This window comes from Ranitomeya variabilis, chromosome 2, assembly GCF_051348905.1.
Source record: "Ranitomeya variabilis isolate aRanVar5 chromosome 2, aRanVar5.hap1, whole genome shotgun sequence".
Taxonomy (NCBI): Eukaryota; Metazoa; Chordata; class Amphibia; order Anura; family Dendrobatidae; genus Ranitomeya; species Ranitomeya variabilis.
This window is the reverse complement of record NC_135233.1, coordinates 470,954,215-471,494,753: the sequence shown is the minus strand read 5'-3', so window position 1 is coordinate 471,494,753 and position 540,539 is coordinate 470,954,215. Positions and strand designations below refer to the sequence as shown.

At 44.9% G+C, this 540,539-nt stretch overlaps 5 protein-coding genes across 9 annotated transcripts; 3 read left to right on the top strand and 2 right to left on the bottom strand.

Moving 5' to 3' along the window:
* The first annotated feature begins 26,486 nt into the window (after positions 1-26,486).
* GPHA2 (glycoprotein hormone subunit alpha 2) lies at positions 26,487-29,383 on the top strand. The gene is made up of 3 exons (XM_077292660.1): positions 26,487-26,753; positions 27,237-27,421; positions 28,909-29,383. Exons 1-3 carry the CDS (start codon positions 26,657-26,659, stop codon positions 29,008-29,010), a joined length of 384 nt encoding a protein of 127 aa, XP_077148775.1. The 5' UTR covers positions 26,487-26,656; the 3' UTR covers positions 29,011-29,383.
* Positions 29,384-41,504: 12,121 nt separating this feature from the next.
* Positions 41,505-140,464, bottom strand: PPP2R5B (protein phosphatase 2 regulatory subunit B'beta). The gene is made up of 14 exons (XM_077287733.1): positions 139,413-140,464; positions 138,278-138,619; positions 110,331-110,527; positions 90,929-91,030; positions 80,540-80,632; positions 77,037-77,167; positions 76,542-76,601; positions 75,686-75,794; positions 74,221-74,274; positions 73,757-73,807; positions 52,938-53,057; positions 48,490-48,617; positions 46,629-46,730; positions 41,505-44,812 (listed from the first exon to the last, which is right to left on the bottom strand). Exons 2-14 carry the CDS (start codon positions 138,468-138,470, stop codon positions 44,677-44,679), a joined length of 1,476 nt encoding a protein of 491 aa, XP_077143848.1. The 5' UTR covers positions 138,471-138,619; positions 139,413-140,464; the 3' UTR covers positions 41,505-44,676.
* Positions 140,465-165,457: 24,993 nt separating this feature from the next.
* LOC143806804 (organic anion transporter 3-like) lies at positions 165,458-263,537 on the top strand. 2 transcript variants are annotated; one of them, XM_077287732.1, is made up of 11 exons: positions 165,458-165,481; positions 179,823-180,394; positions 182,891-182,994; positions 207,181-207,335; positions 211,168-211,336; positions 216,124-216,244; positions 218,596-218,705; positions 223,929-224,143; positions 229,877-229,985; positions 261,340-261,543; positions 262,384-263,537. In XM_077287732.1, exons 2-11 carry the CDS (start codon positions 180,104-180,106, stop codon positions 262,436-262,438), a joined length of 1,533 nt encoding a protein of 510 aa, XP_077143847.1. In that variant the 5' UTR covers positions 165,458-165,481; positions 179,823-180,103; the 3' UTR covers positions 262,439-263,537. The 2 variants fall into 2 exon arrangements, with proteins under 2 accessions (XP_077143847.1, XP_077143845.1); XM_077287730.1 differs by lacking the exon at positions 165,458-165,481 and having other exon boundaries at positions 179,515-180,394.
* Positions 263,538-273,264: 9,727 nt separating this feature from the next.
* On the top strand, positions 273,265-426,405 carry ATG2A (autophagy related 2A). The gene is made up of 42 exons (XM_077287720.1): positions 273,265-273,851; positions 283,058-283,220; positions 284,969-285,121; positions 286,191-286,293; positions 286,554-286,722; positions 289,599-289,769; positions 299,508-299,604; positions 300,831-300,992; positions 301,103-301,245; positions 303,552-303,636; positions 320,572-320,821; positions 341,432-341,591; positions 342,771-342,854; positions 343,071-343,235; positions 345,696-345,939; positions 346,190-346,292; positions 355,182-355,344; positions 355,438-355,580; positions 355,672-355,814; positions 356,729-356,874; positions 357,064-357,214; positions 357,388-357,581; positions 365,256-365,336; positions 370,081-370,187; positions 381,613-381,705; positions 382,203-382,273; positions 383,615-383,691; positions 390,471-390,641; positions 406,545-406,668; positions 407,304-407,521; positions 413,744-413,973; positions 415,369-415,504; positions 415,725-415,934; positions 416,906-417,007; positions 417,104-417,188; positions 417,269-417,398; positions 417,667-417,739; positions 417,995-418,077; positions 423,053-423,174; positions 423,780-423,934; positions 425,355-425,507; positions 425,593-426,405. The coding sequence occupies exons 1-42, from the start codon at positions 273,681-273,683 to the stop codon at positions 425,827-425,829; spliced, it is 6,021 nt and encodes a 2,006-aa protein (XP_077143835.1). The 5' UTR covers positions 273,265-273,680; the 3' UTR covers positions 425,830-426,405.
* Positions 426,406-426,453: 48 nt separating this feature from the next.
* On the bottom strand, positions 426,454-522,571 carry LOC143806800 (inositol-trisphosphate 3-kinase B-like). Of its 4 annotated transcripts, none has more exons than XM_077287725.1 (8): positions 522,419-522,571; positions 511,764-512,253; positions 450,464-450,548; positions 446,783-446,996; positions 445,450-445,654; positions 441,869-441,970; positions 441,240-441,311; positions 426,454-427,420 (listed from the first exon to the last, which is right to left on the bottom strand). In XM_077287725.1, exons 2-8 carry the CDS (start codon positions 512,094-512,096, stop codon positions 427,142-427,144), a joined length of 1,290 nt encoding a protein of 429 aa, XP_077143840.1. In that variant the 5' UTR covers positions 512,097-512,253; positions 522,419-522,571; the 3' UTR covers positions 426,454-427,141. The 4 variants fall into 4 exon arrangements, with proteins under 4 accessions (XP_077143840.1, XP_077143842.1, XP_077143843.1 ...); XM_077287727.1 differs by lacking the exon at positions 522,419-522,571 and adding an exon at positions 522,063-522,224; XM_077287728.1 differs by lacking the exon at positions 522,419-522,571 and adding an exon at positions 520,004-520,107.
* Positions 522,572-540,539: the final 17,968 nt, after the last annotated feature.

The window sequence follows — 540,539 nt, the reverse complement described above, 5'->3', positions numbered from 1 at the left end:
GTATGTAAAATCATCCTTAAAACCCATCCGGCGTGATAATATAGGTGAATTTAATGAAAATGTAGAGTCCCTGTGGGTGGAGATAAGGGGAGGGGGAAAAAATAATAAATTACTGATAGGGGTTTGTTATAAATCTCCAAAAATAATGGAAGCAATGGAGAATATCCTCGTAAAGCAAATAGATGAAGCTGCGACTCAAGGAGAAGTCATTATTATGGGGGACTTCAACTACCCTGAAATAGATTGGGGAACAGAAACCTGCAGTTCCAGCAAAGGTAATCGGTTTTTGACAACTATGTGAGGCAATTACCTTTCACAACTGGTTCAGGACCCAACAAGGAGGGGGGCACTGCTAGACCTAATATTAACCAACAGGCCAGACCGCATATCAAATATAAGGGTTGGGGGTCACTTGGGGAATAGCGATCACAAAATAATAAGTTTTCATGTATCCTTTAATAAGATGGGTAGTAGGGGGGTTACAAGGACACTAAACTTCAGGAGGGCAAATTTCCAACGGATGAGAGATGATCTTGGTGCAATTAACTGGGACGATATCCTGAGACACAAAAATACACAAAGAAAATGGGAGACGTTTATTAGCATCCTGGATAGGACCTGTGCACAGTATATACTGTATGGGAATAAACATACTAGAAATAGGAGGAAACCAATATGGCTAAATAGAGCTGTAATGGGCGCTATAAGGGACAAAAAGAAAGCATTTAGAGAATTAAAGGAAGTAGGTAGTGAGGAGGCTTTAAATAAATACAAAAAAATAAATAAATTCTGTAAAAAGCAAATCAAGGCAGCAAAGATTGAGACAGAGAGACTCATTGCCAGAGAGAGTAAAAATAATCCCAAAATATTCTTTAACTACATAAATAGTAAGAAACTAAAAAATGATAGTGTTGGCCCCCTTAAAAATAGTCTGGGGGAAATGGTGGATGAGGATGAGGAAAAAGCCAATATGCTAAATGACTTTTTTCATCAGTATTTACAAAAGAAAATCCCATGGCAGACAATATGATCAGTGATAACAAAAATTCCCAATTAAATGTCACCTGCTTAACCCAGCAGGAAGTACGGCGGTGTCTAAAAATCACTAAAATTGACAAATCTCCGGGCCCGGATGGGATACACCTCCGAGTACTGCAGGAATTAAGTACAGTCATTGATAGACCATTATTTTTAATCTTTAAAGACTCCAAAATAACAGGGTCTGTACCACAGGACTGGCGTATAGCAAATGTGGTGCCAATATTCAAAAAGGGGACAAAAACTGAACTCGGTAATTATAGGCCAGTAAGCTTAACCTCTACTGTGGGTAAAATCATGGAGGGCATTCTAAGGCATGCTATACTGGAGTATCTGAGGAGGAATAACCTCATGACCCAGTATCAGCACGGGTTTACTAGGGACCGTTCATGTCAGACTAATTTGATCAGCTTCTATGAAGAGGTAAGTTCCGGACTGGACCAAGGGAACCCAGTAGATGTAGTGTATATGGACTTTTCAAAAGCTTTTGATACGGTGCCACACAAAAGGTTATTATATAAAATGAGAATAATGGGGATAGGGGAAAATATGTGTAAGTGGATTGAGAGCTGGCTCAGGGATAGGAAACAAAGGGTGGTTATTAATGGAGCACACTCGGACTGGGTCGCGGTTAGCAGTGGGGTACCACAGGGGTCAGTATTGGGCCCTCTTCTTTTTAACATATTTATTAATGACCTTGTAGGGGGCATTCAGAGTAGAATTTCAATATTTGCAGATGACACTAAACTCTGCAGGGTAATCAATACAGGGGAGGACAATTTTATATTACAGGCTGATTTATGTAAACTAGAAGCTTGGGATGATAAATGGCAAATGAGCTTTAATGGGGATAAGTGTAAGGTCATGCACTTGGGTAGAAGTAATAAGATGTATAACTATGTGCTTAATTCTAAAACTCTGGGCAAAACCGTCAATGAAAAAGACCTGGGTGTATGGGTGGATGACAAACTCATATTCAGTGGCCAGTGTCAGGCAGCTGCTACAAAGGCAAATAAAATAATGGGATGCATTAAAAGAGGCATAGATGCTCATGAGGAGAACATAATTTTACCTCTATACAAGTCACTAGTGCGACCACACTTAGAATACTGTGCACAGTTCTGGTCTCCGGTGTATAAGAAAGACATAGCTGAACTGGAGCGGGTGCAGAGAAGAGCAACCAAGGTTATTAGAGGACTGGGGGGTCTGCAATACCAAGATAGGTTATTACACTTGGGGCTATTTAGTTTGGAAAAACGAAGACTAAGGGGTGATCTTATTTTAATGTATAAATATATGAGGGGACAGTACAAAGACCTTTCTGATGATCTTTTTAATCATAGACCTGAGACAGGGACAAGGGGGCATCCTCTACGTCTGGAGGAAAGAAGGTTTAAGCATAATAACAGACGCGGATTCTTTACTGTAAGAGCAGCGAGACTATGGAACTCTCTGCCGTATGATGTTGTAATGAGTGATTCATTACTTAAATTTAAGAGGGGACTGGATGCCTTTCTGGAAAAGTATAATGTTACAGGGTATATACACTAGATTCCTTGATAGGGCGTTGATCCAGGGAACTAGTCTGATTGCCGTATGTGGAGTCGGGAAGGAATTTTTTTTCCCCAAGGTGGAGCTTACTCTTTGCCACATGTTTTTTTTTTGCCTTCCTCTGGATCAACATGTTAGGGCATGTTAGGTTAGGCTATGGGTTGAACTAGATGGACTTAAAGTCTTCCTTCAACCTTAATAACTATGTAACTATGTAACTACATGTACAAACGCAGCCTGCTGCAATTTTACAAGTACACCGAATATGCCTGAGAAAATAAAAGCTGATCTGAGCTGCCCCGATGTTCTCTCGCATAGCAATCAGCCATATTCTACGATAGTGTGACTCCGGCCTTTCTCACCAAGTCAAGGCACTATACAATTTAGGTGTTTGTTTTCAACTTAGACATTTACCACAGATCAGAAATAGGAAAATGGCCCCCTACTAAAAATAGGAGGAAGGAGGACCTCTGAAACATGTAGGATAACTTTTTGCCGATGGGTGAGCCCTTAGAAGTGACATCACGCATGCTCGAAGCGGATGTTTTTTATCCAATGCTTCAGTAAGCGCTGCCTGCCGGAGTGCTGTGGACATTGACTTTGGAAAGAGAATTTACCCTACATAACTGCAACTCAGAAATCCAGGGAATCTTTATAGTATTGTAAAGTGCAGCAGAGCGGTAGTCATGACCGAGCTGCTGTCCAGTTATGCTCTGGCACATGACAGACACGGGTTGCCCCATTCCCAGTGTGCTATAGTGTGTGGGATGCATCACACTCACTTGTAAGCAACAGGCCTCCGCTGCCTCCAGATTTCCTTCCTCCTTAGTGTAACTCATCTTCAGCCCTGCCAACTGTTCATCCTGGAGAATCCCCAAGCCCGCTGACTCCATGAACCTTAGGGATTTGTTGTTCACTCAGGCAGTGCATGCGGGACCCGCCACCTGCACCCCTCATAATTCCATGTCCACTGACCACATGATGTCAGAAGGCCAGGCCTGCTCCTTGGCCCAATCCCTAGGTTTTAGATGATGCAGGAATGTCCATTAGGGAACTCAATACAGCCTCCTACTGCCTCGAACGATTGGCCCATGCTGCCCTTAGCACCTGAACTTGACCTTCACTATTCATTTTTCTAACTCCTCCTAACTTTTGCACTACCAGGAAGTGCCCCTTTTTTTTATTAACACTAGATCCCACCCACTGGGGGAGTTCTATCATTAATAACTTACTATACTTTCCTATCCTATAGACTGAGCCTATTATTTTTATTCTATGTCCTATGCTGCTGCTAAATCATTTGCTATGTCAACAGTACTTATGCTATCCTAAGCTTATCCTGTACTATACACCACTCACATCATACATTAACACTTTACATGACTCATATGCTGTACATTACCGTAATATTGTACATTACATAAGACGCATTTCACTTATTACATATAAAACCGCATGACACACATGTAAAGCACCATAGAATAAATGGCGCTATGATAATAAATAATAATAATAATTACCCTATTGTCACAGTGCTGTTGCTGCCTTGAGGGGCAGGAACAGGGTAAGACAGTCCACATTCCTACAGTATCATCCAGTTTATCTACAATTCTGGGCACAGCTGTTTTATACAAATATTGTACACCAGATGAATATTTTTCTATTGATGTGATCACATCATTATACATAACATCTGTGCACATTAGTACATTAACTTTTCCTTTTTATTGTTATTACCTTGCTCATGAAGGCAGACAGTGCCTTGTTATTTCCATGTTGTGCACAACAGTAGTGGACAGTGGAAGTGACATCTCACTCAACCCCACCCACAGACCTATCCATTAAAGTCAATGGCTGCTCACTGTCCCAGTCCTGCAAGTTCGTTGCTTTAGGGTAACCCTCGACTCTGAATTCTTCTTCAAACCACATATCCAAGCCTTTTCCACTTCCTGCCGACTCCAACTCAAAAATATTTCCCAGATCCGCACATTCTTCAACCAAGATTCTGCAAAAACACTAATGCATGCCCTCATCATCTCCTGCCTGAACTATTGCAACATCCTGCTTTGTGGACTCCTCGCTTACACTCTCGCACCCCTCCAATCTATTCTAAACTCTGCTGCTCGACTAATCCACATGTCCCCCAGCTGTTCGCCGGCCTCTCTTCTCTGTCAATCCCTTCCCTGGCTCCCCATTACCCAGAGACTCCAGTTCAAAACATACAAGATTTCTCCCGCGCATCACCCCAACTCTGGAACTCTCTACCACAACATATCAAACTCTCGCCTACCATTGAAACCTTCAAAAAGAACCTGAAGACCCACCTCTTCCGACAAGCTTACAACTTGCAGTAACCACCGATCCACCAAACCGCTGCACAACCAGCTCTATCCTCACCTACTGTATCCTCACCCATCCCTTGTAGACTGTGAGCTCCACGGGCAGGGTCCTCTCTCCTCCTGTACCAGTTATGACTTGTATTGTTCAAGATTATTGTACCTGTTTTTATTATGTATACCCCTCCTCACATGTAAAGCGCCATTGAATAAATGGCGCTATAATAATAAATAACAACAATGTTCTTCATTATTCTTGCATTCTCTTCTGTTTAGGGTGCAGCGCCCCAGAGTCCTGGTCGTTGCAGTAACGTCGCTCTGCCGCTAAGGGGAGTGATGTTGCGTCCGATTGCACTAAGGGAGTTCACCTGATCAGGTATCACACACTACACTTCACACTCCGGCCACCAGGGGGGGTGGTTCTATGTAGTAGGCCACTCCTCACACACTCTGGTAAAACTAGGGGTTGGACAGCAAGACAGAGAGAAGTAACTGGGAAGAGCTAGAGAGAGGACCTGTCAGGGATGGGATCCTGGCAGACTCCTAAGAGAACAACGCAACAAGTGAGCAACGGGAATACAGCAAAGAGGCAATAGGACCAGAAGGAGTCGTGCTGAAAGATCGAGGCAACATCCCTCTGAGGCGCAAACAGTCGGTGGCCGGAACGCCGAGCAAGTAAGAGACTCTAAGCATTACTGCAAACCATGGCAGGACAGCCAATTATAGGTTGGCTGTCTCACATAAACACCTAAGCAGACAATGGAGGCAGCTGTGGGAGAGGGGCGACTCTAGAGTCCCGGATGAACTCCAGGCCTACCCCGTCATACGGGTGCGTCCTAGCCATATCATCTGGGGGACGGAGAGAACGAACATCGGAGACAGACAGAATCAGTTGTGAGGACTATCCCGGGAGCTCAGCAGGGAAGGACTACAACACATAGGCGCTAGAAGGTAGACGCTGATTCTCACCTGTCAAGGGGAACTCCTAATGTGCCTTTGGACCGGCCGGTCTCAGACAGCCCGGTTAACAGTGCTCTGGATTGGCTAACTCGAAGCCTTCAGTAAAGAGGTAAAGAGACTGCAACCTGTTGTCCTCGTTATTTACTGTGACCGGCACCGCACCGCACTACCACCACCATCCACACCTATTATTGGGCGCCCCTCAGCAGGGTCACGGACCGGGTCTAGCCACCATGACAACCCCAGAGCAGAGACTCAGAGGCCCGGTACCGGGTACCCCTTCGGCCCTGTGACAGTGGGGGCGCTACAAGGGCAACATTACCATTAGTCAATTCACTGCATTTGTTGCTTCAACTGCAGGTACCTTACATTTTAGTTGCCATCAGGTTTACACATAGATTTGGTAATTTCAGTATACTGTGTGCACAATTATTAGGTAAATGACTATTTTGACCAGATCATCATTTTATGCAGATTTTCCACCTCCAAGCTGTATAAACGTAAAAGCTTATTGGATGAAGCAGATCAGGTGATGTGTAGTTGTGTAATGAGGGGAGTGCAGTTGAGGATACAACACCCTTTATTAATATGTGCAGGGTTATTATACAGCTTATTTTCCTCAGGTAACATGGGTAAAAAAAAGATTTCACTGACTCGGAAAAGTAAAAAATTGTTAGAAGTCTTAGGGTATGTGTCCACATTCAGGATTGCATCAGGATTTGGTCAGGATTTTCCATCAGTATTTGTAAGCCAAAACCAGGAGTGGAACAATTAGAGGAAAAGTATAAAAGAAACATATGCACAACTTCTGTATTTATCACCCACTCCTGGTTTTGGCTTACAAATACTGATGGAAAATCCTGACCAAATCCTGATGCAATCCTGAACGTGGACACATACCCTTATAGAGGGATGTTGAGGCACTATGAATAGGGGTACCAGATATCGCAACCCCACCAATCTGATATTGATTTCCTATCCTAAGGATTGCCCATCAATATAAAGTAACGGACAACCTCTTTAACTTTTGATTTGAGTTTCCACTTTAAAAAAATTATCATGGCGCCTACAAATAACATTTTTCAGTGGAGTGGGATTAAAGGTTTTTTTCTTTGTTTATGGTATCATGGCTAATGAAATTGTAATAATAAGAGCTGAGCAGGACCAGGCCCAACTACGGACACTCAGCAATGGAAAGCTAATCAAAGTGGCACATGCTCTACTTTACCATTCTAGAAGCAGAATGGTTTAGTATGTCTTTCAGGGTTTGTTCAGATAAGTGTATGGAGATGGACATGTTACCCCCATTTCCCCCTTCAAGAACAAGTATATTGTGTAATAGGAATTGTGTTATGCATTAATGGTGTTCATGGTGTGATAGTAGGGAAAGCAGAGGCGTAGCTAGGGTTTCAACTTAGGGGGGGCGAAACATCTGAGTGGGCCCCTAACCAGCTAACCCTGATTACAGCTACGGTTGCGCACTCTAGTTGTGAATATAGGGGAACCTCAGAATATGACCCTACTGTTATTGAAAATAAATCTATATACAAAAACGAACATTGACTTTACCGCCATATTGTGACCATATGCAACTTTGATGGTCACAATACTCTGAGTGCCCCTATAACAATAATGCTTAAGTGCCCACTTAACATTTAATAATGTCCCCTAAGTTCCCCCATGTACTGCTCCATTATACACAGTATGATGAGCTTAAAGCTTCCCTATACACAGTCTAAGGCCCCCACAGCTCCCCTATACACAGTATGGTGATTCTATAACTCCCCTATACACCGTATGATGTTCCCACTGCTCCCCTATTTACACAAAATGATGTTCCCACTGCTCCCCTATAGATAATATGAGCCCAATGCTCCCCTATACACAGTATAATGCTGACAGAACTCCACTATAGAAAGTATAATGCCCCCCAGAGCTCCCCTATATACAGTGTAATGGGCCAACAGCTCCCATATGCACAATATGCCTTCACAGTTTCCTATACACAGTATGATGGGCCGACAGCTCCCGTCAAACAGTATGATGTCCCTCACAGTTCCCCTATACACAGTATGATGGGCCTTGTTGTGAACTCTGTTTTCGGGCTCCCTCTTGTGGTCACAGGTGGTATTGTGTGAGTTTTGTTTTTGGGCTCCCCCTGGTGGCTTTGTTTGTTATCCTGCGGATCTGTGGCTGAATCAGCTGCCTCGTTATGCACTAGGGAGTTTCCTATTTAGCTCTGCTTCACCTCCACTTGTTGCCGGCTGTCGATGTATTCAGTGCTATTCTGATCTCCCCTGATTATCTTCGTTTTCGGTCTCTTCTGGAGAAGCTAAGTTTCTGTTTGATTATTTTTTGCTCATCAGTCTGCAATATGATTTCAGTGTATGATGAGTTTAGTCCAGCTTGCTAATATGTGAGTTCTTTCTGCTGGTAAGCTCTGGGGTATGGAGTTGCTTCCCCCGCGCCGTTAGTTGGTGCGGGGGCTCGAGCAATCTCTGCGTGGATATTTTGCTTAGGGTTTTCTATTGACCGCACAGCTCCCTTCCTATTTTCTGCTATCTAGTGTTAGCGGGCCTCATTTGCTAAATCTATTTCATCTCTGCGTTTGTGCTTTCCCCTTAACTCACCGTTAATATTTGTGGGGGGCTTTTCTATATCTTTGGGGTCATTTCTCTGAGGCAAGTAAGGACTTTACTTTCCCTCTAGGAATAGGTAGTTTCTCAGGCTGTGAAGAGACGTCTAGGATTTTCAGGTAACGTTCCACGGCTGCCTATAGTTGTTTGCGGATAGGATCAGGTTGCAGTCAATCCAGATACCACTTCCCCAGAGCTGGTCGTCGGTTTAGTTACTTAGCTAGTCTTACTTGCGATCCTTGCCACTAGGATCATAACAGTACAGCCGGCCCATAAAGTGTTAATTGCATGGCAGAAGCAGGAGAAGAGAAGCCTTGAGGATTTTTTTTTTTTTGCTGCCGTGTGTCTAGCTGCTGTGTGTCTAGCTTCTCTCCTCCTCTTAATCATGGTGTGGCTCTGAGTTCAGCTGCTGACATGGATATCCAGAGTTTGGCCTCCAGTGTAGATCATCTTGCTGCAAGGGTACAAAGTATTCAGGATTTTGTTGTTCACAGTCCTATGTCAGAGCCTAGAATACCTATTCCGGAGTTGTTTTCTGGAGATAGATCTAGGTTCCTGAATTTTAAGAACAATTGTAAATTGTTTCTTTCTTTGAAACCTCGTTCCTCTGGTGATTCCGTTCAGCAAGTTAAGATTATTATTTCTTTCTTGCGCGGCGACCCTCAAGATTGGGCCTTCGCATTGGCGCCAGGGGATCCTGCATTGCTCAGTGTGGATGCGTTTTTTCTGGCCCTTGGATTGCTCTATGAGGAACCTAATCTTGAGAACCAGGCTGAAAAAGCTTTGTTGGCCCTCTCTCAGGGGCAAGATGAAGCAGATGTGTATTGCCAGAAATTTCGGAAATGGTCGGTGCTTACTCAATGGAATGAGTGTGCCCTGGCTGCAAATTTCAGAAAGGGTCTTTCTGAAGCCATTAAGAATGTCATGGTGGGGTTCCCTACGCCTGCAGGTCTGAATGAGTCAATGACTCTGGCCATTCAGATTGATCGGCGTTTGCGGGAGCGCAAACCTGCGCACCATTTGGCGGTGTCTTCTGAACAGACACTTGAGTCTATGCAATGTGATAGAATTCTGACCAGAAGTGAACGGCAAAATTATAGACGGCAAAATGGGTTGTGCTTTTATTGTGGTGACTCAGCTCATGTTATCTCAGCATGCTCTAAGCGCACAAAAAAGATTGATAAATCTGTCACCATCGGTACTTTACAGTCTAAGTTCATTTTGTCTGTTACCCTGATTTGTTCCCTGTCATCTTACCCGGTTATGGCTTTTGTAGATTCAGGTGCTGCCCTGAGCCTGATGGATTTGTCATTTGCCCGGCGCTGTGGTTTTGTTTTGGAGCCTTTAAAATTCCCTATTCCACTAAGGGGTATTGATGCTACACCATTGGCTATGAATAAACCTCAGTACTGGACGCAAGTGACCATGTGCATGACTCCTGTTCATCAGGAGGTGATTCGCTTTCTTGTTCTGCAGAATTTGCATGATGTTGTCGTGTTGGGTCTGCCATGGTTGCAGACTCATAATCCAGTCCTGGATTGGAAAGCAATGTCTGTGTCAAGTTGGGGTTGCCAGGGAATTCATGGTGACGCTCCTGTGGTGTCAATTGCTTCATCCACTCCTTCTGAAGTCCCTGTGTTTTTGTCAGACTACCAGGATGTATTTGATGAGCCCAAACTCAGTTCTCTACCTCCTCATAGGGATTGTGATTGTGCTATAAATTTGATTCCTGGTAGTAAGTTTCCTAAGGGACGACTTTTCAATTTGCCAGTGCCGGAGCATGCTGCTATGCGGAGTTATATAAAGTAGTCTTTGGAGAAAGGACTTATTCGCCCCTCCTCCTCCCCTCTGGGTGCGGGATTCTTTTTTTGTGGCTAAGAAGGATGGTTCCCTGAGACCTTGTATTGATTATCGCCTTCTAAATAAAATCACGGCCAAATTTCAGTATCCTTTGCCATTGTTATCTGATCTGTTTGCTCGCATTAGGGGGTCTAGTTGGTTCACCAAGATAGATCTTCGTGGTGCGTATAACCTTGTGCGTATTAAGCAGGGTGATGAATGGAAAACTGCATTTAATACGCCCGAAGGCCATTTCGAGTACTTGGTGATACCTTTTGGACTTTCTAACGCTCCTTCTGTCTTTCAGTCCTTCATGCACGACATCTTCCGCGAGTATCTGGATAAATTTATGATTGTGTATCTGGATGATATTCTGTTTTTTTCTGATGATTGGGAGTCCCATGTTAAGCAGGTCAGGATGGTGTTTCAGGTCCTGCGTGCCAATGCTTTATTTGTGAAGGGCTCAAAATGTCTTTTTGGAGTCCAGAAGGTTTCTTTTTTGGGTTTCATTTTTTCCCCTTCTACTATTGAGATGGACCCAGTCAAGGTTCAGGCTATTCATGACTAGACTCAGCCTACATCTGTTAAGAGTCTTCAGAAGTTCTTGGGTTTTGCTAATTTTTACCGTCGCTTCATCGCTAATTTTTCTGGTGTTGTTAAGCCTTTGACGGATTTGACCAAGAAGGGTTCTGATGTTACTAATTGGTCTCCTGCGGCTGTGGAGGCCTTTCGGGAGCTGAAGCGCCGGTTTTCCTCGGCTCCGGTCTTATGTTAGCCAGATGTCTCTCTTCCTTTCCAGGTCGAGGTTGATGCTTCTGAGATTGGAGCGGGGGCTGTTTTGTCGCAGAGAAGCTCTGATGGCTCTGTGATGAAGCCATGTGCTTTCTTTTCAAGAAAGTTTTCGCCTGCCGAACGGAATTATGATGTCGGTAATCGGGAGTTGTTGGCTATGAAGTGGGCATTTGAGGAGTGGCGACATTGGCTCGAGGGAGCTAAGCATCGTGTGGTGGTCTTGACTGATCACAAAAATCTGATTTATCTCGAGTCGGCCAAGCGGCTGAATCCTAGACAGGCTCGTTGGTCGTTGTTTTTCTCTCGTTTTGATTTTGTGGTCTCGTACCTGCCTGGTTCGAAGAATGTGAAGGCTGATGCTCTTTCTAGGAGTTTTGTGCCTGACTCTCCTGGAGATTCTGAGCCGGCTGGTATCCTCAGAGAAGGGGTGATTTTGTCTGCCATCTCCCCAGATTTGCGACGAGTGCTGCAGGAGTTTCAGGCGGATAGACCTGACCGTTGTCCACCGGAGAGACTGTTTGTCCCAGATAGATGGACCAACAGAGTTATTTCCGAGGTTCATTCTTCGGTGTTGGCAGGCCATCCTGGAATATTTGGTACCAGAGATTTGGTGGCCAGGTCCTTTTGGTGGCCTTCCTTGTCGCGGGATGTGCGTTCCTTTGTGCAGTCTTGTGGAATTTGTGCTCGGGCTAAGCCTTGCTGTTCTCGTGCCAGTGGTTTGCTGTTACCTTTGCCTGTCCCGAAGAGGCCTTGGACGCACATTTCCATGGATTTTATTTCAGATCTCCCTGTCTCTCAGAGAATGTCTGTCATCTGGGTGGTGTGTGATCGTTTTTCTAAGATGGTCCATTTGGTGCCCTTGCCTAAGTTGCCTTCCTCCTCCGAGTTGGTTCCGCTGTTTTTTCAAAATGTGGTTCGTTTGCACGGGATCCCTGAGAATATTGTTTCCGACAGAGGATCCCAGTTTGTGTCTAGATTTTGGCGGACCTTTTGTGCTAAGATGGGCATTGATTTGTCTTTTTCGTCAGCCTTCCATCCTCAGACGAATGGCCAGACCGAGCGAACTAATCAGACCTTGGAAACCTATTTAAGATGTTTTGTTTCTGCTGATCAGGACGACTGGGTGGCTTTTTTGCCATTGGCCGAATTTGCCCTTAATAATCGGGCTAGTTCTGCTACTTTGGTTTCGCCTTTTTTTTGTAATTCGGGGTTTCATCCTCGTTTTTCCTCGGGTCAGGTGGAGCCTTCTGACTGTCCTGGAGTGGATCTTGTGGTGGATAGGTTGCATTAGATTTGGGATCATGTGGTAGACAATTTGAAGCTGTCACAAGAGAAGGCTCAGCGCTTTGCCAACCGCCGTCGCTGTGTGGGTCCCCGACTTCGCGTTGGGGACTTGGTGTGGTTGTCTTCTCGCTTTGTTCCTATGAAGGTCTCCTCTCCCAAGTTCAAGCCTCGGTTTATCGGTCCTTATAAGATTTTGGAAGTCCTTAACCCTGTGTCATTTCGTTTGGACCTCCCTGCATCGTTTGCTATTCATAATGTGTTCCATCGGTCATTGTTGCGGAGGTATGTGGTGCCTGTGGTTCCTTCGGTTGAGCCTCCTGCCCCTGTGCTGGTTGAGGGAGAATTGGAATACGTGGTGGAGAAGATCTTGGATTCTCGTATTTCTAGACGGAGGCTTCAGTATTTGGTTAAGTGGAAGGGCTATGGTCAGGAGGATAATTCCTGGGTTGTCGCCTCTGATGTTCATGCGGCTGATTTGGTTCGTGCCTTCCATGTGGCTCACCCTGATCGCCCTGGGGGTTTTTGATGAGGGTTCGGTGACCCCTCCTCAAGGGGGGGGGGTACTGTTGTGAACTCTGTTTTCGGGCTCCCTCTTGTGGTCACAGGTGGTATTGTGTGAGTTTTGTTTTTGGGCTCCCCCTGGTGGCTTTGTTTGTTATCCTGCGGATCTGTGGCTGAATCAGCTGCCTCGTTATGCACTAGGGAGTTTCCTATTTAGCTCTGCTTCACCTCCACTTGTTGCCGGCTGTCGATGTATTCAGTGCTATTCTGATCTTCCCTGATTATCTTCGTTTTCAGTCTCTTCTGGAGAAGCTAAGTTTCTGTTTGATTATTTTTTGCTCATCAGTCTGCAATATGATTTCAGTGTATGATGAGTTTAGTCCAGCTTGCTAATATGTGAGTTCTTTCTGCTGGTAAGCTCTGGGGTATGGAGTTGCTTCCCCCGCACCGTTAGTTGGTGCGGGGGCTCGAGCAATCTCTGCGTGGATATTTTGCTTAGGGTTTTCTATTGACCGCACAGCTCCCTTCCTATTTTCTGCTATCTAGTGTTAGCGGGCCTCATTTGCTAAATCTATTTCATCTCTGCGTTTGTGCTTTCCCCTTAACTCACCGTTAATATTTGTGGGGGGCTTTTCTATATCTTTGGGGTCATTTCTCTGAGGCAAGTAAGGACTTTACTTTCCCTCTAGGAATAGGTAGTTTCTCAGGCCGTGAAGAGACGTCTAGGATTTTCAGGTAACGTTCCACGGCTGCCTATAGTTGTTTGCGGATAGGATCAGGTTGCGGTCAATCCAGATACCACTTCCCCAGAGCTGGTCGTCGGTTTAGTTACTTAGCTAGTCTTACTTGCGATCCTTGCCACTAGGATCATAACAGGGCCCACAGCTTCCTTATACACAGTATGATGGGCCCACAGCTTCCTTATACACAGTATGATGGGCCCACAGCTTCCTTATACACAGTATGATGGGCCCGCAGCTTCCTTATACACAGTATGATGGGCCCGCAGCTTCCTTATACACAGTATCATGGGCTCGCAGCTCCCTTATACACAGTATGATGGGCCCGCAGCTCCCTTATACACAGTATGATGGGCCCGCAGCTCCCTTATACACAGTATGATGGGCCCGCAGCTCCCTTATCACAGTATGATGAGCCCGCAGCTTCCTTATACACAGTATGATGGACCCACAGCTCCCATATACACAGTATGTGTGCACAGCTTCCTTATACACTGTATGATGGACTCGCAGCTCCCTTACACACAGTATGATGAGCCCGCAGCTCCCTTATCACAGTATGATGAGCCCGCAGCTTCCTTATACACAGTATGATAGGCCCGCAGCTCTCTTATACACAGTATGATGTGTGCACAGCTCCCTTATCACAGTATGATGGGCCCACAGCTCCCTTATCACAGTATGATGGGCCCGCAGCTCCCTTATCACAGTATGATGGGCCCGCAGCTCCCTTATCACAGTATGATGGGCCCGCAGCTTCCTTATACACAGTATGATGGACCCGCAGCTCCCATATACACAGTATGATTGGCCCGCAGCTCCCTTATACACAGTGTGATGGGCCCGCAGCTCCCTTATACACAGTGTGATGGGCCCGCAGCTCCCTTATACACAGTGTGATGGGCCCGCAGCTCCCTTATACACTGTCTGATGGGCCTGCAGCTCCCGTACAAACAGTATGATGGACTCACAACTTCCTTATACATAGTATGATTGGCCCGCAGCTCCCGTATACACAGTATGATGGGCCCGCAGCTCCCATATACACAGTATGATGGATCCGCAGCTCCAGTATACACAGTATGATGGACCCGCAGCTCCCTTATACATAGTATGATTGGCCTGCAGCTCCCGTATACACAGTATGATGGGCCCGCAGCTCCCGTATACACAGTATGATGGGCCTGCAGCTCCCGTATACACGGTATGATGGTCCCACAGCTCCCGTATACACAGTATAATGGGCCCACAGCTCCCTTATACACAGTATGATGGGCCCACAGCTTCCTTATACACAGTATGATGGGCCCGCAGCTCCCATATACACAGTATGATGGCCCCGCAGCTCCTGTATACACAGTATGATGGGCCCGCAGATCCCTTTTACACAGTATGATGGGCCCGCAGCTCCCTTATACACAGTATGATGGGCCCGCAGCTTCCTTATACACAGTATGATGGGCCCGCAGCTCTCTTATACACAGTATGATGTGTGCACAGCTCCCTTATCACAGTATGATGGGCCCACAGCTCCCTTATCACAGTATGATGGGCCCGCAGCTCCCTTATCACAGTATGATGGACCCGCAGCTCCCATATACACAGTATGATTGGCCCGCAGCTCCCTTATACACAGTGTGATGGGCCTGCAGCTCCCTTATACACAGTATGATGGGCCCGCAGCTCCTGTATACACAGTATGATGGGCCCGCAGATCCCTTATACACAGTATGATGGGCCCGCAGCTCCCTTATACACAGTATGATGGGCCCGCAGATCCCTTATACACAGTATGATGGACCCGCAACTCCCTTATACATAGTATGATTGGCCTGCAGCTCCCGTATACACAGTATGATGGGCCCGCAGCTCCCGTATACACAGTATGATAGGCCCGCAGCTCCCGTATACACAGTATGATGTACCCCCAGCTCCCTTATACACAGTATGATGGGCCCGCAGATCCCTTATACACAGTATGATGGGCCCGCAGCTCCCTTATACACAGTATGATGGGTCCGCAGATCCCTTATACACAGTATGATGGGCCCGCAGCTCCCTTATACACAGTATGATGGACCCCCAGCTCCCGTATACACAGTATGATGGACTCACAGCTTCCTTATACACAGTATGATGGACTCACAGCTCCCTGTAATGATTTAGATGCCCCGGTCATTTACTCATCCTCCGGCATATTCACTATTTTGTGGCACTGCTGCAGTGCCGCTGCTCAAACTTGTGAGCGCAGCTTCTGACTGGCCAGAAGTGAGAAGCCATGTCACAAGCGCTCAATGTAAGACTATGAGGCTATGTGCACTTGTTGCGGATTTCTGCGGATTTACTGCGGATTTCCTGTGTTTTTTGTGCAGATTTCACCTGCGTTTTACTACCTGCAGAATCCTATACAGGAGCAGGTGTAAAACGCTGCGGAATCCGCAAATAGAATTGACATGCTGCAGAAAATAAAACTCAGCGTTTCTGTGCGGTATTTCCCGCACCATGGGCACTGCGGATTTGGTTTTCCATAGGTTTAAATGGCACTGTAAACCAGATGGAAAACTGCTGCAGATCCGCAGCGGCTAATCCGCACTGTGTGCACATACAGTAGCCTGAGAGTGAGAAAGAGGCCAGAACGAGGCTCCCGCAGACTCACACTGATTAGTAACCTCTGCGCTGCTCCATAAAACACTGGAGCCTCGGACAGGACACAAACTGCAGGAGACGGAGCCGAGCGGAGACTAAAACAGATGAAAACGCCAGAAGATGAGTATCAGACAGGGGCAGGGCACGGGGATTTTCAGCACCGCTCCAGCAGTGAAATAAAAATAATGCTGGAGTGGTGCTGTAAATGTGATGCAGCTCTTGGTTACTGTATGCGGGCTCCTTATACTAATAATCATAAAAGACCCAGGTGGTATGTTATCAAAAGCCCCCTACCCCCCATCTCCAGCCTCCCCAGACAGCAAATATTACATGTGATGGATCACATATAATATCATAACTAAACATTATAATATTCAGCCCCCAGTGACATGTCCCCCCTCCCCCACTTCAGCCCCAATACCCCCATCATCACACATCCACCCCTCAGTGCCCCGTCCCACCTCACCCACCACAACACCCCCATGGTCTCACATTTACCCCCCAGTGCCCTGTCTCCCCTCCCCCACTTCAGTATCCAATACCCCCATCAGCTCACATCCACTCCCTCAGTACCCTGTCCCCCCTCACCCACTTTCAGCCCCAATGCCCCCATCAACTCACATCCACTCCCTCAGTGCCCTGTCCCACCTCACCCACCTTCTCCCCTCACAACACCCAAATGGTCTTACATTCACCCCCCAGTACCCTGTCTCCCCTCCCCCACAACACCCCCAAATGGTCTTACATTCACCCCCCAGTACCCTGTCTCCCCTCCCCCACAATACCCCCATGGTCTCACATTCACCCCCCAGTACCCTGTCTCCCCTCCCCCACAACACCCCCAAATGGTCTTACATTCACCCCTCAGTACCCTGTCCCCCCTCACCCACTTTCAGCACCCACAATACCCCAACGGTCTCACAGTGACATACCTGAATTTAATAAACCTAATAAGTTCCATCCCCACTTACTGATAAAGTTTGCAGGCAGGACCAGGAAGTGTAAGTGTAATGCAAGGTGTGGGCACTAGGACCCAGCGTGCCTGAGCCAATCCCAGCATGCACAGAGTGAAGAAAACTGCAGCAGGGGAAAAGCTTCTTGATCAGGACAGATGGGCGAAACCATTCACTGCAGGAGGGAGACTGCAGCCGGCCACTGTGCTAATAGCCAGCCTGCAGCTTGTCAGACGGGAGCAGACATTATACTGCTCTGCTCCTATGCTGTGTTCTGCCTCGGCACAGAAGTGGCCCTGCCCTGGCTCCCGGTGGGCCCCTTCATGTGACAGGGCCCGGGGCGATGGCCCCCTCTGCCCCCCCAGTAGCTACGCTACTGAGGGAAAGTAAGAGTTAATGGCTGGGACTAGCCAAAAGTTGGAGGGGCCAGACCGAAGGGATAGAGGTAGTTTCCTGACAGAATGTTAGAAAGGGCCTATAGTGCATAGTAAGATGACCTAAGGTCCAGTGTGAGCAGTGCTGCATGATGTGGGTGTCCCTAACAAGAGAGGAGACAAAGACAAAAGATAGCGAGATCCTGGCGGAGAGAACGGGAGAGGAGTGACCGAAATAACAGAGTGATCGATTGGAGACAGGTCCTGGTGCAGGATACCTAGCAGTATGGCCCAGAGTTTATAACTCCTAAAGGTAACTGCCTAAATGGGACAGAGTACGTAAGACAAAGAGAACGCCAGATAAGTACTAGCCATACTGGCAATATAGTTCTGTAGAGAGGAAAGAAGATGCGGAATCGTGGGTTAAGAATAGCAGAGAGAGAGACGAAAGAGAGAGAGGAAGTGTGAGAGAGAGAGATTTTCTAGCTACAAAGTTTGGTTCACTATTAATTTCAATGGGGTTTGGGTTCTGGTTGAAGTTCGGGTACGGTTCTGGTACCCAAACTGAACTTTGGACTAAAGTTTGGTCAGATACCTGAACCCAAACTTCCACGGGTCCACTCATCCAAACAAGTGAGTAAAGAAGAAGGAATTGAAACTGTGTGAAAAATGCTCTGTATTGTAAAGGAAACGTGCATTAAGTTCTGTGCCCTCTATCTCCTGTATATAATCCCCCCAAGTTATCATTGAGTAAAAGATTTATATTTGACTGGTGGTCTCGCTCATTGAACTATCAAACATCTGGTCCTGGCCAACCAACATCATCGGTTAAATGTGGCCTGCAAGGGCGTAATGCCCCTTCAGCACAAGTCCACGGAACCAGCCAGGACCCCCACATTCATGAAACGTGCCTTGGCGTAAGAAACGTGTACCTTGCCCACAGCTACCCACGCGCCACGTTACACAAGCATAGTTGGTCCATATGCAGTTTGTGTGTGCCACGGACGGCCACAGCCCCGTTATAACAAGTGTGCCAGTGCATGTGGCTGATTTTCCGATTTTTGGTAGATAAAATTCAGCGTGCACTACCTTGGTCTGGTTTAAAGACCATAATAATGCATGTAATGTAAAGTCAGCTCTGGCATCCGTCCACATTGCAGATGAGCATACAGATCTGCCCATGGAGTCTGTCATGTCCGTAATTTGTGGATACAACTGACTCGATTTTCAATACGGCTGTCTGAACACGACTTAAGAGCAATGCCATAAAAGCAACAGAGAACTCTGCTGTTTCTTTGAAAGTCATTTCTGAATTTGTGAAGTATTAAAAGTGTCATGTGAAACTGAGCATAAGATTCGGATTTCCAGCACAGAGATTAAATTGTCAGATTGCTACTTACCATGTAATTCCTAAGGTGTAACAAGGAAACAGTGCTCTTTATCCAGTTTACACTTCTCTTCAGAAAGTTTCACTTACTTCCAGATCACTTGTCAGATGCCCGATGGAACCTTTACTACACAACGTATTTTTTTAATTATAATCTAAAGGTTATGTACTACACTATTGTAATATTACTATTCTGAGAATTGTTGAAAAGACTTCTCAGCTATGACAATAAAAAATATGGCTGATCCCTGGCTGACATTTATAAAAGCCACTTGACCTTCAGACCGGATCACAGAGCTTTGTCCATACGACATTTCTAGGCTATTAAAATAAAGAATCTATGCGAGTTCAATTCACTGCTCTGAACCGAACCAAAATTGTATGCAATTGTTCATTTTTTGGCTGCCCAGATCTATGTATAATGAATAAACCCAGTAATTAAAAGCTTGACCACCCTAGCAAAAGAGAAAACAGTTTGGAGGGTCAGAAATCTTAGTAGTAAGCTAGGACAGCAAAGTCTAGCAAAATATAGAAATGCTCAACAATATCATGAGATTAGAGAAAATATCAAGCCCCAAATAACTTTATTTTAATAATAGTAATAATAATAATAATAATAATAAACCCCACACTTAAAATGGTTTGGCCACAAATTGCTCTATTAACTCCCACATCCGGCTTATAGGTTGGTACTGCTGTTATTTTCAATCTACTGTCCCTTTCTCTCTACCTCTTTGGTATGCATATGTCTTGGTGTTAGTGGTGGCAATTTGGAGCAATGGATTTTGTATAGGAATTGGTCAAATTAGCTGTGGCTCCCTATATTATATTGGGCTTTTACTTATTTATTTGTAATATCTTTTTCATTGCACTTGCATGTCCCTGTGAGCCATCATCCAGATTTAAAATCTTGCCATTTTACTAGCTACTGCCCAGCCACCTCCCCATCAGCATTTAGAGGATTTTTACTATTATACTGTAGGGACAATTTGTGTTATTTTTGGCTTTGCATTTGTATTTCAACTCTACCGGACGTGGCACTTAGATGTCACTATCCCTGTCATTTCTGCATGTATTTTAATGCTTATATTTTTTCTTGAATTATTCATGATTAAAATGATCATATTTATCTTATTCTGCTCTGAGATTCATTTTTTTGTTTTGGGAAGTGCTCTATTAAGTATCAATAATATTAATTTATCTCCTTCATATAGAAATTGCAACATTAAAAAGTTAAAATAATGGAATTTTGAAAATCACTATATCATGAGCACCATGAACAGAATTCCCCGTAATTGCATGCTTATAAATAGAGATTTAATGATTGAGGAATTTTCTGCCACGCTGAATGCACTTGGCAAAATCATCAAGATTGACTGCTGGCAGCTTCCTGTGTAATTGTCGACCATTGACGTCCCAGATGCGCAGGATGGGAAGACCCTGCAGGCCATTTAGACCACACAGGATGCTCACAGTAGCACAAGAGACATGTGACCTGGCTTGTCGTGTTGAAAAATGGCTCCTGCGACACTTTCATTTTGCCTCGATGGCCTTTTCATGGCATTGCCCGTGTGTTCTCCAGACCAATCTCTAACAATCATTTAATCCAAATAAGAAAAGTTGGATTCCTCTGTCAAGAGGCTAAGTCACCATTCCAACCTCCATTGGCATTTTGTTCTGAACCATGATAGCCTTAGAGCGGAATGGCATGAGGTCAATGAACAACTGCAGCTGGAAGTCTGCAACGTATCCCACTGATGGTTTGTGAAGAACCTGTTTGGTACTCTTAGTATGTGACATCTAATTTTACTGTACAGAATGGATCACTATAGAGCTATGGCTGGCGCCCAGCAAGGTGTCCCCTTCCCACTCCATGCAAGGATGCCAGCTTACTCTCTACACTGGCCCCTCAGCGTTGTCCCCAGGGTGCCCCTGCTTTGCCCTTGTGTGCGCATATGCGAAACTGGGACCAGGGATCTTGATGATTTTCACGAACAAGTGCATTTACACAGCAGAACATTCCTCAGACAACCATTATTACTAGTGATGAGCGAGTATACTCGTTGCTCGGGTGACCTCCGAGTATTTATGACTGCTTGGAGATTTAGTTTTCATCGTGGCAGCTGAATAATTTACATCTGTTACCCAGCTTGATTACATGTGGGGATTCCCTAGCAACCAGGCAACCCCCACATGTACTCAGCATGGCTAATAGCTGTAAATCATTCAGCTGCGGCGATGAAAACTAAATCTCTGAGCAGTCATAAATACTCGCAGGTCACCCCAGCGTGCTCGGGAAAGCCCGAGCAACGAGTACACTCGCTCATCACTAATTATTACCTCTTTGATAGCAGCCAAGGTGCGTAAGTGAGGGTATTTCCGTGTGTGGACCCAATACGCTATACTGAATAAATCTATATGTTTTGAAAATTGTTTTAATTTTCTCATCATTTGCATATCATTAACACATCTATCGATACCGTGATTGTCATAATTCCATGATTTTTCCTTCTGAGTGTTGCAGTTTTATTGTTGAGCAGTGTAAGATATACAATTCAAAAATTTTACATTATGAAGATTTTTTACCCGCAACATGACTAGATAGGTCTTCCATGTGGGCAAGATACCTGTATGACCTGTCTGGTTATGGTAACTGACAAACAAATATAGATAGATAATTATCCATCATGCAATACCACCAGGGAGGCAACTGATTTCTTCCAAATTTATTCTGCATCATGAAAATGACCTTAAACATGCAGACAATGTCATGAAGAACTATCTTCAGTATAAAGGAGAACAAGGAGTCTTGCAAGCGATAATGTAACCCCCACAGAGCACTTATCTCAACATCATCATGTGCCTTTGTGGGATGACAGGAAGAAACAGAAGTATTTGAACAAGCTGACATCTACAGAACATCTGTGTTTAGTCCTCCTAGATGTTTGGATCAACTGATTTCCTTAAAAATGTGTGCAATTACAAATCTACCTAGAAGAATTGATCCTGTTTTGTAGGCAAAGGGCGGTCACACCAAATATTGATTGATATAGATTTTTTTTTTGTTTTTCAACTTTTGCATTTTGTTCATTGATTAAAATAAACTATTAACACTTCTATCTATCTAAAATCATTTACTTTGTAGCTTTTTTCCACACCTGCCTAAAACTGGTGCACAATGCTGAGTGTTGCATAATGACCACGGAACACAACCCAATATATTATCAAATGCCTGGTTAGGGTTCATTGACATGTCAGTATTTCACCCACGTGTTTTTCACTGACCACACACTGGACCTTACATTCTACAGTATGGGGCTATTCCCATTTGTGGGTTTTTACAGTTACACATTACATCACAATTACATATTCTATGAGGTTATCCACTTATCAGTTTTCTTCTTGTTAACCGATGTCCCATTTTGGTCCGATTCCAATGAACGGGTCAGAGAAAAAAATGGATGTCATTCGAATGGCATCCGTGTTCTCTCTGATTTTCACTGGCAGGTTGCTAAATATTGGTTGGACTGCACACTGATGGTAAAAAGAGGATGCACGGACCAAAAAATTGCCTAACATAAACCTGTTGGCATTCCTACCTTAACAGAAAAATGTAGGTAAGATTTTCACGTCAGACACTGACCCAGGCCTGGACTAGTACAGCATATTTCTGGAGACCACATCTTTTATCAAATGGAGGAATTTTTCTGCAGTGATCATTGTTTTCCATCAGGAAGTGGAAATTGTGACATTTCTGCAGTGCAGCGGGCTTAACAGATTAGTAGCCTCATGTTTTCTTTGGTGAAACACTATTGTCAAACATGCTTTTTATCATCATAAAGTAGAATCAGCTCAGTTGTGTGTTCATCAATGTATATGTCATAATATGGTTATCACTGGACTTTTGTGGGATTAATAAATACGAGCAGGTCATAGGGCAACACAAGTCATCAAACGTTTCAGTTTAAGAAAAAGTATTATAAGGCATAATATACTGTTGTCTCAATGTATAATGGAAAATATATTGGACTTATTACAGCCCCCATACACGTTAGATGAGAAATCAGACGATTTGGTGGGATCAACAAAATATCTGATATGTTTGGGGCTCTTCCCAACCATCCCCAGACAGATGATTTCGAAGCAGAGAAGGATCGGGCTGTTAGAATTTCAATGCACAGTCCTTTTGTTCTTACAAGTCTTGCCGATGCTTTCTTACTTCTACCCGGGCTTGGACTCGCCCACAGGAGAACAGGAAAATCCTCCAGTGGGCCAACTTCCTCTTCTATGAGCAGTACTTGGCACAGTATGCTTGAATCCACTATGTACAGACACAAGCATCTTATTCATTTAACAATTTAACCAGTTCATGGTTATATACAGTAAGTTTGGGATTGAGGATAACGTCACATTTGGATGTAGCTAAAAAAGTGGGGCCCTCTGCACCTCAGTCCGACACTGCTTCTACCCGTTGAAGACATATGAACCCTTGTCCGAATCCTCATACATATGGGAGAGATGGCTGTCTGGCTAAGAGCTCATTCACATGTCCCATTTTTCCACGTGGCCGATTATTTTAATCAGACTCTGATCAGAGATTGATCGGAGTGTTGTCGGAGTCTCATCCATTTTTCTGATACTTGGAGAAATGTAAAAAAAAATCTCCACTTTTAAATTTCTAACAATCTGAGAAAATCAGACTGCACTTGGATGTCCGATTGTTTCACGGACCCATTGACTAAATATCACGGACATGTGAATGGCCGACTAGACTATCGCAGGTATGAGTGCTATCTGTGAAAAACACGAATTGCACCCGTACGTGAAAATCGGATGTCTGAATGAGCCCTAACGAACGTTTGGCCCAGTGTGATCTGATGTGTAGGACCAGCTTTACAGTAAAGTATTTAACAGACTTGTCTGGGGTTAGTATAATTATATTACTTATTATTGACCATCTATGGCCATTTTATTACAAATTAGAAAACGTCTAAATTAATTTGCACTGAAAATGATCTCTGACGTATGTACAGTACAGACCAAAAGTTTGGACACACCTTCTCATTTAAAGATTTTTCTGTATTTTCATGACTATGAAAATTGTACATTCACACTGAAGGCATCAAAACTATGAATTATCACATATGGAATTATATACTTAACAAAAAAGTGTGAAACAACTGAAATTATGTCTTATATTCTAGGTTCTTCAAAGTAGCCACCTTTTGCTTTGATGACTGCTTTGCACACTCTTGGCATTCTCTTGATGAGCTTCAATACAGAAAAATCTTTAAATGAGAAGGTGTGTCCAAACTTTTGGTCTGTACTGTATATGCTGAAATATGAGCAATATCTTCCACTGATGACAGATGTAATGGGAATAAACCTGTAACATATTTCACTAGAAAGAAGCACCGGTGTGCTGTGCTGTTAGTCATAAGACCGTTTACATGGCTGTATATAGGGAGTCTTGTGTTTATTGCCCATGAATAATACTGACGTGTCCCACATATCACTTATCTCTGTATAGTAGCGTGCTTCTACATTGTGCACTAAACAACGTGCCAGATTTTCCAGAACAAAGGAGATGAATGAAATACCTTTTAGTGATCATTCGGAAAAGCCCCCAGGGAAGGACTTGTAGGACACAAGGAGGATGGAGGTGTGAATCAGGTGTGGATGGGTGTGTCTAAGACAATACATAGAGGTGTATATATATCCCTGGGATTGAGAAATTCTCCTTAACATTTTATAACCATCTACCATACAGGTAAGGAGTTCCAAAATCCTATATTCTTAGAATTTTCTTCATTCTTCTGGGCAGATGTGGCAGCACTAGTTTGGGTCTGTTGTTCAGCTCTTATGGTTATCGCTAGTTTCAAATAACTGAATATTTCTGTGTCGGCAAATATATGTTGTTGTTTTTTAGTACAAAGAAAATGTCTAAAATATCCCAATATAGTTTATGTATCAATTCCTGATTGTTTTCAGAATCTTTTCTTGCTGACTTTCATGTGGACTTTGTTTACTCCAGGTAAGGCTTCATTCCTACGATTAGCTTTTGGTGAGTTTTTTTATGGTGCAGATTTTCTGTACTCGTTAAAATGCAAGTAACCAATTTTTTTATCTTTTTTTTTTAAATACTCCGTGTAAAAAAACTCGTCGTGGGAATGTAGCCTTAAAGATTTATACAGTCATGTTAAGGACACAGAACTTGTTGCAAGACACAACTCCGATAGCTGTACTCTAACTGTAAAATCAGTCTTGTGTCAGCGTGAAGAATTATCAAAAATCATGAGGAATTGATAAAGATAAAGTGCAAAAATTTGTGTACATTTTTCATTATTTAAAAGGTTAATTCACACTTTTTATTATTACAAATCCAAAATTAGCTTTTTTTTTTTTTTTTTTTTATAAAAAAATGTTGCCAGCACATTACGTTTTTTAAATTCACATTTCTGTTTTTCATATGCAGATTTTTTTTTAAGTACATTTACACCTGACGAGCGGCGGCACTAAATGAACACCAGCTACTTCTTCGCTGATCGCCCGTCTGTAATAGCGTGTTTACACAGGTCACGTTCACGCATTCAGTATTTGCAAGCCAAAACCAGCAGTGGGTGATAAATACAGAAGTGGTGACGGGTTTCTATTATACTCTCCTGATTTTGGCTTACAAATACTGATGGAAAATACTGACCAAATACTGAACGTGGCCTTAGACTGCGCTTCAGATGCACACTGAATGATCTGTAGTAGGTCATTCAGTGCACATAGGCTGCCATTGTTCTGGACAGCACAGGTCCTATTTACAAATGACGTTATAAAAAAATCAAAAAAAAAATAGCTACGATAATTTTTTTGGAAAAAAATGGAACACTCTAGATTAAAAGAGACAACTGAGTAATAATGGTACAAAAATTGATATAATGCAGAAAGAAATGCAGTACAAACAATTAAAAAAATATTTGTACTTGAGCTCTAGTTTCATAAAGTAGCAAAAATAGTAATGAGAAAAATGTAATCGCTGAAACTGGAGTGCCCCTTTAAATCTAAGGGCTCATACAAGCTTAGCTCAGGTCCATAATTCAAGTTGGTTCAGCGTAGATGTTTGGCCTATGTACACTTATTGCCAATTTTTATTGAGTTTTCTGCTAAATGTCACTTGACACTGATATTAGAGTTGAGCAAAAAGATTTGGACTGTCCAGGTTCAACATCCAGTCTGGTGCTCCATGACGGCCAGACCAAGGCAGTCTTCACCTCTGCACCTAGACCCACAACTTGGCATCCTGGGGCCCCTCTTAGAGCACATGACATCATCACATCCCAGTGTTATGTAGGTCTTGATGATGCAGGAGGCCTAGTGTCATTATGACTATGACTTTGTGCGTCCTAGTAAGAGCAAGAAGCAAACAGAATGCTGTCCGAGGATGCCAATCACACAAGTGAGGACTGTCCTGGTTCAGCTGCCTCGGCGGACTGGGCTGGATGGCAAACCGGGGCAGCACAAATCATTTTGCTCAACTTTAATCTATATGTGCTATATATTTATCCTTAGGCCTTTATTACACGTTGACATTCAATCCTGTATTCATTGACTCTGCAGATATTTTCACCATGTATCTCACTTCAGCCTCAGTCTTTCTCTTGTTGACTGTCTTGAGCTTCGAGATACAGAGCATTGACACCACCACTCCAGGATGTCACCTCCATCGTAAGTGATCACTTATAAGTCCTCTGTACTATTTCCCTAAATTTAATGTAATATATTGTAATAATATTTGTGGTTTTTTTTAATCTCTTATTTACATTGTCCTCCATACAGTATAATGGGCCTCACATAGTCCTCCGTGCAGTACAATGGGCTCAACATAGTCCATCTTATAGTATTTTCAACCCCACATTGCCTTCTATACAGAATAATGGCCCCACATAGGAGTGGTGGTTCTGGTGTCGTGAGCCAAATATAATCACCCTGCGGGTCAGATTTGGCCCACGGGCCAGAGTTTGACATGTATGGCATAAGAGTATTGGGCACTCTGTGTGCCCCTGGAGAGCACTGCATTAGTTATTCTACCATAGAAGTAATGTTTCTATGGATGAATTACAGTATGTCCCTCCATATTGCAGTATCTTATTGGTGTATATTAATGGACAGTCTATACACTTTATAACTATTTTTTCATCTTTACCAAAGCATTTAATGTTACTATAAGGAGTGACCGCAAAGGGACTTGTCGAGGGACCCAAGTCATCAAGGCATGTGTGGGATACTGTGAATCTAGTGCCTTCCCATCCAAGTATTCGGTGCTGGTGGCCAGTGGGTACAAGCACAATATAACATCTGTATCACAATGCTGCACCATAAGCAAACTACAGAAGGTAAGAGCGGATAACTAAGAAAGTGAAAGGGTGCTGAAAATGATGGCAGCAGCTTTATTGTGCTGAGATGTCAGCTGTCATTTCTATAAATCTGCTTTACTTTGAAATAAATGTGGGTCCTTGGAAGCCTACAATTTTATGCAGCAGGCACATAAGCAGATTTGGGATAATGAGCGTGCATTTTAATGAATTATTGTTTACTTGGTCTATATGGCACATGCAATTTAAAAAAAACCAAAACACCTATTACGTAGGTCTGTATGCCAAATTTCAGATGTAGTTGTTGCCAAGAAGCAGTGATTTCTCTATACTTGTGTATGATAATATTAAAGCAGGGCACTTAAGAGTTGAGCAAAAAAGATTTGTGCTGGTCCGGGCCTCCGTGGCAGCTGAACCAGAGCACCAGAACAATATGATAAGATTGGAACTACCATGGCTACACATCCAGCCCAGTCCTCCATGGCAGATGGAACAGTCTTCACTTCTGCCACCAGCATCCTGAGCCCGGCATGCCAAGTGCCTCTAGTGTTTACTAGGTCATGGAATGTCATGACAAAATTGGAACTGCCATGGCCACGTATCCAGCCTAGTCCTCCATGGCAGATTGAGCAGTCTTCACTTCTGCCACCAGCATCCTGAGCCCGGCATGCCAAGTGCCTCTAGTGTTTACTAGGTCATGGAATGTAATTACAAAATTGGAACTGCCATGGCTACACATCCAGCCCAGTCCTCCATGGCAGGTGGAACAGTCGTCACTTCTGCCACAGCATCCTGAGCCCGGCATGCCAAGTGCCTCTAGTGTTTACTAGGTCATGGAATGTCATGACAAGATTGGAACTGCCATGGCCACGTATCCAGCCTAGTCCTCCATGGCAGGTGGAACAGTCGTCACTTCTGCCACAGCATCCTGAGCCTGGCATCCCATGTGCCTCTAGTGTTTACTAGGTCATGGAATGTCATGACAAGAATGCAACTGCCATGGCCACACATCCAGCCCAGTCCTCCATGGCAGGTGGAAGTCATCACTTCTGTGGCCAGCATCCTCATCCCGGAATCCTGAATGCCTCTGGCCTTTACTAGGCTAGATTATAGTCACCATGGCTCCGTGTCCAGACCAGTCCTTGGCAGGTGGAGCAGTCTTTACTCCTGTTAGCGGCATCCTGGGTACCTGTGGTGTTTGCAAAGACCCGCGATATGATAACATGCAACATGGTCACCTTTACTTATAATCATAATCTAAAGTGGCGAACTCTGTGCTTTAGACCAGGCACTACTGATAGCCTGCAGCGGTAGCCAGTAACTAAGCAATAAACCATATACAGTAAAATTAGGAATCCTCAAATCTTGAGAGCAAGTGAATTGCAAAGTTGCTTGTTTTTACTAGTACTTCAAAATTTAAACTATTTATGATGATAAATTAGTTTGTAGCCAAGTCTCCCCGCTACTTAAATAAAAATAAAAAAATAAATTACCATTCTCTTTTACAGGTGAAGGTTCGCCTATTTTGTGGAGCATCTCGATGGGAAGAAATAGAGATTGGTTCAGCAGAGTCATGCCAGTGTGCCACGTGTCGCTTATCCCGTTATTAAGTCCTTACATGCATATTCTGCAAGTAGTGGCGAGCTTCAATTCACCAGTAATCCATAGAGCTTTAAGCAGTGCTTGCATTCATTTTACAGTAGGAAGTACACATTGTACACAAGATATCACACAACTACTAATGGTCACCTTTTTTCATACTGCAGCACTGCTGGCTGGCAATCCTTCATGCACTATTGAAACTTTTAGGCCTGGGCTAAACTGCGATTTTTTTGTATCTCTACTGATTGATTTTAATTATTTAGCTAAAGCAGCAGAACCAGAGCAATATATGGAGTTGAATGCGAAAAAGTCGCAGTGTAGCCCATGCCATATATAAAATGTTACGAAAACCACCAGAATATAGTCTGCTATATAATTATTCTTGTCTTTGTTCGAACTTTTTATTTATTTTATATTTGTAACTTTATTTATAAATATATATATATATATATATATATATATATATATATATTTATATACAGTATATATATATATATATATATATATATATATATATATATATATATATATATAAATTGTGCTACAGTCAGATCTGAATGGAAATTCTGTTGTTTGATGTGTTATTATTTTATTTAAGTATTTATAAAAATTGTGGTTGAGTTATTTTACAATAAAATGATACATTTATTTATCGGGCTCAGCATTTTATATCTTTTTCCATTAAATCCTAATTAAAGGGTTATTCCCTATTCAAATGACAGGGGATAACTTGCTGATTGTTGACGGTTTGAACGCTGGTGCCCCCAGTAATCGGAGATGTATAACCCCAGTAATCCCATGAACAAGGCTTTATATCTCCGAGAAGTGCTTCTGCAGAGCTTTGTTGTGAATGGAGAGGAGATGCAGCTGCTCGGCCAGGGTTAGATTGTTTATGGTATGGGACTGACTGAGAAAGCCAAGTACAGGAGATGCCCATGCTCAGCCTTGGCTTCATTCATTGTCTATGACAGGGGAGGGGAATCTTTTTTTCTGCCAAGGGCCATTTGGATATGTATACCATCCTTCGGGGGGCCGTACAAACTCTGCCCACATAGTGCATCCTGACTCTGGCACTGGTTTCAGGACGTAATCTGTCATTGCATGCCCTTCAGTGTTCAGTAGTGAACACTGCGTGTGTGTGCTAACAGAGCAAGAAGAAATTAATGAGCTGGTTGTAATCAAAATACACATTCATGCCCAAGAATTCGGTCCCTGAGAATCTGCTTGGGGGCCTGATAAAAGGTCATCGAGAGCCGTAAATGGCCCTGGGGCCTGAGGTTCCCCACCCCTGGTCTATAGGATTGCAGGAGAAAGCAAAGTACACCACTCGGCTTTCTCAGGCAGACCCATAGACAATGAATGAGGCCATGGCCGAACACCGACATCTCCTCTCCGTTCAGGATGAGGCTCTGCAGAAGCCATTCTCGGGAATCCAGAGCCTTGGTCACGGGATTACTGGGGGGTCCTATGAATGAAGGATGACTAATATTTTGGAAATAACCATTTAGGCTTACATATAAAAGTTGCACCTAAGAATCAAGTATGATGATACTCAGAGTCTCGGCAATTTTATTTTATGGTGCCTCTTTGACCAAGACTTCCAGGACAAAAACACCTAATATGACAAAAAAGTGGGGTGAGCTGGACCGCTGAGTGAAGGCAAAAGGGCCAACAAGTGCTAATCATCTCTGGGAACTCCTTCAAGATTGTTGGAAGACCATTTCCGGTGACTACCTCTTGAAGCTCATCAAGAAAATGCCAAGAGTGTGCAAAGCAGTCATCAAAGCAGTCATCAAAGCAAAAGGTGTCTACTTTGAGGAACCTAGAATATAAGACACTAGATGGTGGCCCGATTCTAACGCATTGGGTATTCTAGAATATGTATGCATGTATATAGCAGCCACATAGTATATAGCACAGGCCACTAGTATATAGGAGCCACGTAGTATATAGCAGTTGCGCAGTATATAACACAGCCGTGTAGTATATAACACAGCCCACATAATGCATAGCACAGGCCACGCAGTATATAGCATAGCCCACGCAGTATTTAACACAGCCCACTTAATAAAGAACACAGCCCACGTAATATATAGCACAGCCCACGCAGTATATAACACAGCCCACACAGTATATAACAGCACACGCAGTATATAACACAGCCCACGTAATATATAACACAGCCCACATAGTATATAGCAGCCACACAGTATATAACACAGCCCACGTAATATATAGCACAGCCCATGCAGTATATAACACAGCCCATGCAGTATATAAGACTGCCCACATAGTATATAGCAGCCACGCAGTATACAACACAGCCCACATAGTATATAGCAGTGTGGGCACCATATCCCTGTTAAAAAAAATAATTAAAATAAAAATAGTTATATACTTACCCTCCGACGTCCAGCAAAGCTGTCCCAATTAGCGCGCTGCTGCCACCAGCTTCCATTCCCAGAGATGCATTGCGAAATTACCTAGATGACTAAGGCTGCTTTCACACTAGTGTCGGTACGGGGCCGTCGCGCTGCGTCGGCCCAACGTACCGACGCATACTGTGCCAAAAATGCCCGAAGTGGGCAGCGGAAGCAGTCTTAAGACGCTGTAAGGTCCGGGGAGTTACATGTAACTTTTTTTGTGGCGGCGGTGCGCCAAAACACGACGCAACCGTCGCACGATGGTTGCGACGTGTGGCACTGCGTCGCAATGCGTCGGTAATGTTAGTCTATGGGGAAAAAACGCATCCTGCAGACAACTTTGCAGGATGCGCTTTTTCTCCTAAACGACGCATTGCGACGTGCTGCCAAAAACGCTAGTGTGAAAGTAGCCTTAGCGGTCTCACGAGACCACTAAGTCTTCTGGGTAATTTCGCAATGCATCTCTGGGAACGGAAGCCGCGCGCATCGGCGGACAACGGAAGGTGAGAATAGCGTTTTTTTTGTTTTTTTACTATTTTTAACATTAGATTTTTTTACTATTGATGCTGCATAGGCAGCATCAATAGTAAAAAGTTGGTCACACAGGGTTAATAGCAGCGTTAATGGAGTGCATCACACTGCGGCATAACGCGGTCCGTTAACGCTGCCATTAACCCTGTGTGATCGCTGACTGGAGGGGAGTATGGAGCGGGCGCCGGGCACTGACTGGACGGAAGTAGGTAGGGACTAATTCTCGGCCAGGCTGTGCCCGTCGCTGATTGGTCGTGGCCTTGCGGCCGCGACCAATCAGTGACGCGGGATTTTCGTGACAGACAGACAAACAGACGGAAGTGCCCCTTAGACGATTATGTGTATAGATATTTTCAGTTGTTTCACACTTTTTTGTTAAGTATATAATTCCACATGTGTTAATTCATAGTTTTGATGCCTTCAGTGTGAATTTACAATTTTCATAGTCATGAAAATACAGAAAAATCTTTAAATGAGAAGGTGTGTCCAAACTTTTGGTCTGTACTGTACATTCAAAAATGATGCTATTTTATTTCTCATGGATTCATATGAAAACAGGGGCAGACACTGTAGGCCGATAATCCTTCAATATGGGCCATGAATGGTTTTATGAATGCATACAGTAAAGATCTGAACTTCTGTTGATAGATTTTCTCTCTAGTCAAATATTACCATGTGTTACAAATCATTAAGGGATTTGTGGCAGCTCTGGCTCTGCTGAAATTTAAATGTTGTTTTTTCATTTTGGCCTAGCGAGAGTTAATGTCTGTCTCTTGCTGGAAGTTCTTTTAGGCTGGTCAGCTGATGTTGGTTGGTAACCACTCCCACCTTTCTCTAAAGGGAACCTGTCACCCCCCCCCCCCCTCCAGGGCTTTTTTAAGTAAAAGAGCCACCTTCAGTAGCACTAAGGCTGCATTCTGTGAAGGTGGCTCTTATGTTTAGTATCCCTAGGAATGCTGCAATAATCACTGTTATAAACTGCCCGCCATACCTCTATTGTGTCCCGGAAGTATGTCTTCTTCCCCGATGTCAACCGCCTCCGAGAAGTCAATCATCTCCTTCTTGCGTCTGTGTGCCGCCTCCTGTGTTTCTGTTACATGCCCGGTGCCAGCGCTCTGCCAACATTTCTCACCTGATGTAAGTTCACGGGCTGTGCGCACGGCGCATGCCCAAGAAATGTTGGCAGAGCGCAGGCGCCGGGCATGTAACAGAAACACAGGAGACGGTGCACAGACGCAAGAGGGAGATGATTGATGTCTCAGAGGAGGTTGACACCGGGGGAGAAGACATACCTCCGGGACACAATAGAGGTATGGCAGGCAATTTATAAAAGTGATTATTTCAGCGTTCCTAGAGATACCAAACATAAGAGCCACCTTCACAGAATGCAGCCTTAGTGCTACTGAAGGTGGCTCTTATACTTAAAAACGCCCTGGGGGATGACAGGTTCCCTTTAAATAATCACGACCCATCAACTGATTGTCAGTGATAGAGTTCTTCTATGCAGACCAGCTAGGGGTGTGGAGCTCTCCTGTGTCAGTGGTGTTGCTGCTGTGGGAGTTCAGATTCCTGGTGTCGTTTGCTCTGCTTCTGTGGAGCTTAGCTGCAGTGTTGTGAAATTGGATTCTGGGCTCCCCCGGTGGCCACTGGTGGAATTGAACTTGTGTGCATCATCCCCTCTGTTCACCTGCTCCCATCAGGATGTGGGAGTCGCTATATAACCTTGCTCCTCTGTCAGTTTCATGCCGGTCAACAATGTAATCAGAAGCCTTTCTGTGCATGTTCCTGCTACCAGACAACTCTCAGCTAAGTTGGACTTTTGTCCTTGTTTGTTTTTGCTTTTTGTTCCAGTTCACAGCTGCTGTTTCGTTACTGTGTCTGGAAAGCTTTTGTGATCGGAAATTGCCACTCTGGTGTTATGAGTTAATGCTAGAGTCTTAAAGTAATTTCTGGATGGTGTTTTGATAGGGTTTTCAGCTGACCATGAAAGTGCCCTTTCTGTCTTTCTGCTATCTAGTAAGCGGACCTCGATTTTGCTAAACCTATTTTCATACTACGTTTGTCATTTCGTCTTAAATCACCGCCAATATATGTGGGGGCCTCTGTCTGCCTTTTGGGGAAATTTCTCTAGAGGTGAGCCAGGACTGTGTTTTCCTCTGCCAGGATTAGTTAGTTCTCCGGCTGGCGCTGGGCATCTAGGGATAAAAAAAACGTAGGCATGCTACCCGGCTACTTCTAGTTGTGCGGCAGGTTTTAGTTCATGGTCAGTATAGTTTCCATCTTCCAAGAGCTAGTTCTCATATATGCTGGGCTATGTTCTCTCGCCATTGAGAATCATGACAGTTTGACCGGCCCAAAAAGGGTTAAATTACTGCTGAGAAAGGAGAGAAAAAAGAAGTCTGCTACAATTTTTTTTTTTTTTTTTTCCCTCTAGTTCTGAGTGTGCTCATAATTGAATCACTTGCTAGTCTGCCTATACTGCAGCCTCCCTCTCTTTCTCTCCTTCTAATCCTTGAATGGCTCTGTGTTCACCTGTTTGAAATGGATCTTCAGAGTGTAGCTACAGGTTTGAATAATCTTGCCACGAAAGTACAAAATTTGCAAGATTTTGTTGTTTATGCACCTATGTCTGAGCCTAGAATTCCTTTGCCCGAATTCTTCTCAGGGAATAGATCTCACTTTCAAAATTTTAAAAATAATTGCAAATTGTTTTTGTCCCTGAGGTCTCGCTCTGCCGGAGACCCTGCACAGCAGGTCAGGATTGTAATTTCCTTGCTCCGGGGCGACCCTCAAGACTGGGCTTTTGCATTGGCACCAGGGGATCCTGCGTTGCTCAATGTGGATGCGTTTTTTCTGGCCTTGGGGTTGCTTTATGAGGAACCTCATTTAGAGCTCCAGGCGGAAAAGGCCTTGATGTCCCTATCTCAGGGGCAAGATGAAGCTGAAATATACTGCCAAAAATTCCGCAAATGGTCTGTGCTTACTCAGTGGAATGAGTGCGCCCTGGCGGCGATTTTCAGAGAAGGTCTCTCTGATGCCATTAAGGATGTTATGGTGGGGTTCCCTGTGCCTGCGGGTCTGAATGAGTCCATGATGATGGCTATTCAGATCGATAGGCGTCTGCGGGAGCGCAAACCTGTGCACCATTTGGCGGTGTCTACTGAGAAAACGCCAGAAAATATGCAATGTGATAGAATTCTGTCCAGAAGCGAGCGGCAGAATTTTAGACGAAAAAATGGGTTGTGCTTCTATTGTGGTGATTCAACTCATGTTATATCAGCATGCTCTAAGCGTACTAAGAAGCCTGACAAGTCTGTTTCAATTAGCACTTTACAGTCTAAGTTTATTCTATCTGTGACCCTGATTTGTTCTTTATCATCTATTACCGCGGACGCCTATGTCGACTCTGGCGCCGCTTTGAGTCTTATGGATTGGTCCTTTGCCAAACGCTGTGGGTATGATTTGGAGCCATTGGAGGCTCCGATACCTCTGAAAGGGATTGACTCCACCCCATTGGCTAGTAATAAACCACAATACTGGACACAAGTGACTATGCGTGTTAATCCGGATCACCAGGAGATTATTCGCTTTCTGGTGCTGTATAATCTACATGATGTTTTGGTGCTAGGATTGCCATGGCTGCAATCTCATAACCCAGTCCTCGACTGGAAAGCTATGTCTGTGTTAAGCTGGGGATGTAAAGGGACTCATGGGGACGTACCTTTGGTTTCCATTTCATCATCTATTCCCTCTGAGATTCCTGAATTCTTGTCTGACTTTCGTGACGTTTTTGAAGAACCCAAGCTTGGTTCACTACCTCCGCACCGGGAGTGCGATTGTGCCATAGACTTGATTCCGGGTAGTAAATACCCTAAGGGTCGTTTATTTAATCTGTCTGTGCCTGAACACGCTGCTATGCGAGAATATATAAAGGAGTCCTTGGAAAAGGGACATATTCGTCCTTCGTCATCTCCCTTAGGAGCCGGTTTTTTCTTTGTGTCTAAGAAAGACGGCTCTTTGAGGCCGTGTATTGATTATCGACTTTTGAATAAAATCACGGTTAAATATCAATATCCGTTACCACTGCTTACTGATTTGTTTGCTCGTATAAAGGGGGCCAAGTGGTTCTCTAAGATTGATCTCCGTGGGGCGTATAATTTGGTGCGAATCAAGCAAGGGGATGAGTGGAAAACCGCATTTAATACGCCCGAGGGCCATTTTGAGTATTTGGTGATGCCTTTTGGTCTTTCAAATGCCCCTTCAGTCTTCCAGTCCTTTATGCATGACATTTTCCGCGATTATTTGGATAAATTTATGATTGTGTATCTGGATGATATTCTGATTTTTTCGGATGACTGGGACTCTCATGTCCAGCAGGTCAGGAGGGTTTTTCAGGTTTTGCGGTCTAATTCCTTGTGTGTGAAGGGTTCTAAATGCGTTTTTGAGGTTCAAAAGATTTCCTTCTTGGGATACATTTTTTCCCCCTCTTCCATCGAGATGGATCCTGTCAAGGTTCAGGCTATTTGTGATTGGACGCAACCCTCTTCTCTTAAGAGTCTGCAGAAATTTTTGGGCTTTGCTAACTTTTATCGCCGATTTATTGCTGGTTTTTCTGATGTTGTTAAACCATTGACTGATTTGACTAAGAAGGGTGCTGATGTTGCTGATTGGTCCCCTGATGCTGTGGAGGCCTTTCGGGAGCTTAAGCGCCGCTTTTCTTCCGCCCCTGTGTTGCGTCAGCCTGATGTTGCTCTTCCTTTTCAGGTTGAGGTCGACGCTTCTGAGATCGGAGCTGGGGCGGTGTTGTCGCAGAGAAGTTCCGACTGCTCCGTGATGAGACCTTGTGCTTTTTTTTCCCGTAAATTTTCGCCCGCCGAGCGGAATTATGATATTGGGAATCGGGAGCTTTTGGCCATGAAGTGGGCTTTTGAGGAGTGGCGTCACTGGCTTGAGGGGGCCAGACATCAGGTGGTGGTATTGACTGACCACAAAAATTTAATTTACCTTGAGTCTGCCAGGCGCCTGAATCCTAGACAGGCGCGCTGGTCGTTGTTTTTCTCTCGGTTTAATTTTGTGGTGTCATACCTACCGGGTTCTAAGAATGTTAAGGCGGATGCCCTTTCTAGGAGTTTTGAGCCTGACTCCCCTGGTAATTCTGAGCCCACAGGTATCCTTAAGGATGGAGTGATATTGTCTGCCGTTTCTCCAGACCTGCGGCGGGCCTTGCAGGAGTTTCAGGCGGATAGACCTGATCGTTGCCCACCTGGTAGACTGTTTGTTCCTGATGATTGGACCAGTAGAGTCATCTCTGAGGTTCATTCTTCTGCGTTGGCAGGTCATCCTGGAATTTTTGGTACCAGGGATTTGGTGGCAAGGTCCTTCTGGTGGCCTTCCCTGTCACGAGATGTGCGAGGCTTTGTGCAGTCTTGTGACGTTTGTGCTCGGGCCAAGCCTTGTTGTTCTCGGGCTAGTGGATTGTTGTTACCCTTGCCTATCCCGAAGAGACCTTGGACGCACATCTCGATGGATTTTATTTCGGATCTGCCTGTTTCTCAGAAGATGTCTGTCATCTGGGTGGTGTGTGACCGTTTCTCTAAGATGGTCCATCTGGTTCCCTTGCCTAAGTTGCCTTCTTCTTCCGAGTTGGTTCCTCTGTTTTTTCAAAATGTTGTTCGTTTGCATGGTATTCCGGAGAATATCGTTTCTGACAGAGGGACCCAATTCGTGTCTAGATTTTGGCGGGCATTCTGTGCTAGGATGGGCATAGATTTGTCTTTTTCGTCTGCTTTCCATCCTCAGACTAATGGCCAGACCGAGCGGACTAATCAGACCTTGGAGACATATTTGAGGTGTTTTGTGTCTGCGGATCAGGATGATTGGGTTGCTTTTTTGCCTTTGGCGGAGTTCGCCCTCAATAATCGGGCCAGCTCTGCCACCTTGGTGTCCCCGTTTTTCTGTAATTCGGGGTTTCATCCTCGATTTTCCTCCGGTCAAGTGGAATCTTCGGATTGTCCTGGAGTGGATGCTGTGGTGGAGAGGTTGCATCAGATTTGGGGGCAGGTGGTGGACAATTTGAAGTTGTCCCAGGAGAAGACTCAGCTTTTTGCCAACCGCCGTCGTCGTGTTGGTCCTCGGCTCTGTGTTGGGGACTTGGTGTGGTTGTCTTCTCGTTTTGTCCCTATGAGGGTCTCTTCTCCTAAGTTTAAGCCTCGGTTCATCGGCCCGTACAAGATATTGGAGATTCTTAACCCTGTGTCCTTCCGTTTGGACCTCCCTGCATCCTTTTCTATTCATAATGTTTTTCATCGGTCATTATTGCGCAGGTATGAGGTACCGGTTGTGCCTTCCGTTGAGCCTCCTGCTCCGGTGTTGGTTGAGGGTGAGTTGGAGTACGTTGTGGAAAAGATCTTGGACTCTCGTGTTTCCAGACGGAAACTCCAGTATCTGGTCAAATGGAAGGGATACGGTCAGGAGGATAATTCTTGGGTCACTGCCTCTGATGTTCATGCCTCCGATCTTGTCCGTGCCTTTCATAGGGCTCATTCTGATCGCCCTGGTGGTTCTGGTGAGGGTTCGGTGCCCCCTCCTTGAGGGGGGGGTACTGTTGTGAAATTGGATTCTGGGCTCCCCCGGTGGCCACTGGTGGAATTGAACTTGTGTGCATCATCCCCTCTGTTCACCTGCTCCCATCAGGATGTGGGAGTCGCTATATAACCTTGCTCCTCTGTCAGTTTCATGCCGGTCAACAATGTAATCAGAAGCCTTTCTGTGCATGTTCCTGCTACCAGACAACTCTCAGCTAAGTTGGACTTTTGTCCTTGTTTGTTTTTGCTTTTTGTTCCAGTTCACAGCTGCTGTTTCGTTACTGTGTCTGGAAAGCTTTTGTGATCGGAAATTGCCACTCTGGTGTTATGAGTTAATGCTAGAGTCTTAAAGTAATTTCTGGATGGTGTTTTGATAGGGTTTTCAGCTGACCATGAAAGTGCCCTTTCTGTCTTTCTGCTATCTAGTAAGCGGACCTCGATTTTGCTAAACCTATTTTCATACTACGTTTGTCATTTCGTCTTAAATCACCGCCAATATATGTGGGGGCCTCTGTCTGCCTTTTGGGGACATTTCTCTAGAGGTGAGCCAGGACTGTGTTTTCCTCTGCCAGGATTAGTTAGTTCTCCGGCTGGCGCTGGGCATCTAGGGATAAAAAAAACGTAGGCATGCTACCCAGCTACTTCTAGTTGTGCGGCAGGTTTTAGTTCATGGTCAGTATAGTTTCCATCTTCCAAGAGCTAGTTCTCATATATGCTGGGCTATGTTCTCTCGCCATTGAGAATCATGACACTGCAGAGCCTGAGCGGAGTATTTCATCCTTTTTTGCCTGTCACGGGTTTGTATCTTCCTGTGTGTATTACCATCTGCAGTGGTGAGGCTAGCGTCCTTGCCGGCCAGTGCACTAGCCAGGGTTTATTGAGGTGACAATCAGGGATTAGGCACATGATGGTGGCAGGGAGAAGGACCCACATAGGACGTTAGAGGAACTTAGGGACAGGTACAGGTTGGTGTCAGGAGGTATCCCATCCCCTTGCTCCCTACCTTTTGGGCCTTCCACTCCATTTTGCATTACATTGAATTTATATGCTGTGTCGTCCGCCAGACTTACTCGTATCCGAGCATGACACCATGCTGCTAACTAGTGTCCGACTGGGGTGCCAAGAGCCCCAAGTAACCAACTCCAGGGCCTCACTTTTCAATTACATGCAAATATGACATTATCCTCAATCACAAATGTATATAACAATGAACTGGGTAGATTGTTACATGAAGAAGATGCTGACTTTGTCTGTATATAGTGATTCAAGTGTATAGGGCTAAGTACTGCTCATAGGAGAGGGTGGTGGCCCACTCCGGCACAGGGGCCCACCAAAGGATTCTTTTGTTCTCCTGTGTGCTAGTCCAAGACTGCTGCTGACATTGTTTTGCTTAAACCAATAGGTGTCATTGCTTTACAGAATGAAATTCTTCCACGAGGTTTCCACTTTAGGAGCACGGAAAACTTGGCTGCCTAAAATTTTCTTGATCTTACCCAAGAATCTAGTATTCACACTGTACATTAGTTCTCAAGTTCACAATTTCCATCAACTAAGACATTACAGTGTATAACTTTATTAAAGAAAAAAAAAACATTATTTTGAGTATGTAATCCTGCTGCAAGTTACTGCAATGACGATTACTGATTTTTATAAATACCAACTGCTGCAGCAGTAATGGCATCAGTTTAATGAATTTACAGGAGGAAGATTTGTTGCAGAGCTTTTTAACAACTGAAAATCAGTTACGTACATCTGGGTTTGCTTAGGTGACATGAGTTATTAGTTCAGCTGAAAACTGCACTTTAATATTGCTGACAGCAAGAAAAAAGAAAATCTTCTTGGCCACAGTCAAACCATATAATCGTCCAGGTCAATCTGTGTTAATGATCCGATTTTTTTTTTCAAAACTGCAGAGCTATGTGTCATTACAAACACTTCTTGCAGCTTTCATTTCAGGTCAATGTCAGCTCTGTTGTACTTTCCCTCCTGTCACACTGACTGCTGTGAGATGAAAGCTGCAACAAGAAGTGTTTGTAATGACACATAGCTCTGCAATACTCACTACAAAAGGTGCAGAGATGGGTGTCTTTATACATCTCAGCCTGAGAAAGACAGGTCTGACCCTCTCTTGAGGTATGATATTTTTTTCCCAGGCATGATGCTTCCTTCTTATGAGTGGTGAACATCATGCAGGGGAAAAATTCAACACTCCCAGAGACAAGTGAAAGCTAGCATAGATACATTACAAGCTAGTATCTCTGCAACAGAGATGAGAAATTAAGGGTGCAGTCAGTCGGCTATATAACACGGACTACGATCGGACTGGCCGGCTGCTCTTGTGACCTGAGTATGAGAGCTGCATAGAAATACATGCTCTTACACCCAGGTCAGGAAAGCTGCCGGCAAGTCTGAGAATTGCGATACGATCATCATCCGTGTTATACAGCCATCTACGCCCTAATAAAAAATAAATGTTTTTTTCAACTCTGCAAAAAACAGAGCTCTGACCGGGTACTGCAGGACAGCTTCTATTCATTTTATTAAGAGCTGTTCTGCAGTACTCTGCAGTGGCTGCTGCACATTTAATAGAACAGCACTCTCTCTATGCAAAGTGCTTACATCTAGAGCAAATAGTTGGAGGTGTTGGGGGTAGGGAGCCCAATGATCAGATAATAATGACCTGTCCTACGGGATACGTCATCACCATGGTGCAACCAGAAAACCCCTGTAACATGGATATCACCCATATTTAACTTTGGGAAACACCCACTGTAAAATAAAGATTTGTTTTGTTCGTCACCAGTAGTTGCATTCTTTGGCACCAGTACGTATATATATATATATATATATATATATATATATATATATATATATATATATATAGTTAGTATCTCAAGAGTAGTGATAAAATAGATAACAAAACTTTACAAGGTCATAACTTGTGAACAAAGCATCACTCAGACATGATTAATACCCTTATTTTACTCAGCAAGAAGAGTCATGCAAAACATATTGTTTTCCAAAAAAAAATACATCTTTCAGTATTATTTTTTTTTCTTTCTTAAAAAGAATCCCTAATATACCCCCCTGACCACACTGACTAGGTACTAAGCATCCTGTTAAATCAGTCATGGATAGTGGAATCGTACGAATATTAAACTCAGTTTCTCTAAGACATTCTTTCTTCTTTTATTTTTTTCATAAAGCTAATGACTATGTGTGCGAATGAGTATACGTTATCGCCAGGGTAGACATAAAAACAGGACATATTTCTGAGACCCAGCATTTAATTTAGCAGTGAACAGGATAAATATCATAGACACCCCCCGCTCCTCCCCTTTCCCTCCGTGAACTAAAAGAGATCAAACGCTGACCATAATAAATACCAAATAAATAATACAATAAATAATTGTTTAAAAAAATAAAATAGAAAATAAAAAAACATTGCACATAATATATTTATATATACTCTTTGCAAATAGGCTATTTTTTTAGACCGTTAATAAGAGGAACAAGGCCTCCTCCCTGTGCTCGTACGACTGGGTACAATGGCACCTTATGGCATAAGGTGGCCAATTAATATTTCTTTACCGCAGCCTTGCTAGATTAGGACTCAAAAAAGGACACCTACGTTCTGGATCACCGTTTGGGAGGGGATATACTAGAGGCGCCAGCCACACTGGACTCACGCTCACAGTAGAGGTCAGTCTTTTTTTTTTCACCCAAAATCTCAAACAAACAAAAACAGATAAGTCCATTATAAATGGTGGTTAAGACGACTCTGCTTGTCATATTCATATTCTCTGCTGAAATATGCAACTAGTTGAAGGTTACATACATAGATTAATGCAGGAGCAGACACAGACAGAAGAGGCCCCTGTGCAAGAACAATATTTGGGCTCTTTGCAGTCTAGTAGCTCCTCATAATGCACAACCTGCTTTGGAGGTGGCATCTGCCCCTTACCTTTTTGTCCCTGTGCAGCTTGCACCAGTGGCATGTCCGCCCCTGGATTAATAGGAAGAATAAGGTTATAACGAGACATATTTGATACAATCATATCTTCCTCTGGCCAACTTGTAAACTAGGAGGATACTGACTATATGCCCATCACCTAAACTAGAGTAGGAAAGTATGACTTCGCTTTCATCTGTAGGGACACGAGACACCATTTTTTTGGCCAAGAAATTAACTGCTAAATTACGGTCATAAAAGCTTAACTCTGGACATTTTAGACACCAAGTGGACAACTTATTGCAGTGATATCTAAGAATGTAGCTACTGGGCTTGCCTTGAAATCAGATCTTTACTGAAACTGATTGAGGCCAAAGCTTGACGAGAAAATCCCCTCATCTTTGTGTTCATTATCTTCTGGCCTTTTTCAGCAAGTGTAAAGTCCTCGCGGTCAGTTCTGCCAGTCCAGCTGACCACAGCACAGTTCAGTTGTCTGCCGTGAAGGCCAAGTTCCTTGCTCTCACAGATGACAATGGGAAGCAGACATGTTGGAAGTTGGATTTGAGATGGGTATCTTCTATAAAGCCCTTTGCTGCTGAGGATGAAGCGGCTTCTTTAACCCATCACGATTGTGTTTGCTGTCCGAGCTCTGATAGAAAGCTTGTTCGTCTTATTGTTACTCAGCTACAACGAGAAGAGCGACTGACTGACGACACATTATTTGTGTAGGGAAAGCTAGATTAACATGAATCATTTGTTCTTGTTAAAAAATAGGTTTCCCTCTGTATTGTTCCATGAACAATGCGGTGGTATCATTATAATGCACCATCTCACGATCACTTTATTTAGCAGCTTGAAATCTTTCAGAAAGTCGTAGGATTTAAAGAAAGGTTTTGATCTGATGCCAATTGTTATGCAAAATTTTTTTATCACAACTTATTTAACTTCATCTCACTGTCTTTCATGCATTTCCAAAATCCATTATTTCTCATTTCACTCCTTTCTACTCAAAAGCTTCGATAGCTGGCCACGTACATTCCTAGGATGCAATCCATCTACCGGACGGTGGTGGGGACAGGATAGGCTACCTTAAATACTTTGCCCAAAATCCATTATTTCTCATTTCACTCCTTTCTACTCAAAAACTTCGATAGCTGGCCACATACATTCCTAGTATGCAATCCATTTAACGGACGGTGGTGGGGACAAGATAAGCTACCTTAAATACTTTGCGTCCATGAACCCAGCATGGTGTTAAGTCCAGAGACAGATGTTAGTTTGACATTTTTTTTTCCTCGGATACCTTCTTATAACCGTAGCGGTGTGTACTTGTAGGGGGGCAGAGGTGCTTATGGTCATCGTAGGGGGGCACCAGTGCTCATGGTCATCGTAGGGGGGCACAAGTGCTCATAGTCATCGTAGGGGGGCAGAGGTGCTCATGGTCATCATAGCGGTTCAGAAGTGGCTTCCCAGAAGCCTTGTCTCTTATTGACGGACTAAAGATGATAGCTGGAGAGACTTTCCCAGAAGTCTCTGTTCTCACAAACACAAAGTGACGGACAGGAGACGCAGGCCTTTCCAGAAGCCTCTGTTTTTACAAACAGAAAGTGACGATGGTTGTATATTAAGAAGGCTTTCCCAGAAGCCTCAACTATCATGTTCAGAATATGACTGTAGTTGATCTGTGACAGGCTTGCCCGGAAGCCTTTACTTTGACAAAGATTGACAGGTCCAGGGAACTTCCCAGAAGCCCCTACCTCCTCTGGAAAGAGAATGGCAAATCATTTCAGTATTTTTCTCCAAGGAGCCTTTCATGGGGTGAGATCCTTCTCCAATGAGACATCGCAAAGTCATTTGCTAAGACGGAACAAGAGATAACAATGGCTTTTCCCAAAAGTTTTTGCTGTTGTTAAAAGGGATTGATGATTTGTACTCAAGCCTTCAAAATCTTTGACCCCGCCACTGGGAATAGGAAATCCACCCACTACATCATGAAAAGGAGACCTGTGATTTTCTGAACCATGTGCCATCGATGGCTCTATGATAACAGCGTGAGCTGCTGCTAGTCCCCATCTTAGGGAACAGGTGAGGAATTTCTCAAACAAAAAGAGGGTAAAAATATGGGGAGGAGGGGTGTTTATTGGCTGTAGTGGTGTTAGTGGAAAGTGATGTTGTTGGGGTCTTCTAACTTTTACTCGCTCGGCTGTGCTGTAAATTAAGCTGGTTCATCTGCGCTTCTTCTAGGCCATTCAATTTTTTAAGACGAAGTTCATCCAGTTTTCTCCAAAGCTCCTGGCGTTCTTTATCTCGCTTCAATTCCCTGTGGGATAAAGTGTACATGTTAGTAGTGACTTGTATATCTTTATTATAAATGTCCACACTGTTTGATAAAACTTATACATTGGAAAAAAGTCAAAGGGCCCGATTCGTCAAAGCTTTCACACCACAATTCTGGTGCAAAAGTCTTGGAAAGATTGAGAATTTTCAATCCAGTTTTATTCAGCTCCAACAAAGTGATTGGCACTGGGACTGGATGGGGGCATGATAACCGCTGCTTGTCAAATTCATGGGGGAAATATAGAAAAACTCAATTTTAGTAAGTATGCAAAAAGGAAATTCTGCTTGACTTTGCAATGTATGATACGGAATATCATTAAACACACTACTGACAGAAGCAATCATCAGAAAATGTCCCATTGTTAAATCAGGTTTTTGTGTTAAAGAGTAAGTAAGCTTTACTTTAAAAAAAAAACAACAATTGTCTAGCACAGGAAGTTATAAAAGTTCGAAAGTCACTTTATTAGGGGATTTGTTGTGCAAGTGGCTTTCAAATCCCTGATTTTCCCCAGTCTATTTTCCTGCCCTCGGCTGCATTGATATTAGAATAGAATTAGATATCTGTGCATTTAGAGTACAGATGATGGCAGTGATGGGTCAGCTCCTGTGTCCTCCTCTGACTTCTCTGCTTATCAGAAGAATCTCCTGCAGCAGTTAATCCGCAGAGTTAGGGCTCATTTCCACATGCGAGGCACACGTCCGTATCTCGCATGTGGAAACCAAGCTCTGGCGCTGGCACTCCAGAGCAGAGCGTGCGGCCGCATAGGAACACATGGAGCTGCACAGCTCCGCTCCAAAGTGCCGGCGCCACAGCTTGGTTTCCACATGCGAGACACGGACGTGTTTCTCGCAAGTGGAAATGAGCCCTTAGTGAGACATAGGTGCTGATCCTGTCACTGCCATCATCTGTACTCCAAATGAGCAGTTTGCTCTGATATCAATGCAGCTGAAGGCAGGCAAATAGACTGGGGAAAAGCCGGGGTTTGGAAGCCACTTGCATGCAATTTTTTTTTTTTACTGGTAAGAAGTCAAATCCCCTAATAATGGTATTTTCAAAGTTTCATAGCTTTCCATGTTAAACAAAATTGTAAAAAATAAATAAAATGTACTTACTCCTTAAGCATATTTTTTTTCATATCACAAATAAAAATCTTGCATTTTTCACAATGACCGCTAAGGCTTTTTTTTTTTTTTTTTACTGTGACCTACTGTAATCCTGCCTGTTTATAAGGTCATTGCAGGAAAAGTTTTCAGCAGTTTCAAGAAGAAAGAGTCTAAAAAGCCCTAGTGGCCAGTGTGAAAATTGCTACATTATTAATTTAGTTTTTTTATTATTATTATTGTAACGTGAAAAAAAACACATTGACACATTAAAAAAAAATACATGTAACACAAAAACCTGATTTAAACACATTAAAAAAAAGACATGTAACGCAAAAACCGGATTTAAACAATAGCTCATTGTCTGATGATTTCTTCCCTTTAATAGAGACAGATCCGTAAAAGGTATAGACACATATCTGCAGCTAGAAAGGGACTCCTGGGATTACAGTACTTCCTACCGGCTGCTAGATCACATGGAAGTGACTGCACAAACTAATATATTGGCTTACTGATTTATTGCAGTCCACTAAAAGAAATCAGCAGAGCAGCGAGGACCACAACGTTGCGATCAATTAAGACTGCTCAGCTTTTAGTGGTTTAGTTGCTGCAGAACAAAAGGTTGACATAATCTTTTTTTGTAAAAGAGTCCTTCTGCCTTTGTATAGGACCACGAGATTTCTAGAAAAGGGACGTACTGTTGTCTGTCCAGCTTATATGATGCTGTGAGTTCATCAAAGAGTTTCCCGTTCATCTCCATAAAAGTCTTTAGGACATTGTAAATCAAAGAGACAATTGTCCTGGTAAAAGAAAACACAGAAAAAGAGTAAGAGCACAGATAGTGATAAGTGAAAGTGCTGGAATAAGGTGTTATCTGAGCATGCTCCAGTGCTAACAGAGTGTCTTCGGCGTGCTCAAAATATATATTCGTGTCCCAACAGCTGCCTGTCTCGTGGCTGTTTGACATCCGCAACACATGCAGGGATTGTCTAACAAACAGGCAATCTCTCCATGTCTTGCGGCTGTCGAACATCCGTGAGAAATGCAGCGGCGGGAACTCGAACATATTCTTCGAGTACGCTGAAGATTCTTGGTTAGCACCCGAGCATGCTCAGATAACACCTTATCCCAGCACAATCGCTCATCACTAATCACAGATAGAAAGGCAAAATGTCAAAAAAATACTTAAAGTGTAGCTAGCTTCAGGTGACTTATCAGGGAAAGTTGTCATGTGTATGTCTATGTGCCAAAAAAACAACCTTTTTGCCCATTAAATGACTTCTATCCTGAATTTTTGTTCAGTTTCCTTACCTGTGTCTCTTGGCCTTTCTTTAGCTCCATCATCTTCCTTCGCCTTCCCTTTCCATAGACTTCTAAAGGCAGCAACTCTAATCTAATCCCTTAGTGAGCAGATAGCCTGTTTTCACTGATTACAGCCATAGCCCAAATAATCAGAAAATGGAACCACTAAATTTAATTTGCATTTTATATTTCGTTTTCCTAAATATTGAAAAATATTTCAGCACTAAATTCATAGAAGAGAAGTTTGATAGGTGAGGAAAGAGGCAATTTTCTTAAACTCATTCCCATTTTAGGCAATTTTTAATTTTGAGGAATAAAAAGAGATGGAAATTTCTGGTTGACGACGCTGCTGCTGGAAAAGAAGGCATTCCCCGGTAATATTTAATAGCAGCTTTATAATGTGTTTTAAGTTGGTATTTAACTCTTTTAAAAATAATAGACTACATACTAAATAATTTTCCACTTTCTTTTTTACCTTCACTTTTTTCCAAGAGCCATAACTTTTTATTTTTCCATAAACAGAGCCATGTGAGGACTTAGTTTTTTTTCGGGGATGGGTTTTATTTTTACGTACCATAAAAGGCACTAAAAAATAAAAAATTGTGTCATCATTTTCTGAGACTATTGATGAGCGGAACTATTCTAGCTTCTCAAAAGCAGCATTGGGGGACACCGAAAGGGAAGAGATTCGGGGGTACCACTGATCTGGACTGGACTCCCATATCAATTCCCTCATCTCTATCTAAGACCCAAAACATTTTATATTTTCTGTTAATAGGGTTGAAATAGGTCTTGTTTTTTTGAGCGGCGAGTTGTTTTTATTGGTATTATTTTATGGTACATACAAAATTGATAACTTTTTATTCTGTTTCATCGGAGATGCAAAATGGCTGGAAAAAACTTTGTCTTTACTATTAATTTAGAACAAAATTAATCAATAGTCGCTCGTTAAAGGGAAACTGTCAACAGTGACAGATAGGAGACCTACAGGCCTGATATTAGCGGTAGCCGCTATTTCACTTTAGCTCTAACCTAAATCATCCAAAAACAGACCTATATCGTTTATAGACATTTTATGCTTGTATTTTTTAAACAGTGAAAAAGAAAACAGTGTATGTATTTTTATGTTATTGTTTATGCAGAAACACAAATCAGATGATGAAAATTTCACAGTGGCGGGTCCTAAAACAACCATGTAGAGTATGAATGTAATGGAGGTCTGTAAGGAAGACTGTCTACTCTTGGTCCATCACTTACTGGTTCCAGTGTTCTTTGGAGACCTGGTAGAGTGTGCCAAATATGAGGGGCAGGATGGTGTGACAGTTCTCCTCTATCAGACTGAGGATGTACTCATTGTTCCAGAAATAAAGGGCACGCTCAGCAACCTAAGAGATAATATTAAGACAAAATAATAATGAAAAATCAGAGGTGAATAAAACATCAACAATCATGATCTATGTCCATATGGGACACTGTGTCTTACAAGGATTTCCACCATGCTTATTGTGATTGCTGTGTCAATATATGTCTTTACATAAGCTACAACGGCTTCTCCAAAGGTTTTTTTTTTACAAGATTTTGGAGGCGTCTATGGGAATTTTTCCCATTCATCCAGAAGAGCATTTGTGAGGTCAGATACCGATGTTGGGAAGAAGCCGAGCTTGCAGTCTCTAATGTAGTTCATCCCAAACAGGGGCGTAACAACCGCGGTCCCAGAGGTTGGGGGCCTGCTGACGCCAACACAAACTTCAACTGGATGTGTGACCCCCAGGAAAGGAAACATATTTACCAGGATAGACAATCTAATATATAAAGCTGAATGTGTGTGTGTATGTGTGTATGTCTGGGATCGGCATCTGCACCGTCGCAGCTACAGCCACAAAATTTTGCACAGTCACACGTCTGGACCCCGAGAGCATCATAGGCTATGTTGTGAGGCACAATTTTAACCCCGCGCGTTCCAACGTTCCAATTCACCAAACAATTTTGCCCCTATCTACATAATGGGGAAAAAGTGAAAGGAAAAGTGTTGGAGGCAAATTGACAGCTGCCAGATGTGAAGAAGGGGGACTTAAAGAGTGAGAGTGATGGCGCCAAAGAGTATATACCATACAGTTGCTAAGGTGGGCCCCCGACATGGAATACTCACCACACACGGGGATATGAACACACACACAAAATGCGCCACACACTACCACGTGCTTGAACACATATACCACCCTCAGCACACATTTCACCACACATACACCAACCTCGCCACATAAAAGTCGAAACACAAAAGTCGCCGCTCAAAACTCGCCAAGCGCAAAACTTGCCACATGCAAAACTAGGCTCACGCAAAACTCGCCACACGTGCAAAACTCACCTCATGGAAAACTCGCCACACGCAAAACTTGCACACGCGGAAAAATTGCCACATGCACAAAAGTTGCAACACATGCAAAAGTTGCCTCACACAAAACTTGCACATACTCAAAACGCACCACACATAAAACTCGCCATGCGCAAAACTTGCTGCACACAACTTGCTACACTAACCTGTCACATGCAACTCGACACACAAAAAGTTGCTACACGCATGTCGCCACACAAAACTCATCTCACAAAAGTCGCTACATGCATGTCGCCACATGCAACTCAACACACACAACTTGACACATGAAACTCACCCTAAAACACACACAAGTCTGGTATTATCCTTCAAAAATAAAAAGATGACACACAGGTATATACTATATGCAGGAGGAGATGACACACAGGTATATACTATATACAGGAGGAGATGACTTACAGGTATATGCTATATACCAGAGGAGATGACACACGTATATACTATATACAGGAGGAGATGACATACAGGTATATACTATATAAAAGAGGAGATGACACATAGGTATATAGAGGAGGAGATGACATACAGCAGGTATATATTATATACAGGGGAGATGACATACAGGTATATACTATATACAGGAGATGACATACAGGTATATATGTTATGGACCTGGTGGTTAGGAGCACCCGGAATGACCTGATGAGTAAACTCAAAATCGGGACTAGCTCTGGGGAAGTGGGAACTCTGCTGACCGCAAACCCTACTCCTATCACACACACTAGAAATAGCCGTGGAGCGTACCTAACTCTCCCTAGATGCCTCTTTACAGCCTAAGAGCTAACTACACCTAAAGATAGAAATAGAAGCCTTACCTTGCCTCAGAGAAATTCCCCAAAGGTAAAGGCAGACCCCCACATATATTGACTGTGAGTTAAGAGGAAAGTCACAAACATAGGAATGAAACAGGTTTTAGCAAAGGAGGCCAGATTTCACTAAATAGTCAGAGGATAAAAAAGGGAACTATGCGGTCAGCACAAAAGACTACAAAAAACCACGCAGAGTAAGCAAAAAGACTCCCCACACCGACTCACGGTGTGGAGGTGCCACTCTGCACCCCCAGAGCTTCCAGCTAGCAAGGGAATATCATGATAGCAAGCTGGACTAGAAATTAGCAGTACTAAGAAATATATTCAGGAAGCAGTAACAACAAATGAACTAGCAAAGACTTAGCTTCTGCTGGAGTAGACAGGTCCTCAGAGAAGTCCAAGAGAGATCTGAACCAATTCTGAGACATTGACAGCTGGCATGAAGTAACGATCTGAGTGGAGTTAAATAGGGAAGCCAGCATAGCAATAAACGAGAGCAGCTGATAAAGCCAACCTCAGTGACGAGCAGTTCCGCTCGAAGCCACCAGAGGGAGTCCAAGAGCAGAACTAACCAATTACATTCATACACCACAGGTACATTCATGACCACAGGAGGGAGTCCGAGAACGGAATTCACAACATATATACTATATACAGGAGATGACATACAGGTATATACTATATATAGGAGGAGATGACATACAGGTATATAGTATATACAGAAGAGATGACATACAGGTATATACTATATACAGGAGATGACACACAGGTATATACAATATACAGGAGGAGATGGCATACAGCAGGTATATACTATATACAGGAGATGACACACAGGTATATACTATATACAGGAGATGACATACAGGTGTATACTATATATAAGGGAGATGACAAACATGTATATATTGAGGGGAAAATGAGAGGTGTGAGGTGAAAATGAGGGGTGTGAGGTGAAAATGAAAAGGTGTGAGTGTAAAATGAGAGGAGTGAGGGAAAATAGTGGAGTGATCGGAAAATGACAGATGTGAGGTCGAAATGACAAGTGTTAGGGGGGAATGAGAGGAGTGAGGGGGGAATGAGAGGAGTGAGGGGGAAAATAAGAGGTGTAAGGGAGAAAATGAGAGATGTGAGGGGGAAAATGAGAGGCGTGTCTAAATCAGAGAAGTGAGGTGCTATAACTAACCACAGATATTTACTATGCCCAGGCAACGCCGGGCTCTTCAGCTAGTATATATATATATACCAGGATGAAGGACATATACACCAGGATAGGGAACATATACACCAGGATGATGGCCATATATACCAGGGTGGAGGACATATATACCAGGATGATGGCCATATATACCAGGGTGGAGGACATACAGTATATACCAGGATGATGATCATATATACCAGGATAAGGGACATATATAAAAGGATGATGACCATATATACCAGGATAGGGGACATATATACCAGCATGATGACCATATATACCAGCATGATGACCATATATACCAGGATGATGGCCATATATACCAGGATAGGGGACATATATACCAGGATGATGACCATATATACCAGGATAGGGGACATATATACCAGGATGATGACCATATATACCAGGATAGGGGACATACTGTATATACCAGGATGATGGCCATATATACCAGGATAGGGGACATATATACCAGGATGATGGACATATATACCAGGATGGAGGACATATATACCAGGATGGAGGACAAATATATATCAAAATGGGTCAGGATGAGGGACATATATAAGCTGATATACACCAGGATGGGGCCAGAATGAGGGCCACATATACCAGGATGAGGGGGACCTAGTCCAAATCTTGCCCGGGGCCCATCGGACTCTAGTTATGTAACTGATCCCAAAAGTGTTGGACTGGGTTGAGATCAGGGAATTAAGATTTCCCTTCACTGGAACTAATACCCGTGAAAAGCAACCCTATAGTATCATCTCTCCTCCACCAAACTTTACAGCTGGCACTATCCAGTCAGGTGGGTAATGTGCTCCTGGCATTCACCAAACACCAAGACTTGTCCATCCGTTGCCAGATAGAGAAGCGTGATTCTTCACTCCAATAACATTTTTCCACTGCTCCAGAATCCAGTAGCTGCAGCTTTGAGCCACTCTATCCTACCCCAGGTATTGTGCTTGGTGATGTAAGGCTTGTATGTAGCTGCTCTCACATGGAAATCCATGCCATCAAACTCTAGTCGCACAGTTTTTGTGCTGCTGAGGTTTGAAAGTCTGTAGTCATTGAGTCGCCTCAGCACTTGGTGATCCCACTCTGTAACATTACAGGGTTGCGGCAGTTCCTTCCACTCTTCAATAATACCACTTACAGTGGATCAGAGAATATTTTGCGGAAAAGATGGTTCATGAACTAACTTGTTACAATGGCGTCGTCCTATGACAGGACCACGGTCAAATTCAGTGTATCTCATAGTTATGAATTTATCACTTTACAAGAGGACTTGGCTTTATACCTGGAAATGTGGGCTGGAGACACAATGGGCAATTTGTTTAAAAAGTGGTTCCTGGATCTTAACAAACTGGGATGGTTCAATGACATCCAAAATCTCTTCCAACTCTCCAAGGAACATCACCTGTGAAAAGACACCATGGATTATAATGCTAGAAATATGAAATGTCTTCCATTCTGTTTAAAGGGAATCTGTCAGTAGGTGTTTGTTATGTAATCTGAGAGGCTGAGACCCTGATTCCAGCGATGTGGTACTTACTTTTCTGTGTGTTGCTGTTTTAATACAATCAGTGTTTTATCAGCAGGAGATTATCACTACAAGCCAAGGTGCATTTTAGTCAACTTGCTCTGTGTAAGCCTACCCTGACATAAATTAGCAGCTTTCTGTCAATATACAGTGTAGACAGAAAGCAACCAATCAGTGGTGTGGATTATACTGGGCTCAGCATTCAGAGCTCCGCTAGATCGGCAGCAGAGAAAACAGTGATTTTATCAAAACTGCTGCACCTAGTAAACTAAGTGATACATCGCTGGAATCAGGGTCTCAGGCCCTACATTATGCTGCTGACAGATTACATAGCAAAAATCTGCTGACAGGTTCCCTTTAAGGAGACACAGCAATGTGGTCACAGAGCACAGAGTGAATGAGAACTTTGTACAATTGGCTTAATAACTGTAACAAAATAAGTTAGGGGAAGGTATAAACAATATGCTCATTGGAACTTACCAATTCTCTAGTGTGACATTACATAGAATATTTTGGGCAGCTTTCCCTTCAGTAAAAACCCTCATTACTATAATATTTTAGAAATAACAAGGAACTAATGCGATGGTTACATGTAAGGCTACTTTCACACTAGCGTTAACTGCAATCCGTCGCAATGCGTCGTTTTGCAGAAAAAACGCATCCTGCAAAAGTGCTTGCAGGATGCGTTTTTTCTCCATTGACTAACATTAGCGACGCATTGCGACGGATTGCCACACGTCGCAACCGTCGTGAGACGGTTGCGCCGTGTTGTGGCGGTCCACCGGGAGCAAAAAACGTTACATGTAACATTTTTTGCTCCCGACGGTCCGCTTTTTCCGACCGCGCATGCGCGGCCGGAACTCCGCCCCCACCTCCCCGCACTTCCCCGCACCTCACAATGGGGCAGCGGATGCGCTGGAAAAATGCATCTGCTGCCCCCGTTGTGCGGCGGAGACAACGCTAGCGTCGGTGACATCGGCCCGACGTACTGCGACGGGCCGAGCCCGACGCTAGTGTGAAAGTAGCCTAAACTGTGTACAAAGGCAATGTATGATTACACATAAACCTATGAATGTGTCTAAAATATATTGTATGGTTACACGATGCTACCAAAGGGAATGCTCACTATGCAACCGATGGGTATTGTCATCACTATTTGCCCTCTGTATTACACTTTGTATGGTAGACATAGACTTACACACAGGGCCGGCATCAGCACCCAGCACACCCAGTCAAGTGCCGGGGCCCTGAGCAGGCGGGGGGTCCATTCGCTGTCGGGGATACCGGTACGCTATAGGTGACCGATGCCTGTGCCAGTGTCAGTGCACCTGCTTGATCAGGGTCCTGGCACTTGCCTCCGCTGCGGCATCTTCGGCGTCTTCTGACTGTGAGATTCAGGTCAGAGGGCGCGATGTCGTCACGTCTATGCTCCCTCTGCCACAGCAGTCACAGTGCAGAAAGCTGGAAGACACCAACGGTGTGGAGTCCGGAGCAGAGCAGCGGCCAGCGAGGAGAGGTAAGGATTTCACTTTTTTATGTTTGGAGCATTATATATGGTGCCCATTATATATGGAGCATTATATGAGACCCATTATATATGGAGCATTATACGGGACCCATTATATATTGAGCATTATATGGGGTCCATTATACATGGAGCATCATATGAGGCCCATTATATATGGAGCATTATGTGGGGATTATTCTGTATGGAGCATTATATGGGGCCCATTCTGTATGAAACAATACATCAGGCCCATCCTATACTGTATTAAGCATTATATGGGGCCCATTATATATGGAACAATATATGGGGCCCATCTTATAGTGAAGCACTATATGGAGCCCGTCATATACTGTATGGAACATTATATGGGGCTCATTATTCTTTATGGAGCAATATATGGGGCACATTATTCTGTATGGAGCACTATGTGGTGCCTATAATCCTGTATGGAGCAAAATATGGGGCACATTATTCTGTATGGAGAGCTATGTGGTGCCTATAATCCTGTATGGAGCAAAATATGGGGCACATTATTCTGTATGGAGAGCTATGTGGTGCCTATAATCCTGTATGGAGCAAAATATGGGGCACATTATTCTGTATGGAGAGCTATGTGGTGCCTATAATCCTGTGTGGAGCAAAATATGGGGCACATTATTCTGTATGGAGAGCTATGTGGTGCCTATAATCCTGTATGGAGCAAAATATGGGGCACATTATTCTGTATGGAGAGCTATGTGGTGCCTATAATCCTGTATGGAGCAAAATATGGGGCACATTATTCTGTATGGAGAGCTATGTGGTGCCTATAATCCTGTATGGAGTAATATATGGGGCACATTATTCTGTATGGAGCACTATAAGGTGCCCATAATACTGTCTTAAGGACTATACTGTCCGGTCTCTGACCTATTGTACAATTTACAATAGATATCACTCATGTAATGTAATAAGTGACATCTGGCATTGTACTATACCTATATTTCTCTGCCGTATCTGTGCATCATGAATTGTGGTAAGTGTTAAAGGGGCCCACTGAGACTCTTTCTCCTGGGGCCCACGAAAACCTGGCCCTTCTTACACATGTCACAGTCCATGATGGTTGTGGTGTTCAATATTCTAGCAGTATTAATGTATCACTAGGATCCTCAATCCAAATAGTACGTACATCAAGAAGGTATTTATAGGGTTTCTGCATTATCTTTGAGCAAAGAGTGCCGAGCTTGTGTCCAGGCATCACCATGATAATATCATTCCCTGATCTATGCTTAAGCCGCTCAGCCGTGACATTGTGCGGATCAATATCACCCCGTGACTTTCCATATTCTTACTGCCACTAATCTAGAGAATTATCAATATTTGATGGCAAGTATGTGACGATTTGCATTTGGCATTTAAAGCTCATACACCACTAGGGTATTGGTATATTGAAGAAAAGTTAGAGGATAAAATGTAACTTTTATTAAAGCATTTTTTTTAAAAGGTTGTCAATTAAAAGTATAAAGCAGCACGATAGGGTAGTGGATTAATTCAAACCAAATGTCACGACCCAACAGGGGTCGGTCCAGTGGACGGCACAACACACACGCACACACACAACGGGATGGTAAAGGGGAGAGGAAGGCCCTAACTATAGGGAACGAGGGATGGGACACCTCCTCAGCTCCAACCTGAGCCTGTCCCGGCACTCCCTTTATGCCCTAAGCGGATCCTTCCCCCCACCGCCTTCATGTACCTCATCCCTAACTGTCACCTCGCAATGCCCTGGCTAGTGCACTGGCCGGCAAGGGTGCTAGCCTCACCACTGCAGATGGTACAAACACAGGGGATAGTGACAAGCACGAGACAGAGAAGGTAAATACACAAAACTTAGCTCCAAACTCCGCTGCCAAGCTCCACACTGCAGAGGATTTGGAAACAGGACCCTGAACTCCAGAGAAGAAGCAGATTCTGCACAGACACCAGAGAGCTGCAACTGCAAGGCTGGTCTACACAGAATAACTCTATCACCAACAGTCAGCTGATGCATCAGGTGACTATTTAAAGGATGGTGAGAGTGGTCACCACCCACATCAGCTGACCAGCAACACCGCAGCTGCCAGCAAGGAAAACTGACATTAACCCCTGCTGGCCTGAAATTAAAAAAAGCTACATTTAAATAGTGGAAACAGAGCTGCAACGAATCCAAACCTGAATCGTGACAGTACCCCCTTTCAACGAGGGGCCTCTGGATCCTCAACACCGGACCTCACCGGAAATGATGTACGGTGAGGATGCCTCAACCCACTTAATGTTTTTCATGGACACCCACACATGCTCATTCACACACAGGTCTGGACATGAACGTTTATTTCCATGTGTGCGTTTGCAAAAGACGATAATCTTCCTGAGGAACACACAACAGAAGCATCCCCCCATGTCACCAAACTCCTACCCTGACTATATTTAGAGGGAACCACTACCCCCGAACCCTCCTCCTGAGAGGACCCCAACACTAAGGGTTTACTTGAGGTGAGGGTTGAATCTTGCCCCTATTCCCTGGTATTCCCTTAGCTGCCCCTGCCGGAGAAGAAGGGGTAGATGCAAGAAGGATGGCAGAGACCGTAGCAGTCAGCTGATCAGTCAGGTGACTATTTAAAGGATGGTGGGTGTGGTCACCACCCACATCAGCTGACCAGCAACACCGCAGCTGCCAGCAAGGAAAACTGACCTTAACTCTTGCTGGCCTGAAAGGAAAAAAGCTGCATCTAAATAATTGTGGAACCTGAGCTGCCATGCATCCAAACCTGAACTGTGACACCAAACAAAATGCAGCTTTAGCAGGTAGGACCAAGGGCTACTAGTAATCCCAAGAGGGGCAGGAACCAAGACACGAATACACACTCGGATATTAACCCCCCAAAAAAAACAATCAGGGTCAGATGGCCCCAACCCAAAATTCATATGTATTAAATTAATAGGTAAGCATATCACATAAGCAAAACTGTACAAAACAAATCATTTGCTAAGTTTCAATGAGATACAATTTTCTCGCTCAACAATTTGAATACAAATATTGCATGTTTATGAATTTTGCTAAAATTATGACACTTTAGAAATGGTAAAAATGGTTGCAACATAAATGTATTTATACTATGCCTTTTCTAACCTCAAAGTGACATCCAACATACATGTATAGCAGACATGCACTATCAATATATGGAGCTGAGCTACTTTGTTACACATAGCTGCTGGCTATGTAGTGATCCCATCACATCATTTAAAGTTCTTAATTGCCACTGCCAAGCATGACACTTGCATTTGGAAAGGCCTCCAAGATGGCCAATGTCAGTTTGGAGCCCATCGGTGCCTGGCACGGCGCTATCACAGGGTGCTTATGGGTTGCTAAGGCGTGGTATTATTAAAAAGGATTCATAGGAAACTAGTATTTTACAACACACTGAAGTATTGCAGTGTATTATATAGGCGCTCAAGAGATTGCAGGTTTAAGTTCCCTAAAGAGTTTCATAAAAAGTGCAAAGAGCATTAAGAATATAAAAAAAATATATAAGTAAAAGTTTAAATCACTCCCCAAACATAAATCGCTAAATGTAAACTATAAAAAGCATTAACATATTTGGTATTACCGCTTGAGTAATTGATCAAACTAATGAAATATAAAAATATTTCACCTTTATGATGAATGCCGATAAAAAAAAACAGAATTGGTATATTTTTTGGCCAATAATAATAATAATAATAATAATAAAAAAATAAATAAATCAATAAATGTGATTCAAACGTCCTATGTATCCCAAAATGGTATAATTAAACACAAGCCCTCACATAGGTCCAACAACTGTAGAATACAGCTTTTCTTTGCACATTTTTGATTTTTTTGTAACTATTAAAATATATATTAAAAAATGCGTATATGTTTGTTATTGCCTTAAATGTACTGACATGGAGAGTCAAGTCGCCAGGCCATTTTTAGCATATACTGAACACCATTAAAAATAAAAATAAAAAAATAAAAATCAGAATTGTATTTTTTTTCTACATTTCATCACGCTTGTGGAATTAACAATTACTCTTCGTCAAGCAAAAAAAAACAACTAAAAAAATAAAAAAATAAAATAAATATTTTAAAAAAATTATGGAACTTTGAAGAAAGAGAAGATATAATAAGAGCGCAAAAAATAAATTGATAAATGGAGTAGTTGAATTGCTTATCAAGTTATCATCCACAGAACCTGACATTTCTACTGTCTGATCTTATTGTCGATGGTGAGAAGATAATGTGTATTGTGATAATTGTTTTTGGCCTCCATAGAAAAGCTTTGGATAAATGCAGCATAAATATTACCGCCACGGAGTTCCTTACACCTTTGATTCACCTTGATATATATCCACCGATAGCTTTGATTAGCCAGATTATATTGGTTAATAAGGTGGAAAATTGTATTCACGGCTGCTTTATCAATGTCTAAAATGAACCAGAAAAGCTATAGCAAGCAAAATTGTTTCCATGGATACAAGAGTTGCTAGGGAATGTTGGATATTCACAAGATATTTGCTCCATGGGTCTAATAGCGGGGTGATCATGCTTCCTCATAAAACCAGACGACTGATTTATTACATAACATATTCACACCGGCATCATTACTGTACACTGCTGCATCTGAGCATCCTGACATAATTGACTATTTTTATTTCACATGCTTTTTTTTCAAATGTTTCAGAAAAATGATAATTTATGAACGGAACAATATAGAAAATATATGACCTCCCCCAATTTTAAAATTGGGCCATTTGTACACACAAAGAGCAGGGCTCTTATTACGGACAGAAATGTGGGGCATTCTCCTTCCGCAGCAAGTTGTCTTACAGCCAGACACAAGAATAGTCAAAAGAAGGGGGGAAATGGCTGACCTGTAAAAATATTATATATCTTATACTTTATTTAGTTTTAACAGCCTTCGGTTCGATCTCGAGCCATGGCGACTTGATGGATGAACTGTAGTAAGATCGATCTTGTGCAAGCCTAGATAGGTCCACCAGGGTCTTCTCTGCTGCTATCTTGATAGTATCGAGCCATCAGGCTGCAGGTCTTCCTCCTCACCTTGAACCTTCCATTCTTCCAACCATAATGTCCTTCATATACTTTCCCAAATTATCGGTAGCCATTTCCCCCTTCTCCTCGCTGTCTTTGTGTCTGGCTGTAGGACAACTTTCTGCAGAAGGAGCCTTGCCCCACATTTCTGTCTGCAGTGGGAGGCAAAAAAGGGAAGTCCTGACCCTTATCTACGGTCCAACTCTCAGTCTCCATTAAAAAAGATTAGAAGGAAACTAACCCATCTCTTGTTTGCAAGAATTCAGCAAGATGTTTAGGGTAAGAAAGCGGGAAGGAAAATAAACTTTAATAGAGAAACTGGGGAAAGTGATAATTAAAGGGATAAGAGTAGAATAACAAAGGTATAGATAAAATTTGGTAAAATTAATAAAAATATTATATAAAAAAATAATAATTCTACAAGATGCAGAGAATCCTACAGATTAACAAACACTTTGGGAAAGTTTAACCCCTTAACGACCTTTGACGCATACGCTGCGTCATGAAAGTCGGTGCCAAAGCGACCTATGACGCAGCGTATGCGTCATGGAATGATCGCGTCCCTGCAGATCGGGTGAAAGGGTTAACTCCGATTTTACCCGATCTGCAGAGACAGGGGGAGTGGTGCTTCAGCCCAGGGGGGGTGGCTTCACCCCCCTGTGGCTACGATCGCTCTGATTGGCTGTTGAAAGTGAAACTGCCAATCAGAGCGATTTGTAATATTTCACCTAAAAAACTGGTGAAATATTACAATCCAGCCATGGCCGATGCTGCAATATCATCGGCCATGGCTGGAAATACTCAAGTGCCCCCCCCCCACACCCACCGATCGCCCCCCCAGTCCTCCGTTATGGGGTCCGGTCCCCTCCGTCCGCCTGCCGGCTCCCCCGTCCTCCTGTCCGCTCCCTCCTTGCTCAGATCCCCCCCCCCCTGTGCTCCGATCATCCCCCCTGTGCTCCGATCCACCCCCCCACCACCCCTTCATACTTACCGATCCTCCCGGTGTCTGGCCGTCTCCTCGCTGGGCGCCGCCATCTTGGAAAATGGCGGGCGCATGCTCAGTGCGCCCGCCGAATCTGCCAGTCAGCAGATTCCTTACAAGTACATTTTGATCGCTGTGGTAGGTTCCACCACAGCGATCAAAATAAAAAAAATAATAAATACCCCCCCCCCCCTTTATCACCCCCATAGGGACAATAATAAAATAAAGAAAATTTTTTTTTTCTTTTTCCACTAGGGTTAGGGTTAGAACTAGGGTTAGAACTAGGGGTAGGGTTAGGGGTAGGGTTAGGGGTAGGGTTATGGCATGTGCACACAGAGCGGATCGGCCGCGGATCCGCAGCGGATATGCAGCGGATCGGCCGCGGATCCGCAGCGGATCGGCCGCGGATCCGCAGCGGATCGGCCGTGGATCCGCAGCGGATTGGCCACGGATCCGCAGCGGATTGGCCGCTGCGAATTCGAAGCAGTTTTCCATCAGGTTTACAGTACCATGTACACCTAAGGAAAACCAAATCCGCTGTGCCCATGGTGCGGAAAATTCCGTGCAGAAACGCTGCGTTGTATTTTCCGCAGAATGTCAATTCTTTGTGCGGATTCCGCAGCGTTTTACACCTGTTCCTCAATAGGAATCCGCAGGTGAAATCCGCACAAAAAAACACTGGAAATCTGCTGTAAATCCGCAGGTAAAACGCAGTGCCTTTTACCTGCAGATTTTTCAAAAATCGTGCGGAAAAATCTCACACGAATCCGCAACGTGGGCACATAGCCTTAGGGTTAGGGTTGGAATTAGAGTTAGGGTTGGAATTAGGGCTAGGGTTTGAAATAGGGTTAAGATTAGGCTTGTGGTTAGGGTTACGGATAGGGTTAGGGGTGTGTTGGGGTTACAGTTGTGGTTAGGGTTGGGATTAGGGTTACGGTTGGGATTAGGGTTAGGATTAGGGTTGGAATTAGGGTTACGGGTGTGTTGCGGTTAGGGTTGTGGTTAGGGGTGTGTTGGGGTTAGGGTTGTGATTAGGGTTATGGCTACAGTTGGGATTAGGATTAGGGGTGTGTTGGGGTTAGTGTTGAAGTTAGAATTGAGGGGTTTCCACTGTTTAGGCACATCAGGGGTCTCCAAACGCAACATGGCGCCACCATTGATTCCAGCCAATCTTGCGTTCAAAAAGTCAAATGGTGCTCCCGCCCTTCCAAGCCCCGACGTGCGCCCAAACAGTGGTTTACCCCCACATTTGGGGTACCAGCGTACTCAGGACAAACTGGGCAACAACTGTTGGGGTCCAATTTCTCCTGTTACCCTTGCAAAAATAAAAAATTACTTGCTAAAACATAATTTTTGAGGAAAGAACAATTATTTTTTATTTTCACGGCTCTGCGTTATAAACTTCTGTGAAGCACTTGGGGGTTGAAAGTGCTCACCACACATCTAGATTAGTTCCTTGGGGGTCTAGTTTCCAAAATGGGGTCACTTGTGGGGTGTTTCTACTGTTTAGGCACATCAGGGGCTCTGCAAATGCAATGTGATGCCCGCAGACCATTCCATCAAAGTCTGCATTTCAAATGTCACTACTTCCCTTCCGAGCCCTGACGTGTGCCCAAACAGTGGTTTACCCCCACATATGGGGTATCAGCGTACTCACAACAAACTGGGCAACAAATATTGGGGTCCAAATTCTCCTGTTACCCTTGTGAAAATAAAAAATTGCTTGCTAAAACATCTTTTTTGAGGAAAGAAAAATGATTTTTTATTTTCACGGCTCTGCGTTGTAAACTTCTGTGAAGCACTTGGGGATTGAAAGTGCTCACCACACATCTAGATTAGTTCCTTGGGGGGTCTAGTTTCCAAAATGGGGTCACTTGTGGGGGGGTTTCTACTGTTTAGGCATATCAGGGGCTCTGCAAACGTAACATGATGCCCGCAGACCATTCCATCAAAGTCTGCATTCCAAAACGTCACTACTTCCCTTCCGAGCCCTGACGTGTGCCCAAACAGTGGTTTACCCCCACATATGGGGTATCAGCGTACTCAGGAGAAACTGGACAACAACTTTTGGGGTCCAATTTCTCCTGTTACTCTTGCAAAAATAAAAAATTCTGGGCTAAAAAAATATTTTTGAGGAAAGGAAACACGTTTATTATTTTCACGGCTCTGCGTTATAAACTTCTGTGAAGCACTTGGGGGTTCAAAGTGCTCACCACACATCTAGATAAGTTCCCTTGGGGGTCTAGTTTCCAAAATGGAGTCACTTGTGGGGAGTTCCTACTGTTTAGGCACATCAGGGGCTCTGCAAACGCAACCTGACGCCCGCAGAGCATTCCATCAAAGTCTGCATTTCAAAACGTCACTACTTCCCTTCCGAACCCCGACGTGTGCCAAAACAATGGTTTACCCCCACATATGGGGTATCAGCGTACTCAGGAGAAACTGGACAACAACTTTTGGGGTCCAATTTCTCCTGTTACCCTTGGGAAAATAAAAAATTGTGGGCTAAAAAATCATTTTTGAGAAAAGAAAAATTATTTTTTATTTTCATGGCTCTGCGTTATAAACTTCTGTGAAGCACTTGGGGGTTCCAAGTGCTCACCACACATCTAGATTAGTTCCTTTGGAGGTCTAGTTTCCAAAATGGGGTCACTTGTGCTGGAGCTCCAATGTTTAGGCACACAGGGGCTCTCCAAACGCGACATGGTGTCCGCTAATGATTGGAGCTAATTTTCCATTCAAAAAGCCAAATGGCGTGCCTTCCCTTCCGAGCCCTGCCGTGCGCCCAAACAGTGGTTTACCCCCACATATGGGGTATCATCGTACTCAGGACAAACTGGACAACAACATTTGGGGTCCAATTTCTCCTATTATCCTTGGGAAAATAAAAAATTCTGGGCTAAAAATAATTTTTGAGGAAAGAAAAATTATTTTTTTATTTTCACGGCTCTGCGTTATAAACTTCTGTGAAGCACCTGGGGGTTGTAAGTGCTCACTATGCATCTAGATAAGTTCCTTGGGGGGTCTAGTTTCCAAAATGGGGTCACTTGTAGGGGAGCTCCAATGTTTAGGCACACAGGGGCTCTCCAAACGCGACATGGTGTCCGCTAACGATTGGAGCTAATTTTCCATTCAAAAAGTCAAATGGCACGCCTCCCCTTCCGAGCCTTGCCGTGCACCCAAACAGTGGTTTACCCCCACATATGAGGTATCGGCATACTCAGGAGAAATTGCCCAACAAATTTTAGGATCCATTTTATCCTGTTGCCCATGTGAAAATGAAAGAATTGAGGCTAAAAGAAATTTTGTGTGAAAAAAAAGTACTTTTTCATTTTTGCGGATCAATTTGTGAAGCACCTGGGGGTTTAAAGTGCTCACTATGCCTCTAGATGAGTTCCTTGGGGGGTCTAGTTTCCAAAATGGGGTCACTTGTGGAGGAGCTCCAATGTTTAGGCACACAGGGGCTTTCCAAACGCGACATGGTGTCCGCTAACGATGGAGATAATTTTTCATTCAAAAAGTCAAATGGCGCTCCTTCCCTTCCGAGCCTTACCATGTGCCCAAACAGTGGTTTACCCCCACATGTGAGGTATTGGTGTACTCAGGAGAAATTGCCCAACAAAATTTAGGATCCATTTTATCCTGTTGCCCATGTGAAAATGAAAAAATTGAGGCTAAAATAATTTTTTTGTGAAAAAAAAGTACTTTTTCATTTTTACGGATCAATTTGTGAAGCACCTGGGGGTTTAAAGTGCTCACTATGCTTCTAGATAAGTTCCTTGGGGGGTCTAGTTTCCAAAATGGGGTCACTTGTGGGGGAGCTCCAATGTTTAGGCACACGGGGGCTCTCCAAACGTGACATGGTGTCCGCTAAAGATTGGAGCCAATTTTTCATTCAAAAAGTCAAATGGCGCTCCTTCCCTTCCGAGCCCTGCCGTGCGCCCAAACAGTGGTTTACCCCCACATATGAGGTATCAGCGTACTCAGGACAAATTGGACAACAACGTCCGTGGTCCAGTTTCTCCTTTTACTGCTGGGAAAATAAAAAAATTGTTGCTAAAAGATCATTTTTGTGACTAAAAAGTTAAATGTTCATTTTTTACTTCCATGTTGCTTCTGCTGCTGTGAAACACCTGAAGGGTTAATAAACTTCTTGAATGTGGTTTTGAGCACCTTGAGGGGTGCAGTTTTTAGAATGGTGTCACTTTTGGGTATTTTCAGCCATATAGAACCCTCAAAATGACTTCAAATGTGAGGTGGTCCCTAAAAAAAATGGTTTTGTAAATTTTGTTGTAAAAATGAGAAATCACTGGTCAAATTTTATCCCTTATAACTTTCTAGCAAAAAAAAAAATTGCTTCCAAAATTGTGCTGATGTAAAGTAGACATGTGGGAAACGTTATTTATTAACTATTTTGTGTCACATAACTCTCTGGTTTAACAGAATAAAAATTCAAAATGTGAAAATTGCGAAATTTTCAAATTTTTTGCCAAATTTCCATTTTTTTCACAAATAAACTCAGAAATTATCGACCTAAATTTACCACTAACATGAAGCCCAATATGTCACGAAAAAACAATCTCAGAATCGCTAGGATCCGTTGAAGCGTTCCGGAGTTATTACCTCATAAAGGGACACTGGTCAGAATTGCAAAAAACGGCAAGGTCATTAAGGCCAAAATAGGCTGGGTCATGAAGGGGTTAACTGATACTTCCCAACATTTCTCACATCGTCTATATGGGAGAAAAGTGATTGAAGGGAACTTTTCCAATATGGTCACACCATTATTTAGGCAAAACTACTTCATGCCTCTACCACTTACCATATCAAAGCCTCCAAAAAACTGCTTTCTGGGAGGATTTGAGGGTCTTCAGCGGTGTCAAGATCTGCCTACTCCTCCTGGAGTCCAGAAGGTCTGCCCCTTTTACGGTTGCCTACTGGACATTCTGTATAGTTAAGCTCCTGTTGATTACTAGCATTAATTTTGTGCTTTTTTAATAAATGTGAAAATTTCCAATATACTTGATCCGTGTTTTTGTCTATAAGGTGCTGAAAAAGAGATTCATCAGCTCAACTATCCTGCTGCAACTCTGAATTGTTCAACTTTGCACATATAACCAAGTGGGTCAATCCTTTCTATCATGCAATATCCATCCTGCGTTTGATGTTCAGTGAATTGCCCAGTTGTAATGGCGCAGCTCCAACCTTTTAACTCCTTACCGACATTGGGCGTAATAGTATGCCGATGTCGGCATCCTTCCCTTTCACGGGGGCTCCGGCGGTGAGCCCACATCTTTCCTGGGACATGACAGCTGTTTTGAACAGTTGACGTGTGCCTGCAATAGCCGTGTGTGGAATCACGATCCACCCGCGGCTATTAACCAGTTAAATGCCGTTGTCAAACTGTGACAGTGGTATTTAAATCATGCTTCCAGCTATCGGGCTGGAAATACGCATACTGGTGAACCCATGTACTGGCATGACAACCTGAGGTCTCCTGGAGACCTCCATGGTTCTCAGTGCCTGCTTGCTGTGAGCGCCACCCAGTGGTCGGCACTCATAGCAAGTCAGTAAATCTGCTATATAGAGGCGATGTCAGATCTTTCGGAACTCCTAAAGTGAACTGGCAGAACCACGACAACGAACTTCCCAAGGGTGAGCTGGCCTGGTGGACCACCCCCAATAGGGAGTGTTAGGGGCAGGCCCGAGGGAGACTATTGCCGCAGAAGCTGATACCCGGGGACAGGAAGTAGGAGCAGAAAAGATGCAGAACTGGCTATAACGGAAACACAGGACAGACTGGCAATGACAGAGACTAAGAATAGGCTGTATATGGCGGACGCCCAGGACAGACCGGATATGGCAGACACCCAAGATGAACTGGATATGGCGGAAACACAGGTCAGGCAGGGTATGGCGGAAACTCAGGACAGGCAGGGTATGGTGGACACACAGGTCAGAGCAAGGAATGAAGGGACCTGGGTCAAATGAGGACAAATGACGATCAGGCAAGGAGGCAGAGGAAGAGTTACCTTAAATAGAAGAGATGCAGAAGGACTTCTGGGTCAGGGTCCTCCAGGGTCAAAGAGAGGAGAAGCGGTGCACCAGTATATCAAAAGGGAAAGTGCACATGCGCAGAGGGAGCTGGAGTGCGAGGTGCGCACACGCAGCCGGCGGAATCCCAGAAGCTGCGGTGAGTCATTAAGAGGAGAAGGAAGAACGTGCACCTGCAGAAGGAGCGCACCGAAGCAGGTAAGTATGGCGGCGAGTGGAGAAGGGAGCGAGGGGTAGAGCGGCAGGCAGGGCAGCAGGAGCGGTGTCGCAGAGCGGAGCCGTGACAGTACCCCCCCTTACTCCCCCTCTTTCTAAGACCTGAAAGAAATCTAGCTAATATCTGAGGAGCCTGTATGTTCTCATGGGGCTCCCAAGACCTCTCCTCGGGACCAAAACCCTTCCAATCAACCAAAAAGAGGGTTCTACCTCTAGACCTTTTCATGGCAAGAATATCTTTAACCTCAAAAACATCCGGGTCGGTAACAGGCAAAGGAGTTAGAGCAGGGGAAGCATGGAACTGATTGAAAATGACAGGTTTAAGAAGGGAAACGTGAAAAGTGTTGGGTATGCGAAGTGAAGCGGGCAACTTCAACTTGTAGGAAACATCGTTGATACGAGCCAAAACCTCGAAGGGACCTATGTACCGTGAACCCAACTTATATGAGGGAATCTTAAGACGAATGAACCTGGAAGACAACCAAACCTTATCACCTGGCCGATATAACGGAGGATCCAGGCATCTCTTATCGGCATGTTTCTTAATCCTGACCTGTGCCTGTTCAAGAGTGACTTTGGTCTCCGGCCAGATCCTGGAGAACTCCTCGGACAGAAGATCGGCCGCTGGCACAGCCGAGACAGGAAGCATCGGCAGAGGAACTCCAGGATGTTGCCCATAAACGATGAAGAAGGGAGATTTGGAAGAAGAGTCATTGATATGGTTATTGTACGTGAACTCGGCCCACGGAAGCAAATCAGCCCAGTTATTATGATGACTGTTGGAAAAATGACGGAGAAAGGTCATTAGAATTTGGTTAGTGCACTCAGCTTGTCCGTTCGTCTGTGGATGGTAAGCAGTAGAGAAATCCAAAGTAACATTCATCAGCTTGCATAGAGCGCGCCAGAATCGAGAGGTGAACTGGACTCCTCTATTAGAGACTATGTGTAGAGAAAAACAGTGAATCCGGAAGATGTGAGCTATGAAGATTCTTGCCAACTCTGGAGCAGAAGGTAAACCATGCAAAGGGACAAAATGAGCCATCTTGGAAAATCGATCCACGACTACAAAAATGACCGAATGTCCAGAAGAGCAAGGAAGATCAGTAATAAAATCCATGGTGATGTGTTGCCAGGGAGCTGAAGGAACTGGAAGCGGATGCAAGAGACCGGAAGGCAAATGTCTAGGAACCTTGTTCCTTGCACAAGAAGGACATGAGGTGACAAAACTTTGGACGTCTTGTAGGAGAGACGGCCACCAATAATAGCGTGTGACGAGAGCGAGTGTCTTCTTGTACCCTACATGGCCTGCTAATTTGGAGGCATGACCCCAACGTAGAACTCGAGACCTCTTGTTTGCCTGGACAAAGGTCTTACCTGGAGGTAAGGAAGACATGATGATTGGACCTACTAGAATGATCTTACTGGGATCCATGATATGTGAAGGTTCTTCTTCAACATCGGATGCAAGAAAAGATCTGGACAAGGCATCAGCTTTAAAGTTTTTGTTGCCAGGACGAAAATGTAATTCAAAGTCAAAGCGGGCAAAGAATAACGACCATCTGGCCTGACGGGGATTTAGTCTTTGTGCAGAACGGATGTATTCCAGATTTTTGTGGTCAGTAAAGATCTTGAAAGCGTGAACAGCTCCCTCCAGCAAATACCACCACTCCTCCTCCAGCGCCAACTTGATGGCCAATAGTTCTTTGTCACCAACGGCGTAATTTCTCTCCGAGATGGAGAAGATTTTGGAAAAGAAACCACAAGTAGCCAGTTGTCCGGAAGATGATCTCTGGGAAAGTACCGCGCCAGCGCCAATGGCAGAAGCATCTACCTCAAGGATGAAAGGCTTGTTGACCTCAGGACAACGAAGCACAGGAGCGGAAGCAAAGGCTTGCTTAAGAGACCAAAATGCTTCTTCAGCTTCCGAAGTCCAGATGTGAAGATTGGACCCTTTGCGAGTCAAGGCAGAAATTGAGGAGACCAGAGTAGAGAAATGTGGAATAAACTGCCGGTAGTAATTTGCGAACCCGAGAAAGCATTGAATTGCCTTTACCCCTTGAGGACGTGGCCAGTTAAGAACGGCAGACACTTTATCCGGATCCATCCGTAAGCCTGAGTCAGAGATGACATAGCTGAGGAACGGTAACAAAGATTGTTCAAAGACACACTTCTCGAGTTTGGCATAAAGATGATTCTAAGACGAGATAGGACTTGGCGGACATCTCTCCTGTGGGAAGCAAGATCTGAGGAAAACACAAGAATGTCGTCCAAATATACCACCACGCAGGAGTAGAGTAGATCCCGGAAGACATCATTCACGAACTCCTGGAACACTGCTGGAGCATTACACAGGCCGAAAGGCATTACTAGATACTCATAGTGGCCGTCTCGGGTGTTAAAGGCGGTTTTCCACTCGTCTCCAGAATGAATACGGATTAGGTTGTAAGCTCCGCGAATATCCAATTTCGTGAAAATTCGTGCTCCCCTAAGGTGATCGAACAACTCTGGAATAAGAGGTAGAGGATACTTGTTTTTGATCGTAAGATTGTTGAGGCCTCGGTAGTCAATACATGGACGGAGGGATCCATCCTTCTTAACGAAGAAAAAACCAGCACCTTCAGGAGAGGAGGACTTGCGAATAAAGCCTTTAGCCAAATTTTCCTGGACATATTCAGTCATGGCCTGGGTCTCGGTTGGAGACAACGGATAGATACGACCCCGGGGTGGAGTGGAGCTTGGTACAAGATCGATTGGGCAGTCATATGGTCCATGTGGAGGTAGAATCTCTGCTTCTTTTTTGTCGAAGACATCCAAGAAAGATAAATATGAGGAAGGTAAGTTAACAGGCACAGAAATTGGACGAGGAGGTTTTCTTGGCTGAACAGGAAGCAGGCAGTTACTCTGACAGAAGAGTCCCCAGCGCAGGATTTCACCAGACCGCCAGTCTAGCAAGGCTCGTGAGTCCTCAACCAAGGAAGACAAAGCAAAATAGTATGGGACAAGGAGGGCAGCACATAGAAGACGGTCTTCTCCAGGTGCAGGATTCCAATTTGGAGTTCCAACTCTTCAGTAACCAAGATAACGGACTCCCGCAGAGGTTGACCATCGACCGACGCAATCTGTCGAGGAGTCTCCAGGGATCTGACTGGAAGCCACGACCTTCTAACTGCCTTGAGTTGGATGAAATTCCCAGCCGCCCCGGAATCTATGTAAGCAAAATCAGAAAAACGCTTATTTCCCAGATGCAAAAGAACTGAAAGAGTGAGGGGTTGAGAGCGTTCAGGGATACCTAGGGTGACCTCTCTTATGTGTCCTAGGTTGAGGCGTTTCCCGGCCTCAAAGGACAGGAACACAAAAGACGAGCCGCACTGCCACAATAGAAACAGAGACCTTGAACCAGTCTCTCCTTCCGGCGCTGTTCCGCCGGTTTGAGACGATCCACCTGCATGGGCTCTGGGACAGAAACAGCAGAAGTCATCAAAGGACGTGGACGGGAAGGACTCAGAGTAGCCGAAGGAAGATGAGGAACTCTCCTCTCCCTAGCGCATTCTCAGGTATGCTCTTGGAAACGTAAGTCTATGCGGGTTGCCAGGGATATAAGATCTTCCAAGGAAGTCGGAGTATCCCGACCCGCCAATTCATCCTTAATTCGAGACGAGAGCCCTCACCAAAAGGCTCCCACCAATGCCTCATTGCTCCATCCTAATTCAGATGAAAGTGTGCGAAACCGAATGGCATATTGACCCACAGAAAGAGACCCCTGGTGGATGTTAAAAAGAAACTCGGTGGTAGAGGCCAAACGACCCGGTTCGTCGAATACTTTACGAAAAGTATCTAAAAAGATGGATAGTTGAGAGACAAGAGGGTCATCTCGCTCCCAGAGAGGGTTTACCCAAGCTAAAGCCTCCCCCTCTAAGTGGGAAATTACAAAGGCCACCTTTGCTCGGTCAGTAGGATACTGCATAGGGAGCAACTCAAAATGGAGTTGGCACTGGTTCAGAAACCCCCTACATAATTTAGGATCCCCACTGTAATGAGGTGGTTTAGCCAGGCGAGGCGGTGGGTGAGGGGCGGAGGACTGAGAGGAAACAGGAGCAGGAGACTGGAGGACAGAAAGACGATCATCCACGGATGACATGAAATTAAGGATGTGGGCTTGAGTGTCACGCTGCTGAGCAAGCTCCTGTTGGAGACCTGCCAGTTGCGGAGCACTCCCTGGGTCGGAGGCCTGCAGAGACAAGAGACGAGACTCCATGGATTTCAAGAAGGACATGATCCTAGACTGGTTCTCCAGGAGGAACAGTAGTTCCTTTTGGGTAGGAGTCGGGGTACCAGCGGGGTCCATGGCCTAATTGTACTGTCAGATCTTTCGGAACTCCTAAAGTGAACCCTCAGAACCACGACAACGAACCTCCCAAGGGTGAGCTGGTCTGGTGGACCACCCCCAATACAGTGAGTGATAGGGGCAGGCCTGAGGGAGACTATTGCCGCAGAAGCTGATACCCGGGGACAGGAAGTAGGAGCGGAAAAGACGCAGAACTGGCTATAATGGAAACACAGGACAGACTGGCAATAACAGAGACTAAGAATAGGCTGTATATGGTGGACCCCCAGGACAGACCGGATATGGCAGACGCCCAAGAAGAACTGGATATGGCGGAAACACAGGTCAGGCAGGGTATGGCGGAAACACAGGACAGGCAGGGTATGGTGGACACATAGGACAGAGCAAGGTACGGCGGAAACACAGGACAGGCAGGGTATGACGGATGCACAGGACAGAGGAAGGTACGGTGGAAACTCAGGACAGGCTTGGTATGACGGACGCACAGGACAGAGCAAGGTACGGCGGAAACACAGGACAGACTTGGCATGAGGGACGCACAGGACAGAGCAAGGAATGAAGGGACCTGGGTCAAATGAGGACAAATGACAATCAGGCAAGGAGGCAGAGGAAGAGTTACCTTAAAAAGAAGAGACGCAGAAGGACTTCTGGGTCAGGGTCAAAGAGAGGAGAAGCGGCGCGCCAGTATATCAAAAGGGAAAGTGAGCGTGCGCAGAGGGAGCTGGAGTACGAGGTGCGCACGCGCAGCCGGCAGAATCCCAGAAGCTGCGGTGAGTCATGAAGAGGAGAAGGAAGAACGTGCACCCGAAGCAGGTAAGTATGCCGGCGAGTGGAGAAGGGAGCGAGGGGCAGAGCGGCAGGCAGGGCAGCAGGAGCGGCGGCGCAGAGCTGAGCCGTGACAAGCGATGTGAACATCGCTCCTATGTAGCAGAGTCGATCAGGCTATGGCAGCTTCTAGTCTCCCATGGAGGCTATTAAAGCATGGCAAAAGTAAAAAAAAATGTTTTAAAAAATGTAAAAACAATTAAAAAATTATAAAAGTTCAAATCACCTCCCTTTTGCCCCATTCAAAATAAAACAATAAAAATAAACCTAGACATATTTGGTATCTCTGCAATCAGAAATAACCTGATCTCTAAACGGCGTAGCAAGAAAAAAAGTCAAAATGCTAAAATTAAGTTTTTTTTGGTCGCCACGACATTGTATTAAAATGCAATAACTGGCGATCAAAAGAACGTATCTGAACCAAAATGGTATCATTAAAAACATCAGCTCGGTGCGCAAAAAATAAGCCCTCACCCAACCCGAGAGTATGAAAAATTGAAACGCTGCGGGTATCGGAAAATTGCGGGTTTTTTTTAAAACAAAGTTTGGATTTTTATTCACCACATAGATAAAAAAGAACTTAGACATGTTTGGTGTCTATGAACTTGTAATGACCTGGAGAATCATAGTGGAAGGTCAGTTTTAGCATTTATTGAACCTAGTAAAAAGACAAACAAAAAACAAGTGTGGGATAGCACTTTTTTTGCAATTTCACCGCACTTGGAATTTTTTCCCATTTTCTAGTACACGACATGATAAAACCAATGGTGTTGTTCAAAAGTACAACTTGTCCCGCAGAAAACAAGCCCTCACACGGCCATATTGACAGAAAAATAAAAAGTTATGGCTCTGGGAAGAAGGGGAGCAAAAAACGAAAGCGCAAATCCGAAACCGGGGGTTAAGGGGTTTAAAAATTTAAGGCGGATTTGGATGTCATATATCTAAGGAAAATAATGCGAAAAACAATTATACCATATTGATATAAGTAGTGTATCCAGAAATTTATTAAGCTTTTATTGATCATCATTGAAGATAAATGTTTTTTTGCAATCCACTGCCTTAGTAAAGCAGCAAATTCTAGATTGTTGTCCAATTTCCTTCCATTTTATGTTGTTTATCTGTTCCTATAACCCCCACCCCTTACTGATGAGACAATTTGCAAATCAAATTTCTACAAAGATCATTACATGGCCTTTAAGTCTCTTTACGTGGGCTTGGTGCTCTTCACAAGAAGTGGCAATTTATAGGTGCGCACTCTGACTATTTTTGTTGGCACTGTGGCAGATACCTGCTGAAATTTCATAATCTTTCACGCATAAATAAGTCTCGGGCAATGTTTTTTATAAAGTGATTGCTTTGGGTTGAATGGTCTATATGAAAAAGTGTAATTGCTGATGAACACCTGGGTCGATTAAGGGTATAAATAACATTCTAACATATATTGCTTTTAAGGTTTGATGTGAACCTTTCCTTCTTTTGATTTGTAATATCAAGGTTTTGAGATCTTCCTTTTTCTATATATTGAGCCTCTATACCTTCTTGGACATTGACTCACCTCTTTCTGGGTACAGGTCTTTGGCCAATACTTTAACAAACCTCGAATTACCTGTAGAGAAACATAGGAACATCATTAATTGTTTTAGTTAGCTCAGTTTATCATCTTCAGTTAGTGTCAAGGAAAAAGTTCAATCGGAGGAAAACAGTTAAAAGTGAACCACACATTGAAGATTTCAGATGAGCATTTTTCTGAATGGCTAGTCATTAATGTTTGGTCTACCAAGGTCGTTGTCTTGGATGTCTATACCATAAGTGAAATCACTGATAGATTTCTTCCGTCATATATGGCATAGACCAGGCTTCCATTGTTGACTTGTGGTCCGATATTTTGGGTATTATGAACAACTTTTCAACCTCATCACCCACTTCAACAGGACAAATCCAACATGAGAGATCTCCTTTTCCACAGATATCCCTCGGCTATGCCGTACATATCTATGGGACATGAACAGTGGTACTTACATGCTCTGTTAATGAGGAGTCTTTTTCCAGAAATTGAACTGCACAATAAGCAAGCTGGGGATAAAATATATTTTAACAGTGATTATTGCAAGTCACATATTACAGACATCCAACTTTTATAAACTGTTAGTTTATACTATATTAGTAAAACCTTTTTTTATGAAATATAATGCACCAGTAGACAACGATTCACATTCACAGACCCTATATAAAAGGCCGATGATGTCAGGGCTTGTATATGTGGCACCACAGGAGTTCGGGTACCACAGTAGTGCTGCCTTCCTCTCGGGGAGGGCAGTGCCATGCCTGGAAACAAGAGGGATCTCTTTGGCAGGTTTATCACACACACAACACCTTCTGAATCCAGGCCAGGAGGGGGAGCTCAAAACCCTGTTTTAGGGCACCTTCCCTGGATAAAGATCCTGGTTTGGAGGAGGAGCTAGTTTAGTCTGGATCAGACAGTCTGGAAAGCAGACAGGAAAGGAGCAGAGGAGAGATTTTAGGGCTCAAGGAGGCTACAAGGGGGCCTCTGAGGAGAGGGGGCCTCTGAGGACCCCTGGGGACCCCGCTTCACCTGTGGGAAGCGTCACCATCATTGCTGCAACAACATCCCCCAGAGGACCCCTTTAAAGCAGCGTCGGTCCCCCTATTGACCGAACACCACAGGTGGCATCACGACAGACTTATTCACCATTCCCCTTTAAAGACTATTCCCTTTTACAGTGAGTCCCAGGGCCACGGACTGGGTCGCAGGAACCGTGACATCCCCTTTAATAGCTTACAGGACTCGGTACCGAGTACCCTGCCCTGGTGGGGGACTCATATACACAACATGTGAGAATATTGCTACAATGGAGTGTGCCATGTTTTTGTATTACAGATTCTCACGCGAATTTCCATATAAAATTAGAATCTCAGTTTGCGCTTACAGATCCAATAAACATATACATGAGATCTCTCTTGACCCAACCTAAAGGAAGCAGACATCAGAAAACGCTTTAAAATAACAAACAGAGCAGGAACTCATCCTTTCTGCCGCTGCTCGGGTCTCGGTCTTTTGGCTCAGGCGATGATATCACTGGTCAATGCTGTAAACAACCAACGAGCTCGGCGGCTTGTGTCGTCAACCTCGGTACAGCTGCTAAGCTCAGTGATTGGCTACAGCGGTAATGCGTACTGTTGACTGACATCACCATTGCAGCCAAAATCTTAAGACCTGAGCAGCAGCAGGGAGGCAGCACTAGATCTAGGGAGAGTGAGTAACGACTCGATTTATTTTAGGTATTTTAAATGGTTTGGGTTCCATTTACTAAAAGTGGAATACCCTTTTAACAACCTATTCACTAATATTGCGGTGGTTTGTCTCTTTACAGGTGTGGTACTAAAAAGAATATCTGGGGCTGATGCCAGGACAGGAAAAGAGAAACTAGATACAGAATGCAGTAATGTCATTCGTGCCTCTTACCTGTGCGTGAAATATAGACAGGGATTTTGCAGAGTGCAGAGGTATCAATACTCGGACAAGAAACTGCTTGTGTTCAGATTTTAGAGGTAAAGCAAATCCATTGATGATACTGTACAAAAAGAAGAATAAAGGTCAGTTTATATTTCAGAAACTTCAGGTCAGAATCATTTATTCACTGAAGAGGTGTTAAATGCTTGATCAGGGGGTGTCCGATCGCTGGGACCACCATCGATTGTCAGAAGAAGGGACCTCAATTCCTGTCCCTCCTGGCCAGAAGACCATAGCTAAGAAGAGTTTGTATGGCGTGGCAGTGAAGCATGAGTTATTCCACAGTCTATGGTATTAGTGGAAACAGTCATCAGACTTTGCTTAAATCTGCTATACACAATGAAGCAGGTACAATTAAGGACCACAATATAGTCAGTTGGGTACATCAGGTGCCATTGGGAGCCGTCATGACTTGGATCGGTCAGAGTACTAAATTCTATTTTTCAATTTCTATGAACAAAAAATGGAATTTGTAACACAGATATGAGTATTGCCTGCCTTTACCACCTCTGGGATCTCTTATTTAGTGAGAATTGGGGTCTGGTACCGCACCTATGGCCATCTCCACTTTGAACTGCACTGTCATTGGCCTCTCCTTCTTCTAGTGGTAAGTGTCCTAGTGGAAGGACAGGAAGCTATTGGGCATTAATGGAAAATTCTGTGGATATGCTATACTTGCTTATGATGGGAATAATCCTTCATTAGCAAGGAACAAAAGAGTGTAGTAATGTCCAAGGCCAGTCCGTACATATGTAATGTGTCCTACTAAGAGAACTGTAAAACTACGGTACTTTTGTGCAAAACTCACCTGCCCAAGATTTCAAGTAGTTCAGCTACACCATTAAACCGCTCTGTCTCATAGATAAATCTGCAACACACAAACAAACAATTAGGACCCCCATACACATTCGCTTAAGGTTGGTTAAACCTGCCAGATTTGGTTAGACAGCCAACCAGCTAATGTGTATGGAGGTCTCCCAACTTTGGCCCTAAAGATGAGATCAGTGGAAAGATCTAATGCCCAACAATGTTATCTTCTTGGTGTTTGGACCCCGTGTCAATAAAGTGATTTAAGCTTTATTTTTACAAAGAGAAAAAAATAATAATCTTGTAGAAAAAAATAACTTTTATCAGTTAGAAAAAAAGCAGAATTCAGTGATATGCCATCAAGTTGATTTCTTCTGGTGGATCTGATAAACCTCAGCCTGATACTGTTGATACTGTTATTACTGTCATTATTATGCTAGATCCATGTATAATCATCCTAAGAGACATTGTGCGGATCCTGTGTTACAGTCAGTACCTGAGAAAGATATTGTTGCACTGTTTTCTGATATAGGCTCGGAGTCCCAGGAATTTCCCATAAACACGATGTAGAATCGTCTTCAAATATTCCCGCTCCCGGGGGTCCTCACTGTCAAAAAGCTCCAGTAGCTATAAAAGTACAAAGGTAATCAGAAAGGAAGTAAAAAGGGCCAATGAATTAAAGGGGTTGTCCACTACTTGGACAACCACTTTTCAATCATTATTTTTCCCCTTCAGAGTACACTTATACTCCACATCATCAGATTAATGGCAAGTGTTGGCACTGGCTCTCCCGGGGATAGTGTGACATAACAATGTCATGCGATCCATGTGGACAATCAGCACTGGCTTCACTACAGGCGCAATTGACTTCCAGAGGAAGTGGGAGCTGCGGCTGCTCTCTCACTTCCTCCGGATGTCTTGATTTGTCCAAAGGAGGGAAGAGTGAAGCCAGCACTGATTGGCCACAGTGATTGCGTGACATAATGTCATGCAATCCCCAGGAGAGACACTGGAACAGCTCCTGCACCAGAGGCTAGTATAAGTGTTAATATTTTATTGGGGGAAAACATAGGGATTCAGAAGCGGTTGTTCAATTAGTGGGAAACCCCCTTGAAGACGGATGTTGCGAACGCCAATCCTTATGAAGGGTTCACTGGGGTACAGTGCACCGAATTCATTAAGAGGCATATGCCACTCATTTCTCTTTGGCATCCCCTCCATGTGCCTTGCTAGAAATGCTATGCCGGTCAGGAACTGGATTAGAATTTCTGGCATAAAAAGTAAGAAATTCTGTCATTTTTAATTAATTTGACAGGCGGTGTGTGGCCATGACTCCTCACAATCTCCGTCCATTTTGGAGGAGCTGCTTCAAACTGGTGTGAAAATGACAAAACTTGCAAAATTGTTGGTATAAAAAAAAATTGCAACTTATCAAAGTTTTTACACCAGTTTTCTGGCATAAAAGCTTTGATGAATTGACTAAGTTCAGATGGACACATTACACTGGTCAACAGCATTTTTGGTGCCAAAGGTATTTCATCGAATTTAGGGTATTTTTGGGGTGCTGATTCTGAATATGTCATCAGTTTTGCCAGATTGGCTCAAGTTTTTGAGATTTTTGGTATCTTATTTATAGCACTTGTTGGTAAATGCGACGCATCATCTCATTAATTTCTTTGGATTAGTACTTGAACTGAGCAGTTCTCAATATAGTTTTGTGTTAATTAGTGTTCTAAAAGTTTGTTCATAGCTTGATTTTTGCACTAACTTTATGTTGTTGTCTGTTTTCCAGTGAAAAGCATGAACTCATCAAGAAGAAGTTGTCTTAACGATCCAGACTCATTCTGTTACATTTGTGGTGAATACACACTGCCAAAACATAGAAGAAACATAACAGACTTCGTAAAAAAAGTGTATTTTGCCTATTTTGGGGTTATGCTTGGGGACCAAGACAAGTTTTGGGCACCACACATAGTGTGCAAAGCATGTATCGAATTATTACGAAAATGGAGCAAAGGACAAAGAAAAAGCTTCAAATTTGGTGTTCCAATGGTGTGGAGAGAGCCCAAAAATCATCATGATGACTGTTATTTATGGTAAACACAGGTACAGGCACATCTTCACAATGAGGGACAGGCCTTCTTGCAGATTCCATGTTACTCCCATTTTCGTTTCTTATGCTTATTGAATCCTTGCACTTGCACTGCACAGAAATAACAGTCATCATGATGATTTTTTGGCTCTCTCCACACCATTGGAACACCAAATTTGAAGCTTTTTCTTTGTCCTTTGCTCCATTTTCGTAATAATTCGATACATGCTTTGCACACTATGTGTGGTGCCCAAAACTTGTCTTGGTCCCCAAGCATAACCCCAAAATAGGCAAAATACACTTTTTTTACGAAGTCTGTTATGTTTCTTCTATGTTTTGGCAGTGTGTATTCACCACAAATGTAACAGAATGAGTCTGGATCGTTAAGACAACTTCTTCTTGATGAGTTCATGCTTTTCACTGGAAAACAGACAACAACATAAAGTTAGTGCAAAAATCAAGCTATGAACAAACTTTTAGAACACTAATTAACACAAAACTATATTGAGAACTGCTCAGTTCAAGTACTAATCCAAAGAAATTAATGAGATGATGCGTCGCATTTACCAACCAGTGCTATAAATAAGATACCAAAAATCTCAAAAACTTGAGCCAATCTGGCAAAACTGATAGCATATTCAGAATCAGCACCCCAAAAATACCCCAAATTCATTAAAATATTTTGGACACCAGAAAAAAATTTTTTTTTTGTTGACCTGTGTTATTCATGTGGGTCTGTGACCAGATTTCACAGTACAAACTGTATATATTATTACCTATGCAAATTGCCTCTTCTGAGAAAAAGAGGACTTAACTCTATAGCGCCACCTGTTGGAAGTAGCGATCCTACAAGTCACAATCAACTCTCTAACGAGTCGTGCAATATGACTTAGGATAAAAGCCAAATCAGTATCTCAATTCGCAGACACGGTGTTTCGGGCTGTTGGCCCTCGTCAGTGCGAAGCAAGAGAACTGATTTGGCTAGGTGAGAGGCTCTGGACTGGGGTCTAAGGGGTAACATTTCTCCTTATGGAGAGTGATATACCAGCTGGCTTGTCAAGGTAAGGAGGCTTATTCGCCGTGCAATGCTCCTCTGGGAATTTAAATATGCAAAGTGCCTCTTCTGAGAAAAAGAGGACTTAACTCTTATATTATTACTGTAAGTAGATCTCTTAGAACTGGAGACTTACTTGGAAAACCCATATCAGAACGGCTGTATAATCATTTTTCAAAATTCAAACTCACTCTCCGCCCACCGAGCCTGATTGACTGCCCCTCAGTGTACCTCCTCCCTGCAGCTGTAAATTAGGCAAGGTAGGCTGAGCCTGAAAACATTTGGATTCATGGGCAATTTCATCTCTTCGTCAGGACTCCTAAAATACTCAATTTAATATCAGGATTATACAACTATTGTGACATGCAATTTCAAAGAGAGTAAACCAGTCTCATCAGGTCTAAAAGATCTATCTAATTATGCATGAAATTTATATTTTAAACATTTTTGACAGATCGGCTTTAAGAATTCATAGGGTTCTATGGTGCTATAAGTTCAGTTCGATGTGGATGTAATAAAAAAAACAACATCATAGAAAACAATTACTCTGTTAGTCATTTTATCACCACAGCACTGGAGCAGTAGCAATTTTATTTAATTCTTTACAAATTGCAGCTATTAAGTGAGACAAATGGGAGAGAGTGGTGGAAGAAAGACAGTAATGCGCACCGGAGAGTGTAAGTAGGTTACATTACATCTGTCTGCACACACATGGTTACCTAGTAACATCAACATTAAATATGTTTGTGCCGATTATGATGATTACAGTCAGGGTGGCGTATGTTGTGAGCTCGGAGAACAACATGGTAGTAGAAGAGCATGGCTTCCGGTATTTCTAGGAAAGTGCACTCACCATAAGGACAAACTTCTGGTCCACATATCTCTTAGCCAGTGAAGGCTGAAAGTCCTGACTTTCCAAGAATCGGAGGAAGAATTCATATACCAACTAGAGGTAGACATAAAGAGACAAAGGCAATTACCAGCCATGGTTAGGGGAATAGTGATGGGATATTCTTAGGCTAGGGTCACACGAGAGTATATTCTCTCATCCAAAAGATGGTCGATTATCTCGGTAGGATTCAGGTGGTAAAGATGGATATCCTGCCGAGATTTCTTTATATCTTTCAGGCAATTCCCATTTGGCCACATAAATCGTTTTTTATTAAAATACAGTCCTTGATTTCCCGTTTTATCTGGAAGGGGAAAACACCGAGGGTGAGTTACAAGGTTTTATCTAGGCCACGCCAGTTTGGTGGGGTTGGTCTACCCAACCTCCGAAACTATTGCAGGGCGGCCATATTAGTTCGCCTCTTGGCCTGGAAATATAAAATTAAATTTAAAAAATGGGTAGAGTTGGAACAAGAATGGTCCGATTTGCCTCTTCAGTATCTTCAGTGGATCCCAAAGCAATATGCTCTTCAACGGGGGAGATTTTCCTTCTTAACCTCAGAGGCTATGAGGGCATGGCACTGCAATGGGGTGAAGGGGTCCGCTCCTTCTGGGGCCAGCCTTCTTACACCTATTTTTTGCAACCCGGCATTTCCTCCGGGCATTCACAGGAAAGCCTTCATGGGATGGAAATACGAGGATGACATACGGGTTGGTGATATCTTACAGCGTGGCGAGATTCCCACCCTCTGTTCCCTCCAAACCCAATCTCTCTCCACTAAACTTCTATGGTGGGAGTACTTGCAGGTCTGGTCTTTCCTGGCCTCTTTGAATTTGCCTAGGGGTTCGAACTGTAGACTCTCTCCCTTGGAACTGTTGTTTGCTGGTGGTGACGCCCCGAGCAGGGGAATCTCTTCCCTCTACTCAATTTTTTCAACACCTGACTCTGACGCAAGGCTCTATTTCCAGTCTGCTTGGGAGAAGGATTTAGGGCGGACTCTGTCGGATGAGGATTGGGAGCGTTGCTTCCTGATGAACCATAAACTCCCGAGTTCCAGTGAGGCCTCGGAGAAGGGGTATAAACTGCAATATAGGTGGTACCTCACACCTGACAGGTTACACAAATTTTCTCCCTCAATTTCAAACTGCTGCTGGAGGTGTGGAAATGGCATTGGCTCCCTTTTGCATATCTGGTGGGACTGCCCCTTGATTAGAACATTCTGGGACCAAGTGTTCCGAAATTATGGTTTGATCACAGGCAAGCACATCACCGGTACTCCGGAGATGGCATTGCTCTCCATGATTCCCGGTTCGGTGAGATCCCAAAAAAAGGACATCCTTAAATTTTGCCTAGCAGCTGCTAGAACGGTCATCCCCCGCCGATGGCGAGACCCGGTTCCCCCCGATGTTGTGGAGTGGTTTTCAGAATTTGAAACCATCTTTAGGATGGAGGAAATTGAAGCAGACCTTTCACAGACAAGGGTCTCCTTCTTAGGTACCTGGACTGAATGGATTCTATTTAAAGATTCTGCTCGTTTCCCTGACCTGTTTACCTGAATACACCTGTCTATTCTACAGTCGATTACTAAGCTACTCTTCCTTTCTTTTCATGTTCTCATTTTAAATATCTTTTCTTGAGCCCCACCTAATTGGGCTCCCCCCTCTATTTTTTCTTCTTTCTATCTCCCCCCTGGGTGAGCTGTTCACCTTCCACCAGCTCGGTGTGATAGGTCTGTACCATGATTTACCAGTTACTTATATAATGATACTATTTGCGTGCATGTCTCGCTTTAGGGGACATGGGCGAACTGATTTTAGGTATGCTTTACTTTATTTACGGTAATGAAAGTCCTCGCCTGTTGCGGGGGCAAGGAGTCATTGCTTATATGTTAAAGATACTGTAGTCATTCTTGAGGGTTTACTCCCTCTAATTTTTTTTTTTTCTCTCTTTTTTGTAAGATTTATGCAAGGTTTGTGAATGAGTGTTTTTTTGTGTTACTCTTCTCGAATTGTATATTATAAGAAAAAGTACTTTGATCATTGACGTAGTTTTCAACTACTGTTTTTCTTGTAAAATTCTCTTCTCTTTAATAAAAATATATTTAACCACAAAAGATGGTCGATTATGCTAATCACACTCTGATCAGGATGTCACACTAGGGCGATCCAATTCTCTTGGATGAAAAGAAGATGGAGAAAAAATAAATTATCCATCTTCTCCATTGTCAGTCCTTGAAAATCGGACAACACTAAGATGTCATCCGAGTGCAGTATGATGTTTTCCATAGACTTGCATGCGATCCAAATATCGGATCAAACTCGGACATGCCGTGAGTTTGTCCTCGGACTTGATCCATCCAAGGCAAAAAATCTGACATGCCATAGCATAACATTGGTCCGAGGGCAATCCAATGTTTTGTCAGATCACATTTGAGACTGAAACTATGGCCATGTTCATGCTTGATAAACTATCAATATTCGATCATTGGAGGTCCCACTCTCAGCACCGACGCAGATCAGCTGTGTGAAGGGCTTTAGGGTATTGCAGCCCCTTCAGCTTATGTTCCTGCAAGCCGTCAACATACTAGGGGTTGTTATTATTTAACACAGTCTTGAAAAATATTTTTGCAGAATACGTCAAATGTAATAATAGATACACACTACTACTAGAATAAAGAGTAGAAAAGACGATATAGCAAATTATTAAAATGTTACAAATTTATTGAAATATGATTAAAAACATGTAAAAAATACAAAACAAGCCATAAGAACCACACAAAAGAAGAACACACAAACAGAGACCTATGGACAATGCCAAATGAATATTTGTAAGTCAGGTATGTTGTAGAGGATTAGTGACATAAATAATACTGCTTTAATGCACAGACAGATGTAATAAGCCTGACATAATAATTATATGTGCAAAAAAATGCTACAAAAAGTGCCAACTAGCAAATGCTAATAAAGTGTCCAGTGCATACTATAAATACATGAAACTGAATGCACCCGCCTGAATGACCAATGCTAATGCAAGCTATCAGATATGGTGAATAGCAAAAAAGTAAATGATCTACACTCACCGGCCACTTTATTAGGTACACCTGTCCAACTTCTTGTTAACACTTAATTTCTAATCAGCCAATCACATGGCGGCAACTCAGTGCATTTAGGCATGTAGACATGGTCAAGACAATCTCCTGCAGTTCAAACCGAGCATCAGTATGGGGAAGAAAGGTGATTTGAGTGCCTTTGAACGTGGCATGGTTGTTGGTGCCAGAAGGGCTGGTCTGAGTATTTCAGAAACTGCTGATCTACTGGGATTTTCACGCACAACCATCTCTAGGGTTTACAGAGAATGGTCCGAAAAAGAAAAAAAATCCAGTGAGCGGCAGTTCTGTGGGCGGAAATGCCTTGTTGATGCCAGAGGTCAGAGGAGAATGGGCAGACTGGTTCGAGCTGATAGAAAGGCAACAGTGACTCAAATCGCCACCCGTTACAACCAAGGTAGGCCTAAGAGCATCTCTGAACGCACAGTGCGTCGAACTTTGAGGCAGATGGGCTACAGCAGCAGAAGACCACACCGGGTACCACTCCTTTCAGCTAAGAACAGGAAACTGAGGCTACAATTTGTACAAGCTCATCGAAATTGGACAGTAGAAGATTGGAAAAACGTTGCTTGGTCTGATGAGTCTCGATTTCTGCTGCGACATTCGGATGGTAGGGTCAGAATTTGGCGTAAACAACATGAAAGCATGGATCCATCCTGCCTTGTATGGAGCATCTTTGGGATGTGCAGCCGACAAATCTGCGGCAACTGTGTGATGCCATCATGTCAATATGGACCAAAATCTCTGAGGAATGCTTCCAGCACCTTGTTGAATCTATGCCACGAAGAATTGAGGCAGTTCTGAAGGCAAAAGGGGGTCCAACCCGTTACTAGCATGGTGTACCTAATAAAGTGGCCGGTGAGTGTATGTGTGCATAAAAATACTGAACCAAAATAAATATATGTGCACAACAAAACAAAATGATGAATGAACAGCACTGATCATTTCATGAAAGATAATATAATAAACGCTCTCCACATGATGAATGGTAAACCGTGATCAAATGAATCACACAATACATATAACCAGCTGACAATTGTAAAGTGCTGAGTGCTTAGTGCAGACGCATAATGCACAAAGTGTGCCAATACAAAAAAGGGAATGATTCCCTACATCACAACTGCAAAGCCGCAGATCTGGTTGCTACGTGGAGAATGAGCGCAAAAAAACAGGAGAAATATGACCATACCTGACTGTGAATAGATATGAGCGGTCCCAAATTGTGCGTGTGCTCTCACCCCGACAGCGCCGTTTCGCTAATGCTTCCTCTATGGGGCATTTTTTTGCACATATAATTATTATGTCAGGCTTATTACATCTGTCTGTGCATTAAAGCAGTATTATTTATGCCACTAATCCTCTAAAACATACCTGACTTACAAATATTCATTTGGCATTGTCCATAGGTCTCTGTTTGTGTGTTCTTCTTTTGTGTGGTTCTTATGGCTTGTTTTGTATTTTTTACATGTTTTTAATCATATTTCAATAAATTTGTAACATTTTAATAATTTGCTATATCGTCTTTTCTACTCTTTATTCTAGTAGTAGTATGTATCTATTAATACTAGGGGTTGTGTTGGGTATTTCAACATCGTTCCATTGAAGTGATTGAGACAACAATGAAGTACTGCTGCTGAGTTTATCCATGCAGAGCAACCCATCCATGTGCTTGATATTGGCACCCTTTCACATCAACGTTCTAGCCCCGGAAAACCTCTACATATATAGAGTTTTCCCCCTCAAACAGGTATGAATGACTTTTTATACAGTTTTCGGGGTTTCTAGATGAGTCACATATTGAACAAGGACATTTTACCAGTTTTAGTAGGTTAAACTGGCTAAATAATGGAATAATGGCTTCATAGCTGAATGAATTGGAAAATAAATAAAATAATTAAAAAAAAGAATAGCCCCAGAGATGGTTAGACTTTCCTTTCTCTGTGTGCGACATATAATGACACAGCCCTGCTCTCCTCACGGACTTCATTTCCGGCATCTACTGTGATTACAAGAAGGGAAAGGAAGCAGTGCTGTGTGTTATCAGAAACAACTCTGCAGCTCTCATTCCACAGCATTGTCAACTCTGCTTTACTTCCCCTTCCCGTACACTGACAGTACCATGAGATGAGAGCTGCAGAGGTGTTTGTAATGACACACAGCTCTGACTTACTTGTAGTCTTATTGAATGCTTCCATATATTTAATTAAAGGGAAACTGTCACCTGAAAATATGCTATGAACCTGCAGATGTGGGGTTAATCTGCAGGTTAACAGCATTGTGAACCTGCCCGGTGCTGACACTTAGACCCACGCTGCCGGTAGGAAATTAACTTTATTCCCCTGACAGCGTTCAGTTTTCAATCAGGGGGGCGGTGCCGGCGTGGGTTCAGTCACCGCTGTATGTATAGAGATCGGCAGATGCAACTGCACCCACAGCATTAACTGACAACTCAATCAGCATTAGGGTCGGCTATCAGTCAGTGCTGGGCCACAGTTACAGCTGCCACTCTCTATACACAGAGTGGTGACATAACCCACGCCAGACCCACCACGTGAATGAATCCGAAATTCTGCCAGGAGTAACTTACATATTAGAGAATTTTCTCTGCCTAAAAAGCTCAATATTCATTTTTTCAAGCATTATTTACAAATATATACAGATAAGTAAATACTATAAACAAGTATATTTTATTTGCACACATATATACTGTATATACATATATAATCACACAGTAGAGAGTGGCTGTGTGATCCAGTGCAGTGAGCGGGCACCAGACGGGAAAGATGGATGACAGCACGCCTGCACTGACACTCTGCACATGCGCGTGCCTATCCAGCTTCTGCAGTGTCAGTGAGAACATGCAGAGCCGGAGAATCAGTTTAGGCAGTTCTTGCTCTGGGCAAGTGAGACCTGTCAACCAGACTAAGGGGAGATGCCCGGCATATTTATACAGGGGGTATAAATGAATGATGCACTGAGCCATTGGTCTTGCCAACGTTGAATTGAGGTCTACTCTTTTGCAAATGCTATAAATTCATATTTCTGTACAATTACAGAAATGGAGCTCTATACTGCAGGTATGAGTTTTATATTGAACTATAAAAACAGTTTAAATCAAGTTTTTATGGTGAAAGTCTCCCTTAAATCAATTTTCTTAGGATGCAAAAGAGCCTCCTGCCCATTTCTGTGTCCTTGGGAAACTAAGTAAAAAAAATCAACTATAATATGGGGCAGCAAAGGGCAATTTTTCACAGGGCACCATTAAACTTAAGGCTTTCTCATGTTGCAAAGAGCAGGTACTTTATGTTCTCTGCTTTTCACTTCCCAGAAAATGATGATCAAAAATCAGCCATTATATTTTATTACTGGCCCCTCTAGTCAGAAAGCTATCTTCAGAGAGCTGAGGTCAATGATTCATACCGAGGATGTTCTACAGTTATAGGTTGTGCAAAGGTTCAGTGCTGCGATGGTTATTCTTCAACGTATTCATAAATGATGTAGAGTACAGTCTTCACGGCACTGCCGCCATAGGAAATATTTACAGACTGACCTAGGCACGATTGGGCGTTTACCTGCAAAGTAAGGATCCACGAAAATACATGCAAAGTGATTCACCTGGGGCAGGGCACACACAAAAATCATGGGGCCCCATAGCAGAAGTTCTAATTGCCCCCCCCCACCCCAAAAAAAATAAAATACGGTAATTGTCGGGGTCACAGAAGAGCATATCTCACAACTTTCCAGCCTTTACATAGTCATTTTCCTTCTGCTGAAGTCCTAGATTCCTGTCTCATTACCCCCATAAAGTATGATGCCAACAACACTGACCCCCAAACACAGTATGATACACCTATGGTGAATTCCTCCACATGCACATGACCCTACTGTACCCCACCTCAACTCCCAAGGCAAAATGTGGTGGCCCTAAAACAGTATGATCCCTCAACTGTGACTGTCACACGGCCTTCCATGCAGTATAATGGTCCTACATACGATATAATCCCTCCACACAGTATGATGAACCCCAAACAAACCTTCATACTGTATAATTGCTTGCATACAGTATAATGTCCCCCACCTAGCCCTCAAAATATAATGGCCTCACATAGCGTTCATATAGTATAATTCGACCCCATTATTCTCCATATAGTATAATGCACTCCCCATGTTCCTGCACATAATATAATGCACTCCCCATGGTCCTCCATAGAATATAATGCACTCCCCATGGTCCTTCATAGAATATAATGCACTCCCCATGGTCCTCCATAGAATACAATGCACTTCCCCTGGGTCCTTCACACAATATAATGCACCCTCATGGTCCTCCATAGAATATAATTAACTCCCCATGGCCCTCTATAGATTATAATGCACTCCCCATGGCCCTCTATAGATTATAATGCACTCCCCATGGCCCTCTATAGATTATAATGCACTCCCCATGGCCCTCTATAGATTATAATGCACTCCCCATGGCCCTCTATAGATTATAATGCACTCCCCATGGCCCTCTATAGATTATAATGCACTCCCCATGGCCCTCTATAGATTATAATGCACAACCCATGGCCCTCTATAGATTATAATGCACTTCCCATGGCCCTCTATAGATTATAATGCACTCCCCATGGCCCTCTATAGATTATAATGCATTCCCCACGGCCCTCTATAGATTATAATGTACTCCCCACGGCCCTCTATAGATTATAATGCACTCCCCACGGCCCTCTATAGATTATAATGCACTCCCCACGGCCCTCTATAGATTATAATGTACTCCCCACGGCCCTCTATAGATTATAATGCACTCCCCACGGCCCTCTATAGATTATAATGCACTCCCCACGGCCCTCTATAGATTATAATGCACTTCCCATGGCCCTCTATAGATTATAATGCACTCCCCACGGCCCTCTATAGATTATAATGCACTCCCCACGGCCCTCTATAGATTATAATGCACTCCCCACGGCCCTCTATAGATTATAATGCACACCCCATGGCCCTCTATAGATTATAATGCACTCCCCATGGCCCTCTATAGATAATAATGCACTCCCCATGGCCCATGGCCCTCTATAGATTATAATGCACTCCCCATGGCCCTCTATAGATTATAATGCACTTCCCATGGCCCTCTATAGATTATAATGCACTCCCCATGGCCCTCTATAGATTATAATGCACTTCCCATGGCCCTCTATAGATTATAATGCACTCCCCATGGCCCTCTATAGATTATAATGCACTTCCCATGGCCCTCTATAGATTATAATGCACTCCCCATGGCCCTCTATAGATTATAATGTACTCCCCATGGTCCTTCATATAATATAATGCACTCTCCATGGTCCTTTATAGAATACAATGCACCCTCCATGGTTCTCCATAGATTATAATGCACCCCCCATGATCCTCCACAAAATATAATGAACCTCCATACAATAACAATAGTACTGTACAATAATAATCTTTATTTTTATATAGCGCTAACATATTCCACAGCGCTTTACAGTTTGCACACATCATCATCACTGTCCTCATTGGGGCTCACAATCTAAATTCCCTATCAGTATGTCTTTGGAGTGTGGGAGGAAACCGGAGAACCTGGAGGAAACCCACGCAAACACGGGGAGAACATACAAACTCCTCGCAGATGTTGTCCTTGGTGGCATTTGAACCCAGGACTCCAGCGCTGCAAGGCTGCAGTGTTAACCACTGAGCCACCATATACAGTGCTAACCACTGAGTCACTGTGCTGATCCTATACAATATAATGCACTCTCCATAGTGCTCCATAAAATATCATGAACCTCCCATGGTCCTTAATACTTTATAATTCACCGCCCCCCCCCATGGTCCTCCATAGAATATAATGCACCCTCCACTGATTTAAAAATAAATAAATGCAATACTCACCTCTCTTCCTTTCACCCGATGCTCCAGTCTCCTGAGCCTGTGGTGTGAAGCATCGCACATCTCAGAGCAGCGGGCACCATGATGTCATTACAGAGTGATCATAATCCAAGTCTATGCTTCTTTGTTTATTGCCCATCACAAACAATCAAGCCAACGTAGCTATTGAAATGAGCATGTCAGCCAGCCCCCTTCACACACAGCACTGGCCATATGACGACCCTGTTGATCACAGTGCTGCAAATGGAGCTGCCAAACATGGGGCAGAAGTAGATGCTGAAGATGAGGTTAACTGTGATAATATAAGGTGTATCAGTAATATAATAATATCTTAGTATTCTAAGCTCATTTAAGTACAGTATATGAATAATTGGACAATTTTTCTAAAGTTTCTGGGCCCAATGCAAAATCTGCATGAGGGCCCTATAATCCTAAAATTCAGAATATTGTCACCAAACTACTATTCACTGTGAGGTCACCCCAAAAGATGATTAAAACCCATCTGTGACTGGTTCATTTTTCCACCACCGTATTTTCAAATTCTGTAAATATAATATGCAAAAAAAACGCAATACGATGACATATTGCTTCATCTTACTTTTTAGGATGTAAAGAAACCTACTATAATATCATGGAGAACAAAAAAAAAAATTACAATTTCTTTATCATCTAGTTGCTACTATACTGAATAGACTTAAAGCGATTGTCCAGGACTGAATAATGGATATGTCAGCGATAATTTTGTCCTGAAAAACCCCTTTAAACTGGATTTGTCATCAGATTTCACAAGACAAACTGCATAGATTATTAAATGGATTCTTAAACCTGATGACGTTGTTGTACTTACTATGAAATTAATGTAAGAATGGTTTGCTTAAGACCTCAAATTAAAATCAGCATTTTAGATGTCATTCTAGACTTACAAAATGTTTTAATGTTAGGCAGCAAAACTTTCCTAAAGAATAAGAAATACATTCTAACGTGGATTTTCAAAGGAAGTACACCAGCTTCATTAGATCTAAGAGCCATTTAAAAATGTATACAGTTAGTGCCTTGAAATCTGATTTGCTTGACTGTTGTGCATTTCTTTCTGTGAAGGCAAAAATAATCTAGGAATGTGCATAGTAAAGGAGCATGTTTCTAAGCAGAGGTAAGATGTAAAAAGAGAGTGATTGTTAAATCACGCATCAATCTTAAAAAAAAGACTGACGAAAATGTTAGAATATGTTTTTAGGAAAAGAAAGAAATGAAAAATGTCAATAATTTAGCAGAGTAATAGTACATCTGAAAAATCACATAGCAATTGTGCCTCACACATGTCCATTTACCTGCAGGTGTGGCCAGGAAGGCTCAAAATTTGGCTCATCCTCCTCAGGGTCAAACTCCGGGTTGTCAGTTGGCGGCAGTGTTCGGAATATATTCACCGAGATCTGGAGAAAAAGCATAATGTTAGGAGTATTACTCCTGGAAATTGTCTTTTTATTAAACTTATTAGACTCTCAGGTCTCCTAGGACTGTATCCAACTCATTTCAAGCTGTAACATAGTCTCATAATCCAGATTTACCCTAAAGTTGCTGCTGCATTCCCTACCTCTGCTTTTATACAGGCTTTAATAGAACTTCATGATTGGCTCTGCTATACCATGTGATATGATAGCTACAAGATATTACGTGAAAACCTGCCCATTCCCACCTGAGGTCTTGTAAGTTTTCCCTAGCTGATGTAATCTCCTGCAGTGTGTAACATAGCAGCAGGCATTTTTTTGTGGAGATTCATGCAAATCGAATGGTAAAGTAATCAAATTCACTATGTCCAGTGAATTTCCAGAAATCCAACACAGATTAAATCTGTTAGGTCTGATGAGGCTATTGTACTTACTATTAAGTTAGAATGACTCTGTATTCCTTTATTAAAGTCCTGCTGCTCACTATTAAGATTAGAATTTTATGAGTCCAACTCTAGCTGGATCCATGAAAGGTTCATTTTAATTTAAGGATTATGTAGCCATTCTGACATTGATTTTCAAAGTAAGTACACTAGCCCCGTGCAGTTTACATTTTAAAATCTGGAGACAGATCTACTTTAAAAATCTACAGTATAATGATATGGGGGTATAAAATGATTTGAAATTCTATAATTTAGTTTTCATTTGTTACATTACAAAAAATATTAGTGAAACCCCTCACAACAAAGGGTTAAATTGATTGTTATGACATTTTCTAAGACATTATATTAGGAAATAGTGACTAAGGGTACGCTCACATCTGCGTTTAAAATCGGCGTTTTCAATGTTCACAATATTCCATTAGGCAGTGTTCATCTGCAAGTTTTTCTTCACCTGGAATTGGGGTGAGGAAAAAATTGCAGCATGCTGTGTATGGCTATGTAAAACGGCCAACACTTACCAATGCAAGTCAATGGGTGCGGGAAAAAAAAAAATTGCACGTGTGCCCTCGATTTTGACACACCCATCTCATAGGAAATCTGACATTTCATCAGTTGATTACAGTAAATTCATAGCTTAAACCGTCAGTCAGAATAGAATAGAAAGAATAGACAGAAAGATGTCTAAGTGAGATATAATAATCAATTAATAATAATAATCAATTTATTTATTTCAGCGCTTTACAATTTTTACACACATTATCATCGCTGTCCCCGTTGGAGCTCACAATCTACATTCCCTATCAGTATGTCTTTGGAATGTGGGAGGAAACCAGAGAACCCAGAGGAAACCCACGCAAACACGGGGAGAACATACAAACTCCTTGCAGATGTTTTCCTTGGTGGGATTTGAACCCAGGACTCCAGCGCTGATAGGCTGCAGTGCTAACCACTGAGCCACCGTGCTGTGCAGTGCATGTGTAACTTACTGTACATGTATTAAGCTAACATTTAAATAAAAAAAAAGAAAATGGTGTTGGGTCCCCTCATATTTATTAACCAGCTGCGGGAAAGCAGACAGCTGAGAGCTGGTTTTAATAGTCTGGGGAGGGGGGGAGGGTTCAATAAACATGGAGCTTCCCAGGCTATTAATATCAGCTCACAGCTGCCTACTTAGCCATCACATAGTAACTGAATAATACCACATACAAGGAACAAATACCATCACACCATGACCAGATCACATATTACCACCACATAGTGACCAAATAATACCACATACAAGGAACAAATACCACCAATTTTTTCTCATCTAGCATCCATATGACATGCGCATGCAATCCGTATGCAATTCGTTTTTAAGTTCGGCTTTTACATACAGTAATTCTGTCATTTCAAACTAGTTTTCTAACTAATAAAACAATCTTGTATACAGATATAACTAGATGATATATAGATGATAGATAGAAAAATGACAGTGAAATATATAATCAGTGCTTTGCATGTGTAGTTTTCTGTACTTGTTTTTAGCTAATAAATAAATAAAAGAAAAAAATGATGTGGGGTTCCCCTTATTTTTAATGCCCATCTGAAAGAAAGCAGACAGCTGAGAGCTCGTCTTAATAGTACTGGAAAAAGGCAATTACCATGGAGCTCCCCAGGGTATTAATATCAGCTCACAGCGCCTTTACTATGTGATGCTAATATGTGGTCTGGTCATGGGGTGGCCGTATTTGTTCATTGGAGGTGGTATTATTTGAGCACTATGTGGTGGTAATATGTCACGGTGTGAGGGTATTTGTCCCTTGTATGTGTTATTATTGATTTTAAAAATTGCATCATGTATGTGACGTGACACATTCCCTTAAAAGTAAAATAAAAAAAAATATACCTAAAAGGAGTGCTGTATATTATGACAAATGTTTAAAAACTTAGAGTAGAGCCCTGTTAAAGAGTCTCCTTGTCATGGTGGGGTTTTAAAAACTCTTTTGACCAAAACAAAAGCTGCTGGCTGTGTATGTGATATGGTGTTCGATGGGAACTGTTAATGTGTGATTGGGGAGGACGCGGTGTAGAAGTGGAGTTTTTCCAAGAATGGGCAGTGGAACTGTGGAAGGTTCGACGGGTGGAGGTGGACTGGGGTGGAGCCTGAGCGGAATCTCAAGGGGGCCACAAAATTTTGCCAGTATCGGACCTGAAATTCCTGGTGGCAGCAACCATTGTTAAGAATAACCACCATAAGTAATGTTACCATGTTGCAGCCATCAAGCCATTTTGAACTACCAAGTATTATAAGCCCTCACTGTGACGATACGTCCCTGTTGCATCTGCTATATAAGCATGCATAACAAAAGTAGTTATTGTAGTTCAAGAAATGATTTTCCATAAAAATATGGAAAATAATGTAATATTCTTTGTAGAACTTTCTTCAGACAGACATCAATGTCACAGTGACAGTGTGGAGAACATTTTAATAAAATGCTTGTTGTTTTTTTAGCTCTGTTGAAGTGATACGGTCACTGTTATGAGGGCACTGTGGCTGAATATTGTAGCTAACATTTAAGGGATCCCATTGCTGGAACTTGTAGTGGCACTGCAAAATAAATGTCTGGCAAGGCATTGGAAACGCTGAAGGGTTATGACGGGTCCTATTGGGATATCCAATTGGGGCACTGAGATTTTAGGTTGCTCTTTTGAAGTGTAATTGTGCGGGCACTTATAAAGAATCATGCGAAAAGATGGACTTTTTTGGAGGGTCATCATCCTTAAAGGGTTATTCTCAAAATCTCCTGGTTGATCATGCTCAGTGCAGTCTATATTCGCTGGCTTCTTGCCAATACAGCTCTACACTGTCTCCAATTCGGAGGTAGAGTTTATTTAACATCTAAGCTGGATTCTAGCAGAACTCCACTTTTCTGCAATCCCCCACAATGTAGTTTTTAATTACTATGCAGGGAAGGGATGAGCTGTGTTTGTTTCATGCTGCTGACAAATCATTTTTGTGAACCTGCAAATTTTGCAGTGTTGATGAATATGGCAGAAGATAATCCTCTGCCATATGCATCAACAGAGAAAAATAATGGCCTGCACTCTGTCCTAATTTGAGGGGCTGGTGTAATGGGCCGGATGAGCCTTAGTCGATATGCTAGAAATTAACCGCACACTGAGGTTTTCAAGTGGTGCAAGAAAATGACGTTTATTAGCGAGAACAAAAAAAACAGTGAAAAGTGGCAGAGCGACTATATAACTGAGTGACGTTTCGACCTATCCCAGATCTTATTTAATAGGTTGTCAATGTTGTCTTTGTTGTGGATGTACACTATATAGGGATGCCTCCCTGGTCGTGGTGATGTGTACAATGGGCTGTATAGTCCTCAAAGAGAAAGCGATATGCTTTAAGATTGTGGATAGCGGAGGCGCTCCCGCGCTTTGCCTCGTGACTGCAGCAGAATCTTAAAGCATATCGCTTTCTCTTTGAGGACTACACAGCCCATTGTACACATCACCACGACCAGGGAGGCATCCATATACAGTGTACATCCACCACCAAGACAACATTGATGATGTGTTTAATAAGGAATAAGACCACACTTTCAGCTTTGTAAAGATGGGCAGATAGACATTAAAAAAAAAGAAACAAAGGTACAAGAGAGAAATTGTATGTTGGCCCATGTCTGTATATTAACAATAACTATGTATTTACTGTGCTTTGTGAAAAACATTATGATATTGCAATTTTATTTGTGATGGTATAAGCCAAAAGTATGTGTCATACCAAATAAAATCTGATGTATTGGGCATTAAAGGGTTTGTCCAGGCTTGGGGCTCAAGTTTGCAGTCACTCTGTGTGACTGCAGACTTGTGAACCCTAACAGCATGCACAGTGTGTACTGTCAGGATTCTCCAGAGTCTAGGGAGCGAGCAGTTATGTGACTGTAACTATGCGATTTGCATACTTCTGGATGCATTCTGACTAGACGTGTCTGACCTTGCTCAATTCACTTTATTGGAGTGAGGTCTCACACATCTAGTCGGCGCATAACAGCATGTGTGAAAATGGAATACTTGCAGTCACGTGCTCGTCTGTGGATGGCACCGGAAAACCCTGACAACACGCTCATAAAGTGACTGCAGACTTGAACCTGAACTCTGGACAACCCCTTTAAGATACTATGCATAGTCAGTTGTGTTCATTTTGAATCTGCTAAAAACGTACGTCAGGTCTCAGTATTTGTTTGAACCATTCACGATTAAACAGGAAGACAGAAAAATGATCCTAACCTGCGGCATCAGCGAGGCATGTGATGCACGTCGTGCCTACTTTCTCTGTATTGTCACTGGTACATCATAAATCAATAGACTAAATATAGAAAAGCTCAGATGAAAAACATGCAGCGTTACATTATTGCTCTTAGTGTATAACTATTACTGTCGTATTAAAAAGTAACACCTCCGAGATGCTTCTTTTGGTAAAGATTTGTCATTGGGGAGTAGGAGGGACGCAGTGATACCTCCGTTTTGGCCGCCTCTCATTGCCTTTATTTAACAAGAAGCAAAGCATTGACTGAAATCTGCCAAGCGGAATTTGCATCGGAGATAGATTTACAACAACCCACACAGCAGACTCTCACCAGGGTCTGTGTAAGAGGGTGCGTGACTTCTGGATAAGGATACGAATAGTCGTGTATTTCTGCAAAAGGCTGACTAATCTAGCATCCTCGGTGGCAGAGATTCGGCAGCGGGCAATTCCCATTCCATCATAGAATCTAACTGTTTTCTATATCCCACAAATCTCTATACAAGATCACCCTGACATGTTTTCTGCCTTCATAAGCCAATGCCCACTATAACCTATCACCGTGCAATTTGTCACAGCAGAATGGACAGAAGACCACCATTGCATCTTCCACTTCTCTGTCATGGTGACATGGGTAATGTGAATATATAGCAATGCTTCCTCCACAATGAGTGATAATGGTGTATGACACTATGCAGTGATTCTTCATTGTTGCCAAAAAAGGAAAACCTTTCCTCTGCGAACATCCACTATTACCTGCTGTGCTTTCTGCGTCCAAACCAGCCAAAATAAAATCAGTATATTATTTTTAAAAAAAATTCCTTTAATTCCTGTGCATGCTGTAAGTTAATTAACTTGCTGGAGTCAAGAAGGTGGAGCCATATAAAGTTGACTTAAAATCCTGCACTTGCTTCGTTGTCCTTTTTTTTCTGGCGCATGTGCAGTGCATTGCGTTGCACATGCCCTGGCGTTGTATTGATGTCATCATTAGCCAATGTATGTTACTTTATTGGAAAAAAAACACTAATTCCAGTTAAACACATACTATATCATCAAGAGAATCGGGTCAATTATGCAAATTACACTCTGATCAAACTCTGATCCGATTATCATCGTAGCACATGTGAGGAGGAGATGGAGAATAAATGTCTCCAACTTCTCCATTGTGTCAGTGCGCGGAAATCAGACTGCACTCAGATGTCATCCGAGTGCAGTCTGGTGATTTGCATGCACTCATGACTTGCATGGCCGAGTGCAATAAATAATCAGATGAAACTCGCTGCGAGGAAAAAAACAAACCAAAAAAAAAATCAGACGTGCGCAGACCGATAGGATAACGTTGGATGGAAAATACAGTGGTGTGAGTAAGCCTTATGATGCAGTGATTAATGATTTTTATTTTTTTATTTTTTTTACAGAATACTGATATTTGGCATTTAAAGGGGTAGTGGTTTGTAGAATTTATCTTTAAGGCCGGTTTCACAGTAATGGAGATTGTCCCTGGCATTTTCCCACGCTGAAGAGTTCATGTGAGTTTAAGTCACCAGGGGGCGCAGCTTCGGTGACGTCACCGCTAGTCACCGAATCTCCGCTCCTAGTATTTCATTCATTCCCCAGTTGTTTACAGCCGGGAGCAGTCGCATTAGCAGCGCTCCCGGTATAAACTGTAAATCCCCCTAGATATGGATTACTGCGTGGGACATGACTGTACGGCGGACAGGTATGGGATATTGTTGCTTTTTTATTTTATGATTTATTGCAGGAGATCAATGGCTTCGCTTGGAATGGCAGAAGACTAAAGATGGATAAACTGTGTATATTGTTTTATTTCATTAAAATACTTTTTTCTTGCTGTGTGTTTGTTTAATCAACCCTTTAATAACTGTAGGATTAGTAATGGATAGGAGTCTTATTGACACCTCTCCATTAGTAAGCCGGCTTAATGTTATCTTACAACAGTAAGGTGACATCAACGCCTCATTACTCCACTTGCCACTGCTACAGGGCAGTGGGAAGAACCGGGCAAAGCTCCAGAATTGGCGCATCTAATAGATGCGTCTTTTCTGGGCAGCTGCGGGCTGCTGTTTTTAGGTTACCTTACCAGCCTGAGAATAGCAGCCCTCACTTCTGAGTTTTGCTGGGTTGGTTGTAAAATATAGTGGGACCCCACGTCGGTTTTGCTTTCATTCATTCTCTCCAGTACCAAAAATATCAGGACGTGTGAAACCGGCCTAAGGCCTGTCCCACACGTCCAGATAATTCCGGTACCGGAAAAATCGGTACCGGAGTTATCTGTGTCCGTGTGTCCGTGAGCTCACGTGGCACATCAGTGTGGCACACGTGTGGCAGCCGTGTGCCGACAGGGTACCACACGGACCGTGCAGGAGACAGCGCTAAAGTAAGCGCTGTCTCCTGCTTTGGGTGCTGAAGCCGCCATTCATTTCTTCTCTCCAGCAGCGTTCGCTGGAGAGAAGAAATGAAAAATCATTGTTTTTTGGGTTTTTTTGCGGTTGTAATAAAGATCTTTGTCATCACCCCCCTCCCACTCCCTGTGCGCCCCACCGCTGGAAGAAAATACTCACCCGGCTCCCTCAAAGCGTCCTCTCCGCGCCGCAGCTTCTCCTGTATGAGCGGTCACGTGGTGCCGCCAATTACAGTCATGAATATGCGGCTCCACCTCCCATAGGGTCACCACGTGACCGCTCATACAGGAGAAGCTGCGGCTCGGAGAGGACGCTTTGAGGGAGCCGGGTGAGTATTTTCTTTCCAGCGGTGGGGCGCACAGGGGGTGGGAGGGGGGTGGTGACAAAGATCTTTATTACAACCGCAAAAAAAACCAAAAAACAATGATTTTTCATTTCTTCTCTCCAGCGAACGCTGCTGGAGAGAAGAAATGAATGGCGGCTTCAGCACCACGCTGGGGGGACAGCGCTTACTGTAGCGCTGTCTCCTGCACGGCACACGGACTGCACACGGACAGCATCCGTGTGCGGTACATGTTTTACACGGACCCATTGACTTTAATGGGTCCGTGTGATCCGTGCGCTCCCACGAACACTGACATGTCTCTGTGTTTTGCACGCGGACACACGGTCCGCGAAAACATGCTGACATGTGCAGAGACACATTGATTTTAATGTGTCTACGTGTGTCAGTGTCTCCGGTACGTGAGAAAACTGACACCGAACCGGCCTAATAGTGTATTCAGGAACATTACAATATATGCCTCCTTCCTTCTATTTTGTCTTCTATGGTCTCTGTGCCATAGCAGACATTTTATGTATTGCATAATGTCTATTTGCCATGATTATGCAAGACAGAATTAGCTTTTACATTGTTGTAGTAAAGATGATTAATTAAAGTCCCTTCAACACAATGTAAAAAAAATAAAATTACTGTATAATGTTTTAAAAATAAATAAAGATACCAACTGAAATACTGAACATGAACAATAGAAATCCCCTTGTGCCCCACACAAAAAAAAAGCTAAAAAATTATATACTGTATATTTATATATCCAAAATCAAAAGAAAAAAGGAGAAGAGCGGCACTGCATGTGTCTTAATGACTTCTCATAGGCTCTAGTCAAGATGCATTTGTGCAGACTTCGGATGGACAAACCATACAGTGGTGACTTGGTGGTGCACCTCAATGAAAATGTGTCCATAAATATGTAGCAATGAAAAAGAAGAAAATGAGGGCACTCACCAATCTTTCACGTTCTTAGTCCTTTATTGCAACACGATCCAGTTAAAACACATGGCCGGGGAAGAGAGAGAGCCGAAGCCCGTGTGAGCAGGCGAGAGACGACAGCTGTTTCGCGCTGTGCTTTGCGCTTCTACAGGTCACACGCTGTAGAAGCGCAAAGCACAGCGCGAAACAGCTGTCGTCTCTCGCCTGCTCACACGGGCTTCGGCTCTCTCTCTTCCCCGGCCATGTGTTTTAACTGGATCGTGTTGCAATAAAGGACTAAGAACGTGAAAGATTGGTGAGTGCCCTCATTTTCTTCTTTTTCATTGCTACGTATATATATATATATATATATATATATATATATATATATATATATATATATATATATATATATATATATACTAGATGGTGGCCCGATTCTAACGCATCGGGTATTCTAGAATATGTATGCGTAGTGTATAGCACAGCCCACGCAGTACATTGCGCAGCCCACGCAGTACATTGCGCAGCCCACGCAGTACATTGCGCAGCCCACGTAGTACATTGCGCAGCCCACGCAGTACATTGCGCAGCCCACGCAGTACATTGCGCAGCCTACGTAGTATATTGCGCAGCCCACTTAGTACATTGCGCAGCCCACGTAGTACATTGCGCAGCCCACGTAGTACACTGCGCAGCCCACGTTGTACGTTGCGCAGCCCACGTTGTACATTGCGCAGCCCACGTAGTATATTGCGCAGTCCACGTAGTATATTGCGCAGCCCACGTAGTATATTGCGCAGCCCACGTAGTATATTGGGCAGCCCACTTTGTACATTGCGCAGCCCACGTTGTATATTACCCAGCCCACGTTGTATATTGCGCAGCCCACGTAGTATATTGGGCAGCCCACGTTGTATATTACCCAGCCCACGTTGTATATTACCCAGCCCACGTTGTATATTGCGCAGCCCACGTAGTATATTGCGCAGTCCACGTAGTATATTGCGCAGCCCGCGTTGCATATTGTGCAGCCCACGTTGTATATTGCGCAGCCCACGTTGTATATTGCGCAGCCCACGTAGTATAATGCGCAGCCCACGTAGTATATTGCGCAGTCCATGTAGTATATTGCGCAGCCCACGTTGTATATTGCCCAGCACATGTAGTATATTGCGTAGCCCACGTTGTATTTTGCGCAGCCCTTGTATATAGCAATGTGGGCATGATATCCCTGTTAAAAAAAAAAAGAATTCAAATAAAAAATAGTTATATACTCACCTTCCGTTGGCGCCTGGATCCAGGAAGCGGTTACCGACGCTTGGGATCCACCGAAGCTCCGCCGAGCCGCTCGCGCCAGGCGCCATCTTCCGTTCCCAGGATGCATTGCGAAAATACCCAGATGACTTAGCGGTCTCGTGAGACCGCTAAGTCTTCTGGGTAATTTTGCAATGCATCGCCGGAAACGGAAGATGGCGGCCGGAGCGAGTGGCTCGGCGGACTACAGAGTGTGAGTATAGCAGGTTTTTTATTTTTTTTTATTATTTTTAACATTACATTTTTTTACTATTGATGCCGCATAGGCAGCATTAATAGTAAAAAATTGGGGACACACAGGGTTAATAGTAGCGGTTACGGAGTGCGTTACCCGCGGCATAACGCGGTCCGTTACCGCCGGCATTAACCCTGTGTGAGCGGTGACCAGAGGGGAGTATGCGGGCGCCGGGCACTGAGTGCGGGGAGTAAGGAGCGGCCATTTTCTTCCGGACTTTGCGCGTCGCTGATTGGTCGTGGCAATGGTCGTGGGCGTTTTGCCACGACCAATCAGAAACTTGGATTCCATGACAGACAGAGGCCGCGACCAATGAATATCCGTGACAGACAGACAGAAAGACAGACAGACAGAAAGACGGAAGTACCCCTTAGACAATTATATAGTATATATATATATATATATATATATATATATATCCCCAAAACTAAGCAATAATAATACGGTATAATAATTCACATAATCGATGTAACGATTTTATGTGAATTTTTTTTTCTTTTTTTTTTTTTACTGCAAATCTGTGTGTGGAGACATGGGACAAACTGCACTGAGCTATGAATCATAATGATTGGCACTGCTGAGGCTAGGAAAAGCTACTCCGGTGTGACATCTATCACAATGCCAGGACGCATATGCATAAAGATCTTCAGTATATGCTGGCATATCAATCCAGGATCTCATCGTCTGTAGTCAGGATGAGCGGCTCCTGCATACTGATCCGTCACTGTGGTACAGGTCTGGCTTGGGTGTACGCCCTTAAAAGAGATTTTCAGGATGAGAAAAAGAAAAGTCTGATTTGTTTCTGAAAACAGCGCCACATCTTTCCATGGCTGTGTTTGTCATTGCAGCTGAACTTACACCTGTTGTCCAGTTAAAGCAAGTTATCACCTATTCGCAGGACTTGTTGATTGATGGGGATCTGACTGCGGATTGGCAGAACGTGGCACTTTTATCCCTTTAAGAATGGAACGACAGTGTGCATCTGCAACCTGCGCTCCATTCATTCCCTACGGAGGTGGAGAGCGCTGTGCTCAGCTTCTACCAGCAGCCTCATACAGAATAAATGGAGTAGCGGTCGAGCGTCCAACCTGCTGCGCCATCTTCTAATGGGCATTAAAGTACAATCGGTACAGGTCCCAGCAGTAGGACATCCACCAATCAGCAAGTTGTCACTTATTCTGTGGATAGATGAAAACTTGTTTTCACTGGGCAACCTCTTTAATTCCCATTGAATGTATAATGGTGTTGATTAAAAGGAATCTGTCAGCAGGCTTTTGTTATCTAAACTGAGAGCAGCATGATGTAGGGTCAGAGACCCTGATTCCAGCAATGTGTCACTTATTAAGCTGTGTGCTGTAGTTTCCTTGCCTCCAACACGAATAGTGAGGGAGAGGATCCCAGCTTCCTTTATTTTTGCTCCTCCTCTTCCTCAAGTGATGCTGAACTGCAGCGCAGATGCCCATACCTCACAACTTTTGAAGAAGAGAAAGAGGGACAAAGTTTGTGGCACGCTCAGCGTGCTGTGGTAAATTTTAGGCCACGCCTCTGACCACACCCATTTCACAACTAGTCACAGCCATATCCACGCCCCAACCACATCCATTTAGCACTGCTGATCACACTGTTTCATAAACAATAATTATAAACAAAAAAAATATGGCCACACAGTGCTCCATACTGTGTAATGGCCACACATTATGCTCTATACTGTATAATGGCCAAACATTATGCTCTATACTGTATAATGGCCACACATGATGCTCAATACTGCACAATGGCCGCACATGATGCTCCATACTGTATAATGGCCACACATGATGCTCAATACTGTATAATGGCCACACATGATGCTCCATACTGTATAATGGCCAAACATTATGCTCTATACTGTATAATGGCCACACATGATGCTCAATACTGTATAATGGCCACACATGATGCTCTATACTGTATAATGGCCAAACATTATGCTCTATACTGTATAATGGCCACACATGATGCTCAATACTGTATAATGGCCACACATGATGCTCCATACTGCACAATGGCCGCACATGATGCTCCATACTGTATAATGGCCACACATGATGCTCCATACCGTATAATGGCCACACATAGTGCTCCATACTGTATAATGGCCACACATGATGCTCCATACTGTATAATAAGATGTATAACTGTGTGCTTAAGTCTAAAACTCTGGGCAAAACCGTCAATGAAAAAGACCTGGGTGTATGGGTGGATGACAAACTCATATTCAGTGGCCAGTGTCAGGCAGCTGCTACAAAGGCAAATAAAATAATGGGATGCATTAAAAGAGGCATAGATGCTCATGAGGAGAACATAATTTTACCTCTATACAAGTCACTAGTTCGACCACACTTAGAATACTGTGTACAGTTCTGGTCTCCGGTGTATAAGACAGACGTAGCTGAACTGGAGCGGGTGCAGAGAAGAGCGACCAAGGTTATTAGAGGACTGGGGGGTCTGCAATACCAAGACAGGTTATTACACTTGGGGCTATTTAGTTTGGAAAAACGAAGACTAAGGGGTGATATTATTTTAATGTATAAATATATGAGGGGACAGTACAAAGACCTTTCTGATGATCTTTTTAATCATAGACCTGAGACAGGGACAAGGGGGCATCCTCTATGTCTGGAGGAAAGAAGGTTTAAGCATAATAACAGACGCAGATTCTTTACTGTAAGAGCAGCGAGACTATGGAACTCTCTGCCGTATGATGTTGTAATGAGTGATTCATTACTAAAATTTAAGGGGGGACTGGATGCCTTTCTTGAAAAGTATAATGTTACAGGGTATACACTAGATTCCTTGATAAGGCGTTGATCCAGGGAACTAGTCTGATTGCCGTATGTGGAGTCGGGAAGGATTTTTTTTCCCCAATGTGGAGCTTACTCTTTGCCACATGGTTTTTTTTTGCCTTCCTCTGGATCAACATGTTAGGCATGTTAGGTTAGGCTATGGGTTGAACTAGATGGACTTAAAGTCTTCCTTCAACCTTAATTAATAATAACTATGTAACTATAATGGCCACACATAGTGCTCCATACTGTATAATGGCCACACATGCTCAATACTGCATAATTGTAAATATAATTTGGCCTGCACTCTAAATTTAGATCGGGGTGCTGGTGAGACAGACCGTAAGGTCTAGTATCAGTATTATTGAAATCCACCGCACTCCCTGTGTGGAATATCTTAGAAACAAAAGGATTTTTTTTAAATTTGCTAATTTATTCAAGTGAAAAACAGAAAATCAAATGTGACAGATCAAATAGTAGGCAGTATAAGCGACTGAGTGATTTGACGTTTCGACCCTCCCGGGTCTTACTCTAAAGTCGCACTTAATCCAGGATTTATGAGTGGCTCTTATGGTAGTGAGGATGTTATCCCTGTAGTGTCAAGGGGCAGGTACAGTCTTTTTGATACCAAGTATGGCCTGATAGTTGATTTCTCTCTGAGTATGACCTTGCTGAGGAATAGCAGCGGTGCATCAGCGACGCTGATGCACCGCTGCTATTCCTCAGCAAGGTCATACTCAGAGAGAAATCAACTATCAGGCCATACTTGGTATCAAAAAGACTGTACCTGCCCCTTGACACTACAGGGATAACATCCTCACTACCATAAGAGCCACTCATAAATCCTGGATTAAGTGCGACTTTAGAGTAAGACCCGGGAGGGTCGAAACGTCAAATCACTCAGTCGCTTATACTGCCTACTATTCAATACTGCATAATGGCCACACATGATGCTCCATACCGTATAATGGCCACACATGATGCTCCATACTGTATAATGGCCACACATGATGCTCCATACTGTATAATGGCCACACATGATGATCCATACTGTATAATGGCCACACATGATGCTCCATATTGTATAATGGCCACACATAGTACTCCATACTGTATAATGGCCACACATGATGCACAATACTGTATAATGGCCACACAGTGCTCCATACTGTATAATGGCCACACATGATGCTCCATACTGCACAATGGCCACACATGATGCTCCATACCATATAATGGCCACACATGATGCTCCATACCGTATAATGGCCACACATAGTGCTCCATACTGTATAATGGCCACACATGATGCTCCATACTGTATAATGGCCACACAGTGTTCCATACTGTATAATGGCCACACATGATGCTCCATACTGTATAATGGCCACACAGTGCTCCATACTGTATAATGTCCCCATATGATGCTGCGTACAGTATACTGGCCCCACATGATGCTGCGTACAGTACACTGTGTTCCAAATTATTATGCACATAGAGTTTAGGAGTGATAAGGTTAGAATTTTTTTTGTTTGTCATTTAAACTCATTGATGGTGATGTGTGTCAGGGCTCTTTATATCACTGAAAGCAATTGCAGATACCTGTGCAAGGTTTGGCAGGTGTGTCCAAATAAAGGCAAGACTACTTAAGAAGGCTGTTCCACATAATTAAGCAGCCTACATTTTTTGCCAAAATGGGAAAGAAAAAGGATGTGTTCGCTGCTGAGAAGCAACAAATTGTGGAGTATTTAGGTCAAGGCATGACTACAATCAACATTGCCAAGACACTTCATCGTGATCATCGCACAATCAAGAAGTATGTAGCCGATTCCCAGCACACACGTGTGCGTGCTGATAAGGAAAAATTGAGGACTCTTTCCAACAGGCAATTACATAAGGTTAAAAGAGCAGCTTCAAAAATGCCTTGTCATAGCAGCAGACAAGTTTTTGAAGCTGCTGGTGCCTCCAACGTCCTCAGAACAACAAGATGCAGGGTCCTTCAGAGGTTTGCAGCTGTGCGTAAGCCATCCTGTCGACCACCTCTATCCACTGCACACAAGCAGAAATGGCTCCAGCGGGCCAAACAATACATGAAGACTGACTTCCAAACTGTTTTGTTCACCGATGAGTGCCGTGCAACGCTCGATGGTCCAGATGGATGGAGTGGAGGATGGACACCCCATGAAAACACGGCTAAGGCGCCAACAAGGAGGAGGTGGAGTAATGTTTTAGGCTGGAATCATGGGGAGAGAGATTGTCGGCCCCTTTATGATCCCTGAAGGGGTAAAGATGAACTCCATAATCTATGTGGAGTTTCTAAAACAACACTTCCTGCCATGGTTCAAGAGGAAGAACCGTGCTTTCCGCAGCAAGATCATTTTCATGCATAATAATGCACCATCTCATGCTGCAAAAACACATCTGCATCTCTGGCTGCTATGGGCATAAAAGAGGACAAACTTATGGTGTGGCCACCATCTTCCCCTGACCTCAACCCCATTGAGAACCTCTGGAGCATCATCAAAAGGAGTGTCTATGATGACGGGAGGCAGTTCACATCTAAGCAACAGCTCTGGGAGGGGATTCTGTCCACATGCAAAACAATTGAAGCAGAAACCATCCAAAAACTGACAAATTCAATGGACGAGAGAGTTCAGAAGCTTCTTTCGAACAAGGGGTCCTATGTGCAAATGTAACATCACCTAGAATAAAGTTTTCACTTGAAAACTGTTTGATTTCATTTTGTAATAAGCTGATAATGCTTATAACTTCACAATTGACCATTTTTTGGTTCAAAATAAAAAAAAAAGGTTGAAATCTCTGCTGTGCATAATAATTTGGAACATGCATTTTGAGTGTTTATTTTTTTTAAAAAAGATACTGTTTTCATAGGCAGTTTGTTCCAAAACATTGCAATTATACTAGAATAGTAGATAACTGGAAAATAACAATGACTGCAATTCAGATAGGCAATTTAGAGAAAATATGAGGAAATATTATTTGCATAATAATTTGGAACACAGTGTATAATGGACCAACATGATGCTGGGTACAGTATAATGGCCACACATGGTTACCCCACCCCCCATCATTGCCTTCTCCATCACTACACACACACACACACCTTTCAACGCGCTCCCTCGCAGCAGCCGGCAGCTTCCACTCCGGTGGCGCTGAATTATGTCATCCAGCCGCGTCGCACCACTGACTGTTCACGTCGCTGCAACTCCGGTACGCCACTGATAGAGACCTCTCCGTGTCTCCTGTGCCAGTCAGTGTCAGAGCAAGGAGCAATATCTGCTCCGATCTGACACAGCTAGCGTCCGCTCCGTACACCACGTACACACGTGGCTCAGCTTTGTACACTTCGTACACACACACACGGCTCCGCTCCATACACCTTGTACACACGCGGCTGCGCTCCGTACACCTCGCACACACGCGGCTGCGCTCCGTACACCTCGAACACACGCACACTACTCTGCTCCGTACACCTTGCACACACTACTCTGCTCCGTACACCTTGCACACACCGCTCTGCTCCGTACACCTTGCACACACCGCTCTGCTTCGTACACCTCGTACACATGCGGCTCTGCTTCGTACACACACACCTCCGCTCCATACACCTTGCACACATGGCTCCGCTCCGTACACTTCATACACATGCGGCTGCGCTCCGTACACCTCGCACACATGCGGCTGCACTCTGTACACCTCGTACACGTGTCTGCGCTCCGTACACCTCGTACACATGCGGCTGCACTCCGTACACCTCGTAAACACGCGGCTCCACTCCGTACACCTCGTACACACACGGCTCTGCTACATCCACACTGTAAACACCTCCTGACGCCACACATAAACTTACCCTCATCCAGCACCATGACAATTAGCAGAGTCCTGCATGCATACACGCAGACCACGATCATGTGACCCCTGACTCCTCCCCTCCTGTGACCTCATCACAGGTCCTGTGTGCACAGAGCAGCCATATATGTGGTGTGCTGCTCTGTGGGTGGGGACCTCCCAACCGTCCCGGATCCAGCGGGGCAGTCCCAATGAGGCTGAGGCTGACATTGCAGTGTGGACAAACTAATGTCCCACCCGTGGCTGCGGGGGAGACTGTCAAAATCGGGACTGCCCCGCTGGATCTGGGATGGTTGGGAGGTCTTGATGCCCCAGGACAGAAACTGAATTTGCGCCCACCATTACTGACCCCGTAAGAACCTCGCCCCCCAAAGATTATGAGCCACTAATTCCTGATTTTGTGGCGCAATCAGGAATTAAATTTGACACCACTGATCTCGCAGAAATTGACTTTTAAAAGTCTTTTTTCTCTGAGGATTTAGTAAACCTCATGGTGTGCCAAACAGATTTGTATACCCAGCAATGTTTGGCACAAAATCGCTTTTGATCATTTTCAAACTGGGGAGGAGTTGATCTATTTGATCAAGACCTCCAGCCGTACAGTGCCATGACAGAGGCCAAGGTGTATAAAAAGCTGGCTGTGCACATAATACAGATGACAATGCACAACACTTTTTGCTATCACGATGTGCAGGTGAGACCGGTATGTCAGTTCCAGATGGTAGTGATCAAGGCCCTAATCTTTGGAGATCAGGAAGGAGAAGGTCCCAGTACTTATGAAACTGAAGGTGCTCATATCGTACCAGGCTAATATTTCCTGCGGAAGGTCCCTCAAGTCACAAAAAAACGAAGGTCGCAAAAGAGGTGCCGAGTGTGTTACAGAAGGAGGATACACAAGGACACTATTTATCAACGCAACACCTGTCCTGACAAATCTGGCCTGTGTATAAAAGAATGCTTCAGACTGAACCACACATCCATGGACTACTAAATTAATTTCTAACTTACACAAATATTTAGAATTGAGTGTCCTCAGTGGTTGATACCTTTTAATGGCTAACTGAAAAGATGATAACAAATTGCAAGCTTTCGAGACTACACAGGTCTCTTCATCAGGCAAAGACTAAAAGAAATTCTGAAGAATCACATATTTATGCACAACATAGCACAGAAAAAAAAAAGGAAAAACCATGGATAAGACAGGTGACATGAAGCAGAATTACCATGAGTGATAAACAGTTATGTCCATAAATATTGGGCCAGTTCTTAGATAAGGATTGTTTTATTGTCCTCTGGTCTGGTTCTGTTGTGATGACCCCTCATAGTCTGAGGGGCAAGTTCCTTAGTTGATGTAAAAAGACATAAATCCGTGTGACACATTCATTCCTGCACTGAGTGTGTCAAAGGTCGTCATCAGTTTATATTCCCATACTCTTCTGTCTCTCTTAGATTTGAAGCTACCTTCTAACACAAGTAATTTCATGTTCATAATGTTATGATTTGGGAGACAACAATGTATTGCCACAGGTAGATCCATTCTTTTTTTCTCTTATTGTGTGGTGGTGAGAATTCATTCTTGTTCTAAGCTTTTGCCCTTTCTCCCCCACATACAGACCCCCAGTTGGACATTTACTCACTGCAGAATTTCTTCAGAATTTCTTTTAGTCTTTGCATGATGAAGAGACCTGTGTAGTCTCGAAAGCTTGCAATTTGTTACCATCTTTTCAGTTAGCCATTAAAAGGTATCAACCACTGAGGACTCTCAATTCTAAATATTTTTCTATCTACTGGCTAACACGGTACCAAGATATATATCTTTCCTGTAACTTACACAACTCATGTATGCCAACCTGACGTACACTAAGCAACTCACGTAAACCAACCTGACAAACACTACATAACTCATGCATACCAACCTGATGCCCTCTACACAACTTATATATGCCACTACATTATAACATTCACATACCAGGAAACAGTACATCAGTTCCAAAATGGGGGCACTTGTGGGGCATTTCCACTGTTTAGTCACATCAGGGGCTCCGCAAACGCTACATGATGCCCGCAGACCATTCCATCAAAGTCTGCATTCCAAAACATTACTCCTTCCCTTCCGAGCCCAAGCGTGCTCCCAAACAGTAGTTTTCTCCCACATGTGGGATATCAGTGTACTCAGGAGAAATTGCACAACAGATTTTGAGGTCCATTTTCTCCTGTTACCCCTGTGAAAATTATTTTTGGGGGCTAAAATATTTTTTTTTTCAGTAGATCGAGATGACTCTGCGAGTGCCAGCCCAATATGGGGGTCCCCTTTGGCTCATCAACTCGGCCCCTTTTGCACCAATATGCTTAGGCCGGTTTCATATGTATAGACGTGTCACTGCGCAAAAAATTGCAGACGTTCTTGAGGTCAGATACCTTTTTTCATCCCATGAGTACTAGGAAATATTCTAGGGTAACTCTGTTGCGGAGTAGATTAGTTAATCTGTTAATCTTGTTCTTCCCTCACTATTTTGTAGATGAAGCTGCCGATACACTTCATAGGACTGTCAGCAGAGTTATTTACAGAGTCGTAATTATTAAGTACAATAATAATCAATTTCCCAATATTCCCTTGTGAATTACTCACCATTTTAATGATCTCCGGATAAACGGGTTCTATGAGCACTCCTCTGTTTGTAGCAATGCATTCCACCAGCTCGTTCAAGGCTGCCCTCTTAATTTCCTTGCCCTTCAGGTCGGCCACACAGTCCATAAAATGGAAGATGACTGAGCATTGTTGGAGCTTCTTACAGAACAAGTCATGGAGCTCAGACACGGGAGCATCTGCAAAGAAAGGAGAAAGCCAGGGTCAATGGGGCTTAAGACGCTTTAAAGAGGTTCTGCAGTCAAAAAAAAAAAACAACACAGAGAAAAACTGCTGCCAGGCAAACTCATAGTTACGTGGCAGCAGGTGGTTGGAATATTGAAGGTCGAATATGCTACGTTCCCACCTGATGTCTTGCGCCCATCTTCTCCTGACATCAGGTGGAAAGTAGTGATGAGCGAACGTGCTGGGATAAGGTGTTATCTGAGCATGCTCGGGTGCTAACCGAAAATGTCTTCAGCGTGCTCGAAATATGTTCAAGTCCCATCAAGTCTGCATGTCTCACAATTGGTCGACAGCCGCAACACATGCGGGGATTACCTAACAAACAGGAAATCCATGCATGTGTTACAGCTGTCGAACATCCGCGAGACATGCAGCTGCGGGGACTCGAAACGTATTTTTTGAGCACACGGAAGACACTTGAAAAGCACAGGAGCATGCTCAGATAACACCTTATCCCAGCACGTTCACTTATCACTACTTTCCACCTGATGTCAGGAGAAGATGGGCGCAAGACACCAGGTGGGAACGTAGCATATTCGACCTTCAATATTCCAACGATTTAAGAATTGCAGCATTTTAAAAACTCATTTCTCACTTCCGAAGGGAAAAATGGGCATAAAAAGTGAAAAAAATAAAAACAGCTCTAGGGAAAAGTGTTATTTCTAAAGATGTGACACTTTAGTAAAGGCAAACGTACAGAAAAGCAACACAGTAAGGCCGGGATCACACTAAACGTATGAAAAATTGGTCTGAGTCTCCCTGCCGAGAGTCGGACAAGTGTTCTCCGTATACATCTCTGTGTAATGCGTTTGCAATGTGATGATGCGATTTTCTCGCACCTATGCATCCGTATGACATCCGTATGGCTTTACATTTCTCACTGCTTTTCACCATTGAATTTTATGGCTCAATGGGCTGAAATGAGGAAAATGTGTGCGTATTTGTCGCAAGCTAGACAAATGGTCCGCATGGTGTTTGATTTTTTCTCGCACCCATAGACTTGCATTGGTGAGACTCGGACGATATACGCCTACAATCGCAGCATGCTGCTATATTACACGCACATCGAATACGGCAGAAAAAAAAATGGTGATGTGATCTGCCCCATAGATTAACACTGGTCTGAGTGCTGTGTGATGTTTTCTCGCATAGCACTCATCCGTATTCTACGGCAGTGTGACCGCGGCCTAACAAGCAAAACTGACTTTAAAAATTCCCCTCCATGTATACAGTTTTCTATGATTATTCAATATGCCAGAATATATGATAATCAAGTACCGGGTTGCATACATCTTTACTTTCCATGTAACATCATGATGGTTATGCAGAACATGTAAGAAAAGACAATTTTAGAGTGGATCTGCCACCAAATTTTACAACACAATCTGTAAACCCTATTAAACAAATCTTAGACCTGATGAGGCCAGTGAACTTACATTTGAAATCCATTTGAGAATGGCTGTGAAATCCCTTTTAAAAGTTTCCTTGACTTATAATAAGATGATCACTTTTTGTGTCCAGCTTTAGATGGATTCTGAAGACTTCTGCATTATACAGCCATTCTGACATAAATATTCACAGTAAGTACACCAGCCTCATTCGGTCTAAAATTTCTACGTAATTATATATTCAGTTTGTGTTCTGAAATCTGGTGACAGATGCGTATTTAAACGAATATTCTTACAAAATAATGGAGAAAGGTTAGCCACGTGCCACACAGTTTGGTGCAGTATTTTGAGCCAAGTAAAAAATGGAAAGACATACTTGTGTCAACCAACTTAGATTTGTCATCAGAAACACAACAAGATGTGCATCGTCACAGTTAATGCCCTCACAAGCTTCAAACTAATCTCTCTCTTAGGCCGGTTTCACATTTGCGGTTGTGTCCGCAGCGTTTCTTCCGCAATTTTCCGCATGCGCTGTGTATTCCTATCTTTAACATTAGGGACGCATGTGTCTGCGATCGGTTGTGTTTTGCCGCATTTGACAACGCATGCGTTGTTTCGTCGTCTGCAGTTTGGCGCGGTAAACGCTACATGTAGTAATTTTAGAGGCGTCAATTTGCCACCTAGAAACGTATGCGGTTGTTAGCACAAGGAATGCAGCAAAAAAACGCATTAGTCTATGGGAACGCATGCGTACACATGTCTTTGTGTACACATGCGTTTGATGCGCTTGCGTACTTCGGACTGCGCATGTCCAGGAACTGATTTAGACATGCCCATTAAAGACACACCCTCCTGGACATATCAAACGCATGCGCATAAAAAGCGCAAACACATGTAAAAACGCATGCAAACGCTGCATTTTTTTACCATCATGTGTAAGCTGATGCGGATAAAAAAAACGCTGCGTTATCAGACGTTTGCATGCGTTTTTGCATGCGTTTGCGGTTGCGGACGATACACTGCGGACTTAACCGCAAATGTGAAACTAGCCTTAAATGTCTCACTAATTAAGTCAGGAAGCCTGTACCACGCCGAGTCCCCTATGGCTATTTACTACAGAGATGCAAGGACTCAGTGTGCTGCCATATAGCGCACCACAAGTGCGAGCAGAGGAAAGTAAGAACATTTTTTTTTTAATTTATTGGAAAATAGAGACAGAACGGACATTATACCAGAAAGGGGCCCGAGATGGGGAACATTATAACAGGAAGAGGCCCAGGATAGGGGACATTATACCAGGATGGAAGTCATTATACAAGGAAGAGGCCCAGTATACCTATTTGGGGGATATTGTTATAGGATGGGGGGCATTATTGTTATGACCCCAATGGCGAGGGTCTCAGAGGAACAAGTAAGTCTGCGAAGTACAAAAATCCAGCTCATAGGGCAGTGGTAACTGGGTTGACCATATATCTACTCCTAACGCCAACACTAGAAGTAGCCGGGGAACACGCCTACGTTGGTCGCTAGATGTCTCGCGCCAGCCGGAGGACCAACTACCCCTAGAAGAGGAAAACAAAGACCTCCCCTGCCTCCAGATAATAGACCCCAAAAGTTGGATACAAGCCCCCCACAAACAATAACGGCGAGGTAAGAGGAAATGACAAACACAGAGATGAACTAGGTGCAGCAAAGAGAGGCCCACTTACTAATAGCAGAATGTAGCAAGATAACTTATATGGTCAACGAAAACCCTATCAAAATTCCACACTGGAAATTCAAGAACCCCCGAACCGTCTAACGGCCCGGGGGGAGAACTCCAGCCTCCCTAGAGCTTCCAGCAAGGTTAGGATACAGATTATGTACAAGCTGGACAAAAATGCAAACAAAAACAAATAGCAAAAAGCAAGAAAGCAGACTTAGCTTAATCTAGCAGGAACCAGGATCAGTAGACAAGAGCACAACAGATTAGCTCTGATTACAACGTTGCCAGGCATTGAACTGAAGGTCCAGGGAGCTTATATAGCAACACCCCTGAACTAACGGCCCAGGTGAGCATACAAGGGATGACTGACATACCCAGAGTCAAATCACTAGTAACCACTAGAGGGAGCCAAAAAGCAAATTCACAACAGTACCCCCCCCCCTTAGTGAGGGGTCACCGAACCCTCACCAAGACCACCAGGGCGATCAGGATGAGCGGCGTGAAAGGCACGAACCAAATCAGCCGCATGCACATCAGAGGCGACCACCCAGGAATTATCCTCCTGACCATAGCCCTTCCACTTGACCAAGTACTGAAGCCTCCGCCTGGAGAGACGAGAATCTAAGATCTTCTCCACCACGTACTCCAACTCGCCCTCAACCAACACCGGAGCAGGAGGCTCCGCAGAAGGGACCACAGGCACAACGTACCGCCGCAACAAGGACCTATGAAATACGTTGTGAATGGCAAACGACACCGGAAGATCCAGGCGAAAGGATACAGGATTAAGGATTTCCAATATCTTGTAAGGACCAATGAAGCGAGGCTTAAATTTGGGAGAGGAGACCTTCATAGGAACAAATCGAGAAGACAGCCATACCAAATCCCCAACGCGAAGTCGGGGACCCACACCGCGGCGGCGGTTGGCAAAACGCTGAGCCTTCTCCTGTGACAACTTCAAGTTGTCCACCACATGATTCCAGATCTGCTGCAACCTATCCACCACGGAATCTACCCCAGGACAGTCAGAAGGCTCCACATGTCCCGAGGAAAAACGAGGATGGAAACCAGAGTTGCAGAAAAATGGCGAAACCAAGGTGGCGGAACTAGCCCGATTATTAAGGGCAAATTCAGCCAACGGCAAGAAGGTCACCCAATCATCCTGATCAGAAGAGACAAAACACCTCAAATAAGCCTCCAGAGTCTGATTAGTTCGCTCCGTTTGTCCGTTAGTCTGGGGATGAAAAGCGGACGAAAACGACAAATCAATGCCCATCCTACCACAAAAGGATCGCCAGAACCTGGAAACAAACTGGGATCCTCTGTCCGACACAATATTCTCAGGAATGCCGTGCAAACGAACCACGTTCCGGAAGAACACAGGAACCAGATCAGAAGAGGAGGGCAGCTTAGGCAAAGGAACCAAATGGACCATCTTGGAGAAACGATCACATATCACCCAGATGACAGATATGCCTTGAGACACCGGAAGATCAGAAATGAAATCCATAGAGATGTGTGTCCAAGGTCTCTTCGGGACAGGCAAGGGCAAGAGCAACCCGCTGGCACGAGAACAGCAAGGCTTAGCTCGAGCACAAGTTCCACAGGACTGCACAAATGACCGCACATCCCTTGACAAGGAAGGCCACCAAAAGGACCTGGCCACCAGATCTCTGGTGCCAAAAATTCCCGGGTGCCCTGCCAACACTGAGGAATGAACCTCGGAAATGACTCTGCTGGTCCATTTAGCAGGCACAAACAATCTGTCAGATGGACAAGAGTCAGGCCTACCAGCCTGAAATCTCTGCAACACACGCCGCAGATCAGGAGAAATAGCTGACAAGATAACTCCTTCCTTAAGAATACCCACAGGTTCAGCGACTCCAGGAGCATCAGGCACAAAGCTCCTAGACAGAGCATCGGCCTTCACATTCTTAGAACCTGGTAAATACGAGACCACAAAGTCAAAACGGGAGAAAAACAATGACCAGCGGGCCTGTCTAGGATTCAGGCGTTTAGCAGACTCGAGATACATCAGATTTTTGTGATCAGTCAAGACCACCACACGATGCTTAGCACCCTCGAGCCAATGACGCCACTCCTCAAATGCCCACTTCATGGCCAGCAACTCCCGATTGCCCACATCATAATTTCGCTCTGCCGGCGAAAACTTCCTGGAGAAAAAGGCACAAGGTCTCATAGTAGAGCAACCAGGGCCTCTCTGCGACAAAACGGCCCCTGCCCCAATCTCCGAAGCATCCACCTCCACCTGAAAGGGAAGTGAGGTGTCAGGTTGGCACAAAACAGGCGCCGAAGTAAACCGGCGTTTCAACTCCTGGAAAGCCTCCACGGCAGCAGGAGCCCAGTTAGCTACATCAGAGCCTTTCTTGGTCATATCCGTCAATGGTTTAACAACGCTAGAAAAATTTGCGATAAAACGACGGTAGAAGTTAGCAAAACCCAAGAACTTCTGAAGACTCTTAACTGACGAGGGTTGAGTCCAATCATGAATAGCTCGGACCTTGACTGGGTCCATCTCCACAGCAGAAGGGGAAAAAATAAACCCCAAAAAGGGAACCCTCTGTACACCAAAGAGACACTTTGAGCCTTTAACAAACAAAGAATTTTCACGCAAAATCTTAAAAACCATCCTGACCTGCTCCACATGCGAGTCCCAATCATCAGAAAAAAACTGAATATCATCCAGATAAACAATCAAAAATTTATCCAGATACTTCCGGAAAATGTCATGCATGAAGGACTGAAAAACTGAAGGTGCATTAGAGAGCCCAAATGGCATCACCAAGTACTCAAAATGACCTTCGGGCGTATTGAATGCGGTTTTCCATTCATCGCCTTGCTTAATGCGCACAAGGTTGTACGCACCACGAAGGTCTATCTTGGTGAACCACTTGGCACCTTTAATCCGGGCAAACAAGTCTGACAACAGCGGCAAAGGATACTGAAATTTGACAGTGATCTTGTTTAAAAGCCGATAGTCAATACAAGTCCTCAAAGATCCGTCCTTTTTGGCCACAAAAAAGAATCCCGCACCAAGAGGGGAAGAAGAAGGACGGATATGCCCCTTCTCAAGAGACTCCTTGATATATGAACGCATCGCGGTATGTTCAGGTACCGACAAATTAAACAGTCTCCCCTTAGGAAACTTACTGCCAGGAATCAATTCTATAGCACAGTCATATTCCCTATGAGGAGGCAGTGCACTGGACTTAGACTCGCTGAAGACATCCTGATAATCCGACAAATACGCCGGAACTTCCGAAGGCGTAGAAGAAGCAATAGACAAGGGCAGGGAATCTCCATGAATTCCATGGCAGCCCCAACTTGACACCGACATTGCCTTCCAGTCCAAGACTGGATTATGGGTCTGTAACCATGGTAAACCCAAAACAACCAAATCATGCATCTTATGCAGAACAAGAAAACGTATCACCTCCCGATGTTCGGGAGTCATGCACATGGTAACCTGTGTCCAAAACTGCGGTTTATTTTTTGCCAAAGGCGTAGCATCAATACCCCTAAGAGGGATAGGATTTTCTAATGGCTCCAGAACAAAACCGCAGCGCTTGGCAAATGACAGATCCATCAGACTCAGGGCAGCACCTGAGTCTACAAACGCCATGACAGGATACGATGACAGTGAGCAAATCAAAGTTACAGATAGAATAAATTTAGGTTGCAAATTACCAATGGCGACAGGACTAACAACCCTAGTAAGACGTTTAGAGCATGCTGAGATAACATGTGTAGAATCACCACAGTAGTAACACAAGCCATTCTGGCGTCTATGAATTTTCCGCTGATTTCTAGTCAGGATTCTATCACATTGCATTAAATCAGGTGCCTGTTCAGACAACACCATGAGGGAATTTGCGGTTTTGCGCTCCCGCAACCGCCGGTCGATTTGAATTGCCAGGGCCATGGAATCATTCAGACCTGTGGGAATGGGAAAACCCACCATCACATTCTTAATGGCTTCAGAAAGACCATTTCTGAAGTTTGCAGCCAATGCACACTCGTTCCACTGGGTCAGCACGGACCATTTCCGAAATTTTTGGCAATACACTTCAACCTCGTCCTGGCCCTGAGACATAGCCAGCAAGGCTTTTTCTGCCTGAATCCCAAGATTGGGTTCCTCATAAAGCAAACCGAGCGCCAGAAAAAACGCATCAATATCAGCCAATGCCGGATCTCCTGGCGCCAGCGAGAAGGCCCAATCCTGAGGGTCGCCCCGTAAAAAAGAAATAACAATTTTCACTTGCTGAGCGGAGTCTCCAGATGAACAGGGTCTCAGGGACAAAAACAATTTACAATTATTCCTGAAATTTCTAAATTTAAATCGGTCTCCGGAAAACAGTTCAGGAATCGGTATCTTAGGTTCTGACATAGGATTTCTGGTAACATAATCTTGTATGCCCTGCACACGAGCAGTAAGCTGGTCCACACCTGTAATCAAGGTCTGGACATTCATGTCTGCAGCAAACACAAGCCACTCAGAGGTAAAGGGGAAAAGAAAAAAAAAAATGAGAAAAAGAAAAAAAAACTCAGAATTTTCTTTCTTATAATCCCGCTTCTGCAATGCATTTAACATTTAATACTGGCCTGGCAAACTGTTATGACCCCAATGGCGAGGGTCTCAGAGGAACAAGTAAGTCTGCGAAGTACAAAAATCCAGCTCATAGGGCAGTGGTAACTGGGTTGACCATATATCTACTCCTAACGCCAACACTAGAAGTAGCCGGGGAACACGCCTACGTTGGTCGCTAGATGTCTCGCGCCAGCCGGAGGACCAACTACCCCTAGAAGAGGAAAACAAAGACCTCCCCTGCCTCCAGATAATAGACCCCAAAAGTTGGATACAAGCCCCCCACAAACAATAACGGTGAGGTAAGAGGAAATGACAAACACAGAGATGAACTAGGTTCAGCAAAGAGAGGCCCACTCACCAATAGCAGAATGTAGTAAGATAACTTATATGGTCAACGAAAACCCTATCAAAATTCCACACTGGAAATTCAAGAACCCCCGAACCGTCTAACGGCCCGGGGGGAGAACTCCAGCCTCCCTAGAGCTTCCAGCAAGGTTAGGATACAGATTATGTACAAGCTGGACAAAAATGCAAACAAAAACAAATAGCAAAAAGCAAGAAAGCAGACTTAGCTTAATCTAGCAGGAACCAGGATCAGTAGACAAGAGCACAACAGATTAGCTCTGATTACAACGTTGCCAGGCATTGAACTGAAGGTCCAGGGAGCTTATATAGCAACACCCCTGAACTAACAGCCCAGGTGAGCATACAAGGGATGACTGACATACCCAGAGTCAAATCACTAGTAACCACTAGAGGGAGCCAAAAAGCAAATTCACAACACATTATATCTATCAGGAAGAGGCACAGGAGACATTATATTAGTAAGGGGCCCGGGATGGGGACATTACACCAGGAAGGTGCCCGAGATGGGGAACATTATGCCAGGATGCAATTATAATTTAAAAAAGAGGCCCAGACTGAGGTGTGTATACCAGTTTGGGGTACATTGTTATAGGATAGGGGACATTATATCAGGAAGGATCCCAGCACAGGAGACATTATACCTGGAAGCGGCACAGGCTAGGGACATTGTACACAGAAGGGGTGCAGTATCAGTGACATTATACCATGATATAAGACATTATACAAGGAAGAGGCCCAAGATAAAGCACAGTATAGCAGTTTGGGGGACATTATATCTATCAGGAAGAGGCACAGGAGACATTATACTAGTAAGGGGCCCGGGATGGGGACATTATACCAGGATGGAATTATAATTTAAAAAAGAGGCCCAGGATGAGGTGTGCATACCAGTTTGGGGGACATTGTTATAGGATAGGGGACATTATATCAGTAAGGGTCCCAGCACGGGAGACATTATACCTGGAAGCGGCCCGGGATGGGGACATTATAGATGGAAGGGGCGCAGTATCAGTGACATTATACCAGGATATAAAACATTATACAAGGAAGAGGCCTAAGATGAAGCACAGTATAGCAGTTTGGGGGACATTGTTATAGGATGGACATGGACCCCTATGGGAGGTGGAGCCGCATATTCATCAACTGTAATGGGCGGCACCACGTGACCGCTCATACAGGAGAAGCTGCAGGGCGGAGAGCAAGCGTCGAGGGAGGCGGGTGAGTATTTTAATGCCGGCGGCCGGGCGCACAGGGGGTGGGAGGGGGGAGGATGTCCTGGTCCATGTGGTACCCAGGTGGCACACGGATGGCCTACGTGAGCTCACGGACACACGGACACGGATAACTCCGGTACCGATTTTTTCCGGTACCGGAATTATCTGGACGTGTGGGACAGGCCTTAAATGCAAGATGAAAAAACCATTGGACCCGGTTGGATTACTTGCGACTTCCTTGCTGTGGTTGTGGTACCGTAGTGGGTTTCAGTGCCACCCCAATCACTTGTTTTGCAGCAGTATATAGGGATCTTTGGTCGTGGGACCTGTGTGGTGGCCAAAGTTTCTGAATAGCCCTAACCTTTGAAATTCAGCATGAACTGAATGACAAGTTTGAATTTTAAAGATGCCAACAATAGAATTTGGATGCTTGGTATTTGTTGGCATTTTAGTTTGTAAGGGCTATGGGAGGGCACACGTGGCTTACATGTCTGTAGCCATCTTACCAAGGCAGATAACTAGCATCGATCATCACTATGGCAAGTCAATATGCTGAATTATTACAATTTACTCCTCTGTCTTATAATGATAGCGTCAGCTATTATTTTGCTAACTATCTTCCATGGATGTTCTCATATTGAGACAAAAGGCATTTTCCCTATAGGAGCACTCAGCTTCAATTATAGACTCTGAGTAACTTTGATGACATTACTTCATGATAAATTATGATGTCGCTTCTCGATGGCAGTCCACATTCACCCGGATAATAATTCTGGACCCAGGCTTTTGAAATCCATTGTCACATTTTGGGGAAGGGTCTAAGTCTGGCCTGATGGGTGATCCCTACCTTTTTCAGGAGCTTCTCACTTTTAAATCCATTTTGTGATGACATAAATAATTCAGCACTTCAGTAATGGAAGATAAACGAATATGCAAAATTCCACCATTCTGTTCTTTTTTTCTACTTTTTCCCTACAGCAGTTAACCCATTACACCCTTAAATATGAAGTCATATGACAAGCTGGAAACGCATGTATTTATAACTAGCAGACAAAATCAGAGATCTATTACACCATACATAATGATGGCATTAACCAGGCTCAAAGTCATCATTCTCAATAAATATCCATTCAGAAAGCATTTAAGGATAGTGACCAAGCCAAATGAATTCCAGCAGAAATGAATGCATGTCCACTTATTACTCTGCGATGGCCTAGGAGGTTAGAGACCTAATTTCCATTTGTGCAGAAAGAGCAAATTACTGTTGGCAAAAAAAATCTTGGTTACAAAATTGTCTAAAAAATGAGTGAAATCCTGGTTCTGTAGAATCATTTCAATACTGTCCATCATCATAGAACACTTGGCAAACTAAAGTGATTAGTGGGAGAAGATGAAGTTGTGAGATGGTTTTGCATTTGCACAACTTTACAAGTCTAAGGCCGGTGTCACACTCAGCGTATGAAATTACGGTCCTTTTTTTACGGCCGTAATATGCAGAAATGTTTCCAAAATAGTGATCCGTAGGCAGGGTGTGGCAGCGTATTTTGCGCATGTCATCCTCCGTATGTAATCCGTATGGCATCTGTACTGCGGTATTTTCTCGCAGGCTTGCAAAACCAACATCTAATGGATTTATGTGCTCAGATGTTCGTTAAAACATATATACAGTATATATATATATATATATATATATATATATATATATATATATAAAAGAGGCATCGTGATTACTCGCTAATCCCACCCCCTGCACAGTAGCTCCGCCCCCCACCACATCACCACACACAATCCGCACCACATCACCACACATAATCCCGCCCCCCCACCACATCACCACACATAGTCCCACGCCCCAAACACATCACCACACATAATCCTGCCCCCCAACACATCACCACACATAATCCCGCACCCCAAACACATCACCACACATAATCCTGCCCCCCAACACATCACCGCACATAATCCCACGCCCCAAACACATCACCACACATAATCCCGCCCCCCACCACATCACCACACATAATCCCGCACCCCAAACACATCACCACACATAATCCCGCGCCCCAAACACATCACCACACATAATCCCGCCCCCCACCACATCACCACACATAGTCCCGCCCCCCAACACATCACCACACATAATCCCGCACCCCAAACACATCACCACACATAATCCCGCGCCCCAAACACATCACCACACATAATCCCGCCCCCCCACGCCATCACCACAGATAATTCTGCCCCCCATTCCATTACTACACATAATCCCGCCCCACCACATTACCACACATAATCCCGCCCCCCACCACATTACCACACATAATCCCGCCCCCCCACCACATCACCACATAATCCCGCCCCCCCACCACATCACCACGCATAATCCCGCCCCCATCCACATCATCACACATAATCCCGCCCCCCCACCACATCACCACACATAATCCTGCCCCCCAACACATCACCACACATAATCCCGCGCCCCAAACACATCACCACACATAATCCCGCCCCCCCACCCCATCACCACAGATAATTCTGCCCCCCATTCCATTACTACACATAATCCCGCCCCACCACATTACCACACATAATCCCGCCCCCCACCACATTACCACACATAATCCCGCCCCCCACCACATCACCACATAATCCCGCCCCCCCCACCACATCACCACATAATCCCGCCCACCCACCAACACATAATCTCGCCCCCCCACCACATCACCACACATAATACCACCCCCCAGCCCATTACCACACATAATCCCGCCCCCCACCACATTACCACACATAATCCCGCACCCCCACCACATCACCACACATAATACCACCCCCCAGCCCATTACCACACATAATCCCGCCCACCACATCACCACACATAATCCCGCCCCCCCCACCACATCACCACACATAATCCCCCACCCCATCACCACACATAATCCCGCCCCCCCACTACATCATCAGACATAATCCCGCCCCCCCACCACATCATCAGACATAATCCCGCCCCCAACACATCACCACACTATTGTTATTAACTTCATTTTAAGTTAATTTACCACCTGCGTAAGCGCTATTGAATGTGGTCATTATTTACTTTAGTTTAATCACCAGCAGTGTTAATTAGATAGCAATGAGCATGCCAAGCGTTAGCTGGCTGGGAACATCTAGTATATATATATATATATATATGTCATTGAGACACACACATATATATATATATATACTGTATTTATATTTAATTCAGCGCGAGAATTAGTAGTGTGGAATATGCAAAAAAAAAGGGATATGAGATGGTTTACTGTATGTAAACCATGTCTCATATCCTGTCGGGTTTGTGAAGGAGAAAGAAAAAGCCAGCAATTGGATTACCGGCTTTTCTATAGAACACCGCTGCGTATTTCTCGCAAGTCACACTGCTGGTCTGTGTGTAATCCATATTTTTCTCGCCCCCATAGACTTTCAATGGCGATTTTTTTTTGCGCAAGACGGTGACAAACGCAGCATGCTGCGATTTTCTACGGCCGTACAAGACCGTATAATACGGATCAGTAAAATACGGCTGATAGGAGCTGGGACATAGAGAATCATTGGGCCGTGTGCAATCCGTATTTTCTGCACCTCTCATACCTCCGTAAAACTCGCTAGTGTGACGCCGGCCTAATAGCCATCATGGTCTTCCAAATCGTTGTCAAGAGAGCCCCAATTTCCCAACAGGTGCAGGTCTTGCATGTGACCAACCCGACAGCACATGCTGCGGAGATGAGGGCACATTGGATTTCAACAATCCTGCGATAAGATATGAAGCTGTAAAAAGTGCCTGGAAACAGAAGTTTTTCTCTTTCTTTTATTGAAAAAAAGATGTGTCCACAGTTGAGCTGAATTTTCGCGTGTGCGGGAAAATCAGGGAACATATCTGTCAGAGGTCCTCAAAAATTTTAAGTGTAGAATTGACGTAATTCTCCTATTTTGGAAATTATAGGGCAAAGTATGACTGACACTTTGCATGAATACTGGTTCCATCCATCATGCCCTATCCACAACATAGTCACAACAGACCAATCACCACCGCTGTATATTCTGCAATGATAGTGTAATAGCTGTGGCAGTTTCTGCCTCGGCTGCTTGGTGGCGCCATGCCTTTGTTGCAGGCGATGCTTGACAGCATCAGTCCTATTTTATTTCTGGGACTTATGGCTATGTCCGGTCCAGAAGCTATGGAGTTAATCCTGTTGGTTTGGGTTTCTTCTTGCTGTCAGCACTGGGTGGGGCCATTCATTATATATACCCCTGAGGCCGGTTTCACACGTCAGTGGCTCTGGTACGTTTGGTGACAGTTTTCTCACGTACCGGAGACACTGACTCACGTAGACACTTTAAAATCAATGTGTCTCTGCAGATGTCAGCGTGTTTTCACGGATCGTGTGTCCGTTTGAAAAACACGGAGACATGTCAGTGTTCGTGGGAGCGCACGGATCACACGGACCCATTAAAGTCAATGGGTCCGTGTAAAACACGTACCGCACACGGATGCTGTCCGTGTGCAGCCTGTGGGCCATGCAGGAGACAGCGCTACAGTAAGCGCTGTCCCCCCAGCTTGTGGTGCTGAAGCCGCCATTCATTTCTTCTCTCCAGCAGCGTTCGCTGGAGAGAAGGAATGAAAAATCATTGTTTTTTTATTTTTTTTGCTGTTGAAATAAAGTTCCTGGTAGTTCTCGCCTCCCACCCCCTCCCACCCCCTGTGCGCCCGCCCGCTGGAAATAAAATACTCACCCAGCTCCCTCGATGCTTCCTTTCAGCGCCTCAGCTTGTCCTGTATGAGCGGTCACATAGGGGTGGAGCCGCATATTCATCACTGTAATGAGCGGTACCATGTGACCTCTCACACATGACAAGCTGCGGCTCTGAGAGGAAGCATCGAGGGAGCCGGGTGAGTATTTTATTTCCATCGGGCGGGCACACAGGGGGTGGGAGGGGGGAGGTTGCCGGGAACTTGATTTTAACCACAAAAAAAATAAAAAAAACAATGATTTTTCATTCCTTCTCTCCAGCGAACGCTGCTGGGAAGAAGGAATGAATTCCGGCTTCAGCACCAGATGCAGGGGACAGCGCTTATCTCTAGCGCTGTCTCCTGCACGGTCCGTGTGGTACCCAGTCGGCACACGGGCGGCACATGGCTGCCGCACGTGTGCCACACTGATGTGCCACGTGAGCACACGGACACACGGACACGGATAACTTCAGTACCGATTTTTCCGGTACCGGAATTATCTGGACGTGTGAGACTGGCCTGAGAGCCAGTTCCCACTGCCCATCAGTGTTTGTGCATCTGTTCTTTTTCCTGATTTATCATGTTCTCTGACCTTGGCTAGTTTATACATGTTTCTCCTGCCTGACAATTATGCACTTTCTGTACCTCCTGGATCTGACCCGGCTACCTGACTATTCTTGCCAGCTTGTGCCACCAAATAGCAGCTGACTCCATGCCCCTAGCCCAGATCCCTCTATAGGGGTTAAAGGGTGAAGGCCAGGGCAAACCCAGGGTTCTGGAAAATGCAGTAGCTAGCCCAAAGTGTGTTCATGGTAACCATTTTGGAGCTGGCAAGGGAACATGACAGTGCCCGTGTGACAAAACAGGAGGAATCTGGATTTACACTTACAGAAGAAAAATAATAGCCTATATTTATGGAAGCTAAGAAGTCCCCCATCAACTTGTGTTTCCAAATTGCTACTTATATACTGGTGCCAAATACCATCCAAGAAACATGTCCTCATGCCTGACATTGACACTAGGTGTTGGAGGTGCAGAGGGGACAATGGCACCTTTCTACATAACTTCTCGTCATGCCCATTCCACTTCTTTTGGAAGGAAACTCAACTGGTAATTCATGAAATCACAGAATCCTGGTCCGATTTGAGCCCTGCACTATTCTTGGTTCATCAATATGACATAAGCAATCCCTCCTTTGCTTTCTAATGATGGTGGCTTGGACATGCATTGTTTTGTTGTGTAAAAATACTAAATTTCCCCCCTCGGTTTCTCTTTCGATTAATAAGGTCAAACATATGGAAGAGTGTGATATTTACAAAATTTTTTACAAAATTGGTTGGAATTCCAACTACTGAGTACTGTGATTTAATTCACATTGACATTTTGACTGCCCCTCTCGTTGCCTAAGCTAAAGTTATGGACTCCAGGAAAGTTCAGAGATTCACCTATACATCCCTCCTAAACATCCCATCTCCTTCCTTTTGTCACAATTACTAGTTTTTTTCACCTCAGTCATTGGTTTATTGACATATCAACCATAAGATGCCATTTACGTTACACACCTGTCCTGGTGTAGGCTTTGCTTCCCTGTCCCCGATCTGCTTCCCTCTGTTGTGCTCCACGTCGGGCTTTGATCATCTGCCTGGGCCTATATAAGACTCACCAGGAGACGAAGGTTTCTTGGTTCTAAAACTTTTAGTACAAATAAGCAAATATTGACCTAGCATTTAAAGGCACTTCCAAAACTAAATATCATCCTATAAACTTAACGAAGCGAATGCCAAAATATTTGAAAAAAAAATTATATAAATCTTTTATTAAACAAATTGATACACTTAAACTGTCATGAAAAAATCTTTGGGGTAACCCAACCCTTTCTGGTTGTAGTTTGTAAGTAGAGGTTTATTTGTTGGACTTATTATGCAGTATCGGTTCCTTAATACAATATTATAGAGCGTTATACACCTCTTAAAGAGCCATTTGTGCTAATATTGGTATACACAAGTGTATAAGGTTTACCTTGTCCTGTGATTGCAGTTCCTTTTTGTATTTGTGTTTCCCAAGCAATTTTAATTTAAGTGTATCAATTTGTTTAATAAAGATTTCTATAATTTTTTTTAAACATTTGGCATTCGCTTCCTTATGTTTATAGGTTGCTATTCTAAGGGTATGTTTCCACGTTCAGGAAACGCTGCGTGTTTGATGCGTCCAGATGTTACAGTATAGTGGAGGGGATTTCATGAAATCTCATCTCCACTATGCCTGTGGCAGACCCGCGGAAACGGACATGCGGCGCGTCTTTTAAGAATGCAGCATGTCCTTACATTGCTGCAAGGTCAACGCAGGTGACCTCCCAGTGACCTCAGGTGCAGATTTGGTCAGGATTTTACCTGCATAAAATCCTGACCAAATCCTGATGCAATCCTGAACGTGGACACATACCCTGAGACTTGTAATTAGTCTGTGCACAGTTATCTGTCTGCTTGTGACTCCCAGTACCTCTGCTATCTGTGTCCTGCGAGCCTCCATCGTCTGCTGCACCGACGCCCATGTGTCCACCTGGACCTTGGGTTTGGAGGATCCACCTCATCAGGTGAGCCTAACCGTTTAGCTCTGTAATAGCCATTTTTTTTTACCATGGGGAAACCTTAGATTTTGTAAACTCTATCACTGATCGTATTGGAAATAGCAGGCGCAATCCTACAGTATTACTGATTACGGCACTTACTTTGTTGATACTAATAATGTATACACAAATCAGACCAGCGACAGACTTATGACTGGTCTCTTGGACTTAAAATTGTATTCTCAAGTTTGGAAGTTCTCCCCTATCCATTGGACAGTTGCTAACTTTGGGATCACTGGGGTCCGGGCAATTGGGACTCCCAGCAATCTTAAGAACTGGGGCTCTGTAGAACCCTAAATTAATGGAGCGGTGGTTCATATAATGGGACCGCTAGAGGTGGCTGAACATTGCACTTGGCTGGTGTTTGGCACTCCCATAAGAATGATTGGCAGTGCACATGATGGACCACCTCTTTGACATGTGGCTTCTCAGAGCCCCAGTTCTTGGGATTGGTGGGGGTCCCAGACAGTGGTCAGATACCCAGAAATCAGGAAGTTATCACCTATCTATTGGAGAATATCCCTTTAAATATTGATGTCATATCCTTAAAATACAGTATGTGTTCCCAGTCACGGTCTGCAGAAGCACACTATTGCCCTGTATCTGGTGCTGCAGCTCAATTCCACTCAATGGATTTTTTTCAATTTAGGGCCAGGCCTCCATTGATCAAACATTGATACTCTATTGTAAGGATAAGTCATCCATAATGAATCCCCAGAAAACTCCTTTAGGACTCCTAATTATGTGTTAACTATTACTTTAACAATTAGCTTCATAAGCATGACAAAGACCTGCTATATTAGACACAATCTGTAATAGCGTGTATTATGTGCACATTAGATCAGTATTATATAATACATTATAGAATGTTCATAAAACAGGACCACACATTACCAAAAGGTGAAATAAGTGCTAAATGATTATCTTTCTGCCTTTCTTTACTAAATGTTTGATTCTTTCTATGATACAAAGACGGAGTGTGAAATTCATATATGCAAACACTGGGACATATACACCTCAATTCCAGTATCGCTTCATATGTACAAATATGAGATTCTTTGCACACATTTGAAGAAATGATGAGTGAATGTAGCACCCCAGGTGACCGGTTGTTACAGTGATATTGCCTTCCTTTCAGGGAGGGTTATTTCATGCTTGGAGGCAAGGGGGATCCCCTTCACCAGGTAAGGCACCCACACACAACACATTCCAAATCCAGGCCAGAAGGGGGAGCTCAGGACCTGGATTCAGGGGAGCTTCCCCAGCTTGATGTGTTCCGGTCTGGAGGAGGAGTTAGGCAGTTGGTGAGAGACAGTGGACAAAGGAGGAAGTCTGAAACTGAGGGCAGACAGAGGAGCCGTGCAGCCAGGATTTGAGCTGCCTCTCCGGGAAGGAAGGAAAACCTGAGGGGTTGAATGTGGTGGAGCTATTGAGGGAAGGTGCAGAGGAGGGATAAAGAGCTCAGAGGGGAACTGTGACCGGGCACCCTCAGAGCCAGAACGCAGAAACCGTGCACCGGGAGCCCAAGGTCGTGTCGCTCTCCAGGATGCACGACAGAACCGGAGGGCTAAGAACTGTATGTGATTTGCCCACACCACACCTGAAGACGCAGCAGCACCTGAAGGGCCCGGGTCATGATAGAGACCCTGTAAAACGGCTCAAGCGGCCCGCCATACAGGTACCTGTCTCAGGACAGGGGAAAAGAGGGGTACCTTGACAGCAAGCTTCATGCAGCAAGGACCTCACACACCAGCGTTAGCAGAAAAGGCTCACGGATCTCAACTGGAAAAGGGATTCATCTATTGCCTCCAGGCCGGCCGGACCACTGCGACACCTGTACCCGGTACCCTGGACTGAGGCTGACTGCTACCATCAGTAAACCAGGTAAAGACTGCAAACCTGTGTCCTGGTTCTTTACTATACCATCCACCGCACCATCTGTGCCATACACCTTGGGAGACCTAGCTTCACCTGTGGGAAGCATCACCATCTTGCTGCAACAACATCACCCCAGAGGACCCCTTTAAGCAGCGTCGGTCCCCTCTGACCGAGAACCACAGGTGGCGTCACGAATAGACTTTATTACCAAATTCCCTTTAAAGACCTTTCCCCTTTAAGTGAACGCCCAGGGCCAAGGACTGGGTCGCAGCCACCGTGACATCCCCTTTAAGTGCGACCGGACCCAGTACCAAGTACCCCACTGCTCTGATAAAGTGTTATCCCATGCTCGGGTGCTAACCGAGTGTTTTCGGCAAGATAGAAAAATATGTTCCGAGTCCCAGCGGCTGCATGTCTTGCGGATGTTCAACAGCTGCAACACATGTAGGGATTTCCTGTTTGTTAGGCAATCCCTTCATGTGTAGCGACTGTCGAACAACCATGACACATGCAGCGACGGGGACTCGGAATATATTTTTCAAGCACGACAAAGATACTTGGTTAGAACCCGAGAATGCTCAGATAACACCTTATCCAAGAATATTCGCTCATCAGTATTATGAACCCATCATCTACCAATGATAACTTTGTTTGTTTTTCTTTCACTAGTTTTTATAAATTACCCTAATTTTTAAACGTGAGGGGGGATAAATTCTAGCGCCGAAAGATAAAGATATTAGTGGTTAAATTACATTTTATTGGCGAAGCTTAATTCATAAAAGAAGGAGACGCCCATATAACCTTATGCGTTTCGAACAACAGCAAGTCCTTATTCATAGGTGTCTGAATAAAGATTCTTTATAGTCCAAAACAAGTAAGCTTATACAGGTCCTTCTCAAAAAATTAGCATATAGTGTTAAATTTCATTATTTACCATAATGTAATGATTACAATTAAACTTTCATATATTATAGATTCATTATCCACCAACTGAAATTTGTCAGGTCTTTTATTGTTTTAATACTGATGATTTTGGCATACAACTCCTGATAACCCAAAAAACCTGTCTCAATAAATTAGCATATTTCACCCGTCCAATCAAATAAAAGTGTTTTTTAATAACAAACCAAAAAACAATCAAATAATAATGTTCAGTTATGCACTCAATACTTGGTCGGGAATCCTTTGGCAGAAATGACTGCTTCAATGCGGCGTGGCATGGAGGCAATCAGCCTGTGACACTGCTGAGATGTTATGGAGGCCCAGGATGCTTCAATAGCGGCCTTAAGCTCATCCAGAGTGTTGGGTCTTGCGTCTCTCAACTTTCTCTTCACAATATCCCACAGATTCTCTATGGGGTTCAGGTCAGGAGAGTTGGCAGGCCAATTGAGCACAGTAATACCATGGTCAGTAAACCATTTACCAGTGGTTTTGGCACTGTGAGCAGGTGCCAGGTCGTGCTGAAAAATGAAATCTTCATCTCCATAAAGCATTTCAGCCGATGGAAGCATGAAGTGCTCCAAAATCTCCTGATAGCTAGCTGCATTGACCCTGCCCTTGATGAAACACAGTGGACCAACACCAGCAGCTGACATGGCACCCCACACCATCACTGACTGTGGGTACTTGACACTGGACTTCAGGCATTTTGGCATTTCCTTCTCCCCAGTCTTCCTCCAGACTCTGGCACCTTGATTTCCGAATGACATGCAAAATTTGCTTTCATCAGAAAAAAGTACTTGGGACCACTTAGCAACAGTCCAGTGCCGCTGTTTATGGTTCAAAAGTGGCTTTACCTGGGGAATGCGGCACCTGTAGCCCATTTCCTGCACACGCCTGTGCACGGTGGCTCTGGATGTTTCCACACCAGACTCAGTCCACTGCTTCCTCAGGTTCCCCAAGGTCTGGAATCGGTCCTTCTCCACAATCTTCCTCAGGGTCCGGTCACCTCTTCTCGTTGTACAGTGTTTTCTGCCACATTGTTTCCTTCCAACAGACTTACCATTGAGGTGCCTTGATACAGCACTCTGGGAACAGCCTATTTGTTGAGAAATTTCTTTTTGGGTCTTACCCTCTTGCTTGAGGGTGTCAATGATGGCCTTCTTGACATCTGTCAGGTCGCTAGTCTTACCCATGATGGGGGTTTTGAGTAATGAACCAGGCAGGGAGTTTTTAAAAGCCTCAGGTATCTTTTGCATGTGTTTAGAGTTAATTAGTTGATTCAGAAGATTAGGGTAATAGGTTGTTTAGAGGACCTTTTCTTGATATGCTAATTTATTGAGACAGGTTTTTTGGGTTATCAGGAGTTGTATGCCAAAATCATCAGTATTAAAACAATAAAAGACCTGACAAATTTCAGTTGGTGGATAATGAATCTATAATATATGAAAGTTTAATTGTAATCATTACATTATGGTAAATAATGAAATTTAACACTATATGCTAATTTTTTGAGAAGGACCTGTATGTGTTTCTACTTTTTATTCTTATTTTTTTTACTATACTTTTTTAATGAAGTCAGCTTCTCCAATAAAATGGAATTTTGTAACCACTAATATTTTTTTTTTCCTTTGGAGCTGGAATTTATCCCCTTCTCCCATTTTTTTCACTTTATTGTCTACTTGAGGTTTCCGGGCCGGAGGACTCTGTGCACCAATCTGTAGGATACCATGGTACAGTATTTCTTTCATTTGAGTGGTAAGCTGGTTTAACCATTTTTTCTCCCATTTTTTTATCCCTAAACACAGTGTGCTAGATGAACCTTCCAGCTACACAGGAACCATAGTTTTTAGGCCATGTGCACACATTCAACATTTGGTCAGTATTTTACCTCAGTATTTGTAAGTCAAAACCACGAGAGGAACAGTCAAAGGAAAAGCATAAGGCCAGTCTCACACGTCCAGATAATTCCGATACCAGAAAAAAATCGGTACCGGAGTTATCCGTGTCCGTGTGTCCGTGAGCTCACGTGGCACATCAGCGTGGCACACTTGCGGCAGCCGTGTGCCGCCCGTGTGCCGACTGAGTACCACACGGACCGTGCAGGAGACAGCGCTACAGTAAGCGCTGTCCCCAGCGTGTGGTGCTGAAGCCGCCATTCACTCCTTCTCCCCAGCAGCGTTCACTGGAGAGAAGGAATGAAAAATCATGTTTTTTTTATTTTTTTGTTTTTAAAATAAAGTTCCCGGTCACCTCCCGCCTCCCACCCTCTGTGCTGCGGCGCTGAGAGGAAGCATCGCGGGAGCTGGGTGAGTATTTTAATGCCAGCGGGCGGGTGCACAGGGGGTGGGAGGCGGGAGGTGACCGGGAACTTTATTTTAAAAACAAAAAAAAAAAAAAACAACATGATTTTTCATTCCTTCTCTCCAGCGAACGCTGTTGGGGAGGAATGAATGGCGGCTTCAGCACCACACGCTGGGGACAGCGCTTAACTCTAGCGCTGTCTCCTGCACTGTCCATGTGGTCCTCAGTCGGCACACGGGCGGCACACGGACGACATCCATGTGCGGTACGTGTTTACACGGACCCATTGACTTTAACGGGTCCATGTGATCCGTGCGCTACCACCAACAGTGACATGTCTCCGTGTTTTTCAAACAGACACACGGTCCGTGAAAACACGCTGACATGTGCAGAGACACATTTATTTTAATGTGTCTACGTGAGTCAGTGTCTCCGGTACGTGAGAAAACTGTCATGACACGTACCGGAGCCACTGACGTGTGAAACAGGCCTAATAGAAACACATCACCGCTTCTGTATTTTTCACCTACTCCTGGTTTTGGCTTATGAATACTGAATGTGTGAACGTGACCTTCACCATTTATAGAAGCTATGCAGCTGTTCCGGTTACGTTCAGTTTTTTACCTCAGTATTTGTAAACCAAAACCAGAAATGGGTGAAAAATACAGAAGTGGTGACGTGTTTCTATTATACTTTTCCTCTCATTGTTCCACTCCTGGTTTTGGCCTACAAATACTGAGGTAAAAAAAAAAATCACCAAATACTCAACACGTGAACGTGGCCTTGAGAGGCATTTCAGAACTTTTCCATGTATAGACTGATGCCCTTACAAGTGGACAATACACGATGAAGAGATATTAGCCAAGCCTAAATGACATGGGAATCCTCTGAGATTGCAGGACACTTGCACCACAGGGGCCCAGAGGTGGTGGGGGCCCGACAACAGCAACGACTATTTCAAGCCTGCATGGGCCAATAAAAGTCTGTTCTATTTTGCACTATTTTTTAAGTACTGCCTCCATTTTGGCTATGTTAAGGAGGCTGGGTGCATGCTATGAGGGCCTGGTACCCACTGTGGAGCACGCCGCTGCTTCTTTTTTCCTGTCAAATCTACTCCATAACTATCCATTGTCTTTATATGTTGGTCTGTCTATTTTATCTGGTCGGTTTATCCATCTGTCTATGTCAAGCAGTCACGGATAAAAAAAAAAGAAAATCTAATATAGCATAGACTGTATGACGCGGTTAGTGTTTTATTTCATTTCCTGAGTGGCTGGATAATGATTTGCTGACAGCAGAAAGAAATGAGAGTAAGATGAGCGTAGAACATTACACAGGGGAATAGGTGAATGGAAAGAAGGGGGGACGGGAAATTTGGAGTCAGAGAGAGAACTGAGAGGAGGGGGTTGGTTTCAAGGCAGGAAAAATGTAGAAGAGACATGTTTATTAGAGGGAGATGAAAGGAAAGATGAGAGACGGTGTGCAGCAATGGAGAGAGACTGGAAGATGCAAGGCAGAATTAGGAGACATACGGCAGAGACAGATACACATGGGAGACAGCCCACAGAGACTGTAACCAAGGACACCCACAGAGCGCCTCTGTCACCATATGCCTCAATCACAAACCTCAGCTCCATCCCCGAGCCAAGAACATGGGGAAAAATAACATAATACACTAAATAATGACAAGTAAGCACAACTAATAAATCATTGATTAAATAACTGGTTAGATTTGACATCTATGTAAAGCTTCTACGATATCCTGAATATCATCATGTAGGGTTTACCGAATGTTGTAATGGGAGTGACATGACCCCCTTCATGATCATGTAACATGTCATATGGGAGTATGAGGTATATGGAGCTGAAACCGGTCTATATACAATGGGAGCCGGCTGTGTTACACAGCCAGCACCTGCATCTAACAGAACAGCAGTGATGGGAGCAAGCTCCAATAGCGGCTGTTTAATAATTGAAATGCCACTGTCAATCACTTATAGAAGTAGTTAACTAGCAAAACCTCAATGCGTGACTATTTTGGCAGCTATAATGTATACACTCCTCACCATTGAAATGGGGCATATTAAATATATATATATGCACGAGCACCAAGTCGGGGGAGAAGGTGGAGTGCCAAGTTCGCAGTCTTTTCCCTTTGTGCATAAACCGTTACTGTCATCAGTGCCTGATTTGATTGACTTCTGAATTTATTGTGGTGTCACAAGTACCGCACAAGTATCCCATCTATAGTATGCCTTTGAAACCACAACACTAAGAAGGGTTATGGAAATCGTGGGATGGATAGACATGTTACTGATATGTAAAATTATTTATTCAGTATGAGCACCACATGCAGAAATCCCCGCACTTACTGTACATCCTTGGCTCCAATCACTAATATCATTAATGGTCATCTGAGGAATGCTCTGCCATACTGAATGCACTTAGGCAAATCATCAAGATCCACTGCTGGCAGCTCCCTTTTTAATTACCAATCAAAAATGTCCCAGATGTGAACAATTGGAGACAAGTCATTAGACACTGAATGCCATGGTAGCACGTTGACAAGTCATTAGACACTGAATGCCATGGTAGCACGTTTTCTCACGCCACCACTCTTAAAGTCTTTCATTATGCAGAGGCAGGGTGGTGATGATGGTTCATTCTCCTCAGCAATCAGTACCACCATTTTTTTCTTTTAAAACGCAACAATAGCCAGAGATTAGTCTTGAGACCACATTGGCAACACCATTCTTCACAAGAGAAAATGAAGTGTTAAGTGGCATAATGTACGGCAGCCGGACCCTTGAGTCTTCATTCCAGGTCACAAACAGACCGGTGTTGCATTGATTTAATGGTGGAACCATGTATACAAAGTGTCCCAGGAGCCAGTTTTCAGCATGACCATACCAGGCTGCATATTGCTGTTGCTACCGTGAGCAGCTTGCTTGGCCGAAACGTACTACCATGGCTGCAGCGTCTCCAGACTTGTCTCCCATCGAGCACATCTGGGACGTCATTGGTCGGTGATCACACACACAAGCTGCCTGCAGTGGATCTTGATGATTTGACCAAGTTCCTTTAGAACATTCCTCAGACAACCATTAATAACCTCATTGATAGTAGCCAAGGATGTAAATGCGGGGAATTCTGCACATTGTGCTCATACACCATACCGAATAAAGCGAAATGTTTTGAAAATTTCATTTCCATTTTTTTATCGTTTGCATATCAATAACATGTCCACCCATCCTGTGATTTTCATAATTCTCCAACTTTTTCGCAAGAATGCTTACTGGCTTTTGTAAATCTTACAGTATAATGCAACATTAAAGTGTTTGTTCAGCCCCTTTAATTTCTTTATGAATAGTATAAAGTAACTGTAGTGCTCACCTTACCTATCTCCCTCCGCTAATGTGCTGCCCGCTTCCCTGATCCACCGCCAGTTTTTCTACCATGGTCTCCAGCAAAGACATTTAAACATGGACATGAAAACGACAACATGGAAGCAGCGGGGGATTGGTATCATTAGAATTATTCCTTCTATTATTTTTATACCCTTTATGTTTTGAAAAAAAAAAATGGCTACAAACTAGACAATCCCTAAAACTCCCCAAATCCTCTGGATTTTCAATGAAATGGTAAGCAAGGTGTATTAAAACATTGGTGGGTCAGTCATGACCATTTAGACCACCGTGACTGAAATAAAAATTGATAAATAAAAAAATTTAAGTAGTTAATTTACTTTTGCATTAAAAAAAATTGATTATATAATCAATTATTAATACAAAATTAAAAATTGCGGCACCTTCCCTTTAAAAAGTGCTGGAAATATATAGTAATCACAAGATCAGTCAAGAGCTGCAATCCTTCCTGCTGACAGTTTGCAGTGAACAGGAGAGACTTACTTTTTTTTCTTAATTGAAGAGTAAAGAAGAGCTTTAAAATAATAATATGGCAAAGATGCTAATTTTTATAGATAGAATAACTCTATAACTATTTATATCACAACATCCCTCTTCTTTGCCAGCAGGCAAGTAGCACATGGAAGCCCACATCCAAATATGACAAGTGTGTATGTCTAAAATATTAATAATATATATATATATATATATATATATATATATATACACACACCTATATACACATCATTTTTTTCTACATTTTTCCCCCTCTCATCAGGATGCAGCTTGGGTCTCTGTACTGTAAATGACGAAGGAGGACATGCTGTGCTTTGTAGTTTGTGCATCCTCATTGTGCATGCACTCCGCTAGAGACGATGCTCTGCCATGCAGCACACATTAATATTTAACATCAGGACAGGGTGGTGTATGGAATATGTAACAATGAATGCTCTGCATTATATAAGAACACTACGGCCTTCCATTGCAGTGCACATACTGCATAGTGGATCGCTTTTCCCAGAAGACCGTGTGGGAAAAGGAAAGAGAAATGGGGAGGATAAAAGGCAGGATGGGCCCAACCTCTAGACTGGCATAAAAGATGATAATGTCATCTGAGCCGTTAGGGCTATTGATCTGAGGATCAGCATCATGGAGAGTAAAAGGAGGGGCAGAGAGGATGGATGAGCTAGAAGGGGGAGAGAAGCAAAATTGATAAGGAGGGTGGCAGCATAAAATGGTCAAGAGGACAAGGCCTGAAACATATAGATGGAATTAAAGGGTGCAAACAAATCAATTCTGGGGTGATATTTGTTTCAATTGGGTCAAAATTGTGCAAAACTGAGTAGGACAGGAAAATACCAGGGGTGGACAGGGGCGGACATGTCAATGGTGCAACCTGCGCAGCCGCACACAGGTCCAAAAGGTAAGGGGGCCACTACTGCCTTCAAAGCAGATGCAATTTTGCAATATGATGAGCTATTGGACTGCAAAGGGCCTATATATTGTTCTCACAAAAGGGCTCAGTTCTAACTGTGTCCACCAATGGGGATGAACATACCATTGGTGCAACCTGTACAGAGGCACAGGGGTTCAAGAGGTAAGGGGGCCACTTCGTCCAAAGTAGGAGGAATTATACATTATGATGAGCTATTGGGCTGCAAAGGTTCCCCCATATATTCTTGCACAGTGGCCCTCTCCTGTATGTTTCCACCCCAGGAAAATACAGCACTTAATTCAAACTTATGGACAGATGTGGAAAAGTAGACCATGTGAGCAACTGGCGAGTACCGGTCAGCAGTAGTCATACTTTGCACACTAGCGGCAGACTGGGTTATGTCATGCTGATGACTTGTTCCATTAGACAGATGAAGTGGAGCTCAGCTATTTTGCACAAACTAACATGATACCATGTAAGTCTATGGCTTTAGGCCAGGTTTAGATGATTGTATCGAAAAAAAAAAAATGGAGAATTTGGACATGATTAGCTCCATGTGCTCGAATAGGTGTAAGAGTTACCTTTTATTGCATACACTATTCTGATCCATAAACCAGGTGTGGACATATCATTGGTGCAACTTGTGCAGCCTGCCCAATAGGTAAGGGGGCCCATTTTCACCTCCAAAGTATGTGGAGTTGTGCATTACAATGAGCTATGGGACTGCAAAGGGCCCATCTATTGTTCTTGCAGACGGACCCTCTTCTGTCTGTGTCCACAAAGTGCAATAAACCCTCATATACACTGGCATATTGGCTACAGTTGGCTCATCCGCTCTCCACCTGTGGTTTGCTGTGTACCACGCTCATCTGAACGAGCACTTATCCTAACGCAAGGAGATATCATAACGCACAAATGATGCAACCCAGGATTCAGCTTTGCTACATCTTTATCCTACAGGATCTCAAAAGGGCTGGACCTCCAAGGAGAGCATCCATTTTTACGTAGCCCAACACAGGCTAAAAGGCATTAAGACCATTTTAAAGACTTGCTTACCTTTCAGAGGAGGTAAGGGTGTTAGCTCTTGTTGCTTGCTCTGGTAGCGGAACTGAGAAGAGCTGTGTGATCTTCGTTGACGGGAGCGAGGAAGAGTACGACGGGAAAATCCATCTACCTTGTCAGCTGCTAGGACAGGGGAAAGGCCCGGGGAGGATGGACTGGTGGGGGTAATGGGAAGTTTGGTCTCCATTAGTATGTTCAAGGAAGCAGCAGGAGGAAGATGTTGGTGGCTGTTACCGCTGCAGAAGATGATGGCCGCACACTGGGGAATTATTAGTAATCTAGGCCCAGGTGGGTCCTAGAGGAAGCAGGATCACCCATGGGCAGCTGATGAAGAAGCTGGGAAAAAGAAATAAAAGATATGATTAAAGTACATATGTGGAAAAAACAAGAAAATGAGAAGATGTAATTAAGTCACATAGTAATATTAGTATATAGTACAGAGAATGGATGTCTAGAAATCATGGTGAACGATGGCTAATAAATCAGTAGTAATATATGTTGAAATAACAACGGATGGAATACATAAAATTGGGCAATATGATCTAAACATGCAAGATAAAGGCTGGGTCATTGCCAATGTATCACCAATAGTTTGGAAGATACTGCTGTAAAATTACCCATCACTTGCTAAGGCAGCAACAAAAATGAAGTTCTATAATGTTTGCGTATCTTACATTTATATTTATATGTATTTACAAAGTACCCATCCCATTGACAAACTTCCCTTGGACCAGTTCCAGACATCAGTGGTCTACACACCCTGGAATGGTCACCATCAACCCCTAAAGTCTGAAATCCCTACCATATACTGCAGTTAGTGCCAACATTATGAAGACACCATGTTGCATATATTCCTGCTTGGACTCTTACAAAAACTATCTGCAAACCATAATATATGAAAAAATACTAAAAACATCTCCCAAGAACCTAGACTTCAGTTCAAGACGAAGAAGACTTCTACTAATTTGAGATGATCAATGGTGTGATACCAAGCATTTTAAAACAGTTATTAAAAAAAATAACATTTTTACACTAGATTTCTACACCTATGGACAAATGTGATTAATCTTCAAAAAAACCCTATGTGTTGATATCCCCCGTTTCCCAATGTCAGGAGCACAAAACTTACAGCTGCAGCTTTGCCTAAAGGCTCTTGCTTTGATAATTCACTTTCTCGTCTCGATCTTTGTATGTAATCTGCATCCAAAGTCTTAACAAATCAATGGAGGCTAGGCCGCAAGCGGGATGAAAATCAAATTTACAGTTGAATGATATCCAGATTGCTAAGCCCAAATGGCCCACAGTAGAAAAACCAAGTAGTTTACGCCTCTTCCCGAGAAATGTAGAAGTAGGTCCTTCAAGGGGCCACAGATGATTCCTGCACCATGCAGTCTCTGCCCAATTCCTTCCCAATGTATGGGTTGATTTTATTCTGCGGTCTATAGGGTTAATAATATATCCTCAGGCTATACACCGCTTTCAATATTCCAGAGATTGAAATCCTCTCTGGGACGCGGAGAGAGCAATGTATGTATGAGCCGTGCAGGATCCGGAAGAATAATATATTCAGGAAATTAATATTGGCAGCCGGTACGGTGTGCAGAACCGATGCATTCCTAATTTTTTTTTTGGAGAAAAAAATAATAATTCTGTATTAACCCTTTAATCTTCTATGAACCAGGAGCATCAATAGGAATAAAAGGAAGAACGTTAGGCAGGAATCACCTTTTCCCTTCAAGCTTCCCTGTGGGATCAGGTGGAAGAGCGTCAAATAATTCTAGCATTGCATTCAAAAAATGATCCGCAGACCCGTAATTAGAATCAATTCTGCAGGATTGGTAATTATGGAAGGAGCCGCCACAGCTGAGACCGTCCGCAGTGAATAGGTTCCTAGTTTTAGGTTTTCCTCCTTTATGGGATTTTGCATAGGCCCCTTTGACCCTCCTTTCTGTCAACCTGTCCTTGATCCATAGAAGCTGTCTTCACGTGAATTGTAAGATCTGCAGTTTCCTTGTCTCCGGCTATTAGGCAGATGCAAAGATTGTATGGAATTAGGAGGATATCCCAGTTATTTTTTTTTCTCCTCCAATATCAGCAGCCTTGTTTTATCTCTCGCTGCAGGATCAGTACAATGACAAAACCCAAACCTATTCCTCCCCCCCTGCACTTCTCCCAAATGTCATGTGACCATGAATGAGCCGGAGATTGGCCTTTTAATAATAGGGTCTGCGTCACTGCTGGGGGGTGATGTCACTTCTCTATAAAACCATTGGTTGCAGTCATGCTGGATTTAAAGGGACAGCTGCCTGTGCAGTAGTGCTGGGAGGAACGAGAGTGTGGAGATGATACATGTATACGGCGGAAATATGACTGGAGCTAAATGTATCACATACTCTATCAATAGCCGTATCTGTCTGTTCCCCGCAGATCCACAGTGTGAAGATCAATTTACATCTCGTATCATAATCTTTAGGTATTTCTATGATAATATATATATATATATTGCAACATTTTCATTCCCATTGACTTCTGCAGCATTAAAAATGCTATTGTGTTTTTGTAGATGCAAAACGACAACATAGTTTTCCAGAAATTAAAAAAAATTTCAATTTTTTTTTTTTTCTTGGATGGAGGCTTATTCACTGGACCCTATTTTCTGGTCTAAATTATGGCTGAAATTCCTGGCCCAAACTAAGTGCCACATTCACCCAACTGTATAGCGGCCATATTTTCTAGTCCGTGTTGCACCTAGATGCTGCATCCGTTTTTTCCATGGATACAGCATGTACCAGACATTATAATCTATGGTACTATTCACATGTTCGATTTTTTATTTTATTTCATATTTTATTTTCTTCTATTCCAGCAGCACGGATGATAAGGGCCAAAACAAGTCTATGGGTTCCGTAAAAAACACATACAGTGCACGGAATCGGTACAGTTCATTTGCCATCTGTGTTTAACATTTAAAAGTATAGGAGAAGCTTTGTGATTTTTTCTTTATCCATACTGGAAAAACACTAGACACACGGATGGTAAAAACGGACATACGGATGGTACCGGTACCATTTTGTCATGTATGCGTTTAATTACCAATTTTCTGCCAAAAAGAAAAGAGACAAGTCCTACTTGGTTGCTAATCTAGATTGCAAATGTCAGTGGCCTCACATAAAAAAAATAAATTAATTAAAAAAAATGTAATGCCACATGGCTGTCGATCCTGTGCCGTCCATATTTTATGGTTTTAGGCCTCATTCAGATGTCTGATTTTCATATGCCAAAAAAATTGTCAGTCTTAAGGGTATGTGTCCACGTTCAGGATTGCATCAGGATTTGGTCAGGATTTTTCATTAGTATTTGTAAGCCAAAACCAGGAGTGGAACAATTAGAGGAAAAGTATAATAGAAACATATGCTCCACTTCTGCATTTATCACCCACTCCTGGTTTTGGCTTACAAATACTGATGGAAAATCCTGACCAAATCCTGATGCAATCCTGAACGTGGACACATACCCTTAGGGTATGTGTCTGTCCATGGTCAGGATGGCCGGCGGTATCGCCGCAGCGGCGAAGCCGCTCGGTGCTAAGCCCCGCCCCCTTTCTGGGACGCGATGATGCCGGATGTGTACTGTACACATCCGGGATCATCGCACCCCACGCCATAGGGCCCTGTGATATTACCTGCGGCGACGCAGCGTCGCCGCAGGTAGCACGGACATGCTGCGATCTGAAAAGACGTGCAGCATGTCCGGAGTCGCAGGCCCGCCGCGTGCGGGTTTCCACGCATAGTGGACATGGGATTTCAAAAAATCCCCTCCACTATGCTGGAACATCTGGACGCTGCGTGTTTGACGCTGCAGCGTCAAACACGCAGCGTTTACTTACCGTGGACACTCACCCTTAGAGTTTTGGATCAGTTTCATCAGTGTTTGGTCGGTGTCAGTTTTTGCCATCAGTGATGCACGGTCTGCAAAAAAACATGTGATGAAAATCACCATAGATTTTTTTTTAATGAGCATGTTTTCTATCCCTGAAAACCACTAGACCACACATGAATAACAGATGTCTGAATGAGGCCTTATGAGAAGGAGTAGCGACATATATTTTTTCAAGCAAGAAAAACGGATACAACAAGGTTCATAAAAACTGACACATGGGCGTAAATGGGTCCAGCACACTGAAAAAAAACTACTTTTCACGTATGCAGAAAAAAAATTACATGCGAAAGCCACATATATTTAAAATGATTTTTATCAACTGACAACCAGTAAGGTAACAAGTAAATACCAGGGATGAGCGAGCACTAAGATGCTCGGTGCTCGTTTCTCGAATCGAACAATTCCTAAGGCCGGCGTCACACTGGCATGTTTTACTGACATATGAGAGGCGCAGAAAATACGGATTGCATACGGTACCATGATTCTCTATGGGCCAGCTCCTATCTGCCGTATTTTACTGATCCGTATTATACTGTCTTGTACGGCCGTAGAAAATCGCAGCATGCTGCGTTTGTCACCATATTGCGCAAAACAATCGCCAATGAAAGTCTATGGGGACGAGAAAATTACGGATTACACACGGACCATCAGTGTGACTTGCGAGAAATACGCAGCAGTGTTCTCTAGAAAAGCCGGCAATTCAGTGCGGTGTACAGTAAAATCACACTGACAGAATAGAATAGTATAGGTAGAATAAAAGTGTACACATAGAATAGGTATATAGGTATAGGTGTCAGTGAGACACATATATATATATTTATATTTCATATAGCGCTAGATAGCAGAAAAGCTGGTAATTCAATTGCCGGCTTTTGCTATCTCCTTCACAAAACCGACAGGATATGAGACATGGTTTACATACAGTAAACCATCTCATATCCCTTCTTTTATTACATATTCCTCTTTACTAACGTAACAAGTGTCTCTGTGTAAAATTTGGGGTCTCTAGCTATGAAATTAAAGGGTTAAATCCCGGAAAAAATTGGCGTGGGCTCCCGCACAATTTTCTCCGCCAGAGTGGGAAAGCCGGTGACTGAGGGCAGATATTAATTGCCTAGAGAGGTACCATGGTTATAGGACCCCCCCTGGCTAAAAACATCTGCCTCAGCCACCCCAGAAAAGGCACATCTGTAAGATGCGCCTATTCTGGCACTTAACCTCTCTCTTCCCACTCCCATGTAGCGGTGGGAAATGGGGTAATGAAGGGTTAATGTCACCTTGCTATTGTAAGGTGACATTAAGCCAGGTTAATAATGGAGAGGCGTCAATTATGACACCTATCCATTATTAATCCAATAGTACTAAATGGTTAATAAAACACACACACATTATTAAAAAGTATTTTAATGAAATAAAGACACATGGTGTTTTAATATTTTATTATACTCTTAATCCACCTGAAGACCCTTGTCACCTGAAATAAAGTAAAACAAAACAAACAACAATATTCCATACCTTCCTGTTATGGACTGGTAATTTAGGAGCGACATGCGACTAGCTCTGAGCAGGTGGTAACTATACAGACCGCAGTTCCTGATCTTAACACAACACTAGCAGTAGCCGTGGGATGTTCCTGTCACTCCCTGGACACCTCGTCACAGCCGGAGAACTAGCTACCCCTAAAGGTAGAAATAGGAAAGCTATCTTGCCTCAGAGAAAATCCCCAAAGGATAGGACAGCCCCCACAATTATTGACTGTGAGTGGAGAGGGAAATGACATACGTAGTATGAAACAAGATTTAGCAAAGGAGGCACTTCTAGCTAGATAGATAGTACAGGAAAGAACACTGTGCGGTCAGTAATAAAAACTAGAAAAAGTCCACCGCAGAGATATGCAAAAATCTCCACACCTGACTAAAGGTGTGGAGGGCAAAATCTGCAGCCCAGAGCTTCCAGCTTAGCTGAATAGATCCATACTGATAAGCTGGACAAATGAGCAAAACATAGAATGTGCTGAACAATAAAGTCCACAACAAGTGGACAGCAAAAGGACAAGCTAGGACTTATCTTTGCAGAACTGGTCAGAGTGTCAGGGAAATCCAAAAGAGCAGTAACTCCAAGCAGGAACAATTGACAACTGGCATTGATTGAGGGATAAGGCCAGACTAAAATAGCCGAGCCAGAAAGACGATCAGTGAAAGCAGCTGCTGATGCTAAATCCAAGAAGCAGCTATACCACTCAAAACCACAGGAGGGAGCCCAAGAGCAGAATTCACAAAAGTGCTACTTACAACCACCGGAGGAAGCCCAAGAACGGAATTCACAACAGTACCCCCCCCCCTTGAGGAGGGGTCACCGAACCCTCACCAGAGCCCCCAGGCCGATCAGGATGAGCCAAGTGAAAAGCACAAACCAAATCGGCGGCATGGACATCGGAGGCAACCACCCAAGAATTATCCTCCTGGCCATAACCCTTCCACTTGACAAGATACTGAAGCCTCCGCCTCGAAAAACGAGAATCCAAAATTTTTTCAACCACATATTCCAACTCCCCCTCAACCAACACCGGGGCAGGAGGATCAACAGAGGGAACAACAGGTACCACATATCTCCGCAACAAAGATCTATGGAAAACATTGTGGATGGCAAACGAGGCTGGAAGGGCCAAACGAAAAGACACTGGATTGATAATCTCAGAAATCTTATAAAGGACCAATAAACCGAGGCTTGAACTTAGGGGAAGAAACCTTCATAGGAACATGACGGGAAGATAACCAGACTAAATCCCCCACACAAAGCCGAGGACCAACACACCGACGGCGGTTAGCAAAACGCTGAGCCTTTTCCTGAGACAACGTCAAATTGTCTACCACATGAGTCCAAATCTGCTGTAACCTGTCCATCACAGAATCCACACCAGGACAATCAGAAGGCTCAACCTGCCCTGAAGAAAAACGAGGATGGAAACCAAAATTACAAAAAAAAGGCGAAACCAAAGTAGCCGAACTGGCCCGATTATTAAGGGCGAACTCGGCCAACGGCAAGAAAGCCACCCAATCATCCTGATCAGCAGACACAAAGCATCTCAAATAGGTTTCCAAGGTTTGATTAGTTCGCTCAGTTTGGCCATTTGTCTGAGGATGGAACGCCGAAGAAAAAGACAAATTAATGCCCATCCTAGCACAAAAGGCCCGCCAAAACCTGGAAACAAATTGGGAACCTCTGTCAGACACAATATTCTCCGGAATGCCATGTAAACGAACCACATGCTGAAAAAATAATGGAACCAAATCAGAGGAGGAAGGCAATTTAGGCAAAGGTACCAAATGGACCATTTTAGAGAACCGGTCACAAACCACCCAGATAACAGACATCCTCTGGGACACAGGAAGATCCGAAATAAAATCCATGGAAATATGCGTCCAGGGCCTCTCAGGGACGGGCAAAGGCAAAAGCAACCCACTAGCGCGGGAACAGCAAGGCTTAGCCCGGGCACAGGTCCCACAGGACTGCACAAAAGAACGCACATCCCCTGACAAGGAAGGCCACCAAAAGGACCTAGCAACCAAATCTCTGGTACCAAAAATCCCAGGATGACCGGCCAACACCGAACAATGGACCTCAGAAATTACCTTACTTGTCCATCTATCAGGAACAAACAGCTTCCCCACAGGACAGCGGTCAGGTTTATCAGCCTGAAATTCCTGAAGCACTCGCCGTAAATCAGGAGAGATGGCAGAAAGAATCACCCCTGTTATGGTTCTCAATGGCAAGAGAACATAGCCCAGCAAACATAAGTACTAGCTCTTGGAAGGATGGAAACTAAACTGACCATGAACTAAACCTGCCGCACAACTAACAGTAGCCGGGTAGCGTTGCCTACGTTTTTTATCCCTAGACGCCCAGCGCCGGCCGGAGGACTAACTAATCCTGGCAGAGGAAAATATAGTCCTGGCTCACCTCTAGAGAAATTTCCCCGATAGGCAGACAGAGGCCCCCACATATATTGGCGGTGATTTTAGATGAAATGACAAACGTAGTATGAAAATAGGTTTAGCAAAATTGAGGTCCGCTTACTAGATAGCAGGAAGACAGAAAGGGCACTTTCATGGTCAGCTGAAAACCCTATCAAAATACCATCCTGAAATTACTTTAAGACTCTAGTATTAACTCATAACATCAGAGTGGCAATTTCAGATCACAAGAGCTTTCCAGACACAGAAACGAAACTACAGCTGTGAACTGGAACAAAATGCAAAAACAAACGAGGACTAAAGTCCAACTTAGCTGGGAGTTGTCTAGCAGCAGGAACATGCACAGAAAGGCTTCTGATTACAATGTTGACCGGCATGGAAGTGACAGAGGAGCAAGGTTAAATAGCGACTCCCACATCCTGATGGAAACAGGTGAACAGAGGGGATGATGCACACCAGTTCAATTCCACCAGTGGCCACCGGGGGAGCCCAAAATCCAATTTCACAACAGTACCCCCCCCCCTCAAGGAGGGGGCACCGAACCCTCACCAGAACCACCAGGGCGATCAGGATGAGCCCTATGAAAGGCACGGACCAGATCGGAGGCATGAACATCAGAGGCAGTCACCCAAGAATTATCCTCCTGACCGTATCCCTTCCATTTGACCAGATACTGGAGTTTCCGTCTGGAAACACGGGAGTCCAAGATTTTTTCCACAACGTACTCCAACTCGCCCTCAACCAACACCGGAGCAGGAGGCTCAACGGAAGGCACAACCGGTACCTCATACCTGCGCAACAATGACCGATGAAAAACATTATGAATAGAAAAAGATGCAGGGAGGTCCAAACGGAAGGACACAGGGTTAAGAATCTCCAATATCTTGTACGGGCCGATGAACCGAGGCTTAAACTTAGGAGAAGAAACCCTCATAGGGACAAAACGAGAAGACAACCACACCAAGTCCCCAACACAAAGCCGAGGACCAACCCGACGCCGGCGGTTGGCAAAAAGCTGAGTCTTCTCCTGGGACAACTTCAAATTGTCCACTACCTGCCCCCAAATCTGATGCAACCTCTCCACCACAGCATCCACTCCAGGACAATCCGAAGATTCCACCTGACCAGAAGAAAATCGAGGATGAAACCCCGAATTACAGAAAAAAGGAGACACCAAGGTGGCAGAGCTGGCCCGATTATTGAGGGCAAACTCCGCTAAAGGCAAAAAAGCAACCCAATCATCCTGATCTGCAGACACAAAACACCTCAAATATGTCTCCAAGGTCTGATTCGTCCGCTCGGTCTGGCCATTAGTCTGAGGATGGAAAGCAGACGAGAAAGACAAATCTATGCCCATCCTAGCACAGAATGCTCGCCAAAATGTAGACACGAATTGGGTTCCTCTGTCAGAAACGATATTCTCCGGAATACCATGCAAACGGACCACATTTTGAAAAAACAGAGGAACCAACTCGGAAGAAGAAGGCAACTTAGGCAGGGGAACCAAATGGACCATCTTAGAGAAACGGTCACACACCACCCAGATGACAGACATCTTCTGAGAAACAGGAAGATCCGAAATAAAATCCATCGAGATGTGCGTCCAGGGCCTCTTCGGGATAGGCAAGGGCAACAACAATCCACTAGCCCGAGAACAACAAGGCTTGGCCCGAGCACAAACGTCACAAGACTGCACAAAGCCTCGCACATCTCGAGACAGGGAAGGCCACCAGAAGGACCTTGCCACCAAATCCCTGGTACCAAAGATTCCAGGATGACCTGTCAACGCAGAAGAATGAACCTCAGAAATGACTTTACTGGTCCAATCATCAGGAACAAACAGTCTACCAGGTGGGCAACGATCAGGTCTATCCGCCTGAAACTCCTGCAAGGCCCGCCGCAGGTCTGGAGAAACGGCAGACAATATCACTCCATCCTTAAGGATACCTGTAGGTTCAGAGTTACCAGGGGAGTCAGGCTCAAAACTCCTAGAAAGGGCATCCGCCTTAACATTCTTAGAACCCGGCAGGTAGGACACCACAAAATTAAACCGAGAGAAAAACAACGACCAGCGCGCCTGTCTAGGATTCAGGCGTCTGGCGGACTCAAGATAAATTAGATTTTTGTGGTCAGTCAATACCACCACCTGATGTCTAGCCCCCTCAAGCCAATGACGCCACTCCTCAAAAGCCCACTTCATGGCCAAAAGCTCCCGATTCCCAACATCATAATTCCGCTCGGCGGGCGAAAATTTACGCGAGAAAAAGGCACAAGGTCTCATCACGGAACAATCGGAACTTCTCTGCGACAAAACTGCCCCAGCTCCGATTTCAGAAGCGTCGACCTCAACCTGAAAAGGAAGAGCAACATCAGGCTGACGCAACACAGGGGCGGAAGAAAAGCGGCGCTTAAGCTCCCGAAAGGCCTCCACAGCAGCAGGGGACCAATCAGCAACATCAGCACCCTTCTTAGTCAAATCAGTCAATGGTTTAACAACATCAGAAAAACCAGCAATAAATCGACGATAAAAGTTAGCAAAGCCCAAAAATTTCTGAAGACTTTTAAGAGAAGAGGGTTGCGTCCAATCACAAATAGCCTGAACCTTGACAGGATCCATCTCGATGGAAGAGGGGGAAAAAATATATCCCAAAAAGGAAATCTTTTGAACCCCAAAAACGCACTTAGAACCCTTCACACACAAGGAATTAGACCGCAAAACCTGAAAAACCCTCCTGACCTGCTGGACATGAGAGTCCCAGTCATCCGAAAAAATCAAAATATCATCCAGATACACAATCATAAATTTATCCAAATAATCACGGAAAATGTCATGCATAAAGGACTGAAAGACTGAAGGGGCATTTGAAAGACCAAAAGGCATCACCAAATACTCAAAGTGGCCCTCGGGCGTATTAAATGCGGTCTTCCACTCATCCCCCTGCTTAATTCGCACCAAATTATACGCCCCACGGAGATCTATCTTAGAGAACCACTTGGCCCCCTTTATGCGAGCAAACAAATCAGTCAGCAGTGGCAACGGATATTGATATTTAACCGTGATTTTATTCAAAAGCCGATAATCAATACACGGCCTCAAAGAGCCATCTTTCTTAGCCACAAAGAAAAAACCGGCTCCTAAGGGAGATGACGAAGGACGAATATGTCCCTTTTCCAAGGACTCCTTTATATATTCTCGCATAGCAGCATGTTCAGGCACAGACAGATTAAATAAACGACCCTTAGGGTATTTACTACCCGGAATCAAATCTATGGCACAATCGCACTCCCGGTGCGGAGGTAATGAACCAAGCTTAGGTTCTTCAAAAACGTCACGATATTCAGTCAAGAATTCAGGAATCTCAGAGGGAATAGATGATGAAATGGAAACCACAGGTACGTCCCCATGCGTCCCCTTACATCCCCAGCTTAACACAGACATAGCTTTCCAGTCAAGGACTGGGTTATGAGATTGCAGCCATGGCAATCCAAGCACCAACACATCATGTAGGTTATACAGCACAAGAAAGCGAATAATCTCCTGATGATCCGGATTAATCCGCATAGTTACTTGTGTCCAGTATTGTGGTTTATTACTAGCCAATGGGGTGGAGTCAATCCCCTTCAGGGGTATAGGAGTTTCAAGAGGCTCCAAATCATACCCACAGCGTTTGGCAAAGGACCAATCCATAAGACTCAAAGCGGCGCCAGAGTCGACATAGGCATCCGCGGTAATAGATGATAAAGAACAAATCAGGGTCACAGATAGAATAAACTTAGACTGTAAAGTGCCAATTGAAACAGACTTATCAAGCTTCTTAGTACGCTTAGAGCATGCTGATATAACATGAGTTGAATCACCGCAATAGAAGCACAACCCATTTTTTCGTCTTAAATTCTGCCGTTCACTTCTGGACAGAATTCTATCACATTGCATATTCTCTGGCGTCTTCTCAGTAGACACCGCCAAATGGTGCACAGGTTTGCGCTCCCGCAGACGCCTATCGATCTGGATAGCCATTGTCATGGACTCATTCAGACCCGCAGGCACAGGGAACCCCACCATAACATCCTTAATGGCATCAGAGAGACCCTCTCTGAAATTCGCCGCCAGGGCGCACTCATTCCACTGAGTAAGCACAGCCCATTTACGGAATTTCTGGCAGTATATTTCAGCTTCGTCTTGCCCCTGAGATAGGGACATCAAGGCCTTTTCCGCCTGAAGCTCTAACTGAGGTTCCTCATAAAGCAACCCCAAGGCCAGAAAAAACGCATCCACATTGAGCAACGCAGGATCCCCTGGAGCCAATGCAAAAGCCCAATCCTGAGGGTCGCCCCGGAGCAAGGAAATCACAATCCTGACCTGCTGAGCAGGATCTCCAGCAGAGCGAGATTTCAGGGACAAAAACAACTTGCAATTATTTTTGAAATTTTGAAAGCAAGATCTATTCCCCGAGAAAAATTCAGGCAAAGGAATTCTAGGTTCAGATATAGGAACATGAACAACAAAATCTTGTAAATTTTGAACTTTCGTGGTGAGATTATTCAAACCTGCAGCTAAACTCTGAATATCCATTTTAAACAGGTGAACACAGAGCCATTCCAGGATTAGAAGGAGAGAGAGAGAGAGAAAGGCTGCAATATAGGCAGACTTGCAAGAGATTCAATTACAAGCACACTCAGAACTGAAGGGAAGGGAAAAAAAAAAAAACATCTTCAGCAGACTTCTCTTTTCTCTCCTTTCTCTGTCAATTAATTTAACCCTTTTGGGCCGGTCAAACTGTTATGGTTCTCAATGGCAAGAGAACATAGCCCAGCAAACATAAGTACTAGCTCTTGGAAGGATGGAAACTAAACTGACCATGAACTAAACCTGCCGCACAACTAACAGTAGCCGGGTAGCGTTGCCTACGTTTTTTATCCCTAGACGCCCAGCGCCGGCCGGAGGACTAACTAATCCTGGCAGAGGAAAATATAGTCCTGGCTCACCTCTAGAGAAATTTCCCCGATAGGCAGACAGAGGCCCCCACATATATTGGCGGTGATTTTAGATGAAATGACAAACGTAGTATGAAAATAGGTTTAGCAAAATTGAGGTCCGCTTACTAGATAGCAGGAAGACAGAAAGGGCACTTTCATGGTCAGCTGAAAACCCTATCAAAATACCATCCTGAAATTACTTTAAGACTCTAGTATTAACTCATAACATCAGAGTGGCAATTTCAGATCACAAGAGCTTTCCAGACACAGAAACGAAACTACAGCTGTGAACTGGAACAAAATGCAAAAACAAACGAGGACTAAAGTCCAACTTAGCTGGGAGTTGTCTAGCAGCAGGAACATGCACAGAAAGGCTTCTGATTACAATGTTGACCGGCATGGAAGTGACAGAGGAGCAAGGTTAAATAGCGACTCCCACATCCTGATGGAAACAGGTGAACAGAGGGGATGATGCACACCAGTTCAATTCCACCAGTGGCCACCGGGGGAGCCCAAAATCCAATTTCACAACACACCCCTTCCCTAAGAATGCCAACCGGCTCAAGAACTCCAGGAGAATCAGGCAAAAAACTCCTAGAGAGAGCATCCGCTTTAACATTCTTAGATCCCGGAAGATATGAGACCACAAAATTGAAACGGGAGAAAAACAGGGACCATCGAGCCTGTCTAGGGTTCAGCCGCTTGGCCGACTCGAGGTAAATCAGATTCTTATGATCGGTCAAGACCACAACGCGGTGCTTGGCTCCCTCAAGCTAATGTCGCCACTCCTCAAATGCCCACTTCATAGCCAACAACTCCCGATTGCCGACATCATAATTGCGTTCCGCAGGCGAAAACTTTCGGGAAAAGAAGGCACATGGTTTCATCAAGGAACCATCAGAATTCCTCTGTGACAAAACGGCCCCTGCCCCAATCTCAGAAGCGTCAACCTCAACCTGAAAAGGAAGAGACACATCTGGCTGACGCAAGACAGGGGCAGAAGTAAATCGGCGCTTAAGCTCCTGAAAGGCCTCAACAGCCTCAGAGGACCAATTTGTCACATCAGCGCCTTTCTTTGTCAAATCGGTCAGGGGCTTAACCACACTAGAGAAGTTGGCAATGAAACCGCGATAAAAATTAGCAAAGCCCAAAAATTTTTGAAGGCTCTTCACAGATGTGGGTTGAATCCAGTCATGAATGGCTTGGACCTTAACAGGATCCATTTCTATAGACGAAGGAGAAAAAATAATCCCCAAAAAAGAGACCTTCTGAACTCCAAATAGGCACTTAGACCCCTTCACAAATAGAGCATTATCACGAAGGATCTGGAATACCATCCTGACCTGCTTCACATGAGACTCCCAATCATTGGAAAAAATCAAAATATCATCCAAATACACAATCAAGAATTTATCAAGATAATTGCGGAAAATATCATGCATGAAGGACTGGAACACAGAAGGAGCATTAGAAAGCCCGAAAGGCATCACCAGGTATTCAAAATGGCCTTCGGGCGTATTAAATGCAGTTTTCCATTCGTCACCCTGTTTAATACGGACAAGATTATATGCCCCTCGAAGGTCAATCTTGGTAAACCAACTAGCCCCCTTAATCCGAGCAAACAAATCAGAGAGCAAAGGTAAAGGGTATTGGAATTTGACCGTGATTTTATTAAGAAGGCGATAATCAATACAGGGTCTCAAGGAGCCATCCTTCTTGGCAACAAAAAAGAATCCCGCTCCCAATGGTGACGAAGACGGCCAGATATGCCCCTTCTCTAAAGACTCCTTCACATAGCTCCGCATGGCGGCATGTTCTGGCACAGACAGATTGAAGAGTTGGCCCTTAGGGAACTTACAGCCAGGAACCAAGTCAATAGCACAATCACAGTCCCTTTGTGGAGGAAGGGAACTGGACTTGGGCTCATCGAATACATCCTGGAAATCTGACAAAAATTCAGGAACATCAGAAGAGGGGGAAGAGGAAATTGACATTAAAGGAACGTCACTATGTACTCCTTGACAACCCCAACTAGTCACAGACATCGATTTCCAATCCAACAGTGGATTGTGTACTTGTAACCATGGAAAACTCAGTACAACAACATCATGTAAATTATGCAACACCAGAAAACGACAATCTTCCTGATGTGCTGGAGCCATGCGCATAGTCAGCTGAGTCCAATACTGAGGTTTATTCTTGGCCAACGGTGTAGCATCAATACCCCTCAAAGGAATAGGGCTCTGCAAAGGCTGCAAAGAAAAACCACAACGCCTGGCGAAGTCTAAGTCCATTAAGTTCAGGGCAGCGCCTGAATCCACAAATGCCATGACAGAAAAAGATGACAATGAGCAAATCAGGGTCACAGACAGGAGAAACTTAGGCTGTACAGTACTAATGGTAACAGATCTAGCGACCCTCTTAATATGCTTAGGGCAATCAGAAATAGCATGAGCAGAATCACCACAGTAAAAACACAGCCCATTCTGACGTCTGTTTCCCCTCTGTTCCGCTCTAGTCAGAATCCCATCACATTGCATAGGCTCAGGACTCTGTTCAGAGGACGCTGCCATATGGTGCACCACTTTGCGCTCGCGCAGGCGCCGATCAATCTGAATGGCCAGAGACATACAGTGGGGCAAAAAAGTATTTAGTCATTCAGCAATAGTGCAAGTTCCACCACTTAAAAAGATGAGAGGCGTCTGTAATTTACATCATAGGTAGACCTCAACTATGGGAGACAAACTGAGAAAAAAAAATCCAGAAAATCACATTGTCTGTTTTTTTTATCATTTTATTTGCATATTATGGTGGAAAATAAGTATTTGGTCAGAAACAAAATTTAATCTCAATACTTTGTAATATATCCTTTGTTGGCAATGACAGAGGTCAAACGTTTTCTGTAAGTCTTCACAAGATTGCCACACACTGTTGTTGGTATGTTGGCCCATTCCTCCATGCAGATCTCCTCTAGAGCAGTGATGTTTTTGGCTTTTCGCTTGGCAACACGGACTTTCAACTCCCTCCAAAGGTTTTCTATAGGGTTGAGATCTGGAGACTGGCTAGGCCACTCCAGGACCTTGAAATGCTTCTTACGAAGCCACTCCTTCGTTGCCCTGGCGGTGTGCTTTGGATCATTGTCATGTTGAAAGACCCAGCCATGTTTCATCTTCAATGCCCTTGCTGATGGAAGGAGGTTTGCACTCAAAATCTCACGATACATGGCCCCATTCATTCTTTCATGTACCCGGATCAGTCGTCCTGGCCCCTTTGCAGAGAAACAGCCCCAAAGCATGATGTTTCCACCACCATGCTTTACAGTAGGTATGGTGTTTGATGGATGCAACTCAGTATTCTTTTTCCTCCAAACACGACAAGTTGTGTTTCTACCAAACAGTTCCAGTTTGGTTTCATCAGACCATAGGACATTCTCCCAAAACTCCTCTGGATCATCCAAATGCTCTCTAGCAAACTTCAGACGGGCCCGGACATGTACTGGCTTAAGCAGTGGGACACGTCTGGCACTGCAGGATCTGAGTCCATGGTGGCGTAGTGTGTTACTTATGGTAGGCCTTGTTACATTGGTCCCAGCTCTCTGCAGTTCATTCACTAGGTCCCCCCGCTTGGTTCTGGGATTTTTGCTCACCGTTCTTGTGATCATTCTGACCCCACAGGGTGGGATTTTGCGTGGAGCCCCAGATCGAGGGAGATTATCAGTGGTCTTGAATGTCTTCCATTTTCTAATTATTGCTCCCACTGTTGATTTCTTCACTCCAAGCTGGTTGGCTATTGCAGATTCGGTCTTCCCAGCCTGGTGCAGGGCTAAAATTTTGTTTCTGGTGTCCTTTGACAGCTCTTTGGTCTTCACCATAGTGGAGTTTGGAGTCAGACTGTTTGAGGGTGTGCACAGGTGTCTTTTTATACTGATAAGAAGTTTAAACAGGTGCCATTACTACAGGTAATGAGTGGAGGAAAGAGGAGACTCTTAAAGAAGAAGTTACAGGTCTGTGAGAGCCAGAAATCTTGATTGTTTGTTTCTGACCAAATACTTATTTTCCACCATAATATGCAAATAAAATGATAAAAAAACAGACAAAGTGATTTTCTGGATTTTTTTTTCTCAGTTTGTCTCCCATAGTTGAGGTCTACCTATGATGTAAATTACAGACGCCTCTCATCTTTTTAAGTGGTGGAACTTGCACTATTGCTGACTGACTAAATACTTTTTTGCCCCACTGTAGATTCGCTCAAACCAACAGGCGTGGGGAACCCCACCATAACATCTTTAAGGGCTTCAGAAAGACCCTTTCTGAAAATTGCTGCCAGAGCGTCCTCATTCCATTTAGTAAGCACAGACCATTTTCTAAATTTCTGGCAGTATAATTCTGCCGCTTCCTGACCCTGACACAGGGCCAACAAGGTTTTTTCCGCATGATCCACAGAGTTAGGTTCGTCATACAATAATCCGAGCGATTGAAAAAATGCATCTACATTAAGCAATGCCGGATCCCCTGACTCAAGGGAGAATGCCCAGTCCTGAAGGTCACCACGCATGAGAGAAATAACTATTTTAACTTGCTGAGTGGGGTCACCAGAGGAATGGGGTTTCAGAGCAAAAAACAATTTGCAGTTATTTTTAAAGTTCAAAAACTTAGATCTATCCCCGTAAAACAAATCTGGAGTAGGAATTCTAGGCTCTAAAGGCCCCGTCTCACATAGCGAGATCGCTGCTGAGTCACAAGTTTTGTGACGCAACAGCGACCTCAGTAGCGATTTCGCTATGTGTGACACGTACCAGCGATCAGGCCCCTGCTGCGAGATCGCTGGTCGTGTCGGAATGGCCTGGACCTTTTTTTGGTCGTTGAGGTCCCGCTGACATCGCTGAATCGGTGTGTGTGACACCGATCCAGCGATGTCTTCACTGGTAACCAGGGTAAACATCGGGTTACTAAGCGCAGGGCCGTGCTTAGTAACCCGATGTTTACCCTGGTTACCAGCGTAAATGTAAAAAAAAAAAAACAGTACATACTCACCATCTGTTGCCCGTCAGGTCCCTTGGCGTCTGCTTCCTGCTCTGACTGCCGCCGTAAAGTGAGAGCACAGCAGTGACGTCACCGCTGCGCTCTGCTCTCACTGTACGGCGGCACACAGTCAGAGCAGGAAGCGGACGGCAAGGGACCTGACGGGCAACAGATGGTGAGTATGTACTGTTTGTTTTTTTTGGTAACCAGGGTAAACATCGGTTACTAAGCGCGGCCCTGCGCTTAGTAACCCGATGTTTACCCTGGTTACCCGGGTGCTGCAGGGGGACTTCGGCATCGTTGAAGACAGTTTCAACGATGCCGAAGTCGTTCCCCTGATCGTTGGTCGCTGGAGAGAGCTGTCTGTGTGACAGCTCCCCAGCGACCACACAGCGACAAAACAGCGACGCTGCAGCGATCAGCATCGTTGTCTGTATCGCTGCAGCGTCGCTGTGTGAGACGGGGCCTTTAGGCTGGAGTCTGAACAACATAATCTTGGATAATCTGTACTCTTGCAGCAAGCTGATCCACACAAGAAAACAAACCCTGAACATTCATGTCCGCACCCAAATCCTGAACCACCCAGAGATTAAGAGGAAGGAAAAAGACAAAACAAACTAAAGAAAAAAAAAAATGGCTCAGAACTCTTTTTCTTTTCCTTCTTTTGAGATGCATTCAACTCATTTTTGGCCAGTTGTACTGTTAATGGACTGGTAATTTAGGAGCGACATGCGACTAGTTCTGAGCAGGTGGTAACTATACAGACCGCAGTTCCTGATCTTAACACAACACTAGCAGTAGCCGTGGGATGTTCCTGTCACTCCCTGGACACCTCGTCACAGCCGGAGAACTAGCTACCCCTAAAGGTAGAAATAGGAAAGTGTTGTGAATTTGGTTTTTGGGCTCCCCCGGTGGTCACTGGTGGTACTGGACTTGTGTGCTTCACTTTCTCTGTTCACCTGTTTCCATCAGGATATGGGTGTATCCTATTTAGCCTTGCTGCTCAGTTATTCTAGTGCCGGCCATCAATGTAACCAGAGCCTTTCTGTTGCATGTTCCTGCTTCTAGACTACTATCAGCTAAGTTGGACTCTTAGTCCTAAGTTTGTTTTGCATTTTTGTTCCAGTTCACAGTTATGTTATTTTTCTGTAGCTGGAAGCTCTTGTGGGCCGAAATTGCCACTCCGGTGTCATGAGTTGACACATGAGTCTTAAAGTAATTTCGGGATGGTATTTTAATAGGGTTTTCAGCTGACCGTGAAGTTCCCTATTGTATCTTCTTGCTATCTAGTAAGCGGACCTCGCTTTGCTGAACCTACCTTCATACTGCGTATGTCTTTTCCTCTGAACTCACCGTCAATATATGTGGGGGGCTTCTGTCTCCTTTTTGGGGGAATTTCCCTAGAGGTAAGCCAGGTCTGTCTTTTCCTCTATTAGGGTTAGTTAGTCCTCCGGCTGGCGCTAGGCGTCTAGGGATAAAACGTAGGTACGCCACCCGGCCACTGTTAGTTGTGTGGTAGGTTTAGCTCACGGTCAGCTCGAGATTCCATCACCCAAGAGCTAGTCTGTTGTTTAAGTTCTCTGACGTTCCCTTGCCATTGGGAACCATGACAGGAAAGCTATCTTGCCTCAGAGAAAATCCCCAAAGGATAGGACAGCCCCCAACAAATATTGACTGTGAGTGGAGAGGGAAATGACATACGTAGTATGAAACAAGATTTAGAAAAGGAGGCACTTCTAGCTAGATAGATAGTACAGGAAAGAACACTGTGCGGTCAGTAATAAAAACTAGAAAAAGTCCACCGCAGAGATATGCAAAAATCTCCACACCTGACTAAAGGTGTGGAGGGCAAAATCTGCAGCCCAGAGCTTCCAGCTTAGCTGAATAGATCCATACTGATAAGCTGGACAAATGAGCAAAACATAGAATGTGCTGAACAATAAAGTCCACAACAAGTGGACAGCAAAAGGACAAGCAAGGACTTATCTTTGCAGAACTGGTCAGAGTGTCAGGGAAATGCAAAAGAGCAGTAACTCCAAGCAGGAACAATTGACAACTGGCATTGATTGAGGGATAAGGCCAGACTAAAATAGCCGAGCCAGAAAGACGATCAGTGGAAGCAGCTGCTGATGCTAAATCCAAGAAGCAGCTATACCACTCAAAACCACAGGAGGGAGCCCAAGAGCAGAATTCACAAAAGTGCTACTTACAACCACCGGAGAGAGCCCAAGAATGGAATTCACAACACCTTCCATCCTTCAGTCTTGTCCCACGCTGTAAATCCATCTGAAGGGGTTAAATCATTTTACACCCAGGAGCTCTGCTAATGCAGCCGTGCTCCTGTCTGTAAAACTTTGTGAATGAATGGAATGCAGGGGAATGTCCTGTAGTTACCTCGAGTCGCGGTGATGTGCCCCCTGCTGGATGAACGCATATGAACTCAAGCCTGGGAACTTTTCCGAATATTTTCCCAGGCTCGAGTTCATATGAGTTCATCCAGCAGAGGGCGCATCACCGCTGTCTGCTGGAGTACAGTACAATGTAAATAAATGGGATAAAAAATAGCTGTGCAGATGGTGCGGAAAAATCAGTGTGGAATTGCTGCGGATTTCAAAGAAGTGCATGTCACTTCTTTTGTGCGGATCTGCAGCGTTTCTGCACCCCTCCATTTTAAAAATCTGCAGTGGCAAAAACTGCAGAAAATCCGCATCAATTCCGCATAAAAACAGCACAAAATCCACATAAAAACCGCGGCAAATCCGCAGCTGCGGATTCTGCCAGGAGATGCGGATTTTGTGCAGAAAATTCTGCACCTCTTTTCCTACGTGTGCACATAGCCTAAAAGAATCTGTGACTCCCAGATCCCTACTGAGAACAATGGTGTCACACTTTTACTCCACTTTAAGGAGTGACAGTAAAATACTCCTACAGATGACAAATTGCACTTACCGGGAAAAAAAAATTTAAATATTTTTTCCTGTATAATGACTTGTATATAAAGGCAAAATTTCAAAAGGATTTTAACAATATATAACTTAAGTAAACCAAAATTGATTATTTTATTAAAAAATAGGAAACTCATTTATGAAGGATGCAACAACTGCCAAAAATAGACTCAGATACACCCTGTATTAGACATAAAGGAGGGCCTCGGACATGCTGTTCAAATTGTCATATATTGGTACTCCTGCAAGTAAAAAAAAAAACTCAACGTGTGCATGACACTTCATGTTTCCCATGCATTTTGCAGGCATCAGGTTTTGCTTCAGGTTTTGTCACAAATCTGCACAAAAAAAATGCATCAAATGCACCAAATCTGCAATGTGTACACAGCCTAAATTTTTAAACATGTTTTTTTGAGGGTTATATGCCAAAAAATGTACCTAAGAACATGTAATACTGTATGGCTGAAAAATGTAACCCAGCATAATTTAAAAAAAAAAAATTTTCTAGTGTTATATATCACAAAAAATGTACCCCAAAACACGGAATAGTGTATAGGTAAGAAATGTGAAGAAACAAGCAAAATGTTAAAATACTTTTTCTATTGCTATATACCAACAAAATGTGCCAGAAAGCATGCAATACTGTATGGATAAGTAATCTAATCCTGAACTATTATTCTACGCTTTTTGTAAGTTATTTTTACATACCACCGTAATGCAACAATAGCTGTGCTAATCTGTATGGATGAGTTATTGAATCCATAAAATTTTTTTAAAACAAAATATTTTAAAAGTGTAGTTGATGTACCTATACTGTCATAAAGGCTTTGCAGAAAGTGCAAAGTCAGACAGAAATTATGTGGAGAGTCATGCATAGACCCCTAAAAGGTAACAGGCGAGCCTCATTAAAATGTTGAATATTGCAGACACTTTATGTGCTGCTGTCATCTGGTGGTATGGAAAAGTGTGGCATAATCCAGGCTTTGTTCATTTTTATGAGCGTGACGCAGTCTGCATTCTCCAGCAAGCAAAAGCGCCTGTCTTTTATGACTCCCCCAGCGGCACTAAAAACCCACTCAGACAAGACCCTAGCAGCAGAGCATATGTGCCGAGCATTGTACGTGTGAGCTTTCCAAACTTCACAGCCGCCACCAGGTTACGCCTATTAAAACACACGACTCTGTCTGATCTGTTTGTCACGCTCGGACACGGGTAAGTCCGGCGGACGACACAGCATACAACAACGACAGGATGAAAAATGGAGAGGAATGCCCTAATTTTAGGAACCAATGATGGGACACCTTCTGACACCAACCTGTGTCTATCCGTATGGTTCCCTAATGCCCTATATGGGTCCTTCTGCCCCCACCTTTGTCACGGTCCTAGTACAGGTAGAGGCCATGCACTCAGAAGGTATTGACTGTTATGTGTTAGAGGGTCTGCCCTCTCCTGTGGTTCTTGTATGAACTTTGCGCACTCTGCACAACCCTTTGGTAAATTGGCAGACTCGGGAAGTGGTAAAGTGGAGTGAATATTGTCAAGGACACTGCTTGGGCACCCGGCTTGCAGAGGTGGATGCCCAATCCCTACAGTGTAAAAAGTATTTAGTCAGCCACCAACTGTGCAAGTTCTACCACTTAAAAAGATGAGAGAGGCTTGTAATTGACAACATAGGTAGACCACAACTATGAGAGTCAAAAAGAGAAAACAAATCCAGAAAATCATCTTGTCTGATTTGGCAAGATTTATTTTGCAAATTATGGTTGATTTGGTCATTAACAAAAGTTCATCTCAATATTTTGTTATATATCCTTTGTTGGCAATGACAGAGGTCAAACGTTTTCTGTAAGTCTTCACAAGGTTGGCACACACTGTTGGTGGTATGCTGGCCCATTCCTCCATGCAGATCTCCTCTAGAGCAGTGATGTTTTGGGTCTGTCGCTGGGCAACACGAACTTTTAACTCCCTCCAAAGGTTTTCTATTTATTAGCCATTCAAACTCATTTGTGTCAACTTCTGTGCACGTTATCAGGCCAAAATCACCAGGGTATGTGAACTTTTGATCAGGGTCATTTGGATGTTTTGGGTTGTCATTATGATTTAAAAAGAGAAAACACAGTAGTTTGACAATAAATAGCTTCACCCAACCACTAACCATGAGCGGAGAGAAAGTTTTGGTGTTATCATTCAGGGCCAGCGTCAGCACCCGGCGCAGCCAGGAAAGTGCCGGGGCCCTGAGCAGACAGGGGGCCTACTCGCCGTCGGGGACACTGGCGCGCTATAGTGCCGGCCCCCGCGAGTGGACCCCCCGCCTGCTCCGGGTCTCGGCACTTGCGATACTTACCTCTCCCGGTTCCAGCGCTGCAGCGTCTTCCATCCTCTGACTGTGACGTTCAGGTCAAAGGGCGCGATGACGTCACCAGTGCGCGCCCTCTGCCTGAGCAGTCGCAGCACAGAGAGCAGGAAGATGCCGACGGTGAGGAGTCCAGAGCAGAGCAGCATCAAGCAACGAGAGGTGAGTATTTCATTTTTTTTTATATTTGGAGCAATATATGGGGACCATCAGAAGGGGCCCTTATATGGAGCATTATATGGGCTAATTCTATATGGAGTATCTTATGGGGCCAATAATATAGGGAGCATTATATGGGGTCAATTTAATATGGAGCCAATTCAATATGGAGCAGTATATGGGGCCAATAATATATGAAGCATCTTATGTGACTAATTATATATGGAGCATTTTATATGGCCAATTATATATGGAGCATTATATGGGGCCCATTATACATGGAGCATCTTATGGGGCCAATTATTTTTGGAGCATTATATGGGACCCATTCTGTAAGGAGTATTATATGGGGCCCATTCTGTATGGAGCAATATATGGGACTCAGTATACTGTATGGGGCCGATCATATACTGTATGGAGCATTATATGAGGCCCATTATATATGGAGCAATAGATGGAGCCCATCATATACTGTATGGAGAATTATATGTGGCTCACTATACTGTATGGAGCATTATATGGGGTCAATTCCGTATGGAGCAATATATGCAGCTCATTCTGTATGGAGCACTCTGTGGTGCCCATCATACTGTATGGAGCATTATATGAGGCTCATTATTCTGTATGGAGCATAATATTGGGTTCATTATTCTGTTTGGAGCAATATATGGGGCTCATTTGTCATGTCGGACGCTGTTCACACTAGGGCGTCTGACAGACAGCAGTAATTCCACTTACGTCCACTACACGCTCAGTGGCGTCGGCTAGATTTTATCTAGCTTGCTCGGGGTTAATCTAGCTGGTAATCAGGTTGGAGGCTGGGTCACGCCCACGGCCTTTAAATAGTCGCGCTGGACTTTGGGCGTCGCCGATTATAGCTTGTTCTTTGTGCCTAGTGATTCCGGTCTGGAGTGGTGGTCTTGTTGGAGGAATATCGTATCTGGTGGTGTATTATCGTTTGTCATATTCCTCTTTCCTATATTTGTATTTGTTTTGCCCTGTGCACATTATAGTGTATTCCTGTATGTCTGCGGCGTGGTGCGTTTTTCAGTTTTCCCTGTCTGTGCTTTCTGTGGGGATTGGTGTGTGGTCTCTTCACTGGGTGGCGGGTGGTGGTCTCAGCTTAGGGCTGAAACAGGAGACAGGGTCAGGCCTGGCGGCCCAGACATGCACACCTTTAGTGTAACTTCTGGGAAAGGGTTTCCCTAGCCTAAGGGAAATCGCAGGGGCCCGGGTAACCAGCCTTAGTCTACCCAATACTCCCGTGACATCATTATTCTGTATAGAGGACTATGTTGTGCCAATTATACTGTATGGAGCACTATATGGGGCCATTATGCTGTTTGGAGCAATATATGGGGCTCATAATTCTGTATAAAGGACTATGTGCTGCCAATTATACTGTATGGAGCACTATATGGGGCCATTATACTGTTTGGAGCAATATATGGGGCTCATCATCCTGTATAGAGGACTATACTGACCGGTTTCTGAGCTAATGTAGAATGCACAATAGATATCACTCATGTAATGTAAGAAGTATGTGAAATCTTTGGCATTGTACTGTACCTTTATTTCTCTGCCATATCAGTGCATTATGAATTGTGGTGTGTTAAAGGGGCCCACCGGGACTCTTTCACCCAGGGCCCATGAAAACCTGGAGCCGGCCCTGTTATCATTCATATTCTCTGAAAAAAGTTCAAGAAAGCAATAATTCTGCCGGGGCATGTAAACTTTTGAGCACAACTGTATGTATGTGTGTGTCTATGTTTGTGTGTGTATCTATGTGTATATGAGTGTATGTATGTGTGTGCATGTAAAGTGGAAGTTGGGAAGGTTCATCATTGTTCCATGTTTATTTCCATTTGTGGATAGTGGCTCACTGTGGTTTGCTGGAGTCCCAAAACTTTAGGGTATGTGCACACGTTGCGGATTTGGAAAATCCGCAGTGCAAAACCAAAAAATACACTAATGTAAAGCACAGCTCTGCCCCTATTTAACGCTATTTTTATCTCATCTTGAAAAAACGGGGTGACAAGTTCCCTTTAATTTATGTTGAATCACTTTTTCACAAAAGGCCCTGTAGGTTTCGATTTCTTTTTCCCTTAATAATAAAGACCTTAAGTCTTGTGTTTACTTATGTTATATCTTTTTCTATTATTTAAATTTGTTTGGTGATCTGAAACATTTTAAGTGTGACAAACATGCAAAAGAATAGGAAATTAGGAAGGGTGCAAACACTTTTTTTGTGTATGTATGCGTGTGCGTACATATTTGTTTTTGGTTCATGTATCAACCAGGCTTTTTAAAGGGTTATTCACCAAATATTGAAGTTATCTCCGTTTCATAGCATTGAAACACTGCCTCCCCTCCCCCCAATATTCTAAAAACAGAGGGTCTGCAGCCTTGTCCTGAATGGAGCAGAGTTGTCCATGCTCGGCCTCTGCTTTATTCATTATCTATAGAGCTGCTGCGCTCGGCTATTTCCATCAGTTCCATAGGTAATGAATAGATCAGAAGTCAATCATGCGCTCCTCCAATCCATTCATGGCTGAGCTGCACAGTCCTGTTCTCAGGATTGCTGGGGGTCCTAGTAATCAGTACCTCAAAAGTCAGTAAGTTATCCCTTATGATCAGGACTGGAGATAGCTTGATTTATTTGAGGAATATCCTTTTATCAGTTATCAGATGCTAAAGATACCAGACTTATAATTTACTATAATATATGCATGGTTGTGCTCAACAGAACCAAATCCTAATGGAGATATATATATTTATATTTTTTTTACTGAAATGGAAATATATATATATATATATATATATATATATATATATATATATATATATATATATATATATATATATATATTAGTAGACGCGTGGGGGGCTCAAATAGAACTTTTACTGTGGTGCCCTGTGAACTCTATGTATGCCCCTGCTTTCAGGATGGTGATAATGAGGGCAATCTGGCCTGTTGCTCAGAGCCCAGGACTTTGGGGGTCCGATGGCCAGACTACCTCATCATATGTGGAATGTCGGACAGGGAGGGAGGCCAAGACATTTCTTGCACAGGGGCCCCAAGCTTTCAGTGTCCGCCCCTGTTTTAGAGATCACAGAAATATTTGTAGACCACGTAACACGTTTTTAAAAAGCAGTTTTAGAGATTACAGAAATGTACTTCATACTACAGAATAGTGTACGGCTGAGAAATGTAGCCCAGGAAAATAGGAAAATGTTTCAACCAATTTTTGGGTGTGCTATATAACACACAAAAAAAGACTTCAAATCACATAATACTTGATGGATCAAAATATATGCAATTTTGTTTTCAGTCCCCACAAAAAAAAACCTGCAGCTATATATTTGCCAACGGACTGCACAAGCCTAATCCCTGTCTACAGACTGGATTCTGTCTCTCTCCTTGTTCCTGCGACTCTTTCCCTCCCTAGGCTAAATACAGATTGAATGTGCTACAAACGATTAGCCCTTAGAAGGGTTGTTAGTATGATGGCTCAGCCTCAGCACCAGTATCAGCACTACAGACTCTGATTCATTATACTGTGTGCCAGGATTCCTCCGCTCAGTGAGTGATTGCTATGCAGTTCTATGGAATCTGTCTTGCTGAGTTTTGTGTCTTGATTGACAGCTTGGCTGTCCAACCCTTTGATGGGCATGCTGAGCTGTCAGTGCCTTGATTGATAGCTCAGCTGTCCAACCTGTGACTGGGATGTGTGGGACTTTCTCCAGGTGTTCTGTGTTTTGGTGATTGCCCAGCTACTTAACTGAGCTGTCTGCCTCTGATCCCTGCCAGACGTAGTTTGTGCTTCTTGGTGAGTGTTAGCCTGATTCTGTTGTCTGACCCCTTTGGATCGTCTTCTGACTATCCCTTTGTTTTGGCTTTTCATCAGCTCTCTTGTTATTGACCCTGGACTGTGACCTGACTTATGCCTGTGTCTTTTCCCTTGATATCTATGTACTCTCTTGGTATTGACCCCGGAACGTCTGACTCTTTTGCCTCACAGTCTGTCCGTGAGTAGTGACTAACGTCACACTGCACACAGGCCTACACAGGCCTACACAAGCGCTCTCTCTCCAATGTGAAGTGTCACAGAGCTGTGCAGAGGTGCCAGTGTGCTGAGGCGGAGGGCCCTGATGTCACATGGCCAGCCAATTACAGTAATGCCCTAACTGCTATTACTGTGACTCACAGGCAATTCCTGTATGCTTATTGGCTGCTTAACAGGCGCCAAAGATACGAGGCAGGGATTCAAGCTTTAAATCAAGCACTGCACATTAATTGCCGAGAAACCAGCACATCCGAGCACCATGATATTCGGTTGCTCATCCATAGTGAATATATGTATTTTTTTTTTCCAAAGATGTCAAGCAGTTAAAAGAAGTGAGCGGTCCAATCTTCAGATGTTTTCCACTAGCATGACACTCCGTACGTTACACCAGAAGTCAATGGGAAGACTACAAAAATGTACAAAAGACGCCTAGGCATGTTTTGCACTTTTTTCCCCACAATAGATGTTAGGATTTGTGTAATTTCTATATAAATATTAAAAAAAAAAAAAACAAGTGGAAAATTACGTAAAATTGCAGGAAAAAAGTGTCCAAAAACATTGCGGAGAAAGGAGGGGGGAAAAAAAGCTTGAGAGAAGAAAAGAAGAAAAAAAAAAACAAAAAAAAAAAACCTAGGGAAAGATGCTTTAGGTTTGTAAAACTCCAGAGAAAAGTAGTTTCCTGAAGAGTCTTCTGCTTGAAAATGGGTGTTTGAATCTGATGGAAAAAGATGCAGTATGAACATTCCCTTATGACATTCATATTTTACTTCCGTGTTATATCTGTGGTTTTCACATATCCATACTTTTTTTTTTTTTTTTTTCAGGACACATTTCCAAAAAAATAGGGACCCAGAGACATGTCCATTTTTCTATCTGAATCGCCGATCAAACTCACCCATAAAAATAAAAGGATCAGTAAAAAGGAAAGCGTAATGACGTCCGTCAATTTTTTACTCTAACAAAATTTTCTTTTTGCATATGAGAAAAACGAATGCCATACTGATGGCTAGAAAGGAGACACGGACCAAACATGGATGAAAATGGAATCCTGCACATGATGAAAAACATTAGGTTTTTTTTTTTCTTATGTGCAAAAACAAAAAAAATGGATGTGTGAATGAGGCCTTATGTCTGCAGAAGGACTCTGTGTTGCAGCTCCTGTCTCTTAATTGATTACTTATTGTAAATCGCTGTGCATAAAAAAAACATGCGAGCCATGAAAATTATTTTTCTATAAATCTGACATCTGTGACTGTTGAGATGAGGCGGCATCACATAGGACAGCTGCAGAAATTTGTGCAATAAATCTGTTGTGTGTGAATATAACCCAAAGAGTATTGAACGATTGCTTTATTTGCAGACCATATAAAATACAAACCTCTCAGGCCCCGGAATAGCATGTATAAGATTAGCAATCTGCCATTAAAACATGAATATTTACAGGCAAATATCCTGCAATTTATAAAAGCAAATCATTTCCTCAGTATCTAAACAGATGGTAAATTCAGGCAATGGCGGCAAGAAGATAAGGCAAACAGTTACCCCTCAGGCCACCATTGTTCTCGCAGATGAGGACTGGCACTGAGGAGATGATGGGTAACTCGCTTAGTTTTACGATAATCCAGGCTGGTATAAGGTCAGTACAAATTATGCTACTGCCAGCCATAAAAAAATAATGAATATTATATGTTTTGTCATTGCTGTATCTAATAACTATTCCTTATTGAGAATTACGGCAGACAGAATTAAGATTGGTTTATTTTAGATTTTATACATTCTCTAGCTGCCAATTCCAAGCACTTAGCAGCTTCTGTGCATCCTGATCAGCAGCTGCCCCCTTTGTTCTCCTTTCTGGCAACTGAGATCCTGTGGTGGTGGTGTTGTTGTCTTGTTGATGTGCACTTGTTAGGCTCTGTGCACACATAGTCTTTTTGCTGAGTTTCGGGGGGAAGAAACTGAGCAGCAAAATTGAGATGCCAGGCAGAGAGTACTGTGTGGGACTTCACTGCATCCAGCCCTCTGGCTGTCCCAGCATATAAATAACTGAAGGGACACGGTCCTCCGGGCCACACTTTGTATATGGATGTTACGATGTCTCCCACACACATCACACATATAGATTCCTACTCTTCTTTTTCTGTGGTACATAGACAGAAGCAGCAGCACGGATGGATGACCAGCAGCACTGAGCTGTGTGGCTGTGATTCCAGTCCTGAAGTAAAACAAGTTTGCTAGAAGCTGCAGTACGATCTGCCTTTTCTCTCTCCCTGTACTGAAAGGTACTCACTCCTACTCCCTTATCACTGTACTGACAGGTCTTCTTGCTTTAGCCAAAATGAATTAGCATTGTATTTTGGTTTGTTTTTGTAGAATGGATGATGAATTAAGGAGGCAGAGGCGAGTAGAAGTGGCTGATAAGTGGAGATACAATCAAAGTTCTCAGATAAAATATATTACAAAGTTTCTTATTTTCCCTTGTACTATTTGATTTTATGTAAAGTTTGTTGAACCTACAGTGACGGTTTAAATGGGTTGTCCAAAATTCAGGACTATTGCATTTATTTTTCACTATGGGCAAAAGAACTAATAGCTTTCACAGACGTCACGTCAACAGAACAGCGGCTTCTCATCTACACTGGGCTGTTGACGGGACAGGACAGACTGCACTACTTCTAGGGCATTATGGACCAGCACGGTACCCTCAGGGCCTCAATGCAACCCCATTCCCTTGTACTGTGCTGCATTGTGAACCTCGGTGGCTCGAGTCTCGACAGTTGTTGCAGCCAAAGTCGCCATGTAGCCCCAGCCCAACAGTGACTGTGTGGAATGAAAAAGAGGCAATCTCTCATAGCACTTCATCAGTTCTCTTCCTGGTCTGCTCCATCTCCATTTGTATATCTGTCCCTTTTTTCCTCTCTGGCATTTTAACAGTACAGCTGCAAGTTTGCCAGAAATGCACAATTGTTTGTTTGTTTTACTTTTAGTCTCACAGAACTGTGGGAAATATTGAATGAAAAAAAACATCTGACGTCTCTAGTATCTAATGCCAAGTGTTAATAGGTGCATGATTACTCGGTGCTCATTAACAGGCAAGGTATTTTTAAGACACACGATGAAGTGCACTGTTCCAGCAGCAGGTGGTGCCACATTCATCAAAAGCCGTGCCACAAATATGACTGTGGCACATTGCTGGCAAATTCAGATGGTAGGAGCTGTACAGCTGGCAGTCACTGCATAATGAGAGAAGAGCGTATATTGTGAAGCTAGAATTCGACTGCACCTAATTTTCAGAAAAAAAAACTGGAAAGTATGTAATTGCTCAGAAAATACAAGAAGAAGAAGAGAGAATCCTGCTTACCATGAAAGCTTACACTCTATAGGAGAGAGAGAGAGGGAGGACCCTGCTGACCTTAAGAGTTTTCACTCTAAGGAAGAGAGAAGACCCCACTTGGCATAAGGGTACCGTCTCACAGTGGCACTTTTGTAGCTACGACGGTACGATCCGTGACGTTCCAGCGATATCCATACGATATCGCAGTGTCTGACACGCAGCAGCGATCAGGGACCCTGCTGAGAATCGTACGTCGTAGCAGATCGTTTGGAACTTTATTTCGTCGCTGGATCTCCCGCTGTCATCGCTGGATCGGTGTGTGTGTGTGTGTGACACCGATCCAGCGATGCGTTCGCTTGTAACCAGGGTAAACATCGGGTTACTAAGCGCAGGGCCGTAAAGTGAAAGCAGAGCACAGCGGTGACATCACCGCTGTGCTCTGCTTTCACTTTACGGCCGGCACTCAGTCAGTGCGGGAAGCGGACGGCGAGGGACCTGACGGACACCGGAATGTGAGTATGTACTGTTTTTTTTTTTTTACATTTACGATGGTAACCAGGGTAAACATCGGGTTACTAAGCGCGGCCCTGCGCTTAGTAACCCGATGGTTACCCGGGGACTTCGGCATCGTTGGTCGCTGGAGAGCTGTCTGTGTGACCGCTCTCCAGCGACCACACAACGACTTACCAACTATCACGGCCAGGTCGTATCGCTGGTCGTGATCGTTGGTAAATCGTTTTGTGTAACGGTACCCTAAGAGCTTGCACTCTACAGGAGAGAGAGAGAGAAGACCCCGCTGACCATAAGAGCTTACACTCTACAGGAGAGAGGACCCTGCTGACCATAAGAGCTTACACTCTACAGGAGAGAGAGAGGACCCTGCTGACCATAAGAGCTTACACTCTACAGGAGAAAGAGAGGACCCCGCTGACCATAAGAGCTTACACTCTACAGGAGAGAGAGAGAGAGAGGACCCTGCTGACCATAAGAGCTTACACTCTACAGGAGAAAGAGAGGACCCCGCTGACCATAAGAGCTTACACTCTACAGGAGAGAGAGAGAGGACCCTGCTGACCATAAGAGCTTACACTCTACAGGAGAGAGAGAGAGGACCCTGCTGACCATAAGAGCTTACACTCTACAGGAGAGAGAGAGAGGACCCTGCTGGTCATAAGACCTTACACTCTACAGGAGAGAGCGAGGACCCTGCTGACCATAAGAGCTTACACTCTACAGGAGAGAGAGAGGACCCTGCTGACCATAAGAGCTTACACTCTACAGGAGAGAGAGAGGACCCTGCTGACCATAAGAGCTTACACTCTACAGGAGAGAGAGAGGACCCTGCTGACCATAAGAGCTTACACTCTACAGGAGAGAGAGAGAGGACCCTGCTGACCATAAGAGCTTACACTCTACAGGAGAGAGAGAGGACCCTGCTGACCATAAGAGCTTACACTCTACAGGAGAGAGAGAGAGGACCCTGCTGACCATAAGAGCTTACACTCTACAGGAGAAAGAGAGGACCCCGCTGACCATAAGAGCTTACACTCTACAGGAGAGAAAGAGGACCCTGCTGACCATAAGAGCTTACACTCTACAGGAGAGAAAAGACCCCACTGTCCATGAGAGCTTACACTCTTGTGACGCCCAGGAGACCGAGGTACCCAGCACCAGATCAATGAGGTCCGTCTCTTGAGGGGGATGTCACTAGTGGCTTGACCCGGTGCTGTGGCCTCAGGCGATGCACAATGTAAGGGATATCATGAAGGAACAGACACTTACTTGATCAGCAGCGGGTCCTCTCAGCTGTGATGACCCCGATCCTGGATCGATGGCTATTGTCCAAATGAAAGACTGAGGCGCTGAAACGTTTAACCAGTTTACTTCAACAAAAAGGGATTTGCAACCAATATTGTCACTGGAGTCTGTTTAAGAACTCTGAATTACTTTGACCCTGTCAGGATTTCCACCTCTTATTATGCGCAGTTTCTGTATGGCCCTGCTGCTGTTTGTGAACTGGCTGCCGATCCAATCTGTCTCTTCTGTGCTCTGGTTCGACGGACAACCCGAGTCCTTTTTTTTGTCGGCTTACCCCCTCTGGGAGTACCGCTGAACTCTGTGTCTGTTGCTGCGTCTTACCCTGGTGAAGCTGATATCACCTCACTTCCTTCCGGTTGCTGTATTATATATAATGAATATAGCCACGGATCCGGTATCCATCTCTGCGCCTATTCTGGGTAGAGGTTATTACTACCTGGTTCTCACAATGTCCTTTTTCTCTATTCCTCTTTTCCTACTATGGGTATCACGGGCCTATAATCCGTCATAGGGCTGTTAGGAGTTCAGTTATACGACCTCTCACTTTCAACTCCTCAACCCAACTGCCAGTCCTTTTCTCAGACCAGAATAGATCAAGGGGAGTCTCTGGAGCTCCCCCGTCTGGCCGGAGATGGTAGTGCAGTCTTGCTATTTTAATATTTGTATTTGGTGTCAATAACTATTTTTGTGGCAAATACCCCTAGGGGCGCCACATTCTACAGGAGAGAGAAGACCCCACTGGCCATAAGAGCTTACACTCTACAGGAGAGAGAGGACCTCGCTGACCATATGAGCTTACACTCTACAGAAGAGACAGACTTGCCCAGTGACTCTGGAGATGAACAATGACTGAAGTACAAACTGCTCCACTCTGAGCAGCTGATCTGTGATGGCCCAGGTACTGTATGATAATCCACTAGATGTCATAGCTGCAGGGCATTAGGCAGAGGCCGCGTGGCCGCACAAAATGACGTAACCTGCTCAGATACTTCAGCAGTGTGGGAAATAGTGGCGGGAATTTTTTATTTTTTTGCAAACCTCGAATCGATCTCAAAATGTCTGAATTTGCAAAACCCTGTGCATTTTAGGACACTCGACGTGCACTCAACCCTCCACGGTTCGATGCTTTTATCTGTGCTGCCAACTTGCTCTTACCTAAGTTCTGAAAATACCACCACACAGTGAAAGTGCCGGGTCACGTTTCATTGTCTGTGAGTTGGAGGATACTCCGGTCACATGGGAGCGCACAGGACACAGATGAAAGACGGAGCTGTGCCGCCTGATGAAGACGGAGCTGTTCCGTCGAAACGCGTTGTGGATTTCAATAAACAAAGAAACTTTTAATCCTTTCATCTGTGTCCTGTGCACTCCCATGTGACCGGAGTATCCTGCAACTCACTGTTTATTCCTCTCCTGAGGCACCCGGCAGGAGCTGCATCGGACCCTTCTCAATCAACATCTCCCCTGACCGCCAGCCTGACGCTCCGTTAGCCTGTCTTCTCTGTATCTATTTGCACATTTCATTGTCCGAATCAGACCTCAGAGGATTCCCTCCTACTGTCCCCTTTATAACCACGCCACCATTTCACAACCCCCCCCCCCTCCAATGACCACTCATGACTCCTCTCCTTTGGATAAATTGGCCAAATTGGTATTTTATTATACAAACATCACAGTAATTAACTCTTTAGTGATTAGGTTATTGGAGCTCCAAAAACCTGGCAGAAACCAGTAAATAATAAAATATATATATAATATATATATATATATATATATATATATATATATATATATATATATATATATAGCATCTTGATTACTCGCTAATCCCGCCCCCTGCACAGTAGCTCCGCCATCACCACACACAATCCCGCCCCCCACCACATCATCACACATAATCCCGCCCCCCAGCACATCACCACACACAATCCCGCCCCCCCACCACATCAACACACATAATCCCGCCCCCCAGCACATCATCACACATAATCCCGCCCCCTCACCACATTACCACAGATAATACCACCCCCCCACCGCATTACCACACACAATCCTCACCACACACAATCCCGCCCCCCCACCACATTGCCACACATAATCCCGCCCCCCACATAACCACACAATCCCGCCCCTCCACATCACCACACATAATCCCGCCCCCATCACATCATCACACATAATCCCACTACATTGCCACACATAATCCCGCCCCCACCACATCATCACACATAATCCGGCCCCCCCACCACATTACCATATGTAATCCTGTCCCCCACCACATTACCGCACATAATCCCGCTCCCCCACCACATCACCACACATAATCCCCCCCCCCACCACATCATCACACATAATCTCGCCCCCCCACCACATCGTCACACATAATCTCGCCTGTCATGATTCTCAATGGCGAGAGAACATAGCCCAGCATATATGAGAACTAGCTCTTGGAAGATGGAAACTATACTGACCATGAACTAAACCTGCCGCACAACTAGAAGTGGCCGGGTAGCATGCCTACGTTTTTTTATCCCTAGATGCCCAGCGCCAGCCGGAGAACTACCTAATCCTAGCAGAGGAAAAGATAGTCCTGGCTCACCTCTAGAGAAATTTTCCCAAAAGGCAGACAGAGGCCCCCACATATATTGGCGGTGATTTTAGATGAAATGACAAACGTAGTATGAAAATAGGTTTAGCAAAAATCGAGGTCCGCTTACTAGATAGAAAGAAGACAGAAAGGGCACTTTCATGGTCAGCAGAAAACCCTATCAAAACACCATCCAGAAATTACTTTAAGACTCTAGCATTAACTCATAACACCAGAGTGGCAATTTCCGCTCACAAGAGCTTTCCAGACACAGTAACGAAACAGCAGCTGTGAACAGGAACAAAATGCAAAAACACACAAGGACAAAAGTCCAACTTAGCTGGGAGTTGTCTAGTAGCAGGAACATGCACAGAAAGGCTTCTGATTACATTGTTGACCGGCATGAAACTGACAGAGGAGCAAGGTTATATAGCGACTCCCACATCCTGATAGGAGCAGGTGAACAGAGGGGATGATGCACACAAGTACAATTCCACAAGTGGCCACCGGGGGAGCCCAGAATCCAATTTCACAACACTCGCCCCCCACCACATCATCACACATAATCCCGCCTCCACCACATTGCCACACATAATCCCGCCCCCCCACCACATTACCACACATAATCCCACCCCCCACCACATTACCACACAATCCTGCCCCCCACCACATTACCACATGAGGCTCCGTCCTCACACATTACCACATGAGGCTCCGTCCTCACACATTACCACACGAGGCTCTTTCACCACACATTACAATATGAGGCTCCGTCCTCACACATTAACACACGAGGCTCCGTCCCTCCACATTACCACATGAGGCTTCGTTCCCCCACATTACCACATGAGGCTTCGTTCCCCCACATTACCACACGAGGCTCCGTCCCCACACATTACCACACGAGGCTCCGCCCCCCCACATTACCACACGCAGCACTTCCTTTCTATGTAATTCAACCACTTCAGCCAAGGTAACATTTAATTGCATCCACATTCTCCAAAACAAAATGAGCCAAGAAGAGTCGCCAGGTCCATCTCACAGGCCGCAGGAGAATCTGGACAACGATGCAGTAGCTGATCGACAACAACAATATCGACTAAATTGTAGGATTGTTGTCATTATTTACTTTAGTTTAATCACCAGCAGCGTTAATTAGATAGCAATGAGCGTGCCGAGCGTTAGCTGGCTGTAAACAGCTAGTAAATAACTATTCAGCTTTACCTCCAGCCCCGACCACAGGTTCGGGTGCTCCGTTGATGCCGGAAAACTTTTTCCATAAGGCCGGGGTCACACTTGCAAGTTCAATGAGAGAAACTCACGCCTCAATACCCAGCACTACCGCTGGAACTCAGATCGGAGCGTGCAGCTGCATGTATTTCTTTGCAGCTGCACACTCCAGTCCCAAGTGGCGGGTGTTTGGATGTGAGAGACTGGCATCACACTCGCAAGTATGACCCCGGCCTAACACCAACTCACAGGGAGAATACCCAAATCTGCCAGGCAATTAACCAAAATTCAAACATAAGGGGGAGGTTACCATCCACCTGATGTATATCTCCCCCCTCCACCACCACCACCAACACATTTTTGCCACCAACTCCAAGAACCCCCTCAACACCGCTCGCCGAAATGACCCAATGGCATCATCCAATATTTTGATAATGTAACCTTACTTGAACCCCTAAATTGGAGAGCGGGACCTTTGCTCTTGGCGCCTCGTGCCGATTGTGAGTCCCACCCCTTCTCAGACAAATATACCCCCGTTACTGAAAACCCACTAAACATTTTACCCCATAGGGCCCATGCTTCTACCCAATTTATTTTAACCCCTGCTTGCCCTACAAAGCTAAGTCATGGGTCACTCCACCCATTGCTTTGCATTTTTTTTGCATCAGGTGTGACCTGGCTCAAATGCATCCGGCTCCATAAACGGAGTGTGGTGCACTGAATATAGGCGGACATTGCCTCATCTGACTCAGCGCATCGTTATTATTTAAAGTTCCAGACACATGGCAGCGATGAAAATGAAATTTTGTTGCCCTCTGCATCTTGCCTGAGCATCATCACCAGCTGTACAGACTTTCTTTTGTCTCTGGGCCAGAAATGTCTCCAAAGATATGGCTATTATTTATTAATCAATGTAAATACTGCATGCACAATGAGTACCGGAACCAGCGAGAATCAGAGCGGCTCCTGAATTCTTAACATCTGTATGTTTCTCCCTGAAATGCTGCAGAGTTTTAGGAAAAAAAAAAAAAAAACTAGCTGAAAACTGAGCCAGAGATGAGGTTACGAAGAGCTGGTCTGTGATTTGGGCTGCAGTCATGTTCCCTGTAGCCATGTCTCTAACTGACATAAATAAAGCATTTTGGGTTTTTTCAGCTGTTGCAAAAAATAAAAAATAAATCTGCTGAACCTAAGTGTCTGTGCACACGTTGCGTTTTTGTCGCATTTTTCTCTGCCCAGTTTTGGTACAAAACCTGTAGGATTTCCTAATCCCAGCAAAGTGAATGAGAATCCTAAAGTCTCATGCACACATGTCAATTCTTTCAGAGTCTTTACTTCAGATTTCACCCATAGTAATGAGTGGGGAAAAAATCAGCATAAAAAACGCAAGTAAAAAAAGCAATAAAAATGAGGAAAAAACATTTGTATTTTACACTGTATTTTTTTTTTCCTGCCAAGGGATGGTGCAGAAATTCCTGCAACAAAGATTTAACGTGTATGCATAGTGTAACTGTTCATGCAATGTGAATGTGATTTTATGAAAAATGTTAAAGCCATGTTCACATGTTGCATTTTTTTTTTTTTGGTGCAAATTTGCAAAAACGTAGTAATTTTTTTTGAACAATTACGGTAACAAAACCCCTCCCCCCCCGCACTCTGAACACAATCAAAAGCCGCCGTTGAACTGTGCTTTTTTTTGTGTGCATTCTCTCTCTTTAGGCTTCTATGTGAAGCCTGAAACAACAACAACAACAAAAAAAGTAAAAAAAAGCAGTTACATTTCTAAATGCAAAATAGATTATATGTACTTAAGAAAATGCATTAAAATACATCTGCATCAAATAAAGGGGAAAACACAGCAAAAAGGCAATAACCAGAGAAGCTCTCTACTGTATTGCATATCTTCCTACAGACACATGTTGATTAAAAAAAAGCAGAAAAAAACTCTGCTTTGACGCTACATGTGACCACCGCCTTGTTGTCTAATTTAGGCATAAAATTAATGGATAAAATTAAGATATTCGAAGCCAAGGAATGCGGATAAATGGCAGCAGTATAGATAATGCCAGGGAACAATAATTATAGATTTAATTAATTTAGGTTTCATCCTCTTCATTCAAATATCAACTCAGGATTTCCCTCATATTTAAAGGGGTTGTCTCTTCTAAAATGGAAAATCTGGAGTCACTCTGTGATGACAAAGAAGTAGAATTGCACTGGCCGAAGCAATGTAGGTGGCGGTATTATGTGTATTGTAGCTGGAACTATTACAGGAGCATTGTGACTGGTGATAATGATGGAGAACTGTGGCTGCAGCTATTTTGGGGGCACCACAGCTCATCATACAGGAATACCATGGTTGGCAATGTTACCGTTTTGGAACATGGCATGGTATTAATTGTAAGCACTGTATGACTGCGTGATTTTGGCAACGTATATTCGGGACTATTATCTGGGCACTGCCTGGCAGTATTACTTGTGTGCTGAATGGCATTATTAATGTGGTACTATCTTACAAGGCGAAGGTGGTTCTTTGTGTCTTTTTTTTTTTTTTTGTGGAGGAATGCTCCTGAGGATTTAGCCATGAAACATTCTATACCTATAGATGACTGCAATGTAAACCAAAATCCAAACCATGATGCTGCCACCACCATGTTTGACAGTGGGGATGGTGTGTTCAGGGTGATGAGCTGTGTTGCCTTTACGCCAAACATATCGTTTGGCATTGTTGCTAAAAAGTTCGATTTTGGTTTCATCTGACCAGAGCACCTTCTTCCACATGTTTGGTGTGTCTTCCAGGTGGCTTGTTGCAAACTTTAAACAACACTTTCTATGGATATCTTTGAGAAATGGCTTTCTTCTTGCCACTCTTCCATAAAGGCCAGATTTGTGCAGTGTACGACTGATTGTTGTCCTATGGACAGACTGTCCCACCTCAGCTGTAGATCTCTGCAGATCGTCCAGAGTGATCATGGGCCTCTTGGCTGCATCTCTGATCAGTCTTCTCCTTGTTTGAGATGAAAGTTTAGAGGGACGGCCGGGTCTTGGTAGATTTGCAGTGGTATGATACTCCTTCCATTTCAATATGATCGCTTGCACAGTGCTCCTTGGGATGTTTAAAGTCTTGGAAATCATTTTGTATCCAAATCCAGCTTTAAACTTCTCCACAACAGCATCACGGACCTGCCTGTTGTGTTCCTTGGTCTTCATGATGCTCTCTGTGCTTCAAACAGAAACCTGAGACTATCACAGAGCAGGTGCATTTATACAGAGACCTATTTATCATCATTAGGCATTTAGGACAACATTGGATCATTCAGAGATCCACAATGAACTTCTGGAGTGAGTTTGCGCACTGAAAGTAAAGGGGCTGAATAATATTGCACACCCCACTTTTCAGTGTTTGAATTTCCACAAAAATGTAAAATAACCAATAAATTTCATTCAACTTCACAATTGTGTTCCACTTGTTGTTGATTCTTCACCAAAAATTTACAATTGGTATCTTTATGTTTGAAGCATGAGATGTGGGAAAAGGTTGAATAGTTCCATAGAGCCGAATAATTTTGCAAGCACTGTATATGTACAGGACTGCAGTGCCATTTGTGTGTATCGGATAGCGCATACTTACTCTTAGAAAAAAGACCAATTTCCTGCATCCCCATAATAATTTGTAAATTCCACAAGAACCCTACATGCTCGCCCTTCCCTCTTCCAGAAGTTTCCCTCTCCTTCAGGGCACCACAACAGTACAGTGCCACGCAGAGTAAATATCACCACACAAAAAGTAACTTAAAGGGCTTGTCCACTACTTAGATAACACCATCTTAAATACTGTGTTCCCCAGTTTAAAATAATTAAATAAAATCACCTTCTGCATTGGCGGGTTGCCACTCCACTGATGTCAGCGCTGGGTTTTCCAGTACTCTTGTGATATTCTAATTCCTCTTGATCACTGCAGCCAATTGGTGGTTGAACCTCTGATGTCTAAAGAAAGTGTGAGAACTTCAGCCCATTAGTTGTTGCTGATTGTTATGCTATGTGAGCCCTGCAGCCAATGTCACACAAACCCCAGCGCCAGCAGTTCTGGAATGGCACTGCTACCGGAGATGAGTATATAATTTAAAAAAAAAATGTTCAGAATTTAAGAATGGGATGTTGGAGTAGTGGACAACCCCTTTAAGCAATCTAATAAAAGTATTATATAATGCTGCCACCTGCTTCTCTGGTCCTCTGTGGTTCATCCTTAGAAAGGGCAGCTTACGCTGCAAACGCATTGGTCAGAAACTCTGAAAGCCTATCCTGTTGGCGAGACGGTAATGCGTAAAATGGCGCTCAGGGGCGTAGTTAGGGTGCAGCAACCAGGGCATGTGTCAGAAGGGGCACCAACACGCAACATTACCCTAACCAGGGTAATCAGATGCAAGGCTAGGGCAGCAAACTGAACCTTTCTGCAACATTTCAAGCAGTTTTAGTTACTCCAGAAATTTGCTTGAGTTGGGGCTTATGTGTTTATGTTGGCACTTTGTAGATATTTTGCTTGCAAGGTCTTGTCAGGTAACATGTTATCTCTAACTCGTGGTCCTCTGGACTGTTCTCCACGTTTCCCCCCTCTTCCTCACCTCCTTTGTCTGCTGTTTCTTCACTCTTCTAACCTTGTGGTTTTCTTTGTTATCTTTGAATGAATCTCAAAATGACTTAATAAGACACTGTTCGGTTTGTCTTCACCTAGACATGTGAATATTTAACATTTATAACCAGATGCTAAGTCATGCTTACTGCCTTGGGTGGTTCACAATCTGATGTAATCATCCAGCGACTTGTAATATAGCATACACTCATGGAGGAAAACCTCATGATGATTAGAACTTACTTCTATGCAAAGAAGGAATCTGCATTTTGGAAATCATTTATTTAAACCCTATAATTGCCAACCTTTTTAGGAGCCAAGCATCATCATTTGCAGTCAATCCTTTGAGTGAAGGACAATTTCTACATTTTTTTTTTTTTTTCATTCGAGAGCAATGTGGATTGATGAAATTAGAATTCTTTAATGGAACTTTGACATCCAAAAACGGTCAGGTTCAAAGTTAACGGTTTCATAGAAAACGAACCTCACCAAGCAATTTTTCTTTTAGTGGTTTGGCGTGACATCCTCTACTCGAAGTTGGACTTCTTCTGAAGAGCAGTCAACTAGTACTGGAAGCGTCTTTCACAAATGGTCGGTCTTCTTCATTGATGGTCCATGAATAATCTGAAGAACGTCTCAATGACTTTCAGAAACCAACGTGCATTACAACAAACTCTTCAACACCCCAAGGGAATCTAATATTCACTGAAGAAGCTCTAAAAACTTACACAAGAGAAAGAAATACATTACTTGGCCTCCAGTATAGTAATCTTTTCTGTTCCTTAAGTCATGGAGCTTCGGGATGCTCTGGAAAAGGACAGCCTGTTTTCTCCCTTTCAGTCTTCCTTGGTATCTATTCTATCTGCTCCTCTCCTCTTCATTGCCACACATAACCTCATGCAAATTTTCACAGCCGCGGTGCCGCCTTTTCATTGCCAATCTAACCTCACACTTGGAAATTCTTCTTTACCAAAAGATTCGTGCACTCGATACATTTCGCTGCTATCGAATGATACAGAACCATGCCAGCAAGGGGAGCGAATATATGACTTGACTTTGTATACATCTATTATCAGCGAGGTAAGTGGTACATTAACTTCTTGGGATTTTTTATTGAATTTTATGTGCCATTTTCGTGGATTTGAGGGGGGTACAAATAAGAAAACATTGCCACTTTATCTGAGTGCACAATGGCTTAATACTAAGGGATATACAGGAAAAAAAAATCTGGTGGTGGTCCAACATCTGGCACCCCCACTAATCAGCTGTTTGCACCTCTCTGGAGATGCATCTACAGAGACCTGGAACACCACATCTCTGTGCACTGTAGCTCAGCTCTTACTGGACTGAATGGGAGCTATGCACATCTGGCTGTAGCATGCAAACAACTGATTGGTGGGGTTGTTGGGTGTTGGACCACCAACAATCTGATACTAACGACCTATCCTAAACTTGGGTCATGAGTACATAAATCCTGGCAATCCCTATAATCTGAAAAGTTCACTAGGATGCCATCATGCTATATAGCACTATCTTGTAATAAAAATTAATAACTAATATTTATACTGAATGTGCTATAGATCCTATATAGCATGACTGAATCATATACACTACAGGAAGAATTAGATTTAGGTGATGGGCCAAGACAGTGGCGTAATTAGAGTCCAATGGGCCCCGGTGCAAAACTTGGACCTGGGCCCCCACCTGCATGTTGGTCAGATGTATGCGCCCTTGTAGCGTTCTAGATCCTATAATGACATGCGTGTTGCCCAACCCCATGTAGTAATGTCCCTGTGCAGCAATATACTCCTCTGACGCACATTCAGCTGAAATATACGTCAGCAGTGCACCCCTCCTTCACGGTCATGGTGGCACCCTCTGTTACACCTGGAGCTGGAGCGCCCCCACTGTTGCAGGGCCGAGGGGTACCCGGTACCGGGCCTCTCTGTCTCGATTCTGGGAGTTTCATGGTGGCTAGACCCGGTCCGTGACCCTGCTGAGGGGCGTCCAGTGAAAGTTGAGAATGATGATGGTGTGGTGCAGGTCGCGATGAATAACGAGGACACCAGGTTGCAGTCTCTTTACCTCTTTACTGAAGGCTTCAGGATCCTCAACCCGGAGTACGGTTAACAGGGCTGGCTGAGACCAGCCGGTCCGATGGCACCTCCAGAGTTCCCTTTACAGGTGGAAATCTGTGCCTACCTTCTAGCGCTTGTGTGTTGTAGTCCTTCCCTGCTTAGCACCACAGGATAGTCCTCACAACTGTTGTCTGTTTCTGAAGTTCCCTCACAACTGATTCTGATGTTCTTCTCCGTCCCCCAGATGATATGGTTAGGACGCACCCGTATGACGGGTAGGCCTGGAGGTCTTCCGGGACCCTAGAGTCGCCCCTCTCCAACTGTTGCCCCCTATGTCTGCTTAAGTGATTTGGGTGAGACAGCCCGCCTATAACTGACTGTCCTGCCGTAGGTTTGAAGTAAGGCCTGGAGCTCAATACTTCCTCGGCGTTTCCGGCCACCGGCTACGCACCTCAGTAGGATGTTGCCTCAGTCTTACAGCACGACTCCTACTGGTGTTTTCTCCTTGTTGCGTTGATCTCGTTTCTCACTCTTCACAATAAACCTCGCTTCTTGTCCTTTCTTAGGGCACCGCCGCTATCTCGTGCAGGCGCGGTCCCATAACGTTCTTTCTGCTCGCTAGGCCTCTGTCAGGATCCCACCCCTGACAGGGACCCCCCTGAATCTTCCCCTGCGACACCCTCTGCCACAGGATGTCGCCTGGTTCCAACCCAGTCAGCTTCTGTCTAACTTCCTATCTAACCCCCAGTGTTACCAGATTGTGAGGAGTGGCCTAATACATAGCACCCTTAGCTCCCCCTGGAGGCCAGACTGTGAAGTGTATTGTTGTCTGTGATACCTGGTCAGGTGAACTCCTTCAGTGCCATCAGACGTACCAACACCCCCCTTAGCGGCGGAGCATCAGTACTGCAACGACCAGGACTCTGGGGCGCTGCACACCCCTAGGCCCATGTAAGGAATTAATATAGGGAGCAAGATCTTTAAGATACTCAATGGTGTCAAAAAAGTCATCCTTTTCCACTGTTACATCCACAGATGTGGACTGCATTTTTTTTAAATTTATTTATTTATTTTTTTTAATTCCTAGGATAGTTCATAAATAATAAATCAGTGGGGTCCGAATACCGACACCAGGGTTCTAGACTAGTGCATGCTCGCTGGTCCTGCACCTTATCTCACACTCCCTTATGGATAAGTCAATCGTATGATAGTCCCAGACAACCGCTTTAGGGTACGTGCCCACGATCAGTAAACGCTGCGGGTTGGACGCTGCGTAATTGTGCAGCGTTCAGCCCACAGCGTCCAGATTTTACAACATAGTGGATGGGATATCTAGAAATCCCATGTCCACTATGCTTGCACAGACACCCGTGGATCACCGGCGGACACTGACATGCGGTGCGTCTTTCAAGACTGCAACATACCAATTTCTATTGCTGAGACAAACTAACAGTGTTAGTGCAAAACTAAGAATCTTCACTCTTGTTTCTTCAAATAGTGGGATCTGGTTTGTGAACGAGAATGGATGAAGGAACTGGCACAATCCACTTATATGGCAGGAGTGTTGGTGGGTGCAATGCTATATGGACCCCTTGCAGACAGGTGAGGAGGACATAACTGTGGAGTGTGGCTTTGATAAATGATGGTACATGGCCTCACTCATTAATTTTCAATAACCTGGTAAGAACACTATTAAAGAAGGACTTCTCCTCCCGTCAAAATGTTATCCTCTTAATGTATTGCAGTTCATCATATCATATAGCACTGTGTACAGCACTTACAATCAGGGCCGTATTTGCCACTAGGCACCCAAGGACCGATGCCTAGGGCGGCAGGTTGTAGGGGGCGACGTCACTATGAAAGATTTAAAAATATATATAGTTGTTTTTTTGTTTTTTTTTAATCTCCCTCTTATTCTTACCTCCTCTGGACTGGGGAGGGAAACTATCATCTTTATTTTATTTATTTTTTTCGGGGTGCATGGGTAGAGGAGCACTGATCAGCCCCCTGCCCTGATGGAAGAAGAAAAATCATAGAGGTGAAGGACCTGTGGTGACATCATGCCCATGTGTGGAGCCAAGCTTCAGATTACAAGTGATTAAGGTACAGGTAACTAGGGAACAGGGGTACATCATGGGCTTGCAGGCTGTGTGTCAGGGTGTGTGAGGTGCAGGGTACATATGGGGGTGCATATGCTGGTGCAGGGTATATGTGAGGGTACATATGGGTGTGCTGGGTATATATGCTGGTGCAGGGTATATGTGAGGGTACATATGGGTGTGCTGGGTATATATGTGGGTACAGGTACATATGGGGGTGCAGGCTATATATGGGGGTGCTGGCTATATATGGAGGGGGGGTGCATGCTATATGGGGTGGTGCAAGCTACATACTTCCCAAATTTTGAAGAATTGAACGAAGGACAGATCATGTGTAGCGCGCCCTGGAAAATTTTGGCCTCACCCCAATCCACGCCCATTTACCATTTCTTTCTCCCCCGGCAGGAGGAGTTGTCAGAGGGGCGCTGGCAGTAAGGGAAATTCTGCAGACACTTGAGCCTGCAGGGAGTAAACCCAAATCCAGGACTGTCCGCTGTATCCGGGACAGTCGGGACTAGAGTTGAGCAGATGGATTTTGGGTCTCTGGTCCAGCGTCCAGGTCAGCGCTACCGGGCAGCTTGATGGGGGGGCCACGAATCTCTGACCTTCTGGCGTCCCTGACGCGGCTTTTCATTAGCCAGGATCGGTGCGATGTCATCTGTGCGTCCTGCTCATCTCTAGTTGGGACCTGTGAATTATTTTTTGTTCCTTAATTCACAGTTGGACAGGACTTTCTCTGTCTTTCTTTATGTAGCTTCCCTATGACATTTGGCTGCTTCTTGTCTGTACGGCCGTGCTCACGCGTTGCAGAAATACTGTGTTTTATTTTCTTCCAGTGTCTGCACCAAACTACTCAATAACAATCATCTCCCCTTTATTTGATGCGTTTTTGGTGCAGATGTGAAGCTGCATTTTTAATGTGTTTTTTTTATATCACAGAGAAGCTTTGATATCTGCAGTTTTTACATACGTTTATTTTAGACTCCACATAGAAGAGAAGTGAAGAAAAAAAAAAAGCATCAAAACCGCACAGTTCAGCCGCGTCTTTAGACCACAGGGGACGCAGTTCTCATTAAAATAGTCAGAGCAGAGCAACCCTCCCTTTTGAAAGAGATCCGCTCGCTAGTCAAACAGGAGGTGCAGTCTTCTCTCGTGGCTTTTACCCCTCCCCCCCACCTTCTCCAGGGAAGAAAAGGAAAATACAGGTTGAGGGCTCTGAGTCTGCATCAGACCTCTCCTATGCATTGTCCTCTGGTAGACGGGAAGAACCCGTATCTCCTAAGGCCTCTGAAACCAGAAAATATCTTTTCTCCTCAGAGTGGATTGAGGAGCTGGTATATATAGTACGCAGCACTATGGGGCTGGAAAAGGAATCAGAGCCTCAGTCCATTCAGGACCAGATGTTTGGTGAGTTAAAAATGGGAAAAAGTGTAGGGTTCCTGATGCATGCCAATATACTTGACATGATTTCTCAAGAGTTGGAACTGCCAGAGAAACGCCTCAGCACCCACTCATAGTTGAAACACAGATTCCCCATAGCAGGTGATACTGTCAAATGGGACATTCCCAAAGTCGACGTACAGGTGGCAAGGGTTGCGAAAAGAACCGCACTCCCATTTGAAGATTCTTCACAATTGAAGGATCCAATGGACAGAAACATAGAAAGTCTCTTGAAGTCCTGGGAGACATCTATGGTGGCCTTAAAGGCTAACATTGCTTCCACCTGTGTAGCTAGAGCCCTCTCCCGCTGGTTAGAGGAAATAGAAGCCCATATATGCCAGGGTATCTCCAGGGGTGAACTGCTGGACTCACTGCCTAGCCTTCTCAGGGCTACTGGGTTTTTAGCGAACGCCTCCATGGAATCCATCAGAGTTGCCGCCAGGTCACTTGTACAATTCAACTCGGCTAGAAGAACCCTCTGGCTCAAGATGTGGTCTGGTGACATCACCTCCAAAGCCAAGTTATGTGCCATACCCTTTAAAGGAGAATATATCATTGGGCCCTCCCTAGACACGATCCTAGAAAAGGCCACAGATAAGGAAAAAGCCCTCCTGGAACAAAAACCCCCTAAAACTATTTTTTTTCATCCCTCACAGCCTCAAACCTCCCAGAGTGGGAAGGTCAAGAACGGGAGGTGGAGCTACGCAAAAGGTGGAGGGAGGACTATTCCCATCCCCTAACAACAACAGTCCCAACAAGAAAAACGGTGACTATGACACAATGGGGGTGGGGAGACTCTCAAAATTTTTACGTCAGTGGCAGAATATCACGAATTGTCACTGGGTCCTCAATGTCATCAAGGAGGGCCCATTAATAGTTAATTTCCTCCCCTCCATGGGGTCTGAAAGTCACCTCCCTTCCATCCCCAAGAGATCAAACAGCGCTGCTAGTAGGTCTCAGAGACCTGGCAAGATAAAACGTAATCTCCCAAGTTCCAGAGTCAGAATGGGGTCTGGGCCATTACTCTCGACTGTTTCTGGTAGCCAATCCCTCAGGCGAGGCCCATATCATTATAAATTTGAAGGGACTGAACCAACATATAAGATACCGCAGATTCAAGATGGAATCTGTAGGATCGGTCATTCCTTTGATCGGCCCTCATTTCTTTATGTCGACCATCAACTTAAAAGACGCCTACTTCCATATTCCAATCCACCCGAGATACAGAAAATATCTCAGATTTGCGGTACAGGGAGGTCGGCAGGTGGAACACTATCAGTTCAACGTCCTTCCGTTTGGCATCTCTTTGGCTCCAAGAGTCTTCGGATAAAGGACACTACTTCTGCCATTATCTTGAAGGAGTCAAGGCATCTGTATACTGCCTTACCTGGACGACTTGCTGATAGTAGCCTCCACCAAGACGGTCCTAGAATCTCATGTATCAAAGACTCTCGGTGTTTTAACATCTCTGGGGTGGATCCCAAACCTGAAAAAGTCTCAGCTACTGCCCTCCAAAACCAGAAAATTCCTGGGGGTACTCCTGAACTCTGCGAAACAATTGTTTTTCCTTCCAGAAGACCACCGTATAACCTTAATAACAAAGGTCAAGAGGTTCAGAGACATGAGGTCCCCTACACTCCGAGAAGGCATGTCAGTCTTGGGCTCTATGACAGCCTGCATCCAATCAGTACCCTGGGCTCAGGCCCACTCCAGAGTCCTCCAAGCTCATATTTTAGGGAACTGGAACGGCCATCCAAGTACTCTAAACAGAAGACTACACATGCCGGGTCAAGTAAGAGCCTCCCTGGCATGGTGGATATATTCAAAAAATTTCCACAGGGGTGTGAGCTGAACTCAGGTCCCGCTAACTACGATCATATCAGATGCCAGCAAGAGGGGCTGGGGAGCCAAGATAAACAATATCCCGTTCCAAGGACTCTGGGACCAGACAACGAGCAGGAAGTCGTCCAATTTCAATTAGTTAAAAACTGTAGAGGAAGCCCTACTGGCAGCAAGTCGCCAGATCACTGGACAACACATCCTACAACATGACTGCAGTTGCTCATATCAGACATCAAGGCAGTACAAGGTTCAACAACCTAAAAAGTATCTCCACTTGAATATTCTCCTGGGCGGAGAAACACCAACTGTCACTGACGGCAATCCATTTGAAAGGCTCTTCCAACACCCAGGCAGACTGAGTCACCAAGACATACAGCCGGGGGAATGGAGCTTGAACAGTCGGAACTTCAAAATACTGGTAGACGGGTGGGGTCCACCAAAAATCATTCTTTTTGCATCTCGCCAAAACAAGCAGGTCGAAGCCTTCTTCTCCCTAAACCCCAGGGTCAATTCCAGGGGAGTAGATGCTCTAGTCCAGAAGTGGGATTTTCACCTGGCCTATGCGTTCCCACAAATTCCGATCCTGGTGAAGGTTTTACGGAAAGTCCGAGAAGAACGAACCCCAACTATTCTGGTAGCCCCATTATGGCCAAAAAGAAGTTGGTTCAACCTGATTATCGATCTACAAGTAGACGGCCCAGTCCAGTTTCAAGCAGAAAATGACCTCCTCTTACAGGGGCCCACTCGCTACTTGGAGCCTCAGGAGTGGAACCTAGCAGCATGGTTACTGAGGCCCAGGTGTTGAGAGCCAAAGGATTATCGGAACCCAGTAATTACTACTCTACAAAGGTCCAAAAAGCCAGTAACCAACGCTATCTACAATAAGGTCTGGAAGAAGTTTTCGTCCTTCTGCCTCACTATTCTACCGGATCCCCTTAGCCCAAATATGTCACAAATCTTAGATTTTCTACAAAAGGGCTTAGAGAGAGGTCTCAGGCCTAGCACCCTAAATGTCCAGGTCTCCGCTCTCAGTTCTATTTTTGACCAGGATCTAGCAGGTCATCGTTGGATCAAAAGATTCATGACATCAGCCCTCAGAATGAACCCTAGAAGACAGTTAGTGGTTCCCTCATGGGATCTTAACTTGGTACTACAAGGGCTCACAGGTCCACCATTTGAGCCTTTGTCTTCTTGTTCTCCTCAAAATCTTGTTTTACAAAACTTTTTTTGGTAGCTATAACCACGGCAAGGAGAGGAGAACTACAAGCCCTATCAATGAGAGAGCCCTATTTGACAATTAGAGACGACTCCATAGTCCTTCGTCTTGACCCTTCTTTTCTTCCAAAGGTAGTCTCTGAATTTCACCGTTCCCAGGAAATCATCCTACTATGCTTTTGCCAAAAATCCAGCAAACTCGAAAGAAGAAAAATTCCATACTCTTGATGCCAGACGTATTGTTCTACAATACTTAGAGCAAACCAGCTCTTGCAGAATTGATCAGAATCTGTTTGTCCATCTCTCTCTGGTCATAATAAAGGGGAAAAGGTGGCAAAAAGCACCATCTCTAATTGGATTAAAACAGCTATAGCAGAAGCATATCTCGCTCAAAATAAATCACTCCCAGCACAGGTCAAGGCCCACTCAACCAGATCCATATCAGTCTCCTGGGCAGAAAGAGCAGGCGCATCCGCAGACCAAATCTGCAGGGCGGCGACATGGTCTTCACTACATACTTTCTCTAAGCATTATAGATTAGACGTATTGTCCAATAAAGATCTAGTCTTTGGCAGGGAAGTACTCCAGGCCGTTGTCCCACCCTAGCACCAAATCGGATGGTATTCCTCCATATGCTGTCGTGGAAGGTGACTAGAGAAAATAGAATTAGACTTACCTGTAACTCGGTTTCTAGGAACCTTCCACGATGGCGCTAATTCCCTACCTATATTCCTGGATAACAATCTGGGATTCAAAAGGTAAACCGGTGCTATGTTTTTCAGTTATAAGTCACTGACAAGTGGGAGGGCCTTTTAACCTCTGTTTCCTGTTCCCCATCAGGGCAAAGAGGCAACCTCCGTATGCCGTCGTGAAAGGTTCCTAGAAACCGAATTACCGGTAACTAAGTCTAATTCTATATTTTTTTTTTTTTCTCTATAGGCTTCTTCTGAAAAAAAACCCAAAAAGTTGCATTTTTAAGAACAGAATCAAAGCTTTTCTTTACTGTTAAAAAAGCGTTAAACTGCTTCATATCTGCCCCCAAATAGCAACAATTAAGGTGGAAAATGCATAAAAAAACACTTAGTAACCAGAGAATATTGTTATTGCATCGTGTGGTGCGGCCACCTGCAGAAAAACACAGCCTCAGCATTAATTTTTTTTACTTTTTTTTTTTTTTTTTTTGGTTTTAATAGAGAACAAAATATCAATCACACCATTTGGGAATGTACATTGGGATTGGGGACATGGCTCCGGGATGAGGACATTACTACAAAGATGGCGACATTGCTACAAGAAGAGAGACAGAATGGGGCATTAGGACAAGGGGACCAGGATGTGGACATTACAACAAGATGGGGGACCAGGATAGGGACATTACTACAAGATGATGACCAGGATGGGGACATTACTACAAGATGATGACCAGGATGGGGACACAACAAGGAGACAAGGCTGGAGATATTACACCAAAATGAGGCATTATTGCAAGATGGGGGACTACGATGTTTGCCACAATTATGGTGCTAATTGTAAGACAATTTTACTGGATATGGCCAATTGGGGGAAACAATTGTAAAAATGGAGAGAAAAATTCAAAACAAAGCATTAAAAACATTTTGTAACTATAAATGCTATTTAATATATAAACTAAACAAGTAAACTTAAAAAGTGCACGTTTGTTATCCCTATATGCATAACGACCCAAGCTATAAAACTACCATAACACATATAATGAATGCCATTTAAAAAACTAAAACACAGCAAAAAAAAAAAAAAAAAAAATCACTTTTGTTTTTCAGTATGTCTAAAAACACACTGGCATAATGTGACCAACATTGATCTCTGCCAGAACAGAATGGTCATAGACCGCTCTTGCTGGTGATTCAATGGCTTCTGCTGGCATCACGTTAACAGAGTAGGGTCTGGTCTTCCGATTTGCTTCGCTGCAGCGTAACTGCCGGCGTCACGCTTATTGACAGCCGGCTCCCCAACTGCTATCAATCAGCATGATTTCAGCAGTTATGCCCCATCGACAGAGCAACCCAGAATAGAAAACTGCTCTGTTGACACTGAGCAGCTGAATCGCCTTCAGGAGAGGTCAATGACTGATCTGTGCCAAAGCCGGGTAGAACAGTCAAGTAGTTAGCAATTAACTTCCTGTTAGTTTTTCGGCCTATAGTAAAAAAAAAATAAATAAAAAAAAAAAATTGTGTTTTTTTTTTTTTGTTAAGGGGGTCTGATATATAGACACAAGGTGAGGGTACTGCACTTAACCTTTTGCCCTGGGTGAAGTAAAACATAGCTACAGCTTTGCACAACTGGATTAAGATCTGGGAATTTAGAGTAAAGTCAACTCACTGAACTCTTTGTCATATTCCTCAAACCATTTTAGTGTTTTCACTCCAGTTTCGCCCAGCTCTCCCAAAATGGGCAGGGACACAATGCCACAACTCGTACCTGACGCCAGAAATTTTACTCCAGACTGGCTAGAATAAGATTTGTGGCAAGGTACATGGAGATGTGTAAGATGCTGGTGGAAAGGCAACCATGGCACCAAACATTTTCTTAGTTGAGATCAGGGAAATTGCAGGAAAGATAGGCACTGCTCATTTTCCCCTTCTCCCCAGCTAATTCTCCTCTTTTCCATTTAGATCTGAGATCATGTGATAGAAAACTAACTAGCTGAATCCTTCTAAACTCTATGTAGAAACAGGAGATCCATTTTCTCTGCATGAGTCATCACTGCAAAAATCCCTGGGAGAGGGAGAGAGAGCGGCTACGTAAGGCATTGAAGAGGGGAATGATAAATGCTAGGAAAAGAGACTTCCTGTTTCTATATAGAGCAGAAAGAGAATTATCTGGGTAGAAAGGCAAAATGAGCAATTGTGCTATATAATATGATTGAAATATGCTAAGAGGATAAAAATGTTGCTGGGAGGATGAGGAGGACTTCTTTAACTGTAAACTCTGTTCCACACTAATCTCTATTCTATGGAAGTAATTTTTTGGGCTCTTTTTATGCACCAAGGTTCCAATTTGGCTGTTACTGACAATAGGCACTTAGCGTAATTTATGCTCTCTTTTTTCAGTCCCCGGTGATATCCATTGTTGCTGTTTTAATATATTGTTTCTAGTATTATAAGCACACTTTTAGTATATTTCCATTTATTATACCTTTATACATGCTTCATTGGGTCCCTTGTATTTTGATTGTTTTTAATCACACTTTTCAATAATGTTCTATTAGACTATTAGGTTTGGTAATTTTTTTTTTTTTTTTTTTGAGTCTACGATACAGAAATATGCAAGATAACAACATATTATGTAAAACAGGAACACATGAGCCGCGTGAGACTTGGAAACAAAAAAGCACAGTAAAACCAAAAACACTCTGTTGCAAAAAAAATCACAGTGGACAGCAAGTGCTAGTAAAAAGATGGAAAAACAGGGTATATCCTCCATATAGTATAATACACTCCTCATAGTCCTCCATATAGTATTATACACTTCCCATAGTCCTCCATATAGTATAATACACTCCTCATAGTCCTCCATATATTAAAATATACTCCTCAGTCCTCCATATAGCATAATACACTCCTCACAGTGCTCCATATAGTATAATGCACCACCATAGTCATTCATGTAGTACAATTCACTTCCCATAGTATAATGTACCCCATAGTTCTTCATATAGTATAATGTATTCCCCATAGTCCTCGATACAGTATAATTCAGCCCACATATAGTATAATGCAGCCACCACCCCACAGAGTATAATGTAACCCCCCCAGAGTATAATGTAACCTCCCCATAGAATATAATGCAGCCCCCATATAGTATAATGTAGCCCCCTCATAGAGTATGATGCAATTACCCCTCATAGAATATAAATATAATACAGCCCCCCCATAGAATATAATGTAGCCCCAAACAGGATATAATACAGCCCACCTCCCCATAGAGTATAATATAGCCCCATCAAAGGGTATGATGCAATCATCCCTCATAAAATCTAATAAAGCCCCCCACAGAATAAAATGCAGCCCCCTCCATAGATTATAATGTATAATGTACCCCCCAAATATATAACACAGCCTCCCCCATAGAATATAATATACCCCCATAGTATATAGCACAGCCCACATAGCAGTATATAGCACAGCCCACATAGTAGTATATAGCACAGCCCACACAGTAGTATATAGCACAGCACACACAGTAGTATACAGCACATCTCACAGTAGTATGCAGCACAGCCCACAGTAGTATACAGCACTGCCCACAGTAGTATACAGCACTGCCCACAGTAGTATACAGCACTGCCCACAGTAGTATACAGCACAGCCCACAGTAGTATACAGCACAGCCCACAGTAGTATACAGCACAGCCCACAGTAGTATACAGCACTGCTGCCCACATCCTGCCGAGAATGGCCGCACAGTCCAGTAAAAAAATAAAAAAAAAATAAAACACAAGCTCTTCACCTCTCCCCGAGCCCGCGCTGCTCCCTGCTCCTGTGTCGGCGGCTGCCGCCGCACTGCCTGACACACACAGCGAGTGCGCGATGACGCGCACCCGCTGTGTCAGAGGCAGAGCGGAGAATGATGGGAGAGGGAGCGTCAGGTGACGCTCTCCTCCATCATTGCATTGAACTGTACCGGCAGACGCCGGTATAGTTCAATGCGGTGGGGGAGTCGGCGCTGGCGGCAGGCGGGCCCCCCTGCCTCACAGGGGCCCCATAGCGGCTGCGTGACTTGCCGCTAGCTGGGGGCCCCTGGGAGAGCGGAGGGCCCAGGCAGCTGCCTGGTCTGCCTGCCCCTGACGCCGGCCCTGGGTGGAGGCCTCCCCAGTCTTGTGGACACAAGAAAACCATTATTTAAAACAGGAACACATGAGCCGCGTGCACGGTGAACAAGCCTGTGGACATGTTTTTGGTTTTACTGTGCTTTTTTGTTTTCAAGATAACATATTAGTATAATAGAAAAAAATACACATTCAGTCATCTAAATCCGGGCTAAGTATTCTGAGTCCACTGGGTATTTTGCACAAGGTCTCCTGCTCCATAATCAATTAATCTCTCCATTTTCCACCCATGTCAGCATGTTCACAGACAGCTCGGAGGTGAGCCGCCTTACAAGAGCTGTCACACTGGACACAAATAGATAAACCTGCAAGAGCTGAATGTGACTGGAGAGAACAAAATTGGTTTGAAGATTTTTATTTTTTGTTTATAGCACACAACATATAATGGAAGAATCTAAAGATGGCCCGTTATCACTGACATTTCTATTTTCGTTAGTTAATACTTGTATCTCCTAAATAAAAACAAAAAATCCTATTTTATTTCTCTGAAGACTGGGCTCTATGGTGAAGATGATGATTTCAGATATTCCATTTTTATTTACATTTGACTTTTTGATTGCGTTTTATTCCACTTTTTGTTCGGCAGCATGACGGAAAAGCATTTTTTTTGCTTTTTTTTTATTACATTTTTCACGGTGTTCACTGAAGTGGTTAAAAAGTGTGACTGTTTTATAGGTCGGTTGTGTGGGTTTTTTTTTTTTTTACATATAGTATTTATTGGTACAATTTTTCAGATTTTCCTTTTATTTTTAATTTTATTTTTTTTACATAGTCGCTCTATGGGACTTTAACTTTTATTACTCTGATCACTGGTATGTATTGCAATGCATCAGTGCATCAGTGCATCAGTCACTGGCAGAACACCTTTTAGACCACACTCCTTGCTCCTCACTATGATGTGCCGGTTACTTTGGCTTGCAGGAACCCCTTCCCGATCATGACGTACAGTACAGTTACCTCAAATGTCTTGAAGGGGCTAACTAACGCTATGTATTCCAGGAAAACTTTTCACCTTCAGTGTATCATTCAAAAGTTTCTAGAACATTTTCCTAAGGGCAGAACTATTCAATGGCTTTTCTGAAAGTATCAACTGTTGTACAGTGGCCTAAGTCTTAGTGACCCTTAGTACTTACTCCTAATGTTGTTCGGTGCCACAGTTAAACGCCTTCACGACCAATGACGTATATTTACATCATCGGCTGTGTCCCTACCTTTGATGCTGGCTCACACGCTATGATAGGAGACTTGAAGCTGCGATCGTCTGATCACCTGTGGTACACAACTATGTATAGCAAAAATCACAATCTCCTAAGGGGACTATTAAATACAGTAATAAGTTTGTTGTTTTTTTTTGTTTTATTTTTAATATTCAATTCAAATCGCTCCCCTTTTTGCCCAATTTAAAAATAACACAACAAAAAGAAATGACTAGTGTTGAGCATTCCGATACCGCAAGTATCGGGTATCGGCCGATATTTGCGGTATCGGAATTCCGATACCGAGTTCCGATGTTTACCGCATATCGGATACCGGAATTGGAAGTTCCCAGAATTCAAACTGCACAAATTCAGCCAATGAGGAATGATTACAAGTGTGGGCACATCCTGTTCAGCATGGTGGGCATGAAACTACTGGCAAGGCTGTGATTGGCTGCTGAAATGATGTCATGATGCACTATAAAAACCGCTGCCGCCATTTCGGGCTCACTCTGCTGTGAATTCAGTTAGGCATAGGACGCTGTGTTCTGACTGAGGGCCAGTTGAGATAGCGATTAGCTTCATTGTGCTTTCCCCAGGCTAATTTAGCAACCGCTGCGTGAGAACCTTGCTTTTGCCTTGTAGCGCGGTTTTCACAGCTGTCTGCAAGGTCTCTGTGTGTGTGTGTGTGTGTGTGTGTGTGAGTGCAGCTCACTCTGTAGTCTGTGTGCAGCCATAGCCGGTTGTACTCAGCTCAGGGTGGTTCACTGCCTCATACTGTTCTATCCATTGTCCTTTTTTGCTAATAGTGCAGCCTGCTGCACATTTTTTCAAATATTTCCTATTAGTGGCTTTCCACCCGTATCCAGCTAAATTGTGGAAAAACACTACATAGGATAACATAGAGGAGTTTTTTTGGGGCCTTGCAGCGCCGTTTACGGCTGTCTGCACGGTCTCCGTGTGAGTGCAGCTCGCCCTGTAGTCTGTGTGCAGCCACAGCCGGTTGTATCCAGCTCAGGGTGCGTTACTGCCTCATACCGTAAAATACATTGTCCTTTTTTGCCAATAGTGCAGCCTGCTGCACATTTTTTCAAATATTTCCTATTAGTGGCTTTCCACCCGTATCCAGCTAAATTGTGGAAAAACACTACATAGGATAACATAGAGGAGGTTTTTTGGGCCTTGCAGCGCCGTTTATGGCTGTCTTGAGTGCAGCTCGCCCTGTAGTCAGTTCTGCCAAAAAATAAATAAAATAAATAATAAAGTTCACCAAACACACCATTTTACAGTTGTGTAGGCCACATTAGCTCATATTAAAGTCTAGTCCACACTTTAGAAAATGAGTGTTTCTTATACCTGTTAGGAGCTGTTCAGGAATAAGCACACTAAGCCCTTAGTACTTTTCTGCTTATCTTTATCAGTCAACCAAGATGAAGAGGGCAGGGAGTAAGGCACGTGGGCGTGGAGCAGGGAGAGGACGTGGGGATTCTGTGCCTGCTGCGGGCACCGGTGACTCATCACCCAGTTTCAGCAGGGAACAGTCCTTCATGCGCAGCTTTGTCGGAGAGCGCCGTACACCGTTGCTGCGTGAAGACCAAATTGAAGCCGTTGTCAGATGGATGGCAGCTAACGCATCGACTTCAATTAGTGCCACATCCTCTCAGGCACAGAGCACTGGAGAGCACCCATCTGTCTCTTCAACACCTGCCAAATTGCCCAGGCAGTCAGAGAGCCCAGGACAGGAGCCGTCTCTACTTCTGTTCTCTGAATCTCTTGGCTTGGAAACAGGGGGCCAGCCAAGCAGCATTGGAGAAATGGAAGAAGAGGCAGTGTGCAGTGATGCGCAACAGCTTTGTCTCTCTGACTCTGAAGAGGCGGGTGGGCCAGTGCCTCCAGTCACCACACCGCAGTACGCATCTGATGACTCAGGTGCCACTTTCTGGTGCGTGCTGTGCTGCTGAGACTACCCAGGAGGAGCAGTTGGTGGCAGAGGGTAGTGTAGATGATGAGGTCCTTGACCCATCATGGCGTGAGGTACAGGAAGGTGCTGGGAGCAGCTCTGAGGAAGAGATTCCCCGAACGGGCCAAAGAGGGAAAGGGAGGGGGAAGACTGCGGAGCAGGGATTGCAGGAATCCAGTCTGTAGTACGCATTGACTCCTCCTCATACACAAGTTCCTCAGAATCATCGCTGCAGGAGCCGTCACAGTCCACCTCCACATGGACCCGTGAACGTTTACCTGTTACGACCAACATGAGCACAGAAGTGGCCAAACGTCAACAGGCCGTCTTGAAATTCATTTCTTTGGGGAATCGAAACCACACAGCGCAGGAGCTCTGGAATGCCATCAAGCAGGAGAGCGATGTGTGGTTTGTGCCAGCGAACCTCCAGCCAGGCATGGTAGTGTGTGACAATGGCCAAAATCTGGTGGCAGCTCTGGGCCTCGGCAACCTCACTCACATCCCATGTCTGGCACATGTGCTCAACTTGGTCGTGCAGAGGTTTTTGAGGGACTATCCGGATCTTGATGCACTGCTGCACAAGGTTCCAGCATGGCAAGATCGCGCATTGCAGCTCTGCAGCGCCGATTCCGCCTTCCGGAACATCGCATCATATGTGACCTACCTACCAGGTGGAATTCCACGTTACATATGTTGGAGCGGTTGTGTGAGCAGCAGCAAGCAGTAATGGAGTACCAGCTGCATCAGGCGCAAAGAAGTCGCACTCCGCGCCGTTCAGACTTCACAACCACAGAGTGGGCCACTATGAAGGACGTCTGCCAGGTTTTGCGTCCCTTCGATTATTCCACGCGGATGGCGAGTGCAGATGATGCACTAGTCAGCATGACTGTCCCCCTTATCTGCCTGCTTCAACAAACACTGCAAGCGCTAAGGGATGATGTTGTGGAGGATCAGCTTCTGGACAGTCAGCGCCACGTGGTTCCTCACAAAGGCGTAGGCAGGGGACACTTTGTGAGGAGGATGAGGAGGAGTCAATGGAGGAGGAAGACATCCGTCCAGAGGAGGGAGTTACGCAATTGTCCAGTAGTCAATGTGTACAGCGAGGGTGGGGTGATGAAGAGCGGGCAGAGATCACGCCTCAAGCAGGGGACGGCTCAAGCAACTTTTCCTTTTGCATCCTTAGTGCTGCACAAGATGGCTCTTTCAGCTACAAACGCCTTGGGGGGGGGGGGGGTTAAAGGTTCCCTTTCGACTTGCTCCAATCAGGCTTCGTCCTACACTGTGTTCCTCTGCTCCTCCTGCTGTCCCTGGGCTCCAACACCGCCAGTTGGTGCCTGGAAGTGCTGTCCGCACAGTCAACAGTCGCTCCTCTGTTATTGGGGTTCAGCAACGTCAGCTGTTCCCCAGCTGTGTGTGCGGCAATACCTCCAATCTGCTCCTCCTGCTGTCCCTGGGCTCTAACACAGCCAGTTGGTGCCTGGAAGTTCTGGCTGCACAGTTAACACTTGCTGCCGTGTTATTAGGGTTCAGTAACGTCAGCTGATTCCCAGCTGTGTATCTGGCAAAACAAATCTGCTCCTCCTGCTGTCCCTGGGCTCTAACACCACCAGTTGGTGCCTGGAAGTGCTGGCTGCACAGTTAACACTTGCTGCCGTGTTATTGGGGTTCAGTAACGTCAGCTGCTCCCCTGCTGTGTATCCAGCAACGTGTCATGCAACCGCCACGCTGGCACAACTACCTAAATTTAAGGGAACCTGTCCCCCCCCCCCCCCCAGGCGTTTGTTACTGAAAGAGCCACCTTGTGCAGCAGTAATGCTGCACAAGGAAAGGGTGCCTCTTTTCGTTGTGCTCCTTGCACACGCTGAACCTAACACTTATGAAATGTGTCTCCTCACACCGTTAAACCGTCCCGGAGGTGGGACTTTCCTTTGTAATGTGACGCAGCACAGCCGTCATTCCTACCCCCTTGGCGCCGTGCGCCGCCTCCTCAGCGTTGTTTGATTCTGTCCCGGAGCCTGCGCTGTTATGTTATCCCTTGGCCAGGCACACTTAGCGCTGCCCGTCTTCTGACATCATTTGGTGTCAGGCTGGCTGCGCCTGTGCGGCCGCGCTGCCCGAGATCCAGCCTCACAGTGTCTTCTGATTTAATCACACTGCGGGCCTGGGATCCATGGGCATGCGCAGTGCATATCTTCACCTCAGGCTCTCAATCATCTCCCTCTGCCTCCTTCAGACTGTGCGCCATCACCTGATCAGTGACCTGACTAATAGCATGCCACGGCCGTGACGCTGCACAGTCTGAAGAAGCCGGAGGGAGGGGAGTGAGAGGCGAGGATATGCACTGCGCACGCCCATGGATCCCAGGCCCGCAGCGGGATTACATTAGACGACACTGCGAGGCGGGATCTCGGGCAGCGCGGCCGCACAGGCGCAGCCAGCCTGACACCAAATGATGTCAGAAGATGGGCAGCGCTAAGTGTGCCTGGCCAAGGGATAACATAACAGCGCAGGCTCCGGGACAGAATCAAACAACGCTGAGCAGGCGACGCATGACACCAAGGGGGTAGGAATGACGGCTCTGCTGCGTCACATTACAAAGGAAAGTCCCACCTCCGGGACGGTTTTACGGTGTGAGGGGACACATTTCATAAGTGTCTAGTTCAGCGTTTGAAGGAGCATAATTAAAAGAGCCAACTTTTCCTTTTGCAGCATTAGTGCTGTACAAGATGGCTCTTTCAGCAACAAATGCCTGGGGGGGGGGGTTAAAGGTTCTCTTTCAACTTGCTCCAGTGCAGGCTTCGGCCTACACTCTGCTCCTCCTGCTGTCCCTGGGCTCTAACACCGCCAACTGGTGCCCGGAAGTGCTAGCTGCACAGAGAAAAACACCCGCCAATGTGTCAGTGGGGTTCAGCAACGCCAGCTGTTCCCCTGCTGTGTAGCCGGCATCGTGTCCTGCAAATGCCACGCAGACACAACAGACCTAAAACTGCCTCCAGTGCAGGCTTCGGCCTACACTCTGCTCCCTCTGCTCCTCCTGCTGTCCCTGGGCTCTAACACCGCCAGTTGGTGCCCGGAAGTGCTGGCTGCACAGAGAAAAACACCAGCCAATGTGTCAGTGGGGTTCAGTAACGCCAGCTGTTCCCCTGCTGTGTAGCCGGCATCATGTCCTGCAAACACCACGCAGACCCAACAACTGAAATTGAAGGGAACCTGTGTCCCCCCCCCCCCCCAGGCGTTTGTATGCATAACGGCCACCTTGTACAGCAGTAATGCTGCATTTGTACAAGGTGGCTCATTAAGATATTCTCCTTGCACACGTCGAACTCAACATGTATAAAATGTGTCCCCTGATACCATTAAACCGTCCCTGAGGTGTGACTTTCCTTTGTAATGACACGCAGCAACCCCCTTGGTAGCGCTGCCTGTCTTCTGACATCATTGGTTGGCAGGCTGGCTGCGCCTGTGCGGCCGCCCTGCCTGACACAACGCCCCTCGGTGTCTGATTTATTTTGACTGCAAGGGTGTGATTGATGGGCATGAGCAGAGCATATCTTCGCCTGTCACTCATCTCCTTCCGCCTTCTTCAGACTGTGCGGCTTCATGGCCGTGGCATGCGATAAGGGATCAGCTGGTGCCGCACAGTCTGAAGCAGGTGTAAGGACATGAGTGAGAGGCGAACATATCTACTGCGCAAGGCCATGAATCCCAGCCCCGCAGTGTGAATAAATGAAAAGACACTGCGGGCTGGGATTCATGGGCATCGCGAACTGCACCGGCCGACATCAAATGATGTCAGAAGACGGACAGCTCTAACAGCGCATGGCCAAGGGATAACACAACAGCGCAGACTCCTGTACGGCAAAAAACGACGCTCAGGAGGCTGTGCCCAGCACCAAGGTGGTATTTTTGACAGCTGTGCTGCGTCTCATTAAGAAGGAGAGTCCCGCCTCCAAGACAGTTTGACTGTATAAGGGGCTAAATTTTATACGTGTTTCATTCAGCGTGTGCAAGGAGCAAAATTAAAAGAGCAACCTTTTATTTGTGCAGCATTACTGCTGCACAAGGTGGCTCTTCTAGTTTGTAACACCTGAGGGGGGGTTAAAGGTTACCTTTAAAATTTAGTTCAATTAGGCTTCGGCCTACACTAGGCTCCTCCTGCTGTCCCTGGGCTCTAACACCGCCAGTTGGTGCCCGGAAGTGCTGGCTGCACAGAGAAAACACTCGCCACTGTGTCAGTGGGGTTCAGCAACGCCAGCTGTTCCCCTGCTGTGTAGCCGGCATCGTGTCCTGCAAACGCCACACAGTCACAACAGACCTCCAAATGCCTCCAGTGCAGGCTTCGGCCTACACTCTGCTCCCCCTGCTGACCCTTTGCTCCAACACCGCTAGTTGGGGCTCTAGGAAGACAAGCTTAAATAGGTCCCCATCCTGGTTCCAGTACCGTCAGCTGGTTCTGGGTGAAGCCTTTGGCTTAGGTGCCTCCTTCTGGGTATCCGAGTTCCACCAACGTCAGGTGGTCCTTGGTAGTGCTTTCAGGCACGGGTACCTCCTGCTTAGTAACCGGGTTCCAGTAACGTCAGCTGGTCCTCGGTAGTTCCATTGGCTCTTGGACCTTCGGCTACCCATCCGGGTTCCAGTACCATCAGCTGGTTCTCGGCAGTGTCTTTTGCTCTTGTACCTTCTGCTCCCCATCCTGGTTCCAGTACCGTCAGCTGGTTCCGGGCAGAGCCTTTGGCTTAGGTGCCTCCTTCTGGGTATCCGAGTTCCACCAACGTCAGGTGGTCCTTGGTAGTGCTTTCTGGCACGGGTACCTCCTGCTTAGTAACCGAGTTCCAGTTCCATCAGCTGGTTCTCGGCATTTTCTCAGCCTTCTTGTACCTTCTGCTACATTTCCAAGTTCAAGACCCTAAGATGACGACGACACCTGAGACGACAACCACTGAGATGATGACGACCCTGGAGACGATGACCCTGAAGACCACCCCGATGATGGCGACGACCCCGGAGACGACGACCCTGGAGACGACGACATGGAAGACCGAGAAGCAGAAGAACAAGAGGCTGCAGAACAAAGAGCAGAAGAACATTAAGCATAAGACTAAATATCAGAGCAAAAGATATTATTTAAATTATAAGCAGAAGAAGACTAAGCAGTGTATGGGGGTGAGTCCGTTCCTCCTCGTGGTGCCCCTGGATAAAGCCTGCTGCTACAGGCCAAACTGAACACGGACAAATCCTGTTGTAACTCTTTTGTGACAGGCAGAACGGAAGGTGTAATCTTCAAACTTTCATAGATAACAACTACAGGAATGCCTGTCACAAATAAAAATATGATGAAGAAGTAGAATATGAAGAAGAATAATAGTTGAAAAAAAAGAATATGAGGAATGTAACAAAAAAAAAAAAATTAGGTAGAAGATGAAGAAGATGAATAAGGTGAAGAAGAACTTGATGTCAAAGATGCTGCTGCTGAGGATGATGAAGAAGAAAGTGTGGGAGAAGTAAAAAAAAAAAAAAAAAAAGGTGAAGGGCGTGGAAATAGTGAAACATCAATATCTGACAAAATAAAAAAAAAATCTTAACATAGTCAATATCTTTGTAACTCCGAACGTATTTAAAAAAAATTTAAATTCATGCTATTCTATTTGATTGGGCTAAACCTCTATGCCTTTAATGTCTCCGCCACCTCCCCCAATACATCCTACATTATTCTTAGTAGTTTTCCTTCATGTAGAATGAACCTACAAGGAAAGAAAGGGTTTATTTTAATTCCGATATTTTCGTCCCATTGACTTGCATTGGTATCGGGTATCGGCGAGATCCGATATCGGACGATCCAATCCGATACTTTCCGATATCGGAAGGTATCGCTCAACACTAGAAATGACACATTTGGTATCGCTTAGTTCAGAAATGTGCGATCTATCAAAATATAAAATAATTTAATCCAATCGGTAAACTATTTAACGAGAACAAAATTAGAACGCCAGCATTATTTTTTGGTTGCCGCAATAAAAGGTGATTAGTGATGAGCGAGTGTACTCGTTGCTCGGGTTTTCTCGAGCACACTCGGGTGACCTCCGAGTATTTGTTAGTGCTTGGAGATTTAGTTTTCATCGCTGCAGCTGAATGATTTACAGCTTGATTACGTGTGGGGATTCCCTAGCAACCAGGCAACCCCCCACATGTAATCAGCCTGGCTAATAGCTGTAAATCATTCAGCTGCCGGAATGAAAACGAAATCTCCGAGCACTAACAAATACTCGGAGGTCACCCGAGCGTGCTCAGGAACACCTGAGCAACGAGTACACTCGCTCATCACTAAAGGTGATCAAAACATTGTTTCTCCCCCAAAACGGATTTGTAAAAAGTGTCAGCTCAGTGCACAAAATATAAGCCCTTACTCAGCCCCCGATCCTGAAAAATTAAAACGTTATGGATCCCGGAAAATGGCGACGAAAGCAAAATATTTTTGGGACAAATTTCTGAATTGTTTTTCACCACTTAAATAAAAAATAAGCCATACATGTTTGGTATCTGCTTACTCATTCTACTGGGGCAGAATGAATGGTGTCGTTTAAAAGTACAGCTCGACCCTCAAAACACAAGCCATCATACGGCCATATGGCTGGAAAAATAAAGTTATGGCTCTTGGGGGGGGGGGGGGGGGGAAGGGGAAAGGGTGGAAAAAACAAGTGGAATATCACCTGGATGTGAAAGGGTTAAAAAAAAATCTGCTACTGTGCTTCGCAATAGTTAACTATATAGTTACATAGGTTGACAAAAGACCCAGGTCCGTCAAGTTCAACCTTTTCAATCAATTGCACATTATATTTCGCTAGATTATTTATAACCCACAATACCATTCATTATGAGAAAACCATCCACTTCTTTATTAAATGGATTCAATTAAATAGTGTCGGCCATTACTATCTCTTGTGGTCGGCATTCCACAGTCTGACTGCTCTAACTGTAAAGAACCCTTTCGCACTGCGATACCAGTCAGTCACCTTTTCTCCACATGTAGTGAATGTCCTGTTATTCTTTGTAATGTTTTCCGATGGAATAGATCATGTGTCAGTCCTTTATATCGGCCATACATGTATTTTTCATATAAATGAGGTTGCCTGTGAGGTGGCTTTTTTGTTGTTGTTGTTGTTGTTTCTTACTGAAACAAGCCCAACTTTTCCAACCTTCCATCTCATCTAATAATCTATTTGCCGCCTTTGAACTGACTTTAGTTTTCCAATATTCCTTTAAAAATATACGTGTATATATAATCTATATCATGTCCAAAATTGTTGGTACCCTTAAAATTGTTCCAGATAATGAAGCATTTCTCCCAGAAAACGATTACCATTATGCATTGTAGCGTTTCACCCGCTATGGGTCTTGGGGATACTCACTTGGCAGCAGGATAAACACTTTAGGCACGACATCTCACACATATCAGTCCATATGGTTTATTCAAACTCATAAACCAGACAGGGTACAGTCCATTTCATTACAGCCATGAAACATTAGACAGTTCACGTAGCAGATAGGCTTCTCTGCTGTATATTATAATCCCGTTGTCCGGGGTTACCTCTCAGTTTCCACTCCTCACACTGACTTCAGGTCAGTCCCAGGTCCTCAATACAGACCGTCCAGGTCTACGGTCTCCAGGTGCTTTCCAGGACGACTCCACTCCCAGGAGTCTCCAACACCAACCGTCCGTGCTATGTCCAGCACGCAGGCTCTCCAGCCTGGAATGGTCTCTGTGTGCTTCTAGGACGTCCCCACTTGGAACCGTCCAACACACAGGCCATTCTGCAGTGTCCTGCCAGGACACTCGGAAGTGTGTCCACCCTGACAGACACTCACACACTCACTCAATCTCTCTTACCATGTGCTACACACACCTCCTTTACATAGGTGTAACCACACCCAGGTACTTGTCACATGGCCAGTCAGGTGAGCGTGACATCACCACAGGTCCTTACACACAAAACCATCTTACGTGTTCAGACATGCCTCTTTGGCTGGGTTTGTAGGTGACTGAACCCACCCATCTCTCCAATCACCTGGAAGCCTTCCCAATGTAAACAAACCCCTTAGCAGTAGATCTGCTTGAGCAAAACATACCCAGGCTTCCATCACAGGACCACCCTCCTCTGCGATACATACCATCCATCATTCACATGACCAGTCGCTATGCTACAGCATGTTTTGTTATACACGTGTTTATTTCCTTTGTGTGTATTAAAACAACACCAAAAACAGATGGAAAAAAGTCAAATTGGACATGATTTCACCCAAAACCCCAAAAATGGGCCTGACAAAAGTGTTGGCGCCCTCAACTTAATATCAATACCCAGCTTTCTGACACTTCCCACTACATTGTGACCCAAAATCCTGTGGTTAATCTTAAGATTTCAAGATTCCTTGCACACAGAGGCCGCAAAGCAACCCTAAAATATCTTTGAACCTCCATCATAGTTGACTGTAGGTACTGTTCTATTCTTTATAGGTCTCATTCCGTTTTCGGAAACAGTGGAATTATGTGCCTTACCAAAAAGCTCTATATTGGTTTCATCTGTCCACAAGACACTTTCCAGAATGATTTTGGCTTACTCATACACATTTTGGCAAACCACATTCTAGCTTTTTGTCTCCGTGTCAGCAGTGGGGTCCTCCAGTGTCTTCTGCCATTGCATTTCATTCCAATATCAATGCATAGTTTGCGCTGACAGCGATGCACCCTGAGCCTGCAGGACAGCTTAAATTTCTTTGGAACTTGATTGCGCTGCTTATCCTCCATCCAGACTATCTTGCTTTGCAACATTCCATCAGATTTTCTCCACCATCATTGTCCTGGGAGAGTAGCTACAGTGGCATGGGTTGTAAACTTCTTGATTATGTTGCACACCGTGGACAAAAGAACATCAAGATCTCTGGAGATGGACTGGTAACCTTCAGAACCAAAAATGTTGAAAAATATCAACAATCTGAAGTCCTCAGACAGTTCTCATCTCCTTTCTGTTCTGCACGCTTAGTGTGGCACACTCACACAATGCAAAGATTGAGTTAATTTTCTCCCCATTTAATCTGGTTTCAGGTGTGATTTTCATATTGCCCACACCAGTTACTTGCCACAGGTGACTTTGAACAAGTATCGCATGCTTGAAACAATTTTGGAAAGTTGTCAACTATTTTGTCCAGCCCGTTTTTGGGATTGTGTGTGAAATTTTGTCCAATTTGCCTACTTTTTGTGTTCCCATATATACGAAGGAGCTAAACATGTGTTTAACAAAACAGGTGTAATTGCAATAATTTTCTGGGAGAATTACTACATTTCCTGGAACAATTTTATATACAACTCTGGCAAAAATTAACAGACCACCACATCAAAACCCTGTCATGGGCAGCCCAATCTCCAGACCTGAACCTCATTGAAAACCTCTGGAATGTAATCAAGAGGATGATGGATAGTCACAAGCCAACAAAGAACTGCTTACATTTTTGCGCCAGAAGCAGTGTGAAAGACTGGTGGAAAACATGCCAAGACGCATGAAAGCTGCGATTAAAAATCATTCACACTGAAGGCATCAAAACTATGAATTAACACATGTGGAATTATATACTTAACAAAAAAGTGTGAAACAACTGAAATTATGTCTTATATTCTAGGTTCTTCAAAGTAGCCACCTTTTGCTTTGATGAGTGCTTTGCACACTCTTGGCATTCTCTTGATGAGCTTCAAGAGGTAGTCACCGGGAATGGTTTTCAATTCACAAATGTGCCCTGTCAGGTTTAATAAGTGGGATTTCTTGCCTTATAAATAGGGTTGGGACCATCAGTTGTGTTGTGCAGAAGTCAGGTTGATACACAGCTGATAGTCCTACTGAATAGACTGTTAGCTGTTTTTTTCTTGCCATAATACAAATTCTAAGTAAATAAAAATGAGTGGCCATCATTACTTTAAGAAATGAAGGTCAGTCAGAAAAATTGGGCAAACTTTGAAAGTGTCCCCAAGTGCAGTGGCAAAAACCATCAAGCACTACAAAGAAACTGGCTCACATGAGGACCGCCCCAGGACAGGAAGACCAAGAGTCACCTCTGCTTCTGAGGATAAGTTTATCCGAGTCACCAGCCTCAGAAATCGCAGGTTAACAGCAGCTCAGATTAGAGACCAGGTCAATGCCACACAGAGTTCTAGCAGCAGACACATCTCTACAACAACTGTTAAGAGGAGACTTTGTGCAGCAGGCCTTCATGGTAAAATAGCTGCTAGGAAGCCACTGCTAAGGACAGGCAACAAGCAGAGGAGACTTGTTTGGGCTAAAGAACACAAGGAATGGACATTGGACCAGTGGAAATCTGTGCTTTGTTCTGATGAGTCCAAATTTGAGATCTTTGGTTCCAACCACCGTGTCTTTGTGCGACGCAGAAAAGGTGAACGGATGAACTCTACATGCCTGGTTCCCACCGTGAAGCATGGAGGAGGAGGTGTGATGGTGTGGGGGTGCTTTTCTGGTGACATTGTTGGGGATTTATTCAAAATTGAAGGCATACTGAACCAGCGTGGCTACCGCAGCGGCATGCTATTCCATCCGGTTTGAGTTTAGTTGGACCATTTATTTTTCAACAGGATAATGACCCCAAACACAACTCTAGGCTGTATAAGGGCTATTTGACCAAGAAGGAGAGTGATGGGGTGCTACGCCAGATGACCTGGCCTCCAGTCACCAGACCTGAACACAATCGAGATGGTTTGGGGTGAGCTGGACCGCAGAGTGAAGGCAAAAGGGCCAACAAGTGCTAAGCATCTCTGGGAACTCCTTCAAGATTGTTGGAAGACCATTCCCGGTGACTACCTCTTGAAGCTAATCAAGAGAATGCCAAGAGTGTGCAAAGCAGTCATCAAAGCAAAAGGTGGCTACTTTGAATAACCTAGAATATAAGACACAATTTCAGTTGTTTCACACTTTTTTGTTAAGTATATAATTCCACATGTGTTAATTCATAGTTTTGATGCCTTTAGTGTGAATGTACAATTTTCATAGTCATGAAAATACAGAAAAATCTTTAAATGAGAAGGTGTGTCCAAACTTTTGGTCTGTACTGTATATTACACAAATTCACATTCTAAAATACAATAAAAATATTTTTTCTTCTCATACACTGCAGGTTTGGACGTCGGACGGTGGTCCTGTGTTGTCTTTTGAAGATAGCATCTATGGGAACAGGTGCAGCGTTCTCACCTAATTTTGCTGCCTTTTGTGTCTTTCGCTTCATGACTGGCATGGGGATTTGTGGCCTCGTCATTAATGACCTCAGTCTAAGTGAGTTGTTATTCACTTGTGTTGTGCAATTTCTCAAAATCTGATAAATTTTAAAATTAGACGGGCTTAAAACTGTATTCCAAGTATCAAGTATTCCCTTATTTTTCTTCACATTTCACTATCTTAAAATCTTTGTGATTTTTTTTTTTTTTTTAAGGAGAGCTACACTTATGATGTTATATTAACAATTAGGGTATATGAATGCCATAGAAGGTGTTGTATGGATCTATTTGCAGTATATTAATTTCTATGTTAAAAATACTCTTGCACAGGGCTGCACTTTGGAATATGCGGATACCATACGTTCCAATGGTCATGGCTCCTTGAACTTCCGCACTTCTTCTCCAACATAGTGCTTTTGGTAGGCACTGAGTATTGGAGGATTATTTGAAAAATGTCGTCTTTGGAGAGAAACATAAAAATGGATAATATCTTTACTTTCACAATATTTTTTGATTTTTGTGTGTATATAACAACAAATATCAAGAGCGAAATATGACAATAAAATAAACAAATCAAACAAACTAAACAATTGCTAGCACAGATCCGCACATGGTAATATGCTACATATACAAAGGAGATATTACAATGGTTGATCCTACTGTAGAGTCGATCCTACTGTAATCTTCCTTATTGTCCCAGGAGACAGAGCAGCAATCAGTTGGCAGTGGGTGCAATATCAGAGTGGTCCCTTTATGAACCTATAGTGCCCTGAAAACAGTCAGGTTGTAAAAAATCTATTTTCTAAATTCTATTTCATATAATGATAGATTAAAAGAAGGAAATCTGCTCCTAGCCACATAATTAAGGCTTATATTTCAGATAGTATATCACTCCAAACAAGTCCTATGAAAATCACTTTAGTTTTCTTGATATTTGTGATTGTCTCTGAGCTAGTGAGTGGAAACTAGCTAGTATGATGTCCTTCATACACAGACGTGAAGGATTCCTGCTGTCCTTTCTGTGTGTAGCACTTGTTCCAAAGAACATTACCCACTTACAAACACACAGTATATCCTTGCTTGTACCAATTCAATTATGTATACACTACAGAAAATGTACAACACTTATTCAAAGGGAACTATAGAAATATACATTTTATTAGATTACTTGTATGGCATTGATTAAAAAGAAAAAAAAATAATACAAAATTGATATAAGGAAATCAATACAGAGGTATAACTGCATGAAGCATATACAATAGTTTCTGGCCTGCTTTTAATACAATATATGCTGAAAATGCTCAAACGTGATATTCTGGCTCAAACAGTTAGAGAATACTAATATAGTGAGTAATAACAGCACTATAATACCAATATAATATCCAAATACCTTGTAAGTAACAATCGCGTATGTACAATAATAACCCATGCTTTAGATTGATTACAGCACTTAGGCACATGTTTCGCCTCCTACTTTGTCAAGGGGAACACATAAGAACAATAGTTACCCACCCTCTAGATTGATGAAATAATGAGTAAATGTGCATGGCCCTTAAAGGGAACCTCTACTTTGTTAAAAAGGCAAAATGTCCAAGGGGAAATGCCATCAAAGTAGGACGCAAAACGTGTGTTGGGGTACAATCCTCAATCTAGACGAGTGGGTAATTATTGTTCCTACGTGATTTTCACTTGTTATCGATTTACATATTAGTATTATCACCACTATACTAGTAGCCTCTGTTTGAGCAGAGTTAACTTTTGAGCATTTTCAGCATACATGGTGCTAACAGTTCTGAAACTATATACCGTACTTCCTTTGATTACACCTTTACACTGATGTCACTAAGTCACTGTTTTTTATTTGGTCTTTCTTTTTAAATTGATTTTATGCATGACCTTTCCTATCAAATTTAGATTTTACTTTGAATTAGTTTTGCATATTTTCTGTAGGCAGTCACATCATAAATAATGTTATACTGAGCACTGAGCAGTGTAGTGATGAATCCAGCTCTGGGGTGAAATAAGACACTTATTAAAATTCAGTAGCATGGTCTGTTTGTCTCCCTGCTTCTGTTTTTGTCTGCTCCTCCTTCCTTTTTGCCTTACCAAGGTATTCAACAGGCAGCTGTAACTTAATCCCTCACTGAGCTAGCAAATGTCTTGATCAACATAAATTGTTGTGTTTTGTTTTTTTGTTTTTTTAGCACAAATGATCAGTTTAAGAGGCATGTGGAGGGGGGGAGACGTGGAGAAAGTCATGCTGGTAGAAATAGTTGAAGTAATATAGACATACAGTGGGTACGGAAAGTATTCAGATCCTTCTAAATTATTCACTCTTTGTTTAATTGCAGCCATATGGTAAAATAAAAAAAAGTTCATTTTAATGAACACTCTGCACCCCACCTTGACTAAAAAAAACCCAGAAATGTAGTAATTTTTGCAAATTTAATAAAGAAAAACTGAAATATCACATGGTCGTAAGTATTCAGACCCTTTGCTCAGACACTCATATTTAATGCTCTCCATTTCCTTGTGATCCTCCTCGTGATGGTTCTACTCCTTCATTGGAGTCCAGCTGTGTTTAATTAAACTGATAGGACTTGATTTGGAAAGGCGCACAGCTGTCTATATAAGACCTCACAGCTCACAGTGCATGTCAGACAAAATGGGAATCATGAGGTCAAAGGAACTGGCCAAGGAGCTCAGAAACAGAATTATGGCAAGGCACAGATCTGGCCAAGGTTACAACAGAATTTCTGCAGTACTCAGGGTCCTAAGGGCACAGTGGCCTCCATAATCCTTAAGTGGAAGAAGTTCGGGACCACCAGAAGTCTTCCTAGACCTGGCTGTCCAGCCAAACTGAGCAGTCATGAGAGAAGAGCCTTGGTGGGAGAGGTAAAGAAGAACCCCAAGATCACTGTGGCTGAGCTCCAGAGATGCAGTAGGGAGATAGGAGAACGTTCCACAAAGTCAACTACCACTGCAGCCCTCCACCAGTCGGGCCTTTACGGCAGAGTGGCCCGACGGAAGCCTCTCCTCAGTGCAAGACATATGAAAGCCCGCATAGTTTGCTAAAAAACACATGAAGGACTCCCAGACTATGAGAAATAAGATTCTCTGGTCTGATGAGACGAAGATGGACCATTTTGGTGATAATTCTAAGCGGTATGTGTGGAGAAAACCAGGCACTGCTCATCACCTGCCCAATACAATCCCAACAGTGAAACATGGTGGCAGCATCATGCTATTGGGGGTGTTTTTCAGCTGCAGGGTCAGGATGACTGGTTGTCATTGAAGGAAACATGAATGTGGCCAAGTACAGAGATATCCTGGATGAAAACCTCTTCCAGAGTACTTTGGACCTCAGACCTCGTCGAAGGTTCGTCTTCCAACAAGACAATAACCCTAAGCACACAGCTAAAATAACAAAGTAGGGGCTTCAGAACAACTCTGTGACCATTCTAGACTGGCCCAGCGAGAGCCCTGACCTAAACCCAATTGAGCATCTCTGGAGAGACCTGAAAAATGGCTGTCCACCATCCAAACTGACAAATGGAGAGGATCTATGTGGGAAAAACTTGTTGCATCATTCCCAAGAAGACTCGTGGCTGTACTAGCTCAAAAGGTGCTTCTACGCAATACTGAGCAAAGGGTCTGAATACTTATGACCATGTGATATTTTAGTTTTTCTGTTTTTATATACATTTTTACATTTGTATTTTTCTTTCAGTCAAGATGGGGTGCAGAGCGTATATTAATGAGAAAAAAAAGAACTTTTTTTGAATTTACCAAATGGCTGCAATGAAACAAAGAGTGAAAAATTAAAAGGAGTCTGAATATTTTCCGTACCCACTGTAGGTCACAATCACTGATGCTCTCATCTCTTGCAGCTATGGAATGGATTCCAAAGAAATATCTTGTAATTGTGCCAGTTATTCAAGGAACCTGTCTAACTTTAGGACAAATCATTCTGCCAGGAGTGGCTTATGTTATAACAGACTGGCGCTGGCTGCAGCTAGCACTCTCTTTACCCTACTTCATATTCTCGATTCTGGCATGGTAGGTAATGGTTTCAGTTTCATAGAATTATCTAGGCAATAATATACAGTAGGTGAATGATGTAAAAAATATATTTTAGAACACCAAAGTCATACAATAAAACAGAATCCATCCTTCTTTACATTATAGATCTATCTGTCAAATTTTATTACAGCGAGGTATATACATTATAAGTAATATATAGCCCCACATAGAAAAATTTGCATAACCAGGATCAAAATAAAATGAATTAATTTTATTAGACATAATCACAAAACAATACATACATAATACTACTGTGGGATTCAATGATGGGTACAACTAGCAGGAGCCACAGGTCACAGGCAAATGCTATGCAATCTAATCATATTCACTCCCTATATTAACCTTGGAGCGTATATACAGCGGGTCCATAACATAAGGACACAATATCACTGTGCTGGTAAATAACATCCAGCAAAAAGAGCACCATAAGGGTTAAAAGGGAAACACCAAAGATATTTGCTGCATATTTACCTAAGACCAGCGGCACCACCACCCCTATGCGCGTTTCGGCGTGCGTGATGCCGGAAGAAGGCACGCACGCCAAAACGCACGTAGGGGTGGTGGCGCCGCTGGTCTTAGGTAAATATGCAGCAAATATCTTTGGTGTTTCCCTTTTAACCCTTATGGTGCTCTTTTTGCTGGATGTTATTTACCAGCACAGTGATATTGTGTCCTTATGTTATGGACCCGCTGTATATACGCTCCAAGGTTAATATAGGGAGTGAATATGATTAGATTGCATAGCATTTGCCTGTGACCTGTGGCTCCTGCTAGTTGTACCCATCATTGAATCCCACAGTAGTATTATGTATGTATTGTTTTGTGATTATGTCTAATAAAATGAATTAATTTTATTTTGATCCTGGTTATGCAAAGTTTTCTATGTAGGGGCTATTGTTTATTGTTTGCACGAGACTTGCTTATTAGTAATTTCCTGTATGGGCACAGACACTATATGGAGGTTGACTGTGCATTGTTATCAAAATTGGTTTACATAAGTAATATGCAGTTAATTTGCATGCACAATACAAATCACGATTGAACATTACTGTTTCAAAAAGAATAATCTTACAGGTTTAAGATTTGATTGAAGATTGTCACTGATAAAACAAATGTTCAGTTAAAGAACAGGTCCCCGTTACATACTGTACTGTGCAAAATTTTTCAGCTGGTATGGAAGATGCTGCAAAGTAAAAATGCTTTCGAAGATAGAAGGGTTAACAGTTAATTTTTGCCAATTAACAAAATATAAAACAAATGAAAGAGAAATTTAAATATAATCAATATTTGGTGTGATCGCCCTTTTGCCTTCGAAACGGCATCAAAGAATCAATTCTTCTAAGTACACTTGCATAGAACTAGAGATTTAATAGGATTACAGTCAGGTGAATGAGTAACCTATTATACCAAATAGGTGATAATAATCACCATTTTCATATGTAGGTCGAAAAAGTAATTAACTGCAGCTACTGTGCAGGAAGCTTAAAAACTGGGTGAGGAATAGCCAAACTCTGCTACAAAGGTTGTTATGGAAGACCATATCATATCACAGATTTTATATATGGGCAAGACTGAGCACATCAATGAGACACAAGGTAGTTATACTGCATCAGCAAGATCCTTTTTATTTCAAAGCAGACTGGGGTGTCAAGATGTGCTGTTCAAGCGCTTTTGTTGGAGATTGTAGACGCAGTGGTCGACTAAAGGTACCTTCACACGAAGCGACGCTGCAGCGATACAGACAACGATGCCGATCGCTGCAGCGTCGCTGTTTGGTCGCTGGAGAGCTGTCACACAGACCGCTCTCCAGCGACCAACGATGCCGAGGTCCCCGGGTAACCAGGGTAAACATCGGGTTGCTAAGCGCAGGGCCGCACTTAGTAACCCGATGTTTACCCTGGTTACCAGCGTAAAAGTAAAAATAACAAACAGTACATACTCACCTGCGCGTCCCCCGGCGTCCGCTTCCTGTACTGTGTGAGCGCCGGCCCTAACAGCAGAGCGGTGACGTCACCGCTGTGCTTTTACTTTCACTTTAGGGCCGGCGCTCTGTCAGAGCAGGAAGCGGACGCCGGGGGACGCGCAGGTGAGTATGTACTGTTTGTTTTTTTTACTTTTATGCTGGTAACCAGGGTAAACATCGGGTTACTAAGCGCGGCCCTGCGCTTAGTAACCCGATATTTACCCTGGTTACCAGCGTAAAACATCGCTGGTATCGTTGCTTTTGGTGTCAAACACGACGATACACGCCGGTCTGACGACCAAATAAAGTTCTGAACTTTATTCAACGACCAGCGATATCACAGCAGGATCCAGATCGCTGCTGCGTGTCAAACACAATGATATCGCTATCAAGGACGCTGCAACGTCACGGATCGTTGTCGTTCTCGTTGTAAAGTCGTTTCGTGTGAAGGTACCTTAAGGCTACTTTCACACTTGCGCTTTTAGCAATCCGTCGCAATCTGTTGTTTTGGGGAAAAACGGATCCTGCAAATGTGCCCGCAGGATGCATTTTTTTCCCATAGACGTATTAGCAATGGATGGCCACACGTTGCGTCCGTCGTGCAACGGATCCGTCGTGTTTTGGCGGACCGTCGGCACGAAAAAACGTTCAAGTGAAGGTTTTTTTTTGTCCGTCGCGTCTGCCATTTTCTACCGCGCATGCATGGCCGAAACTCCGCCCCCTCATCCCCGGACTTTAGACTGGGCAGTGGATGTGTGGAAAAACTGCATCCGCTGCCCACGTCGTGTATAAATTTCGCATCGTGCGTCGGTACGTCGGTCCGACGCATAGCGACGGACCCGTACCAACGCTAGTGTGAAAATAGCCTTAGAAAACGTATTGAAAAAGATGAGAAAAAATCATGCTTATTTCCATTCAAAATCAGAACATGTAAAGCAGTGCCATCAACTCACAACTGGAAGCAACCAGTAGGACTCAGCTGCAACCATATATGTTTTGGAGAAGCCTGGCCAGTGGTCTTCATTAAACAATTGAGGCCAAAAATCAAACCTTCCACAAGAAACTCCAATCTGCAGTAAAACAAAGGAACTGGGATACTTAAAAAATGTCAACGAGTGCTCTAGACTGATGAGTCAAAATGTGAATGGCACAATTAATGAATGTCTGCAGGCAACAGTGAAGCATGGTGGAGGTTCCTTGCAGTTTGGAGCTGCATTTCAGCAAACTGAGAGGGATATTTGGTCAGGATTAATGATGTCCTCAATGCTGAAAAAAAAAAAAAAAAAAAAAAAGGCAGCTACTTATCCATCATGCAATACCATCAGTAGGGCATCTGATTGGCTCCAAATGTATTCTGAAGCCACAACCCCCATACAGCCAATGTTGTAAATAAGTATCTTCGATATAGAGGAGAACAAGGAGTCTTGTGAGTAATGATATGGCCTTCACCGAGCACTTGTCTCAACATCATCATGGGATTTGAGGAAGAGCCAGCAGGATTTAAACAAGCTGATATCCACAGAAGATCCGTGATCAGTTCTCCATGATGTTAGGAACAACCTACCTGCCAAGTTCCTTCAAAAAGAATTGATGCTGTTTTAAAGGGAAATGGTGATCACACCAAATATTAATGTGATTTAGATTTCTCTTTTCTTCACTTTGTCAGCTTAACAAGCAGTGTATACCTGCCATTTATTTTCCTCTGATCTTATTACCTGGCTGTTTTTATCTAGTTAAAGCCGAGGTGTGACTAGAGTTTAGCTGCAAAGTCTACAGGTCGTCTGACGTAATATAAACAAAATACTGAAGCAATGCATATATATCAACTAATTATTCTATATCTATGTGAGCATTGTAAATAGTGACCATTCGGAATAGACCGTGAACCCAAAAGAGAAATTTCCGAATATAGGTCAAGGGGTGTATGCAAATAAAGGATGAGTGAAACAAGAAAATTACATTAAAACACCTTTATTAAAGAAACATGGTGAATTGGTGGCACGACTAACAAGGGGTGCCTAGTATATACAAACAGCAAGAGTACATCATGAGTCATACACTATAAATACATTATTAAAAAGCAGGTAGATAAATAGTACAATAAAAAAGGCCAGGCACTAAGTATACAAAAAGGAGAGTGTAGTATGCAAATATCAGAATGGATGGATAGGGGGCAGTAAATAAAGTATCCAAGAATAGATTGCTAAAGTGCTACAGTATAAATGAATTAATAATGGCACAGCAATGGAAATATAGGGGAGTCATGCTAGGAGAAATTCCATAAATCTAGGGGGTTTGATACATGAGTATAGTGGCAGCATGGCACCCATGGCGTTAGCCCAAACTTGGAAAAAACATAAGCCCAAAGCAAGGCGTGGGTATACAATATTACCTGGTTGGCTGTGTATGCGTGGCACGCACCCCGACGCACGTTTGGCACAATGTCCTTCGTCAGGGGGCTGTCTGATGTAGTCTGAGGCACTCCCCTGTCTCGTAATTGGTTCAGCTTGCTGATCTCTGCCTCCTCCTGCAGCTCCGCCTCTTCTGATTGGCTGCTGTATATTAACTCATCTGTCAGTCATTAGGAAGTCGATGCATGGAGAGCGAATCTGTTACAGTAAGGATTGAATGATACGTACAAACTACTAAACCAACCGTGAGAAAAAATATTAGGCAATTACAAAACAAAGCACATGAGGCTGGAAAGTTTTTTTAGCCAGTATGTAACAATTTTTTGTTTTTGCCAATGATGCTTATTTTCTTAATTATATCCCTTTCCCATTTTCACAAAAAAAAACAGGTGGGTCCCAGAATCGTATCGGTGGCTTGCACTTAAGAACCGTCCACAAGAAGCCCTTCAGAACCTGAATCGAGTTGCGAGGATCAATGGTAAAAAAGACGGAACTTTTGTAACTCTTGAGGTAAAGTCCATCACAGAAAATTCTCGTGTTCTGAAGACTGTGGGGTTCCCGCTCTCTGGTGGCCTCTTGGATATACAACATGCACAGGGTTTTTATATCAAAACAGTATAAGGTTTATCATCCATCATAAACTTTACAGCTCCAAAATGAAAACAGTCCTTACTTCAGTACAAATGAATAACATATAAAAAGTACAATGAAACAAAGTAAATGTAGCAACCTCACCAATCTCAACATTTTAAGCAGAATTAGCCCAATTAGTATTATACGCATTCACCAGGCAAACACCTCTGTTCAGCTCCAGCACAACTCCACTCTGCTAAGCTAACCCAGCTGATGTTGTTAGGCCTGCAAGCCCCATGCTGGATTATGGGAACGACCTTTCCCACCCAGACTTTCAGTTGTTCCTAAATCCTGGACCCAAAATCTAGTCAAATTAACACTTAGTAACATAGTGTTACTGGTACAGACTTTACATTAGCAAGACCAACCACTTCGGTGACACATACCTGTCGTCCAGGAACTTACCTTCTGCTTTCTTAGAGTACATACACCGATGCATTGTTTCAGGTACAATGTGTTCATGGTTGTAAATTTCTTCAATATTGTCAAGACAGATGGTTTTTAAATCCTACATTTTGACGAATTTTTTACAATGCCGTGTTAAATTTGCCACAAGTCACCGTTTCAGATACTCATTTTCTATCTGCCCTGTAAGATTACATGGCATATACATGTGTACCAAATGCTAAAGTGGATGAATTTCAAAATTGTCGGCGTAAGCACAAAGTGTCTAAATATACATAATAAGTTTGGTAGACTGAACTACGGTACATAGTTGAGTAATGTTCAATCGCCGCACACTCTTGATAGATGCTTGTGAGGACTTTATTGTACAGATATAGATGCAGCGATAACACAATTCATGAATAAGGAATTGGTGCAGGGATTGAGAAAATGGTGAGATGACAAGAACATTAACGTTTTGACCCTTAATAGGGTCTTATTCATATAGTCGCTGTTGGCAAGGTTCAATTAACTATATAAAGGATATTCTGCTTGCAAAAGGACACCTACAACCCAAGGCGCAGGTGTGTCGGACCTACCCTGGACCCAGGTGTCCTTTTGCAAGCAGAATATCCTTTATACCATTCATTGAACCTTGCCAACAGCGACTATATGAATAAGACCCTATGAGGGTCGAAACGTCAATATTCTTGTCGCCTCACCAATTTCTCTATCCCTGCACCAATTCTTTATTCATGAATTGTGTTATCGCTGCATCTATATCTGTACAATAAAGTCCTAACAAGCATCTATCAAGAGTGTGCGGCGATTGAACATTACTCTACTATGGGGATTGCCATCACAACTTCACCAGCACCTCGGATCTCAGCAAGAGTGCTCGCCGCACTACCCGTCTACAGTACATAGTTGGCATTAATTTTTATTAAAAATATCTGTTCCTGGTTTCACTAATAATCCATTATTGGGGCCAATTTTCTCTATGGCGTGCCAACAATGGTATATTCATTGGACCGTGCCACCAGGTCTTGAGACAATATGTAAAAAACAGTAGTCAACCAATCCAAGTTCTAAACGTTGATTAAATTCTTTCCTCCCTATCTTTGGTTTCATTACTAAATATGAATCAAATTTGGGTTCCACCCTTTCACAATGGTCCTATATTTTTAAATTTGGACCACTTACTTCTCCTTTAACCATCTGTATTGCTCATGCTGTCTTAGGGTATCCTGCCACTTGCTTTTTGAGGTTGTTCTGCCATCAGAGACCGGGGTTAGGAGGCTGCGTATTAGGACATATTCAATTATATGTTTCTTAAAGGGACATAACATCATAAAACTATCCTATATAAATTGCATGTACAGCAAATTTACCCCCAAATATCTATATCCTTTGCTTTTCTGGACAATCTCACAGCTAGGAAAGTAACAAACTTTCTATCTCTGAAGTCAAGAGACTCCACTCTCGTTACATGGTGAACAGGTGTTACACCCGACAGTGGCGCATGTGGATTTGTGGACCCACTGTGCCACAGGGACAGGCCTGCCCAGGAAGGGGCGTAGCTAAGCAGTTACCTGTTGTTCACTGGAGCTCCCGATGGTGGAGACAGACTGAGCTGCTAGTAGCTGCCAGGTACCACTCCTGGGCAGAACCTGGTACTGTAGCTGCTGACCCTAGAAGTCAGGTATGCTGACACTGATTAGGGTTAGGTCTCCGTTCAGAATAGTAAGTTCTGGCATCTCTACAGAACAGTTACTGAGACAAATCCGGCCATGAGTTAAGGACTAAATCTAACATTTTTAAATATCTATCTTTTCGTTTTCTAGATGTTGACACGTGAAAATGAAAAAAACTCAACATCTTCCAAACCAACACCCTTTGACCTTTTTCGTACTCCGGGCATGCGAAAAGTGACCATTTGCCTCTCTCTGTCATGGTGATGTATCTTATTCCGGTTAGCTAGTCTACGTAATCTGTACAGTATATGGTTTTCCACTTTATCTAAAATACCACAAAAATATATGGAGATTTAGCTTCTGAGGGTACGTTCACACGGAGTATTTTTTTTTTTCTTTGCGTTCATTCAAAACTCCTCAAACTTAAGAGTTTCCACTTCAAAAACCATGCAAACACTCAATGTCTATATAGCCTTAAAAAGCAAAGGCCGATCTGCCGCTTTATAAATTGCGCTTAGCTGTGATCCTAAGAAGTTAAGATTACGAATATCTTGCATTCTCCAGCTTCCTGCATCATTATAAGAAATATACTCCAGTCGTCAAAAGCTTCTTCATCCCCCTTCCCTGCTAAGCTCTACCCAATTCTCAAAAAGTTCTCAAAGCTTGTGTAACTACCTCAAAAATTGCAAAATGTTGGTACAACTACAAGCTATGCAAAAGTTTCAAAACATTTTAAAAGGTTTTCCTCTAATTCTTAGGTTGGAGTGTTTGATGAATCTGGGCCTTGTCTGTTGATGTCATAAATCGGTGGCAAATCCTCAGTATAATTTGCATGTTACATTAAAAAAAGGGAAAAGGGTGATTTCCATAGTAAATATCCAGAGCAAAACATTGACATATCAGACTCATTGAATTTTTAAAATCTATAGTACGCCATCAAATCCACTGGGGTTAAATGTGCTGTGTGAATTGATTACCTGTTGCAGATTCCTCACCATTAAAGTAATTGCTATCTCACCTCCCATCATGTGCATGGACCAGTGCTGGAGTATTAGTTAGTAATGATAGAAAGTAATATGGTCCGGCACTGTAGAAGGTTAAAAAAGATGTTTCTTCAGCCCTTACTGTGAAAATAGTGGAATTACCACTGACGCGTTTCGGACAATGCATGCATGGGTCATAGCTATGACTAAGAACGTGTATTGTTCGAAATGCGTCAGAATCAGAACTAATTCCACTATCATTAATGTGTTCACAATAAAGGGTGAAGAAACTTCTTTTTTTTTTTAATCTCCTATAGTTTTGGATCTTATTCCTTTTATATCAAATATCTGAAATACCTCCACTTTGTGTGACCTATTACCTTTTTAATTGCAAAGCAAAATATGTCTGCACTATAAAACTTACCGGTAGATAGCATTATTCAGTTTCTTGTATAGTCTGCAACGTTTCAGAACCTGGAAACAGATTGTGGTCAGATACGTGTCACTATTAAATGAAATGGAACAATGAGGCTGTTTGAGCCTAGACTTTAGCAAAAAATGCATCGAATCATGGTGAACTTTGTCAAGTCTTTTTTTTCCCTTCCTAGTATGTGTGGCTTGGAGGAATGGGGGTGTGATTTATTTGGAAAACAGGGTAACGTTTAAAAAGTGACAATGCCAAAATGTATTTGTACATAAAGCAATTCAAGTAAGAGAAGCAAGAGGTGTTGTAAAGTTTTACAAAAGTGTCTTAAAAAAAAAAAACCTCAATCATTCAGCATAAGTCAATGATAAGACTGACACATTATCGGACGGCCTAGTCGAAGTTTACACTGTGTAAATCTTGGACGGGATTCGTATATTTGAACTAATTAGTAACTTAAAATCAGTAGAAAATGTGTTAAACATTTATAGAATTAAAACCTGTAATGTTGTAGACAATAGGGCAGATTTACTGGTCCTGTTGGAGCTTTACAGAGCTGTCATGGTTCCCAATGGCAGGGACATAGGCAAAAACAGGACTAGCTCTAGGAAGATGGAATCTAAGCTGACCGCGATGCTGAACCTCACGCACAACTACCAGTGGCCGGGGAACGTACCTGCGTTTTATCCCTAGACGTCTCGCACCAGCCGGAGATCTAGCTACCCCTAATAGAGGAAACACAGACCTGGCTTGCCTCCAGAGAAAACCCCAAAGTGATAGTAGCCCCCAACATATAATGACGGTTAGTTAAGAGGAAAACACATACGCAGGATGAATACAGATTCAGCAAAGAGAGGCCCACTAACTAGATAGCAGAAAATACAAAAGTGGACTTCGCGGTCAACTCAAAACCCTACAAAATACCATCCTGAAATGACTTTAAACTCCGGTATCAACTCATGACACCGGAGTGGTCATTTCAGTTCACTAGAGCTTCCAGCAGCAAGATTCATATAAATGCACGCTGGACAAAACTTTCACAAAAGGTACAGATGATCCACTTATCTGAATCAGCAGACTTGGAGCAGGTAGCAAGTAACAGAGGAGCTCTGGTAACATTGATAGCCGGCAAGTAAATGACTGAGAAGCCAGACTATATAGGAGACTCCCATTTCCTGATGGGAACAGGTGCACAGGAGATAAAAGACAGAAGTCAACCAGTACCACCAGTAGCCACCAGAGGGAGCCCACAAACAGAATTCACAACACAGAGTGCAACGTCGTCCCAAAACGACACACTTGCAATGACTAAGGACTTCAGTCTGACGCACGTTTCAAATTTTTTACTTTTCCATGTTTTTTTCTCGAGTTTTCTTTTTTACCTATCTACTATATAATTGTCTAAGGGTCACTTCCGTCCGTCTGTCTGTCTGTCCTTCTGTCTGTCACGGATATTCATTGGTCGCGGCCTCTGTCTGTCATAGAATCCAAGTCGCTGATTGGTCGTAGCAAAACGTAGCAAAACGCCCACGACCATTGTCACGACCAATCAGCAACGGGCACAGTCTGGCGGCAACATGGCCGCCCTTTCCTCCCCGCAGTCAGTGCACGCTCTATACTCCCCTCCAGTCAGCGCTCACACAGGGTTAATGCCAGCGTTAATGGACGGCGGTGTAACACACTCCATTAACGCAGCTATTAACCCTGTGTGACCAATTTTTTTACTATTGATGCTGCCTATGCATATAAATAGTAAAAAGATCGGTTACAAATAATAATAATAAAAAAAAGTTATTCTCACCCTCCGACGTGGCACGGTGTCATCGGCAGTGCAAGCGGCAGGTTCCGGTGCCAAGGATGCTATGCGAGAAGGACCTGCCATGACATCACGGTCATGTGACCGCGACATCACAGGTCCTGCGCGCCGGCGCGAGAAGGACCTGCCATGACATCACGGTCATGTGACCACGACGTCATCACAGCTCCTGCGCTCATACCAACCCTGGGACCGGAAGCTGCCGAGTGCACCGTACACAGGCGCCAGGACTTCAACGACACTTCGGAAGGTGAGTATATGTTTATTTTTTATTTTACGTTACTGGGCAATATACTACGTTACTGGGCAATATACTACGTTACTGGGCAATATACTACGCGGCTGGGCAATATACTACGTGGCTGGGCAATATACTATGTGGCTGGGCAATATACTACGTGACTGGGCAATATACTACGTGGCTGGGCAATATACTACGTGGCTGGGCAATATACTACGTGGCTGGGCAATATACTACGTCTCTGGGCAATATACTACGTGACTGGGCAACATACTACGTGGCTGGGCAACATACTACGTGGCTGGGCAACATACTACGTGGCTGGGCAACATACTACGTGGCTGGGCAATATACTAAGTGGCTGGGCAATATACTAAGTGGCTGGGCAATATACTAAGTGGCTGGGCAATATACTAAGTGGCTGGGCAATATATTAAGTGGCTGGGCAATATACTAAGTGGCTGGGCAATATACTAAGTGGCTGGGCAATATACTAAGTGGCTGGGCAATATACTAAGTGGCTGGGCAATATACTAAGTGGCTGGGCAATATACTAGGGCAATATACTAAGTGGCTGGGCAATATACTAAGTGGCTGGGCAATATACTAAGTGGCTGGGCAATATACTAAGTGGCTGGGCAATATACTAAGTGGCTGGGCAATATACTAAGTGGCTGGGCAATATATACGTGGCTGGGCAATATACTACATGGCTCGGCAATATACTATGTGGGCTGTGCAATATACTACGTGGACATGCATATTCTAGAATACCCGATGCGTTAGAATCGGGCCACCATCTAGTAATTAATAAAGACGATAAATTTTATCAAGGCATGATTGCTACTGTTGGATTTCACCATTGCTATAAAACTACCACACTGGCTCCTGCTGAATGAAAAATTAGACTCATTTTTAGACAGTTTACTTTGCCACTTTTTTGCTTCAAAATGATTGTCCCTTTTTAAAATAATCTTCATCTAACAAAATCTGTCTAAAACACATAATATTGCATCAAGGGTTTTGATTTATAACTTATGTATCATCTGTAGTGATGAGTGAATAGCATTTTTGCTCGGGTGACCTCCGAGTATTTGTTAGTGCTCAGAGATTTAGTTTTCGTCCCTTAGCTGCATGATTTACAGCTGCTGGACTGCCTGAATACATGTGGGAATTCCCTAACAAACAGGCATTCCTCACATGTATTCAAGCTGTCTAGCAGCTGTAAATCATGCAGCTGCGTGGACAAAAACCAAATCTCCGAGCACTAACAAATACTCGGAGATCACCGGAGCAACGAGTATGCTCATCATTCCATACCAAGGTTTTGGCACAAATTATTAGTAAATAATTTTTTTTTCTTAATACTTTTTTTTTTTTTTGAAGAACCAAAAAGGCAAGAAAAACCTAAAAATTAATGCCTTATTGATAAATCTTTTAAAAAACTCTATTTTTACACTCCCATAAAAAATCTTATCTCAATATGTAGTAAGTGTAATAATAGCAAATACCAAGCGGATATTGTTCTGCCATATTTAACTGTACTCTAAAAATATGGTTGTTTTTTTACATGGGTGTACAATAACCATTTTCCCTTAACACATGACAGACATCATGTCCAGTTCTAGTAGAGCGCATTGTACGTTCTGTCTAGTTACCTAATTGAGAGATAATTAGGCTTCCCATTGGAGCGATCTGCATTCTATGACCAAACCTCATGCATCACTTCCAGAGGGCGAAACTTAGTTTCACCTAGGGTGCGTGGCAAGGTGGGAAGTTTAGGGACAGTTACCTCGCTCCATACCTTCATTATATTGGAATCCCTACTGTGACACTTAATATTGTGGAACACAGCATATATTTTTAATAGGGGTGTAAAAATATACCTTTTTTTTTTTTTTTTTCTTTTTAATTTATTTCCCTTTTTGGATCTTTTAGCATTTGACCTATTTCCTTTTTCATTTTCTTTCAGTGTTTTCTCACCCCGTTTCCTGCTCATCTCCCTTTTTCTCCTTACAGGTTTTCCAGCAGCTTCTGCTTCTTTGCTCTTGCAATGGATATCCAGCGGTTTGGGTTCAGTTTATATCTTATACAGATGATTTTTGGCTGTACCGAGCTCCCGCTTAGAATCCTCAGCACAGTCACTGTTACTTACATCGGAAGAAGATTCTCCGTTTCATTTTACCTTATATTAGCGGGAATTCTCATACTATGCAGTTTGGCATTTCCTTCTGGTAGGTATTAATTGTTGTATTTAAACAGAATGTATCTTCAGGAAAATGAAATATTTTAATAGGTTTATGTGTTTTTGTTTAAAAATTGGGCAATTTTTTAAATTCACAATAGCCACTGGGGAATTTGTGGATTCCTTGTAATTTCCGGAAGAGTTTATAGCAGTTTCCTTATAAAGAGACAGGATTATAATGTCAGGTAACACTCTTACACACAGCTGATAGCAGAGGATCCAGTCAAAATAGGCGATGTCACGGATAACCCTGTTCCCCCTCCAATCACAATGACCTTTGCACATGATCATTAGATGCATCAGTATAAAAGATAGTCGAGTCTGATCATTGTGGCTAATGTGCATGTGCATTTCCAGAAACAGAAGGTTAGTCTTAAAAAAAAAAAAGTCCCTTGTGACCAGTGTGAAAATTACAATATTTCTAACTTTTATTTTTCTAATAAAAAAAAAAATTGCCAAAATATTGAAGATATTCAACACAAAAAGCTGATTTCAACACTGTTATTTTCTGATGATACATTCATTGGTTCTATAGAATATATTGATATTTTTGAATTTTTTTTGTGGGGTAATTGTGAAATAATGAGGGGAAGGAAAGCTAGGGACAATACAACCAAGGCTTTAATCCTAATCTATAGAACTAGACTCAAATTGCAGCCACTAATGCTACTGTTTACTCATGCAGAAAAGGTATTTAACATGGTGAATTGGAGTTTTAGGACTCACACTTTTAGGAGTGAGACACTCTCCCGACTGGGTCTGAAATCCAATATGCTACTTTGGATTTCGGTCTTGTACTCTAAACCAACCGCTATTGTAAAAGTAAATGGGTCCTCTCCAAGGATTTCAATATACGAAACGGTACAAGACTGGGGTGCCCGCTATCCCTGCTGATCTTCATACTCACATTGGAATCCTTCCTCAGGAGAATTCGATCTAACAACGACATAGCAGGTCCCTGCATTCGTGGCACTCCGTACAAGATCTCGGCTTATGCAGATGATCTGCTTTTTTTTCATTAATAAACCGACAGCTTCCCTTCCCAATTTAATGAACGAATTCAGCATATACAATAGCCTCTCAAACTTCAAAATTAACTTTACTAAATCTGAAGCCTTGAACATCAACATTCCATACTCTGTCCTAACACCCTTGAAGACAGCCCTTCATTTTAAATGGTCCAAAACAGACATAAAATATCTAGGGATACTACTACCAAAATATATTAAATTGACGCACTCTCTTAACTTTCCTAGACTACTTAAATCAGTTCTAGGGCACTGATTGAGATGGACGACGAGTGCTTTTACATGGTTTGGAAGAAGTGCTGTTTTCAAAATAAATATGCTTCCTCGTATCTTATGTCATTCAGGCACCCCTGATCAGCATCCCCTCGTCCTTCTTTAGAAGTCTAGCTGCAGTCCAGACTAAATTCATCTGGATGGGGAAACCCCCACACATAGGAAGGGCCACATTATAAAGTCAAAATCCTCAGGGGGTATAGGGCTACCAGACTTCACATCATATTATATTGCCTCTCGCCTCTAGAGTTCTGGACTGGTGCGGGAATGGGTCTGGGAAAGCATGGGTTGGAATTGAACAGACCTTTACAAACACCCCATTAATAACCATCCCTTGGTCGATGTATCTACGATCTCTACATTCAAAACTCATCCCTTAATTGGGGCCACTCTGGCATGCTGCAGCAATCCCTCGGTTAGATCATCGATTTTGTCATTCTATTTGCCACAGGTGTGTCAGGTGTGACAGAGTCATCCTGGATCCGGCTCAAGCACCTTCTTGATTTTTACATCTGTTATGGAGCAATAGCCTTCTCCCTCTAGGACCCAACAGTTCCCTCCACCTTCTGCTGCTAATGACACACCTGTGCTGCAGGTTTAAATACTTTCAATTGCTGCAGCATGGTGCGGGTGTTAGTACTTCCAATTAGACAGACAAGTAAGAGCTAACAGTTGGTTAGTTCCGTCTCAGAGGAATCTTGGAGGATTGCTGGTGTGACATCTTGGTTGTCTTCTCAAGCAAAGCGTTCCCCTCGTTTGTCTGCCCTCTGTCTTTATTTGTAGTAGGGACTGACTAGTGCCTACCCCACCCTCTCCCTAACCACAGCCTATTGCTAGGGTAGAGCAAGGATTAGGTTCCTGCTCGGTGATAGGTGCAGAACCTATATAGGCATTGTTAGGGCAGAGAGTGTGATTTTTACATCTGCCTAGGGGTCTCCAGTTCCCTAGTGTTTGGGCTTTCCCCTGCCTCTCCCATTGTTGTGCACTTACTTATCCTTCACCCAGCACGACATTATTCCTCCATGTATCCTCCATGTATCCTATCTTGGGTAATCCAATTTTTCTCCTGGGAATAGAGGACAAGGTTTTTCACTCCTGTTTTTAAAAAGGGCAATTTTAGAGTGTCACATTTCAGACAAGGGAACATTTGGCCATCAAAAGATCATCTTCAGAGTCTTGTATCAGCTCCGCCCTTATGACATTGGAGAATTGGGCAACTTACTAATTTTCTCCATTCTCTGCCACCTAGAACCTTTTATAAAAATGAGAAAACAATCTTTGAGATGGAATGTTCAAAGACCCGCCTCTTAGACACATTTTGTCATTTTCATATTCCCTCCTGATGGAACCCCCAGACCAGCCTAAAACACTTTTTCAAACCCAATGGGAGAGAGATCTGAATTGCACCTTAACAAGGGATCAATGGAGGCATATCTTTATCTTGACACATAAAACATCCAACAACTTACGATTTCAAGTGGCGGGGTACAAATTACTCTCTCAATAATACAGAGTTCCAGCTCACCTACGCTCTATATTTCCAGAGGCCAGTCCTATGTGTTGGAGGTGTAGGGAGGAGGAAGGCAGCCTTCATCATATTTTTTGGTCCTGCAAACTCCTGTCGCCTTTCTGCAAAAAAAGTACAACTAGTGATTCGTAGATTCACTGATTTCATTTCTGACCTTGACTCGGCTGTCGTTCTTCTTCAGCACAGTAACATCCCTTTTAAAAACTTCATTCTGTGGCATTTGATTACGTCTGTTAGAGCGTGTATCCCTCTGCTATGGAAACGTGACACCACCCCAACAGTCTCACTTTGGCTTTCTAAAATAAACGAGATCATGTTGATGGAAGAGGTCACCTCAACGATCAACAACACTCATGATAAATTCTGTAAAACATGGTTTCATTGGCTGGAATTTAGAACCTCAGCGGAGTACCTGGACCTTATAGGGGATGGGTAAGTTTACACCTCAAGATGCTCTCTGATGTTCCCCTCTCCTCACCCTCTTCCCTCCCCATTCCCCTTATCTTGGAGTGTTTTTGTGCTTTTACTTTTTCTTCTCTCTCTTTCACCCCTCTTCGTTAATTTTTACCTGCCCAAATAAATTAAGTATGAGTCATAAATCTGCTGTTATATTCTAAGAAACGTTGAACCACTGTACAATCTGCAGTTATACTGCAGAATACACGTTATTCCTTTAGTTATGTATGACTCACTACTGATGTTACTACTAAGGCTTCTTTTATGACTTGTATCTGTTTTTCCTTCCCAAAACTTAAAAGTTAAATAAAAAAAAAAAAAAATTAAAAAAGACTTCCATTCAAACATGGGGACTTTTCTGAACTTTATAAGGGTTATGTACAAGGGTTAGCGGGTCTTAATCTTAAGCACCTTTCCTTCACAGTAAGAAGCCTTTTCATACCCGCTGTATCTGTCCCCTGTAGGCTACTCTGGAGCTCTGGAGCTCATCTGTCTTGTCCTACTTCACTACAACCCAGCTTCTAGGCCACAGTCCTGTTCAGTGAATTTCTCTTTACTCGCTTAGTGGTTCCGTGTCCTATCACTATGGACACCCTGGATCTACCACTTGAAACCCCCACTAGTCCCAAGATCTTAATCCTCTTTAGGTCCGTTACCTTCAGCAGTAGCAAGCTCTTGGGTTTCTTGTGACTCGGTGTCTTAAACGATAACGCCTTCTTGAAGGTCTCTCGGTCTCGTTAGTGACTCTATAGGATCTCACTATTCTTCACTCCAGTCTCTTGTGCAGTGCTGCCAAGGCGTGATCTACAGCGACATTTGTTGCAATCCAAATGTTAACGGACTCTATCCAGGAAGCACAGTCCTGTCCCTTTCACTAAGCCCTCCTCCTGTGGGCTAGTCCAAAAACTAAACTACTTCTGACCCTGATGTCTGTTGCGGGGCAGAACTTCCTTACACTACACACTATGCCCTACATTAGTCTATAAAGACTGCTAGGGACACTGAGGGTGAGCCGCCGTTGAGCGGGGGCGCCACATTGCGATCAAGAGGGTGCCAACCTCCGCTGACAGGCAGGGATCACCCTAGGGATTTGTTAGATATATATATATATATGGTCATATAAGGGCCTGATGTACCAGATCATTTTTTCATTTCTGCACTAGATTCAATGTGGTTATGGTGTTCTGCAATTATTTATCCCTTTAGTTTGGTGTAAGGTTGGACACCTGTATGTGTACGGGATTTAAGGGTAGGGGTACTACTTAGGAATCCCCTATTGGTGTGTACACTAGGGTTTTTTAGGGATAAAAGGGCAAGCCGCCGAGGAGCGGGGGCGCCATATTGCACTCAAGAGGGTGCCAACCTCCGCAGGTAGGCAGGGATCAGGAAGGGACGGGTAGGACACAATAGGGACACCCATACCCCTCCCTCCCCCTACCACCTTATGTGAGTGTATTTAGTGTAGTGGTATTTTTGCCTGGTGTTAAAGTTTTAGGACATTGTTGCATTTTAATCAATCTAAATAAAATAATTATTTTATGGTATTCGTTTTTTTGTAAGATGTGGTTTATACTAATCCAGTGATATAGCAATCATACTTTTTTATGCCCTACATTACTTATCTTACATTATACATGCCCTATAACACTGCTACACACTATGCATATTATGCTAACAATACTAATCACCCTCCGCACTGCACACTAACATAATGCATAATCTTTACATTACCTACACATTATATATCACAATACACACCAAAAATCCAGGGACATAGTTTACACTTCACATGACACAATATATGTAAAAGATGCATAAGACTTATTCACATAACGTGATTGGTGTCTTCATGGGCAGGAACGTGACAGTACAGTCCTCACCCTTACATTTGTCTGGATATTGTTTTAATTACATTTATACATGACGTGTAATTAGTTGGTTAGAAGGCTGTTTTTAATAATTTAGAATGAAGTACACTAACAGATTGATTACCAAAAAAGCTAGTTTTTAATTTGCAGCCTATAGATAAAAGGGTTTCCATACCTCTCCATGGATTTCCCTATTAGTGAATTTGAAGGACATGGATAACTGCACAGGGCTTCCCCAATCAGGCTGGGACTGGCCTAATGGGGAGCTGGTAAATGTCCCCGGTGGGGCCCCCACCCCTATATGACCAGTAATTGGCACAATACACTTGATTTACTATGTACAGGCAATTAGTCCATTATTATATAGAAACATAGGTAAAACTTTAAATGAGTGTAAGGTAATAATTGCATGAAGCTCAACAGGGGTTCCCCAGAGCCAATGTTACTGGTGGCCCTTGGCAGCCCAGTCTGACACTTTTCCCAATCGTAGCTTATTTTGGGTTTCAGCAGGTTATCCCTGTGATCAGGAATTGTCTATTTACTGTGCATTTATGTCCCTTGTATTTCAGATTTAATCCTACTACAGTTGTCCGTCACATGTCTGGCAAAAGGTTTTCTTGGATCTTCTTTGGTCTGCGCCTATCCGTATACTGCTGAACTTTTTCCAACTGTGCTCAGGTAAGCAGTACATGATTTACATATATGATGATTATGGTGATGATTTCCAAATACCACATCAAAACAAGATTGTCTTGGTGCTGGACACCACATTTTAAATAAACACATGAGCAAGATAGAGCAAGTTCAGAGAAGAGAAACCAGAATGGTGACCAGTCTACAAATATCCTGTGAGGAACGGTTAGAGAATTTTGGAATATTTAGCTTGCAAAAGAGAAGACTAAGAGGAGACTTAATAGCTGTCTACAAATAACTGAAGGATTTTCACAGTGTAGAGGGACCATCCTTATTCTCATTTCCACATGAAACACGAGAAGCAATGGAGTGAAACTGAAAGGGAGAAGATACAGATTAAATATTAGAAAAAAACTTTGACAGTGAAGCTGATCAATGAGTGGAACAGGCTGCCACGAGAGGTGGTGAGTTCTCCTTCAATGGAAGTCTTCATACAGAGGCTGGACAAACATCTGTCTGAGATAGTTTAGTGATTCCTGCATTGAGCAGGGGGTTGGACACGATGACCAAGGAGCTCCCTTCCAACTCTATCATTGTATTATTCATCAATATCTATGTTTAAAGGGAACCTGTCACCTGAATTTGGCGGGACCAGTTTTGGGTCATATGGGCGGGGTTTTCGGGTGTTTGATTCACTCTTTCCTTACCCGCTGGCTGCATGCTGGCCGCAATATTGGATTGAAGTTCATTCTCTGTCCTCCGGAGTACACGCCAGCACAAGGCAATTGCCTTGTGCTGGCGTGTACTCCGGAGAACAGAGAATGAACTTCAATCCAATATTGCGGCCAGCATGCAGCCAGCGGGTAAGGAAAGGGTGAATCAAACACCCGAAAACCCTGCCCATATGACCCAAAACTGGTCCCGCCAAATTCAGGTGACAGGTTCTCTTTAAGGCAACCCCTTGATGGCAGGCATGGTTATCGCCTTTAAAAAGTCTTGTCTAGTAAAAACTTCTTTTGTCCATATGACCTATTAATGCTTGTCATAGAGAGAGGTTCCATACACACACTTAACCAATAGAAAACTACTTATCAGCTTCCCACACTCTGGTGGCAGCCGTAGACATATCATTGGTGCAACCTGTGCAGCCGCGAAGGGGCCCATGAGATAAGGAGGCCACTATCACCTCCAAACCAGGTAGAATTGTGCATTACGATGAGTTAACGGACTGCATTGGTCCCATATATTGTCCTTGCACAGAGGCCCTCTTCTGTCTGTCTGCTCCTGTCTGGCGGACAAATTCCATCTGTGCATTACATGGACAGATGTTCATATTAATGAGTGTCCACATGAAGCTTACCCCATGGACAACTCCTGATGGACAGGGATTTGAGGCGATCATCTGATTTGTGGACTGCATCTTGAGCAGACTAAAATCGGTCTGCAAATTTAAATGTAAATGTGACATCAATGACTTCTCCTGGGGAAACACTAAGGGTACTGTCACACAGTGCAATTTTGATCGCTACGACGGCACGATCCGTGACGTCGCAGCGTCGTATGATTATCGCTCCAGCGTCGTAGACTGCGGTCACACGGTGCAATCACGGCGCTGGAGCGATGCCGAAGTCCCCGGGTAACCAGGGTAAACATCGGGTTACTAAGCGCAGGGCCGCGCTTAGTAACCCGATGTTTACTCTGGTTACCAGCGTAAACGTAAAAAAACCAAACAGTACATACTTACATTCCGGTGTCTGTCCCCCGGCGTTCTGCTTCTCTCCACTGTGTAAGCGCCATAGCCGGAAAGCACAGCGGTGACGTCACCGCGCCACCGCTGTGCTCGCTTTCCGGCCGGCAGGCGCTCACAGTGCAGAGAAGCTGAGACGCCGGAGGACAGACACCGGAATGTGAGTATGTACTGTTTTTTTTTTTTACGTTTACGCTGGTAACCAGGGTAAACATTGGGTTACTAAGCGCGGCCCTGCGCTTAGTTACCCGATGTTTACCCTGGTTACAAGCGAACACATCGCTGGATCGCTGTCACACACAACGATCCAGCGATGTCAGCGGGTGATCAAGCGACGAAAGAAAGTTCCAAACGATCTGCTACGACGTACGATTCTCCGCAGGGTCCCTGATCGCTGCTGCGTGTCAGACACTGCGATATCGTAACGATATCGCTAGAACGTCACGAATCGTACCGTCGTAGCGATGAAAATGGCACTGTGTGACAGTACCCTAAGTTCCATCTATTTCTAGAGTTTGAGGGGAAACTTGGTTGGTTGAATGCTATGCTGCATGGCACAGAGAGAAAGCCTTTGTAAAGTAAAAACATATGAAGGGTCAATTAGTCTATAATCCAGAAGATGATATAACAAGTACTACATGATCTCCAGGAATAATGATTCTCTAGTCAGACTTTTTCCTTACAGAATAAAGACCATGGCGCTCTTGTCTTAGTAGCAATGGCTGGTCCTAGTGGAGGACAACTGCAATGTAATGCTTGTACTCTCCAGAGCTTCTGCAAATACAATGTCCACCAAATAAAGGTTCAATGAGGACAAGAAAAAAATTATTGTTTGCCATAAATCATCTTTGAATACAGTAATGTCTGCTAATGATAATCCCGAAGGAGCTCATGTAGAAGATGTACTGCTAAATAATGTACGTTCCACTCGTGATGCCAGAGAACGGCCTCTGACGCATCGCATTGTGGAAAGATTACAGCTTACCATTAGGGCTATAAAACCTGGGTCTAGACAAAGCAAAATTTGATATACTGTGTTTAACCCCTATATTGTAACTGGATGCTTAGTTAATTCCCAATGACTTTTCTCTATCCATGGGCCACTGGTAGCCAACCAGACTCCCCATGCTATCAATGTGTGCCCACTTTGGCTAGCAGATTACAGTACCTACAAAGTGTGTGTGTGCGTGTGTATATAAAATATAAAGAACTGTGGAAAATATATATATATATATATATATATATATATACACATATACACATTATATACAGTGGGGCAAAAAAGTATTTAGTCAGTCAGCAATAGTGCAAGTTCCACCACTTAAAAAGATGAGAGGCGTCTGTAATTTACATCATAGGTAGACCTCAACTATGGGAGACAAACTGAGAAAAAAAAATCCAGAAAATCACATTGTCTGTTTTTTTTATCATTTTATTTGCATATTCTGGTGGAAAATAAGTATTTGGTCAGAAACAAACAATCAAGATTTCTGGCTCTCACAGACCTGTAACTTCTTCTTTAAGAGTCTCCTCTTTCCTCCACTCATTACCTGTAGTAATGGCACCTGTTTAAACTTGTTATCAGTATAAAAAGACACCTGTGCACACCCTCAAACAGTCTGACTCCAAACTCCACTATGGTGAAGACCAAAGAGCTGTCAAAGGACGCCAGAAACAAAATTGTAGCCCTGCACCAGGCTGGGAAGACTGAATCTGCAATAGCCAACCAGCTTGGAGTGAAGAAATCTACAGTGGGAGCAATAATTAGAAAATGGAAGACATTCAAGACCACTGATAATCTCCCTCGATCTGGGGCTCCACGCAAAATCCCACACCGTGGGGTCAGAATGATCACAAGAACGGTGAGCAAAAATCCCAGAACCACGCGGGGGGACCTAGTGAATGAACTGCAGAGAGCTGGGACCAATGTAACAAGGCCTACCATAAGTAACACACTACGCCACCATGGACTCAGATCCTGCAGTGCCAGACGTGTCCCACTGCTTAAGCCAGTACATGTCCGGGCCCGTCTGAAGTTTGCTAGAGAGCATTTGGATGATCCAGAGGAGTTTTGGGAGAATGTCCTATGGTCTGATGAAACCAAACTGGAACTGTTTGGTAGAAACACAACTTGTCGTGTTTGGAGGAAAAAGAATACTGAGTTGCATCCATCAAACACCATACCTACTGTAAAGCATGGTGGTGGAAACATCATGCTTTGGGGCTGTTTCTCTGCAAAGGGGCCAGGACGACTGATCCGGGTACATGAAAGAATGAATGGGGCCATGTATCGTGAGATTTTGAGTGCAAACCTCCTTCCATCAGCAAGGGCATTGAAGATGAAACGTGGCTGGGTCTTTCAACATGACAATGATCCAAAGCACACCGCCAGGGCAACGAAGGAGTGGCTTCGTAAGAAGCATTTCAAGGTCCTGGAGTGGCCTAGCCAGTCTCCAGATCTCAACCCTATAGAAAACCTTTGGAGGGAGTTGAAAGTCCGTGTTGCCAAGCGAAAAGCCAAAAACATCACTGCTCTAGAAGAGATCTGCATGGAGGAATGGGCCAACATACCAACAACAGTGTGTGGCAACCTTGTGAAGACTTACAGAAAACGTTTGACCTCTGTCATTGCCAACAAAGGATATATTACAAAGTATTGAGATGAAATTTTGTTTCTGACCAAATACTTATTTTCCACCATAATATGCAAATAAAATGATAAAAAAACAGACAGACAATGTGATTTTCTGGATTTTTTTTTCTCAGTTTGTCTCCCATAGTTGAGGTCTACCTATGATGTAAATTACAGACGCCTCTCATCTTTTTAAGTGGTGGAGCTTGCACTATTGCTGACTGACTAAATACTTTTTTGCCCCAAAAAAAAAAAAAAAAAAAAAAAAAAAAAAAAAATAATATATATATATATATATATATATATATATATATATATATATATATATATATATATATATATATATATATATATATATATATATATATATATATTATTTTGAATAGAATGGATCAGCTCACCTGGCTGCTCACAGATATAGACACAGGAAAGCTTTCCATTTAGATCTTTGCACTGGTTTATGCAGTACGCTCTAATAAACCAGTGAAGGTTAAGTAAAATAAACACGACCCTTCTGGCATAACAGGAAAACAAAAATAGTGATCCTCCAGCTCAGGATAACAAAACACGGTTCAGATCTCTTTAACAGGAGCACAGTTATGGAGCTCTCATCTCCAGACACACCGAATCAAAAGGCTGCTTATTTATTTTCTGGACCACACCCTAGGGTGGACATATGGTGGACACTACAGCCTCCCACCCACTATTCAGCTGTCTACAAAAAAACAAGGACTTAACATGGCCAATTACCGTATATACTCGAGTATAAGCCGACCCGAGTATAAGCCGACCCCCCTAATTTTGCCACAAAAAACTGGGAAAACGTATTGACTCGAGTATAAGCCTAGGGTGGAAAATGCAGCAGCTACCGGTGAATTTCAAAATTAAAAATAGATGCTCCATACTGTTCATTATGGCCCCATAGATGCTCCACATAAAGCTGTGCCATATATAATGCTCTGCACCGTTCATTATGGCCCCATAGATGCTCCACATAAAGCTGTGCCATATATAATGCTCTGCACCGTTCATTATGGCCCCATAGATGCTCCACATAAAGCTGTGCCACATATAATGCTCTGCACCGTTCAGTATAGCCCCATAGACGCTCCACATAAAGCTGCCCCATATATAATGCTCTGCACAGTTCATTATGGCCCCATAGATGCTCCATAGAAAGCTGTGCCATATACAGTTAGGTCCATATATATTTGGACAGAGACAACATTTTTCTAATTTTGGTTATAGACTTTACCACAATGAATTTTAAACAAAACAATTCAAATGTAGTTGAAGTTCAGACTTTCAGCTTTCATTTGAGGGTATCCACATTAAAATTGGATGAAGGGTTTAGGAGTTTCAGATCCTTAACATGTACTACCCTGTTTTTAAAGGGACCAAAAGTAATTGGACAGAATCAATAATTTTAAATAAAATGTTCATTTCTAGTACTTGGTTGAAAACCCTTCGTTGGCAATGACTGCCTGAAGTCTTGAACTCATGGACATCACCAGACGCTGTGTTTCCTCCTTTTTGATGCTCTGCCAGGCCTTCACTGCGGTGGTCTTCAGTTGCTGTTTCTTTGTAGGCCTTTCTGTCTGAAGTTTAGTCTTAACAAGTGAAATGCATGCTCAATTGGGTTGAGATCGGGTGACTGACTTGGCCATTCAAGAATATTCCACTTCTTTGCTTTAAAAAACTCCTGGGTTGCTTTGGCTTCATGTTTTGGGTCATTGTCCATCTGTAGTATGAAACGACGACCAATCAGTTTGGCTGCATTTGGCTGGATCTGAGCACACAGTATGTCTCTGAATACCTCAGAATTCATTCGGCTGCTTCTGTCCTGTGTCACATCATCAATAAACACTAGTGACCCAGTGCCACTGGCAGCCATGCATGCCCAAGCCATCATACTGCCTCCGCCATGTTTTACAGATGATGTGGTATGCTTTGGATCATGAGCTGCACCACGCCTTCGCCATACATTTCTCTTTCCGTCATTCTGGTAGAGGTTGATCTTGGTTTCATCTGTCCAAAGAATGTTCTTCCAGAACTGTGTTGGCTTTTTTAGATGTTTTTTAGCAAAGTCCAGTCTAGACTTTTTATTCTTGATGCTTATGAGTGGCTTGCACCGTGCAGTGAACCCTCTGTATTTACTTTCATGCAGTCTTCTCTTTATGGTAGATTTGGATATTGATACGCCGACCTCCTGGAGAGTGTTGTTCACTTGGTTGGCTGTTGTGAAGGGGTTTCTCTTCACCATGGAGATAATTCTGCGATCATCCACCACTGTTATCTTCCGTGGGCGCCCAGGTCTTTTTGCATTGATGAGTTCACCAGTGCTTTCTTTCTTTCTCAGGATGTACCAAACTGTAGATTTTGCCACTCCTAATATTGTAGCAATTCCTCAGATGGGATTTTTCTGTTTTCGCGGCTTAAGGATGGCTTGCTTCACCTGCAGGGAGAGCTCCTTTGACCGCATGTATACGTCACAGCAAGACCTTCCAAATGCAAGTACCACACCTCAAATCAACTCCAGGCCTTTTATCTGCTTAATTGAGAATGACATAACGAAGGGATTGCCCACACCTGTCCATGAAATAGCCTTGGAGTCAATTGTCCAATTACTTTTGGTCCCTTTAAAAACAGGGTGGCCCATGTTAAGGAACTGAAACTCCTAAACCCTTCATCCAATTTTAATGTGGATACCCTCAAATGAAAGCTGAAAGTCTGAACTTCAACTGCATCTGAATTGTTTTGTTTAAAATTCATTGTGGTAATGTCTATAACCAAAATTAGAAAAATGTTGTCTCTGTCCAAATATATATGGACCTAACTGTACAATGCTCTGCACCTTTGATTATGGCCCCATAGATAGCTGTGCCATATACAATGCTCTGCACCTTTGATTATGGCCCCATAGATGCTCCATAGAAAGCTGTGCCATATACAATGCTCTGCACCTTTGATTATGGCCCCATAGAAAGCTTTGCCATATACAATGCTCTGCACCTTTGATTATGGCCCCATAGATGCTCCATAGAAAGCTGTGCCATATAAAATGCTCTGCACCTTTGATTATGGCCCCATAGATAACTGTGCCATATACAATGCTCTGCACCTTTGATTATGGCCCCATAGATAGCTGTGCCATATACAATGCTCTGCACCTTTGATTATGGCCCCATAGATAGCTGTGCCATATACAATGCTCTGCACCTTTGATTATGGCCCCATAGATAGCTGTGCCATATACAATGCCCTGCACCTTTGATTATGGCCCCATAGATAGCTGTGCCATATACAATGCTCTGCACCTTTGATTATGGCCCCATAGATGCTCCACATAAAGCTGTGCCATATATATAATGCTCTGCACCGTTGCCCCATAGATACTCCACATAAATCTGTGCTATATACAATGCTGCTGCTGCAATAAAAAAAAAAGACAGAGCGGCGCTCGGCGGGTGGAACACGGACAGGTAACTATGAGATACTTACCTGCTCCCGGCATCCCTGGCTCCTTCCCCCGGACAGCTGGTCTCCGGGTGCCGCAGCCTCTTCCTCTGTCAGCGGTCACCGTTACCGCTGATTAGAGGAATGAATTTGCGGCTCCGCCCCTATGGGAGTGGAGTCCATATTCATTTCTCTAATGAGCTGTACCATGTGACCGCTAAACAGGGGACGAGCTGCGGCACCGAAGACCGTGGGACGGGCAGGGGGAGCGCCAGGAGCGCCGGGACTAGGTGAGTATGCGACACGCTCTCTCCCCCTCACCCGCCGACCCCACCGCCGACCGTGACTCGAGTATAAGCCGAGAGGGGCACTTTCAGCCCAAAAATTTGGGCTGAAAATCTCGGCTTATACTCGAGTATATACGGTAACCCCTCTCAGCATTGTGTACTGGAGCATTTTTCCAGGCTCATATCACTGAAGCTAACATCCTCAGAGACACCTCTCCCCTCTAGTATTTTACCAATGACCTTGTCACAAAATATATATCTTATACTGTAAATGCCAGCTCTACCAGAATATCTGAGGTTTCTGAGAAAAAAAAGAACCTCTGACGTTGCTGAAAGCATTGACAAATCTCTTTGGCACAACTTTAATCTTAAGACACAGCAGTTTCAGAAGGTTTTTTGTGCATGGCGACAGGATACTCTGCCCTCATTTAGTTCCTCTCGTGTCTGAATTAACATTTAGGGCAAGGTAGAGTTGGGGGGCTAGTGGGACTTGAAAAAGTAGAGTGGAATTTGGCAAAAATAATGACTACTCTAACCTAATTCATTTTAAAATGATTTTAGCTGATCTAATGACACCTAATTTGCGGTTACTGTGCAATGGTTTGCGCAGAATATAAAACTCATATGTAGGGTTGAGCGAAACGGATCGGTCATTTTCAAAAGTCGCTGACTTTTGGCAAAGTTGGGTTTCATGAAACCCGATCCGATCCCAGCGTGGGATCGGCCATGCGGTACACGATCTTCGCGCCAAAGTCGCGTTTCCTATGACGCTTAAAGCGCAATTTCTCAGCCAATGAAGGTGCACGCAGAGTGTGGGCAGCGTGATTACATAGGTCCTGGTCACCACCATCTTAGAGAAGGGCATGGCAGTGATTGGCTTGCTTTCTGCGGCATCACAGGGGCTATAAAGGGGCGTTCCCGCCGACCGCCATCTTACTGCTGCTGATCTGAGCATAGGGAGAGGATGCTGCCGCTTTGTCAGAAGCAGGGATAGCGTTAGGCAGGGTAAATTAACCCCAAAACCGCTTGTGTTGTAGCGATTTCCACTGTCCAACACCACCTTTTCTTTGCAGGGACAATGGAGGCTAGATTTCTGTGCAACAGCTCTGTAGGTTATAAGGCTCCCTGATAGCTGCGTTGCTATGTGTACGCCGCTGTACAAACCAAATCCTGTTGCTCCTTCCTTTCTGCACAGCTATCTTGTTTGTTTGTCCACACTTTTGACTTTTGTGTGCAGCAGTCGTTTTTATTGCTGCCTGCCATACTTTTCTGAGATTACTGTAGGGAGATAGTAATTGTAGTACAGTCCTTTTTTTTTTTGTTTTTTTTTTTTTGTTATATCTCTTCAAGCCACTTTCTGCCACAGAAAATATACTCTAATACAGTGGCCCAGATTTATTCACTAGTCTCCCTGAAAAAAAAAAAGGGGCAGATTAATATTGGCAAATCTGCATCAGTGCCAGTCCTGTGTGTGGCATCTGTCTTTCTTTTTCTGCCACAGAAAACCTACAGTATAACAGTGGGCCTGATTAAATCACTTGTCTCCCATATCCAAAAAATTTTTTAAAATAAAGGGAGAATAATCTTGCCAAATCTGTGCATCTGTGCCAGTGCTGTCTGTGGTATCTGTCAGTCATTTGGGGCCACAGGAACTATACTGTGATATAGTGGGTCTGATTAAATCCCTTGTCTCCCATATCAAAAAAAAAGAGGGACATTTCTATTGCCAGTGTGTGCATCTGCGTCAGTCCTGTTAGTGCCATATCTGCCAGCCTCTTTCTGCCAATCAAACTGTGTAGTGTAATACAGTGGGCCTGATTTTTCCCTGCATCCTCCCACACATAAAGAGGGACATTTCTATTGCCAGTGTGTGCATCTGCGTCAGTCCTGTTAGTGCCATATCTGCCAGCCTCTTTCTGCCAATCAAACTGTGTAGTGTAATACAGTGGGCCTGATTTTTCCCTGCATTCTCCCACACATAAAAAAGGGAGATTTAAATTCACAACAAGTTCACGTACACCTTCTACCTGGTTTTACAGGACCACATAACTGTTGTTAGTTTGGTTACATTTTTCCAAGAATGAGGAAGTCTGGTGGAAGAGGTCATGGCCGTGGGCGTTCATTGCCAGCTGGCAATGATGGTAGTGGTGGTGGTCGTGGAGCATCAAGGTGGTCATGGGAAAAGCAATATAGCCCCTAAGTCTCGAGTTGTTGAGCCAGCGTCATCGTCTGGCTACACAAGGCCTCGAAGGCTCCCTTTTCTGGAGTAGGAAAACCACTTTTGAAGCCGGAGCAGCAGGAACAAGTTTTGGCTTTCATTGCTGCCTCTGCCTCTAGCGCTTTCGCCTCCTCCTCGGAAAGTGCCAAATGTCAGAGCAGTGCATCGTCAGTGGATGCTCCTGGTCAGGAACAAGTCGCTTCCTTGTGTCCTTCACCCAGAACAACAGTGAAGGATGCGTCAGGCGACACAACAGGTTACTCCATGGAGCTCTTTACACATACCGTGCCTGGGTTAGAAAGGGAAATTGTTAACAGGCCATGCCCATTACAAGATGAATCGGACATGGAGTGCACAGATGCACAGCCACTGCCAGATTATTATGCTGTTCCTTTGACTCAGATCAGAACATTGCCCTCGCAGTGTACTGATCCAGAATCTGACCCCGATGAGACTATGGAGCCCCGTCACGAACGCTATAGCACCGGCTTACACGGTGACCCAGAGGAAGGTGCACAGGACATAGAAGAGGAGGTCATAGATGACCCAGTTGTTGACCCCGATTGGCAGCCGCTGGGGGAACAGGCTGCAGGCGGCAGTAGCTCTGAAGCGGAGGAGGAGGAGCCGCAGCAGGCATCAACATCGCAACAGGTTCCATCTGGCAGGCCCGTATCTGGCCAAAAACGTGTGGCAAAACCAAAACCAGTTGTAGGACAGCGTGGCCATCCGGTTAAAGTAGCTCAGTGTGCAATGCCTGAAAAGGTATCCGATAGTAGGAAGAGTGCAGTCTGGAATTTTTTTAACCAAGATCCCAATGATCAGTGCAAAGTCATCTGTAAGAAATGCTCAAGGACCTTCAGCAGAGGTCAGAATGTTAAAAATCTAAATACAAGTTGCATGCGTAGATATTTAACCACCATGCACTTGCAAGCCTGGACAAACTACCAAACGTCCCTTAACGTTGTAGCACCCTCTCACAATGAAGCTAGTCAGCAACGCGACATCCCTTCCCTCACTGTAAGCCCACCGTTTACTACACCACCTGCAGGTAATGTGGCGGTTTTGTCGCAAGGCCAAAGCAGTCAGGGAATCACCAAGTTCGTGGTAGGAAAAACTGTATGTAGGGCAACAGCAAGAATACCATCACCAACCCTGTCACCCATGTCCACCGGCACCCCCGCTAGTTCCACCCTATGCAGCTCTCCAGTCCAGCTCACCCTACATGAGACTCTCGTTAGGAAAAGGAAGTACTCATCCTCGCATCCGCGTACACAGGGTTTGAACGCCCACATTGCTAGACTAATCTCGTTAGAGATGATGCCCTACCGGTTAGTTGAAAGCGAAGCTTTCAAAGCCCTAATGGACTACGCTGTACCACGCTACAAGCTACCCAGTCGACACTTTTTTTTTAGAAAAGCCATCCCAGCCCTCCACCAGCATGTAAAAGACTGCATTGTCCATGCGCTCAGGCAATCTGTGAGTAGAAAGGTGCACCTGACAACAGATGCATGGACCAGTAGGCATGGCCAGGGGCGTTACGTCTCCATCACGGCACACTGGGTTAATGTGGTGGATGCAGGGTCCACAGGGGACAGTAATATTGGGACAGTTCTGCCTAGCCCACGGTCTAAGAAACAGTTGGCTGTAGACGTTCGTCCCCCCTCCTCCTCCTCGTCCTCCAGCAGAAGCGAGAGCTCGTCCACAGACCGCAGTCGCACGACCACTCCATCCGCAGCTGCCACTGTTGCACACGAGGTGTCCAATTATGGAACAGCTAGTGGCAAGCGTCAGCAGGCTGTATTGGCAATGAAGTGTTTGGGCGACAACAGACACACCGCGGAAGTTCTGTCCGAGTTCTTGCAGCAAGAAACTCAGTCATGGCTGGGCACTGTACATCTTGAGGCAGGCAGGGATAACGGCAGTGAGTGATAACGGAAGGAATTTTATGGCTGCCATAGCCCTTTCACAACTGAAACACATTCCTTGCCTGGCTCACACCTTTAAACCTGGTGGTGCAGTGCTTCCTGAAAAGTTTTCCGGGGTTACCCGACCTGCTGCTGAAAGTGCCCAGACTTTGCTCTCACATCCGCCGTTCGCCCGTACACTCCAGCCGTATGCAGAACCATCAGCGGTCTTTGAACCTTCCCTAGCATTGCCTAATAATCAACGTTGCAACAAGGTGGAACTCCACACTGCACATGCTTCATAGACTGTGCGAACAGAGGCGTGCTGTTATGTATTTGTGGGAGGATACACATACATGGGCAGGCAGTTGGATGGCAGACATGGAGTTGTCAGGTGTGCAGTGGTCGAAGCTCCAAGACCTGTGTCAAGTCCTTCAGTGTTTTGAGGAATGCACACGGCTGGTTAGTGCAGACAACGCCGTAATAAGCATGAGCATCCCCCTAATGCGTCTGCTGATGCAAAGTTTGACGCACATAAAGGAGCAGGTGTCTGCAGCCGAGGACGAGGGAAGCCTTGATGACAGTCAGCCATTGTCTGCTCAGGGAAGTCTACAGGACGAGGTGGCGGGCGAAGAGGAGGAGGAGGATGATGGGGATGAGTATTTTTTTGGATGAGGAAGCTTCTCAGGGGGCAATAGAAACTGCTGGCGGTGCAAGGCCGGGTTCAGGGTTTTTGAGGGAGACAAGAGACGTTGATTTGCCAGAAAGTGCTCCTCAACCCAGCATATGCACTGACTTGACAACTGGAACATTGGCCCACATGGCGGATTATGCCTTGCGTATCCTCAAAAGGGACCCACGCATTATAAAAATTATGACCAATGACGATTACTGGTTGGCCTGCCTCCTTGATCCTCGCTATAAAGGCAAATTGCAAAATATCATGCCACATGAGAACCTCGAACAGATATTGGCAACCAAACAAGATACTCTTGTAGACCGTTTGATTCAGGCATTCCCAGCACACAGCGCACGTGATGGTTCTCACACGAGCTGCAGGGGGCAACAGGGCAGAGGTGTTAGAGGTGCACAAATCAGAAGTGGCGTAGGACAGAGGGGTTTTCTGACCAGGTTGTGAAGTGATTTCGCAATGACCGCAGACAGGACAGGTACTGCAGCGTCTATTCAAAGTGACAGGAGACAACATTTGTCCAGTATGGTTACTAACTATTTATCGGTCGTCCATGACAGCACTACGGAGAGAGGGGATCCGCCCTTCAGGAACAGGAAACCTACAGATACATAAGGGCGGCACCTCTCCCACGCATCAGTTGGTTTCCTGTTCCTGGAGGACAGGATTCCCTGCAGATACGACTTCGTTCACCTATCAATACCCAGGCCAGCTGTCCGACCCAGGTAGCGAGGGGGTCTCCTACCTCGGGTAGTGCGGGTCCCTGGAAGCGCCACGGTGGGTCCGGGTAGGGCTCCACAACAGTGAGCGGTGCAGTGTGGAGCGACGTCCGGAGGAGGTCCATCCCCAGTGGTCAGCGAGGTGAGTATGTCCCCCCCGGGGTCCGCTCACCCCCCTGGGCCTCGGTCTTCCCCACTCTGATCCCCGTTGGTGCGGTGCGGTGCGGCGTCCTGTGTGCTCCTTTCGATTCGGGACCGGAGCTGGGGGTCGGACGCCGGCCTCTGCCGCGGTCACCGCTGGGCTGCGGCCGCGGAAGCGGCGGTAGTGTAGCGGGGGGCGGCTGGGTGGTCCGGCGGCATCGTTCCCCTGCTTCCGGGTGCGTTCCTGAGCGTTCTGCCCGAAACCGGAAGTGACACGCAGGGGGCGGGGCCAGGACCGGAAGTAAAAAACCGGCCGGTTTTTTTCTAAAAACGCCGCTGTCCTGCATGGGGCGGGGGAGGGGCGTTTGGGTGCAGGGGGGGGTGGAGCAGTGACCTGCAAGTCAGGGGGGTGGATTTGGCCACACACCTGCACTGATTCCGGATCCGGGGGAAGGGCTATTTATAGCCAAACAGAATGCTGCAGCACTGCTTGTGAGCCCATCTGCAGCTATGGATGAGCCGGAAGCTGCCGTCGGTCTGCTGGAGCAGGAGCAGGACGGATCCTCGGAGAAGTCCCATGCGAACCCCCAGCTGAAGACCCGCGGACGCAGTAACCAGACCAGTCGCAGATCTAAACAGAAGGATCTGGACCGACCCCCCAGTAATCCGGTACCTACCGCTACTGCCTGGGTAAGAGATCTTCGTGAATGTACCCTGATGCAGTCTTTTCCTATGTTTATTTCCGTAGGGGAAAAAAAGCGCTGGTAAATCAAAAAACAAGGAGTGCGCGCTATGCGCTTGCCCTTTGCCAGACGCCTACCCTAAGAGACTTTGTCAGTCGTGTGTACGGCAGACGGTAGGAAATAAATTGATGGGAACACTGATAGCGGTAGCGCCAGATAAATTACATAGCCTTTTTCTCCGCTCCCATAGGTGGCGGAAGAGTCTCCTGATTTCACATCAAGCCTTAGGGAGATTATCAGGAAGGAGGTGAAGGATTCCCTGAAATCCCTGTCCCGGGGGGAGTCTTCCAAAAGAAGAAGGGAGCCTAGCGCCTCAGATTCGGATTCGTCCGCTGGCCCTAGTAGAGAGAATGGGTCAGACGCCTCTGTCTCCTCAGCGTCCTCTTCGGAAGAGGAGTCTAACCGGTTCTGTTTCCCATTGGACCAAATGGACAAACTTATTAAATCAGTTAGATCCACCATGGGTGTGGCTGATGAAAGGCCAGAACTCTCAGCACAGGACCTAATGTTTGGCGGTCTAGACCCTAAAAAGCGTAGGTCTTTTCCGCTCAATGACAAGGTCCAGAACCTCATCAAAAGGGAATGGAAAAAACCGGAGAAGAAAGGCTCTTTTCCACCTGCCTTTAAACGCAGATATCCCTTTGAGGACCCCATGGTGAATACATGGGATAAGGCGCCGAAATTGGACGCAGCGGTGTCTAAGGCGTCTAAAAAATCATCTATCCCCTTCGACGACATGGCTTCCCTAAAGGACCCTCTCGATAAGAAGGCTGACTCATTCCTTAAAGGGACATGGGAGATGTCGGCGGGTGCCCTGAGACCTGCTGTAGCCGCGACATGTGCAGCCAGATCGATGATGGTCTGGCTGGATCAGCTAGGATCTAAGTTGGAAGGCGGTGTTTCCAGAGATTCTATGTTGAAATTCCTGCCAACAATTCAGAATGCCGCTGCCTTTCTCGCGGACGCATCTGCGGATTCGGCAAGAATGGCGGCTAGGGCGGCCGGACTATCAAACGCAGCACGCAGGGCCCTATGGCTGAAATGTTGGCCGGGTGACCTTCAATCCAGATCCCGTCTGTGCTCTATCCCATGCGAAGGGGAATACCTGTTTGGTCCAGTCCTAGACGAACTGCTGGAGAAAGCTGGAGACGAGAAGAAAAAGTTTCCCAATCTACCAACTACCTCTTACAGGCGTCCCTTCGCAGGGAAGAGATTCTTTCGGAGGAGACTAGCCAGAGACCAGAGCAGATGGGATGAGAAAAAGAAGAAAGGTACTGGATTTATGTTTGGAGGTGGAGGACGTCAGGAGCCATCCCGTGAGGTCAAAAAACCACCCCATTGACTAGTCGCCCCGGTGGGAGGTAGACTATCTGCCTTCTACCCGGCCTGGTCCAAAATCTCCAGTAGTGATTGGATTTTGGGGTTAATAGCTACGGGTCTGCGGCTAGAGTTCTCTTCCATCCCTCAGAACTTCTTCAGAGTTACCCCACTCAGGTCCTCTCCAGCAGAACAGGCGGCCCTGGAAGCAGAAGTTCATGACCTGCTCAATAAGAATGTCCTGTCAGAGGTTCCGGAAGGAGAACAGGGTAGAGGATTCTACTCTCCTCTATTCCTAATAAGTAAACCTGATGGCTCCTTCAGAACAATTATTAACCTTAGGGCTCTTAATAATTTCCTGACCGTCCAATCATTTAAGATGGAAACTATTAACACCGCAATAAAGCTGCTGTTTAAAAACTGCTTTATGGTAGTATTGGATTTGAAGGACGCCTATTACCATATCCCTATTTATGCAGGTCACCAACGATACCTGAGGGTGGCGGTAAGGTTGGATGGGGTAATCAGACACTTCCAGTATAGGGCCCTCCCCTTTGGTATATCGGTCGCCCCTCGAGTGTTTACCAAAGTTATGGCGGAAGTTATGGCACACCTGCATGAGTCCAACATTCTAATAATCCCCTACCTGGACGATCTCCTTATCGTAGGTAAAACGGCGGATCACTGTCTGGAACAGTTACATAAAGTGATGTCTGCTCTGGAGCGTCTGGGGTGGATGCTAAATGTCAAAAAATCACGCTTACAGCCCATGACGGTGCAGCGATTTTTAGGCCTGACCCTGGATTCCCAGGTTCAGGAATGCCGTTTGCCTCAAGAGAAAATTGATCGCCTGCACCTTCAGGTGCTGAATGCCTCTAAAAACCCCACCATGTCCCTTAGAAGAGCCATGTCTCTGTTGGGCTCTCTCTCGTCCTGTATTCCAGCGGTCCGATGGGCCCAGTATCATACGAGGATACTTCAGGGCGAGGTGCTGTTACAACAAAAAAGGTTGGGGGGATGTCTGGAGAGCCTGATGACCCTATCCCAAGACGCTATTATATCCCTCGGATGGTGGCTAGTCCAAGAGAACCTGTCCACAGGGGTCCCCTGGGAATATAATGTAACTCGTATAGTCACCTCGGACGCTAGCCCTTCTGGATGGGGGGCTCACATGGGGGATACATTGATCCAGGGGCTTTGGGATCGGGATCAGATAGAAATGTCTTCCAACCTAAAGGAGTTAACGGCTGTGGAACAGGCAGTTAAATCACTCCTTGTCTATCTACAGGGCCACCACGTGCGGGTATTCTCGGACAATCGGGTCGCCGTGGCATACATAAATCACCAAGGCGGGACTCGTTCCACATCCCTAATGTGCGTAGCAGATCGTCTATTCCATCTAGCAGAGCAACATCTTCTCTCATTGACGGCTCTTCACATAAGAGGGGCAGAAAACACTACAGCGGATTTCTTAAGCCGCAACACATTGAGGCAGGGGGAGTGGTCCCTGAACGACTCCATCTTCAACCTCATCGTGGAAAGATGGGGTCAACCAGAGATAGACCTGTTTGCCACAAAAGAAAACAGGAAAGTGGCACAATTCTGCTCTCTCAACCCCAGAGAAAATCCTCTGTCCGTAGACGCCCTCCTCATAGACTGGAACTTCAGGCTAGCCTACGCCTTTCCTCCCCTGTCTCTACTTCCTCTGGTGGTGAGGAAAATCAGGAAGGACAAAGCCACAGTGATAATAATTGCCCCCTTCTGGCCCAGAAGGACGTGGTTTCCATGCCTGAGGGCTATGTCGATATCCGACCCATGGGTCTTGCCAGACATCCCGGATCTCCTGTCCCAGGGCCCAGTCTACCATCCTCGGGCGGTTGGCCTTCATCTGACGGCGTGGATTTTGAGCGGGCGCTGTTAAAGGATAGGGGGTTCTCTCCGGGCCTCATTAACACTCTGCTGAAGAGCAGAAAAATAATCACCACAAAGATTTATGTTAGGATCTGGAAGAGGTTCCTTCAAAACTCAGGGGTAATAGCTGGTCAGTCAATACCAATAGACCAGATTTTAGAATTCTTACAGAAAGGGTTAGATATGGGGTTATCCCCAAATACACTTAAAGTGCAGGTATCAGCTTTAGGGGCCCTCTTTGGCTGCAACATTGCTGAGAATCACTGGGTCAGCAGATTCATCAGAGCGACAAAACGGTCCAGGCCAATGGTGAAGAATAGGGTCATGCCATGGGACCTGAACCTAGTCCTCTCAGCCATGACAGAGGCCCCATTTGAGCCAATTGCATCAGCCTCTATTAAAAATTTATCACTTAAAGTAGCCTTCCTGGTGGCCCTAACATCGGCGCGTAGGATAGGCGACATCCAAGCATTATCCAGGGTTCCCCCTTACATGCAGCTTAGGGATGATAGAGTGATACTATCCCCTGATCCAGCATATCTTCCTAAAGTAGTGTCCAGGTTCCACAGAACACAGGAAATAGTTCTTCCATCCTTCCTTCCCAATCCTACTAACGATAAGGAAAGGAAGCTACACACTTTAGATGTAAAAAGATGTATCCTGGAATATCTGGCAGTAACTGATCCCTGGAAGATAGATAACGCCCTATTCGTGTCCTATCAGGGTAGTAGAAAGGGTCATAGGGCATCAAAATCTACTTTAGCTAGATGGATCAGGGAGGCTATCTCGCTGGCATACATCTCAAAGGGCAAGCCGGCGCCTGAAGGTCTGAAAGCGCATTCCACTAGAGCTATGGCGGCTTCGTGGGCGGAAAGATTGGAGGTGTCGATCGACCAAATTTGTAAGGCTGCTACTTGGTCTTCTCCACACACATTCTATAACCATTATAGATTGAACTTGGGTGCCTCTTCTGACCTTTCGTTTGGTGTAAGGGTGCTGCAAGCTGTAGTCCCTCCCTAGTTAGTTACTCTCTGTAATTCTCTCCGTAGTGCTGTCATGGACGACCGATAAAGTCTTAGTTACTCACCGGTTAACGGTGTTTTTCGGAGTCCATGACAGCACCTGTACATACCCTCCCGTCTTCTTAAGTTCTGGGTGTACACCTCTTCCTTTATTTATATAATTCACGGGTAGTGAATAGTTAGTTATTGTATCATTGTTTATTATGTATGCTATTAACCTTGGTGGTCCTCTTGTGCTCTGTAAACCAACTGATGCGTGGGAGAGGTGCCGCCCTTATGTATCTGTAGGTTTCCTGTTCCTGAAGGGCGGATCCCCTCTCTCCGTAGTGCTGTCATGGACTCCGAAAAACACCGTTAACCGGTGAGTAACTAAGACTTTTTCCTCCATTACCGATGTTCTCCCTCAACCGTCATTCCCCTTTGATTACTGGGCATTCAAAATAGAAACCTGGCCTGAATTGGCCGAATATGCATTGCAGGAGCTTGCTTGCCCAGCAGCTAGTGTGCTATCAGAAAGAGTATTCAGTGCTGCTGGTTCAATACTGACCGAAAAAAGGACTCGTCTGGCTACCCAAAATGTTGATGATCTAACCTTCATTAAAATGAACCACTCATGGATTTCAAATTATTTTGCCCCACCTTTCCCGGCTGACACCTAGCTTTCCTGTAAAAAGGTCTTGCTTTGGGACTGGTGTTATGACTGTTCCAATATCTTAATTTGCAGCTGCTGTTTGTCCAGCATACGACATGTTTACACCTCCCTAAATGGCCTAACTCCCCCCACGGGGCCGTGGTCTCGCCACTTGGCGCAAGCACCCGTCAGAGTGCCGTTTGTCTGAAGAGGTGGGTGTGCCCACTTTTGGTTGACGGCACTGGCACTGGGTCCCTCATAGTACAATGAAGTGTCTCTGTCGGTGGTTGCGCGCACCCAACGTCAGACACACCGTTGTAACATGAGGGGCCCTGGGCTTGTACCGCCGGCCAGGAGAGAGTGTCCCCCCCCCCCAGGTCAAACAGTGCTCTACCACTTGCAAAATTATCTCTCGCTGCTCCACCACTGTTTAGTCTATGCGCTGAAATCCTTCAATGGCTGGCACAGACAATAACAATTTGTTGACATGTATGATGCTAGTTAAAATAGTCAGGGGCCCTGTCCTATATTTACACCAGTAAATACTTTGCGCCAAATTACAATGTCTGAAAGTCAGCATAGGAGCACACCCCTGTACCTAAGTATGCCACCCTTTTTTTTTTTTTTTTTTTTTTTTGGGGGGGGGGGGGGGGGGTTTGGGAGACATTACCATCAATTTAGTTTTTGGGAGTACTTAGTGTGTCAGACACTCCTTCCAATTGTCCTCCGCTGACCACACCAATGCTGCCTGTGTACCCCTGCCACATAATGGAAGCTGCATAGAGCCTATTTTAATATTTTAGGCCTAGGAAGTCTGTCTGCGGTCCCTGATTCCAATTGTCCTCCGCTGACCACACCAATGCTGCCTGTGTACCCCTGTAGCCAAATTTAAGCTGCATAGAGCCTATTTTATTATTTTAGGCCTAGGAAGTCTGTCTGCGGTGCCTCCTTCCAATTGTCCTCCGCTGACCACACCAATGCTGCTTGTGTACCCCTGCCACATAATGGAAGCTGCATAGAGCCTATTTTATTATTTTGGGCCTAGGAAGTCTGTCTGCGGTCCCTCCCTCCAATTGTCCTCCGCTGACCACACCAATGTTGCCTGTGTACCCCTGTAACCAATTTAAAACTGCATAGAGCCAACTTTTTTAGTTAACACATACTACCTTTGTCTGTCTGCGCCACTCAATCACGCTATCCTCCACTGAAAAAGCTGAGCTTCAACCTTCAGGCTCTCATTAAGTAGTTGTTAATGTAACACTGCAGTTGCCCTACTACTTTGGTTGGGGCCTAGTAACGGTGTCTGCTGCTCCTTGGTGTTCTCCTCCAGGTTTCCTTGTCTGAGCTTCAACCTTCAGGCTCTCATTAAGTAGTTTTTAATGTAACACTGCAGTTGCCCTACTACTTTGGTTGGGGCCTAGTAACGGTGTCTGCCGCTCCTTGGTGTTCTCCTCCTCCTTCGTGTTCTCCTCCAGGTTTCCTTGTCTGAGCTTCAACCTTCAGGCTCTCATTAAGTACTTGTTTATATAAGACAGCAGTTGCCCTACTACTTTGGTTGGGGCTTAGTAACGTTGTCTGCCGCTCCCTGGTGTTCTCCTCCAGGTTTCCTTGTCTGAGCTTCAACCTTCAGGCTCTCATTAAGTAGTTGTTTATATAAGACAGCAGTTGCCCTACTTCTTTGGTTGGGGCCTAGTAACGGTGTCTGCTGCTCCTTGGTGTTCTCCTCCTCCTTGGTGTTCTCCTCCAGGTTTCCTTGTCTTAGCTTCAACCTTCAGGCTCTCATTAAGTACTTGTTTATATAAGACAGCAGTTGCCCTACTACTTTGGTTGGGGCCTAGTAACGGTGTCTGCCGCTCCTTGGTGTTCTCCTCCTCCTTGGTGTGCTCCTCCAGGTTTCCTTGTCTGAGCTTCAGCCTTCAGGCTCTCATTAAGTACTTGTTTATATAAGACAGCAGTTGCCCTACTACTTTGGTTGGGGCCTAGTAACGGTGTCTGCCGCTCCTTGGTGTTCTCCTCCTCCTTGGTGTTCTCCTCCAGGTTTCCTTGTCTGAGCTTCAGCCTTCAGGCTCTCATTAAGTAGTTTGTTTATATAAGACAGCAGTTGCCCTACTACTTTGGTTGGGGCCTAGTAACGGTGTCTGCCGCTCCTTGGTGTTCTCCTCCTCCTTGGTGTTCTCCTCCAGGTTTACTTGTCTGAGCTTCAACCTTCAGGCTCTCATTAAGTAGTTTTTAATGTAACACTGCAGTTGCCCTACTACTTTGGTTGGGGCCTAGTAACGGTGTCTGCCGCTCCTTGGTGTTCTCCTCCAGGTTTCCTTGTCTGAGCTTCAACCTTCTGGCTCTCATTAAGTAGTTGTTTAGATAACACTGCATCAGGCCTACTAGTTTGGTTGGGGCCATCTAACGGTGTCTGCCGCTCCTGGGTTTCCTCCTGTTTGGTTTTCTTGAGCTTCAACCTTCAGGCTCTCATTAGGTAGTTGTTAATGTAACACTGCAGTTGGCCTACTAGTTTGGTTGGGGCCTAGTAACGTTGTCTGCCGCTCCTTGGTGTTCTCCTCCAGGTTTCCTTGTCTGAGCTTCAACCTTCAGGCTCTCATTAAGTAGTTGTTTATATAAGACAGCAGTTGCCCTACTACTTTGGTTGGGGCCTAGTAACGGTGTCTGCCGCTCCTTGGTGTTCTCCTCCAGGTTTCCATGTCTGAGCTTCAACCTTCTGGCTCTCATTAAGTAGTTGTTTATATAAGACAGCAGTTGCCCTACTTCTTTGGTTGGGGCCTAGTAACGGTGTCTGCTGCTCCTTGGTGTTCTCCTCCTCCTTGGTGTTCTCCTCCAGGTTTCCTTGTCTTAGCTTCAACCTTCAGGCTCTCATTAAGTAGTTGTTTATATAAGACAGCAGTTGCCCTACTACTTTGGTTGGGGCCTAGTAACGGTGTCTGCTGCTCCTTGGTGTTCTCCTCCTCCTTGGTGTTCTCCTCCAGGTTTCCTTGTCTGAGCTTCAACCTTCTGGCTCTCATTAAGTAGTTGTTTAGATAACACTGCATCAGGCCTACTAGTTTGGTTGGGGCCTTCTAACAGTGTCTGCCGCTCCTGGGTTTCCTCCTGTTTGGTTTTCTTGAGCTTCAACCTTCAGGCTCTCATTAGGTAGTTGTTAATGTAACACTGCAGTTGGCCTACTAGTTTGGTTGGGGCCTAGTAACGGTGTCTGCCGCTGCTTGGTGTTCTCCTCCACTGAACAAAGCAGTGCCGCCTGTTTCCTACTGTTACCAATTTAGAACTGCATTTAGCCTAGTTACTTATTTGGCCCTACTCACTGTGTCAGCCTCTCATTACAGTTGTCCTCCACTGAACAAAGCAATGCCGCCTGGTTAGTCCTGTTACCAATTTTGAACTGCATTTAGCCCACTTTATTATTTGGGCCTAGATCTGTGTTTCCTCCTCATCCTGCCCATTGCCCAGCCACTGCTAGATGAGTCCGCTGGTACATTGACCCAGACCACTACATTCCCCTTGCACTCTACACAGCCAGAATCTGACCCTGCTGAAAGTCAGGTTCCTCTTCCCGCATACTATACCACCTTACACAGGGACAAAGAGGAAGGTGCAAATGAAAGTGCAGGTTCCTTCATCAGGTGGGGGGGCATACTCGTTAGTGACATCACTGGCACAGGGCCCCTCATAGTACGCAAAAGTGTCGCTGCCGGTGGGAGGCGCCCCCGCCGTGCAAACACACCGCCGTACTGTGAGGGGCCCTGTGCCAGTGCCAATGCGAACGAGTGGGCCCCCCCTGCTTGCTCAGGATCACAGCACTTGCAACGTTGAAATACTTACCTCTCCCTGCTCCACCGCCGTGACGTAGTCCACGTTTCCTGGGCCCACTAAAAACTTTAACCAGCCCTACCCCCCACAACTTTAGCCAAATGACCCCCAATTTCCAATGCCTAACTATTATTATAAAGTAAATTAATATTGACAAGCATCAGTAACAAGAATGGATGTTTTTGCCATTAAAATGGGCACTGTAGGTGTTTTCCTGGCCTCCACTCACTGTCGACTATGCTTCCCTATTGACTTGCATTGGGTTTCATGTTTCGGTCGATCCCCGACTTTTCGCGATAATCGGCCGATTTCACTCGACTCGACTTTTGACAAAGTCGGGTTTCGCTAAAACCCGACTAGACCCCAAAAAAGTAAAAGTCGCTCAACCCTACTCATATGTATGCATGTCCACTCATCTCTGTATTGGAGACTTACATCAGAATGTCTTGTTTGGATGCTCTGCCAAATTTAACTGTTCTATGATGTGCTTCAGGGTCTCAAACCATGCCTTCTTGCCCCTTTAGACATGTGATGGTAATATTAAGACCCGTGAGGAATTTTTGGGCCAGGGCACCATCCAATTGGAACTCTGTGTGGCACAATGAACTACCGATCAGATGAATATTACTTTGTATTATTGGTCTGGATGTCACTGCTTTGAGGACATGGTGCCCTGGTTGTATTTTCAATTAAATGCTTTCCAGATACGTTCTGGAATACTTTTGAGGAGCGTGTCCGTACTTCTTATGCAACATGAAGACACAAAAAAGCACAGTGAGGTCAAAAATACTCTGTTGTAAAAAAATCACAGTAATAAGCAAGTGCTAGTCAAAAGATGTAAAGAAAACAGGGTATTTAGTTGATACGTTTTTTTGCAAAAAAATGTATACTAAGCTGCTCCACCAAATCGCCAAGGTATACCCTTATAGAGCAGTCCTAACTAATGTATGCAATCCCTATCTGATGTATTTAAAACCTGATTATCTGTATAGTACCTGTATAAGCAGGGTTCAGAGAGAAAAAAATATACATGTGGACATGCAGGATGGAACAGCTTAAATGCAAATGACCCACAGAGGAGTGGTGGACTCCCCAGTCTTGTAGAAACAAGAGAACAATTAGAACCAGAAACACATGGGCTACTTGCACACTGAACAAGTCTGTAGGAACCTGTTCACACCACCAGAAAACTTGAAGACACAAAAAAGCACAGTAATTCACAGTAGTTTTTTGTGTCTTCAAGTTTTCTGGTGGTGTGAACAGGTTCCTACAGACTTGTTCAGTGTGCAAGTAGCCCATGTGTTTCTGGTTCTAATTGTTCTCTTGTTTCTACAAGACTGGGGAGTCCACCACTCCTCTGTGGGTCATTTGCATTTAAGCTGTTCCATCCTGCATGTCCACATGTATATTTTTTTCTCTCTGAACCCTGCTTATACAGGTACTATACAGATAATGAGGTTTTAAATACATCAGATAGGGATTGCATACATTAGTTAGGACTGCTCTATAAGGGTATACCTTGGCGATTTGGTGGAGCAGCTTAGTATACATTTTTTTGCAAAAAACCGTATCAACTAAATACCCTGTTTTCTTTACATCTTTTGACTAGCACTTGCTTATTACTGTGATTTTTTTACAACAGAGTATTTTTGACCTCACTGTGCTTTTTTGTGTCTTCAAGTTTTCTGGTGGTGTGAACAGGTTCCTACAGACTTGTTCAGTGTGCAAGTAGCCCATGTGTTTCTGGTTCTTATGCAACATCCATTTTGTTATATCTGAGCCAAGGAAGCCTCCACCTTTGGTCAACATGCAATTTACGCATGATATTGGGAAAACACAACCTTTGTAGGGTGTTTTCTAAGGAAGCCTAAATTAAAAACGAACAGGCGTGAGATTCCTTCTTGCTCGAATGACATAATTTTGTTTGTTACTCAGGTGAATCTTACTCTTTTTCCTTAGCTTTCTTTCTAAGACTATTTCCATGCATACCACATCTGACTTCTGCAACACAGAAATGTCTTCTGCATCTGATGAGTCATCTGCTCTTGAAGGGCTTATGCTACTTGGTCATGTTGATTTTTTTTTAGGAGATCTGCTGGTCTTTATTATTATTATTATTATTATTATTATTATTATTATATATATATATATATATATATATATATATATATATATATATTTTTTTTTTAATTTTTGGTCAGAGGGGTCATCTATGTCAAAACCACTCTGTTCTCCTAGACCAGGGGTGGGCAACCTTAGGCCCCAGGGCCATTTACGGCCCTCGATGACCTTTTATCAGGCCCCCGAGCAGATTCTCAGGGACCATATTCTTGGGCAGGGAGGTGTATTTTGAATACAACCAGCTCATTAATTTCTTCTCCCTCTGTGAGCACACACACGCAGTGTTCACTACTGAAGGGCATGCAATGAAAGTTTACGTCCGGACACCAGTGCCAGAATCAGGATGTACTTTGTGGGCAGAGTTTGCACTGCCCCCGAAGGATGGTATAAATATCCAAATGGCCCTCCTTGGCAGAAAAGATTCCCCACCCTTGTCCTAGGCCAAGAGTTTTTCTGCACTAAGCATGAGAGGTAAAACTAGATCAGATTCAACTGACTTTTCTCCTATGGTAAGAAGTCTCTTTTCGGTGACTTGTAATGTTGGTACCATCCACATTTCCTGTAAACATTGTCCTATCTAAATCTGCTTTATTGGTCCAAGAGCCAACTCTTCATCACTGGCATCTTGGTGGTTCCAACTCCGCCATGTGGATGCCAATTCTTGGAAGGGTTCTCTGAAAACTAAGCGTTTTCTTTGATTTCCAAATTTGGCCTCCGTTTTGGTTAATTCTACTACATCGTTTAGTTTAATTGTGCAAAAACTGGTGTGCCGCTTGTTTTCAGTGATTTTCTTTTAGATTCTATGGGCTTTTATTGAAATTGGATTTTGTGAGTATAATAAAGAACTCATTTTAGATACATGTATTGGGCTGGGTTTATATTTTGCGCCAACTTTTTGGTTATGTTTTGAGGTTACTCACATCAGAAACTTTGAAAAGACTAATGCCGATACTGGACTTTCATCTGTATACTAACACTGTAAGTGTGATGAGGATGGGGAATCCAGGAGAATATTCGGACGTGCTCAAAAAATGATGGATGAAGTAAAAGAGCATTTTATTTGTCTCTTCTTAATGGTGGAATCTTGCTTTGCCCCGATCGTTTCATTTCTGTGTAATATGTAATTGCTCTGTTTTTTTTCTTTTATCATTGTGCCACATGTTTCTAACGAGTTTAGGAAGCTTTACCAGTCACAGGTAGAAGAGGATATACATTTTCTTACCAATCTGATGCTATCGATTTTGGTCTGGCTCTTTTTTTTTATCAGGTTCATCTGTGTTCTGATCTACCAGCCCCTTTGTACTAGTTTCTTAGGGGCTTCTTGGAAGAAGCCCTAATATTTTGGGTGTAAGGAGGTGCCCGTGAGGGCACTGAGGCTGAGATACCAGCCGTAGTGGAGGCTGGGTGTGAGAGTGTGGACTTGGAAGCCTCCGTAATCAGAGAAGACGTATCCCCTGACAGTGACCTGAGTGCGCAGCCCCGGTGACCGCAGTGACAAGCCAGGACCCCTGAGTGTGACAAGTAAACTGCTCAGTGTGTGTGTAGCATTGCTACTGCAGAAAGCCTGCCAGCCTGATATACAGAGACTCTCAGCAGAGTGGCTGTGTTACTTCCTGCTTTCAGCTTCACTGGAAGAAAAGATTGCAAAAAACTTAACCCCGGAGTCTCCAGTTCCCAGGAGACAGAGGAGAGACTTCAGGATCTCAAGCACTGCTGGTGACTGTGCCCATGTTGGAATTAGGACCCTCCAGTCAGGACCTCCCTGGACTGATAAGTTACAAGAACACTCGTTAACCCTTTTGATTCCACTTAACTGTTTACTGTTTTATTTATCTTTTATTAACCCCGTTTACTCCCTGCGAGGAGATCTTACTCCTGTTAATAAATTCCCCTCAACAGTTGGTCTGTCTGTTCCGTGGTGACATACTCAACCCTGCACTCTATTACACTTGGCGTAGTCGGCAGGATGTCACACGGTAGCGCGGAAAGGGCAGACCAAGCAGTTGGGGGAGGCCCCAGGTCTAGCATCTCTCTGGGAGCCATGTTGGTTAACCTGCCAAAATTCTCGGGGAGCGATGTCATGTTGTGGAGTTGGACGGAGCGCATCCGAGGGATGATGCGGATGCATCCTATGACGCCAGCTCTGCAGGCGGAAATAGCTGTGATGGCCCTAGAGGGGGATGCACGGGACTCTGTTATGCTCAGACCCCCTGAGGCGAGAGATACCCTGGACAAAGTATTACTTATACTTGAGGAGACGCATGGGGACCCCACTGATGTAGGGGAGCTGCGCATGCGACTGTTTCGCCGGGTACAAAGAGAGGGGGAGACCGTGACGCAATATATGAATGCCCTGCAGGAGCTTCATACTGCCATCATACGGAAGGACGGCGTAGGTGTGGGGGCAGTTGACGTTGTGCTGCGAGACCAACTGGTGACAGGCTTGCGAGATGTGTTGATGAAACAGGCCCTGCGAGAGTGCATTCGCGTAAAGCCAAATATAACTTTCTCTGAGGTCGGGAGTGAGGCACGCGCGAGCAAGAGCAAGGGGTGGTAGTGCCAGTGGGGAAGGTATGGAGCGGGGAGGTAACCGCCCCTCAATGGGTAGAAGACTTGAAGAAGGAGGTTAAGCGGGTCCGTGAGGAAGTGGCTGAATATAAGACCCCTGCTGCAGAGTACTGCCCTCCGGTGCGAGAAAGAGAGACCGCCTCCCAAAGTGAGACTAGTGCCGCTCGGCGAAGAAGACTGCCTACATGCTACCATTGCGGAGCACCCAGTAAGAATGAAGAGGAGATGACATGGACCTGGGATTCCCGGTTGAAGATAAGAAGAATCTGGGAAGAGATTGAGAGTCTGGGGAGAGCCCTTACTGCAGTCTTGGGGATCAGCGGCATATCCCGAGGTAACGTGCGAAAGCAGCCAGAGGGAGATAGAGGAGAGGTGCGCAGCATGAAGGAGGCTTCAGTGGCGGCTCCAGAGTGTAACTCCGCATCCTGGAGTGAAGAGCAACCGCAGATGAGATGTCTCCCGCCGAGATCGACGATCCGAACGAAAGCGCCCTCCAGACAGACGCAGACGTGAGTGCTGGGCGTGCAGAAGGGTGGGACACCTGTCCAGAGATTGCCCTACCCGAGAAAAGCGGTGGCCGAGATCCGTTCACCCCTCTGAAGGTCCTGCTAACTGGAGGGAACGTTGTCCCTGGAGGGAATGGTACGGCAAGAAGAGAAGAGTTCCACCTAGAGCAAGACAGTACCACAATGTCGGACGCCAAGGAGAGGTGGAGAAGGTGTCGAGTATCTCTGGTGGATTGACTGCGCTGTCCCGACGTGTGAAGGTGAGCCTGGTGGAACTCCAGCTTGGGTCTGAAGGTTCTGTCTGTGAGACAGCCCGGAGGGAAGAAAGGGACGTCCACTCGAGAAGACTTCCTAAGTGCTTTACTACCTTGCCCAGCACGAGTTCCCGAAGAAGGAGAGAAAGTGCCAAGTGTTCCTGCGGCACTCGTTTTTGAAGCCCTCGTCGATGAGAAGGATGAACCACTAATATCGTCCCCTGAGGTGAAGAGTGTGCTGGCTGTCAGCTCACAGGATCCTGATCGAACAGAGGAAATGGAACAGCTGTGTGAGACAGGGAGTGTGCCTGAGAAGCCCTGTGGAGTGATGCCCGCACAGCCCGGCACGGAAGATGAAGAGTCCGACCTGCATGATCTTAATTCATCTGAATCTAGTTTTGACAAGAATGCTCCTGTCAAAGAGAGGGGGAGCTATGGAGAAGAATTGCCTGTATTTAGCCCCCAGACTGAGGAGCCCAAGCAAGAAGCCCCTACGCAAACACCTGCTATCGGCAAGGCCAGGAAGAAGAAAAAGAAGAGGACAGCAGTTGTTGACAAAGGAGAGAAAGCATATCTCAACCTGACTGATGAACAGCTCCTAGACCATTTAGTTTGGCAGTATGTGCAAGAAGAAAGGCAGAAGGAGATGCGAGAATTGCAGGTATCTGACTCTCCTCAAAAGAACAAAGAGAAGCACGAAGAGTCCTCGCCCGTGGAATGGCGAGCTTCAAGAGAGGGGGAATGTAAGGAGGTTGCTTTCCTTGCTCCTTACCTGGAACCACTTAGTCAGACAGCTGGGTTGTCGGGGGGAACTGTCTGCCCTGGACAGAAGGGACCATGTGACTACTGGGGGCAGAGAGGAAGAGAGGGGGGGGTGTGGTCAGAAAAGAGCGGGAGAGCAGAGCACGTGAGACAGAGGGGACAGCACGCCAGACAGAGCAGGCTGCAGCGCCACGCTCCCCGAAAGAGAGTGCTCCCCGTGAGGGCACTGAGGCTGAGATACCAGCCGTAGTGGAGGCTGGGTGTGAGAGTGTGGACTTGGAAGCCTCCGTGATCAGAGAAGACGTATCCCCTGACAGTGACCTGAGCGCGCAGCCCCAGTGACCACAGTGACAAGCCAGGACCCCTGAGTGTGACAAGTAAACTGCTCAGTGTGTGTGTGTAGCATTGCTACTGCAGAAAGCCTGCCAGCCTGATATACAGAGACTCCCAGCAGAGTGGCTGTGTTACTCCCTGCTTTCAGCTTCACTGGAAGAAAAGATTGCAAAAGACTTAACCCCGGAGTCTCCAGTTCCCAGGAGACAGAGGAGAGACTTCAGGATCTCAAGCGCTGCTGGTGACTGTACCCATGTTGGAATTAGGACCCTCCAGTCAGGACCTCCCTGGACTGATAAGTTACAAGAACTCTCATTAACCCTTTTGATTCCGCTTAACTGTTTACTGTTTGATTTATCTTTATTAACCCCCTGTTTACTCCCTGCGAGGAGAATCTTACTCCTGTTAATAAATTCCCCTCAACAGTTGGTCTGTCTGTTCCGTGGTGACATGCTCAACCCTGCACTCTATTACACTGGTACTATAATAAACAGTGCTGTTACTCACCACGAACGCATCCTCTCCATTCCTCGCAGTAGTTGCACTGTGCTGTTAGGTGATCTATTTGAGCCACTGACAGATATGATCCAGCAGGCATCTTGAGACAGTTTTGGTTCTTCTCTTTTCGCTTATTTTTCCCTTCTGCTCCAGCATGTATTTGGTGACGTCTTCTGTACATTGTAGCAATTCCGTCCATTGATTGCTTCTATGATGAAGTCACCAAAGGTTGCTGTATAACCTAGAAAGTCATTGATGAGGAGCATAAGCATTAAAGGGAAAACTTTAGTTAAAAGGGAGACCCTGATTCCGGTTATGTATCACTTAGTTTACTGGGTGCAGCAGTTGATACAATCACAGTTTTCCCTGCTGCAGATATAGAAGAGCTCAGAATGCTGAGCCTTGTATAACCCTGCCCACATCAGACTGGCAACTTTATGTCGCTATACAATGTACAAAGAAAGCTACCAACCAGTGCTGGGGGCGTGGCTGGACCAGGAGGAACAAGACACCTAGTCCGGTAATGATAATCTCCTGCTGATAAAACACTGCTTCAATTGAAACAACAAAACACAACCCATTAAGTCACACATCTCTGTAATCAGTGTCTCTGCCCCTACATCACGCTGCTCTCGGATTACATGGCAAAAAAACTGTCGACATATTCTGTTTAAGTGTCTTCCTCTCCCCTATTGCCTTCCTACTTGATTAGCAGTGTATAATCTAGCTAGAATTAGCCTTATGTTCCAATTGAGAAAGGAATAATCTAAAAAAATAATGCCATTGCACTGTCTTTGCTTTTTTCATCTTTATACAGGCAGAGTTATCACTACTTCATGTCTGTGCACGAACCTTGTAAATATAAATTTAGCGCAATTTGCTTGGCTCTTTTTTTGGTTTTCTTTATTAACACTTTATGTACAATGCTGCTTGGATACGATCATAGCTAGGAGAAAAGTTTGTTCTGACATAGGAATCAATCAGAACTGTTTTTGAGAGGCCTCTTTTAAAATTCTACCGGTACCGTAATTTGTTTGCTATGGCCAATTCCCATAGATTTTTTTACATAAATGTTTCATGCCTTTTAACACATTCGTCACAAGTGATATATTTCCTTTGCAGACAAACTGGAATGGGATTCACCAACATGATGATGAGATTGGGGTCCGTAATTGCACCTCTAGGAATGATGACCAAAGCGTATGCACCGTTTCTTCCCCTAATCATTTTTGGATCAGTGCCTATTCTTTGCGGGTTGCCTATTTTATGGCTGCCAGAGACCCTAAATAGTCAACTGCTGGACACAGTGGAGGAGGTAGAAGCCAGGTGAGTAGTGAGGATTCCTATACCAGACTTAACCTAATGTGCAGTGGAGGAAGATGCGGAAAATGTCTTTATTTTTCTATTGATGGCCTTAGTTTCTCCCTCTTAGGGCTCATTTCCACTTGCAAGAGAAAAACGGTCCGTAATCTGGACCGAAAAAAACGGATGTAACGTATGCGATTGTCATGCGAGTGTTATGCGAGTGCAATGCGATTTTTCAATCGCACCATCCGTTTTACATCCGTATGCAATCCATTTTTTTTTCTCTGCAACTATTCTTATACAGTCATTTACAGGACCATTTACAGTGTTTTATGCCACAGAATGGTGATGTATCCGTAAAAAACGGACGGAATACGGATGGTCCGTATTCCATGCGTTTTTTTTCTCGCACCCATTGACTTGCATTGGCGAGTTTCGTCCGAGAATCGCAGCAATACGCAGCATGCTGCGATTTTTTTTCTCAGTCCGATTTCGGCTGAGAAAAAAATCGCAAATGAAAAGACACCTATTGAATAACATTGGCCCGAGTGCAATCCGATTTTTTTATCGGATTGCACTCGTCCTTTTTCCTCGCAAGTGGAAATGAGCCCTAAGGGAAGTCTTCATTATGCAGTCGAAATATTCTAAAATGTGCCGGAATGGTTGACTGAATCTTGCATTTGAGTGTAATTAATAGTTAACTGAATAAGTAAAATTTTAATAAGAAATTGGAAAAAGTTTTGGGATCTTGCAAAATAATTTTCAGCTCCAAACTGTTTGAACTTTCTGGAGATGTAAGGTCACCACTATAACCAGATACTACCACAAATGATTGTTAATAACTTTTTCCTCCTCTTTCAGAGACCAGAAATCTGCACGTAAAAAGAAGGAACTGGAATATGGCACCAAACTCTAATCCACACTATCGTTTTAGAAGGTCTTGTGTGACACTGAACGGCTCATTCCTCAGTCACAGCTTTTCTTTGAACCTTTTTCCATTCATATAATAAATTACACCATATTCACCAAAGATTATGATAGCTGCCCTCTAACACAGCAACTAGCGATTGGAAAGTGCACTGTAGTAATAACATTTTGAGACTTATGGATATGGCCAGTGTCGGACTGGGCTGCCAAGAGCCCACCAGTAACAACTCCAGGGCCCCACTTTTCAGCTACCTGCAAATGTGACATTATTCTCAATCACAAATGTATATAACAATGATCGGGTAAATTGTTAAATGAATAAGATGCCGCCTTTGTCTGTACATAATGATTCAAGTATATAGTGCCAAGTGCTGCTCAGAGGGTGGTGGCCCACCGGAGGATTCTCCTGTTCTCCTGTGGGCCAGTCCGAACCTTACCGGGGACCCTCCGGAGCATTCTCCTGTGCGCCAGTCTTAGGCTATGTGCACACATTGCGGATTAGCCTTAGGAATTTCTGGTGCGGATTCTGCCTCTCCTGGCAGAAAACGCACCTGCAGATTTGTCGCTTTTTTTGTGCGGATCCGCAGCGTTTTTTGTGCGTTTTTTTGTGGATTTGCTGCGTTTTTACCCCTGCAGATTTCTATAATGGAATGGGTACAAAAACGCTGCAGATTCGCAAAAAAGATGTGACATGCTACTTCTTTTAAACCGCAGCGTTTCCGCAGCGGATTTTCCGCAACATGTGCACAGCTTTTTTTTTTTCCTCATTGATTTACATTGTACTGTAAATCAATTGTGGATCTGCAGCGTTTCTGCACCGCAAAAACCGCTGCTGATCCGCAGAGATCATAGCCTTAGCCTGGATATGGCACAGTCAACGCTATAGTCTATGTAAAGATACAAGGATTGCCGACAGGTCTGTGATGACCCATATTCTACCCTAAGCGTCATATAGAAGTGCAAAAGAGGCAGTTACTGTAAAGCAAAATATAATGTCAAACTATGGAACCTGAGTCCTGAATTCAATATATCGCAGCAACTTGTCAAAGCTGCAGAATGTATTCAAGCATCCAATAAACATGATGTATAAAACAGTCTGAAGTTGGGCAATTAATGCTTAAAGTGTACAGATGTTTTCACATAAAACTTGTAGAAACCATGCAAGTTGCTGCCTTTATCCCCATAAGTACATGCCGGATTATGTCCAGGAACTCTCCCTAAGTCTCTGTTCACATCTGTGTTTGCATTTCCCATTTTCTGTTGTGTCATAAGAGCAGAAAACCGAAAATTACAGCAGTGCTACAACAGAGTGCGTTGGGTGGAACGTCATGATGTCTTTAAGGGCTCGCTCACACTGTGGCTAGTATTCAGCGTATAATTCGAATAAGTGCTATGTGATGTTTCATCGGATATTACTCGCTCCAGTGTTATACTATGGAGCAGTGCCAACTACAACAAAAATCGCTGCATTTGGCAGCGTATATCAGACGGCGAGCACCCATAAAGTCTATGGGTGCGTGCAAAACGTCGGACTGCACTCGCATGTCATCTGAGTGCAGCCTGATATACGCCGACTCATACAATGGAGAAGATGGAGAAATTAAGTTCTCCATCTTCTCTGCACCTGTGATATGAGTAAAATGACTCTCAGCTCACACTCACTGCAGAGTTTGAGCCGAGGATCATTTGCATAAAAAAACCAGGAGTGGAACAATTAGGCCGGCGTCACACTCAGTGTAAGACAATACGGTCCGTTTTTTACCGCCGTAATACGGCCGTAATACGGAGAAATGTTCCCAAAATAGTGGTCCGTATGTCATCCGTAGGCAGGGTGTGTCAGCGTATTTTGCGCATGGCATCCTCCGTATGTAATCCGTATGGCATCCGTACTGCAATATTTTCTCGCAGGCTTGCAAAATTGACATCTAATGGATTTATGTGCTCAAATGTCCGTTAAAACATATATACAGTATATATATATATATATATATGTCATTGAGACACATATATATATATTCTGTATTTATATTTAATTCAGCGCGATATATGTGAAAAGCCGGTAATTCAATTGCCGGCTTCTCATTTCTCCTTCCCAAACCCGACATGATATGAGACATGGTTTACATACAGTAAACCATCTCATATCCCTTTTTTTTTTGCATATTCCACACTACTAATGTTAGTAGTGTGTATGTGTAAAATTTGGTTGCTGTAGCTGCTAAAATAAAGGGTTAAATGGTGGAAAAAATTGGCGTGGGCTCCCGCGCAATTTTCTTCGCCAGAATGGTAAAGCCAGTGACTGAGGGCAGATATTAATAGCCTAGAGAGGGTCCATGGTTATTGGCCCCCCCGTGGCTAAAAACATCTGCCCCCAGCCACCCCAGAAAAGGCACATCTGGAAGATGCGCCTATTCTGGCACTTGGCCACTCTCTTCCCACTCCCGTGTAGCGGTGGGATATGGGGTAATGGAGGGTTAATGCCACCTTGCTATTGTAAGGTGACATTAAGCCAGATTAATAATGGAGAGGCGTCAATTATGACACCTATCCATTATTAATCCAATTGTCTGAAAGGGTTAAAACACACACACACACACACACACACACACACACACACACACACACATTATTAAAAATTATTTTAATGAAATAAACACACCGGTTGTTTTAATATTTTATTGCTCTCTCAATCCAACTGAAGACCCTCGATTGGCAAAATAATAAACCCACAATATACATACCATCCGAGGATCTGTCAGGTCCCACGATGTAAATCCTTCTGAAGGGGTTAAATCAATTTACAGGCAGGAGCTGCGCTAAAGCACTCGCTCGTGCCTGTAATCCCCGGGTGCTGAAAGGAAAGCTGGGTGATCTGTACTTACATTGAGTCGCGGTGAGGCGCCCTCTGGTGGATGTCCTCATGGAGTTCATATGAGTTCATCCACCAGAGGGCGCCTCACCGCAACTCAATGTAAGTACAGATCACCCAGCTTTCCTTTCAGCACCCGGGGATTACAGGCACGAGCGAGTGCTTTAGCGCAGCTCCTGCCTGTAAATTTATTTAACCCCTTCAGCAGGATTTACATCGTGGGACCTGACAGATCCTCGGATGGTATGTATATTGTGGGTTTATTATTTTGCCAAGCGAGGGTCTTTGGTTGTTTTAATATTTTATTGCTCTCTCAATCCACCTGGTGTGTTTATTTCATGAAAATACTTTTTAATAATGTGTGTGCGTGTTTTTTAACCCTTTCAGACAATTGGATTAATAATGGATAGGTGTCATAATTGACGCCTCTCCATTATTAACCTGGCTTAATGTCACCTTACAATAACATGGTGGCATTAACCCCATATCCCACCGCTACACGGGAGTGGGAAGAGAGTGGCCAAGTGCCAGAATAGGCGCATCTTCCAGATGTGCCTTTTCTGGGGTGGCTGGGGGCAGATGTTTTTAGCCACGGGGGGGCCAATAACCATGGACCCTCTCCTGGCTATTAATATCTGCCCTCAGTCACTGGCTTTACCATTCTGGCGGAGAAAATTGCGCGGGAGCCCACGCCAATTTTTTCCGCCATTTAACCCTTTATTTTAGCAGCTACAGCAACCAAATTTTGCACATACATACTACTAACATTAGTAGTGTGGAATATGCAAAAAAAAAGGGATATGAGATGGTTTACTGTATGTAAACCATGTCTCATATCCTGTCGGGTTTAGGAAGGAGAAATGAGAAGCCGGCAATTGAATTACCGGCTTTTCACTAACACCGCTGCGTATTTCTCGCAAGTCACACTGCTGGTCCGTGTGGAATCCGTATTTTTCTCGCCCCCATAGACTTTCATTGGCGTATTTTTTGCGCAATACGCTGACAAACGCAGCATGCTGCGATTTTGTATGGCCGTAGAAAGCCGTATAATACGGATCCGTAATATACGGCTGATAGGACTAGACCCATTGAGAATAATTGTGCCGTTTGTTTGGCGAGTTTTACGGACGTATTTTCTGCGCTCTTACGTCCGTAAAACTCGCTAGTGTGACGCCGGCCTTAGAGGAAAAGTATAATAGAAACATATGCACCACTTCTGCATTTAATCACCCACTCCTGGTTTTGGCTTACAAATACTGATGTAAAATACTGACCAAATACTGCTAGTGTGACGGCAGCCTTACATGGAAATTAAAAAAAACAAAACTTTATTCTTGCTGTGTTTATTTACCATATAACTATAGGAACAGTAATGGATAGACATCTTATAGACGCCTCTCCATTACTAACCCATAGACTTGATGTCCCCGGACAAAACAAAGGTGATATCAACCCCACAAATATGAACCCCACTTGCCACCGTTACAGGACAAGTTGGAAGACCCAGGCAAAGTGCCAGAATTGGCGCATCTAATAGATTTGCCTTTTCTGGTTCTGATGCTGGCTGATTTTTTTAGGTGGGGGGGGGGGGGGCAATATCCATGGCCCCTTACCAGCCTGAGAATACCAGCCCCTAGCTGTCTGCCTTAGCTTGGCTGGTTTTTAACAAAAAATAAAAATGGGGGGTGGACACCGCTGTTTTTTTAAATTTACTTATTTATTTAAATAATTTACTAAAAACAGCGTGGGGACCCCTCTAATTTTTTTTATATATATATCCATATATCTATTTATCTATCTATCTATCTAGCCTTGCTGAAGCTGTATGCTGAGGGTTGCAGCCCCCAGCTGTGAGTTTTGCCTGGCTGGTTATAAAAAAATACAGGAGAACCCACGCCATTATTTTTTTATTATTTATTTAGGGCGCTGGCTGATGAATGCTCCCATCAGCCGCCACCTGCTCTCACTGTTATTAGCAACAGCAGGCGTAGGCTGATGAGAGCAGTAATCCAATCAGCTCTCATCAGTGACCGGAGGTAAACCTTTTACCTCTGATCACAGCTGCGGGCTCATGCTGTCATTTGACACTGTGGAAATGATTTTACTGCCAATCAGAGGCAGTGTTTGCCATGCTGTCAACCACATGACAGAGCGAGAAACATCCAGCGTTCGAACAGTAACTCGGACTTCCTGGTGATGTCCGTGTTCGGTATCCGTGCCCAAACATTAACTGTTCGGTACAGGCGGCAAACTTTACCCATCTTTATTCATAACCTTTTCCAGACTGATAGTTCTTAATTACTTTCTTATTTGTTCCTGAAGTTTTTTTGAATCGCAGCATGATTTCCAGCTTTTGAGGATCTTTTGGTCTACTTCACTTTGTCGAGCAGGTCCTATTTAAGTGATTTATTGATTTAGAACAGGTGTGGCAGTAATCAGGCCTGATTGTGGCTAGGGAATATGAACTCCGCTTCCCAAAGATGTGATAAACCACAGTCACACAGTTAATTTGTTTTAAGCAGGGGGCAAACAGTTTTTCACACAGGGCCTTCTAGGTTTGGATTTATTTTTCCCTTAATAATAAATACCTTCATTTAAAAACTGCATTTTGTGGTTACTTGTGGAATATTTGTCTAATATTTAAATTTGTTTGGTGATCTGAAATAGTTAAGTGTGACAAACATGCAAAAGACTAGGAAATCAGGAAGGAGGCACTTTTTCACACCTGTGTGTGTGTGTGCATGCATGTAAATATATTGATATATATATATATATATATATATATATATAATTCTATCAATCTAAGTTATTTGTAAAACCACTTGATACGGGAATCCTGTTAAATTGCTTCTCATTGAGTCCCCAGCAGACAGAGAGGGTAAGTAATAGTCATGTGCTTCATTTCTTCTCATGGTAAATAAACAACTTCCCCAATATTCTCATGTTGTGCTCTTGAAGCTAATGCTACTTTCCTACCACATTTACATATATATATTTTATTTCTTCATCAAAAATGGGAACAAATCCCAGCAGAGGAGGAAAACCGTTCCTGATAAATTCTTGAGGTATTATTTACATATTGATTTTTTTTTTATTTGCAATAAATTTATCAGTGTCAGTAGGTGTTTGATACATTTAGCTCCTCTTCAGATTTTTTTTTTTCACTTTTTTGCACCAGTCGACACAGGTTCTGCCACAATAACCGATCATAGCAATCAATACTGGAGTCTCCAGGGTTCAACACAAACAATCCGGGAAGGATGACTTAAACTGGAATTTAGGTAAAAGGGAAAACTAGATCTGCCAGTTTATCTAGAACTAACGTCACCTGGGCAAAAGCACCTACTATTAACCTGACAGCTAAATGCCCTGATTATAAAGGACTGTTTTGAGGCTTCGTATCTGAATCCCGACACTATCTAGCAGCAGGAACACACAAATCTTCACATTCATCTTCCTTGTAATAACAGCAGCCATCATGCGTCTATAAAAACCTTTTCTTTCTTCTGATCCGGTCTTGCCTGACACTCCGAGTCCGTACCTGTGTCCCTGACCCTTGGGGTCAGCTGCTGCTGTACTGGGGACTGCCTGGAGTGGTACCTGCAGCTCAAGCCTAACCTCACCATCAAAGGTTCTAGTGAAGAACCAGGTAGTCGCTTAGTCATGCCACGTCCGTGGCTCAGTGGGAGTGGGTCCACACCCATCAACATGACACCCTTTAACACCTACCATATGGAGAAATCTCCAACCACATCATCTACCCCATTTAATTGTTACATGAGTGAAATGTCTGACACCTTTTTCCTGGCTTTTGAAAATAGTGAACCCAATAAGGCTAGCTTACTCCAGAATTTCAGCATCAGAAGTGTGGGAGGATCAGAATGTGAGTGAGGTTAGTCTAAGGATTAGAGGGAGGAGATGTAGGAAGGTAAAGTACAGAGGAGAGCTTTGTGGGTGAGTGGGATAAGTTTAAATTGTATTCCGAAGCAGAAGGGCAACCAGTGCAATGACAGGCACAAGCTGGAGGCATCAGTGTATCTGCTGGACAGAAATGAAAGCATGGCTGCTGCATTTGGATTGATATGAGAGAGGAAAGTTTAACCCATTTTCGACCTATAATAAACATGGACATTATGGTCAAGACCTGGTTTCCATGCTATAATGTAAATGATCTCTTCAAAGAGGAAAAGGACTAGAACCCTAGTGCCACCTATAGGAAGTAGCAATCCTAAAAGGCAATATCAACTGTCTAAGGGTATGTGTCCATGTTCAGGATTGCATCAGGATTTGGTCAGGATTTTTCATCAGTATTTGTAAGCCAAAACCAGGAGTGGGTGATAAATACAGAAGTGGTGCATATGTTTCTATTATACTTTTCCTCTAATTGTTCCACTCCTGGTTTTGGCTTACAAATACTGATGAAAAATCCTGACCAAATCCTGATGGAATCCTGAACGTGGACACATACCCTAAGGAGCCTTGTCACATAACTTACCCCTTGGATCCTATACTATAATGCACATTTTTGTCAGGGTGCTGTTAGTACACCACCCATGAGGTCATTTTTAGTGATCAGTTCTTGCATGCAGTGTGCACAGAGGGAGATGTACGGGATCGGGATCAATAGTATGGGTAAGTCATTGGGTCTGTTCACCGCTCTCTTAGATGGCGTATATGGACCCATATACTTACAATTGACCCCATACCCCGCTCTGTGTGTGCTACATACAAGAGATGCACACTTCGGAGAGGTATTTTGTGCGATGGCTTGGGGTCTCAGAGCCTGGCCTCCACCAATTAGCAGAATAGAGACACAAAAACAAGTTTAAAGTGCTTTTATTGTGCAAAGGTCCAAAAAACCTCTAAATTTGTTTATTTAAATTGTATAGCGAATGTGGATAAACCAAAATCTTCCTCTTCCCCCCCCCCCAAATGATTCATAAAATGTAATCAGTGCATTACATATTCCACAAAATAGCACCAGGAAAAAATACAACTCAAAAAGTAGTCAGGTCCCAAAGATGCAGAATTTGTGGGGCCAACAGTGTATTGAGGGAAAGCTCATGTTGTAACCTAATATGTTCAGGAGGCACAAGTCCCCATGTGCTCTCATCGCATGGGGAAACTGGAAAATTATTTTTCCAATGCTTGCAAATGGCTGGTGAATTAGACAGAACTTGAAAGGGCATCTGTCTGTGGGATCAACCCTCCTGTCTATATGGTCAGGTAGGTGATATGAAGCTGAATAAAGTGACACCTTGATATCTGCCATCTGATGTCTTCTTCCATAGAAAGCTGTTTTTCTTATATGTAAATGAGCTGTAAAGATCTATGGGCCGGACATAGATCTCCCTGAGGCTCTAGCTATAGGGATTGTTTTAGATGAAAGGCGACGTTACCATTGTGAGACTTGTAGATCAGGAGAGCAGACTGTCAGTCATTACATATATATATCAATAGTTGTAGGGCCGCTTGAAAAAGGTCGTATGACCGAAACGTTGCCACAAGAGGCGGATTAAAGATGTAACTGGTCTTCTTCACATCTTGGAGTGGCGCTGTCCTTTCTTTATTTACATTTTGTCAGTCATTACATGTCTCACACTTGTATCACCCACTTTTATATAATAATCTCTCGAATCAGATATTCGGGGAGATCTACGTTCGACCGATAGATCTTAACAGCTCATTTACAAATCTTGGATTTCTCTGGAATAAGACATCAGATCGCAGATATCAAGGTATCATTTTATTCAGCTTCCTATGTGCCCATATACACCGTGTTCCAAATTATAATGCAAATTGGATTTAAGTGTCATAAAGATTTAATTGTTTTGTTTTTCAAATAAACTTGTGAATGGTATTGTGTCTCATGACTTAATGGATCACTGAAATCAATCTTAAACACATGTGATAATTAGTTTTCCAGGTGATTCTAATTAAAGGAAAACTACTTAAAAATGATGTTAAACATTATTAAGCAGGCCACAGGTTTCAAGCAATATGGGAACTATAAAGGATCTCTGCTGCTGAAAAGCATCAAATAGTGCAATGCCTTGGACAAGGTATGAAAACTTAAGTGATCATCATACTGTGAAGAGATTTGTGACTGAAACAGAGCACAGAGTTCATGCAGATAAAGGCATAATGAGGAAGGTTTCTGCCAAATTCATTGGATTAAGAGAGCAGCTGCCAAAATACAATGACAAAGAAGCAAACAGTTATTTGAAGCTGCTGGTGACTCTGGAGTCGCTCAAACCTCAAGGTGTAGTATCCTTCAAAGGCTTGCTGTGGTGCATAAACCTACTATTCGGTCACCCCTAAACAGTGTTCACAAGCAGAAATGGTTGCAGTGGGCCCAGACATACATGAAGACTAATTTCCAAACAGTCTTGTTTACTGAAGAGTGTCGAGCAACCCTGGATGGTCCAGATGGATGGAGTAGTGGATGGTTGGTGGATGGCCACCATGTCCCAACAAGGTTGCGACGTCAGCAAGGAGGTGAAAGAGTCATGTTTTGGGCCGGAATCATGGTGAAACAGCTGGTAGGGCCCTTTAAGGTTCCTGAAGGTGTGAAAATGACGTCTGCAAAGTATATAGCGTTTCTGACTGACAACTTTCTTCCATGGTATAAAAAGCAGAAACGTGCCTTCAGGAACAAAATCATCTTCATGCTGACAATGCACCATCTCATGCTGCAAAGAATCCCTCTGAGTCATTGGCTGCTATGGGCATAAAAGGAGATAAACTCATGGTGTAGCCACCATCTTCCCCTGACCTCAACCCCATACAGAACCTTTGGAGTATCATCAAGCAAAAGATCTATGAGGGTGGGAGGCAGTTCACATCAAAACAGCAGCTCTGGGAGGCTATTCTGACTTCATGCAAAGAAATACGAGCAGAAACTCTCCAAAAACTCACAAGTTCAATGGATGCAAGAATTGTGAAGGTGATAACAAAGAAGGGTTCCTATGTTAACATGTAACTTGGCCTGTTAGGATGTTTTGGCGTTAAATAGCTTTTTTGTTCAGTGAATGTGACCTCCTAATGCTGCAAATTCTTCAAATGAGCATTTACAGTTCTTTAAAACATATCAAATGTTTAGAAATTCTACTGTGAGTTTTTATTCATTTTGGAGATTATACTGTTATCATTGGGAGGTTTCTTCAATAAAATTCGATGTATACTCTAAAGGGTGATGACTTTTATTAGACTGACTGTCATTTACACTGACCATTTAGGAAAATCCGAGAAAAATGTCATTTGCATAATAATTTGGAACACGGTGCAGACGGCTTTGGAGGGCTGATCCTACTGACAGATGCCCTTTGAAGAGGGTGGGAAATAATTTGCGATAGACGCCTGTATTGTGCTGCCTTTCAATAGAGCTGGTGTGACTGTGTGTGCAGATGCCATCACTCAGGACAGTGGTCTGTGGCCCTTGGCCAGGAGAGCGAGTTCCGGCCCGTACCTGGCAGCGGCTTTCTTCGGATTAGCCGATGTGGCACGACCTCACGTGTTTTGTGCCTCAACAATGACATCACGGCAGGCCGGCTAATCAAAAGAACCAAATGCCGGCAGGTAAGAGGTGTTACCCCCTCGCCCATCCATTGGCCACAGATCATCGTGACGGCTGATGGAACGGGACGTGCGAATCGATTCATTATGACTCTATTTCCAATAATCACATCCGATAAAGATCCTTCCAATTTACATTATTCGCATTTAGAGACAGTTTTCTCAGATAAATATCTACTTAGATATCAGTTGATTCAAACAGGAAGTAACAGTGATGTTGTAATAACGGCCATGCAGGCACATTCCCTCTCTCCTGTTTCCCAGCCTCCTCTGGGTGTACCAACATGGCCGCATCCGCACTCTCCCCTCCCACTTACTTGACGCACGTTGTTTACGTCCCGCGGTTGGCGCTTTTCATCGTGACGTCAGTACGCAGCTCCACAGGGGGCGGGGCTTTGTAGAGAAGCAAAACACAGAGTGACCCGGAACCGGGCGTCGCAGACTGCTCACCTCAGCGGAGACTTGTTGACCCTGTAGAACGGGGCAACCGGGAGAGAACCGCCAGCGTTATTAGGGCAGGTTACCGCGGGGTGTGAGTGTGGCGGAGGCGCTGCCTGTGTGACAGGAGTTCAGTCACAGGACAAAAGGCGACGGCGGGTTATTATGTAGGAGGAGGGGGCAGCAGTAGTGGGGTCCTGGCGTGGTTGTTATGGTGCTGGGGGTCTCCTGCACTGAGGGCCACGCAGGACACTAGTGGGATGTGAGTGTCAGCCTCGGGGTTCAGCGCCCTCGCCCCTGGGTTATGAGTTGAGGTGGGACCCGTCTACCCCCGCCGCCCCTCCTCGCCATGTCCCGCTGGCTGTTTCCGTGGTCCAGCTCTATCAAGACCCGGGCGTGCCGCTACCTGCTCCAGCATTACCTGGGCCACTACCTGGAGGAGCGGCTGAGCCTGGAGCAGCTGAGCCTGGACCTGTACAATGGCAGCGGCCGGCTGACCGACATCCACCTGGACATCTGGGTAATCGCACTGCGCCATTGTCAGAGATACCTGTAGTGTCACAAGGGAGTCCGGGACACCGACGGCCGGCGTCATCATGGGTCCTAATAACGAGGGCCAGCGTCATCATGGGCCCTAATAACGAGGGCCAGCGTCATCATGGGCCCTAATAACGAGGGCCGGCGTCATCATGGGCCCTAATAACGAGGGCCGGCGTCATCATGGGCCCTAATAACGAGGGCCGGCGGACAGACGTGAGACAGCTGTAGTTTACATGGGTAGACGAGGGACGGCTGGTGGACAGACCCAGGACGGCTGCGGTGTATATGGACGGACACAGGACAGCTGCGGTTTACATGGACAGACGTGGGACAGCTGTAGTTTACATGGGTAGATGGACGGCTGGTGGACAGACCCAGGACGGCTGCGGTGTATATGGACGGACGCAGGACAGCTGCGGTTTACATGGACAGACGTGGGACAGCTGTAGTTTACATGGGTAGACGAGGGACGGCTGGTGGACAGACCCAGGATGGCTGCGGTTTACATGGACGGACATAGGACGCCTGCGGTTTACATGGACAGACGTGGGACAGCTGTAGTTTACATGGATAGACGAGGGACAACTGGTGGACAGACCCAGGACAGCTGCAGTCTACATGGACAGACGCTGGATGGCTGCTGTTTACGTGGAAGGACGGGGGATGGCTGCTGTTTGGGTGGACGGATGCGGGACGGCTGCGGTTTGTGTGGAAGGACGGAGGCGGGACGGCTGCAGTTTGCGTGGACAGATGTGACGGCTGCAGTTTGTGTGGACGGACGGAGGTGGGACGGCTGCGGTTTGTGTGGACGGACAGAGGCGGGACGGCTGCGGTTTGTGTGGACGGACAGAGGCGGGACGGCTGCGGTTTGTGTGGACGGACAGAGGCGGGACGGCTGCGGTTTGTGTGGACGGACAGAGGCGGGACGGTTTCAGTTTGTGTGGACGGACAGGCTGGACGGCTGCAGTTTGTGTGGACAAACAGAGGCAGGACGGTTTCGGTTTGTGTGGACGGACGGAGGCAGGATGGTTTCAGTTTGTGTGGACGGACAGATGCGGGACGGCTGCGGTTTGTGTGGACGGACAGAGGCGGGACATCTGCAGTTTGTGGGGACTGTCGGAAGCAGGACGGCTGCGGTTTGCTTGGCCGGACGTACATTGATTCTACTTTTGCCTTTTGGATAGACATGTAATCAGTCCTTTACAGTATGGATTATGGACAGATGACTGCAGATTATACTGTCGGCAGATGTGGAATGATTGTAGTTTACATGGACAGATGCGGGACGGCTGCGGTGTACATGGACGGATGCAGGACGGCTGCAGTGTACATGGCGGGACAGCTGCAGTGTACATGGACGGACGCGGGACAGCTGCGGTGTACATGGCTGGACGTGGGACGCTGCGGTGTACATGGCTGGACGCGGGACAGCTGCGGTGTACATGGCTGGACGCGGGACAGCTGCGGTGTACATGGCTGGACATGGGACAGCTGCGGTGTACATGGCTGGACATGGGACAGCTGCGGTGTACATGGACGGACGTGGGACGACTGCAGTTTACATGGACGGACGTGGGGCGACTGCAGTTTACATGGACGGACGTGGGAGGGCTGTAGTTTACTTCATGGACCAGTGTATGTCGACTGTAGTTTACATGGGCAGACGTGTGATGACTGCAGATTATACTGCCGGCAGATGTGTACTGACTATAGCATACACCATGGACAGGTTTGTACTGACTGTAGCTACATGGACAGATATGTGACAATTGTAGGCTGATGTGTAATGACTGATTTACATTTTGCAAGGATGTGTCATGGGATGAGTAACTTTTTAAATACAATGTACTGCTTCTCTTCTACTGACCCTAGGTCACACCCTGCATTACACTGTACTCCGTACATTCAGCATTCTGGTGGTCTGTGGACGAATGCCCCTCTACTAACATCTTACCTTGTAGTATGGGATTTTGTACTGTCAGCTTTTCCTGTATAAGACTTTGCTACTGTGTCCGGTATTATACTACTAGATGGTGGCCCGATTCTAACGCATTGGGTATTCTAGAATATGTATATAGTTTATTTATGAAGTTTTCAGAATAATTCAATTTATACACAGGAGCCGGTCGGGCGCGACCAATTAGCGAAGTGTAGTTCAAATTCCGCGCCAATTCGCGGCCGGACTGCGCCAGTCACTGATTGTTCGTGGCCGGGCGTGACCAATTAGTGAAGCCAGGGCCGGCTCCAGGTTTTTGAGGGCCCTGGGCGAAAGAGTCTCAGTGGGCCCCCCTCTTTAACACATACAACGATTCATGATGCACAGATACAGCAGAGAAATATAAAACAGCCCACGTAGCATATAACACAGCCCACGTAGCATATAACACAGCCCACGTAGCATATAACACAGCCCACGTAGCATATAACACAGCCCACGTAGCATATAACACAGCCCACGTAGCATATAACACAGCCCACGTAGCATATAACACAGCCCACGTAGCATATAACACAGCCCACGTAGCATATAACACAGCCCACGTAGCATATAACACAGCCCACGTAGCATATAGCACAGCCACGTAGTATATAGCACGGCCCACGTAGTATATAACACGGCCCACGTAGCATATAGCACGGCCCACGTAGCATATAGCACGGCCCACGTAGCATATAGCACGGCCCACGTATCATATAGCACGGCCCACGTAGTATATAGCACAGCCCACGTAGTGTATAACACAGCCCACGCAGTGTATAGCACAGCCCACGCAGTGTATAGCACAGCCCACGCAGTGTATAGCACAGCCCACGCAGTGTATAGCACAGCCCACGCAGTGTATAGCACAGCCCACGCAGTGTATAGCACAGCCCACGCAGTGTATAGCACAGCCCACGCAGTGTATAGCACAGCCCACGCAGTATATAGCACAGCCCACGTAGTATATAGCACAGCACGCAGTGTATAACAGCCCACATAGTATATAGCACAGCTTATGTTGTATATAACACAGCCACGTAGTATATTGCCCAGCCACGTAATATATTGCACAGCCCACGTAGTATATAGCACAGAGACGCAGTATATAACACAGCTCACACAGTATATAACAGCCCACGTAGTTTATAGCACAGCGATGTAGTATATAGCACAGAGACGTAGTATATAACACAGCCCACGTAGTATATAGCAATGTGGGCACCATATCCCTGTTTAAAAAAATTATTAAAATAAAAAATAGTTATATACTTACCTTCCGGCGGTCCTCGGATCCAGCCCAGGTGTTTACCAATGCTCCTCGCGATGCTCCGGTCCCAAGAATGCATTGCGGTCTTGCAAGATGATGACGTAGCGGTCTCGCGAGACCGCTACGTCATCATCTCGCGAGACCGCAATGCATGGCCTGGAGCGTCGCGAGGAGCTGGAAAGATGCCAGAAGGTGAGTGTATATAATGATTTTTTATTATTTTTAACATTAGATCTTTTTACTATTGATGCTTCACAGGCAGCATCAATAGTAAAAAGTTGGTCACACAGGGTTAATAGCAGCGTTAACGGACTGCATTACACCGCGGTGTAACGCAGCCATTAACCCTGTGTGAGCGCTGACTGGAGGGGGCACTGACAGAGAGTAGGAAGGGGCGAATTTGTGGCCGGACTGTGCCCTTCGCTGATTGGTATCCAGCGATGCAGGATTTCCGTGACAGACAGACAAACAGACGGAAGTGCCCCTTAGACGAATATATATATATATATATATATATATCATGAAAATGAGAAAAAAAGTCAGACCGCACCAACAGTCTCTGTAGAACGTGGTGGGAACCGCTCACCTGCACGTTGATGGCCAAAACATCCAGTCCTGGGTGCAGAGTTCTGTGAATAAGATCCAACTGTAGATATCGATGAAAGGAAGAGGAACGCACTCACTGGACGTCTGATGCAGGTAACTTTATTGTGATATAAAAGTCATCTTCACAACCGGGGGTGCTGTACAAGGAGTGCGGCAAAGCTGGACAACAGCTGTTTCGCGCCTGGCTGGCGCTTCAACAGGTCAGTAAAGGTGTTAACAGAAAACGCTGGGAGAAATAGGATCAGGTGAGGCCGTGACGCCTCCCACCCACTTCCTCCCTTCGTGACCTGATCACACTCCACCATGTGACAAGATCCTAAAACATACCTTAAAAACAATAAACATTATACCAAAAATATTATTCCAGAAAGAAAAAACGCGTCCTATTCTACCAACGAATAATCTATCCTACAAAACGCAGTATTATACATTAAAGTGCGGAATTCTACAGCTTTTTATGAACAGATGAGTCACATGAAAAATGATGTCTAAATACTTTGTTTACTGGGGTGCATAACTATAACAGCTGAAAAACTATAGGAAAATGGCCATGTCAACCCTGTCATTAAAACCTAATGGGCCCATCGCGTTGGTTAGCATAATCCACCGGGCTTCCTTTTTTAGGAGCGTATTGTGTAGGTCCCCCCCCTCTTTTGGGTTGGGTGACCTTCTCAATACCTGCAAACGACAAAACGCTAGGGTCACCACCATGTCTATCACGAACGTGTTTGATTAAGCTGTTATAGTTATGCACCCCAGTAAACAAAGTATTTAGACCTCATTTTTCATGTGACTCATCTGTTCATAAAAAGCTGTAGAATTCCGCACTTTAATGTATAATACTGCGTTTTGTAGGATAGATTATTCGTTGGTAGAATAGGACGCGTTTTTTCTTTCTGGAATAATATTTTTGGTATAATGTTTATTGTTTTTAAGGTATGTTTTAGGATCTTGTCACATGGTGGAGTGTGATCAGGTCACGAAGGGAGGAAGTGGGTGGGAGGCGTCACGGCCTCACCTGATCCTATTTCTCCCAGCGTTTTCTGTTAACACCTTTACTGACCTGTTGAAGCGCCAGCCAGGCGCGAAACAGCTGTTGTCCAGCTTTGCCGCACTCCTTGTACAGCACCCCCGGTTGTGAAGATGACTTTTATATCACAATAAAGTTACCTGCATCAGACGTCCAGTGAGTGCGTTCCTCTTCCTTTCATCGATATCTACAGTTGGATCTTATTCACAGAACTCTGCACCCAGGACTGGATGTTTTGGCCATCAACGTGCAGGTGAGCGGTTCCCACCACGTTCTACAGAGACTGTTGGTGCGGTCTGACTTTTTTTCTCATTTTCATGAGATAGATATATATATATATATATATATATATATATATATATATATATATATATATATATATATATATATATATATATATATAAACAGAGCAACATCTGCAGAGACATTGAACAAGCAGGGGATGCTGGATAGATTTGTCTCAGTTCGCATCTCTGTAAGACATTCTCTTGCTCATGTTCAGTACATATAAGTGAAGCATTATGTCAATTTTTCTTGTAGCTGACACCCTCAGGCTTCATGCACGTGGCTGTGTTATGGGTCTGTGCCGGCGCAAGGTTGTATGGAGCTGTAATACAACGCCGATAGTGCTCTGTGGGCTGTACTGTGCTCCCATCTGCCTCCTATGTCTTTTCTGTATGAATCTGACTGAAAAAAAAAGTGCAGCATATTCTGTGAAAATTGTTCCTCCCCCAGTGCAAATTGGGATTAGCAGCAAAATTTATAAATGTTCTGCTGTTTGCAATAAACCACTCTTCCCTTACATTTTTGGACCACACTCTTGACAACTCAAGAATATTGGTGAACTGGTTGCCATTACCAATGAGGAAGGGCTAATATTCCACAGGAACGCTGTCAGAGCCCTGTGTGTGGCTATGCATCACATTTGGAGCAGGTCGTAACAGCCAGAGTTGCTCTACTAAGTACTATAGATGATTGTCATGGAGAGGTTCAGTAGCATTTTATAATGAATTAGAAACCACTTGTCATTATTGTGCTGAGCTTTTTAAAAGGGATCTGTCATCAAGAGTTACCCCTAGAAGGTATTAGTAACATTTTATCAGGCTCCTAATGCCCTCTGTAATGTTTCTTGTATTAATCCTAAATGCTAAATGTAAGTGTTTAAAAATTAAGTTCAGTTGTCCCTGCTCTCCCTGCCTGTGGTCACCGGACTAGTCCGGGACTGCCATCATTCAGTAAGGAGGATTAGAATAGTGACGGCTTCTTTTCCTCCTTACATTTCTAATTGCCTGACCATTAGAAATAGCCAGTGGGCTTGCTTGTTGTCAAGGGCTGTGGTGTTTTGCCTACTGCATACCTAATGTAAAAATTGCAAGCTGTTAACGGCGTATTCACATGTGGCAGTTGTAAATCTGCATCTGGAAAAATTGCCTTCAGTTGTACTGTACTGAGATTTCCCATGGTTTAGTAAAGCGATAAATGGCTGAAAAATGACATAACTTTGACAAATTGCAGTAGAACCAAATTTATTTTCGTTAACTGCAATGTGGGAATATTCCCAAAGGTGGGTTGTGTCCTGAAAACAACTCCTTTTCCCTGCAACAGCCTCCTAATCAAAGCGAAGGATGAATATGCCGGGGAAAGATGCCATCAGTAAAGGAAAATGCAGTATTACGCTATGTTCACACTGGGCCTTTTTGCAGCATTTTTTGCTGTTTTTTTAATGCTAATTTTCATCTGCATTTGACAGTGCCTGATAGATCTATGACATTTCAGAAATCTCATGCACATAGCTTGGTTTTTTGTGTGGACAGTATTTTGTGCATTTTTGGACATGGAGCGTGTCACTTCTTTCTGTGTTTTTCACCCAATGAATGGAAAAATAGTCATGAAAAAAACGCAGCAAAACCGCCACAACATACGCAGCAAAACCAGCAGTTTTGTCGCAGCTTCTTTCCTGCCAAGCACTCAGGTTTTGCTGCAGAAAAAATGCCCAGTGTGAAATAGCCTTACAATATCCTGCTGTGCAAATGGGCAGTGCAGTTTTTTCTTAGCGAGTTTCCATATGGGTCCATTATTAGTCTGGAGCTCGGGAACCTCTTCTGTGACATCCATATGCTGTAATAGGGTTTCTGTTGTCTTTTTGGGACACCCCCTTTTGTACCTCATATTCTGCACATTGACCTTGGATTAATAAAGCAATTTTCTGGCTTAAAACTCCTGAAATAAATATGTTTGCAATTTAAGCAAAAATAGAGTTTGTACATTAGTCCGATCCAGGGTCCTGGAAATACCTGGAGAGCGCTGCTGCAGACACTACATCCGGCACAATAATTAGTAACGTACTCAATGTTCACAGTGGTTCTAGGAATCGCACAGTTGTGAAAGGGCAGCGGCCGTCCAGGAAATCCTCAGCTGTCACTGCACTATTTCATTACAAAACCTTCTCTTGGCAATGCTCCTCTGGGGCCAGCGTCCACGGTGCGCGTTCTTCTGAGATGTGGGCACTTCATCAAAGTCAATTGTATCAGTAGGAATTAATTGCAGATATTAACAATAAGCAAACTATACACAGAGTTTCTGCACCCTTGTGGCCATCAAAGGGGGTTTCCGCTTTTGGAAAACCCCTATTCTCCAGCTGCCGTTGGTCAGTGCCGTGGCCGTGTTCACACATTTGCATCTTTGCAGTTTTTTTTAATGAAAATTTTAAGATGTTTTACAGTACTAGCAAAAGCTCTGAGATTTCAGAAATGTCATGCGCACACATTGTTTTTTTTTTTTTTCTGACTGATTTGGAAAACTTCTGCGTTTTTGGAAACTGTAGCATGTTACTACTTTTAGCATTTTTTTTTTTTAAGTGTTCTTTTACCCATAGAAAGCAACGCAGGTATCAGGTTTTGGTGCAAAAACTTTAAGGAAGTTGCATCATGATTTTTTTGGGGGCACTAGACTTTATCAACATGCACAAGAGAAAGCAAAAATGCAGTAAAACCTGCTTTTTGTAAGCATCTTTTTTAAGGCCAAGAGAACTGGTTTTGCCTGCAGAAAAAAATGCAGCAAAAACGCAACGTGTGAACATAGCCTAGAAGACACTGCAAGCAGTGGCGGAGACTCATTGCTGGACCTGGGGAGTGTTAGTAGAGCACCTTTTATTTTAATTTTTTGAACAAAATGCAGCCAGAGGACGGCCTGATTCTAGAAAACTATTAAACCAATTTACAATTAATTTTTAATAATTCGATTGACAGCCACTGCTACTTTTAAGAAGCCGCAGGAATCCCCGCTCATATTTCGAACGAGTGAAGTCTGAAGAGTATTTGCAGCATTTCCAAGATAGAAGCCTCAGCCATAGCCACATAATTTAGAATGAATATTGACTCTGCAAAAATAGCTTTTGACACATACACAGATATGAAAAGTGTAGGCTGTAAGATCAGCACGGGTGTAAACAGGTCGCCTGCTTCTACGTGAGCAATGGATTCGTCCTGGGCATTCATCACTTCCTAAATTCCTGTGCCACTTCTGTCAGCTGGTATTGCCCAATGCATAGTTTTTCGATGAGTAGAAGAAACATTGGATTCATTCACCTCACCAGTTTTTTACTCTGTCGCCTCATTGGGGGACACAGGACCATGGGTGTTATGCTGCTGTCCACTAGGAGGCGACAATATACATAATCTGAAACAGATTAACTGTGGCTCCTCCTCTGCAGTATACCCCCCTGGATGGCATCAGCCTTCTCCAGTTTTTGCTTAGTGTCGCATAGGAGGCACACCTAATATTTTTTCTTTTGCTCCGTTTTTTTCCCGACGGATTACAGATGAAGAAAAGAGGGTCTCCTGTGAGACTCCCGGCATGGCTCCTTCCTCGGCCCCCTATCACGGGGTGCCCGGTTGAAGTAGAGATGGCTATTCCCCATGTTGCTCCTTCCCCAGTCCCTCGGGTGCTGGTTCGAAGTCAAGACCCCCCTCCTTCCCCAATTCCTTTAATACACAGATATGAGAAGTGTAGGCTGTAAGATCAGCACAGGTGGAAACAGGTCGCCTGCTTCTACGTGAGCAATGGATCCGTCCTGGGCATTCATCACTTCCTAAATTCCTGTTCCACTTCTGTCAGCTGGTATTGCCCAATGCAAAGTTTTTCGATGAGTAGAAGAAACATTGGATTCATTCACCTTTTACAAAGTGGATTTTGCAATGAAATGTAATAATTATCTTATTTTTAATCCCCACTAGTTCATTACTCTTCTGCAGTTTTTTTCTGCTGTTTTCATCTTTTTTCCATTTCTCTATCCCAATTCAGTCAGTGAACGACCTCCTGGACTCCGCGGGGGCTCCTCTTGAAATAGTTGACGGCTTCATTGGCAGTATCTCCGTTACTATCCCTTGGTCGGCGCTTGTCACAGAAAATTGCACTCTGGAAGTTTCCGAACTTCAGGTTACTTGTCGCCCAAAATATAGAGCTGGTAAGTTTCGTCATACCCGCTTTTGTTCTGTCCCCAATACCTGCTTTTTTCCAAAGCATTTAGATGTGATCTTGAATATGGTGCACAGACAAAAAATATAACAGGTATTTACACCCGAAAACTTTACTTAGCAACATACAACTGGACTGTAGAGCGAAAGACCCGGGCCGCACATCCACATGTTATACATGGATCTACTGCTGCTAAGAAAAATGCACAAAAAAGAAAATGAACTCAATGCTGTGAGTCAAACATGTACATGGTGTGTGCCAAATGTTATAGGTTTTAAAATATTGCTATGATATGCCATCACTTTCTGATCATTGGGGGTTTGTCCTATGACTCCCACCGACCATAAGGATGAAGGGGCTGCACTGCTGTTTAAGCGATGTTTCCGCTTCTGTTCATCCTGTCCAGGGTATATTTCCACCATCCCATTAACTTGCACGGAGCAATGCTGCAGATCCCTGCACAGCGTGCGTCCAGGGGACTGCGGTGACGCAGTGCTGCCCATTCATTTGCAGAAGGTCAGGTATGTCTCTTTATAGGATGAGACAACACTTTACCGAACACATTAGTTGAGGTCAGCCCTGATGGTTTTGACAGCCCTAACAAATGGGGTTGTCTCCAGTTTCCGTAATTGCACATTTTGGATAAAAAGAAGCAATATATTTTCAATATGTCCTATCCTGTTTCAAACAGGAGATAAGCCATTTAAAGACAGGTCTATCAGTGGCATATCCCCATCTCTATGTTGGAAGAATAGATAGTTGGGCCAACTATCTGACAGCTATCTAAGTGTTTGTTCGCCCCTTTGCTGCAGCCATTGTTATGAGTCTCCATCGCCCAATAGCTGTCATTTTTGTAGGAATAAATGGGACAGCATGGATTCTCAGAAAATAAAAGGGCAAAACTGAAGATAATCACCCGTCAACACAATTTAATTTTTGTAGAAAGACACAGCAGTTTAGCAAATGTAAAGGTACCAAGAAAGCATTTCTGTACCTAAAATATTAGGTTATGAAAGGTTCAGTGCGCCTGCATTAAGACGAACATATCATTATCATTGTTTGGAAGCTGCCTGTGAATGGACATTTATTGTAAGATGTCTATAATGTGCAGAGTGACAGGCAGAATTAATATTATCCCATATTATTGTCTTATCTATGGCATTTATCTGTGCTATGTTGTGCATAAATATGTGATTCTTCAGAATTTCTATTAGTCTATGCCTGATGAAGGAACCTGCGTAGTCTCGAAAGTTTGCAATTTGTTACCATCTTTTCAGTTAGCCATTAAAAGGTATCAACCACTGAGGACTCTCAATTCTGAATATTTTTCTATCCACTGGCTAACACGGTACCAAGATATATATCTTTCCTGTATTATTATCCCAGCAGAGGAAATATTGAAGTATATTGGCGGTCAGAAGATGTCAGTAGCAACACATACAAATTAATGATGTTTTAAGGTTTATAGAAAGGAAAACTGAGAAAAATGATGAATGAGGTTTGACCTCTGGTGTATCTTCCGAATGCAATACATAGGGGCTGTGGAGATGTCTGGGTGCGTCATTCTGCCTTTTTGGTAGCTCCCATTCAACCCTATGAATATGGGCTATCCTAGCAATGGATCAGAAAATGTTACAGTGGCCAGAAAGGAATTTGTCTGATGTTAATTTTTTCAGTGTTTTTTTTTTTTTCCATTCTGATTTGCTATTTTTCCCCACATTTCTACCAAACCTCCAGGTTCAGAGGGTGCAGAGTCACATAGCTGGTCATCATGTATGACTACCAGCATGCAGCTGGCCCAGGAGTGCCTAAAAGAGCAAGCCGAGGAACCTTCAGAGCCCCCGCAGCCTATCGAAGGATTGGAAATGTTTGCACAAACTATAGAGACAGGTACAGTTTCCTTCTAAATGTGTCCATATACCTTACATAGCTGTTGGCCAAACACTTGATTAACCAACATCAATCTCTCCCGTCTCCCCCATACACACACTCTCAGCTCAGCTAAGCATTCATGCTTGTTTAACAGGGAGAGCCAAATAAAGGTCTCCACACAACGCCGGCCATACCTGCCAATATTGATGGCTCGGCCAACAGTCTAATATTGGCGCCCCCGGTAGATGATGTGGTGGGAGATAGGAATCCGGCATCTACGATTTCAATATTACAATACAATATTTTATGCTCTAAGTCAGGGGTGAGGAACCTTATTTCTGCCAAAGACCGTTTGGATATTTATACCATAATTCGGCTGCCAAACAAATCGCACGCTAACTCTGCCCTCAAGGTACGTCCTGATGCTGGCACTGGTGTAAGAATGTAATCTTTCATTGCATGCCCTTCAGTAGTGAGCACTGCTCAGGCTCATAGAGCAAAAAGAAATTAATGGGCCAACCGCCGTAAAAATAAAGCTGCCGGCCAAAGCGCTGCGGTCCACGGGAATCTGCCTGGTGGCTGGAAAGAAGGTCTTCGAGGGCTGTAAATGGCCCGCGTGCCAAAGGTTCAAACCCCTGCTCTAAGTGATAAGCCACCAGAGATGTCTGGCAGCAGCTCTCTCATAGGAAACACAGGAGCTCTTGGCGGTGAGAGATGGCAGCATATTGTTTGGTCAACAGCCATGTAAAGTGTATGGGGGGCTTAAGCCACTACCAGAGACTTTGACGGTGGTTTATCTCCAGGTAAAACAAATGGATTGTGCATATAAATCTAGACTGTTCGATCATTAGCCCTAATGACTTTATCTGTCAGGGGAGTCTGAAGCCTCCCTACACATCAGATAGTAGGCCGATGATGCTGAAATTGACAGATTTGGCCAGCTTTAAGCTAATGCTTATAGGGGGCCTTTGTTTTAACACTGTATTATATAAAATAGCATTTAATAGCATGGTTTTATAGCACTGCGTACAGACAGATTTCTAGTCTTTTTACTCTCTGTACCATCTTGTATTTTCCATTTCTTCAGTGCTGCGGAGGATTAAGGTGACCTTTCTAGATACCATTATCCGAATTGAGAATATGCCAGCTGAATCTGCCACGGGGACAGCCCTGGAAATACATATTAAAAGGTCAGATGTCTTTCCTTTCCCGTTTTCTGTATGTAGAGGTATATAATTCTCTACCAATGTGCCATAATTCTATAAAGGGTTTGTTTGATTAGAGACAAACCGTTTTAGAATTGCTGCTGCCAGGACAATGGTTAATCCGGTACCACTCCTGGCATCTCCGACTTCCTATGTGAGACATCCCCTTTAACATAAGTTGTCATTTTTACTTACAACCGTATTCCTTCCACCTCCATACTCATGGTGATTGTCGCGTTCCCCAGACTAGATTATTGTGATGAGGCGGTCAGAGATTCCGGTCAGACCTTTCCCGTGGACATCCATCAGCCTCCTGCGTTTATCCAGAAGATCCTGCAGCTCAGTGGTGTCTCACTGCACTATGAAGATTTCAAGAACCGACAACGGACGCCGTCTCCCATACCCGATCCCGAGGTAAATGTGGGTGGTGGGTTTCTGGCGACATACATTGCTCTGTCAAACAGCTGACCACTACGGTTGCTCAGAGTTTGGTGCTCGCCAGTTTTGGAGTCATGACTTCTTTAAAAGTTTGGCTAAAACTAAAGGCTGAGTCGCACATAACGATATTGTTAACGATATCGTTGCAACGTCACGCTTTTGGTGACGTAGCAACGATCCCGCTAACGATCTCGTTATGTGTGACAGCGACCAACGATCAGGCCCCTGCTGGGAGATCGTTGGTCGTTGGGGAATGATCAGGACCATTTTTTGGTCGCTGATCACCCGCTGTCATCGCTGGATCGGCGTGTGTGACGCCGATCCAGCGATGTGTTCACTTGTAACCAGGGTAAATATCGGGTTACTAAGCGCAGGGCCGCGCTTAGTATCCCGATATTTACCCTGGTTACCATTGTAAAAGTAAAAAAAAAAACCAGTACATACTCACATTCTGATGTCTGTCACGTCCCCCGGCGTCCACAGGGTTAAAACTGCTTTCGGCAGGAGCGCTGCTAATATGCACGCGCTGCTGCCGAGAGCTTCCCTGCACTGACTGTGTCAGCGCCGGCCGTAAAGCAGAGCACAGCGGTGACATCACCGCTGTTACTGCCGGCGCTGACACATTCCATGCAGGGAAGCTCTCGGCTAGTGTTTTTTTTTTTTTTTTTACTTTTACAATGGTAACCAGGGTAAATATCGGGTTACTAAGCGCGGCCCTGCACTTAGTAACCCGATGTTTACCCTGGTTACCCGGGTGCTGCAGGGGGACTTCGGCATCGTTGAAGACAGTTTCAACGATGCCGAAGTCGTTCCCCTGATAGTTGGTCGCTGGAGAGAGCTGTCTTGTGTGACAGCTCCCCAGCGACCACACAACAACTTACCAATGATCACGGCCAGGTCGTATCGCTGGTCGTGATCGGTGGTAAGTCGTTTAGTGTGACTCCAGCTTAACTCTTTCTTCTGGGTAGAGTGCTTTGTTAGTTCTGTAAAATGATTGCATTGCTTTCTTTCACTGAGCGCTAATTATTTAGACTGTTTGTTTTTTTCTTTATTGTTCTTGCTGTGTTTGCCAGGCAAAGTTAGCATTTGGTTAAACATTAATTTTGACAATTTGAAAGCTGCCGCTGATTGGCAGCATCACTCATGTGACATAAATATTAAACGTGATACTCTATCGAAGGAATATGGGAAGACTTTTCGATCATTGGTCGATTATGCACACTACTGCTCCATTAACTCTTAATGGGAGTGCCAGAGATTGCTGAACGTCTCGTCTGATCTTCCATTAGAACCAATGGCGTGGCAGTGCCAGTGATCAACCTCCGCTCCATTAAACCTGGGATTTTCAGAACCCCAATTCTTGGGATGGCAGGGTGCCACAGTGGTCAGACCTACAACAACCAAAAAGTTATACCTTATCTCATTGATAGGCGATAACTTTCGAACTTAAGAATACCCCTTTGAGTTCCCCAAATAAATGAAATAAATATATACTCACCTTCTGGACTGATGCCTTCTCAGACTCACTGGGATCAATGCGCCTGGACCCCAATCAATTGGAAAGTTAACTTCTTTCCCATGGATAGCGGATTACGTTCACACTTGAGAATTCCCCTTTAATTATTTAAGGAGGTCTTGTCCACCTCTGAACAACCCCTTCATGGTTATACAGAACAAACCTCTATATTTTCTATATATGATCGGGACCCTCAGCTTTGTGTCTACCAGTATTCAAATTTCTTACTTTAATACATTGTAATCACTGATCACAACGTTTTATCCAAGTATCTTGGGTGTGCTCGAATAATATGCTCGAGTCTCTGCGGCTGCATGATTTGCTTCTAACAAACCACAAAACATGCCGCCGCAGGGACTCGAACATATTATTCAATCATGCCAAGATACTCGGATAACACCCCAGCATGCTCAGATAACACCTTATCCCAGCACGTTTGCTCATCACTAATCATCTTATTTCAATTAGTTTAGTCCTGTTGGGTTGTTTGTTATTCTGAAGGCATCCTGTACATAAAAATAGGAAAGATAATCACACATACCCTGCAACACCAGTTACAAGCCTCCTCTGCTGGCTCCTATCTCTCATGTGATCCCTGAAGCCAATAAGGTGCTGTCTACATTAGCAACTATGCAGAGCCTACTGATAGCCTGCAGTGGTTATGTGATGTCACCCCTGCATCTATATGAGCAAAGCCTGGTGCCAGAATGGAAGAGACGGGCTGGAGCAGTAGGAGTTGATTACAGCTGTCTTTATTTTTATGTACATGAAGACTTTGAAGAAAAGGAAAAAAAAAATGTAGTTGTACAACCCCTTTATTTGCTTCCGGACCACCTATAGACCTTAAACATCCAGGCGATCCGGATACAACATTCTAGAACATCATTGCAAAGTAAGCAGCCGGATAGTGGTAAGGAACCAGCTGTCAGACAAATCCATACCCCATAGAGAAGGCAGAGATGGTTTATTACCATATCTGCTTTGTTGATTAGTATTTACACCATGCTGAAGGGCAACTTTGGATATATGATATAGAAAGCAGACTCAGATCATCTCAGCAGTTCAAGCAAGCATCTGAACTTTCCGTGTAACTGGGGTTAATATACAAGACCTAGTCACCAGAGAAATCAGCAATAGAAAATGTATTTAAATGTTGAAATGTCCCCCAAAGATCATTTTTGATATTATGAGGTGCACAAAATGTAATATAAATGAAAAGGTAAATAAACATTAGCAAGAAAAGTCAATACATATTTAAAAAAAATAAAAAAAAACCACCGTCATTCTCTGTATATTATTGTGCTTTTGTTTGTTTCTCATTTTTTTATGTTCACAGAACTCTCCGGAACCCACTAAGCACACAGATACTGATTCGCCTCAATCATTAGGGGCTGCCAGTCGAACACCACAACCCCCTACCACCACGACCCTGCAAATAGGCAGCTGCTCTGGATGTACAGAACTGATAATCAAACTGAAACAGAATGATATGTTTCCAGGACCGAAGGTGAGAAAACGGCTGTTATTACGTGCCTGTATACTGGATATATTACAGCATGATTAAGAATTGTAAGGGCTGTCCAGGAGTGTTTGAAAAACAAAAACATCCATTATCCAACTACAGGTCCTTCTCAAAAAATTAGCATATAGTGTTAAATTTCATTATTTACCATAATGTAATGATTACAATTAAACTTTCATATATTATAGATTCATTATCCACCAACTGAAATTTGTCAGGTCTTTTATTGTTTTAATACTGATGATTTTGGCATACAACTCCTGATAACCCAAAAAACCTGTCTCAATAAATTAGCATATTTCACCCGTCCAATCAAATAAAAGTGTTTTTTAATAACAAACAAAAAAAACATCAAATAATAATGTTCAGTTATGCACTCAATACTTGGTCGGGAATCCTTTGGCAGAAATGACTGCTTCAATGCGGCGTGGCATGGAGGCAGTCAGCCTGTGACACTGCTGAGATGTTATGGAGGCCCAGGATGCTTCAATAGCGGCCTTAAGCTCATCCAGAGTGTTGGGTCTTGCGTCTCTCAACTTTCTCTTCACAATATCCCACAGATTCTCTATGGGGTTCAGGTCAGGAGAGTTGGCAGGCCAATTGAGCACAGTAATACCATGGTCAGTAAACCATTTACCAGTGGTTTTGGCACTGTGAGCAGGTGCCAGGTCGTGCTGAAAAATGAAATCTTCATCTCCATAAAGCATTTCAGCCGATGGAAGCATGAAGTGCTCCAAAATCTCCTGATAGCTAGCTGCATTGACCCTGCCCTTGATGAAACACAGTGGACCAACACCAGCAGCTGACATGGCACCCCACACCATCACTGACTGTGGGTACTTGACACTGGACTTCAGGCATTTTGGCATTTCCTTCTCCCCAGTCTTCCTCCAGACTCTGGCACCTTGATTTCCGAATGACATGCAAAATTTGCTTTCATCAGAAAAAAGTACTTGGGACCACTTAGCAACAGTCCAGTGCTGCTTCTCTGTAGCCCAGGTCAGGCGCTTCTGCCGCTGTTTATGGTTCAAAAGTGGCTTTACCTGGGGAATGCGGCACCTGTAGCCCATTTCCTGCACACGCCTGTGCACGGTGGCTCTGGATGTTTCCACACCAGACTCAGTCCACTGCTTCCTCAGGTTCCCCAAGGTCTGGAATCGGTCCTTCTCCACAATCTTCCTCAGGGTCCGGTCACCTCTTCTCGTTGTACAGCATTTTCTGCCACATTGTTTCCTTCCAACAGACTTACCATTGAGGTGCCTTGATACAGCACTCTGGGAACAGCCTATTTGTTGAGAAATTTATTTCTGGGTCTTACCCTCTTGCTTGAGGGTGTCAATGATGGCCTTCTTGACATCTGTCAGGTCGCCAGTCTTACCCATGATGGGGGTTTTGAGTAATGAACCAGGCAGGGAGTTTTTAAAAGCCTCAGGTATCTTTTGCATGTGTTTAGAGTTAATTAGTTGATTCAGAAGATTAGGGTAATAGGTCATTTAAGGTACCGTCACACTAAGCAACGTCGCCAGCGATCTGTGACGTTGCAGCGTCCTAGGGAGCGATATCGCTGTATTTGACACGCAGCAGCGATCAGAATCCCGCTGTGAAATTGCTGGTCGCTGCTAGAAGGTCTGCACATTATTTGGTCGCTAGGTCGCCGTGTATCGCCGTGTTTGACAGCAAAAGCAACCATACCAGCGATATTTTACACTGGTAACCAGGGTAAACATCGGGTTACTAAGCGCAGGGCCGCGCTTAGTAACCCGATGTTTACCCTGGTTACCAGCGTAAAAGTTAAAAAAACAAACAGCACATACTCACCAGCGCGTCCCCCAGCCTCTGCTTCCTGACACTGACTGAGCGCCGGCCCTAAACTGAAAGTGAAAGCACAGCGGTGACGTCACCGCTGTGCTGTTAGGGCCGGAGCTCAGTCAGTGTCAGGAAGCAGAGGCTGGGGGACGCGCTGGTGAGTATGTGCTGTTTGTTTTTTTAACTTTTACGCTGGTAACCAGGGTAAACATCGGGTTACTAAGCGCGGCCCTGCGCTTAGCAACCCGATGTTTACCCTGGTTACCCGGGGACCTCGGCATCGTTGGTCGCTGGAGAGCGGTCTGTGTGACAGCTCTCCAGCGACCAAACAGCGACGCTGCAGCGATCGGCATCGCTGTCGCTATCGCTGCAGCGTCGCTTAATGTGACGGTACCTTTAGAGAACCTTTTCTTGATATGCTAATTTATTGAGACAGGTTTTTTGGGTTATCAGGAGTTGTATGCCAAAATCATCAGTATTAAAACAATAAAAGACCTGACAAATTTCAGTTGGTGGATAATGAATCTATAATATATGAAAGTTTAATTGTAATCATTACATTATGGTAAATAATGAAATTTAACACTATATGCTAATTTTTTGAGAAGGACCTGTATTTAAAGACCCACCACATGTTATACACCCATTACTGTTGCAGCCGCACACACTGCATTACTGTGTATGGCAGGCAATCTCCACATGTTGATTGACAAACAGCCACGAAATATGTGGGACATGGACTCGAGCATTGCTCTTGAGCACCCAGTGATACTATGCCAAGTAACGAGCATTCCCGAGCAACCTAATGCTCTATCTAGTAGCGAGCAGAGCTGAGCACGCGCTGTCATCATTACACAAGACCACTGAAGAAAGTGATTGGCTGCAGTGGTCACATGGATGTTCTGCACCTGATTGCTACAACAAAGTGAATGGACCAACTTTGGCCACCAGGGCTGCGACAACGGCGTCGGCAGGAATTGGCCATTTAGGTATCCAGTCAATTTTCGCTTTTGCACTTTTTTTTTAAATTTCCCTCTTATTTTTCCTCACATCATAATTTAAATAACACTATTCATTTTATCATATAATCTGCTGAAAAAAAGAGAGAAACATTTCTGTGTCAAGTGAAATGTTAGAAAAAAAAAGCAATTCTGACATTGATTTTTGGATTTCGCGTTTTTAATTCATTGTGCAGTAAAAATGGCCTGGTAACCTGATTCTCCAGGCCTGCACAATTACAGCGATACCAAGCTTTTGCATAGTTTTTATTATTTAAGTAAAAAAATGCAAAACGTATTTTTTTTTTTTACTCAAATAGGTTTTTATTAAGTATAAAATTTCAATAAAACATTTGACATTAATACATGTATTTTCAAAATTTCCCAACAATAACCCCCCCCTTACCCACCCCTCCCCCCTCTTTTCCAATTAGACAGCTCACGCTCTTCTCCTAACATGTCTTGTAACAGTATATACGTTAGCATTATATAGTGTCTTCCATTCTGAACATATAAACCATTATTTCATAGGAAAAACCTCCTCAGGCCTATCTTCCCTTAACCTCCTCCTAACCCAATTCCAGCCAAGGCATCCACAATTTGTCATACAAGACCATTTTCCCTCTTTTCTGAAACACTACCTTTTCCAGGAAACGATTTGTAATTAGAACAAAATTGGTTGCTGCTGCCATTTTCTGTGTGTTTTTTTTCCCATGTCGATGGACTACAGTGAGGGCTTGCTTTTTACGTGGCGAGCTGTAGTTTTTAATGGTACCATTTTTAGGTGGATACTGCATTTTGAATACTTTACATTACATTTCTCCTTCGCCACATTGGGGGGCACAGGACCATGGGTGTTATGCTGCTGTCATTAGGAGGCTGACACTAAGTTGAGACAAAAAAAGGTTAGCTCCTCTCCTGCAGTATACACCCTCATGCTGGCTTCCAGAGACCCAGTTCAAGCTTAGTGTCCGTAGGAGGCACACTGGATTTAAACCTTGTTATTCCGGACGAAGGGGGCGACGGATTCTTTCATGTTCCGATCTCCCCCGAACCAACAACAGGCGAGCACGGGAGTTTACCTCTCCCGTATCCTCTCTTGCGACGTGGGAAGCCACTGCCTGAGCTGACCTTTTTGGGCGACGGGCCCCTTTCACGGGCACCGATCTCCCCCCGAGTAACAGACGAGCACTGGTGTGTTACCTCCAGTATCCTCTTCTGCAGCCAGGCCGTTTTTATTGCCGGACATTGCCCTGCCCATCAGGTTTCACCCTCGGCTGTACAGAGGCACTATTCCCTGTGGCGTCCGTGCAGCCCCCACTGCATCACCACTGAAAAAGAGCGGATGATGGAAGGAGGCGGACGGTTCCTCTCCACCCCCCTTTCAGGGGATGGTGGATGGAGGCTCCCCCAACCCTGCACCGTCCCATGTTGCCCGGGCACCTTTATGGGGTAAGTGCAGATGGCGCGCGCCCCTGCCACTGGGTATGGCTTAGGGGTCGTTTTTTTCTATGGCGGTCACCTTTTCTGGGGGGCTCCTTAGCGGCAGGATCCTTTACAGAGGCCGCGATTCTTTTCCCCGCGGTCCGCGGGTGCGCGTCAGCCGAGGCCAGAAATTTAGTCCACGGCTTCGGCTCTTTGTTAGGCCGCACTCCGGTAGGCTCCGCCCACTCCACGCATCACTTCTACTGCCCCGCCCACGCTTCTGGCGCTTCTCGCTCCCTGCGAGACTACACTTCAGGGTCTCGGCAGCCATCTTCCCCCTGCAGCACGCAGCGCCGGCCGGTCTTTTATCTCACTCCCACGGAGGATCTTCCTTCTCCACTCAATTGCGGGGCACAGGATCGGGTAAGGAGATGGCTCTATCTGCTTCCCTGCAGCGCTACCCCTCAGCTTCCTCATAGCAGCTCTGTGCATTACATTGGGGTACAACATGTCCCAGTCAAGGGGTAAAAAGGTCACTAAGGTTCATACCACCTTTTTCTCTGCTTGTACCACCTGCCAGGCTCCTCTTCCCAGGCCTCAGAGCTCCCCGTTCTGCCCATCCTGTGATGCCCAATGTGCCCAGGAGCCCTCCGCCGCTACCGACCCCAGTGCTCCTAGCTCTCCTGAGTGGGCCACGTCCCTGTCCCAATCCATGGCTTCGCTAGCTAAGGCGATTGAATCCCTTCATGACCCCTCTGGGGAGCGGGGCGTTCGTTTTCCTGGGTTAAGAGATCCCTCTATTACAGGGGAATCGTCGGCCAGCAGGGGCCGCTCTCACCCACAGGAGGTTCGGACATCCACAAAACGGATCCGCGCTACCTCTCCTGATCATTCACCACGCCATTCAGCCTCCAATAGCTCCACTTCTCGCTCACCCTCTCCAGGGGCTAGAAGCGATCACGACTATGAGTATGAGTCTGAGGCGTCCATGGACCCGGATTCCCCGGAGTTCCGTTCAACTGTTGACTCCCTCATTGAAGCTGTCAATCATGCGCTAAAGGTTAATGATGACCCTAATTCAGCTCCTTCACTAGAAACAAGCGATCCCATAAGGTGTTCGCCTCCCATCCGGATTTTCTAGAGATAGTTAAGAGGCACAGGGAGCGACCGGATAAACGCTTTACGGGCAAAAAGGCGCTGGAATCTATCCTTTTTCCTCAGAGCTGGTTAAGGATTGGACGGAACCACCGCTGGTGGATCCTCTGGTGTCGCGTTTGGCTACCAAAACGCTGTTATCAGTACCTGACGGGGCATCAATTAAAAGTCCCACAGAGCGCCAGTTGGATTCCCTGGCGCGATCGGTGTATGAAGCCTCAGGTTCCTCCCTGTCCCCGTCCATCGCTGCGGCATGGGTCGCCAAAGCTATGGTTTCCTGGGCAGATACTGTGGCACATTCCTTTCAGGACCACGCTCTTCAGGCTGAAGCGGCGGACCTAGCCAAACAAATTGCTATGGCAGCAGATTATGTGATGTACGCATCTTTAGATGCAGCAGACTGTGCGGCAACAGCGGCTTCAAACGCCGTCACCATCAGGAGAGCTATCTGGCTTAGAGAGTGGCGGGCGGATTCCTCCTCAAAAAAGTCTCTAATTTCTCTCCCCTTTCAGGACGGACGCCTATTTGGAGAAAAATTGGACCAACTTATTTCCGATGCTACAGGGGGAAAATGCAAGTTCCTCCCTCAACACAGACCAAAAGCTGCTTTTCAGCGCTAACAGTATTTTCGTTTTCGCCCCTTTCGAGGTGGCCCTTTCTGGTCCAACTCCACTGCACCGTCTAAATCAGAATGATCTACACGTACAGACAGAGACTCCCGGCCTTCTTACAAACCGAATCAGTCCTGGAGAAGAAGATCTAGACAACCCAGAACCAGAGGTTCTAGACCTGCCAGATTTCCTCCACAATGACTCGGGGAGTATTCCAGTCGACACCATCAAGGTAGGCGGACGCCTGCTTCTTTTTCGTCATGTCAGGCTTTCCGTCATTCCCGACGAATGGGGCAGAGACCTGGTGTCGTCTGGTTACAAAATAGAATTTTCCGTCTCCCCTCCAGCTCGTTTTTTTCCCTCTCGTCTCCCAAGTTCAAGAACTCAGTCACGCGCTCTCCATTCCGCCATCGATTCCCTCCGCCAAAACGGGGTCATCGTTCCGGTTCCGGAACACGAGAGATTCAAAGGTTTCTACTCAAACCTCTTCGTCGTACCAAAGAAGGACGGGTCCATGCGCCCCATCTTGGACTTGAAACTCCTAAACAAGCACGTAAAAGTACGACACTTCTGGATGGAGTCCCTTCGGTCGGTCATTTCCTCATTGGAGCGAGACGAGTTCCTAGCATCAATAGACATCAGAGATGCTTATCTTCACATTCCAATCTTTCCGCCACACCAAAGGTTCCTCCGTTTCGCCATCCAAGAGGACCATTTTCAATTCACGGCCTTGCCCTTCGGTCTTGCCACAGCACCCAGGGTATTCACGAAGGTCATGGCGGCTGTCATGGCCATCCTGCACTCCCGAGGAGTGGTCGTGTTGCCATACCTAGATGACCTTCTGGTCAAGGGTCCATCTTTTCATGCCTGCGAAGTAAGTGTCCGCATTACGTTGGATTCCCTTTCGCGCCTAGGCTGGTTAATCAACCTGGACATATCCTCCCCTGTTCCAGCTCGAAGGATGTCTTTCCTAGGCATGATCATAGGCACGTCCAAGGGGCTGATCTTTCTTCCTCGGTCCAAGGCCCAAGCGCTTCAACAGGGGGCCAGGACGCTTTCTCGCCCTTGCCCTCAGTCCATTCGGTTTGCCATCAAGATCCTGGGGAAGATGGTGGCCTCAATGGAAGCGATTCCCTTCGCCCAACTGCATCTCCGTCCCTTACAACAAGCTCTACTGGACAGGAGTCCTTTTACCCTCGACCGACCATGCCCTCTGTCCCCGCGGACCAGGCAGGCGCTCACGTGGTGGACTTTGGAGTCAACGCTCCACCAGGGGAGGTCTTTTCTTCCGATCCATTGGCTGGTGGTGACCACCGACACCAGTCTCCTCGGTTGGGGAGCGGTGTTTCTCCACCACACTGCCCAGGGGCGTTGGTCGATGTGGGAGTCGAAACTTCCCATAAACATTTTGGAGATCCATGCTATCCGGTTTGCCCTGAGACGTTTTCACCCTCTGCTTGCGGGTCACCCAGTCCGAATACAGTCGGACAACGTCACAGCTGTGGCGTACATAAACCATCAAGGGGGCACTCGCAGCAGGGCAGCGATGCAGGAGGTCACACACATCCTCCGTTGGGCCGAGGACAACCACTCCATCATTTCCGCGGTACACATTCCGGGTGTCGAGAACTGGGCGGCGGACTTTCTCAGCCGTCAGGGTCTCGCCTCGGGAGAGTGGGAACTCCATCCACAGGTTTTTCATCAAATCTGCCTTCGCTGGGGGACTCCGGACGTGGACCTGATGGCATCCAGGCTCAACGCCAAAGTCCCCAACTTCATAGCACGTTCTCGGGATCCCCGGGCCGTTGGGGTGGATGCTCTGATATTCCCATGGCACCGGTTCTGATTCCCGTACGTGTTCCCTCCACTTCCTCTGTTGCCGAAGGTGATCCGGAAAATCAAGATAGAGGGGATTCTGGTGATCCTTACCGCCCCGGATTGGCCGCGTCGCGCATGGTACCCGGAACTAGTGCATCTCGTATCCAACGTTCCCTGGCGGTTACCAGACCGCCCAGATCAGAGCTCGCAAGACGTCTTCCGCTCGCATCTACCACCGCACCTGGAAAGCCGCCTTCTCTTGGTGCAGACTCCGTGGTCGTCCCCCTCTCGTTTTCTCCATTCCCTTCATTCTAGAATTTCTCCAGTCCGCTTGGATTCCGGCCTGGCCCTCAGTTCCCTCAAGGGCCAGATTTCAGCGCTGTCGGTGTTGTTCCAGCGTAAGATTGCTACTAACTCACAAGTCAGAACCTTCATCCAAGGGGTCTCCCACGTGGTTCCCCCCTACAGAATGCCACTAGAGACCTGGGATCTCAATTTGGTCCTGAGCGTCCTTCAGGAACCTCCGTTTGAACCTCTGCAAGACGTCCCACTATCTATTCTCTCTTGGAAGGTGGCCTTCCTTTTGGCGATAACGTCTATCAGGCGCGTCTCGGAGTTGGCCGCACTTTCCTGCCAGGCGCCCTTCCTTTCCTTCCACCAGGAAAAAGTAGTCTTACGCCCATCTCCCGCTTTTCTCCCTAAGGTGGTGTCATCTTTTCACCTCAACGAAGATATTATTCTTCCCTCCTTTTGTCCACAGCCAAAACACAGGCTCGAAAAGGCCCTTCACACTTTGGACGTGGTACGGGCTCTCAGGAGGTACGTCTCTAGGACTGCCGCTTTCCGTAAATCGGATTCCCTCTTTATCCTCCATGAGGGTCACAGGAAGGGTTCAGCCGAATCTAAAGCTACGATAGCCAGATGGATCCGATCGGCTATCCAAGAAGCTTATCGGGTCAGGGGCAGGCCCATCCCGGCGGGGGTTAGAGCTCACTCTACTCGGTCAGTTGGTGCTTCCTGGGCCATTCGGCACCAGGCGTCGGCGGAACAGGTTTGCAAGGCCGCAACATGGTCTAGCCTACATACTTTCACAAAGCTCTACAACGTCCACACTCATTCTTCCGTGGATGCGGCCCTTGGCAGACGTATTCTGCAGGCGGCCGTTGTGCATTTATAAGTCAGATGGTACACAGAGTTATTTGGTTGTATTGTTACCCACCCAGGGACTGCTTTGGGACGTCACATGGTCCTGTGTCCCCCAATGTGGCTATGGAGAAATAGGGATTTTTGTGTACTCACCGTAAAATCCTTTTCTCCGAGCCACTCATTGGGGGACACAGCACCCACCCTGTTAGCCTTTCGGCTTGTTACCGTTTTGGTTCTTGACATTTTTTCTGACATGTTATACTCTAATGTTATGTATTATATTGATATTAATCTCCTACTGCTTTTGCACTGAACTGGGTCTCTGGAAGCCAGCATGAGGGTGTATACTGCAGGGGAGGAGCTAACCTTTTTTTGTCTCAACTTAGTGTCAGCCTCCTAATGACAACAGCATAACACCCATGGTCCTGTGTCCCCCAATGAGGGGCTCGGAGAAAAGGATTTTACGGTGAGTACACAAAAATCCCTATTTTGTGGTCGGGGGTGAGTACGGCTACCGAAAAACTGCAAGTTTGACATTTCAATTCATTTTAATTTTCTCTATATTGTTTACCTGATGGGTTACGGAATTTTTTATTTTGATAAATATGAATTTTTCTGACACTGTGATAATGAAAATGTTTTTTTTTCACTGTGTTTTTTAGTCCCTCTAGGTACAACATCTGCCTGTGCCATTGCAGCCCAGAAAATCTCTCTCTCCTCAATGTGCTTTAGCCAATATTGGTATTTTTTTTTTTTTTTTGTAGATGGAGATTGATGGGAAGATGGGGTCTCTTCATATGTTCCTGAATCCACATCAGATGGCTAACTTGCAACAACTTTTAGATGCTTTAAGTATTTCAGGTACAATATCTGTCCCCTATTGCATTATTTTTGGCTGTATAGCACTGCATAGGCTGTTAATGAAGAATAATGTAGATGTTTTAGTTGATGATCTGTTCTGGCTTCTTTGCCATCTTTTCTTCCCCCACCCCTCTGATATAGATATACTAACACAGATTATATTTCTCACAATGCCTTTTGACTTTGCCAGAGGTGATGAGGTCTCATCACATTTCACTGGCTTCTGTCTACTGACAACCAGTGATAGATTAGTGACATAGATCTGCTGTCCTCAGACTCACACTGCAGTCTGTTTCCTGTGTGATGAAGCTTCAAATTGTCAACCTGCCTCTTGCTGGTGATAAGTTTCTCCCTGTCAGCTCTTGTAAAGCTGCTTGTTGTAGAAATGCACTGTCTATTTTACACAGTATTTTTAGATTTATATATGCAGTTTGTCAAGTGAGGTTCTATGGACTCACCTACTATATCACTACTCTCATACATTAAATGAGAAAGGACTTTTGCTCCACCGAAAGATGGACCGGGATGGTGGCATTAGATATAAAGGTGCAGAGCTTCAGCGCTGCGAGGAGAGGTTTAATACTAGGTGATGTCATCCTGTAGTTCATAGGAAGTCACTTTCTGTCTCCACCTAAGAATATGTACTCCACTAGTCACAGAGAATTACCGTCCCTAATGAAGGAGCAAATGAATGTAACTGAGGTGGGAGGAAACAAATTGCAATATTGCTGGCGAGTTACCATTTCATTTGCAAACTTTGCAGAACTACTGCTTTATTTTTTACAGGGGTTGTTCAGTTTCAGAAAACCCCTGTCCCAGGCCATTTGCTTTCAAAAAGCAAACTGAGCTCCATTCATCCTTCCCGGGTCCAGCATGGAGTCTGTGTCACTGTTTTACCTGTCTGCTATTGTCTGCAGCGCCGATATAAAGCTAATCAGTAAGCTCAACGGCTCTGCGCATTTTGTGCCGTCTACTTAGGCAGACCTGAGCTCACTGATTTATATGCATCATTGTCAACATGACGTCGGTGATGCAGACCATAAAAGAGATCGGGAACAGAAGTGGTGACTCTTCTGAGCCCGGGGGAGGGTGAGTAAAGCACAATTTCAGTTGTTGTTGTTTTTTTTTTTTTTTTTGTTTTTTTATAAGACAAGCTGTGTTGGAAACCGGGATTTAAGTATCAGAAACGCCTATAAAAGGATGCTGACATTGGTTTTCTTTTACAGAATCAAACAGTGTTAAAGAGAAGTTGCTGAAGAGTCGCCCTTTAGACATGGAGGATCTGAAGCTCATAGAACAGGATCTGAACCAGCAACTTCATTCGGGACCTGGATCCTTATTTATGCCGGATCCTGAACTTATTCCCTTTCAGAATCTAGAGAACGGAGGTGAAAATTTTACCAGTTTTCCTGCAGACGTTTTCCTTCAGAATAATATTGCACTAAGAAAAGTAATACTGTGATGTATGTAAAGGAAATGTGTATTTCTTTTCCCCCAGATATGTTTTTCTCTATGGTGGCCATGACCAACAGTATCACGTCTGTCCGATCTGCAAATGACTTATCAGATGTGGATCTTGATTCTTCAATTTACAGTGATCACAGCAGTGCCCCGTTTCAGGGAACCGCCTTTGCTCCTGGAGTAAGTGTGGACAGTTCTACAGTAAATAATGGACCCGGCTACTCAACTGTTTTCATTCGTATAATTGGAAACTTGTTAAAGGGAATCTGTCATGTCATGCAAACACTATTAACCTGCAGATACGGGGTTAATAGCATTACAAAGCTGTTGAGGTGCTTTGCTGAAAGTTTGTCGAAAGTGAGAAAATGAGTTTTATTCCTCCTGCGTGCCGCTGGCTTTCAGTCATTCAGCAGTGGTGGTATTCATGCCCCAGCACTTTGACAGCTCGATTTGCCGGGCATCTGTGTTTGCTGCTAATTTAAAGTGTCGGGTGTGATTATAAATCCACTCTGGACACATCTCAATCACTGAAAGCCAGGAAGAACAAAGTTAATTTTTATCCAGGAGCTGCGCTTTCAGTGCGGCGAATGGTAAGCATTGTAGGGCCACGTTCAGTATTTGGTGGGTATCTTCCATTAGTATTTGTAAGCCAAAACCAGGAGTGGGTGATAAATACCGAAGTGGTGATGGGTTTCTGTTATATGTTTCCTTGGATTGTTCCATTCCTGGTTTTGGCTTACAAATACTGATGTAAATTACTGACCAAATACTGAAAGTGTGAACATGGCCTAGCACATTATAAGTCCCCTTTTCATAGGTGGTTGCTGGCAGGTTTCATATCGTCGATCCTTGTCTCATAACCAAATTAGAAAAAGCTACAAATATTTTTTCTGTTTTAATAAAAAAAGACAATATAGACAAGTCTATTCATCCAATGTTTCTTCATTATGCCAGAAATTAACATTTTCTAATTTATTTGGCAAAAAAAGAGCAAATTTAAAAAAAGAAAAAAGTCCAATTAACATGCATTTTTTTTAAAAAAAAGATTAGGTTGCACAACTAGTAGAATGGTGTTCAAAGTATCCTACATAATACATGGGGTTGTTTTAGGCTATGTGCACACAGAGTTTTTGGAGCATAAACTGAGCGGAAACTCTTAAACTTTCCTCCAAAGCGCCTCAAAACTTTGAGTTTCTGCTCCAAAAGTGACTTTGTGTACACATAGCTTTATGTGCACACTCAGTTTTTATTTGTTTTTAATGTGTTTTTAGAGCTGAAACAAAGTAAGGCTACGTTCACATTAGCGTTGTGCGACGCAACGTCAGGCGCCGCTGCGGCGACGCATGCATCATGCGCCCCTATATTTAACATGGGGGCGCATGGACATGCGTTGCACTTGCGTTTTGTGACGCATGTGTCACTGCGGCGCACGCGTCAGGGCGCAGAGGACGCAGCAAGTTGCATTTTTTGTGCGTCCAAAATCAAGCAAAAAAAGGACGCATGCGTCACAAAACAATGCGTTTTGCATGCGTTTTGCATGCGTTGTGCGTTGCGTTGCCGATGCGCCGCCGACGCAACACACAACAATGCAAATGTGAACGTAGCCTAAAAACTTTCCGAATACTCCTCAAAAATTAAAGTTTCTACTCCAAAAACTCAACAACAAAAAGACTTATTGGCCACATAGCGTTACTTGTAAAATAAACATGAAATGTGTATATGGCTTGAATGTACTAATAACGATAAAATCAGATGTACTCGTGCACTAGCCCCCATGCTTCCTGTACAAGCCACTCCAGTGGTCTGCGTCATGACTGGGAGTAATAACATCCCATTCTCCGGTCGCTTGACCACCTGTGATTGGTTGTAGCAGTCCAGTCAGGTGACTAGAATGGCGCATCATCAGATATGTCTGTGGTGAAGAGTGCCGCTTCAGCCACCTTAAAGAAGATTGAGAAATTGTCTCTTCTGGTCCCAGTGCACATCACAAGAGCGTCCTGCGCTTGGTCCACAGGGGTTAGAAGAACTGAGCAAGCCTGATCTTATTGATTTTAATACACGTCCACTGTTTACAAAAAATGTAACAGGTTAGACAACTTTTTGAACATTAATTAGTCTAATTGATCAAAAAGTTGTGGAACCTGTTCAATCATAATAATTCTTAGACTGTATTATGATCAAGATTAGGTGGTGCTAAATGTAGACACGGAGCATTTACTTCATCTCTTGCCATATTTTTGAGAAAAAATAAAATTTAGTCTATATTTACCCAGAAGTAGTTGCCTTGACTAGATCGCAAATGAACAATGTCCATTGAGTCAGGGGTAGTCAGTAAAAAAAACTTTCTATTTAGTTATTTATTGTGTGCATTTATCATGATATATTTTGTACACATTAAATAGCTGAAAGTGATTTTGATTTTCATGGGGATAATTGGGATATTCATTTACAATGGGTATTTAATTATATTGGTTTATATCATTCAGTTAATGCTCAGCAGCCCTAGACGGTATGGGAACTCACCATTTACTGCCACTATCCCTCCATTGCAAAACCTCCACAAGATACAAGGTGAGAGCTGCGCTGTTTTTAGCATCATTGTTGTTGTTCATATGCATTATGGTATTTACCAGCAGCTGTGACCTCTGAGCCTCCTATCCAGAATATATCTATGACTGTACATGTACTGTTCTCTTATTAGACATCAGATATGTAATAAGATGCCCTTGTGTGTTCTTTAGACCATCTAGCGGTTTCTAAAGTGTTAATCTGCAGGAGGAGAACTTTCAGTGAAGGAAATAATTATTTGATCCCTTGCTGATTTTGTAAGTTTGCCCACTGACAAAAACCTGAACAGTCTATAATTTTAAGGGTAGGTTATTTTTAACATTGAGAGAGAGAATATCAAAAATAAAATCCAGAAAATCATTTTGTATAAATAATATAAATTTATTTGCATTTTGCAGTGAGAAATGAGTATTTGTTACCAAATGGTTAATCTGCAGAAAGGAGGACACAGCCGCTTGTAAAGGTTTAACGGAGTCTCTTTCTACATACTGTATTGGGACAGCAGCAGCCAAACCACATAAAGAAGGCTGTAGGCTTTACCTATACCACTGCAGCTATCCTCCTCTTTCTGCTTCTATCCTCCTCTTTCTGCTTCTATCCTCCCCTTTCTGCTTCTATCCTCCCCTTTCTGCTTCTATCCTCCCCTTTCTGCTTCTATCCTCCCCTTTCTGCTTCTATCCTCCCCTTTCTGCTTATATCCTCCTTTTTCTGCTTCTATCCTCCTTTTTCTGCTTCTATCCTCCTTTTTCTGCTTCTATCCTCCTTTTTCTGCTTCTATCCTCCTCTTTCTGCTTCTATCCTCCTTTTTCTGCTTCTATCTTTCTGCTTCTATCCTGCTTTTTCTGCTTCTATACTCCTCTTTCTGCTTCTATGATCCTTTTTCTGCTTCTATCCTCCTCTTTCTGCTTCTATCCTCCTCTTTCTGCGTCTATCCTCTTTCTGCTTCTATCCTCCTCTTTCTGCTTCTATCCTCCTTTTTCTGCTTCTATCCTCCTTTTTCTGCTTCTATCCTCTTTCTGCTTTTATCCTCCTCTTTCTGCTTTTATCCTCCTCTTTCTGCTTATATCCTCCTTTTTCTGCTTCTATCCTGCTTTTTCTGCTTCTATCCTGCTTTTTCTGCTTCTATCCTGCTTTACTCTGTCGCCTCATTGGGGGACACAGGACCATGGGTGTTATGCTGCTGTCCACTAGGAGGCGACACTATGCATAATCTGGAAAAGATTAACTGTGGCTCCTCCTCTGCAGTATACACCCCTGGACAGCATCAGCCTTCTCCAGTTTTTGCTTAGTGTCGCATAGGAGGCACACCAAAGATTTTTTCTTTTACTCCGTTTTCTTTTTTTTTCCTGATGGATTACAGATGAAGAAAAGTGGGTCTCCTGCGAGACTCCCGGCATGGCTCCTTCCTCGGCCCCCTATTAGGCTACTTTCACACTAGCGTCGTATGACGCACGACGAATTGCGTCGTTGCGACGTACCGACGCAAGCATTGAAAGCGCCGCACAACGGGGGCAGCGGATGCTGTTTTTCAACGCATCCGCTGCCCCATTCTGATGTGCGAGGAGGCGGGGCGGAGTTCCGGCCGCGCATGCGCGGTCGGAAAAGACTGTCTCGATGCACCAAAAACCGTTACATGCAACGTTTTTTGGTGGCGACAGACCGACGCAACCGTCGCCTGACGGTTGTGACGTGTGGCACTGCGTCGCTAATGCAAGTCTATGGAGAAAAAACGCATCCTGCAAGCACTTTTGCAGGATGCGTTTTTTCTACAAAACGACGCATAGCGACGTGCAGTGCAAGTGTGAAAGTAGCCTTACGGGGGTGCCCGGTTGAAGTAGAGATGGCTATTCCCCATGTTGCTCCTTCCCCAGTCCCTCGGGTGCTGGTTCGAAGTCGAGGCCCCCCTCCTTCCCCAATTCCTTTTGGTTTCTGGGTTGAGGTCGAGGCGAGGATAAAGGCCCCTGAAGGTGACATCAGCACCCTCCCTAATCCCCCTCTGGGGGTATTAGGTTGAGGCGCCTCAGGTAGAGCCTGTACAGGCAGCATTCTACAGCTCCCAGCAATGGGCCAGCACACTGCGCCTGCATCCAGGGACCCCAGCCCAGCTGCGGGCTCATGTTGGGGCTGGGGGGAGTGCAGGCAGGCATGGCACAATAGAGACACAGGGCTCCCTGCGCCCCTGTCTCTGCGGCAGCACCAGCTCTATACTGCCTCACCGGGCCCCCCTTCCGCTTACAGCCCCACCGCTATCCTGCCTTTAAATCCGGGGTAGTCCGGTTCAGATCCGACCCCCCTCCCGGACTTTCGCGCCGGCCTGGAGCCCTTCTGGGCATCAGGCATCTAATTTAGGCCCCAGCTTCGGCCTAGCTGAAGCCACCGCCTCCTCTCCACCCCCAGCCCGCCCCCGGATGACAAATATGACACTCTACAGTGTCATAGAGGGGGCGGATCGAGACAGAAAGGGCGCGTTTTTACGCAGCTTTGCCGCCTTTTTTCTCAGTTCTCCGCCCCCTTCTCCCCCTGCCTCTTCTCCTCGGCGGCCATTTCTACTGCAGCAAGGATTAACACTGCATCTCCCGGTCAGCAGGACCAGGACCAGGCCAGCCAGTCTCCGGGGGTTCACAGGACTGTGGATTTTCGGCACTGGACCTAGGGGCAAACTGGTGGGGTAAGATCACAGCTGGGTTGTTTTACTCGGCTGTGAATCCATATTCCCTATAAGGCTCTCCTATAGGGCTCTCTGCATAGCTACCCCTGTAACGTCCTCTGCATAGCAGCCCTTCTGCACTCTGTGCACTATGCCGGGCTCAAGGTCCAAGAGAACCAGGCAGGACTGCTATTATGCATTCTGCACAGCCTGCAGGACCGCTCTCCTCAGTGGCAGTATCTACCCACACTGCCAGGACTGCACTCAGACTACTGTCAGAGCCCCAAGAGGCCCCTGCCAATGCTTCGGTGTCTAATGCCACGCCGGAATGGGTCACTCAGATGTCGCAATCTATGACACAGTATATAGATAACCTAACCTCCACATTGCTTCAGGCTCTGCAGTCATGCCTCGGCTATGACCATTGCCCAGCAAAGGGAGAGCTTGGCTCAGGAACAGGACGACCCTGGTACATCCACGTCTAAGTCAGGACACAAGCGGACCCACAGTCCATCTACATCATCCCATAGCACTCGGTCATCCCCTTCTAGGGAGAGACACCGTAGTTCCAGGTCAGCTAGACCGTCCCCTTCCAGGAACAGACAACGCACGTCTCCGCAATCCCCGACCAGAGAAGGCCTCCTCCCCAGCTCACCCAGCAGGGGACGCCTCAGCGATACACAGGATTCGGAAGACATCTGTGACTCCGACTCAGACAAGGAAACGGAGGGGTCCCTGATCCCAATCCCCCCCAGCAATACTACGCTAGTTGAGGACTTAATCTCTTCCATCCATCGGGTGCTGGACATTTCTGATCCGCCATCAGAGGCCCCAGAACACAAGATTTCCTTTGAAGGACCTCTGAAGCCGCCTAAGGTTTTCTCTAACCACCCAGAGTTTAAGGCGATCCTTAAAAAGCAGTTCTCACAGCCTGAGAAAAAATTCGCTAATGGCAAATATCTGGAGGCGAGGTACCCCTTCCCGCAGAAGGATACCAAGGAGTGGACAGACCCACCCGAAGTGGACCCCCCAGTCTCTAGACTAGCAACACAGACCCTCCTTTCACTGCCAGATAGCTCAACCCTCAGGGACGCAGCAGACCGGCAGGTAGAACGCATGACTCGTTCAATTTTCGAGGCCGCAGGGGCATCCCTGGCTCCCGCGTTCGCTTCAGTTTGGGCATCCCTGGCTCCCGCGTTCGCTTCAGTTTGGGCTGCCAAGGCCATTCTGGCCTGGGCCAAAAATTTACAAGCTCTCCAAGCATCCGCTCCTGAGCTGTCGGACCAAGCGGTTCAAATAGCAGTCGTAGCAGATTACATGCTTCATGCTGCTCTGGATTCAGCAAGGGGTGTAGCGGGGATAGCATCAAACGCCATCACAATTCGGCCTATCCTCTGGCTGCGGGAATGGAACGCCGACGCAGCCTCAAAGAAGTCCCTCACGCACCTCCCCTACCTCAGTGGGCGTCTTTTCGGTGAACAGTTGGACACAATGATATCCAACGCCACCAGGGGTAAGAGTACCTCTCTTCCCCAACTGTAACCTAAACACACTTACAAGAAGCGTAACCAAACTCGATTCCGATCCTTTCGGAATTCTTCGGGCTGGTCCGTCTCGCGTTCAGCACAAAATCGTAACCGTTTCCCACGCAGGGCCCACTCACGATCAACGCAAAGGTCGGACAAGACCTGGCAGTCAAAAGCAGCCCAGTCTAAACCTAGAGGAGGAAAATCTCAGACTTTCTCCTCATCATGACTCACGGACCCCGGAAGACACCACACCCGTAGGCGGCCGACTTTTGCTCTTTCATCAAGTCTGGCTGCCTATTACAGAAGACAGGTGGGTCAGGGAACTAGTGTCTTCCGGATACAAGATAGAGTTCACCTCCAACCCTCCGGACTAATTCTTCCTCTCTGTCCCCCCAAAACCACCAGCCAAGCAGGAGTCATAGTACCGGTCCCCATGGACGAGCGCTTTCGAGGCTTCTACTCCAATCTATTCGTAGTTCCCAAGAAAGGAGGCAGCGTGCGGCCCATACTTGCTCTAAAACAACTCAACAAATACGTACGGGTCCATCACTTTCGCATGGAGTCCCTTCGGTCCATCATTGCGTCCATGGAGAAGGGAGAATATCTCGCCTCCATAGACATACAAGACGCATACCTGCATATACCTATTGCACCTGCCCATCAGAGATTTCTCAGGTTCGCAATCGACCAGGACCACTACCAGTTCGTGGCTCTCCCGTTTGGACTCGCCACGGCTCCCAGAGTGTTTACCAAAGTCATGGCTGCCACCATGGACGTCCTGCACTCCAGAGGCAGAGTAGTCGTTCCATACTTGGACGATCTACTCATCAAGGCTCCCACCTTCAAGGACTGCGAGCTCAGCGTCACAATCGACACTGAGTCGCATGGGTTGGTTAGTCAACCTACAAAAGTCATCACCAACCCCGAATCAGTCTCTGACCTTCCTGGGAATGCTATGCAACACCTCCAGGGGTCTAGTGCTCCTTCCCAAGGACAAGGCACTGGCTCTCCGTCTAGGAATTCGCACCCTCCTCCGCAAACCCCCTCGATCTCTCCGGTTTGCCATGAGAGTCCTCGGCAGGATGGGGGCAGCAATAGAAGCCGTCCCATTTGCCCAGTTTTGTCTCAGGCCTCTCCAACTAGCCATCCTCAAGTCCTGGGACAAGAACCCTTTCTCTCTCTACAGGGAGTTCCGGCTAATGTCGTCAACCAAGAGGTCCCTGCATTGGTGGCTCAAGCCAACCTCGCTAGCAAAGGGGAAATCCTTTCTCACAGGTCATTGGAAAGTTCTGACCACCGATGCGAGCCTGACGGATTGGGGTGCAGTGCATCTACACCACAGGGCAAGTGGTCCCCAGTGGAAGCGACCATGCCCATCAACATCCTGGAAATTCGTGCCATCCTCCTGGCATTGAGGGCCTTTCATCACTTACTGGCAGCCTCTCACATCAGAATACAGTCGGACAATGCCACGGCTGTGGCATATGTGAATCACCAAGGGGGGACCCGCAGTACCCAGGCGATGCGAGAAGTGTCACATATCCTCCACTGGGCGGAGGACACAGGGTCGGTTCTCTCGGCAGTCCACATTCCAGGTGTGGACAACTGGGAAGCAGACTTCCTCAGCCGACAAGAAATAGACTCTGTAGAGTGGTCTCTCCATCCCGAAATGGACCTAATGGCATCCCACTTCAATGCCAAGGTCTCCAACTTCATGGCCAGAACACACGATCCGCGGTCGCTCGGAGCAGACGCTCTGGTTCAGGACTGGACCCAGTTCCAGCTTCTGTACATTTTTCCACTTCTCCCCCTGATATCCAGAGTGGTGAGGAAGATCAAACAAGAGGGAGTTCCAACTATACTAATTGCACCGGACTGGCCCAGACGTACATGGTACGCCGACATCGTACAACTTAGGCTACGTTCACATTTGCGTTGTTGGGCGCAGCGTCGGCGACACAACGCATGTCAAACGCATACACAACGCAGCGTTTTTTGACGCATGCGTTGTCCTATACAATTGAAGATCCAAAACGCCCCCCAAAAAATACATTTAGTCAAAAGGCGCATGCGTCTTAAAACGCGGCTCAACGAAGGCAACTGCGCCCTATGCGTTTTTCATAGACACTAATGTGTTTTTTTGGCGCATTTACGATGCAGGTGCGTTGCATTAGTTTTTCTTCGGAAATGCGACGCATCAAAACTGCAACCTGTAGCGTCGTCCGCGCCCTGTCGGGTGCCCAAAAAAACCACATGCGTCATACAACGCATGACAACGCATACCGGCGCATGTCCATGCGCCCCCCATGTTAAAGATAGGGGCGCATGACGCATGCGTCGGTATCCGTCGACGACGCTGCGCCCAAAGACGCAAATGTGAACGTAGCCTTATAGCAGACGCCCCTGGCGTCTCCCCGGCCGCCACGATCTTCTATCACAAGGCCCGTTCTACCACCAGAATTCAGGGGCTCTCAATTTGACGGCATGGCCCTTGAAACTTGGGTTCTAACCCAGGCAGGGCTCTCGACGGACGTCATTAGGACCATGATCAGGGCACGGAAGCCAGCCTCTGCCAAGATCTATGACCATACCTGGAAAGCTTTCTTTACCTGGTGCGAATCTCGTGGCCAGACCCCACTTCCTTATTCCCTACCCAAAGTACTTGGTTTTCTCCAATCGGGTCTGGAGGCCAGGCTGTCATTAGGCTCGCTTAAGAGCCAGGTGTCAGCCCTCTCAGTGCTTTTTCAAAGGCGCATTGCTACCAAGCCGCAAGTAAGGACTTTTCTTCAGGGGGTTTCCCGATTGGTTCCCCCCTACAGACGACCACTAGAAACGTGGAACCTCAACCTGGTCCTGACAGCATTGCAGGAACCACCCTTCGAACCCCTTAAGGAGGTCCCACTCCGCCTCCTCTCCCAGAAGGTGGTTTTCCTGGTGGCAATCACCTCGTTCCGCAGGGTGTCTGAACTAACAGCACTCTCCTGCAGACGGCCCTTCATGGCTTTTCACCAGGACAAGGTAGTTCTTCGTACGGTCCCATCCTTCCTTCCGAAGGTTGTGCCCAACTTCCACCTCAATGAGGAAATTTCACTACCATCCCTTTGTCCGGTCCCGGTTCATAGAGTGGAGAAGGCTCTGAATACGCTTGACCTCGTCAGGGCATTGCGTATATACGTGTCTAGGACTGCGTCCTTCCGGAGGTCTGATTCTCTTTTCCTCCTTCCGGAAGGCGGCCACAAGGGTCTGTCAGCTTCCAAAGCTACCCTTGCCAGGTGGATCAAATCCACCATACAAGAGGCCTACCGCCTTAAGAATTCTCCTCTTCCAGCCGGTATTATGGCACACTCTTCAAGGGCGGTAGGGGCCTCCTGGGCCATTCGGCACCAGGCTTCGGCACAACAAGTGTGTAAGGCGGCCACTTGGACTAGCCTACACACGTTTACTTAACACTACAGGGTTCATACCCAGTCCTCAGCGGACGCGAGCCTGGGTAGATGTGTTCTGCAGGCGGCGGTGCCCTAAGTATAGGGGCCAGTCTGCACAATATTCGTCCATTGCTTCCCACCCAGGGACTGCTTTAGGACGTCCCATGGTCCTGTGTCCCCCAATGAGGCGACAGAGTAAAGGAGATTTTTGTGTACTCACCGTAAAATCTTTCTCCTAGCCTCTAATTGGGGGACATAGCTCCCACCCTGTTGTCCTTTCCGGGCCGTTGTAACTGTTGAGTTCTCATATTGTTTTCTTGAGCTCGTACATACAGTAGTTGCCTTCTTACAGGCATAATTATGTTATTCATCTTATGTTCCTCCTGCTTTTGCACAAAACTGGAGAAGGCTGATGCCGTCCAGGGGTGTATACTGCAGAGGAGGAGCCACAGTTAATCTTTTTCAGATTATGCATAGTGTCGCCTCCTAGTGGACAGCAGCATAACACCCATGGTCCTGTGTCCCCCAATTAGAGGCTAAGAGAGATTTTACGGTGAGTACACAAAAATCTCCTTTTTCTGCTTCTATCCTCCTCTTTCTGCTTCTATCCTCCTTTTTCTGCTTCTATCCTGCTCTTTCTGCTTCTATCCTGCTTTTTCTGCTTCTCTCCTCTTTCTGCTTCTATCCTCCTCTTTCTGCCTCTATCCTCCTCTTTCTGCTTCTATCCTGCTTTTTCTGCTTCTATCCTGCTTTTTCTGCTTCTATCCTCCTCTTTCTGCCTCTATCCTCCTCTTTCTGCCTCTATCCTCCTCTTTCTGCTTCTATCCTCCTTTTTCTGCTTCTATCCTCCTTTTTCTGCTTCTATCCTCCTCTTTCTGCTTCTATCCTCCTCTTTCTGCTTCTATCCTCTTTCTGCTTCTATCCACCTCTTTCTGCTTCTATCTACCTCTTTCTGCTTCTATCCTCCTTTTTCTGCTTCTATCCTCTTTCTGCTTCTATCCTCCTCTTTCTGCTTCTATCCTTCTCTTTCTGCTTCTATCCTCCTCTTTCTGCTTTTATCCTCCTCTTTCTGCTTTTACCCTCCTCTTTCTTCTTCTCCACAATATGCAGCATGTAGTGGTGAATCTCCTGGTTTTACATGATGCAGTCGTCGCAGTTTCCATCTACACACTTGTATACCCTAGCTGACAAGCAGGAACTCTCACAGCTGTCGAATAGTGAGACAGCAGAGAGTCATGCCATGATCCTGAGACGACTTCTATCTCCTTCTTATAAATGCCAGAGGTTTTAGCACTAAATCATTGAGGAAATGTCTTAATTGTCCTCACTATTTATCTCTGAGAGGTTTATATTCTTGGTTTGTTTTACTTTATAGTGTTTCCCAAAAGGTGATAGATCCTTTTTAAAAAGGGAACCTGTCAGGTTGAAAATGGTATTTGACGTGCAGACAGAAAGACAGGTGACAGGAAGAGCAGATCGGATTGATATACATTTCTGTATAAAAGTTTCTGTAAAAGTTGCATCTTATTCATTGAAACCCTGGGTGTTTACAAACATAGGAGTCCAGTGGGCGGTCCTGTTGAGTGATTGACAGTCTTCCCTGTAGGACTCTGCATGCAGAGATGGCTTTCAATCACTGAGTAAGACCGCCCACTGGACTCGTATGTGTTTAAAAAAAAAAACAAACAAAAAAAACAACTGGGATTTGAAAAAACTATATATTGTTCTGCTTAGGTTTTTTTTTCTCTAGACCATACTGTTCTCAGAGCGGACTGAATGTTCAACATGACACGTTCACTTTAATTAAAGTCCTGCTGTCCAGAATTAAAGGTTTTGATTCTGAAAGTGACCCTGTCAGCTGTGTAATGCTGCTCAAAAAACGGGCAACATGTAATTCGGGCTGGCTCAGAGCAAACATAACTTAAATATCCAGTCAGGCACATTAAGGCGTCTGCTCGTCCGCTTTGTCCGACCTCTCCCTGCCTTGTTTGGCTTGATAGATTGAGTCCAGATGGAGCCTTTGGAGAAGAGGCTCCTTTTAGCTTCAGTCGCCTAAGACTACCATGTACGTTAAAGGGGATGTTGTATCTGCCATTTACATGAGCTCATCACTCCGCTGTCTCCTGGCTTTCTGTTTTTCATGTTGGGGAGGTTGCACTCAAGATTTACTGACTGTTCAACCATCAGTATGGCTGCTCCGCTCACCTGAGCTGTGTGGCTGATCCTGCACGCAGAGGGAAAGTCTAAGGAGCGCAGGGCACTGAACCTGGCTGGATCGATCAGTCCATCTATCTTTAGAGAAATGCTTACAATCTCTATAGCAAATAACTTTTGTAAGCACTGTGCTCCTTGACTAGGAGACCGGCCACCACTGATAGTCTGCAGAAGTGAGCAGTAGCATTGGAAACAAGCGGTAAACTCCAAATTTTGAGTAATAGTTCACCGAGCAAGTGCCGTACCATAATTTGTCCACTAAGTGTCACTGTTGTGCAGTAAACCATTGTTTCATGTTAGTGAATCATTAAAAGAGAAGGGGGGGGGGGTGAAGAAAATGGTTAATTTCTGGAGTGTAAGAAGGTGAAACTGGACAGTCAGATACCCAATCTGTGGATGTGAATTGATCGTACTTGTTAGGGCTGAGGTTTTGTGTTGGGAAAGTTATTAACGTGGGGGGTATGGAACATAAGGCTAGGGTTACCCGGCGACATGTGTCCTATGATAGCCATGCTCACACAAGTTGCACGACCGGAAACATTTGTGCAACTCGTCTGCAACTTTTGTCCAACTATTTTAGAGCTGCAATTTTATTGTAAAAATATACAAACGTCAAGTTGCAAACAAATCGCATGCAACTTATGATCAGCGACAGTAAGTCCAACAGAAAAATTTATGACTCGGTGTTGCAGTTATGATAGATTACAGGTCGCAATGTGACACCATAATAATTATCTGATGCCGTGTTTCAGTGGGGCGCATGTCACCGTGTAGCCAAAACCTCTTTAATCTGTGCGTTCTCCCCCATGTGATGGACACTATCCACAGAGAATTAAAAAAGTAAAGCGCGTATTATTCTTTATGTATGGTGAGGTATACACAATCATCTTGATGGGTATGCTACTGCAATGACCTGGATATGGAGTAAGCAACATACGTTATCAGGAGAACTATACTACATTTCTAATTGGAGGTATTTGTTAATATTATTATCATTGCACCTGCTACATATTGGGATTGGATTTTTGAGATGGGAATACACCTTTAACTTAAAATCCTGCTTAATTATGATCAGAAATGTTTAGATTTTGAATTACACACATTATTTTCTCCTTCGCCACATTGGGGGACACAGGACCATGGGTGTTATGCTGCTGTCACTAGGAGGCTGACACTAAGTTGAGACAAAAAAAGTTAGCTCCTCCCCTGCAGTATACACCCTGATGCTGGCTTCCAGAGACCCAGTTCAAGCTTTGTGTCCGTAGGAGGCACACTGGATTTAAACCTTTCTATCCCGGACGAAGGGAGCGACGGATTCTTTCATGTTCCGATCTCCCCCGAACCAACAACAGGCGAGCACGGGAGTTTCACCTCTATGTGTCCTCTCCTGCGACGTGGGATGCCACTGCCTGAGCTGACCTTTTTGGGCGACGGGACCCTTTCACGGGCACCGATCTCCCCCCGAGTAACAGACGAGCACTGGTGTTTTACCTCCAGTATCCTCTTCTGCAGCCAGGCCTTTTATTGCCGGACATCTGCCCTGCCCACCAGGTTTCACCCTCGGCTGTTCAGAGGCACTATACCACTGTGGCGTCCGTGCAGCCCCCACTGCATCACCACTGAAAAAGAGCGGATGATGGAAGGAGGTGGACGGTTCCTCTCCACCCCCCTTTTCATGGGGATGGTGGATAGAGGCTCCCCCAACCCTGCACCGTCCTATGTAGCCCTGGCACCTTTATGGAGTAAGTGCAGATGGCGTGCGTCCCTGCCACTGGGTTATGGCCTTAGGGGATGTTTTTTTCTATGGGGGTCACCTTTCCTGGGGGCTCCTTAGCGGCAGCATCCTTTTCGGAGCGTCGCGATTCCTTTCCCCGCGGTCCGCGAGTGCGCGCCGGCCAAGGCCAGAAATTTAGTCCCCGGCTTCGGCCCCTTGCTAGGCCGCACTCCGGTAGGCTCCGCCCACTCTACGCATCACTTCTATGGCCCCGCCCACGCTTCTGGCGCTTCTCGCTCCCTGCGAGACTACACCTCAAGGTCTCGGCAGCCATCTTCCCCCTGCAGCACGCAGCGCCGGCCGGTCTTTTCTCCCACGGAGGATCTTCCTTCTCCACTCGACTGCGGGGCACAGGACCGGGTAAGGAGACAGCTTTAGCTGCTTCCCTGCAGCGCTACCCCTCTGCTTCCTTCAGCTTCTTCATAGCAGCTCTGTGCATCACATTGGGGTACAACATGTCCCAGTCAAGGGGCAAAAAGGTCACTAAGGTTCATACCACCTTTTTCTCTGCTTGTACCACCTGCCAGGCTCCTCTTCCCAGGCCTCAGAGCTCCCCGTTCTGCCCATCCTGTGATGCCCAATGTGCCCAGGAGCCCTCCGCCGCTACCGACCCCAGTGCTCCTAGCCCCCCTGAGTGGGCCACGTCCCTGTCACAATCCGTGGCCTCGCTAGCTAAGGCGATTGAATCCCTTCATGACCCCTCTGGGGAGCGGGGCGTTCGTTTACCTGGGTTAAGAGACCCCTCTATTACAGGGGAATAGTCGGCCAGCAAGGGCCGCTCTCACCCACAGGAGATTCGGACATCCACAAAACGGATCCGCACTACCTCTCCCGATCATTCGCCGCGCCATTCAGCCTCCATTAGCTCCACTTCTCGCTCACCCTCTCCAGGGGCTAGAAGCGATCACGACTCTGAGTATGAGTCTGAGGCGTCCATGGACCCCGATTCTCTGGAGTTCCGTTCAACCGTTGACTCCCTCATTGAGGCTGTCAATCATGCGCTAAAGGTTAATGATGACCTTAATTCAACTCCAGATCACGCAGTTTCCTTCACTAGAAACAAGCGATCCCATAAGGTCTTCGCCTCCCATCCGGATTTTCTAGAGATAGTTAAGAGGCATAGGGAGCGACCGGATAAACGCTTTACGGGCAAAAAGGCTCTGGAGTCTTAATATCCCTTTTCCCCAGAGCTGGTTAAGGATTGGACGGAGCCACCGCTGGTGGATCCTCCGGTGTCGCGTTTGGCTACCAAAACGCTTTTATCAGTACCTGACGGGGCATCAATTAAGAGTCCCACAGAGCGCCAGTTGGATTCCCTGGCGCGGTCAGTGTATGAAGCCTCAGGTTCCCCCCTATCCCCTTCCTTCGCTGCGGCCTGGGTCGCCAAAGCTATGGTTTCCTGGGCAGATACTCTGGCACATTCCATTCAGGACCACGCTCTTCCGGCTGAAGCGGCGGACCTCGCCAAACAAATTGCTATGGCAGCAGATTACGTGATGTACGCATCCTTAGACGCAGCAGACTGTGCGGCAACAGCGGCTTCAAACGCCGTCAACATCAGGAGAGCTATCTGGCTTAGAGAGTGGCGGGCGGATTCCTCCTCAAAAAAGTCTCTAATTTCTCTCCCCTTTCAGGGCGGTCGCCTATTTGGAGAAAAATTGGACCAACTTATTTCCGATGCTACAGGGGGAAAAAGCAAGTTCCTCCCTCAACACAGACCAAAGGCTGCTTTTCAGTACCAACAGTATTTTCGCTTTCGCCCCTTTCGAGGTGGCCCTTTCTGGTCCAACTCTGCTGCATCGTCTAGATCAGAACGATCTACACGCACAGACAGGGACTCTCGGCCCTCTTACAAACCAAATCCGTCCTGGAGAGGAAGACCTAGACAACCCAGAACCAGAGGTTCTAGACCTGCCAGATCTCCTTCACAATGACTCGGGGAGTATTCGAGTCGATACCACCAAGGTAGGCGGACGCCTACTTCTTTTCCGTCAGGTCTGGCTTTCCGTCATCCCCGACGAATGGGTCAGAGACCTGGTGTCGTCTGGTTACAAAATAGAATTTTCCGTCTCACCCCCAGCTCGGTTTTTTCCCTCGCTTCTTCCAAGTTCAAGAGCTCAGTCACGCGCTCTCCATTGCGCCATCGATTCCCTCCGCCAAAACGGGGTCATCGTTCCGGTTCCGGAACACGAGAGATTCAAAGGATTCTACTCAAACCTCTTCGTCGTACCAAAGAAGGACGGGTCCGTGCGCCCCATCTTGGATTTGAAACTCCTAAACAAGCACGTAAAAGTACAACACTTCCGGATGGAGTCTCTTCGATCGGTCATTGCCTCATTGGAGCGAGACGAGTTCCTAGCATCAATAGACATCAGAGATGCTTATCTTCACATCCCTATCTTTCCGCCACACCAAAGGTTCCTCCGCTTCGCCATTCGAGAGGACCATTTTCAATTCACGGCCTTGCCCTTCGGTCTTGCCACAGCACCCAGGGTATTCACGAAGGTCATGGCGGCGGTCATGGCCATCCTGCACTCCCGAGGAGTGGTCTTGTTGCCATACTTGGACCTTTGACCAGAAGGTCGTCTATCTTTTCATGCCTGCAAAGCAAGTGTCCGCATTACGTTGGATTCCCTTTCGCGCCTTGGCTGGTTAATCAACCTGGACAAATCCTCTCCTGTTCCAGCTCGAAGGATCTCTTTCCTAGGCATGATCCTAGACACGTCCAAGGGACTTATCTTTCTCCCTCGGCCCAAGGCCCAAGCGCTTCAACAGGGGGCCAGGACGCTTTCTCGCCCTCGCCCGCAGTCCATTCGGTTTGCCATGAAGATCCTGGGGATGATGGTGGCCTCAATGGAAGCGATTCCCTTCGCCCAACTGCATCTCCATCCTTTACAACAGGCTCTTCTGGACAACTGGGACAGGAGTCCCTTTACCCTCGACCGCCCATGTCCTCTGTCCCCGCGGACCAGACAAGCGCTCACGTGGTGGACTTTGGAGTCAACTCTCCACCAAGGGAGGTCTTTTCTTCCGATCCATTGGCTGGTGGTGACCACCGACGCCAGTCTCCTCGGTTGGGGAGCGGTGTTTCTCCACCACACTGCCCAGGGGCGTTGGTCGATGAGGGAGTCGAAACTTCCCATAAACATTCTGGAGATCCGTGCTATCAGGTTTGCCCTGAGACGTTTCCACCCTCTGCTAGCGGGTCACCCAGTCCGAATACAGTCGGACAACGTCACTGCTGTGGCGTACATAAACCATCAAAGGGGCACTCGCAGCAGGGCAGCGATGCGGGAGGTCACACACATCCTCCGTTGGGCCGAGGTCAACCACTCCGCCATTTCCACGGTACACATTCCGGGTGTCGAGAACTGGGCGGCGGACTTTCTCAGCCGTCAGGGTCTCGCCTCGGGAGAGTGGGAGCTCCATCCAGAAGTTTTTCATCAAATCTGCCTTCGCTGGGGGACTCCGGACGTGGATCTGATGGCATCCAGGCTCAACGCCAAAGTCCCCAACTTCATAGCGCGTTCTCGGGATCCCCGGGCCGTCGGGGTGGATGCTCTGATATTCCCATGGCACAGGTTCCGATTCCCATACGTGTTCCCTCCACTTCCTCTGTTACCGAAGGTGATCCGGAAAATCAAGATAGAGGGGATTCCGGTGGTCCTTATCGCCCCAGATTGGCCGCGTCGCGCATGGTATGCGGAACTGGTGCATCTCGTATCCGACGTTCCCTGGCGGTTGCCAGACCGCCCAGATCTACTCCGCCAAGGACCGATCTACCATCAGAGCTCAGGGGCCCTGCGTTTAACGGCGTGGCTGTTGAAACCTGGATCCTAACTCAAGCAGGTTTCTCCCAGCAGGTCATTTCCACCATGATTAGAGCTCGCAAGACGTCTTCCGCTCGCATCTACCACCGCACCTGGAAAGCCTTCTTCTCTTGGTGCAGACTCAGCGGTCGTCCCCCTCTCGTTTTCTCCATTCCCTTCATTCTGGAATTTCTCCAGTCCGGCTTGGATTCCGGCCTGGCCCTCAGTTCCCTCAAGGGCCAGATTTCAGCGCTGTCGGTGCTGTTCCAGCGTAAGATTGCTACTAACTCGCAAGTCAGGACCTTCATTCAAGGGGTCTCCCACGTGGTTCCCCCCTACAAAATGCCACTAGAGACCTGGGATCTCAACTTGGTCCTGAGCGTCCTTCAGGAACCTCTGTTTGAACCTCTGCAAGACATCCCACTATCTATTCTCTCTTGGAAGGTGGCCTTCCTTGTGGCGATAACGTCTAACAGGCGCGTCTCGGAGTTGGCTGCACTTTCCTGCCGGGCGCCCTTCCTTTCCTTCCACCAGGACAAAGTAGTCTTACGCCCATCTCGCGCTTTTCTCCCTAAGGTGGTGTCATCTTTTCACCTCAATGAAGATATTATTATTCCCTCCTTTTGTCCACAGCCAAAACATAGGGTCGAAAAGGCCCTTCACACTTTGGACGTGGTTCGGGCTCTCAGGAGGTACGTCTCTAGGACTGCCTCTTTCCGTAAATCGGATTCCCTCTTTATCCTCCATGAGGGTCACAGGAAGGGTTCAGCCGTGTCTAAGGCTACGATAGCCAGATAGATCCGATCGGCTATCCAAGAAGCTTATCGGGTCAGGGGCAGGCCCATCCCGGCGGGGGTTAGAGCTCACTCTACTCGGTCAGTTGGTGCTTCCTGGGCCATTCGGCACCAGGCGTCGGCGGAACAGGTTTGCAAGGCCGCAACATGGTCTAGCCTACATACTTTCACAAAGCACTACAACGTCCACACTCATTCTTCCGCAGATGCGGCCCTTGGCAGACGTATTCTGCAGGCGGCCGTTGTGCATTTATAAGTCAGATGGTACACAGAGTTATTTGGTTGTATTGTTACCCACCCAGGGACTGCTTTGGGACGTCCCATGGTCCTGTGTCCCCCAATGTGGCGAAGGAGAAATAGGGATTTTTGTGTACTCACCGTAAAATCCTTTTCTCCGAGCCACTCATTGGGGGACACAGCACCCACCCTGTTAGCCTTACGGCTTGTTACCTTTTTGGTTCTTGATTTTTTTCTGACATGTTATACTCTAATATTATGTATTATATTGATATTAATCTCCTACTGCTTTTGCACTGAACTGGGTCTCTGGAAGCCAGCACGAGGGTGTATACTGCAGGGGAGGAGCTAACCTTTTTTTGTCTCAACTTCGTGTCAGCCTCCTAGTGACAGCAGCATAACACCCATGGTCCTGTGTCCCCAATGAGTGGCTCGGAGAAAAGGATTTTACGGTGAGTACACAAAAATCCCTATTTTTTTCTTATGTGTTTAATCTACTTTTTTGGCAGGTAAACAGTCCTCCTCGCCCCTGGAACCTCTGAAACCTGAGATGCTGCTGAAGCTGACCGTGGGTGGTCTTACTGTCACTTTGCCGCATATTCCCGCCGATGCTACTAATCCACAGGATCCCGCCTGTAGAGAAGCAGCAAATCACTTTTTTAAGGAGCTAGGGTATTTCAAAGATGCCGCCTTCAGTGGACGCGACTTTGGTCACCTACGGGAACATTTTCAAAGGGCTTGTCAGCTGAGCAATGTCAGGTAAGATAACATTACATTACCTTGCCAATTGCACGGAAGACACAGAATATTGTCTGGAAATCCTAAAATATAGCAGTTGTCACACTGATAGGGCTTAAAAGGGTTGTTCAGTCCAATTCGATAAGTCTGTAGTCACTGTGTGACAGTGGACTTAAGAATCTCCCCAGCGCAGTCACTGTGCGCTGCTGGGATTTGCTGGTTTTGCATCTGGGACTGGAGGATATGTATGAGTTATACATACTCCTGGCCAGCGGGCGTGGCCTCACTTCCATACAAGTGTATGGAGCGAGGCCATGCCACTAAACGGGCCCTGGTTTGGGAGTAGTTATAACTCATACATACCCTCAAGTCCTGGCTCAGAACCCGGCAAATCCTAGCAATGCACAATGCCTGTGCTGGGGAGATTCATAAGTCCACACAGAGTGACTGCAGACTTACAGATTTGGACCGGACAACCCCTTTAAATCACGGAGGCCATAAATTACAGAGGTATGCTATAGGGTAATTATTACGTCAGGATATAGCAGTTTAGGGCATTTTAGAAATTTGGCTAGGAAGTTGCTAACACCTTGTAATATAAAGCTTTTTTTATTATTATTAACCTCTTCATGACCCAGCCTATTTTGGCCTTAATGACCTGGCCGTTTTTTGCAATTCTGACCAGTGTCCCTTTATGAGGTAATAACTCAGGAACGCTTCAACGGATCCTAGCGATTCTGAGATTGTTTTTTCGTGACATATTGGGCTTCATGTTAGAGGTAAATTTAGGTAGATAATTTCTGAGTTTATTTGTGAAAAAAACGGAAATTTGGCGAAAATTTTGAAAATTTCGCAATTTTCACATTTTGAATTTTTATTCTGTTAAACCAGAGAGTTATGTGACACAAAATAGTTAATAAATAACATTTCCCACATGTCTACTTTACATCAGCACAATTTTGGAAACAAATTTTTTTTTTGCTAGGAAGTTATAAGGGTTAAAATTTGACCAGTGATTTCTCATTTTTACAACAAAATTTACAAAACCATTTTTTTTAGGGACCACCTCACATTTGAAGTCGTTTTGAGGGTTCTATATGGCTGAAAATACCCAAAAGTAACACCATTCTAAAAACTGCACCCCTCAAGGTGCTCAAAACCACATTCAAGAAGTTTATTAACCCTTCAGGTGTTTCACAGCAGCAGAAGCAACATGGAAGTAAAAAATGAACATTTAACTTTTTAGTCACAAAAACGATCTTTTAGCAACAATTTTTTTATTTTCCCAAGGGTAAAAGGAGAAACTGGACCACGAATGTTGTTGTCCAATTTGTCCTGAGTACGCTGATACCTCATATGCAGGGGTAAACCACTGTTTGGGTGCAGGGCAAGGCTCGGAAGGGGAGGTGCGCCATTTGACTTTTTGAATGGAAAATTAGCTCCAATCGTTAGCGGACACCATGTCGCGTTTGGAGAACCCCTGTGTGCCTAAACATTGGAGCTCCCCCACAACTGACCCCATTTTGGAAACTAGACCTCCCAAGGAACTAATCTAGATGTGTGGTGAGCACTTTGAACCCCCAAGTGCTTCACAGAAGTTTATAACGCAGAGCCATGAAAATAAAAAATAATTTTTATTTTCTCAAAAATGATTTTTTAGCCCACAATTTTTTATTTTCCCAAGGGTAACAGGAGAAATTGGACCCCAAAAGTTGTTGTCCAGTTTTTCCTGAGTACGCTGATACCCCATATGTGGGGGTAAACCACTGTTTTGGCACAGGTCGGGGTTCGGAAGGGAAGTAGTGACGTTTTGAAATGCAGACTTTGATGGAATGCTCTGCGGGCGTCAGGTTGCATTTGCAGAGCCCCTGATGTGCCTAAACAGTAGGAACTCCCCACAAGTGACCCCATTTTGGAAACTAGACCCCCAAGGGAACTTACCTAGATGTGTGGTGAGCACTTTGAACCCCCAAGTGCTTCACAGAAGTTTATAACGCAGAGCCGTGAAAATAATAAATGTTTCCTTTCCTCAAAAATATTTTTTTAGCCCAGAATTTTTTAATTTTCCCAAGGGTAACAGGAGAAATTTGACCCCAAAAGTTGTTGACCAGTTTCTCCTGAGTATGCTGATACCCCATATGTGGGGGTAAACCACTGTTTGGGCACATGCCGGGGCTCGGAAGGGAAGTAGTGACGTTTTGGAATGCAGACTTTGATGGAATGGTCTGCGGGCATCATGTTACGTTTGCAGAGCTCCTGATGTGCCTAAACAGTAGAAACCCCCAACAAGTGACCCCATTTTGGAAACTAGACCCCCCAAGGAACTTATCTAGATGTGTGGTGAGCACGTTCAACACCCAAGTGCTTCACAGAAGTTTACAACACAGAGCCGTGAAAATAAAAAAATCATTTTTCTTTCCTCAAAAAATATGTTTTAGCAAGCAATTTTTTATTTTCACAAGGGTAACAGGAGAAATTGGACCCCAATATTTGTTGCCCAGTTTGTTGTGAGTACGCTGATACCCCATATGTGGGGGTAAACCACTGTTTGGGCGCACGTCAGGGCTCGGAAGGGAAGTAGTGACATTTGAAATGCAGACTTTAATGGAATGGTCTGTGGGCGTCACATTGCATTTGCAGAGCCCCTGATGTGCCTAAACAGTAGAAACACCCCACAAGTGACCCCATTTTGGAAACTAGACCTCCCAAGGAACTTATCTAGATGTGTGGTGAGCACTTTCAACCCCCAAGTGCTTCACAGAAGTTTATAACGCAGAGCCGTGAAAATAAAAAAATCATTTTTCTTTCCTCAAAAATTATGTTTTAGCAAGTAATTTTTTATTTTTGCAAGGGTAACAGGGGAAATTGGACAGTTGTTGCCCAGTTTGTCCTGAGTACGCTGGTACCCCATATGTGGGGGTAAACCACTGTTTGGGCGCACGTCGAGGCTTGGAAGGGAGGGAGCACCATTTGACTTTTTGAACGCAAGATTGGCTGGAATCAATGGTGGTGCCATGTTGCGTTTGGAGACCCCTGATGTGCCCAGACAGTGGAAACCCCTCAATTCTAACTTCAACACTAACCCCAACACACCCCTAACCCTAATCCCAACTGTAGCCATAACCCTAATCACAACCCTAACCCCAACACACCCCTAACCACAACCCTAACCCCAACACCCCCGTAACCCTAATCCCAACCCTAATCCCAACCCCAACCCTAACCCTAATCCCAACCCTAACCACAACTGTAACCCCAACACACTCCTAACCCTATCCGTAACCCTAACCACAAGCCTAATCTTAACCCTATTTCCAACCCTAGCCCTAATTCCAACCCTAACCCTAAGGCTTTGTGCCCACGTTGCGGATTCATGTGAGATTTTTCTGCACGATTTTTGAAAAATCTGCAAGTAAAAGGCACTGCGTTCTACCTGCGGATTTCCAGCGGATTTCCAGTGGTTTTTTGTGCGTATTTCACCTGCGGATTCCTATTGAGGAACAGGTGTAAAACGCTGCGGAATCCGCACAAAGAATTGACATGCTGCGGAATATACAACGCAGAGTTTCCGCACGGAATTTTCCGCACCATGGGCACAGCGGATTTGGTTTTCCATAGGTGTACATGGTACTGTAAACCTGATGGAAAACTGCTACGAATTCGCAGCGGCCAATCCGCTGCGGATCCGCGGCCAATCCGCTGCGGATCCGCAGCCAAATCCGCACTGTGTGCACATGCCCTAACCCTAACCCTAACCCTACCACTAGTTCTAACCCTAGTTCTAACCCTAGTGGAAAAAGAAAAAAATATATTTTCTTTTTTTATTATTGTCCCTACCTATGGGGGTGATAAAGGGGGGGGGGGGGGGGGTCATTTACTTTTTTTTTTTTTTTGATCACTGTGATAGGTTATATCACAGTGATCAAACTATACCTGGAACGAATCTGCAGGCCGGCAGATTCGGCGGGCGCACTGCGCATGCGCCCGCCATTTTGGAAGATGGCGGCGCCCATGAAGAAGACGGATGGACACCGGGAGCCTCGGTAAGTATAAGGGGGTGGAGATCGGAGCACGGGGGGGGTGGCATAGGAGCACGGGGGGAGCGGACAGGAGGACGGGGGAGCGGAGTACAAGACGGAGGGGAGCGGACCACAGATCGGTGGCTTGGGGGGGCGATCGGTGGGGTGGGGGGGGGGGGGGTCACATCAGTGTTTCCAGCCATGGCCGATGATATTGCAGCATCGGCCATGGCTGGATTGTAATATTTCACCAGTTTTTTAGGTGAAATATTACAAATCGCTCTGATTGGCAGTTTCACTTTCAACAGCCAATCAGAGCGATCATAGCCACGGGGGGGTGAAGCCACCCCCCCCGGGCTGAAGTACCACTCCCCCTGTCCCTGCATGTCGGGTGAAATGGGAGTTAACCCTTTCACCCGATCTGCAGGGACGCGATCATTCTGTGGCACAGCATATGCGTCACAGGTCGGATTGGCACCGACTTTCATGACGCATACGCTGTCACAGGTCGGGAAGGGGTTAATGGCCTTCAACACGTGCCATTGCAACTTGATGGATGAACACACTATGTTGGAAGATCAATCTTGTGCAAGCCTAGTTATATAACATATATACCGCCGTTATGTTGATCTTATCAAGCCATCTCGTTGCTGGTCTTCCCCTTCGCCTTGTTCCTTCTACTCTTCTGACCATGATGTCCTTCTCCAGTGATTGCTGTCTTCATATGATGTGTCTAAAGCAGGTGAGTGGTAGCGTGGTGATCGTTGCTTCCAGTGACATGTCTGGCTTGATTTATTTTTCTTGCCATCCGTAGTATTGATAACATCCTTCTCCTGCACTACATTTCGAAGGCATTGATTCTTCTTCTGTCTTAAGAAGCGCTCCTATAAAAGTTTTTTTATCCTCTTAATATATTGCAGTCATTATATTTTACTTACAATACTTACAATTGCTCATTTTGCCTTTCTACCCCAATAATTTTTCTCTTTTCTCTGCTCTATGTAGAAACAGGAAGTCTCTTGTCCCTTCATTTTTCATTCCCTTCTTTCAACGCCTTTCCATGCCATGGACTTTTGCAGCGACTGATGACTTGTACAGGGAAAATTGACTTCCTGTTTCTTCATAGCACTTAGAAGGATTCAGCTAGTAAGTTTTTAATCACGAGATGTCATTGACCTAATGGAAAAGAGAAGAATTACCTGTGGAGTAGGGTAAAATAAGCACTTTTCAGCACACAGTGCTAGTATATTGCAATCATCATATTATATAAGGGTATGTTTCCACAGTCAAGAAACACTGCGGATTGGACGCTGCGTACAGCCACTGTCCAATCTGCAGCGGCCAGATGTTACAGCACAGTGGAGGGGATTTTATGAAATCCTATCTCTTCTATGCGTTCAGGGACCCCTCCGGCAGCCCTGTGTAACTAGACATGTGGCGCGTCTTTATAGACCGCAGCATGTCTATTTATCTTGCGGAGACGCTCAGTCTCCACAACATAAATATCACCGTCCTATCTATAGGATGCGGTGATTCACTGCGCGTACAAAAGCCGGCAGCGCTTTGGATGGCACTGCGTCTAAAGCGCTGCCAATCCGGACCGTGGAAACAGCCCTAGAGGATAAAAATCTTGATGGGAGCAGTGCTTCTTTAAGCACATGCTGGTCGCCAAGACTGACTTAAATGGGGTTTTCTCCTACGCCTCATTGGGGGACACAGGACCATGGGTGTTATGCTGCTGCCACTAGGAGGACACTAAGTAAACACAGAAAGAATAGCTCATCCCCTGCAGTATATACCCTCCTGCTGGCTCTCAGTGAACCAGTTCTTGCTTAGTGTCTGTAGGAGGCACTTGGGTCTGTTTCAGACCCCACCGTTTTTATTTTAATTTTTGATTTTTTGTTCTATTTTTTCCTTTAACGGAGCGAATGGGGTCGACGGATCCTTTCTAGGCTCCGATCTCCCCCAAACCATCAACAGGCAAGTACTTGGAGCGTTCCTCCCGTATACTTTCCTGCAACGTTGGATGCCAGCCCTGAGCTCACCTTACGGGAGACGGTTCCTTCGTGTTCCGATCTCCCCCTCCATAGCAGGCGACCACATGGAGTAGCCCTCCATCTACCTCTCCTGGAGCCAGGTGCATAGCCGGACACGATATATATGGTGTCCATGCAGCCCCCCTCTGCATCACCACTGATATAGCGGATGGCGCATGGCTCTCCACCCCCTCCCTGACTATGGCGACGGTGGATTGAGCACCGGCCCACCGCATCTACCGTGAGTACACTGCGGGGGCCGAGGCGCCGGGAGGTCCTGGTCCCCGGGGTATGGGAGGTCCGCACCTTAAACCTGTGTCCGTGGGTGGTCCTTAGTGCGGCAACCCCACGAAGGAGTGCAGCTAATGATGACGCTAATAGCGGTCGCGGCGCTGCAGGCTGCAACCGCATAAGAAAAAAAAAAAATCCCTCAATACAGGCCGGAGTTTTGGCCACGCCCACCGACAGTTAGCCCCACCCACTTTTTTTCTGGCGCTTCTCGTTCCCTGTGATGAGCTCCCACTTCCTGGTCTAGGCGGCCATCTTGGGACACCCACAGCCCTGATGCTGCAGCACTGCTCCAGCGTTTCCTATCACAGCCCTCAGGACTAGCGTTTTTCTCTGCCTACACTGCGGACCTGCCCTGGGGACTCAAGACACAGGACCTGGGTAAGCTGCAGACACATAGCTTAACCCTTCCCCTGCTAGTAAGCGCTTTCCTCCAGGCTTTACTATGTCTCAACCAAAGCCTCACAAAAAGTCTGGGAAAACCCACACTGTATTTTTCGCTGCATGTACCTCTTGTAAGGTATCATTACCCCGGGGTCACAATACTGCATTATGCACAGCTTGTGAACCGGTGACGGCTCAGGAACCACCTGTTGCTGATACTGAACCCAGTGAGCCTAGTCCCCCTGAGTGGGCTACCTCCCTTACCCGGTCTATGGCATCCGTGGCAAAAGCGTTACTCGTTCCGAGACCCTTCCTCTAACCAGGGCACTAATACGGACGACGCTTCCGATGGTCAGAACCCCTCGCACTCCAGGGGTCGTACCTTGCCAAGGAGTTCTCACTCTTCCAGGAAAAGGACTCATGCCATATCCCCAGACCATCAACGGTTTTCGGGTTCTGAGAGATCCATTTCTCGCTCCCCTTCCATTGGGGCTAGTAGAGAACCTGTTTCAGAGGACGATTCTGATACGTCCCTAGATCAGGAATTTCATCGCTATCAGGAGACTCTTGACTCTCTGAGTCAGTGAATAAGGCTTTGAGACTTGAGGAGGAACCCTTATCTAAAACGGATCATGCCGTGTCCTTTAAGAGGACCAAACGAGCTCATAGAGTGTTCGCCACTCATCCCGAGTTTAAGCAAATCGTTGAATCTCACAGGATCTGTCCAGATAAACGATTCACAGGGCAGAAGCCCATGGAGTCCAAATATACCTTTGCCCAGGATCTAAGAAAAGATTGGTCACAATCTCCCCCAATAGATCCTCTGGTATCGCGCCTGGCTACCAAATCTGTTTTATTCTCCTCAGAGGGTGACTCTATCAAAAATCCAACCGATCGTCAGATCGACAATATGGCGCGTTCAGCCTTTGAAGCCTCAGCGGCCGCACTCTTTACATCTTTTGCCGCTACGTGGGTGGCTAAGGCTATGACCCACTGGGCTGAGGTCTTGTCTTCAGCAGTACTGGATACCAATCTTCCCCGAGATAGCAGACCTCGCTACTCAGATAGCCAGAGCTGGAGATTTTGTAGTGACCGAGTCCCTGGATGCCGCTGACTGCGCTTCTCAAGCAGCAAATGCCATCACCATCCGGAGGTACTTATGGCTCAGGGACTGGCGTGTGGATACTGCTTCCAAAAAGTCATTGACTTCTCTCCCATATCAGAGCGGTCGCCTTTTGGGCGAAAAGCTCGACCAGTTAATTTCTGACGCCACTGGAGGGAAGAGTAAATTTCTTCCACAACAGAGACCCTCTCTGCCCTTTTGGAACCTGCAACCACAGGCTCGTTCCCGATTTTTTTTTCGTTACAACTCAAAACTGGTTCTCCACTTCCACATCTCCCGGTTCCGGCCGGGCACAACGTGGAGACAGAGGTTCACAGGCCTCCTTTTAAGCCTTCCCCTTCATGGAGAGGCAGGCCAAGGCAGCCGGGATCCAGTGGCGCCAGAACGGGCAGACCTTCCACACAATGACTCCCTGCGGTATCCGGGGGACACCCTCAAAGTGGGCGGCCGCCTGCTTTCCTTCAGTGCCGCATGGCTCTCGGTCGTTCACGACGAGTGGGTCCGCGATCTAGCGTCCTCCGGATATGAGATAGATCTCTTATCTCATTCTCCAAACCGTTTTTTCCTGTCTTCTCCTCCCACGGCAAAAGCATCAGAGTTCTTCAAAGCTATAAGCTCTCTGAGAAAAGACGGAGTCATTATTCCGGTCCCTCAAAGCAAAAGGTTTCAAGGTTTTTATTCAAACCTCTTCATTGTTCCAAAGAAGGACGGTACAGTACGGCCCATACTGGAACTAAAACTGCTGAACAGGTTCGTCAGGGTACGACGGTTCCGGATGGAATCGCTTCGTTCTGTCATTGCCTCCATGGAAAAAGGCGAGTTCCTGGCGTGTATAGACATCCAGGACGCATACCTCCACATTACTATTTTACCTTCTCACCAAAGGTTTCTTCGCTTCGCAGTTGAGGAAGATCACTTCCAATTCGTTGCTCTGCCCTTTGGCCTCGCCACCGCTCCCAGGGTATTCACCAAGGTCATGGCGGCTGCCGTGGCCATACTCCACACCCGAAGAGTGGTGGCGCTCCCTTATTTAGACGATATCCTCATCAAAGGCCCCTCTTTCCGCTCCTGTAAGGAAGCCGTGGCCATCACAATAGATACCCTTTCTCGCCTGGGTTGGAAGATAAACTTCAAAAAATCTTCCCCAGTATCGGCTCAGCAAATTTCCTTTCTAGGAATGATACTCGACTCGTCCCGGGGATTGGTTCTTCTTCCCCCGGAAAAGATCTCAGTCTTACAGCGAGAAGTTCAGAAGCTCTCTCAGCCTCGCTCTCACTCTCTGCGCTTCAGTATGAGAGTTCTCGGCAGGATGGTAGCAGCTATGGAGGCGGTTCCATTTGCCCAACTACACCTCCGTCCTCTACAGCGTGCCCTCCTGGCTGTTTGGGACAGGAACCCGCTCTCCCTAGACCGTCAGTTCCTCCTTCCCCAGCGAGTCAGACAGTCTCTCAGGTGGTGGACATTGAAATCCTCCCTGAATCAATGGAAGTCTTTTCTTCCAGTACACTGGCTGGTTGTGATGACAGACGCCAGTCTTCTAGGCTGGGGAGTGGTGTTACTTCATCGCACTGTTCAGGGCCGCTGGTCCCCCCAGGAATTACGCCTTCCAATCAACATCTGGGAAATCCGGGCGATCAGGCTGGAACTTCTCCAGTTCCATCCCTTCCTAGCAGGTCGCCCAATCAGGATTCAGTCCGACAACGCCACTGCAGTGGCATACATCAACCGCCAAGGGGGAACCCGCAGCAGGGTGGCCATGACAGAGGTAGGCCACATCCTCTGATGGGCCGAGGAAAACCGCTCAATGATCTCTGCGGTTCACATCCCGGGAGTGGACAGTTGGGAGGCAGACTTCCTCAGTCGGCAATGCCTCGACTCCGGGGAGTGGTCTCTCCATCCGGAGATCTTCCACCAAATCTGCTGTCGTTGGGGAACCCCGGACGTGGATCTGATGGCCTCACGGCTGAATTCCAAGGTTCCCGACTTCATGGCTCGGTCCCACGATCCGGCAGCCATTGGGGCAGATTGTTGTGAATTAGACTTTTTGGCTCCCTCTTGTGGTCACTAGTGGTATGACTCTGGGATTGTCTTTTTTCTGTTTGGCACTCACCTGGGTCGTTAGTCCAGGGGTGTCGCTATATTAACTTCCTGGATCCTTAGTCCAGTGCCTGGCATCGTTGTAATCAGATCCTTCTGTTGCTCCTGTCTGCTGGTCCTGGCTCTTGCAAAATTAAGCTAAAGGTACCGTCACACTAAACGATATCGCTAGCGATCCGTGACGTTGCAGCGTCCTCGCTAGCGATATCGTTTAGTTTGACACGCAGCAGCGATCAGGATCCTGCTGTGATGTCGCTGGTCGCTGAATAAAGTCCAGAACTTTATTTGGTCGTCCGATCGCCGTGTATCGTTGTGTTTGACACCCAAAGCAACGATACCAGCGATGTTTTACACTGGTAACCAGGGTAAACATCGGGTTACCAAGCGCAGGGCCGCGCTTAGTAACCCGATGTTTACCCTGGTTACCAGCGTAAAAGTAAAAAAAACAAACAGTACATACTCACCCAGCGTCATATCTCCCCCAGCGTCTGCTTCCTGACACTGACTGAGCGCCGGCCCTAAAGTGAAAGTGAAAGCCGCTGTGCTGTTAGGGCCGGAGCTCAGTCAGTGTCAGGAAGCAGAAGCTGGGGGACGCTGGGTGAGTATGTACTGTTTGTTTTTTTTACTTTTACGCTGGTAACCAGGGTAAACATCGGGTTACTAAGCGCGGCCCTGCGCTTAGCAACCCGATGTTTACCCTGGTTACCCGGGGACCTCGGCATCGTTGGTCGCTGGAGAGCGGTCTGTGTGACAGCTCTCCAGCGATCAAACAGCGACGCTGCAGCGATCGGCATCGTTGTCGCTATCGCTGCAGCGTCGCTTAATGTGACGGTACCTTAAGTCTTGCTTCTTTGTTTTTTGAGTTACCTGCTTTGCTACTATTTTTGTCCAGCTTGTACTAAATGTGATTTCTGACCTTGCTGGAAGCTCTAGGGGGCTGGTGTTCTCCCCCCGGCCGTTAGACGGTTCGGGGGTTCTTGAATATCCAGCGTGGATATTTTAATAGGGTTTTTGCTGACCATATAAGTCATCTTACTATATTCTGCTATTAGCTAGTGGGCCTCTCTTTGCTAAATACCTAGTTCATTCTTATGTTTGTCTTTTCCTCTTACCTCACCGTTATTATTTGTTGGGGGCTTGTATCCAACTTTTGGGGTCTTTTCTCTGGAGGCAAGAAAGGTCTTTCTTTTCCCTTCTAGGGTTAGTTAGTTCTCCGGCTGGCGCTAGACGTCTAGAACCAACGTAGGCACGTTCCCCGGCTACTTCTATTTGTGGTGCTAGGATTAGATATATGGTCAGCCCAGTTACCACTGCCCTATGAGCTGGTTTTTTGTGTTTGCAGACTTGGTATTGATTCTTGAGACCCTCTGCCATTGGGGTCATAACAGCAGATGCTCTCGTACTCCCGTGGCATCATTTTCGGCTTCCGTACATATTTCCCCCGCTTCCTCTCCTACCGAGAGTCATCAAGAAAATCAGAGCGGAGAGGTTACCGGTAATCCTGATTGCGCCAGATTGGCTGCGCCAGGCGTGGTACGCGGAACTAGTTCAACTAGTTGCCGACGTTCCCTGGCGATTACTGAATCGCGCAGATCTGCTATCTCAAGGCCCCTTTTACCACCAGAACTCGGAGGTCCTGTGTTTGACGGCATGGCCGTTGAGTCCTGGGTCCTAACCCAGGCAGGTTTCTCTCCAGAAGTCATATCTACCATGGTCAACGCTAGAAAGCCTATATCTATGCGTATCTATCATCGCACTTGGAAGACCTTCTTTTCATGGTATACTTACAACTACTTCGATCCAATAAGGGTCGAACACAAAAGAGATCCTTTAAAAGGGTAACATTTTATTAAGCAAAATTTTTTAAAAAAGACATAAAAAGCAGAACAATTCACAGAAAGGGAAGCTGCTGAAATCCAGACCCCATGGGGTCTGGATTTCAGCAGCTTCCCTTTCTGTGAATTGTTCTGCTTTTTATGTCTTTTTTTAAAAATTTTGCTTAATAAAATGTTACCCTTTTAAAGGATCTCTTTTGTGTTCGACCCTTATTGGATCGAAGTAGTTGTATGAGTATAACAGGTTGAAGTGCCTTTATAACTAATATGGTGGACCTTTTGTTGTAAATCTTCTTTTCATGGTGTAGCGACCGAGGACGTTCTCCTCTACATTTTTCCATTCCTTCCATTCTCGAGTTCTTACAAACGGGTTTGGACTTGGGTCTCGCCCTTAGTTCTCTCAAGGGGCAGATCTCAGCCCTGTCTGTTTTCTTCCAGAGCAGGATTGCCAACTGATTACAGGTCAAGACGTTTATTCAGGGAGTCTCCCATCGTGCGCCCCCCTATAGGATGCCGTTGGAACCATGGGATCTTAATCTGGTCCTCTGGAGTTTTGCAACAGGCTCCTTTCGAACCTCTACAGGAGGTTTCCCTGTCTCTCCTTTCATGGAAAGTTGCTTTTCTAGTTGCGGTCACCTCTATCAGACGAGTCTCCGAGCTGGCAGCTCTGTCCTCTCAAGTTCCGTTCCTGAATTTTCATCAGGATAATGTGGTTTTGAGGACATCCCCCGTCTTTTCTACCAAAAATTGTGTCCTCTTTTCATCTCAATGAGGAGATTGTCTTACCCTCACTCTGTCCGGCACCAGTCCATCGCATCGAGAAGGCCCTTCACACACTGGATTTAGTGAGATCTCTTAGGAGATACATCTCGCGGACAGCGTCTTTCCGCAAGTTAGATGCCCTATTCGTGCTCCGGAAGGACCGAGGAAAGGGTTTCCCGCTTCCAAGGCGACAATAGCCAAATGGATCCGTTCAGCTATTCAGGAGTCCTACCGAGTCAGAGGTCTTCCTGTCCCAGCAGGGATTAAGGCTCACTCCACTCGGTCAGTGGGTGCGTCTTGGGCCATCCGGCACCAAGCTTCGGCAGCACAAGTTTGTAAGGCTGCGACTTGGTCCAGCCTGCATACCTTTACAAAACTGTTGTGAAATTGGATTCTGGGCTCCCCCGGTGGCCACTTGTGGAATTGAACTTGTGTGCATCATCCCCTCTGTTCACCTGCTCCTATCAGGATGTGGGAGTCGCTATATAACCTTGCTCCTCTGTCAGTTTCTTGCCGGTCAACAATGTAATCAGAAGCCTTCTGTGCTTGTTCCTGCTACTAGACAACTCCCAGCTAAGTTGGACTTTTGTCCTTGTGTGTTTTTGCATTTTGTTCCTGTTCACAGCTGCTGTTTCGTTACTGTGTCTGGAAAGCTCTTGTGATCGGAAATTGCCACTCTGGTGTTATGAGTTAATGCTAGAGTCTTAAAGGAATTTCTGGATGGTGTTTTGATAGGGTTTTCTGCTGACCATGAAAGTGTCCTTTCTGTCTTCCTGCTATCTAGAAAGCGGACCTCGATTTTGCTAAACCTATTTTCATACTACGTTTGTCATTTCATCTAAAATCACCGCCAATATATGTGGGGGCCTCTGTCTGCCTTTTGGGAAAATTTCTCTAGAGGTGAGCCAGGACTGTCTTTTCCTCTGCTAGGATTAGGTAGTTCTCCGGCTGGCGCTGGGCATCTAGGGTTAAAAAACGTAGGCATGCTACCCGGCCACTTCTAGTTGTGCGGCAGGTTTAGTTCATGGTCAGTATAGTTTCCATCTTCCAAGAGCTAGTTCTCATATATGCTGGGCTATGTTCTCTCGCCATTGAGAATCATGACACAAAACATTACCATATTCACTCTCAGGCCTCGGCGGATGCGACCGTCGGCAGACGAATTTTGCAGGCGGCTGTACCGCATCTGTAACTTGTGGGTGCAAGTAGCAATTGCAATTAATTGTTTCCCACCCAGGGACTGCTTTAGGACGTCCCATGGTCCTGTGTCCCCCAATGAGGCGTAGGAGAAAAGGAGATTTTTGTGTACTCACCGTAAAATCCTTTTCTCCGAGCCAATCCTTGGGGGACACAGCACCCACCCTGTTAGCCTATTGGCTTTGGTTTTTGTTGAGTTAACTTGGTTTTTGACATAGTTCATCCTTGTTAAATATTAAGCTCCTACTGCTTTGTTTCCGAACTGGTTCACTGAGAGCCAGCAGGAGGGTGTATACTGCAGGGGAGGAGCTATTATTTCTGTGTTTACTTGGTGTCCTCCTAGTGGCAGCAGCATAACACCCATGGTCCTGTGTCCCCCAGTGATTGGCTCGGAGAAAAGGATTTTACGGTGAGTACACAAAAATCTACTTTTCTGGGCTTCAGAAAAATCCTGCAACCATTCCATGTGACTATGGATTGCAGAATTCTGACAATGTGCTCACTCTCTGGATTCCACTCTGCCATCAGTTCAACCGGTCATCACATGACTGCACGTATGTGAGTATGTGGTGATCACATGCAGACTAGCAGCTTTACCTGCTTTTCTCAATGTTTTATAGAGAAAAGCAACTGGGAATGCACTATGCAAATCGCATACGTGCAGTCACATGATGACCGTCCCATAATGCCTTATCCGAGCACGTTCGCTTATCACTAATTGCCATCTATCCATTATAAATCCCTGCACAACATTAATGTGCGATGTTTTACACGTCATATTGTCAGTCCCTGGGCTGTGGGTTGCAGGACAAGGAAGGTTCTCCAGGGCTAAAGATGCTTCTTGTAACTGCTTTTTAAAGGCCATAAGATGACGGTCCTGAACAGGGGGCCCTATTGTATTGGCTCCCCAATAGGTTATATCAGGGCTTTAGAGACGGTGTCTATTTTGGTGGAGTCAGTATAAAATGAACAGACGCCTAAAATATATAATTTGGTACAATAATTAAGTGCAGGATGTGCTGTAAATGTTTTCATAAGAATTTGGGAAAGTTATAAAATGTCCTATAAATGTCAGTTCTGTTCCTGATCTATGGATCTCGGCTTTTAGCTGAGATTAATCTGTGTTGCTCTTTATACACATGCTCAGAATTGACCAGTGCTGTGGAGTCGTAGTTGAGATGAATCTGCTGCATTTTATCCACATGCTCAGTAGTGACTAGTGCTGTGGAGTCGTAGATGAGATGAATCTGTGCTGCACTTTATACACATGCTCAGTAGTGCTGTGGAGTCGAAGAGAAATTAAGCAGTCGGCGCTTTGGCTTACTGACTCCACAGCCCTATAGTATATGACAATGGGATTTCTAAATTACACAACTTCTTTAATAACTGTGTAACTTAAAGGGATTGTTCACTTCTGAACAAGCCCTTATTAATATGTCAGGGAGGTGGGAGAAAAAGAAGATGCTCTCCTCACTGATCTGTTGCAACATTCACACTTCGTTTGAGCCGAGTTGGACGACTCCAGGAACCCTTGTTGCCTGTTGACTTGTTAAGAATATATTTCATAGATATTAAAGGGGATGTCCGACGTGGGAATAATTTTTTTTCTAGGTAAGAATGGTTTTAAAACCAAACAAAGGCAGCAGTAGCGGACACAGACAGAAGAGGGTGCCTGTGCGACAAAAATATGTACCTGATGCAGTCCAATAGCTCATCATATTGTATAATTCCAATAAATAAATAGAAAAGTTTGCGCCTGTATACACCCTCGGTGAGAAAAAAAAAAGATAAATAAATAAAAACTAGATAAATAAATAAAAACTTGTGCACAATCCCTTTGAATAGGATTTACGTGCAAATACAGCCTCTGAATTAAGGTCCGCTTTGTGCAATGCAAGTTTTCCGGGTTAAAACTATTGGTGCATATGCAAAATTGTGACTACTCCCAATAGCCAATATAAATAGTTAATTTTACCTTATCTGTAAGGTGATGTTGAAATCCTAAGTGAAAACCCTGCAGTCTTCTCCTTATCTTCCTTCACAGCTTACCATGGTTACTAGATAGAATCCGCATTCCTGTAGCAGGGACCCTGATGAAGGAGACCGTGATCTCTGAAACGCGTTGGATTTGGTCCTAACAGCGCCTCGTATCCCTGCCAGGGTGGATAAAAATCAATGTTTTTTAAAAAAAAATCAAAAAAATCGGATTTTTTTGATTTAAATCGGATTTTTTTCAATAAACTGCTTTTTGAGGAAAATATTTTACCATCCAAAGGTTCTTCCATCATGAGATAAAGCTGAGTTGTTTAACTCAGTAGAATAAAGGCTGTATATGTGTAACATTCACAATGCCATGCTCTTCCAGAGGTTTCTGTAGGATTAGTGGGCAGTTTCTCTCCTATATTATCACAGACGCTCGCTTTACTTACGCAGTTCTCAAAACTGAATTTGAATCCGCAGAGGTCCCAGCCTCTTCTTCATGGCAAAAATGTTACAACATGAACAGAGTTGAGAAAAAGACCTTAATCCTATTGTTCTACAAACCTATGAATACAGAATCAACCCCTTCAGTGCCAAGTCCAAGAAGTTAGACAATATGTTTCTGATTGTTTGGAGTGGAATAGATCTGCACAACACAAGAAGAATGTGAATCTAAGTGTTTTGAGGAGGAAGGGCAAGCAGACAAAAAAATGAAAGTGAAACTTTGAGCACAATACTGCAGCATAGCCACAGACAGACAAGTCTGGATCTGTTTGTGTGTACGATCTGAGGTTTATTACATTCTTTCCTTATAATGGCAGCAGGCCGTAAAAGAGACCCAGTTTGGGAATATTTTAATGAAGCTCCTTCGCCTATCGGTAAGGCAGGCATGCGTGCAAAATGCAAACGATGCAACAAAGAGATGCAAGGCCTGGTGGCGTGAATGAGGCAACATCATGAGAAGTGCGGTGATGAAGATGACCAAAGAAACACTTCACTATCAACATCTTCATTTCCCTTCTGGTTGCAGTTTTCATAATGTGATTTCAAACGGCAAACAAGTCCTTGGATATCCTTTTGACAGTATTTGCACTTTGCTCTTGCACCTTTCTTTCCAAGATCTGCTGCTGGCATCTCAACAAAATGAACCCAAATAGGGTCTCTCTTACGACCTGCCATGGCTCACACAGATCACTTATGAAGTTTGATTGTTACTACAGCCAAGTACTGCTGACTATCCAACAAGTTTGGGCATGTCAACTGAATGGAAAAAGAAACTAAACCAAAAGTGAAACCAAGCTAGAAGTGTGGAATTAAAGGGGCAGTATGAACAAAATGTGGAGGCTATTAATAGTTTATACAATTAAGACATGCTGCTTTTAAACACCTACCTATTGCCATATAGTAAAACAAAAAAGATTTTTACTTACTTTGGGGTCCCCCCCTCACCCTGGCGTTAGATCGTTGCCCCTAGTTTCGTCCGTGTAACTATGGGCGCACATGCGCACTGCTCTCACTTCTCATTTTAATCGTGATTTATATTAAAAAAAACCTTTTGATTTAAATCAGTGATTTAAATCATGATTAAAATCATGATTTAAATCGATCCGATTTAAATAGAAAAAAATCTTTTGATTTAAATCGTGATTTAAATCATGATTTAAATCGGCATGATTTAAATCAATCCACCCTGATCCCTGCATACCACGTGACACCCTGCGTCACCTAAGGTCCTGCTAGCCGGACGCGGCATTGCATTCTTTGACTACGGGGCTCGGTGAGTCCGTGCTACACCAGGAAGGAGGCTTAGGGAGCGTGTGTCACCGGCCGGGACCACGCTCCTGAAGATTTATTATTGCTGTTAAGCTGCCACAGGAATGCAGATTCTATCTAGTAACCATGGTAAGCTGCAGGGTTTTCACTTAGGATTTCAACATCACCTTACAGATAAGGTAAAATTAACTATTTATATTGGCTATTGGGAGTAGTCACAATTTTGCATATGCACCAATAGTTTTAACCCGGAAAACTTGCATTGCACAAAGCGGACCTTAATTCAGAGGCTGTATTTGCACGTAAATCCTATTCAAAGGGATTGTGCACAAGTTTTTATTTATTTATCTAGTTTTTATTCATTTATCTTTTTTTTTTTTTTCTCACCGAGGGTGTATACAGGCGCAAACTTTTCTATTTATTTATTGTTGTAACCTTTGACAATTTTGTGGAGTTGCCCTGTTTGCAGCCGTATACTAAGAATACCTCTCCTGGCACGTGCGCCTACCCATACGTATATATATACAGTGCCTACAAGTAGTATTCAACCCCCTGCAGATTTAGCAGGTTTACACATTTGGAATTAACTTGGCATTGTGACATTTGGACTGTAGATCAGCCTGGAAGTGTGAAATGCACTGCAGCAAAAAAGAATGTTATTTCTTTGTTTATTTTTTTTTTTAAATTGTGAAATGTTTTTTCAGAGGGTCATTTATTATTCAACCCCTCAACCCCCCAGAATTCTGTTTGGTTCCCCTAAAGTATTAAGAAGTAGTTCAGGCACAAAGAAGAATGAGCTTCACATGTTTGGATTAATTATCTCTTTTTCCAGCCTTTTCTGACTATTTAAGACCCTCCCCAAACTTGTGAACAGCACTCAAACATGGTCAACATGGGAAAGACAAAGGAGCATTCCAAGGCCATCAGAGACAAGATCGTGGAGGGTCACAAGGCTGGCAAGGGGTACAAAACCCTTTCCAAGGAGTTGGGCCTACCTGTCTCCACTGTTGGGAGCATCATCCGGAAGTGGAAGGCTTATGGAACTACTGTTAGCCTTCCACGGCCTGGACAGCCTTTGAAAGTTTCCTCCCGTGCCGAGGCCAGGCTTGTCCGAAGAGTCAAGGCTAACCCAAGGACAACAAGGAAGGAGCTTCGGGAAGATCTCATGGCAGTTGGGACATTGGTTTCAGTCAATACCATAAGTAACGTACTCCACCGCAATGGTCTCCGTTCCAGACGAGCCCGTAAGGTACCTTTACTTTCAAAGCGTCATGTCAAGGCTCGTCTACAGTTTGCTCATGATCACTTGGAGGACTCTGAGACTGACTGGTTCAAGGTTCTCTGGTCTGATGAGACCAAGATCGAGATCTTTGGTGCCAACCACACACGTGACGTTTGGAGACTGGATGGCACTGCATACGACCCCAAGAATACCATCCCTACAGTCAAGCATGGTGGTGGCAGCATCATGCTGTGGGGCTGTTTCTCAGCCAAGGGGCCTGGCCATCTGGTCCGCATCCATGGGAAGATGGATAGCACGGCCTACCTGGAGACTTTGGCCAAGAACCTCCGCTCCTCCATCAAGGATCTTAAGATGGGTCGTCATTTCATCTTCCAACAAGACAACGACCCAAAGCACACAGCCAAGAAAACCAAGGCCTGGTTCAAGAGGCAAAAAATCAAGGTGTTGCAGTGGCCTAGTCAGTCTCCTGACCTTAACCCAATTGAAAACTTGTGGAAGGAGCTCAAGATTAAAGTCCACATGAGACACCCAAAGAACCTAGATAACTTGGAGAAGATCTGCATGGAGGAGTGGGCCAAGATAACTCCAGAGACCTGTGCCGGCCTGATCAGGTCTTATAAAAGACGATTATTAGCTGTAATTACAAACAAAGGTTATTCCACAAAATATTAAACCTAGGGGTTGAATAATAATTGACCCACACTTTTATGTTTAAAATTTATAAAAATTTAACTGAGCAACAAAACTTTTTGGTTTGTAAGATTTATGCATCTGTTAATAAATCCTGCTCTTGTTTGAAGTTTGAAGGCTCTAACTTATTTGCATCTTATTAAACCTGCTAAATCTGCAGGGGGTTGAATACTACTTGTAGGCACTGTATATACTTTTTTCATATTGTATAATTCCACCTGCTTTGGAGGTAGGAGTGACCCCCTTACCTCTTGGGCCCCAAGGGTATGTCTGTCCTTAGAGGCACATGCTCTGCTTTCATCACCCCCATGGACCCAGTGAAGGCCCTAGAGAAGTCTGTGGCAGCTCCATTTGGAAGTCAGCAGGACTTCTGCAGCCTGTGATCAGAGCAATATCTGATGGACTCTTCTAGTCCGGTGACCACTGCAGCCAATCACATGCTGCAGCGATCCTGGTCAATTCCAAACCAAGACGCAATTCTTCCCAAGCAGCTGCTGCTAGGAGGTGTATATTTCTGTGTTGGACAACCCCTTAACAAAAGAAAAAAAATTCTGATATCGCCTGCTTTATTTCTGTGCTTTGGTCTTTGTCTGGTGTTTTTTTTTCCTTACCCAAGCATATATCTGAAGTAGAGCTATGAAATAAATATACATGTTATGTTCCAGTAGTCATTATAGATATTGGAATGGAATGTGTTTACTTTTGGGCCCACCACCTCCCAGGATATTGGGGGTGACTCGGAAGCTGTCTGGAATTCCTAACCTCTTTAGAAGATTTGGAGACTTGGTCACCTCTTAAGTGCAGGGTAGCTGCTACCTCCTTTACTACACGGACTCCTATGAAAAGGCCACGTGTTTACACCTTCTGTTCGTAGCGATCCTCGGGGGTGGGGTGAGATGGATCCAACCTTAGTCTGACATCACTTGTTGAATTTACTATTATGAGCAACTGCTCTAAGATCTGTAGTGGCTGACATTTTTTCAATAAAGTACATTTACTGATGTTTTTTTTTTTTTATTAAAAAAATCCTATGTCATGTATATAGGTATAAACTAAACGACTTGTCTAGTGTTCTGCCTTTGTTAGATACAAGAGGAAAATGTAGAGTTCTGTAGGCCACATTAATGACCCTTGCGTGGAGGAGGGATTATGTGGATGATCTGATGTTATTACTATATTAATGGTTATTTTCTTTCTCTGGCAGAATCTCGGCCCTCGCAGTTCAGGTAGTCGGTGAGCAGAGATCGGGTAAAGGAACACAGCAAAGCAGTATTGACCTTAGTTGTGGAAAGTTGGAGATTTTGGAATGTCTCTGGCAAGAAGGACATGTGTCCAGCAAGGATCCAACCCCAGAATATACTGAGGTATGTGGAGTGTATGTGTACCGACTACCAGTGCTGTACCGGAGGGTCAGTGTAAGGGAGATCAATATTATTAAAGGGAATGATGACCGACACCTCTCCTGGCAGAGGTTTAAAAGGAGACGGGAGTGTGGAGTAACTTGGGCAACTGCATGATACTAGAATCCTCTCTTGCAAAGATCCTTCTGAGTTTTTTTTTTTTTTTATTAAAGCAATGAAAATATTAACAACTAAAGAATCACGTACATACACTCAATACATACAACCTTATACACAACACACAATCAAACCAGTCCCCACTTCCCCCGAAATGTCATTAACACGTTATGTAGAAGTTTGATAGAACTAGATATATCTACTAGCAATCCTGCTGGTCAGTGTCTGCTATTGCTAACCACCGACCCCAGACCTTATCACACTTATAAGCACATGTCCTATTTGTATACAGGACTTTATATAGTGGAATATATTTATTGAGTAATTGTAGCCAGTGAAACATACAGGGGACTTCTGCGGATTTCCATGCCATTATAATTAGTTTTCTAGCACACAAATCTAAGAGAAGAGTATCAGAGGAGCTATCAATAAGCTCATCCATAATACCCAGCAGGCACAATTTAGGGGACAGCACTAGTGATGAGCGAACGTGCTCGGGTAAGGTTATCGGAGCATGCTCATGTGCTAACCAAGTGTCTTCCATGTGGTCGAATAATATGTTGGAGTCCATTCGGCTGCATGGTTCGCTGGTGTTCTATAGCCATGCGGGGATTGCCTAACAAACAGGAAATCTCTGCATGTGTTGCCCCTGTCGAACTGTGTAGACTTAGACAAACCACCGAGAGCTAATTGTGTTACAGCAGAACTTGTGCTGGGCCTTTTAGTTCTACTAAAACTACAGCTCTATTCACCATAGCTGTCACTCACGGAGCAGAGTCCACCCTGCTCTAATCTATGAAGTAAGGAGACTGCACAGCTCTGAGCTGCTCAAGAGACAACTTGAGAATATCCCCTTTATGGGGTTAGTGCTTATTGTAAACTGTTGTACCCTCTTGTCATTGTTTGCTAGAATTTAAGAACTTTTTCTTATAGATATCCTGCATGCTAATGAATACTGAAGAGTGAATTGTTTTTTGTACCAATGACCATCCTGTATTTTAATATGTTTCCCTTTTTTATATTTAGCTCATGATTTTTAATAGTCCAGCATCTTCTTCACGTCCCTGTGCTCAAATACATTATAAGCGGATTCACAGGACGCCATCCAGAGTGAGTGTCTCATCATGTATCTCTGTGTAGTTTTTAAGGCTATGGCATTATTAGTTTATTACAAGATATATATATATTTTTTTTTTCATTTTTGTGGCAAGATTGAGAAGCTTTTTACTATAAAAAAAATTGTTACTGCCATTTTTTCCCCCCTTAAAACGATTTCTCACCTCTTGCTTTTCTCTTCTTCACTTTTTTATGTCCTCTCCCTCTCAGAGTAGCCGTAAGAAACAAGCCGTCAAAGTGAGTGCTGACATCAGAGTGGAACTGGAGGACTTAAAGACTGAATTTGACCTCGGACTCATTGATCGGCTGGGGTCCCTTTTCCAAGATGGAGCCACAAAAGAAGCAAGCCCTCAAGGACACTTCGACTTGCACCTGGTAAGAAGCATCTAAAGAAATCTGTTAGCAGGTTTTTGCTATGTAATCTGAGAGCAGTATGATGTAGGGTCAGAGACCCTGATTCCCGCGATGTATCACTTAGGCTGCTTTCACACTAGCATCGGTACGGGGCCGTCGCCCTGCGTCGGCCCGAGGTACCGACGCATACTGTGAAAAAAATGCCCGACGTGGGCAGTGGAAGCAGTCTTACGACGCTTCCGCTGCCCCATTGCAAGGTCCGGGGAGGAGGGGGTGGAGTTTCGGCCGCGCACGCGTGGTCGAAAATGGCGGTCTCGACGCACAAAAAAAAAGTTACATGTAACTTTTTGTGGCTGCGGTCCGCCAAAACACGACGCAACCGTCGCACGATGGTTGCGACGTGTGGCAATACGTCGCAATGCGTAGCTAATGTTCGTCTATGGGGAAAAAACGCATCCTGCAGACAGCTTTGCAGGATGCGTTTTTTCTCCTGAACTACGCAATGCAACGTATTGCAAACGACGCTAGTGTGAAAGTAGCCTTAGTCTACTGGGTGCAGCACTTGGGATAGAATCACTGCTCTCTCTGTTGCAGAGCTCTGAATGCTGAGCCCTGTATAACCCCGCCCACACCACTGATTGGTCACTTTCTGTGTACACTGTACTGACAGCTGCTAATCAGTGGTGGGGGCGGGGTTGAACCAGGAGACATCTAGTCCTGTAGTTTTAATCTCCTGCTGATAAAACAATGGAATTAGGGTCTCAGCCCCTACCGCATGCTGCTCTCAATTACATAACAAAACCTGCTGACAGATTCCATTTAAGACACAAAACTAGGGAAGAAACATAGATTTAGTGCCAGCGATCCTTGTGCTGTTAGCTAAGCTAGGTTTCCTTATAATAACACAGGTCAACAAAAAAAAAATTTTTTTTCTGGTGTCCAAAATATTTTAATGAATTTGGGGTATTTTTGGGGTGCTGATTCTGAATATGCTATCAGTTTTGCCAGATTGGCTCAAGTTTTTGACATTTTTGGTATCTTATTTATAGCACTTGTTGGTAAATGCGACGCATCATCTCATTAATTTCTTTGGATTAGTACTTGAACTGAGCAGTTCTCAATATAGTTTTGTGTTAATTAGTGTTCTAAAAGTTTGTTCATAGCTTGATTTTTGCACTAACTTTATGTTGTTGTCTGTTTTCCAGTGAAAAGCATGAACTCATCAAGAAGAAGTTGTCTTAACGATCCAGACTCATTCTGTTACATTTGTGGTGAATACACACTGCCAAAACATAGAAGAAACATAACAGACTTCGTAAAAAAAGTGTATTTTGCCTATTTTGGGGTTATGCTTGGGGACCAAGACAAGTTTTGGGCACCACACATAGTGTGCAAAGCATGTATCGAATTATTACGAAAATGGAGCAAAGGACAAAGAAAAAGCTTCAAATTTGGTGTTCCAATGGTGTGGAGAGAGCCAAAAAATCATCATGATGACTGTTATTTCTGTGCAGTGCAAGTGCAAGGATTCAATAAGCATAAGAAATGAAAATGGGAGTAACATGGAATCTGCAAGAAGGCCTGTCCCTCATTGTGAAGATGTGCCTGTACCTGTGTTTACCATAAATAACAGTCATCATGATGATTTTTTGGCTCTCTCCACACCATTGGAACACCAAATTTGAAGCTTTTTCTTTGTCCTTTGCTCCATTTTCGTAATAATTCGATACATGCTTTGCACACTATGTGTGGTGCCCAAAACTTGTCTTGGTCCCCAAGCATAACCCCAAAATAGGCAAAATACACTTTTTTTACGAAGTCTGTTATGTTTCTTCTATGTTTTGGCAGTGTGTATTCACCACAAATGTAACAGAATGAGTCTGGATCGTTAAGACAACTTCTTCTTGATGAGTTCATGCTTTTCACTGGAAAACAGACAACAACATAAAGTTAGTGCAAAAATCAAGCTATGAACAAACTTTTAGAACACTAATTAACACAAAACTATATTGAGAACTGCTCAGTTCAAGTACTAATCCAAAGAAATTAATGAGATGATGCGTCGCATTTACCAACAAGTGCTATAAATAAGATACCAAAAATCTCAAAAACTTGAGCCAATCTGGCAAAACTGATGACGTATTCAGAATCAGCACCCCAAAAATACCCTAAATTCGATGAAATATCTTTGGCACCAAAAATGCTGTTGACCAGTGTAATTTATGATGTGCTTGTTTAGTTGTAGTTTTTACAGCCAGTCTACATAAATCTCCTTCCTTTTGCATTCTGTCTTCTGTACAACAATGTCTAACTTTGTTTGGATTAATGTTGTGCTGGGGAGAACAGTGACTGTCTGGATTTCAGTCTGACTTATTCTCCTTTCCCTCCAAACAAACTATTGACAGAGACATACGACTGTATATCCTGCTGCCCAATTTAGCTTTGGCAAAGCCGCAACTTTTTTTTATTTTTCTATGCCAGATGGATGTGACTCCTGCTCCTGAAGAGGACACAGAGGTACACGTATTGGCTTCTAAAGCACACATACATCTCCAGTTCCCAGTACCAGACCTAAGGCCTGCTGCAGAGCGCCGATCGTGGGCCCAGAAGACTATAAGGAAGGAATGTCTAGAAATGGAGGTGGTGGATATGGAAATCAGTACGCAAAGAAAAACTGGTACAGAAGAACCCAGCAAGATCGAAATAACATTTGGAGACCTGCATGGTAAGATGAATTGTCATGATTGGAAGTTTCCTAAATGCAAGGAGAAAGCACGAAGAACAAAGGGAGACGTTTCCCATTGCAACCAATCAGATTCTTTCTTTTCAAAAAAATTGGCCTCTGATTGGTTGATAAAGTTTATTTTTCCAAGTTTTCTTTGAACATTTTCTGATAAATGTCCTCAATGGTGTGCTGAGCAGGTTGGAGGTAAATCTGTGTGTAAATTGTGCGATGTTCACTCTGATCTATTCAGGTGTATACTCCGATGGTAACAAATTACGCGTTCCTTGTCTGAAGATCAGTAAAGGAATAGATCCTCTCGCCAAACCAAGTGGAAAGAAATTCACCTTCCCCAGGTTAGTTAATTTTGTAATAGATATACATATTGCAAATTACTAAACATCAACATACATTTTTATAAAGTATTCATGGGGCCATTATATAAAAAGGGACTCATCGCCTCCTGTAAAATTTTATGAAGTGAAAGGAGACCAAAATATCAACCTTTCTCAAATATATATATATATATATATATATATATATATATATATATATATATATAATGCTGAAAATATTTTTTTTTATTAATATCTCTGGCCCTTTAAGAAAGAGAGCCTGAAGTCAGCTCAAGACAGGTTCCCCGCTGTCTCACTATTTTGACAGCTGTGTGAGATATCACTGTCTAAGGGGTGATTCAGAAGAGTGTGCAACATGGAATCAAACGGGAGATGTGTGCAGTTGTGTTCATTCTGCACACTATCGGATACAGACAGAAAAGGGCCCCTGTGCAAGAACAATATATGGGCTCTTTGCAGCACAAGAGCTCCTAAAAATGCAAAATTGCACCTGCTTTGGAGGTAGAAATGCACCCCTTACTACTTGGGTCACCCTGCGGTCGCACATGTTGCACCAAAGGTATTTCCATCCCTTATGCTGCATGTAGTTATATAAGAAGATATGTAAGATGGATTCCTGTTTATTATGTAGCAGTAGTTGGATAGAAACAGCAGCTGTGGTAAATACTGTCACAGCCTTCTCCTCAGCGTGGCTCGGTTAGGCTACTTTCACACTAGCGTTAACTGCATTACGTCGCAAATCCGTTTTTTTGCCGAAAAAACGGATGCGTCAAAAAAGTGAAAAACGTATGCAACGCATACAGCATTTCGACGGATCCGTCGTAAATCCGTTAAACGTTTCCGTCGAAAATACTGGATGCGTTGCATACGTTGCATCCGTTTTTACCATCCGTTGCATCCGTTTTTACGACTGATCCGTTTTTAAAAGGGAGGCTCCCAAATTTGATTGGCTACTGGAAAATATGGAAAACTATATAGTTACTGTTTTTACAGCCCATCTTTGAGGGTTTTAGTTTTGTGGCAGCGATGGAAGGTGTTCTTGTGAGCATTGCTAGTTTGGTTACCGACATTATCTTTGAGACGAATCGCCTGGATATCATAGTGCGGGAGAAGGAGGCGGCAGCGGAAAGGCGTAGGATGCTTCTGCAGCAACGGAGACGGAGGCGACTCTGGATACATCCGATTAATGAACTACGGATGATGATAAAGGGATCCAAACCCTAACCCTACCCCTAACCTCACCCCTAACCGTTTAATGAACATTTTCTGACAGTCATAGTGCCACGTATTTCAGTGCCACGTATTTCAGTGCCACGTATTTCAGTGCCACGTATTTCAGTGCCACGTATTTCAGTGCCACGTATTTCAGTGCCACGTATTTCAGTGCCACGTATTTCAGTGCCACGTATATAAGTGTCACGTATATAAGTGTCACGTATTTCAGTGCCACGTATATAAGTGCCATGTATATAAGTGCCACGTATAACCACGTAGTTATAGTATTTATAGTACGTGGCACTGAAATACGTGGCACTTATATACGTGGCACTTAAATACGTGGCTGGCTGGGGTCTTGTGGCTGGCAGTCTTCTCTCTGGGTCTTGCTGGCATATGTGGGGTTGAAGGCCCAGGCCAGGTTTATATAGATTTGGGGGTGTCTGGCCAATTGGCAACAAAATCCAGCTTCTGAGCATGCTCAGTGCAAAAAAACGTATTGCAGCGCTGCATTGCATCGTACGACGTGTCCCGACGCATCCGTCGCTCATAGGCTTCCATTGTAGCCAACGACGTATGCCACAGGATGCGTCGCGACACGTTTTTTAGGCGGAGACAAAAAACGTTACAAGCAACGTTTTTTGCCGACGACGTGTGGCCAAATTTCGACGCATCCGTCGTAAAACGGACACGACGTATGACAATCCGTCGCAATACGTCGCCAATACAAGTCTATGGGGAAAAAACGCATCCAGCAAAAACTTTTGCTGGATGCGTTTTTTCTGAAAAAAGACGTTTTGAGACGTAATGCAGTTAACGCTAGTGTGAAAGTAGCCTTAATGCACAATATGTATTGAGAGGCTCAGATTAACCCTCTATAGGCAGCTAATTCCTTCTTTTGCAGATTTCTAATTTCAGGCAACAATACCCTCCTTTTGCAGATTAACTGTTTACATTCCGCTGTATACTCCTATTATCTGGGATCTTCAGATGCTGTAGTGAATCCCATACCTCCCGGAGAAGTGATTCTCCCCAGGTTTTGCACTCGCTTTAGTAAAGTGAAAGGAAAAATTGCATCTCTGTAAGGACGGGTGTAAGGATGTAAGGACAGTGTGACGGGTATCCGTATGGTATCAACGGTTAATAAAATATACAACATCAAATACATTTTCCTATGTTAATAATTGCAATTTATCCTTAAAAAATAAATGCAACATGTATGATCAATATGGGATCCATTTTTTTGTGCATCCATAGACTTCAATAGGTGAGTCTCATCCAAAATACAGAAGAAAATAGTGCATGCTGAAATTTTTTCACATTGACATTTGGTTCCTTTTTAACACTGACTCCACACTTACAAACCGTCTGAACGCACCTAATATTGAGAGAAATCTAGTGATTTGCCAATGACATATATTTGAGAAAAGTCTTTTATTTATATTACTCTGTCGCCTCATTGGGGGACACAGGACCATGGGTGTTATGCTGCTGTCCACTAGGAGGCGACGCTATGCATAATCTGAAAAAGATTAACTGTGGCTCCTCCTCTGCAGTATACACCCCTGGATGGCGTCAGCCTTCTCCAATTTTTGCTTAGTGTCGCATAGGAGGCACACCTAAGATTTTTTTACTCCGTTTTTTTCCGACGGATTATAGATGAAGAAAAGTGGGTCTCCTGTGAGACTCCCGGCATGGCTCCTTCCTCGGCCCCCTATTACGGGGTGCCCGGTTGAAGTAGAGATGGCTATTCCCCATGCCGCTCCTTCCCCAGTCCCTCGGGTGCTGGTTCGAAGTCGAGACTCCCCCTCCTTCCCCAATTCCTTTTGGTTTCTGGGTTGAGGTCGAGGCGAGGATAAAGCCCCCTGAAGGTGACAACAGCACCCTCCCTAATCCCCCTCTGGGGGCATTAGGTTGAGACGCCTCAGTAGGGCCTGTACAGGCAGCATTCTACAGCTCCCAGCAATGGGCCAGCACACTGCGCTTGCATCCAGGAACCCCAGCCCAGCTGCTGGCTCCTGTCGGGGCCGGGGGGAGTGCAGGCAGGCATGGCACAATGCAGACACAGGGCTCCCTGCGCCCCTGTCTCTGCGACAGCACCAGCACTATACTGCCTCAGGGGGACCCCTCACAGGGTCCCCCCTTCCACTTACAGCCCCACCGCTATCCTGCCTTAAAATCCGGGGGAGGTCCGGTTCAGACCGGACTTCCGCGTCGGCCTGGAGCCTTTCTTGGCATCAGGCATCTAATTTAGGCCCCGGCTTTGGCCTAGCTGTGGCTGCCGCCTCCTCTCCGTCCCCCCGGATGACAAATATGACACTCTACAGTGTCATAAAGGGGGTGGATCGAGACAGAAAGGGCGCGTTTTTACACAGCTTTGCCGCCTTTTTCTTAGCTTTCCGCCCCCTTCTCCCCCTGCCTCTTCTCCTTGGCGACCATTTCTACTGCAGCAAGGATTAACCCTGCATCTCCCGGTCAGCAGGACCAGGAACAGGCCAGCCAGTCTCCGGGGGCACAAGACTGTGGATCTTCGGCGCTGGACCTAGGGGCATACTGGTGGGGTAAGATCACAGCTGGCTTGTTTTACTCAGGCTGTGAATCCATATTACCTATAAGGCTCCCCTATAGGTTTCTCTACCCCTGTAAGGTCCTCTGCAGCCAGCCCTTCTGCACTCTGTGCACTATGCCGGGCTCAAGGTCCAAGAGAACCAGACAGGACTGCTGTTATGCATTCTGTACAGCCTGCAGGACCGCTCTCCCCAGTGGCAGCACGTAACGAGCTGCCAGGACTGCATCCAGACTACTGCGTCAGAGCCCCAAGAAGCCCCTGCCAATTCCTCGGTGTCTAATGCCACGCCGGAATGGGTCACTCAGAGGTCGCAATCTATGACGCAGTCTATAGATAACCAAACCTCCACATTGCTTCGGGCTCTGCAGAGTCATGCCTCGGCTATGACCGCTACCCAGCGAAGGGAGAGCTTGAATCAGGAACAGAACGACCTGGTACATCCACGTCTAGGTCAGGACGCAAGCGGACCCATAGGTCAAGTCCATCTGCGTCATCCCATAGCACACGGTCATCCCCTTCTAGGGAGAGACACCGTAGTTCCAAGTCATCTAGACCGTCCCCTTCCAGGTGCAGACAATGCAGATCTCCGCAGTCCCCGACCAGAGAAGGCCTCCTCCCCAGCTCACCCAGCAGGGGACGCCTCAGTGATACACAGGATTCGGAAGGCATCTGCGACTCCGACTCACAGGGAAACGGAGGGGTCCCTGATCCCAATGCCCCCTAGCAATACAGCGCTAGTCGAGGACATAATCTCTTCCATCCATCGGGTGCTGGACATTTCTAATCTGCCACCAGAGGATTTCCTTTGAAGGACTTCTGAAGCCGCCTAAGGTTTTCTCTAACCACCCAGAGTTTAAAGCGATCCTTATAGAGCAGCTCTCACAGCCTGAGAAAAAATTTGCTAATCGCAAATATCTGGAGGCAAGGTACCCTTTCCCACAGAAGGACACCAAGGAATGGACAGATCCACCCGAAGTGGACCCCCCCAGTCTCTAGACTAGCAGCACAGACTCTCCTTTCACTGCCAGATAGCTCAACCCTCAGGGACGCAGCAGACCGGCAGTTAGAACGCATGGCTCGTTCAATTTTCGAGGCGGCAGGGGCCTCCCTGGCTCCCGCGTTCGCTTCAGTTTGGGTTGCCAAGGCCATACTGGCTTGGGCCAAAAATTTACAAGCTGGCCTCCAAGCTTCTGCTCCTGAGCTGTCGAACCAAGCAAATAGCAGTCGTAGCAGATTACATGCTTCATGCAGCTCTGGATTCAGCAAGGGGTGTAGCGGGGATAGCATCAAACGCCATCACAATTCGGCCTATCCTCTGGCTGCGGGAATGGAACGCCGACGCAGCCTCAAAGAAGTCCCTCACGCACCTCCCCTACCTCAGTGGGCGTCTTTTCAGTGAACAGTTGGACAAATGATATCCAACACCACGGGGGTAAGAGTACCTCTCTCCCTCAACTGAAACCTATACGCACTTACAAGAAGTGTAACAAAACCGATTCCGATCCTTTCAGAATTCCTCGGGCTGGTCCGTCTCGCGTCCAGCACAAAATCGTAACCGTTCCCCACACAGGGACAACTCATGGTCGACGCAAAGGTCGGACAAGACCTGGCAGTTAAAAGCAGGCCAGTCAAAGCCCAAAGGAGGTAAACCTCAGATTTTTTTCCTCATGACTCACGGACCCCGGAAGACATCCCACCCGTAGGCGGCCGAATTTGCTCTTCCAGCAAGTCTGGATGCCTACTACAGAAGACAGGTGGGTCAGGGAACTAGTGTCTTCCGGATACAAGATAGTGTTCAACCTCCAACCCACCGAACCGAGTCTTCCTCTCTGTTCCCCCAAAACCGCCAGCCAAGGCTCGTGCCTTCCACCAAGCGGTTCCCTTGCTTCTTCAAGCATGAGTCATAGTACCGGTTCCCACGGCCGGGCGCTTCCGAGGGTTCTACTCCATTCTATTCGTAGTCCCCAAGAAAGGAGGCAGCGTACGGCCCATACTGGACCTAAAACTACTCAACAAATATGTACGGGTTCGTCACTTCCGCTGGAGTCCCCTTCGGTCCATCATTGCGTCCATGGAGAAGGGAGAATATCTCGCCTTCATAGAAATACAAGACGCATACCTGCATATACCGATTGCACCTGCTCGTCAGAGTTTTCTCAGGTTCGCAATCGACCAGGACCACTACCAGTTCGTGGCTCTTCCGTTCGGACTCGCCACGGCTCCCAGAGTGTTTACCAAGGTCATGGCAGCCACCATGGACATCCTGCACTCCAGAGGCATAGTAGTCGTTCCATACCTGGACGATCTACTCATCAAGGCTCCTACCTTCAAGGACTGCGAGCTCAGCGTCTCAATCACAATCGACACTTGGGTGAGTCGCATGGGCTGGTTAGTCACCCTACAAAGGTCATCACCAACCCCGAGTCAGTCTCTGACCTTCCTGGGAATGCTATACAACACCTCCAGGGGTCTAGTGCTCTTTCCCAGGGACAAGGCACTGGCTCTCCGCCTAGGAGTTCGCATCCTCCTCCGCAAACCCCCTCGATCTCCGGTTTGCCATGAGTCCTCGGCAGGATGGGGGCAGCAATAGAAGCGGTCCCAATTTGGCCCAGTTTCACCTCAGGCCTCTCCAACTAGCCATTCTCAAGTCCTGGGACAGGAATCCCTTTCTCTCACAACAGGGAGTTCCGGCTAAATTCGTCAACCAAGAGGTCCCTGCACTGGTGGCTCAAGCCAACCTCGCTAGCAAAGGGGAAATTCTTTCTCACAGGTCAGTGGAAGGTTCTGACCACCGATGCGAGCCTGACGGGTTGGGGTGCAGTGCACCTACACCACAGGGCACAGGACAAGTGGTCCCCAGTGGAAGCGACCATGCCCATCAACATCCTGGAAATTTGTGCCATCCTCCTGGCATTGAGGGCCTTCCATCACTTACTGGCAGCCTCTCACATCAGAATACAATCGGACAATGCCACCACTGTGGCATATGTGAATCACCAAGGGGGGGACCCGCAGTACCCAGGCGATGCGAGAAGTGTCACACATCCTCCACTGGGTGGAGGACACAGGCTCGGTTCTCTCGGCGGTCCACATTCCGGGAGTGGACAACTAGGAAGCAGACTTCCTCAGACGACAAGGAATAGATTTGGGAGAGTGGTCTCTCCATCCCAAAATTTTTCGCCAGATCTGCCATCGCTGGGGGACTACGGACGTGGACCTAATGGCATCCCACTTCAATGCCAAGGTCTCCAACTTCATGGCCAGAACCCACGATCCGCGGTCGCTCGGAGCAGACGCTCTGGTTCAGGACTGGACCCAGTTCCAGCCTCTGTACATTTTTCCACCTCTCCCCCTGTTATCCAGAGTGGTGAGGAAGATCAAACAAGATGGAGTTTCAACCATCTTAATCGCACCGGTCTGGCCCAGATGTACATGGTACGCCGATGTCGTACAACTTTCAGCAGACGCCCCCTGGCGCCTCCCCGACCGCCCCGGATCTTCTATCACAAGGCCCGTTCTACCACCAGAACTCAGGGGCTCTCAATTTGACGGCATGGCACCTGAAACTTGGGTTCTAACCCAGGCAGGGCTCTCGACGGACGTCATTAGGACCATGATCAGGGCACGGAAGCCAGCCTCTGCCAAGATCTATGACCATACCTGGAAAGTTCTCTTTACCTGGTGCGAATCTCGCGTCCAGACCCCATTCCCTTCTTCCCTCCCCGAACTACCTGGTTTTTTTTCCAATCGGGTCTGGAGGCCAGGCTGTCCCTGGGCTCGCCTAAGAGCCAGGTGTCAGCCCTCTCAGTGCTTTTTTTCAAAGGCGCATTGCTACCAATCTGCGAGTAAGGACTTTTCTTCAGGGGGTTTCCCGATTTGGTTCTCTCCTACAGACGACCACTAGAAACGTGGGACCTCAACCTGGTCCTGACAGCATTGCAGGAACCACCCTTCGAACCCCTTAAGGAGGTCCTGCTCCGCCTTCTCTCCCAGAAGGTGTTTTTTTCCTGGTGGCATTCACCTCGCTACGCAGGGTGTCTGAACTGACAGCACTCTCCTGCAGACGGCCCTTCCTGTTTTTTTCACCAGGACAAGGTAGTTCTCCATACGGTCCCATCCTTCCTTCCGAAGGTTGTGTCCAACTTCCACCTCAGTGAGGAAATTTCTCTGCCTTCCCTTGTTCCGGTTCATAGAGTGGAGAAGGCTCTGCATGCGCTTGACCTTGTCAGGGCATTGCGTATATATGTGTCTAGGACTGCGTCCTTCCGGAGGTCTGATCCCTTTTCCTTCTTCCGGAAGGCGGCCGCAAGGGATTTGCCAGCTCCCAAAGCTACCCTTGCCAGGTAGATCACATCCACCATACAAGAGGCCTACCGCCTTAAGAATTCTCTTCCAGCCGGTATTACGGCACACTCTACACGGGCGGTAGGGGCCTCCTGAGCCATTAGGCTCCAGGCTTCGGCACAACAAGTGTGTAAGGCAGACACTTGGACTAGCCCACACTCGTTTACTAAACACTACAGGGTTCATACCCAGTCCTCAGCGGAAGCGAGCCTGGGTAGATGTGTTCTGCAGGAGCTTGTCTGGACAATATTCATCCATGGCTTTCCACCCAGGGACTGCTTTGGGACGTCCCATGGTCCTGTGTCCCCCAATGAGGCGACAGAGTAAAGGAGATTTTTGTGTACTCACCGTAAAATCTGTCTCTTAGCCTCTAATTGGGGGACACAGCTACCACCCTGTTGCCCTTTTCGGGCCGTTGTTACTGTTCATTTCTCATATTGTTCTTTGAGCTCGTACATAGTGGCCTTGTTATAGGCATGTCTATGTCATTCATGTTACGTCCTCCTACTGCTTTTGCACAAAACTGGAGAAGGCTGACACCGTCCAGGGGTGTATACTGCAGAGGAGGAGCCACGGTTAATCTTTTTCAGATTATGCATAGTGTCGCCTCCTAGTGGACAGCAGCATAACACCCATGGTCCTGTGTCCCCCAATTAGAGGCTAAGAGAAAGAGATTTTACGGTGAGTACACAAAAATCTCCTTTTCCAGTCACTCTGGGTTTTTTTTGACCGATAGATCCTCCTCACTTTTTTTTTTTTAGTATTTTAGTGACCGTCCTTCCTGAAAACAAAGTCTCCCCATGGGATCTGTGCCAGGACAAAGTTGAAGACCCAGATCTTCCATCTGTGGAAAGTCCTTGTGAATTAAAGCAGCCTGAGCCATCCCCTTTCTCATCCAAGAGGACAATGTTTGAAACTGAAGAGGTTCGCACCAAGTTACGCTCCTGCAACGTTCACTTTTTTCATTATTTTCTAGCACTTATCATATTTGGCTAATGTTTTCTTTTATGACCACAGATGGTTATTCCAGCAGACCCCGAAGAGATGGCAGATTTTCAGCAAGTGACCCTCAGATCCTCCCAATATAGACTAGAGGTCACTCTGCCCAGAGTTCACATATTTCTTCCCAGCAAGGAAATGTATGAAAACTTATACAACAGGTATTGTACTTGCTCATTTCCTTACTTACCCTGTCTGATAAATGACTTGGTCGTGCCTTACTAGATTTGGTTCCTTTTTTTTTCCCACCAGGTTATGTAATGATCTGTTGATGTGGGAACCTATGTCTGTGTTTGATGCCCCCATTGTCGACTCTCTGTTTCCTTCTGAGACCCAGTCTACACCTATTCACCAGCATGACACTTTTCGCATGTGCAAGTCGGCATTCAGACTAGGTGAGTTTGTTACTCGTAGGCGGTATATAATTGAGGGTACATCTTCAAGTCAGATCAGATTTTCTAATAGTTTATCGAGCAGGAACTGAACGGAAACTCTCAAAATCCTCCTCCAAGGCTCAAAACTCCTCAAAAACCTGAGTTCCGCTCTATTTCTGCTCTGAAAACTCAGTAAAAAGACTCTTCTTGCATATATAGCCTTATAGCAGAGGGGTGTGCATATATAGCCTTATAGCAGAGGGGTGTGCATAGTAGTCGCATTACAGATCCTGTCTGTTTTTGTAATACTGCATATATATATGAGTCGGCAACACAGACCATGGCCAGTCCATGCTATTAAAAGTCAAAATCTGCGATGTAAGCTTATTGAAAACATGATTACTACTGTAATACTCTTATATTTCAAAGGATTATTCCCATTTTCATATGTAGTACTTGTAAAAACAAGCACTTTTGCAAATTACTGTTCAAATTTGCTGCCATTCTAGATATATTAACACTTTTTTCTTCTTTTGTTTATAGCTTGTGTCCTAGGAAACCGACCACCGCTGGTGGCTAGCTTGTAAGTGCTGCTCTATAGCTGGCCAGAATTAGGTGGTTGTGTGCTGGAGAGTGTTCCTGGCCAGCATCAAAACAGTGCTTACAAGCCCAATAGAAAAGCATTCGTAAGAACTGTGCCAGTCTGCTATCAATCAACGGTGGTTGGTCTCCAGGATAACTAACTGTAAACAAAGGAAAAGTGTTACTATCTCAAGAAGCGCTGAAAATTTCAATAGGCAGTAAACTGAATAATTACTTGTATTCACAAGCTCTATCTGACAATATCCATGTATTAAGCTGCGAATAAGCCTTTAACTACCTCTTGTATATCCTTTATCTTTCTGTCAATCACACTGCGGATTTAATATTCACAGACTCTGACTCGGAAGATGAAGATTCCCATTTCTACTCTGTGGACGAGACTGCAAGATTTAGAAAAGGGTCTCAAGAAGGTCAAAACTTCTTCTCTGCTTCAATCACAATTTTAAAAGGACGGATTACAGCTTGGACCGAAGCCAAGGTCACATTTTTCATTGCCCTTTATTTAATTCACACTATTGGGGGTTTCCAATAAAGTATCCTGCAGGGTTATCCTTGTCATGAAATATTACTAAAAACTTGACATGCCCAAATGATTTTGATTAGGTCCATTGGGCGACAATTTGTAGTAATGTGTCTTTCTTATTTTATTTTCCCTTCTATACTGTAGAATGAAGTAAACAAGAGGCAGGAAAGCCATCACGGTGAAGCCATTCTGGATGTTGAAAATGGTCGGATTTTCAGTGTCTCAAAGTACAAAGGCAACGCCGACCTCAGCTATTTATGTATTGAGTCTGACATAGTGTCACTTTATCACAAAGGTATGCACTGTGACCTAGCACATAACATGCCTGCGAGTATTTCCATAACTGTTTTGTCTCCAAGAGATAGAAAAGGATGAGAAGTCCTTTGTGCAATGCGTCTGCATGTCTCTTATGTATCCTGTTCCTGCATGACCTCTTACATCTTTCCTGTTGATCTTTATTCTTTGCAGCCTCCGTAGAAGATTATTTACCGCCAAGCGCACTAGAAATTCCCATTTTTGTACAACCTGAAAACTTGAACCCTACTATATACATTTCAGAAGAGGGGGTCTCTGCCCAGCTATCTGGATCTCGAAAAGACAGGAGTCCCAAAATGCTCTCCCTTTCGGTTCGAATTGACCTCAATCTTGTGAAGAATGTGAAGGTATGCTTGGATCTAATAATTTAGTAATAAAAGTGACGAGTAAAGACACTTAGAACATAGACGTAAAAGGGTTAAGGTACCTTCACACTGAGCAACTTTCCAATGAGAACGACAGCGATCCGTGACGTTGCAGCGTCCTGGATAGCGATCTCGTTGTGTTTGACACGCAGCAGTGATCTGGATCCTGCTGTGATATCGCTGGTCGGAGCTAGAAGTCCAGAACATTATTTTGTCGCTGATCACCCGCTGTCACCCGCTGGATCGGCGTGTGTGACGCCAATCCAGCGATGTGTTCACTTGTAACCAGGGTAAACATCGGGTTACTAGTGCAGGGCCGCGCTTAGTAACCCGATATTTACCCTGGTTACCATTGTAAAAGTTAAAAAATAAAACACTACATACTCACATGCTGATGTCTGTCACGTCCCCCACCGGCGTCCACAGGGTTAAAACTGCTTTCGGCAGGAGCGCTTGCTAATGCTGTGCTGCTGCCGAGAGCTTCCTGCACTGACTGTGTCAGCGCCGGCCGTAAAGCAGAGCACAGCGGTGACGTCACCGCTGTTACTGCCGGCGCGCCGCTGACAAATTCAGTGCAGGAAGCTCTCGGCAGCAGCGCAGCATTAGCAAGCGCTCCTGCCGAAAGCAGTTTTAACCCTGTGGACGCCGGCGGGGGACGTGACCGACATCAGAATGTGAGTGTAATTTTTTTTTTTTTAACTTTTACAATGGTAACCAGGGTAAATATCGGGTTACTAAGCGCGGCCCTGCACTTAGTAACCCGATGTTTACCCTGGTTACCCGGGTGCTGCAGGGGGACTTCGGCATCGTTGAAGACAGTTTCAACGATGCCGAAGTCGTTCCCCTGATCGTTGGTCGCTGGAGAGAGCTGTCTGTGTGACAGCTCCCCAGCGACCACACAAAGACTTACCAACGATCACGGCCAGGTCGTATCGCTGGTCGTGATCGTTGGTAAGTCGTTTAGTGTAACGGTACCTTTAGGTCTTAGCATCATTGTTTAAAATAATTACGGATTGCGCAACTTGATTTGCAGGACCTGATCCATTGCCCACGTCTGTGATCTGTTGCTGCCAGACAGGAGCCCTGCAAATTGCCTCTTATCTGTCGGCATCTTGGCTAATGTGATGCTGCATCAAGCCGGGTAATCAAACATGTCGGAGGATTTTCCGGGCTCCCATTAGATTACTGACATGGTCTTTAGATCAGGTCCTGTGAAATTAATTTGCACCATTTCTACTACAGATTCATCAGGAGGTTTAGTTATGTGTTTTTACATCTACAGCTTGTTCAGAAGCAACTCATTTCTATATGCAAAAATAAAGTTTTTTTGCAAATTTGCTGTGTAGATCAGTTTAAAGTTTTTTTCAGTGTAAAAGTTTATTATTTCCTGCATGTGGGACTCGCCATTGTAACTACTGGAAATCATTACCTTTTAGTTTCTTCTGGCCTATGAGAGATTTGTTAATAGAAAGTACATTTCTCTTTATCTCTTCATTGGGGACACAGGTAACCAGGAGTGTATGCTGCTGTCGCTAGGAGGTTGACACTAGGCAAAAAAAAGTTGGCTCCTACTCAGCAGTGTACACCCCACTGACAAACGCAAAGCTCATCAGTTTTAGCTTAGTGTCAGTTGTAGGCAGATCTGGATCTGATCCCAGATCTGTTTTTTTTTCCCCTTGGGTCACCCTGTTGTGTTTTATTAATCTTTTCCCCTTGTATTTCAGGTTCCTCTTTTCAGGGTAGTGGTGTAACTTCTCACCCTGGTTTCCCAATAATAGGCGACCGATAGAACAGTGTGGTGCCATCCGCAGCATATCCTTTCTGGTCTGCTAACACTTCAGGCGTGGCGTTCGGTCCTTGCCTTTTCCCCATCTGAAGGAAGACAGTTGTCACTTCTCAGTGTTGACACAGTTTTTTGCACCGTCTGGGACTACGATAGTGTGGGAAGGAGGACACCCTTGCCCAGTGACCCCCTCCCCACTTGGGGGCTCCTGATGCCGTCCTCGGTATGGAGAAGTAGTAGTCGGGACCTCAACCAGACAGATACTGTCCCTCCCTTTCTCGACAGTTCCTCTACAAGGCGGTGGGGGCGTCAGTAAAGATAGAGGAGAATCCAGCTCCTCTCCACCTTCCAGCACGCGATTTCTAATGGACCGAAAATTACACCAAAATTTAGTCCCCAGTTTTTCCCCTTCTCCCATGACTTGACCACCTGAAAGGGTATCCGCCCCATCAAGGACAGGAAACCTACTGAATAAAAGGGTGGTACCTCTCCTCCACATCAGTTTGGTTTCCTGTCCTTGTGGGAACCTGAGAAAAAAGCGGTACTTGACTTACCCAGGATCTGGAAGGTGGCCACGACTGGATGCCTTCCGGAGGGTGAGGTAACAGCGGGCAGGAGATCGGTGCAACCCCCTGCAGGCAGAGACCTCCTGGGGCAAAGTCTCTGGCCAACACGAGGTAGGTCCCGGGACTGCGTGCGCTGGGGTTGCAGGAGTGCTCCAGTGAGGTTTGACGGGACTCGCCTCCAGGTATTCACACGTGTGGGGTACGCTGGTGAGATGTCGGTGCACCCTGGCGACGAATGCGGTAGAAGGCCTGGTCACCCGGGTCTGCGCACTCACAGGACGCGGGGCAGATATCCGGTGCATCCCGGTGACATAGCGCGCCGGAAGCTACAGGGGCCATCCGCTAAGGCCTCAACTTTATTCACAACGTTATCCACACCTCACATGGTGATTCGCCTCGCATGGGAGCAATTGTATCATTTCTTACAGCACGGGTTTTTGAGCGATCATTGTCTGGGCCCGCCCCTTCCCACTTCCTCACTCCGGCGGTGTTATGTTTCCAGCCACAGCTCCACGTTTTATGCAGGATCTGTCTCTTCGAAGATATCTACATTCAGGATTGAGTAGGGTCTGTCCATGTTGTTTTTTTTTCCTTCCTCCTAAGCTTAGTCCTCAGCAGCCTCCCTCAGCCCCAGGCCTATACATGTGCACAGACCTAGTGAGTCTCGCTCCCATCCCTCCACCACAGTCATTCACTATGCCTGTGCTCAATGCAAAAAGAAGTGGCCCATAGGTCAGGCCTATGTTTTCTGTCTAAATTGCAGCCCTTCCACCATGCAAGCCTCCGAGGACCTCCCCACCGCCTGGGGGAATATTTCTCCCAGCAATATGTGATTCTGAAGGATGATGATGGAACTCAATATTCTGATAAAAAATGATTTTATTTTAAACTAAAATACAGCCGGTTTCGACTTCTTGGAGTCTTCCTCAGGTATAATGTCAGTAACTGAGCTAACCAAGGAGTCCCAGTCCCTGGTACAGGTCCTGGAACGTTTACCTAAACTTTCAGCTGCTACCAGTGCTCCGATTGTTTTTCAGGACGATTTGCAGGCACCCACCCTTCACACTCAGCATGGCAGATCAAGGATAAGGTTTAAGAAGCAGGCACTCTCCAGTTCCTTGACTGGGTTTCCTTCTCCTTTCCACATCCTTCAGGATGGCCTCTGTAGCCCAATCCTCCTCTCCTGATGTGGTCCTGAGCTCAGAATTTGCTTCAGAGTCAGAATCTGAACCTGATACAGACCAAACTTCCAAACTCAAGGATATGGTCGGCGGCCTCATCTCATAATCTGCCGTAAAAAAAAAACCAGTGGGGCACCTGGAAAAGCGCTTCACCAGGTAGAAAGCAGTTGGATATCTTGTATATCCTTTTGATCCTGATCTCTGCAGCAAATCGGATGAATCCTCAGCCGTGGACCGCCAGTCTCATGCCTGTCCGCTAAAACTCTCCTGTCACTCCCTGAGGGTTCCTCTTTCAAGGACCCCACTGACAGACAAATCGAGGCAATAGCCAAGTCCATCATTTGAGGCTGCTGGCAACTCTCTGTCCCTCCTTCACTTCCACATGGTAGCCTAGTCGGTTTCCGCCTGGGCAAAACCTCTTTGGCAGGGCATCGTATCAGCATTCTTGCCTGATGAACTGGCTGATCTTGTAGACTAGATTGCCCACTCTGGTAAATATTTGTTCGCCATGTCTCTTGACTCTGCCAGCTGTTACTCCCGTGTTGCTAGCAATATTGTAGCCATACCCAGAATTCTGTGACTGAAGGCCTGCCATGTGGACCCGGCATCCAAAAAGTATCTTACCAATCTCCCCTTGCAGGGATCACCCAAAGAGTCTAAGCTGGATCAGTTTGTCTCAAACCCCACCAGCGATGAGTATATCCCAGTCTAAGCCTAAATGTCCATGCACCAGGAGACATTATCTTCAGTTTCGCCTCTTCATTTCTCCTCCCCTAGGACCTCCTCTCAGCGAGAGAGAAGGAAGCCGTCCTTCAAACCCGCACAGGCATGGCGCCCAAATGGTCGCTCTACCAAGCTTTCAGAATCCCAATCCAATACAGTCTCTTCTGCATGATGAGTCACCCCCACCTGGGAATCCTCTTACGGTGGGTAACCATCTTCTTTACCGCGACGTGTGGCTCTTCGTAGTTGACTCCCTGGGTCAGGAAGCTCAGCACCACAGGCTAGAAGATAGGATATCCTTCTCTCCCATACAGACGTTTATGTTTCTCCCTCCAAGAGTCCCCAGCTCAAGTCCCTGCTTTCTTTGCAGCTATTGCCTCTCTCCTCCTGGCAGGGGTCATCGTACCCATCTCCTCATTCCTATTTATGTGGCGCATCAGAGGTTCCTCCGCTTGGCTGTCCAGCGGGAGCGCTACCAGTTCACAGCTCTCCCTTTTGGACTGGGCTCTGCACCCAGAGGGCTCACGAAGTTTATGGCGGCCATCATGGCCATTGTTTTCTTCAAAGGGATAGTAATCCTCTCCTGATCATGGGCTTATCATTCCGAGACTGTTGCGAAAGTCTTCAGGTCACCCTGGACTCTCTTACCTGTCTAGGCTGGATAGTCAACACTTCAAAATCTTCTCTGATCCCAGGCTAGCGCCTATTATTCCTTGGCATGCTATTCGATACCACTCGCGCCAGAGTCCTTCCAGAGGAGAAGATCTCTGCACTCTGCCTGGGGATTCGTTCTCTTAAGACATCCATCGCCATGCTATCTTCGACTCTGCAGAAGAGTTCTAGGGAAGATGATTGCCGCGATGGAAGCTGTCCCTTTCGCACAGTACCATACCTGTCCCCTCCAACTGGCCCTCCTGTCAGCTTCGGACAAAAGGATCTCTTACCTGGATCCGCCACATACTTCGAGTGAGACGATCTTTGGCATGGTGGAGTATCCTTTTAGCATGTAAGATAATTCCTCCCTCTCCGCTGGCAAGTTGTCATGACAGACGCAAGTCTCCTCAGTTGGGCAGCAGTCTTCCTTCGACACGCAATCCAGGGTTGCTGTAACTCTCTGTAAACCTCTCTTCCCATCAACCTTCTGGAAATCAGAGCCATCTACCTCTCTCTTCTCCACTGGCAGTACTTTCTAGCTAGTTTACCAGTACACATTCAATTCAACAATGCCACGGCTGTGGCATGCATAAACAACCAGGGACATGCAGAGAATGTGTCATGTTGGAAGTCTCACTCATTCTGCCTTGAGCTGAGCGGTATGTGCTAGCAATATCCGCAGTGCACATTCCAGGCATGGACAACTGGGCCGTTGACTTCCTAAGTCGCCACCGCCTTTCCTCGGGTGAGAGGTCCCTCAACACCTATGTGTTCAAACAGATCTGTCAAAGATGAGGCACTCTTGATGTCGATCTGATGGTGTCTCGGATGAATCGCAAGGTCCCTCATTCCAAGGCCAGATCTTGCGACCCCCTGTCAGTTTCAGCTTCCGTACTTTTTTCTGCCTCTTCCCCTGATCCCAAGACTCGTCAAGAAGATCAGGGCAGAAGGAGTTCCAGTCATCTTTGTGGCACCATACTGACCCAGAAGAGCCTGGTATGCGGAGTTAGTCAACCTACTCGCAGATGTACCATGGAAACTCCCAGACCGACCAAACCTACTCTCTCAGGGTCACGTCTACCACCAGAATTCTTGATCTCTCAATTTAATGGCATGGCTGTTCAAGCCTCAGTCCTGGGGGAGGCAAACTTCTTTTCCCAGGTCATACAGACCATGATCAGGGCGAGGAAATCCTTGTCCTTACGCATTTATCATCAGACTTGGAAGGCCTTCTTTCGCTGATGTGTAGGCAGCCACACAGCTCCCATTTCTTTTTCCCTTACTTCCAGACTGGTGTTCCTACAATCAGGGCTAGAATCCTGTTTGTCTCATAGTAAACTCAAGGGTCAGACCTCCGCTCTCTCATTCTGTTCAAACGGAATTTGGCGCCTCGTCCCCAGGTCAAGACCTTCCTTCAAGGAGTTGCTTTCCTTGTGCCACCATATCGTCCCACTGTAGACCGTGTGACCTTAACCTAGTTTTGAGCTTTCTTCAGGGACCCCCTTCGAACTCATTCAGGACATCGCATCTTCGCTTCTCTTCTGGAAGGTGGCCTTTTTGGTTGTGATCATTTCAATCAGAAATGGTCTCCGAATTAGCAGCTCTCTTACTTCTCTCCTTTCCTCATCTTCCACCAGGACAAGGTGATCCAATGACCAGTTCTTTCATTCCTTCCTAAGGTAGTCTCCCCATTCCATATCAACGAGGATATTGTCCTTCGTTCCTTCTGCCCGTACCCTGTCCATTCCCTGGAAAGGTCTCTCCACAAGCTGTTCCTAGTCAGAGCCTTACGTCTCTACCTCTCAAGAACAGCATCCTGCAGACGTTCGGATGTCTTGCTTGTCATTCTGAGGGTCATCGTAAGGGACTCCCTGCCTCCAAGTCTATTATCGTCTACTGGATCCGCTCTGCTATAATAGAGGCATATCGAGTTAAGAATAGACCACCTCCTCCGGAGTGAGGGCTCACTCCACTCATGCAGTGGTGGCCTCATGAGCCCTTCGCCACCAGGCCTCTGCAACTCACATTTGTAAGGCCGCTACCTTGTCATCCCTTCATGCATTCACAAAATTTTACAGGGTACATACCTACGCCTCAGCTGATGCTGGCCTAGGTAGAAAGCTGCTACAAGTGGCGGTCATCTGTTGCCGAACCAGTTTGGAGCATGATAGCTTGTTGCCTTCCTTTGGACTGCTTTAGGTCGTCCCATGGTTACCTGTGTCCCCAAATGAAGTGGTAAAGAAGAACGATTTTTGGTACTCACCGTAAAATCAGTTTCTTGGCACTCTCTTTGGGGGACACGGCACCCTCTCTGGTTTGTGCCTATGTTGGGCCTGAGTGCCTCTGTTGGGGTATTGATTACCACATGGATTTTTTTCATCTCTAGTTCTAGGTTTTCTGCCACAACTGGGTTCACATTACAAAATCACAAGAAGAAAGCATGCGGTTTTGCCTTATTTTAGATGTTGGCCACAATATGTAAGGGATTAAATGTCCAGGATTGATGATACCTCTGATTCATGTCATTTTGGCAGAGTGCAGACTGTACAAATACAGCTGGCACCCATAAGTAATAAGGTAGGCAATGCTTTTGAGAATGCATTTCTTATGTGATAAAAAAATATGTCACAGGGCGGAGGGGTGAAACTGGAGTGACAACATTTGTGGCATGTCACAGTAAAAAATTAATTTTGGAAATATGTCTTTGAGGACTCCATTATCTAACTGTACATGTGTCTGCTTTTTGCAGGAATTCCTGGTGGCTCTGAGACTAGATGGCGCTACACTACGTCACCACATGGCACTTCCAAATCAGAGCTGGCACAGTCAGGTGAGAGATTTTCATTCTATATAATGACAGCTTTAAAGGTGTTGGACGAAAACTCCGGTCATTCTAAAAATGACTGCAAACTTTTGTCCTAAGTCTGGACAACTCCATAAAGGACCCCCATACACAGTATATGAAAACTGGTCAACAAACGATCATTGATCTTTGTCACCAAAACACATCACAGCCAATTGGCCAATATTGGATTTTTAATGTTGGTGATGCAGCCAGTGCTGGTTTTCGGACCGAAAAAAATGTCAACATGCTCAACCGTTTTTGAACGAGTATGAAAGTTTGTTGGTCAGTCCAAAATAAACCAGCGATGATCACTCGTTATGGGGACAATAGCCCTAGTCATACCTAATATGTATGGGCTTGCTTTTTGCCCAACAGCAATTGTGATGGTGTGATATGTTATGTGGGTATCATTTTTGTGTATATTTCTATTTTACTGATTATCATGGTGTTACTGTATCTTGTAGGATGAGTTGTTATTTGCCATCTGATATTCTCCCCACAGTTCTGTATTGTTATCTCTCCACAGGGTCAGTGAATAATGTTGTTTGCTAATATGCTAATGACATGTTGACCTAGCTTGTTGAAACAATGAGCCCCTGGGACCTTCCCCCTCCTGGTCTGTGAATGAGGGGGAAGATTTGTAAATATCAGGGAGGTAAGACACAGAGATCAGTCTGATGTGGAACCATGATGTGAAGAGCATATCAGAGAGAAAGAAGGGAATATGGACTGTTATCCTCTGTGCTGGATTGTTGAACTTTTATCCTGTTACTGAAATGCATTCGTGTTCTGGAATATTTTATCCTTTGTGTGATGGATCGTATATATGGACCTTTTGTGTTTTGCCTAAATAAAGGTCTTGGAATTGTTGACTACTCTCTTGCTCTGTTGATTGTGTGGTACCGGAGAAGGACCCTGTGACAACTGGTGGCAAGCAGTGGGATCAACAGAGCGTAACCTAATGGAGAACCACCCACAGAGTGAGTACAGAAATTGGACTGTATCCAGTTTACAGGAGAGAGCCAGAGACCTGGGCCTGAACTACCAGGGACTGACTAAAGAGGCCTTAATCGATCTACTGGTGGGTGCTAGCCAGACCACCTACTCCCATATGTCTGAAGGACGAGCACTGGAGATGAGGACCCCCACCCCAAAAAGCCAGTGGGTGGTGTGGTACGAAGAAGAGATGGCGGTTCTGGGCCCAGGCGTGTCTCAGGAGTACAAGGAGGAGGCTGCCCGCCGGGCACAGCGGAGACAAGCAAATGGAGCTTGAAAGAGGGAGTAACGCAATGTGGAATGTAAACCCAACGATCCGGGAGCCTGTACGGATCACCCGGACAGAGTTTAAGCCATTTGATGAGGCTTCCGGAGATGTGGAGGGGTTCTTCAAGGACTTTGAGCAGCAGTGTGCTGTGATGGAGGTGCCTCACTCTGGCTGGATGCGTTTGTTAGTGGGACTCCTGAACGGTAGCCTGGCGGAGGCTTACCGAACCATTGACTCACAGCGGAATCGGGATTATAATATTGTAAAGCAGACTATCCTGGATTACCATGCTATCACCCCAGACTCATATAGGGCCAAGTTCCGAGACCTCCCATGCACTACGGGGGGATCGTTTAGGATGTATGCACATAAGATGTCCCAGGCATGTCGGAGATGGCTGGAAGCAGAAAATGCCTTTACTGTGGAATATGTTATACAGGCGTTCCTTATAGAAAAATTTCTTGCCAAGTGCCCCGCAGAGGTACGGGAATGGGTCCGGGAGCGCACGTCGTGCACCGTGGATAGAGCTGCAGCCCTGGCCAATGAAGCCCTTACTATCCGACCGCAATGGAGGAGGCTTCTGGACAATAAACCACGGCCTTGGACCACGCCCTTTCCCCCTCCGATTATATCTGCCCCTCCACCCAGCCGCAGGCCAATGACAATCACAGCTTACAATCCTGGGCCCCAACAGTTCCGACCACGACCTGGGGGTATCACAGAGAGGAGATGTTACGGGTGTGGGCAACCTGGACATTTGCAGTCTGGCTGTCCCTCAAGGATTCGGAGGGAGCCCCACGCAGCCCCACCTCCAGTGCATCTTGTGCACTCCATCCCGCCTGAGGAAGAGGAACCACCACCCCCACCAGAGTGGACCACCGACCACAGCATCATAGATACCCCTCCTGGAGTGTACGGACTCCGACCTTTGTCCATCAGAAATGCACAGCAACGGCATTGCCACCTGCAGGATGTCTTAATTGATGAATACAAAGTGTCGGGATTTAGAGACACAGGGCCATTCCTGACTATCGCGAACCCCCGTGTGGTTCGACCCGAGGCAATTCACCAGGGCCCGGGAATTCCCATTGTCCTGGCGGGGGTTGTCCGCAAATATATACAGAGAGATTTGGTATGTTTGGATTTCGGTTTTGGAGAAAAACTGTGTTGGATTGGCGTTATGGGAGGACTTCCTGCAGATATCCTCCTTGGAAATGACATTGGGGAGTTGTAAAGTTATTTTGTGGGAGCAGAAGGTCCGTGGGCCTCTCCTTCTTCTGAAAGAACAATTGGAGGGAGATATCGCAGATACCGTAACGCCCATCATTCCCTACGTTCTAGAGTTCAGAGACTGTCTCGCCCAGCTAGCTACCTTGGCTAATGAACATCAGCGAACGGCCCAGTCCAGTCAAAAAGCCTGGTATGACCATAAAGCCAGGACCCGGGAATTTATGGACAAGTGCTCATGATTATTGCAACCCCTGCCACTGTACAAGGCACTATAAACAGTGGAGCAAAGTGGACTAAAGTGAGCAGGCCAGAGGTCTGTGTAGACCTAATGGCGTGCTCACTTATTATGAGGGGGGAGAGGTTGTGATGGTGTGATATGTTATGTGGGTATCATTTTTGTGTATATTTCTATTTTACTGATTATCATGGTGTTAAGGTACTGTCACATTTAGCGACGCTGCAGCGATCTAGACAACGATGCCGATCGCTGCAGCGTCGCTGTGTGGTCGCTGGAGAGCTGTCACACAGACAGCTCTCCAGCGACCAGCGATGCCGAAGTCCCCGGGTAACCAGGGTAAACATCGCAGGGCAGCGCTTAGTAACCCGATGTTTACCCTGGTTACCAGTGTAAATGTAAAAAAAACCAAACACTACATACTTACATTCCGGTGTCTGTCGCGTCCCCCGGCGTTCTGCTTCCCTGCACTGTAAGGGCCGGCCCTAAAGCAGAGCGGTGACGTCACCGCTGTGCTCTGCTTTACGGCCGGCCGGCGCTGACACAGTGCAGGGAAGCAGAACGCCGGGGGACGCAACAGCCATCAGAATGTGAGTATGTAGTGTTTGGGGGTTTTTTTACATTTACACTGGTAACCAGGGTAAATATCGGGTTACTAAACGCGGCCCTGCGCTTAGTAATCCGATGTTTACCCTGGTTACCAGTGAAGACATCGCTGAATCCGCGTCACACACGCCGACTCAGCGATGTCTGCGGGAGATCCAGCGACGAAATAAGGTGCTGGCCTTCTAGCTCCGACCAATGATGTCACAGCAGGATCCTGATCGCTGCTGCGTGTCAAACACAACGATATCGCTATCCAGGATGCTGCAACGTCACGGATCGCTAGCGATATCGTTGTTAAGTTGTTCAGTGTGAAGGTACCTTTACTGTATCTTGTAGGATGAGTTATTTGCCATCTTATATTCTCCCCACAGTTCTGTATTGTTATCTCTCCACAGGGTCAGTGAATAATGTTGTTTGCTAATATGCTAATGACATGTTGACCTAGCTTGTTGAAACATTGAGCCCCTGGGACCTTCCCCCTCCTGGCCTGTGAATGAGGGGGGAGATTTGCAAATATCAGGGAGGTGAGACACAGAGATCAGTCTGATGTGGAACCATGATGTGAAGAGCATATCAGAGAGAAAGAAGGGAATATGGACTGTTATCCTCTGTGCTGGATTGTTGGACTTTTATCCTGTTACTGAAATGCATTCGTGTTCTGGAATATTTTATCCTTTGTGTGATGGATCGTATATATGGACCTTTCGTGTTTTGCCTAAATAAAGGTCTTGGAATTGTTGACTACTCTCTTGCTCTGTTGATTGTGTGGTACCGGAGAAAGACCCTGTGACAGCAATCTTTACTGACCCTCCATAGTTATGCACTCTTTGGTAAACTGAGCGTGCATGTGTTCTCCAATTGCTAATGTGAGAAAGCTCCTGCCTGACTCCTCTGGTGGTGTCTCATCTCCTGGAAGTGCCAAAAAATGTGCCTCTTCAATTCAGAATGCCTAAACCTTATCACCATAGACTTCATCCATTGGGAAGTCAGGTGGTCCTCCATTATATATTAGATGGTCTGCCAGGCCCACCAAAATCGGTTGTTTGTCCCATTTTCCTCTGCTTTTAGGGGATTTGGCCTGCGATTATTTATAAACAATTTTTATTAGCATGTATAGTGATAATATATTTTTTTAAATGTTTATCTTCCTTATCAAATTCGAAGCATAATGTGGCTTTAACCTAGTTCTATAAAGCTTAATAAAACTTCAAGAGTTTGACCCTCTGTCCATTTGGGCTACAACTCGCTCTGAGGATATCGCTACTCTTCTTCCGGGTTGCGATGACGGTTTCAAGAGTCCACCAGCGTCTGCACTGATTAACCATATTGTCAGTAGTATGTTTTCATTTTTCTTTCTTATTTTTCCTCCTATAATTTTCTTTCTCTGTCTTCAGATCATGGATTTTCTAGACGTAGTTGATGATCCCATTTTAGGATACAGCCCCCCAGCTGTTATCACTATACTGCACACCCATCTCTTTAGCTGTGCCGTGGATTACAGGTAATAAAGACTTAAAATGTATGCTATTAATTGTATACAATAAGCACATTATTTACTTGACTTATCTCGTACTAATCCTTAGTCACAGTCTGATTTACAGCCCAGAACGGTGTTCACATTTCTGGTGTTCACATTTCTTCCCGCTGCTACTGGAATCAGTAGGTAGCTTGTACTCAATCACATCAATTACCGTATATACTCGAGTATAAGCCGACTCGAGTATAAGCTGAGACCCCTAATTTTGCCATAAAAAACTGGGAAAACTTAATGACTCGAGTATAAGCCTAGGGTGGAAAATGTAGCAGCTACCGGTAAATGTCAAAAATCTTAATAAGTACCAATAAAAGTCAAATTAATTGAGACATCAGTAGGTTAAGTGTTTTTGAATATCCATATTGAATCAGGAGCCCCATATAATGCTCCATACAGTTCATGATGGGCCCCATATAATGCTCCATACAAAATACGTTCCATATAATGCTCCATGCAGTTTATGATGGGCCCTATAAGATGCTCCATGTTAAAATATGCCCCATATAATGCTGCACAAATGCGGATTATGGCCCCATAAGATGCTCCATACAGATATTTGCCCCATACAATGCTGCACAAATGCTGATTATGGCCCCATAAGATACTCCATAGACACATTTGCCCCATATAATGCTGCACAAATGTTGATTATGGCCCCATAAGATGCTCCATACAGACATTTGCCCCATATAATGCTGCACAAATGCTGATTGTGGCCCCATAAGATGCTCCATAGACACATTTTCCGCATATAATGCTGCACAAATGCTGATTATGGCCCCATAAGATGCTCCATAGAGATATTTGCCCCCATATAATTCCGCACATGGCCCCATTAGATGCTCCACAGAGATATTTGCCCCATATAACGCTGCACATGGCCCCATAAGATGCTCCATAGAGATATTTGCCCCATATAACGCTGCACATGGCCCCATAAGATGCTCCATAGAAATATTTGCCCCATAAGATGCTCCATAGAGATATTTGCCCCATATAACACTGCACATGGCCCCATAAGATGCTCCATAGAGATATTATGCCCCATTTGCTGTTGCTGCAATTTAAGAAAAAAAAAAAAAGACATACTCGCCTCTCGTCGCTCAGCCCCCCGGCACTTGCTATATTCACCTGTCCTCCGTTCCACCGCCGAGTGTCGCTGTGTCTTCCCCTTCCTCCGCACTGACGCGTCATCGCGCCCTCTGACCTGAGCGTCACTGCAGAGGATGCAGAAGACACAGTGGCACCGACGGTGGAACGAGGAACAGGTGAATATAGCGCACTGCCCCCGCCATACTCTCCTGCTCCCGGCGCCGTCCCTGGTTCTCCGGACGCCGGCAGCTTCTTTCTGTATTGAGCGGTCACATGGTACCGCTCATTACAGTAATGAATATGGGAGTGGAGTGGGGTCCATATCCATACCACTCATTACAGTAATGAATATGGGAGTGGACTGGGGTCCATGTTCCTATGGGAGTGGAGTGGGGTCCATATGCATTACTATAATGAGCGGTACCATGTGACCACTCAATACAGGAAGAAGCTGTCAGCGCCCTGAGAACCAGGGATGTGCAGGGACCGCGCCAGGAGCAGGTGAGTATGATTAGACAGCTGCCGCTCCCCCTCCCCTGCCGACCCCTGGTAATGACTCGAGTATAAGCCGAGAGGGGCAATATCAGCCTAAAAAAATGGGCTGAAATTCTCGGCTTATACTCGAGTATATGCGGTATATCTTAGTTCAAGCCCTATAATCAGTGCAATGATCTGTCCTGCAGTGCATTTTGGGATTGTTGGTTCATCCTACATATTACCGTACAGTGCTTTTAGAGTAACCGTCATTTTTACTTTATTTCAATAGTACGCAAGAAAATAAGCAGCATTGCAATATATTAGACTTCCTTATGACTGAGATAGGAGTTGGCAGTTGGTGCTTATAAAAACCTATGGAAGGAGGGAGGAGCGAGAGCCCTGAAACATTACTTACAGTTCTCCATAGAACTTTATAAGCACCATCTGTCATCTCCTTTCTCGGTAATAGGATAATATGTATCAGATTTTAACCTTGAGTTGAGAATTTTGGGTAGGAAAAATTAATCCAGGAGGAGAAAGGAAGCAGATTTCTCTGATAAGACTTATTACAAAGCTTCTTGTTTTCACTGGTACTATTGAATTATGAGGGGGAATAAAACAACGGTTACACTTTGTTGTAAGGAGTACATCTCCCAAAATGTAGGTCACCCGACCATGCTTCTAATATGCTTACCATGGGGCTAAAACTTAGCGGATACTTGGAAATCTCTTGCCTTTTACAGTGCTAGGGTTATGTGGAGAATATCTGCAGCATAAATTGATCCGTATGGCCAATTTGAAAACAAAGTAATTCACGATGCACCATTTTCACTATGAAATCTGCATTAGAAATGTTCCATGTGATCATACCCAAAATGGGGTTTACTCATCTCTCGATGCAAGGGCTTAAAGGGAGGGTGCCGTGATTTTAGTTTTTGTATTAATAATTATTGATTATACAATCAATTATTTTTAATACAAAAGTAAATGTACCTCTTTCATACTTTTTTATTTATTCACTTTTACTTTCACCACTGGAGGCCGCCATTTTCATTAGTGTGGGTGTAAGTGTCTGGGCACGACACTTGCACACCTCACTTACGGCAGTCATGTACATAGGAGCCAACGGTCGGGCTCCGACTCCATCTCCTGCCTCTCAGCTGTGACTTGGCCACGCCCACTGAGCTGCCGCATCACAGCTGTGAGAGGAGATCGCGGCCATTTTGTTTATTTCCCTCTGCCATCGCACACACAGCTCAGTGCGTGCGATGGCAGAAGCTGCTGCTGGGAGAAGCTGCTGCCGAGGGTCCAGGGTAAGTATCTGCAGCGAGGAGCGGTGATTGCAGCCTGTACTTAGTATTACAGTACAGGCTGCAATCACTGCCGACCTGTTCAGAGCAGAGCAGGGAGATCGTCACACTGCTCTGCCCTGAACATGACTCAGCACTTCCTGGTAGAGGACGGAAGGTAAGTACAGCGTTTTTATTTTCTTATGTATCTACCACTGCTACCAGCCCCTATATACCACCTACCACTTGTACCAGCCCCTATATACCACCTACCATTGCTACCAGCCCCTATATACCACCTAGCACTGCCTGCCTGCCTCTGTATACCCCTGCCTGCCTCTGTATACCCCTGCCTGCCTCTGTATACGCCTGCCTGCCTCTGTATACCCCTGCCTGCCTCTGTATACCCCTGCCTGCCTCTGTATACCCCTGCCTGCCTCTGTATACCACTGCCTGCCTCTGTATACCCCTGCCTGCCTGCCTCTGTATACCACTGCCTGCCTCTGTATACCCCTGCCTGCCTCTGTATACCCCTGCCTGCCTCTGTATACCCCTGCCTGCCTCTGTATACCACTGTCTGCCTCTGTATACCACTGCCTGCCTGCCTGTGTATACCCCTGCCTGCCTCTGTATACCCCTGCCTGCCTCTGTATACCCCTGCCTGCCTCTGTATACCCCTGCCTGCCTCTGTATACCACTGCCTGCCTCTGTATACCACTGCCTGCCTCTGTATACCCCTGCCTGCCTCTGTATACCCCTGCCTGCCTCTGTATACCCCTGCCTGCCTCTGTATACCACTGCCTGCCTGCCTGCCTCTGTATACCCCTGCCTGCCTCTGTATACCACTGCCTGCCTCTGTATACCACTGCCTGCCTCTATATACCACTGCTACCTGCCTCTATATACACCTACCACTGCTACCTCTGTCCTGTGTAGCTAATCTAGTCCTGGGTAGCTAATCCTGTCCCGTGTACTGTGTCCTCAGCAGTCAGTATCACACAGGACAGGATTAGATACACGGCTCAGCAGTCGGTATCACACAGGACAGGATTAGATACACGGCTCAGCAGCAAGTATCTAATCCTCTCCTATGCACTCCTCTCCCCCCTGCGTGTCTTTCCCCATTGTGGTTTATTATTTTTGTTGTGGGAGATGGGGGAGTCGAGGATTACGCGTTCGGTATGGTTTAAAAAAGATTAATAAAGGACTTTATTCTGGCCGAGTCTTTATTTACAATACAACTATAGGATTAGTAATGGATGGGTGCCTTATAGACGCCTCTCCATTACTAAGCCGTGGGCTTGATGTCACCGGACAATATGGAGGTGACATTAACCCCACAAATATGAACCCCACTTGCTACCGCTACAGGGCAAGTGGAAATTGCCAGGCAAAGCGCCAGAAAAGTCGCATGTAAAAGGCGGCTGAGAGCTGATGTTTTTAGCCTGGGGGGGGGGACAGTATCCATGGCCCCTTCCTAGGCTATTAATGTAAGCCCGCAGCTGTCTGCATAATATTTGATGGTTATTAATTATAGGGGGCCCCACTTCTTTTTTTGGGGGGTGTCCCCCATTTTAATAGCCAGTAAAGGCTATAAGTATACAGTTGGGAGTGTGTGAGTGTGAGCACACCCTCCCACCCATAGACCAGTACACTGCTCTCCTGAAATACTGTGCTCCTGTCACCCTGCTCCTTCCACCATACGTCTCTCACCTCCCTAGAGCAGCACAATACCATATGGATCACGTATAATGCCGCTATATATATATTTATCACATATTACTCCCATAAAGACCACACATTATGCCGGGATATTATAATATATATATAATATCACACATTATGCCGCCAAGTATTGTGTGATCTATGTGACGGTATTATATGTGATCTATATGGCAATATTATGTTTGATCAGTGTTGTGGAATGATGTAAAAACTAAATGACGGTGGTATATGAGAACTATATTGTGGGATTATGTGTGATCTATGTGGCAGTACTTGGTGAGAATTATATGGCGGTATTATGTGTGATCTATATGGTGGTATTATGTGAGAACACTATGGCAGTATTATCTTCAGAAAGTGGACCCATTCTATGGTGGTTCTGGCTGAGCACCTGCACGCGGGTCTGGGGTAATTGAGGGGGCAGCATGACCTCCAGTTAGGTGCAGTCAGGGCTAGTGAGGCAGCTGAAGAGAGGGGTCTCATGTTTATCATTACTATATGGCTACATTTCCCCCAGCGTCACCCCGGACTGCGCCTGTCGTCTCACTTTCACACATCGCCAGGACAGGATGGAGAAGACAGGATCTGAGGAGGGGAATGGGGTCTGCATGCAAAGTCTGGATCAGAACAGGCCATCAATCTGCAGAAATGTTTCCTGGATTTCTGTGGAGCAGACGGTCCATCCATGTGTATAAAAGACAGCGTTCTATGTACAATGCCTGGCTGCTCTGCGCACTGAACATGGTGCCCCCTCCATAGACCAGCACACTGCTCTCCTGAAATACTCTGTGCTGCTGTCACCCTGCTCCCTCCACCACATATCTCCCAGAATCCTTGCTGCCTGCCATCCTCGGTGACTGTCTACTTGTCAGTACAAGGCTGCCATCACACATTCAGTATTTGGTCAGTATTTTACATCAGTATTTGTAAGCCAAAACCAGGAGTGGGTGATAAATGCAGAAGTGGAGCATATGTTTCTATTATACTTTTCATTCTAATTGTTCCACTCCTGGTTTTGGCTTACACATACTGAGGTAAAATACTGACCAAATACTAATAGTGTGACAGCAGCCTTACTCTGCAGTCACCAACAAAATGGCTGCTCACTGGGTTCCTGAATATCATCCTCTTATCCCTTAGCAAACACATAGAAGGGGAGGAGACATCACACACGTCAGCAGACTCCGCCCATAATTACTGCAGTGCAGTAATGTGAGCTAGTTGTACACTAGGTTTTTCTGAAATTTCAGCAGCTGCTCCCCCTAGTGTTTAAAAGTGGAAATTCCAAAACTTTTCAAATTATTTTTCATATTTTACTAAATTATAAACAAATGAAAATATTTTTTAAGAAAATTTAAACATTAATTCTTTACATTTTTACAATTGCTGTAAAAAATTTTTTTTTTATGGCACCTTCCCTTTAAGGTACCTTCACACTAAACAACTTTCCAACGAGAACGACAACGATCCGTGACGTTGCAGCGTCCTGGATAGCGATCTCGTTGAGTTTGACACGCAGCAGCAATCTGGATCCCGCTGTTATATCACTGGTCGGAGCTAGAAGTCTGGAACTTTATTTGGTTGCTAGATCGGCGTGTATCGTCATGTTTGACAGCAAAAGCAACGATGTCAGCAATGTTTTTACATGGAGCGTGAACGATAAGTGAGTCGCCGTTACGTCACTGGATCGCTCCTGCATCGTTCTGGAGTTGCTGTGCTTGACGTCTCTACAGCGACCTAACAGCGACGCTCCAGCGATCTAGTTTAGGTCGGATCGTTGTCTGTATCGCTGGAGCGTCGCTTAGTGTAACGGTACCTTTACCATTGCATCAGAGATGGCCCCTTCATTGGAGCTTCCGTGGCGGACAGCCAGGAGAAAGCATGATCAGGCAGGCTGCAGGAAAGTTAGTATTACAAGTGATTTTCTAGTATTATTTTTTGTGTGTGTGTATATATGTGTGTATGTATATATGTATATATGTGTATGTATATATATATATATATATATATATATATATATATATATATATATATATATATATATATATATATATACATATATATACATATATATACACATATAATCTATATATAAAACCATTCACTGGATGACTGTAGAGCTGCATGATTGACATCCACAGACACGTAACATTACAAGGTCAAATATAAATGCACGTTGTAGCTTGTTCAGTGGATAGTTTCGTGCTATGCACATAAACAGCGTCGGACTGGAGCACCTTGGGCCCACCAGAGAAAATCATTCTTGGGGGCCACTATGTAGCTACATAGAAATAAATTCAAGACCATCAAGTGTAGTAAAACACGCTAATATCAGGGCATAATATAAGGTAGTACACATTTTAATTATGTAGCAGGGGTTGGGGTAGCCCCTCATAGAATATAAAATAGCCCCCCTCATAGAATATAATGCAGCCCCCCATAGAATATAATGCAGCCCCCCATAGAATATAATGCAGCTCCCTGATAGAATATAATGTAGCCTCCCTCATGGAATATAATGCAGCCCCCCTCATAGGGTATAATGCAGCACCCCACAAAATATAATGCAACCCCCTCATAAAGTATAATGCAGCCCCCCCCCATAGAATATAATGTAGCTCCCTCTTATGGCATAATGCAGCCCCTCCACAAGATACAATGTAGCCCCTCAGAGTATAATGCAACCCCCTCATAAGGCAGCCCCCCATAGAATATACTGTAGCCCCCTCATAGGGCATAATGTAGCACCCCTCATATAGTATGATGTAGCCACCTGAGAGAATAATGCAGCCCCCACATATAATATAATGCAGCCCCTCCACAGAATATAATGTAGCCCCTTCAGAGTATAATGCCAACCCCTCATAAGGCAGCCCTCCATAGAATATACTGTAGTCCCTCATAGGGCATAATGCAGCTCCCCTCATATAGAATGATGTAGCCCCCTCAAAAAATAATGCAGCCCCCACAGAATTATAATGTAGCCCCCTCATAGGGTGTAATGCAGCCCCCCTGAAATGGTATAATGCAGCCCCCTCCACCATCATCATTGTTCTCCCCCTCCACCATTGTACTCATTACCACCTCCATCATTGCCTCCTCCCCCACTACCATTGTCCTTTCCACCACTACCATCTTTGTCCTTTACACCACAACCATCATTGCTTTCTTCCCCACCACCATCATTGCCTCCCCCACCACCATCATTGCCTCCCCCACCACCATCATCATCACTGCCTCCCCCACCACCACAATCATTGCTTCCCCACCACCATCATCATCATTGCCCCCAGCACCATCATCATTGCCCCCACCACCATCATCATTGCCCCCACCACCATCATCATTGCCTCCAGCACCATCATCATCATTGCTTCCCCCATCATCATCATCATTGCCCCCACCACCATCATCATCATCATTGCCTCCAGCACTATCATCATTGCCTCCAGCACCATCATCATTGCCTCCAGCACCATCATCATTGCCCCACCACCATCATTGCCCCACCACCATCATCGCCTCCAGCACCATCATCATTGCCTTCAGCACCATCATCATTGCCCCCACCACCATCATCATTGCCTCCAGCACCATCATCATCATTGCTTCCCCCACCACCATCATCATTGCCCCACCACCATCATCACCATTGCCTCCAGCACCATCATCATTGCCCCACCACCATCATCATTGCCTCCAGCACCATCATCATCATTGCCTTCCCCCCACACACACAGCTGCACACACGGAGGCAGGGACACACACGCAGGCAGGCAGAGACGCACACACAGACACACACACAGACACACACACAGCTGGACACACGCAGGCACACACACACACACAGCCGCACACACGCAGACACACACACAGCCGCACACACAAACACACAGCACCCACTCACCTCTATGCACGTTCCCAGCAGCCGCAGCACATCCCGGCAACTTTCTCTCTGAAACAGCTGCGCTGAATGATGACGTCATCCATCCGCGCTGATTCAGACAGGAAGTGCCGGGCAGGAAGGAGGACGACGTGGATTCCTGCAGCTCCGCTCTGGTCCCAAGCTGCAGGGATCGCAATCGAGGATCGCTGCACTTTAGGGGCCCAACTCCGGGGCCCCCCATTCAGCAGCAGCGGCGGGCAGTGTTAGCCTCAGCCTGCGGCTAAGGCTGCCTGCCATTAAAGTGAAATGGTATTCACGCCTCTCCACGCCCATGGGGGCGTGGGGAATCGTGAATATTCATTTCTCTTTAGCAGTAGCGGGGACAGGCTCCTGTTCATCTGCTGCTCTCTGACACCAGGAGGGCTCCCCTTGACTCAGGGGCCCCATAGCAGCTGGGTGTGCCGCTATTAGAGACACTCCACTGGCTGGGGCCCCTGGAGCAGTGGGGGCCCTAGGCCGCTGCTGGCCAATATGCCAGCAGGTGTCAGTGCCTGGGCCCACCGGAGAATCCTCCGGTTCTCCGGTGGGCCAGTCCGACACTGTACATAAATATCAGAATTACAGCCAGAAGTTTGCCTAAAAAATGTGCCACAATATATCAGACTCTGGTGAAGTGTATAACAAGAAAGTGTCATCAGGGAACATGTTTGGAGTTTGTGCCACAATATTGCAAACACTGTATAAAAAGTTTAGCGAGACATATCTGTCCGTAGTCATAATCCTCAATGTGAGGGAGGTACGGAAACCCATCGTTTGGTGGCTCAATAGGTCCCGTACATCAGACATATTCTCTGCAGTACGGGATGTGATGGAGCGTGCACTCTTCATGTGCTTCTGTATCTACACTCCCTGAGAGAAGTTATGTTTCTTATCCATGTTATGTAAATAAAAGCTTATAACCTGACGTTAAATTCATCCATTCGTTGTATAAATTACTAGCTGTTTCCAGCCAGCTAACGCTCGGCACGCTCATTGCTATCTAATTAACGCTGCTGGTGATTAAAGTAAATAATGACAACATTCAAGGACGGCGCCTCGTGTGGTAATGTGTGGGGACAGAGCCTCATGTGGTAATGTGGGGGGGGCAGGATTATGTGTGGTGATGTGGGGGGGCGGGATTATGTGTGGTGATGTGGGGGCGGGATTGTGTGTGGTGATGTGGTGGGGGGCGGGATTATGTGGTGATGTGGGGGCGGGATTGTGTGTGGTAATGTGAGTGCGGGATTGTGTGGTAATGTGGGGGTGGGATTGTGTGTGGTAATGTGGTGGGGCGGGATTGTGTGTGGTAATGTGGGGGCGGGATTGTGTGTGGTAATGTGGTGGGGGCGGCATTGTGTGTGGTAATATGAGAGCGGGATTGTGTGTGGTGATGTGGTGGGGGCGGGATTGTGTGGTGATGTGGTGGGGCGGGATTGTGTGTGGTAATGTGGTGGGGGCGGGATTGTGTGTGGTAATGTGGGGGCGGGATTGTGTGTGGTAATGTGGGGGTGGGATTGTGTGTGGTAATGTGGGGGCGGGATTGTGTGTGTGGTAATGTGGGGGCGGGATTGTGTGTGGTAATGTGGGGGCGGGATTGTGTGTGGTAATGTGGGGGCGGGATTGTGTGTGGTAATGTGGGGGCGGGATTGTGTGTGGTAATGTGGGGGCGGGATTGTCTGTGGTAATGTGGGGGCGGGATTGTGTGTGGTAATGTGGGGGCGGGATTGTGTGGTAATGGGGTGGGGGCGGAGCTACTGTGCAGTGGGCGGGATTGTGTGGTGATGTGGTAGGGGGCGGGGCTACTGTGAAGGGGGCGGGATTATCGAGTAATCACGATGCCTCTTATATAGATTCTTTTGAAAGCTGAAACCCTCCGAGATGTGGTTTAGGATAAGAAAATAAATTGGCATCAATGCAGAAATTTTGATCAGTTAACTGACACAGAATGGTCAGATTTTGGCAAGACAAAAGTTTTGTCGCCCACAGAAAGTAATGTGATGTTCAAACAAATACTTATTTTAAAATACAAACACATGTTGCATAACATTGGTGAATGAAGTTGTGGTGCTATTAGTCATATTTACAATTTTGTGTGACTTCCATGAGCTTGAAGGACTGCATCCATGCGGTTCAACAGTGATTCGTACAATTTATTAATGACGTCATCAGGAATAGCAAAGAATGCAGTCTTACATGCCTCCCAGAGTTCATCTAGATTCTTTGGTTTTGTCTTCCAAGCTTCCTCTTTCATCCTACCCCAAACATGCTCAATGATGTTCATGTCTGGTGACTGGGCTGGCCAGTCCTTGAGCACCTTGATCTTTTTTGCCTGGAGGAACTTTGTTGTAGAGATGGATGTATGAGATGGAGCACCATCCTGCTGCAGAATTTGACCCCTTTTATGATTTGGAATATAAGAGGTAGCTAATACTTCTTGATGTTTTAGGCTATTGATATTGCCTTCCACCTTGCAAATGTTTTGCACACCCCCATACTGAATGTAACCCCAGACCGGAATCTTTCCACCACCAAATGTAACTGTTTTCTGGGTGTATTTTGGATCCATACGGGCTCCAGTAGGCCTCCTGCAGTATTTGCTGTGCCAATTTATTTTCTTAACCTAAACCACATTTCGGAGGGTTTCAGCTTTCAAAAGAATAATTTATACAACCAATGGATGAATTTAACGTCAGGTTATAAGCTTTTATCTACATAACATGGATAAGCGACATAACTTCTGTCAGGGAGTGTAATTATATGAAGGCACGGTAGGAAGCCATGCACCGGAGTGGGTGATGTATTATGGCCACATGGAAAACTGAACATGCAGTTTTAAAAATCCATGATGAGATCTTTCTAATTGTCACATGTCTTCTGTCGTCAGACCACTCTACCTCCCTGTCAGAGTCCTCATAACAGCAGAAACGTTTACCCTCTCCAGTAACATCGTGGTGGACACCTCGACCTTCCTGCTCAGGTAACTCAGCGTAAACCTCCGATAACGATGTGGTGGTCTTGGTGTCTGTGAGCGCGGTTAGGAGTATGGCGATCTTATTTTAATTATCATACGGGTTGTTATGAATTCAGCAATACTAAATATGCCTCATTTTTTATTTCACCCTTTTCCTCTATATATGGATTTATAATTAGAAAGCGAGGATGTTGTTGTATTTTTCTTTTCTTTGCAATTTGCGTACTTCCAACCACATTCAAGCTAGATGTGTCCGTCCTTGCTCAATGTACAGCGACGCCGTGCACTTCTAGTCGGCAGGTGACCACATGTATGCTAATCACATACTTGCGGTAACACTCTTACCACAGTAGGTGGGAACGTCCAGCCGTGGCAAGGGTGCACCGAGCGCCTCTTCTTGTTTTGTACAGTCATTCTGTGCCGATCTTGTGACTTCACGTTTACTCTGCTGGATTCTGGCATTTAGAGTTGCACTTCTGTTCTCACTTTTGTTTTTCTTTTAGGTTCATCTTAGACGATTCTGCTCTTTATCTGTCAGATAAATGTGAAGCCGAGGTTACAGATTTAAAGAAAGGTATGGAGTCATTAAGGGCCATTATAATTGTGATGAGTTGGTTGAATCATGGGGACATTTTTTATATGACCTAAGAAGGGTATAAACTACATTCCTCTTTTATAATGGTAGGACGTAGAAATAGCTAGAATGATTTGGAAGTTAATGCATTTTTTAAATTAAACCTGTTTCTGAAGTCAAGGCCGCCTCCTTTACAGCTTTAGAGATTCGATTTCTTTTCTGATTTTGTGTTGTGCAGTAGAAAATACTAATGCTGTAAGTCCAGGTAGTGAAACATATCTGCTGCATGAACCACTGAGGACAGTGATTGCCTGCAGTGGTTGTATGCGCTATAGTCGCGACGTCACCACTGCAGCATAACGGCAAACACAGGAGCAGCAGCACGGGATCCCGGGTGGGTTTGTTGATTCACTGATTGGTGGACCTTTTTTTTTTTTTTTTTTTTTTAAATCAAGTAGCTGCACCTAGGGACTGGTATTTTCTGAAATGGGACTGCCCCTTTAAGACTGACCTATATCCACTGGATGGCAGTAATTTTTTTGTTTTTAAAACTTTTTTTTTTTTTTTAAAGGGGAATTTTCACACAACTTTTTTGCATTGTAAAAACATGTCTGTTTGCAATCCGAAGCATGTGTGGTATTCGTTCACGCATGTGCTTTTGTGACAGAGCTAAAGGCGTCATATTCGTTGTCTCTGTAATCAAGCGGGCCCAGGTCACACATGCAACCAACGACACGTGATCTGAGACTGGAACGTAAACTGTCAATATACCGTCGGCAGTAAGAAATGATTGGGGTTGCATGTAGCCACAGTGTTACAATACAGTTATTCACAGAAAACTTATTACCGAGCTCCATTGTATAGAATTTACTGACACTGGATGGAAGCAAAACCTGTAACGTTGAATGTCTCATGTGTAGGGGAAAATTTGGCATTAAACGAACTTCCAGCTCTTGTTTTCTTTAAAGTGAATCTGTCAGTATGATCAACCTTCCGTATCCACCTATATGGGCATGTAGGTCCTAGGAGCTGAATAAAATGATACCTTGATATCTGCGATTCATTGTTTTATTCCAGCAAAATCCACCTTTTTCTTAATCTGCAAATGAGCTTTTAATATCTGTGGGGTGGATATAGATCTTCCCGAGAATCTGACACTAGAGCTATGAAAGGGGATGTTAAGACATCAGATTGCAGATATCAAGACATCGTTGTATACAACTGTCTATGACCTACTGTTCATATAGACCACTTAGTGCCTTTAATGCACTCTGTACATTTATGTGGAATATGCAGGGAAAATTAAATGTTGCTTTATATGATATGATACTTTGTCCACAGATTACGTCTGTGTCCTGGATGTAGATCTCTTAGAATTGGTCATCACTACATGGAAAGGAAACTCCTCATCCAAACTGGTATGAATTGTATGATTGTAATCGATGATCATGAGGTCTGCGATGAGCCTCTTATTAGACAGAACTGCATAAAAGGGGAATGGGACAATTAGTGCTTGTGAACTACAAATCTCATTAATGTTCCTTGCATGCCTTCTGTCTCTTTTAACTGTATTCTCTGGAATTCACAGTCAGCTTGTAACAAACTCTCCTACATCCTTTACTTTTTCCTTTCAAATTCTCTTAACCTTCTGGCTCTTACTGAAACATGGATCCAGCATTCAGACACCACCGCCACTGCTGCTGCTTTCTAATATGGTGACCTTCATTTTTCACATACCCCCAGATCTGACAACAGTACAGGTAGAGCTGTTTGTCTGCTTCTCAGCAAAATCTACTTTCTTTCTCGCTTCATTGGGGGACAACGGGTAACCATGCCTTGGTTATCTGTGGTTGACGACGCCTGGGTCAGGGAGATTGTCACAACAGGTTACAAAATAGAATTTTTGTCGCCCACCCAAACAGCCCTCCCATGTCCCAGGGCTTTTTCAGGCGGTCGATTCCCTTCTCGCCTCAGGGATAATCGTCCCAGTACCTTCCAACCAGCGGTTATTTTGTAATTTGATGTGACAATTTCTCTGACCCAGGCGTCCTCGACCACCGATAACCAAGGCATGGTTACCTGTGTCCCCCAATGAAGGCTCCAAGAAAGAGATTTTACGGTAATAACCAAAAATCCCTCTTTTCATTATCCCACAAGTACCATCACTAATCTGCTCTTCTTTTGTGGTCCATGCTGTCTGGCTCTACCGGCCCTTCTCCCTGCAAGTTGCGGTTGTGTATCGCCCTGCGTGCCCCTCCCGTCACTTCCTGGATCACTTTGCCACCTTGGTTCCAAAGTTACTATCCTGTGACATCCCCATTGGTGATCCCTTCTTCCCATCTGAGACTCGCCTTTTAGCTCTAACTTTATCTCCCTCTTTCAGCTTTTCACAGCTTACTATCCTACGCATGAAGGCAGGGATACGCTGGACCTGGTCTTCTCCGGGCTCCGCTCAGTGCATGATTTTACAAACTCTCCCGCTCTCTGACCAAAGTCTTTTTTCTTTCTCTGTTAAGAATTGTTAGGACGCCCTCACTTACCACTCTTATAGAAATATACGTAACATTAACACCCAGAAACTTATGAAGAACTTGCAGTCATCATTGACCCCAATATCCTCCCCTTCGTGACTGCACTGAAACATTATTTTGAAACATTGCAAAGTGCCCTGGAAGATGCTGCACCTTCTACACATAGAACAACTTGGCACAGACGTCGAGAACGCTGGCACACGCTGCGAACTCTATTCGTACAGCGGTGCTCCAGGTGGACCGAATGTATGTGGAGAAAATCCAATTTTGCAGAAGACTTCATCCATTATAAGCTTATGCTTAAAAGACACAACTGTGCCCTTCACCTCTCTAAACAAGCCTACTTCAACACCCTCATTGCCTCCAACAATCCTAAACAACACTTTGGCACGTTTCATTCTTTCCTCAATCCAAGAGTGCAGGCCCCGACCACTGAAAATAGCGCTGACAATCTGGTCAATTATTTAAAAGAAAAAATTGACCATACCCGACAGGAAATTTGCTCCCAAACTCTTAACATTATGTATTCTCCTCCCTCCTGCACTGCATCTAGCTCACTTTCTGTCTTTGAACCAGTCATGCAAGAAGAAGTGATCAGGCTCCTTGCATCTTCTCACCCTACTACCTGCACCAGTGACCCTGTTCCCTCACATCTCTTCCTTTCCCCTACTGTCACCACTAGCATAACTAAAATCTTTAATCTCGCTGTCATCTGGCATCTGTACCTCCTCACTTAAACATCCCAGCATAGACCCATTACTTAATAAAAAACATCCCTCAACCAGAACTGTGCTGCTAACTACAGACCTGTCTATAATCATTCCCTATGGGGCTGCCAAAAAAAATGAAGTGGCAGTCTCTCCATTCTATTGGAGATAAGTGCCTCACTCTGCCGATTTGTTCATGTCCCTGTGGTCGGACCCCACCAATCAATAAGATATCTTCTATCCTGTGGATAGGTGATAACTTAATTTCACCAGAAACAACCCCTTTAACCCCTTCCCGATCTGTGACGCCACGTAGGCGTCATGAAAGTTGGTGCCAATCCGACCTGTGACGCCTATGTGGCGTCATGGAGGGATCGCGTCCCTGCTGATCGGGTGACAGGGTTAACTCCAATTTCACCCGATCTGCAGGGACAGGGGGAGTGGTACTTTAGCCCAGGGGGGGGTGGCTTTGCCCCCACATGGCTACGATCGCTCTGATTGGCTGTTGAAAGTGCAACAGCCAATCAGAGCAATTGGTAATATTTCACCTATGAAAAGTTGTGAAATATTACAATCCAGCCATGGCCGATGCTGCAATATCATCGGCCATGGCTGGAAACCCTGATCTGCCCAGCCCCACCCCCCCCCCCACCGCCACCGATCTCCTCCCCAGTCCTCTGTCCTGTGCTCCGCTCCCCTCTGTCCGCCTGTCCGCTCCCCCGTCCTCCTGTCGGCTCCCCCGTGCTCCGATCCCCCCCCCCCCCTCATACTTACCGAGCCTCCCGGTGTCCGTCCGTCTGTTCCATGGGCGCCACCATCTTCCAAAATGGGGGGCGCATGCGCAGTGCGCCCGCCGAATCGGCCGGCAGATTCGTTCCATGTACATTTTGATCACTGTGATAAAACCTCACAGTGATCAAAATAAAAAAAATAGTAAATGAACCCCCCCTTTATCACCCCGATAGGTAGAAACAATAATAAAATGAAGAAAATATATTTACTTTTATTTTTCCACTAGGGTTAGGGTTAGAACTAGGGTTAGGGTTAGGGCTAAGGTTAGGGTTAGGGCTAGGGTTAGGGTAAGGCTATGTGCACACATATTCTGGTCCTCTGCGGATTTTTCCGCAGCGAATTTGATAAATCCGCAGTGCAAAACCGCTGCGGATTTACCGCGGTTTTTCTGCGGATTTCACTGCGGTTTTACAACTGCGGTTTTCTATAGGAGCAGCTGCAAAACCGCTGCGGAATCCGCAGAAAGAAGTGACATGCTGCGGAATGTAAACATCTGTGTTTCCGCGCAGTTTTTTCCACAGCATGTGCACAACGTTTTTTGTTTCCCATAGGTTTACATTGAACTGTAAACTCATGGGAAACTGCTGCGGATCCGCAGCGTTTTCCGCAGCATGTGCACATACCCTTAGAATTAGGCTATGTGCACACGGTGCGGATTTGGCTGCGGATCCGCAGCAGTTTTCCATCAGGTTTACAGTACCATGTAAACCTATGGAAAACCAAATTCGCTGTGCCCATGGTGCGGAAAATACTGCGTGGAAACGCTGTGTTGTATTTTCCGCAGCATGTCAATTCTTTGTGCGGATTCCGCAGCATTTTACACCTGTTCCTCAATAGGAATCCGCACAAAAAACACTGGAAATCCACAGGTAAAACGCAGTGCCTTTTACCTGCGGATTTTTCAAAAATGCTGTGGAAAAATCTCACACGAATCCGCAACGTGGGCACATAGCCTTAGGGTTAGGGTTGGAATTAGAGTTAGGGTTGGATTTAGGGCTAGGGTTTGAAATAGGGTTAAGATTAGGCTTGTGGTTAGGGTTATGGTTGGGGTTAGGGGTGTGTTGGGGTTAGGGTTGTGGTTAGGGTAGGGATTAGGGTTAGGGTTGTGGTTAGGGGTGTGTTGGGGTTAGGGTTGTGATTAGGGTTATGGCTAGAGATGGGATTAGGGTTAGGGGTGTGTTTGGGTTAGTGTTGGAGTTAGAATTGAGAGGTTTCCACTGTTTAGGCACATCAGGGGTCTCCAAACGCAACATGGCGCCACCTTGATTCCAGCTAATCTTGCGTTCAAAAAGTCAAATGGTGCTCCCTCCCTTCCGAGCCCCGACGTGCGCCCAAACATATGGGGTACCAGCGTACTCAGGACAAACTGGACAACAACTTTGTGGTCCAATTTCTCCAGTTACCCTTGTGAAAATAAAAAATAGCGAACTAAAAAATCATTTTTGAGGAAAGAAAAATGATTTTTTGTTTTCATGGCTCTGCGTTATAAACTTCTGTGAAGCACTTGGGGGTTTAAAGTAGTCACCGCACATCTAGATTTGTTCAACGGGAGGTCTAGTTTCCAAAATGGGGTCACATGTGGGGGAGCTCCAATTTTTAGGCACACAGGGGCTCTCCAAACGCGACATGGTGTCTGCAAATGATTGGAGCTAATTTTTCATTCAAAAAGCCAAATGGCGTTCCTTCCCTTCCGAGCCCTGCCGTGTGCCCAAACTGTGGTTTATCCCCACATGTGAGGTATCCGTGTACTCAGGAGAAATTGCCCAATAAATTTTAGGATCCATTTTATCCTGTGGCTCATGTGGAAATGAACAAATTGAGGCTAAAAGAAATGTTTTGTGAAAAAAAAAAAAAAAAAAAAAAAAAAGTACTTTTTCATTTTTACGGATCAATTTGTGAAGCACCTGGGGGTTCAAAGTGCTCACTATGCATCTAGATATGCTCCTTGGGGGGTCTAGTTTCCAAAATGGGGTCACTTGTGGGGGAGCTCCAATGTTTAGGCACACAGGGGCTCTCCAAACGCGACATGGTGTCCGCTAAAGATTGGAGCCAATTTTTCATTGAAAAAGTCAAATGGCGCTCCTTCCCTTCCGAGCCCTGTCCTGTGCCCAAACAGTGGTTCCTCCCACATATGGGGTATCAGCGTACTCAGGACAAATTGTACAATAACTTTTGGGGTCCAGTTTCTCTTTTTACGCTTGGGAAAATAAAAAAAATTGTTGCTAAAAGATCATTTTTGTGACTAAAAAGTTAAATGTTCATTTTTTACTTCCATGTTGCTTCTGCTGCTGTGAAGCACCTGAAGGGTTAATAAACTTCTTGAATGTGGTTTTGAGCACCTTGAGGGGTGCAGTTTTTAGAATGGTGTCATTTTTGGGTATTTTCAGCCATATAGAACCCTCAAACTGACTTCAAATGTGAGGTGGTCCCTAAAAAAAAATGGTTTTGTAAATTTCATTGTAAAAATGAGAAATCGCTGGTCAAATTTTAACCCTTATAACTTCCTAGCAAAAAAAAATTTTGTTTCCAAAATTGTGCTGATGTAAAGTAGACATGTGGGTAATGTTGTTTATTAACTATTTTGTGTCACATAACACTCTGCTTTAACAGAATCAAAATTTGAAAATTGCGAAATGTTCAAAATTTTTGGCAAATTTCCATTTTTTTCACAAATAAACGCAAAAATTATCGACCTAAATTTACCACTAACGTGAAGCCCAATATGTCACAAAAAAACAATCTCAGAACCGCTAGGATCCATTGAAGCGTTCCTGAGTTATTACCTCATAAAGGGACTCTGGTCAGAATTGCAAAAAACGGCCAGGTCATTAAGGTCAAAATAGGCTGGGTCATGAAGGGGTTAATGGCCGACTGAGTCCTGATCCACAAAACGGATGAGAAAAGGACTTGTGCCGAGTCTCACAATTCGGACCCAAATTTATTTTTAAAAACTGATCCGAGTATGGATCAATGAAACTATGGGTCCGCGTGCCTTCTGGGAAAAAAAGACCGCACAAGGACATGTAAAATGGTTGTGTGAATATAGCCTTACAAAGCTTCAGGAAAATCAATTTGCAAAGATTGAGATTCACTTTTACCAGACGTAAGACAGTGGGAAAAACTTTATTTTTTTTGTCTCTTTTGCAATTTGTAGAGAGAAATGACAATCGCATAATCTATACATTATAACTACCTTTAATGCTGGCAAATAAGTGCACATGGATGGGAACAGAGATGGAAATCCTCACAAAAGGCCACATTTATAAAAAAAAAAAAAAAAGTGTATATTTTACCAACAATTATACAAAAGGTTATTATGCCACTTTTACTTTTCAACTTGTGTGCCAAATTTGTACCCGTACTATATATCAGAAATGTCATAAAATAAATGAACTATCAAATCTGCATCGTTTTCTACTTTTAGAAGAACACTATTGTATCCGCCTGCTGTGATTTGACGTGGGATCTTGGCGTAGATTCTGCTGCATGCTCTGTATTTTATAAATGTGGCGCACACATGTGGGGATTTACAGGGTCCGAAAACTTTTTAGAAATAAAGCTGTAGCTAAAGAAGTCACCTAAAATGTCATCCTTGTACTATTCACCGTTCTCTAATACACTTAAGGTACCGTCACACTCAGCAACTTTGCAGCGAGAACGACAACGATCCGTGACGTTGCAGCGTCCTGGATAGCGATCTCGTTGTGTTTGACACGCAGCAGCGATCAGGATCCCGCTGTGATATCGCTGGTCGGAGCTAGAAGTCCAGAACTTTATTTGGTCGTCAGGTCGGCGTGTATCGTTGTGTTTGACAGCAAAAGCAACGATGTCAGCAATGTTTTACATGGAGCTAACGACCTGTGAGAACAATAAGTGAGTCACCGCTACGTCACAGGATCGCTCCTGCATCGCTCCAGCGATCGGCTCGTTGTCTATATCGCTGCAGCGTCGCTGAGTGTGACGGTACCTTTAACCCCCTGGCCCTACACCGTACATTTACCTGAAATGTCCGTCATACCATTGATGACAACCGTTCTCCTACAGCAGCTGCCGATATCGGAGACCTCTCTAGTCGTGGTCGTATAACCACTTAGATTCGACCATGAATAGTGACTGTGTATTATTCTGCTGCCATTGGTGTTCTACTCATTTTTCCTCTTTTTCCAGGCTCAGCCATTGTTTGAACTTCGATGCTCTAACAACGTCCTCCACATTCACACCTGTGCCGACTCCGGCGCCATGCTTGCCAACCTTACCCAATATGTGATGAATAATGGAGACCTGCACTGCCCTCCAAAGCCCGAGCCGCCCACCGAGATTGCGGGGCAGAAATTACAGGTACTGGATCCTGAACAATGGCTTGTATGTAATCCCTTCTTTATCCCTTGTGCAGATACACTTCACACAAGGAAGGGTTGTGGTTATGGGGTTGCTTATTTAGAATTGCTGGTCATCCCAGCAGCCGGACCCCCCAGCGATCAGCAAGTTATCCCTTTTCTTCTTGTTGGGGGATAACTTGTTTTTATTGGAAATACCCCGTTAATTCTGAGTATCGGATTCAATTACCCTTTCTACAAACAGAGGCCTTTTCTGACTGAATATTTTTGGTATTGCGTAGAGGCCAGTGATGAGCGAATGTACTAGGATAAGGCATTATCCGATCATCCTTGTGTTCTAACCGAGTCTCTTCAGCATGGTAGAAAACTCCCCCATAGAATAGATGATAATGATAAGGTGATAATGTGTGGATGGCCAACCACTGAGACCTGCATCGGACGGGGAAATATTGTCCCGAAAGGGGAACTTTTCTCCCCTTGACAAAATGTGACTAGTAGATCGGACACCAAAATGCCACTCTTTTAATCACCCCTATCTGATCCATTCTTTGCTATGGATTGGTAAATTTAATAATAATAATAATAATAATAGTAATTGGGTTAACTTGTTTACACCGGACAACCACTTTTAATTGCGTTCTGCTCACATCATGTTGCGGCTTTTCATGAGAGTATTGCCTGATGTATACGTCCATCAAAAGGCTCTGACGTAAGCCACAGTGTCCAAGGATTACCAGGCTAAAAAAATAGATAAATAACATGATATATAGGATTTTTTTTACTAGCTGCCTCAGTATAGAAAAGCTTACACCTCTGCACTGACTTCTCCAGGCCGACAAACGTTTGGCCTCCTTGAGTGATACTTGTGGAGTGAACCACAGGATTCCTTAATGTGCCATGTTTACTTATACTGTTCTTTTCTGTTAGCTTTATTTTCTGTGTTTGCTGGAGTTACATGGTGCTTGTAGTGAGGTTGCTTACAGATGCTTTGGTATGAAGACAGTATGTGCAGCCTTCCTACAGGTGAAAATACACAGAAGTTACAGGCACATATTACTACATTCATTATTATTTGGATATATCAGAAGGCAAAGGCCCCGCTTTAAGGGCTCATTCAGACGTTAGTTTTTCTCGTACGTGGTCAATCCCTGTTTATCATGGATAGATCTTGTACCTATTCTAATCTATAAGGGCTGGTCACATGTCCATGCTTTCTTACGACCGAGTGATCTGCAAAAATCATGGTAAACTTTTACGATAGTGATCTGCGTCTCGGATTGCTCTAACCAACTTTATAGGTCCATGAAAGAATCGGACAGCACTCAGATGCCATCCGTTTGCCGTCTACTTTTCACAGACCCTTTGATAGAAACCTGAGAAATCTTTTTTTTTTTCTTTTCATCCTAGAAAAACTGACGGAATTTTGACCAAACTTCGATGGTAAATACTGACTCTGATGATAACACTGAACAAAAACACTGATTTTTGTTTTGCATACAGGAAAAATCACTGACGTGTGAATGAGCCCTTAGGCTATGTGCACACGTATAATGGTCCTCTGCGGATTTTTCTGCAGCGGATTTGATAAATCTGCAGGGCAAAAACGCTGCTGGATTTACCGCGGTTTTTCTGCGGATTTCACTGCGGTTTTACAACCGCAGAAAAAAGTGACATGCTGCGGAATGTAAATCGCACGTTTTTTTACGCAGCATGTGCACAGCGTTTTTTTGTTTCCCATAGGTTTACATTGTAATGTAAACTCATGGGAAACTGCTGCGTTTTCCGCATCGTGTGCACATACCCTTACAGTGCAAAAAAGGAGATGCTGCGGCCTTTTTATACATACAGTATCTAATCCAGTCGCCATTATCGACCAGAGTTGTGGGAATAATGAGCGCCTCATGTGTTTTCTGCCGTGGTATCCGATAGTGTGCAATGTTTGGTTATTTTGCACAAAGAGTATGTAAAAACATGCAATACGTGAATGTTTTGCCTGCTTTTTAATACATAATAGTGATGTACTGTGATCATTTGCTGTTACATTCCTGTGTCTAACCTGTCTGCCACCTTCTGCAGTCTACAGACTTTTTTTTACCCCCCTTTATTTTGGCACACAACAAGGCCTCATATGACCTTAGTTGATAAACAGCATCTTGACGGGCATCCAAGTTCAGAGGATACGTACTCCCAAATTCCGTACTATGATGTTTTGCGGCTTCAGCCTCCTGGATTCTGGCACCGGTCATCTAAACACTTCCTTTCTAGCAATATCATTAATCTGAGTGTGGTAAACACGTTGACTTTTAAGGCCATTTTGAAATCGGGGAGCATTTTGTTTTCTCAAGGAAGACCAAGTGTGTTACCCATCTTATTAGGATCTAAACCTGCTTCCATAGTTTGATGCCGTTTTTGTTTTTTTGTAGTCACTTGAGCAATAGATTAATTCAATACAAATAAATAAATCTCCTCTCAATAAAGTTTTCAGATTTCTATTTTTGCTTTCTGTCCTTTTTTATGTTGGGTATGTTATGTGCTCAGCTCTCGGCGTCACTCCCATTGACAATGAATTGTGGCGGGAGCACTACTGCCCACGACTGCACAGTGGTGTAACTCACAGCCGATGGGTCCCCATGGCAAAATCTCCAACAGCGCCCCCAATTTTCAAGTCCTTGGTCTTCTCATATGGCCAAAGGGCCTCATTAACTACAACCCCTGCACCCTCCTTTCTTCTCCTGGCTGTACTCTGTCAATCAAATGATTTCCCTGCAGTATCACACAGTGGTCTAAAAATTATCACATACTGAGTACATAGTTTTGAATACCCCTTTTAGGGCCTTCTCACAGGGTCATTATTATATATTAAAAATACTTTTTTTTACAGCAATTAAAGATCTTTGAGAATTCACTCATTTATCATTGATCAAGTCTTTTATGGTTACGAAAAATTATTTGTCAGTGTGATGTGCCCCTTATGCCCCCCACTGCCATCTGCTAGTGGTTAGCTGATGAGACAAAAGGAAAGATTGGCAATCTCCAAAGCGAACAGATTGAGGAGATTGTTGTTACATATACAGTGCCTTGCGAAAGTATTCGGCTCCCTGGAACTTTTCAACCTTTTCTCACATATCATGCTTCAAACATAAAGATACCAAATGTACATTTTTGGTGAAGAATCAACAACAAGTGGAACCCAACTGTGAAGTTGAACGACATTTATTGGTTATTTTAAATTTTTGTGGAAATTAAAAAACTGAAAAGTGGGGCGTGCAATATTATTCAGCCACTTTAACGTAATACTTTGTTGCGCCACCTTTTGCTGCGATTACAGCTGCAAGTCGCTTGGGGTATGTCTCTATCAGTTTTGTACATCGAGAGACTGAAATTCTTGCCCATTCTTCCTTGGCAAACAGCTCGAGCTCAGTGACGTTTGATGGAGATCGTTTGTGAACAGCAGTTTTCAGCTCTTTCCACAGATTCTCGATTGGATTGAGACCTGGACTTTGACTTGGCCATTCTAACACCTGGATAAGTTTATTTGTGAATCATTCAATTGTAGATTTTGCTTTATGTTTGGGATCATTGTCTTGTTGGAAGACACATCTCCGTCCCAGACTCAGGTCTTTTGAAGACAACAGGTTTTCTTCAAGAATGGTCCGGTATTTGGCTCCATCTATTTTCCTATTAATTTTTAACCATCTTCCCTGTCCCTGCTGAAGAAAAGCAGGCCCAAACTATGATGCTGCCACCACCATGTTTGACAGTGGGGATGGTGTGTTTAGGGTGATGAGCTGTGTTGCCCTTACGCCAAACATATAGTTTGGCATTGTTGCCAAAAAGTTCGATTTTGGTTTCATCTGACCAGAGCACCTTTTTCCACATGTTTGGTGTGTCTCCCAGGTGGCTTTAAACGACACTTTCTATGGATATCTTTGAGAAATGGCTTTCTTCTTGCCACTCTTCCATAAAGGCCAGATTTGTGCAGTGTACGACTGATTGTTGTCCTATGGACAGACTGTCCCACCTCAGCTGTAGATCTCTGCAGTTCATCCAGAGTGATCATGGGCCTCTTGGCTGCATCTCTGATCAGTCTTGTCCTTGTTTCAGATGAAAGTTTAGAGGGACGGCCGGGTCTTGGTAGATTTGCAGTGGTATGAAACTCCTTCCATTTCAATATGATCGCTTGCACAGTGCTCCTTGGGATGTTTAAAGTTTTGGAAATCATTTTGTATCCAAAGCCGGCTTTAAACTTCTCCACAACAGTATCACGGACCTGCCTGTTGTGTTCCTTGGTCTTCATGATGCTCTCTGTGCTTCAAACAGAACCGTGAGACTATCACAGATCAGGTGCATTTATACGGAGACTTGATTACACACAGGTGGATTATATTTATCATCATTAGGCATTTAGGACTATATTGGATCATTCAGAGATCCACAATAAACTTCTGGAGTGAGTTTGCTGCACTGAAAGTAAAGGGGCCAAATAATATTGCACGCCCCACTTTCCAGCTTTTGAATTTCCACAAAAATTTAGAATAACCAATAAATTTCGTTCAACTTCACTATTGTGTTCCACTTGTTGTTGATTCTTCACCCAAAATTTACATTTGGTATCTTTATGTTTGAAGCATGATATGTGGGAAAAGGTTGAAAAGTTCCAGGGGGCCGAATACTTTCGCAAGGCACTGTAAATACTTATCTTTCCAAATCTTAACCTCTTGTGAGATTGTGCAGTGGTTGTTGTCTCTATAAAGTTATCTTCATTGGTAAAAGGATCCTTAGATTGCTCCTGACCCCTTCCATTTTCAGCAGGCAAATAAGTTATCGTTCACATTCTAGGCAACATTGAGGGTATGTGCACACGTCAGGATTTCTTGCAGAAATTTCCTGAAGAAAACCGGAAATTTTTTGCAAGAAATCCGCATTTTTTATTTTTTTTTGCGTTTTTTTTACCCGTTTTTTTCGCGTTTTTTTTTTTAGCATTTTGCAAGCGAAATTAGCTTGCAGAATGCTAAAGTTTTCCAAGCGATCTGTAGCATCGCTTGGAAAACTGACTGACAGGTTGGTCACATACTGTTTGACAAGTGTGACCAACTTTTTACTATAGATGCTGCTTATGCAGCATCAATAGTAAAAAGATATCATGTTAAAAAAAATGGTTATACTCACCCTCTGCAGACAGCCGATCTCCTCAGCGGCGTCCGTTCCTATAGATGGTGTGTGCAGGACCTTCGATGACGTCGCGGTCACGTGACCGCGACGTCATCGCAGTCATGTGACCGCGACGTCATCGCAGGTCCTTCACACACACCATCTATAGGAACGGAAGCGGCAGCGTGCACCTGAGGCGGGAAGACTCCGGGGGCCATCGAAGGCGAGTATATGACTATTTTTTATTTTAATTCTTTTTTTTTTTTTTTACCAATTATATGGTGCCCAGTCCGGGGAGGAGAGTCTCCTCCACCCTGGGTACCAACCGCACATGATCCACTTACTTCCCGCATGGTGGGCACAGCCCCGTGCGGGAAGTAAGCAGATCAATGCATTCCTAGGTGTGCGGAATCCCCGCAATTCCGCAAATTTAATGAACATGTTGCTTTTTTTTCCGCGATGCGATTTTTTTCGCGGAAAAAAATGCAACATTTGCACAAGAAATGCGGAATACACTTAAAATAAATAAAATAATAATAAAAAAACGCGAAAAATACTCAACGTGTGCACATGGCCTTACACTGTCCTGAAATAATGTCCCCTGTCCTGTAATAATGCCGCCTGTCCTGTAATAATGTCCCCTGTCCTGTAATAATGCCCCCTGTCCTGTAATAATGTCCCCTGTCCTGTAATAATGTCCCCTGTCCTGTAATAATGTCCCCTGTCCTGTAATAATGCCCCCTGTCCTGTAATAATGTCCCCTGTCCTGTAATAATGCCCTCTATCCTGTCATAATGCCCCCTGTCCTGTAATAATGTCCCCTGTCCTGTAGTAATGTCCCCTGTCCTGTAGTAATGCCCCCTGTCCTGTAGTAATGCCCCGTCCTGTAGTAATGCCCCCTGTTCTGTGGTAATGCCCCCTGTCCTGTAGTAATGTCCCCTGTCCTGTAGTAATGCCCCCTGTCCTGTAGTAATGCCGCCTCTCATGTAATAATGTCTCCTGTCCTGTAGTAATGTCCCCTCTCCTGTAATAATGTCTCCTGTCCTGTAATAATGCCCCCTGTCCTGTAGTAATGTCCCCTGTCCTGTAGTAATGCCCCCGGTCCTGTAATGTCTCCTGTCCTGTAATAATGTCTCCTGTCCTGTAATAATGCCCCCTGTCCTGTAATAATGCCCCCTGTCCTGTGTAATGTCCCCTGTCCTGTATAATGTCCCCTGTCCTGTAGTAATGTCCCCTGTCCTGTAGTAATGCCCCCTGTCCTGTAGTAATGCCCCGTCCTGTAGTAATGCCCCCTGTTCTGTGGTAATGCCCCCTGTCCTGTAGTAATGTCCCCTGTCCTGTAGTAATGCCCCCTGTCCTGTAGTAATGCCGCCTCTCATGTAATAATGTCTCCTGTCCTGTAGTAATGTCCCCTCTCCTGTAATAATGTCTCCTGTCCTGTAATAATGCCCCCTGTCCTGTAGTAATGTCCCCTGTCCTGTAGTAATGCCCCCGGTCCTGTAATGTCTCCTGTCCTGTAATAATGTCTCCTGTCCTGTAATAATGCCCCCTGTCCTGTAATAATGCCCCCTGTCCTGTGTAATGTCCCCTGTCCTGTATAATGTCCCCTGTCCTGTAGTAATGCCCCCTGTCCTGTAGTAATGTCCCCTTTCCTGTAATATTGTCCCCTGCCCTGTAATAATGTCCCCTGCCCTGTAATAATGTCCCCTGCCCTGTAGTAATGTCCCCTGCCCTGTAGTAATGCCCCCTGTCCTGTAGTAATGCCCCCTGTCCTGTAATAATGTCCCCTGTCCTGTAATGTCCCCTTTCCTGTAGTAATGTCCCCTTTCCTGTAGTAATGTCCCCTGTCCTGTAGTAATGTCCCCTGTCCTGTAGTAATGTCCGCTGTCCTGTAGTAATGCCCCCTGTCCTGTAGTAATGCCCCCTGTCCTGTAATAATGTCCCCTGTCCTGTAATAATGCCCCCTCTCATGTAGTAATGTCCCCTGTCCTGTAGTAATGTCCCCTGTCCTGTAGTAATGCCCCCGGTCCTGTAATGTCTCCTGTCCTGTAATAATGTCTCCTGTCCTGTAATAATGTCCACTGTCCTGTAATAATGTCCCCTGTCCTGTATAATGTCCCCTGTCCTGTAGTAATGCCCCCTGTCCTGTAGTAATGCCCCCTGTCCTGTAGTAATGTCCCCTGTCCTGTAGTAATGTCCCCTGTCCTGTATAATGTCCCCTGTCCTGTAGTAATGCCCCCTGTCCTGTAGTAATGTCCCCTGTCCTGTAGTAATGTCCCCTGTCCTGTAGTAATGCCCCCTGTCCTGTAGTAATGCCCCCTGTCCTGTAGTAATGTCCCCTTTCCTGTAATATTGTCCCCTGCCCTGTAATAATGTCCCCTGCCCTGTAATAATGTCCCCTGCCCTGTAGTAATGTCCCCTGCCCTGTAGTAATGCCCCCTGTCCTGTAGTAATGCCCCCTGTCCTGTAGTAATGCCCCCGTCCTGTAGTAATGCCCCCTGTCCTGTAGTAATGTCCCCTGTCCTGTAGTAATGTCCCCTGTCCTGTAGTAATGTCCCCTGTCCTGTAGTAATGTCCCCTGTCCTGTAGTAATGCCCCCTGTCCTGTAGTAATGCCCCCTGTCCTGTAGTAATGCCCCCTGTCCTGTAGTAATGCCCCCTGTCCTGTAATGTCCCCTTTCCTGTAGTAATGTCCCCTTTCCTGTAGTAATGTCCCCTGTCCTGTAGTAATGTCCCCTGTCCTGTAGTAATGTCCCCTGTCCTGTAGTAATGCCCCCTGTCCTGTAGTAATGCCCCCTGTCCTGTAGTAATGCCCCCTGTCCTGTAGTAATGCCCCCTGTCCTGTAATGTCCCCTTTCCTGTAGTAATGTCCCCTTTCCTGTAGTAATGTCCCCTGTCCTGTAGTAATGTCCCCTGTCCTGTAGTAATGTCCGCTGTCCTGTAGTAATGCCCCCTGTCCTGTAGTAATGCCCCCTGTCCTGTAATGTCCCCTTTCCTGTAGTAATGTCCCCTTTCCTGTAGTAATGTCCCCTGTCCTGTAGTAATGTCCCCTGTCCTGTAGTAATGTCCGCTGTCCTGTAGTAATGCCCCCTGTCCTGTAGTAATGCCCCCTGTCCTGTAGTAATGCCCCCTGTCCTGTAATAATGCCCCCTCTCATGTAGTAATGTCCCCTGTCCTGTAGTAATGTCCGCTGTCCTGTAGTAATGCCCCCTGTCCTGTAGTAATGCCCCCTGTCCTGTAGTAATGCCCCCTGTCCTGTAGTAATGCCCCCTGTCCTGTAATAATGCCCCCTCTCATGTAGTAATGTCCCCTGTCCTGTAGTGATGTCGCCTGGCCTGTAGTGATGTCCCCTGTCCTGTAGTAATGTCCGCTGTCCTATAATAATGTCCCCTGTACTGTAATAATGTCCCCTGTCCTGTAATAATGTCCCCTGTCCTATAATAATGTCCCCTGTCCTGGAATAATAATGTCCCCTGTCCTGGAATAATAATGTCTCCCAACTGGTCCCATGGTATAGTAATCTCCCCATTCTTGTCCTCTTCTTGTAACAATGTCCACATTCTGCTGCTCTTTCAACACACACACAGTTTCTCTCCTGACCTCGCTTCCTTGGGAAGGACCATCATCTTCCTCCTCCTCTGCAGATGAGGCGCTTAGTAATAACGTCATGTGCTGCCATGTCGCCGACGTCAGCTGCTGGCCTCTGATTGGCCGGTGGCGGGTATTGCGGTGCGGAGTGTTGGCCTCTGCACCACAGCACATTCAGTTGGATAGAAGCGCTGAGGTCGGTGGGCTCCTGGCTCGCTGGACTAGATTGTCTGAGGCCCAATGGCCGCACAACGGAGCCACAGTGGGCGTATACCACCCACATGTCTGAGACCCCTGATCTAATGTATATGGGGGCCTCCCGTCTCTCCCCTCACATAATCAGAGGTATCAAGCTTGTTGGATTTTTAACCCTTGACGATTGTTCTCTAGACGCATAGGTGTGGCTTGCCTCTCCCCATTGGAAACCAATGCACTCTTGGGTAATTTGAGTGTGCGTTTGTATGGGAAGTTCGGGGAGATCGCTGTCCTCCGAGCAAGTGTCTGATTGACAGCGATCTAAGATGTACGGGCACCATTAGACGCGGTATAAAACACTTTCCATCCGCTGATCCAGTTCAGCAAAGCTGAAGGTTGTGATTGGATAAAAGAAATCCGGTCTCCGTCGGGAAGAACTCCCTGCTGCGGTGATGTCAGAGGAATACAATCTCCATTGGGAATGATTAGTGGCTGGCACTGATGTCATGCTAATAACATCTCACACACCACCTGCCTCCATTTAAAATTCTTCCACTTTGCCAAATGTTATTTTTCCTGTCTGTACCACTGGTAAATCTGAAGAAAAATGAGTGTCACCCAGACTGACACATGGACAAGGAGCAGGGCCCCCTGCAGAAGCCGCAGTGCATCTTATCACCGTAATGGGTGTGTAACGCCCTGCAGACAAGTCCGTCAGTAAATCCAGACTTCATGCTCTTCTGCAGCTTCTTGTTTGTTTTGCTATGAGAACATTTTTTTTAAAGATCTTTAAAAATCCTTTCTAATTGGACATTAGGTATGATGCCACTCCTTGCCAGGGTGTATGAAATGCACGGGTCCGGATGCCAGTATTGGGCACACACCCTCCCCATTATTGCATATGAATCCTGGACTGGATACAGTTTATTTAGGGTACTTAATGGTCCAGTTCCTATAAGAGCATCCTCTAACCCAGAATTGGGCAATTTTTTTTACACTTTTTTTTTGTTCACAAGCATTAACTTTTTTATTGTTCCTTTGACCTAGCCATTTGAGGGCTTGTATTTCTCAACACGACCTGTAATTTTGAATGACACCATTCATTTTAACATTCAAGGTACTGGAAAACAAGAAAGAAAAATTCCAAGTATGGTGAAATTGTGAAATTACAGAATTGTTTAGGTGGTTTTTTTTCACAATATTATGGTCAGTACAATCACAGCGATACCAAACCTTATATATGGTACCGTAGTTTTGCTTTTCTATTCAGAGAAAAAAATTATACTTCGTTACAGAAAAAAAGAAAAGGGTCTTGATTTTCATGTGACACGATGATGTTTATATTCATACCATTTTTTCAATGTTTTGATCACTTCTTTCTTTAAAAAATATGCCTCACTTAAATTGATAAAATAATTAAATATTGCTTAAAAAATCACATAAATAACATCAAATAGAAACCAGGAAATAAGACATAAAGCAGACATACGTAGACGCGGGTATAAAATTACACTGGCTACCCATCCACTCCAGAATCCAGTACAAAACTACTACCCTCATCCACAAGGCTCTCCATGGCTCAGCACCACCCTACATCTCCTCTCTGGTCTCAGTCTACCACCCTACCTGTGCCCTCCGCTCCACTAATGACCTCCGGTTAGCATCCTCAATAATCAGAACCTCCCACTCCCGTCTCCAAGACTTTACACGTGCTGCGCCGATTCTTTGGAATGCACTACCTAGGTTAATACGATTAATCCCCAATCCCCACAGTTTTAAGCATGCCCTAAAAACGCATTTGTTCAGACTGGCCTACTGCCTCAACGCATTAAGGCTTCTTTCACACTAGCGTCGGGCTCGGCCCGTCGCAGTACGTCGCATCCGCTGCCCCATTGTGAGGTGCGGGGAAGTGGGGGCGGAGTTCCGGCCGCGCATGCGCGGTCGGAAAAAGCGGACCGTCGGGAGCAAAAAACGTTACATGTAACGTTTTTTGGTCCCGACGGTCCGCCACAGCACGGCGCAACCGTCGCACGACGGTTGCGACGTGTGGCAATGCGTCGCAAATGCGTCACAAATGCGTCGCTAATATTAGTCAATGCTGAAAAAACGCATCCTGCAAGCACTTTTGCCGGATGCGTTTTTTTCGGCAAAACGACGCATTTGCGACGTATTGCAGTTAACGCTAGTGTGAAAGTAGCCTAACCTAACTATCCCTGTGAGGCCTATTAAAAAAAACAAACAAAAAAACCATAATCAGGTTCCTCACATCATGTTCTCATACACTTTATGCAGTTAATAGCCCGCTGTGTCTGTATTGCTACATATTTAGGCAGTTAACTGGTTCCTGCAGCTTTACATGAACACCCGAGCCTTACACTATGGCCGGTCCAAATAACTAAAGCAATTGTCACCATCCACCTCTCGTGTCTCCCCTTTTCCTCATAGGTTGTAAGCTTGCGAGCAGGGCCCTCATTCCTCCTGGTATCTGTTTTGAACTGTGATTTCTGTTATGCTGTAATGTCTATTGTCTGTACAAGTCCCCTCTATAAGTTGTAAAGCGCTGCGGAATATGTTGGCGCTATATAAATAAAATTATTATTATTATTATAAAATAGCTTAGATTGCTGTCAGTATTACCGTATATATTCAGTATGTATAATTAGATGTAACAGATCATTTCTATAACTATTAAAGCGGCATATGGATAACTGTACCCTATGCATATAATTATAATAAAAATAAAGACCTAATTACGGGCATAATAAAGGTAACATATTTACCCATAAGGATGTCTGTACTAGTGTATACCCTCGCCTACATTTGTCTGTTTTTATGTATTGTATTTTCCTGTTTATATTTAATGTGATTTTTTTTTTTTTTTTTTTTTTTTTAGTACAGTAATATCTACTTTTATCAATGCAAGTGTGACATTTTGTAGAAGGATAATATATTGATCTGTGAATACTTCATTATTCACATTCTTTTTTTTGTATATACTGTAGGTTAACTTGACCACTTGTTTGTTTATTTTTAGTGGGGCTGCAGTGACAGAAAAAATGCAATTGACATTTTCTTTTTTCGTTTTATCATTTTACAATTAGGTTAATTAAATGTATATATTGACAGGACTTTTACTGACACCGCATTGCAAATATGTATGTATGTTTGTTTTGTTTTTTTATAATTATTTGTTTGTTTTCAATGGGGGGAAAAGTGTGAGAAGTCAAATTTTTATTTTCTTTCTATTCGTTTTTTAAACTTTTATTATTAGTTTATTTTATGGTGAACTTAAAACTGATCATGCTATCACTTATGCTACACTCTGCAATACCACATTATTTCAGTATAGTAGAATTCGCGTTCTCCTATGAACGCCAGCCACAGGCCGGTCTTCATAGGAACATCACCATGCCATGCACGGGGGGGCCTTCAGCGGATGCATACCTGCCATAGCAACCAGTCAGCACCTCATGATTGCATCGCTGGGGGGACTGATGGGTACTTGGAGCAGCACCTATCCCACAACCCGTGTGCCGTTAATGCTGCTGTTGGAGATTGACAGCAGCACTTAAGTGGTTAACAGCAGCAGGCTTAGCTTGGCTCCACTCGCTGCTGTTAGATGCAGATGATGGCTGTGTAATACAGCCGTTATCTGCCAGAAAAGATGCAGGCTCAGCTCATGAGCCTGCATCAAAGGTGGGGAGGGGCTTGACATATGACCTAGTATGTCCTATACATGTGAGTATTGGTCCAGTTGGATTCATGGACTGAGGAGCGTGCACCGTGGGTATTGGAGTGCTGTTGGTTAACCATTTTGTTTATGCTAGTATGTCCTATGTCAGAAAGGGGTTAAAGAGCAGATCCTGCTGTTGGGGTGAGTGTCTTGAGGCCATAAATCCCCACTTCTGCTGCCTACATACCTTCACACTATACGTTCCTGTACGTATTTTCAGTCCGTGGGTGGGGGAGCTGCATTATTTTAGTTTTTAATCTATCCTAATTACAGCTCCATTTCAAAGAACATCAGGTTCCTCTTAATTGAAGTGGTCATGTTTTTTCTGGACTTCTCGGCATGTTGAAGACTGGATGACAGCCGCAGTGGGAGCTGCCATGTCAGCGTGTTATTAGTCGGTCACATTTCATTAGTATTTGCACCAGTTTAAAAACCTTCGGATGGTTTGTATGTTTTCCTTGTCATGGGGACATGTGTGTTACTGCTTGTTTTTGTGATATATTTCAGCTGGTGTAATGCTGTATACCAATTATATCCCTATACCGGGGGCTCCAGATGTGCAAGACCACCGCCATGGTCTCTGAGAGTAATGGAATTTTGTATTTATTTTCACATTCCGGAGTTTTCTGTTCCTCCCTTTTCAAAAGGAATTCATTATGTAGAACCAGTTTGGCAGAAGTAGTGATCCCGCCACTTGCCTGCCCGCTGTCAGCAAACCGAGCAACCTCCTATTCCAAGCAATCTGTCCATTTATCAGCTGCTACAGATATCATCCGTGATCTATCAGACATTCATACCGAATGGTGTGTGTATTGCATCATTTTATTTTTAAAAGTTTTTCATTTCCTAAAAACTCAAAATAGATGCTTGTTCTGTACTTCTGAAGTTTTGTTTTTTTTACTCTAAATCGGAAATTATTTCTAAAAAAAAAAAAAAAAAAGGATTTGATGTATGGTGCAAATTGGGGTTCTCAAGTTAGTTAACCCTTATTCACTGTATAGGGGAAACGTTACCATCGCTGGGGTGCCAAGAACCGGGGCACTGAAGAGCCCTGTGTGAATTGAGCCGTGGTCTATCATTATTCTTAATAGGCTTTCCGGAGATGCATGTTCTCGCCTGGTCTCTGGCACTCCCATTAGAATGAATGGAGCGGCAGTGAGTATGATCAATCACCACTTCATTCTCACGGGGCTCTTCAGTGCCCCAGTACTCTGGATGACTGGGACCCCCAGCGATCAGAAAGTTGTCCCCTATCCAGTGAATAAGGGTTAGCTTTCAAACTTGAGAACACCCCCTTTAAGTTGATGCTTATCAATATGTGAGCTAATCATGTGAAACATATGGTGGGAATATCCTTTAATATGGTTGTTGGCAGTATATCCCTAAAATTCCGACTCTGATTTCTCAGAGTTAAAGGGGTATTCCCTTATATAGAATCTAGATCGGAGGGGGTCTGATCGCGATCGTCAGAGTGGGGCACCTTTATCCCTGTTAGCGTGGTGTGTCAGTACACATACTCGACCGCCACTTCAACCATTCTTTATGGGGCTGCCAGAGACAGCAGCTCTGTAGGTATTGGTGGTCTAGAAGTTATCACTTATTCTTTTTATAAATTCTTCCAACTAACTTATACAGTTTAATAGTTAATAAAGGGGAAATGCTCAGATATACACTACCGTTCAAAAGTTTAGAGTCACCCGGACAATTTTGTGTTTTCCATGAACACTCATACTTTTAATAATCAAATGAGTTTCCAAACAAATTGAAAATCTAGTCCAGACATTGACAAGGTTCGAAAAAAAGATTTTTATTTGAAATAATAATTTTCTCCTTCAAACTTTGCTTTCGTCAAAGAATGCTCCCTTTGCAGTAATTACAGCATTGCAGTCTTTGGCATTCTAGCAGTTAATTTGCTGAAGTAATCTGGAGAAATTTCACCCCATGCTTCCGGAAGCCCCTCCACAAGTTGGTTTGGCTTGATGGGCACTTTTTGCGTACAATTCGGGAAAGCCACTTTACCAGCACCAAAGCAACCCCAGACCATCACATTACCTCCACCTTGCTTGACAGATGGCGTCATGCACTCTTCCAGCATCTTTTCAGTTGTTCTGCATCTCACAAATGTTGTTCTGTGTGATCCAAACACCTCAAACTTGGATCCGTCTGTCCATAACACTTTTTTCCAATCTTCCTCTGTCCAATGTCTGTATTCTTTTGCCCATATTAATCTTTCCCTTTTATTAGCCAGTCTCAGATATGGCTTTTTCTTTGCCACTCTGCTCTGAAGGCCAGCATCCCGAAGTCGCCTCTTCACTGTAGACGTTGACACTGGCGTTTTGCGTGTACTTGTTGAGGACCTGTGAGGCGTCGATTTGACAAACTACAGACTCTAATGTACTTGTCTTGTTGCTCAGTTGTGCAGCGGGGCCTCCCACTTCTCTTTCTACTCTGGTTAGAGCCTATTTGTGCTCTCCTCTGAAGGGGGTAGTACACACCGTTGAAGGAAATCTTCAGTTTCTTGGCAATTTCTCCCATGGAATAGCCTTCATTTCTAAGAACAATAATAGACTGTACAGTTTCACATGAAAGTTCTTTTTTTCTGGCCATTTTGAAAGTTTAATGGAACTAATAAATGTAATGCTTCAGATTCTGAACTAGCTCAAAGGAAGGTCAGGTTTATAGGTTCTCTAATCAGCCAAACTGTTTTCAGCTGTGCTAACATACTTGCACAAGGGTTTTCAAGGGTATTCTAACCATCCATTAGCCTTCTTACACAGTTGACAAACACAAAGTAGCATAAGAACACTGGAGTGCTGGTTGTTGGAAATGGGCCTTTACACACCTATGAAGATATTGCATTACAAACCAGAGGTTTGCAACTAGAATAGTCATTTACCACATTAACAATGAATAGAGTGTATTTCTGAATCATTTAATGTTAGCTTAATTGGAAAAAACTGTGCTTTTCTTTCAAAAATAAGGAAATTTCTAAGTGATCTTAAGTTTTTGAACAGTAGTGTACCTTTCATTACCTAATACTACCACATATAGTTGTGCAGTTTAGGTAGACCACCTCAGTGGGCCCCCGACGACCACCCTCCGTTTTTACTATATACTTAAATAGTGCATACAAGAGAGCAGATTGTGATTTGTACCAGAAAAAATGTACAATAACTCTAAAAAATAAAAAATACCTGAATAATCAGATTTTATTAATAATATTGTTTGTTTCTCTCAGCCTCCTGAAGGAACATCTTCACTACCTCCATGTTTTCCTGCGGAGACTGCTCAAATAAACCAGGGAGACCTGACTGATGCCCTCATAGACACGGGAAGGAGCAGCAAAGAGCACTCGGAGACGGGTATGTCTCGTGTTGGTGACTCCTCCGCACGTCCACACTTAGGAAACATTTGACAGAAAACATATACTGCTCAATGAGCATTCACAATTTATAGATACTGGTCCTTGAACCACCCGCCGAGGCGACCACCATTTCCAGGTGGGGAATGATTGGAGAGGTTGTCCCCATTGCTTCTCTGTTTCTGTAACTCCTGTGAAATAAAGTTAAGGGGATTCTCCAGTGAAAACTAGATAGGTGGTAAATTAAGGATCTGTGGGTGTCTGACTGCTAGAACTTGATCGACAAAACGGGGCATTTCTATTCCGAACGGGGCATCTTTATCCCCGTACAAAATGGAGCTTGTATGCCTAATGCCCAAACACCAACCCATTCATTCTCTATGGAGCTGCCGGAAAAAGCCGAGCACAGACCAATAGGGAATGAATGCAGGTCTAACGTGCGCATTGCCACTCCATTCTTTAGGGGATAAGAATTCCCCATTCTGCCGGTCCCAGTTGGACCTCGACCGATCATCAAGTTATCACCTATTCTATAGATTGTTAATAACTTGTTTTCACCGGAGAACTCCTCTAAATGCTCCTTCCCAACACTGGTCTGCATCTTTCCTCACTTCTCCTGTTTCCCTTTCTATACAGGAGAGCCGTTTCTTCGTCAGAATTCCCCCGTTTCTGTCTACCTTTTTCCTGAAGAAGTTTCCTCTGCAAACAGAATTGCAACGATGCACCCATCCGTTCCACCCCCCGACTCCCATTTATCACAGGAGAGTCTCGGAGGATCAGACACCAGTGGAGATAGTGAGCTGACTGACACAGATGACTTCTGCATTCTTGATGCCCCTGGGATTGGCGTGCCGGTGAGTACGGCACCACGGTTTTCCATTAAACACGTTGGAAATCTTACATTTCTAGGATAGGTGGATTGTTTATAGTATCAGGTGCATAAACTGGTTATATTGCTCTGTCGCCTCATTGGGGGACACAGGATCATGGGTGTTATGCTGCTGTCCACTAGGAGGCGACACTATGCATAATCTGAAAAAGATTAACTGTGGCTCCTCCTCTGCAGTATACACCCCTGGATGGAATCAGCCTTCTCCAGTTTTTGCTTAGTGTCGCATAGGAGGCACACCTAAGATTTTTTCTTTTACTCTGTTTTTTTCCGACGGATTACAGATGAAGAAAAGTGGGTCTCCTGCGAGACTCCCGGCATGGCTCCTTCCTCGGCCCCCTATTACGGGGTGCCCGGTTGAAGTAGAGATGGCTATTCCCCATGTTGCTCCTTCCCCAGTCCCTCGGGTGCTGGTTCGAAGTCGAGACCCCCCTTCCTTCCCCAATTCCTTTTGGTTTCTGGGTTGAGGTCGAGGCGAGGATAAAGGCCCCTGAAGGTGACATCATCAGCCTCCCTAATCCCCCCTCTGGGGGTATTAGGTTGAGACGCCTCAAGTAGGGCCTGTACAGGCAGCATTCTACAGCTCCCAGCAATGGGCCAGCACACTGCGCCTGCAGCCAGGGACCCCAGCCCAGCCCTCACCGGGCCCCCCTTCTGCTTACAGCCCCACCGATATCCTGCCTTTATATCCGGGGGGGTCCATTTCAGATCGGACTTTCGCGCCGGCCTGGAGCCCTTCTGGGCATCAGGCATCTAATTTAGGCCCCGGATTCGGCCTAGCTGAAGCCACCGCCTCCTCTCCACCCCCCCGGCCCGCCCCCCGGATAACAAATATGACACTCTACAGTGTCATAGAGAGGGCGGATCGAGACAAAAAGGGCGCGTTTTTACACAGCTTTGCCGCCTTTTTCTCAGCTCTCCGCCCCCTTCTCCCCCTGCCTCTTCTCCTCGGCGGCCATTTCTACTGCAGCAAGGATTAACCCTGCATCTCCCGGTCAGCAGGACCTGGCCAGCCAGTCTCCGGGGGGCACAGGACTGTGGATCTTCGGCGCTGGACCTAGGGGCAAACTGGTGGGGTAAGATCACAGCTGGGTTGTTTTACTCGGCTGTGAATCCATATTCCCTATAAGGCTCCCCTATAGGGTTCTCTGCATAGCTACCCCTGTAACGTCCTCTGCATAGCAGCCCTTCTGCACTCTGTCCACTATGCCGGGCTCAAGGTCCAAGAGAACCAGGCAGGACTGCTATTATGCATTCTGCACAGCCTGCAGGACCGCTCTCCTCAGTGGCAGTATCTACCCACACTGCCAGGACTGCACTCAGACTACTGTCAGAGCCCCAAGAGGCCCCTGCCAATGCTTCGGTGTCTAATGCCACGCCGGAATGGGTCACTCAGATGTCGCAATCTATAACGCAGTCTATAGATAACCTAACCTCCACATTGCTTCAGGCTCTGCAGAGTCACGCCTCGGCTATGACCGTTACCCAGCAAAGGGAGAGCTTGGCTCAGGAACAGGACGACCCTGGCACATCCACTTCTAAGTCAGGACGCAAGCGGACCCACAGTCCATCTACGTCATCCCATAGCACTCGGTCATCCCCTTCTAGGGAGAGACACCGTAGTTCCAGGTCAGCTAGACTGTCCTCTTCCAGGGACAGACAACGCAGATCTCCGCAATCCCCGACCAGAGAAGGCCTCCTCCCCAGCTCACCCAGCAGGGGACACCTCAGCGATACACAGGATTCGGAAGACATCTGTGACTCCGACTCAGACAAGGAAACGGAGGGGTCCCTGATCCCAATCCCCCCCAGCAATACTGCGCTAGTTGAGGACTTAATCTCTTCCATCCATCGGGTGCTGGACATTTCTGATCCGCCACCAGAGGCCCCAGAACACAAGATTTCCTTTGAAGGACCTCTGAAGCCGCCTAAGGTTTTCTCTAACCACCCAGAGTTTAAGGCGATCCTTAAAAAGCAGTTCTCACAGCCTGAGAAAAAATTTGCTAATCGCAAATATCTGGAGGTGAGGTACCCGTTCCTGCAGAAGGATACCAAGGAGTGGACAGACCCACCCGAAGTGGAACCCCCAGTCTCTAGACTAGCAGCACAGACCCTCCTTTCACTGCCAGATAGCTCAACCCTCAGGGACGCAGCAGACCGGCAGGTTGAACGCATGGCTCGTTCAATTTTCGAGGCCGCAGGGGCATCCATGGCTCCCGCGTTCGCAGTTTGGGCTGCCAAGGCCATTCTGTCCTGGGCCAAAAATTTACAAGCTCTCCAAGCATCCGCTCCTGAGCTGTCGAACCAAGCGGTTCAAATAGCAGTCGTAGCAGATTACATGCTTCATGCAGCTCTGGATTCAGCAAGGGGTGTAGCAGGGATAGCATCAAACACCATCACAATTCGGCGTATCCTTTGGCTGAGGGAATGGAAAGCCGACGCACCCTCAAAGAAGTCCCTCACGCACCCTCCCCTACCTTAGTGGGCGTCTTTTCGGTGAACAGTTGGACACAATGATATCCAACGCTACCGGGGGTAAGAGTACCTCTCTTCCCCAACTGAAACCTAAACGCACTTACAAGAAGCGTAACCAAACTCGATTCCGATCCTTTTGGAATTCTTCGGGCTGGTCTGTCTCGCGTCCAGCACAAAATCGTAACCGTTACCCACGCAGGGCCAACTCACGATCAACGCAAAGGTCGGACTAGACCTGGCAGTCAAAAGCAGCCCAGTCTAAACCTAGAGGAGGAAAATCTCAGACTTTCTCCTCATCATGACTCACGGACCCCGGAAGACACCACTCCCGTAGGCTGCCGACTTTTGCTCTTTCATCAAGTCTGGCTGCCTACTACAGAAGATAGGTGGGTCAGGGAACTAGTGTCTTCCGGATACAAGATAGAGTTCACCTCCAACCCTTCAGAACGATTCTTCCTCTCTGTCCCCCCAAAACCACCAGCCAAGGCTCGTGCCTTCCGGAAAGCCGTCTCCTCGCTTTTTCAAGCAGGAGTCATAGTACCGGTCCCCATGGCCGAGCGCTTCCGAGAGTTCTACTCCAATCTCTTCGTAGTTCCCAAGAAAGGAGGCAGCGTGCGGCCCATACTGGACCTAAAACAACTCAACAAATACGTACGGGTCCGTCACTTTCGCATGGAGTCCCTTCGGTCCATCATTGCGTCCATGGAGAAGGGAGAATATCTCACCTCCATAGACATACAAGACGCATACCTGCATATACTGATTGGACCTGCTCATCAGAGATTTCTCAGGTTCGCAATCGACCAGGACCACTACCAGTTCGTGGCTCTCCCGTTCAGACTCGCCACGGCTCCCAGAGTGTTTACCAAAGTCATGGCAGCCACCATGGACGTCCTGCACTCCAGAGGCATAGTAGTCGTTCCATACTTGGACGATCTACTCATCAAGGCTCCCACCTTCAAGGACTGCGAGCTCAGCGTCTCAATCACAATCGACACTTGGGTGAGTCGCATGGGTTGGTTAGTCAACCTGCAAAAGTCATCACCAACCCCGAGTCAGTCTCTGACCTTCCTGGGAATGCTATTCAACACCTCCAGGGGTCTAATGCTCCTTCCCAAGGACAAGGCACTGGCTCTCCGTCTAGGAGTTCGCACCCTCCTCCGCAAACCCCCTCGATCTCTCCGGTTTGCCATGAGAGTGCTCGAGAGGATGGGGGCAGCAACAGAAGCCGTCCCATTTGCCCAGTTTTGTCTCAGGCCTCTCCAACTAGCCATCCTCAAGTCCTGGGACAAGAACCCTTTCTCTCTCGACAGGGAGTTCCAGCTAATGTCGTCAACCAAGAGGTCCCTGCACTGGTGGCTCAAGCCAACCTCGCTAGCAAAGGGGAAATCCTTTCTCACAGGTCATTGGAAAGTTCTGACCACCGATGCGAGCCTGACGGGTTGGGGTGCAGTGCACTTACACCACAGGGCACAGGGAAGTGGTCCCCAGTGGAAGCGACCATGCCCATCAACATCCTGTAAATTCGTGCCATCCTCCTGGCTTTGAGGGCCTTCCATCACTTACTGGCAGTCTCTCACATCAGAATACAGTCGGACAATGCCACGGCTGTGGCATATGTGAATCACAAAGGGGGGACCCGCAGTACCCAGGCGATGCGAGAAGTGTCACATATCATCCACTGGGTGGAGGACACAGGGTCGGTTCTCTCGGCGGTCCACATTCCAGGTGTGGACAACTGGGAAGCAGACTTCCTCAGCCGACAAGAAATTGACTCGGGAGAGTGGTCTCTCCATCCCAAAATTTTTCACCAGATCTGCCATCGCTGGGGGACCCCGGATGTGGACCTAATGGCATCCCACTTCAATGCCAAGGTCTCCAACTTCATGGCCAGAACACACGATCTGCGGTCGCTCGGAGCAGACGCTCTGGTTCAGGACTGGACCCAGTTCCAGCTTCTGCACATTTTTCCACCTCTCCCCCTGATATCCAGAGTGGTGAGGAAGATCAAACAAGAGGGAGTTCCAACCATCCTAATTGCACCGGACTGGCCCAGACGTACATGGTACGCCGACATCATACAACTTACAGCAGACGCCCCCTGGCATCTCCCCGACCGCCACGATCTTCTATCACAAGGCCCGTTCTACCACCAGAACTCAGGGGCTCTCAATTTGACGGCGTGGCCCTTGAGACCTGGGTTCTAACCCAGGCAGGGCTCTCGCCGGACATCATTGGAACCATGATCAGGGCACGGAAGCCAGCCTCTGCCAAGATTTATTACCGTACCTGGAAAGCTTTCTTTACCTGGTGCGAATCTCGTGGCCAGACCCCACTCCCTTATTCCCTACCCAAAGTACTTGGTTTTCTCCAATCGGGTCTGGAGGCCAGGCTGTCATTAGGCTCGCTTAAGAGCCAGGTGTCAGCCCTCTCAGTGCTTTTTCAAAGGCGCATTGCTACCAAGCCGCAAGTAAGGACTTTTCTTCAGGGGGTTTCCCGACTGGTTCCCCCCTACAGACGACCACGAGAAACGTGGTACCTCAACCTGGTCCTGACAGCATTGCAGGAACTACCCTTCGAACCCCTTAAAGAGGTCCTGCTCCGCCTTCTCTCCCAGAAGGTGGTTTTCCTGGTGGCAATCACCTCGCTACGCAGGGTGTCTGAACTGACAGCACTCTCCTGCAGACTGCCCTTCATGACCTTTCACCAGGACCAGGTAGTTCTTCGTACGGTCCCATCCTTCCTTCCGAAGGTTGTGTCCAACTTCCACCTCAATGAGGAAATTTCACTACCATCCCTTTGTCTGGTCCCGGTTCATAGAGTGGAGAAGGCTCTGCATACGCTTGACATCGTCAGGACATTGCGTATATACGTGTCTAGGACTGCGTCCTTCCGGATGTCTGATTCTCTTTCCTCCTTCCAGAAGGCGGCCACAAGGGTCTGCCAGCTTCCAAAGCTACCCTTGCCAGGTGGATCAAATCCACCATACAAGAGGCCTACCGCCTTAAGAATTGTCCTCTTCCAGCCGGTGTTACGGCACACTCTACACGGGCGGTAGGGGCCTCCTGGGCCATTCGGCACCAGGCTTCGGCACAACAAGTGTGTAAGACGGCCACTTGGACTAGCCTACACACGTTTACTAAACACTACAGGGTTCATACCCAGTCCTCAGCAGACGCGATCCTGGATAGATGTGTTCTGCAGGCGGCGGTGCCCTAAGTATAGGGGCCTGTCTGCACAATATTCGTCCATTGCTTCCCACCCAGGGACTGCTTTAGGACGTCCCATGGCCCTGTGTCCCCCAATGAGGCGACAGAGTAAAGGAGATTTTTGTGTACTCACCGTAAAATCTCTTTCTCTTAGCCTCTAATTGGGGGACACAGCTCCCACCCTGTTGCCCTTTCTGGGCCGTTGTAACTGTTTGAGTTCTCATATTGTTTTCTTGAGCTCGTACATAGTTGCCTTCTTACAGGCATAATTATGTTATTCATGTTACGTTCCTCCTACTGCTTTTGCACAAAACTGGAGAAGGCTGATGCCGTCCAGGGGTGTATACTGCAGAGGAGGAGCCACAGTTAATCTTTTTCAGATTATGCATAGTGTCGCCTCCTAGTGGACAGCAGCATAACACCCATGGTCCTGTGTCCCCCAATTAGAGGCTAAGAGAAAGAGATTTTCGGTGAATACACAAAAATCTCCTTTTTTTCTCCAGCCCAAAGATGGAGAACCTGTTGTGAGAAAACTAGTGGATAGCCCAATTTTGGTGAAGGATGGACACTTTTCTCGCCCACTCGGCAGCACCGACTTACTGAAGCCTCCAGCCAAATTTCCTGTGCCAGAGACACGTATAGTCTTAAGAGAGATCTCTGTTGTATGGCACTTATATGGAGGGAAAGATTTTGGCAGCAGCCGGCCTAACTCTGCAAGGGCTCAGTCACCAAGGTAAGAAGAAGATACCCTGATCACAGGGAGTCCTGCTAGTAGGACACCAAGCAGTACGTTATCCTACAGCTCCTCCATTGGGGAAGTGAACCAATGAATGTCTGCTGACACCAATGGTAAGCCTTGTGACACTTGGCTGTACACATAACAAGGTGTGCAGATGTACACTGGCCTTAAAGGGCTTTTCTGGCCTTAGACTAAAAGTCTGAAATCTGACAGATTCTCAGTTATCTCATTCTGCAGCCAACAACATGTAGAGCAACACAAAGGCTATAGGAGGAAAAAAGGGTGCAACATTTTGGATGAGACCCAAATACAAAAAAGATGTTGTGTTTTTTTTTTGTTTTTTTTTTTTAAATCCCCAATTACATACATTTAATAAAAAACAAAATGGCTCCAACAGTGGACAACACCTTTGATTTTTGGACCCATAATCGTCTGTGCATAGTATAATTCAGCTAGAATGTGAGGGAGGATTCAGACGAGCAGATCTGCAGATTGCATTTTGGTTTGCAAAAGTTTGAAAACTGCTTTAAAGTTCAGCAACAAATCAGAAACCTGTAGGACATGAGGTATACTCAGGAATCTGCAACGTCTCAGAATCCATATGATATTTGTGCCCCATTTGAGCCATTATTGGTCAGTTTTCTGTGGTCACAAATATGTTCTAATAAGTTTAAGCTGAGAATTGAGAGATATTTGATGTGGTGGAGAACTGCATTACACACACAGGTATGACCGATTATCTCACACAAGTCGTATCTGCGTTTTTAACGGATAGCACATGTACCCATGATATTCTATGGGGCTGTGCTGATGTTCTATTTTTTCGGAGACATGTCCAATTTTGATCCATTGCAAGTCTATGGGTCCATGAAAAAACGTCAGACCACACTCGCCACGTCTGAGAAAAACTGGTGCCACTCTGATCAAACTCTAATCAGTTTGGAAAGATTTGATCGTTTATCTCAGATGTAGAGAGAACGACTGTGTGAACCTACCCTGCATTTACATATCAGTGTGACGTGTCGGTGTTCTGTCTGATTTTTTGATTTTTTTTACGGTAGACCAGAGTACGTCCTCAAAATCAGGCATGTTCTGAGCCTCACCAATCTTGTTCTCGGATCCATCATTTTAATGGAAGTCCGATTGGATCCATTTAACTCAGTGGGTCCTTGTGTTGTCCAATAAGGAAAAAACAATTGGTCAGCACTCAGACATCTCACACAGATGTGTGAACAGAGCCTTATGCTGGAGGTTGAGAACGGGAGCTTTTATCCCTGACAATGGCAGTGAATGAGGTGGCTTCTTGTCTTACTGGTTGAATGCCAACCTCTAGAGATATGTTTTCTTCTTGGTCTCTAACACTGTAATGCTTTTCCCTTGGCTTTACAGAGCAAGAGCAAGTATGCCGAGTGCCCGGGGTTCTCCATCTCGATCCTCTGTAACAAACCGTCCACAAAACACTTGGAGAACACAAGGGGGAAATGGCAGGATCCATGACATTTTGATGGAGATCCAGTTGACCAAAGTTAGCATTTATTTTTGTAGCATTTCTTCATGCATATTCTTTGCATATTCCTTGCAGTCTGATGATTTGGCTTCGCCTGTAGACCTGCGGTGGTGGTCACCAGATGATCTATATAGACTGATACTGATGTGTCTCCATTCTACGACTAGTTTTTATATTTCGTATAGAATGCACCCAATCATCCATGGTCACTATCTTGTGTTTCCGTATCTTCTTGTAGGTAAGCTTCCAGCACGAGTCTTACCCAGCACCGTCAGAGGCCGAGGCAGAAAAGCTCCAAGTAGATGAAGTGGCAGAAGTCCCTCTTGCTCGTCAAGTCTTTATAGTCCAAGAACTAGAGATTAGAGACCGTCTGACATCTTCCCATATCAACAAGTTTTTGTACTTATACACCAGTGAAAAGATGCCGAGGCGGGCACACTCAAATATGGTAAGGCTCAGGTGAATGAGACCGCACTGAATATATCCTGGCCGGACAAGGATTGTAGACGAATAATAAAATTAAACTTCTGGCAAATCTTCATAATTAGTAAAACCGAAATAGAATAGTTATTTCCCTATAGGTGCTTTAAGAGAATCTGTCTCCAGGCTTTTGCTGCCCCATCTGAAAGCAGCATCGTGTAGGGGCAGAGACTGTGATTCCAGTGCTGTGTCACTTATTGGGCTGCTTGCTGTAGTTTTGATTAAAATCACTATTTTCTCTGCTGCAGATCTAGCAGTTTTCTGAATGCTGAGCTCTATATAACCCCGCCCACAGCACTGATTGGCTACTTTCTGTGTACACTGCATAGGCAGAAAGCAGCCAATCAGGGGTGGGGTTATTCAAATATGCATACAGAGGACTACATAGCAGCAGGTTTCCTAGTCCTCTAGTGATAATCTCTTGTTGATAAAACTGATTTTATCAAAACTACTACACTAAGCAGCCCAGTAAGTGACACATCTCTGGAATCCGAGTCTCTGCCTCGTTGAGCTCAGTGATTGTGTGCAGTGGTGATGTGTGCTGCAGCCAATACACAAGATGGAGTGATGGCACAGGTCACTGCAAGTGGGGTGTACCTTCTCTGTTTGTTATTCAACATGTATAAAAGGGTTTGGGGACCAATTTTGCTAAAGTGGAAAAACCCCTTTTAAGATTGCAGCAGCCTCATTAATACCTAAGCCCAAATTCATCAGTTATAACTCCGACCAGGCACAGATCACAGGAGACTATGGAAGCAGCTGAGTGCGGCTAAGCTACATTGTTTGCATACTTCCCATAGAAATGAACGGGGTCGAGAAATCTCAAGCACAGCGAACTATGTGACAGGTTGAGAAGGGAAGAACCCATTAAAGTCAGAACATCTAGTGTAAGAAGTTCAGCTTATATTTAATACCCCCCTTTTGTCATTTGTCTTTAAGCTTACTATAAAAGCCCTTCACGTGCGCCCCGAGGCCGGATTAGGGGGGCCCGAGTGCTGCCTTCGAATGTCCTTAATGCCGCTTCGCCTAAACATTGATCAGGTTGGTATGATATCCAGGTCTCGTTGTGGAGCTTGCTGAGCTTCAACCTCCCAGTCATTTGCACTAAGTGTCCTTCTGATATTAATATTCCAACAGGATGCGCTCTTCTTTTTGAAAGACTTCTTCACCAGTTTGGCTGCTGGTATTCAGCCTGTGGTAGCTATGGAGCTCGGCTCAGATGGTAAGAACTCCATGCGTTAAGATTTCCTGCAAAATAAAATAAGTTCTGGTCCCTGTTACTAATATCTATTCCACGCCCAGCATCTCGGATGGAAAACCTGCGGAAACCAAGTGCCTCAGATTGTGAAGCAGGGCTGCAGAACTCCTTGGACTCCAATGAGGAAGACACATCGTCTCACAGCTCCGCTTCCGATCAGCCGATTTACTTCAGGTGAGACCAAAGAAATGAAATGGACCCGAACCAGGAGTGTATTTCTTATAGAAGGCCGAAACTATGGATGGCAGTGAGCGGCTACAAGAAGAATGCAGATTTTTTTCTCCCTGCACCTGCATTTCTGTTTAGGCTGTTGTATATTTTTAAACTGTATTTACCTGCAGATTACCACTATGGATGCGGTAAATCATGCGATGGTGTGAACAGATAGCTGTCTTAACTTTGCATCTCTTAGAGCATCATGTCTATTTCTTTTTTTCTTTAGAGAATTTCGCTTCACATCAGAGGTGCCAATCTGGCTGGATTATCAAGGCAAACATGTTACCACAGAGCAGGTGGTAAGTTGCTGCTTCACATAGCAGGGATTTCCTTCTGTGCTGTTTGCGGTTCAGCTGGTGGTTTACCTGCTGTGCTATCAGATAGTTCTCGATTTCAGATACACATGTTGTTAAAACGAGCACAAAGCCTGTATGAGCTGACTGTGCATCTATATTGGGCATCGCTGGTCTATCTGTAGACTAATGGATCATGTTTATTATGGAGAGAGAACCTACTGTTCGTCATACTTCATTCATATTCTTTCTTTCTTGCAGGGCACGTTTGCAGGAATATTAATAGGACTGGCCCAGTTAAACTGCTCTGAATTGAAACTGAAAAGACTGTACTGCAGACACGGGTAAATGCAATCTCCAGCTTATCTGTAGTATGTACGATAAGCTGCTACTGGTGTGTATTTATATAATGTTTTGCAGCCTATTACCTAACACTAGTGATGAGCGAGCATGCTCGGGTGTTATCCGAGCATTTGGGAGTGCTCGTACATTATGTCCAGGTCCCTGCGGTTGCATGATTTACTGCTTTTAGACAGCCTAAACACATGGGAATTGCCTGTTTAAGCAATCCCCACATTTGTTCAGGCTGTCTAACCGCTGCAAATCATGCAGGTGGGGGCCCTCTAACATAATATACAAGCACTCCCAGATGCTTGGGTAAGACGTTATCTGAGCACGTTCACTCATCACTACTTAGCACCTCCATGCTGCGCCTCCTGTATCTTCCTGCAAAACAATTTGCCCCAGTTCAAAGTACTGGAATCACAAAATGTGACTTCTTTGTGATTGTTACCTATGGATTAAAAAAAATATATAAGGGTCATTTAGATGGGACGGTTTTGGCTTATCGAGCACCTGTTTACACAGGGCAATAAAATTGATGGGAACAGGGGGATCATTAGAGGATTTATTCAAGACTTTTTTTTTCCTACTATGGACCTAAAATCTAATAAGCCCTGTTGTGCGCAGAGCCGATCTCTGCCGGCAGAGTGGTCACAAACCGCTCCTGCTGGCGATTCAGCATCGTCCGCTGACGTCACATCGAGAGAGCAGCAGCTTCTTTTCCACTCTGGTCGGTTGACAGGCGTGACTGCTGAAGTTATGCGATTGACAGCCAGCTCCCCGCTGCCTTACTGCTAGAAGGCGTCTGTCAGTCAGCATGATGCTGGCACTCACACCCCTTCAACAGAGTGGACCGGAAGAGGAAGAGCTGCTGTGTTGACAATGAGCAGCTGAATGGTCACCAGGAGCGGTCAGTGACTGCACTGTGTCACTGCTGGTTAGGACAGGCAAATAGCTAGCAACTACCTGCCTGGAAAAAATCTGCATAATAGCGCACCATAGCATGGCTCCTAACCAGAGGGACCCTGCGCCTCTGTGCAAACTGAGAGAATGACAGCTAATAGACTCATTAGGATATATTATTTTACCTTCACTGTTAACCCCTTCCCGACCTGTGACGCCACGTAGGCGTCATGAAAGTCGGTGCCAATCCGACCCGTGACACCTATGTGGCGTCATGGCAGGATCGCGTTCCTGCAGATCGGGTGAAAGGGTTAACTGAAATTTCACACAACCTGCAGGGACAGGGGGAGTGGTACTTCAAATCCCCCCCCCCCCCCCCCCCCCCCCGGGGCTACGAACGCTTTGATTGGCTGTTGAAAGTGACGTTTCACTTTTTCAATCAGAGCAATCATAATATTTCACCAATGAAACTTGGTGAAATGTTACAATCCGGCCATGGTCGATGCTGCAATATCATCGGCCATGGCTGGAGACCACGATCTGCCACCGATCTCCGTCCTGTCCTCTGCTCCCTTCCGTCCTCCTGTCCGCTCCCCCGTGCTCCGATCCTACCCCCCGTGCTCCGATCCCACTCCCCCATACTTACCGACCTCCGGTGTCCCTCCCGGTGTCTGGTCCTTATTCTGCATGGGCGCCGCCATCTTCCAAAATGGCGGGCGCATGTGCAGTGCCGGCAGGTAGATTCGTTCATTCATTTTGATCACTGTGATAGATCATATCACAGTGATCAAAATAAAAAAAATAGTAAATAAACGCCCCCCTTTATCACCCCCATAGGTAGGGAACATAATAAAATAAACAAAATATATTTATTTTTCCACTAGGGTTAGGGTTAGAACTAGGGTTAGGGTTAGAACTATGGTTAGGGTTAGAACTATGGTTAGGGTTAGAACTAGGGTTAGGGTTAGAACTAGGGTTAGAGTTAGAACTAGGGTTAGGGTTAGAACTAGGGTTAGGGTTAGAACTAGGGTTAGGGTTAGAACTAGGGTTAGGGTTAGAACTAGGGTTAGGGTTAGAACTAGGGTTAGGGTTAGAACTAGGGTTAGGGTTAGAACTAGGGTTAGGGTTAGAACTAGGGTTAGGGTTGCAATTAGGGTTAGGGTTGCAGTTAGGGTTACGGTTAGAATTAGGCTATGTGCACATGGTGCGGATTTGGCTGCGGATCCGCAGCAGATTGGCTACTGCGGATTTTTAGCAGTTTTCCATCACTTGTGGGGGGTTTCTACTGTTTAGGCACATCAGGGGCTCTGCAAACGCAACGTGACGCCCGCAGACCATTCCATCAGTCTGCATTTCAAAACGTCACTACTTCACTTCCGATCCCCTGACGTGTGCCCAAATAGTGGTTTACCCCCACATATGGGGTATCAGCGTACTCAGGAGAAACTGGACAACAACTTTTGGGGTCCAAATTCTCCTGTTACCCTTGTAAAAATAAAAAATTGCGTGCTGAAAAATAATTTTTGAGGAAAGAAAAATGATTTTTTATTTTCACGGCTTTGCGTTATAAACTTATGTGAAGCACTTGGGGGTTCAAAGTGCTCACCGCACATCTAGATAAGTTCCTTGGGGGGGTCTAGTTTCCAAAATGGGGTCACATGTGGGGGAGCTCCAATGTTTAGGCACACAGGGGCTCTCCAAATGCAACATGGTGTCCGCTAACCATTGGAGCTAATTTTTCATTCAAAAGTCAAATGGCGCTCCTTCCCTTCCGAGCCTTGCCGTGTGCCCAAACAGTGGTTTACCCCCACATGTGAGGTATCAGTGTACTCAGGAGAAATTGCCCAACAAATTTTAGGATCCATTTTATCCTGTTGCCCATGTGAAAATGAAAAAAATTGAGGCTAAAAGAACTTTTTTGTGAAAAAAAAAAATTACTTTTTCATTTTTACGGATCAATTTGGGAAGCACCTGGGGGTTTAAAGTGCTCACTATGCATCTAGATAAGTTCCTTGGGGGGGTCTAGTTTCCAAAATGGGGTCACTTGTGGGGGAGCTCCAATCTTTAGGCACACGGGGGATATCCAAACGCGACATGGTGTCCGCTAAAGATTGGAGCCAACTTTTCATTCATAAAGTCGAATGGCGCTCCTTCCCTTTCGAGCCCTGCCGTCTGCCCAAACAGTGGTTTCTCCCCACATATGGGGTATCGGCGTACTCAGGACAAATTGTACAACAACTTTCGTGGTCCAGTTTCTCCTTTTACCCTTGGGAAAATAAAAAACTTGTTGCTAAAAGATCATTTTTGTGACTAAAAAGTTAAATGTTCATTTTTTCCTTCCATGTTGCTTCCGCTGCTGTGAAGCACCTGAAGGGTTAATAAACTTCTTGAATGTGGTTTTGGGCACTTTGAGGGGTGCAGTTTTTAGAATGGTGTCACTTTTGGGTATTTTCAGCCATATAGATCCCTCAAACTGACTTCAAATGTGAGGTGGTCCCTAGAAAAAATGGTTTTGTAAATTTTGCTGTAAAAATTAGAAATCACTGGTCAAATTTTAAGCCTTATAACTTCCTAGCAAAAAAAAATTTTGTTTCCAAAATTGTGCTGATGTAAAGTAGACATGTGGGTAATGTTATTTATTAACTATTTTGTGTCACATAACTCTCTGGTTTAACAGAATAAAAATTCAAAATTAGAAAATTAGAGTTATTACCTCATAAAGGGACACTGGTCAGAATTGCAAAAAACGGCCAGGTCATTAAGGTCAAAATAGGCTGGGTCATGAAGGGGTTAAATAGTAGGAAACTATAAGAATAAAAAGCTTCAGAAGAAAAAAAATAGATGTACAAACAGGCTGTTTTTAGATCTGCCCTTGTACTGGGGGGAAACCCACCTCTCTGATCATCATTTTAGATGTGAAGGAGCCGTGCAGGAAATGTTTTCTTTCCTGTGGTTGTAATGCGGCGGTTCAGCCCGAGTCGTACTCATTGTGTGCCAGCTGGGACCGTGCCTGCACAGTGCCCCGCCAGGGGTGCTTACATTTATGCCTTTTATTAATTATAATAATAGTTTAGAAACTTTATCTTTTATTCAGATAATTAAAATGAACGTCTCTATTAAAATGGCCAAAATTAGTTGCAGTAAGAATTAAAGGGAACCTGTCACCCCCAAAATCGATGGTGAGGTAAGCCCATCGTCATCAGGGGCTTATCTACAGCATTCTGTAATGCTGTAGATAAGCCCCCGATGTTACCTAAAAGAGGAGAAAAAGAGGTTAGATTATATTCACCCAGGGGCGGTCCCGCTGCGGTCTGGGTCCGATGGGTGTCTCAGGTCCGCTCCGGCGCCTCCCATCTTCATTCCATGACGTCCTCTTCTGGTCTTCACGCCGCGGCGCAGGCGTACTTTGTCTGTCCTGTTGAGGTGCAGTGCGCAGGTGCTGGGCCTCTCTGACCTTTCCTGGCGCCTGCGCACTGCAGTACTTTGCTCTGCCCTCAACAGGTCAGACAAAGTACGCCTGCGCCGCAGCGTGAAGACCAGAAGAGGACGTGATGGAATGAAGATGGGAGGCCCCGGACCAGACCTGAGACACCCATCAGACCCGGACCGCAGCGGGACCGCCCCTGGGTGAGTATAATCTAACATCGTTTTCTCCTCTTTTAGGTAACATCAGGGGCTTATCTACAGCATTACAGAATGCTGTAGATAAGCCCCTGATGATGGTGGGCTTACCTCACCATCGATTTTGGGGGTGACAGGTTCCCTTTAAGCAAAAATATTCGCAACAGTCTGGTCCAGATGACGTCAGTAATCCGTGCCCTGCAAACCTCCTGCTACATCTTGTGATTAGTAGGGGTCCGACATGATGATGACACCAGGCTTACTAATGAGAAGAGATGCCGGGGTCGCCGGCAGGTAGGAGAACGTCTCAGACAAGTCTGGTCATACCGTCCCACCATAAAAGATAATAAACTGGAGATGGCAGGTTTACGTTTTTTCACATCACAGCATAATGGTTGAACAATGACCCAAGACAAATAGGTATTTATACTGTCTTTCTCCTCATCCCCACAGGTTGCTTGGGGCCGACAAGGTTTTCTCTTATGCTCTTAATGAGTGGCTGACCGACATCCGCAAAAATCAGCTGCCCGGGATCCTGGGAGGAGTAGGACCCATGCATTCAGTTGTACAGCTGTGTAAGTAGCATTGCTGATCATTGTGGGGCGTGAAACACTTAGGCGCTATTCATATCCTCTTTTTTTATATATACAACAGTAGAGCTCATCGGAGTAACTCAATAGGGCGCCTTTTTGGCATATCCTGGGATGATGCATCTGCATCCTTTTTTTTTTCTTTTTCCTATTTAATGCATAGGAAAAGGGAATACAGTGATTTACAGTGTGCCTCAGAATGACTACATAGTTGCACATATCTCATCTTTTGATCGGCGGTGCTCTCCAAGTCTGCAGCATCAAAGGGAACGCTGGTCGGGATCGGGAGCTGACAGGGTGCTCCTGAGATCCCGGCCAGACTCCAGTGGTGGCCGATAACCTAGGTAACGAGCCGTAAACAATATGATTAAAAATCCCTCCGTTCTTGAGTATGACGAGGATTTTTAATAACAGGTAAGTTACAAAGTTGATCGGGAAACTTGTAAGAACAATCAAAATGACGAGACTCTGGTACTGCCAATTCCACTTAATGTCACGTTTGTTATGCAAAGATGAATATTATTCCGTCTGTTGGTGGGTAAAGATGTCTGCCATAGTGTTAGAGATACTAATATCTGTTACTGTTTTAGTTCATGGTGTGCGAGACCTTTTCTGGTTGCCCATTGAACAGTACAGGAAGGACGGGCGCATTATTCGGGGCTTGCAGAGAGGAGCGGCCTCGTTTGGCACCTCTACAGCTTCAGCGGCACTGGAGCTTAGTAACCGGCTAGTTCAAGCCATACAGGTAAAGAACCAAGGGTGGGATTCCCAACCCCCATAAATCAATAGTACACATGAAGATAAGCAACTTTGTAGTCGATCTTATCAGAGAAATCTGCTTCTTTCTCCTCTTGGAATGATCTTTCACTGTCAATTCAGAGATAAAATCTTTATTTGGTGAAGATTTTTTACTGAGAGAGGATCTGACAGTTGGTGCTTATAAAACTCGACGGAGGAGCTTCAGGCCGATAGACCTCCTGCTGCCAATTCTCCTGAACTTCTAGCTCAGTAGTGGCTAAAATCTGTGTTCATTGAAGACCGATTTTAACTGTGAATTGTGAATTTTTTCAGAATCAGTCCAGGAGGAGAAACAAGTTTTATATAATAAAATATATTACAAAGTTGCTTATTTTAATGTTTACTATTGATTTATGGGGAAAAAAATTAAAAGGATGCTCACTCTTTAAAGGGAATCTGTTATCTGGTTTTTGCAATCCAATGTGAGAGCAGCATAATGCAAAGACAGAGACCCTGATTCCCACAACATATAACGTACTGAACTGCCAGTTATAGTTTTTAGAAATTCACTGTTTTATTAGCGGGAGATTATCCTGCTATGCCCTTATTTATATTGAGGTTGGTTGACACATGGTAAGGTTTTAATACTAGAGACAGGACTGTCCCGACTGCGTACACCTTGTTGCGGTGGGATGGCTTTTTGATCAAAATCGTGATAACTAAGCAGTAGTGATGAGCGAACGTGCTGGAATAAGGTGTTATCTGAGCATGCTCGGGTCCTAGCAGAGTGTCTTCGACATGTTCGAGTCCCCACTGCTGGATGTCTCGTGGCTATTCGACAGCCACAGCACATGCGGGGATTGTCTGTTTGTTAGACAATCCCTGCATGTATTGCGGCTGTTGAACAGTCATGAAACATGCAGCCACAGGGACTCATCCGTATTATTCGAGCACGCCGAAGACACTCTGTTAGGACTGGAGCATGCTCACATAACACCTTATCCCAGCACGTTCGCTCATCACTACTAAGCACCCTATGTTATTCACATGTAGTATGGCACTTACTATAGGGTTTATGCTTGTTTTGATTTCTTCTTGGGTTTCAGCAGGTGATTATCACTAGAGGACTAGTAAACTTGCTTCCAGGTAGTCCGACCCCACCCCCACGACTGATTGGCCGCTTTCTGTGTACACTGTGCATAGGCAGAAAGCTGCCAATCAGTGGTGTGGGTGGAGTTATATAGGGCTCAGCATTCAGAGAGCCAGGGGAGAAAACAGTTTTTAAGCATCCAGAAAAATAAGTGACCCATCACTGGAATCAGGGTCTCTACCCCTACATTATGCTGCTCACTGATGGGGTAGCAAATACTGAGTGACAGATTCCCTTTAAGATGTGCACTGCATATTATTTCTCTTCCTAATTTTAGGCGACGGCAGAGACTGTGTATGACATTCTGTCCCCAACACCACCGGTTTCACGCTGCTCACTTGATGTTCGACAGCCACGCAGACTAAGGAGAGGGCAGCAGCCTGCAGATCTGCGGGAGGGGGTGGCCAAGGCCTACGACACTGTCCGGGAGGTGAGTGCTTCTCATAAGCCAGTTACACGTTGGGTACGTGCAGCGATCAGGAGCGGCGGTAACACTGTTTTCCTTCCCTGCACAGGGTGTAATTGATACAGCTCAAACCATACGGGACGTAGCATCCCGTGGCCACGAACAAAAGGGTCTGACTGGCGCTGTTGGCGGAGTCCTGCGACAGATCCCACCCACCGTAGTGAAGCCATTCATAGTGGCCACGGAAGCCACATCAAACCTCTTAGGAGGAATGAGAAATCAGATCAGACCTGACGCCCACAAAGAGGACTCTCTAAAGTGGAAGGCAGACGAGGGGCAGGACTGACCCGAAAACCTCTCTGCCCGTGAAGTGCCAAAGGAAAGCTGCAATATGTGAAGACTTCTGGAGTCTGCTGGGTCTGCGTTGTCGAGCTGTTAACGTCACTGCATGACCACACTTAAAGCCACTCCGTACAGTACTTGATTATTGCCCATAAGCCTTCTGTTAACCTCTCCGCTCCGGTATTCTCCTCTTATCAACTCATGTATCCACCACCTTCCTCTGCGCAATTCTGCAAATCATGGAGTGACTTTAATAGGTAAATTACGTTAAGCACTTTTAATTGCAACGGTGGCCTTGAAACGTGGACCCGTGCTGTCCGGACCCAAGCTGTGCATTAACTTTTCCAAGCAACAAAAAAACTTTTGATTTTACTGACCCACGTAACTGGAGATAAATGGTGCACAATGCAAGACTGTCTCACGAAGGGACTCTGCGGCCTCCGTCATCCTGAATGTTGCTTTTTACATCTTTTCCCTTTAATGCTTTCTTCTGATTGTGAGGCCAAATACATATAAATAATATATATATATATATATAAATAAAAAAGTGTAAAGATACAGTGACCTGTAAAGAAGGTAGCGCAATTGTCAGGGCTATTTTTTTTTGTTCTGCAGGTTATGACGGCGGTCGGTGGATACACTTTTATTTAGAAAGTGGCATATGTAAGATGAATGAAACAAATGGTTCTCGCACACGGTGATATTGTTCAGAGTCCGCACACAAGTCTCTTATCGCTCTGCACAATATTATAATACGCATTTACTGGCTTTCACAAATCGCATCATTATTAATGGAAGAACAGTGTTTTTTTTTGCCATATAATGGAATGAAAATGAACACTATATAGTATAAAGATTGTTCTGCCCACCCCCGCTACAGGGGGACCTCAGTCCCTGCACCCTTCAGTCCGCATTGTGCCAGTGTGGCCGCCCCATCCTGCTGCGGCCTATCAGTCAAGGACCAGGGTCTTCACTGGTGTAGGGAACCACGAGGAGCAGCCGGTCAGTGTTTCTGTGCTTGGGTTTTCCAGTGGCCTCTAATCTTCATAGAAGATCAACTCTTTCCTACTGTCTGTCGGTCCATAGTTTATCTCCAACTTCTCAGATTCTGCTTCAACATGAGCAACATTCATATGGGTTCAGCGCAATCACCCAAATTCCACCCATCAGCGACTGGATCTGTTGTTCTAGTAATTAGTGAAGAAAATCCATACATGAATTTATAGGTCTGTGTTACCCGGGTGTAGACATGTCCTACTGTCTCATTTAAAGCTCCTTGTTTTCCCCGTTGGTAGTATTTCCCTCCATCTCCCTTTTCAAAGACTTTCACTAACTGCGTCGTTCTCTTCTTCCTGCACTAAACACTCCGATGCCTTTTCTTCGGTCTCTTCTACCATTCGCATGGTATCTCGGAGAGTGGCAATAAGATTCTTTAGTCCTAGCAGGTAGCCATCTTCATGGGTTCCTTGCTCCCAGGGTACGTCGTGTCGAATAGTAATGTGCGATGGTGCTGGAGTCGTTTTACCAAAATCTATCATCCACACATTAGAGAAGCCACGTCTGTCGTGCACAAACAGTAGTGAGCTGCCAATCACCTGCGAGGAAAACAATACAAACGATCAATGTCATTATGTCAACTGGTACAATGTAACAATCCAGGCAGAAAATCAATGGATCCATCCAACATCTACCCCAGGAAGGCAAGTGGAAGAATGTACTCCTCGCAAACGCTATAAGGTTATGTGCACACAAAAACACCTGAAAAAGCGCCCTTATAAAATAAGAAGAATGCACAGCAATCAGCACAACACTGCTGTGCACAATCCTTGGCCAACTCTCTGTACTTAGTGTAGAGTAAAAGCTGCCAGTGGCTTTACTGTCACAAGGATGGCGAAATCGCCTCCAGAAAATGACCGCCGGCATTGTCCTGAAGCCGTTACACCTGGGTAATACTACATCGGCCTCTAGATGATGCTGTGTGCACATACACGAAGAGTAGGTGCATATATATGGAGGGTGGTTGTTTTTTAAGTTTTTTGGAGCAGAAACTGAATGGAAGGAAAGTCTCCAAATCCTGCTGGAAACTCCTTAAAAAATATGGTCTTTCTCTATCGCCTCATTGGGGGACACAGGAACCATGGGTGTATGCTGCTGCCACTAGGAGGCTGACACTATGCACAAAAAAAGTTAGCTCCTCCTCTGCAGTGTACACCCCACCGACAGGAAGTAGGATATTCAGTTTAGCTTAGTGTCAGTAGGAGGTGGACACGGGTCTTTCATTAGACCCTTATCTACCTCAATGTGCGTCGTTTTCTTACAGGTTTTTTCTGGAGGGATACAGGGTGAACAGTCACACCTGTAATCCCACATTATGGACTATGAGTACGGCGTGTACTGCCACCCCGTATCCTCATAGATCCGACAGCAGGACCACGATCCTAGCACACAAGCGTGCTTAGAAGTTCGGTCCTAGCTCCGTCCCTCACCCACTCGCCCACCAGAGCCTGTCGGTTGGAGGAGACGAGGACGTCCATCATCAGCTCCATGGACATTTGACACCTTTCTCGGTTTAAGGTTAGTAACGGACGGCGTGGGAGTTCTGAGGTGAGTATTTCCTCCACCCGTCCCAGTTAGCTTCCCCTCCTTGTCCCGGGGGGCCGCCCTATCTTTCCTCCGGCGCGGCGACTTTTTTTTTTTAGCCGCGCTGCCTTTTATTCCGGCGGCGGCCGGCCGCTCTTCCTCCTCGCTCCGGCGCTGCGGTCTCTACAGGCAGCCCCGGTGCCTACTTCCTCCGGCGGACACGTTGCTCTGTCGTCCGGCGCGGCGACCTTGGTGGCAGTCGTGCTGTTCCCCTTTCCGCAGGCCGCACCGCTCGTTCTTCAGTGCAGCGGTCCTCTCCGGCGGTCGCCGCCCTCTAATTTAGGCCTCGGCTTCTGCCCGGGCCTACTTCCGGCGCCGCGACTCCGCCCATTTCCGTTTTCATCAGGCGGGCTTTTTTCCCGCCCGTCACACTCTCTACCTCTTCCTGCGCAGGGCGCTAGCTCCGCCCACTACTCATCCTTCCCAGTCGCCCTGGGATCGCCGCCATCTTGCTCCTCCGGACCCGGAGGCTAACCCGCCCCCCCCCCTCTGAGAGCGGGTCCTTTTTCCCCAGCGCACGCTTTCTCCGGCTGGGTCCCCTGCATCCTCCTTAGGTCGCCGTCTCCCTGCTGGTGCCCTGGACCTGTGCCATGATGCCTGTCGTAGCTACAGCCGGGAGCAGTCTACAGGACTCTACTTCTGCTGTGAGCAGCTCTGCAATGCAGTCCATTACTCCCCTCTCCTGTTCCCCTAACCTTTACGCATCATTTAGTGGGTCTGCTCCCAGGCTTAATCCTAAAAGGAGAGCGTTCCCGTCCTCCTGCTTCCGCTTCTCAGCTGCAGCAACTCCATTGTACCCACCGTCCAGGAGTCCCTACCCCGGGTGAGACTGAGACCCCTATCCTGGGTGGGCTTTTTCTTTTGTCTCAGTCTGGGGCGGACCTCACCAGGATGTCACGACCCTGGTGTCCGTGCTTGACTGCAGTTGCCAGTGGGTCACAGGATTCTCCGTCCGGCCCTTTTAACTCAGGCCACAAGAGATCCAGACAGGAGCGAAATTCTAAGTTCCTTTTTTCGGAGGGATACAGGGTGAACAGTCACACCTGTAATCCCACACTATGGACTATGAGTACGGCGTGTACTGCCACCCCGTATCCTCATAGATCCGTCAGCTGGACCATGATCCTAGCACACAAGCGTGCTTAGTTCGGTCCTAGCTCCGTCCCCCACCCATTCGCCCACCAGAGCCTGTCGGTTGGAGGAGACGAGGACGTTCAACATCAGCTCCATGGACGTCTGACTCCTTTCTTTCCCGCGCCATCTCGCCCTCCGGTCTGGAACGGTGAGATCCCTCTTCCAGATCCTCCTCTCCCGAGAGAGACGGGCGTCCTCGGTCATGTTTGCAGAGGAAGTTTCAGACCTGGTTTCACTACAGGTACATAACCTTATTGTTGCGATCAACCAGACCTTAAGCATCATGGATACCTCTATGGAACCCGCAGAATAGGCGGTTTCGTTTAGACGGTCAAAACCACCTTCCAAGGTCTTTGCCCCACCCACTGAATTTGTGGTGGTACTTGCCAGGGGAAAGTTGAACCATACCAGATATTTTCAGACAGGGAAGCGTCTCGGCATCCTATATTCCTTCTCCCCTGAGCTCATCGCTAACTGGACTGATTCTTCGGCAGGAAGCGGGCAATTCTGGACTCGTCAGTTCCCAGACTGTCTACCAACTTGGCCCCTCCATTTTCCAATGCAGCATCCCTCATGGGTTCCAAGGATACAATTATAGAATTGCTGGATAAATCCGCCTTTGAAGCGGCTGCTTCTACCATAGCTAGATAGACCAAACAGCCTTGTAAGAGCACCCCGGCTGGAGCTCCTCCGGGGGAGCTAGCCAACTTGACGGACCAGATTTCCTATGCAGGGAAATAATTGGTATCTGCCTCACTAGATGCGCGGCTTGTGCAGCTCACGCGTCCAGCAATATGGTGGCCATCCGGCGGAATATTCAGCTCTACACACGGCAGGCAGACTTGTCTTCAAGAAGTCCCTTATCAGCCTCCCCTTCCAGGGGGCCCGTCTCTTTGGCTACATGCTGGAACAAATTATTAAGGACGCCACAGGTGGCACAAGTTCCCTTCATGCCCCGCCGGCCTCCCTTGAAATGGCAGTTCAGCTCCCTTTTGTCCTTTCGCTGTTTCGCGGCGTCGGAAGATTCCTCTAGCTAAAACAGACCGCGATCTCGTCTGGCTAGAGAAAAGGCTTCCTTCAAGCCTACCCCTTCCCTGGAATTCCCGCAACTCCCATGGTTGGTCCACCAGGCCTAGACCTGGCAGATCTTCCTCAGCATAACTCGTGCTAAGGGCCCAACGTTTCTTCCAGTTTGGGCGGGCATCTCCTGTTTTGTTCAGGGATGTTTGGCTGGCCTCGGTGGAGGACGCTTAAATCAGGGAGCTGGTATCCTCTGGATACAAGTTAGGGTTCGCTTCGCGGCCCCGGAATCGCTTCTCCGAATCCCGCCCTCTGAAAAATCCTCCTCTGATCCCAGGTTTCTTTGCGTTCATTACCTTCCTTCTTTGTTCGGAGGTTTTCGTTTCCATCCCACAGCAGGAACGCTTCACAGGTTTCTATTCAAACCTGCTTGTAGTGCTGAAGAAGAGCGGTGCAGTTCGACCCATCCTGGCTCTGAAGTTAGTGAACAGAAGGTTCCGCCTGCCGAATTTCAGGAGGAAGTTCCTCTGTTCAGTTCTGGCTTCCATGGATCCACAGGAATTCCTGTGCTCCATGGATATCCAAGATGCCTTGCTCCATGTTCTGTTTTTCCCAGCACACCTGAATTTTCCTGCGTTTCGCGACGCAGAAGAGTCATTTCCAGGTTGTCGCCCTGCCGCTCGGTCTTGCGACCGCTCCCAGTGTCTTCACCTCGAAGTCATCCTCATCAAGGCTCTGCCCCTCTCTCAGGCCCAGGAGAGTCTGACCATTGTCCTCGACTCCCTGTCCCATTTCTGATGGCTGGCCAACAGAACAAAGTCTTGTCTTGTCCCGAGTCAGCGCCTCGTCCTCTTAGGCATGCTGTTCGACACCCGTCAGTCGGGGGGTTTTCTTCTCGAGGAGAAGCGGGCAAAATTCTCCATATGGAGTTCGCTCTCTGCAAGGCCCTCGGCTGCCTTCCTTCTGTTAGCAATGAAGGTCCTGTGACGCATGGTGACAGCATCGGAAGCATTCCCTTTTGCACTGTTCCACTTGAGACCACTTCAGCAGGCCATCCTTTCTCAGTGGGACACGTCTGTGCTGTCTCTGGATCCTCCGATCCGGCTTTCCGTCCGATTCTAATAGCCTCTCAACTGATGGCTGTCATCCCCTCTCATTCCCCAGGTCCGGTTCTCCCATAGCAGGTGGTGACGACTGTCACCAGCCTTCCCGGCTGGGGCGCGGTTTCTCGCCATCTGTCAGTGAAGGGGGTGTTGGTCAGAGCAAGACTCCTCTCTGCCGATCGACACCCTTGAGATAGGGGCCATTCTTCTATCCCTGAGTCACTGGGAACGGCTTCTCGGAGGTCTGCCAGTCAGAATCCAGACGTCCAATGCCTCGGCGGTGGCATATGTCACTCACCAGGGGGGGAATCAGAGTCTTTTGGCAATGGCGGAGGTATCCAAGATCCTCCTCTGGGCAGAGGCGACGGTTTTGGCTCTATCCGCAGTGCATATCCCCGGCGTGGACAACTAGGCCGCAGTGTTTTCACTGCCGCGAGGGCCTTGCGGCAGGAGAATGGTCCCTGCTTCAGGAGGTCTTCCTTCAAATTTGCCTTTGATGGGGTACTCCGGACGCGGATCTCCTGGCGTCCCAACTGCTTAGGAAGGTTCCACCGTTTGTTTCCAGGTCTGCGATCCTCTTGTTGTGGATACCGATACCTTGGCCATTCCTGGGTCGCAATTTGTACTTCAATATCTGCTCCTCCCTTCCCTTTCTTCCCAGGCTGTTGAAGATCAACGCAGAGGGGGTGCCGGTCATTCTGACCGCAACAGATTGGCCCAGAAGGTTCCGGTTCGCTGAGATCGCCCCTCTCCTCGCGGACTCCCACTGGAGGCCCCCAGATGGGCCAGATCTTCTGTACCAAAGACCGATCTGCCACAGAGTTCTTGGTGGCTCAATTTAACAGCTTTGCCGTTGAAACCTTCCATTTTGGCCATTTTCTCAAGGCGGACTTGATGCTGGCCTTGCCCTTAGTTCTTTAAAAGGGTCAGATAGCAACCCTTTCCATTCTCTTTCTGAAGTCCCTTTCAGAAGTCCTTAGCTAGTGGCTATCACGGTACAAGGATTTATATCCGTCCCGTTCTCAGATCAGAACTTTTCTTCAAGAAGTGGCGCATGCGGCTCTCCCATACCAGACTCCCGTGGATCCCTGGGATCTCAATCTTGTTCTGGAGGCTCAGTGGGGTTCCCCCCTTGAACCTCCCCATGAGGCCTCACTGTCTTTTCTGTTCTGCAAGGTGGCGTTTCTGGTGGCCATCTCCTCCATTAGGCGCGCCTCGGAGTTGGTGGCTCTCTCCTGTCTCCCCATTTCTTGGTTCTTCACCAGGATAGGGTAGTTTTACGGCCTTCGTCGCCTTTTTCTTTCCAGGGTGGTGTCCTCCTTTTTACTTGAATAAGATCGTCCTGGGGCGTTCGCTGAACAGGCTAGACCTGGTCAGGGCGGTGAGAATCTATTTGCCTAGGACCGCCTTTTTTAGGAAGACGGACCGTCTTTTTGTCATTCCAGACGGTACACCAAGAGGCCTGCCGGCCTCCATGGTTACGAATTTTCTCTGGATCAGACCTGCCATTCTGGAGGCTTACCGGGCAAAGAACAGAGTGACTCCTCCTGGGATTAAGACTCTGCTCTTCCCCGGGCAGTGGGCGCCTCCTGGGTGATACACCATCAGGCATCCGCCCTACAACTTTGCTAGGCGGCAACCTGGTGTTCCGTTCGCTCATTTGCCAAATGTTATAAGCTCCATACCTACGCTTCGGCAGTTGCCAGCCTAGGCGGAAGGATCTTGCAGGCAGCAGTGGTGAGTCCTCCGACCTGAATGGAGTTTTTTTGCTGTTCCCACCCCAGGGACTGCTTTGGGACGTCGCATGGTTCCTGTGTCCCCCAATGAGGCGATAGAGAAAACAGGGTTTTTGGTTGCTTACCGTAAAAGCTGTTTCTCAGAGCCTTCATTGGAGGACACAGCACCCTCCCAAGTTGAACAGCTCTGTTTATTGTGTTATAATGTTAACGATTGAGTTCTTTGAACACTCTTTGAGTGTTTGAAACTGTTAATCTGTAGAGCGCTGTGGAACTTGTTGGCGTTATATGAATAAAGATTATTATTATTATATTATTCTTTCTCTTTTACACGTTGCTTCTCCTACTGCTTTCTCACTAACTGAATATCCTACTTCCTGTCGGTGGGGTGTACACTGCAGAGGAGGAGCTAACTTTTTTGTTTGCATAGTGTCAGCCTCCAAGTGGCAGCAGCATACACCCATGGTTCCTGTGTCCCCCAATGAAGGCTCCGAGAAACAGATTTTACGGTAAGCAACCAAAAATCCATTTTTTTTGCAGATTTTTTGCAGCGGAAACTCGTGTGCATGTATACTGTAAAGCCACCCAATTTTTTATTTATTTTTTTTTGCTCACAGTACCCCCTGACCAAGCCCAGACAACCCATTTCACACTACTGACTTCCATAGACTGTGCAGTAGAGGTTTGACCTGGGAGAAATTCCCTCTGATTTTTTTTGTTTTTTTAATCTGGAGGCTTCTGTCTTGTAAGATGTTGGCGACCCTAGAGATGGTGTGTGAGATGCCAGGTTTCGGCATAAGGCAGGCAGGAAGGAAGCCTGTTGATAACAGATGAAGTCTGTTGTCACTCCACACTGCAGATAGAGTAAAAGTACCGTATATACTCGAGTATAAGCCGAGATTTTCAGCCCAAATTTTGGGCTGAAAGTGCCCCTCTCGGCTTATACTCGAGTCATGGTCGGCGGCAGGGTCAGCGGGTGAGGGGGGAGAGGATTGTCGCATACTCACCTAGTCCCGGCGCTCCCCCTGCCTGTCACACTGTCTTCGGGTGCCGCAGCTCTTCCCCTGTTCAGCGGTCACGTGGGACCGCTCATTAAAGTTATGAATATGGACTCCACTCCCATAGGGGTGGAGCCGCATATTCATTTCTCTAATGAGCGGTGCCAGTGACCGCTGACAGAGGAAGAGCTGCGGCACCCGAAGACAGTGTGACAGGCAGGGACAGCGCCGGGACTAGGTGAGTATTTTATATTCACCTGTCCACGTTCCACACGCCGGGCACCGCTCTGTCTTCCCGTCCTCTTGCAGTGACTGTGCAGGTCAGAGGGCGCGATGACGTACTAGTGTGCGCGCCGCCCTCTGCCTGAACAGTCAGTGAGGAGAGACACCGAGACGGGACGCTGAGGAGCTGCAAGCAAGAGAGGTATGTGTTTTGTTTTTTTTTTATTGCAGCAGTAGCAGCAGCAGCGTTATATATGGCACAGCTTTAAATGGAGCATCTATGGGGCCATAATGAACGGTGCAGAGCATTGTATATGGGGCACAGCTTTATAAGGAGCATCTATGGGGCCATAATGAACGGTGCAGAGCATATATGGCACAGCTTTATAAGGAGCACCTATGGGGCAATAATGAACGGTGCAGAGCATATATGGCACAGCTTTATAAGGAGCACCTATGGGGCCATAATGAACGCTATAGAGCATATATGGCACAGCTTTATAAGGAGCACCTATGGGGCAATAATGAACGGTGCAGAGCATATATGGCACAGCTTTATAAGGAGCACCTATGGGGCAATAATGAACGCTATAGAGCATATACAGGTCCTTCTCAAAAAATTAGCATATAGTGTTAAATTTCATTATTTACCATAATGTAATGATTACAATTAAACTTTCATATATTATAGATTCATTATCCACCAACTGAAATTTGTCAGGTCTTTTATTGTTTTAATACTGATGATTTTGGCATACAACTCCTGATAACCCAAAAAACCTGTCTCAATAAATTAGCATATCAAGAAAAGGTTCTCTAAACGACCTATTACCCTAATCTTCTGAATCAACTAATTAACTCTAAACACATGCAAAAGATACCTGAGGCTTTTAAAAACTCCCTGCCTGGTTCATTACTCAAAACCCCCATCATGGGTAAGACTAGCGACCTGACAGATGTCAAGAAGGCCATCATTGACACCCTCAAGCAAGAGGGTAAGACCCAGAAAGAAATTTCTCAACAAATAGGCTGTTCCCAGAGTGCTGTATCAAGGCACCTCAATGGTAAGTCTGTTGGAAGGAAACAATGTGGCAGAAAACGCTGTACAACGAGAAGAGGTGACCGGACCCTGAGGAAGATTGTGGAGAAGGACCGATTCCAGACCTTGGGGAACCTGAGGAAGCAGTGGACTGAGTCTGGTGTGGAAACATCCAGAGCCACCGTGCACAGGCGTGTGCAGGAAATGGGCTACAGGTGCCGCATTCCCCAGGTAAAGCCACTTTTGAACCATAAACAGCGGCAGAAGCGCCTGACCTGGGCTACAGAGAAGCAGCACTGGACTGTTGCCAAGTGGTCCCAAGTACTTTTTTCTGATGAAAGCAAATTTTGCATGTCATTCGGAAATCAAGGTGCCAGAGTCTGGAGGAAGACTGGGGAGAAGGAAATGCCAAAATGCCTGAAGTCCAGTGTCAAGTACCCACAGTCAGTGATGGTGTGGGGTGCCATGTCAGCTGCTGGTGTTGGTCCACTGTGTTTCATCAAGGGCAGGGTCAATGCAGCTAGCTATCAGGAGATTTTGGAGCACTTCATGCTTCCATCGGCTGAAATGCTTTATGGAGATGAAGATTTCATTTTTCAGCACGACCTGGCACCTGCTCACAGTGCCAAAACCACTGGTAAATGGTTTACTGACCATGGTATTACTGTGCTCAATTGGCCTGCCAACTCTCCTGACCTGAACCCCATAGAGAATCTGTGGGATATTGTGAAGAGAAAGTTGAGAGACGCAAGACCCAACACTCTGGATGAGCTTAAAGGGAACCTGTCACCACGTTTTTGGAAGATGGGATAAAAATAGCGTTAAATAGGGGCAGAGGTGGGCGTTACATTAGTGTGTGTGTTATGCGTTTATTACCCACCTAAGTTGCCGAAATAACTTTGCAAAGTCTCCGTTTTCGCCTGTCAATCAGGCTGGTCAGGTCGCATGGGCGTTGTCTTCCCCCAGATTTGGCGTAGTTTTCCGTTGGTGGCGTAGTGGTGTGCGCATGCCCAAAGTCCGGAATCCTCTTCCAGGGGATTTAAAATAGCGCGGTGTTCGTTATTGCATTGGTGATCGGTGGGCGCGGCCATCTTCCTTTGGCCGCGCGTGCGCAGAAGCGGCGCTCTGCTGGCCGCGGCTTCAGGAAAATGGCCGCCGCGATATCCATCTGCGCACGCGCGGCATCCCGCGGCCATTTTCCTGAAGCCGCGGCCAGCAGAGCGCCGCTTCTGCGCACGCGCGGCCAAAGGAAGATGGCCGCGCCCACCGATCACCAATGCAATAACGAACACCGCGCTATTTTAAATCCCCTGGAAGAGGATTCCGGACTTTGGGCATGCGCACACCACTACGCCACCAACGGAAAACTACGCCAAATCTGGGTGAAGACACCACGCCCATGTGACCTGACCAGCCTGATTGACAGGCGAAAACGGAGACTTTGCAAAGTTATTTCGGCAACTTAGGTGGGTAATAAACGCATAACACACACACTAATGTAATGCCCACCTCTGCCCCTATTTAACGCTATTTTTATCCCATCTTCCAAAAACGTGGTGACAGGTTCCCTTTAAGGCCGCTATTGAAGCATCCTGGGCCTCCATAACATCTCAGCAGTGTCACAGGCTGATTGCCTCCATGCCACGCCGCATTGAAGCAGTCATTTCTGCCAAAGGATTCCCGACCAAGTATTGAGTGCATAACTGAACATTATTATTTGATGGTTTTTTTGTTTGTTATTAAAAAACACTTTTATTTGATTGGACGGTTGAAATATGCTAATTTATTGAGACAGGTTTTTTGGGTTATCAGGAGTTGTAGGCCAAAATCATCAGTATTAAAACAATAAAAGACCTGACAAATTTCAGTTGGTGGATAATGAATCTATAATATATGAAAGTTTAATTGTAATCATTACATTGTGGTAAATAATGAAATTTAACACTATATGCTAATTTTTTGAGAAGGACCTGTATGGCACAGCTTTATAAGGAGCATCTATGGGGCCATAATGAACGGTGCAGAGCATTCTATATGGCACAGCTTTATATGGAACCTCCTTTGGGGCAATAATGAACGGTATGGAGTATCTATTTTTATTTTTGAAATTCACCGGTAGCTGCTGTATTTTCTACCCTAGGCTTATACTCGAGTCAATAAGTTTTCCCAGTTTTTTGTGGCAAAATTAGGGGGGTCGGCTTATACTCGGGTCGGCTTATACTCGGGTATATACGGTAGTTTCCAGAACAGCTGAAATGCTATGTGAGACTTTATAGCATTTCTTTTTTTTTTTGTTTCAGAGTAATATTTTTAAAAATGTATTCCCTGTGGCTCAATTGGGAGTCTGGATTCTGAGACTTCCACCAAGTATTCAGTCCAGGGGGGCAGTCTTATCAATGAGTGACCACCTTCATTATATAAATGTACACATGGAGATGGCAGTCAGTCAGTGACTATAACCACCCATTGGACTCCGAAGCATGGATAGTCACAAATTAATACACCCCCCCCATCAAAAAAAAAAAAAAAAAAAACTATATTAATCCATTCCGCCCCTGCTGCTCTATACCATGCAGATAACAGATCAGACTGCATGCTCAATGTGACAGGTTCCCTTTAAGCGCAGCGCCTTTACTCATTCTTCATTTCCTTGCAGGAATCTTGATTCTTTTGATCTAATCTTTTTTTTTTTTTTAAACTTTCTTCCTCACCGATGTTAATAGGATTTGTACATGCGTAACAAACTGAAATTCATTGCAAAATGTGTGTGGGGGGGGGGGGGGGATGCCATATAAATCCTTTTATGCTGGCATGAGTCTTGAAAAATACCTTTGGGTGTATTAAAATTGGCAGGATTCCTGGAGGAGAAGCAGTTAAATCTTTTAATGTTGGAATTGTTCCTGTTGATTTTGAGGGGTATTTAGTTTTTAACCCATTCCTAACCGCTCCAATTTTCATTTTTCCACTTACCAATAGGGTTGAGCGAAACGGGTCGGCAATTTTCAGAAGTCGCCGACTTTTGGCAAAGTCGGGTTTCATGAAACCCGACCCGACCCCTGTGTGGGGTCGGCCATGAAGTCGGCGATCTTCTGAATCTGAAATCGGAATTCCAATACCGATGCCCGATATGTTTAAGATATCGGGAATTGGTATCGGAATTCAGATTTAAGTGTAAAATAAAGAATTAAAATAAAAAATATCGCTATACTTACCCTCTGACGGGCCCTGGTACTAACCGGGAACCTTCCTTCCTTAGAATCAGCCTTCCAGGACCTTGCGGTGACGTCGCGGCTTGTGATTGGTCGCGCGGCCGCCCATGTGACCGCTCGCGCGACCAATCACAAGCCGCGACGTCACCGTAGGTCCTGGAAGGGCTGATTCTTAGGAAGGAAGGCTGCCGGAACGAAGCCGAGGGTGAGTATATTCCTATCAGGTATATACTCACCCTCGGACACGCCCTGCTTCTTTCCGGCAGCCTTCCTTCCTAAGAATCAGCCCTTCCAGGACCTTCGGTGACGTCACGGTGACGTCGCGGCTTGTGATTGGTCGCGCGGCCGCCCATGTGACCGCTCGCGCGACCAATCACAAGCCGCGACGTCACCGTGACGTCACCGAAGGTCCTGGAAGGGCTGATTCTTAGGAAGGAAGGCTGCCGGAACGAAGCCGAGGGTGAGTATATTCCTATCAGGTATATACTCACCCTCGGACACGCCCTGCTTCTTTCCGGCAGCCTTCCTTCCTAAGAATCAGCCCTTCCAGGACCTTCGGTGACGTCACGGCTTGTGATTGGTCGCGCGGCCGCCCATGTGACCGCTCGCGCGACCAATCACAAGCCGCGACGTCACCGAAGGTCCTGGAAGGGCTGATTCTTAGGAAGGAAGGCTGCCGGAACGAAGCCGAGGGTGAGTATATTCCTATCAGGTATATACTCACCCTCGGACACGCCCTGCTTCTTTCCGGCAGCCTTCCTTCCTAAGAATCAGCCCTTCCAGGACCTTCGGTGACGTCGCGGCTTCTGATTGGTCGCGCGAGCGGTCACATGGGCGGCCGCGCGACCAATCACAAGCCGCGACGTCACCGCAAGGTCCTGGAAGGCTGATTCTAAGGAAGGAAGGTTCCCGGTTAGTACCAGGGCCCGTCAGAGGGTAAGTATAGCGTTATTTTTTATTTTAATTCTTTATTTTACACTTAAATATGGATCCCAGGGCCTGAAGGAGAGTTTCCGCTCCTTCAGACCCTGGGAACCATTGGAAACCCAATGCACTGCATTGGGTTTCGAGTTTCGGCCGACCCCGACTTTTTTATAGGATCGGCCGATTTCACTCGACCCGACTTTTGAAAAAGTCGGGTTTCGTGAAACACGACCCGATCCTATAAAAGTAAAGGTCGCTCAACCCTACTTACCAATATTTCATCCTCATTCTGCCAAAAGCCATGAGGGCCTGCTTTGGTTTTTGTTTTTTTGCAGAATAAATTGTAGTTTTCTGACATCATTCACTTCACAATATATTATATTATGAAACTGGGAACAAAAATGAAATGGTGAAGAAAATCTAATGCTCTTGTTTTTGCAGGCCCCCGTCTTTCATGGTAACCCATCTGCTCCCCACAATTGTGTCATGGGGGAATCTATGGTGGGTGAAAACATGTGATCGGGATCTAACTGCATAAATGGCGCTACCTGCGATTGACAGTAGCAAACAGAGCTAGCCTAGAGGCAGGTGTACAACACATCCAACACCTTTACATGTACAGTAGGGGGACAGGAAGGATTGAAAGCGGTTCTCCGTTCATAATACATTGATGGACGTTCCCATAGGATAGGTCATCATCTATGGGGGTTCAACGCCTGGCACCCTGTGTCCCCCAATGATTGGCTCAGAGAAAATGATTTTACGGTGAGTACACAAAAATCCCTATTTTACTTGCTGAAATGTTTACCCCTTGGCTTCATACGTCATACACTTACCCCACTCGTCCGCACAGTCTATAAGGCAGCTTCAGGAGCTGAGCCCGCTGCATAGACCGCAAGTGTCGGCTGTATCATACAGTTGACACCAGCCTGCCGCTATCGCTCCTATTATTGCAGTCTAACTCCTTAAATGACAACATCTAAGGAGTTAGATGGGGGAGATGAAGCAACGAGGGGCCTATACACTTGAGAAAGTTGACAGAACAATACACTGCTATACATAAGTAGCGGCGTGCACTGTGGCAGCGATCGGCGCAGGTTTCAAGTTTTAAACAAAAAAAAATAATCCAACTATAACTGTTCAAATCATTTTTATAATGAAGAAAAAAAAGAAAAAGAAGCTGTCATGTCTCGTCAGGAGTGCATTTCAGCACTTATCCTCAAAGTCATTTTGTTTGAAATCTCCCCAAATATTCCACAAATGAAGTGAATGTTTTGCATGGTATTTGGGTTTGCAAAATTGCTCAGACTTCCTTTTCCCCAGCATTTAACCTCCTGGTTACTGCTCCGATTCACACTCGTACATATCCTAGAAGCCACCATTACTAACCTCATGAAGGCGGAAGAACTCAGAGTTTTGGAGGGCGGCCTGCATGTTCTCCAACCGGTCCAAGTAAGCAGCCTGAAATAAAGATCAAGTATAACCCGTGTTACAACACAAGGTGCCACTGCTGAACTTCCAAGTCTACTATTCTCGCCCGTTCCCGTTCTGCGCGCTCGTCTACTCTACGGTTGGCTTTAGATACCGATAATGATGCTTTATTCCTTTGCTCGTGTACATACTTTATGCCACTGTCATTTCTCTAGAAGGTGGACAACAAAGGACGATTGCGCTGGGGTTTGACCGAAGTGACGCCTCCGTTATGGTGCACACCTTCTGGAGACAAGTCTGGTTACATTCCCTACGCACTCTAGTATGAAGCGATGTCTATCAGGTCTCTAGAAGAACGGCTGCAGGCACAATACTACAATGGCCCAGAAGTGTCAGCAGATAATGGAGGCAGCGGGAGGTCCACAGGGGAGAACGGGCTGCACCGTGACGCAGCTAAAAAGCCACGACTGCTTACACATCTGACAAGCAGCGAGGTCTGCAGAACAGGAAACCGTGATGCATGTGAAAGCCCGGGGATCCCTCAGGACGTAACAAATAGTAGCAGCACAGAAGTCGTTGGATCATACCAGGATGTCTTTCCGTCCCTTGGTGAAAAGAACAAATGTTTCCATTATCTTATCTTTACTCTTCATTTTTTTGAAGTTTTTCTTAACGGGCCCAGCTTCAACCTAGAAGAAGGAATGGAATGAAGCATTAGGGGGACGTATGAGCGTACAAAGAAATGGTATATTCTCTTACAAAAACATCACCTTATTCAAGAATGGGATCGATCAGACCAATGTATCAAAAGTCCAGATAGGTGCTGATAGCAAGAGAACGCTGACCAATGCAAGTCAATGTGGCTCAGTGGTTAGCACTGTAGCCTTGCAGCACTGGGGTCCTGGGTCCCAACAGGGACTAAAGAATCCCACCAAGGACAACATCTGCAAGGAGTTTGTATGTTCTCCCCATGTTTCTGTGGGTTTACTCCAATTTCTTCTCACACTCCAAAGACTGATAGGGAATATAGATTGTGAGCCCCAATGGGGACAGCGATGACAATGTCTGTAATGCGCTGTGGAATGTGGTGGAGCTATATAAGGAAGCATAATAAAAAATATTGTAGTTCACAAATGTTTTTACACATGAACAAATGGTCGGAGTGTAATAAAATCGCAGCAGCGCTCGTGTGAACTGTATTTCGGATCAGACTCGCCCATTATAAGTCAACTGATGCACAAAAACATCACATGCAGATTACCATCCGTAAGGCTAGGATTACACTTGCGTTGGGCTGGGCTGCGTAGTTCCTGTTAAGCCCTGCCCACTGCCGCACTTCTTACTTTCAGCTCCGCCTATGTCGGCATGCGTCCTGCGTATTTATCTTTAACATTGGGTATGCAGGCCATGCGGATGTATGCGGACGCCTCCGCATGCATCGTTTTGACGCCGCATCCAACGCAACATGTTGCATTTTGTTGCGGTTGACGCAGCGTCAAAACGACGGATGCGGAGGCATCCACATAGATTCGTATGGCCTGCATACCCAATGTTAAAGATAGGTATGCAGGACACAAGCCAGTCGGAGCTGAATGGAAGAGGCGCGGCAGTGGGCGGGGATTAACGGAGGAACTACGCAGCTCTGCCCAACGCAAATGTGAAACTAGCCTTAGTCATGCATTTTTCATGGATCCATTACAATTACCGTATACAGCCCTGTCAAAAATTAAGAGACCACCACATAAAAAACCCTGTCATGGGCAGCCCAATCTCCAGCCCTGAACCCTATTGAAAAACTCTGGAATGTAATCTAGAGGATGATGGATAGTCACAAGCCATCAAACAAAGAAGAACTGCTTACATTTTTGCACCAGAAGCAGTGTGAAAGACTGGTGGAAAGCATGCCAAGACGCATGAAAGCTGTGATTAAAAATCATGGTTATTCCACAAAATATTGATTTCTGAACTCTTCCTGAGTTAAAACATTGGCATTGTTGTTTCTAAATGATTATGAATTTGTTTTCTCTGTATTATTTGAGGTCTGAAAGCACTGTTTGTTTTTTTTGTTTTTACCATTTTTCTTTTTCAGAAAAAAAATACTAAATTTATTGCTTGGAACCTTGGAGACATGTTGTCAGTAGTTTATAGAATAAATGAAGTACGGTATTTACATTTTACTCAAAAATATACCTATAAAGAGAAAAAGCAGACAAAGTGAACATTTTGCAGTGGTCTCTTAATTTTTGCCAGAGCTGTATACTCGGGTATAAGCCGACCCAAATATAAGCCGAGGCACCTAATTTTGCCACGCAAAACTGGGAAAACGTATTGACTAAAGTATAAGCTTGGTCTGCACGTCTCCCTCATCCCCATCCTGGTCTGCACGTCTCCCTCATCCCCATCCTGGTATGCACGTCTCCCTCATCCCCATCCTGGTATGCACGGTCTCCTTCATCCCCATCCTGGTATGCACGGTCCCCTCATCCCCATCCTGGTCTGCACGTCTCCCTCATCCCCATCCTGGTATGCACAGTCCCCTCATCCCCATCCTGGTTTGCACGTCTCCCTCATCCCCATCCTGGTCTGCACGGTCCCCTCATCCCCATCCTGGTCTGCACGTCTCCCTCATCCCCATCCTGGTCTGCACGTCTCCCTCATCCCCATCCTGGTCTGCACGTCTCCCTCATCCCCATCCTGGTACGCACGGCCCCCTCATCCCCATCTTGGTATGCACGGTCTCCATCCCCATCCTGGTATGCATGTCTCCTTCATCCCCATCCTGGTACGCATGGTTCCCTCATCCATACCCTGGTATGCATGGTCCCCTCATCCCTATCCTGTTATGCATGGCCCATTCATCCCCATCCTTGTATGCATGGCCCACTCATCCCCATCCTGGTATGCACGTCTCCCTCCTCCCCATCCTGGTATGCACGTCTCCCTCATCCCCATCCTGGTATGCACGTCTCCCTCATCCCCATCTTGGTATACATGGCCATCATCCCTATCCTGGTATGCATGGCACCCATCCCCATCCTTGTATACAGGGCCCCTTCATACCTATCCTGGTGTGCATGGCCCCCCATCAGAAAAACATTACAAAAGAACAAACCATCCTACTTACCTTCCCTGCGCTCCCTCAGTGTTCTACTCTGAGGTCAGCAGCAGATTTATGCTTGTAAGCAGCACATGGCAGGGATGTCATGCGCTGCTTACAAGCAGAGAACAGCTCCCGGAATACTCACTGCTCTCCCTGCCAGGAATATGGGCGTGGATGCAGTGAATATTCATTGATCTTTATTAGCGGGCACAGAAACCTCAGCCGCTGGCTTGCTGCAGTGGCTGGGCAATCACTTATGCCCGCTACTAAATGGAATAAATATTCACTGCTCTCCACTCGAATGGGCATGGAGAGCAGTAAATATTAATTTCTCTGTAGCAGTTAGCTGCAGCAGCCGACTCCTGCCTCCTGTGACCCGCTGCTCTGCTGCTGCCTCTTTGTCTTATAATCTGAAAAATACTGTATGTGAGACCCTCACTCGAGTATAAACTGAGGGGGGATTTTTCAGCATAGAAAAACTCTGCTTATACATGAGTATATACAGTAAAAAGAAAGGAAACTGGACGTGACCTTTATAAATTGTTCACGTAAAAAATAAGAGACACAGATTACATATGGATGACAATATGGATGGAAATTTTTTATTTTATTTCTGGATGTAAAATGGACGATTTTGCGTACACTTGTCCCAATCTGGCCTAAATGTGACTGTACTGCAATACCAGACCACAGCCAAAGGAAAAAATTGGCACTGTTTCGCAAGAAAAACTTTTTTTTTTCTCTTTTTTCTTTTTCTTTATCCTACTCTCATACAGTCCCCATGACACTGGCTGGAAACTTCAGAGAAGTTTTGTTCATGCAGTACTTTACAGAAAACTTTTTCATACCTGTGCTATACTCGTAAATACTATTGTGCAAGAATGACACAGCAGGAAATGGCATTGTTGTTTTTTTAAGTGAGATAGAAAGTACTGTCATCTGGAAGGTCAAGCGCCATTAGGGTTTCTATTGTTTTCTTCTACACCGTGGTATTCCGATTCTTCTTCTGTGGGTTGCCCAGGTTCCCGGAAGCCATTGTGTATTTATTATACTGTAACCGTGACTCACCGTGACACCCTCGATGCGGAATCCCAGCAGCGCCGTGGAGCTCACGCTCTCCCTCCACTGCATGTACCGAGGTTTTGTGACTGCTTGCTGCTTACGTTCTTCTGGTGTGGGAGCTTCAGGGTCCAGCGCCACCATTTTATTATACATGTCTTTCCGCGGTGTTGGTTTCAGAAGTGCCTTGGCCAACTCCTCTTCTAGATATGTCCTGAAACAAGTCCGAAAGAGACATTAACGTTAGTTATATCCCAGACTTTAAAGGGAGTCTGTCTGCAGAAAATGACTGTTCAAACCAAGCACTGGTGCTCAGTGCACTCTTGGTTTTAGTGATGGGCAGTCTGGCTCTTTGCCAATAAAATCAACATGGTCCGATGAGGTAAAAAATCTGCCCACCTACAGCCAACCATTAACGGAACATTTCTTAGGGTGGGCTTTCAATTTCGTTGGCATCTGAACACAGTTATGCTTACTACCAGTGAAAGCCATTCAGAGACTACAAGAAGCTGTCACTGGGTGGTCGGCTCTCCTCGTTCACAGGGGAGCAAACAACCCATCACTACTTGGTGTGGCTGAGCAGTTCAGTGCCCTATCCCACTTGTTCCCCATCTTTCTCTATCCTTGAGTGAAAGTCTGTACAAGGTGGTGATGCTCTCAACTGCTCAGCCATGTCAAATGTACACCAGTGCTTGGTTTGAGCAGTTATTTTCTGCTGACGGACCCCCTTTAACTATTCCCACCAATGCTAGTCAATAAAACAGTCAGGAACGGAAATAAAATTACTCAGAGAGGTTGGATTGGCTTTAGTGGGCGGAAATTTAGGCAACCAATTCTAGTGGGGGAGATGAAGACATGATCTCTAGAAGAAAGCTGAGAGTATGTGTGACGCTAGTCACTACTCATGTATAAACCACGAGGCTGAGTAGTCAAGAGGTTCGAGGTCAAAAGCCAAGAACGTATGTCACAGACAGAGGTGTGAGACAGAGGCATAGTCAGGAAACGGTCCGAGATCAATATTCCGAGAATGTTGCAGATCAAGGCAAAAGGCCTAGGCAAATGGATGGTCAAGACAAATCCTTGGTTGAGCAGCAAAAATCAGAATATCAGGCAAACATATTTGAGCGTTGTATGGTGGTATTATATGGGCTGTTCATTCTGGTATGATTTTAATCCTATGGCAGTATTACGTGTACACTGTGTAGGAGTATTATTTAGGTATGTAGCTTACAAGCTAAATCTATCTACATGTAGAACATTTCCCAGGCATTTATTTTCTATAGAGCGACCTTGTGTACAGTAGAGAAAGAAAAAATCAAGATGAATATTAAAAAAATTCTACCGAATTCCAATCTTGCAGTCCATGATGCTGGGTCCTTCAAGGCCCATGAGCAGATCTTCCATCTTGATATAAGTCTGCTCATCTCTCTCCACCAGTCCATAGTAGGTGGGAACATACGGCCGGAGCACATCTTCCATAAGGGCCACAAGGCATGCATTTTCTATAGGACTGAACTTCTTAAGGATGTGACCTCTTTCACTTGCTTTGAAATTACCTGGGATAATGAAAACAGGAATTAGTATGGAAAGAAGTGTCAGACCCCAGTGAGAATCTCACCAGCTCGTATTCGGAGTATTTAATCTGAGAAGTGTGATAATGTAGGGGTGTCCACTGTCACCATTACCTAGGCCAAGTGGAATATGTTAGGCCAACAAGAGAAATGCAGGGATAAACTAGTTAAAATTAATGAAGCTTCCCCTTGTAGAGGCTCATTCACACGTCCGTTTTTCATGCACGAGTTCCATCCATGATTTTCATGGATAGAACTCGTACCTATACTAGTCTATAGGGCATGAATTTGTGATGCACACAAAATCGCAGAGATATGTCCAATATTGGTCCAAGTGTAAGATCGGCAATGCAAGACTCTGGATCCCTGAAACATCGGACCGCACCCGGACGCCATCTGTGTGTTGCCCATTTTTTGATAAATGATACATAAAAGAAAGTGGACAAACTTTTTTTTTTTTCTCATCTGAGAAAAACTGGTTAAAAACTTGGACCAAACTCTGAAGACACTGCTCAAACTCTGATCAAAGTCACTGATGAAACTTGATTTGTTTTTCTTGTACATGAAAAAAAAACAAAAGTCTGAATGAGGCCTATGTCCAATAGCTGATTCTAATATATCCCTAAAAATGGATCCTCTGTAAGGGAAATTTAAAGGGGTTATTTGGGACTATTTATTTATTTCATTATTACAGGCCTAAAAACTGTCTATTGTGCCCGGCGCCGATCTCTGCCGACACAGAGAGGTCACAGATCACTCCTGCTGGTGATTCAGTGTCTTCCGCTGATGTCACTTCAACAAGGAAGCTTCTCTTCTGCTTTGTTGGTGGGGTGTGAATGCCGATGTCATGCTGATTGACAGCCAGCTCCCTGCTACCTAACTGCGGGGAGCCGGCTGCTAATCAGCCTGACGTCAGCAGTCACAAAACATCGACAGAGTAATCCGGAAGAAGATCTGCTTTTGATGTGGAGCAGCTGAATCGTCGGCAGGAGCGGTCAGTGACTGCTCTGAGCTGGCGCCTTGTAGAACAAGAATGTATTTGAATCTGTTAGCATCTACCTGCCTATTAGTTTTTAGGCCCATAGTAAAAAAAAAAATAATAATACTCGAAAACCCCTTCAAAATTTGTTTTGCACCATTGAAACTGTGTCGGACTGCGCTTACTTCTGTGCCATCCCACCACTGCACTTTATAATGGTAGAATATCCTCCACAGGAAACATTAATGTCACCATGTACCCAACCATGAAATATAAAAAAATATAGATTACTGTAGGTGAAGGAAAAGATAAAAACTAGACTCCAATCATTTCCACCCTATGTTTTTTAGGGGGTCAATAGTATTCTCCAGGGCTCCGTTATGGATACAGTACTGGTCTTGAAGATAGTAATAGCAGCTAGAAGAACACTGTTTTAGGTCTAGAGGTCAACGAAAACCTTCCAGACTGAAGAATTGGACGGATAAAACTCCTCCGAACTATTAGAGAATCAGGTGAAGATTCCAAGAAATCGGATTAGGAAGTTTACAGGAATCTGGGGAAACTGTGAACATAGAATAGAAAGTGATCATATTTGGTTTTTACTTATTCCCCCCTTTCTTTTTGATGATCTTTTGTTTTTTTTACCTCCCATCTGCCCGGTGTTGCAGTAGTGAATTTGGTTAGTGGGTGCATTGGAATAGATGGGATTTATTGTATGGCGCATTGACAGATATTACATGGGTTATCCCATCATTGGTGGATCCTGAGGACTGGACGCAGGCTCCGTAGAACTAAGTAAGGAACACAGCCGAGAAACTGTAGCAGTTAAGAACTGGTCGTCCCATTACCTATATCTGAACTATAGCTGTGCTTAAAGGGAACCTGACATGTTAAAAATGGTACCTGCTCAGCAGGTAGGATGTTATACAGCAAGAGGAGAGATTTTTGGGGGAGAAAAGTTTCACTAAGGCTTTTCACACTAGCGTCGTATGACGCACGTCGCAATGCGACGTACCGACGCATACTGTGAAAGCGCCGCACAACGGGGGCAGCAGATGCAATTTTTCCACGCATCCGCTGCCCCATTGTGAGGTGCGGGGAGGCGGGGGCGGAGTTCCGTCCGCGCATGCGCGGTCGGAAATGCTGGACACGACGCACCAAAAAACGTTACATGCAACGTTTTTTTGTGCCGACGGTCCGACGCAACCGTCGCACGACGTGTGGCAATGAGTCGATAATGTCAGTCTATGGAGAAAAAACGCATCCTGCAAGCAATTTTGCAGGATGCGTTTTTTCTCCAAAACGACACATTGCGACGTGCAGTGCACGACGCTAGTGTGAAAGTAGCCTAAACTGTGCAGTTTACTCATAAAAAATCCCTGGTGTTTGTGTACATAGGAGTCCAGTGGGCGGTGCTACTCAGTGATTGACAGTCTTCCCTGTACAGTGCAACTAGTAGGACCGCCCACTGGAGTCCTATGTATACAAACAAGTCATGCTTAAACTTTTCCAACAAACCCATGTATCATTCTGCTCAGCTTCTTCTCTACACCAGATCAGACTCCATGTACGATGTTATAGGTTCCCTTTCATCTATCTTTACATTTTTTTTGTGCTAAAGATATATATATATATGTATACACATAAAGAAGCATGGAATGCACTATTTCAAGGGTCTCGGTTCATGTTTACAGATCTGTCTTGAAGATTTCTCTGAAGAGGAGCTGAGCTTAACGACTCTTTTTGTCGCAGCACACTTGACACTTGGCTCACCTCCATGCTGACACTTGAAGAGAAAACTGAATTCTAGAAGCTTTACCATTTTTTATCTGCCAAGACTGAAGGATCCCAAGTTTTAAGTTCAGCTGTGAAGCCCAGAGGCTCCTCCTCGAATCTAATTTTTCACTTTACACATAATCCTCATGAAAAGTTGAGCAACTTTTATAGGTAGCCATGCAAAAATATTTTGCTATTTGAGTAAGCGATAATTTTTACAGTGGGACAATCTCTATTCACAGCACTTTTTATGAAAGTGGGATTTTTCACCAACAATGACTAAAAAAAAATATTAATAATTCAAAACTGCAATACTAGATGCAACCAGTAGTAAAGAGTGGCCCTGTTTACAGGGAAAAAAAAAAGGGTTTCTGTTTACAGACTTAAAAAAACTTATCGGTAGAACAAGGACATAAAAATAGCATCATACCAACGCGCAAAACACGTTTTGACCAGACTACGAAAGTGTTAGGGGGAAATACAAAGCACATTTTGAATTACATTTTCACATTTTCTCTGAATTCTCTTAGCGATAAAATTGTTTGGTAGAATTTTGGACTGTTGCATATTACAATTTCCCTTTATATTTCAGAGGAAATTTTAGAAACTGTTTTGGGAAAATAATATATATTTTTGAAAGTAGTTGGAGAGGATCAAAAAAAATTTTTCCACTACCATTCGTTGTAAACCTTCATACCTTCGTGACCAGCCAACTGCACCCAGGAATTCTGTCGACGAAGGGACCAATGCACCATCGTGAAGAAAGTTTTCCATGATTTGGTCTAGAAAAGAAATTATTATTAAATTAGTAAAAAAAAAAAAAAGGCCATAAAACGCTCATTCTATATTCCCGTCATTTATGGCAGCCATTTTCCTAAAAATGGTCAGCGCTAGCACTACTGAGCTGTAATCTAACTACACATTTTACTCCTTGTCAGTTTTAGATCATCCTGTTCTGATCTACTTCCAAAACCAATTTTTATGGCGGTCCGAGATCTATTTTACCAATATAGTGATACAATATAATGCTAGTCCCAGAGCAATGTGCACAATGACAGCGCGCTCTCCTGTTGCCAGCTCAGATCAGCACTAACAAGCCGGCAACAGAGCGTGTTGTCAGAATACCCAGAGTGTAAAGGCCAGTGACATCATTTGCGGGAGCAGCGCTGGTTTCTACACATGGGGGTAGTAGGACAACAAGCTTTCTCTTGCCGGCTACAGAGAGTGTGCTGTCATTGTGCACATCACACTGGGACTAGCCCAACCCCTGAAACGGAGATGATTCATGACAATTCGTATCAGAGAGGGGCAGAGGTTGTGGCAGTGACCCCAGACTCTGTCCCCCAATGACGCTTCATTTGATTATCCTAGCATGCACTGGGATTCTCAAACGAAGTGTCATCAAAAAGGAAGTAGGAGGGAAAAAAAGAACAGCAGTTAGATTGTTTAGTTAGGGAATGGTAGATAATATTTTATTCAAGTATATTAGAAAATAGTTTAGATAATGGCACTAAATAGATTACTTTGGACTTTGGAACACCCCTTTAAGCCTGATCCTAATGTTGGCCCTATTGTTGCGCGACGCTGTATCTCACAGGTTGGAGTTCTCTTCATCCAGGGTAAACATTTCCAGGGCGGTTCAGAAAATATCTGTTCCACTGCTGCCCTTTTCAGTATTATTATTATTATTCCATAACAACACCGATCCTCCACCCTAACAAGATGTGCTTCTTGATAAAAAAAAAAAAGTTACAAAGTCTGTTTCTCTATTATTCACCTTTTAAACTATTTTAACTGTGGATGTATCAAAATAGAAAATCAGGGGAGTGTAAAAGAGTAATATTTTTGTGTTACTTGGCAATGGATTCTGATAAGCGTGCCACTACCTGAAAAGAATGCTGGCCTGAAAAAAAAAGCGATTTTCTTGTAGTTTCCAGCATCATTTGATAGAACCTTAAAATAAACTAGGCAATAACTATGTCAAAATAATAAGTAAGGGGTCATGATTTACCAGTCGTAATTCTGAGCCCACCAATATTGTGTTTTCTGCCTATGCACAGTGTACATGGAAAGCTGCCAATCAGTACTGTGGGCAGGGTTCTACACAGCTCAGCATTCTGAGCACTGCTAGATCTGCAGCAGAGAAAAGAGTGATTCTATCACAACTGCAGAAAGCAGCCCAGTAAGTGACACATCACTGGAATCAGGGTCTCTGCCCCTACATCATTCTGCTCTCAGATTACATAGCAAAGTCCTGCTGACAAATTCCCTTCGAGTCCTCTAATTTTTTTTTAAATTGTGCTAGGGTATAAAGGAAAACTCTGTGCAGACACTGAGCAACTAGGAAATACAGATAAATATGAGTTCTAACACTTACAGTATTATGAATGCAGCTCTAGCCCAGCAAAATTAAAGGAAATCTGTCACTAGGTTTTTACTACCTTATCTGAGTGCAGTATGATGTATGTTGCAGAGACCCTGATTCTAGCGGTGTATCGCTTACTGGGCAACTTGCTGTTTTTTTCAGCTGCAGATCTAGCTGTTCTCTGAATGCTGAGCTTTTTATAACCCCGCCCAAATCACTGATTGGCGATTTTCTGTGTAGACTGTGCATAGGCAGAAAGCTGCCAATCAGTGGTGGGGCGGGGATGGACTAGGGATAATCTCCTGCTGTAAAACAGTGATTTTATCAAAATATACTCTGATTCTACACTATGATGCTCTCAGATTAGGTGTCAAAATCCTGACGACGGATTCCCTTTAATGAACTGTAACACAATGAGATTCTTTAGAAATGTGAAACCTGACATCTGTTGTCTTTGGTCGGATCGATGATCAATATGCAAGTTACAGACATTACAACATCACTAAGAAAACAAAGCGAGTAACAACTGCCGCCTGTTACAACTTGCCCTAATGCAGTCTACTCATTTACTCTGACTTCTACCTAAACGATGACTACTATTGTTTGTATGTCTGTTTCGAATAAAACGGTGTGACAATCTATTTATCGTCCAAACTCCCGAATGGTAAAGCTAGCTATACTTAGAAAATTATTGCCAACGCATAGGGTTCACAAATGTTTCTATCAGACCTAATTTTCCAATCAGATCATACATATTTTAACGTTACTTCGACGATAAGACATTACTTTGGATATGCATTTGCTAATATGGTGCTGTAAGTTGGACTGATCATGGAGCACTATCAGTGGAAGATTGGCATCTTTTTAATATGGCTTCCATGGACAGACTATGCACTAGCCATGCCAACTGGCAGATCTCAAGGGTCGCCTTTGCCTTAGGTCCAGCACAGGTATTTGGAGTTACATAGGGCCCCTGGGTTGGGTCCATGAAGTGGCTGCTGGCTAAAGGAGCGAGCAGGCAAAAGGTGATCAGAAAGCTGCGTCTATGCCAGGAGGACAGGGACAGGAATAAATCTGTCAGGCAGAAGGATAGCTTAAACATGGGCTGAGGTTAGAAATGGGAATCGAAGCACCTGAACGAGAGCAGAAAAACTGGAGTGAACCAAAGCAAGTATAAACTATAACTGGCAACTCTCAGCTATAAAATTACAAGACCACTGCAAAATGTTGTTTGTCTGATTTTTCTCTATATAGGTATATTTTTGAGTAAAATGTAAATTGTTCAGTCTATAAACTTCTGACATGTCTCCGAATTTCCAAGCAATACATTTTGTATTTTTTTTTTCTGAAAAGAAGAAATGGTCAAAAGTAATGCAAAGAAATGCTCAAATAATGCAAAGAAAACAAGTTCAGAAGGCCTGCTGGAGGTCATTTTGCAGGGCTCTGGCAGTGCTCCTCCTGTTCCTCCTTGCACAAAGGCTGAGGTAGCGGTCCTGCTGCTGGGTTGTTGCCCTCCTACGGCCCCCTCCACATCTTCTGGTGTACTGGCCTGTCTCCTGGTAGTGCCTCCAGCCTCTGGACACTACGCTGATAGACACAGCAAATGTTCTTGCCACAACACGCATTGATGTGCCATCCTGGATGAGCTGCACTACCTGAGCCACGTGTGTGAGTTGTAGAGTCCGTCTCATGCTACCATGAGTGTGAAAGCACAACCAACATTCAAAAGTGACCAAAACATCAGCAAGAAAACATTGGTACTGAGATGTGGTCTGTGGTCCCCACCTGCAGAACCACTCCTTTAGTGAGTGTGTCTTGATAATTGCCAATAATTTCCATCAGTTGTCTATTCCATTTGCACAACAGCATGTGAAATTGATTGTCAATCAGTGTTGCTTCCTAAGTGGACAGTCTGATTTCACAGAAGTTTGATTTACTTGGAGTTATATTCTGTTGTTTAAGTGTTCCCTTTATTTTTTTTGAGCAGTGTATATATATTAAATGCACAGTTACAGCTGTCAGCCCCGGTCAACCTCTCACATCTTTCATCATAGTGCAATGACTTGTGTTAGATTCGCATGAAAGAAATTTACACTGGGAATCACATGTTTAAAATAGATGAGAAAGCAACATAAACTATCAAGCGTGAGAAAGGAAAATCAGGAGGAGGATGTGAGGAGGCCCTGCAGCCCACTCAGCCATAATGCAGATCTATAGGCCTCCTCGCTAAGCATATCTCATCCTGGACTGATCGCTGCTGCAGTCCGGGACAATAAAGAATATTCCTAGATGGAGAATTTATCATCCGTCTCAGAACATTACTGTAGGTAATGTGGACCCACTCGGCTGCTAAGAATTTGACTTTGGGCTAAATCCGGGAGCAGAGTCTATAAGGGGTGTACTCTTTAACCTCTATTCAGAAATCTGGACTTTTCGACAGGGAGTTTCCAAAAAGCAATGTCTGAAAGTAACAGCTGAGGAGAAACAGCACAGATGACAGCAGCCCAAGCGCCAAGTCAGCAGATGTCATTGTCAGACAGGCAGAAGTCGGAGCAGACAAAGAGTTTCCAAAATGAAGACACTGGGCTGGCAGAGTTCACTCAGCAGGTGGAAAGTCAAGATGGTCAGCCGATAATTACCGTAAATGTGGTCAATTACATGTGGTCTGGTAAAATAGAAAATTACAGTAGAACATCTTCGTGGCAACCAGAACCTTATGGACCTTATTCCTTAGGCACTGGTGATTGGGTAATGGTCACATTGGAAGCCAGGTGGTTAGAAGTAGGACATGTATGGTATACCATGCCTGGTGTAAGTGCACCCACAGTAACTGAGGTCCCTGTATGAGTAAAGGAGGATCCTGGACAGGACGTTCCAAAACCAGGGAGTGGCGGTGTACAGGAGTGGGGGAAAAATAGCTAGGGGTTCGCCATGCTGCTTCCCAGGAACTTCCAGCGGGTGAAGACCGGACAATTATGTTATGGGGTATTTTTGGCGGACGCTCGTTGGTGGGCAATGGATGACTGACTTTATAAAATGATGCAATAGTTTTTATCTCACAGTAATTTTTTTTTTATAGCCACAATAGGAACTTCCAAACATTGAATTTGCCTGGAAATTACTAACCCTGAGTGTATCCAGCTTGTGCCTGATTTATACTCTTGATTTCATGTTCCTGCGATTGTTTAAAAAAAATTGAATAATGGAAATAATTTGTCAAAATAGCAGTGGCCTTTGCATGAACTGACTCTGAACGTGAGGATAATGTATCGTGATACGCACAGCATTGTCCGTGTGCTCACGGCATGGGAAGCCGTGCCTCGCTGTTCTGCAAATATAACGGCTATTAATATAGAGGGAGCCACTCGGCAAAATGGGAGAGGAACATGTGAACCCGTCTGAGAAAAAGATCTACGGTACTTGTTGCACCATGTTTCTTCATTCTTGAAAGTCTCTAATGATTCTACAACTATCATCATCTTCAACAGGCGGAGACAACTACAGATTATGTTCTGTTCAATATTTTCAATTTTTGGTAAAGAGGAGGGTGGGATCTAATGATTAGCTCCACTAATTTCTAGTTTTCTATTAATATTCCATCTAATCAAGAGACAACATCACCACTACACCAGAACCTACCAGCATCTGGCACGGGAACCTGACCAGTAGTGGCCTGAGCCTGAAGAAGAACAATAAATGGGCCCTCTGCAGTCCAATAGCTCATCATGATGTACAAATACACCTGGTTTGGAGGCGGTAGTGGCCCCCAAACCTCTTGGGAACCGGTGAAGCTGCATAAGTTGCACCAATGGTATGTCCACACGCGAACCTGACAGGAGAGCCATGGTGGCAAACCATGGTCAGAATCCATCAGCTGTGGTATCTCAGAGAAAACATACTTTGAAAAGCCGCCTGGGAAATTATGGTTGACTAGTCCGAGGCAGGAGCACGAGGGCTTTTCCTCTCCCCAATCTCACAGACTGAGAAGTCTTGCCCTGTACACACAACCATCAGACTATGGGAGTGGAGCGGGGAAGAAGGAATAACACAGCCAGTGTCTAATTCATGCTACCTGTGGTTTGGGTAGCACGAATCTGCCATCAGGTTTCCTTTATACATGCAGGAAATTGTGAAACATTTCCAGAATCTGGAGCATATGGGTTCAGTGACAAGAGGTTTTACAGGTCTGCACCATAGATCTGTAGGTTCTCCACATGCTGCTGTATGGTGCCTCCAGAAGATACTTTCTGGGGAAAGAAAAGAAAGAGGTGATCCCTGTGTCACACCGCAACCTGCAGGTGAGGATAAGATGGAGAATTGGTCGCTCACCTGAGTGGGTTGTGTGCGGCACAACTCCAAGGAAGAGTGTATTAGATTCCGCTGATGGGTGGAGGTCATGACAAGCAAAAGTGAAGAGAGAAGGGTGGTGAATCACGGGCGCTGCCGCTAACACAATTGATTCCAAGCCGTAAGCAGTAAGATAGTCACAGTTTTATTCATCCAACGCGTTTCGGAGTAGATTTGACTACTTCATGCAGAAGGAGTAAAATCTACTCTGAAACGCGTTGCACAAATAAAGCCGGGAATTTTTTGTATCCTTACTGCTTGGAATCACTTTTGTCAGCGGCAATGCCCGGGATCCACCGTCTCTCTCTCCTCTCATATTCTCATTCTTGGGGAGAACTACCCTGTAAAATCCTAAAGCAGAAAAAAATCCCAGACTGGAGACCCACAATTAGATCCACAAAGCATGACGTGGATTCTGTGGCACATTTGGTGCGGATTTCGCTGAATGTAAGGATGAAATCTACAGTGAAAATCTGCACCAAGAATTCACATCCTGCAAAATTAAAAATCCACAGGAAAATTCTGCACAGGAATTGTCAGCAGCGAGTGGATAAGATGTTCAAAATCTCATTCACTATGCTGTTGCTGTAATCCACTCTGGATTTTCTGTCCCCCAATCCAGACAGAAAATCTGTAACATGTAAACAAGCCCTAGTGGAGCATTGCAGATTTTTTTTTTACCCACTGATGTGAATGAGGCCTAAAATTAATCAAAATTTACTTTCCCTGGATCCTACAGTATGCAGACATTGCATGGATTATTGGTGCCCTATTTCAAAGCTAACTGAAGCAAGATCATTGGAATTAATATGTAGCAAGTGTCTCAACAGGCTCTTGCTACAGATCAGGCGTGATGAGCAGAGCCATGATTTCTATGATAGCTGTATTTTCTGAGTATTTAAAGAAAACCCATCAATTGCCATAAATGTGTTTTTTTATATATTTGTTTTTTTACCTAGTATAAATTCCGTTGTTTTCCTTAATTGTTTCTTTGTTCCTGAGATATGGCCCTCTCTTCTCTGTATATAAATTAAGTCTACAGGTCCTTCTCAAAAAATTAGCATATAGTGTTAAATTTCATTATTTACCATAATGTAATGATTACAATTAAACTTTCATATATTATAGATTCATTATCCACCAACTGAAATTTGTCAGGTCTTTTATTGTTTTAATACTGATGATTTTGGCCTACAACTCCTGATAACCCAAAAAACCTGTCTCAATAAATTAGCATATCAAGAAAAGGTTCTCTAAACGACCTATTACCCTAATCTTCTGAATCAACTAATTAACTCTAAACACATGCAAAAGATACCTGAGGCTTTTAAAAACTCCCTGCCTGGTTCATTACTCAAAACCCCCATCATGGGTAAGACTAGCGACCTGACAGATGTCAAGAAGGCCATCATTGACACCCTCAAGCAAGAGGGTAAGACCCAGAAAGAAATTTCTCAACAAATAGGCTGTTCCCAGAGTGCTGTATCAAGGCACCTCAATGGTAAGTCTGTTGGAAGGAAACAATGTGGCAGAAAACGCTGTACAACGAGAAGAGGTGACCGGACCCTGAGGAAGAAGTGGACTGAGTCTGGTGTGGAAACATCCAGAGCCACCGCGCACAGGCGTGTGCAGGAAATGGGCTACAGGTGCCGCATTCCCCAGGTAAAGCCACTTTTGAACCATAAACAGCGGCAGAAGCGCCTGACCTGGGCTACAGAGAAGCAGCACTGGACTGTTGCTAAGTGGTCCCAAGTACTTTTTTCAGATGAAAACAAATTTTGCATGTCATTCGGAAATCAAGGTGCCAGAGTCTGGAGGAAGACTGGGGAGAAGGAAATGCCAAAATGCCTGGTATTACTGTGCTCAATTGGCCTGCCAACTCTCCTGACCTGAACCCCATAGAGAATCTGTGGGATATTGTGAAGAGAAAGTTGAGAGACGCAAGACCCAACACTCTGGATGAGCTTAAGGCCGCTATTGAAGCATCCTGGGCCTCCATAACATCTCAGCAGTGTCACAGGCTGATTGCCTCCATGCCACGCCGCATTGAAGCAGTCATTTCTGCCAAAGGATTCCCGACCAAGTATTGAGTGCATAACTGAACATTATTATTTGATGTTTTTTTTTGTTTGTTATTAAAAAACACTTTTATTTGATTGGCCGGGTGAAATATGCTAATTTATTGAGACAGGTTTTTTGGGTTATCAGGAGTTGTAGGCCAAAATCATCAGTATTAAAACAATAAAAGACCTGACAAATTTCAGTTGGTGGATAATGAATCTATAATATATGAAAGTTTAATTGTAATCATTACATTATGGTAAATAATGAAATTTAACACTATATGCTAATTTTTTGAGAAGGACCTGTATTTCTACAACTGGGTATGGTCCTCAAGAAAACTCCAAAGTGGAAGTGTTGAGGATCACACCCACTTGGATAACAAGACTAGATTTACATACAGTGAAAAGGAGGCCATACCTCAGGAACGGAGGAGATATGCAGGAACAAAAACAGCGCCGGATTCAGGAGAATGGAGGCATTTACGCCAGGTAAAAAATTACATATTTATGGCAAGTGACAGCTCCTCTTTAAGCACTAAAAAAAGTTATCACATATATCATTGTTCTGCTCCTCATGCCTGATCTGTAGCTAGGGCCTGCTGAGACACTAGCTACATATTAGCTCCAGTGCATATTTATGGTAAATGACAGATCCCTCTTAAGTACTCAAAAACTACAGATTTCACATACAGTGGGTGCGGAAAGTATTCAGACCCCTTTACATTTTTCACTCTTTGTTTCATTGCAGCCATTTGGTAAATTCAAAAAAGTTCATTTTTTTCTCATTAATGTACACTCTGCACCCCATCTTGACAGAAAAAAAAACAAATGTAGAAATGTCTGCAAATTTATTAAAAAAGTAAAACTGAAATATCACATAATCATAAGTATTCAGCCCCTTTGCTCAGTATTGAGTAGAAGCACCTTTTGAGCTGGTACAGCCATGAGTCTTCTTGGGAATGATGCAACACGTTTTTCGCACTCCTTTGTAATTTTAGCTGTGTGCTTAGTGTCATTGTCTTGTTGGAAGGTGATCCTTCGGCCAAGTCTGAGGTCCAGAGCACTCTGGAAGAGGTTTTCATCTAGGATATCTCTGTACTTGGCCGCATTCATGTTTTCTTCAATGACAACCAGTAATCCTGACCCTGCAGCTGAAAAACACCCCCATAGAATGATGCTGCCACCACCACGTTTCACTGTTGGGATTGTATTGGGAGGTGATGAGAAGTGCCTGGTTTTCTCCACAGAGACCTTTTTGGTGATAATTCTAAGTGGTATATCTTCGTCTCATCAGACCAGAGAAGCTTATTTCTCATAGTCTGGGAGTCCTTCATGTGTTTTTTAGCAAACTCTATGCGGGCTTTCATATGTCTTGCACTGAGGAGAGGCTTCCGTTGGGCCACTCTGCCATAAAGGCCCGACTGGTGGAGGGCTGCAGTGAGAGTTGACTTTGTGGAACTTTCTCCCATCTCCCTACTACATCTCTGGAGCTCAGCCACAGTGATCTTGTGGTTCTTCTTTACCTCTCTCACCAAGGCTCTTCTCCCACGATTGCTCAGTTTGGCTGGACGGCCAGGTCTAGGAAGACTTCTGGTGCTCCCAAACTTCTTCCATTTAAAGATTATGGAGGCCACTGTGCCCTTAGGAACCTTGAGTACTGCAGAAATTCTTTTGTAACCTTGGCCAGATCTGTGCCTTGCCACAATTCTGTCTCTGAGCTCCTTGGCCAGTTCCTTTGACCTCATGATTCTCATTTGGCCTGACATGGACTGTGAGGTCTTATATAAACAGCTGTGCGCCTTTCCAAATCAAGTCCTATCAGTTTAATTAAACACAGCTGGACTCCAATGAAGGAGTAGAACCATCACGAGGAGAATCACAAGGAAATGGAGAGCATTAAATATGAGTGTCTGAGCAAAGGGTCTGAATACTTACGACCATGTGATATTTCAGTTTTTCTTTTTTAATAAATATGCAAACATTTCTACATTTGTTTTATTTTTTTTTTCATACAAGATGGGGTGCAGAGTGTTCATTAAAGAGAATAAAATGAACTTTTTTGAATTTACCAAATGGTTGCAATGAAACAAAGAGTGAAAAATGTAAAGGGGTCTGAATACTTTCTGCACCCACTGTAAGTCATCACTCTGCTCATCTACTCATGCCTGATCTGTAGCTGGGGACTGTCGGGTCACTAGCTACATACTAACTCAAGTGCATAGTTATGGTGACAGGCCCGGTCCCCCTTAAGTACTCAGAACCTACAGTTATTACGTAAATCATCTCTCTGCTCCTCACGCCTGATCTGTAGCGAGGGCCTGCTGAGTCACTAGCTACATATTAGTGCCAATGTATACTTATACCAAGTGATAGGTCCTCTTTAACAAAGAAACAGGGCCCATTATTTTATTAGTGTGCCATACAACTGCACTACAAGGTAAAACTACCTTACTGTAGAAAAAAATTAGAAACAGAATGGATGAAATCTATGGTTGCTGCAGGTTCGCCACCATAATCCATCTATCATGGTGTGTTCTCTCTGGTGCAGGGATGTCTGGGCTCTCTCCTAGTCAGGCAGGGATCTCCCTCCTCTCCACGTGTTTACATAATTAGAATAGTTTCCGTCCTGCCTGTCTCCTTGGGTCTGTTTGTACAGCCCTGACTTCTGCTTTCAGGCACATACTCACATATAGATGAACAGAAAGGCATCATAGACGTGAACGCTAATAAATACTGCGGTTACCGCATCTACTGTCTGCCATTATTATTATATAATTTATATTATTAATATGCACTGCTAGGGTTAGGGCATCCTTTTGTAAAAAGGGGGTGCAACGTAAAGTTTGGCGCACAAACTTTCCATATGGCCCCTATTGCTTTTATTATAAAATTCTCCTATGAACATGCACAAGGCCCAGGTCATCGCCGGCTGCAGACAACATTGCGCACTGTGTCTGCGCTGATGTAGAGCAGAATCCATCAGGGCTTTTAGCAGTGATCTGTTATATAACGGCTGAGCTGACAGATACAGGACACGAGGCGGGAGGGCAGAGACTTCCCCGGATACACAGGAGGTTCCCTTATTGTGTTGCCTTGAACATTAACTATTTAGTGCTCCGCATCAGTTCACTGGGTAAAAGGGAACTGGTGTGCTGCATGACAATGTACTTGGAATAGTAATGCACGAAGGTGTTATCTGAGCATGCTCGGGTACTACCAGAGTGTCTTCAGCGTGCTCGAATAATATGTTAAGAGTCCCCACGGCTGCATGTCTTGCGGCTGTTCGACAGCCATAACACATACAGGGATTGCCTAACAAACAGGTAATCCCTGCAAGTGTTGCAGCTGTCTAACAACCATGACACATGCAACTGCGGGGAATTGAGCATATTTTTCGAGCACGCCGAAGTCACTCGGTCAGCACCCGAGCATGCTCAGATAACACCTTATCCCAGCACGTTCACTCATCACTAACTGGGAAGTAAACCATACATAAAATATAATGGGAATGGGTCATAAATAATTTTCTATTTTTGCACGACAACATGCGTCGGGGCGGGGGAGGGGACAGCAACTTGTCTGCAACTATTTTAGAGCTGTCAAATGGCAGAAAAGTCGCAACTTGCCCCCAGAGACAAAACATTGAATACAGACTTCAATGCAAAAATGCAACTGGCAGGCAACTGCGACATACATGCAATTTGTGTGCAACTTGGCTTTTTTTTTTTTTTTGCCATTGTAAAACAATAACTCAAAAGCAATTAGTAGAAACTTCTACAAATGTTTTTAGTCGCCTGGCTTGTCCGCGAATCAAGATCACGTGACACATATTGCCGTGTATTTCAATGTGTCCAGGGTCGTGAAGAATTACATTTTCCATCATGATGATCCGTGAAATGGATTTCATCACATAGTTGATCAACGGATATATTTTCTCTTCTGCTCGGACTTGCATGGAACATTGCTGCCTAGTATAAGAACACACCTGTTAATATTCAAGTTAGAAGATGGTTTGGTACATTGAGGCCGATGGATAAAAACACACCAATTCTCTTGGTTACATCATGGAATAGTGGCTGCAGAGCCGAGCAAGACATACATTTTTATTATTTTTCCTCTCTGATGCGGAGATAATAGTTTGTAAAGTTTACGCTATAATTTCTAATAAATCCAAGGATATTACCAATGCTATTTCCCTGGAGGCGTGTACTTCTTCCCCAGTATGCTGTTGACCAATCATAAGAGAGCAGGAAGATGCAGGGGAAAAAAGGACATTTCCCTCAAAATAGGTTAAAGCAGGTTTTTTATGTGAGACGTGTAATTACTGACAGTCTCTTACTAATCACAGTAATCTCTGCTGTATTTCTGGCGCTTGATAATCACATGCAACTCTGCAGTGAGTCAGTGTGAAGAGTACAGATTCTCAGAGTCATTATTTCTCAGACTGAGAAACCTGATATCAGCTATTGTTGGGGGGCGTGTTCTTTTTTTCCCCCTGTACATTGCTGCTTGCTTATGATTGGTCAATATAATACAGGGGAAGAAGCACATGCCTCCTTGGACTTAACATACATCTTAACCTAACTTTACAAACTAATAGCTTTGCAACAGAAAGGAAAAATTACAAGGTAAAAAGTATGTTTTAATCAACTGTACAGCCGCTATTTCCATAATGCAGTCAGTATAACATGCTCAAACTGGTAACAAAAATGCTCTTTAAAGAGATCCAATCACATTAGATTAAATAATTGCCTTTACATTGCTTGTTTAAAGGACTCACTAATTAAAGCGGATCACAGTATGTACTATTGTTAAGGTTCCCAGCCTTCAGCAGAAAACTTTGGGGGTATAATAAAGCAGAATGTTCTCACTTAAAGGGGTATTCTCGTCTCCAAGATCCTATCCCAATATGCAGTAGGCATAATAATAATAATATTAGCAAATCCCTGCAATTAGCAAAACATAAAAACTATAATACATTTCTATGTCTTTCCTCATGTGCAGCATTGCAGGACTTTAGGTATTCATGGTTATGACCACTGATATAGTCTAGTTGCTAGTGGTCATATCCATGGATACCTAATGTCTTGCAATGCCTGCACATGAGGAAGAGACATAGCGAATCAGAAAAACGATACTATATTTCTAATTGAAGATATTTGCTAATATTATTATTATTACACCAACTACATATTGGGATAGGCTCTTGGAGATGGGAATACCCCTTTAAGTCAGTGGACAGTTTGTGTAATACATGGACAGATTGGGGTCTCCAGAGTGAGACGCTCTCTGCAGCTGCTCTCCTCTCTGGCTAATTCGTAAAAATCCCAAACAATGTAATGTAAGGTTTCTGTAGAAGAAAACTCCCACATGTGTTTATGGCAAATGACAGATCCTATTTAACTCAATTTCTTACCCAACTTTTTTGCCTGGTGTAAATACCGCTGGTCTCTTGAATTTGGGGTAGTTTTTCTTTTACTTTTTGCGCCCTTATGTTCCAGGGATATGTCCCTTTCTTCTCCATAGATGAATCTAGTCTTTTTTCTTTAGCCAAGTGGGAGTGGTCCTCGATAAGATGAGTTGAGGACCACTCCCAGTTGTCAAAAAAAGTACAGGGAAGAAGGGGCCAATATCTCAGGAACAGAGAGGCACAGAACGAAGAGAAAAACCATCGCCAGATTCAGGAGGACAGCAACATTTATATGAAAAAAAAACATGACATGCTTATGGCAAGCGACAGCTCCTCTTTAAGGGGTGGCTCTAATCACAGCAAATATAAAAAGAGTGAACTGAAAGTTCTCATTAAAATCACTCAGCAGTCGGTCTGGACTCTACTGAATGCTGCAGGCCACCAAAAACAGCACTCCACAGCCCGCTAAAGACAATACAAGGCAATGGCAGGGAATTTATTTTTTTTTTTTACATTTTTTTTTCCATCAAAAGAGAGTAAAAAACGGAGAAGGTAAAACAGGAACAAAGATCAGTGAGAAGGTCAGAGATGATGAAATCTGCGGCTGATACAAAGATATTAAGGCATTGCCATTTTGCCAATTTCCTACTAAGGTCTATTGGGTTGATTATCGGTGAACAGACACTACGTGCCAATCAATATAGTCAAAAACATATCCAATCAGAGTCAGCGTATAAGAGACAATACATAAAAAGAACTCCAAAAGAAACGTATATTTTTCATGACCTTTACACCTAATGCGAGCAGACAGCAATGCGCAGGATGTGATGTACACGAATTCTCCATTAGGCCCCAGGCTAAAGTGAGTTACACTAAAGGAAACGCTGCAAAATATTGTGGGAGACCACAAAGATGACAGAAGCGGTCTAACCTGTCCTGCAGTCGTCACATGGAGGGAGATGAGACATTAATACCGCGCCGCGCCGCAGTCTACAGCCGTGTCCTTGGCAGTCACGGCAGAGTTCACACAGGGCAGATACCATACGTGGCATTTGTCAGTATTTTAGGGAGTGGAAAAAAAATGCACTGTGCATTTCTGAGATCTCGCTGTTATATATGGGGCACAACTTGGGACTTTTCACAGAATTTCTTTTTATTTTTTTTCTTTTCTGTTGCAGAATTGCACCAAAATCACAGACTTTTGTGTACACTGTGTGTTTCATAACCAATATTTTTATCACCCGGAACAAAGCAAACATTTAGTTAATTGCCCCAGCATTGCATCCGGGCAACGCAGAGTGACTTATTTGTGACATCCTGGCACCCAACGGTCTGGGCACATGTCCCAATAAAGGACGCCATTTATTACCTATCCTCAGGAAAGGTGATGAATGTATGATGAGTGGGGGTCCGACGCACGCAGATCAACAACGTAGGGGTCTTGTGCTCCTAGAGATCGTACATGGAGCGGTACTGCATATGCATGAGCGCCGCGCCATTCATTGTCTATGGCGACCCATGCACGCTACAGCTCCATTTTTACAAGAATTTTGAGGTCTATTTTGGGATTGTGGAGACCCCTTGGATGGCTCCCCCGCTGAATTTTTGGTGAGCTTTTTAGAAACTTTTTTTTTTACTTTGTGCAGAATTCAGGAACTCAGTGCTCCATTTTGAAGAATTAGGCACAAAAAAACAACAAAGACAGATTAAAAAAACCAAAAAAAACCACAAGTATTGAATAAGGGCCTGAGTTTTTTTAAGTGCTTCAGGAAATGATGCATTTTAAGGGTATGAGCACACAATGTCTTTTTTTCCAGCAGCAAAGTCACCGAGTTTCTTTAGGTGAAGCCACTTCTGAAAAACACCATCTGTTTTTCTCTAGGAGCGGCTTCCAACGGAAGGGACTCGGCCATCTTATCTTTATGCAGAAAGAGAATGGAATCTGAGCAGAAACTGTCCAAATCTCAAAACTCCTCAAAAAACTTGGGAGTTTCTTCTTCGAAAATTCTTCAAAAAGACTCCAGGGAAAAAAAATCTCTTCTAAGGCTTTGTTCTCACGAAGTGTTTGTCGCAGTGTTGTGATTGGACTTTGCTGAAAGTGGAATCCGCTCCAAAGATGTGACACGCACTCCTCAAATGAACAGAAAAGTAGATTTCCCATAGAAATTAATGGGAAGACTTTTACAAATGTATTTGACGCTGTTTTTTAGAAAGAGTTTAGAGAGGAACTACTCCAAAATATCTTAACCAAACTCTCAATAAAGGGATTGCCCAGCCTTAGGCCTGAAGTCGTCAATCACTGTAGACACTTCACGCTATGAGGATTCATCAGGAGCTGGTGATGCGTGTGACTGCAAGTTTACGATTTGCTCACTTCCGGCCACATTCCGACTAGACGTGTCCAGCCTTGGTCAATACACTTGCATTGGGCGAGGCCGCACACATCTAGTTGGCATGTGATCGCATATTTCCAAATCACATCGTTCCTGGCGCTGGAGAATCTTCGAAGTTGTGAGGATTCACAAGTCCGTAGTCACACAGTGACTCCAGACTTATACCCCAAGGCCGGACAACCCCATCTGACAGAACCATATATATCATCCAAGAGATGGAATACTAAATCTAAACGTTTTAAGAAAATACCCAATATATATTTAATTAACGTAGTAATTATTTATCAGATGTTTTCGGTTTAATTTTACGTTTTTATGTCTTTTTTTTTTTTTTTTAATGAATCATTTATCATTTTGGCTTTACACTAGAAAACAGCGTGGAAAGCCGCCAGTGTGTGCACAGAATAAATGCAGCAATTCGTGTTCTCTCCTCGCTTCGCTCTGCAGCTCTCCCTCTCGCCGTGCTCTTCCCTTCTCGCCCTCACCCCCCTTCCCCTCGGCAATCACCCAGTCATGGCCAAATTCTTAGAACTGTTTCTCTTGTTTGCAAACCGCAAACCAACGACGTCACCGGCAGGAGGGAAATCCTTCTACACAGCAGAGAGGCAGAAGAGGAGGGTGTGAGGGCGGTGGGGGGCCGGAGACAGGTGTTGGGGGGTCACAGCGTGGAAGTCAGAGAGAACGCACGGGAAATGAGACGACAGCGTGTGAATGGATGCAACGCAAACAGAAAATATACAAAGGGATAAAAGATCCAAGTGGTGAATAAATGGAAGACGCGCTCATCGGAGGACCATGGGGGAGGGCGCGAAAAGAGGGAACTAGCCGACGTTACATGGAAAGCCAGGGAGCCGCGTTCTGACGACGCTGATAATCACGGGGTCCGATGGCCACAGATCCGAGAAGAAAAGGAAGTTTACAGATGAAGTTACGTCATCATCACAATTCTGTAGGGACGAGAGAATTACACTCATCCCTACGTCCCGTATATACATACACACAAATATCCCCAAAAACGGACACTCAGGCTCGGGCTCTGTGCACACACAAGGTTTTTTGGAAGAGTTTTTGATGCAGAAATCCTCTACATCTCAAAAAAATTGAAGCTTCCGCTTAGTTTCTACTCCAAAAACTCAGCACATGGCCTTAGCGCCCCTACAATCCACTGTTTTTGAGCTTTAATTACCATGCATTTAAAGGGGTGGTCCGGCATTAAAAAACGTAAAATGGTCATAAAATAACAAATGGAGGTATAATTCTCTCCTGTTACCACGTTGATCCAGTATAGACCGCTCTGGTGGTCAGCTTTGGCTCTGAAAAGCATGACTGCACCGTCCAGTTGACACAGGACCACTGGAGCCTGTGATTGGCTGAATCAGATGATTCTCTGGTGACTGGCTTATTTCAGTCAACTGACCGCTGCAGCCAATCACAGGCCTTAGTAGTCCTGTGCCGACTGAACAGTGCAGTCAGCATGTCACGGGAACGGCCTGCGCTGAATCCAATAAGGATGACAGAAGGTGAGTATGCCTCCATTTTCTTACTTAACGATAATCCACGGATAATAAAAAAAAAAAAAAAAACACACTTAATAAACTTTTTTCTAACTTTTTTAAATTTGTTTCTTCTATTTTCTGCCCATTATTATAGGGTCAGCCAATTTGTAGCTTTCCCAGCAGCCATATGGGCCATATTAGATAGTAGTCTGAAGAGGTCCATTGACTTATATGTTCGAGTATTGTGTGCATGCTCTGTGGCCTGTGCAGGAGGGGGGAGGAGGTGAGCTGTGACAATCAACTATTGTGAAAATTGTATAATTTTCAGAATATTTTGTATATATAGATGGTGACAAGGAAAATGTAAAAAAAAATGAGTTTACCATAAAAAATTCCCTTTATAGTCAACGGGCTGGACAAGACATATATGTTACAGACGACTACAACTCCAAGCGGCTCACAAAAGTTACTGTTGGTGTTGCAATAAAAAAAAAAAAAAATTCTAAATACTAAATCTCACCTGTGTTGTGGTCCTACAGGTTAGTCAAGTATTTCCTGATGCATATCTATGAAAGAAAGCGACGATCTTTGGCACTGTATAAGCATGCAGAGATAGATCTCACTTACAATTGTAAAATTTAAAAAAATGTACTGTAGAAAAACATAGTTTAAAGGGAATCAGTCAATAAGAACTTCCCAAACCACCTATATAGGCATGCAGGTCTTTGAAATGTAAATACATCAACACCTTTATATCTTCTATCTGTTGCTGCATTCCTGAATAGTTAGCATTTTAATCCATATGCAAAAAAATGTGCTTTGGTCGTGACAGAGCACTTTCCAAACCTCAGCCTCCTAAGGGTGTTAACATGCAGCAGCCTCTTTTACCTTGACTCATAACTCACTGCCCGATTTCCTTGCTTGGTGTAAGATGTCACACAGACAGCTGTCAATCAAACTAAAAAGGCTGGTGACACAACCCCAGGAGACTGAGGTTTGGATAGTGCTCTGTCACACCCAGAGCCCTTATGGTCTCATTTTCACATCAATTAAAATGCTATTAAATCCATGAGTGCAGCAACAGATAGAAGATATAAAGGTGTTGTTGTATTTACATTTTAAAGACCAAAATGTTCATATATGCAGTTTGGTGAGGGGAGGGGAGGTTTGATCTTACTGACAGATTTCCTTTAAACGACACTTATGTATACAAAACCCAACAGAGAGAAAAAAAAGGAATGTTTACTGGTAAGATCCTAGTGAATGCCACTCTTTTGCCATCTGTTGGGTGAATGGCGCCCTATGAAGAAACTTAGCGAAACGTATAGTAAAAATATATCCGATTGCACTGGTTAACATTCATAAAATGTTTCACCTGTCCCTACACCAAGCTTCTTTGAAGTAGGAATTTTATTATGGGTTTCGCAGGAATGCAAACATTTTTCAGGGGATCCCCAGTGTAAATACGTTTGGGAATTATTACTTTACAGACTATGCAATATACAGTATGTGTTCTATATAAAGCATGGCCTAAACTTGTGCACTTTTCCAATTTTCTTCATGCCCCCCAGACTATTGATTTTCAGTGGCCATATACATAAAACCTATAAAAAATGTACGTTTTTGAATGCTTAAAAACAAACTTTATCTGCATTTAGCATTAGGCTACATTCACACTAAGTGTTTTGAGGCATTCAACAATATTGAGTTTTTCAAGTGGAAACGGTTTCAGGAAATGCCCTTTTGGAGATTTATTATTTTTTTTAGGAGTTTTGCCAGAAATAGTTTTGAAGAATTTTAGAAGTTTTTGTTCTGCAGCTTTTTGATTGGACAGTGCCTAGTTTGGAGCAGATTCCATCCAGAACTGCTTCAAAGTAGTGACATGCTCTTTTTTATCATTATTTCCTACCAGACGTTTTTGAAAAACTCAGGAAAAAAATCCTTATAACTTCCCATATGAAGAGAAAAGTTGATTTCTCATATAAATATATAGGAAGAGTTTTCCAATAATTTTTCTTAGCAATTTTTTTTTTGGAGTGGATTTACTCCAAAAATATCCTGGGAACAAAGCCTTGGAGTATGTGAAAAACGTCTTTTATAACCTGAAAGTGCCAAAAAGATGAACATAATGCGCTGCAGAGTCAAAGCGACTTGCTGTGCACACGTTCCATCATTTGTCACTTCTTTTAACCTCTTCAGGCATCGAAAGCCGTGGAGCAGCGGAAAGTGACTGGTCCACTCTTCCGCCGGCTTCTGCTTGAAAGCATCTGCCGTTTTCTATAAAGCCACCGAGTCTTTATTTGCAGAATTAAAGCAAAATGTGCATGTTTTTGAGGAGTTTTGAGATATGGAGTAGGATTTGGAGAGTTTCTGCTCAGTTTTTACTCCAAAAATCGAACTTTCTCATAAGGCTCTTTGTGCACATACCCATAGAATCTTAAAAAAAATATAAAAAATATAAAAAGTCACTACAAAAAAGGTCCAAAAACGATGTGGGGACCTCAGCGTCCAAAAGACTTTGTGTGTACATACCTTTACAGGGCTGATACATACTCATAATCGGAGCTCGTATATTTCCAGGCCCCTCTTACTCTAGGTTAGAACAGACTTGGCGAAAACATTATTATGTCGGACCCTCAGTCTCTGGTCACATTTCAATACGTTTCCCGTTTATATTTTCCATCTTAGAACAAACAAATTGAACAGATGAACAGAATTAGAATCCTGCGTAATCCTGTTCCCAAAAGAAGCAGAGGGACCCCCTGATTTATATGGGGTCCGCCTAATTTCCATTTTTTTGGTTATTTTTAAGAAATGAAGACAAATTTGGCACACAGGACTTTTTTTTCCATTCTAAAAAAACCTGATAAATACAAGGCAGGCAACCCCTGCAAGTGTTGCGGTTCTCGAACAGCAACGGGAACTCGAACATATTATTCGAGCACACCGATAGCACTCGGTTAGCACCGGAGCATGCTCAGATAACACCTTATCCCAGCATGCTCACTCATCACTAATTAAAAGCAAAATCCTAAAAAAAAAAAGAAACAATATAAGAGTACTCAGTTGTAAGTCTTTTCTTTAGCACGGGCATACTTTTACGACTATTAATAAGCTGGTACATTGTTTCCATGGCTTTCTTCTCCTATTGTTTTCCTATTCTCTAGATTTGTTCCCCTCGCAGCCCGCACTTTGTGCATCTCTTACCAAGAATGGGAATTTCTTCTGCTCTAAACCACTATCCTGCATCCTTAACCCTGGCAGACTTCTCTTCACGGCTGCCAAAATGCCACAAAATTTGATTAACAAGTTCCTCACATCTTTGCGTAGATGCAAAAAATTCTCTGTAAACGGGGAAACCTTGTTCTCTTAGTAAAAAAAAGAAGATCATAGACTAAAAGTGCGCGAGGTTAGACGTTTGATTGCATTGATACCGAGATGTCCTAAAAAGGCTTTTCGTTTTCTCCGCAGGAAGCCATAAAGGTCCATAATATGCTGCTTGAACAGTAGAGAACCTCGGTATGGTGTACCTATACATTAGAGGACAACCAAAGTTCTAAGGATGACCCCACGCCTCTGAAATTCTGCCCACCATGATGCCCAACGGCCGCACAATCTGATATCAAATCCCCGTGGCCACTGTACATCACGGCAGGCGGAGTTATTGACTCGGGGTGGGACCACCCTAACGGGACCGATTCCTTTAACATCATAACAGGTGGCAGATTATTAAGCAATTTGGACCAGTTTTCAAGCAAAAAAAATGCTAATTCTGAACTGCACAAAAATCTGCAACTTTTTATTATTACATCTCTTCTTAAAGGGGATGGGGTGAATGACGATAGTGGGTCAACAGATTTATAATAACTAAGCTAAAAATGTGCTTAAAGCTGGCATAGATTTCAATTTATGGCACATGGAGAGCCCAAGATACAGAAAAGTTATCAAATTTGGCACATCTTACACCCCCCAGTTTCAGTTCAAAACGAAAAGGCAGTCTAAGGTGAAGTTCACACATTGCGGTTTTTTATGCAAATTTTACAGTACCAGCAAAAGCTATGAGATGTGGGGGGCGTGGCTATGTAGCCGAAGAAGAAGGAAGCATCTTAGGAGAGCTCCATATATCCTGGACTGATTCTGCCATAAATACTGAGCGTGACTGAGCGGTACTAACTCAAATTGGAACCTTATACACCGGAGAGTCTTGTGGATCTCCTGGGAGACCGCTGTAGAGATCCGTGGAGCTGGGAGCTGCGGGAGCCGTAGCAAGCAGGAGACCCCCACGTGCAGCAGCGGCCATTTTCAGAACGCGCGTCAGGGAACACAGGACGCGGCGCTGCTTTCTGCTGGAGCCGGGCCCCCTATCATCTTGGAAGCGGCGGTGACCGGTCGCGCTGGTGAGAGCAGCGGGGTGCCTGCACGCAGGAGCGGGGAAGACATATGGGACGCGGTGCTGCTCTCTGCTGGAGCCAGGTCCCTTTCATCTTGGAGGCGGCGGCGGTGGATGGTGCTGGTGAGTGCGGCGGGGTGCCTGCACGCAAGAGCTGTGAGGACTGACACAGGTGGCGGTACGTGCCTGGGGCAGCGGCCATCAACTTAGCACACACCCTGACAGATAAGGAAGTTGTGCTTCTAATTTTAACAGGGGCGCTGGGCGGGTGGGTGTGTGCCTGAAGAAGTAGGGGTGGTGCAGTGTGTGCCCTGAGAAAGTGGGACCTGCGCCCCCCTGTCGGGTGGACACTTTCCCTGCTAGCGCCATAATATTACAGGGATTAACCCCTTTCTTGCTGCTTCCCTTATGGTAACTGTGGAACTGCACGGCTTGTGTGTTACAGCGACTATCTCTATACACCTGATACCTTAAGCTACCTGCCCAGCGGAACCTTGTCTTATAACTTCGGGCTTAATAATACTGGACTCGGAATCGGAATACAGCTTATCCATAACTACCTCTGAGATCACTTTGTGAGATCCCCTTGTGTGTACCCATCATGCAGCACTCTAGAGGAGCAGCGGCTGCTGAAAAATTAAAAAAATATGTCAAGGACGATTCTCATGATAATATGCGCAATCTTAGAAATAATCCTGCACCATCCCAGCGTAAAGGTCGCCCCTCTGATGGTAACGAGGAGGGAGGAGAGGATGAACTGACTCTTAAACAGGCATCAGAGCAGTTAATGCAGGCTATCTCCCTCACTAGATCATCTCTTAGGGCTCATTTCCACTTGCAAGAGAAAAAACGGTCCGTAATCTGGACCGAAAAAACGGATGTGGAGTATGCGATTGTCATGCGATAGTCATGTGAGTGTTATGCGAGTGCAATGCGATTTTTAATCGCACCATCCGTTTTACATCCGTATGACATCCGTATGCAATCCGTTTTTTTTCTCTGCAACTATTTTTATACAGTCATTTACAGGACCATTTACAGTGTTCTATGCCACAGAATGGTAAGGTATCCGTATAAAACGGATGGAATACGGATGGTCCGTATTCCATGCGTTTTTTTTCTCGCACCCATTGACTTGCATTGGCGAGTCTCGTCCGAGACTCGCAGCAAATCGCAGCATGCTGCGATTTTTTTCTCAGTCCGATTTCGGCTGAGAAAAAAAATCGCAAATGAAAAGACACCTATTGAATAACATTGGTCCGAGTGCAATCCGATTTTTTATCGGATTGCACTCGTCCGTTTTCCTCGCAAGTGGAAATGAGCCCTTACGGAGAAAATAGAAGATGTGCATACTGAGGTGGGTCGCCTGCGACATGACATGCAAGCTATGAGAGGGAGCATTTCGGAGGTTGAAACGAGAGTGTCTCATATAGAAGACACTATCACCCCTAGGGAAGCTAAACTGACTAAAGCTGCTGGATCTGTGAATGCTTGGAAGCAAAAGGCAGACGATTTGGAAAATAGACTGCGCCGCAATAATATCCGAATTATAGGTCTCCCGGAGCGGTCGGAGGGTCAGCAGCCCGAGCAATTTCTGGAGGAATGGCTTAAGTCTTCACTGGGAGATGGATTCTCCTCGACATTCTTGGTAGAGAGGGCCCATAGGGTCCCGACGAGACCTCTTCCTCCTGGAGCTCCACCACGACCTTTTCTGGCACGTCTCCTTAATGTAGAGACAGAGATGCCATCCTTCGCTTGGCGCGACAGAAGGGCCTCATTAAATTCGATAAAGCTACCATATCGATTTTTCCAGATTTTTCCATGGAACTTCAAAAGCAGCGGGCACGATTTATGGATGTCAAGAAACAACTTAGAGATAAGAACATCGTCTACTCCATGCTCTATCCGGCCCGGCTCCGTATCGTCCATAAGGGCTCTTCCTTATTCTTCACAGACCCAGCGGAGGCGACCGAGTGGCTGCGGTCTCGCGGAGGGTCGAATGTGGAAGACTCCTAACCTGGGTTCCCTGACTAACGGCAATATAAATAGAGCTTTCTGTCTGGGTGCGGAAAATGTCAACAATACCGGACGCTGAATCCAGTGAGGGTATCCCCTTTTCAATCTGACTGTGGGAGTATGGAAATATAGTCCCCTACTGTTCAAGTTTTGTTTAGTTTGGTTTTATGTACTAGTTTTGGTTGTTTACTAAATATGGTTGCCGCTAATACTAACTCTTTGCTCTGTGTGATGCCGCTGAACTGCACCCGAACAATAATGATATGCATTAATTCTCCCTTCAAAAGTAAACATGGGGGCTGAAATTATATCTATGACCTGGAACATACGAGGTATTAAAACCCCTCAAAAGAAAATTAAGGTATTTTCGCAGATAAAAAGATATCACCCTCATGTTGTAGCACTAATAGAGACACATTTAACAAGGGACACGGCTCGATGTATGCAAAAACCGTGGGTACAATGGTCCCTACATGCCTTCCACACTAGCTACTCAAGAGGGGTCTCTCTGCTGATACATAAGGAGGTCAGGTGGGAGGCCAAGGAAGCGAGACGTGATCCAGAGGGTCGTTTCGTCTTTGTACATGCATTCATTAACTCACGAGAGTATGTGTTGCTATGTATCTATAACCCCCCTCCTGCTAACATGTCAATCCTCCGTATGGCTCTGGGCTTCTCCTTAAAATATCCGGAAGCCAATGTTATTTGTATGGGAGACTTTAATTTAGTTATGAATCAATCCATAGATAGATTGAGATTAGACGACGCAGCATCAGGGGAAGCTTTACCTCAACCCCCCTCTCAATTGGCATTATTTATGGATGGTAGCGGGTGGCTAGATTTATGGAGAATAAATCATCCAGAAGTTAAGGGGTACACCTGCCACTCGTCTACTAGGCAGTCTCTATCTCGAATAGACTATATATTTGGGTCGGGTGGTTTGGCATTATGGGTGGATAGCATTGAACATGGTAATCGGGGGATCTCAGACCATAGCCCAATTATTCTTAAACTTAAATATGGGCAATCCGATAACAATAATAGATCCTGGAAATTGAATCCCTTTTGGTTAAAATTAATAGACTCTAGTGATAGGACGATCGATCAGTTGAATGATTTTATTCTAACACACTCGGAACTCCAAAACCTTGGTTTATTTTGGGATACCCTAAAGGCGTACTTGAGAGGATGCTTGTCTTCTACCATTTCCTATATCAAGAGGGTGACGGCGAGGGAGGACGAGGAGATAGAGCAAAGATTAAAAGACTCGGAGGCCACTTATATAGCTAACCAGTCCAGCAGTAATAGAATTGAGTGGCTTACTTCCCAGAGACTATATACCCAACATGCAGACGCTAAGTCAAAACGCAAATTATTTTTCACTCATCAGTCCTATTTTGAGCTGGGGAATCAGGCCAGCACACTCCTGGCCTTCTTGGTGCGCCAGCACGGCGCCTCCAACACAATATTGCAGATCCGGGTGTCCGATGGCTCATTGGTGTCCTCTACTGATGGAATACTTCAGGGCTTTTATGATTATTATACTTCGCTGTACAAGTCTAGTAGTGGATTTAATGTTGATGAATGCTTGGATTATTTATCGGATATAACGTTCCCCTCGCTAAGCCCATCCCAACGAGCCCTTATGGAGGCTGAATTTACCCTGGAAAAGGTAGAACATGCTATAGCAGATATGGCCACTGGGAAGGCCCCGGGACCTGATGGGTTCCCCATTGAATTTTATAGGAAATATCGTGATAAATTGGCACCTATATTACTGAGGGTACTCAAGGGAATATGGGAGGGAGAATCTGTGCCCGAAACGTTTTATGATGCTAATATTGTCGTGCTCAGGAAGGAAGGGAAGGATCCTTTAGATTGTGGATCATATAGACCGATTTCTTTGGTGAATGTGAACTATAAAATTTTTACTAAAATTCTAGCCACTAGATTGAATACGATCATATTAGATCTCATACACCCGAATCAAACCGGTTTTATGCCCGGGAAAAATACTTCTATTAATATCAGACGGGTGCAATCGGTCATTCAATATAGTTCACTAGAACCGGATAACAAGTGAGCATTGGCTTCGCTGGACGCAGCCAAGGCTTTTGACTCCCTTGAGTGGTCCTTTTTAATTGCATGTCTGCGGAAATATGGGTTTGGGAATAAATTCCTGAGAGGGATAGGTACATTATATGCGAAGCCGGGGGCACGTATGGTGGTGAACGGTACTATGTCTGCACCATTTTCTTTGCATAGGGGAACTCGCCAGGGATGCCCTCTTTCCCCAGCTTTATTTGCCTTGGCAATAGAGGCCTTGGCAATAAGGATGAGGTCCTCTGTAGATATTAAAGGGATACATATTGCTGATTGAGTGGACATTATTGGTCTTTATGCTGATGATATGGTGGTGTTTATGGACCAAATGGAAGATACATTACCAAAAGTAATAACGATGATTGATAAATTTAGTAAATTTTCTGGTCTCTATAAAAAATTTGGATAAGTCTGCTCTGATGCCTCTCTCCCATACCCCAATGTCATGCCTTGAAACCCTCTCGCTGCTGCCCATTGTCTACAAATTTAAATATCTGGGAATACATATGTCCCAGCGCAGTCACCTAGATTTGCATCTCAATATATATCCACTACTGGACGTGGTTAAATCTAAATTTGCTACCTGGGACAAGCTCCCGCTATCTGTGGCTGGTCGTATCAACCTGATCAAAATGATATTGCTCCCAAAATTGAGCTACTGTTTTCAGCACAGTGCCGTTTTAATACCTAAATCTTTCTTTGCAACCCTAAACTCCCTTACTACATCTTTCATATGGGGGAAGGCTAGGCCTAAACTTAAATTATCCACCCTGCAGAGACCCAAACAAGGGGTGGGGCGGCCCTACCGGACTTCTATTTATATTACCTTGCTGGGCAGGCTAAAATGATAAATAAGTGGATGCCCGGGAAATCTCTTCCTAAGGCTGGAGTCACACTTGGCGTAAGACAATACGCCACGTATTATACGTCCGTACTACGGCCGTAATACGGAGAAATGTTCCCAAAATATTGATCCGTAGGCAGGGTGTGTCAGCGTATTTTGCGCATGGCATCCTCCGTATGTAATCCGTATGGCATCCGTACTGCGAGATTTTCACGCAGGCTTGCAAAACCGACATCTAATGGATTTATGTGCTCAAATGTTAGGGAAAACATATATACAGTATATATATATATATATACAGTATATATATATATATATATATATATATATATATGTCATTGAGACACATATATATATATTCTGTATTTAGATTTCATTCAGCGCGATATCTGTGATCAGCCGGTAATTCAATTGCCAGCTTTTCATTTCTCCTGCACAAACCCGACAGGATATGAGACATGGTTTACATACAGTAAACCATCTCATATCCCCTTTTTTTTTGCATATTCCACACTACCTAATGTTAGTAGTGTGTATGTGCAAAATTTCAGCGCTGTAGCTGCTGAAATAAAGGGTTAAATGGCGGAAAAAATTGGCGTGGGCTCCCGCGCAATTTTCTCCGCCAGAGTGGTAAAGCCAGTGACTGAGGGCCGATATTAATAGCCAGGAGAGGGTCCATGGTTATTGGCCCCCCCTGGCTAAAAACATCTGCCCCCAGCCACCCCAGAAAAGGCACATCTGGAAGATGCGCCTATTCTGGCACTTGGCCACTCTCTTCCCACTCCCGTGTAGCGGTGGGATATGGGGTAATGAAGGGTTAATGCCACCTTGCTATTGTAAGGTGACATTAAGCCAGATTAATAATGGAGATACCTATTCTTCCAACAGGTATGTTCATCCAGCTCTCCTATGAAGCGCACATAATACATCACCCAGCTTTGCGCATAGACTTTCCCCTGCTCCTAGCATTGTGATGGTATGTTCATCCAGCTCTCCTATGAAGCGCACATAATACATCACCCAGCTTTGCGCATAGACTTTCCCCTGCTCCTAGCATTGTGATGGTATGTTCATCCAGCTCTCCTATGAAGCGCACATAATACATCACCCAGCTTTGCGCATAGACTTTCCCCTGCTCCTAGCATTGTGATGGTATGCCTTTCAGCTAACCCCCAACTTACTCTGTGATATTTATGACCTTGTTTACTCAGTCTTGATTGTATGCATCTGGTCGACCCTTAATTCTCTGACCAAGATGAGCAGAGACCACTCCTCTCTGCTCCAAACCTGACCGCACTTAGTTTTCCATATATTGCATAGCACAAGTCTGCAGGACTTTAGTCTGCAGTGTGATCCCTAGAAGTGTGTTCTAAAAGTGTGGATTACATTAGAATTAAAACCTGAATTGAACCTGAAGGGAACTGAAGGTAATTGGCCAGTCACTGCAAACAATGTTTCTGTTTGTTGTCACTTTTACCCCTATAATCTTTCACTTTCTGCAACCTCCCCCAATCCCCACACCAAGTAAGGAACTGTTCATCTCCTCTTCAATCCTCCCCATCCATCTCACCTCCTCCTCAGAACTGTTCCTTAACATACAATCCTCTGTCTCAAAGCACAGGCAGCCCCCTCACGCTCTCTCCTGCTCCCACCTGCTAACACTATCTCTGCTCCTTCTCACTGCTGGTGATATCTCTCCAAATCCTGGTCCTCCTCACCATATTACCACAGTCATTTCTACCTCCCATCCACGCTCCATCACAAACTTCCGTAACCTCTCTAACCTTATACCCATTCGCCCAGCCCCCGCTTCCCCAGTCCCACTAACAGGAGCTCTGTGGAACGCTCGCTCTGTCTGTAACAAGCTTTCCTACATCCATGATCTTTTTGTTACTACCAAACTTTCCTTCCTCGCCATCACCGAAACCTGGCTCACCCCTTCTGACACGGCCTCCCCTGCTGCACTCTCTTACGGTGGCTTCCACCTTTCTCACACACCCCGCCCCAGCAGCAAGCATGGTGGAGGAGTTGGTTTTCTCCTGTCAGATAACTGCTCCTTCACCCCAATCCCACTGCCACCCTCTGTTACCCTCCCTTCCTTTGAGGTGCACTCTGTGCGCATCTACTCCCCCTCCAACCTCCAACTGGCTGTCATTTACCGCCCCCCAGGGCCAGCCACCACCTTCTTTGACCACTTCACCACCTGGCTACTTCATTTCCTTTCTGCGGACATCCCCACTATCATCATGGGCGATTTCAACATACCCATTGACACTTCCCTCTCAGCTGCCACTAAACTTCTATCTCTCTCTTCCTCCTTCGGCCTCACTCAATGGTCTTCTGCAGCCACTCACAAAGATGGTCACACACTGGACCTCATCTTCACCCGCCTCTGCTCCCTATCTAACCTCTCTAACTCGCCTCTTCCTCTCTCTGACCACAACCTTCTCACATTCTCATCTCTCTCCACTCCATGTCTAGAGTCCCCACCCCACAAACTTTCACACCCTCGCAGAAATCTTAAACATCTTGACCTACATTCATTCTCTGAATCCCTCCTCCCTCTCACAGACATAAGTTCCATACACAATGCGGATGACGCTGCCGCTCTATATAACACCACAATAGCTGTAGCTTTGGAATCTGCTGCCCCACTTACACATACCAAAGCTCGCAAAATCAACAGACAGCCCTGGCACACCAGCCTGACCAAAGAACTGAGGCAAGCTTCCAGGGCTGCTGAGCGCAGATGGAAAAGATCCCACTCCAATGACCACTTAATCGCATTCAAACAGTCCCTCACTACTTTCAAGACCGCACTCGCCACAGCTAAACAAACCTACTTCTCATCTCTCATATCCTCCCTGTCTCACAACCCTAAACAGTTATTCAACACCTTCAATTCTCTCCTCCGTCCCCCAGCACCTCCTCCCTCCTCACTTATCTCTGCTGAAGACTTTGCCTCATTCTTCAAGCAGAAGATTGATAACATCAGAGACAGTTTTGGTCAACAAGCCCCAGAGCCCTTCCTCCCAACTTCCCTACCCTCCACCTCCAAAACCAACTACTCCACCATTACAGAAGATCAACTCGCCACTCTACTCTCAAGATCGCATCTCACCACCTGTGCACTTGACGCGCTCCCAACCCACCTCATCCCAAACCTCACCACAATCTTCATCCCAACCCTAACCCATCTCTTCAACCTATCACTAACAAATGGTGTTTTCCCCTCAAGCTTTAAACATGCCTCCATCACACCTATCCTCAAAAAGCCCTCTCTTGACCCATCCTCTGTATCTAGCTATCGCCCTATATCACTTCTCCCCTATGCCTCAATACTACTGGAACAACACGTCTACCTTGAACTGTCCTCCCATCTCTCTTCTTGCTCCCTCTTTGACCGCTTACAATCTGGCTTCCGGTCACACCATTCCACTGAAACTGCCCTAACTAAGGTCACCACTGACCTTTTAACCGCCAAGAGCAAGCGACACTACTCTGTTCTCCTCCTCCTCGACCTGTCGGCTGCCTTTGACACAGTGGACCATTCCCTATTATTACAGACCCTCTCATCCCTTGGCATCACAGACTTGGCCCTATCCTGGATCTCATCATACCTAGCAGACCGGACATTCAGCGTCTCCCACTCACACACCACCTCCTCACCTCGCCCCCTCTCTGTTGGAGTCCCACAAGGTTCAGTCCTTGGGCCCCTGCTCTTCTCCATTTACACCTTTGGCCTGGGACAGCTCATAGAATCTCATGGCTTTCAGTATCACCTCTATGCTGATGACACACAGATCTACATCTCTGGACCAGATATCACCTCCCTACTAACCAGAATCCCTCAATGTCTGTCCACTATTTCATCCTTCTTCTCCGCTAAATTTCTGAAACTTAACATGGACAAAACAGAATTCATCATCTTTCCCCCATCTCACGTGACCCCCCCAACGAACCTATCCATTACAGTAAATGGCTGCCCACTCTCCCCAGTCCCACAAGCTCGCTGCCTCGTGGTTATCCTTGACGCTGATCTCTCCTTCAAACCACATATCCAAGCCCTTTCCACTTCCTGCCGACTTCAACTCAAAAATATTGCACGAATCCGTTCATTCCTCAACCAAGAATCTGCAAAAACCCTAGTCCATGCCCTCATCATCTCTCATCTTGACTACTGCAACCTCCTGCTCTGTGGCCTCCCCTCAAACACTCTCGCACCCCTCCAATCTATTCTAAACTCTGCTGCCCGACTAATCCACCTGTCCCCCCGCTATTCTCCGGCCTCTCCCCTCTGTCAATCCCTTCACTGGCTCCCCATTGCCCAGAGATTCCAGTACAAAACCCTAACCATGACGTACAAAGCCATCCACAACCTGTCTCCTCCTTACATCTGTGACCTCATCTCCCGGTACTTTCCTACACGCAACCTCCGATCCTCACAAGATCTCCTTCTCTACTCCCCTCTTATCTCCTCTTCCCACAATCGTATACAAGATTTCTCTCGCGTATCACCCCTACTCTGGAACCCTCTACCACAACACATCAGACTCTCGCCCACCATCGAAACCTTCAAAAAGCATCTGAAGACCCACCTCTTCCGACAAGCCTACAACCTGCAGTAACCACCGATCAACCAACCGCTGCACGATCAGCTCTATCCTCACCTACTGTATTCTCACCCATCCCTTGTAGATTGTGAGCCCTCGCGGGCAGGGTCCTCACTCCCAGGGCCGGACTGGGACTAAAATTCAGCCCTGGCATTTGAAGTTACACAGGCCCACTTGTCACATGGTGACTGTATAATACCTTTGTACACTTGTAGGCAGGGCCGGTTTTAGGCAAAGTGGGGCCCTAGGCAAAGTTTAAAATGGGTCCCCAAATGCTAACATATTGCACATCACACAGAAGCCTTTCTGTTGTATTTACGTGCGCTGAGTTCAGGCCGCTAAACAAGTTTGATCGACAATACTGAAGTTGTTCAACGCTTGTTTCCCGGCCTCTTTCCACCAGCTGAGGAATAATGATGAGACAGAACGATCACTAATAGATCACTAACAGATCACCATACAGTATCATGTTTTCAGCAGCACATCTACAGTTTACACTGGCAATGTGCTGCTGACAACAAGGCTTTTAGTTCCAGCAAAAACAATCCGAATATGCAGCATTTTACTTGTTTAGTAAAATACACCCCATAGTCCTCCATATATTATAATGTGCTCCATAGTCCTCCATATAGTATAATACACTCCCTATAGTCCTCCATATATTAAAATACACTGCTCAGTCCTCCACATAGTATAATACACTCCTCATAGTCCTCCATATAGCATAATACAATCCTCATAGTCCTCCATATAGCATAATACAATCCTCATAGTGCTCCATATAGTATAATGCACCGCCACAGTCATCCATGTAGTACAATTCACTTCCCATAGTATAATGCACCCCATAGTTCTTCATATAGTATAACGTATTCCCCATAGTCCTCGATACAGTATAATGCAGCCCACATATAGTATAATGCAGCCACCCCAGAGTATAATGCAGCCACCCCAGAGTATAATGCAGCCACCCCAGAGTATAATGCAGCCACCCCACAGAGTATAATGCAGCCACCCCAGAGTATGTAACCCCCATAGAATATAATACAGCCCACCTCCCCATAATATATAATGTAGCCCCCCATAGAATATAATGCAGCCCCCCATAGTATATAACGCAGCCTCCCCCATAGAATATAATATACCCCCACAATAGTATATAACACAGCCACATAGTACATAACATGGCCTCCCCCATAGAATATAATATACTCCCCATAGTATATAGCAAAGCCCGCATATTATATAGCACAAACCGCATAGTATACAGCACAGCCTGCATACTATAGCACAGCTCGCGTAGTAGATAACACAGCAGTATTCAGCACAGACCACACAGTAGTATACAGCACAGACCACACAGTAGTATACAGCACAGCCCACGTAGAAGTATACAGCACAGTCCACACAGTAGTATACAGCACAGCCCACAGAGTAATATATACAGCACAGCCCACAAAGTAATATATACAGCACAGCCCACAAAGTAATATATACAGCACAGCCCACAGAGAACTATATACAGCACAGCCCACAGAGAACTATATACAGCACAGCCCACAGAGAACTATATAAAGCACAGCCCAGAGTACTATATACAGCACAGCCCAGAGTACTATATAAAGCACAGCCCAGACAGTACTATATACAGCACAGCCCAGAGAGTACTATATACAGCACAGCCCAGAGAGTACTATATACAGCACAGCCCACAGAGTACTATACACAGCACAGCCCACAGAGTACTATATACAGCACAGCCCACAGAGTACTATATACAGCACAGCCCACAGAGTACTATATACAGCACAGCCCACAGAGTACTATATACAGCACAGCCCACAGAGTACTATATACAGCACAGCCCACAGAGTACTATATACAGCACAGCCCACAGAGTGCTATATACAGCACAGCCCACAGAGAACTATATACAGCACACAGTAGTATACAGCACAGAGCACAGCCCACAGAGAACTATATACAGCCCACAGTAGTATACAGCACAGAGCACAGCCCACAGAGAACTATATACAGCCCACAGTAGTATACAGCACAGAGCACAGCCCACAGAGAACTATATACAGCACAGAGCACAGCCCACAGAGAACTATATACAGCCCACAGTAGTATACAGCACAGAGCACAGCCCACAGAGTACTATATACAGCCCACAGTAGTATACAGCACAGAGCACAGCCCATAGAGTACTATATACAGCCCACAGTAGTATACAGCACAGAGCACAGCCCAGAGAACTATATATAGCACACAGTAGTATACAGCACAGAGCACAGCCCACAGAGTACTATATATAGCACAGAGCACACAGTAGTATACAGCACAGAGCACAGCCCACAGAGAACTATATACAGCCCACAGTAGTATACAGCACAGAGCACAGCCCACAGAGAGCTATATACAGCCCACAGCAGTATACAGCACAGAGCACAGCCCACAGAGAGCTATATATAGCACAGAGCACACAGTAGTATACAGCACAGAGCACAGCCCACAGAGTACTATATACAGCCCACAGCAGTATACAGCACAGAGCACAGCCCACAGAGTACTATATACAGCCCACAGCAGTATACAGCACAGAGCACAGCCCACAGAGTACTATATACAGCCCACAGCAGTATACAGCACAGAGCACAGCCCACAGAGTACTATATACAGCCCACAGTAGTATACAGCACAGAGCACAGCCCAGAGAACTATATATAGCACACAGTAGTATACAGCACAGAGCACAGCCCACAGAGTACTATATATAGCACAGAGCACACAGTAGTATACAGCACAGAGCACAGCCCAGAGAACTATATACAGCCCACAGTAGTATACAGCACAGAGCATAGCCCACAGAGAGCTATATACAGCCCACAGCAGTATACAGCACAGAGCACAGCCCACAGAGAGCTATATATAGCACAGAGCACACAGTAGTATACAGCACAGAGCACAGCCCACAGAGTACTATATACAGCCCACAGTGGTATACAGCACAGAGCACAGCCCACAGAGAACTATATACAGCCCACAGTAGTATACAGCACAGAGCACAGCCCACAGAGAACTATATACAGCCCACAGCAGTATACAGCACAGAGCACAGCCCACAGAGTACTATATATAGCACAGAGCACAGCCCAGAGAACTGTATATAGCACACAGTAGTATACAGCACAGAGCACAGCCCACAGAGTACTATATATAGCACAGAGCACACAGTAGTATACAGCACAGAGCACAGCCCACAGAGAACTATATACAGCCCACAGTAGTATACAGCACAGCCCACAGAGAGCTATATACAGCCCACAGCAGTATACAGCACAGAGCACAGCCCACAGAGAGCTATATATAGCACAGAGCACACAGTAGTATACAGCACAGAGCACAGCCCACAGAGTACTATATACAGCCCACAGTGGTATACAGCACAGAGCACAGCCCACAGATAACTATATACAGCACAGAGCACAGCCCACAGAGAGCTATATACAGCCCACAGCAGTATACAGCACAGAGCACAGCCCACAGATAACTATATACAGCCCACAGCAGTATACAGCACAGAGCACAGCCCAGAGAACTATATACAGCCCACAGCAGTATACAGCACAGAGCACAGCCCACAGAGAACTATATACAGCCCACAGCAGTATACAGCACAGAGCACAGCCCAGAGAACTATATACAGCCCACAGCAGTATACAGCACAGAGCACAGCCCACAGATAACTATATACAGCCCACAGCAGTATACAGCACAGAGCACAGCCCACAGAGAACTATATACAGCCCACAGTAGTATACAGCACAGAGCACAGCCCAGAGAACTATATACAGCCCACAGCAGTATACAGCACAGAGCACAGCCCACAGAGAACTATATACAGCCCACATCTCTTCTCTTCCTCCCCTCACCTCCTCCGAGAATGGCCCCACAGTCCAGAAAAAAAAAAAAACTCTCCTCACCTCTCCTCGTGCCCAGCGTTGCTTCCTGGTTCCTGCTCCTGTCTCAGCAGCTGCAGTCTGCCCGGGACACAGCAGGTGCGCGATGATATGACATCATCGCGCACCCGCAGTGTCAGAGGCAGAGCGGGGAATGATGGGAGAGGAGCGTCTGTAGACGCTCTCTCCTCCATCATTGCATTCAACTGTACCGGCGTCTATACGCCGGTATAGTTGAATGCGACGGCGGGGGCGGCGGATTGAGCGGCCCACAACTGGCACCGGCCCTTCTGGCATTTGCCAGAAGTGCCCTATGGCCAGTCCGGCCCTGCTCACTCCTCCTGTACCAGTTATGACTTGTATTGTTCAAGATTATTGTACTTGTTTTTATTATGTATACCCCTCCTCACTTGTAAAGCGCCATGGAATAAATGGCGCTATAACAATAAATAATAATAATAATAATAATATTGTAAGGTGACATTAAGCCAGATTAATAATGGAGAGGCGTCAATTATGACACCTATCCATTATTAATCCAATTGTTGGAAAGGGTTAAAAAACACACACACACACATAATTTAAAAGGATTTTAATGAAATAAACACAGCGGTTGTTGTAATAATTTATTGTTCTCGCAATCCATTTCCAGGCCCTCCCTTGGCAAAATAATAAACGCACAAGATACATACCTTCTGATGTCAGATCACGTCCCACGAAGTAATCCATCTGAAGGGGTTAACTAATATTACAGGCACGAGCTGCGATAAACCACTCGCTCGTGCCTCTAATCCCCGGGTGCTGAAAGGAAAGCTGGATCTGTACTTACATTGAGTCGCGGTGAGGCGCCCTCTGGTGGATGTTCTCATGAACTGCAGCCTGGGAACTTTTTCCCACGCTCCAGGTCATATGAGGACATCCACCAGGGGGCGCATCACTGCGACTGAAGGAAATGTAGGTCAATGACCTACATTTCATTCATTCGCCGGGGGATTACAGACACGAGCACCGCTGCATTTAGCAGGGCTCCTGCCTGTAATATTAGTTAACCCCTTCAGATGGATTACATCGTGGGACGTGATCTGACATCAGAAGGTATGTATATTGTGCGTTTATTATTTTGCCAAGCGAGGGTTTGCAAATGGATTGCGAGAACAATAAATTATTACAACAACCGCTGTGTTTATTTCATTAAAATCCTTTTTAATCATGTGTGTGTGTGTGTGTTTTTTTAACCCTTTCCTATAATTGGATTAATAATGGATAGGTGTCATAATTGACGCCTCTCCATTATTAATCTGGCTTAATGTCACCTTACAATAGCAAGGTGGCATAAACCCTTCATTACCCCATATCCCACCGCTACAGGGAGTGGGAAGAGAGTGGCCAAGTGCCAGAATAGGCGCATCTTCCAGATCTGCCTTTTCTGGGGTGGCTGGGGGCAAATGTTTTTAGCCACGGGGGGGCCAATAACCATGGACCCTCTCCTGGCTATTAATATCTGCCCTCAGTCACTGGCTTTACCACTCTGGCGGAGAAAATTGCGCGGGAGCCCACGCCAATTTTTTCCGCCATTTAACCCTTTATTTTAGCAGCTACAGTGCACAAATTTTGCACATACACACTACTAACATTAGTAGTGTGGAATATGCAAAAAAAATGGGGATATGAGATGGTTTACTGTATGTAAACCATGTCTCATATCATGTCGGGTTTGTGAAGGAGAAGGAAAAAGCCGGCAATTGAATTACCGACTTTTCACTAACACCGCTGCGTATTTCTCGCAAGTCACACTGCAGGTCCGTGTGGAATCCGTATTTTTCTCGCCCACATAGACTTTCATTGGCGTATTATTTGCGCAATACGCTGACAAACGCAGCATGCTGCGATTTTGTACGGCCGTAGAAAGCCGTATAATACTGAACCGTAATATACGGCTAATAGGAGCAGCCCCATTGAGAAGCATTGTGCCGTATGTAATGCGAGTTTTACGTACGCAGTTTTTGCGCTCTTACGTACGTAAAACACGCATGTGTGACCCCGGCCTAACTCTGAAAGCCATATACTGCATTCAGCTAAAATCGATTGCCCGCTGGGTTTTTGGAGATGGAGAGAATTGCTGTTCCTCGTTTGCTTCCTTTGCTCCGATTGGCACGATCAATATGGAGGCAAATTAAAAAAGTAACAAAATATGTTGATATAGCAGCCGAAATGCCGCTATGGAATAACGGTTATTTTCCGGGATTATTAGGCCATCCGTCCACTGAATTTTGGATATCGTATGGTGTCCTTACAGTGAGTAATATACATAACCAGGGCATTTTTGTTTCCTTTGAACAATTACAAAATACTCATAACATACCGAAGTCTCAATTTTTCCGCTACTTACAATTAAGATCAGCTTTCCAATCACATGTACGGAATATGGGTACAGGTCGAGCTATTTCCACTCTACCGTTAATAGGAATTCTTAATTCGCAGGGTCCTCAGGGACTCATTTCCTCTTTATATACCTATCTGTTATCCATAGGCGAAGGATCTACCATAGATTCAATTAAGGGGAAATGGGGGAGGCTTCTTCCAGATACACTGGGAGAAGAATGGGATGAAATCTTGGAATCTCCAACTAAGGTCTCCCCATCAATCAATAATAGGATGACCCAACTGTACATCATATATCAATCCTATTTGACCCCGACTCGTCTTTTTAAAAAGGGTCGTCTTCATTCATCAGACTGCTTGAGGTGTCATTCTAGTGATGCAGATTTTATCCATATGATATGGAAATGTCCTGTTGTTTTTCAATATTGGAGAGAGGTGACGATACTATTGACACCCTTGGTGTCGATCCCTGTCCCACTTGAGCCATTGGTATGTTTATTCGGAGTACGGGAGGCAGAGACCTGGGATCACCACACGGGAATTTTTCTGAGGGAGTCGCTGTTTATGGCACGAAAGGTGTTGGCACTACGGTGGATGGGAGGTTCTTGTCCATCTCTTAGAGCATGGGTTGACTTAGTAAACTCAATTATTCCATACGAGCGAACGTTGTATCAAAATAGAGGTTGTCCAGCCAAATTTGAGAAGATATGGGGAAGATGGAACTCATCCTGTCATACTGTTTAGGTCAAAATAACTCAATATATGCATAAGAAAAGGGTGTACGATTATGCGGACACTATTTACTCACAGGGTGGAATCTATTTAGAATTCTCCTGCAGGCGGCACTATGTTAGTTTTGGAGGTTTTATTAGAAGTTAATGAAGTTAAGGTTCAAAATAAGACATTAACCCCTTCATGACCGTGGGATTTTCCGTTTTTCCGTATTCGTTTTTCACTCCCCTCCTTCCCAGAGCCATAACTTTTTTATTTTTCCGTCAATTTGGCCATGTGAGGGCTTATTTTTTGCGAGACAAGTTGTACTTTTGAACTACATCATTGGTTTTACCATGTCGTGTACTAGAAAACGGGAAAAAAATTCCAAGTGCGATGAAATTGCAAAAAAAGTGCAATCCCACACTTGTTTTTTGCTTGGCTTTTTTGCTAGGTTCACTAAGTGCTAAAACTGACCTGCCATTATGATTCTCCAGGTCATTATGAGTTCATAGACAGCTAACATGACTAGGTTATTTTTTACCTAAGTGGTGAAAAAAAATTCCAAACTTTGCTAAAAAAAAAAAAAAAAAAAAATTGTGCCATTTTCCGATACTCGTAGCGTCTCCATTTTTCATGATCTGGGGTCGGTTGAGGGCTTAAAAAAAACGTAATTCTGGTGTTTCGGATTTTTTTCTCATTACGCCGTTTATCGATCAGGTTAATGCTTTTTTTTTATTGATAGATCGGGCGATTCTGAACGCGGCGATACCAAATATGTGTAGGTTTGATTTTTTTTTTTATTGATTTATTTTGATTGGGGCGAAAGGGGGGTGATTTAAACTTTTATGTTTTTTTTATTTTTTTCACTTTTTTTTAAAACTTTTTTTTTTTACTTTTGCCATGCTTCAATAGCCTCCATGGGAGGCTAGAAGCAGGCACAACTCGATCGCCTCTGCTACATAACAGCGATCATCAGATCGCTGCTATGCAGCAGAAAATCAGGTGTGCTGTGAGCGCCGACCACAGGGTGGCGCTCACAGCTACCGGCGATCAGTAACCATAGAGGTCTCAAGGACCTCTATGGTTACAATACTGAAGCATCGCCGACCCCCGATCATGTGACGGGGGTCGGCGATGACGTCATTTCCGGGTGCCCGGCCGGATGCGGTAGTTAAATGCCGCTGTCTGCGTTTGACAGCGGCATTTAACTAGTTAATAGCGGCGGGTGAATCGCGATTTCACCCGCTGCTATTGCGGGCACATGTCAGCTGTTCAAAACAGCTGACATGTCCCGGCTTTGATGCGGGCTCACCGCGGAGCCCTGCATCAAAGCAGGGGAGCTGACCTCGGACGTACTATCCCATCCGACGTTAGGAAGGGGTTAATGATCAACATGCACAGTTTATTATCTTTATAACATTTTTGACATGGCTATGTATGGTAATTTTTTTTGTAATTAATGGATAATGATGAATACAAGCAAATGTGTGTATGATTTATCCTGCAATCAATAAACGAATTTTTAAAAAAAAAAGCTATGAGATGTCAGAAATCTCATGCACACTTTGGGGTTTTTTCCTGACTGTTTTGGATAACAGCTGCTGGATGTCACTTCTTTCAGCGTTTTTGCAGCATTTTTGCAGCGTTTTCTCACCCATAGAAAGCAATGAGTAAGCACAAAGAAGCAGTTACAAAAATGCAGGTATCAGGTTTTGCTGCGTTTTTAAGTGAGAAAAAAAAGCAGGTACTGCAGTATGTGAAACACATTAATTTGTGTAATTTTCCCAACATTAAACCATAATATATTGGTGTCCTCACCTGAGAATGGAGGTTGAGATTAGTACAGTTTAATTAGATTAGTGATGCGTGTCAAGTAAAGGCCCCGTCTCACTTAGCGACGCTAAAGCGATCCCGACAACGATACGACCTGTCAGGGATCGTTGCTGCGTCGCTATGTGGTCGCTGGTGAGATGTCAAACAGTGAGATCTTCCCAACGATCGCTGCTGCGATCTCACTGTTTGACATCTCACCAGCGACCTGTAGCGACCTGTACAACGATGTCACATGGGAGCTATTATGGCGATTCAGTGTCTGAGTCGTCAACGAGGTCGTTGGTAAGGTGTCAAACACAGCGATGTGTGCTACCCAGCGGGACCTCAACGATCAAAAAACGGTCCAGGCCATTCCGACACGACCAGCGATCTCACAGCAGGGGCCGGGTCGCTGCTACGTGTCACACATAGCGAGATCGCTACTGAGGTCGCTGTTGCGTCACAAAACTTGTGACTCAGCAGCGATCTCGCTAGCGATCTCGCTAAGTGAGATGGGGCCTTAAACATCAGCCGACCAAGGAGTGAAAGTGAATACTACCTGATCAACTCAAGGGCCGACCAAAGTGTGAAAGTAAACAATGTTCTACAAATTCAATGCACTGCCAATGTCTTAAGGTACCTTCACACTAAACGACGCTGCAGCGATATCGACAACGATGCCGATCGCTGCAGCGTCGCTGTTTGGTCGCTGGAGAGCTGTCACACAGACAGCTCTCCAGCGACCAACGATGCCGAGGTCCCTGGGTAACCAGGGTAAACATCGGGTTACTAAGCGCAGGGCCGCGCTTAGTAACCCGATGTTTACCCTGGTTACCATTGTAAATGTAAAAAAAACAAACAGTACATACTCACCCTCTGCTGTCTGTCACACGTCCCTCGCCGTCTGCTTCCTGCACTGACTGTGAGTGCCGGCCGTAAAGCAGAGCACAGCGGTGACGTCACCGCTGTGCTCTGCTTTCACTTTACGGCCGGCGCTCACAGTCAGTGCGGGAAGCAGACGGCGAGGGACGTGTGACAGACAGCAGAGGGTGAGTATGTACTGTTTGTTTTTTTTACATTTACAATGGTAACCAGGGTAAACATCGGGTTACTAAGCGCGGCCCTGCGCTTAGTAACCCGATATTTACCCTGGTTACCATTGTAAAACATTGCTGGCATCGTTGCTTTGGCTGTCAAACACGACGATACACGCCGATCTGACGACCAAATAAAGTTCTGAACTTTCAGCAACGACCAGCGATATCACAGCAGGATCCAGATCGCTGCTGCGTGTCAAACACAATGATATCGCTATCCAGGACGCTGCAACGTCACGGATCGCTGTCGTTATCGCTGCAAAGTCGCTTAGTGTGAAGGTACCTTACGGTAAACTATTCCTGACCTATTCAAATCTCCCCCCCCCCCCCCCGTTTTTACATTTGTAATTGTGTATTTTTTCATGAACTCTTCAGAGCAGTCACTATTTTATCAAACATAAAAATCATTTTCCACTATATAATTTGATCAAATTCCCTTTTTTCCAAAATGGTTGTATTATTTCACATATGTCTTGCATTGGTGACCTAACACCTTGTATTGTTCATGCTTCTGTGGCGGAAGCAAAGTTGAACTTTGGGATCCTGAAAAACACAGCAAAAACACAGCAAAATCGGCTTTTTCTAAGCAGCTTCTTTACTGTCTAGAGAGCAGGCTTTGCCTGCAGAAAAAAAAGCAACAAAAAGACAACAAGTGAACATAGCCTAAGGCTATATTCCCATGATGAATTTGTGTTGATTTTTTTATGCAGATTTTCTGCACCTATTAATTAAAATAGGTGACTTGCATTTTTCGAAAATACACAGAGTAAAAAAACAAAAATTATCAGTATTTTGGACAAATATTTGTGAAATATACCAATGTATATGTATTCGTTGCTTGTTTTGTGCCGCCTCTCATTGGCAATATTTTAGAAAAGTAAAAAATGTTTTCATAGGAAAAAAGAAAAAAACTAAACTAACAGACCATGAAGTAAAACCACTATATGCAGCAGATTTCCTTCCTGCACATGCCCGCTCCACGTGATATTGTATCATTCATTTTCCACTGGCTGCAATGATATCATAGTTTTATAAATGAATAAGAAAACATGGAAAACCTTTTTGGAATATTGGGCGACTGCCAGCACTTTTTTTTTGTAGGATATTCATCAGTAGAACAAAAACTAACAAAAAAAGAAGACAAAATAAGTACCGTATCATAAAATTAGTTACCAGCTCTTGGTAAAAAAAACAAATTGGACAAAAAAAATGAAAACAAGAAACAAGTATAATAAAAATATTGTATGTTAAAGAAGAATTGATGTCATATTCACAGGAGTTCCCATAAATGCCTACAGGACCCACAGCCATGAGAATGGGACACTCTGGAGACAGGAGCGGCCAGAAGTCAACAGACAATCACTGGATACCAGTCACCCTGTGATGGCAGTCACACCTGTAAGGCATTTTTAACATATTCTGTGTGCAAATGTTTAATATGTAAATATATGTTTGACTGCAAGATAGAAGGATATCATTTCCAGGTACAATAGTGTGTGGCGCAGCAATCCCCATGTGTGGCGCAGGAGCAACAATGTCTCAGTGCCTTCAGTACAAACAGTCATACAGAAAGCTATCAGCCAAAAGCTAGTTCACCCAACAGCTATCTCCTCTCATCAGAAATCATCCCACCATGAATATACAGGTCCTTCTCAAAAAATTAGCATATAGTGTTAAATTTCATTATTTACCATAATGTAATGATTACAATTAAACTTTCATATACTATAGATTCATTATCCACCAACTGAAATTTGTCAGGTCTTTTATTGTTTTAATACTGATGATTTTGGCATACAACTCCTGATAACCCAAAAAACCTGTCTCAATAAATTAGCATATTTCACCCGACCAATCAAATAAAAGTGTTTTTTAATACCAAACAAAAAAACCATCAACTAATAATGTTCAGTTATGCACTCAATACTTAGTCGGGAATCCTTTGGCAGAAATGACTGCTTCAATGCGGCGTGGCATGGAGGCAATCAGCCTGTGACACTGCTGAGATGTTATGGAGGCCCAGGATGCTTCAATAGCGGCCTTAAGCTCATCCAGAGTGTTGGGTCTTGCGTCTCTCAACTTTCTCTTCACAATATCCCACAGATTCTCTATGGGGTTCAGGTCAGGAGAGTTGGCAGGCCAATTGAGCACAGTAATACCATGGTCAGTAAACCATTTACCAGTGGTTTTGGCACTGTGAGCAGGTGCCAGGTCGTGCTGAAAAATGAAATCTTCATCTCCATAAAGCATTTCAGCCGAGGGAAGCATGAAGTGCTCCAAAATCTCCTGATAGCTAGCTGCATTGACCCTGCCCTTGATGAAACACAGTGGACCAACACCAGCAGCTGACATGGCACCCCACACCATCACTGACTGTGGGTACTTGACACTGGACTTGACTTCAGGCATTTTGGCATTTCCTTCTCCCCAGTCTTCCTCCAGACTCTGGCACCTTGATTTCCGAATGACATGCAAAATTTGCTTTCATCAGAAAAAAGAACTTGGGACCACTTAGCAACAGTCCAGTGCTGCTTCTCTGTAGCCCAGGTCAGGCGCTTCTGCCGCTGTTTATGGTTCAAAAGTGGCTTTACCTGGGGAATGCGGCACCTGTAGCCCATTTCCTGCACACGCCTGTGCACGGTGGCTCTGGATGTTTCCACACCAGACTCAGTCCACTGCTTCCTCAGGTTCCCCAAGGTCTGGAATCGGTCCTTCTCCACAATCTTCCTCAGGGTCCGGTCACCTCTTCTCGTTGTACAGCGTTTTCTGCCACATTGTTTCCTTCCAACAGACTTACCATTGAGGTGCCTTGATACAGCACTCTGGGAACAGCCTATTTGTTGAGAAATTTCTTTCTGGGTCTTACCCTCTTGCTTGAGGGTGTCAATGATGGCCTTCTTGACATCTGTCAGGTCGCTAGTCTTACCCATGATGGGGGTTTTGAGTAATGAACAAGGCAGGGAGTTTTAAAAGCCTCAGGTATCTTTTGCATGTGTTTAGAGTTAATTAGTTGATTCAGAAGATTAGGGTAATAGGTCATTTAGAGAACCTTTTCTTGATATGCTAATTTATTGAGACAGGTTTTTTGGGTTATCAGGAGTTGTATGCCAAAATCATCAGTATTAAAACAATAAAAGACCTGACAAATTTCAGTTGGTGGATAATGAATCTATAATATATGAAAGTTTAATTGTAATCATTACATTATGGTAAATAATGAAATTTAACACTATATGCTAATTTTTTGAGAAGGACCTGTACACCAATTTTAGACAAGCGTGCATGTTTATTTAAAGGGAACCTGTCACCCCCAAAATCGAAGGTGAGCTAAGCCCACCAGCATCAGAGGCTTATCTACAGCATTCTGTAATGCTGTAGATAAGCCCCCGATGTATCCTGAAAGATGAGAAAAAGGGGTTAGATTATACTCACCCAGGGGCGGTCCGGTCTGATGGGCGTCGCGGTCCGGGGCCTCCCATCTTCTTATGATGACGTCCTCTTCTGGTCTTCACACTGTGGCTCCGGCGCAAGCGTACTTTGTCTGCCCTGTTGAGGGCAGAGCAAAGTACTGCAGTGTGCAGGCACTGGGCCTCTCTGACCTTTCCCGGCACCTGCGCACTGCAGTACTTTGCTCTGCCCTCAACAGGGCAGACAAAGTACGCCTGCGCCGGAGCCGCAGAGTGAAGACAAGAAGAGGACGTCATCGTAAGAAGTTAGGGAGGCCCCGGACCGGACCGCGACGCCCATCGGATCGGACCGCCCTGGTGAGTATAATCTAACCTCTTTTTCTCATCTTTCAGGATACATCGGGGGCTTATCTACAGCATTCCAGAATGCTGTAGATAAGCCCCTGATGCTGGTGGGCTTAGCTCATCTTCGATTTTGGGGGTGACAGGTTCCCTTTAATACTAAAAGGCACCTCACGCTGCAAAGGATCACATAAGATGATATCTGATTATTGCCAGTAAGTAGCCTTAGCTCAGTGGTGCATGGTTGCCTTATTCTTCAGTGTTCTGTCTCTGATCTATGGCTACCAGACCATGAACCTTGCTTCTGACCATCCATTTGCCTAGCCCCTTTGTCTTGATCCGCTACCTTCCTGGAATTTTGACCTCAGACTGTGGCCTAACTACGCCTTTGACTTACCCTTTTATGGTGAGCTCTCTTGATCCTGGAACTCTTGACTACTCAGCCTCACGGCTTGTCCGCGAGTAGTGACTAGTGTCACACATACGCACTGGATGGTTAGCCGCTCCTGCCAAAATTGGTGGTTTTGATTGACATTCATCTAATGTATATGGGAGCCATAAGACATGATGAAATTCGGCATCAGAAATAAGTAACACTAAGAAAAAAGTATCTGCCCCGTGCAGATCTCACGTATAGTTTCTGATTGTTCGTTCTATATCCTGCTTGTTCATGAGCTGCAGACCATCCTCATCCTCCAATAAATGACTGACAGCTTTAATGAAACTAAAGCTAATATAAATTCTTAGATCCTCTTTTAAAGGGAATATGTTAGCAAAATTTCACCCCAAAACTATTTATATGTGCATGTATTTCTTTCAAAGCCAAGTCCAGCAATTCATTTTACATGGCCAGTTCATTTCTCTGTTACTGAGAAATCAGCATTTGAATTGATAGACAAATGAGGCTGAAGAACTATCTGTAGAACTGAAGCCTCCGTCACTCCAGCTCTATTCCCCGCCCTGTGCCGCCTCCTCCTCCTTCCCTTTAAGGTCACCTGAGCTCCATACTCTGCCACATTGGTTCCAATATTAAGCAGTCATTCAGAATTATACGTCGAAACATCTGCAATAAAGATATGACGGCCATCCTCCTTTCCCACAAGATGAAGTCATCGTGGAAGCGTTACAGGATTCCCAGGAGAAGCAGCATCTCCATTTGGAAAGGGTAAAGAACGTAAGGCATTTTATGGAAATAAACTGTATGTTAATGGAAAGTCTCAGAATCTGATGAACATGGAACATGTGCTCCAAGTTATCAGCCATCACCGATCCCAATCACAGATAACCAGCGGAAGTAATGCAGTAACGCTCTGTTTTATAAACTTTGCTTAGTATAATACTGATTCATGTCAGACTCTATGGATTGTAGAACTTTAATTCCTCACAATTTACCCATTATAAAGCTGATTGCTGTCAGTGAATGGGAAAATTGTTGTTCACCTTCCTTTTGTATATAGAAATCAAGTTTATTCTCAATCCAACCATGATCAACTGTTACTGCAGGGGTAAGAACAACAGCACAAATGGAGTGAAGGTAGTTTTCCATAGCAAATTATGGCATTTCTGCTGAGAAGAAAGTCAGCTCAATAGATTATTTAACAAAAGGATATATACATGGAATACGTTGGCTAGAGACAGAGAAGCTGTACACCAACAACCATCTCTCCAAATACGTTGGCTAGAGACAGAGAAGCTGTACACCAACGACCATCTCTCCGAATACGTTGGCTAGAGACAGAGAAGCTGTACACCAACGACCATCTCTCCGAATACGTTGGCTAGAGACAGAGAAGCTGTACACCAACGACCATCTCTCCGAATACGTGGGCTAGAGACAGAGAAGCTGTACACCAACGACCATCTCTCCGAATACGTTGGCTAGAGACAGAGAAGCTGTACACCAACGACCATCTCTCCGAATACGTTGGCTAGAGACAGAGGAGCTGTACACCAACGACCATCTCTCCAGATCCCTTAACTCCATACACATGCTCGCTCAGTGCAACTTTCCATATTATTTCTACCCAAAACATGGAAATGCTATAAAGAATGGTGTGTACTAGTAGGTTCCATAAACCACGTGAGCTGTTATGCATGCTTATGTGACCTGCTACCACCTCATGTATGAGGTCCTTATGTACGAGTGCCTTTCAAGTACTTTCCTATTGTATGAGTATTCAAGTGCCTTCCTCATGTGCGAGTTCCTTCCTGAGTTTTGAGGACTCTTCATGTTCGACTGCTTTTTTCATGTGTGACTGCCTTCTGCATGTTAAAGTGCCTTTCGTATATACGAGTACCTTCCTCATGTGTGACTGCCTTCTGCATGGTTGAGTGCCTTCCGCAAGTACAAGTCCCTTCCACATACACGAGCGCTTTCCTCAGGTAATTTTCACATGTACTAAATGCCTTCCTCATGAGCGAGTGCCTTCTGCATTCAAGTGCCTTGCTCATATGCTTTCCATGTGTTTGAGGGCCTTCTACATACACTGTACAAGTACCTTCCTCATATGCCTTCTGCATGTACGAGTGCCTTTTGCATGTTCAAGTGCCTTTTGCAAGTATGAGTACCGTCCTCATGTGTGAGCATCTTCTGCATGTACCAGTACCTTCCTCATGTGTGGGTGCCTTCATCATATACGAGTGCCTTCCTCATATGAGTTCCACATGAACAAGTCCATTCCTTACATGGTAGCGTCTTCTGCATGTTTGAGTGCCTTTTGCACAAAGAGTGCCTTCCTCATGTACGAATGTCTTCTTCATGTACGAGCGCCTTCCTCATGAGTTCCACATGTACAAGTCCATTCCTTATGTGTTAGCGCCTTCTGCATGTACGAATGTCTTCCTCATGTACGAGCGCCTTCCTCATGTGCAAGTCGAGTGCCTCCTGCGTTCTAGTGCCTTCCTCATATGCCTTCCACATGTGTGAGCACCTCTGCACGTGTGAGTACCTTCCTCATTTGCATTCCGCATGTACGTGTGCCTTCCTCATGTGTGAACGTTTTCATGATGGGCGAGCGCCGTCCTGATTTTCTAATGCCCTCTTCATGTTTGACTGCTATCCTCACGTGTGAGTTCCTCTCTCACATTTGAGTGCCTTCATTTTTATCACATTTATAAAAGAAAATAAAAAAATTATGACCTGGATGTGGAGATATAGAGCATTTGGAGCCTTGGTTGTAACTTCTCTCAGTTTGAAGTAGGAAGAGTTCCAGGAGCGCCAAAGCTGACTTAAATTGTTATTTTTTTTTCAGGTATTGCCTGCGATATTCATAGGGCACTTTAAAATGATGGAAAAGCGGTCTGATACCTAAAATGTCTAAAATTGTACCGACGGAATCCGCCCGGCTATTCTGACCTTCAATGTACATCCTCATTACATAGGAAAGGTAAAAAAAAAACAAAGACATACCATATATAGGAAAGTCCCGGCTTTCCTATCCATAACTGGCAGACATCTAGCCCACAATGACCAGAGGGAATCCTGCTTATGACATATGTACAATTATTTTCCATGCTTCTGAGCTATCTTTATGAAATCAGCTTAAGTCGATTTAATTAAAAATCCCATAAAAGGTAAAGCTCTCAGCTAACAAGATATTCCTAGCCTGAGGGGTAGAACCTCAGACTCTCATTTAATACGCAGGGAACATTTTAATCCAGATGGGATGGAAAATTAATGAAATGTACGTTTCAGAATAAAGTAGATGGCAATTAAAAAAAAAGGGACAAGGAACAGGGGTGGGAGAACAGTACCCCTGATCCTTCCAGGGACTCCGCTGTGAGGTGGCAGGCAACAAAGACAAAGGATTTACCAGGCGATTCCTCTTCTGCTGCCACGGGAAAGAACAAGCTTGTCTTACTGCCAAGGAGACTTTCCCACACTATTAGGAGAGGCATCAAAATGCCAATGTGTGTCTCCAGCTAGGTCAGAAGGATTCCCCAGAAATTATAAGGGGGCTACGCTGTTACACACAGACTATTGACACAGCACTGAGACCCCTGGGTTGCAATTTTCTGCTTTCACAAACAGAAAAAGTAATAAAAAAAAAAAAAAAATTGGCAAAATGTTAGGTCACCCAATGGCTGGGTGGCTAGTGATAAATTAAACCCAATGGTTGGATAGCTAGAGATAAATTAAACCCAATGGTTGGATGGCTAGTAATATATTAGACCCAATGGTCAGATGGCTAGTGATATTTTAGACCCAATGGGTGGATGGCTAGTGATAAATTAAAGCCAATGGTGGGATTATTATTATTATTATTTATTATTTATATAGCACCATTAATTCCATGGTGCTGTACATGAGAATGGGGTTATATACAGGGTTATAAATATCATTTACAGTAAACACGTTTACAGTGACAGACTGGTACAGAGGGGCGAGGACCCTGTCCTTGCGGACTTACATTCTATGGGAATGCTTGGTGGGATAGCCAGAGATAAATTAAACCCAATGGTTGGATGGCTAGTAATATATTAGACCCAATGGTCAGATGGCTAGTGATATTTTAGACCCAACGGTCAGATGGCTAGTGATATATTAGACCCAATGGTTGGATGGCTAGTGATATATTAGACCCAATGGTTGGATGGCTAGAGATAAATTAGACCCAATGGTTGGATGGCTAGATATAAATTAGACCCCATAACTGGATGGCTAGTGACAAATTAGTCGCAATGGCTGGATGGCTAGGGATAAACTAAACCCAATGGTTGGATGGCTAGTGATAAATTAGACCCCATAACTGGATGGCTAGTGATAAATTAGACCCAATGGTTGGATAGCTAGTGATAAATTAGACCCAATGGTTGGATAGCTAGTGATAAATTAGACCCAATAACTGGATGGCTAGTGATAAATTAGACCCAATGGCTGGATGCCTAGTGATAAATTAGACTCCTAACGGGATGGCTAGTGATAAATTAGTCCCAATGGCTTGGATGGCTAGTGATAAATTAGTCCCAATGGTTGGATGGCTAGTGAGAAAATAGACCCAATAACTGGATGGCTAGTGATAAATTAGACCAAATGGCTGGATGCCTAGTGATAAATTAGACCCAATAACTGGATAGCTAGTGATAAATTAGACCCCATAACGGGATGGCTAGTGATATATTAGACCCAATAACTGGATGGCAAGTGATAAATTTGACCCCATAACTGGAAGGCTAGTGATAAATTAGACCCAATAACGGGATGGCTAGTGATAAATTAGACCCAATAACGGGATGGCTAGTGATATATTAGACCCAATGGTTGGATTGCTAGTGATAAATTAGACCCAATAACTGGATGGCTAGTGATATATTAGACCCAATGGTTGGATTGCTAGTGATAAATTAGACCCAATAACTGGATGGCTAGTGATAAATTAGACCCAATAACTGGATAGCTAGTGATAAATTAGTCCCAATGGTTGGATGGCTAGTGATAAATTAGACACAATGGTTGGATGGCTAGTGATAAATTAGACACAATGGTTGGATGGCTAGTGAGAAATTAGACCCAATGGTTGGATGGCTAGTGACAAATTAGACCCAATGGCTGGATGGCTAGTAATAAATCAGACCCAATGGTTGGATAGCGAGTGATATATTAGACCCAATAGCTGGATAGATAGTGATAAATTAGTTCCAATGGCTGGATGGCTAGTAATAAATCAGATGCAATGGTTGGATGGCTAGTAATAAATCAGACCCAATCCTTGGATGGCTAGTAATAAATCAAATGCAATGGTTGGATGGCTAGTGATAAATTACCTCCACTCCCACAGGGACGGGATACAATCTCTGTACACAAACGCAGAACATAAAAGTTTAGTCTTTTCACCCTTCACTCTGCAATGCTTAATTTCTGCAGTGTTTGGCAAAATATTTCCCTTATCCCTGGGTTTCCCCCACAGATCACACCCCATCACTGGGGGGTCCAGGCAATGAAATACTAGGTGTACGGCTCATACTCAAAGGATCCTTTTAGGTTTATCTGTTAAGTTCTACCCGTGTTCTGCTCTGAATGGGCTATGGGTCGGATTAGCCTTTTTAATACAGAGCCGGACAAAACTTACTCCATTCTAGGAGTAAACTGCTAAATATTGGGAACCAGCAATGACACTACAGTACTAGCAGACATCGGTAGCACGAGATCTGATAACCTGGCTGTAGTATTTTTCATGTGCACTTTCAAATGCAAAGTTTGTATTTGATCTAAAAGAGAAGAGAGATTTGGCCAAAAATGGCCATGGAGTGTAATTCGCATTGAATTTATTTGATGAGAATAAAATCGTATTTGTGTGATTATAGGTTAATTATAGTTTAAAAATAAAAAAAAAATAATCGTCACCTAAACGCTGGGCCTCATGCATCAAAGCGTTGCCCGACGTCGTGGGGTCCAGCCAGCATTAAAGGAGCCAGGAACCGGAGTTACTGAAGATGCCACTGAAGACCGGAACAGACAGAAGACGACGACCAGATTGGAGCATAGTTGCACCACAGGACAGGTGAAGGCAAGGTGGGTGTAATCCTTTCCTGAGCTTCTGTAATCCTACAAAATTGGGGCCAGTGTCATTGGATTTGCCCAAAGGGAATCTCAAGAAATTCAGATCCTGAAATATTTTGTAAGTACCTCAGATGGATACTGATAGTAGACCTGAAACTATAGATTTCTATATGATTATCCTCAGGAATCCAGAACATCAGCTGTTACATCAGGAGACTTCACGATATGAACGAATAATTTTCATGTTGCATTTTTCTGTCCAGCTATGGATCCCGAACATTGCACAAAGTGGAAACTTTCTCATTAATGGTGCATGGATCAAGCAGAAAGCAAATGGCCAGCGACAACTAATACATGGGAACGATGGCTCGGCAGATCGAGTGTTCTTATTACTAATTAGGATTTTATTAAATCAACAAACATCAATTCAATCTGCCTGAAATTTTTGCAAGTTGCCATGTTGGAAAGTTTATATTATTCTAGAGGGGAGTGAGAGTGAAAGTGAGTATGAGAACGAAAGTGGCCTGAAATGTTGAAACGATTCCTTCACCGAGATCGACAGAGTAAAAAATAATGTCTACCTTATACACCATGTACTATGAAATCAGGCAAGCAAGATGCAAAAAAAATGGCTTTACTAGAATTTACAGATACGACTTATCATAGCATTGGGTAAAGACATCACTCTGGAGCGAGGGATGGTGTGAAGATTCATGGACTGGGTTTCTATGGCTGAGCAGCTGCAGCACCATGTGTGATGCCAAGGAGCGGACAAAAGTGGTCTCCGGAGACAATAATCAAGATTCATCACCGAGAAGCATCTAATCTGGAGAACACTTACCCAAATATGTTAAGTTATGCCAATAAGAATTTTTATTTTTTAACATCTGGTCCTGAACGAACCCCTTAGTGGTGCATTAGAGAAAAATTCTATCTTCTGGCTAACACAGTACATAGATATATTTTTCTTGGTTCATTATAGAATTTTTTGGTTGCAACAGTTTGGGAAGGCCTTTTCGTTTTTCAGCATGGACCATGTAACACAAATAATGTGGCCAATAAAAATGGTTGACTTTGGTGTGGAATAACGCCCAAATCCATCACACATAAGTCTTACAAAAGAATAGGATGGCTAAAAGCAACACACGGTTACCTAACTTCCGATAACACTTCTGGGTCTTGATGGGCATGAATCCACACAGTTATAATCTAAATGGTAGTGGACTATCTTCCCAGAAGTGTCAAGACTATTCTACAACCAAAGAAGGAAACAACTCCATAATACGGTTATATATATTTGCTCACATCGTATATTTAAATTCCACATTTAAATTGTAACTGACATTTCAGGAGATCTCGCAGCAGGAGAACTTGCAGCAGGAAGTCTGTAACTGCCGCTAGCTCTTCCCTTCTCCATAGAATCTTATGAGCACCAACTGTCATCTCCTATCTCAGTAACGGGCAAACCTGTATTCACTCAAAGCAAATTTTACCCATCAATCGAAAATGAAAGATCAATCCAGGAGGAGAAAGAAACAGATTTCTCTGATTCTCATATACTATTGATTTATGGAGAAAAAATAAATAAAATGCTAGTTAATCTTTACATAATTAGTTAATTACTCATGACACCAGGCTTTAATCCTTGCTAAACTATGAACATGAAAGAAAAGAGCAGCAAAAGCCTCCTCCTGGGTTAAAAGCTAAATACTATTATTAATAACCAGCCCATAAAAAAATAGAATTATTCTTACCGTTAATTCGGTTTCTAGGAACCTTCCACGACGGCATATGGAGGTTGTCTCTTTGCCCTAATGGGGAACAGGAAACACAGAGGTTAAAAGGACCTCCCACCTCCCACTTGCCAGTGACTTACAACTGAGACCATTGCACTGGTTTACCTTTAAAATCCCAGAACTAATCCAGGAATATATATCGGGTGGGAAATTAGTGCCGTCGTGGAAGGTTCCTAGAAACCGAATTAACGGTAAGAATAATTCTATTTTCTCTAGTCACCTTCCACGACGGCATATGGAGGAATACCAACTAATTTTGGCACTAGGGAGGGACAACGGCCTGGAGTACTTTGCGGCCGAAGGCTAAGTCCTTGTTGGACAATACATCTAGTCTGTAATGTTTAGAGAAAGTATGGAGTGAAGACCACGTTGCTGCCCTGCAAATCTGCTCCGGAGATGCGCCTGCTCTTTCTGCCCAGGAAACCGATGTGGATCTTGTTGAATGGGCTTTGATACCTACTGGAGGTAACTTGTTTTGAGCGAGATAGGCTTCCGTAATAGCCTTCTTGATCCATGTAGCGATGGTACTTTTGGCTACCTTTTTCCCCTTGTTTTGTCCTGAGAGATGGATAAACAGGTTATGATCAATTCGGAATGTACTGGTGTGATCCAAGTATTGTAAAAGAATACGTCGAACATCCAAGGTGTTGAATCTTCTTTCTTCCGAGTTTGCTGGATTGTGGCAAAAGGTTGGTAGAAAAATCTCTTGAGAACGGTGGAAGTCAGAGATAACCTTCGGAAGAAAGGACGGATCAAGACGAAGCACAATTGAATCATCTCTTACCAGGAGATAAGGTTCTCGTGTAGACAAGGCCTGTAATTCACCAATTCTTCTGGCTGAAGTAATGGCAACCAAGAACACGGCTTTATAGGCTAGGTTTTGTGGAGAACAAGATGATAGTGGTTCAAAGGGTGGGCCTGTCAGACCCTGGAGAACTATATTGAGATCCCATGGGGGAACTATGACCTGTTTTCTAGGATTCATTCTAGTAGCCGATGTCATGAACCTTTTAATCCAGCGATGACTCGCTAAATCTTGATCAAAGACCGCGCTAAGTGCAGAGACCTGGACCTTGAGGGTACTAGGCCTGAGACCTATTTCCAAGCCTTTTTGCAAAAAGTCCAATATAACGGGTATATTAGGCTTGAGGGGGTCTGGAAGGTTAGGCAGACAGAATGAAGAAAACTTTTTCCAGATTTTGTTGTAGATGGCGTTGGTCACCGGTTTTCTCGATTTTTGTAGGGTAGCTATGACAGGAATTGATAGTCCTTTAGCTCTTAAAACCTGGGTTTCAGCAACCACGCCGCCAAGCTCCACTTCTGAGGGTCTGGGTGGAGAATGGGACCCTGAGAAAGAAGATCGTGTTTTATCGGCAACATTACTGGTCCATCCACTTGTAGTTGGGTAATTAGGTTGAACCAACTCCTTTTGGGCCACAATGGAGCTATCAGGATAGTTGGAGTCCTTTCTAGGCGTATCTTCCGTAGAACCTTGGCAAGGATGGGGATTGGCGGAAAAGCATAAGCTAGATGAAACGGCCAATCTTGGGTTAAAGCATCCAACCCCCTGGGATTGCCTCTCGGGTTCAGGGAAAAAAAGGTTTCGACCTTTGCGTTCTGGTGAGAGGCAAAGAGGTCGACGTCTGGATGACCCCATCTGTGAACCAGCATGCTGAATATTTGAGGATCCAGGCTCCACTCGCCAGGATGGATTTCCTGGCGGCTTAGGTAGTCTGCCTGAATATTTGTAGTTCCCTTGAGGTGGATTGCCGTCAGGGATAATAAGTGCTTTTCGGCCCAAGAAAAGATTCGAGCGGAGATTTTTATTAGACTGAGGGTTCTTGTACTGCCCTGGTGCCTGATATGGGCCACCGTGGTCATGTTGTCCGAGTATATCTGTACATGTTGACCCGAAATCTGATGACTTGCCGCTAGTAGAGTCTCTTCCACAGCCTTGAGCTCCCTGAAATTTGATGATTTCTCGGAAATCGATTGGCTCCACTGGCCCTGATAGGGGACATGGTTCACTATGGCTCCCCAGCCTCTCTTGCTGGCATCTGTTTTGATGGTGGTTAGAGGAGACTGAATCCAGCATACCCCTTTCAGAAGGTTCCTGGGCTTCATCCACCATGTTAAAGAAGCTTTCACTCTGCCCGGAGTGTGGATCCTCTTGGCAAGAGTGCCAGGTTGACCATCCCAATTGTGAAGAATGTGGGCTTGTAGAGTCCTTGAGTGGGCTTGAGCCCAAGCCACCGACTGTATGCAGGCTGTCATGGAACCCAACAGCGACATTCCCTCTCGCAGAGTAGGAGATCTCGTTTCTTTGAACTTCCTGACTTTTGTTAGTAGGGGAAGTCTGTGATCGTCTGGGAGGAAGGACATTTGTTTTGCTGAGTCCAGCATTACTCCCAGAAATCTCCTGGTTTTTGCAGGTTGAAGCTGAGATTTTTGTAGGTTCGGAATCCAACCTAGAGATCTCAGAATGTCTAGAGTGGTAGAGACATGTGCTATCAGGGTTATCTCGGTGGAAGCTACTATCAGAAGATCGTCCAGATAGGGCACTATACAGACACCTTGCTTTCGGATAAATGACACTACTTCGGCCATCACCTTGGAGAACACCCTCGGTGCTGATGAAATGCCGAAGGGAAGGACTCCAAACTGATAGTGCTCCACCCGATGATTCCCCTGTATCGCAAACCTGAGATATTTTCTGTGTCTCGGGTGAATAGGGATGTGGAAATACGCATCCTTGAGATCGATGGTAGCCATAAAAGAGTGATGTTCTATCAGAGGAATCGCAGATCTTACGGACTCCATCTTGAACTTGCGATATTTCACGTGCTGGTTCAGACCCTTTAAGTTTATAATAATCCGGACGTCTCCTGAAGGTTTGGGAACCAGGAAGAGTCGGGAGTAGTGTCCTTTCCCCCACTCTGATTGTGGGACTGGGGAAATTACATTTGATCTGATAAGGTCTTTGAGACCTAAGGACAATAGACTGCGATCCCTTGATGATGGAAGGGAAGTGACTTTTAGACCCTGAGGTGGGGGAGAAACTAACTCTATTAACAGGCCGTCTCTGATGACATTGAGAACCCAGTGGGAGCTGGTAATATCCTCCCACTGAACCACATATTTCGAGAGTCTTCCCCCCACCGGGTCGGAGTCATTGTTTGTCCTGCTGAGATTGTTGCTGCTGCTGCTGTTGCGGGACAAAGATATTCTTTCCCCTGCCCTTTGCGTAGCTCCACCTGCCGGTTTTTCCTTTGCCTCTTGCTTGAGAGGGCTGAGGTTGTGGGCCATGAAAAAAACGTTTCCTAGGCTGTTTTTGCTCAGGGAGCGCCTTCTTTTTGTCGGTGGCCTTATCGAGAATATCGTCTAGGGCAGGACCAAAGACGTAGTCTCCTTTGAAAGGTATGGTGCAGAGCTTAGACTTAGAGGTGATATCCCCACTCCAGAGCTTAAGCCAGAGGGCTCTTCTGGCAGAGTTGGAAAGTACGAGGGATCTGGCGGCGACTCTTACAGACTCCAGAGAAGCGTCCGCCAAATACCCTGTAGCTTTATGCAGAATGGGTAGGGAATCCAATATCTCGCCTCTTGAGGTACCTTGAGATATGTGATTCTCTAATTTCTCAAGCCAGCAGGAGAGGGCTCTTGCCACACAGGTGGAGGCGACGTTAGCCTTAAGGACAGCTGCAGAAGTTTCCCATGATTTTCTGAGGAGACTTTCGATCTTTCTATCCATGGGATCCTTCAATTGAGAAGAATCCTCAAAGGGGAGTGCGGTTCTCTTGGCGACTCTAGCCACTTGCACATCGACCTTGGGAATATCTAATTTAAGGTCATCCTCAAGCAGAAATCTGTGCTTCATTTCTGAAGGGGTACTAAGACGCCTCTCAGGTAGTTCCCATTCCTGATTAATCATATTAGTGATATTGGCATGAACTGGGAAGCCCACTCTCTTCTCCGATGAAAGACCACCGAACATCTGATCCTGTATGGACTGCGGTACAGGTTCCTCTTCTAGTCCCATGGTATTACGGACAGCAGAGACTAGATCCTCAATATAGTCTGAGGAGAAAAGGTACTTCCTGACCTCAGCTTTAGGGGATACTGGATCCTCCCAGCCAACAGATGAGGCATGAGAGAGGTCCGAATCAGAGTCGGATTCCACAACCTGAATCTTCCTCTTCTTAGCCGGGGAATGAGGTTGTGGCTGTGGAGATGGAGGTGGGGGTGGAGGTGTAAAGGCTGCCAGAGAAGATTGTACCTCCTGTTTTACTAATGAGCGAATCTCATCCAATAGTGATGGCTGCTCAGCTCTTATTATCTTGTCCGTACATGACTGACAAAGTTTCTTGTCCCAGTTAGGAGGACATTTAGTGGAACAGATAGGGCACTTCTTTCTATAGGCACCTTTAGGGGCAGGTTTTTCTCCCTGAAATATATAAAGGGAGAGAGGGGTGAGGACTTCTAACCCCTGCTACACTCCTCCCGGATCCCATCCCTGCGAACACTTACAGAGGCAGGGGTGGCGCTGGGCTCCGCAGATACGGGGCATGAAGAACCTTCCATACTGAAGGAGATAGCCTTACCTCAGTGGTGGTTCAGCAGGCTTTTATGGACGCCGTCCAAGCAGCTGCTCCAGCGATTAATCCCCCTCCCCCTCCAGAATCCAGGTGAGGGAGCTGTGCGGTCCGACACGCCGGCCGGCGAAACCCGGAAGTACCGGCTTCTGGATGCATGAAGAAACCGGAAGTGACGCGCGAGAGCCGCTGACGTCACTTCCGGAACGCCGAGCCGACAACATGGAGGAGGAGGACGCCGGGCAGCTCCAGGAGGAGCCCGGTTAGGGAACCCCGGCCTGCTTTGCCCTCGTGGGGGCGCGGGAAGGCCGGGCGGGGGTCCCGAGGCCCTGCAAGCAGGAACGACGGGAGCAGCATGAGAAGGAGGCCAGAGGCGACCATCTGCTGCCCGGCTAAACAGGCAGCGCCTGCAAGGTACCGTAGCCACCGGCCACTACAGCACATGAGGAAACCTCTACCTGTCCCATGGGGAACAGGAAAGACACTGGCAAGTGGGAGGTGGGAGGTCCTTTTAACCTCTGTGTTTCCTGTTCCCCATTAGGGCAAAGAGACAACCTCCATATGCCGTCGTGGAAGGTGACTAGAGAAAATGGAGATGTAAGCCATATCATTATGTACGATTCCGACTTCCAAGTTTTTAGTATAAATTTTGACATTTTTAAAAGAAATAATTATATAATTTAGGAAGACTAACCTTACGCTTCACATATCAGATTGAATAGGGGGTGAATCATGGCAAGATACATAGCTACATTTTGCTCACTGAATTAAAAATCTGATCTATCAGAACACTGTGGTTAGGAATATTTATAATATATATTATATTATATATTATATATATATATATATATATATATATATATATATATATATATATATATATATATATATACACACACACACACACAGTACAGACCAAGAGATTGGACACACCTTCTCATTTAAAGATTTTTCTGTATTTTCATGACTATGAAAATTGTACATTCACACTGAAGGCATCAAAACTATGAATTAACACATGTGGAATTATATACTTAACAAAAAAGTGTGAAACAACTGAAAATACAGTATGTCTTATATCCTAGGTTCTTCAAAGTAGCCACCTTTTGCTTTGATGACTGCTTTGCACACTCTTGGCATTCTCGTGATGAGCTTTTTTGTTAAGTATATAATTCCACATGTATTAATTCATAGTTATGATGCCTTCAGTGTGAATGTACAATTTTCATGGTTATGCAAATACAGAAAAATCTTTAAATGAGAAGGTGTGTCCAAACTTTTGGTCTGTACTGTACATATATATATATATATATATATATATATATATATATATATATATATATATTTATAGATTATATTTCCAGAGATTGGAGGCAACACACCATTCAAAGTCCATCATGGTCCTTCATGGTTAATGGTCCATCATGGTGACGTTTCGATTCATTAGAGAACACCTTTCTAAAGCCCAAACAGGCTATCCCTGCATGTGTTGTGGCTGTCGAACAGCCACGGGGACTCAAACATACTTTTCGAGCACGACGAGGACACTCGGTTAGCACCCGAGCATGCTCAGTTAACATCTTATCCCAGCACGTTCGCTCAACACTAGTGACCGCCCTTTGCCTTCAAAACAGCATCAATTGCTCAAGATACTCTTGAACAAAGTCAGGGATTTTGCATAAATATAGTCCGGTGTAACAGTGACAAATTATACCAAACGTAGTAGTCGGCCAAGGAAACTTAGTGCAGTAGGTGAAAGACACATCATGTTACTTCCCTTCAAAGTCAGAAGATGTCCAGCAGTGCCATCAACTCAGAACTGGCAGTAACCAGTGGCACCCAGCTACACCTATCTACTGTTTAGAGAAGTCTGGCCAGAAGTGGTCTTCATGGAAGAATTGCAGCCACAACACAAACCTTCTGGAAACAAAGTCCAAGTGACTAAATTATAAAAATGAGGTGCAAAAAATGGCAGCAGGTTCTCTGGACTGATGGAGTCAAAATGTGAAATATCTGGCTTTGACTGGAGGCAGTTTATTTGCCGAAGGGCTGAAGAGCGGTACAATAATCAGTGTTTGTAGGCAAAAGGGAAGCATGGTGGAGGGTACTTGCAAGTTTGGGGTTGTACATCAGCAAATGGAGTTGGAGATTTGGTCAGAATTAATGGTGTCCTCAATGTTGAGAAATACTGGCAGATACTTGTCCATCATGTAATACGATGTTGGAGGCATCGGATTGGTTCCAAAATTATTCGGCAGCACAACAACCCCAAACATATAGCCAATGTCATTATGAACTATTTTCAGTATAAAGAAGACAAAGAAGAACCTGGAAGTGATGATACGGCCTCCAAGGAGCCCTGATGTCCGCACCATCCAGTTTGGGATTACATGAAGAAGCAGAAGAATTTGGACAAGCGACATCCACAGAATATCTGTGGTTAGTTCTCCAAGATGATGGGAACACTCTAACTGCTGAGTTCCTTGAAAAACTGTGTGCAAGTATACCGAAAAGAATTTATGTTGTTTTGAAAGCAAAGGGCGGTCACACCAAATATCCCACATTATATTCCGCAGCGCTTTCCCAACATTATCGGCACTCTCCCCAATGGGGCTCACAATCTAAATTCTCCATCAGTATGTCTTTGTAGTGTGGGAGGAAAGCGGAGAACCCGGAGGAAACCCACACAAACATGGAGAGAACATACAAACTCCTTGCAGATGTCCTTGGTGGGATTTGAACCCAGGCCTGCAATGCAACAGTGCTAACCACTGAGCCACCATGTTGCTGATTTGATTTAGATTTCTCTTTTTTTTTTTTCATTCCCTTTACTGTTTTTTTTTATTTAATAAAAATAAACTTTAATACTTCAATTTTGGGAAGCATTCCAACTTTGCTGCAATTTTTTCCACACCCGCCTAAAACTTTTTCACAATACTGTCTATGTTTTTTTTTTTCTTATTTTAATTAATTGTGTAAAACACTTCACTTTATCAAAGGAATTGCAAAACTTTATACTTTCAGCCATATACCACAAGCCTCCCCTTCCCATATCAGGACGAGCATTTCAATTGATTTTAACCCCCCATTAATTCGAGTTTACTGTCAAAACAATGCCTGTGTATTGTGTACCCACCCTATAATTTTTGCCTTTCACTGCAGTATCTTCCCCCTCCTGTCTTCTTTTCTCTACTTTCCTCATCAGCTCAGCAGGTGTGATTTGCATCTTCGCCCACAGAAAATGAAGCTCCTCTACACACTTTGTTTTTCTCCCAACCCTTTCGATACTCGAAATACTGTATGTTCCCATGTTTAAAAAATGTTTAATCTTCACAATTAATCTCAAATACCACCTACCTTTCTCAAAGTCTTACGCTTGGTCTGGATGTCCTCTTCTTCGCTGAAGACTTGGTCACTTTCTTGTGAGGAATAGGCTACTGAGGAGCAGGTGGACGTGCTGGAGATTGACCGGTCTGATGGCCTTATGGACTTCTTCTGCAGCTCTTCCTCTGCCAGTAGATCTACAGGGTTCTGCTTCCCTGTGTGGTCCTTATTGTCACCATGTACAAGACCTTCTGGTTTACATAAGACATCTCTGTCAAGCGGTTGCGTGTACTTTTCTGCCTCATGAGCCACCACCGATAACGTTTGTAATTCTTCCTCTACAGGTATGAGATTTTGCTTCTCCATTAGTCCTGCTCTAGACTGGAAGTTTCACTTGCTCGTCTTTGATCGTTTGCTACTTGCTATTTCTTCTTCAATGATCAGCCACAAATGGCTACTTGATTTTCCATTGGCATGCCCTAAAACGTCTTCCTCAGGCTCACTCCTCCTGTCCATGAGACACCTGCAGTGAGAAAGGTCAACACAAAATGAAAAATTTGTAAGAGTAAGGGTATGTGCACAAGTTAAGTATTTGGTGCAAAAATGTCTGATGACCATTTCGTCATCTCTTGGCAGGAAAAGCAGAGCAGGAAAAATTAGAGTTTTGCTGCGTTTTTGGCGCAGATTTTTCCCGGCTCATTATTATGCACCTGTGCACATGTTGCAGATTTGTAATTTTTTTTCTGGGCAGATTTGTCACAAAACCTGAAGGGTTTCCTGATTCCAGCAAACTGAATGAGACTCGTGAAGTCTCATGCACAAGCTGCTCATTTGTGACTTGCAGATTTGGGGCATTTAAACAATTCTTTCAGTATTTTGGCTGCAGATTTCACTTATACCAAAATTCACATTTTTCCTGCATTTTTATGTAAATTTTTGCTACTGCGTTTTTCCTGCCAAGAGATGCAGAAACAGTGCAGAAATTTCTGAACAAATACTAAAAGTGTGCACATACCCTATGATGTTTGCCTTGATAAAATGTATCAAGAGCTGAGAAGCCCTAACAAACCAGACGTAGCTCAAGAATGAAAAAGTATCAAGAGGTGAGACGAACTAACGAACCAGACCTAACACAAGAATGAAAAAGTATGAAGAGGTGGGAAGCACTAAGGACCCAGACCTAGCACAAGAATGAAAAAGTATCAAGATGTGAGAAGCACTAAGGAACCAGACCTAACACAAGAATGAAAAATCATCAAGAGGTTAGAAGCACTAAGGAACCAGACCTAGCGCAAGAATGAACAAGTATCAAGAGCCAAGAAGCACTAAGGAACCAGACCTAGCACAAGAATGAACAAGTATCAAGAGGTGAGACGAACTAACTAACCAGACCTAGCACAAGAATGGACAAGTATCAAGAGGTGAGAAGCACTAAGGAACCAGACCTAGCACAAGAATGAACAAGTATCAAAAGGTGAGAAGTGGTGATGAGCGAGTGTACTTGTTGCTCGGGTGACCTCCGAGTATTTGTTAGTGTTTGGAGATTTAGTTTTCATTGCCGCAGCTGAGTGATTTACAGCGGTGAGACGAATTAACGAACCAGACCTAGCACAAGAATGAACAAGTATCAAGAGGTGAGAAGCACCAAGGAACCAGACCTAGCACAAGAATTAAAGATTATCAAGAGGTGAGAAGCACTAAGGAACCGGATCTAGCACAAGAATGATCAAGTATCAAGAGATAAGACGAACTACGAACCAGACCTAGCACAAGAATGAAAAAGTATCAAGAGGTGAGAAGCACTAAGGAACCAGACCTAGCACAAGAATGAACAATTATCAAGAGCTGGGAAGCACTAAGGAACCAGACCTAACACAAGAATGAACAAGTATCAAGAGCCGAGAAGCAGTAAGGAACCAGACCTAGCACAAGAATATATTATGCGCTTTATACTTCAAATGGCAGATTTATTTTCATTGTGGGTTTGAAGTCTGCATCACAGACAAGAAAAGATCAAGAAGGGTCAGGTCACTTTTTGAGTCTGAATTCAGAGAACCTTTTTGATTGACACTGAATGGGGCCAATCCACGTGCAAATGGCACAACAGTCTCAGGTTTCTTGTAAATCCGTATCAGATTTTTCCATCTCAAATAATTGTCACGTGAGCAGTAACTGAGCTCTGATCACCAATATGAAGTGCAATTTCTATGCCGTATGAGTAATAGGAGAAATCTTCAGCCTGCACAAACCCAAAGTACTACGTCCACTTTCTTCTGCTTAGACACTAGTGTTTGCAACTGCTTTTACACCAACTCTCAAACAAGAAATGGAAACGGTACACAATCCCTTCAGCCCAAAAAATAATTTTTTTTTGCAGCATTAGAAATGCCAACCTTCTTATGACACCCTCTGAGACAAAATCAGCTAAAGACAGAGTAGATGTCAGAAGCCTAAAAGGATGGACCAGAGGAGGTACGAGAAACGGGAGAAGGGAGGCAAAGATAACCCGAAAGTAAGGGAGAAAACAAAGGATCTCAGAATAGTAGGAAGGGAGTCCGCGAGCACAGATGTTACAAAGAGGAAGGAGAGAGATGGAAAAACAGGCAGGAGGGGTAGACAGCGAGAGTAGAGAGCTGAAAAAAATGGAGATCATACAGAGGGGAAAGTAAGTGAAGGTGACTAGGGGTCAAAAACGAGAGTTCAGCACAAAAGTAGACAAGAGGTCCCAGCACTGTCTGCACTCACCACGCTCCCAGGTGGCATGCCGGGTCAGAAGTCTATATACTTGTTAAAGGACCACATGCCTATCTGCTTTCCCAATCTGCTCTCCCCTCCTCCCTCTCCCCTCAGATATCTTGTTCAATGAGGGTTGGCTTAGGGCCAACGGGAATAGGGAAAGAGAAGGTTCCCACAGAAACACTGCGTGTGTCCTCAGCCATCATGCCAAGCAATGCAAACCCAGAGATGCCAATCCCGACGAGTCCAGGTACAGGCACGGGACACTATATGTTAATTTAGGAAGAGATGCAGACTCTGTGGGTGACAGACTAGACAGCTGCATATTTATAGACGGGAGAAAACAAAATAGGTGAACCAAGTCTGGCGCAGACAGAAGGTGATAATTGTAGCAGACCATCTGCCAAGATTCCGCATCGTATGTGAGAGACGAGAGTCATGGCTGCAGCCGGGTTCCTGCACTAAACTTTGCCAATGAGGAATAGGATAAAATCCTAAGATAATTCTTTACATAAATAAATAACCCAAGCTCCGCAAAGGTGGGTCCTCCAAATAATGGTATCGGGCAGCTGGCCACTGAGGAACAAGACAAGGCAGAATTACTCCACTCTTAAGAATGGAAAGGATTTTTATTAACAAACTAGATGGTGGCCCGATTCTAACGCATCGGGTATTCTAGAATATGTATGTATGTATGTATGTATGTATATACATGTATGTATATAGCAGCCACATAGTATATAGCACAGGCCACGTAGTATATAGCAGACAAATACTACGTGGCCTGTGCTATATACATACATACATACATACATACATACATATATATTGTAGAATACCCGATGCGTTAATACAGGCCACGCAGTATATAACACAGCCCAAACAGTATATTACACAGCCTATGTACTATATAACACAGCCCATGCAGTATATAGCAGCCACGCAGTATATAACACAGGCGACGTAGTATATAACACAGGCCACGCAGTACATAACACAGGCGACATAGTATATAACACAGGCCACGCAGTATATAACACAGCCCATGCAGTATATAACACTGCCCATGTAGTATATAGCACAGCCCCCACAGTATATCACACAGCCCACGTAGTATATAACACTTCCCATGTAGTATATAGCACAGCCCCCGCAGTATATCACACAGCCCACGTAATATATAACACTGCCCATGTAGTATATAGCACAGCCCCCGCAGTATATCACACAGCCCACGCAGTATATCACACTGCCCATGTAGTATATAACACTGCCCATGTAGTACATAGCACAGCCCACGTAGTATATAACACAGCCCCGCAGTATATCACACAGCCCACGTAATATATAACACTGCCCATGTAGTATATAGCACAGCCCCCGCAGTATATCACACAGCCCACGCAGTATATCACACTGCCCATGTAGTATATAGCACAGCCCCCGCAGTATATCACACTGCCCATGTAGTATATAGCACAGCCCCCACAGTATATCACACTGCCCATGTAGTATATAGCACAGCCCCCGCAGTATATCACACAGCCCACGTAATATATAACACTGCCCATGTAGTATATAGCACAGCCCCCGCAGTATATCACACAGCCCACGCAGTATATCACACTGCCCATGTAGTATATAGCACAGCCCCCGCAGTATTTAGCAGTGTGGGCACCATATCCTTGTTAAAAAAAAATAATTAAAATAAAAAATAGTGATATACTCACCCGCCGGGATCCACCGAAGCTCTGGCGATTCGCGCGCGGCAGCCACCATCTTCCGTTCCCAGGATGCATTGCGAAATTACCCAGAAGACTAAGTCTTAGGCAGCATCAATAGTAAAAGTATGCGGGCGCCGGGCACTGACAGCAGGGGAGTAGGGAGGGACTAATCGGACTGTGCCCATCGCTGATTGGTCGTGGCAGCCATGACAGGCAGCTGGCGAGACCAATCAGCAACGCGGGATTTCCGTGAAGGAAGTTGCAGACAGAAAGACGGAAGTACCCCTTAGGCAATTATATATATAGATATATTACAAAGTGGCACTTTTTATTTTTTACAATCATACAATCATATCGCAAGTTTAACTATGTTGAGAAATTCCCTTTAATAAATCCTTTCACAAGGGGCTATGATGGACCCCATTCATGGTTCCTATCAATAATCTTTCCCAACCTCGGTCAGTGTAAACATGTTCCTGCAAACTCATTGTAAACAAGGGACGTGCTGCCCAAAAAATATTATTAATGGGTTTCATATTTTAAAGGGGTTGTCCACTTGTCCACTACTAGGACAACCCCTCCTTGAACTTAAGGCTTGGCCCCGATAAAATAATAAAGCCTATACTCACCCCACGTGCCGGCGCTGTTCCTGCGGTGTCGGCACTCTGTCTCCCGGGCGGTGTTGTGACATGTGACCCCGGTGCCCAATCAGTGTCGGCGTCACTGTCCCCGCTCACGTACGGCTTGAACATGAAGCGGAAACCAGAGATCAGCTGCAGCCTGGACTTCATTTTCATGTTCAATCCGTATGTGGGCGGGGACAGTAACGCCAGCACTGATTGGGCATTGGGATCACATGTCACAATAACCGCACAAGAGCCCTGGGGAACGCGAGTGGTGGACAACCCCTTTAAGATATTAATAAACATTTGTACTAATACAAGCTTAAAAATAATTTTACTACATTTTGCTCATTCTTCGGCTGATTGGCAGTCTGTTTACACTGCCGGACTATGGATAAACAAGTGTTTCCACGAATGCTCGTTCCGACTGGGTACACCTTGTCGCAGTAAGATGGCTTTTATTAAGTGCCCTATATTATTTACATGAACTATTGCTTTTTATTTATTTATTCATTTATTAACTACAGGATATTTGCTCATTTTTATCTGAGGTTCTGTCTGTTAAATGGCCACAGTGTGAATGCGCACCTATGCATTGCACTTATACCAACATGTGATCCGGCTCCATTTTTTGGGTTTTGTTTTATTTTTTTGTACTTAGTACAAACAGGGGAACAGATCCCCCTTTTTGGCTACTCATTCTGTTAAAACAGTCGGGACCCAGGTCCTGCGCTGCCTTTATATATTTGACATCTGCTGACACACAGTGAGGTGAACTACAAGAGGTAGGTCCTGTACCGATTGGTTCTACCTTGTTAGGTGGGATCAACCCTTTTAGGCAGTCTATATATGCATGTAGGTCATAGGAAGCTGAATAAAATGACACCTTGATATCTGTGATCCGATGTCTTATTCCAGAGAAATCCACATCTTTCCTAAAATGCAAATTAGATCTATGGGACGTTCATAGATCTCCCGTGAATCTGCTTCCAGAGCTTACTTTAAATGGAAGGGGATGTTACCGGTGTGAGACATGTAGATCAGGAGAGCAGACTGTCAGTCATTACATGTCTCACACTGGTAACGTAACTCTCCCTTTCATTAAGAATAATCTCTGGAGGCAGATTCTCAGGGAGATCTCTGTCCGGCCCATAGATCTTAACAGCTCATTTACATATTAAAGAAAAATATGGATTTCTCTGGAATAAAACTTCAGATTGCAGATATCAAGGTATCATTTTATTCAACTTTCTATAACCTTCATGCCCATATAAAGGCTTAGGAGGGTTGATCCTACTGACAGATTTCCTTTTTTCTTTAATAACTGCACTGTTGCTTTCCCTAATAATGAATCCAAGGCTTTTGAGTCAGAACCAATAGAAACATACTAAAATAAGAAAATAATTATTATTTGTTATTATTAATCATGTGGTTTGAGGCATATTACTATCATAAGAATTCAGCAAAATATAGAAATTTTAATCATATAAATATATGTTGTTTGATTAACATAAGATCCCTATAATTATGTGTAGCATTTCTATGGATGGCACGACATTAATGCAGAAGGAATACCGTATATGATTTTAATAAACTGCTATAAAAATGTAAGGCTGGTAATAGAAAGTACGTCGTAAAGGAAAATAAACTGATGGGCTTATAATATAAAGTGCTAATATACTTTTCTTGAAGTTTTTCGGAGGGTGACGCAAGCTATACTAGATGAACGGTAGCTCCGTTCCTCTGTAGGATATACACTGATAAAGTTCCTTTTGTGCTTTAACCTTTGACTTTCTACCAACCTTTCCATCTCCATCCTTCTATATTCCTTAATATTGCTGTATTAACCATAAGGGTAAGTTCAGATAACAGTTTTTAGACATCAATTTTGAAGCAGATCCACTTCAAAATCCAAATCAAAGAGTATTGAAAGGGGTATATGAAGCAGATTTAGATTTTAAAGTTAATCTTAGAAAAATCTAAGTTTTCTTTGCTTGTTATAGCATAATAAAAGGAGGAGATAAGTTAATACAGTATGGCAGACAAAAATAGAAAAAAAAACCCGGGCACTTGCACTTTTTAAAGTGCTGGTGGTGTAAAATAATCTGTTTTTAGGGATTACCGGTCTTCTTCTGAAAAAAACACAAGGGCCCTGACTATCGCCACCATACCCATTATTCCTCTACTGTCATACGTTGTATGTTCCGATCTGCTTTTTTTTTAAATTCATTTCTTCAGCTAAATTAATGAGATTTTAAAAATCTCATCTCTGGTGTCCATGTTTCGTTCATAAATTGACATGCTTTGGGGATTTTAAAGCCTGCATGATGTCAATTCCTTGTGCAGAATTCAGGGTGAACTTTCTCCCTTTGCAATGCTTTGGGTGAAAATCTCAACAAAATTAACGATAACATCTGCACATAAAATGCAGATTTTGTTGCAGAAAAAGCAAAAAATGCTCCAGAAAATCCTCATCAAGTCCACTAAGTGTGATGGTCCCCAAATTCAGGAATCCCAAAGACAAAACTGAATAAGGGTAGTTACGTTTTTGGGTGCTCGTGATTCTCCCCCATACCTCCCCCCTTTGCCTTCTATAATAAGGGTAGTTACGTTTTTGGGTGCTCGTGATTCTCCCCCATACCTCCCCCCTTTGCCTTCTATAATAAAGGGTAGTTACATTTTTGGGTGCTCGTGACTCTCCTCCATACCTCCCCCCTTTGCCTACTATAATAAAGGTAGTTACATTTTTGGGTGCTCGTGATTCTCCCCCATACCTCCCCCCTTTGCCTTCTATAATAAGGGTAGTTACATTTTTGGGTGCTCGTGATTCTCCCCCATACCTCCCCCCTTTGCCTTCTATAATAAGGGTAGTTACATTTTTGGGTGCTCGTGACTCTCCTCCATACCTCCCCCCTTTGCCTTCTATATTACTACAATGCTTTCATTGGAGTCCATGGTGATACTATATTATTCTTTATGACCAACATTTATGTCCTGTACCTGGTCTGTTATTATTGGATAAAGCTTTATATTTTATGGGCGTTTTTCTCTACTTTCTAGGGGTCTGACATCTGGGACCCTTAGCGATCCTAAGAACAGGAACCCAGACCCAAGAAAAACCACACATTGTACTCTGCTTTCTTCGTCAGTCCCATAAACAATGAATGTAGAGGAGATCAAGCATCCTCACCTCCACCTTCAAGATTTGGAACCGCGTTCTCCAGATTCTTGACCCCCATTTTCAGGATCCCTGGGGGTCCCAGTAGTTAGACCTTCAGTGGACAGTATGTTATCCCTTACATGATGCATAGGGAATAATTTGAATTCTGGGAATAAATATTTTCAAGAAACATTGTTATCAAAGTGCTGATAGAAAATCTAAATGTTTCTTGTGGATATAGATGAGTCGAATCAATTGTTATGACTTTAGGTGTTTTTTCAGCACTTCCAGATTGTGCCACACTCAACAGCAAACGTACCCCCCCCAAAAAAAAAAAAAAAAAAAAACTAAATTATGAATTAGATATTCTGATTTGTTAAATCACATTTGATGGATAGAACAACTTTGTTATTAATGGTGCAAATGTACATTCCCATTCCCCAGTACATCGCTGCATGTAAATCACCGGGGGATGTCGGACCCTTGTTATCACCTATCCTTCGCCAGTCTACACACATTTGCTGTAGATAACAATACAGTAAGGAGTTTTTCTCGAATTTTTTAAATTCTGATAATCTGGTATTTGTTTTCTAGCACAGAACTGTATAATAATCTGAATACATTGAATTGTTCAGATGATTTTAGGATCTTTTATTACATTTTTTATGACATTCTCCACAATTTAAAACCAATGAAGTCTCCTTTATGAAGAATTAAAAGATATTTGAGGTTGAGGGGTTTTTTTTGTTTTTCAGCCAACAATATCCCAATTTAATAAACCACCTTTAATATACGTTCACCCACACAATGATGGACGCAGCAGAAAGAAGCGCTGACCATATACACACCTGTATTCCTAATCTGAGAACAGCTGCGACCATTACACACAGATTACCAAACCCCACTGCAATCTGCACATGTGGGATTATAATAATCTGGGAAAATACCTGCAGATTAATGCAAATTCACTGACTTTTTACTATGTCCCCAATGACACATGTAACACAGAGCACGAGATTCATTAATAATATGGATCCTTGTGGGTCACCGCCTCTTTATCCGAATCACATATGTTTGTGGTTCTCACCTTGCTGCAGGTCAGGAATGTTCCGCGCTCTCCTGGACACTACAAATAATGCTGCCCGAAGGGGGGACAGCACCGCAATCACTGCACCGAGGGGCCGGAGCTGTGGCCATTGGGATTGGAATCCAGGACAATAACATGTTTGGTAAACAAAGAGACTAAAACATAAACAACGTCATAATGTCCAACCTGGATCACGTGATGGTTTGGACTTTCAAAGAGTCTGGGCAGCTGCAGAACCTCTTTGAAAGTCCAAACCATTCAAAGAGGTTCTGCAGCTGCCCAGACACTTTGAGTTAATGAGTTTCATGGGTAGAAAAAAAAAAAGAATACTAACATCATCTACCTAAAAGCTTCATTTGGTGTTCTGAGAGTTCCGGTAAACCTTTTTTTTTTGTTGTTGCCATGTCAGTCAGTGCCACATAGGCGTAAAACACTTATCAAAAAGAGTAAACAGCTGATGTAAGTGATACAAATGTCACCGACCGTCAGACAATCTCTGCGGGGTCAGATATCCAGAAAATAATGACCAAACGTCCAGTCATTGAAGAGTCCATGTGCTAAAGGGGTATTCCCATCTCCAAGACCCTATTCCAAAATGTAGCAGGTGTAAAAATAATAATATTTGACCGTACCTCCAATTAGAAATGTAGGACAGTTCTTCTGATTCGCTATGTGCAGGGCATTGCAGTAGTTTAGGTATCCATGGTTACAGCCACTAACAGCTGTCACTATATGAGTGGTCGTAACCATGGATACCTAAGCTACTGCAACGGGGTAAGTGACATAGCTAATCAGGAGAACTATACTACATTTTCTAATTGGAGATATTTGCTAATAATATTATTATTCCACCTACTAAATATTGGGATAGGATCTTGAAGATGGAAATAGCCCTTATAGTTAGATAGATAGATAGATAGATAGATAGATGATAGATAGATAGATAGATAGATAGATAGATAGATAGATAGATAGATAGATAGATGGGTGAGATACTCATACCCGGATGTCCTGGCTGTGACATGTGGCATCTCACTTTACTTTTGCTCACTTTTTCTATGACCCAGGCTCAGCAGCTTCTGAAGTTGGTTATTAGTACAAATGTCGCATCATTAATGCCCAACAGAGCCGGCAGAGTGTGACCTGAGCCCTACAGATCTCCAGAACACAAGCTCCCAGCGCTCACCCTGCCAGGCTATGCCAACTGTGCCAGCTTCCAGCTACCCTGCAGTGCCAGCCAACCAGCGCACGATCTGCCTCCTGCCTTGTTCTAGGAGGTTTCCTGGAGACACAATTTGCAGAAAAAAGAAGTTGCATTTCATCCTGTGAGTGCCGGCAGCACCGGCTGTGCAGCTTACCGTTCAGCACCGTCCTGACTGAGATCCTCCAGTCCCGGAGCTCCGATAACATTTTTATGTGAAGACAAAGGGGCGGGGAGACAATAGGAGAACGGCCAGGGGGCGGCGCTGCCGTGCGTGCCGGTAACAGCGTGGGAATGTGGCCGGCTGTTGCCCTCTGCTGGACGCATCAACGAACCGCATCCTGCTTTCAGTGCTAAAACAGGAAAGTGTGCACCCCGCCACTAAAAAAAAAAAAGATAATCTACTATATAATTGTCTAAGGGTCACTTCCGTCTTTCTGTCTGTCTGTCCTTCTGTCTGTCACGGATATTCATTGGTCGCGGCCTCTGTCTGTCATGGAAATCCAAGTCGCTGATTGGTCGTGGCTGTTTTGCCGCGACCAATCCGCGACGGGCACAGTCCGGAAGAAAATGGCCGCTCCTTCCTCCCCGCAGTCAGTGCCCGGCGCCCGCATACTCCCCTCCGGTCACCGCTAACACAGGGTTAATGCCAGCGGTAACGGACCGCGTTATGCCATGGGTAACGCACTCCGTAACCGCTGCTATTAACCCTGTGTGTCCCCAACTTTTTACTATTGATGCTGCCTATGCAGCATCAATAGTAAAAAAAGTAATGCTAAAAGTAATACAAAAACAAAAAACCTGCTATTCTCACCCTCCGTAGTCCGCTGAGCCGCTCGCGCCGGCCGCCATCTTCCGTTCCCGGCGATGCATTGCGAGATGACCCAGAAGACTTAGCGGTCTCGCGAGACCGCTAAGTCATCTGGGTAATTTCGCAATGCATCCTGGGAACGGAAGATGGCGGCAGCCGAGCGCGTATCGCCGGAGCTTCGGTGGATCCTAGGGGGTGAGTAAATAACTATTTTTTATTTAAATTATTTTTTTTTAACAGGGATATGGTGCCCACACTGCTGTATACTACGTGGGCTGTGTTAGATACCGCGTGGCTGCTATATACTACATAGGCAGTGTTATATACTATGTGGGCTGTGTTCTATACTCCGTGGGCTGTGCTATATACTACATGGCTGCTATATACTACGTGGGCAGTGTTATATACTATGTGGCTGTGCTATATACTGCGTGGCTGTGCTATATACTACATGGCTGTGTAATATGCTACGTGACTGTGCTATATATTACGTGGCCACTGTTATACAGGTCCTTCTCAAAAAATTAGCATATAGTGTTAAATTTCATTATTTACCATAATGTAATGATTACAATTAAACTTTCATATATTATAGATTCATTATCCACCAACTGAAATTTGTCAGGTCTTTTATTGTTTTAATACTGATGATTTTGGCATACAACTCCTGATAACCCAAAAAACCTGTCTCAATAAATTAGCATATTTCACCCGACCAATCAAATAAAAGTGTTTTTTAATAACAAACAAAAAAACCATCAACTAATAATGTTCAGTTATGCACTCAATACTTGGTCGGGAATCCTTTGGCAGAAATGACTGCTTCAATGCGGCGTGGCATGGAGGCAATCAGCCTGTGACACTGCTGAGATGTTATGGAGGCCCAGGATGCTTCAATAGCGGCCTTAAGCTCATCCAGAGTGTTGGGTCTTGCGTCTCTCAACTTTCTCTTCACAATATCCCACAGATTCTCTATGGGGTTCAGGTCAGGAGAGTTGGCAGGCCAATTGAGCACAGTAATACCATGGTCAGTAAACCATTTACCAGTGGTTTTGGCACTGTGAGCAGGTGCCAGGTCGTGCTGAAAAATGAAATCTTCATCTCCATAAAGCATTTCAGCCGATGGAAGCATGAAGTGCTCCAAAATCTCCTGATAGCTAGCTGCATTGACCCTGCCCTTGATGAAACACAGTGGACCAACACCAGCAGCTGACATGGCACCCCACACCATCACTGACTGTGGGTACTTGACACTGGACTTCAGGCATTTTGGCATTTCCTTCTCCCCAGTCTTCCTCCAGACTCTGGCACCTTGATTTCCGAATGACATGCAAAATTTGCTTTCATCAGAAAAAAGTACTTGGGACCACTTAGCAACAGTCCAGTGCTGCTTCTCTGTAGCCCAGGTCAGGCGCTTCTGCCGCTGTTTATGGTTCAAAAGTGGCTTTACCTGGGGAATGCGGCACCTGTAGCCCATTTCCTGCACACGCCTGTGCACGGTGGCTCTGGATGTTTCCACACCAGACTCAGTCCACTGCTTCCTCAGGTTCCCCAAGGTCTGGAATCGGTCCTTCTCCACAATCTTCCTCAGGGTCCGGTCACCTCTTCTCGTTGTACAGCGTTTTCTGCCACATTGTTTCCTTCCAACAGACTTACCATTGAGGTGCCTTGATACAGCACTCTGGGAACAGCCTATTTGTTGAGAAATTTCTTTCTGGGTCTTAAGGTACCGTCACATTAAGCGACGCTGCAGCGATAGCGACAACGATGCCGATCGCTGCAGCGTCGCTGTTTGGTCGCTGGAGAGCTGTCACACAGACCGCTCTCCAGCGACCAACGATGCCGAGGTCCCCGGGTAACCAGGGTAAGCATCGGGTTGCTAAGCGCAGGGCCGCGCTTAGTAACCCGATGTTTACCCTGGTTACCAGCGTAAAAGTTAAAAAAACAAACAGTACATGCTCACCTGCGCGTCCCCCCCAGCCTCTGCTTCCTGACACTGACTGAGCTCCGGCCCTAACAGCACAGCGGTGACGTCACCGCTGTGCTTTCACTTTCAGTTTAGGGCCGGCGCTCAGTCAGTGTCCGGAAGCAGAGGCTGGGGGACGCGCTGGTGAGTATGTGCTGTTTGTTTTTTTAACTTTTACGCTTGTAACCAGGGTAAACATCGGGTTACTAAGCGCGGCCCTGCGCTTAGTAACCCGATGTTTACCCTGGTTACCAGTGTAAAATATCGCTGGTATCCTTGCTTTTGCTGTCAAACACGGCGATACACGGCGACCTAGCGACCAAATAAAGTGCAGACCTTCTAGCAGCGACCAGCAATTTCACAGCGGGATCCAGATCGCTGCTGCGTGTCAAATACAGCGATATCGCTATCCAGGTCGCTGCAACGTCACGGATTGCTGGCGATATCGCCTAGTGTGACGGTACCTTTACCCTCTTGCTTGAGGGTGTCAATGATGGCCTTCTTGACATCTGTCAGGTCGCTAGTCTTACCCATGATGGGGGTTTTGAGTAATGAACCAGGCAGGGAGTTTTTAAAAGCCTCAGGTATCTTTTGCATGTGTTTAGAGTTAATTAGTTGATTCAGAAGATTAGGGTAATAGGTCGTTTAGAGAACCTTTTCTTGATATGCTAATTTATTGAGACAGGTTTTTTGGGTTATCAGGAGTTGTATGCCAAAATCATCAGTATTAAAACAATAAAAGACCTGACAAATTTCAGTTGGTGGATAATGAATCTATAATATATGAAAGTTTAATTGTAATCATTACATTATGGTAAATAATGAAATTTAACACTATATGCTAATTTTTTGAGAAGGACCTGTATATAGCAGCCACATAGCATATAGCCCAGGCCACGTAGTATTTGTCTGCTATATACTACATGGCTCCTATATACTACGTGGCCTGTGCTATACACTATGTGGCTGCTATATACATACATATTCTAGAATACCCGATGCGTTAGGCCGGCGTCACACTTGGCGTAAGACAATACGCCACGTATTATACGTCCGTACTACGGCCGTAATACGGAGAAATGTTCCCAAAATATTGATCCGTAGTCAGGGTGTGTCAGCGTATTTTGCGCATGGCATCCTCCGTATGTAATCCGTATGGCATCCGTACTGCGAGATTTTCGCGCAGGCTTGCAAAACCGACATCTAATGGATTTATGTGCTCAAATGTTCGGGAAAACATATATACAGTGTATATACACTCACCGGCCACTTTATTAGGTACACCATGCTAGTAACGGGTTGGACCCCCTTTTGCCTTCAGAACTGCCTCAATTCTTCGTGGCATAGATTCAACAAGGTGCTGGAAGCATTCCTCAGAGATTTTGGTCCATATTGACATGATGGCATCACACAGTTGCCGCAGATTTGTCGGCTGCACATCCCAAAGATGCTCCATACAAGGCAGGATGGATCCATGCTTTCATGTTGTTTACGCCAAATTCTGACCCTACGATCCGAATGTCGCAGCAGAAATCGAGACTCATCAGACCAAGCAACGTTTTTCCAATCTTCTACTGTCCAATTTCGATGAGCTTGTACAAATTGTAGCCTCAGTTTCCTGTTCTTAGCTGAAAGGAGTGGTACCCGGTGTGGTCTTCTGCTGCTGTAGCCCATCTGCCTCAAAGTTCGACGCACTGTGCGTTCAGAGATGCTCTTAGGCCTACCTTGGTTGTAACGGGTGGCGATTTGAGTCACTGTTGCCTTTCTATCAGCTCGAACCAGTCTGCCCATTCTCCTCTGACCTCTGGCATCAACAAGGCATTTCCGCCCACAGAACTGCCGCTCACTGGATTTTTTTTCTTTTTCGGACCATTCTCTGTAAACCCTAGAGATGGTTGTGCGTGAAAATCCCAGTAGATCAGCAGTTTCTGAAATACTCAGACCAGCCCTTCTGGCACCAACAACCATGCCACGTTCAAAGGCACTCAAATCACCTTTCTTCCCCATACTGATGCTCGGTTTGAACTGCAGGAGATTGTCTTGACCATGTCTACATGCCTAAATGCACTGAGTTGCCGCCATGTGATTGGCTGATTAGAAATTAAGTGTTAACAAGAAGTTGGACAGGTGTACCTAATAAAGTGGCCGGTGAGTGTATATATATATGTCATTGAGACACATATATATATATTCTGTATTTATATTTACTTCAGCGCGATATCTGTGAAAAGCCGGTAATTCAATTGCCGGCTTTGCATTTCTCCTTCACAAACCCGACAGGATATGAGACATGGTTTACATACAGTAAACCATCTCATATCCCCCTTTTTTTTGCATATTCCACACTACTAATGTTAGTAGTGTGTATGTGCAAAATTTCAGCGCTGTAGCTGCTAAAATAAAGGGTTAAATGGCGGAAAAAATTGGCGTGGGCTCCCGCGCAATCTTCTCCGCCAGAATGGTAAAGCCAGTGACTGAGGGCAGATATTAATAGCCAGGAGAGGATCCATGGTTATTGGCCCCCCCGTGGCTAAAAACATCTGCCCCCAGCCACCCCAGAAAAGGCACATCTGGAAGATGCGCCTATTCTGGCACTTGGCCACTCTCTTCCCACTCCCTGTAGCGGTGGGATATGGGGTAATGAAGGGTTAATGCCACCTTGCTATTGTAAGGTGACATTAAGCCAGATTAATAATGGAGAGGCGTCAATTATGACACCTATCCATTATTAATCCAATAGTACGAAAGGGTTAAAAAACACACACACACACATGATTTAAAAGTATTTTAATGAAATAAACACAGCGGTTGTTTTAATAATTTATTGCTCTCTCAATCCATTTGCAGACCCTCGCTTGGCAAAATAATAAACGCACAAGATACATACCCTCAGCTGAACCGTCACGTCCCACGAGGTAATCCATCTGAAGGGGTTAATTATTTTACAGGCAGGAGCCCTGCAAATGCAGCTGTGCTCCGTGCCTGTAATCCCCGGCGAATGAATTAAATGTAGGTCATTGACCTACATTTCCTTCAGTCGCGGTGATGCGCCCCCTGGTGGATGTCCTCATATGACCTGGAGCGTGGGAAAAAGTTCCCAGGCTGCAGTTCATGAGAACATCCAGCAGGGGCGCATCACCGCGACTGAATGTAGTACAGATCACTGCTTTCCTTTCAGCACCCGGGGATTTTAGGCATGAGCAAGTGGTTTATCGCAGCTCATGCCTGTAATATTAGTTAACCCCTTCAGATGGATTACTTCGTGGGACGTGATCGGACATCAGAAGGTATGTATCTTGTGCGTTTATTATTTTGCCAAGCGAGGGTTTCCTGATGGATTGAGAGAGCAATAAATTATTAAAACAACCGCTGTGTTTATTTCATTAAAATACTTTTAAATCATGTGTGTGTGTGTTTTTTAACCCTTTCATACAATTGGATTAATAATGGATAGGTGTCATAATTGACGCCTCTCCATTATTAATCTGGCTTAATGTCACCTTACAATAGCAAGGTGGCATTAACCCTTCATTACCCCATATCCCACCGCTACAGGGAGTGGGAAGAGAGTGGCCAAGTGCCAGAATAGGCGCATCTTCCAGATGTGCCTTTTCTGGGGTGGCTGGGGGCAGATGTTTTTAGCCACGGGGGGGCCAATAACCATGGACCCTCTCCTGGCTATTAATATCTGCCCTCAGTCACTGGCTTTACCACTCTGGCAGAGAAAATTGCGCAGGAGGCCACGCCAATTTTTTCCGCCATTTAACCCTTTATTTTAGCAGCTACAGCGCTGAAATTTTGCACATACACACTACTAACATTAGTAGTGTGGAATATGCCAAAAAAATGGGGATATGAGATGGTTTCCTGTATGTAAACCATGTCTCATATCCTGTCGGGTTTGTGAAGGAGAAATGAAAAGCCGGCAATTGAATTACCGACTTTTCACTAACACCGGTGCGTATTTCTCGCAAGTCACACTGCAGGTCCGTGTGGAATCCGTATTTTTCTCGCCCCCATAGACTTTCATTGGCGATTTTTTTGCGCAATACGCTGACAAACGCAGCATGCTGCGATTTTGTACGGCCGTAGAAAGCCATATATTACGGATCCGTAATATACGGCTGATAGGAGCAGCCCCATTGAGAATAATTGTGCCGTATGTAATGCGAGTTTTACGGACGTAGTTTCTGCGCTCTTACGTCCGTAAAAAACGCATGTGTGACGCCGGCCTTAGAGTCAGGCCACCATCTAGTGACACATAAATGTTTTAACTTTTTTCTTTGTTTGAGCTGTACTTTTCATCATTACCATTTAGGAGTCAACTCAATACAACTGTCTGATAACTTTTTAATTCATTTTTTTGAAGGGGAGGGGGAGAAGTGATATTAAAACAGCTATTATATTTTTATTTCTTTTTTTACCACATGGGATAGATACTATTTGTTACTAGTTTGGACAGTTACACATGCGGCAACATCAAAGTATGTTCTTTTTTTGCGATTTTATATAAAAGAGGTGATGTGAGCTTTTATATTTTTTATCTTTAAAAAATATTTTCTAGTTGTTTTTTTTTTACATTATATTGGTTCCCGATGGGATTTGAACCTGCGATCACTTCTTCAATACACAGCAATACTGTAGCACTGTGGTGTATTGTAAAATTCCTTTTTTTCTACTAAATCCATCCACAGGAATCATAGGTGTATAATTATACCAGACACGGGGGTCTTCAGTGGGACCCAAGACTGCCACGAAACTGCTATCCCTGTGATCATGTTGAGGGGAGTCTGCTAGACAAGGGGCAGCTTTATGCGGCATCTAAGACTACTTTAAAACTAGTCCGTCGGTACGGGCCATCGCAAACCGTCGGCCCGACGTACCGACGGACAGTGTGTTAAAGTAGCACAGCTTGGGCAGCGGATGCAGTCTTACAACGCATCCGCAGCCCCATTGTGAGTTCCGAGGAGGAGGGGGAGGAGTTTCGGCCGCGCATGCGCGGTCGAAAATGGCGGACTCGACGCACAAAAAAAGTTACATGGAACGTTTTTTTGTGCCGGCGGTCCGCCAAAACACGACGCAACCGTCGCACGACGGAGGCGACGTGTGGCCATAAGTCGCAATGCGTCGCTAATGTAAATCTATGGGGAAACCGCATCCTGCAGACAACTTTGCAGGATGCGTTTTTTCTCCTAAACGATGCATTGCGACGTAGGCAAAACGACGCTAGTGTGAAAGTAGCCTTAGAGGTCAAAACCGTTGTGACGACATCAGACTCAGATGCCGGCTGTATAACACAGCTTACACTCGCACTGTATGGATCGGACTCTGCTGCTGAGCCTGCGCCAAGCTGCCATGCCATTTACATTTACATTCTGCAGAACCATGTTCTTAAGATACGTACAGAGGTGGGATCCACATTTAGAGCATACCCTAAATTAATATACCCTCTTAAAGAGGACCTGTCACCAAGTCAAAAGTGTCCAGTTTTTCCTCGTTTTTATCCTAATTGCCCCTCTTAGTAATATCCTTTTTTTTTTCTTTAAAAAACCCCATACGGTTCCAGAGATATGGGCCTTTTTACTTAGTGCTAATTATTACTGTCTTTACCAAGAAGGCGTGGCTTACAGGATACAGAAGACACGCCCCCGAGAAGCCTGGCATCACTGCATTGACCATATGTGTGGGCCAACAATGTATGTAGGTTAGAGGAATCGGATGTCAGGGTCATTGGAGGATCCGGATTTGGGGAGCTTTATTTTTTTTGGGGGGTGGGGAGGGGCACAAGCATAACATTAATATTTTTAATGGACATGGAGAAAGATATTCTTACATATGTTATTGTTTAATGTTAGTTAATGAAATTGTACTAAATTGCCAATTCCAATCAATTGCTCACTGGAAAATAGATGGATGGATATGAGATAGAGATGGAGCTCTGATGGGAGAAAATGGGCCAAAAATGGATGAAAAATTGGATCCACGATATTGAGGAAAACAGCCCCCTGTATTCATGTATACAGAAATAAAATGGACATTGAAATTAGGTCTAAGGGGCAGAAGGGACCTCACGGCTGTGAATACCAACCACAGGCTGGGCTTCATAGAACATGATGTATACATGATATATAGAACAAGCGATCAGATGATCACAGGTTCAAATACAAAAAAAAATAAAAGTAAAAACAAAATTAAAAAAAATAAATAAATAAAATTTCAAACATGCTCCCCTTTTTGTGCCATTAAAAAAAATTAATAAACATACTTGGTACCGCCACATCAGTAAAAGTCAATAAAATTCTCTCTAAAAATATTTCGCCCATACTGTAAAGCAAAAAATAAAAAATTGCTAACGCTACAATTGCCATTTTTTCGTCGCCACACTTCCCCACATAAAATTGAATAAAAAAGTAAACAAAACATCACATCACATGTACCCTAAAATTATCGGATATTATAAAAAAAAAAGCTCTTTACAGCTCCGTCAACAGAACAATGTAAACATTACAGATCTCAAAAAATGCAGTTTTTTAAAAAAATTATGAATATTTTTCAGAAACAACAATAAATCTAGACCAGTTTGATATTGCTGTAATAACAGTTAGCTAAAAAAAAAAAAATTGTAACATAAAAAAAAATTGGAATTGCATTTTTTTTTTCACCATTTCACCACATTTGGATTTTTTTTTTTAATTTTCCAGTACAATAAATGGTAAAAGTAAAAAAGTTTTTAAAAAAGCAACTTGTTATGCAGTAAAACAAGCACTCGTATGGCAATGTGGATGAAAAAACAATAAGGTTATGGAAGGTTCTGATTCTAGCTGTTGGATATTTGGTGCTGGCCGTAGTGCGTATAGCAAAGGCTGTAAGAAATACTGACCTGGGTGTTCTCGCTATGTCAGGAATCTAATACCTTCTACATTACATTGCATTCCAGCATATAAACAGATAATAACTTTCCATCTGGTATATCGGGTTTCATAAAGTGTGTCTACAAAAAAATTCAGCGAGAAGGACAATTTCTCCATATTTTTGTATTTTTTTCTGTATTTTTTTTTTCAATATTTTAATGTGGACGTTATATTGACTTCAAGGCACAGATGTCGGATCCCTGTGTAATGATCAGCATTATTATACGTGTTCATAGGTATTCTTTTTTATTATTATATTTTAAAATAAAATATAAATCATTAATTATATTTTATTTAAAAAATACTAGTTATAATCTAATATATAAGGCTGAATGTGTGTGTGTGTGTGTGTGTGTGTGTGTGTGTGTGTGTGTGTGTATATATGTGTATGTGTGTGTGTGTGTGTATGTGTGTGTATGTCCGGGATTGGCATCTGCACCGTCGCAGCTACAGCCACAAAATTTTGCACAGTCACACGTCTGGACCCCGAGAGCGTCATAGGCTATGTTGTGAGGTGAAATTTTAACCCCGCGCTTTCCAATTCACCAAACAATTTTGCCCCTATCTACATAATGGGGAAAAAGTGAAAGGAAAAGTGTTGGAGGCGTCGCAGCTACAGGCACAAAATTTTGCACAGTCACACGTCTGGACCCCGAGAGCGTCATAGGCTATGTTATGAGGCAAAATTTTAACCCCGCGCTTTCCAATTCACCAAACAATTTTGCCCCTATCTACATAATGGGGAAAAAGTGAAAGGAAAAGTGTTGGAGGCGTCGCAGCTACAGGCACAAAATTTTGCACAGTCACACGTCTGGACCCCGAGAGCGTCATAGGCTATGTTATGAGGCAAAATTTTAACCCCGCGCTTTCCAATTCACCAAACAATTTTGCCCCTATCTACATAATGGGGGAAAAATGTTGGAGGCAAATTGACAGCTGCCAGATGTGAACAAGGGGGACTTAAAGAGTGAGAGCGATGGCGCCAAAGAGTATATACCGTACAGTTGCTAAGGTGGGGCCCCGACATGGGATACTCATCACACACGGGGATATGAACACAAACACAAAATGCGCCACACACTACCACGTGCTTGAACACATATACCACCCTCAACACACATTTCACCACACATACACCAACCTCGCCACATAAAAGTTGAAACACAAAAGTCACCGCTCAAAACTAGGCTCACGCAAAACTTGCCACATGCAAAACTAGGCTCACGCAAAACTCGCCACACGTGCAAAACTAGGCTCACGCAAAACTCACCTCATGGAAAACTCGCCACACGCAAAACTTGCACACGCGGAAAAATTGCCACATGCACAAAAGTTGCAACACATGCAAAAGTTGCCTCACACAAAACTTGCACATACTCAAAACGCACCACACATAAAACTCACCATGCGCAAAACTCGCCATGAGCAAAACTTGCTGCACACAACTTGCTACACTAACCTGTCATATGCAACTCGACACACAAAAAGTTGCTACACGCATGTCGCCACACAAAACTCATCTCACAAAAGTCTCTACATGCATGTAACCACGCGCAACTCAACACACACAACGTGACACATGAAACTCGCCCTAAAACACACACAAGTCTGGTATTATCCTTCAAAAATAAAAATCTGATTAATAAGCAGACAAACTAAAAGAGCAACAAATGTACCATATAGGAAATACGGCAGCTGTCAGTCACATGACCAGTCTATTATGTGTATGTGTGAGCTAATATATAATGCCAGGGGGTGGGCTTACTGTTGACTGGGGATTTATCAGGCTGCCAATAGCTTCTATTTTGCTACATTTAATTAATCTGAGCTCTGATTGGTTAATATAGGCAGGACATTCTCAGTATAACAAAGCTTGTGTGAGGTAATAGCATGCTGTTAGGGTGTGTTGGTGGAAAGGCTGATGTCAGTCACATTACCTCTATGTGAGAGGATATAGAAACTGCCAGTTACAGACTATTTTTACCACAATAATGCCTCATAAGAAAAGGAATTCCATGGCACGAATGTCAGCTGATGCAAAAAGAAAAGCTGCATTACGGGCCAATGAAAAATGTGAAGACTGAGAAACAAGGCTGACACACATGAGAACAGCAGCTGCTTCCTCAAGAGCCATATCCAACTGAGTTCCTCAATTCCTTGGAGCCACAAGGACTTCTGTAGCGCCCCCACTGCCGCAGGGCCGAGGGGTACCCGGTACCGGGCCTGTGAGTCTCTGCTCTGGGGTTGTCACGGTGGTTAGGCCCGGTCCGTGACCCTGCCGTGGGGCGCACAGCAGATAGAAATGGATAGTGGTGGTGCTGTAGTGGTGCAGTGCAGTAAATAACGAGGACACCAAGTTGCAGTCTCTTTACCTCTTTACTGAAGATCTCTGGGTCCTCAGTCCAGATAGCCAGGCTGCGCAAGTCCGGCCGGTCCAATGGCACCTCCAGAGCTCTCTTAGCAGGTGGAAATCTGTGCCTTCCTTCTAGCGCTATGTGTTGCGGTCCTTCCCTGCTGTGCTTACGGAAAGTCCCCACAACTGTTGTGTCCATTTCTTAAGTTCCCTCACAACTCAATTAGATGATGTTCTGCTAATTCTCCGTTCCTCCCTGTTGTTACGGTTAGAACGGCACCCATTTGACGGGTAGGCTCGGAGCTCTTCCGGGACCCTAGAGTCGCCCCTCTCCACAAGTTACCCCCCAAGACTGCATAGGTGATTTAGGTGAGACAGCCCGCCTTAGACTGACTGTCCTGCCGCTGTTTAGAGTATTGCTTGAAGCTGAATATTGTAATACTCCCTCGGCTTCCGGCCGCCGGTTGTGCGCCTCAGTAGAATGTTGCCTCGATCTTACAGCACGACCCCTACTGGTATTCTCCTTGTTGCTTTGATCTCGTTTCTCACTCAGCACAATCTATCTCGCTTCCAGTCCCTTCTTGGGCACCGCCGCTATACTCAGCAGGCACGGTCCCGTTACGTTCTCTCAAGTTGCCAAGTCTCTGTCAGGATCCCACTCCCGGCAGAGACCCTACCGAATCTTCTCCTGCAATACCCTCTGCCACAAGGTGTTGCCTGGCTCCAACCCAGTCAGCTTTCTCTCTAACTTCCTGCCTGACCCCCAGTTTTACCAGTGTGTGAGGAGTGGCCTAATGAATAGAACCCTTAGCTCCCCCTGGAGGCCCGGCGGTGAAATGTATTGGTGTCTGTGATACCTGATCAGATGAACTCCTTCAGTGCCATCAGACGTACCATAGCTCCCCTTAGTGGCGGAGCCACAGTACTGCAACGACCAGGACTCTGGGGCGCTGCACTTCCTCCTCACAACCTCTTTCTAAAACCTGGAGCACCTATTCTGCTATTGAGAAATTTGGATCCACCAAAGCTGTGTAATGGAACAAAACTCTTGATTAAGAACCTGTTTCCACATGTAATTGAGGCAACCATTTTGTCAGGATGTGCCACAGGAGAAGATGTTTTCATTCCAACAATTCCTCTCATTCCATCTGATTTGCCTTTTGATTTTAAACGCCTCCAGTTTCCTGTTCGACTGGCATTTGCTATGTCCATCAACAAGGCTCAGGGACAGTCCTTGAAAGTAGTTGGAATCGATTTACAATCTCCATGCTTTTCTCATGGTCAACTTTATGTGGCCTGTTCAAGAGTTGGTACAGCCAAAAATCTGTTCGTCTTTGCATCTGAAGGAAAAACTAAGAATGTTGTTTATCAAAAGGCTCTCGAATAAGTAGTAGAAGATTACTTCACATTACTTGGCCAATTTAGTTAAATCTGTGTGGAATATCTCTGGTGTTGAAATATATGTTGTGAAATGCTTCTGTTAGCTTAGTTTTTGCCTTTTAATAATTACATTTCTATCTATTTGTTTTGTGGTTTTTGTGTGCAGAATAAATTTTTGTTAACACATTCTATTTTGCTAACAGCAGTTATTAACCTGGGCGAAGCCGGGTAGTACAGCTAGTTATATATAAAAAATAATACATTAAACAAAAGTTTCAATAAAGCTAATTATACGTACATATTGTAGACCTTAAAGACCAACTATTTTTCTATATTTCTTAGTCATGTTTCATGAGCCATAATTTTTTTTAAACTTTTTTTCTCCATTTTATTGATAGTCGTATAAGGTAGGGCTTTTTTTAAAAAAAAAATAATAATAATAATTTAGGTGTCATAAGTCATTTTTGGGTAGCAGCATCCATAGAGACAGAATTTTTTAATTATTCTGTTAAAGTCCTCATCATGGACAATTCTGGCAGAACTGTGCAGCAGATAAATGGCTGATGGCCAATGTTGGGGGTTGGGAGAGGAAGGAAATAGGGAGTGTGAGTTATAAATTAGAACGCAAAGAACTGGTGGAAAAAAGAGGACGAAGGGGACAATTAAATAAGTCCAACAGCTATCATGCTGAACTCCAGGTAATATGCAGGTATCCTCTTCAGAGAGAAAGACGACAGGATCTCTAGCGCCACCTATTGGAAGAAGCAATCCTAAAAAGACAATATTAACCCTTTAACGAGCCTTGTCACATGATTTAGGATAAAAGCCAAACCAGACATTTTGTTTGCGGACACGTGTTTCATGGTGTTTGCCCTTCATCAGTGCAAATCAAGGGATCAGATTTGGGTGGGCGAGAAACCTGTGACAGATGTCACAGGAACTTCAGGTGGCAAGCGGCATATTGCAATAAATGTGCTAGATGGAGCTATAACATTATGTAACTAGACAGTTATAGTGTACGTAGAACCTATGTAGCGTGATGTATAGTCATAGGTATTTAGGTGAATAGTCAATGTTGCAGCGATCATAGACTATGAAAACAGTTTACAAAAAGCCAAAAATGTCACCAAATCCACCTTCACACTCACATAGTGCTATAGTACCAGGGCCGGACTGGCCATCGGGCACTTCTGGCAAATGCCAGAAGGGCCGGTGCCAGTAGTGGGCCGCTGCACTGTTCCTCCCCCTCCCCCCCCGCCAGTGCCGCCGCCGCCGCCGCATTTAACTATACCGGCGCTATGACGCCGGTATAGTTCAATGCAATGATGGAGGAGAGAGCGTCACCTGACGCCCCCTCTCCCATCATTCCCCGCTCTGCCTCTGACACTGCGGGTGCGCGATGACGTCATATCATCGCGCACCTGCTGTGTCCCGGGCAGACTGCAGCCGCCGAGACAGGAGACAGGAGCAGCGCGCAGCGCGGGCAAAAGGAAAGGTGAGGAGAGTGTTTTTGTTTTTTTTTAACTGGACTGTGGGGCCATTATCGGGGGGGTGACGAGATGTGGACTCTGCTGTATATACCCCTGTGTGGGCTCTGCTATATACACCCCTGTGTGGGCTCTGCTGTATACACCCCTTTGTGGGCTCTGCTATATATACCCCTGTGTGGGCTCTGCTGTATACACCCCTGTGTGGGCTCTGCTGTATACTGTGTGGGCTCTGCTGTATACTGTGTGGGCTCTGCTGTATATACCCCTGTGTGGGCTCTGCTGTATACTGTGTGGGCTCTGCTGTATACTGTATGGGCTCTGCTGTATATACCCCTGTGTGGGCTCTGCTGTATATACCCCTGTGTGGGCTCTGCTGTATATACCCCTGTGTGGGCTCTGCTGTATACTGTGTGGGCTCTGCTGTATACTGTGTGGGCTCTGCTGTATATACCCCTGTGTGGGCTCTGCTGTATATACCCCTGTGTGGGCTCTGCTGTATATACCCCTGTGTGGGCTCTGCTGTATATACCCCTGTGTGGGCTCTGCTGTATATACCCCTGTGTGGGCTCTGCTGTATATACCCCTGTGTGGGCTCTGCTGTATATACCCGTGTGGGCTCTGCTGTATATACCCCTGTGTGGGCTCTGCTGTATATACCCCTGTGTGGGCTCTGCTGTATATACCCCTGTGTGGGCTGGGCTGTATATACCCCTGTGTGGGCTGGGCTGTATATACCCCTGTGTGGGCTGGGCTGTATATACCCCTGTGTGGGCTGGGCTGTAAATACCCCTGTGTGGGCTGGGCTGTATATACCCCTGTGTGGGCTGGGCTGTATATACCCCTGTGTGGGCTGGGCTGTATATACCCCTGTGTGGGCTGTGCTCTATATACCCCTGTGCGGGCTGTGCTCTATATACCCCTGTGCGGGCTGTGCTCTATATACCCCTGTGCGGGCTGTGCTCTATATACCCCTGTGCGGGCTGTGCTCTATATACCCCTGTGCGGGCTGTGCTCTATATACCCCTGTGCGGGCTGTGCTCTATATACCCCTGTGCGGGCTGTGCTCTATATACCCCTGTGCGGGCTGTGCTCTATATACCCCTGTGCGGGCTGTGCTCTATATACCCCTGTGCGGGCTGTGCTCTATATACCCCTGTGCGGGCTGTGCTGTATACTACGCGGGCTGTGCTATATTATGCAGGCTGTGCTATATACTATGCAAGTTGTGCTATATACTATGCGGGCTTTGCTATATACTATAGGGGGTATATTATATTCTATGGGGGAGGCCATGTTATATACTATGTGGCTGTGTTATATACTATTGCGGGGGTATATTATATTCTGTAGGGGAGGCTGTGTTATACTATGGGGGTATATTATATTCTATGGGGGAGGCTGTCTTATACTATGGGGGGCTGCATTATATATTATGGGGAGGTGGGCTGTATTATATTCTATGTGGGGCTGTATTAGATTTTATGAAGGATGATTGCATCATACTCTGATGGGGCTGCATTATATTCTATGGGGAGGTGGGCTGTATTCTATTCTATTTGGGGCTACATTAAATTCTATGGGGGGGGCTGTATTATATATATATTCTATGAGGGGTGATTTCATCATACTCTATTGGGGGGGCTGCATTATATTCTATGGGGGGTTACATTATACTCTGTAGGGTGGTGGCTGCATTATACTGTATGTGGGCTGCATTATACTGTATCGAGGACTATGGGGAATACGTTATACTATATGAAGAACTATGGGGTGCATTATACTATGGGAAGTGAATTGTACTACATGGATGACTATGGTGGTGCATTATACTATATGGAGCACTATGAGGAGTGTATTATGCTCTGTGGAGGACTGAGCAGTGTATTTTAATATATGGAGGACTATGGTGCACATTATAATTTATGGAGGACTATGGGGTATATTTTACTAAACAAGTAAAATGCTGCATATTCAGATTGTTTTTGCCGGAACAAAAATCATTGTTCTCAGCAGCACATCGCCAGCGTAAACTGTAGATGTGCTGCTGATAACATGATACTGTATGGTGATCTGTTAGTGATCGTTCTGTCCCATCATTCTGTCTCAGACGGTGGAAAGAGGCTGGGAAACAAGCGTTGAACAACTTCAGTATGGTCGATCAAACTCATTTAGCGGCCTGAGATCAGCGCATGTAAGTAAATCAACCGAAATGCTTTTGTGTGATGTGCAATATGTTAGCATTTGGGGCCCCATTTTAAACTTTGCCTAGGGCCCCACTTTGCCTAAAACCGGCCCTGCCTACAAGTGTACAAAGGTATTATACAGTCACCGTGTGACAAGTGGGCCTGTGTAACTTCAAATGCCAGGGCTGAATTTTAGTCCCAGTCCGGCCCTGTATAGTACCCACTACTATTGTCACAACCAGCCCCTGTGACATTGCAATGGGTTCAAAAAGGGCACGGAACAGATTGATCCCCATCGGCTATGTTCACACGCAGAGTTTTTGCAGTGTTTTTTGACTGTAGCCAAAACATTCTCTCCTGGCACCAATAAGGCTTCGTTCAAAATGAAAGTTTAGCTGAATTTTGGCAGCATTTTTGCTGTGCTTTTTTTTTTTTTGGGGGGGGGGGTGAAGAAATTTGTCATTGTCTACCCCTAAAACACTGCGTTTTTTGGGGAGTGATTTGTCTACAGCCTTGAGCTGGAATTACTACTAGCTATGGAAACTAAAGAGAATTTTGCCCATTTCAGATCTTTGTTTCCTATGAAAAGAAGACACATATAAAGTAGTACAATCTAGAAACGAACTAAATAACAACAATTAATCACAATATATTGAATATACTCTTATAACCATACTTTTAGCAGGTTTTAACTTTCTGGACCTCACATGCACTTGATAGAAGATCATTTACTGCCCTAAAGAAAAATCAGAACATTAAATATAGATATTTTGAGTTTCTAAAATAGTGTCTCTATTGGAAAACTCTACTACAAAAGTTCAGAACTCCAGAAGTTCACATGTCCTCTTGACCTAAGATGAGAATAATTTTTTCCTTGTCGTGAAGGACAAAAACAAACAATAAATCAGATCATGGCAAAAAGACTACTCTGCAGGGGATGAGCGGATGCCCCTCGAGGAAGGCAGAGGGAGCAAAATGCTGGCAGCAAAGATCAACACATGCCACCGTGGTACCATTACTGATGGATCTTCTGTTGGAGCCTTTTTACAAATTCTGAGACACCTTTGTCCGCTAGGTGCTGCTAGACACAAACGTACAGATCCGATCACATCCACCATGTCCTTTAATCCCTATCACTGATGTGATTCTGCATTACTAATAATGATACTGCAAATAAAAAAAAA

What these genes read in the sequence shown, in the direction of transcription:
- GPHA2 (XM_077292660.1), top strand. Translation starts at nt 26,657, where the DNA reads ATGTATCTCACTTCAGCCTCAGTCTTTCTCTTGTTGACTGTCTTGAGC. An exon ending in TCCAGGATGTCACCTCCATC is followed by an intron (nt 26,754 to 27,236) that starts GTAAGTGATCAC and finishes TCTTTACCAAAG; the next exon opens with CATTTAATGTTACTATAAGG. An exon ending in CCATAAGCAAACTACAGAAG is followed by an intron (nt 27,422 to 28,908) that starts GTAAGAGCGGAT and finishes TCTCTTTTACAG; the next exon opens with GTGAAGGTTCGCCTATTTTG.
- PPP2R5B (XM_077287733.1), bottom strand. Translation starts at nt 138,470, where the DNA reads ATGGAGACCAAACTTCCCATTACCCCCACCAGTCCATCCTCCCCGGGC. An exon ending in TGTCTATATTTCACGCACAG is followed by an intron (nt 74,275 to 75,685) that starts GTAAGAGGCACG and finishes TTTTATCCCCAG; the next exon opens with CTTGCTTATTGTGCAGTTCA. An exon ending in TATAAGCTGGACAGACAACA is followed by an intron (nt 44,813 to 46,628) that starts GTACGTCCCTTT and finishes TTTATCCCACAG; the next exon opens with GGAATTGAAGCGAGATAAAG.
- LOC143806804 (XM_077287732.1), top strand. Translation starts at nt 180,104, where the DNA reads ATGGAGCTTCGGGATGCTCTGGAAAAGGACAGCCTGTTTTCTCCCTTT. An exon ending in CATTAATGACCTCAGTCTAA is followed by an intron (nt 207,336 to 211,167) that starts GTGAGTTGTTAT and finishes CATCTCTTGCAG; the next exon opens with CTATGGAATGGATTCCAAAG. An exon ending in GAACTTTTGTAACTCTTGAG is followed by an intron (nt 216,245 to 218,595) that starts GTAAAGTCCATC and finishes TTCGTTTTCTAG; the next exon opens with ATGTTGACACGTGAAAATGA.
- ATG2A (XM_077287720.1), top strand. Translation starts at nt 273,681, where the DNA reads ATGTCCCGCTGGCTGTTTCCGTGGTCCAGCTCTATCAAGACCCGGGCG. An exon ending in ACCTCGACCTTCCTGCTCAG is followed by an intron (nt 381,706 to 382,202) that starts GTAACTCAGCGT and finishes TTTTTCTTTTAG; the next exon opens with GTTCATCTTAGACGATTCTG. An exon ending in GAAACTCCTCATCCAAACTG is followed by an intron (nt 383,692 to 390,470) that starts GTATGAATTGTA and finishes CTCTTTTTCCAG; the next exon opens with GCTCAGCCATTGTTTGAACT.
- LOC143806800 (XM_077287725.1), bottom strand. Translation starts at nt 512,096, where the DNA reads ATGGAGAAGCAAAATCTCATACCTGTAGAGGAAGAATTACAAACGTTA. An exon ending in GCAGTTGGCTGGTCACGAAG is followed by an intron (nt 446,997 to 450,463) that starts GTATGAAGGTTT and finishes TCATTATCCCAG; the next exon opens with GTAATTTCAAAGCAAGTGAA. An exon ending in GACTGCAAGATTGGAATTCG is followed by an intron (nt 445,655 to 446,782) that starts GTAGAATTTTTT and finishes GACTTGTTTCAG; the next exon opens with GACATATCTAGAAGAGGAGT.